The sequence below is a fragment of the Pelophylax lessonae genome (genome assembly GCF_965119305.1).
Source record: "Pelophylax lessonae genome assembly, chromosome: 3".
NCBI lineage: Eukaryota > Metazoa > Chordata > Amphibia > Anura > Ranidae > Pelophylax > Pelophylax lessonae.
This window is the reverse complement of record NC_138770.1, coordinates 390,965,343-391,452,929: the sequence shown is the minus strand read 5'-3', so window position 1 is coordinate 391,452,929 and position 487,587 is coordinate 390,965,343. Positions and strand designations below refer to the sequence as shown.

At 43.3% G+C, this 487,587-nt stretch overlaps 1 protein-coding gene across 1 annotated transcript; it reads left to right on the top strand.

Annotated features, from left to right (window-relative positions):
* The first annotated feature begins 9,999 nt into the window (after nt 1-9,999).
* Nucleotides 10,000-372,012, top strand: ATG5 (autophagy related 5). Its single transcript, XM_082249796.1, has 8 exons — nt 10,000-10,089; nt 28,942-29,111; nt 33,994-34,121; nt 77,110-77,188; nt 80,689-80,851; nt 163,099-163,193; nt 275,887-276,004; nt 371,275-372,012. The coding sequence occupies exons 2-8, from the start codon at nt 28,950-28,952 to the stop codon at nt 371,409-371,411; spliced, it is 882 nt and encodes a 293-aa protein (XP_082105922.1). The 5' UTR covers nt 10,000-10,089; nt 28,942-28,949; the 3' UTR covers nt 371,412-372,012.
* Nucleotides 372,013-487,587: the final 115,575 nt, after the last annotated feature.

Genomic DNA, 487,587 nt, shown 5'->3' with positions numbered 1-487,587 from the left:
AACAGATGTGAAAGTTTTAGATACCAGTGTGAGAATGACACAAATGAGTGGGACTTGTAAAAAGACCTGAAGCCAAATTTTCCTATGTGTGATTTGTATATGACATACAGTAGAATTTTATTTATGTGAACAATGTGTGGAAAGTGATTTCTCGGACTTGTTTTGTACTGCACATTTTAATTCTACATAGTCATTTAGTGCAACATCCTTGTCTGTCGCTAACGGGCATATTGAATTTTCCCAGATACATATTGTGTAACATTAACATGTTATTACTAGCTGAGATGGGGTAATTTCTTCCGCTTCTTAGGAGTTCATCATTCCAAAAGTGTCAGTTTTATTTTCCTTAAGTTCTCATAGCGAAATTTGGGGATTAATATGATTAGGTATTACCAAAAACCATGCTGCATTCAGAGGTTTGGGGGCACCCGTGTATGACACTGAATTCCCTGCAAATGGACAATATAATGTCAAATGCTCCTACAGAGTCAGGTTCAGGTTTAGCTGCTAATTGAGGTGTTTAATTTCTTATAAAAATCAGAAGTATAGCAAATACTGGAAAATGTCCTCACCAGTGATTCAGGCAGAGCAGACAGCATTATTAATTTGGGAGTATAAATTAACTTTTCTTAAAGTATATCTAAACACAATAAAAAAATTTATATTAAATTGCAGCTTACCAGTCCTTAGTTGTGGTGGTTGCATTCGTTTTTTTTTTTTTTTTTTTGCTTTACCTCGCGTTCCACCTGGTGATCCTGCCTGTTAAAGGGTGACAATGCTCACTCGCTGTACTGTAAGGAGGAGCAGCATTGTCTTCCTAGTACAGGACTACAGAACACCTCCCTGTTTCTACATAGCATAGGGAGGAGATATTCTGTAGTCCCCAGAGAGAGCCAGCAAAAATGTAACTGATAACAGTCAGTAGACTGCGAGCTAGTTGTCAGCTCACAGGATCAACTGCACTTGCACCTATTGAAAAGACATAACACTTTTAATGGTATATTTACCAGACCAAAAGGAGCAAATAAGAGAATTTTGTTGTCAGGTATACATACATTCTAAGCTGAGTGTCAGTGGAAAGATCCCCTCCAGTAAATCAGTGGCATCCAATGGGTACACTGTAGGGGTTTATGGGGCAAATAACCCCAACACACCATGTGATGTAAGTGAATACTAAAGAAGCAGTACACTACCTACACTATATTACCATACGTATTGGGACGCCTGCCTTCACACCCACATGAACTTTTGTGGCATTCCAGTCTTAGTCTGTAGGGTTCAATATTGAGTTGGCCAACCCTTTGCAACTATAACAGCTTCAACTCTTCTGGGAATGCTGTCCACAAGGTTTACAAGTGTGTCTATGGGAATGTTTAACCATTCTTCCAGAAGCGCATTTGTGAGTTTAAGCATTGATGTTGGAGAGAAGGCCTGGCTCGCAGTCTCTACTCTAATTCATCCCAAAGGTTTTCTAATGGGTCAAGATCAGGACTCTATGCAGGCCAGTCAACTTCCTTCACCCCAAACTCGCTCATCCATGTCTCCATGGACCTTGCTTTGTGCACTGGTCTAAATCATTTGATGGAGGGGGGATTATTGTGTGTGTGTGTGGGGGGGGGGAGGGGGGGTTGTTTTTCAGGGTTTGGGCTTGGCCCCTTAGCTCCAGTGAAGGAACTCTTAAGGCGTCAGGATACCAAGGCATTTTGGACGATTTCATGCTCCCAACTTTGTGGGAACAGTTTGGAGATGGCCCATTCCTGTTCCAACATGACTGCGCACCACTGCACAAAGCTAGGTCCATAAAGACAAATGAACATGACTGGCTTGCTCAGAGCCCTAACCTTAACCCAATAGAACATCTTTGGGATGAATTAGAATGTAGACTGAGAGACAGGCCTTCTCTCCAACATCAGTGCCTAACCTCACAAATGCGCTTCTAGAAGAATGCTTAAATGGTTCCACCCTGGAATTTTTTTTTTTTTAAAAAATACCCCCGGGACAGTCAGGGCTAGTGCATTCCACAATGGCTAGCCTCTGATCTGTCCCGGGTTGCACTTACCTGTTAGGACAAATACTTACCTTGAAAACGTCTTGTCCAGCGCTGCCATCTCATATGTGGGCAGCTTGAAGCCAGCGAGATCCTCTTCGGGGTCCTCTTCCGCCTTCTTCGGTCCCACGATGCCCTGCGCCGGCCCCGACGTCACTTCCGGGTCGCGCGCGTCATCCCTCCACAGCTTCTGGGCATGCCCAGAAGCTTTTTAGAAGGGGATGACGCGCGCCCCCCGGAACTGACGTCGGGGCCGGTGCAGGCGCAATGATTCCTGGGAGCGATGACGTTCAGCTCCCAGGAATCATTGCAGAGCCAGGAAGTGACGACGGGCCGCGGCCGAGGAAGGAGGAAGAAGGAAGTAAGGTAAGTATATTTTCTTCGCTACGAGGTAAGTAAAAAAAATAAAAATAAAATGCGATTATCCATTTCTTTTTCAGGTGACCCGGAGCGAGAAGATGGAGGTAAGTATAAAATTAGGGTGGAACTCCACTTTAAACATTCCCATAGACACACTCCTAAACCTTGTGGACAGCCTTCCCAGAAGAGTTGAAGCTGTTATAGCTGCAAAGGGTGGGCCAACTTAATATTGAACCCAAAGGACTAAGACTGGGATGCAATTAAATTTCATGGGCATGTAAAGGCAGGCATCCGAATACTTTTGGTAATATAGTATATTTAGATGCCATCCCTTCATCTCAAAGGGGCAAAGGTTTTAGACTGTTGGCTTACTGTTAGGGGGTTGTCCATTGCCACTCTATGATGTTGTAAGGGAGCTGGTAAGTGATCCTTTGAAGCACTGATCTCACTCACAAAGTGAATCAGGTTTTGACCAATGTGAATTGATTCACTGATCCAGAATCAGAGGCTCTGCATCCAAAACCTTTAACGTGTATGTAAACCCTCACATAGACCCAGTGAAGTGAACAGCCTCAGATGATACACAGAGAAAAGACATATCTCCCTACATACGTTTTTTGCATGTTTATCTGCTGTCTTCAGCTTTCTATATTCTTTTGAAAGTGCACATCATGTTACACATTTTTCTTCCTGTTCCAGCACTGAGTGTGGAGTCTAGGCATACACTGCGTGACAACTGATTGGAGGAAAGGCACCCCCCCACATAGGCAGAGGAATGAAGAAACTTGTAGAGCTGTGCTGTGAATAGACCAGTCCCTTCCCAGACACAAATTTCCAGCTGCTTTTATCTCCTGTGTCCGAGAACTTGTGAGAAGTTATCATGCTGATAACAGAGGAACGGAGCAGCAGAAAGACACGGGACTTAGGGCTTTAGATAGAGATAAGCAAACACTACACATATATGTGCCCAGGTCAAAATTGATGAATGGGATTTACATCCAATTTAAGTGGAGAAGAGAGGGTCTTTTAGCCTGTACTAACACTGTAACCCTTGTCTCTCACATTTTATCAAGCAGCCTGTAACCTTCTAAGCCTGCTTTGAAGGTCCAACTGATATGCAGCTAAGGATGAAATGTAATGCCAAGTAAGCTAATAATATTGTTAAAAAACCAACAAGAATTTTCTTCAGTTAAAATAAATACGGACCAAACTGAAATGCTTACATTGCCCTGGAGCTTTTTTAGTGAATGTGTTATGTTTTCAAATACTTTAAAAAAAAAAATAAGCAAATCTTGTCACATCACTACTCAGGAATTTGTGTAGGTCAAATGTGAAAGGTTACTGCTGGTAGATGCAAATGTGTGCAGCAGTGAGCAAGAAAGACCAATAACAGTAATGCAAAAATAATAAAGTAGCGCAAAGGTTAAAGCACAATGCCATCCATAACTTTTTTTGTTTAAAAAGTTGAGAAGATTTAATACTTCTGTCAAGTTATAGGAGTCCTTGACCACAATGAGCGAATTTCACCTCACTTCATGTCCCTGTGACAGTAGGACAAGAAATAAGGGGAGCTGTTGTCAATGGTACAGGAAGACACCTGATGGTAATATGCTCATCAGGGGCATTGTAATTGTGCGCCTATCAATGTTAGTTCAGTAATCACTGGGAAAACCCATTCAGAGAATATTCACTATAGTATTTAATATTTTGTCTCCATCTGCTGGACACAATTGATATTGCTTGCTAATGTGCTTTGCTTATGGCATACCAGCTTGAAAAATAAACTTAGAACAAATAACAATGATTTCCTACATTACTTTTTAATGCACTCTGCATTTAGCTTCAGTGAACTAGGTATTTGTGTGCTTTGGACAAAGGGTTTGTAACAATACTCCTACTTCACACCTTTCATATTACGGTCCAATTTACCAAACTGCAACTATTTTCATCTTTCTGAACTCTTACTGTATATGACCAAAAGATTGGCAGACTTCAGAGGCAATTTGATTTAATTTCAATGTAATATTACATACTGGACTCCATTCACAAAGTGGTATCTACCGCTTTATGATCTGTGGTAAAATATCTCTTAGTGTTTTTCAAAACTTTGTTTTTGCAATTCACTAAAAAAAACGCTACTATAATACCGCATGAACTATTTTTTTTTGGAGTGATGCAGTATTTTTGTAGAGAAAGCTAGCGCTATTTTAACACCAGCGGCCCCTAGCCCTGGCAGCAGAATGTAAACAAAAGAAGCCTGGTATGAAAATAAATGGGAGCTTAAGCAACCACCTGAGGGCGCCAGCGGTGGGGGTGATAAAATCCAATCCACAGTAAGAACACAGTGCAGAGCGTACTAAAGACCCTTCCCCACTCCTTCTCTGCTCTGCTGTTCTCCTATACTGTATACACAGACAGGAGGAGGAGGATGCACACAGCTCTCCATGTCCTGTGCTGATCTGAGGTCTGTACTGATTTCAATATACAGGAGACTTAGGAATAGAGAGATAAGAATATGATACTGTGTGTTCTAGAGGGCACTTTAGGAGAAGAGAGAGGACTTTATGTCCAATCACGCTGTGAGTTTCTATTTGATTCACATGTTTTCTGGGTGCTCTGCGATTTCAGCAGATTCATTTGAATGGGCTGATATTGTGCCGGTCCACACCAAGAGTTGTGTATGCACTACTTTACAAAATGCACAGCAACCCGATCACATGGTACTTTTCATAATACAATCTGATGTAGGCAAATATACTGTGTTTGCAACCTGCATTTGGGGAGTCATTAATCTGACACCCACACAAGATAACAAATGCGGCATGGGAAACACACCAAAAACACAGGTTTTTCTAACAACGTTCTGGTGTGAACAGGCCCTTATCCAGGATAGTTTTGTTTGTATCTCAGAAAGGTCCCACCAAAACTGGGACAGTTGGGAAGTATGGATTTGTATTAGAAGGGGAGAGGACATAAATCCTTGCATGGGTCCCCCCCCCCCCCCTCAAATCCATACCAGACCCTTATCTGCACATGCAGCCTGGCAGGCAAGGACAGGGGGGAGATGAGTGAGTGCACCCCCACTCTCTCCTGAACTATACCAAGCCCCATGTCCTCAACATGGGTAGTGCTTTGTGGGGGGATCTCCCCTCAAAGCCCCTTGCCCCCATGTTGATGAGTAGAAGGGCCTCTTCCCCACAACCCCGGCTTGTTGGTTTTGCCGGTGTGGGGGTTGACCTTCCGGAATCTGGAAGCCCTCTTTAACAAGGGTGCCCCCCCTTAGGTGAATGAGTATGGGGTAAAAACCCAGAGACAGTTTTTGATAAGTCCTTTATTTAAAAAAAAGGCAAAAAATAAATAAATGTCCCCTGAAGTAGATCCAACTTTGAACACCGGCCGCCAACCTGCATGAAAAAACCCCCAAAAACCGGACCGGCACCCACGCTTGACTCCCATCGAATGACAGCCTCTCATTGCAGCCTATCAGTGCCCATCAGTGCAGCCTCATCAGCGCACATCAGTGAAGAAGAAAAATTACTTATTTGAAAAATTTCATAACAGAAACGAAGAAAAAGATTTTTTTTGGTCTTTTTTTATTTGTTTAGCTAAAAAAATAAAAATATAAAAAGCTGTGATTAAATAACACCTAAATACCATTAAATACCACCTTAAAAAAATGATAAAAAATTAATTTTGGTACAGTGTTGCATGACTGCAAAATTGTCATTCAAAGTGCAACAGCGCTGAAAGCTGAAAATTGACCTGGGCAAGAAGGGGGTGAAAGTGTCCGGTATTGAAATGGTAATATTTAAAATAAACTTCCCCCATCCATCCATGTAGCTAACTAGCAATGCTTTATTTTGTTGAGAAATTACTTTGAAAAACACCCCCTAGCATTTCTGGCTGCGGACATGATGGGCAGACGCTTCATGTAGGATTTACTTCCTAGAATCCATCTGTCCTTAGCTCAGGCATGAAGGCAGGAGGATGTGCTTAGCTGAAAAAGCCTCTCCTCCCCTCCTGGGATGTATGACTTCTTTTGACTAGGCATGGAAAACAGAAAGTAACTGAAGAAATGTTAAATAATAAAAAAAAAAGGTTAAAACAAGTAATTATGATTACTTTCCTATCTATTTACTATTGCTAGCAGCATTACAATTAAAGTCCACTAATAATTCAACTTTTAACCGCTTGCCGACCGCCGCAAGTACATATACTGTGGCGGTCAGCCCCGTGCAAGCAAAGTGACGTACCGGTACGTCACTAGCCTGTGAGCCAATAGGGGGTGAGCGCGCACCGCCGAAGGCGCGCTCCTGCCCCCGCTCATTAACAGACACCTCCACGCGAGTGACCGGCGGACCCGATGTCCGCCGGTCACTCGCGATCGTCAGTTACAGAGGGAGAAAGGCAGTCGGCTGATGTAAACAAAGCCGCCTGTCATTCTCCCTTGTGTAACAGCAGAGATCATACAGTCCTGCTATGTAGGATCGTAGATCTCTGCTGTTACATGAAAAGCCACATCCCTGCACAGTAAGAAGCAGGCCCCTAGGGATACACTTAACCCCTCCTTCCCCAATAAAGTTAACCCCTTCCCTGCCAGTGTCATTTTTACAGTAACAGTGCATATGTATAGCACTGATTACTGTAGTAATGTCACTGGTACCCCCAAAAGTGTCAAAAATGTCAGTCAAGGGTCCGATCTGTCTGCCGCAATGTCGCAGTCCCGCCATTACTCGTCAAAAAAACAACAAAAATGACAAAAATCTTTCCCTTTGTTAGTAAACGCGATAACTTTTGCGCAAACCAATCAAAATACGCTTATTGCGATTTTTTTTTACCAAACATATGTAGCAGAAAACAAATTGGCCAAAAATGTTAAAACATTTAGATTTTTACATTTTTTGGGGGGGAATTTCATGTAAAAAAATATTGTTATTTTTGCAAAATTGTCGCTCTTTTTTGTTTATAGCGCATGATCAAAAAATTGCAGAGGTGATAAAATACCACCAAAAGAAAGCTATGTTTGTGGGAAAAAAAGGACGTCAAATTTGTTTAGGTACAGCGTCGCACGACCGCGCAATTGTCTGTTAAAGTCACGCAGTGCCGAATCGCGAAATAGGGCCTGGTCAGGAAGGGGGTAAAATCTTCCAGGGCTTAAGTGGTTAATATCACTTTAAAGTGGAACTAAGCACTCCAATACTTTATGGTAAGGAAGCTGTCATCTTGGCCTCTGATCTGTAGCTGCCATAATGCGATCAGTTATGACTAAGCCATTTGATGGCTTGACAGTTCAGGTGTGGGCAAAATAAAATGTCACAGTTAGCGTTCATGGCATGCCTTGAATTTAAATATTTTGAAAAAAAGTTAAATCTACGGGTTTAGTCCTGCAGCATTGTGGCAGTTGAAGATCAAACAGAGGCCAAGATGGCAGCTTCTTTGGCTGAAAATGTTTAGAGCGTTTAGTTCCGCTTTGGTATCTATACGGTTATGTTATCTAAGCTGTTATGAGAGATTGCAGTAACTTTCACTTAACAAGGTGTTTCAGAGGGACTGAGGGGGTTCTTGACGTTGAGGTGCACAACAGAGAACCCAAATGACCTGCGGAGGTAGCGCTACAAAAGCAATTTCATCTTCCTAACCTCTGTGATTTCATTCCTAGATAGGAATAAAACCTGAGAGAGGTTCTAACCCTCCTCTACTGTGTCCAAAACAGAAAAGGCTTGTCTATAGATACATTTTAACCAATTCAGCTCTTTAGGCCTACTACGTACATCCAAAGAGTAGACCTGTAATCACCAGCTGATGGCTTTAGTAGTTTTGTTAATCATCTCCCAGCTTGGAAGTGAAAGTGCTGCCGAAGCTCAATAGCTGCCGATCACTTTCATAGAGCCTCCCCCTCCTCTTGTGGTTCCCGGGCTCTCCCTCTCTTACTGAAGCCCGGGAACAAAACTGTGGGCTAGGGGAGGGAGAGTGCGGTCAGAGGCAAATCCATGCCTCCATCTCACATGCAAACAATGAAACTGGAAGTGATGTCACTTCCTGTTTCAGATGGACCATTTCCTGGCCAGTGCAGCCAGGAGACATATTTAACCAAGCCAATCTGTGCTTGGTTAGATGGTGTGAAAGGCAGGGGTGACATTGGGGTCTATTAGACTCCTAATGTCTCCAAAAAAAGTACCTTTCACCTTCCTATTACTATCACACAGGGGTTTATTAACCCCCTGGGATAGCAATCAAGTAAAAAAGAAAAAGAAAATATCCTTATGAACGTCAATGTGAGAAGGCACACGCAATTTTAAGAAAGGGAATGTTTTTCTATTTCCACGACCCAACCTAATCTTTTATAGATTGTGATTTTTAGATTGTGTGTTTTTGCACTAACATTAATTTTGTTATATTTTTCGTTGAAATTTGCATTTATTATACAGTTGCGCAAGTATCATGTGACATAAGAATTTGCAACTATCACCTTTTTATGCTACAGGACCCCTGCTTTCAGGAAAATATATAGTGTTCTGGGGGTTTAAAGCGGTAGTATACTGCGCTATTAAGTTATAATAAGGCTTACCTGTAGGTACAATTAATATCTCCTAAACCTGCACGGTTTAGGAGATATTCAACCGCTGACGTCAGCGGCGCATGCACTCTGAAGGTCCGGCGGACCTTCAGATCTCCTTGTCGGATGCTGTCGGAAAGTGAAACTCCCGCGCGCATGCGAGTGACATCATCGCAGCTCCGGCCACTCACAGCCCCGGAGCCGCCGAACCAGGAATAGACGCAGAGGGAGCATTTCAGCGCCCTCAGGGTTGTCCAGATGACCGTGTCGGGGCTTCGTTCTAAGGTAAGTATTTCATAATGAGCTAGTATACGATGCATTCTAGCTCATTATGCCTTTGTCCTGCAGGGTTTGTTTGTTTTTTCATGAGTATACAACCGTTTAAGAGCCGGTTCACATAGGCGCAACCCGACTTTGCCGGGCGACCTCGGAGCGGCATGCACGGACTTCATATCATTGAAGTCAATGCAGGTCGCCCCAAAGTAGCTCAGGACCCTTTTTCTAAGTCGGAGCGACTTGTGTCGCTCCTATTAGAACAGGTCCTGTGCTAATCTATGGCAGGCAACCCACGGCGACTTGTCAGGTGACCAGGTCGCCTGACAAGTCGCCCCAGTGTGAACCGGCTCTAAGTCATTTTATTGCCAAAAATTATGATTTTTACAAATAACAAATAAAATAAAAAAATTGCTTTGCAGCCGCACTGGTTAAGACCCCTTTCACACCTGTACGTACATGAAAGTCATGCGACTTGAAGAAATGCCATCTTGAGGTCAAGTTGCGTCAAAGTTGGACCAACGTAGTGCAGGGACTACTGTGAAGTTGCACAGATATGAACTGTACTCATTGGAAATCATGGGCTACAACTTGTCATGCGACTTTGCAGTCTCAAGTCGCACAAGTGTGAAAGGGGCCTCATTAAATGAAGTGACAGCTCATGAGCAGTATACATGGAATGGATATTCAATACTCTCTCTCATCTGCCACTTTATAGCTGCGCGCTACTCCTGATTGTACCCTCTCGGTGTCCGTACATGTTGTGAGGATGACGTCAGCTCTCGGAGGGCGGGGCTCAGCCGCACCCGGAAGCGTTTGAGAGTGCCGGGCAGAAGAAGTGCTGGAAATTCGGGTAACAGTCGGGTTTGGTCCGGGTGAGGGGTCCTAGAAGAGCGGTCTGCTGAGTGTGCGCAGTAATGTTGGTGTAGACAGGCGGCTGCCCTCCTCTATGGAGCACACATAAACACTCACACGTGTAGTCTGAGCTCAGGGAAAGTGGAGCCGCCCCGGGGGGACAGTCTGCTGCTGGCACTGTCACCTGTGTGTGACTGACTGGAAACCCCCCATCTGCCTGTCATAGGGGGGAGGGGAAGCGTGTCCCCGATGTCAGTACAGGATCACTGTCTCCATCACTACACTTGGTGATCTAACTTTTATTTTCTGCCAACATGCCAAGACTAATCCCTTAGGAAGCAATGAAGAAAGTGGGTCATGCCACCCATAACTGATCATTAGGCTATAGGTGGATACATACATGATCTAGCTTCATATAGTCACCACTCCAGGATCAGATGTAATCTCAGTGTCCATATTGATCTGATTGTGCTCATCTTCTCATCTGAGATCACCCATAGACCGCTCAGTATGGAGTGTGTGCATGTCCAGGGCTGCTGTTAGAAATGATGGGGCCCCGTACAGCCTACCCGATGGGGCCCCCTTCAACCCCATCCCTGGCCCCGCCTCAAAACGAAATGCAGGTTTGTCACCGTTTACGTATATGTGCGGGACCAACGTGCATGTTTGCAATTCCGCATGAGCAAGGGAGAATGGGAGCTTTAAAAAGGTTTTACATTTTATTTTATTATTTATGTTATTACACTGTATCTTTACATTTTTCAAAATCTCTTTTATTGCTATCAGAAGGGATAAATAACCTCTCTTGTGATAGCATGGGCCATGACCGGTCCTCTTTATGGAGATATATGGGGTCTCTTGTACCCCATATCTCTCCTCTGGCCTCCAAAGCATCTGATCAAACCAAGATCAGAGTGATCAGTAGGGATGCACCGATCCGATATTAGGATCGGACATCGGCGCTGATAATGCCATAATAGGGAGATCTGTAAAAATAACCGATCCATGGGCCGATCCGGTTTTGCTGAGTCCCGGCTCAGCCGTCCCTTACTTGCACGGAGCCACCGATCCACGGGCCGATCCAGTTTTGCTGAGTCCCGGCTCAGCTGTCTCTTACTTATTTTAGTAGTAGTATCGGATGGGAGCTGCTACTTCCTGTATAGGTCCGGCTCACAGGTGGAGTGATATCAGATGCACCCCGCCTGTGAATGGAGGAGCCGTACACATGAAACAGCGGCTTTGCTCTGTACTGCAGCCGCATGCATATTGTGTATGTGTGTAGTTCCGGATCAGTACCGGCAGATACACAATGCCAGATATCTGTATCTGGACAAGAAAAGTCGGATCGGTGCACCCCTAGTGATCAGGTGCTTGCTCAAACCGGTAATGGCTTGGTTACATAAGACACAAACCAGAAATGATGAAATCCATGTCATCTGTAAAAGTAATCCAGTGACTTTTTAGCCGCTTGGATTACTTATACTTTGTGCAAAGTCACTGGGGCTATAATGCTGCAGGGATGACCAAGATATCGCCCTTCCAATCCAGGGACGTACAGGTGTTCTGTCAGAATAGCGCTACCTATCAGATTCTGCTACCAGAAGTGACGTACGGACTAGATCAACTTACTGCGCATGCGCCGTGCTTTCCAACATGGCTGTTATGTACTCCAATAGGTTTCCTAATGTGACAGAACACGAAGCAGAGGCGGACATCTTCTTAACACCCACGCAAGTCCTGAATTTTACATTTATTTTAACAGTAAACTCATATACTGAATCACAGAAATACATTTGTATTATTATTGTATTCTAATAAGTATAGTGAGATACCTGCAGCTAGGGCTGGGCGATTTTGCCTAAAAAAAAAATCTTCGATTTTTAAAGAAAAATTCGAGTTTCGATTCGATTTTCGATTTTTTTTTTCCAATGCACTTAAAAAATGACTGCAGAGTCTGGAGGGAGGACTGAGGAGAAGGAGAAGCGCTGTATATGTGTGTCTGACTCTGTTTGGATCAGTTGCCCATAGAGAAGATGACGGAACATCCGTACCCTGATCTCCTCTATGGTGAGAGGCTGGCAGTGACAAGGATTTCATCACTTCTGATTTTGGTGCCACCATTTCCTGGCTGCTACAAACACAATCAGTGTTTCACCAGATGAATTGCAGGGGAGATGTTAGGGGTCTGATGTCTCAATAAAGAGTACCTGTCATTGCCCAAGCTATCCTAAGGGATGTGTTTCTTCCCTTGTCATAGTAATAAAGTTAAATAAAAAAAAAAAAGTAATTAAAATATGTAAAATAAAATAAAGAAAGAAATAACAGCCTATTAGTACATATATGAGGTAATTGTATCGTCACAATGCTCCCTGTGCCTCCCATACATTCCTCTCTTGGTACACTGACACATGTATCCTGACACTCCTGTATAGAACTCACCCAGGCTGACCAGCACAACCACAAGGGCCACGATCACAGAGATCACGGTGGGGTCTTGTCTCTAGATTTCCATTCTGATGGATTCCATATCCAACGACCACTGAGGACCGCCGTCATCCTGAACCATTGCGATACCAGTTCACCAGGAGTAGCGCATGCGCAGTACAACAGACATCGCAACCCACATGTTCCTCGCCTCTCAGCTACATGTCACTTCACGCCAACCAATGAGCCGAGCGCTTCCGGGATCCGCACAGCACGCTAAAAGCCCACGGCATGTACAGACGCACCGCCCGCCCCGCAGCTGACGTCACATCCAGGCGCGGCGGTGGTCCGAGGCAGAAAAAAAGTATTGTAGAAAAAAACTCGAGTTTAAAAAAAAAAAATCGCTCCAAACTAAAAAATCGATAAATCGATTAAATCGATTTATCGCCCAGCCCTACCTGCAGCCAGAAGGTGGTGACAGACATCTTGGTATACTTTGCACTGCTCAGTGGAAGCCATCTTGGTACACCCCGCACTGCTCAGCGACAAACTGATTGTATAGTGAAATAGACTATTTCACTCGGTCGTGGTGAAATAGTCTATTTCAGTATATAAGGTGAGTTTACTGTTAAAATAAATGTAAAATTCAAGACTTACGTGGGTGTAAGAAGATGTCCGCCACTGCTTCCTTTTCTGTCACATTAGGAAATCTATTGGAACGCATAGTGGCCATGTTGGAACGCATGCGCAGTAAGTTGTTGTAGTCCGTATGTCCCTTGCGGTAGCAGAATCTGATAGGTAGCGCTATTCTGACAGAACACTGATACATCAATGGGCGGGAAGAGGTTAAAGGGGAGTGGTTTGACTGCACATGTTTACTGTCCCCCAAACGCAAGTTTAAAGTAGCACCTCACCGTGTCCAATGATCATCAGCATGAAAATCACACAGTCAGAGCAGGTGCCCTGTCACAGTGTCACATGGCTGCTGGGGGTGCTGACTTTGTTATGCAGTAACACTCAGTACAGCCATAGCTTAATAAAGTCAGCACTCTCAGCAGCCATGGGACACTGTGACAGGGTACCTGCAGCCTATGCGATTTTCATGCTGATGATTATTGGACACATTGAGCACTCTATTCTCTGTTCTTCACTCACTGTGTCCAAATCCAATGCAGCCACGCTGTCGTCCTGCTGCTCCCTGTCAGCTGCTGAGCCGTCTGCCCCCTTACATGATCACTCTCAGCACCTGGGTACGGGAGGCGGGGCTGAGCAGAGCATTATTGTATCCCTCTGCCAGGGAAGGCAGTGGAAAGCAGCAGCTAGGACTATATGGCAGCAGATCAACATGGGACTATATCCCATGCATACATGCGCCCCCAAAAATGTTAGAAAAAGTCCTGCCACTGCACTTACCTCCTGGGCCCCTCTGTTGACCTTATGGGGCCCAGGAAAATGTAATTGCACCCCCCAAGCAAGTAAAAATGAGAAAAAAGTTTAGAAAATCCTATTTTTTTTTTAACATGCAGAAAATAACTGTGATGCTGTCCGGGCCCCTTGTAGAGCTGATGGAGCCCGGGCCTCTTGTAGAGCTGATGGAGCCCGGGCCTGGTACAACAGGGCTGGTTGTACTGCCCTATCAGCGGCCCTATGCATGTCTCGTCTGTCTGTCCTTATATACCAGTACAATCATTTCATCCGGTGTCATCCACACACATCAGCAGATTTAGGGTGCACTCATACTGGGGCTGGGTAAACGGAACTGTGCCTGTATTTAAAGTAATTGTAAAGTCTAGTTTTTTAAATAACAAACATGTCATACCTACCTGCCCTGTGCAGTGGGTTTTGCACTGAGCAGCCTGGATCCCCCTCTTCCTGGGTCCCTCTTTGGCTCTCCTACCCCTTCCTCCTGTTGGGTGCCCCCACAGCAAGCAGCTTGCTATGGGGGCACCCAAGCCGAGTCACACCTCCCTGTGTCCACTCAGACACGGAGCCGCGACCTGGCCCTGCCCCCTTTCTCTCCTGATTGACGGCAGCGGGAGCCAGTCACACTGCTGTCTCAACCAATGAGGAGGGGAGTCGCAGGCAGCTTAGACACTCCTGGAACATCACTGGATAAAGATGGGTTCAGGTAAGTATTAGCGGGGCTGCTGCACACAGAAGGTTTTTTTCATCTTAATGCATAGAATGCATTATGTTAAAAAAAAAACCTTCTGCCTTATGCCCCGTACACACGTGCAGATTATCTGAAGACTTTTGTCTTCAAATTTACCTTTTCTATGTAGTGCAAGGGCCTGCCGGATTGCATACAAATTGAAAGTGTTTGGGTTTGACCTCATATTATATGGTTTTGGTAAGTCTGCAGACAAAAGTCTTCAGATAATCTGCATGTGTGTATGGGGCATTAGTTCTTCCCTGCTGGTCTGCCCTCACACTGGAATAGGAAGTGTTCCCAGGTACACTCACCTGCTAGCCAGACTAGTGATTTTACTAAACAGTCCGCTATGTAGTAATCTGTGCTCCGGTATAGTTTGCACTTATATCACTAGGGAACTGCCTTTTCCAATGGTCCCAGATGCAGTAGGCTGAACCAGTCCCAAGCACAGTTCAGATCATTCACACTACACAAACAAATCGGCCCATGGGACTGAACTGCACCTGTGACTGGTTCAGAGTGCCAGTGTGAATACAATCCTAAAGTGACTGTAAAGTCAGAGGGTTTTTTTTTTTATCTTAAATCTTTCTATGCATTAAGGTAAAAAGCCTTCTGTGTGCAGCAGCCCCCCCCCCAATACTTACCTGAGCCCCATCTAGATCCAGTGATGATGTTGGATTGTCTCGGCTGCCTGGGACTCCCCTCCTCATTGGCTGATACAGCAGCATGGCACTATTGGCTTCCGCTGCTGTCAATTAAAGTCATTCAGCCAATAAGGAGAGAAAGGGGCGGAGTAGGCCGCAGCTCCCTGTCTGAATGAACACAGGGAGCTGCGGCTCGGCTTGGGTGCCCCCATAGCAATCTAGAGAGCTGAAAAGGGACCCAAGAAGAGGAGAATCTGGGCAAAACCACTGCACAGAGCAAGTAAGTACGACATGTGGTAATTGTTTTTTTTTTCTGTTTCTAAAAGCGCCTGCCACTAAACCTTGCTAAAAGCCTATGTGTGCCTGGACACATAGGCTATAATAGAGGGACGAAAGGACAAAAAAGAAAAAGAGGGGCGCACCGACCTAGTGCATTACCATAAAAACATTTATTAAAATCTTAAAAAGTGTACAAAGTACTCACAAAACTGGTGTGATACAACACACATCGAGAATAGCATATACAGTCTCCAAGGTAGCCAAGTCCCAATTGTGACAAATGGGTATGCAGATGGTTGCATGGGGCTGCTATGGCTAGGCTGACGCGTTTCAGGGGCGAACCCCCTTCCTCAGAGCCAGATGAAATGCTTTGTTTTTACTATAATAGAGGGACGTTTAGAGGCAGAAAAAAAAACAAAACGCCTGACACCCGTAGGAGCAGCTGTAAATATGCCAAGTGTGCATGAGGCTTAAAGCAGAACTCTACCCCAAAGGATTAGTTCTGCTTGAAAGTGGTTCTAAATGCTCCAGGTTTTTTACCTTCCCGCATAGAACCACTAGGTTTTAGTTAGGGGGTACCAGAGTAAAAGGGGCTGAATACAAATGCATGCCACTCTTTTTAGATATTTGTAAAAAAATTTGAAAACCATTTATCATTTTCCTTCCACTTAACGATTATGAGCCACTTTGTGTTGGTCTATCACATAAACTCCCAATAAAATACATTTATGTTTTTAGTTGTAACATGACAAAATGTGGAAAATGCCAAGGGGGTATGAATACTTTTTCAGGGCACTGTATGCTTGGCAAAGAATGGAACAACATTCCTCTTCCAAAACTCCAGCAACTGATCCCTTCAGTTCTCAGATGTTTACAGAATGTTGTTAAAAGGAGAGGGGATGTTACACTGTGGTAAACATTGCTCGGTCTCAACTTTTTTGGAAGTGGGGTTGTGCTTTGCCAGTTTTTTGTTGCCCTGTCCCAACTTTTTTGAGGTGTTTTGCTGCCATCAATATCAAAATATTTCAATATATTTTTTTCCTAAAATGGTACATTTTCTCAGTTCAAACATTTGATGTTTTCTATTTTCTATTGTGAATTAAATTTGGGTTCATAAATTTTGCAAATCCAATGTACAGTATATTGGGAAACAAAAGATGTGACGGTCTTAGGGCTCTTTCACACGGAGCGGACCGCATTGCTATCCGCTCCGACACTTTTTTTTTTTTTTTTTGTTCACGGACACAGATGACATTTGTGTCATCCGCTCCGTATGTCCGCATATCATCCCATCCGTTTGCAGATGATATACGGACATAATGTATGTCTATGGGCATTGCGGATGTCAGCGGATGACACCGCTGACACCCGATTTTGCTTCCTTTCCATTTTTTGAACGGAGGAAAAATAGGGTTCTGCTCCGTTCCAAAAAATGGAACAGAACTGAAAGGAAGAAAATCGGATGTCAGCGGATGGTATTCCGCTGACATCCGCAATGCCATCCGCAAAAAATAGGATGATTTGCGGACATACGGAGCGCCCGTGTGAAAGGGCCCTTACTTGTTGGGAGCTTGCAGGTTGTAACATTGTATTCTGTGTGGATTTGAGGAAGCTGTTTGCAGGCATTTGAATCCTAGGATAAAGGCTACAATCACTTGGACATTTGTATCTGACAGCAGCTAAATGCTAGTACACTGCACTTCAAAAAGTTAAATTTCCTGCAGATCCGGTTTGTAAATGCAACAGTATGTGTGTTTAGGTACATCAGCATTTTCAGGCGTTTTTTTTCCCCAATGCCCTATTTTCGTGGTATGTTATACTCCAGGCACATCCTCTTCTTCTTTGTTGGTAGTTTTCTGAGCAAAATGAGACAGGACATGAAGGAAAATCTCAATGTAACACAGATGACAAAAAAAAGCTGAGAGGGTTTATAACCCTTCCTTATTCTATCCAAAATGAAAGAACAATTTTTGTTTTAGTTCTACTTAACCACTTAAGCCCCGGAGGATTTGGCTGCTAAAGGACCAGGGGTTTTTTTGCGATTTTTTACTGCGTGACTTTAACGGACAATTGCGCGGTCGTGCGACGCTGTACCTAAACGAATTTGACATCCTTTTTTTCCCACAAACAGAGCTTTCTTTTGGTGGTATTTGATCACCTGTGCGATTTTTTGATCACGCGCTATAAACAAAAAAAGAGCGTAAATTTTGCAAAAATAACAATATTTTTCACATTTTTTTTATATGAAATTCCCCAAAAAAAAAAGTAAAAATCAAAATTTTTTAACATTTTTCGGCCAATTTGTTTTATGCTACCTATGTTTGGTAAAAAAAATCGCAAAAAGCGTATTTTGATTGGTTTGCGCAAAAGTTATCGCGTTTACTAACAAAGAGAAAGATTTTTGTCATTTTTGGTGTTTTTTTTTTAACGCGTAATGGCGGCGATCTGCGATTTTTTTTTCGGTACTGCGACATTGCGGCGGACAGATCGGACCCTTGACTGACATTTTTGACACTTTTGGGGGTACCAGTGACATTACTGCAGTAATCAGTGCTATACATATGCACTGTTACTGCAAAAATGACACTGGCAGGGAAGGGGTTAACTTTATTGGACAGGGAGGGGTTAAGTGTGTCCTAGGGGCGTGCTTTCTACTGTGTAGGGACATTCCTATTGGTGTAAAAGCAAAGATCAACCGTTCTACATAGTAGAACGGTCAGATCTTCACTTTTACACAGGGAGAACTGACAGGCAGCTTGTTTACACAAGCTGCTCTGTCTTTCTCCCTTCACAGGAGCGATCGCAGTGTGACTGGCGGACATCGAGTCCGCCGGTCACACGCACTGACTTGCCTGTGAACGAGCCGCGGCGGGCGCGCGCCTCGGCGGGCGCGCGCCCGCCCGCGATAGGCTCGCAAGTCAGTGACAGGCGAGTGACGTACCGATACGTCACTCTGCCTGGCCGGGGCTGACCGCCGCAGTATATAGTCGTGCGGCGGTCGGCAACCGGTTAAAGCTTATCTCCAGGTTTTCTGTAGACTTTAAAGCTGGTCCAAACTAACCATTTCCTGTGCTGCACTGACTTTAAACACTGTATGTAGCTTCATCTACATACAGTACACAGTGCTAGGTTCTGCCTGTGAGACAGAGACCTCCTGTCTCACACCTGAAACAATGCAGAGATGGTCTGAGCAGTGCTCTACCATTTAAAGGCAGCTTTATTTTCTGTAAATCTATACAAAGCTTCCTCTGATTGGCTGAGTCAGAGTGTGATGACATTCACAGAATATAAAGCTGCCTATGAATGGCTGAGTGCTGCTCAGCCAGACTCTACATTGTTCTAGGTGTGAGATGGGAAGTCTCTGTCCCGCAGCTGGAACCCAGCACTGTGTACTGTGTTTAGCTGAAGCTATAGTATGCAGTACATACAGGGCTTAGTGAAGGAAATAGATTGTTTGGACCAACCATTTAAAGTCACAGAAAACCTGGAGATTAGCTTTAAAGCAATTGTAAAGACATTTTTTTTTAAAAGCAGGCTATACTTACCTGTTTTATGCAAGGGTATTGCAGAGTGTGGCCCCTTAACTCCTCTTCTGGGGTCTCTTGCTGGCAATCTCAGCTCTGCCTTTTTTTCTGTGTGCCATCATTATAAGTCACTATACTTGGGGGGCACATTTGTGAGCATGCTCCAGAGCCAGGCTGTGTGCTTCCATGAGAGAAGACCTGCAGACGGGCACAAAGCTGTAGGACTCGGGTAAGTATTTAGGGAGGGGGAGGAGGAACAGATAATAAAAGGACTTTAGAACCACTTTAATTCACCTAATGCTAACTTTGTAGCAAGACTAAGTGATTTATAACAAAGTGTACAATGGGGAAGAGGGGAGAAGTGCAGACTGAGGTTTTACCCTACATTTCAAAGCCGTCATGTCGCCATCTTGTTATGTTTGCCATATACAGAGGAGTGTTCTGGCTTGAAGATCCACCACACACTACTCTGTTGGGGTTCCTCTATGTACATAAAATGTCCTGTTCAAAAGATTCTTTGAGAAAGCTTACTTGACCTATGAAACCTTGGGTCTCTTTGCTTTGAGAAATTGGTAGCTTGTAGGGGGGTCATTCACAGGGGCAGAAAAAAAACCCTACACTAAAGGGCCATACACACTATAAGATTTTCTGAAGACTTTTTCCTTCAGATTTACCTTTTCTATGTAGTGCAAGGGCCTGCTAGATTGCATACAAATTGATAGTGTTTAGGTTTGACCTCATATTATATGGTTTTGGTAAATCTAAAGGAAAAAGTCTTCAGAAAATCTTACAGTGTGTATGGCCCATTAGATGTGTGTTTTCTGCATGAAAGAAAGGTTCTTGCTGGAAGAGCTAGATCTCATTCACACAGGTAGAAAAACACGTTTGGATGTATTTTCTGCATGAAAGTAAAATATGCACATAAAGTAATCACGTTTATACATGTTTATGAGTATGTGAGTAAAATCTGCAGCTTTGTCCTACTTTTCTGTGCGCAACTAAATCCAACGTACATTTTTCATGCGTAGATGCAGCTGTGTAATTTATTACTGAAGTGCTGTGTTTAGGTGTGTATAAAACTATCTGCTGTACACATCTTAATGCAGCTTTTTTTCTACCCCTATGAATGAGTTCTAACTGACATGGGAATGTATTAATTTGTAATTAAAGAGGATTGGAACCAGTACTGCTTGTGCTGGAAAATCTGCTGCGAGAATAGAACTGATCTTCCGTTGCATTGGCTGAAGAAGGCTGTTACAGGGAGGGGAGTGTAGTTCATGTACTAACCCTGGAAGAGGTACATTTTATGCATGTAAATAAACCCGGACAGAGTAGTGGGCAGTTCTTCACCAAGAAATGGCGGCAATGTTTGTTTACAGGGCATATTAATCCTCTGTATATGGAGACTGGATATACAGCAAATGAATTCATGAGTTATAATTGTTAATACACTATATTTACCACTACTAGCAATACTAAAGAGATACAGTATTGAAGCTGTTGTTTTGTTATTGTATGTCTGTATTTTTCAACCAGGGTGCCACGAGCACAGGACCCAGTTTGCAGTAGAGCAGTGTCTTGAGTTGCCATGGTGTGAACTCCCTGGCCGCCAGCACCATAGCAACCAATGACACACAAGGGCTAGGACGCACAGCGCCAATTATTGGCACTATGGTTATAGTAACTGGCTCATCCACACCATGGCAGTCAATGACTATGATCCAGGGCAGACAGCATGCAGGGCCACCCCCAGCATTCAGGAGAAGATGGAAGTCCGCCTGCTCCACCTCCTTCCCTCTGCCATGCTGCTGGAGCTAGAACATAAGGCCCTGATTTGAAGGGAAGATTGTGTTAGAAGGGGCTCTGTGATTGGAGGACTCTGTGGTGATGGGGAGACCTCTAGATTTCATCAAGGCAGTTGTGCATATTGTCTGATTAAAGTGAGCAAGATCGGCGCTAATTCATAGAAACTAAAAAAGCGCATTCATCAGATTCCTCAGGTAGCGCATTGATCCTCGTTTTTATTTGTGCATATTGTCTGAGGCTCAGGTTTCCAAATGATAATTAGCATTTACGCTTTTTACATTTAAGACTGGGGTGCCACGAGATTTTGTTTACCTTTGGGTGCTGCAACTAAAAAAAAGTTGAGAAATGCTGTTTTATGTCTAGAAACATTTTGATGCTACAAGCTACCTATAGACAAAGACATTGGGGCTTTGGAGCTTAGTAAATGAGGTAAAGCTTCACTTTGTAAAGAATACTTAATCACATGCAAGGAAAATAAAAAGCAACATTTTTGGCTGCACATGATTGGATGATGGAAATCCACAGAGCTTCCCCTTATTTCAGAGCTTCCCCTCAGATCTAGAGAAACTGCACCTGCAGTGCACAGTATATTTGCTTTTAGCAAATCAACTTCTATCTGTTTGAATTATAGGAAATAATTGTGAAGTATACTATATTCCAAGCAATTCTGGATGAACCCTCTGCACTCTAATATATACCGTTTCTAGCAAACTTTGCAAAAAAAAAAAAACATGGATTTTTGGTTCACACCTATTGCAATACATGTTTAAGGTGGCCAACTGCATCAAAGTAATCCCTCTATGGCCAGTCCTACTCTGCTCTGTAAATGGTATTGTGAACACAAAACCAACATGGGGCAAACAGACACAAAGTGGGGGAAAGCTACTAGGTAATTTGCATCTTGTGTCTTTATGCCATAGTTTGGCATGGTGTCCATCGTATTTGCAGTGGCAGAGCAGAGTAGGACTGGACATAGAGGGATTACTTTGATGCAGTTGGCCAGCTTAAACATGTATTGCAATATATGTGATCCAAAAATTCCTGTTTATCATTGCAAAGTCTGCTAGAAATGGTATATAGCAGTGTGTAGAGAGTTCATCCAGAATTTATAGTGTTAATATGTGATCACACCCCTTTAGCACCCGATAGATTATATACATATACAAGCTATTGGGATTTGAGCACAGGTATATGCTGTTTCTATATTTCCAAGCAATGTTTTTTGTTTTATGTATGTGTTAAATAAATTATTTGGGTTTGTTTCTGAGCAACCGGTTATAGATTGTGTAGCAGGCATTTTTGTATATATAGTGTATGGCTCTTTGAATAGTGATCTGAGGTCTATGGAGGACTTTGGAGTGCAGCTACAAATTTGTTGTACTAGCTTCTTTCTAAATTGAGTAACAAATGATAGAAGCAATTTGCAAAGCTAAAACACCTGGATATGGATCCTTAAGGCCCCTTTCACACAGGCGGACCGTTCAGATCCGCCTGTTCGTTTTTTTGGCGGATCTGAACGGTCCCCCCATGCATTCCTATGGGGCATCGGATGTCAGCGGAGACATGCCCGCTGACATCCGACCCGATCCGATCCGTCAAATCTGGACGGATGGAAACCCTGTTTTCCACCCGTCCAGCGGATCGGATGAGAACGGATCGACGGTCCGTTTCCATCCGATTTCCCCCATAGAGATGCATGGGAAACTGACAGCTGTGTCTCCGCACACAGCGCGGAGACACAGCTGTCATCCTTCTGCTCAGCGGGGGATCGGCGGATCGATCCCCCGCTGAGAAAAGCAGAGTCCGTTTGACGGACACAGTGTGTGAAAGAGCCCTAAAGCAGAACTAAAGTCCCGCTTTCATAAACCGCTGGCAGGCAGGCTCTATATTGCAGAAGAGACATGCAATATCTCTACTGCAATTTAAGAAACTTAAGCCCCGTACACACGTACCGCTTGTCGGCCGTAAATATTCGGCCGCCGAACGATCGGCCGATTGTCGGCTTGTTAGTATGATGCTTCCGACAACCGACAGCAACTTTTCGGCCGAACAGAATCAGGTGTGCAGGCTATAAAATTTTTGTTGGCCGTCAACCGGAACGGCCGATGGTTCGCCAGTCAGTACAGAATTCGGCCGACAAACAGCAGATTAGCAAGACTGGGCATGCTCAGAAAAGAAAAAACACACGGAAAGTAAACCATCACATGACATCACTTCTGCAGTCGGCTGTTGTTGGCCGACAAAATTCGTGTGCAGTCTTTTGCACTTTTCAACTGACAGGACAGCACCGGACAAAAGACGGCCGATCGTTCGGCCGACATTCGGTACGTGTGTACGGGGCTTTACTGCCTGCTCACAGCCTTCTTTGGAATGTACATTGAGCTGCGCAAATACAGTTCAGTTGACATTCTGGTACAGCATGTGTGGACGGGATCACTGCACTGGCCAATAAAGACGGCCACAGCCCAACACCTGGGAAAAAAGATGCCGGTAAGGAACTTTGGATCGTTGAAGGAAAGGTAAGTTTATATCTGCTTTAATTGCAGGTAAGGGAAAGTTTTGTTTTTCAGCTCAGCTGAGTCCAGTGAGATATGAGAACAGTCACATGACTGAAAAAATTATCTTTATCCTTGTGTAAAGCTTTGCGAATTAAGCCTATGTATTGTATGCAGTTTACATAAGGCAACTGAGCACTTATCTGTTATTAACTGCTGTGGATTGTCTTTGTTCTGATATTCTTTAAAGGAGTGGTAAAGGCAGAAGGTTTTTTAACCTAATGCATTCTTTGCTTTAAGATAAAAAGCCTTCTGTGTGCAGCAGCCCCCCTCGGCTCCTCCTGACACTTACCTGAGGTCCCTCTCTGTCCAGCCATGTCTACGATTGTCTCAGACGTCCGATATTCTCCCTCCTGACAGGCTGAGACACAGCAGCGGCGCCATTGGCTGCTGCCAATCAAAGTCAGCTAGCCAATCAGGAGAGATAGGGGGACGGGGCCAGTGCAGGGCTCTGTGTTTGAATGGGCACAAGGAGCTGTGACTCGGCTTGGGTGCACCCACAGCAAGCTGCTTGCTTTGGGGGCACTGAACAGGAGGGAGGGGCCAGGATCACAGAAGAGGGTCCCGAGAAGAGGAGGATCCAAGCTGCACTGTGCAAAGCCACCTCACAGAGAGGTAAGTATAACATGTTTGTTATTTTATAGGAAACAAAATGAGACTTTACATTTGCCTTTAAGTCAGTGTTTCTCAACACTTTTTCAGTCAAGGCACCCTTTAAAATTATAGACAATCTCAAGGCACCCTTTAAAATTATGGACAGTCTCGAGGCACCCCATTCCAAAATGTAAACAACGATTCTAAAGGTTTTTCATAATGCAGCAACATCCACACATGTAGGACACCCAACGTTAGGTGATTTTTTTTTTTTTCTTCTAAAGCAAATAGACTTTTGCACACTGGTACTGACTAGTATTTCAATGTATCTCTTCTCCCTCAATTTCTCTCCATCAGTCAGCTTATGTGACCCCCAGTGCTGAGGGAGAGAGGCAGAGGAGGATCAAACAAGGATGCTGTGAAGGTGACTGACGTCCTCCTTATCAGCTGATGACATCATTGGTTGTTAGGATGCCAGTGTCTAGAAAGTCATAATGGTGCTTAATGAAAACCTATGGCTTTGTGTAACTAAAAGGCAGGCTTCATCCACCCGCCAGCTTGTATACGATGTAATAAACTGGAAGTGACCAGGGTTTAGTCACTTCCAGTTTCGATTTGACATTTGCAAGCCATTACCGGCTTGTATCTAGTTTGTCACTGTCCCATGGGTGTACGCAACTTTTAAAGCAAGTTAGGTATTTGTTTACTCAGTGTAACATCATCTTATTTTAAAATGTATATTCTAATGTAGAGCTGCATGATTTTCGATAAAATGAGAATCATGATTATTTTGCTTTGAATTAAGATCATGATTCCCTTCCGATTCTCGGAATAACATCATCTTTCACATTTTGCAAAAAATTGGGCTAACTTTACTGTTTAATTTCTTTTAAGATTCATTGAAGTGTATTTTTTCCCAAAAAATTTGCATTTTGAAAGATCGCTGCACAAATATAGCGTGATATAAAATATTGCCACAACTGCCATTTTATGCTCTAGGCTTTCTGCTAAAAAATATTACTATATAATGTTTGGGGGTTCTAAGTAATTTTCTAGCAAAAAATACTGATTTTAACTTGTAAGCAACAGGTGTCCGAAAAAGGCTTAGTCTTTAAATGGTTAAACTGATCTCATTTACAGACGGAAGTTCATTACTTTAATCTAAGTGCTGTTTCACACTGGCACGATGCAGGAATCATGCCAATCCACTGCATCGCACCCGACGCGCAGGCAGTTCACACTGACAAATGAAAACTGCTGGGAGTGTCAATACAAAGTTAATGACACCCCCAGATTAGTTTGCATATCGCAGTGCGAACTGTCAATTTGGACAGGAATCGGATCGCATAGGTGTGAACACTCATGCAATCTGATTCTGGTGCGGGGCAAAAAAAGGGTCTTGCACAACTTTGGTCCGAATGCCATGTATGGCTGAATTTGCATCGCACAGACATCGCATGTGATTTGCTGAGCAGTGCGGTGTGATTCACATGCGATGTCTGTCTGCTAAAGCTGGATACACACTATACGATTTTCTTTAGATTTTTTTCCTTTAGACTTACCAAAACCATATAATATGAGGTCACACCTAAACACTTTCAATTTGTATGCAATCCGGCAGCCCTTGCACTACATAGTCGAAGGTAAATCTAATGGAAATCTACCAACAAAAGTTGTATAGTGTGTATCCAGCTTAAGCCCCGGTTCACATTAGTGTGATCGCACTGCTTCTAAATTACATGCGATCTCATGTGCGGTGCGAATTTCAGCCATACACTTTGGCTGAATTCGCACCGCATCTGCACTAAACTCGCACATGAGGCTTTTTTTTATCCGCAGCAGAATCGGATCGCATAGTGGTTCACACTAGTGCGATCCGATTCTGTGCCAACTTGCAGATCGCACTGCAATATGCGATCGCAACTGGGGGTGTCGTTAACTTTTAATTGACACCCCCTGCGTATCGCATATGGCAGTGGGAACTGCCAGAGGGGCGGATGCAATGCGGGATCACGCTGCATATTCGCAGCCTTCCCGCATCGCACAAATGTGAACTGGTGTAACGTGAGAATTACCTACCCCGTGAGAAAAACCTACCCTCGTCACTTCCGGCCAGGAACAGCTGAGCAGCGCAGCAGTGCGCATGCTCACAGCCCCGGATACCTAATGGAACAGCTGAGGAGCTGACTAGTGCGCATGCGCACTAGTATGAAAAGATCACGGTGTACGGTGAAAAAAACCTACCCACGCGGCGGTTACATAAAACAGCTGGGCTGCAATACGAGTCATCTCCGCTCCTGTCCCTGTCACTTCCCTGATCTGGGCTAGTAAATATAAAAGCAGCTCTCGGCTCCGTCATTTATGTTTTCATACACCCGCCGCCGCTTTTATATTTACTTGCCGAGATCAGGGAAGTGACAGGGATAGGAGCGGAGATGACTCGTATTGCAGCACAGCTGTTTTAATGTAACCACTGCATTCCATACAGTGCCGTGAACCGGAAGTGACGAGGGGTAGGTTTTTCTCACGGGTAGGTAATTCTCACGGAACACCGGCACTAATAGAATTAAATGATACATTGTAAAACATTGTGTTTTATAGTTCTCTCCTAGTCTTAGCAATGTTGGTAAACATTTGCCGGGGGGGGGGGGGGGCTCTTTTTTTTTTTTTTATATATTTTTTTTGACAGCTGTGAGGCCCCATTTACACCTGAGCATATCATTTTCAGGCGTGTTTTTTGCAGGTGTTTGCTGGCAGGCATTGACATGTAACAAAAATGCATGTAATCTGCCAGAAAAGAAGCTTGTGTGTACTTTTTTGCACTTCAGGCATTTTGCTTCAGGTGACAAAACACTCAGATGTGAACAGGGGCCATTGAAATGAATGGGATTTTGCTTGTTGGGCGTTCTGAGACTTCAGAGATGAGCGTTTTACGAGCTGAAAAACGTTCAGGTGTGAACACGGCCTTAGTGAGCAGAGAACAGCACTGCTCTGTATGAATCGAGGAAGGGCCGTTTTACGATCGTGAGGGGGGGGGGTGAATCGAGATCGTAATTTTTGAACGATTAATAGTGCAGCTCTATTATAATGTGTTTGTGTGTGCTAAAATGAATTGTATTTTATTTTAATTAAGTGTATTTTATCCTAAAAAATGTGCATTTTAAAAATGGTTGAGCAAAAATCCAGCCACAAAAAAAAATTACACTACCGTTTTATTCTCCAGGGTCTCTGATGATTTAAAAAAATATATTATGTTTGGGGGTTTTTATATTTTTTTAGCAAAAAAAAAATGCTGATTTTTACATGTATATTGAGAAGGAGTAAAATGGTTAAAAATCAATGGTATGCCCTTACCGCACCATGCTACTACTGTAAAAAAAAATAAAAATACACAATTATAAACCACAGAGTCGCAAAGTCTTATTCATATTCTTGAATGGGGAGGAAGGATCTGGAAGGAGGAGAGCCCAGAAACCTGATCTGTCAGTCATGTGACCAGATCTCCTCCAGTTCACTATATAGCAGTGATGGCAAACCTTTTTGACCCCGAGAGCCCAAACTGCAACACAAAACCAACCTTATTATTTCAAAGTGCCAACACTGCAATTAACGAGAGGGTGGGCTGAGAGAGAGAGAGAGGAGTAGGAGAGAAAGAGAGGGAGTGTGTGTGAGAGAGGGGGTGAGAGACGGGGGGGGGGGTGGGAGAGAGAGAGGATGAGAGAGAGAGAGGGGATGAGAGAGAGATCTGATTTTTGTCTCATTAGTACAGATTTCGATGGGGAAAAAATCTGATGAGCAAGACTAGGCATGCTCAGAGATGAAAGAACACAAAGAAAGCAAACCAACACATGACATCACTTCTGAAGTAGAATTCTGTCATACGGGAAAATTCGTGTGCAGTCTAGAGCACAATCCAACCAACAAACACCACTCTGGACAAAAGACAGACGACCGGTCGGCGGAAATTCGTTGCGTGTGTACGAGGCTTTAGTGTTGGTCCTAAATTATTTTTTAACTTGTTGCAGCCATATTAACAGATTGTTAAAGTGGTGCAATTAGGTACTACCTGAATCTGTTGCACATGTTTCAACTCTTATCATAACCTAGAAGGCTTTCATAAATTAGATGCAGGCGTGTTAACCACTTGCCGACTGTGCTATAGCCTAAAGACCACTACAGTGCTGTCGTCCACTGGGGCGAACATCGGGCGCGCTTTGTGATCACTGTGTCCTTTGGTCACAGCTGATCATAGATTAAGTTAGAGGGCCAATCACGGCGGCCCTTTACCATGTGATTAGCTGTGTCCAATCACAGCTGATCCCATGTAAACCAATGTCGATTATCAGCATTTCCTTTCCATAGCGCTGTCACTGTGTGAAGAAAAGAAAGCTGATAATAGGCTATCCTGGGACAGCAAACATTTACACCTGACAGTGCCCTGACTATCCGTGCAGCCCCGTCTGTGCCAATCAGTGTAGCATATAAGTGCATTCTCATCAGCGCACATCAGTGAAAAAGAAAAATGATTTATTTTCAAAATGTTATAATAGAAACAAAGAAAGTGCAATAGCACTGCAACCTGAAAATTGGCGTGGGCAGGAAAAGGGTGACAGTGCCCAGTAGGCAAGTGGTTAAAGGGACCATACCACCAGAAGAGTGTTGAAAATACTTTATTAAATAGCCCCCAATGTGTTTTTGTTTTATAAGTTTCCCAGGGTTTGGTCCTTCAAAAACAGTCAGTAAATGTAAGTCTGAGTAACTTACTACACACATCCTGACTATTGGTATCACACTGTCAATTGATTGCTTATGATATACTGTGGTAATGGTCTTTCCTGTAATGGTTCACTACATATATTCTTTCTGTCATAGTTCTTCACATGCTGTTGAATGAAACCTCCTGGTCTATATGTGGAATACAGATGGCTGGAAGAATGACAGATGACAATGATGTCCTACGAAAAGTTTGGTTTGGGAGAATACCAACATGCTTCACATTATATCAAGATGAGCTAACGGAAAGAGAAGCTGAACCATATTATGTAAGTGCAAGTGAATAAAGTGTCAGCGATGCTTAAATGTGCATTTGTGTATCCATATACTAATAAATTAAGTCAATAAACCTTGTGCAATAAATATCATACAATTAAATCAATAATTCATCAATGATAAACAAATTACAAAAAATATTAAATAAATAGTCCATCAATAAATTATGAATATAATGTGCTCAGTGCTTCTTCCTTTTCAAGAAAAAGTGCTTTGTGCTCATAATCTTCATCACCAAAAAGTGCTTGCAATCCCTGCTCCCCTCTTGGTTCCCCACTCAACAGAAAATGGTATATACAGCGCCTGTAACCACACTTGAAAAGACCAAGGGAGACTGCAAATCCTCTTGCTGCACACACTGCAACTACCAATTGTAGGGAAAGGTGGCTCTCGTTATCTTAGATGACCTTATGGATACTTCCCAGCCATGTGAGAAAAGAAATCTCCATAGTGAAGTACCATTAAAACTTACGTTCTATTTAAAATAACATTACACTTACAAACAGATGGAAAACAAATCGCCTTGTATTAGTATTCCATGGAGGTGGGCGCCGCTTCCGCGTCCTGTGCTCCAACCACCGGAAGTGACGTGCGTCGTACGTGTGGGCAACGGCTTAGCATGTAAGTGCTATCATGATATATAGACATGGCTGGCATTGCTTTGTGACCTTGGTGTTTTGTAACTTTAAAGCGGAGTTCCACCCAGTGAACGTTTTTTTTAATAAAAATACCCCCGGGACAGTCAGGGCTAGTGCATTCCACAATGGCTAGCCTCTGATCTGTCCCGGGTTGCACTTACCTTTTTGAAGAAATACCTTGAAAATGTCTTCTCCAGCGCTGCCATCTCAGGTGTGGGCAGCTTGAAGCCAGCGCGATCCTCTTTTGTGTCCTCTTCTGTCTTCTTCGGTCCCATGATGCACTGCACGGGCCCCGCCGTCACTTCCGGTGCCGCAGCGTCATCCCTGAACAGCTTCTGGGCATGCCCAGAAGCTGTTTTGCAAGGTATGACGGTGAAAGTGAAACTCCCACGCGCACTCACAGTGCCGGAGCCGCCGAACCAGGAAGAGACGCAGAGGGAGCATGTCAGCTCTCACATGTGGCTGAAACAGCAGCAGGAATAAGAAGATTTGTGCTGCTGTCATTCAACCCGACACTAGTTGTAGAACAAAAAATATAAATTGATGTTTACAGGTGGCTGAAACAGCTGCAGTAATCTGAAGATCCTGCCACTGTCTTTTGCACTGGCGCTAGTTGCCTGTGAAAATGTAGCCTAATTGTTAGCTGTTTACAAATCATTTCTGTTCTAGTTTATTTCTATTGTTTACTATCAAGGCTTGTCAGAAAGTACTAAAGTATCTGATGTCATTTTTTTCACTTCAGTACCACATGTGGTAGTTAATGACTGGTATCATTCTGATGGTTGCCAGGGTTCTAGAAGTCCTTTTTGTTCCAATGGGACACTTAAGGCCAGCCATACATGGTTCGAATCTTGGCCGGTTCAGCAGGAAGCGGCCGTGATTCAAACTGTTAATGGGCAGGCTGAATGTACCTAGTTGATCGATCAACTTGGGTACAACCAGCCTGCCAGATTCTTTTGCAGTAATCACTGTCTTCTCCTGGCAGGGATTGCCAGAAATTCACACCGTGTATGGCCTGCCTTACAGAAACAGTATGTAATCTTTTTTTATCTGATGGTAGAGTGCCCAGAGTACAGCATTTTCCTGAAACTTTCTATATTGACGCAAAGTGCTTGTCAATGATGTTTAAGGCCTGTTTCACACTAGTGCACCTTCTGATGTAATTTGAGTCGCACAGAATCTTGTGACAAGGAAAATCCCATTGTTTTCAGTAATGCTTATTCTAATCAGTGGGACTTAGAATGGTGCAATTTTGGTAAAGGTTCCTGCACTACTTTGGTATGATTTACAGTAGGGTTGCACCGATACTTTTTTTTTTTTTATCGGCAAGTACAGGCATGGATACTTGTGCTCAAGTACTCCCCAATACCAATTACCGATACCTTTGTGGTGCAATTTTTCCATTTGAATCTGCACCGCTTCTATATGAACCCAAACTAAAGTCATTATGGCAAGCCTGGGTTTACACAGGAGCAGTGCAGGAAACTGCATGTGATTTGGACAGGAATCACACCACATGATTCTTTGCAAAGGTATAAGAGCATTTGAAGGAGCGCGAGTACTTGTGCAAATGCTTAATATCTGCACCAATATCGATATTGGTGAAACCTAATTTACAGTGCGACTTGGCCCATAGAATATGCAAAGTCGCATCACATAATTGCACTGTAAAGTGCATCAAATCAAAGTCACGTTGCAGTAGTTTGAACCGAGCTTCAATGATAACAGGAATTACTAAAATGAAAGTGAATTTGGCACCGTATAGATCTCCAAACTTACTAAAGTAAAATTAATAATCTGAAGGGCTTCCTAATCCATAGCTGAACTATGCAGTTAAGCAGATAGGACAAGTGAGAAAGGCCTTTCCGCTCCCCCCTGATACATGCAATGCAGCCTATTTGCATTTAAAATGCAAGGGCATTCTGTGAATCCTGCCCATACTGGAAGACTGTTGTAACTATATAATATTGTTCTGTAGACTTTTTTGAAACTTTATTGTTGTGTCCCTTCAGTTTTTTGTTTTCTCTGTTTACAAGAAAGCAGAACGAGTTCTGAGAACAATTGATGGGCTGACCAGTGAGTAATTTCTAGCACTGTTGTCAGTAAATTGTATGTGTTCATCTCCAGTAAGCCGTTGAATATGGACATATAGCTGTTTATGTTATTCAGCTTCCTTCTTCAGTTCAATTAACATTTCTCTGTCATGTGTAATGTATGCGTGACAGTCAACTCAAAAGCAAAGTTCTCAGCAATTTAGTAGTTTGCACTTTAGCAACTTTAGAGCAGGAGTCTTCCATGTTGACGCTGTCCTATATTGTCATTTTCTTTGAAAGTCATAATTAGGCATGTATAATACGTCATTTTATGAAATTATAAACTGAATAGGTTGTATTGTAAAGCCTTTGATGTAGCTTTAACATTTCTGCAACATGTGTGGCTGTGTGACTGGTAGGTTTGCGTAGATGGGGTGAGTCAGCAGTGTTAAACAGGTTCACTTTGCCATCTGCAGCATTGTAAAAAAAAAAAAAAGAAAGTAACAAAAAGACTTGGATAGTATAAAATATGAACTTTAGAGAAATATCAGGAAAAATAAAGGTGTTACTATAGCAGGATCAACTGAGACAGAAAATATGTTTTTTGCTTACAGAACAAAATTTCACAATTCTTTTTTTTTTTGTTAGACTATATGTCCCCTGACCAAGCGTTTTCTGGCAATTTTTGTTAACAAGTAAAAATCATCATTTTTTTTTACTAGAAAATTACTTACAACCCCCAAACTTTATATATATGTTTTTTTAGGGGAGACCCTGGAGAATAAAATGGTGATCACTGCAATTTTTTTGTCACACGGCATTTGTGTTACAGTTTTTTGAAACTCCATTTAAAAAATAAATAAATAAAATAAAAAGATATATATATATTTACACGTACAGTGACAGTAAAAAAAACATGCCTACAATGCATTTTAATAGGGTTTTTCTATTTCGCGGATTTTCACTTTTCGCGGCTGGGTCCGGAACGTAACCCCCCGCAATGGAGGGGGGTTTACTGTATGTGTGTGTGTGTGTGTGTGTGTGTGTGTATATGTATATATATATATATATATATATATATATATATTTTTTTTTTTTTTTTTTTAATGCGACGCTCGTGGAATGGTGACAAACTATGACACTTCAAACTCTTCATAGGTGAGGCTTTAAACATTTTTACAGATTACCTGTTTAAAGCTACAGAAGAGTTCCAGCGATAAAATTATTACTCTCACACCAACGTTCGTGGCGATACCTCACGTGTGGTGCGAACACCGTTTACTTACATATGCATTCACAGCTGCATGTTGGCACAGAGGGATGGGGGCTCTTTAAATTTAGTTTTTTTCTTATTTATTTTATTTTTACACTGTCCCTTTAACTTTTTTCCATCACTTTTATTCCTATTACAAGGAATGTAAACCCATCCCTTGTAGGAGAAATAAAGGTCCTCTTTATGGAGCGATTTGGGGTTTATAAGAACCCCAATCTCCCCTCTACCTTTTTAAAAGTAAAAAAATGTTTACATCCCCCCCCCCTAGACCGTGAGGGACATCATGACTCTGGTCCTCCTAGATCAAAGAGGTGATCAGAGACAACCCGGTCTCTGGTCACCTCTATGGCCAGCTGCGCAAAACTTTGGATTGTTTCCCTAGCTAGCCAGTGAAAACAGTAAGCCTTAGAAACACTGGCGAGTGGCAGGAAGGTTGGGATGATGCCTCCCGCTGCTTCTGAAAGCGATCCATCGGCTAATTAGCTTGGACCGCTTTCATTAAAAAGAACATCACTGGCTGAATAAAAAATACCAGGGTTATGGCTGATAGCTTCCTGGTAAACCACTTCAAAGTCGCAACGTATATTTACATATTGTGTTCAGCAAGTGAATATACAGTGTGTGTGTATGTATATGTATGTATGTATGTGTGTGTATATGTGTATATGTATATATATATATATAATATACCTTCTTGGCTTCCTGTCCCGTAGACAAAAGTGGAAGAAAATCCCTCCAAAGTAAGGGAATCTCTGGTTGTCCCTAATGGAAGTTTTTCACCTATATTATTGTTCTGGGACAACCCAAAATGTAGGATTTTCTTTTACTTTCGCTTTCATTGATAATGGTAAAGGTGAAAAGTATTTAATGCCATACCCAATTCTTTTGCTTACATGTTTTGTATAATAGAGATTACAATTTTTTGTTGCAGTTACTTTTACCTCGTGTGAGCTACCTTACCCTGGTAACCGATAAGGTTAAGAAACATTTTCAAAAAGTTATGCGGACAGAAGATATAAGTGAAATTTGGTTTGAATACGAAGGCGTTCCTCTGAAATGGTAGGTGATGAGAGTAAATATTCACTGATTTCAATATTTTTAGAATCTGTTATTGTACAATGACCCCCCCTGGAGTTACCATGGTAGCTGCTTTTCATGCATGTACATGGTATTGAGGCTTGGTAATACATTCTCCTTTTTTAATCATAAAAGGATAAATGCAGGAACAGACACGTTTATTTAGTATGAATAAAGGACCAGTATTTTAGTTTACAAGGGTATGGATGCAGAGAGTAGGATACTATGGAGGGTTGCATGCAAAACACTTAAGTCAGTTTTACAAGGTACAATGCCTGACAACCATGGAAGTGTTCACTGAGCTGTTTGGCTGACAAAATCCTTTCAAGCCCAGTGGATGAGAGGTGCTGTTTTACAAAGTGTTGGGTCCATCAGTTTGCAATACTCATCTCTTTGTGTTTTGAAAGCATGGTGTCCGAGCCTATTCTTCATATTAGAAACAATGTAATATTTATTCATGGAAGTAACAACTAATACTATCACTTTTTATGGAAGAGACTACAGTCATACTCATCACTCTTTTATTTCAGAATCTCAGTGCCTCTATAATCCTGAGAGATCTTTTCTTAAAATTCTTTCTCGGTAAAAACCTGGTTATCCTGCCAGTTCTCTAGGGTTCCTGTTTCAAACTGACCACAGCATGCATAAAAGCAAATCTCTGCAGCTGGGGTCAGTTTATGTCCCTGTGATCACTGTTGGGAGTTACAGGATACCGTACCAAGACACATCATGCCTGTATCTCCTGTGGTCAGTTGTGTGGCCACTGCTCCTCCAAGCCCCAGTTTGTTTAGTAAGGTGGCAGGCTTATTTACAGACATAATGTTCCTAATCTGCAACTTACATCACACATAGTGGGCGGGATTATTACACAGCAGGAGCGCAGTAGGTAGTCTTGCATCGCACAGCGGGAAAGTAACTTCCTTGTGTGTGGTGCATTCCAGGACCAGCCTTGCTTAGTCCCCTTTCACACAGGAGCCTTCGCTAAGCAGATTCCACTTGCTTCGCTGATCCCCGCTGAGCAGGCGGATGACAGGTCTGTGTTTCTGCTCCGCTATGCAGTGCGGACAGTAAACAGTCCCGCTCTCCTCTATGAGGCAATCTATGGGGCAATCAGGTGGAAATGGACCGCCTGTCTGTTTTCTTCCATCCTGCTCTCAACTATGGGGCAATCGGATAAAAACTGACTGCCTGTCCGTTTCCATCCAATCCACCAGATGGATGGAAAATAGGACCACCATCCATCTGTTTTTGGGCAGACAGGATCGGATGGCGGCATGTCCGCTGACATCTGCCGCTCCAAAGAGGACATTGCAGGGTCCGATCAGGTCCGCCTGAAAAACTGACAGGCGTACTTGATTGGACTGTCTGTTTGAAAAAGCCTAAGGCCCACTCGGGAGCCTCCATCAAGACTGAAGCTGGTTCTGAAACACAGGTAAAGAAAATAAACGTGTGTTGAGACAAATAATTATGCTGTATTACAATGATTTTGTGAAGCAGTGTGTTCAGAAATAGATGTCTATACACAAACCTAAAAGCCATGGCTCTTTGCAATAGACTTTGCTGTAACTGAGCAACAGACTTGTTGTACATGCAGTACAAAAAGTAAACCTACTTTAGCCCTGGTTCACACCAGTGTGCTTTGAGATTGCGCTACTTTAGCATGATTTCAAAGCTGCAGATCAGTGAGATTTTGATGTGTGATTTCATTGCGGCTTGCAACTATATTTAACAGAAGCTAATGCAAGTTGCAAGAAATTGCAGAAAAATAGCGCAGGAGCCTTTTTCAAAGTCACTGCAACTTGTAGTGCGATTTTGAATTGTTAAAGCGCGTGACAAATCGCGATGGTGTGAGCCAGGGCTTATAACAGATCTTGGGTTTGCAAAATGCAGGAAAATACTTAAATTGGATAATTTGGAGTGGTGCATTACAAATTATGGGTCTTTTTCCCAAAATGCACTGCAAGGTTGAACCTTCCCAGGGTTTGATCTGTCAGAAACAATCAATCAAAAGGCCCTAAATGTAGCTTTATTTTGTTTGTTTGATTGCAATAGTCACATTTATGGGTAAGGGTGATAAACAGGGCTGTTTATGGTGATTCTCTTTACATGTTAAGGGAATAGTCACAAGAACTTTTCTCTATCGCAGCCTAGCCTGCCATTGCTCTACTCCTACTTCTGTGGGACAAGCAGTGACCGGTGGCAGCACTGAATGAGAACAAGTAGTGTGGCCATTTCTAGATATCTCATAATTTCTGGTGAATTGCATTTCCTTGATTTGCCTAAAAATGTGCATTTGAAAATCTCATGTGAGGAGATACTCCATAATTTAGCAATTTTGCATGCATGCATTCAGAGGAATTAAAAATCCAAAATTCACACAAACAAAAACAAATGTACTTAACTTGTCTGTTTCATAAACTGATTTATCCATTTTTAAAGCTTTGTAATCAAAATAAGTGTGTTATGTTTGGGCAGTGCAGTGTGAATATTCACATCCCCCCCCCCCCCCATGAAAGAGCTAAACAGTAATTTTATAGTATATAAAGACTATATCTCTATCTGTCGCCAGGAAACAAATCCCAGTTTACACTGCATCATTTTGCACACAAGGGAGATGATGTTAACAGTTTTATACTTGAAGCTGTTGAGCAGAAATCACCTGGCAACATTTTAACCATTTGGTACATGTTGTAAAATTTGTGTTTTATATTTAATTGAACTACCAATAGAAAAAGGAGTGCCTATACATAAGTAGGTTAAGAGGTTTGATTCATTTTAGTGTCTAAATCAGGGCTCGACAAATACCAGGTGCCAGGTTGCCATGGCGACTAGAAATGGCATCCTGCCGCCTGGGCTCTCGTCAGCCCATTCATACTGTTGGTCTGAATAATGTGTGCGCCTGAAACCCGGACACATTATTCATACATGAATTTGGCTTGGAGCAGGGCCTGGTGGGAAGGGAGCAGAGGAGGGGGAAGCAGCGGCACCTGATCTGTGAAGTCAGGAGCAGACTGGGCAGGGGGTAGTACAGCGGCCGAGAGAGGACTTGTCTCGCTAAGCTCCCACTGCCAATCTTTTTAATTCTCCTTTCCATAGCTGCATTACTGTCAGCATCGGCTCCAGCTTTCACCCACAGCTTTCTGTGTCCTTGCAGAGCCCTCCCAACAGAACTGAGAGGAAGGAGCAGGACCGAATCTCCAACATGGCGCCGCCTCAGCACTGCCACAGAGAACTCCACAAGGTGCTGAGAAAAAGCTGCCCTCTGCATCCACTCTTCTCTCAGACACTGCTGGGGAAGATGCACAGGACATGCAGTAGGACCCAGGGGGAGTGGGGGATTGCATTACTGTCCTGCACCCCATGCCCTGCGTTCTTTACTCTGAATCCCATGCCCTGCATTCTGTGCCCTGAATCCCATGTCCTGCGTTCTGAACCCTTCTCCTGAACCCCATGTTCTTCGGTGACCTACACTCTATGTTCTGCATTCTGCATCAGGCACCACGTGTCCTGCACCACATGTCCTACACCCTATGTCCTACACCCTATGTCCTACGTTCTGCACTGCATGTTCTTCACCCTGCATCCCATGTCCTGAATTCTGCACACTGGTCCCTTCCCTTGGACCCCATGTCCTGCATTCTTCACCATGCACCACACAAATTACTCACAAATGACTTGCCTTGCTCTGGGCCCTGACAACCCACACTATGCTAAAAAAAAACTGGCTCCTAAGTCCTAACTTTTTTTTTAGCTGGCTCCTATATTCAAAGCAAATTTGCCCTGCTCTAAATGATTCCTAAAACACTGTTATGCATTGCTGTCTAATCAGACAATATTTTAGCTATAAATGTTATTTGGTCAAGTGTGACATCTCAATGTATTGGTCATGAGGCATAAGTTGGCCATACATTTTGCAATTTTCTTGTTCACTTTTCTTTAGATTTACCTTCCAACTATGTAGTGCAAGTGTTTAGATTTTACCTCCTATTATATGATTTTGGTAAATCGAAAGGAAAAATTTACAAGAGAATTGTATAATGTATAACTAGCCATAGAGTGCATGCTGATCGTGTCTGATCATGTTTTGGGTGGGGTGGGGGTTAAAGGTAGGGTAATCATGGACCACATAAGCCAAAAGATTATAATGGTGGCTGAACATGGATGTTAGAAAGGACAGAAAGGCAAGAAGATGAAGAGGCAGAGTATCAGATGTTCTGGGTAGAAGGAGGTGAGGAGGCAGCTGACTATTGAACATTTAGGGAGTTATAGAAGGCAGAATAGGAGCAAGTAGGAAGGAGAGAATGAAGAGCATGAGATGATCTATTACGGGGGAGAGTGAGAGAAAGAAGGCAGAGGCAGAGAAAGCAGTAAGATCTGATTGTGGATAGAGGTTGGAAAAGGCTAAGCATGACTTGATAGCACATCTACAAAAATAATAATTCCACATAGTTCACTTGCTTGATTGTAGGTTTATTTTGTAGAAGGTATGCACAGGTAAATGGATACCAACAGCACATTTTGACCAGTTTCACACAAAGTTCTCATTTGTAGGGATCCAACAGAGGAACTTTGACATGTTTGGCACAAAGTGTTCAACTGCATTGGCCTGCAGTTCTTTTAACTTTGGGGTAGGTAGTGCTAGCTCCATTCCTAGCTTCTTTGCCGTTTATGTTGGTTATCATGTTGTGATCATGGATCATTCAGAGAACAAGTAAGATGGGGCTGACCATGGTTTGAAAGCAGAGGACTATGGCTGGAGGTTGGGAGGTACAGCGAGAACTACTTATGGACATATCCTGGGTCCAACCGGTCCTTGTGGTTGTTCACGCCAGCCAGCCTGCCTCAGGCTGGACCCGGGATATACTATCCCCCCCACCGTTCTGGAATAGGATGAGATGAGGTTATAGGTTCCTGCCTGAAGCCACTCATATACTGCAAAAAGGCTACAAGGACTGAAGGTTTATATCGCATATATACATCTAATAAACCACTCCATCGGCCCTGATCAAGGGAAAAAGAAACGATAGGTGGATATATCAAGTTCAGCCACCAGTGTGGTAACCATCGTGCTCCCATAACAGAACAGCTTTACATATAAAAGAGTCCTGACTATCAAGTTATAACACAGTGCTATCTTATGCAGCAAAAAAAGCGGTGCTCTTTGCGTTGATTGAGAGGCTGGACACTTAGCCTAAAATAAATGAGTGAATATATGTATACATTGGAGGCTATACACAAATACTAAGGAGACAATATCTGGTGTTTTTTCGTGTCGCCAATCTGCCATCTCCCGAGTCATTGAAAAGGAAATTCCGGTCTGTCCTAGTCTCTCTGGCCCTGAGGAAGCCTTGAGCGAAACACGTCGGCTTGCTGGGGACCTACATTGACCGTATTCCATCTGAGACCTACCTATCATCCTACACAGGCTCTTGGTTTTTTCTCCCTTCTGGGATGTATTTCTATTTAATGACTCTTTATAATCGATTTTATCAGTACTATTCTATGTTATTTTGTTTGTGCTAACATGTGCGTACACGTCCACGTTTTTTACGATGAAATTTAATAAAATGTAAATTATTTTTAGAAGTTGGTTTTTGTGTGATCCTTCTACTCCCACTGGCCCGTAAAGCCCCACTTTCCCCTATCTTCTGTGTCCTCATGTATGTGTGAGTTGTGTACACTGTGTTCAGAGCTTGTATTATGTTAATTTCACCAAAGATGGTATGTCGCCAGGTTTTTACTGGTTAGATTCAGTTTGGTTTTTTAAATGTATGTAGCTAGAATTTTTAGGAGTCATGGTACATTCCTTTGCTCCCAGTGTGGAAGTAGTAGAGGGTGGCTTATTCATCAACATATTGTTATATATACAGTGCTCAGCATAAATCGGTGTATACCCCTTTTGAAAAGTAAGATTTTAATCAATATTTCAATGAACACAAGAAACATTTCCAAAATTTTTACAAAATGAAATTTGTTTAGCTCATTACATGAAAGTATGGTTAATAATATAACTTAGATTACAAAATCTTTAGCTTTACTCAAATTGGTTGATGTAAAAATGAATACACCCCACAACAAAAACTACTACATCTATTATTTTGTATGACCTCCATGATGTGTAAGGACAGCACCAAGTCTTCAGGCATGGAGTGAACAAGTTTGCGACATATTGCAACATTTATCTTTTTCTATTCTTCAAGAATGATCTCTTTTAGAGCCTGGATGCTGGATGGAGAGTGATGCTCAACTTGTCTCTTCAGATTTCCCCATAGGTGTTCAATTGTGTTAAGATCAGGAGACCTACATGGCCACTGAATCACTTTCACCCCGTTCTTCTTCAGAAATGCAACAGTGGCCTTAGATGTGTGTTTTAGATCATTGTCCTGTTGGAAAATTGCACGACGACCAAGGGCACGGAGTGATGGTAGCATCTTCATTTTCAATACAGAGCAGTACATCTGTGAATTCATACCATCAATGAAATGCAGCTCCCCGACACCAGCAGCACTCATGCAGCTCCACAGAAGGACACTGCCACCACCATGTTTCACTGTAGGCACCATGCATTTTGTTTGTACTAAAGACAAAAAATGCAGCGCTCATAAAATGACATATGTTGTAAATGAATGTATAAATAAAAGTCCAATTCAAGCTGGCGTAATGAGTTGTATAGTCCACCGACAACACCCTTTAATACGTGGCAATCCGTCTATAAAATGACAGGGACAGTGAAGACCTCCACCACACACAAAGTAGCCAGCTGACCTCTTACCAGATAAGTATGACCACCGCTCTCACAATGGTCATACAACGCTTGTTGTTATAAAGCTGGATAATCGACCCTGAAAGCTTCCAATAGGTGCTCCCAATCCAAATGTCGGATCCCAGAATAGAAATAATCAGGCACCATCACTCCTCTGATCACTCCACTCTCAGTCCTCTGAATAGGGAACCGCCATGACAGCCCCGCCCTGTTTATACTCACCTTTGCGACACCATACAGTTTTGAAGCCGTCAGTTCCAAAAACATTTATCTTGGTTTCTTCACTCCAGAGTACAGAGTCCCAGTAGTCATCTTTTTCAGCAATGACCCAGGCAAATTCTAGGCATGCTTTTTTGTGCATGGGCTTTAGGAGAGGCTTTCTTCATGGAAGCAGTGTACACCTTATTATGTCACAGGATACAATCACCCCAGTTAGGATTTCTACTTCTTTAGCTAACTGCAGTGAACTTGAATGGTCATTTTCTTCAACCCTTCTCAGTCAGCAGAAGACGCTTCTGTCGAGGTGTTAACGTCCGTGGACGGCCTGGATGTCTCTGTGAGATGGTTGCACTTCCATCTTTGTTAAATATTTGTATCACATTTGCTACACTATTTTGAATGATAAGTAAAGCTTTGCTGATCTTCTTGTAGCCTTCACCTTTCCTTTGTAAAGAAATTTTCTTTCTCAGGCCTTGTGACATTTCTCTTCAATTTCTCTTCCATTTGGTGCAATTGCTGACAGCATGAAATGGGAGGGAGTTTTTTCTTTAAGTAACACCCTTTTAAATTTAACTGTCTTCTGGACACCTGTTTAATGAATAATTGTATTCACCTGTAGTTGAATTCTTGTTAGGATTTTGTTGTCTAAAATTTAGCTTTGCTCCTCAGGCTTTCATTGGGGTGTATTCATTTTTGCAACATGGTCTTGAATTCATTTGTTAGGAAAAATACTTGGTTGCAATCAATGGCCCACATTTGGTGTTATTATGTAGCATAGGGTTTTTCTTTACTAAAGCTAGAGAGGGGATAGTTAGTCTCAATTCTGCAGGGAAACCAATCCGCTTCCAGCTTTTATTGTTAAAGCTTAACTAAACAAGCTGAGGTTAGAAGCTGATTGGTTTCTATGCAGAATTGTGACTAATTTTGCCCTTTCTAGCTTTAGTAAGTAAACCCCAAAGTGTCCCATAGAAAATGTTGGTTCTGAAAGGAAAGTAAAGGTTTTCTGACAAATCTGAGTGTACTCATTTATGCTGAGCACTGTATATCTTCTCCACTAGGTGGCACCAATGACATTAGATATAAATCTTTGTTACTGAAATTAATCTTGAAGCCATGCTACGAGAAAAGTATTAAAAGACATAATTTATAATCTCTTGACGCGCGAATGTTTGTACATATCCACTGTGGCAATAGATGACTCATTTGGTTCTAAAATACATATTACATGAATGTTGCTACAGGAAAACCGCTTAAAATTTTTATTGCTCTGTTATGTTCACAAAGTAAAGAATCATTTTGATGCTGATAACATTAGAAAATAAACATTGTTTTATGGGCTCTGCAAGAACTATTCCAGAAATAATGATGAAACATATAAGTAGCTAATTTGATGGCCTGTCGATTATAGGGCTGCATGCAGTTCCTTCAGTGTTGGTTGTGTTCTAAAAGTGTACACTTTTACCCATATCTAAAACTGCACACGTACAAAATATCAACCCAATAATCATCTCTGTAAACCTTTATTTTCGGATGCTGCTTTTGATCACACCTTTTCCATGATGGCCTGTGGAATATCTACTTAAGAAATGAAGACATTTCCTAATGTATTAACTTGTTGGCTCAAAGGGTACTAGACATGAGATGGCTTATGCAGCAACAAGTATTCCTACATTATTATGGTAATGCAGACTTTACTTTGAAAGATTTCTGTTTTTTTACTTGGTATGTATGCATTAACCTTTTGAAACCAGGGAGGAAAGCCCCCCCCCCCCCCAGTCTGAAAAATTGCTGACCAAACAGCTGCCAAAACGCTGTCTTTTCAATTTTCAGTTTCCTTTTTTTTTGTTTACATCTGCACGTTCCAGGTGCTGTGTGATGTAGGCATGTTTTGTTTTTACCATGTTTTATCATTGAACTCTGTGTAATGAGCATTTTGCTGAAAACCCCTTAAAAGTTGAGTCAGGCAGGACATTTTTCCAATACAGCCGATCCAAAACGTAGATAAAGCATAGGTAACCTTAATGGTATCAAACACAGAGGCCTGTAGTTGTTTACAATCTTTGTCATTTCTGGGCTCTCTTATGTTCTACTGTTCTGCACACTTAGGGGACAGAGTTCTATATTAACATGGGGGGGTGTAACTAAGACTTCAGGTGATCTCTAGCATCATCCTTAGAAAAGGTTTAGCAAAGTTTAAAATGTGTGGCAGATGTAAACATTTTAGGAGTTAACCTCTACATTTATAATAATTTAAGCCTGAGCATTCAGATTTTTGCATATGTTCAGTTGTGACCCTTTAATACAATGGTAGTCAACTTATGAGCTAAAGGGGGGCCTCAAATGTGGCCTCGGACAACCTGAAGGTCCGTACGTAATGTAATTAACCACTTAAGCCCTGCAAGATTTTACCCCCTTCCTGACCAGGGCCTATTTTGCGATTCGGCACTGCGTGACTTTAACGCAGTGCCGCTGTACCCAAATGAAATTGACGTCCTTTTTTCCCCCACAAACAGAGCTTTCTTTTGGTGGTATTTGATCACCTGTGCGATTTCTTTTGATCATGCGCTATAAACAAAAAAAGAGCGACAATTTTGCAAAAATAACAATATTTTTCACATTTTTTATATATGAAATTCCCCCCCCCCCCCAAAAAAAAAAAAATGTAAAAATAATTTTTTTTAACATTTTAGGCCAATTTGTTTTCTGCTACATATGTTTGGTAAAAAAAAAATTGAAAAACGTATTTTGATTGGTTTGCGCAAAAGTTATTGTGTTTACTAACTAAGGGAAAGATTTTTGTCATTTTTATTGTTTTTTTTTTTTACCAGTAATGGCGGCGATCTGCGGACAGATCGGACCCTTGACTGACATTTTTGACACTTTTGGGGTTACCAGTGACATTACTACAGTAATCAGTGCTATACATATGCACTGTTACTGTAAAAATGACACTGGCAGTGAAGGGGTTAACTTTATTTGAGAGGAAGGGGTTATGTGTGTCCCTAGGGGCGTGTTTCTTACTGTGATTGGCTGTGGCTAGTGGTGTAACAGCACAGATCAACGGTCCTACATAGCAAGACCGAGTGATCTGTGCTGTTACACAGGGGAGAATGACAGGCGGCTTTGTTTACATTAGCCGCCTGCCTTTCTCCCTCTGTAACTAACGATCGCGAGTGACCGGTGGACATCGGGTCTGCCGGTCACTCGCGCGCGGGGGGGGCCTGTGACCGAGCGGGAGCTCGCCTCCAGCGGCGCGCGCTCGCTCCCTAAACCCTCACAGGCTAGCGACGTAGACCTACGTTGCTTTGCCTGTGAGGGGCTGACTGCCGACGTAAATTGTCGTTAGGCAGTCGGCAAGTGGTTAATATATGTAGCGCTTGAGAGGACTGTGAGGAAACTGTAGGCCTAATAGAGGAAATGAGGGTCAGTGAGTGTAGACATGCTACATGTTTGACTGGGGATATGCTGCAAAAGACAATACGAAACTGGGAACATATTACGTGATGCTAGTTGAGATCCATGCTATTACCCCAATCAATGTCCCCACTAAGGATTGCTGAATTCCGAAAGCCTCATATCAAATACCAAAGGGCCGCAGGTTGGGCACCAGGGGTTTAATATAATCAACAGACATGGACATGTGGAAAACTAGATGATTGCAACAAGCACAGATTAATGTACAAGATTTAAAGAATTAGACCTGACAGGTGTATGGTAGCGATGGATCGATACAAGTTAGGGATTGATGTTAAGTATATGCATTCTCCAGTAAAGTGTATGTAAACTCTTAACAATATTTTTAATTTTTTATATCTGTTCAACAAGTGCAACCTCCCCCCCCCCATCCCAAATAAAACAGCTGCTCATCCAGCCAGAAATGCTGTGAGCTGACGTTATCAGTTAGCATTCTATCCTGCAATGCTATCTATGCTATGGATTACAAAACACCTCCCTCTGTTATAGAGAACAGAGGGAGGTGTTAAGTACTCCTTACACAGTGATTTGTAGCCCTAACATTCTCCTTGTCCTAGGGTGATAAGTAAAGTCGTTACCCTAGAACAGGGAGTATATTAATGGCAGCATTACCAGGTTAGGAAGAAAGGGAAAAAAGTGTTAAAATAGGAAACTAATGCAACCACCACATCTAGGGACTGGTAAATTGCAATACATACCAATTTTTGTTCTAGGGTTTAGATGCGCTTTAAGGGGCTTGACTTACAATGGCGGCACACTGAAAAGTGACCTAGTTGTGGTTTTAGACTGCTGCTGCTCCAATTGCGTTGAACAAACTGCTCAAGAAATGGTCAGATAGCTTGAAATCGCTTTGGGGGAAGTGACTCTCACTTTTTTAGGGCTTAACCAGTTTGTATTTAGATCTGAATGACATGTTTTAAAATGGGTCTAAAGTGTCAGCCCCTCCACATAAAGATGAAAGTGGTCGGCTGTCTTCCTGCTGTACTTAAAGAGTTACTAAACCACAATAGTAAAATGAGTCTGTATATGCAGTAAAGCATGCTTTTTATACTCACTGTGGAACCTAATGGTTTAGTCCCTTGCATTGTTTAAAAAGGCTGTTTGATCCTGTATGCACAGATCCTCCTCTTCTTCCACTGACTCCAGAACATGTCCGGATAAGACAGTTAGTGGAGTCAGTCTGCACATGCTCAGTTTAGTGTGTATTTCTAGAGTTTTTCTTTTTCTTGGGGGAGTGCATGTGATTAGCACAGGGCCAATCAGCATTGTCCAGACAGAGGGTCAGGGGTACTGCATCTTGATAGGACAACCAGTGCAGTATGAAAACTCCTCTTACAAGCTTTCACCAGGCACTGATAGTCACAAGTCTTCTATATACTACTGATGAGAAAAGGTATTTAGCAGTTTAAATTTACTAAAATGATTGCATTTCCATGTACTGCGGGAGACCAGATATAGTGAATGCAGGGTCCTGGGTGTAGTAACACTTTAAGGTTTCCAGCAGCAGGATCTCCAAGTCATACTTCCTATTGCTGAACTGTGAATGTATGTACTGTATTTATCGGCGTATAACACGCACCTCAATATTTGGAGAGACATTTCAGAAAAAAAGCTTAAATTTAAAATAAACCGCTTTGAACTCAGAACATTTTTGCCCATGAATGCAGCCTCATCAGCAGTGTCCATACTTTATATGCAGCCTCCTCAACAGTGTCCATACTGTAAATGCAGCCTCATCAGCAGTGTCCATACTGTATATGCAGCCTCATCAGCAGTGTCCATACTGTATATGTAGCCTCGCAAGGGCCATTGGAACTATACAAATCTGTTTTTAAAAAAGGCCAGGAAGCAGGGCCGAGAGCAGAAGGGGCGGGCCGGCCGAGGAGAAGGAAGGACGAGCTGTCATAAGAGCAGAAGGGGGCGGGCCCGGCCGAGGAGAAGGGCGAGCGAGCGCAGTCATCGGAAGTCTCGCCTCCTCTCCCGAGACGTGTGACGTCTGTCATAGGCGGGACTTCCGATGACTGTGCTCGCTCGTTCGCCCTTCTCCTCGGCCCGGCCCGCCCCCTTTTGCTCTTATGACAGCTCGTTCTTCCTTCTCCTCGGCCGGCCCGCCCCTTCTGCTCTCGGCGATGTTTCCTGGCCTTTTTTTTTTTTTTTAATATCGGCGTATAACACGCACTGCTGCTTTTTCCTCCATTTTTAGGAGGAAAAAGTGCGTGTTATACGCCGATAAATACGGTATGTGTGTGTGTGTGTGTGTGTATATATATATATATATATATATATATATATATATATATATATATATATATATATATATATATATATATATATATATATATATATATATGTGTGTGTGTGTGTGTGCGCATATATACATTATACACACAGTACCTTGCAAAAGTTTTAGACATGTGTAAAGAAAGAAATTCTGTGAAGTAAGCATGCTTTCAAAAAATATATTTTAATTGTTTATTTTTATTAATTCAACAAACTGCAAAGTGAGCGAACAGAAGATAAATCTGAATCAAATAATTTGGTGTGATTAACATTTCAAACCAGCATCAGTACACTTTCACAAAGTCAGGGCTTGGTGGGATTAGAGTAAGGCGTATGACCAAGCAGGTGCTAATGATCATCAATTTCATATGTAGGTTTGAACAGTCATTCACCAAAACAAACAGCTTTGTAGAAGGCTTAAAACTGTGTGAGGAACAGCCAAAATCTGCTACTATTTGAGATTATGGAAGACTGTTCCGTGTCACAGGTGTCAAACACCATGACAAGACTGAGCATAGCAACAAGACACAAGGTAGTTATACTGCATCAGAAAGATCTCACCAAGGCAAAGATTTCAAAGCAGACTGGGGTTTTAAAATGTGCTGTTCAAGCTCTTTTGAAGAAGCACAAAGAAACGTGCAACTTTGAGGACTGTAGACGCAGTGGTCGGCCAAAGAAAATAATGCAGCAGATGCTAGACACATCACGTTTACTTTCCTTAGACATCGGAAGATGTCTAGCAGTGCCATCAGCACAGAACTGGCAGAAACCTGTGGGACCCAGGTATACCTATCTGCTGTCCAGGCAAGTCTGGCCAGAAGTGTCCTTCATGGAGGAATTGCAGCCAAAAAGCCATACCTTCAATGTGGAAACAAGGCTAAACGACTCAACTATGCACAAAAACATAGGAACTGGGTTACAGAAAAATGGCAGCAAACACTCTGAACTAATGAGACTAAAATTTTAAATATTAGGCTGTGGCAGGAGACAGTTTGCCGAAGGGCTGAAGAACGGTACAATGATGAGTATCTGCAGGCAACAAAGAAGCATGGTGGAGGTTTCTTGCAAGTTTGGAGATTTGATGAGGATTTTGAGATTTTATGAGGATGACTGGTGTCCTCAATGCTGAGAAATACAGGCAGATATTTAACCATCATGCCATACCGTCAGGAAGGCATGTGATTGGCCCCAAATTTATTGTGCAGTTGGACAACGACCCTAAACATACAGCCAATATCATTAAGTGAAGCTCCACCAAAAAAGGGAAGTTCTGCTTTAAGATCTCCTTCCCCACTCCTGGTTGTGAAATGGAGCTTTTGGGGAGGAGGAGTACCTGATTTTGACAGGTGCTCGCTCCCACTTCTGCTCTGACTGCCTAGGCCAGTGAGTCTCAAATCCGGTCCTCAGGGCACACTAACAGGCCAGGTTTGCAAGAAAACTGATATACATCACAGGTGATATAATTTGCTGTTCAGTGATTGCAGTATTCTAGTCTGCATCTCCCCAAGGTAATACTTAAAATCTGGCCTGTTAGTGTGCCCTGAGGACCGGAGTTGAGAAACACTGGCCTAGGCAATTGAAAGCTGAAGTTCTCTTTACCCCCCCCCCCCTCCCTGCCAGGTTTCTGGGACAGGTGACAGGTCCCAAAAACCTGCAGGACCATTCACATTGCGCAGCGGGCACCTGGTTGTGAAGCCGCAAGCTGTCACAGCCAGGTGCCCATAGTAAAGATGACGGGGAGAGAGAACACGGGGTGAAAATGGCTGGGCAGAGCACAGCACTGTATTGTGGGACAGGTGGGTGGCTGTTTTTTTATGTCAGCAGCTATAGTTTTTGTAGCTGCTGACTTTACATTTTTACATAGAAGTCTGAAGCTCCTCTTTAAGAACTATCCTCAGTGTAAGGAAGAACAAGGAGTCCTGGAAGTGAGGTTTTGGTCCCCACAGAGCACTGATCTCAACTTCATAGATACAGTCTGGGATTACATGAAAAGACAGAAGGATTTGAGGCAGCCTACATCCACAGAAAAGCTGTGGTTTGTTCTTCAAGATGTTTGGAACAACCTACCTGCCAAATTCCTTCAAAAACTGTGCAAGTGTACCTAGAAGAATTGATGCAGTTTTGTTATTTGATAAAAATAAACTATTAACACTTATTTTTCTAAAACCATTTTTAATTTACAGAATTTTTCACACCTGCCTAAGGGCTCTTTCAGTTTTTTAGGCGGATCTGATCGGATCCTCCATGCAGCTCTATGGGGCAGCGGGTGTCAGCGGAGGTCACCTCCGCTGACACCCGCTGCCATCCGCATCCGATCCTGTGCTGAAATCTGGACGGATGGAAACCCTATTTTTCCATCCGTTCAGTAATCGGAGCGGAGCGGATCTGATGAGAGCGGACAAGCGGTCCGCTCTCCTCCGATCCCCCATAGAGGGCAGCGGGTGCTGAGACACCTCCCTCTCCGCTCTGCAAGCGGAGACGGAGCTGTCATCCGCCCGGCTCAGCGGGGATCGCGGATCGATCCCCGCTGAGCAACACGGATCCGCCTGCGGAGGCGGACCGTGTGAACGAAGCCTTAAACGTTTGCACATTAGAGCACACATACACACACGGTCAAATTCAGTGTACATTATCTTAATCCTGAATTAAATTATACTTATTTCTGCTTCAGCAAGCTCCCTTGGCGCCAACCTCTTCACCTGGTCTTCCAGGTTTGGCATCTTAGGCTATCTTGATTGACTGGCACAGGGGTTAATTCATCCTAACATGCAGAAGGTGCTGGAATTGTAAACTGAGGTGTGCGTGCACAGTAAAGAAATTAGCGAAAAGGAAGGTAATAAGCTTTTATTGCAGAATAAACATGATATGTGTCTTCTGCAAATAAAAAAAAAAAAAAAAAAAGAACCTTCCTGCTCTAATTTTGTCATAAAGCATATTCACCATCTAGATTCCTCAGCATTTTGCTCCTATAGCATAACATTTGCCCTCGACAAGGGTTTTTGCCTTCTTCAGAATGAAATCTGGTTTCTGTAAAATTCACTGTGATTTATAAAAAGACAGATGTTATATTCCCCAACATAATTTGCCCATTAACACCCAACCCCAGGCAAAACTTAGAACCTCTGCCAACATTTTACTGATTTATTTTTCCCTATTGTTCCTCATTTCCTGTCTGTCGAAGTGAGGGGGAATCCCTGTAATGCAGATGCAGGCTATAACAAAAACAAATCTTGTAGAGTGAGGAAAGTTAAAGCCACTGTCAGAATTGAATTGCTGTGTTTGTGGGAGATTTCCCTATATTTCCTGTCCAGGTTTCAAACAGAAAGAGAAGAGAATTCTTCTCTGACACAGCATTTATAATTTGACAGTAAGACAATAGAACAAAATGTTTAAAAATAACAGAAGGTTCACTGTATCGATAACTAAAACAAAAGCGATTTTGGCTGGATTTGGGCCTTAAAGGGTTACTAAACCCAGGAGCCTGCATTCACTATATCTGGTCTCCCACAGTACACAGAACATGGAAATGCAATTATTTAGGTAAATATAAACCGCTAAATACCTTTTCTCATCAGCTGTATATAGCAGTCCTCTGACTTCTATCAGTGTCCGGCTGAGCACTGGTTAAAGCTTGTAGGAGGAGCTTTCCTTTTCCTTTGACTCTCCTATGAGGCTGCATGACCCCTGACCCTCTGTCTGGAGAGTGCTGATTGGCCCTGTGATTACATGCACCCTTCCAAGAAAAACAAAACAAAAAATCTCTAGCCATACTCACCAAACTGAGCATATGCAGCGTGCCTCTAAGGCTCGGTACTATCAGCAGATGGATTGGGGACTGTGGAAAAAGTAAAGGATCAGAGGAGACCGGATCAAACAGCCTTTTTACACAATGCAGAGAATTAACCCCTTTGGTTCCACAGTGAGTATAACAAGCTTGCTTTACTGCATATACAGACTGATTTTTACTGTGGAGGGTTTAATAACACATTAACATTCACCACTCTGAACTAAATAGGCCCATATACCATATTTCTAATTCACCTTAACTGCACCTTTGATAATTTCCCATGGTTTTATCTGACCCATTATTGGCTGACAGTACAACAGTAATACCAGTTTATTGCCAGGAAATGGCAATTTTTTTTTAAAAACGTTAATAAACAAGTTTCCTTTTAGAAAGTCCTGACATGAGGTTCCATTAATTCTGAAATCTCATCATCCCTTAATTTAAACTGAACCCCTTATTTGCATATTTAACTCCCCTGCACCATTATGCTCTGTCCAAAAACCAGCCTTCTTCACTGAAAAATAGTGCTGGAATCTACTGCTTTGGAACAAAAGAATCTCAAATCTCTTTCCACATTTTGTATATTGTTGCATCGACTGAAATTCAGAAGAAACCTGTAGTCAAATTGGCAGAACTGTAAACTCCGATTTAGAGGTCTTGCCTCTGGGATATAAGTGAAATTTAGGCAGCATCCAATGCAATTTGAAATGTCAGCTCTGATAGCACTGATTGAACCTATGGTATCACGGTCACATGATGCAATCTGTCTTTTTATTATCTGCTTATATGTGAACCATAGCTGAATTTTGAACATTTGCTTTTCACCTTTCTTCATCCTTCTTTTTTTTTTTTGCTTTGCTGATCTCCTATTTGTAGCTAATTTCTGTCTATATGCACTTGCTCCATTGATGCCTACATGGCCTTTCTCAGGGCTTGTTTGCTGATGGTGATGACAGTGCACCATTCCTGTGTAATGTGTTTAACAAAAGCCTTTGTGACAGGGTGACAAGGCAGAAGCTCAATTGGAAGACAGGGACAAAGGGTTGTCACCCTATAAAAGAAGTACATTAACAAGGTTTTTCATGGCAGGATCACCAGGTTTTGTTTTAATAAAAGCTGAAAATTGAATCATTTTGAATTCTGAAGTAAAATGAGCATGTTAAAGCTTGTATGAAGTTTTACTGATATGTGTTCACATATACTTTAAAGCTGAAGTTTAACTAAAAAAAAAATACCTACAACTTTAGTCACATCACTTACCTGTATTGAAGTATGTCCCACATTGTGCAGGCTTCTGGATCTTTACTGCAGGGATGCCTGTTCTCTTCCTGTCTCTGCATTTCCGGCACGGCAGTGGTTAACAGCTTTGGATCTTCAAGCAGAGCAGCAATACAGGTGCTCTAATAGGGACATGCTACCTTCATCCTCCTCCACAGAGAAAAGTTAATTGATTATACTGCCTGTAACATGATTTGTGAAGAGGTAGAGAATAATTTGACTCCATTAGATTTGTCATTCACAGATCACATTACAAGTATTACAAGTTACACAGTATAATTAAATACATAGGAGGGGGTATGTCCCCATTGATCATCCATACTGTTGTTCTTCCTTAAGACCCAAAGATGTGAACCATTGCAGCACAGAATGGTCAGGGACAGGAAGAGGACCGATATCTTTGCAGTCAAGATTTCCTAGGATCCTGCAACCTACACAACATGGGACATACTTCATTACAGTTATGTATCTAAAGTAGGGAATAAATATAGGTTTTTTTTTTTTTTTTTCCAACTAAGCTTCAACTTTAAAGTGGATGCAAACCCTCACATATACCCAGTGAAGTGAACAGCCTCAGATGATACACAAAAATGAAACAAAACTCCCTACATAAGTTTTACATGTATATCTGCTGTCTTCAGCTTTATATAGTCTTTAGGAAGCCTTACACAGTGTGACAACTGATTGGAGCAAAGGCACACAACCCCACTCCCCAAAGCAGAGGAAGGAAGAGCTGTGCTGTGACAAGACAAGCTCTCTGCTAATCTATTTATAGCAACCTCCCACGACCCAAATTTCAGCTTGGTTTTATCTCATTTGATGAAGAACTTGTTAGAAGTTATCATGCTTATAACACAAGGGAGCAGGAGAAAGCCACCGGATTCAGGGCTTTGTAGAGAGATAAGAAAACACTACAGATAGATGTGCTTAGGACAAATTTCATGAATCAGGTTTACATCCACTTTAAAGTGTTGTAGGGTATTTTTGGCCTTTTTTTCCAAAAGAATGAAGATACCATTTTGAGGTATGTTGAATGTGGTCATTTTTAATCGCTCGCCCACAGTACATTTACTGCGAGTGGGCAGCAGCTGCAGGCACTGTAATGTACTGGTATGTTGCAAGGCACACATGCAGACTGGCATTTCCCTATGACTGGTGTTTCGGGGGAACACAACGCATCGTGACGCTCAGTACCTGGCTGTGAGCGGACGGGGTATCATGTGATCGCTATGATCAATCATAGCAATCACAATGAATACAATATAAGCAAAACTGTCATGAATTGCTTCCACTCATGACAGTTTGCTTAATGTTGCGATGCTGTGATTGGCCCACACCTATCACAAGGTATATATCATAGGTAAAAAGGCGCTGGTAATCTTAATATATCACGTGTTATAAAAATTAATAGGTGATTTAAAGTGTAATATATGTGATTAAAAATTGCTACAAATATATATATGATCTACTATTGGTGCAATTAGCAAAGAAAAGTGCATACCAGTGCAATTTCAATTCAGAAGTGTTTGTGCTTCTCAAAGTAAATTAATCCACAAAGGTGTGGATCAGTGAACCAATAAATAGATATATAAAGAATTCCATACAAAAATCACATAAGAATATATAAAAATATAAATATATAAATGTGCTCCAAGTAGTGTTTAAAAATCCAGGCAATAGCATGCAATCAAAATTGTGCTTGGTGGATTCTTATTAATCCCTTCACAGTGCTCCAGGTGCTGGGATGTGACAACCGTCAATTAAGAAGTGCTTGTGCTTCTCAAAGTAAATTAATCCACAAAGGTGTGGATCAGTGAACCAATAAATAAATATATAAAGAATTCCATACAAAAATCACATAAGGATATATAAAAAAATCACATAAGAATATATAAAAAAGTATAAATATATAAATGTGCTCCAAGTAGTGTTTAAAAGTCCAAGCAATAGCATGCAATCAAAATTGTGCTTGGTGAATTCTTATTAATCCATTCACAGTGCTCCAGGTGCTGGGATGTGACAACCGTGGCCTCTTACCAGCTAGCAGCAGGTCACAAGGACCCCCAACGCCTGTGATCCCTTTATTGGGTGGATCAGACCTCTCCTCGATTGCTTGGATCTCTGGCTCCTATATTACTCGAGTTGGACCATGTAGTCCCCCCATACACATAAAGATATAGAAGAACAAATAGCCTCCAATAGTGAAATACTGTTTTATTCTCCAAAAAACATACACTATAAGGTGACAATTAGCCTCTTACTATTTGTTGTGCCCTCCTGGCACTGGGCAATTCGGCAGTACAAAATCGTTTTTTTGGGTCTTAGGAAGATATTCTCCGGGGATCTGCAGCACCCTGTATCTCCTTTCCCCCTTTCTTTGTATTGCAGCGGTGGATGTGTATCCCAGCCTCTGTTCCGAATGCCTCTGTGTGTTACTTCCGGGTTAGCATTGACCACAATGCATTTCGCTTAACGAGCGTCCTCAGGCAGTCTGTGCTGGCCCTGTCAGTCACATCTTAAGTATCGCTATCTCTATTATGATTGGCCGGTGTTTAATTTTGCTTTTGTAGCGCCATTCATTTATTTTTATTGACATTAAGTGCCGATCTGTATATTTAACAGGATGGTATCGATTTATTACGTGACCCTTTTATTTTATGTGTATTTGACATTTGCTGCAAATCGCCCGGGTATATTCCTATTCCCCGCATTATACAAACAGCAATTCACATCCAATAATTCTTAAAAACACATAATGTATTTCCCACAATTATAAAACTATTTATATCTAGTATTAAATCTTTATTAATAAAACATTATAAATAAAATTGAAATTAGACATTATAAAATAAAAAATAAAAAAATATATATCTTTAATTGACGCCATCTAGTGGTCATCTAATTTTTCCTACATTCTTTTTAGTGTAATTCGGGACTATAACTCCATCTAGTGGCCATATATAGGAACAATTATTTTTTATTTTATCATTCTTATGGACATAGATATTAATTTATAGGGACATATGCTTATTAAAAAGGTACAGTGTACATTATAAATTTTTTAAAATAATATTATCTATATAAAAATCCATAATTTGTAATTAAAAAAATATATATATAAAATGGATATATAAAATATAAATATGAGATATATTATCTAAAGGCAAGGGATATAATCAATTAAATTCCTAAAAATTATTTAAAAAGCAATTAAGGTCTATGTCTGCATTTAACCCCATGGGTTTTAATGTTTTTAGTCTATGGATCCATGCGGTTTCGTTCTGCGATATCATTTTTCGCATATCTGAGCCTCTCCAATGACTGAATATTTTGTCAATTCCACAGAACCAAAGGAGGGAGGGATCTTGGTTGTGGAAAATTCTGAAGTGATTGGACAGGCTGTGCTTTTTGAAGCCTTTCTTTATGTTATCGACATGTTCTCCTATCCTAATTGCTAAAGTGCGGGTCGTGCGTCCGATGTATTTTAATCCGCAAGGGCAAGTACACATGTATGTAACAAATCTAGTGTCGCAGGTGATGAATTTTTTAATCTCAAATTCCCGATTGTCCGCGGAGAAGAACTTGTGTTCAATCCTTTTCTTAAATCTGCTTGTCCTGCATGCTTTACATCTTCTGCACCTATAGAAGCCATTTTTTGCGAAAAACATTTGTGGTTTTTTTGGTGGGTCTGGAACATTTTTTGATAGGATATTCCGTAGTCCCGGGGCTCTTTTATAAATAAATTTTGGATTCTTTGGGAGGAGTGTTTTTAAAGTGTCATCCCTTAATAGGATGTGCCAATTTTTCTTTATGCATTTTTCAACCTCTTTGTATTGGGTGTTGAATCCCGTAATAAAAGCTAGTTCAAAGTTTGGGTTTTCTTTCTTCTTTTTCTTCTTATTCTTTAGGAGGTCTTCTCTCTTCAATTCGGATATTTTCTTTTGTGTGATTCTCAGGTCTTTCTCTTTGTATCCCTTTTCTCTGAATCTTTCTATTAATTTATCTGTCTGTGTATTGTAGTCTTTTAAATCTGTACAATTCCTTCTAATTCGGGTGAATTGCCCTTTTGGTATCGCTTGTATCCAAGCCGGGTGATGGCAACTCCTCTTAGAGATGTAGCCATTAGTATCCACCTTTTTAAAGAAGGTTCTGGTGTTTAAAGTGCCGTTGTGCTTAAAGATCTCCAAGTCGAGAAATTGCACTGTATTTTTGTCCATATTACCTGTAAATTTGATCTGATATTTGTTTTTATTCATTTTCTTGAAGAAATGTTCCAGGGATTCTTGCGATCCTTCCCACACAACCAAGATATCATCAAGATATCGGCGGTAATACTTCAGTTGTTGTGGAAGTTTTGAGTAGATATCCTCCTCTTCCCATTTGGCTAAAAATATATTTGCTACGCTGGGAGCATAACGTGCTCCCATAGCTACACCCTTTATTTGGTTATAGTACTCATTCTTATACCAAAAATGATGATTTGACATAGCCATATTCAGGCCTTCCAATAGGAAATCTCTTTGTGGTTCCTTTAAATTGGTGTATTTTTCTAAGGCCCATTTGATAGCCCTTGATGCATCCTTCTGTCTGATGTTCGTATATAATGATTCCACATCGATCGATGCCAATATTGTATTTTCGGTGATATTTATGTCCACTAGTGAGGTTAATGTTTCCTTGGTATCCTTTAAAAAGGATTTTCCAATAGCAGCTATAGGCTGAAAAAATGTATCCAAATATTCACCCATCCTAGCATATAAAGATTCTATGCCACTGATTATGGGTCTTCCCGGTGGCTGCTGTAGATTTTTATGAATCTTGGGGATTTGATATATCACCGGCATACGAGGGGCTTTAATATTCAGGTATTTTCCTTCTTTTTTGTTCAGGAGGCCCTTTTTCATCCCTTTATTAATCCACTGTATCATTTTGGCTTTCAATTTATTTGTAGGATTTCCAGGTAATTTAACATATGTATCTTCATCATTTACAATACGATCCAGTTCCTTGATATAATCTTCTTTTTTGAGAATCACTAGACCCCCTCCTTTATCAGCTGCTCTAATAATGATATTCTTCTTTTCTTCCAAACTTCTGATGGCTTCCCAAACTTCCTTTGTATTTTTAGTTGGCTTCCTTTTCATCATCTGTACCTCTTTTTGAACAATATTCCTGAACACTTGGATATATTGGTAGGTACTGGATTTAGGATTAAAAACTGATTTGTTCCGAAGTTGGGTATGTTGGTATTCTGTTTCTTCCTCTCCTCCTATCCCTTTCTTGTGTTGTTCCGCAAAAAATTTCTTAATATTAAGTTTTCGTGTAAACTTTTCTAGATCGATAAAAGTCTCAAAATGATCTAGAGATTTAGCAGGGGCAAATTTCAGTCCCTCTTGTAATATTTTCAATTCTGATGGTGTAAGTTCCACCCCTGCTAAATTGAATATCCCTTGCTCTAGACGTCCCTTTTCCGTTTTCTTTCTCCCTCCTCTACATCCTCTTTTTTTGCGTTTTCCCGCATGTTGGCCCAATAATTGTCTTTCCAAGACCTCTCTTCCCCCTGTTGCTTGAATTGTCCCGAGGGACCTGGCTTTTGTCCATCATTGGGATGAGGGTAGATATAGTGTTCTGAAGGTCCTGGTCTTTGGCCATCTGAGGGGTATGAGTAATGATGTTGGTTGTTCCTATATTCCTGATGGGAAGGGAGTCGTTCTCTCTCTCTATACATTCCCGAGGGTTCCTGTCTTAATCTGCCCGGCGGTTGATAATATTCTTGGTCATTTCTATATGTTGTCTGTCTTTCTCCTCCTCTTTGTTGTTGGTAATTGTTATAATTATCATATTGATAGTTATTTTTCTTATATCCTCTCCCTCTTCCCCGTCCTCTTCCTCTCCCTCTGCCTCTCCCTCTCACCGGCTTAAATTGGGGTTGTTGGAAGGTATGTTGGGGTGTATAGGGTGTAGAGTTGGAGTTCCTCCGTTCATAGTTATGATTTTCCCTTATTTTTGGGTGTTCCATATATCTAGGAGTAGAGAATTCTTCTCTATTCCTTAAGGGTGAGAATCTATTACTTGTGGGTATCAAGATGGTATTGGCAGTAGTGTCCCCCTCGTCATCTTCACAAATGATGGGAGTCATCTCTTCTCTCCTTATATTTCTATGTGGTGTTACCCTGAAGTCTTTCATAAGGTTGTATCTTACGTCCAGGCTATTAGGTTCCCTTTCTGGGGATGATTCCCTTGAATTAGTACCTATTACTTCTTGCCATTTGTAAACCACACCCTTTTTGTAATCTTCTATGTCACGTTGGTATTTCTTTATTTTTTTCCTTTTTATCTCAATGTCATATTGTGCGATATGTTTTTGCATCATTGTTATTTTATCTTTATATTCTTGGGTCTCGTTGAGTGGAGCTAGTTTTTCTTTAATTATTTGTATTTTTGATTCTATAATACTGAGTTTGGTTTTCCTCCTTTTAGTTAAGAGTTCCATTAGTTGTTTCTCTTTATTATTGAAAAATTTGAACCATTCCTCCATAGAGGTTTTGTCCTCTATTCCATCATTGGGATTGACATCCCATCTAAGGCGTCTGGGGGTAATATCTTCCTCTATGTACCTATCAAAGGTAGTGATATCCCACCAGGTTCTTATTTGTCTCTCCAAATTATATTGTAGCTGTTTAAAATTTTGGGACATATTAACCTCATTAATTGATCTTTGTTGGAAGATCTCACTAGAGTTATAGGTTCTTTCTTTTAATAAGTTAAATACATCCATTTTCTCAGTTGCTTTAGAGCCGGCTGCCATTCAATAGATACAGAGTATCTAAAATAGCAATAAAAAGAAAAGAGAAGGCGCCTGGCCCTTTAAATAAAAGATTGTTGAACCTGCTGCCCTTTTAATTGTAATAAAACAATAAATAGGTATATATCATAGGTAAAAAGGCGCTGGTAATCTTAATATATCACGTGTTATAAAAATTAATAGGTGATTTAAAGTGTAATATATGTGATTAAAAATTGCTACAAATATATATATGATCTACTATTGGTGCAATTAGCAAAGAAAAGTGCATACCAGTGCAATTTCAATTCAGAAGTGTTTGTGCTTCTCAAAGTAAATTAATCCACAAAGGTGTGGATCAGTGAACCAATAAATAGATATATAAAGAATTCCATACAAAAATCACATAAGAATATATAAAAATATAAATATATAAATGTGCTCCAAGTAGTGTTTAAAAATCCAGGCAATAGCATGCAATCAAAATTGTGCTTGGTGGATTCTTATTAATCCCTTCACAGTGCTCCAGGTGCTGGGATGTGACAACCGTCAATTAAGAAGTGCTTGTGCTTCTCAAAGTAAATTAATCCACAAAGGTGTGGATCAGTGAACCAATAAATAAATATATAAAGAATTCCATACAAAAATCACATAAGGATATATAAAAAAATCACATAAGAATATATAAAAAAGTATAAATATATAAATGTGCTCCAAGTAGTGTTTAAAAGTCCAAGCAATAGCATGCAATCAAAATTGTGCTTGGTGAATTCTTATTAATCCATTCACAGTGCTCCAGGTGCTGGGATGTGACAACCGTGGCCTCTTACCAGCTAGCAGCAGGTCACAAGGACCCCCAACGCCTGTGATCCCTTTATTGGGTGGATCAGACCTCTCCTCGATTGCTTGGATCTCTGGCTCCTATATTACTCGAGTTGGACCATGTAGTCCCCCCATACACATAAAGATATAGAAGAACAAATAGCCTCCAATAGTGAAATACTGTTTTATTCTCCAAAAAACATACACTATAAGGTGACAATTAGCCTCTTACTATTTGTTGTGCCCTCCTGGCACTGGGCAATTCGGCAGTACAAAATCGTTTTTTTGGGTCTTAGGAAGATATTCTCCGGGGATCTGCAGCACCCTGTATCTCCTTTCCCCCTTTCTTTGTATTGCAGCGGTGGATGTGTATCCCAGCCTCTGTTCCGAATGCCTCTGTGTGTTACTTCCGGGTTAGCATTGACCACAATGCATTTCGCTTAACGAGCGTCCTCAGGCAGTCTGTGCTGGCCCTGTCAGTCACATCTTAAGTATCGCTATCTCTATTATGATTGGCCGGTGTTTAATTTTGCTTTTGTAGCGCCATTCATTTATTTTTATTGACATTAAGTGCCGATCTGTATATTTAACAGGATGGTATCGATTTATTACGTGACCCTTTTATTTTATGTGTATTTGACATTTGCTGCAAATCGCCCGGGTATATTCCTATTCCCCGCATTATACAAACAGCAATTCACATCCAATAATTCTTAAAAACACATAATGTATTTCCCACAATTATAAAACTATTTATATCTAGTATTAAATCTTTATTAATAAAACATTATAAATAAAATTGAAATTAGACATTATAAAATAAAAATAAAAAATAAAAAAATATATATCTTTAATTGACGCCATCTAGTGGTCATCTAATTTTTCTACATTCTTTTTAGTGTAATTCGGGACTATAACTCCATCTAGTGGCCATATATAGGAACAATTATTTTTTATTTTATCATTCTTATGGACATAGATATTAATTTATAGGGACATATGCTTATTAAAAAGGTACAGTGTACATTATAAATTTTTTAAAATAATATTATCTATATAAAAATCCATAATTTGTAATTAAAAAAATATATATATAAAATGGATATATAAAATATAAATATGAGATATATTATCTAAAGGCAAGGGATATAATCAATTAAATTCCTAAAAATTATTTAAAAAGCAATTAAGGTCTATGTCTGCATTTAACCCCATGGGTTTTAATGTTTTTAGTCTATGGATCCATGCGGTTTCGTTCTGCGATATCATTTTTCGCATATCTGAGCCTCTCCAATGACTGAATATTTTGTCAATTCCACAGAACCAAAGGAGGGAGGGATCTTGGTTGTGGAAAATTCTGAAGTGATTGGACAGGCTGTGCTTTTTGAAGCCTTTCTTTATGTTATCGACATGTTCTCCTATCCTAATTGCTAAAGTGCGGGTCGTGCGTCCGATGTATTTTAATCCGCAAGGGCAAGTACACATGTATGTAACAAATCTAGTGTCGCAGGTGATGAATTTTTTAATCTCAAATTCCCGATTGTCCGCGGAGAAGAACTTGTGTTCAATCCTTTTCTTAAATCTGCTTGTCCTGCATGCTTTACATCTTCTGCACCTATAGAAGCCATTTTTTGCGAAAAACATTTGTGGTTTTTTTGGTGGGTCTGGAACATTTTTTGATAGGATATTCCGTAGTCCCGGGGCTCTTTTATAAATAAATTTTGGATTCTTTGGGAGGAGTGTTTTTAAAGTGTCATCCCTTAATAGGATGTGCCAATTTTTCTTTATGCATTTTTCAACCTCTTTGTATTGGGTGTTGAATCCCGTAATAAAAGCTAGTTCAAAGTTTGGGTTTTCTTTCTTCTTTTTCTTCTTATTCTTTAGGAGGTCTTCTCTCTTCAATTCGGATATTTTCTTTTGTGTGATTCTCAGGTCTTTCTCTTTGTATCCCTTTTCTCTGAATCTTTCTATTAATTTATCTGTCTGTGTATTGTAGTCTTTTAAATCTGTACAATTCCTTCTAATTCGGGTGAATTGCCCTTTTGGTATCGCTTGTATCCAAGCCGGGTGATGGCAACTCCTCTTAGAGATGTAGCCATTAGTATCCACCTTTTTAAAGAAGGTTCTGGTGTTTAAAGTGCCGTTGTGCTTAAAGATCTCCAAGTCGAGAAATTGCACTGTATTTTTGTCCATATTACCTGTAAATTTGATCTGATATTTGTTTTTATTCATTTTCTTGAAGAAATGTTCCAGGGATTCTTGCGATCCTTCCCACACAACCAAGATATCATCAAGATATCGGCGGTAATACTTCAGTTGTTGTGGAAGTTTTGAGTAGATATCCTCCTCTTCCCATTTGGCTAAAAATATATTTGCTACGCTGGGAGCATAACGTGCTCCCATAGCTACACCCTTTATTTGGTTATAGTACTCATTCTTATACCAAAAATGATGATTTGACATAGCCATATTCAGGCCTTCCAATAGGAAATCTCTTTGTGGTTCCTTTAAATTGGTGTATTTTTCTAAGGCCCATTTGATAGCCCTTGATCCTCCCAAAGAATCCAAAATTTATTTATAAAAGAGCCCCGGGACTACGGAATATCCTATCAAAAAATGTTCCAGACCCACCAAAAAAACCACAAATGTTTTTCGCAAAAAATGGCTTCTATAGGTGCAGAAGATGTAAAGCATGCAGGACAAGCAGATTTAAGAAAAGGATTGAACACAAGTTCTTCTCCGCGGACAATCGGGAATTTGAGATTAAAAAATTCATCACCTGCGACACTAGATTTGTTACATACATGTGTACTTGCCCTTGCGGATTAAAATACATCGGACGCACGACCCGCACTTTAGCAATTAGGATAGGAGAACATGTCGATAACATAAAGAAAGGCTTCAAAAAGCACAGCCTGTCCAATCACTTCAGAATTTTCCACAACCAAGATCCCTCCCTCCTTTGGTTCTGTGGAATTGACAAAATATTCAGTCATTGGAGAGGCTCAGATATGCGAAAAATGATATCGCAGAACGAAACCGCATGGATCCATAGACTAAAAACATTAAAACCCATGGGGTTAAATGCAGACATAGACCTTAATTGCTTTTTAAATAATTTTTAGGAATTTAATTGATTATATCCCTTGCCTTTAGATAATATATCTCATATTTATATTTTATATATCCATTTTATATATATATTTTTTTAATTACAAATTATGGATTTTTATATAGATAATATTATTTTAAAAAATTTATAATGTACACTGTACCTTTTTAATAAGCATATGTCCCTATAAATTAATATCTATGTCCATAAGAATGATAAAATAAAAAATAATTGTTCCTATATATGGCCACTAGATGGAGTTATAGTCCCGAATTACACTAAAAAGAATGTAGGAAAAATTAGATGACCACTAGATGGCGTCAATTAAAGATATATATTTTTTTATTTTTTATTTTTATTTTATAATGTCTAATTTCAATTTTATTTATAATGTTTTATTAATAAAGATTTAATACTAGATATAAATAGTTTTATAATTGTGGGAAATACATTATGTGTTTTTAAGAATTATTGGATGTGAATTGCTGTTTGTATAATGCGGGGAATAGGAATATACCCGGGCGATTTGCAGCAAATGTCAAATACACATAAAATAAAAGGGTCACGTAATAAATCGATACCATCCTGTTAAATATACAGATCGGCACTTAATGTCAATAAAAATAAATGAATGGCGCTACAAAAGCAAAATTAAACACCGGCCAATCATAATAGAGATAGCGATACTTAAGATGTGACTGACAGGGCCAGCACAGACTGCCTGAGGACGCTCGTTAAGCGAAATGCATTGTGGTCAATGCTAACCCGGAAGTAACACACAGAGGCATTCGGAACAGAGGCTGGGATACACATCCACCGCTGCAATACAAAGAAAGGGGGAAAGGAGATACAGGGTGCTGCAGATCCCCGGAGAATATCTTCCTAAGACCCAAAAAAACGATTTTGTACTGCCGAATTGCCCAGTGCCAGGAGGGCACAACAAATAGTAAGAGGCTAATTGTCACCTTATAGTGTATGTTTTTTGGAGAATAAAACAGTATTTCACTATTGGAGGCTATTTGTTCTTCTATATCTTTATGTGTATGGGGGGACTACATGGTCCAACTCGAGTAATATAGGAGCCAGAGATCCAAGCAATCGAGGAGAGGTCTGATCCACCCAATAAAGGGATCACAGGCGTTGGGGGTCCTTGTGACCTGCTGCTAGCTGGTAAGAGGCCACGGTTGTCACATCCCAGCACCTGGAGCACTGTGAATGGATTAATAAGAATTCACCAAGCACAATTTTGATTGCATGCTATTGCTTGGACTTTTAAACACTACTTGGAGCACATTTATATATTTATACTTTTTTATATATTCTTATGTGATTTTTTTATATATCCTTATGTGATTTTTGTATGGAATTCTTTATATATTTATTTATTGGTTCACTGATCCACACCTTTGTGGATTAATTTACTTTGAGAAGCACAAGCACTTCTTAATTGACGGTTGTCACATCCCAGCACCTGGAGCACTGTGAAGGGATTAATAAGAATCCACCAAGCACAATTTTGATTGCATGCTATTGCCTGGATTTTTAAACACTACTTGGAGCACATTTATATATTTATATTTTTATATATTCTTATGTGATTTTTGTATGGAATTCTTTATATATCTATTTATTGGTTCACTGATCCACACCTTTGTGGATTAATTTACTTTGAGAAGCACAAACACTTCTGAATTGAAATTGCACTGGTATGCACTTTTCTTTGCTAATTGCACCAATAGTAGATCATATATATATTTGTAGCAATTTTTAATCACATATATTACACTTTAAATCACCTATTAATTTTTATAACACGTGATATATTAAGATTACCAGCGCCTTTTTACCTATGATATATACCTATTTATTGTTTTATTACAATTAAAAGGGCAGCAGGTTCAACAATCTTTTATTTAAAGGGCCAGGCGCCTTCTCTTTTCTTTTTATTGCTATTTTAGATACTCTGTATCTATTGAATGGCAGCCGGCTCTAAAGCAACTGAGAAAATGGATGTATTTAACTTATTAAAAGAAAGAACCTATAACTCTAGTGAGATCTTCCAACAAAGATCAATTAATGAGGTTAATATGTCCCAAAATTTTAAACAGCTACAATATAATTTGGAGAGACAAATAAGAACCTGGTGGGATATCACTACCTTTGATAGGTACATAGAGGAAGATATTACCCCCAGACGCCTTAGATGGGATGTCAATCCCAATGATGGAATAGAGGACAAAACCTCTATGGAGGAATGGTTCAAATTTTTCAATAATAAAGAGAAACAACTAATGGAACTCTTAACTAAAAGGAGGAAAACCAAACTCAGTATTATAGAATCAAAAATACAAATAATTAAAGAAAAACTAGCTCCACTCAACGAGACCCAAGAATATAAAGATAAAATAACAATGATGCAAAAACATATCGCACAATATGACATTGAGATAAAAAGGAAAAAAATAAAGAAATACCAACGTGACATAGAAGATTACAAAAAGGGTGTGGTTTACAAATGGCAAGAAGTAATAGGTACTAATTCAAGGGAATCATCCCCAGAAAGGGAACCTAATAGCCTGGACGTAAGATACAACCTTATGAAAGACTTCAGGGTAACACCACATAGAAATATAAGGAGAGAAGAGATGACTCCCATCATTTGTGAAGATGACGAGGGGGACACTACTGCCAATACCATCTTGATACCCACAAGTAATAGATTCTCACCCTTAAGGAATAGAGAAGAATTCTCTACTCCTAGATATATGGAACACCCAAAAATAAGGGAAAATCATAACTATGAACGGAGGAACTCCAACTCTACACCCTATACACCCCAACATACCTTCCAACAACCCCAATTTAAGCCGGTGAGAGGGAGAGGCAGAGGGAGAGGAAGAGGACGGGGAAGAGGGAGAGGATATAAGAAAAATAACTATCAATATGATAATTATAACAATTACCAACAACAAAGAGGAGGAGAAAGACAGACAACATATAGAAATGACCAAGAATATTATCAACCGCCGGGCAGATTAAGACAGGAACCCTCGGGAATGTATAGAGAGAGAGAACGACTCCCTTCCCATCAGGAATATAGGAACAACCAACATCATTACTCATACCCCTCAGATGGCCAAAGACCAGGACCTTCAGAACACTATATCTACCCTCATCCCAATGATGGACAAAAGCCAGGTCCCTCGGGACAATTCAAGCAACAGGGGGAAGAGAGGTCTTGGAAAGACAATTATTGGGCCAACATGCGGGAAAACGCAAAAAAAGAGGATGTAGAGGAGGGAGAAAGAAAACGGAAAAGGGACGTCTAGAGCAAGGGATATTCAATTTAGCAGGGGTGGAACTTACACCATCAGAATTGAAAATATTACAAGAGGGACTGAAATTTGCCCCTGCTAAATCCCTAGATCATTTTGAGACTTTTATCGATCTAGAAAAGTTTACACGAAAACTTAATATTAAGAAATTTTTTGCGGAACAACACAAGAAAGGGATAGGAGGAGAGGAAGAAACAGAATACCAACATACCCAACTTCGGAACAAATCAGTTTTTAATCCTAAATCCAGTACCTACCAATATATCCAAGTGTTCAGGAATATTGTTCAAAAAGAGGTACAGATGATGAAAAGGAAGCCAACTAAAAATACAAAGGAAGTTTGGGAAGCCATCAGAAGTTTGGAAGAAAAGAAGAATATCATTATTAGAGCAGCTGATAAAGGAGGGGGTCTAGTGATTCTCAAAAAAGAAGATTATATCAAGGAACTGGATCGTATTGTAAATGATGAAGATACATATGTTAAATTACCTGGAAATCCTACAAATAAATTGAAAGCCAAAATGATACAGTGGATTAATAAAGGGATGAAAAAGGGCCTCCTGAACAAAAAAGAAGGAAAATACCTGAATATTAAAGCCCCTCGTATGCCGGTGATATATCAAATCCCCAAGATTCATAAAAATCTACAGCAGCCACCGGGAAGACCCATAATCAGTGGCATAGAATCTTTATATGCTAGGATGGGTGAATATTTGGATACATTTTTTCAGCCTATAGCTGCTATTGGAAAATCCTTTTTAAAGGATACCAAGGAAACATTAACCTCACTAGTGGACATAAATATCACCGAAAATACAATATTGGCATCGATCGATGTGGAATCATTATATACGAACATCAGACAGAAGGATGCATCAAGGGCTATCAAATGGGCCTTAGAAAAATACACCAATTTAAAGGAACCACAAAGAGATTTCCTATTGGAAGGCCTGAATATGGCTATGTCAAATCATCATTTTTGGTATAAGAATGAGTACTATAACCAAATAAAGGGTGTAGCTATGGGAGCACGTTATGCTCCCAGCGTAGCAAATATATTTTTAGCCAAATGGGAAGAGGAGGATATCTACTCAAAACTTCCACAACAACTGAAGTATTACCGCCGATATCTTGATGATATCTTGGTTGTGTGGGAAGGATCGCAAGAATCCCTGGAACATTTCTTCAAGAAAATGAATAAAAACAAATATCAGATCAAATTTACAGGTAATATGGACAAAAATACAGTGCAATTTCTCGACTTGGAGATCTTTAAGCACAACGGCACTTTAAACACCAGAACCTTCTTTAAAAAGGTGGATACTAATGGCTACATCTCTAAGAGGAGTTGCCATCACCCGGCTTGGATACAAGCGATACCAAAAGGGCAATTCACCCGAATTAGAAGGAATTGTACAGATTTAAAAGACTACAATACACAGACAGATAAATTAATAGAAAGATTCAGAGAAAAGGGATACAAAGAGAAAGACCTGAGAATCACACAAAAGAAAATATCCGAATTGAAGAGAGAAGACCTCCTAAAGAATAAGAAGAAAAAGAAGAAAGAAAACCCAAACTTTGAACTAGCTTTTATTACGGGATTCAACACCCAATACAAAGAGGTTGAAAAATGCATAAAGAAAAATTGGCACATCCTATTAAGGGATGACACTTTAAAAACACTCCTCCCAAAGAATCCAAAATTTATTTATAAAAGAGCCCCGGGACTACGGAATATCCTATCAAAAAATGTTCCAGACCCACCAAAAAAACCACAAATGTTTTTCGCAAAAAATGGCTTCTATAGGTGCAGAAGATGTAAAGCATGCAGGACAAGCAGATTTAAGAAAAGGATTGAACACAAGTTCTTCTCCGCGGACAATCGGGAATTTGAGATTAAAAAATTCATCACCTGCGACACTAGATTTGTTACATACATGTGTACTTGCCCTTGCGGATTAAAATACATCGGACGCACGACCCGCACTTTAGCAATTAGGATAGGAGAACATGTCGATAACATAAAGAAAGGCTTCAAAAAGCACAGCCTGTCCAATCACTTCAGAATTTTCCACAACCAAGATCCCTCCCTCCTTTGGTTCTGTGGAATTGACAAAATATTCAGTCATTGGAGAGGCTCAGATATGCGAAAAATGATATCGCAGAACGAAACCGCATGGATCCATAGACTAAAAACATTAAAACCCATGGGGTTAAATGCAGACATAGACCTTAATTGCTTTTTAAATAATTTTTAGGAATTTAATTGATTATATCCCTTGCCTTTAGATAATATATCTCATATTTATATTTTATATATCCATTTTATATATATATTTTTTTAATTACAAATTATGGATTTTTATATAGATAATATTATTTTAAAAAATTTATAATGTACACTGTACCTTTTTAATAAGCATATGTCCCTATAAATTAATATCTATGTCCATAAGAATGATAAAATAAAAAATAATTGTTCCTATATATGGCCACTAGATGGAGTTATAGTCCCGAATTACACTAAAAAGAATGTAGGAAAAATTAGATGACCACTAGATGGCGTCAATTAAAGATATATATTTTTTTATTTTTTATTTTTATTTTATAATGTCTAATTTCAATTTTATTTATAATGTTTTATTAATAAAGATTTAATACTAGATATAAATAGTTTTATAATTGTGGGAAATACATTATGTGTTTTTAAGAATTATTGGATGTGAATTGCTGTTTGTATAATGCGGGGAATAGGAATATACCCGGGCGATTTGCAGCAAATGTCAAATACACATAAAATAAAAGGGTCACGTAATAAATCGATACCATCCTGTTAAATATACAGATCGGCACTTAATGTCAATAAAAATAAATGAATGGCGCTACAAAAGCAAAATTAAACACCGGCCAATCATAATAGAGATAGCGATACTTAAGATGTGACTGACAGGGCCAGCACAGACTGCCTGAGGACGCTCGTTAAGCGAAATGCATTGTGGTCAATGCTAACCCGGAAGTAACACACAGAGGCATTCGGAACAGAGGCTGGGATACACATCCACCGCTGCAATACAAAGAAAGGGGGAAAGGAGATACAGGGTGCTGCAGATCCCCGGAGAATATCTTCCTAAGACCCAAAAAAACGATTTTGTACTGCCGAATTGCCCAGTGCCAGGAGGGCACAACAAATAGTAAGAGGCTAATTGTCACCTTATAGTGTATGTTTTTTGGAGAATAAAACAGTATTTCACTATTGGAGGCTATTTGTTCTTCTATATCTTTATGTGTATGGGGGGACTACATGGTCCAACTCGAGTAATATAGGAGCCAGAGATCCAAGCAATCGAGGAGAGGTCTGATCCACCCAATAAAGGGATCACAGGCGTTGGGGGTCCTTGTGACCTGCTGCTAGCTGGTAAGAGGCCACGGTTGTCACATCCCAGCACCTGGAGCACTGTGAATGGATTAATAAGAATTCACCAAGCACAATTTTGATTGCATGCTATTGCTTGGACTTTTAAACACTACTTGGAGCACATTTATATATTTATACTTTTTTATATATTCTTATGTGATTTTTTTATATATCCTTATGTGATTTTTGTATGGAATTCTTTATATATTTATTTATTGGTTCACTGATCCACACCTTTGTGGATTAATTTACTTTGAGAAGCACAAGCACTTCTTAATTGACGGTTGTCACATCCCAGCACCTGGAGCACTGTGAAGGGATTAATAAGAATCCACCAAGCACAATTTTGATTGCATGCTATTGCCTGGATTTTTAAACACTACTTGGAGCACATTTATATATTTATATTTTTATATATTCTTATGTGATTTTTGTATGGAATTCTTTATATATCTATTTATTGGTTCACTGATCCACACCTTTGTGGATTAATTTACTTTGAGAAGCACAAACACTTCTGAATTGAAATTGCACTGGTATGCACTTTTCTTTGCTAATTGCACCAATAGTAGATCATATATATATTTGTAGCAATTTTTAATCACATATATTACACTTTAAATCACCTATTAATTTTTATAACACGTGATATATTAAGATTACCAGCGCCTTTTTACCTATGATATATACCTATTTATTGTTTTATTACAATTAAAAGGGCAGCAGGTTCAACAATCTTTTATTTAAAGGGCCAGGCGCCTTCTCTTTTCTTTTTATACCTATCACAAGGTACCTGGCACCCTGTGCCACGTAATTAGTTGTAGGCAATCACAGATCACAATAGTAAGCAAACTGTCATGAATGACAGTTAGGACTATTTCTTATAACCGTGATCATCACTGTTATAAGCAATAATAGCTAAGGGGTGGGGGGGAAGAGAAGAAAAATCCCTGTTCACCCCCCAGAGTCGTACACTATCACCATGGTGACACTGAACTACTCAGATGACATGTAAAAAAAAAAAATTATTTTTAGAGTTGTGACAAAAAAAAAATCAGAACTTTAAAAATCTTGCCTTGCCACTTACTAAATACATTGGACTGTTTTCTTTCCAAAACATGGTCATTTATGAGGTAATTGTACTGTCCTGGCATTTTAGGGCCTCAAGAAATGAGAGGCAGTCAGTGTATCATGATTGATCAATTTTCAAATATATATATATATATATATATATATATACACATACACCATAGTTTGTAGACTATATAGCCTTTATACAGACTAAGTACTGTATTTTCTAGCGTATAAGACTACTTTTGAACCTCAAAAAAATCCCCCAAAAATGGGGGGTCGTCTTATACGCCGTGTATAACATCTCCAAGGTAACCTAAGTAGAAGTATTACCGGTAGATGTAATCTCTCAAGACGCTGGCTGTGTGGAAATCCTGTACCGGTATACCGTATGTACCGTAGCATCGGCTACATACAGTATACCGCACTGAGCCAATCAGGGAGAGCGATGTATTCTATTATTGAATGCAAAGCCTGCTCGGATTGGCGGAGTAACATCAGCCCGCCTCTCTGACTCTGCCAATCCGAGCAGGCTTTGCATTCAATAATAGAATACATCGCTCACTGTGTTTGGCTCAGCGCGGTACACTGTATGTAGTCGAAGCTACGGTATACTGGTACAGGATTCCCGCACAGCCAGCGTCTTGAGAGATTACATCTACTGGTAATACTTAGGGTACTTTGGAGATATTATGAGAGATTACATGTATTACAGTACTTGGGGTACCTTGGAGATCTATGAGAAATCTGATGTTTTTCAATGGTGTTGCCTTGCTTTGGAAGGAGGGTAGTCTTATACGGCGAGTATAGCAGAAAACCTATGTTTTAACTTGAAAAATAGGGGGGTCGTCTTATACGCCCTGTCGTTTTATACGCCGAAAAATACGGTAATACACCCTGGTTTGGGGGTATTGTTACCAAAGAAATGTAGCAGTCTACATATTGGCCTAAATGTATGAAGAAAACTTATTTGTTGGCAAAATTTTATAACCGAAACTAAGAATAACTTTTTATAAGATTTTCGGTATTTTTTTCTTCATTTATTTAACAAGTAGGGCTGCAACTAACTATTATTTTCATAATTGCTTAGTTAGCCAATTATTATTTTGATTAATCGGATCAAATTAAAAAAAAAAAACTCAGTGTGGCGTATAATTTAGTTATTATGTGAAGTTTTTTTTTTAAAAAAAAAAGACAATTTATTATTGAATATCTCTTTGCAGTGGTAAATAGAAATAACAAGCTCTATGATAAGAAAATATATTCCTGTGCTGAAATCCCAATAGCTTGTACATGTATTTAAACTATTAGGTGCTAAAGGGGTATGACCACATTAACACTACAAATAGTACAAATTCTGGATAACCCTCTGTACACTGCTACACCCTTTCCAGCAAACTTTTGCAATGTAAAAAGGGGATATTTGGTTCACGTATATTGCAATACAATTTTTAACTGACCAACTGCATCAAAGTAATCTCTCTTATGTCCAGTCCTACTCTGCTCTGCCACTGCAAATATGGTGGACACCATTCCAACCTAGGGCATAAAGACACAAGATAGGGGAGAGCAACTAGGTTCGGGTCTGGTCACTGACCTGCATTACAATAGAGAAAACCTGTGCTCAAATCCCAATAGCTTGTACATGTACTATATATAATCTATCAGGTGCTAAAGGGGTGTGACCACATATTAGCACTACAAATTCTGGATGGATTATATGTGAACTAAATTTTCCTGTTTCTCATTGCATAGTTTGCTGTAAAGAGTATAGCAGTGTGCAGAGGGTCTATCCAGAATTTGTAGCAATATGGTGAGGGAACAAAATGTCTAATCGACTCTGGTAAATGAAGTCGCAAGCTGCAAAGAAAACAGAGGTCCAAATCACACTGATCTGCGGCTTCAAAATCACTCTGAAGTAGCACAATTTCAAAGCCACAGAAGAACTGTTCTTCATAATTCTAAAGAAAGTGTAATCATTTTTCATTAGTCTAGAAAAAAACAAAAAAGGTCACAACATTAAAAAAAAAAAGGTATCGGTAATTGATATTGGGGAGTACTTGAGAAAAAAGTGTCAGTACTCATATTTCCTCTTCTGGGGTGCCCTGTCGGCGCTTCTTGCTCCTCCTGTCTTAAGAGTGTCCCTTTAGCAAGCTGCGAAGTATAATATAGAGTTCCCCTATACAGCAAGGTAAAAAAAAAATATAAAATCTGCCATTAGAATCACTTAAAATCACTGCCTTCTCCTTGCCAGGACTACCTGTCCCATGGGACATTGCTCCTCTCACATTCACAAGCTTACTGTCATGTAGGGAGGGTGTACTGAGCTATATGTGTGCTGCACTATGTATACTGACATGTATGAAGGGTAGGAATGGGCTCAGGCATGTTCAGGATCCTGCCGACACTGAGACAGGCAATGAGACAGATCCCAATCTCGCAGCTGCACAGATCAGAAAATGTCTCACTGCCTGGGATTAGCCGTGTGCAGTGTCGGATTCCTGTTGGGGTCGGGCAGGTGGGATCCCGAACATGCCCAAACCCAACGGAGGGTGTACTGAGCTGTATGTGTGCTGCACTGTGCCTACTGACATGTATGGAGGGTGTACTGAGCTGTATGTGTGCTGCACTGTGCATACTTACATGCATGAAGGTTGGACTGAGCTGTATATGTGCTGCACTGTGTATACTGACATGTATGGATGTTGTACTGAGCTGTATGTGTGCTGCACTGTGTATACTGACATGTATGGATGGTGTACTGAGCTGTATGTGTGCTGCACTGTGCATACTTACATGCATGGAGGGTGGACTGAGCTGTATATGTGCTGCACTGTGTATACTGACATGTATGGATGTTGTACTGAGCTGTATGTGGGCTGCACTGTGCCTACTGACATGTATGGAGGGTGTACTGAGCTGTATGTGTGCTGCACTGTGTATGCTGAAATCTATGGAGGGTGTACTGAGCTGTATGTGTGCTGCACTGTGTATACTGACATGTATGGAGGGTGTACTGAGCTGTATGTGGGCTGCACTGTGTATACTGACATGTATGGAGGTTGTACTGAGCTGTATGTGTCCTGCACTGTGCATACTGACATGTATGGATGGTGTACTGAGCTGTATGTGGGCTGCACTGTGTATACTGACATGTATGGATGGTGTACTGAGCTGTATGTGGGCTGCACTGTGTATACTGACATGTATGGAGGTTGTACTGAGCTGTATGTGTGCTGCACTGTGCATACTTACATGCATGGAGGTTGGACTGAGCTGTATATGTGCTGCACTGTGTATACTGACATGTATGGATGTTGTACTGAGCTGTATGTGTGCTGCACTGTGTATACTGACATGTATGGATGGTGTACTGAGCTGTATGTGTGCTGCACTGTGCATACTTACATGCATGGAGGGTGGACTGAGCTTTATATGTGCTGCACTGTGTATACTGACATGTATGGATGTTGTACTGAGCTGTATGTGGGCTGCACTGTGTATACTGACATGTATGGAGGTTGTACTGAGCTGTATGTGTGCTGCACTGTGCCTACTGACATGTATGGAGGGTGTACTGAGCTGTATGTGTGCTGCACTGTGTATGCTGAAATGTATGGAGGGTGTACTGAGCTGTATGTGTGCTGCACTGTGTATACTGACATGTATGGAGGGTGTACTGAGCTGTATGTGGGCTGCACTGTGTATACTGACATGTATGGAGGTTGTACTGAGCTGTATGTGTGCTGCACTGTGCATACTGACATGTATGGATGGTGTACTGAGCTGTATGTGGGCTGCACTGTGCCTACTGACATGTATGGATGGTGTACTGAGCTGTATGTGGGCTGCACTGTGTATACTGACATGTATGGGTGGTGTACTGAGCTGTATGTGTGCTGCACTGTGCATACTGACATGTATGGAGGGTGTACTGAGCTGTATGTGGGCTGCACTGTGTATACTGACATGTATGGAGGGTGTACTGAGCTGTATGTGGGCTGCACTGTGTATACTGACATGTATGGAGGGTGTACTGAGCTGTATGTGTCCTGCACTGTGTATACTGACATGTATGGAGGGTGTACTGAGCTGTATGTGGGCTGCACTGTGTATACTGACATGTATGGAGGGTGTACTGAGCTGTATGTGTGCTGCACTGTGTATACTGACATGTATGGAGGGTGTACTGAGCTGTATGTGTGCTGCACTGTGTATACTGACATGTATGGATGGTGTACTGAGCTGTACGTGTGCTGCACTGTGTATACTGACATGTATGGATGGTGTACTGAGCTGTATGGGGGCTGCACTGTGTCTTCTGATATGTAAACAAATAATGCATTCTGTATGCAGGCAAACTAATCGGCTAACCAACTAATCGATTATGAAAATAGTTAACTAATTTGATCGATTAGTTGTTTCAGTATAACAAAATGTAAATTGTGCTGCGCAAATCCTGTGTATTCTATATAGATTTCATACGTTTATATAGTGTGTTAAAAATCACTGTTTGTGTATGGTGAGGCTCTTAGTATTATTATCAGCTGTATGTTGATTATTAATCATGTTGTAAGGAAGTATGTGAGAACCGTGTAAAAGGGAATTGTATAATTAACCACTTAAGCCCCGAAAGATTTTACCCCCTTCCTGACCAGGGGGTATTTTGAGATTTGGCACTGCGTGACTTTAACGGACAATTGCGCGGTCGTGCGACGCTGTACCCAAATGAATTTGACGTCCTTTTTTTCCCCACAAACGGAGCTTTCTTTTGGTGGTATTTGATCACCTGTGCGATTTTTTGATCATGCACTATAAACAAAAAAAAGAGCTACAATTTAGCAAAAATAACAATATTTTTCACATTTTTTTTATATGAAATCCCCCCCCCCAAAATGTAAAAATCAAATTCTTTTAAAATTTTTGGCCAATTTGTTTTCTGCTACCTATGTTTGGTAAAAAAAAAATCACAATAAGCGTACTTTGATTGGTTTGCGCAAAAGTTATTGCGTTTACTAAGGGAAAGATTTTTTTCATTTTTGTTGTTTTTTTTTTTAACGAGTAATGGCGGCGATCTGCGATTTTTTTTAATTTTTTTTGGTGTACTGCGACATTGCGGCGGACAGATCGGACCCTTGACTGACATTTTTGACACTTTTGGGGGTACCAGTGACATTACTACAGTAATCAGTGCTATACATATGCACTGTTACTGTAAAAATGACACTGGCAGTGAAGGGGTTAACTTTATTGGAGAGGGAGGGGTTAAGTGTGTCCCTTGGGGCCTGTTTCTTACTGTCATTGGATGTGGCTGTGTGTGTAACAGCACAGATCAACGGTCCTACATAGCAGGACCGAGTGATCTGTGCTTTTACACAGGGGAGAATGACAGGCGGCTTTGTTTACATTAGCCGCCTGCCTTTCTCCCTCTCTACCCGACTGTCGCGAGTGACCGGCGGACATCGGGTCCACCGGTCACACGCGCCGGCTTCTTCGGGTACGAGCGGGGGCGGGAGCGCGCCTCCGGTGGCGTGCGCTCGCCTCCTATTCGCTCCCAGGCTAGTGACGTACCGGTACGGGGCTGACCGCCGCGGTATATAGTCGGGCGGCGGTCGGCAAGCGGTTAAACACACAAACAACAAATATGAATATCCGATTCCTTATCCGATTAATAATCAACATACAGCTAATAATACTAAGAGCCTCACCATATACAAGCAGTGATTTTTAACACACTATATAAACGCATGAAATCTATACAGAATACACAGAATTGCGCAGCAAAATTTACATTTTTTTATACTTCTACTGCACCCACGGCAAGGGAGTGAACAGTGCTAGCAGCATCTCTAATCAACACCATAGTTTGCTCGCAGTCCATATCAATTTTATTGATTAGTTGTTTCAGCCCTAAAAACAAGAAAAAAAAAAACAGTGGTGATTAAATACCACTAAAATAATGTGTGTGGAAAAAAAAATGATATACATTTAATTTGCATGCAGTGTTGCATGACAGAGCAATTGCCAGTTAAAGTAGCACAGTGCTGAATAGCAAGAAATGCCTGGGTCATGAAGTGGGTAAAACCTTCCAGATGTCAAGTGGTTAATACATGCTAAATACTTTACTGCCTTATGTTTTCTTGGTCTGATTTCAAATACACAGTTGAGGTGCATATGCAGTATGTTAACTGTTTTACCTGCCAAATAATCTGTAGTTTTGATTGGGGACTTGGTTCTTCCTTGTTTTGCGTTACTGAATTCTGGCTTAGCATTGCATCTTTTAGGTTCAGTAATTTCCTCACTGATTCATTGTCCAGTGAAGGAGCAGAAACAGGAGAGATGGGTTTCTGAACAAGGGAGATGAAATGCTTGATCACGGGCTACCAGTGTCCCCTGCATGGCTGTGCAGAGTGAAAAATGGTTTTAAATCTGATTGACTGCACAGAATTACAAATCTTTTGACTAGTGAACATGTATACATTTTTACTTTTTGCCTGAAGTTTTGATTGAATTAATATGGGCCTTTAGATACAAACAGTGCATAGTGGAGTTCTTTAAATATTTTCCACAGCGCCTTTTATTATATTTTGTACTAAGAGCACCCAAACCACTGCTGTTTTATTTCAGGCATTACCCAATTGGTTTACTTTTTGACCTACATGCATCGAATACATCTTTACCTTGGGGCATCACTGTCCACTTTAAGGTAGGTTTGCAGCTTTCCTTATGTTATAGTAGTAGAGTATGGTATCTATATCCGCATCTACTTTTTTCATTATAACTTGTTACTTCATCATCTTTACTTGGATAATAAAAAAAAAGAACAATTTTAAATTTAAAAAAGCTTGTTTTTGTATTTCAAGCCTTTTTTTTTTTTTTCAAAGCAAGCCTGGTTCTGCCATTGCTAAACTTTCCAACAGGATCTGTACATTTGGATCAAGTAAAAAACTAATTTGCTGACTAACTGTCTTTGTGTGGGAGCTTTCTAAAGCATGAAAGTGATAAAAAAACAAACCTAAGATTATTTTAGTGTAGTCATATCAGAATCTGTCATTTAGGACATGACTTAACATGTTTTTTGCTCTCTGTTTTAACTAACTTCGATAACATCCAAACCGTTGATAAAAACCACTGTACTTTTCGATACTAGCAGCACTTTAGCCTTTCTTTCAGTATAGTGAGCTGTGGCTCTAGTTCTGAGTCACTCGTTCCATCATGCTGCACGCACAGATCTTGTACTGTCTATTATTTTCCCTTTTTTTTTTTCTTCAGTGATGAAAGGTAACAAAAAGGTAATACTAGTGATAGAAAGAATTTCTATATAAATGTCTCTTTTGTATGTGGCCGAGGAGAGTCTAATATGCAGTGATTTTCAATTTAAATTACTGTTAGCCCTATTTACAATCGCAAAAAAAAAAAAAAAAAAATTTCTAACCACTTTACCGCTAAGTACTGTAATAGTACTGCGGCAAAGTGGCTCGTTCCCGTCTGACGACGTAGACCTACGTCGTCAGACTCCTCCCCTGTAGGCGGCGCTCGCGCGCCGCCGGAGGCGCGCTCCCGCTGTTTTCATTCACAGCGGGAGTCGGGCCAGGGGAGGAGCAGCGGCGATCGCCGCTGCTCTGCCCCGATCGTCGGGGATCTAGTGTGGAGATCCGCCCGCCTGTGTAAACACAAGCGGGCGGATCTCCTCAGTGACAGGGAGTGACAGATCGGACTGTTCAGCATAGCTGGACATCCGATCTGTCCCTGTCTCACAAAGTCACCTCCCCCCCCCACACGTCAGTAAGCACCAGGCATACATTAACCCCTTCCTCTCCAATAAAGTTAACCCCTTCCCTGCCAGTGTCATTTTTACAGTAACAGTGCATATTTATAGCACTGATTACTGTAGTAATGTCACTGGTACCCCCAAAAGTGTCAAAAATGTCAGTCAAGGGTCCTATCTGTACGCCGCAATGTCGCAGTCCCGCAAAAAAAAACACAGATCGCCGCCATTACGCGTTAAAAAAAACCCACCAAAAATGACAAAAATCTTTCCCTTTGTTAGTAAACGCAATAACTTTTGCGCAAACCAATCAAAATACGCTTATTGCGATTTTTTTTTACCAAACATAGGTAGCAGAAAACAAATTGGCCAAAAATTTAAAAAAAATTGGTTTTTACATCTTTTTGGGGGGGGATTTCATATAAAAAAATGTGAAAAATATTGTTATTTTCTCAAAATAAACACTCTTTTTTTGTTTATAGCGCAAAAAGTAAAAATCGCACAGGTGATCAAATACCACCAAAAGAAAGCTCTGTTTGTGGGAAAAAAAGGACGTCAATTTCGTTCGGGTACGGCGTCGCACGACCGCGCAATTGTCAGTTAAAGTCGCACAGCGCCGAATCGCAAAAAGTGGCCCAGAAGTAAGACAGCAAAATGCTCTAGTGGTAAAGTGGCTAAAGCATGGCAATCTCCATCCCTTATTCCTCACTTAATTATAACTAGGATATCCTAGCTCTGTTAAACCAAAAATTAGCTACTAAATTGAGATACCGTCAGAGTCTGGTTCCCTTGGATAGACACTTCAGAACCTGTCTCCTCACGTTATGATGGTTGTCCAATACAACTTGAGGCACCGTGCCACAGTGCCCAGCAGCCTTTGTCCACTATACCCTACCCTAACTTTCTATTTTACAGTTAATTGCCTTTTCTTTTCTACCCATACTATTTTCCTTTTTATTTTTTACTTATAATTACACACCCTTGTGTGAGTGAAGACCTTGGGTACATTTTTTTTTACTTCTCTCTGTAGTGGAGAATACACAGTTGTTTTATATTTTTTGCAAGTTCATTTGACCCTACCCTTTCTCACGAGTGAAAAAGTTTCTAAGATACCCATATATACTTTGACAATGCTGTTCAAAAGATGTTTAAATTTCTATGCTGCATTTTTGTAGTTTGAAATTGTGTGCAAAGGATGTTTTTCTTCTGTTACTATTTAAACATTTTTGATGAATAAAAAAGATAATGGAAGCAAAAACTGCTTTTGCACTTATATTTCAAGCTAGAAAAGTGTGCCCATTCCAGAAACACAAGGTTGGGGCTATTACAAATAATGTTGAAAATCTATTTTAAAATGAAAAAAAGGAGTGCAGAGGGTATGACAGTGGACAGTATGTAATAGAAGCATTCACTGTAGGAAAGTTGGGGGACATGAAGGTTTTCTCCAGTGACATATTCTACCCTTTTGGGGTTTCATCTGCAGCTACTGGGGGTGGTAAGGGAGCCTAGGAAGAATGTCTGTTAGGAAGGGGTGAGGCAGCTGGGTACAGATGCATGTTAGTGTGGGGGAAAAGTGTAGGATACCTGGTAAATATATGTCACCAGAGGAGACAGGTTATCTGTAGGGAGCAGTAAAATGGGCTCTATAACCTCCACATCCTGAACCCAAGTTACCTATCCCAGAGTGAGCCATTAATGGGTATTGATTATATGGCAGATCCTGGCCTGCTCTCCACTTTCCCAAATGTAGTATGTAAACATGGGACCCGAGAGCAGAGAGCCAAAGACGCTCACACATATACCACACATATACCACTGCCTCCTTCTCCTGCCTTGGGCCCAGTAAACCCAGCTTGACACTTACAGATCCTACTGCCTGTGTACTCTGCCTGGCAGGATGTGCAGCATGCAACAGCTATGAGCTCAGCATTGGACGGACTGGTGCGGTATCCATAGATCTATAGTAGCATTGCCAATGGTGATGGCAGAGTACATGTGTATCTGGATCCTGTGGACCTGGGGGAGTGGCTGGGCTGTGTGTGGGAATTTTGTTGAGAGCTGCAAGGTGTAAGTCTATGTTAGGGTCTTACACAACCATGAAGGAAAAGCAAGTGAGTTAAGGGAATAGCAAATTAAGTGGAAACCGAGGCAAATAATTGGGTAAAGAGGTGGGGAGTGTGGGGGCACCAGGGGGTCAGACAGGCTGGATGAAGGAGAGCTTGCTGCTGGAGGAAGCCCCAATGGCAAAAACAATGCCTTGGATATTATCCTCCATGGGAAAGTGGAACTGTTCTGACAAAATTGGATTAAAACTTAGGCATTACATTGTTAAAGTAATAGGACTTCTACCCCTTATATTCAGTGGGAAAACAGTAAAAGGATGTGCTGAATATGCAGTTAGACTATGAAGTGTGTTAACAGATGTTCTTTAATTGCAGAGTTTTCCATCAAAAGACCTCTTGCATTGCCAATCAAAAGATGTGGTTGAAGCACACTTTATGTCTTCTGTGAAGGAAGCTGATGCTTTGAAACACAAAAGCCAAGTTATCAATGAAATGCAGAAGAAGGACCATAAACAGTTGTGGATGGGTTTGCAGAATGGTATGTGTCTTGCTCAACTTCGTTGGTCTCAATATCTCGTCACTTGCTGTTGTTACTATGATGGTAAACATTGGGGGAAACCACAATTAACACAGTTTTTAGGTTATTCCTTCTGAATTTTTACATTTTTTTTTTTTTTAACTCTATGCATTTAAAAGAAAAATAAACTTTAGTTTTGCCATGGCTGTGTGAAGCAGAATAACAGAGAGCAACCAGAAATGATCTCTTAAAGTGGAATTCCATCTGAATCCTATCTACTCCTAAAAGTGTCCCCTCCTCCCTCCTAACACCTATGCTTACTAACCTGTGTAAGAAAGATGTATATACTTACCTATTTTAAGCCTACTTTGTTCCTGTCAAGTATTTTCCCCAGTGTCTGCCAGAGGCACTTCAGGGCAGAGGCTCTGACAACGGCTAAGAAAGCCTGAAGCAGTGACACCACCTATAGGTTTCAGTGGCCCATCCGTTGTCTGCACTCCTCCCCCCCCCCCCCCTGCAGCTGCACTTGCTGACACAGAGTTGGATCACGTGACTGGACCGGAACAGCCTAAAAATAGGTGAGTATATGCATCTTTTTTTTTTTTTACACAGGTTAGTAAGCATAGGTGTTATGGGGGGGGGGGCAGTTTTAGGAGTAGTTTGGGTTAAGCTGCAATTCCACTTGAACTCAAAAGACTACAGTAGCCTGACAGATGCTTTTATTAGGTACAGCAACTACCTCTGCCTTGGTAACTTGAGTATGTATTATACTTCCTTTACTGTTTGTTCAGTTCTGAGAGATGATCAGACTGCTACTGTTTTAATTGGGAACCCCACCATAATTAAAAAATATAAAGAAACCCCATTTCAGTTACCTGGAGCCCTCCAAACTTCTTTTCTTTTGGTTTTGAATGAAGCTGAAAGTGTATTTTGCTAGTTGAAATCATTAGGTTTGATAAAGCCCAACTCCAGCCTTTTTTTGTTGCTTTGGATCATGTGAGAATGTTTAAAACCTCTGTTAGGCTTTATGGCTGTCTTGTGCTTTCCCTTTTCTAGTTACCTGTTTCTCGTGAATAGAAAATAGCCACTTATGTATAAAGTATTAGGGCCTCAGATATTTTTATTGCTGTCCATTTTCCCACTAGGGAGTTTCTGCAAGCTTATGGTTCTGGTGATAACCTTTTGTCAGGGCGTGAGAAGTTATCAACAGAACAGGGTTTGCAGAGAAATTTTCCCAGTAGGAATACAGACAGCAGTAACATTTTAAACAAGGTTCTAGCCCTTACCCACCATACCAAAAGGACAAGTTGTAGCATAAAACTCAGACCAAAATCTATGGGTTAGGTAAGTCTGTGGAAAGGTAGGTGGAACTTCTGTCCCTATTTATAGTCCTGCATTGTGTTTTCTTTTTGTCCCACTGGAAAACCCTTGTAAGTGCAAAGGAGATGGGTGAGAAAATCTGAAAACACTCCTCCATTTTGTTTTGTATTTTATTTGCTACTGTGAATCTGAAGTATTTATTTACAAGGTGGAGTTTTTTGTAACTGAACCCTTCAGTAACTTCTCAGTCTGTATATATTGCATATTTTTTTTCCTGACATACTACAGTAACAGTTTAACTTTTCAGAAACTCCTTACCTTTTATCATTTTAAATCTGTCCTTAAGCCTCAATCAGTGACTTTACTTATGGCCCGTACACACGATCCGAAAATCGGACGAAAATTAACGCTTGTGAAAGGATCGGACGATAATCGGATCGTTAGTACACAGCTTACGAGAGGCGATCACAACAGTTCACCCGATATTATCCGGTCGTGCAAGCATAAAAATTTTGATCGTATTATAACACATCGTACGATAATCGTATTATCAGTATGTTGTTCGTCCGAAAAAAATGGTGAGCAGTAGACAGCGCATGAGCAGTAGACATCATTTTCCCCTCACACACTACAGCGTGGTTACGCATACCGGAAGCTAAGAATTATCGTCCGAGAAAATTCGTATCATGAGTAACCTCTCCCTTTAAGCGAATATTATTGAGAGCTGCTAGAATACGAAAAATAACGGATGGAACGTCTCCCGATTTTCGGATCGTGTGTACTGGGCATTAGGCTGAGATGATATCCTCAGTCTGCTGCAGGTAGAAGGAAGCATTTCCTTAGTCTCCTTACCCCCTGTGAATAGATTTCAATGTTGTCAATTTGTATCAAGACAGAAGGTAAGAGTCTGCAGCAGTGGCCAATCCGTATCAGACATTTGTGGACACAGCCAACAAACTGTACAGAATTTCCATGATTTGTCAGCATCACAATCCAGTAAGTGTACGATGACACTGTATAAAATACAATAGGCCACTCATGCACTGCCCGATATTGATGGATTAATAGATCTGAACACAGGAATCAAGAAAATGCTGCCAATATCTAGTAGTAATAGAATCAGATCACTCGTGCGCTATCTAATATATAATGTAAGTAGTAGTCTTCTTATTATAATGGGTATTGCTGCCACCACCTGTGTCTCCACATACGCAATATAGTACAAAAACAAATAATCCCAATATATAAATGTAAATAAATTATCATAGTGATAATTAGTAAATAAATCAAAAAATTTGACGCAAATATTGACATTCAAATAAATAAATATATTTTAAAAGGCGTTCCCACTAGAAAATGTGTAACAATACGTCCATGTATCTGCTTCTTCAAACAAGAAGTGACAATAAGTACAATGTGCCCTACTGGGCAGTGAATCCAAAACACAGTGCTGCGCATCCAAATGAGTGAATATATAGAAAGTTTGCATTGACCTAAATGTATATAAGTGCATTGATGATCTTCCAAATGAGTGACTTCACACTTGCAATCCAGTGCTCCACCAATTTGCTCCACCACTGTGCAAATTGACTGCTCACCTGAAAATTCTGTATCAAGTGCTTTTGTTTAATATCAATGTTATTTTCATCCCAGTTATAACCTATGCGACTTCAAGACATATCCCTCAATTGTCCATCACTATGGCATGGAGTGCAGCAGTGTCCTCTTGCAGTCCAAAGTTCTTTCTCTGGGATCTGATTTCACATGTAAAATTTTATTTTTTTATTTGAATGTCAATAGGTGTATTGCATGTTTTGATTTATTTACTAATTATCACTGTGACACTTTATTTACATATATATATTGGGATTTAGTCCCCGTTCACACTAAGGCGACCTGTGAGGCGACCTGGTCGCCTCACAGGTCGCCGTAGGTCGCCTCCCATAGGGAAGCTGCGGACCCATTCTAAAAGGAGCGACACAAGTCGCTCTGACTTAGAAAAAGGGTCCGGAGCTTCTTTGGGGCGACCAGGAGGCGACCGCCATAGACTTCAATGTTATGAAGTCCGTGGCGGCTGCTCCGAGGTCGCGGCGCGCTGCTCGCTCCGCGACCTCGGAGGTCGCGGTGCGAAGTAGCGTCGCTTGTATGTGAACGGGGCCTGAGTGCCACACTAGATTTTTTGTTTTTGGATCCTGGCTAATACCTAAATAAATATGACTCCATTACATAGAAATTAAAGCAGATGAAGGTATTGCCAAGGGAAATACTGTGATCGCTAACATTTTAATACATTTCTGGAAGGATCACATTTACACATATCACTGAACATAACAAAATATAGCCAACATTAGGTCCTCTTTGTAGTGTATTTTAAGTGATCAGACATGTTGAGCTATTGTTAGTGTTCAGTTTTGTTTTCTGATCTATTAAATAGAGATTTGGAGATTATCTGCTACAGAAAACTTAAGCTGGCCATACACACAATCTTAACAGAGTACTCCATCCATGTTATACAGCACAGATGGGAGAACCTCCTACTCTACTTATTGTACAGGCGGTCCCTGGGTTACAAACATCCGACTTACAAACGACTCCTACTTACAAACGGAGGGAGAGAAAAGGAAGTGAGGGGAAATCTAACACTACGAAGGGAAATTCACTCCCCTAAGAGTTATCATGGGAAAAAGGTGTTTACTCTGAAGCTTTATCACTAGTCCTTGTTTCCATAACAACCCGAAATTTTCAAAATCTAATTGTCATAGGGACAAAGTGAGGCGAAATCTTCTGAACAGGGGTACAGACAGCAAAACAAATGGTACAGGGGTGTTAACCCTTCCCAATGCTATCCAAAAAAACTTAAAAAATTATTCTTTTGGCTGAAGCTACACTGAAGCTACAAAAATGTACCTGTTCCGACTAACAAACAAATTCGACTTAAGAACAAACCTACAGTCCCTATCTTGTTTGTAACCCGGGGACCACCTGTATTCTGACAGCCAGGGCTGGGACAAGGGGTGTTCAGGAGGGACGGCTGCCCTGGGCACTGTAGCATCACGTAAGGTGGGGAGGGGCGCCGCAAGGAGATGGGGGGAGGGTATTAGTGTTCGGTGGGGGAATTTGGGGGGGCAGAAGCTGGTAAGAATTTTTCTAGGAGGGGACATTCGAAGGGGGTGTGGGGAGGTTTGCTAGGAAAGGTGATTAGGGGTGAGGATTTATTTTGGAAGGGGGAAGAGTATTTGTGTTGGGAGGGGATTTGTGCTAGTAGCGATGAATTGAGGGAATTTGGAGGGGGGAGACTTGTGCTGGGAGGAGGGGGGGGGAGGATTTGAAGTGGGGTGGAGAAGATGTGTACTCGGAAAGGAATTTTGAGGAGTAGAGGATTTGTGCTTGGAGGGTTTTTTTTGGACGAGAGGGGGGAGATTGGTGCTAGGGGGATTTGAGAAGAGGGATGATTGGGGGGGGGACAAAGATTTGTGTTGCTGGGAGGGGCAATTTCAGCAAGGGGGCAGATTTGTCCTGGGAAGAAAAGTATTTTATTCTTAGGGGGTAAACCTGCACATTAGTACTCAATGTTTTTTTTTTCGGGGGGGGGGGGGGGGGGACAATTTCTGCTAACAAATAAGGCTCATACATCTTGGGGAGGGGGGAGTGCAGTTTGACATGTTTGCCCTGGGCACTTGATGGCCTTGTCTCGGCACTACTGACAGCCGCCTGTTGCACCTGTCTCTGTACCTGGCCAGCAACTGCATTGGAAAATGTCCGGAGGGAGAGGGTCGTTCTGGCCAACCATGTAGCAAATTGTATTTGATAATGAATTTTTGAAATAGCATAGTGTATGTCCAGGTTTTGAATGTTACTGTAATCACTTAGCTTTTATAACAAGCAACTGTTGAAATGTCAGTCTTGTAGGTAGAGTCTGTTTTTTTTGTTTGGAAGCTGTCTTCTAGAACTGCATTGTGAGAGGAAACTTCAAAAGCACAGCTATTGTGTAGTATTAAGTATGCAATGAGGCAATATGGCTGTTCCCAGTGCAGTGCTATACAGAAAACACATTTTTAAAAAACTTTTTATAAATTGACAGGATTATTTACATCAAGTTTCTCATCATCATCATGGTTTATCGCATTCACGTATTATGAAAAACGCATCTAAAAAAAAAACAAACAAAAAACATCACTAGACAATACATTCAATTTGACACCAATAATACTATAGCTTGCTTACCAGTGTATGCATTACTTTTAAGCAGACGTTTACAGGAAGATTCATTACTGACAGTTAATATTGAGAGTTTCTATCAATTCACACCTTCTCCTTCTCAATATGATGATGCACAGTTTGATGTAAAACAGTCTTTCCATTGCGCTAGTGTTTACATGGCTGCTAACAGAGCTCTCCTTTTGACAATATTGAAATTGAAGTAAGTGCTTTGATTATTGTTGGAATCCTATAGATATTGACACCTTATAACCTTATGACCCTTTGCACATCTAAGTGAAATGATTAAAATGGGGCAGCTGCTGAGTTCTGAGAAGCACAAGACTACCAGAGAAAGCTTGTGGGCTCAGGATGGCATTTGGCGTCTCCCATCTGCTGATCAGCAATGACTCAGATGAGTAGTGACCTCCATCTTTCTGTTGCAGTATGACAGATTGTAGAGTTCCAGGTGCAGGAAGGCAAAATGCTTAACATTTAGTCATGTTTTTTTTCTTTATGTTTGTTTAACCGCTTTGCTGCCTCATTGTGAAATATTACAGAAAGCCAATTTTACAGAAATTAAATGCACTAAAAGTGATGTCTTCTTTCTTAGATTAAGGGAAAAAGTGAATGATTGATTTTGTTATATTGTTTTGAATTTACAGAATAAAAGAAAGTGTCTTTTTTTTTTTTTTCTGTGGTCGTAAACATGATTTTGCCTCTAGTTATAGTGAATTAACAATACTTAACATTAAAGGTCACCAGCCACTCTGGCTTCTTCTGGAGCAGATTTAGGCAGACTTTTTTGTGGATATATTACATTTCATGCATGCCTACTAAGTAAAGTGTAAGTGTAATATTACTTGTATGTGTTTATTACCTCTCAAACAGATCATAGTACTCCCCAACAATGTCTTCATCTTCCTTTCTGCCTATAATGCCAGTGTCATAGTTTTAAGTTCTGCGCTGTGCCTGCGTGTGTTTTGCACAGATCAGCCTCTTGCTACCGCCTATCACCTTTTGTGTGAAGTGTTTTAACAAGAAATTCTCTTCCAGCCGTCACAGCGAAAAAAGAAACTATATTTCTGCTTTGTGATAACAAGAGATGTTATCAACACACTTTTCGTAAATAAGCCCTCTTGTATACTGTTACACTCTAACTCAAGGGACCCACTTCTGAATACAAGTATTTTTCGGGACCCACTTGCTTGTAATTGAATATTGTAAAGCGCTACTGAATTTGTTGGCGCTATATAAATGCAAATAATAAAAATGATAATGCATATTTTAAAAGGAGGGGGATGTTAGATTACATCAATTTACTACTTTTCAGTTTATTATGATCAAATACCACCAAAACAAAGCTCTATTTGTGGGAAAATAAGGACATCAATTTTATTTAGTTACAGCATCTTACGACCACGCAACTGTCAGTTAAAGTAGCAGTGCCGAATCGCAAAAAATGGCCTGGTCATTAGGGGGCAAATCTTTCCGGTCCAGAAGTGGTTAAACCTGCAGGGGGACCAGTGTTTTTTTATTTGTAAATTACTTTACTACTGCTTTAGGCCTGGTTCACATGTATGCAGGTTGGCTGCCCACATTTGCACAGGCATAGCAGCCCATTGATTTGAATGGGCTGCTATGCCCTCGTTTTCTGCAGAAAAAGGTGCATGCAGCATTTAAAAAAATGCAGTGGCCTTGAAATCCATCCTGCTTTTGCACCACGCGACTTACCTTCAGTTCCTGCACTGGCAAGCTTTCTGCGTTTTTATATTCTTGGGCCCAGCACTTAAAAACACAGTTTGCGTGTGCAGGAACTGCAGGTAAGTCACATAGTGCAAAAGCAGGATGGATTTCAAGGCCACTGCATTTTTAAAATTCCGCATGCACCATTTTTCTGGGGAAAATGCAGGCATGGCAGCCCATTCGAATCAATGGGCTGCTATGCCTGTGCAAATGTGGGCCGCCAACCCGCATACACGTGAACCAGGCCTAAAATAAGCCATCAAGCAGTGTCTGGTCTGACGTCTGGTGGCCATGCTGCTCTCTAAGAAATAAAGCTACAGCCTGTACTGGTCAGGGTTTTTAAACTCAGTCTAAAGCCAAGGGAGGAGAAAGACCTACCTGGTGACTGGTCCTGGCCAGCTCATTTCCGATCTGATGCACTCTAACAGCTCCAATGTGCAGTTCAACTCCTACCCCCAGGTGCCGCCTCCCGTACAGAACACCGCATGCACGGCAAGGGGCAGGGTCAGGACGTCCGTGGAGTTCAAGTCCCCGCCTGCTCATTGTAGCACAGTGCGCTGCCAATGCCTGGGCAGCCATGACCATACCTACTACATAACCGCTCTCAATAAAATCCAGCGACCCACTCAAACACAGCTTGCGACCCACCAGTGGGTCGCAACCCACAGTTTGGGAACTCCTGGTCTAACTTATTAGTAAAGTAGAGGAGACTAAAGAAATGCTTACCTTGTATAGACTAATGACATTCTCTCAGACAGCATCACATTTGTGCCTGGAGCTCAGAGACTGTTTTTTTTAATAAAACGTACACTTAAAAAATACACTGTGACCCTTCTTTCTTAATTTCTGCCTGTTCTGTTCAAGCTTACAATATGAAGTTTTAGTTGAAAAGAGAGTCGGAAGGCAAACCACTACTGCAGCGCTTTTTCTTTTAGGCCCCGTTCACATTGCCGCGATCCGTCTTGGGGGGGCGACCTCCGAGGTCGCGGTGCGAGCAGCGCGCCGCGACCTCGGAGCGGCCGCCACGGACTTCATAACATTGAAGTCTATGGCGGTCGCCTCCGGGTCGCCCCAAAGAAGCTTCTGACTCTTTTTCTAAATCGGAGCGACTTGTGTCGCTCCTATTAGAACGGGTCCGCAGCTTCCCTATGGAAGGCGACCTACGGCGACCTGTGAGGCGACCTGGTCGCCTCACAGGTCGCCTTAGTGTGAACGGGGACTTATAATATTTATTTACATATCATTTCTATCTGGTATAATGATATACAGTGGATATAAAAAGTCTAACACACCCCTGTGGAAATACCAGGTTTTTGAGATGTAAAAAAAAATAGAGACCGAAAAAAAAAATCACTTCTGATTTTTTCCACCTTTAGTGAGACCTATAATCTGTGCATTTAAATTACAAGTAAACTGAAGTCTTCAAAGGGGGGGAAATTAAAATAAAACATGTACAAAAAAGTGGTTTCATAAACATGTACACTCTTAAACAACTACTTTGTTTGAAGCAGCTTTTGTTTTTTTTGACAGCATTAAGTCTTTTGGGGTGTTTGAGTCTATCAGCATGGCACATCTTGCCTTATCTTGCTTTGGGAATCTTTGCCCATTCTTTCTTGCAGAAGTCCTCCAAATTTGTAAGATTATGAGGGAATCTTCTGTGCACTGCCCTCTTCAGGTCACCCCACAAATTTTCAACTGGATTAAAGTCCGGACACTGACTGGGCCATTCACCAAAAGATCATCAAAGTTTTGGATGTAATTCCTTCACCTAAAGTCCCAGTTCCAGCTGAAGAAAAACTGCCCCAAAGCATAATGCTGATAGCACCAGGCTTCACTGATTTTTTTTTTCTTGGAGATGCAGTGTTTTACACCAATACTTTTTGTAATTATGGCCAAAAGGTTCAGTCTTGGTCTCATCAGACAACAATTCAAGCCTGGTTACATTTTGCAAAAACAATAAGTCTGCCAAAGCATGTGGTGAAAATGTGTTATAACTGATGATTAGTGATTTATCTTGGTCTGCTTTGTTTACATCTCAAAAACTTGTAATTTTAACGCGCACGCGTATATATATACAGTATCTCACAAAGTGAGTACACCCCTTATGTTTTTTGTATATATTTTATATCTTTTTATATGACAACACTGAAGAACTGAGACTTTGCTACAATGTAAAGTAGTGAGTGCACAGCTTGTATAACAGTGTAAATCTGCTGTCCCCTCAAAATAACTCAACACACAGCCATTAACGTCTAAACCGCTGGCAAAAAAAATTGAGTACACGCCTAGGTGAAAATGTCCAAATTGGGCCCAGTTAGCCATTTTCCCTACCCAGTGTCATGTGACTCATTAGTGTTACAAGGTCTCAGGTGTGAAAGGGAAGCAGGTGTGTTAAATTTGGTGTTATCATTCTCCCTCTCTTATACTGGTCACTGGAAGTTCAACATGGCACCTCATGGCAAAGAACTCTCTGAGAATCTGAAAAAAATAATTTTTGCTCTACATAAGGTTTGGCCTAGTCTTTACGAAGATTGCTAAGACCCTGAAACTGAGCTGTAGCACGGTGGCCAAGACCATACAGCGGTTTAACAGGACAGGTTCCACTCAGATCAGGCCTCGACCAAAGAAGTTGAATGCATGTGCTCAGTGTCATAGCCAGAGGTTGTCTTTGGGAAATAGACGTATGACGTATGAGTGCTGCCAGCATTTCTGCAGAGGTTGAAGGGGTGGGGTGGGGGGGGGGGGTTCAGCCTGTCAGTCCTCAGACCATACGCCACACACTGCATTCAATTGGTCTGCATGGCTGTTGTCCCTAAAGGAAACCTCTTCTAAAGATGATGCACAAGAAAGACCGCAAACAGTTTGCTGAAGACAAGCAGTCTAGGGACATAGATTCTGAGATGAGACCAAGATAAAATTATTTGATTCAGATGGTGCCAAGCGTGTGTGGCGGTAAACAGATGAGTACAAAGACAATTGTGTCTTGCCTACAGTCAAACATGGTGGTGGGACTGTCATGGTCTGGGGCTGCATGAGTGCTGCCAGCACTGGGGAGCTAAAGTTCATTGAGGGAACCATGAATGCCACCATGTACTGTAACATACTGAAGCAGAGCATGATCCCCTCCCTTCAGAGACTGAGCCGCAGGTCAGTATTCCAACATAATGTCCCCAAACACACCTCCAACATGACCACTGCCTTGCTAAAGAAGCTGAGGGTAAAGGTGATGGACTAACTAAGCATGTCTCCAGACCTATTGAACTTCTGTGGGGCATCCTCAAACCGAAGGTGGAGGTCTCTAACATCCACCAGCTCCGTGATGTTGTCATAGAAGAGTGGAAACGGACTCCAGTGGCAACCTGTGAAGCTCTGGTGAACTCCATGCCCAAGAGGGTTAAGGCAGGGCTGGAAAATAATGGTGGCCACATAAAATATTGACACTTTGGGCCCAATTTGGACATTTTGACTTAGGGGTGTACTCACTTTTGTTGCCAGCGGTTTAGACAATTACCACTTACCGCAAAGTGACGTGCGGCTACGTCTGCAAACTTTGCGGTGTTATACCGGGGTGATGCCTCTAGCTAGAGGCACCATCCCTGTACTGTGGTTTAGAGCCGACGGTCGGCTTTTCGTCGGTAACGACCGATGCGGCTCAGGAGCCGCTGGATCGTTACCCGGGTGAGCGGGAGGGGACGTCCCCCTTCCGTGACTTTGCCCAGGCCTCCTGTCCCACCGGGAGATTCGAGCACCCAGCCGGCGCATCCGCCGGCTGGATGGAGTCCCGATCTAAGCCGGAAGCGGCTTCGATCGGGTCTCCGATGAGGTAACCCAGAGGCGGCGTCCATGACGTCACTTCCGGGTTACTCTGCTGCAAAAGGCGGCAGATTTAAAAAACGACTGTATGCAAAAATGCTGTTTTCGGCGTTTTGCATAAATGAAAGTGTAGTGGAGAGGTCTAGGGTCTTTTAGACCCTCGATCCCTCCATATAGAGTACCTGTCACTGCATATTGGTGTCACAAGGGATGTTTACATTGCTTGTGACAGCAATAAAAGTGATCAGATTTTTTTTTTTAAAAAAACCTGTAATAAAGTTAAAAAAAATAAAATAAATAGGAAAAAAAAAAAAAAAAAATTTAGCCGTCCCCGTCACTGTTGGCTCACGCACGAAAGAAAACGTATACGGAAGTCGAGCCGCGAATGAAATCACTGTTCAAACCACACATGTGAGGTATCACCGGGATCGCCAGAGCGTGAGTAATAATTAAAAAAAAAAAGAGCTACACTCTAACTCTAAACTGGTAACCGATAAAAAATTTTAAAGCGTCGCCTATTGAGATTTCTATTGACTGTAGTTTGTCGCTATTCCACGAGTGTGCGCAATTTTAAACCGTAACATCTTGGGTATCTATTTACTCGGCGTGACATCATCTTTCACAGTATACAAAAAAAATGGGCTAACTTTACTGTTTTTAGTATTTTTTAAATGCAGTGAAATGTGATTTTTCGTAATTTTTCCCAAAAAATGGCGTTTTAAAGACCGCTACGCAAATACCGCGTGACAAAAAATATTGCAATGACCGTCATTTTATTCTCCAGAGTCTCAGAATACTGAATTTAACTTGTAAATAAAAAGTGTCCGAAATAGGTTAAGTGGTTAATGGCTGTGTGTTGAGTTATTTTGAGGGGACAGCAAATTTACATTATTATACAAGCTGTACACTCACTACTTTACGTTGTAGCAAAGTGTAATTTCTTCAGTGTTGTCACATGAAAAGATATAATAAAATATTTACAAAAATTTGAGGGGTGTACTCACTTTTGTGAGATACTGTGTATATATAGTTATAAAGTATAACCTGAATTCCAGTGTTTGGGAGATTAGAGCTTGAGCTGTTCTGAGCGGTTGGTGCTCTGTAGCCTTTCCATGATTATTGGCAGGCTTTCCAGTCTTGCAGGGTACCTCACCTCATCTGTCTTAGCTTCAGATGTTGGTATATCTGGTAGTCCTGTGTTACACATGGTTCCTGATCCCTTCTTGGTTCTGTCAGTGGCCATTGTCTATCCCTTTTGTTAGACTGCTTTTGAGATCAAAAACCAACAAACAAAAATTTCCAGCTCACTTGCCAGCCAGCAACAAACCTACTTACCCTGGTAAACAGATTTCCTCCTAAAGCTGGCCATACATGTCAACCAAAAATTAGTTTGACTTGGGTAAACCAGCCTGTCATTTTGTTTACATTCGATCACTACTGGCAGATATAGCCACTAGCAGTAATCATTGTTTCTCTTTCGTTCCTTGACAGACACAGCTTCTCTTCTTGACTACCTGGTAGGCATGTAACGATATTACCGCTATCGCGGTGTTTTACATGGCCCGATACCGTCGTGGTGGGTGCACGGTCTGGCCGCCTTCTATGTGTCTCGTCGGCGGCTCCTGTCTGTCACTCACCTCTAATGCTATGCTGTAGTGCTGTTTGCTTACTGGCCGAGCCGAGGCGAGCGGCTGCCAGTTGGTTAGAGCAGTGTGGGTGGGCGGGCTTGTGGGGCGGAGCCAGCGCATGAGAGCGGCGGACTCGGCGGAGCAGAGCCAGCTTCCCAGGCAGGCAGTGGCACCACGGCAAGACAGTGACACCGGACCGCCGGTGAGTAATAAATAATGTGAAAGAAATTAAAAAAACACACTGACGCCACTCAAGTCATCATGACATGTACTACTGGTCTGGATTGGTCGGATTTACACAGAAAGAGAGGATAGTTTTCAGAGTAAGCAGAACAGTGCTAAGAAGAGAAGAGGTATCATAGGTGCCGTGCTAGTGGGGGAGTGGACAAGAGCATGAGGCCCAAAATGTGGTGTCTTCTAATCTTAGAGAGAAGGAGTGACTGTAATGTATATATTTCAAAGTGATTTTTTATGTCTTACTGGCTTTGCTTTCACATATTTGCAAACTTATTTCTTCAATGAAGAAATAAGTTTGCAAATATGTGAAAGCAAAGCCAGTAAGCCACATAAAAAATCACTTTGAAATATCGCAATAAATATCGTACCGTGAGGTCAATATCGAAATTGTATCGTACCGTGAGATTTTGATATCGTTACATCCCTACTACCTGGGTACCTTCTACAGAAGTAGGACATTAGGTAGAAAAGAACTTGACTACGCCTGTGGGGCAGTCCCAGGTGGTATACTCCCACTCTCTGCTATAGGTTCTCAGTTTTTTTTCTGCCTAGTCAGGAGTAAGGACCTAGTTCCTTGTTAGGATCTCTGGTCCTGGCAATTTTTCATTTTTCAATGGCATTTGTTTCCTCTTTTTATTGTTTTGTTCCTGTGAGATCTACAATCAAGTGCCGGACTGGGCGACGGACTGGATAATCTAGTTTCAGAGGGTCCCCCAGTCTGGCAAGCAAGCGCGTGCAGACTGCAGCTCCACGCTAGGTCGGCCACAACATAGCCCCACTACATGGGGGGCTTGCCTGCGAGTTAAACATCTTGTGAGGCCGCATTCGAACTGGCTTTGGAGCATCTCCTCCTGGCTGACAGCACCCACATTATGATGTAGCGGTGGTTTGTCTGGAGCGGTGCCCACCCTGTTCCTGGTATGGTAGGTGGCTGCCCTCCTTCCCATTCAGCGTCCCCCCCCCCCCTTTCTCGGTTATCTTCTACAGGCCTTGCCCCTCCCATCTGCCCACACCCCCCCGGGGTGTACATACCTTTTTAGGTCAGTGTGGGGGAGCGTGCCGCCGGCGATCAGACGATTGAACCTTGGGAGGGGGATGGGCCTGGTGGGGGTGCCTGCTAGGGCCCCCCTTCCTGTTGGGATCATTTCCAAGCTTCTTGGGACCCCCTGGGGCCCCAGGACCTGCCATGCGGGGCTGTCATTTTATAGGCGGCCATGTTTGTGTAGCCTCTGTGGCCATTTTCTTGAGGTTTCCCATTGAAAATAGCGGCGGTTATGTTTTTGGAGCCAAATGGGCGAGGTTTCTGCAAGGGAAGCCCATCCTTTGGCCTCCAGTGCTGATCCCTGGATATTCCTCTTCCTGATCGCTGCATGATGTGCACTTAGTTTGGTGCTGTGAATACCTGACCAGTGGTGGTGAGTCTGTTTTTGGGGTTCTCTCTCCTTCTCTCTGCTGTTGCAGTGGTAGTGCTCTGTGCTGGGCCTTGTGGTGCCGCTGGCGCAGTGGGGTGTCACTTGCAGTGTTCTACACTTTTTATGTGGGTTCCCTTTCCATTTATGAAGTCCCTGGAACATATTTCACCACCTGATTCCCTCTCCGAGGCTTTCGGGCCTGCACCGACGATGGTCCTGGAGTCCTTGGTGTCCAAGGTAGATTTGGTCCTGGACAAACAAGCTGGCAAAAAGTGTCCCCTGCCTTCACCTGCTTCCTCTGTCTCATCAGATCCAGAATCTGATTTGGCTGCCGCAGATGCGAGTTACCCTTTGGGGTCTGCATCTATGCACCTTGTGTGCTCAGATAGTGAGGAAGATTCCTCTGTTCCTCTAGCCATGCATGAAAAGGCACTACTGGATGCGCTGGTTGTATTAGTGTGGGAAACCTTAAAGATGGAGGATGGGACTAACGCAGCATCAGAGGCGCGGGTCACCTTTGGCATCCATGGGGCCTCCAAAGCGGCAAAGGTGTTCCCCTTTCCCGCCTTCTTTGACTATATTGTCACAAAACAGTGGGGGTGCCCGAAATGCACCTTTGCAATCCCTAAGCGTTTTGTAATGTGGTACCCCTATGAGGTTTCCCTCCTTAAAAAAATGGCCGGTTCCTCCTGTAGTGGACTCCCCGATTTCCAGGTTGAATAAAGCCAATGTAATCCCGGTTGAAGAGTCCCCCGTCTTCTCAGATTTGGCTGATAGGAGGTCGGAGGCCTTGACCCGCCATTTGCTCATTGTGGCTGGTAGACACTTAGGCCAGTATTTACTATTGCCCTGGTGTTGCAAGCTATGATGTAGTGGGAAAAACTTCTACGCTGGGACCTGTAGGAGGAACAGCTCCCCCCTGCCTGCCAGAGCTGGCGGATCAGTTGGACCATGGGCTACAGTTTATATGTGACGCCTCTTTGGATGCAGCTCCCTTGATTTCTAGACTCTGTCTCAGCGGTGGTCCTGTGGCGTATTATCTGGCTGAAATGCTGGTCTGCTCACCAGGCTTCTAAGATGGCCTTGTCCAATCTTCTATTTGTGGGGGAATCGCCTGTTTGGATCATCCTTGGATGACATCATCAAAGGCCTCACAGGGGGAAAGATTCCTCTTCTTCCTCAGGCTTCCATGGATAAGGAGTCTGGACGCAGACTGGGGCCTTTCTTTTCGGCTCACAAGAGGCAATTTTCATCCCTCAGGATTTCAAGACGAGATCTAAGCCCTTTAGAGCCTCCGTCGGGGGCTCTAAGAGGACCTGGTCCAGCATGTCACAAGCGGCTTCTGCCAGACCTGCGGACAAGGCTTCCTCCACATAAAGGGGTGCCCTCACCTGTATCTGGGATGAGGGGACGTTTTCACGGGTTTCCGGATCCTTCGACCTCCCTGATACAGGTCAAGTCGCTCTGGCTACAAGATCACATTTTGATCATATCTCCTGGACAGGTTCTTCCCATCCAGCCTGCACTTGTCCCCAGATCGCTTAAGGCAGTGGTCCTCAACTCTGGTCCTCGGGCCCACTAACAGGCCAGGTTTGCAAGATAACTAAATTACATCACAGGTGATCTCATTTGCTGCTCAGTGATTGCAGTATTCTAGTCTTCATCTCCCCAAGGTAATACTTAAAATCTGGCCTGTTAGTGGGCCCCAAGGACTGGAGTTGAGGACCACTGGCTTAAGGGATCTCTTTGGGGCAGTGAAAGACTTGTTACTTCAAGGGGTGATTATTCAGATTCCGACATCGGAAGGTTTTTTCAAGGTTTTTACACAAACCTGTTTACTGTTCCCAGGAAGGAGGGCAAGGTGCGTCCAATACTGGACCTCAAGGCGCTAAACTACTTTGCGGGTACAGTAGTTCTGAATGGAGTCCTTTCGCACGGAAGTGGCGTCTTTACATCAGGGGGACTTTCTCGCCTCCATTGAACTCCAAGGATGTCTACCTTCACATCCCAATATGTGTCGCTCCATCAGTGCTTCTTCCTCTTTGCCGTGGGCGAGGAGCGTTATCAATTCGTGGCGTTACCCTTTGGTCTCTGCCCTGCTCCTCAGGTCTTCACAAAAGTATTTGCCCTGGTGCTAGCATTGCTACGTCAGCGGGGGGATAGCGGTACTGGGGTATCTGGACGATCTGCTTCTTGCGAGCAGGGACTTCGACTGCCCTGTTGGACAATTTGGAGACTAGTCTGTGAACTCTGAGGGAGTTTGGTTGGTTTCTGAATCTTCAGAAGTCTGCTCTGGTTCCGTCCACAAGCCTGGGCTATCTGACTCTGGCCAGAATGTTTCTTCCTCTGGAAAAACATCAGAAATTGCAGGAGGCAATTCAGCTTCTGCTGTCCAGCAGACGGTCATCTCTTGGGTCTTGCATTCAAGTACTGGGCCTGATGGTGTCTACCTTCAAGGCAATTCTGTTAGCACAGTTCCACTCGAGATCTCTGCAAAAAGAGATCTCTGGTGAAATGGAACAAGAATCCTCAGTCTTTAGATAATCTGATCCTGTTGAGCCAGAGTACTAGGGGATCCTTGGTTTGGTGGCTTCCCTCTCTCCGGGACACTTCGTTAGGGCAAATAGTTTCTTCCCCTGTACTGCACATTCGTCACCACGGATGCTAGCCTGTCCGGGTGGGAAGGCGTCTTCGGCACAGAGTGTGCTCAGGGGGTCTGGACTCTGGAAAAATCCAGGCTACCAATCAGTGTACTGGAACTCCACGCGCTCAGACTCTGCCTGGATCATTGGACATGTCGTCTCAAGGGGTGTCCACAGTACGGATTCCATCGGACAATGCCATGGCCGTGGCCTATGTCAATCACCAAGGGGGCATAAGAAGTGTCCTGGCGGTTCGGGAAGTAGCCAGCATTCTAAGGTCGGCAGAATGATTGTTCCAGCCCTCTCTGCTGTGCACATTCCAGGGGTGGAAAATTGGCAGACGGATTACTTCAGTAGACAGGCATTGGACCAGGGGGAATGGTCACTTCATCTGGAGGTGTTTAATCAGTTGTGTCTCCGGTGGGGTACCCTTGAGGTGGATCTGTTGGCCTTTTGCCTCAACAGGAAAGTGCAGAGGTTTTTGGCACGGCCTCGGGATCCTCTAGCCTCAGACGCATTAGAGGCCCCTTGGAGTCGGTATCGTCTGATTTACGCTTTTCCTACTCTCAAGCTTCTGCCGAGACTCCTGTGCAGGATCGAGACAGAAGGGATTCTGGTCATCCTAGTGGCTCCAGATTGGCCTCGCTGGTCTTGGTATGCTGATCTAGTACGGCTGGTCGCCGATGCTCCTTGGAGACTTCCTTTCAGAGAAAATCTGTTATCGCAAGGGCCAATCTTCCATCCTGCTTTACAGTCGCTGACTTTGACGGCTTGGCTGTTTAAAGCCAGGTGCTAAAGGATAGAGGGTTGTCTGACTCTGTGATTGCTGTGCTGTTAAAAGCTAGAGAATCGACTTCTAGGAAGATTTAGCATCGTACTTGGAAGACGTACATTGCGTGGTGTGAATCCTTCAGGGCTTTTTTGGTGACTCGGATCTTGGCTTTCCTCCAACGTGGGGTTGAGCAGCGCCTGGCCTTGAGTATCATCAAGGGACAGGTTTTGGCTTTGGCGGTTTTCTTTCAACGTCCATTAGCCACACACTTCTTGGTGTGTACATTTCTCCAGAGAGTGAGACACTTGGTTCCTCAAGTGCGGTCTCCATTGCCGCCATGGGACCTCAATTTGCTGTTGTCAGTTCTCCAGAAGACTTCTTTTGAAAACATTCGGGAGGTTCCCCTGCTTACATTGTCCCAGAATGTGGCCTGTTTGGTGGCTATTACTTCTGCGTGTAGGGTGTTGGAGCTGGCGGCACTGTCTTGTCGTTCGCCTTACCTAGAGGTTCACAGGGATAAGGTGGTTTTTCGTCCATGTCCGTTGTTCCTTCCAAAGGTTGTCTCTGATTATCATTTGAATGAGGACATCATGTTTCCCTTCCTGTGTCCCAGGCCTAAGCATCCTAAGGAAATTGCCTTACATTCCTTGGATGTGGTTCGGGCAATAAGGGTGTACCTGGCAGCTACAGAGTCTTTTAGGAAGTCAGACTCGCTATTAGCCCTCACGGATGGACCTCGCAAAGGGTTGGCAGCTTCTGCTGCGACCATTTCTAGATGGATCAGGCAGACTGTAGTTCAGGCGTAATCCATTAAGGGTCAGGTTCCTCTTTTCCCTGTTGAGGCACACTCTACTCGGGCGCTTAGTGCCTCCTGGACTTTCCGTCAATGGGCATCAGTGATGCAGGCTTGCAAGGCGGCCACCTGGTTGTCTGTGCACACGTTCACAAAGTTTTATAAGGTGGATGTGTTGGCACCTGCGGATGCTTCCTTTGGCCACATGGTTTTGCTGGCTTTGGTTTAGATGACTCAGTGCTGTTTGAGGATGTTTTAATTTTTTTCAGGGGAGCTCCAGTTGTTTTAAGGTTGAGCTCCATGTTACCTGATGGATATGTTTAGCCTTGGGAAGTATTTTTTTCTTGCTGTTCCCACCCCTTATGTTTGACACTGCTTTGGGATGTCCCACATAGTGAAGAAGATGAGGCGCTGTGTCCGTCAATGAACAAAAGAGAAAATTGGATTATTGACTTACCGTAAATCCATTTCTCTGATGTTCATTGATGGACACAGCACCCACACCTCTATTGAGTAGTTTTTTTTTTCCTCTTCTGACACTGCTTGTACCTATAGCAGAGAGTGGGAGTATACCCCCTGGTACTGCCCCATAGGCGTAGTCAAGTTCTTTTCTGCCTAGTGTCTTATTCCTGGGGGGGGGGGGGGGCAGTATAACCCATGTAGTCAAGAAGATAAAGGGGCTGTGTTCGTCAATGAGCATTAGAGAAATGGATTTTACGGTAAGTCAAAAATCTAATTTTTGATCCTCAATGCTGGCAGAAAACAATAGCACTGCCTCCTGCGTTCCCCCATCAGAACTGATGTGCTGGTGGAGGAATCAAACTATTTTCTTTCCTTCCACCCATGGCAGAAGGAAATGGTCTAATCATATATGAGCTGCCTAAGTGGCAATTGCTTACTCTTATGCCCTTGGGTTTAAATACAGTTTACCTGCAGCTGAAAAAATACCCTTCTCCCCTTGGGGGTAGTGTGCTTTGTGACAGACCTGTGTAAAAAATATCAGAACTGAATGGTCAGAAATGCAGATCCTTTGGCAAGTAAAACAGCTCCTATTTATGTCTTTCATCAGTGTATGCAGATGTCAACCTTGAGTTCAACTTTCATTTTTAACGTAGGAAGATTGGCTAAAGAAATAGAATTACCAAGTTCATTGGTTATTTTGGGTAAACCTAATCATGTATTCCTATAAACATTCTTGTTAGGCTACATTTAGGCTATCTTAAAGCGTTTGTTACCCTAAAGAAAAATGGATCTTGCTCCTTTAAAGCAGTTTATAAAGCACAGTGCTTGTGCTGTGTCATTTGGTCCCCTGTATCACCTAAAAAACCTGGCTGATCCTGCCATTTTCTGCCCTCCCCTCTGTACACTGACCACAGTGTATCATGGCTGCTGAGCCCTGACAGCGTGGTCAGCATACGTGCCTCTGCCACCCGCAGCCCTGCTCTCTGCTCTCACCTGTCCTCCTCCCCACTCCCCTTCCTGCCTGTCAGCTCTTGCCAATCATGTCCCCCCTTCCTGCTGCTGAAATACCTTTAGAATAGTGATCGACCAATATTGTTTTTTCATTAACGATACCGATATTTTGCCGATAGCATATGGGTATCGGCCGATATTTTCACACATGTAAAAACTACTCAAAAAAACACAAAAATCTACAGAAATCTCTTAATAAACATGTTCATCTTTATTTATTAACATTTTTAACATTAAGTGCTCGTTCTTCACACCTTAACTGCATAAAAACTGATATGAAAACTTCAATTCCAGGGACATTTGCTTTGCATTTCACATCCTGATTTTGCATTAATGCATAAAACTGACTGCACTGCAGTAACATATTGCAGTGTGTGAGTCCACTACTGCAGCACTTTTATGATAAAAGTGCTGCAGTAGTGGACTCACACACTGCAATATGTTACTGCAGTGCAGTCAGTGCAAAACAGCTAGAAAAAAAAACTAGGCAACAGCTACACAAAATACACATACAGTAGATTGGATGGACTGGACTACATCTGCAGTAAGGCACTGACTGCAACTAATGCAGTGCAGTCAGTGCAAAACTGCTAGAAAAAGAGCAAGGCAACAGCTACACATGTCACAGTGGATTGGACTGGGCTGGAGTCAGTGGAGGACTACCCTCTGCAGTAAGGCACTGACTGCAACTAATGCAGTGCAGTCAGTGCAAAACTGCTAGGCAACAGCTAGACAGTGGATTGGAGTCAGTGGACTACCTCTGCAGTAGGGCACTCACTGCAACTACAGCAGTCAGTGCAAAATTGCTAGAAAAAAAGCTAGGCAACAGCTAGACAGTGGATTGGACTGGACTCTTAGCAGTAGGGCACTCACTGCAACTACAGCAGTCAGTGCATAACTGCTAGAAAAAGGTAGGCAACAGATAGGCAGTGGTTTGGATTTGAGTGGAGTGGACACTACTCTTTTAAATACTTAAGTAGTAAGAACACCTCAAACTGTATGCAAAGATCTTGGCGACCCGTCTAAAGCCGCTTCTGCCAGGACTCATCCATAAGGATCAGGTGGGTTTTGTCCAGGGCCGAGAAGCCAGGGATAACACCCTGAAGACCCTTCTTCTCACGGAATATGCCCGCACACATGACGTTCCCTTATGTTTATTGACGGTAGATGCCGAAAAGGCCTTTGACCGTGTGGACTGGGGTTTCCTACGCTTGACCCTGGAGCAGATCGGCCTTGGCCCGTCCATGCTAACTAGGATCATGGCCCTCTATGACTCTCCCTCCGCCAGAATCCGGATCAACGGGTCCCTGTCTCCTGCCTTCGGCATCCATAACGGCACACGCCAGGGGTGCCCCCTATCTCCATTCCTGTATGTTCTTGTAATGGAACACTTGGCCATTTCTCTCCGGACCAACCCTGATGTTTGCGGGATGTCCATTGGCCCCATACACTCCAAACTTGCGCTGTTCGCCTATGATCTGCTGCTGTTTGTCACCTCCCCTCATCGTTCCTTCCCTGCGATATTGGCTGAGTTTGATGACTTCAGCCTGATGAGCAACTTCAAGGTGAACCATTCCAAATCGGAAATACTAAATATCTCCCTGCCGGCGAAGACCCTTGGCCTAATATCAAGCAAGTTCCCCTTTAAGGCTCATCTTCCATTCGTTACCTGGGTGTTACTCTCCCTTCGGACCCCTCCCGTATTTTTCAGGAAAATTTTGTTCCTCTCCTGACCAAGGCACTCTCTGATCTCTCCACCTACTCGGCTAAACGATTGACTTAGTTTGGACGGATTAATGTGTTAAAGATGGACGTTCTCCCTCGCTTCCTATATTTGTTCCAGGCATTACCTGTTCTTATACCGACCTCTTTCTTTGATAAATTACGCAAAGCCCTTTCCTGTTTCGTGTGGCTCAATAATCGACCTTGCCTGCGGTACACGACCCTTACTCTTCCAAAGTCCAGAGGTGGCACCGGTATTCCGGACTTCGCCCTCTACTATCGTGCGGCAATCCTCACGTGCCTGGTGGATTGGTTCCACAACGGCCCCAATAAATTGTGGGTACAGATTGAGCAGCTCCTCACCCCCGCGGACCTTAGGGCGCTTCCATGGACCCCCCTTCGTGGATTGGTACCCGCACAGGGTAGCCTGACTTCCCAGACCCTGCGGGTTTGGGATCGTCTCAATGGGACGGGCCGAATCTCAAGCCCTCAGGGTCCCATGACGCCCTTTTTCGGTTCTCCGGCGTTTCCCCCGGCGGCCTCCTGTTCGACGTTTGGACCTTGGAATGCGACAAATCATCGCCGTGTGTCCCAACTCTTGCGAATGGACCCTTCCTTGTTGCACCCCCTCAACTCCACCGCAGGGGCTGGCGATTCTGCTGGCTGGTTGCAGCGGCAACAGGCCTTCTCCTATGTACGTTCCTTGTCTTCGCTGGATGAGGTGCGAGGGGATCCGTCGGCATTTTACGCCCTCCTGCTCCAAGACAATCCTCCCACGCACACGGTGTCCCTACTGTACTCCCTGCTTCTAAATACTCTCCGTCCTGATCTTCCGACCTACACCGCCGCTTGGGACAGAGACTTGGGTCGAGTTCTCTCGGTTATTGATTGGCGTAAATGCTTTGCTATGACTCACTCACTGTCCCCCGATACCCGCGTCCAGGAGAAGGGTTACAAGCTCCTGACACGATGGTACCGGTGCCCTTCTTCTACCAAATACGTCGACCCCCTCCAATCCGATGTTTGTTGGAGGTGTATGTCGTCTAGAGGCACGATTTTGCATATTTGGTGGGAATGCCCTCAGATCCACCGACTATGGGCCGATGTCTTTGCTCTGTACTGCCAGCTACGGGCGACCACAATCTCTGCCACACCGGAACTGGCCTTCTTGTCTCTGGTGCCTGGTTCCTTCCGCTCCATTAAGAGGGATGTTATCAGGTTCTTCTTGGCTGCTGTCAGGGCTGTGAGCCCCAGACATTGGAAAACCACCCGTATACCCACTAGGCTGGAGTGGACCCTGGAATTGGATGCCATTAGGGACATGGAAAATTTGTTGGCACGGGAGGGGGGCAGAGAGGAGCGTTTCCCCGCCACATGGATGTCCTGGGGCATGTTCCAGTGTTCGGATGCTCTCAAGTCCTGGATTGATGCCACAATGTTACCGGTGGAACGTAGTGGGATGTGCGCAGCACCCCTCCCCCTCTCTGATCTCTCTTCTTTACCTGTACTTGCTGGTCCTTCCTCGCCTCTCTTTCTGCTTCTGATGCCCCTTGCTCTTGTTTTTCTCTGGCCTTACAGATATGTCATTGACCACGATTGTGATCTCTCCTCTGTTCTCATCTATTACTCTTCCACATTACCCGACACAGTGCCTTGTCATGGCTCTCTGACCTCAACACTTGATAGCCTCTCTAGTTTAGATACCTTCTGCACTGAGTTGTATCACTGTTTTTTCTTTTATTGCTTGTCTGTTATAGCCGCCAAGTAACCTCCTGGGATATGACTGGTCTTTTCATGTGCTGCCTCACTTGGCTTTGGTCCCTATGGGCCTGGGGGTTTTCTCGGAAGACGCGCTATTGTTGATGACTTCTGATGTATGCTGTAATTGCCATATCTGCTTGTATTCTTTATTCCTGACCTCTGCCTTGTATTATAAAATTTATACCTTCTTTCTTTTCTCTAATAAACAAAGATTGAACTAAAGTAGTAAGAACAGTAAGTTAAGTAGAACAATATTATGCAGAAAGCAGAACATTTCAGCATGTCCATGGTCACCTGTTAAAGGTCTTCTGTTTTGTTCAAACAATGCTGCAACTTCGTAAACATGCTCAGGAGTGGAGGACAGAGGAGCAGAGAGAGAGAGATATATCTTCTAGCATGGGAAGCAAGTCTTTTGTAGCGTGCCTCATTTTCTCTCCACCACTGAAGAAGATGACTTCTGTCAATTATGGCTTCTTTCAAATAGAGATGAAGTTCATCATCAAGGCTCACCGTGAGGCATGAGGCCCCAATAAAACACAGAAAATGTCCTGATCAATTCGACGACAATGAAGCAGATTCTCTTCTGTTCGCTGACATATTTTTGGACATTTGTCTGTTTTTTCAGCATGCTGCTCTTCATAAAAGTTGTGTTCTGGACTTTTATTTTCGGCAGGAACCTCCTGCACCTCCATATCTTCTGTCAGCCATTGTTTCGCCTTAGCCAATACATCATCAGAAGAGAAAGCATGGTTCTTGTATCGAGGATTCAAAAGACTTCCAAGCACAACGTGTTTAATCTCTTCATGCTTCTCAAAACCTATATCAATTAAAGCTCTTTGCCTTGACAGACCATCATTTGAAAGTTGGAGGGTGTTGTGTGCCATGATGACACAGAGGTCTGACGTATCAGCAAGCCTCACTCCTTTAGGCATGTTTGCTCCACTGTCTCTAAGTTGCGCAAGCATCACTCGTTCTTTGTTGATTCCCCATTCTTCGAACATGCCTAGAAACATTTCTCTACTGTACTCAGCTGTGTGTGATCCTTGCTTCGCTTTTGTATTCAACACCAATTGCCTTTTTTGTCCATCCGGTGTCAATGAAGTGGCATGTAAGAATGAGTAGTGACTCGGACTCTGTTTGTGACCAGCAGTCCGTCGTGAATGAGAGTGAGTTGCCAGCATTCTCTGGTGGCAGCATAGCCTTTACTTTGTCAATTATCTTTTGGTGTAACTTTGCCAGCATTTTGGTTCTATAATACTTCTCAATCTTCAGTGTGTAGCTTGGCTCAAGCATGGACATCAACCGCTTAAATCCTGAGTCAGACACCTTTGTAAATGGCTGGTTATCAGTGACAATCATCTCTGTGATTACGCGGTCCATCTGAATCTAGACAGTGACATCTGTTTTTTTTTCACAAACATATCTGTTATTGTTGCCTGCGATAGTGGAGGAGGTATTTCAAAATCACATTGATATTCATTTTGTTTTTTCTGTGCTGCATGATACAATTCAATATGATGAACTCTTAGATGGGCCCAAAGATTTGACGTATTTTTGTTTTTTGCAGTTACTGATCCCATGCTTATGTTGCTTGTACATGTGTTGCACACTGCTGCTTTTCCTGTAAATGGTTGAGACGAGAAATAGTCCCAGACCACACTTTTACTCTTTCTCTCCTCATCCATCTCCATTTAAACTTGAAAGACACAAAATAGATTAAAGAAATGGCTTGCTGAAGTTGCTACTGATGCTGGCACTGGCACCCTGTTGTGGGTTGGTGGCTGATGCCTGGCAGTGTGGCTGGCTTGCTTGCCGGAACACTGTGGGGGATGGCTGGCGTCACCCTGTTCTGGGTGGCTGGCTTGCAGGAACACTGTGGTGGCACTGGCTGGCGGCTGGCTTGGTGTCACCCTGTTCTGGGTGGCTGGCTTGCAGGAACACTGTGGTGGCACTGGCTGGCTGGCTTGGTGTCCCCTGTTATGGGTGGCTGGCTTGCAGGAACAATGTGGTGGCACTGGCTGGCTGGCTTGGTGTCGCCCTTTTATGGTTGGCTGGCTTGGTGACTGGGGTGTCACCTTGGTATTGGTGGCTGGCTTTCAGGAAGTCTGTGGTGGCTGGTTGGATGGCTTGGTGTCACCCTGTTATGGGTGGCTGGCTTGCAGGAACACTGTGGTGGGTGGCTGGATTGGTGTCACCCTGTTATGGGTGGCTGGCTTGCAGGAACACTGTGGTGGCTGGCTGGCTTGCAGGAACACTGTGGTGGCTGGCTGGCTGGCTTTCAGGAACAGTTTCTGTGGTGCCTGGTTGACTTGCTTGGTGTCACCCTATTATGGGTGACTGGCTTGCAGGAACACTGTGGTGGGTGGCTGGCTTGGTGTCACCCTGTTATGGGTGGCTGGCTTTCAGGAACAGTCTCTGTGGTGCCTGGTTGGCTTGCTTGGTGTCACCCTGTTATGGGTGGCTGGCTTGCAGGAACACTGTGGTGGGTGGCTGGATTGGTGTCACCGTGTTATGAGTGGCTGGCTTCCAGGAACACTGTGGTGGGTGGCTGGCTTGCAGGAACACTGTGGTGGGTGGCTGGCTTGCAGAAAAACACTGTGGTGGGTGGCTGGCAGCGTGACCGGACCGGACTGCAGCTGGCTGTAACACGAGGCTGTGGGAGGCGGTCTTAAGTGCAATGTGCGTGGTGAAATGCCGTCACGTACGGGCCACGCAGACGTGGGATGCGTTGTTAGAAGGCAGAACGTGTGCCCCCGATATATCGGTGTTGCCGATAATTGGTCAATCTCTACTTTAGACCTCACACACAATCCCCTCTGTTATAAAGCCTTCTATGCTGAAGTGTATGTCCTTTGTAAAAAAGATGCCTATTTCTACCTGATTTCACAGCACAGTTCGGCGGCCAAGTGACTCCTCGAGGCTCCCCTCCTACACGGCTGACGTCTCTGCTCTCTCCTCTTCTCCTCCTGACTGACCTCAGCGAGGGAATCTCGGCCCCTCCCACTCTAGCTGTCAGATTGGGAGAGGGAGCCTTGAGAAGTCACTTGACCGCTGATCTGCGCTGTGAAATCAGGTAGAAATAGGCATCTTTTTTACAAAGGACATACACTGCAGCATAGGAGGCTTTAAAACAGAGGAGATTGTGTGTAGTTTATGAAGTGGCTTAACAACCACTTTAATATTGATGATTTTTGTTGCGTGTGAAGCTGAAGGATGACTTTCTACCAAAATGAACACATTTTGAAACCTAACGAAAAGCTTACGAGACATCTTTTGAAAACTTTCAAAAGCTAATTTTGATATATCAGCGATTTGCAAAAGAGAAATAAGAAAAGCTAGTGAAACCAAGAATTAGAAACACAATGTTCTGTTCAGTTGTTTTTTTCCTAAAGCTGGCTTTCTTTTAGCTCTAACGTTTTCTAGTGTTGCAGTGAAACAAAATAAATGACCACAAAAAAGAAAAGAAAGTACCATTTGCAAAAACTGCCTCACGACGGCTACATCTGCCACTGTTTTTTTTTTTTGTGAAACCTTTGGGCAGTTTAAATTTGGGCTGAAACAGAGAGTAAACATTTACATTTCAGCAGCGGCAGTTCCTTACTTGATAGCCATAGTTAAACTGCCTTGGAGGTCATTGAAATGGCAAGCATGTAAAAATAGATTGTTTAGATAGCCTGACTAATTTAGCTTAGATGTTACAATGAGGGGCTGGTTTTTTTACCTACTACATTCATACGGAAAACAGAAATGCTTGTAATATAATGAAGAATGCTGGTTCCTTTCATTATCCGTGACATCCATCTTTAAAATAAACTTTAAGACCTAAAGCTGAACTCCAAGTAGATGTAAAAGACACAAATTATTGCAGCTCTGTAATTATCAATGTATTCTTCAAGTGTAACTAAAGGCAAAACTATTTTTTCCTTTTGGATAGAGTAAGGGCGGGTTATAACCCCTGTGGCAGAGCGTTGCCCTGCCAGCGTCTAGAAAGCAATCGTGACCCAGAATTCTCAACCAGGCAGGTTGAGGGGCTCCCGGGAGCTTGTGAAGTGAAAAGGAAAATGTCTTTTCAGTTTCCTCTGTGTTTTAAAAAGTCCAGTTTGGGACCTGGAGCCTGGAGATTTCTAAGTGATCTGGGTGGGATGAAATCTCCAATCCTGGGTCCAGCTATTCAGTATAGCCGGAAAAATAATTGGTCAGGTGTGTGCTGGGCTTTTAATAATGACCTGACCATGGAGGTCTAGCCTAGGAGTCAGGAGGGTTCCATGTGGGAGTCAGTGCGGCACGAGGCTGCTATCGGTGTGCACCCTGTTGGGTGAGCGAAGACTGTGGGAGATAGACAAGGGCCTGGAGTTTGAGGCCAGAGCAGCAGCGCTGCAAGTACAAGCAAGGAGGGCTGAATGATCCTTTATTTTGCTGAGGATTGAAATGCTGAAACTCCTGTGAGGGAAACCCTGTTCTTTTTCTGCTTGATGAACTTTCCTTTTAATAAACATGGGCGAGGAAAGCCCTTAAAAGAAAGAAAGGTGTGGCGTTGTCCTTTAAACGCTCTACACTTGATGCGAGTCTCACACCCCCATTAGGTTTTTTGCCATCTGTGTCCCACTGCGGAGATTTCCCTTCTCTTCCTGTCCCATAGCCAAAATAGAAAGCAAGAGGAAATCCCTCCAAAGTCAGGGAACCCCTGTGTGTCACCAGGGTCACCAGAACTAGTGTCCCCATAGAAAGATTTCCCTTCTATTAGTGTTGTGATGTCAACCCAAAATTTGGGATTTTCTTTTACTTTCACTTTTGAAGATAACGGTAAAAAGGACAAATAGAGAGGGTGAATCTCCATAATGGGGGCATGGACAGAAATAAAAAACTGACAGGTGGTCTAATCCCCCTGAACTCTATCCAAAAAAAAAAAAAAATCTTGTCTTTTGCTTACACTATTTTTTAAATGCAAACAGCGTAAGTGCCTGAATTAGATTTGGTATCAGCCTCTTGCTGTATAGAGATGCAGTCAGGTGTGTTTTAGTGCAAAGAGCATGCTTTTGCTGCTTTTCCTAGACAGCTACAAGGTAAAGATAGGGGAAGAGAACTGTATGCAAAACTGCAGCAGAAAAAGATTAGGTCCTCTCCCCTGCCAGGGAGGGTTGTGCTTTGTGGCAGAGCTATCTGAGCCTTAGGAGTGGATGGACAGAAATAGCATAGGTTTGACAGAATAAAGGAGAACTAGGGCCAAAGCTGTCGGCTGATGTCACCCAACCGCTCCAGACCTCGGAGAGATCCCAACTTCAATGTTGTGATTCACCCAGATGCCTGGACCGGCAGCTGACTTAGCCTCTCAGGGTGCTGCTGTCTGGCAGCTTCAGTAAAGGCTGGAGGGGTAGAGCAGAGAGCTGGTGACTGGCTGTCTGCCCACTGAAGATTGCTCAGTTCTTGGTCTTAGAGGCAGTGGGGTACAGTATTGATCTGTGTAGGTGAGTATAAATGTTATTTGCCATGTTCATTATATAATTGTTTGTCATGTAATTATGAAATGCTGCTTTTTGAAGCAGAACTATAGTTCTGTTGTAAAAAGCAGCGAACAGCCAGGCATTTATTGAAGAAAAAAACCTGCCCTGTCTCTTCTGCAATAAAATGCCCCTACCTGTTATCTCAATGTCTCCACCGGCACTGCAAATTGAGCTGCATATGTGCATCTCAGCTTACAGTGCCAGGACGGTCTCCAAGTGTTGCAATGACTGCCTCCTGCGCATGCACAGGAGTACCGTCATCCCCTGCCAGCCTTTTTTAAGGGCCCAAAGACCGACACTCAGAATATATCAGTGCAGGACCATTGAACAGGTAAATATAGAGACTTTAGTCCCGTTTTAATAGTTCATATTTAGATTTCTAGCCTTCGGATGCAGCTCTAGGTTCTTTTATACATTTATAAAGCACCTTAACTGCTTTGCTGAATCAAGCCTGGATTGCGAAGCTTAAAGTGTCACTAAACTCACATTTTTTATAAAATAAAATGAATGCAATGTCTAAATAGAACTAAATGTACCTTCTATCTCCTTTTTTTCCCCTTTGTTTCATCTCTTAAATACAAGCTTTTTTCTGCAGTTCTCAGACTTCCTGTTCTAGGGTGGCTACTTTTTTTTCCATGCCCCCTTTGTGTATGTGAACAAACCCTTTCCTGCTCACACCTGAGATGGACTACACCTCTGCTTGCAGACATATTAAAGCGGAGTTCCACCCGAAATTTATACTTACCTCCATCTTCTCGCTCCGGGTCACCTGAAAAACAAATGGATAATCGCAATGTTTTTTTTTTTTATACTTACCTTTTAGAGAAAATATACTCACCTTACTTCCTTCTTCCTCCCCTCGGCGGCCACGGCGATTCGTCACTTCCTGGCTTTTGCAATGATTCCTGGGAGCTGAACGTCATCGCTCCCAGGAATCATTTCGCCTGCACCGGCCCCGACGTCAGTTCCGGGTCGCGCGCATCATTCCCTTCTAAACAGCTTCTGGGCATGCGCAGAAGCTGTGGAGGGATGACGCGTGCGACCCGGGAAAGTGACGTCGGGGCCGGTGCAGTGCATCGTGGGACCGAAGAAGACGGAAGAGGACGCAGAAGAGGATCGCGCTGGCTTCAAGCTGCCCACACCTAAGATGGCAGCACTGGACAAGACATTTTCAAGGTAAGTATTTCTCCTGAAAGGTAAGTGCAACCCGGGACAGATCAGAGGCTAGCCATTGTGGATTGTGCTAGCCCTGACTGTCCCCGGGGTATTTTTATAAAAAAAATGTATAACCAGGGTGGAACTCCGCTTTAAGCTCTAGGGGAAGTGTACGGATAGAGCGGAGCATGTGAAAACAAATATCAATCAGCGCAATCTAAAAACAACATCTATGAAATGTATAGTGCATAAATATCTGGCTGCCAACACTATGTGTAAACCACTTCACATAGACATAATGAATAAATATCAAATAGTGCTGCGCCAGAAAAAAAAGGCAAAAAGTAATTTATTAATATTAATATTTTTATTGCTAGCACCTTCTGCTGTTTTGCACTTTATGGACTATTTCTTCACATTATTTGATGCGGTTATTGTTGAATTATTAGCACTTTTTGCCGTTTTTTTCTGGCAGAGTGGAGCATGTGACCAGAAACCGCAGCACAGCTCATTGTACACTAGTAGCAGTGAAGTACAGTCAGGTCCATAAATATTGGGACATCGACACAATTCTAATATTTTTGGCTCTATACACCACCACAATGGATTTGAAATGAAACAAACAAGATGTGCTTTAAAGCGGAGTTCCGGCCTCAAATACCTTTTTTAACTAAAAATACCCCTATAATGCTAATCCATCGCCCTTTACAGAACCGCTATTCTCATACTTACAAGGTGTACAGTATTGGATTTTAGTCAAAATCTTACTTTTAAAAATACTGTCTGGGTGCGGCCATCTTAGACGTGGGCATCTGAAGCCGCAGTGTAATCTGCTGTGTCCTTCTTCCTAATACCAGGGAGTGTTCTGGGAGTTCTTCCTGATTCCAGCCTCCTGGGAGTGATGACAAACAGCTCCCAGGATGCAATGCAAAGGCGGAAGTGATGTCGGTGGCCGTGGCCACAGAGGGGAGAGAAGGAGGAAGTACAATCAAAAATGCCCTGAAAATAAGGTAAGGGACCCCCGAAAAATATTGAAAATGCCCAATTGTTGATCAGCATAGCGAGCACTCCAGGAATCACTAAAGTTGCAAAATAGGCCGGAACTCCACTTTAACTGCAGACTTTCAGCTTTAATTTGACGGTATTTAGATCCAAATCAGGTAAAAGGTGTAGGAATTACAACAGTTTGTATATGTGCCTCACACTTTTTAAGGGACCAAAAATAATGGGACAATTGGCTGCTCAGCTGTTCCATGGCCAGGTGTGTGTTATTCCCTCATTATCCCATTTACAAGGAGCAGATAAAAGGTCCAGAGTTCATTTCAAGTGTGCTATTTGTATTTGGAATCTGTTGCTGTCAACTCTCAATATGAGATCCAAAGAGCTGTTTCTATCAGTGAAGCAAGCCATCATTAGGCAGAAAAAAACAAAACAAACCCATCAGAGAGATAGCAAAAACATTAGGTGTGGCCAAATCAACTATTTGGAACATCCTTAAAAAGAAAGAACGCACCGGTGAGCTCAGCAACACCAAAAGACCTGGAAGACCACAGAAAACAACTGTGGTGGATGACCGAAGAATTCTTTCCCTGGTGAAGAAAACACCTTTCACAACAGTTGGCAAGATCAAGATCACTCTCCAGGAGGTAGGTGTATGTGTGTCAAAGTCAACAATCGAGAAGACTTTACCAGAGTTAATACAGAGGGTTCACAACAAGATGTAAACCATTGGTGAGCCTCAAAAACAGGAAGGCCAGATTAGAGTTTGCCAAACAACATCTAAAAAAGCCTTCACAGTTCTGGAAGAACATCCTATGGACAGAGGAGACCAAGATCAACTTGTACCAGAGTGATGGGAAGAGAAGAGTATGGGGAAGGAAAGGAACTGCTCATGATCCAAAGCATACCACCTCATCAGTGAAGCATGGTGGTGGTAGTGTCATGGCGTGGGCTTGTATGGCTGCCAATGGAACTGGTTCTCTTGTATTTATTGATGTGACTGCTGACAAGCAGCAGGATGAATTCTGAAGTGTTTCGGGCAATATTATCTGCTCATTTTCAGCCAAATGCTTCAGAACTCATTGGACGGCGCTTCACAGTGCAAATTAACAATGACCCGAAGCATACAGCGAAAGCAACCAAAGAGTTTTTTAAGGGAAAGAAGTGGAATGTAATCCAGTGGCCAAGTCAATCACTTGACCTGAATCCGATTGAGCATGCATTTCACTTGCTGAAGACAAAACTGAAGGGAAAATGCCCCAAGAACGAGCAGGAACTGAAGACAGTTGCAGTAGAGGCCTGGCAGAGCATCACCAGGGATCAAACCCAGCGTCTGGTGATGTCTATGCGTTCCAGACTTCAGGCTGTAATTGACTGCAAAGGAATTGCAACCAAGTATTAAAAAGTGAAAGTTTGATTTATGATTGTTAATCTGTCCCATTACTTTTGGTCCCTTAAAAAGTGTGAGGCACATATACAAACTGTTGTAATTTCTACACCGTTCACCTGATTTGGATGTAAATACCCTCAAATTAAAGCTGAAAGTCTGCAGTTAAAGCACATCGTTTGAAATGAAACACATTGTTTGTTTCATTTCAAATCCATTGTGGTGGTATATAGAGCCAAAAAGATTAGAATTGTGTCAATGTCCCAATATTTATTGACCTGACTGTATTGCTTCTTTTAGTAGACTATAATGGAAAATGAATTAAGAGTTTTTTTTTCTGTCTGATCAAGGACATTGTGCAGGGCTAGAATTTGAATCAATCTCTAGTGCATATCTAAGTAGAATAGATGCTGTGGATAATGTGCCATAAAGTGGATTCTAGGGCCAACATACAGTATTTGTAAACTCAGGAACCAGGGTGACTGAGAGATTTGCTGAGAATTTTGAATGTACCAGAGCAGTTCAGTGCTTTTATTCAAGTTAGAGGTCCTTTTGTAGGTAGCCTGTGCCTCCCTGTCTTTCTAAGGGCCTTTTCCAACCTAATACAGCGAGATGCATTTTGGACTGCACTCCAAATGCATAGGCAGTCCAAAATCCAGGCTATCCTTTGGACATAGTTCACACCAGTGCAATGCAGAAATATACAGCATGTTGCATTTTTCCGCACAGCAGATAGAAAAACACACCTCAACTGCATGTAAAATGCATGCATAGGTACAAGGAAAAAACAAGCAGTTACTTGTAGTTTCTTGTGTGAATGGGCCCTAAAAGGCAATTTCACTTTTTGACTTTAACCACTTCAGCTCCAGGAGGTTTTACCCCCCTTAATGACCAGGCCATTTTTTGCATTACGGCACTGCATTGCTTTAACTGACAATTGCGCAGTCGTGCGACGCTGTAACTTCATAAAATTGAAGTCCTTTTTTCCCCACAAATAGAGCTTTTTTTTTTCATTGGTGGTATTTGATCACCTCTGCCATTTCTATTTTTTGTGCTTTCTGTTTCTTATTTTTTCATCAATTTAGGCCAATATGTATTGCGCTACATCATTTTGGTAAAAAAAATTCCATTAAGTGTATATTGATTGATTTGCGCAAAAGTTATGTCTACAAACTATGGAATGCATTTATTACCTTTTTATTTATTTTTCTCTATCGCTCATTGACAGACGTAGTCCTCGGTGATACAGCACCTTCGGGTTATGTTGCCTCCACAGGAGTAGGACTAGACAGGAAATGAAAAATGCTCTGGCCACACCCCAGGGGCAGTCCCTGAGGGTATATCCTCTCTCTCTTCGCCACAGCAAATCAGTTTTTTTCTGTCTAGTCAGGAGTAAGGACCTAGATACCTTGCTGGGATCTTCGGTCCTGGCAGGATTTTTTTCTTAGAAAAGAATTTTTTAAGACAGCTTTTTTTCTCCAGTGTTCCTGTGAGATCTTCAAGCAAGAAAGCTGAACTGGGCGACGGGCGGGATGTTGAGATCCAGTGGTCACCCCAGTTGAGCCTACGAGCGCGTGCAGGCCATAGCTCCGCGCTGGGTCGGCCGCGACATAGTCCCACTGGACGGGGACTGACCCTGCGAGTTAAACGTCTCGCTGAAACGCCAAAGACCATGAGTCACGGCGCCCGTATTGGTCGACAGCCCTCCTACCTCGGTGGAGAGGGGTACTGTCAGGAGTTGGCGCCCGCCTGGTTCCGGTATGGTGAGTAGTATGTTCCCCCTTTCCCCCTAACGGGTCTTGTGGTGAATGCGGGCCCCTCTCTGTAATGGTAAGGATGGGTTCCCCTCTATCCTACAACATGTCACAGATCCCCCTAATTGAGTGTGATTTTTGTGTACAAGAAGCCAGGAGGCTTGGTTTGGGAGCTGACAATCTAATTGTAAAAATGTGTAAATGATTGTAGTCAGTGGCAGTACTAGAACTTTACTGTGATAGTATAAGGTATCCTACCTGTCAGTAGCCACAGGGCGATGTCTATACATGTATACTGCATTCCAGATCATTCCTCCAGCTAAGCAGATGCCTCCCGACGGCCACGGACCGCATACGGCCCGCTAGGGTCCGGTACCTCCGACCACGCTGACCACCATGAGGGTGAAGGGTTGTGAGGCCGAGATCCTTCTGCAGACATGCCGCTATTCTGTGCAGGCCGCAGCCATTGTCTGGTAGATTGCACGAGGCCACCATTTTGGTGTAGCCTCGTGTCTCCAGCATGGGGGCGGCCATGTTTGAGGTGACTCAAACACCTCATGGAGCCAGGGGGAGGAGCCGGCAGGCGTGTTAAGGGGCGGAGCCGCCTCTTTTACCCAGGAAATAGGGCCAAAGACTTCCTGTCTGTAACAAGACAAGCACTGAGCAAGCTGATGAAAACTTCTGTGCATCAGGGATGAGCCTTGGGGTCTGTCTCTCTCTCTGTGGGGTCCAAAAAGGCAGGTAACACTGAGGGGCGCTGTTGCGACTGGGGGACACAAAAAAAAAAAAAAAAAAAAAAAAGTTTTTTTTTTTTTAACTTTGTCATTTTTTGTCGCTGGCAAGTGTCTTGTATAATCATTGACCCTGCCGCATAGGTATCCCCACCTGATCCCCTCAAGGTGGCCGCAGGACCCTCCAGTACCCCACTTGTTTTTAATGCATTATCGGCAGTTTTGGAGTCTTTGGTATCCCGGGTGGAGGTGGCCTGTCAGGGACGGGGGTCAAGTAGCGACCCCCGCCTACCCCTATTGTTTATCAGATACTTCAGATACGGATTTGGAACTGGTCAATGCAGTTGCAGGTCCCTCTTAGGGGGCTGTTGTCTCAGGTAATATCTCCTCAGCAGTGAGGAGAACGTTTCTGCCTCCGCCATAGCACAAGAGTGGTGGATGCACTAGTTGTGTCCGTCCGGGAAACCTTTAGTCTTGAGGTTACACCGGCAGAGGTAGCTGAGACTGAGATTCCTTTTTGGTACTTGTTAGCCTACCAAAAGGGCGAAGGATTTTCCTTTACCCAAATGGGGTCGTTTTGAAACGAACCCCTGTTATTTCCAAATGCATGGCTAGGTGCTATCCGTTTGAGGAATTCCTCTTTATAGGATAGACGGTACCACCTGCGGTCTTGCCACAGACTGTTAGGATAAAAAGACCTCGTAACTAACGAGGACCTTCCTTTTCTGCTCATATAGAGTTGTTCGTTCCGCGAGGGCGGGCGATAAGGCGAAACCCTCCAAAGCCCCTTTAGAGGGGTTTCAAAGGGCGCTGGTCGGGTAAACAAAGAGTCCGGCTCAGCCAAGCCTGAAGAATATAGCCTGATGCGCCCCTACCCATCTCTGGGGTGGGGGGGGGGGGTGTCTTCACCGGTTTCTGGAGGACACAGGATCGAGTTTCGATCACTTCCACCGGTGCGATTCTTCCCTTCTAACATTGAACGGTTTCAGGGGTTCTATTCGAACCTATTCACAATGCCCAGGAAAGAGGGCAAGGTGCGTCCAAATCTGGACTTGGGAAGAAATAGAGTCCATCCGTACAGTGGTGGCCTCCCTGCATCAAAGAGATTTCCTGGCGTCCATAGACATATAGGATGCCTATCTTTATATCCCCATCATCGCAGGACATGAGCGTTTTTTTCGCTTTCCCAAAGATCATCCCTGGTTCCCACCAGGAGACTGAACTATCTGGGCCTAAGGTTGGATACATCCTGGGCAAGAGAGTTTCTCCTTGCTGGGAAACTCCAGAAGGTTCAGTCAACGATTCGGATGTTGCTGTCCGTCAATTGGCTGGGACTGATGGTGGCCTTCTTAGAGGCAGTACCGTATACCCAGTCTCATACCCGAATTCTCCTGAAGGAGATTCTTTTTTAATGGAATCAGAATTCCGATTCCCTGGACAATCGGATCCGGTTGAGCGAGCGAACCAGGAAGTCTCCGATGCTCAACCAGGGGAAGTCATTTCTTCCGATAGTATCCAGATTACCAATAAGGGTATCGGAACTGAGAGCGATCAGATTTTGTCTGATTTACTGGATCGAGCAGCTCTAGAGCAGCCCGATTCGGATCCAATCGCATATGGCCTCTTCATCCAGAGGTTTTTCACTAGCTGTCCCTTCATTGGGACATCCCGGATGTGGATCTGTTGGCACCTTGGCCTAACAGGAAGGTGCGGAGGTTTGTAGCTCGCGCCACGATCCTCTAGCGGACGCAGCAGAAACGCTGATCGCCCCGTGGGGGCAGTATCAGCTACGGCATGCCTTCCATCCTCTCAAGTTGCTGCGGGAACTTCTTCGCAGGATAGAGGTGGAGGGAATTCCAGTTATTCTGGAAATTCCGGATTGACCTCGTCGAGCCTGGTACGCCGACTTGGCGAGGCTAGTCGCGGACGCTCCTTGGAGACTTCCTCTCAGGGAGGATTTGCGGTCTCAGGGACCGATCTTCCATCTTGCTTTGCAGTCGCTGGCTTAATGGCCTGGCCATTGAGACCCAGGTACTGAAGGACAAGGGAGTGTCAGCTTCAGTTATTCCTACCTCCAGTTAAAGCAAGGAAAGCGACTTCCAGCACATGGAAGTCTTATATTGCGTGGTGTGAATCTATTGGATTTCCCCCACAAACCTATTCGGTGACCCGAATTTTGGTCTGTCTGCAACAAGAGGTTGAGCAGAAACTATCCTTGAGCACGATCAAGGGTCAGGTTTTCGGCGTTAGCAATCTTCTTTCAAGAAACCTTTGGCTAATCATTCCTTGGTGCGGAATTTCATCCAGGGGGTGCGACATCTGGCTCCGCCAGTGTGCGCACCCTTACCGCCTGGTATCTTAATTTAGTGTGGTCGGTTCTTCAGAAACTTCTCTTTGAAGATATTAGGGAGATTCCCTTGCTTACATTCCCAGAAGGTGGCCTTCTTGGTGGCCATTACTACTGTACGCAGGGTGTCAGAACTGGCCGCATTATCCTGTCGTTCCCCAGATCTGGTGGTTCATAGGGATGAGGTGGTTCTTCTTCCGAATCCATCCTTCCTTCCTAAAGTGGTTTTCGTAAGACGGACTCACGTTTTGTGATCACGGATAGCCCTTGAAGGGGGTTGCCTGTGTCTGCCGCGACCATATCTACATGGATCAGTCAGACGGTGGTACAGGCTTATTCTATTAAGGGTCGGAATCCTCCGTTCCCTGTTAGGGCGCACTTCACTCGAGCGCTCAGTACTTCCTGGGCCTTTCGCCATCAGGCGTCAGTGGTCCAGGTATGTAAAGCGGCCACCTGGTCGTCGGTACATACCTTTACAAAATTTTATAAAATTGATGTGATGGCATCGGTGGATGCCTCATTTGGCCGCAAGGTTTTGCAGGCCGCAATTTGAGGAGACCGGTGGTCTACCTCGAGGGTTTTTTTTCTGTTTGAAAATTTTTTTGTTGAGTCTCATCATTAAGGATGAGCATTGTAAACTTCTAGTTGGCACCGGTTGGGCCTTCTAGATTTGGATTTGATTTCCATTTTCCCACCCCTCATTTGTGATACTGCTCTGGGACTTCCCGAAGGTGCTGTATCACCGAGGACTACGTCTGTCAATGAGCGATAGAGAAAAATGGATTTTTGTAAAATCTTACCGTAAAATCCTTTTCTCTTAGCTCGTTGACAGACGTAGTACCCGCCCCTCTGTTTTTGAGTTGGGTTGGGTTAAATTCTCTAAGCACTGCTTTTGTGACATAACTGATTTGCTGTGGCGAAGAGAGAGAGGATATACCCTCAGGGACTGCCCCTGGGGTGTGGCCAGAGCATTTTTCATTTCCTGTCTAGTCCTACTCCTGTGGAGGCAACATAACCCGAAGGTGCTGTATCACCGAGGACTACGTCTGTCAATGAGCTAAGAGAAAAGGATTTTACGGTAAGATTTTACAAAAATCCATTTTTTATTGTTTTTATTAGTAATGGCGGTGATTAGCCATTTTTAGCGGGACTGGGACATTGCGGCGGACACATCTGACACGAGGTGACACTTTGTTGGGACCAGTGACGCCAATACAGTGATCGGTGCTAAAAAAATGCACTGTTACTGTATCAATGACATTGGCAGGGAAGGGGTTAACACCAGGGGCAATCAAGGGGTTAAGTGTGCTCCTAGGGAGTGCTTGCTAACTGGGGGGGTGGGGTGGATGTACTAGAGGAAAAGAGAGATCTCTCTTTTCCTCCCTGACAGAACAGCAGTTTGCCTTGTTTACATAGGGAGACCGCCGTTCTGTCATTCCGATGAACGATCGCTGATTGGCTCCCGCTGTGTCCAATCTCAGTGGGAGCGGCACGCTTATTCCTCTGAATTCCAATGCACAAAATCACGTATGTGTACGTGATTTTGCACAGCTGGGCCGCCCTGCCGCAGTATTTATGCGGCAGACGATCCAGAAGTAATATTAGAAAAGTAAATAAAAAAAATATATATCGTAATCACCTGCTTTGTGTGATGGTTTTGCACTGAGCAGCCTGGATTCTCTTCTTCACGGTTCCCCCAATGGCACTCCTTGCCCCTCCCTCCTGCATGAGTGCTCCCAGAACAAGCAGCTTGCTATGGGGGCACCTGAGCAGGCTCATCCCCAAGCCGCTGCTCTGTGTGTCCATTCACACACACAGAGCTATAGCACGGCCCTCCCACTCTCTTTCCTCATTGGCTCACTGGCTCCCACTGCTGCCTCAGCCAGTGTGAGTCCCCAGAGAGCCAAGGCTCTAATGCACAATGCTGGATCTAGATGGGGCTCAGGTAAGTGTTAGGGGGGCTGGGGGGGGGGGGGAGCTGCTGCACAGAGAAGGTTTTCTACCTTCATGCATTAAATGCATTAAGATAAAAAAAAAAAACCTTGAGGCTCTAGAACCACTTTAAGCTGAAATTACAAATATAGCCTTTCAGTAACCAGCAATCACAGTTTCCCACTTGTAGAATGCAAGAAAAAAGATGCCTACTTTCAATTGTTTTGTCTTAGCTGGCGTCCTGTAGGCTACTCTTCTATTGTGGTTTTTTAGATGATTGCTCTATTCAGTTTCTTTGCTGATACAGTAACTTAACTGTATTTACATATGTTTTAGTTGATTCTAATCCTGTTTAATTAACCTTGGCAAGGGTATATAAATTGCTCTAAAAAGGCAGTTCACACTGTCACTGAAAGCTTTGTTCAGACATGCTAGTACAGAAACCTGTCTTACCATTATTGTTTTATCTGATGAGGTTTTGCCTTGGCAGCATGTCATCAGTGAAACTGAAAACAGTGTTTGCCCCCAAAGGCATATATGACTTCAAATCAATGTTCTGTTCTAAACACACTTGTTCATTCGCATAATTTATGTATTTCGGAAAGCTGTTGCTCTTTTAACAAAGACCTTTTTGTTAGACTTTAGACAAAGCTACTACAACAGTCAAAAAGTTGTTTCTCAAGGCTAAACTCCACACAGATATAACATACACAAATTATTGCAGCTTTGTATCCATAATTACACTTATAGATTTATTTATTTATTTTTTTTAATGTGAGCAGTGCAAGTACCATAATGTAGCTTGGCCGCAGCCCCTTGCAGTCCACTGTGCAGCAGAGCTTAGATTAGGAGAAGAAGAAGCAGCACAAGGACCTGATCAATTGTGCTGCAGTGCTAAGGGAGCATGCAGATAGGAGGAAAAAGCAGAGAGATTAGTTAATTAGTCTTACACTTCTTCTCTTTTCACTATCCAGTCTCAGGCTGAGGGATGGAAAAGAGCTGTAAATGTTATTGAACTGCAGCAGAGTTGACTGTGATGTTGTGTATCAGAGCTGTGTAAATCTAAGGACTGAATGGACAGAAGTACAAATCCTTTGTACTTCTAAGTTTATCTGGGTCTCATCAGACCACAGGACATGGTTCCACTAATCCATGTTCATATTCTACTTGTCTTCAGCAAACTGTTTGCGGGCTTTCTTGTGCATCATCTTCCTCCTTGGATGACAGCCATGCAGACCAATTTTATGCAGTGTGCGGCGTATGGTCTGAGCACTGACAGGCTGACCCCCCACCCCTTCAACCTCTGCAGCAATGTTGGCAGCACTCGTACATCTTTTTCCCAAAGACAACCTCTGGATATGACACTGAGGAAATGCACTCAACTCCTTTGGTCGACCATGGCGAGGCCTGTTCTGAGTGAAATCTGTCCTGTTAAACCGCTGTATGGTCTTGGCCACAGTGCTGCTGCTCAGTTTCAGTCTCTTGGCAATTTTCTTATAGTCTAGGCCATCTTTATGTAGAGCAACAATTCTTTTTTTCAGATCCTCAGAGTTCTTTGTCATGAGGTGCCATTTTTAACTTCCAGTGACCAGTATGAGAGAGTGAGAGCAATAACACCAAATTTACCACACCTGCTCCCCATTTACACCTGAGACCTTGTAACACTTACAAGTCACATGACATCGGGGAGGGAAAATGGCTAATTGGGCCAATTTGGACATTTTCACTTAGGGGTGTACTCCCTTTTGTTGCCAGTGGTTTAGACATTAATTGCTACTTTTCCTTGCTGTAAAGATGATCCAATGGCTTTTATGTTGCTCATCCAAACAAACATTTAGATAAAGAGTTAACTTGCCGTGTACTTTTTGCAGGTGAGTGACTTAGTAAGCACAGAAGCCAGAAGCATCCAGGCAGCCAGTGTTTTTTTATTTTAAAATGGATTCTTTCCCATATAAAGTAATGTAATTAAATGTGCTGTTGTAACATCATGTGGTAATTTTGGAATTTTTACTTCTGTATGAGGTCAGCCCATTAAGCTGGGTATACATGTACAGTTTTTTTTTTTTTTCTGCCAAAACAAGTGATGTTGATGCAGGGTTTGTTCCTGCTGCTCTGTTGTATTCTGATAGGGGGGACATCCCTCTATCCCCCCCACATCAGAATTACACAGATCAGTGCTTGCACGTGCTGAACATCTGCTGGTTGCTAGACTGGCTTATGTTGAACAGACAGTTGTACACACGTACCAGAATTCATCTGATTCCTGCTGAACGGCCTTTAGGTACAGTGCCTTGCTAAAGTATTAACCCCCCTTGACTTTTTACCGATTTTGGTACATTACAGCCTTAATTCAATGTTTTATAAGTAAAGCTCTGAAATCACAGAGCTCTCGTGAATACGAGAAAAAGGAGGGCTTGGCTATACCAATTTGTTTGGGACTTTTTACGGTACCAGTTAGAAAAATTTAATGAAGACAAAAAGGATATAAAATATTATGAATTTTATTCAAAACATTAAAAAATTTATCTTATTAAAGATTTTTTAGGATGAATGTTGGTTGACATAAAGACATACAAGAACATACAGAGACCACATATATCTATGGACAATGAGATATATCACATGAGTAAACGCTTGTACATATATAAGATCAAGTGGCTGATAGTTGCTCAGAGTGAATAAGCAGAAAGTTTATCCATTATGGCAATATTCAGCGCCCGCCCGACATGTTTCACCACAGGGGCTTCTTCAGGGGCATAGCATACAATATATTGATGGTCATATTGCTATATGAAACATGAAACACAAAAAAAGAATAATATTAGAAACAACACAACATCAAAACATTCACATTGCTTATGGTGGTGCACGCCAGAAGTCAGTGCAAGTCCCCAGGGAAACAACGTTCCCTTTACCGCTGAGAGGACCCCAGACACCAAAGGAGACACCAGAGCACAGTGCACATGCAGGGGCAAACCAGGGGTAATTCAATGTTTTGTTAATCTGAATTTTATGTGATGGATCAGAACACAATAGTCTAAGTTGGTGAAGTGAAATGAGAAAAATATATACATAAAACTATTTTTTATAAATAGAAAACAGAAAATTGGCATGTGCGTATGTATTCACCCCCTTTGTTATGAAGCCCATAAAAAGCTCCGCTGCAACCAATTACCTTCAGAAGTCACATAATTAGTAATATGATGTCCACCTGTGTGCAATCGAAGTGTCACATGATCGGTCATTACATATACACACCTTTTATGAAAGGCCCCAGAGGCTGCAACACCTAAGCAAGTGGCATCACTAACCAAACACTGCCATGAAGACCAAGGAACTCTCCAAACAAGTAAGGGACAATGTTGTTGAGAAATACAAGTCAGGGTTAGGTTATAAAAAAATATCCAAATCTTTGATGATCCCCAGGAGCACGATCTAATCAATCATAACCAAATAGAAATAACATGGCACAACAGCAAACCTGACAAGAGATGGCCACCCACCAAAACTCATGGACTGGGCAAGGAGGGCATTAATCAGAGAGGCAGCACAGAGACCTAAGGTAACCCTGAAGGAGCTGCAGAGTTCACAGCAGAGACCGGAGTAACCGTACATAGGACGACAATAGGCCGTACGCTCCATAAAGTAGGGCTTTATGGCAGAGTGGCCAGAAGAAAGCCATTACATAGAAACATAGAAACATAGAATGTGTCGGCAGATAAGAACCATTTGGCCCATCTAGTCTGCCCAATATATCTGAATCCTATGAATAGTCCCTGGCCCTATCTTATATGAAGGATAGCCTTATGCCTATCCCATGCATGCTTAAACTCCTTCACTGTATTTGCAGCTACCACTTCTGCAGGAAGGTTATTCCATGCATCCACTACTCTCTCAGTAAAGTAATACTTCCTCACTTACTCACTTCCTCCTTACTTTTAAACCTTTGCCCCTCTAATTTAAAACTGTGTCCTCTTGTGGTAGTTTTTCTTCTTTTAAATATGCTCTCCTCCTTTACCGAGTTGATTCCCTTTATGTATTTAAAAGTTTCTATCATATCCCCTCTGTCTCTTCTTTCTTACTTTCAGTAAAAACAAAATGGCACGTTTTTAGTTTGCAGAAAGGCATGTGGGAGAAAGGTGCTCTGGCCTGATGAGACTAAAATTGAACTTTTCGGCCAGCAAAGAAAATGCCATGTCTGGCGCAAACCCAACACATCACATCACCCAAAGAACACCATCCCCACAGTGAAACATGGTGGTGGCAGCATCATGCTGTGGGGATGTTTTTCAGCAGCCGGGGCTGGGAAACTGATCAGAGTTGAGGGAAAGATGGATGATGCTAAGTACTGGGATATTCTTGAGCAAAGCCTGTACCACTCTGTGCCTGATTTGAGGCTAGGATGGAGGTTCACCTTCCAGCAGGACAATGACCTCAAACACACTGCTTAAACAACACTTGAGTGGTTTAAGGGGAAACATGTAAATGTGTTGGAATGGCCTAGTCAAAGCCCAGACCTCAATCCAATAGAAAATCTGTGGTCAGACTTAAAGATTGGTGTTAACAAGCGCAAACCATCCAACTTGAAGGAGCTGGAGCAGTTTTGCAAGGAGGAATGGGCAAAAATCCCAGTAGTTAGATGTGGCAAGCTCATAGAGACTTATCCAAAGCGACTTGGAGCTGTAATTGCCGCAAAAGGTGGCTCTACAAAGTATTGATTTTAGGGGGGTTGAATAGTTATGCACATTGACTTTTTCTGTTATTTTGTCCTATTTGTTTTTTTTTTTTTTTGTGAAGCAATCAACAATCTTCAAAGTTGTGGGCATGTTCTGGAAAATAAATTATGCAAATCCTCAAACAATCCATGTTAATTCCAGGTTGTGAGGCAACAAAACATGGAAAATGCCAAGGGGGGGGGGGGGGGGGTGAATACTTTTGCAAGGCACTGTATAGATAGGAAGCCTGGGCTCCAAGTATGGCCAAAGGCTTCCCCTATGGTTTGCATGAGCTTTGCTGTTAGCTTGATATAGTGGGGATGGGATGGGGGTCACAGATGCATGGTTTTTAAGGGTGTTATGTACTAGCTTATTCAATTATTTGCACAATTTTAAACATTTTTTTTTTTTTAGTCAAATACATGAATGCATATTGATATTTGTATTCTCATTTCCAGTCCGGCAGGTTGTTCTCCAGGCTCTTTGTCACAAGTGTTCCAGGCTATCCTTTTGTTTAACCTGTTGCAGCCTGTGCAACACATGTGAGGTATCAAAAGATTGTACGTTTTTACCACCCACATATGCGTCACTGGGTGGTTGATGTTTCTGTGCTGGGAACACATAAACTTTAATGACATCCCAATCTTAGTTTTTAGTTTTCAATATTGAGTTGGCCCTCAATATAACAGCTTCAACTCTTCTGGGGAGGATGTCCAGTTGTCCACAAGGTTTAGGAGTGTGTAAATGTTTGACCAATCTTCCAGAAGCGCATTTGCGAGGGCAGGCACTGATGTGGACGAGAAGGCCTGGCTAGCATTCTCCGCTGTGATTCATCCCAAAGGTGTTTTCGGGTGGAGGTGAGGACTCTGTACAGGCCAGTCAAGTTCCTCCAAACTCACACATCCATGTCTTTATGGACCTTGCTTTGTGGACTGGTCCAAAGCATTGGGTGGAGGGGGGATTATGGTGTGGGTTTGTTTTTAAGAGGTTGGGCTTGGCCCCTTCTTCGTTCCAGTGAAGGGGACTCTTAAGGCGTCGGCATACCAAGACATTTTGGACAATTTCATGCTCTTGACTTTGAGGAAACAGTTTGGGGATGGCCCATTCCTGTTCCAACATGACTGTGCACCAGTGCACAAAGCACAGTGCTGCACTGTGTATACGGACATGTGTAAACGGTGTATTGAGATGTAAGTGTGTGACACTGTGTATACATCCAGCCAGAATTTGAAAAACTGCAGGCAGCTAAGCTGGATTCTGCACCTGTGCCTCCTGGGCTCATGAAAATGCTGGGATTGGATGCACACAGTCTAAACACCCAGTGTCTATGCGGCCAAGGTGATTTCACAGACCTGCTGGTCACTGGAATTTTTTTTTTTTTACAAATTTCTGTAAAATCTGGAGACTATACTGCACTACATTCCCAGGAGATCAGCACTTTTTGAGATTCTTCAGCTACCAAGTCTGGCACCAAGAATCAGTTCAAAGTCAAAGTCTTGAAGACCACATATTCTCCCAAACGATTGTTTTATCAAACCACAACTAAATCACTTGATAATGTCAGAATGCTTTGTGTTTAAAGGTACAGACACATAATTTGTTGTTTTGCTATTCGTGTTAGAAACAGGTGTACTAATAAAATGGCCACTGAATGTATATTTATGACAGTGTTTCAGTGTCATGAAGTCTTCCACACAATTCCTTGTTCGCATTTCAGGCAACATTGAATCAACATGTTTCCCCAAGACGCTGGAGGCTGGCCAGATTATTGTAAAACCCTTGCCTGGGTTTATTGTTTGCAGTTTACCATCTTGGGCATAGAGACAACTAGAATGTTTCATATGTGCCTTGCATTTACTAGTACAACTGGATGAGATCCATCTAAAACACAAGCTCCTCAAGATGCTTCATGTGGTTTGCCCTGGGTGGGAAATTATACCTTCAATTGAGTTTTTATTTTTCAAATACACCTAATACAAGTTTGTGGTTGAGGGCAATGCCACCTAGGTCACTGAATGTCCTTGTTCTACTATGAAACAATACTGCTCTTTCATCTATGGTTATTATGCAGCTTGTGAAATTAACTTTTTCTTGTGCTGTAACTGCTTTCTTCAATTAGACACCTTGAGTATTAAATTTGCTGAAATTCTAATTACATGTATCTTTCATTTAGCAAATTGTCTGCTTTGAAGCTTTGACTGTCATGCATTAAAACAGATTTACCCTTGTCAGAATTCCAATTTAGTAATTTATTAATGTTATGACTACAAAAAATGACAACTGGTCAATTACAACAACTTGTTAAAACCAAACCTACAAGGTCCAGTTTTTGCAGTCTTTTCTTTGTGCACAAATGACGTGATTTTTTTGTAGATTTTTCAAAATTATTGGGTGTTGGTTAGAATCAGATTTCTTTTTTGGTTATATGCCATTTTCTGGTGGCAAGTGTTGAGAGCTATTTCTTTGAGGGTACCTGTTAGATTGCACATACTGCAAGAAGTAATCAAATGTTCCAGCTATGTATTCATTAGAAATGAATCGGAAATGTATTAATTAAAAGGAATCATTAACCCTTTCCTGTTAGCAGTAAGTATATATGTGGCAACATGAGGTGGGCCTTATTCTGTGCTGCAGCATTTATAGTGGATATAAAAAGTCTTCACACCCCTATTATGTCAGGTTTCTGCAATGTAAAAAAAATAAGACAAAGATAAATCATTTCAGAACTTTTTTCACCTTTAATGTAACCTGTAAACTGTACAACTCAGTTGAATTACAAATTGAAATCTTTTAGGTGGAGGGAAGTAAAATAAAAAATAAAATAAAATGGTGGCATAAGTGTGCACACTGCACACCCTTAAATGAATACTTTGTTAAAGCACCTTTTGATTCTATTACAGCACTTAGTCTTTTTAAGTATGAGTTAATCAGCATGGCACATCTTGACTTGGCGATATTTGCCCACTCTTCTTTGCAAAAACACTCCAAATCTGTCAGATTGCAAGGGCATCCCCTGTGCACAGCCCTCTTCAGATCACCCCACAGATTTTCAATCGGATTCAGGTTTGGGCTCTGACTGGGCCATTCCAAAACTTTAATCTTCTTCTGGTGAAGCCATTCCTTTGTTGTTTTGGATGTATGCTTTGGGTCATTATCATGCTGAAAGATGGAGTCCCTCTTCATGTTCAGCTTGCTAGCAAGAAGCCTGAAGGTTTTGTGCCAAAATTGACTGGTATTTGGAACTGTTCATAATACCTTGACTAAGGCCCTTGTTCCAGCAGAAGAAAAACAGCCCCAAAGCATGATGCTGCCACAACCATGCTTCTCTGTGGGTATGGTGTTCTTTTGGTGATGTGTAGTGGTGGTTTTGTGCCAAACGTATATCTTTTGGAATTTATGGCCAAAAAGTTCAAGCTTGATTTAATCAGATGATAGTACATTTTCCCACTTGCTTTTGGGAAGGCTTTAGATGTGTTTTTGCAAAATTCAGCCAGGCTTGGATGTTTTTCTTCGTAAGAAAAGGCTTCCATCTTGCCACTCTATCACATAGCCCAGACATGTGGAGAATACGAGAGATTGTTGTCACATGTACCACACAGCCAGTACTTGCCAGATATTCCTGCAGCTTCTTTAATATTGCTGTAGGCCTCTTGGCAGCCTCCCTGACCAGTTTTCTTCTACTCTTTTTATCAATTTTGGAGGGATGTCCAGTTCTTGGTAATGTATCCAGAATTGTGCAGCTCTAATGTACAGTGGTGGGTTGGGCTATATTGTCTTCACTTGATGATGACTGTCTTCACTTTGCTCCATAGTATATATAATGTGTTCAAAATTATTTTTTACCCTTCTCCTGTCTGATACCTTTTAACAATGATATCCCTCTGATGCTTTGGAAAGCTTTCTGTGGGAAATGACTTTTGCTGTAGGATGCGACTAAGAAAATGTCAGGAAATGCCTACTTGAACAGCTGAACTTAATTTGGGGTAATCAGAGGCACTTTAAATGATGGCAGGTGTGTACTGACTCCTATTTAACATGAGTCTGAATGTGATTGCTTAATTCTGAACACAGCTACATCCCCAGTTATTCGAAGGTGTGCACACTTGTGCAACTACATTAGTTTTATTTTGCTCCCCCCCCCCTTTTAAAGATTTTAGTTTGTTTTTCAATTGAGTTGTACAGTTTATAGGTCACATTAAAGGTGGAAAATGTTCTGAAATTATTTCTTTGTCTCATTTTTTTTACATCACAGAAACCTTACATTTTAATAGGGGTGTGAAGACTTTTTATATCCACAGTATATGCTGCAGCACATAATACGGCCCACCTCATGTTGCCACATATATACTTACTGCTAATGGGAAAGGGTTAATGATTCCTTTCAATTAATACATTTCGGATTCATTTCTAATGAATACATAGCTGGAATTACCTAGAATTTTAAAACATTTGATTACTTCTTGTAGTATGTGTAATGTCTAACAGGTACCCTCAAAGAAATAGCTCTCAACGCTTTAACCAGAAAATGGCATATAATATACATCTTAACAGGGGTGTGTCGACTTTTTATATCCACTGTATGCTCTTTAGTGCGGTGCAGTTGATCAGTCACATGTCCCCAGCACTATTACTGTGCAGTCACCCACAGCTTCTGGTGACAGAAGCATTCATGAGCCATTAGGGCAGGCACGTGATCAGTATGAGAGCCAATGAGAAGGGATCACATGTTTAGAAAGCCCATGAAACACCTCTGGCATTTCCATTTCTTGAAGGGCTGACAGGAAGGAGTTAAACATACTTTTCTACATATGTACACATGAGAATCTTTCTAAATATCAACCTCATTGGATATTTTTACAGAAGCAGCCACAATGTACAAAGGAAAGTTGTCACTTTCAGCTATTCAGAGCTTTCTCTTTCATTGCACAGTGCTTGTCAACCCACCACTGTACATTAGAGCTGCACAATTCTGGATAAAATGATAATCACAATTTTTTTGCTTAAATAAAGGATCACAATTCTCTCAGGATTCTTGGCGTAAGATCTTTCACATTTTCATTATAAAAAAAAGAAAATTGGGCTAACTTTACTGTTTCGTTTTTTTTATATTCATTAAAATGTATTTTTTCCCAAATAATTGCATTTTCAAGACCACTGCGCAAATACAGTGTAACACCAAATATCGCAATGACCGGCAACATTATTATATAGGGTTTTTGCTAAAAAATATATATAATGTTGGGGGGTTCTAAGTATTTCCTAGCAAAAAATACTTATTTTTACTTGTAAGCAACAAATGTCATAAAAAGGCTTAGTCTTTAAGTGGTTAAACTGACCTAATTTACAGACCGAAGTTCATCCCTTTGATGTAAAGGAACGAAATGATACAGTGTTTCTCTTTATCTCTCTGAGCAATGTTGTGATACATTTTGCCGGCTGTTTTTTTTTTTTTTTTCTTTGACAGCTGTGAGCACGGAACTGCTCTGCACTGTTACATGAATCGTGAAGATGCCGGATTAGGATTGCTAGGGGGGTTAAATCAAGATCGCAATGTTGTAACGATTTTCGTGCTGCTCTACTGTTCATGCTTCTAGAATAGGAAACAGCGATGCCCCCATAAATGTGCTGCTACTTAGTTGTCCAATTAGCAGAATAAGAGAGGAGAGGTGACTCAGGAAGCAGAACTACAGCAGCCCTTCTATAGTGAACCAGTAGATTAGTATCATACTATAAACTCTGTAATTTTGATTTTTAGATTATTAGTATCATACCCTTAACAATCGCATCTATCAATACACTTGAGACCAGAAGTGACCTCATGTCTGTTATGGTTCCTATTTTCTCTTGATGACATGATTGTATTCACCTATCTGCCCTGGCTTCCAGTTTCCCCTTACTACCACTTTACCATCATTGTGGCAGCACAATGCGCGGCTTTAGATTTCAACAACCTGACGCTTCTTTAATTTGAATGGGGATCTCCCAAGCTGTCGGCAGCGAGTGTTCTGTTACATATTTGGCTACCCTATTCTGCAGCCCAATCATCCTTCATGCTTACCCAGTCAACCAAATTCCTCCCCCCACTCAGGTATTGGTGGATTGTTAAGTATTGCTAACATACTATCCTGTGAAATGGCCTCCCCGCACTTATAACTACCCCATATTTATCTATCCATTATCGTCTGAGTTCTCTGACTTCCTACGCTGTTCACAGTACTGCCTGCTCCCCTTCCAGGCATGGAGCTTATACCTGGTTACATGGAAAGCTTTGGGATATTTTTTCACCACCTAATTTAATCACATTCACCTGATTTACTTACATTTACTTGCTGAAATGAGAATCATATTGCCAAACCCAGAATGTCCTCGGTTTCTGAGGTCTCCTCAGTGAATGCAGCCTTTTATCTATGGCTGAAACATAAGGACTATCTCAAGATGACATATCCCAATATTAACCCAGTGACTCAATCTATTTTGAACAAGGTGACTACAGAAGGTAAATGTTGGGAAGCCCTTCCTCAGTCTCTGTTGCTCCTCTCTGATACTCCTCACTGGCTTTAATCAATGTCCATGTGCCCCTTTCCTTCCTCCAGATGCTCTAGCGATAGGGAGGTCCTGTGCTTTCTCCTACAAAGTATAGTCTATATTAAAGCAGATTTTTGTTTTAATGAGTTCATATTGCTACCCTCAAATGTGCTTGCAATTCCCTTCAGACCTCCCTCCCTGTCTGAAGATGACCCTGTACCACATTCTGTCTCTACCCTATTCCCCGCTTACCCTTTCTACTCCAATATCCCTCACATCCCTACTCCCCCCCCCCCCAATCTCCTTTAAGATTTCTACGCTCCCCTCAATTCCAGTCACTCCCCTTCCAGTCTGGTAGGCTCTGTGGACTGGTTGACACCCTATATAAAAGCACATCCTAAAATGTGACAGTCTGATCACCTAATATTAATTATGCAGGTATGACCAATTCACATCCCCTAAAGATCTGCCCATTTCCAAGAATGGGAAACTGATCTTGACAAACTTTACCAATGAAAAATGGTTACATATTGGCACTAAATTCTTTAAATGCTCTATTAAAGTCAAGATTCATTAGACTAATTACAAGCTCAGGTTCAGAGGGTACTGAACCCCACCAAGCTACATTACATTCTCACAAACATCCCAGACAAATGCTAGAGATGCCAACAACTGATGGGGCACCTTTTGATGGCAGTGTATGCTGGTCCAAGCATTCTGGACTGAAATTGCCTTCTTACTGATAACACAGACCTTATGTTGCCTTATCACCCAGCCTCATTCCTTTTACACCACCCTACTATGTTCATGGAGCAATACAAACGCTTACTAATAGCCCATTTCCTGAATGCAGTTAAATCCCTCATTCCACGATTGTGGAAATCACAATATCCACCCACCATTCAAGACTGGTGCTTCTGGTAGATTTGATTGCTATAATGGTAAAACCAATTCACATTAGCCAAGATAACATGACCTGCTATCTCCAGTCCTGGACCAGGTGGCATCTCAATACATATGCTACCCCATACCAGCATATAATGTACCATGCTTCTTAACTTCTTAAAATCGGACTATTCTCCAGGCAATGTTGGGCTATGACCAACATGTACCTATCACAGCACTTGGTGGTCTACAACCCATAAATCAGAAGAAGAATGTTCCTTTTCACCACCTCCCTTCAAAGCCTCCCCCATACCCCCTGTCCCCACCCAGACTGCATTCTCTTCACATCTCATGTCTCACTACACTTCCATTAAAGGAATTTCACACCCGTTACAACTGTCCATACTTACTGCTAAAATTTTCAAACAACGCACCTTTTTTACCTAAACTACTAGGAATCCCCACTTGCGGCTTCTCCTTCCCTTGGCCCCTACACTATAACCATTCCCACCCCTTCAGATCATACTCTCCTACCCGAATGAATACCAAGACTCTTCATAGCAGACTTTAATACCCCAGGATTTACCACACACGTCCACTAGACTGGCTTCTAATGGGGGTCTTGGTGGTGTTGAGGTAGGGCAGAACTTATTTTGCTCTGCTCTCCCCTCTCTCGGTACAGACATGCTCCTCTAATCTGTCTTAAGCGTGGTGAAAGTGCAAGTAAAATGTACCACCGTAAAAAAGACTAAGAAACAACAAAAATATGCTAAGGTATGTTTTCACAAACCGTGATGTGTAAGAGCAAAACGGTGCTGGCTTGAGAGACTCTAAGTATATGAGCCTGTCTTGGAAAAAAAAAAAAAGATGTGTATGTGTGTATGTTATAGGGTTCATTTGTAGGTCCAATTTTAAAAATTGGATGATTGTTGCCCGATCTTAACAAAACGATTAAAGTCCTTTAACAATGAGTTGCCCTTGGGTTATTGGATACTTTAGACCAATATCAATCTGTCCCCCTGAGTATTATGTCATTTAACAAGAAAGCACTTTGTTTGTAGAATAATATTCTAACATTTACCTAACTTCTGATGTCTGTGGGTTACCAAGGAATATAATAATGTCGTTTCTTTTAGATCAACTACAGTTCTTAAGCTGTGAATATGGCACCTCCCATAATTGGGACCATATTTCACTGTGGTTAAAGCCAATTCATTGGCTGTCTTATTTTTCCATCAGCAAAGAACTGGTTGGGCATACTTTTCCAACCCTTCGTACTTTTATTTTTCGTCAGCCGCAAGCTTTTGTATGCAATAGTTTTCATTCCTTATTGTTAGAATATTTGATCATTGCTTTTCAGCATTAAAGGGATTGTAAAGTCTCATAGTTTTTCACCTAAATGCATTTTATGCATTAAGGGGAAAAACCTTTTTTGATGCAGCTGCTCCCAGAGCCCCCCCCCCCCCCCCTTATCTTTCCTGAATCTATCTGTTCACGCGATGTGCACGAGCCCAGAGGCTCCAGCCGCTGTCTCTGCTCTCCTTGGATAGGTTGATAGCAGCGGGAGCCTTTGCTGCTGTTAGTCGAATCCAGTGACATGGGGGTGGGGGGCAAATCCTGCTGTCTGTGTTGATGGGCGCAGCAGCAGGATTAGGGAGCGTGCATGCACGGATGCCCCCATGGAAAGCGGCTCTCCATGGGGGCGCCTGATGAAGGGGAGGGGCCAGGAGCGCTGGTGGGGCACCCGAGAAGAGGTGGATTGGGGTTGTTCTGTGCAAAGCCCTTGCACAGAGCAGGTACATTTTTAAAATGTTTGTTATTTAAATTTTTTTTTTTTAAATGTGAACCTTTACAACCCCTTTAATGTGTCGATACAAGGCTGTAAACTTTTGCTGTAGATAGTTCCAGGGCCTGTGGGGTAACTTCTTACTTTTTTAAGATATGTTTGTCTTGGGGATTAGGTTAAAGTAAACCTATTTTGGTAGTAAAGAACTGAAGATGAACACACTGTTGGGTGAGAAGGACCATAAGGTACATCATTATGCCTCTTTTTTGAAAGAAAGGTCCCTGCCTTCATTTTGGACCCTGTGAATTTTCGTAATAAAAAAACCCACCAGGTAAAAATCAATATGCTTTTTAACCACTTGCCGACCGCCGCACGACTATCTACGGCGGCGGTCAGTCCCTCACAGGCAAAGTGACGTAGGTCTACGTCGCTCGCCTGTGAGGGTTTAGGGAGCGAGCGCGCGCCGCCGGAGGCGCGCTCCCGCTCCCGCGTGGTCACGGACCCCCCCGCGCGTGTGACCGGCGGACCCGATGGCCGCCGGCCACTCTGCGATCGGCGGGGGAGAGGGAGAAAGTCAGGCAGCTTGTGTAAACAAGCTGCCTGTCATTCTCCTCTCTGTATGAGAGATGATCACATGGATCTACTATGTAGATCCATTGATCACTCTGCATACAGTTGAAGCCACAGCCAATCACAGTTAGAATCACGCCCCTAGGGACACACACAGCCCCTCCCTCTCAAATAAAGTTAACCCCTTCACTACCAGTGTATTTTTACAGTAACAGTGCATATATATATAGCACTGATTACTGTAGAAATGTCACTGGTAACCCCAAAAGTGTCAAAAATGTCAGTCAAGGGTCCGATCTGTCCGCCGCAATGTCGCAGTACCGCAAAAAAAATCGCAGATCGCCGCCATTACGCGTTAAAAAAAAAAACAACAAAAATGACAAAAATCTTTCCCTTTGTTAGTAAACGCAATAACTTTTGCGCAAACCAATCAAAATACGCTTTTTGCGATTTTTTTTACCAAACATAGGTAGCATAAAACAAATTGGCCGAAAATATTAAAAAATTTTGATTTTTACATTTTTTTTTGGGGGAATTTCATATAAAAAAAAGGGAAAAATATTGCTATTTTTGCAAAATTTACGCTCTTTTTTTTGTTTATAGCGCGTGATCAAAAAATCGCACAGGTGATCAAATACCGCCAAAAGAAAGCTCTGTTTGTGGGAAAAAAAGGACGCCAAATTCGTTTAGGTACAGCGTCGCACGACCGCGCAATTGTCCGTTAAAGTCACGCAGTGCCGAATCGCAAAATACCCTCTGGTCGTTTAGCAGCCAAATCCCTGGGGCTTAAGTGGTTAAAGCGAGTTTAAAGCCTTAGAATTTTTAAAATTAAATCATGTCATATGTACCTGCTTTGTGCAATGGTTTTGCACAGAGCAGCCCCTTATCCTCCTTTTCGTGAGTCAATCGCTGGTGCTCCTGACCCCTCCCACCTGCTGAGTGCCCCTTTAAGAAGCTCCTACCTGTGGGTGCACTCGTGTGTGCTCTATCCCGAGCCGGGCTGTTTGCGTCTATTTAGACTCGGCCCCGCCTCGTGTTTCTGCTCACAGGTTTTGACTGACAACAGCTGGAGCCAATGGCCTTGGCTGCTCTTAGCCAAGCCTGTGAGATGGAAGAGAAAAGAAGAGATGCTACAGACATGCACAGCACTTGGCCGAGATCAGGCTGAGGTGAATATTAAGGGAGGGGCTTGGGGGAAACTACTACTAAAATGTTTTTTTACCTTAATGCAGAGAATGCATTAAGGTAAGAAAACCTTTTACCTTTACAACAACTTTAATGTTTCCAATCCCTTTACCTCTTTCTTTCTTGCTTAGGCAAAAATATGTGTGCAATACTGTCTGCAGACTCCCTGAATATTAATGTTGTATATCTTTCTCAGATGGCAGCTGCTACAACATCCAGACCTACAGTTTAAATACTCTAATTGTGCTTACATTGCTGGCAATATGACAGTGAGTAAACAAAATGATTACCCACCTAGAATGCTGGGTGCATGTGTGTGGGATTCGGTGACAGGTCATCTTAGACTTTTAGACCCCCGATCCCTCTATAAAGTGTACCTGTCACTGCATATTGCTTTCACAAGGGATGTTTACATTGCTTGTGACAGCAATAAAAGTGATCAGATTTTTTTATTATTTTTTTAAAAACCTGTGTTAAAATAAAAAAAATAAATAGGAAAAACATTTTTTAGCCGCCCCCGTCACGTGAGCTCGTGCACGAAAGAAATCGTATGTGGAAGTCACGCCGCAAATTAAATCGCTGTTCAAACCACACATGTGGGGTATCGCCACGATCGCCAGAGCATGAGCAATAATTTAAAAAAAAAAGAGCTACACTTGAACTCTACAATGGTAACGGTTAAAATTTTTTAAAGCGTGACCTATGGAGATTTTTATTGACCGTAGTTTGTCGCCATTCCACGGGTGTGCGCAATTTTAAACCGTAACATGTTGGGTATCTAGTTATTCGGCGTGACATCTTTCACAATATACAAAAAATGGGCTAACTTTACTGTTTAGTTTTTTTTAAATGCAGTGAAATGTGATTTTCCGTAATTTTTCAAAAAAAAATGGCGTTTGAAAGACCGCTGCGCAAATAACGCGTGACAAAAATATATTGCAATGACCGCCATTTTAATCTCCAGAGTCTTTCCTAAAAAAATGTTTTATATAATGTTTGGGGGTTCACTTCTAAGTAGTTTTCTAGCAAAAAATACTGATTTTAACTTGTAAACAAAGTGTCAAAAATAGGCCCAGTCTTGAAGTGGTTAAAGTTTTCAAGCATCGCCTGTAGAGATTTTTAAGTACCGTAGTTAGTCCCCATTCCACGAGTGTGCGCAATTTTAAAGCATGACATGTTAGGTATCTATTTACTCAACATAACATCTTTCACATTATAAAAAAAATGGGCTAACTTACTGATTTATTTATTTATTTTTTTTTAATGCATGAAAGTGTATTTTTTCCAAACAAATTGCGTTTGAAAAACTCCTGCGCAAATACAGTGTGACATAAAATAATGCAACGGCCGCCATTTTATTATCTCAGGTCTCTGCTAAAATATAAAAATATATATATATATATATATATATAATATAAATAATACATAAAATATAAAAATATATATATTTAGTTATAAGTCATTTTCTAGCAAAAAATACAGATTTTAATTTGTAAGCAACAAGTGTCAGAAAAAGGCTTAGTCTTCAAGGGGTTAAGTTAGTGTTGGGGATTAGATTAACCACTTCCGCACTGCTCACTAGAGCTGTAATGAGGCAAAGTGGCTCGATAACGTCTGGCGACGTAGACCTACGTCAAGACATTCCCCTCTCTGGTTTTCAGTCACAGCGGGAGTCGGGCCAGGGGAGGAGCGGCGGCAATCCCTGTTGCTCTTCCCCGATCGTCGGGAAATCGAGTGTGGCGGATCTCCTAAGTGACAGGCAGGGTCAGATTGCAGGGTTCAGCATAGCTGAACCTGCGATCTGTCCTTGTGTCACATAGTCCCCTCCCCCCACACACGTCAGTAAGCACCAGGCATACATTAACCCCTTGGTCACCAATAAAAATTAACCCCTTCCCTGCCAGTGTCATTTTTACAGTAACCGTGCATATTTATAGCACTGATTACTGTGGTAATGTCACTGGTACCCCCAAAAGTGTCAAAAATGTCAGTCTAGGGTCCGATCTGTCCGCCGCAATGTCGCAGTCCCGCAAAAAAAATCGCAGCTCACCGCCATTACTCGTTAAAAAAAAAAACACCAAAAATGACATAAATCTTTCCCTTAGTAAACGCAATAACTTTTGAGCAAACCAATCAAAATACGCTTATTGCGATTTTTTTTTTTACCAAACATAGGTAGCAGAAAACAAATTGGTCAAAAATGTAAAAAAAATTTGATTTTTACATTTTTTGGGGGGGGAATTTCATATAAAAAAAAATGTGAAAAATATTGTTTTTTCAAAATTTACGCTCTTTTTTTGTTTATAGCGCAAAAAGTAAAAATCGCACAGGTGATCAAATACCACCAAAAGGAAGCTCTGTTTGTTGGAAAAAAAGGACGTAAATTTTGTTTGGGTACGGCGTCGCATGACCGCGCTATTGTCCGTTAAAGTCGCACAGTGCCGAATCGCAAAAAGTGGCCCAGACGTAAGACCGCAAAATCCTCCGGTGGTAAAGTGGTTAATGGTTAGACTATAATTAAAGTTAAGAAGGGGTAAAAATAAATGCTAGTTTAGCTATAAGGGGGTGTTTGGTAGATTATCCTAAATCCTAATATGCACACCCTAGGTTTTTAATGCTGTCTATGTCCCCTTTAGAGAGATAAACCTCTCTACTTGTCCTAGCAGCCATAATTACCAGTGAAAAAACAATGGTATATCCAAAATGGGTACGGCTGATACAAGCTGTTTTTTTTTCTTTTACTCTAGAGAAACTTTCCCTTTCTACAAACAAACTATGAAAAATGTGTGTCATTTTAACACAAAAGTTTAGTGGGGACAAGTAGTGCAGCTTTATCATCAGCTGTACATTGGTGATATAATTCCTGTGAATGGGCAGTGGAGCTACGATGTTCCAGGTCCTACTCTTAGCACTGTAAGCAGTGTTTAAAAACAAAATAGCAGTCAGGAAAAGTACTTTTTTTTTTTTTTAACTTTTCCTTTTTTAGCCCAAGAGGCATTCACATTTTCTACCCTTATCAAAATCTCTAAATGCAATCTTTTTTCTTTTTTTTATTATAATACTTTAGTTGTGCTTTAAGCCAAATGGCTCAGTTAACTTGATCAGTTTTGGGCATTGGTTTTAGATGAAGCAACTTGATTAAATAGCGCTATTTTCCCCCCTGAAATTAAGTTTTAATTTTTAGTCTCTATACACCCAAGTCATGAAGTCAGGTAAGTTTAGCAGTGATATGAATAACATATTGCAAACGCCTTCTTTAGAGTAAAGAAGCAATGCTTTTCTCACTGATATGTAATTGTCTTGTTGCTTTACCTTTGCTGCGTACTTTCAGGAATTATTATGTTGTAATGTGGAAAAAATCTCCACTAGAGTCATCCAGAACTGCAGTCATCCTTTTAGTATTTACAGAATTTGCTTTTGATGTGGTTACTTTTTGTGGAGGGGGATTGTATTTACAGATTTTGTATTAAAGGCAGAGGCCAAAGGTGGCATTTGCCTTCTTCACTTTAATGCCGGTTCACATTTCTGCGATGCGGGAACACTGCGAATATACAGCGTGTTCCCGCATCGCATCCGCACCCCTGGCAGTTCACACTGCCATATGCTATACGCTGTCAATTAAAAGTTAATGACAACCCCAGATCAGATCGCATATTGCAGTGAGATCTGAAAGTTCGCACAGATTCGGATCGCACAAGTGTGACCCACCATGCGATCCGATTCTGCTGCGGACCAAAAAAAGGATTCTGTGCGAGTTGGGTGCGATTGCGGTGTGAATTCAGCCATACAAACTTTAGCCCCGGTTCACACTTGTGCGTGTGCGGGGTTCGCATGTAATGTCGGAGCACACTGCTCCGACATTACATGCGATCGGCTGTGCGGTGCGAGTTTAGCCATACACTTTGTATGGCTAAATTCGCACCGCAGCCGCAGCAAACACGCACAGGACCCTTTTTGGCAGCCGCATCAGGATCGGATCGCACAGCGGTTCACACTTGTGCGATCCGATCCTGTGCGAACTGCAAGATCGCACTGCAATATGCGATCAAACTGGGGGTGTCAAGATTACATTGACACCCCCAGTGTATCGCATATGGCAGTGTGAAATTGCCGGGGGTGCGTGTGCGATGCGGGAACAGGCTGCGGATTCGCAGCCTTCCCGCATCGCATAAATGTGAACCGAGGCTTATGGCTGAATTTGCACCGCACAGAGATCGCATGTAATTTAGGAGCAGTGCGCTCCGGATTACATGCGATCTCTGTGATCGCAGAAATGTGAACCGGCACTTACAGAAGGCTTAGTGAATGTTGTTGTGTCTTATAATGTCATGTAACCAATCATTTATTTTTATTTTGAATTTTGAAAAAAACTTTCTTGTGACTGACTAGCCATCCAGTTCCTTTCCTCTACTTTTTATCCTTCGCTTTTTCTTATCTCCTGTAATCCAGTCAAGTGATTTTTGACCTAAGTGACACTAAGGGCTCTTTCACACGGGCGATCCGATCAGATCCGCCTGTCAGTTTTTTAGGCGGATCTGATCGGATCCTCCATGCAGCTCCATGGGGCAGCGGATGTTAGCGGAGACACCTCCGCTGACACCCGCTGCCATCCGTATCCGATCCTGTCCATGAAATCTGGACGGATGGAAACCCTATTTTTCCATCTGTTCAGGGATCGTATCGGATGAGAGCGGACAGACCGCTCTCATCCGATCCCCCATAGAGAGCAGCGGGAGCTGTGACACCTCCCTCTCCGCACTGCAAGCAGAGACGGAGCTGTCAACCGCCGGCTCATCGGGCATTGGCGGATCGATTCCCGCTGAGCAGCACGGATCCGCCTACGGAGGTGGACCACGTAAAAGAGCCCTTAGGCCCCTTTTACACATACAGACCATTCATTTCATCAGTTCAGTTACATTTTTTGTCAGTTTTTTTTCAGTCAACATCCGTTTTCATCCGTTGTCAACTATTTTTCATCCGTTTCCAACACTTTTTCATCTGTTGTCATCTGTTTTTCTTTTGTTTTAACCTCTTTTTTTAACAAATGAAAAATAGGGCTTTCATTCCTTCAAAAAAAAAGATGTTGATGGAAGCGGATGAAAACGGATGTAAATGGATGATTATCCATTTACATCCGTTTTTCAATAAGAATGTATTGATGTCCGTTTTTTCATCAGTCAACGGGTGAAACACGAGACAGAGAGGCACCAGAAGAGTAAGGCCTCTTTCTTTCTGTTGACAGATGACAAACGGACGAACGGTCTGTATGTGTAAAAGGTGCCTTACTCTTCTGGTGCCTCACTGTCTCAGATGATGCGTTATCAGACGAAACGCGTCGGGTCTGTTGCCATTGATGTCATTGCGTTCTATGTGATCTACAGGATATCTAATGGAAAGTGCTTTATATCTGTTAAAGTGTAAGTGTTCCTAATCTTAAATGCTGTTTTTGTATAGTTTTACACTATGTGGAGTTCTCTTGTCTTTTGATTAAGCCTTTCTAGAGAAGGACCTTATTCATACCTTACAGTGATTTGGTGTTCCTCTGCTTGGGGCTATTTACATGGAATATTTAGGCTTATTATCAACAGGGTGGAAAGTGGTGCAAAGAATCCAACTACCCCTTTGGATGGGTATATATATATATATATATATATATATATATATATACACCAATGTCTCTACTGACCAATTAGGCATATGCCAAACTGGGTCTACATCTTCTTGTAAGCCCCCCCCCCCCACCTGTTGTCGGTGGTGGTCCCTCTACGCACAGTGTTTTTGAATATTCACGTGGATTACATGCAGAAGATTTATTTCATCATATCACATTGGACTTTTTCTTTATTCACATTTAATTTAACCTTGTATTGATATTATTTCCAATCTATGTATGTAATATATTATTATACATAATTGTATATGTTTTAGTGCTGAACGTTTTTGCTACTTATTTTACACGGATTGTCTTCTGTTCTGGCTGCTTTTACAACTGTTACACATCAGTGTGGTATTGTTTAAATTTCTATCACTATCTCATGCAACTTAGCTTTGGTTCTTGCTGAAAAAGGATTTGTAAGCTTGTAAAGTTTGTTTTGAAATCCAGGCACCCCAGCCAGATGACATAATCAGGTCCTGAATCTTTGCTGCTGCAGCTGAGCAACCTGGTCAAGAATACATCTGCTGACTGGACAGTAAAACAACAGCACACTAATGATACCCTGCTAATGATATCCTACTCTCAACATGTTCCCTCCCAATATATACTGTGTGTGTATGTATATATGGGTGTGTGTGTATGTATATATGGGTGTGTGTGTGTATATATATATATATATATATATATATATATATATATATATATATATATATACATACACTTTTTTTTTTAATATTTATTTATATAGCTGAGCCCATTGGATTCTGAGTCCTGAACCTCCTGCTCAGTCTGCTGCTGTAAGAGATTACGTAAGGCTGGTATCAACATACTTCTTCAGTTTAAGAGCTGGTTCACACTAAAGTGATGTCAGACATTGCATGTGATTCGCACCGCAGTGCTCCGCAAATCACATGCGATGCCTGTGCGATGCAAATTCAGCCATACAGGTTGGTATGGCTGAATTTGCATTGCATTTGGACCAAAGTCGTGCAGGACCCACTCCAGAATCGGATCGCATAGATGTTCACACCTATGTGATCCGATTCCTCTCCGAATTGACAGTTCGCACTGCGATATGCAAACTAATCTCAGGGTGTCATTAACTTTGTATTGACACTCCAAGCAGTTCGCATATGGCAGTGTGAACTGCCTGCGAGTCGGGTGCGATGCGGCAACCCACAACTGGATTCTCGGGGTTCCCGCACTACACCAGTGTAAACTGGCACTAATACTGTTAATTTTTAAAAAAAATAAATACACATTTATTGCTGTCTTTTAGTATCTACTAAAAATAAAATATATAGTGTACTCCCTAAACAGGACCTACAAAATGGAAGGTAAAAGTGAGCAAAGTGTATGCATGTCACACAAAATGCGGATGATGGAACACATTGTAATGAGAAACAGTTATTGGTACAGCAAACCTAAATAGGTTATGGTATTTTTTAAACATTTGAAAATTGAAGGCAATATGTATAAGAGTTTGCAGCAAGAGAGACACTGCTAGGGAACATATGTGAGCCCCTTGTGAAAAGGAAAGCATGTACATGCATTTAGTTTACCAGCTTAGGGCTGGGTTCACACTGGTGCGATGTTAGACATCACATGTGATTCGCACCGCATGCCTGTGCACATCACATACAATGTCTGTGCAAGTCGGATTCAGCCATACAGTTTGTATGACTGAAATTGCATTGCATTCTCGCCAAAATGGTGCAGGGCCCTTTTTTTTTTGGGCCTCACTGGAATTGGATCACATGGGTGTTTAGACCCATGCAATCTTATACCATCTGATTCCACAGTTCGCACTGCATTCTGTGAACCGATTTGAGGGTGTCATTAACTTTATATTGACACCGGCAGTGGTTCACAGAGAGCAGTGTGAACTGCCTGCGATTTAGATGTGATGCGGGAACCCGCACAGGAATCGCTGTGGTTCCTGCATCGCACCAGTGTGAACCCAGCCTTAATGCTGCTTTCTCAAAACATTTGACTGGTCAGCCAGACCCCATAGGGCCCTGTGGCCACTGTGCGGCCCTCGGGGCCCCTGAAAACATTAACCTGTTTCCCTGTTGCCTTGTTATAGCAATGATTTCTAGCAGCCATGTTCCCAGTCTCCAACAACTCTTATAGCAGATTCACAGACTCTGACAGTTTCATGCAGCATGTCCGCAGTCTCTGACTGTCTATTGTTTAATGTTCGCAGTCTCTGACAATCTGTTGTATCTTTGACTATATCCTGTCTGCTGTCTCAAAAAATTAGTATTAACTGAATTTTAGGTGCAGCCCTTTGGTGATGTTGGGGAACTGCACGTTTCTTCAAGTTTTGTTAATCATAAATATTTAATGTGCAATCTTTGTCCAAAAAGTTTTTCTCATCTCATTTGAAACTATATATTACAAATACATGACAGCATATGAAAATAAAACACACCTGTAGATGAGATCACGCAAAACAAACACGTTTTTAGCAGTTTATTGTTTATGCCTCTTAGACCTCAGGCTCATAAACGTGAATATTTACCATTTGTGGCTAAAATGAAACCAGTTTAGAAGACAAGTTTTGTTTCATACTGAGTTTAGGAATATGTAAACCCAACATTTCATATTCCTGATATGTGCGTAGATCCCTTTGTATTTCTTCTTTTGTGTGAAATCCCTGATGTTTCTACCAGTCCCTCTGCTTTCCTATTCAAATCTGACCACACTAAGCAGGAGAGTACACCTTGATCAGTTGTCTAGCTATGCTGGGAACTCAGCCTGCTCTCCTCCAATAAGCAGACTTATGCCAACTCACTCCCCTGGCACAGTCTTTCTCTGGGAAGTTTAGTGTCCTGCTGTTTCTCTTTCCCCAGTTGTTTTGCAGCTCATAACGGAGGGAATGTGATCACCTATAAAAAAAAAAACGTAGGTATTTATATTGTGTTTTTTTTTCTTTTTTATATGTATACACATCTTTTTTCTTTGATTTCTGTTTTAAACGGAATGGGTTGTTTTACAAGATGAGGATTTGCAATGACCTGAACATTTTTTTTTTCCCTCATTCATTGAGGGGCTCAGGAAGTTCTATACTTCCAGGTTATCCTGCTGCTTTCAGGAGAATTGGCCACTGTCAAATAAAAAATTGTAATTCATTCCAGGATAAACTCTACTAGGCTCATCATGCCTTAGTTTTTTGGTAGTGTCTAGGAGGATGAACTTAAACTCTGCTGAGAAAGGTTTAACCAATTTTTGTTAGCCTTTTTTTTTCCTTCAACTTTTTTCTTGGACTTTTCTTCCATTTAGTTTCATTCAAGATTTCTCACTACATCACTGCTTTAGCTGGTCTCTGTGGCAGCTATCCAGATTAGTCTATTTCAGCTTTACTTTAGAGTGCCAAACCCAGACCTCGCTGGACATTATTTTGTGGGTTTACCCTGGATATTGTGGAAAAACAGTAATCAATATAGATCGATTACCTATAGCGCTTGCTGTGATGTGATAAATCAATATGTTTTATATTGTGACATACATAAAGCTATAACCATAAATTACTTATAAATATCAATCAAGTCCATGTGTGGAATAAATATAAAAAAACGAAAAAATATAAAAAAATAAATATATATGAAAATAGTCCAGTGAATGGTGTAAATTCCAAACAATAAAATCAATAAATAATTAAATAAGGTGCCAATATTTCTTCTTCTCTTCTTTCCATTAAATTGTGACCCTTCACCGTGGAGAATAAGTGAAATTCAGACTCACCAGAAGACGTGGGTCCTGTATGCCTTACGGCATCAGGGCCAATCTTGCTTTGGAGACAATCTCCAGATACAGGAACGTCCACTCCTGGCGGACCCAGATATCCCTTCTGCAGTGCCAAATTCCGTTACTGACTCTCTCCGGGAAAGGGGTGATGGTCCCAGTACAGCTCAGCGGGAAAAGAAGGTCCTCCTGTATAGGGTCAGCTCCAGCCACGGGGTATTAAGGGACAAAAAAACCCGGATAGTGCAGTACTGTATATAATAGGATTTATTGCACACCCCCGGTTCACTTCAAATACATGCAGTCCCAAGAAGTAAAAAATAGTGCAAAGTGGGCAAAAAACACACACAAAATGTAACAAATCGTGGTAAAAATCCAAACTGGTATGGTAAAATCAAAGAGTAGCGGTCCATACACATGCAAACAAGCCGTCATACACGTGGGCTTGCAGTGGAGAGCGGTAGTTCCGGCTTGCGTTCCACCGATCGCTGTATGACGTTCCATCTAACGTGTTTCGTCATTGGTTAGACGTCTTCAGAGGTGGAGTCAGCACGTCTATCCAGATCTATTTGTATTGGAGCCACCGCTGTCCACTCCGCCCCTCGTTAATGCCGGAAATAGCCTCAATATACGTGTCCCCATCACATAGATTGGTATAGCGGACTAAATCCTCATATAGAAAATAGACTTTGGGCAGGAATAAAAGAAGTCTATTCCCGCGCAATGCAAACAACATTAACTAACAAATAAAGAAATATCGGGGAGCGGCTTCATCCTTGTTAATTAGTATTATGAACCCTTCTCAATGGTTCCAAAAAAAATAATAATAATAAATATACATATGTGCTCATATATAATATAGATGTTATCTTAGTATACTTCATAACACTTTTGTAACATACAATATATCGGCGCTACATGAATTGATTAGTTGAATATTAAAAGTTATAAATTAAATTAAGTATTAAAAAATTCTTTATTCATATTGATTAAAAATATATTAAATTACTAATGACTAATAATTAAAGGAAGTGTTTTATTGGGGGTGATATTAAATGTATAATGATAGATAATTTAATATAAAATATTAAATTATTATTATATATTTTTTTATTTTTATTTTTTAATAATATAGTGGACATACAGTAAATTCCTAATAAGTACATATCCCATATGACTAATGTAGATATAAGAGTAAAATTCCTAAAGGTTATTGTGTTGCATTATACCCTTGGGCTGTAGGGTGGACAATTCAAAAATCCATCTCGACTCATTTTGTGAAACTGCGATTCGCGTGTTGTTTCCTCTCCAGTTTTTCTCTATTCTGTCTATACCTTGAAATGAGTCGAGATGGATTTTTTAATTGTCCACCCTACAGCCCAAGGGTATGAACATTGACATGGACATCAATTGTTTCATCTCAAACCCATGAATTAGCCCCCGTGGTTTATATCTGTCTAATTAATTTATCTGTCTAATAATTTTTTAAAGGATGCAACACAATAACCTTTAGGAATTTTACTCTTATCAATTTTAAACAAATTCAAAATAAACTTTAGTTCATTTAATTAAATAATAACACGTGAATGATATTTAATTTAAATGTTTGTTTTCCACATTAAAGTATATCTACATTAGTCATATGGGATATGTACGTATTAGGAATTTACTGTATGTCCACTATATTATTAAAAAATAAAAATAAAAAAATATATAATAATTTAATATTTTATATTAAATTATCTATCATTATACATTTAATATCACCCCCAATAAAACACTTCCTTTAATTATTAGTCATTAGTAATTTAATATATTTTTAATCAATATGAATAAAGAATTTTTTAATACTTAATTTAATTTATAACTTTTAATATTCAACTAATCAATTCATGTAGCGCCGATATATTGTATGTTACAAAAGTGTTATGAAGTATACTAAGATCACATCTATATTATATATGAGCACATATGTATATTTATTATTATTATTTTTTTTGGAACCATTGAGAAGGGTTCATAATACTAATTAACAAGGATGAATCCGCTCCCCGATATTTCTTTATTTGTTAGTTAATGTTGTTTGCATTGCGCGGGAATAGACTTCTTTTATTCCTGCCCAAAGTCTATTTTCTATATGATGATTTAGTCCACTATACCAATCTATGTGATGGGGACACGTATATTGCGGCTATTTCCGGCATTAACGAGGGGCGGAGTGGACAGCGGTGGCTCCAATACAAATAGATCTGGATAGACGTGCGTGCTGACTCCACCTCTGAAGACGTCTAACCAATGACGAAACGCGTTAGGTGGAACGCACGTCGTGACGTCATACGGCGCTTGGTGGAACGCAAGCCGGAACTACCGCTCTCCACTGCAAGCCCACGTGTACGACGGCTTGTTTGCATGTGTATGGACCGCTACTCTTTGATTTTACTATACCAGTTTGGATTTTTACCACGATTTGTTACATTTTGTGTGTGTTTTTTGCCCACTTTGCACTATTTTTTACTTCTTGGGACTGCATGTATTTGAAGTGAACCGGGGGTGTGCAATAAATCCTATTCTCCTATCCTATCCTATACAGTACTGCACTATCCGAGTTTTTTTGTCCCTTAATACCCCGTGGCTGGAGCTGACCCTATACAGGAGGACCTTCTTTTCCCGCTGAGCTGTACTGGGACCATCACCCCTTTCCCGGAGAGAGTCAGTAACGGAATTTGGCACTGCAGAAGGGATATCTGGGTCCGCCAGGATTGGACGTTCCTGTATCTGGAGATTGTGTCCAAAGCAAGATTGGCCCTGATGCCGTAAGGCATACAGGACCCACGTCTTCTGGTGAGTCTGAATTTCACTTATTCTCCACGGTGAAGGGTCACAATTTAATGGAAAGAAGAGAAGAAGAAATATTGGCACCTTATTTAATTATTTATTGATTTTATTGTTTGGAATTTACACCATTCACTGGACTATTTTCATATATATTTATTTTTTTATATTTTTTCGTTTTTTTTATATTTATTCCACACATGGACTTGATTGATATTTATATGTAATTTATGGTTATAGCTTTATGTATGTCACAATATAAAACATATTGATTTATCACATCACAGCAAGCGCTATAGGTAATCGATCTATATTGATTACTGTTTTTCCACAATTTTTGCACTAGCACTTTCTATAGAAGCTGCTATATATTTACTTATTTATTGATTGATTCAGTGTTCATTAACTAGGTGGAACATTATCACATTTATTCACTATTTATTACTCACCATAGAACTAGGCCATATATATATTCAATTAGACCCCCCTTGGCGCAGGCAATATACCTGTGAATTCGGGTATATTTTCTTGCTTACCCTGGATATTGCATATGGACACTGGATTCTGCTTGTAGCACTTTTGAGATCCAGTACTGGTAAAGGTTGGCTGCATATTGTTTTTCAGGTCCAGAGCCCCTGGCATTGCTCAGCACTTGTCTGGTCTCTAGTTCTTCCCTGGCGAGTAGGTCAAGCAGCAGGAGCTTCCATTTTTTTTTTTTTAATAAATGTGTTTTTATGAAGGGCTTTGCAAATTACAAGAAAAGAAAGGAACAACATAAACATGTCAGAAGGAAAAATAAAATCCAAAATGCAGCTTACAGGAACAGTAAAAAGTATGAAATGATTGTCATAAATGTCCAATAAGCAGTGACACATATAGAAAAACAAGGTATCTAAATTAGTGACTATACTCAGATTACAACGAAGGGCATAGGTAAAGCTCCAGGGTGCTTTAACATACACAAACCAAGGGAAAGGGTTGAGGATGCAAAAGCCATCAACAAGGGGTAGGGTAGATGTGGCTTGAAGTGTTGGGGGGAGGCAGATCACCATAATCAGATTGGTCCCAGACCTCCCAACATTTATTAAATTGCAGAAGAATATCAGTTGCAGTAGCAGTGAGGAATTCCAATCTCCGGATATCAGCTCCAATATGTAGGTGTTGGAGTTTAGAAGGCAGGTCGGTAGACATCCAGCAGAGGGGGAAAGCTCTCTGAGCTGCAAGGAGTATATACAATATCAGACGCTTTGGCCATTTGGCAACACCAGAGAAGGGAGGCCTAATAAATAAAGGATAGAGGCTAGTGGGAAAAACATATTAAACAATTGTTCAAGTAACAACATAACATCAGTGCAAAAAAGTTAGCCTAGCTAAAGACCACAACGCCAACGTAATGCTGAAAGCAAGGAATCCTGGCGATGTATAACCTCTGGGATTCTGTACCAGAACATCAGTATTTTTAGGGTAGTCTCTCTGCACCACACATCTGAATGATTTTAAAGCAGATGTCCAAATCTTAGCCCATAGATTCAGTGGGATTGACCTCTGAAGAATATTTGTCCATTTCCGCATATAGAGGGGAGTTTCTTCTTTAAGGGGGGGCTACCTCATGGAGAATTTTATATATGGAAGAAATTAGATTGAGTTTATAGGGGCCCTGAGCACAAATATATTCAAAGGGTGTGGGTCTATCTAAAGTAAGGGATGGGAATAATGACTGAAAAAAAGGTTTAGCTTACAAATAAAAAAAGAACACCATTTTGGGAATGTGATACTTTTTGTGAAGGTCTGCAAAGGTGAGCAACTTACGAGATACAGATTGAACTAGGTTTTGAAGTTGAAAAAGAGAAGCCTGCAGCTATGGAGATATCAGTCCAAAAGATAGACTCTTGGGTATGACCGGGTTGAATAATATGTTAGAAAGAGGAGGGCATAGTGGGGAGAGTGACAGCATTTCTTCCAAATTGAGTAAACAACATAGGAGCAATACACACGTGTTTTAATATAGGATTATTATGAAGCGATGAAGACCAAACCATGTATGTAAAGGGTATAGGGAACCTCTCTCAATTTCCGATCACCAATTGGGGTCATGTAGCCTAGACCAGGAAACTACATCTCTTAAATGGGTAGCATAGTAGTATTTCATAATGGTGGGAGCTCGTAAGCCATCCCATGATTTTAGGGAAAACAGCATAGAACTAGCTATACGATGGGACCTGTTATTGCATAAAAATTTTAGAAACCCTCACTGGAGGGATTTTAGTTGAGACAAGGGTATAGCCACTGGTAGGGTTTCAAAAAATATAGTAATCTAGGTAAAATTTACATCTTTAAATCATTCACCCTGCCTTGTAGGGAGATAGGGTACATAGCCCAATAGTGAAAAGAGCGTGTGATTTCCTGAAACAGTAGTACAGTTACAGTAGTTATGGTTGGCTGAGTATAAAGTGGAATATGAGGAAGTTATATAAACCCCAAGATATTTCAAGGAGTGGGAACACCAACGGTAGGAGTATGTACGTTGAAGCTGGACAAGAAGATCTCCAATCCCAGCAAAATTCCTGAAAAAAGGCCTTGTGTGACTCCCACAATGTGGAACCTACATTGAGCTGGAAAAATTCTGTCAGATCCTTAGTTAGTTTAGTCTTCAGGCCCGTACACACCATAAGAAAATCAAAAGTAAAATTTTGTCCGTCCGAACGATTTGCCGATTTTCGGATTGTTAGTATAGTGCTTTCGACAGCCGATTACAAATTTTCATATGACAAAAACTGGATGTGCAGGCTATAACATTTTTATCGTACGTGAACACAACGTCTGAGTTTTGTTTAATTAGTACAGTTTTCAACTGAAAAAAGTCGTAAGAGCAAGACTACGCATGCTCGGAATTGAAAGAATATATACAAAACAATTCAACACATTACATCACTTCTGAAGTTGAATTTTGTCGTAGGAGAATTTTGGTATAAAAGTAACCTCTTCACTTTTGATATGAGACTAGCATGCAACTAGAAATGGACGAAAATTCATCCGATAATCTGATCGTGTGTAAGAGGCTTTAGTGACCGGTGATTGAAGAAGATTGTTAAGGCACTAATGGCAAGATTTTGGAGAAGAAGTGGATAGGGCAATATCTAGGGAGAATTTCAGAGGCAACCGTATGGGCTATTAGGATCGGCGGAGATGAGAATATGGTCTAATCTAGAAAACAAAGCAAGGTCCATAAAGACATGGATGAGTGAGTTTGGGGCGGAGGAACTTGACTGGCCTGCACAGAGTCCTGACCTCAACTTGATAGAACACCTTTGGGATAAATTAGAGTGGAGACTGCGAGCCAGGCCTTCTCCTCCGCACCCGTGCCTGACCTCACAGATGCGCTTCTGGAAGAATGGTCAAACATTTTCATAGAGACACTACTAAACTTTGTGGACAGCCTTTCCAGAAGTGTTGAAGCTGTTATAGCTGCAAAGAATGTGCCAACTCAATATTAAACCCTACAGGCTAAGCCTGGGATGCCATTAAAGTTCATGTGATTGTAAAGGCAGGTATCCCAATACTTTAGACAATATAATTTATATTAATAAGGGTAAAGGAGGACATATATTCACAGTTCAGGGTAATGTAATGACCATGGGGGTCAATATATGAATCCTTAACTCATGAAGGGCAAGACTTCCTTATAAGATCCACTACTCCTGCCTTCCCAGAAGAATCTTAGGAGAACTTCGAAGTAGGGAAGAGTTTAGAAGCAAATTTGAATGAGCCACCAGCACAGAAGTGTGTTCCTGAACTAGGATTATATCTGCATCAGAGGATTTAAATTCCTTCAAGGCTAGCCACCTCTTGTTGATAGAGCTCAAACCTTTCACATTTAAAGCGGAGTTCCGGGCACAGGAGTCATTTTTTACTAAACATACCCTCGGGACAGTCAGGGCTAGCACATTCCACAATGGCTAGCCTCTGATCTGTCCCGGTTCGCACTTACCTTTTAGAAGAAATACTTACTTATAAAATTTCTTCCACAGCGTTTCCATCTTTCTTGTGGGCAGCTTAAGCCGGCGCGGTCCTCTTCTGTGTCTTCTTCCGCGTCTTCTTGTCCCAGAATGCGCCTGCACCGGCCCCTCTCGTCACTTCCAATTCCTTTTCAGGTGAGGCATACCTAGCGGAGGGGCACAAAAAAAAAATATCGTTTTTGTGCCCGGAACTCCGCTTTAAGGAAAGAAATCTTAAAGGCAGAGGAGCATAACACGAAAAAAGCTATTGTGTACATAATAAAAGAATAAATAGTTATCGGTGTGTGTAAAAAGGCCCAGCAGATAAAAACATACCAGAGAAAAACAAAAAAATTATGCAAAACATAGTAACAAGTACAGACCGATTAAGGTCCATAAAGATTGAAAGAACATAAAGAGTAGTAAGCCTGAGAGGCAACCGCATTTCGGGATTCCATGGCCTCAGCCAAGGAGAAAATGGAGGGACATGGCAGGCTTCATCCAGGAGAAAGGGAGCGATGTCCCCGTCTGCTTTTCAGCGAATATAGTTGAATAGAGCAAAGGAACTGTATGAAGCAAATAAAAAAAACAGAAATATTAACCAGGGTTATACCCCATTGGTATGTGAACGAGGTCCTGTACAAAGGACACTAGACCAGAGGGGGAAAAAAAGAAAACAACTGCTTCCGCGAAGAGACAGCACAGGTCATCAATTAGCGATCATGGAGGTTGCCCGAGAGCAATCGGATGCAATGAAGTAGATGTGGTGTTCTCCTGCTTGGCAGGGGTACAGCCTCTGTTAGGCATAGTAGGAAGCAGATGTGGAGGAGGCGGTTGGAGAAACAGGTCATCTTCTGGGAAAGGTGGTAAGCCTAAGCCCTGAATGAAGGCATCACCCTCTTGCAGGTTTCATAGGCTATGCTGAACCCCGTCACAGGTGACAATCAGGCGAAATGGGAACCCCAGTAATAGGGGACCCGTTGAGTTGCAGATGAGAGGTGATTAGAAAAAGCTGTTGGCGTTTAGCCAGAGTGATAGGGCAGAGATCACTGAATATTTGTAACCTGTCGCCTTTTGAAATCAATCTGTGATTCATTACGGGTAGCCAAGGCGTGTGCTTTTTTACTGTCGTAGTAATGGAAAAAGACGATGACGTCTCTGGGTTGCGCTCCTGCTGGCAGTTCTGGACCCAGTAATCTGTGCAGGCCCAGGAGATATGGGCTTAGGTTGTAGTTACCCACAGATTCCGATATACCATGTATGTGTGGATTCTGAAGCTGTTCTCTTCTCAAGGTCTTCCTACTGAAGCTGCAGTTGAGACACTGTGTGTTTTTAAAGTAGAATACTCCTCTTCTACGGCCTGGACATATTTTCCTAGCTCATCAAACTTTGTTTCAAGAGCATTGGTGCGTTTGCGAATTTGGTTTATCGCTTCACAAAATTCTTGTGAGAGTTTCTCCACTTCCAGGGCAATATTACATGTCAATTGGTGCAGGAGAAGCTGCAGCTTCTCAACGAACATCTCCGTTGCCGGGGATTACGGCCTAGAGGAAGGGCTCCATGCTCCCTTATTCTGCTTTCTGGTTTTTCCCATGAGGTGCCTAGGGGTATTCCGGAGGTAAGAGGCTTACCCCCTATTGCTGTAGAAGCGGTGTGAGGCTGCTTGGGGGTAACTGAGACCTGGCCGGGGACCTGAGCTCCAGGTCTATGTGTCCGCCATTGACGAGAGCCGCGCATGCACCTCAGGAGGAGCTTCTTTGTTAATTGCACTGCAAAACACCTTTCAAAAATACCGCTACTGTTTTCTTTTTCTTTTTTTTTAAACAAAGGTTTAACGCAGAGAGAGCAAATGCAAATGTCATATGCTGGATGGAGTGTCAGAAGCACTAAGCGTTCTCCCCTCACCATTCAGTGTAGAGGATGCTTCATCCCACTTCTGCTGCTGCAAAGGAACCACATAGAATGCTGGTCTTCTATTAATTCCTTCTGCCCTCCTGCAGTGACATTGGTTACTTCCAGCCTTTTGACCTCCTCAGTCACCAGCTGACTGAGTTTGTGAGTACCAAATGTCTTGCTTTATACCTTGAGCCTAATTGCATCACTGCCACACAGTAGAAACATGTCTGTATCTAGACACAGAGAAGACAGTCCCACTGCTACAGGTGACCTCAGCTCATAGTATCCTGTGGTTTCATAGACATTCACTCTGTACCTTCCAAAGCTCTGAAGTGTGAATTTCGGTAATCCTTGGCTTATAGGGTCCACTTCATTGCATGCTCCCTTAGCGCCTATGTCTGAGGTTGAGTTTTTTATCCTGTGGTCAGGGGCCTCTACTGCAGTTGCACAAAATTTTGTAGTCAGGTTCACCCAATTCCTCATGGACACAGACCATAGGGGCTCTAAGCTCACTCCCAGGCCTTCCCTTGCAGAATCAATCTTTGAATCTCCAGGCTTTAGCTATAGTTTGACATGTGGCTAAGAATAAAAAAAGCATATTCGCTTCTGCTCGGTATTGGTAAGGTCAGAGATAGGCCTGTGGAGCAGACCCTCCTTATATATCCTTATCCACACTTATCCACAATCTTTGGACTCGGGGACATTGCCATCAGATATGATGCAGTGTCCCTAGAACCCTAAGTCATCTAAAGCAAAGATGGGAAGCCTAGAGGTGTAAATTTGGCCACACGTTCCGGAGTCTTGTACCACCAAAACAACACTGTTGCTAACCAAATGTTATTCCAATCTGAAATGTCTAAGGATTTGTCCAGGTCTTGTTCAAATTTGTGGTTTGGATTCTTGTGTCAGGGTTGTAAAGGACTTGGATAAAAGGGAAATTAGACCTGCTGAATGTGGGTAATTTTTGCATCCACTTACAAAAAGGGTCAGGTGCAATGGGCAATCTACATTCTGTGCACGTATAAAGTGAGTGATCTGGTGGAATCTAAAATATTCCAAATGAGGAAGTTTCTAATGTATCTGAAGATAAGAGAATAATTTACCATCTAACGTGGGAAGTTTGTGGACGTATTTAGTGCCTTTTGTGGAACACCAGACAAAAATTGGGGATTTTTCTGATACTGAATGAAATAAATAATATTAAGAATGTGACAGATCCATCCAGGACAGGGGCTTTTGGAGAGGATTAGGGGCAAGCCTCCTACCCAGTGATTATGGCCCATAGAGAGAGCAGCTCATTCTCTATTGATGGACAGCAATGTGATGAGCACTGAGAGTGAGGTTTGGATTAATTCTCTGAATAAGGACAATAAAGCATCCCTTCAGGAGTGGATGGAAAGGTGTAATATTAATTAACTTAAAGTTATGTTTATGTTGGCTATTCATTACTATTTACAGTTTGCATTGTCCTACTAATATCCCCAAGAGGGCATGTCCTCCTGGGGGGTATAAAATGTGTATCTGAGTTTTAAGAAAGAGAGTTCCAGTTTTCATCTAAGCTATTGTAGTCTAGTGTCCGGTGCTCAGCAATAATACCTGTTTCCTGGTTCCAGACTGGAGGCAGCTGTATACTGATGGAAGTACCCAAGCTGGGTGCTGGACGCTTCCGTCACAGAGAATATCGGCGAGTGGAAGGTGGGGTGCGACACACTGACTTCTGGAGTTGTCGCATCTGAACCACCACTCTCTCTTTCAAAGACTTTCTCTTTTCTCAGGACCTGCAATGTCAACAGTGGCATCTTGGACCCCTTAGTGTCATCACTTTCCATAGGGACCCTCTGATTTACTAGATTAAATGGGACCAGCTTTAACTGTTGTTTGCCCCAACAGGGGTCTGCATCTGCAGTATTGCCTATGAAACTTAAATTTCCTGGAGAGTTGACTCCTGTGTCTTGTCTGGTGCTTTTTCTTGACATTGACATTGTAGTACACTCAGGCAGACAGGTGTTACCCCCGTCTTTTTCCTTGCAGAAACATGCAGTTCTCCTAAGAGGCATCTCCCTTTCCCCATCTTTTTAGTCTACCTCAGCCCCCTTCTCTGCTGTTGAAAATCTAGTTTATGTGTATTCTAATTATTCTGCCTCCATGCAAGGGTGTAGGAACCCACACAAATCTGGGGGGGACAGCATTTTTACTCGCCAGGTATATGCTTTTTCAGTAAACTGCGAGAGAGAGAGAGTGTGTGTGTGTGTGTGTGTGTGCGTGCGTGTGCGTGCGTGCGTGCGTGTGCGTGTGCATGAAAAATCTCAATGATTGCAGAGTGCCACAGCATTGTTCCCCAATGATTGCAGAGTGCCCACAGCATTGTCCCCCAATGATTGCAGAGTGCCACAGCATTGTCCCCCAATGATTGCAGAGTGCCACAGCATTGTCCCCCAATGATTGCAGAGTGCCCACAGCATTGTACCCCAATGATTGCAGAGTGCCCACAGCATTGTACCCCAATGATTGCAGAGTGCCCACAGCATTGTACCCCAATGATTGCAGAGTGCCCACAGCATTGTACCCCAATGATTGCAGAGTGCCCACAGCATTGTACCCCAATGATTGCAGAGTGCCCACAGCATTGTACCCCAATGATTGCAGAGTGCCCACAGCATTGTACCCCAATGATTGCAGAGTGCCACAGCATTGTCCCCCAATCAATGCAGAGACCAGCGTGCATGCTCCCTTCAACCCAATGCACTTACCTGGCGGCGGCGGCTCGGCTATCAGCTGCGGCGGGAAGGTGAGCGGCTTCTCCCTCATCCTCTTCTGCGGCGGGAACCGGCGGGCAGCCTCTCCTCTTCGGCGGGAAGGTGAGCGGCGGTGACGGTGAGTGACTGACGCATGAACCGGCACCGCCCCCATTGCGACGTCAGCGATCGGATGTCCTGGATGATGATTGGTCCAGGCTAGAGACTGGACCAATCACAGCCAGGACATCACGAAGGTGGGGGTGGCCAAGCGCTCTTTCCTGCGCCCAGGTTACGCCCCCAGAAGGCAGCCAATCAGCGCCTTTCTGGGTCGTAAACCCCACCCTAACAGTAGGTGTTCGGAAGCCGAATGCACTGGACATTTTTACAGCGTAATCAGCACTCTCCAAGTCAGTGGTGTAACTAGAACCTTCAGGGCCCCGATGCAAGAAACCATAAAGGGCCCCCCGGACGGGGCCCTTCCCTCCCAGCCTGGTGGCGGAACGCCAGGGCCGGTCACAAGTGCAATGTTTGTGTGGTAGTTCTGCCATTGGTGTCAGTAGTTTTTTATTTTAATTACATTTTTCTAGAATTTGCTTAAGGGCTCTTTCACACGGTCCGCCTCCGTAGGCGGATCCGTGCTGCTCAGCTGGGATCGATCCGCCGATCCCCGCTGAGCCGGCGGATGACAGCTCCGTCTCCGCTTGCAGTGCGGAGAGGGAGGTGTCACAGCTCCCGCTGCTCTCTATGGGGGATCGGATGAGAGCGGACCGCCTGTCCTCTCTCATCCGATCCGATCCCTGAACGGATGGAAAAATAGGGTTTCCATCTGTCCAGATTTCACGGACAGGATCGGATACGGATGGCAGTGGGTGTCAGCGGAGGTGTCTCCTCTGACACCCGCTGCCCCATAGAGCTGCATGGAGGATCCGATCAGATCCGCCTAAAAAACTGACAGGCGGATCTGATCGGATCGCCCGTGTGAAAGAGCCCTTATTCATTTTTTTTTTTACAATATGGATGGTAGGAAGATGACAGTGGGTGGGATAGTAGGAAGATGACAGTGGGGATGAAGATGACAGTGGGTGGGATAGTAGGAAGATGACAGTGGGGATGAAGATGACTGTGGGTGGGATAGTAGGAAGATGACAGTGGGGATGAAGATGACTGTGGGTGGGATAGTAGGAAGATGACAGTGGGGATGAAGATGACTGTGGGTGGGATAGTAGGAAGATGACAGTGGGGATGAAGATGACAGTGGTGGGATAGTAGGAAGATGACAGTGGGGATGAAGATGACTGTGGGTGGGATAGTAGGAAGATGACAGTGGGGATGAAGATGACTGTGGGTGGGATTGTAGGAAGATGACAGTGGGGATGAAGATGACAGTGGGGATGAAGATGACAGTGGTGGGATAGTAGGAAGATGACAGTGGGGATGAAGATGACTGTGGGTGGGATAGTAGGAAGATGACAGTGGGGATGAAGATGACAGTGGGGATGAAGATGACAGTGGGGATGAAGATGACAGTGGGTGGGATAGTAGGAAGATGACAGTGGGGATGAAGATGACAGTGGGTGGGATAGTAGGAAGATGACAGTGGGGATGAAGATGACAGTGGTGGGATAGTAGGAAGATGACAGTGGGGATGAAGATGACTGTGGGTGGGATAGTAGGAAGATGACAGTGGGGATGAAGATGACAGTGGTGGGATAGTAGGAAGATGACAGTGGGGATGAAGATGACTGTGGGTGGGATAGTAGGAAGATGACAGTGGGGATGAAGATGACAGTGGTGGGATAGTAGGAAGATGACAGTGGGGAGGAAGATGACTGTGGGTGGGATAGTAGGAAGATGACAGTGGGGATGAAGATGACAGTGATGGGATAGTAGGAAGATGACAGTGATGGGATAGTAGGAAGATGACAGTGGGGATGAAGATGACTGTGGGTGGGATAGTAGGAAGATGACAGTGGGGATGAAGATGACAGTGGGTGGGGGATGGTAGGAATTTTACATACACCCCCTCCCCAGCTTTACACACCCCTCCATCTCCATACACCCCCCCCCCCCCCGCTTCACACACCCCTCCATCTCCACCCCCATAGCACCATACACCGCCCCTTGCAAGTTAGTTCAGTATTATATTAGTTATAATCATCATCACAGACCTTCAGATTCAGATGTTTCAGAGTGGAGAGAGCTGTTCCCGCCTCCTCTCCTCCGTGTACTGTATAGGAAACACACAGGAAGGGGGAGGGGCGGGTTCAGTGCTCGTCTCTGCTCTCACACACAGGCAGCTGGGGAGAGAGATCAGCTGCCTGTGTGTTTGTGTAACTCGCTGAGGATCGGGGGAGCTCCGGTCTCAGCTCAGCTGCGCTTGCCGCTCTCCTCTCTATATACATACAGGGGGCCCCTGCTCCAAGTACTAAACTGGGGGGGATTTCTCCATACCTGTCCCCCCCGCATTTTTTCCTGGGGGGGATGTGTCCCCCCCCCCCCCGTCCCCCCCGGTTCCTACGCCCATGCCTCCATGGACCAGGTAGTTCTTGGCATGATCATTCAGCCTTCTTATCAGATAGCTAGTAAGGGGTCTTCTCCTCATCTCATTGGAGATTTATTGTCTCTGGGGCTGCATTTTGGTCTTCTAGAAGAGGTTATTCCTGCTTCATCATGGGATCCTGCTTTGGGTAGGTCACCTTTGGACACCATCTAGGTACTGCTGTTTTGTCACCAAGGAGAAGAATTGGTAGTCCTTCCAGTGTCAAGAGAATTAGTCTGGTTCCTGTTGTGAATGAATATCTTGCCGCAGGTGTTCTCTGACAAGAACAGTCAATGCCTTAACAGCATTTTTGTGGGGTTCTTGTCCACCTGTGGCTCAGTCCCTGTTTCTTGGCTGATTTGCAGAATCATGAAGAAGGTACCTTGGGGATTTGAATATTCTTCTTTATTGATAGCATTCCTGTCCCTTGCCCCACAGATGTTACTGCTTCACTGGATCTGGAGAATCTGGATAGTTCCTATACTGATGGCTCTTGAGGTTAGAGATAGGCAGGGTTGTTCCTTTAGCTAGATTCCTCTTTGGGCCTACCCCAGAGGCACCCCTTGCAAACTGGTAAGGGTATATTTTTCTTTATCCTCAGATCTATCTGGGTAGTTCCTATCTCCCTGGTCTAAGGTTAGATTCTAACCTCTACCTCCTGCCTAGCATTATGGATTTGCCATGAACCCTTCCCCTTCAGTCGTGCTGACTTTTTGGGATCACATCCTGGCAGACTCAATTCACAAGATACCCTTTGTAGGCTATTGTGCTATAGGTAAATTTAGGGTTTTCCACTTGGAAGTCTCGCTTAGAGAGATTAGTTGTCTAATCCTTAGGCTTGAACCCACTCCTTGTTGACCACATCAACTTGTGGGTAATTTCTTGTCTTTATAGGAATTTGTTGTTCCTGAAAATTCTGAATAACCCTCTGCATATTGTTTTATACCCTTACACATTTTTAGCAAACATTTACACAAAAAACTGATTCTTGAACCACAAATATCGTTGAAGCTGGCAACTGGTGTTTTAGTGTTAATTTCGGGTCGCACCCTTTTAGCACATCATGTGCTATCAATTTGTAAGTTGTTTGGATTTGAGCAAAGCCGTTTCTCCTTATCCTTTTCAGTGTGGTAGTTTTCCATCTGTTTTGGTGGGTTCTATTTGACCAGCTTCTAAATTGGTCCATAGTTTAATTTTCCCCTCTGTGTGGAGTCATTTTTATTTTGGTCTTGGACATCAAGTTGATTTTGTGTGTTCATGGGGTTCAGCCTCATCAGTTGTCACCTTTTGGAATTGGCTCTTCAAGTGGCCTTTGAACTGCAGGCAGTCCCTAGTTCTAATTTTTTGTTACGCATGTTAGCCATGCTGCGGTTGCCCACCCCTCAGTTGGAAGGATTTTTGTTGTTCTGCCCCTAAATGGACTACACAGTCCACCCCTCTGTGGGTGATTGAGATCATGCTCCTGGTACTGCTTGCTACAAATGGAGACATGCTTGGTATAAAAGGGGTTATTTTTCGCTGGCTTACAATCTTTTTGCAAGGGTCCTGTAGGCAACATTATAACCCTACAGTGTTTGACTTCCTCATTGGACTCCAAGAAAAGGATTTTATAGTCAGTACAAAAAAATCCTATTCAGTGTAATAATACCATAGTCAGTTATTTTGATAAGCCAGCTAAGAACTATTTATTCTTTTAATAAATGGGTAAACCATTTACCACTTGCCTACTGGGCCCTTTTACCCCCTTCCTACCCAGGCCAAATTTCAGCTTTCAGCACTGTCGCACTTTGAATGACAATTGCGCGGTCATGCAACACTGTACCCAAACTAAATCTTTATCACTTTTTTCACACAAATAGAGCCTTCTTTTGTTGGTATTAAATCACCACTGACTTTATTTTTTAATAAATAAACATATACAGACCGGAATAAAAGGGACTTTTTTCTTAGTTTGTTATAAACATTTGCAAACAGGTAATTTTTCTCGTGCACTGATGAGGTGGTACTGATTAGGCAGCATGGATAGGCGGCACTCGTGGCACTGATGGGCACTGGTAGGCGGCACTAATGGGTGGCACTGATGGGCACTGCTTGGCAGCACTGGTGAGCACAGATCGGCAGCACTGCTGGGCACAGATTGGCAGCACTGGTGCAACTGTGCTTTTTTTTAGTTTTAACACTGATAGGCGACACTCATATGCACTGTTAGACGGAACTGATAAGCGGCACTGATAAGTGACTCTCATGAGCACTGATAGGCGACACTGATGAGGTTACACATGGGCACTGATAGGCTGCACTGGTGGGCACTAATGAGGTGTCACTGATGGGTAACATTGATGAGGAGGCACTGATGGGCATTTATTGGCAGCACTGATGGGCACTTATTGGCAACACTGCTGGGCACAGATAATGAAGACACTGATAATTCCCCTGATTATCAGTGTACATGTCCCTTTTAGAGAAGCCGGTTTTTGGCTCTCTTCTCCTCTCCTCATGCTGTCAGCATGAGGAAAGGAGTGCTAATAACATCTGTGATCAGCTATGATTTGGCACAGCTGATCACATTAAAGAGCCACTGATTGGCTCTTTACTTCAATCTGTGATCAGCAGCGTCCTTTGGGCACTGTGATGACTGAGCGCCCCGCCCCTGCGCCCCACAGAGTGCGTGATCATGGGAGGCCATCATATAGCAGCCTCCAGAACTAGCTGGCCGCGCTGTAGCAGTCATTTGGCTATAGCGCGGTCAGCAAGTGGTTTATAATGTGTCCTGGTTGTACTTTTTAGAGAAGTCATTTCAGAAGGAGGATGGAAACTTTTATTCATTTATTTTTTTTTTCAATTTATTACGTTATTTCTGATCAGAGATGTATTTTATTGTTGAACTAATAGTGACATTTAACGTTCAAGAAAGGGACCTTCATCTATACCCATGGCTGTATTTTTGAAAAATATATAGAAGAAAGAGGAGCTCCTCTATCTTCATATAAAGATTTGAACGTGGCTGTGAGGCCTTTTCTAACCTTGTTAGATGGATTGCGAAGACATACTTAGTATGGAGCAGCAGCATGATCCACTCCAGTCGGTCACATGAGTTTTGGATCAGCTGGGAATAATGAAATATTAGATGTAAAATTTGAGTAATCTACCCTTATTTTGGTGCGTTTCAGAATGGTAACCCAGTTCCTTCCTCAGAAATAGGACACATCTAAAAATCTGCTTGCTGACTTATTGTCGAAATGAGGTAGATTAGTAAAGACCATGTGACTGATATTTGAATACTGCCAAAAGGAAGTTTTACTGCGGAATTCCAGACGGGGCCAGCAGCTAACATCCTGTAATGGGTCTTGCTGCTGCTCCATACTAAGTGGGTTTGCTATTCCATAAATGTCATTTAACAATGTGAGAATACAGCCACTGTATATAAAAACTGCTGCCGATGCTCAATTTGCTTCTACAAGATTGTGTCCTCTCCATCTTGACAGAAAGCTTTGGGAGTAGCTGCTTTTGGGTGAACCCTTATATGAAACCCTCTGTAGACATTCGGGATCGGGCACCTCTAAGCTCCCTTTCAGCCATAAAGGGGGGTTTACAATTGAGCACTAATACCTGTATTTTTAACATTTTTTCAAAAGCCAAAGTGGAAGTCTCAGCTTTTGTCCCGACTGGGGAGATTTCTCCCTGCTTTTTTAGGCTCCTGATAAGGAAGGTGATCTTCTCTGACAGGGGTTCTAAGTCTTCCACTCTTAACTCTTTCTCATTTAAACACACAAGGAAAATGTTTTGACTGGAGTCCTACATCATGTTCTGCATGTAAGCATATTTCTCAATAAGTTCTGTTCAAAAACTAACTGTATTAAATAATTTGTTGTTCTAGATAAATTTGACCAATTTTGGGCCATAAACCGAAAGCTTATGGAGTATTCCACAGAAGAAGGGGGATTCCGTTTCATACCTTTTCGAATATACCCAGTAAGTAGTAATTAAAACTAAATTTTAGATGTGATTTATAAGGGTATTTGTTTTTAAAGGAAAGTTTAGGGCATTTTCTAAAAACAAAAATATAGACAAAGCAAAAAAAATGATATATTATAATTATATAATTATAATTAGATATTATAAATTATATCTGCCCTGGCATTGTGTTCTATGTGAGCATGAATGTGTTAGGATAGCCATAGACGGAGCAAATTTCTTTCTTGCAACCACAGATTGGGGGGGCAGAACTCTGTGATAATTGCTAGCAGCTGCTTGCAATAATCCACATGAAAAATTCAGCAGGCTGGTTGTAACCAAGTTGATCAATCAACTTGAGATCATTCAGCCTGCCCATACATGGTTTGATTTACCGGCCAAGATTCAAATTTTTTATGGCCAGCTTTACATTCAAATATTTGATATAATGGACAAAAGCAGTGACCATATACTGCAATGCAATTTGCTTGACTTCACTTTTGTCCTGCTTGTTATATGTATGCTTGCTTTGATTGCTCTGTAGGGTATGCATCAGTATATATGAACATACATTTTGACATCTTTTGAAATGGTGAACACAATGTGGCTTAATTACAAGTTTCTTTAGAATGACTGAGAAACTACATGTGTCTCAAGTGCTTCATTGCTCATCATATATTCATCTCTTGCCGCATATATTTGTCTGTTTTGCAATTCCACTAACCTGATACAATCTGAAATAATGGATACATATAGGCTTCTTTGCTATATATGCTTGCTCTGCAACTGTGCCCTATGTACTTTATTTACTGACATGACTACTTTGGAGCCCTGTTCATGCAGAGATTCACTTGAAATATATGCTCTATCTCAGCTTCGTTTTATTAATTCATTTTTTTAATGTATGAATAGTTCTTGTGTGGATTTATTTGTGGGTTTTTTTTTTTTTTTAGATGCCCTGAGCTTTAATAAAAAATCCCTGAATATCATATTAATTTTCAAAGTCAGTTCATTCCTGTTCAGTTCTTTTCTAGTTTCTAGAAAAGAATAATCCCATTAAAAATGTGTTGGATATCCCATTCAAATTTTCCCTTGAAATAGGCAAATTACACTAAGTATAAACAAGCAGCTTGGATGGAATAATCCATGCTGACACCAGTGCTTGCTATAGTAGTGAATAATGTGTTAATGGTATGTGCAATAACAATATTCAATCTTCATACAGTGTAACATAAAACAGTATTGTGCAAATTTAGATAGTACCAAAGACCTCAGTTACTGCGAATCTTCTGAAGATGTCAAATAACTGACAAAAAGCATCAAGTTGGAAAACACGCGGTGAGGTCACACGCTGCAAGTGAAATGCAAGCCAGGAATCCGGCGCGCTGTACCTTGCACGGCTCCCTACACTATTGTGGGAAGCCGCACGGGAGTTCTTTTTGCCCACCAGTGTAAGTGAAATTACACTCTTATATTACATCAGGTGTATGGTGAATCAAAGCCTTTCTGCTGCATTCTAAGACTTACAGGAACAGATGATGGATTTTCTGCCAGATTGCTGCAGATTGCAAACCGGTTTAGCTGCAGATACACAAGTAAATCTAATTTTTATTCCCTGCTTATCAGTAGCTGTCTTTTCAACCAAAAATGTTAAATATTGCCTATTTAAATTGTTTTTCTATAGATGTTATGGCAGTACAGCCCCAATAAACCCAAACTGGCTGATAATTTTGCATGTTACATGAGGCTGTGATATATAAATTCTCAACAGCTGTAGACCGAGTCACACAAACCATCTCTCTCCTGTATGTGTGGTACCCAATTATGCTAAAGCGTGTTCCTTTGGCAAGAGGATCAGGACGTAAGATATAAGTTTGACACAAATGCTTAACGTCAAAATAACTAGTCATTGTGAAACTAATGATTAATTGGGAACGGAAATTGCAGCTATTACCATGAATGTTGCCTGATGTATAAGCAGTTGCCAAACTGCGGTATTAGGCCTTAAGAGGATTATTTCTTAATAATTTGTGCTTTTCTTTCTTCATCAACTAACTCTAACACTTGGTAAAAAAGAATGTCTAGGTAACTTGGTAGATGTAAAGGCATTTATCAATAATTATTTTTTCCCTTTCACACTCTTCTGAGCATTGTATCACTGGATCAACCTCAGTCAAAATAATAATAATCATGTATAACATTATACTAAATTTCTTCCAATAAATGCAGCATTAAGCGATAATTATGGTGTTAAAAAGCTGCTCGTGTATTACTGAGATTGCGGATAACACTATCGACTCTCCAAAGGACACCGCAGTGTTTTGTGTCTTTTGCATAACGCTGCAGGGAACACTCCATAATATGAGAAGAATTGAGAGGACATTTTTTCCTCAAAGATACAGTACTGTGCAAATGTTTTAGGCAAATCCGAAGAATGCTTTAAAAAAATATATCTCTCTTTCGTTCATTGCCGGACACAGTTCCTGATTTTCATAACCATTGGGTTATACTGCCCCCAACTGGAGTAGAACACGAGGCAGAAAGAGAATCTGGCTACGCCTATGGGCAGTCCAAGGGGGTATACTCCCTCTCCCTGTTATAGGTACTCAGTTTTTTTTTCTGCCTAGTTAGGAGTAAGGACCTAGTTCCTTGCTGGGATCTCTGGTCCTGGCAAATTGTTTTAGATATACATTTTTTCTCCTGTTTTTTTTCCCTGTGAGATCTACAATGAACTGCTGGATTGTGCGACGGGCTGGATAATCTAGATCTAGTGGTCACCCCAGTCTGGCCAGTGAGCGCGTGCAGACCTCAGATCCGCACTAAGTTGGCAGCAACATAGCCCACACTGGACGAGGGCTGGTCTGCGAGTAAAATGCCTCGCAAGGTCGCATATGACCGGGTCTCGGCCTGAGTCGCAGCATTTCTCCTGGCCAACGGCCCCCCATTTCGATGGCAAGGCAGCCATTTTGCAGGGGTTTGCCATTGAAAATAGTGGCAGCGATTTTGGCTGTGGGAGCCCCTCCTCATTCCCTGGTTCTGATGCCTAGATCTTTACACTTCCTGATCACCGCACATGTAGTGCATATTATACTGATGGCTGCAGGTGCCTGCTTCTGCTGGGTGGTGAGTCTGGTGGGGTTCTCTCCCTCTCTGCTGAGGATCGCTTAGTGCTTGTGCCTGGTGACCGGATGGTGCTGCCAGTGCGGTGGGGGTTGTCCCTTGCAGTGTTTTACACTTTTTGTAGGGTTCCCCTGGTGACTCATGGAGTCTTTGGAGCACATCTCCCCACCTGATGCCCTCTCTGAGGCTGCAGGGCTCTCCAGGTCCCAACCATCCATCGATGAACTGATGGCGGTCCTGGAGTCCTTTTGTTTTCCGGGTGGACGGGGTTTTCGGGCGACGGCTAGCAAAAAGCACCCCCTGCCTCATCTGTCTCATCCGATCTTAAATCTGATTCAGCTGCCGCAGACATGGGTCACCCTGCTGGGTCTGGGACCACGCGCCTGGAATCCTCAGGATGATTCCTTCACATCTGCAACTGCGCACAAAAAGGCACTGGTGGAAGCACTGATTGTATCTGTGCGTAAGACCTTGAAGATGGAGGCTGCGACGGAGGCGCAGGTTCAGTTTGGCACTCGCAAGCCATCCAGAGCAGCAAAGGTGTTTCCTTTCCTCGCCTATTTTGACAGAATTGACGCTAAAGAGTGGGAACGACCAAAGCGTCCCCTTGGGGTCCCTAAGCGATTTCCTAGGTGTTACCCCTATTAGGAGTCCCTTATTAAGAAGTGGACAATTCCACCGGTGGTGGACCCTTCCAGATTGAACAAGGCAACCATGATTCTCGTTGAAGAGTCCCTGGTCTTTAAAGATCCGGCTGTCAGGAAGGCGGAGGCTGTGGCTCGCAATATGCACACTCTGGCTGGTTCGGCACTGAGGCCGTTATTCACCGTTTGCACAGTTCCATATAATGTCCTTACAAAAGGAGATTCTGGCCAAATGGGACAAGACTCCACAGTCTCTGGACAAGCAGATCCGGCTGAGCCGGGGAATGAAGGAGTTCCTGATATGGTGGCTTCATTCTCCAGCGCTTCAGCTGGGCAAATCCTTCCTCCCATTGTATTGGACAGTGGTACCCACGAATGCCAGCCTTTCCGGCTGGAGAGGGGTCCTCTGCAAAATTTCTGCTCCGGGAATCTGGACACTGGAAGAGTCCAGAGTATCGATCAATGTCTTGTAATTCCAAGCAATCAGACTGTGCCTGGACCATTGGATGGATCATCTTCAGGGATGTCCAGTGCGCATTCAATCAGACAATGCCAGGACCGTGGCTTATGTCAATCCAAGGGGGCACAAAAAGTGTCCCGGTGGTTCGAGAGGTAGCCGACATGGCGGAGAGGGCCGAAAGGTTCGTTCCAGCCCTCTCCACCATGTACATTCCCGGGGTGGAAAACTGGCAGGCGGATTACCTCAGTCGGCAAGTGATCCCTTCATCCAGAGGTGTTTCATCAGTTGTGTCTCCGGTGGGGCTTCCCCGAGGTGGATCTCTTGGTGTCTCGGCTCAACAGAAAGGTGCAGAGGTTTGTGGCTCGGTCACAGGATCCTCTGGCGGACGCCTCAGACGCGCTGGTGACCGTGGGGTTAGTATGCCTGATTTACGCCTTCCCTCCTCTCAAGCTTCTGCCAAGACTCCTATGCATGATAGAGGCAGAAGGGATTCCTGTTCTCTTCGGACTGACCTCGCTGGGCTTGGTACGCCGATCTGGTGCGGCTGGTCGCCGACATTCCCTCTCAGGGAGGATCTGCTGTCCCAAGGACCAATCTTCCATCCTGCTTTACAGTCGCTGGTTTTGACGGCTTGGCTGTTGAACGCCAGGTGCTGATGAATAGCGGTTTATCTGAGTCGGTGATTCCAACACTGTTAAAAGCTAGGAAATCTACTTCTAGGAAGATCTTACACTGTACCTGGAAGACGTGCATTGCGCGGTGTGAGTCTCTGGGGGTTCATCCTCGCTCCATCTCGTTGGCTTTTGATTTTGACCTTCTTTCAACGGAGGATTAAACAGAAATTGGCATTGAGTACCATCCAGGGCCAGGTATCAGCTTTGGCGGTCTTCTTCCAATGACCCTTGGCCACACACTCCCTAGTGCGTACCTTTCTTCAGGGTGTCCGACATTTGGTTCCTCCGGTGCGGTCCCCCGTTGCCGCCTTGGGACCTCAATTTGGTGCTTTCGGTCCTACAGAAGCCTTTTTTTGAGAATCTTCGGGAGATTCCCCTGCTTACGCTGTCCCAGAAGGTGGCTTTTTTGATGGCTATCACCTCTGCGCACAGGGTGTCGGAATTGGCGGCATTATCCTATCGTTCACCTTACTTGGTGGTTCACAGAGATAAGGTGGTTCTTTGCCCCATGTCAGTCATTCCTTCCAAAGGTTGAATGAAGACATTGTGTTGCCTTTCCTGTGTCCCAAGCCAAAATATCCGAAGGAAATTGCCTTGTATGCCTTGGATGTGGTCCGGGCAATTAGGGTGTACTTGGCAGCTACATACAGAGTCTTTTAGGAAGTCAGACTCACTGTTTGTGCTCATGGATGGGCCTTGGAAAGGGTTGCCTGCTTCCTCTGCAACCATTTCCAGATGGATCAGACAGATAGTGACTCAGTCCTTTGCGGTCCTTTGTTTCTAATTTGGGGTCCATGGAGGTGACTCGGACCAGCTCTATCTAAGAAAACACCTGGTACTACGTGGCATTCCATAGAAGTCCTTGTGCAATATCCCATTGATTTCAGGATATTTCTATCTGCTGTTCTGGTGAGTGGGGAACCGAGAGGGGTCACCGTCACCAGGAGCACCTATATATTTTATCTTGCACTGGAGCACTTTGGAATTTATCGATCACTTTAATGAAAGGACTTTTTTTCACTTTAATTGATTTCTTGTATGATTTATAGCACTATTCGCACATTATATATTTTTAATGTCTTTGTTTTGACATTCAATTGTATTTATGCTAGAGCTGTTTTAATTTTGATTTTATAATTTTACCTAAGTTTTTACTTCGTGCAACAGCAGCTGCATCATATTCTTATTTTATTTATTCACACCTTTATATATACTTTTTTCGTAAAGAGCGTGGGTTTAAATAAATATTTTTATAGATGGTGACTCAGGCCTATTCCATAAAGGGTCAGGTTCCTCCTTTCCCTTTCAAGGCGCACTCTACTTGGGCGCACAGTGCCTCCTGGGCCTTCCGTCATTAGGCATCCATGACGCAGGTTTGCAAAGCGGCCACCTGGTCGTCGGTGCAAACTTTCACAAAGTTCTATAAAGTGGCTGTGTTAGCATCTGCGGATGCTTCTTTTGGCCGCAAGTGTTTGCAGGCTGCTGAGGACTTGATTCTCTTTGAGGGTGTATTGTTTTTTTTCAGGTGGGCTCCAGTTGTTTTGGTTGATCTCCTGTTGCCTGGTTGGCTACTGTTTAGCCTAGCGGATTTTTTTTGCAGTTCCCACCCTTCATGTCTAACACTGCTTTGGGACGTCCCAGTGGTTATGAAGATCAGGAGCTGTGTCTGTCATTGAACAAAAGAGAAAATGGGATTTTTGACTTACCGTAATATCCATTTCTCTGATGTTCATTGACGGACACAGTACCCAGCTGTCTGTGGAGTTGTAATTCTTATGACACTGCTTGCAGCAAAACTGAGTACCTATAGCAGAGAGGGGGAGTATACCCCCTGGGACTGCCCATAGGCTTAGCCAGATTCTTTTTCTGCCTAGTGTCCTACTCCTGTAGGGGGCAGTATAGCCCAATGGTTATGAAGATCAGCAGCTGTGTCCGTCAATCAACATCAGAGAAATTGATTTTACAGTAAGTCAAAAACCCCATTATTATTATTGTTTATTTTTATTAATTTATTATGTTAATAATTTACAAAACTTTGGCTTCAAACCAGTATCAGTTCTAAAAATGGCACACTTTGTATATTTGCACAAAGTCAATGATTTTGTAGGATTAGAGTCAGGTGTATGATTAACCAATTATACCATGCAGGGGCTAATGATCATCAATTTCATATGTATATTGAAATACAGTCATTAACTGAAACAGCTGTGTAAGAGGCTTAAAATGAGTAAGGAAGAGCCAAACTCTGCTACTAAGGTGAGGTTGTGGAAGACCGTTTCGTGCCACAGGTCATACACCATGGCAAGACTGAACACAGAGTCAAGACACAAGGTAGTTCTACTGCATAAGCAAAGTCTCCCCAGGCAAAGATTTCAAAGCAGACTAGGGTTTCACAATGTGCTGTTGAATTTTTATTTTTTTTGAAGAAGCACAAAGAAACCGGTAACGTTGAGGACCGTAGATTCATTGATTAGCCAAGGAAACCTAATACAGCAGATGAAAGACCTACAATGCTTACTTCCCTTTGACGTTGGATGATTTTCTGCAGTGACATCAGTACGGAACTGGCAGAAACCAGTGGGACCCAGGTACACCCATCTAATGTCAGGAGAAGTCTGGTCAGAAGTTGTCTTCTTGGAAGAATTGCCATAAAAAAGCCATACCTCCAACATGGAAACAAGGCTAAGAGACTCAACTATTCAGGAAAACTTAGGAAGTGGGGTGGAGAAAAAATGGCAGCAAGTGCTCTAGAGTGATGAGTCAAAATTTGTTTGCCGAAGGGCTGTAGAGCGGTACAATAATAGGTGTCTGCCGGCAACAGTGAGTGCCAGCATGGTGGTACTTTGGAAGTTTAGGTCTGCATTTCTGCAAATGGAGTTGGGGATTTTGTCAGCATGAATGGTGTCCTCAATGCTAAGAAATACAAGCAGATACTTATCCAACGTGCCATAACATCAGGGAGGAGTGTAATATTCTACAGCATGACATTGATCCCAAACATACAGCCAATATCAGTAAGCACTATCTTCAGCATAGGGAAGAACAAGGAGTCCTCAAAGTGATGGTTTGGTCTCTACAGAGCCCTTATCTCAACATCATGGAGTCTGTCTGGGATTAAATGAAGAGACAGGATTTGAGGCAGCCTACATCCACAGAAGATCTGTGGTTAGTTCTCCAAGATGTTTAGAACAACTTACCTGTGGAGTTCCTTCAAAAACTTTGGGCAAGTGTACAGTTTCTTGAAAAAGTATTCATACCCCTTGACATTTTCCACATTTTGTCATGTTGCAGCCAAAAACATAAATGTATTTTATTGGCATTTTATGTGATGGACCAACACAAAGTTTCACATAATTGTGAAGTGGAAGGAAAATTATAAATGGTTTTACATTTTTTTTTTTTAATAAATATCTGAAAAGTGTGGTGTGCATTTGTATTCATCTGAGTCCATCTGTGTGTAATTTAATCTCAGTATAAATACAGCTGTTCTGTGAAGCCCTCAGAGGTTTGTTTGAGAACTTTAGTGAACAAACAGCATCATAAAGGCCAAGGAACACACCAGATAGGTCAGGGATAAAGTTGTGGAGAAGTTTAAAGCAGGGTTAGGTTATAAAAAAAAATATCCCAAGCTTTGAACATCACAGAACACTGTTCAATCCATCATCTGAAAATAGAAAGAGTATGACACAACTGCAAACCTACCAAGACATGGCCGTCCACCTAAACTGACAGGCCGGGCAAAAAGAGCAATAATCAGAGAAGCAGCCAAGAGGCCTATGGTAACTCTGAAGGCGCTACAAAGATCCACAGCTCAGGTGGGAGAATCTGTTCGCAGGACAACTATTAGTCACGCATTCCACAGGTCTGGTCTTTATGAAGGAGTGGCAAGAAAAACATCATTGTTGAAAGAAAGCCATAGGAAGTGCCATTTGTTGTTTGCGAGAAGCCATGCCGGGGCCACCGCAAACATGTGGAAGGAGGTGTTTTGGTCAGATGAGAACAAAATTGAACTTTCTGGCCTAAAAGCAAAACGCTGTGTGGCGGAAAACGAACACTGCACATCACCCTGAACAAACCATCTCCACCGTGAAACATGGTGGGATGCTTTTCTTTAGCAGGGACAGGGAAGCTGGTCAGAGTTGATGGGTAGATGGATGGATCCTAATACAAGGCAATCTTAGAAGAAAACCTGTTAGACTCTGCAATAGACTTGAGACTGGGGCGAAGTTCACCTTCCAGCAGGACAGTGACCCGAAAACATACAGCCAGAGCTACAATTAAATGGTTTAGATCAAAGCATATTCATGTGTTAGAATGACCCAAAGTCTAGGCCTAAATCCTATTGAGAATCTGTGCCAAGACTTGAAAATTTCTGTTCACAGGTGCTCTTCATCCAATCTGACAGAGCTTGAGCGATTTTGCAAAGAAGAATGGGCAAAAATGCCATTCTCTAGATGTACAAAGCTGGTAGAGACATCCCCAAAAAGACGTGCAGCTGAAACTGCAGCAAAAAATGGTTCTACAAAGTATTGACTAATGGGGGCTGAATACAAATGCACGCCACACTTTTTAGATATTTATTTGTAAAAAAAAAATGTGAAAAAGTAATTTTCCTTCCACGTCACAATTATGTGGTGTTTTGTGTTTGTCAGATAAAATCCCAATTAACCACTTGCCGACCGCCTCCTGTACATTTACTGCGGCACGCAGCCGCTTACAGGCAAAGTGACGTAGTACTACGTCGCTTGCCAAAGAGCCTGTAGGGGGCAAGCGCGCGCCGCCGCAGGCGCGATCCCGTCCCCGCTCGTTCCTTGCCTAGCCAACACGTGTGACCGGCGGCTCCGATTTCCGCCGGCCGCTCGCGATCTCCCTCAGGAGTGGGAGAAAGACAGAGTAATGACAGTAATGAAGTAATGACAGAGGCTATGCGATCCTGCTATGTAGGATCGTATGTGTCTGTGATTACTTCACTAGCCACGCCCCTAGGGACACTCTTAACCCCTTGATCACCAATAAAGTTAACCCCTTCCATGCCAGTGTCATTTTGACAGAATTAGTGCATATTTATAGCACTGATTACTGTAGTAATGTCACTGGTACTCCCAAAGTGTCAAAAATGTCAGCGAGGGGTCCGATCTGTCCTCTGCAATGTCGCAGTCCCGCAAAAAAAAAACGCGGATCGCAACAATTACTAGTTAAAAAAACAAAACAATAGAAATGACATAAATCTTTCCCGTAGTTAGTAAACGCAATAACTTTTGCACAAACCAATCAAAGTACCGGTACGCTTATTTTTTTTTTTACCAAAAATATGTAGCAGAAAACAAATTGGCCTAAAATGTTAAATTTAGATTTTTACTTTTTTTTTTTTTTTTTTTGAGAATTTCATATAAAAAAATGGGAAAAATATTATTTTTTAAAATTGTCGCTTTTTTTTGTTTATAGCACAAAAAATTAAAATCGCACAGGTGATCAAATACCACCAAAAGAAAGCTCTGTTTGTGGGAAAAAAGGACATCAATTTCATTTGGGTACAGCGTCGCACGACCGCGCAATTGTCCGTTAAACCCACACAGTGCCGAATCGCAAAACAGGACCTGGTCTTTGAGCAGCCCAATCCTCCGGGGCTTAAGTGGTTAAATACATTTACGTTTTTGGTTGTAAAATGTGGAAAATTTCAAGGGGTATGAATACTTTTTCAAGGCACTATACCTAGACTCTAGGCCGGGGTCTCAAACTGCTGGCCCTCCAGCTGTTGCAGAACTGCAATTCCCATGAGGCATTGCAAGGCTGACGGTTACAAGCATGACCCTCATAGGCAGAGGACCTGTTGGGAACTGTAGTTCTGCAACAGCTGGAGGGCCACCAGTTTGAGACCCCTGACCTAGAGGAATCAATGCTGTTTTGAAGGCAAAGGGTGTCATGCCAAACATTGATTTAATTTGGATTTCTCTTCTGTATATTTACTTTCCATTTTGTTATGTGATAAAACATAAACTGTTGACACTTCTATTTCTGAAAGCATTCTTCATTTACAGAATTTTTTCACACCTGCCTAAAAGTTTTGCACAGCAGTGTATGTGACTGTTTTCCTCCTGGTATTTCTCCCCATTCATTAATTTCCCACCATACCTGTGGGATCCTTCTAGAAGCTGGAAATCACTGAAGTATCACCGCTACTCCAGTGATCTCCACTTTGGGTCCCGTGCTGAGTGGCTGCCCTGCTGCATTGTTAACACAGGAGGTCGGCCACTTGGCATGGGCGTCATTCTGAAAATGCTTCTCAATGATGGCAAAGCATTCTCTGATTTGATGAGGTGTAGAGATGGGGCAGTGAACTTTTGCTCTCCCTCTTATCCAATCAGAGATATTTTCCTTTAGAGAAAGTGAAGGGAAATATCTAGATTGTACACACAGCAAAAAAATAAATGGACAGGGGTTTTACCCTTCTCTACTTTATTCAAAAAAAAAAAACAAAAACACGACCATCTTGATTAAAAAATGTTTTAAGACTTTTTATGTGATTTTACTGATATAACTATTTTTTTAGCGTGTTCTATACATTTTATGCAATGCTTTTTTTGTGAACAGATATATGAGCCTTTACTGATCTTCCCTGAGTTGTATAAGCCCCATCTTATGCCATCATGGGGTATGCTATGTTCTTCCTGTACTTTCTTTGTTGCGCATGCACCTTCTGCCATGTATCAAAAACTCAGTGCAGATTACATTAACTGTGCATTTTTCTACAAAACATTCATGTAAGAAAGGACTTAAGGTGTATGTGCAGTTTAATATTGCAATAAGTAGTGTCAAGGGTGTAGGAACCCACACAAATCTGGGGGGGACAGCATTTTTACTCGCCAGGTATATGCTTTTTCAGTAAACTGCGAGAGTGTGTGTGTGTGTGCAATACAATTAATTCATCGAATTTGTTTATTATATCCCACATAACCCACATAGCATTAATAAAAATGAACCCACATAGCATTAATAAAAATGAACCCACCTGGCATTAATAAAAATTAACCCCCAAATTAATCCCATTGCATTAATAAAAATTAGTGCTGGTGCTGCTGCTTGGCTTGCTGGCTGGGCTGGCATATGCTTGCTGCCAGTGCCTTGCCTTGCGCTGCCGCCGGAACCTCCTCACTGTCCGGTCCCGGTCCCCGACACACAGTGGACAGACTGCTAGGTAGTCAGTCAGTACTGTCCATGTGACGCCACTCCCGCATGCGCTTTAGGTCTGGCCGCCTAGGCTGGGTGCTTGGTGCGCGCCGCGCACTCTCCCTATGCTGGTGAGATGTCTTGCATGATGCCACTCCGCTGTGCACGCCCCCCTCCACCCGCCTGCCAGCCTGTGTTTGTAGGACAGAACAGGACCCCCCAGGGCAAGACAGGACCCCCCAAAGACAGGAAAGGACCCCTCAGGATAAGACAGGACCCCCCAAAGGAACAGGACCCCCAAGGACAGGACAGGACCCCCCAAGGAACAGGAAAGGACCCCCAATGATTGCAGAGTGCCAGCCACAGCATTGCCCCTAATGATTGCAGAGTGCCAGCCACAGCATTGCCCCCAATGATTGCAGAGTGCCAGCCACACATTGCCCCCAATGATTGCAGAGTGCCAGCCACACAATGCCCCCAATGATTGCAGAGTGCCAGCCACACAATGCCCCCAATGATTGCAGAGTGCCAGCCACACATTGCCCCCAATGATTGCAGAGTGCCAGCCACACATTGCCCCCAATGATTGCAGAGTGCCAGCCACACATTGCCCCCAATGATTGCAGAGTGCCAGCCACACATTGCCCCCAATTGCAGAGTGCCAGCCACACATTGCCCCCAATTGCAGAGTGCCAGCCACACATTGCCCCCAATTGCAGAGTGCCAGCCACACATTGCCCCCAATGATTTCAGAGTGCCAGCCACACATTTCCCCCAATGATTTCAGAGTGCCAGCCACACATTGCCCCCAATGATTTCAGAGTGCCAGCCACACATTGCCCCCAATTGCAGAGTGCCAGCCACACATTGCCCCCAATTGCAGAGTGCCAGCCACACATTGCCCCCAATGATTGCAGAGTGCCAGCCACACATTGCACCCAATGATTGCAGAGTGCCAGCCACACATTGCCCCCAATGATTGCAGAGTGCCAGCCACACATTGCCCCCAATGATTGCAGAGTGCCAGCCACACATTGCCCCCAATGATTTCAGAGTGCCAGCCACACATTGCCCCCAATGATTTCAGAGTGCCAGCCACACATTGCCCCCAATGATTTCAGAGTTACAGCCACACATTGCCCCCAATGATTTCAGAGTGCCAGCCACACATTGCCCCCAATTGCAGAGTGCCAGCCACACATTGCCCCCAATTGCAGAGTGCCAGCCACACATTGCCCCCAATTGCAGAGTGCCAGCCACACATTGCCCCCAATTGCAGAGTGCCAGCGATCCCCCCGCTCTTACCTCTCTCGCAGCTTCTCTTCAGTCCCCGGCTCCATGCGTCTCCGAGTCTTCAGTCCTCCCGCGGCGCCTCCTCCTCGTCCAATGGCACGGTGTTTGCCTTTCGGCCAATCAGGAAGCGGGAGGACCTGCTCCCTGATTGGCCGGGAGGAGGATCTGTGTGACAATAGCGAATTCTCATTCGCTATTGTCACAGAATGGGCGGGTCGGGCGCACTGCTGCTCCCTGGCCGCCACGTCTGCGGCTGCGCGGTCCGAGCGCGGTACATTCAATTGTACTGCGCTCGGACGCGCCACGGCTAAACTGGGGGGGATTTCAGCATACCCGTCCCCCCCGCATTATTTCCTGGGGGGGATGTGTCCCCCCCGGTTCCTACGCCCATGAGTAGTGTAGCAACACACAATCTATAAGACTTGGTGACTTTTCTTACCACAATAATAAAAACTGTTGGGCAGGGATGTTTGTTGTTGTTTTTTTTTTTTTTTTTAAGCTAAATTGTTTTTTATTTATTTTTTAATGTACAGTAGTTTAGTTGTATAACAATATTAGCATCATGCATTGGTCATACATTATTCTGATCTAGCTTTTACTATTTTACATTTGCGCTGATGCTTTTTCTGTTCATAAGTAGATCATGGTTGATTGTCCATGCTGTCTGATGCAGTAAGGTATTTATACCTGAAGAGGGCATAACTGCACTGCCAGTAGCCTCATAGGTGTAACAAGAATGTACTTTGAACATGTAGCATTTTTCAAAATATTTATTTCTCACTTACAAACTTGTTTTTTATTAGTAGATTGAATGTGTGGTTAGGTTTTATACATAGGTTAAAAATGGGCATGCAGGGTGCATTATTTATTCTTGGAGTTTTTTTTGTACGAACAGTTTATTACTGTTCTGATTTAAAATATAGTAGAAAACACTGACTTGTAGAAATGAAAGATGTGTTTATTTGCATGGCCAGGTGTAAAAATCTTTCAGTTCTAATGGTATTAGGTATTTTAAGTTGAGCAAAATTGTATCCATTGTGTATTATCACTACATAGTTTCAATGTTTTGTAGTTTTCTCAGTATTGGTCCAGGTGTGTGGAGTCGTCTGTGGTCTGGTGAAGAGTAGAGAATGTGCCTTATTATTGAGCTTGAGGAAAAATAAACCTGAGATCACAAGGCATGCACTTGGGGGTTTATTGTACAGCAAACATTTAATAAGGTGAAAAAAAATGGTTACATAGTGGCCTTGATAAATACACCAAGGACAAAGGAAAATATAGTGTCTGTAGACAGTCATATGTCAGGTTTTAACATCATATGTTTAGCTACACAGCCTGTGGATTGGGACTTCAAATGGGTTCCCACAATTATTTGAGTCTTGGTATATATTATATCATTTCATTCAAGCTCTACCGGCAAACATTTTGGGTGGCCAAGCAATATCCGTTTTTAACAAATAGTACTGTGATACTTGGGATTCCAAACTTCCTACTTTTTATGTGGTAGTGAAAAATCCTAAATCAAGACACTGGAGCCATGATTTCTGATTGTAGTAGAAGCATCACCCCACTAACTGATATGTAGCATTGCATCCTGACTCTTCTTATTTAAAAAAAGTTGCTCTTTATAAGGGGTGCTCATCTGTGTATGGTACATCCCTAAGCAACAGTCCTTTTATTGGGACCTCAGTATTCCATGAGTTTAGGTGTCAAAAAAGACGTGCTTCCCATCAGGATGCTAAAATAGTATATTGTACATGGTTCTGGCACCTAAACTAATGTAATACAGTGAGCTGGGGTCCCAAGAAAGGATAGAGTATATCATCTTTACTCTATATTCATGTTCTGAACATTACCTCAATAACCTGATGCTAACTCACCGATGAGAGTGCAACAAAAGTTCCAGCGCTATCACTGCGGCAGCTATACTGTAGGAAATCCTAGACCAAATTTGGTGCTGCTGCCAATGAATTGCTGTGAGCCAGCCTAAATGTTGCCAAGAGAAAAGGAAGACAGCGCTGTCCACATGTTGGTGTTATAAAAGTACTGCGTAAACAAGCCAATGGATATATAAAATAAAAACATTTATTTGGGAAAATCAAAGTTTTAAAATTTCAATGAGGAAAATAAAAAACAATGCTGTACCAGACCGATAATCCAGGTGTTGATTGGCAAATTACTGTAGGTCCACTGGGTGAGCTGATCCGAACCCCTGGAGTGGGCTGAAGGAGGGAGGCAACCCAAAGGCTATGGGAAAGCTGCGTGGAAGCCGTTGGTATACAGGAGCCAAGCAGGACCAGCTGGCACTCACCGCGTGATATATCTGTAACACAAAGGCGGGCGAAAGTCTCAACGCGAAAATGTAACCAGCCTGGAACGCATGAAGAGGATGTTGCCGTGACAACATGTTTCGCGTACATGCGCTTTGTCAAGTCCTTGGGAATTGAGACAGTCCTAAATAGGGCTATTTTTTTTTTTTTAATGAGTCTCCCAGTTTCCTTTCATTCCATAAACAAACCGTCACCTCACCACACAGCCTACTTCTAGATAAAAAAGAAAGTTTTTATATATATATAGATATATATATATATATATATATATATATATATATAACTTGTGAACCCTTCCATATAGTGATATATCATGAAGTGATCCTTCACCAAGATAAGAATGCGCACTCACCAGAACAATATGCTGCCTGGTTAGGACAGCAAATGCGTTTTTAAAGGAGTCCTCCGCTTTGTTACTTTTGCTTATGGAGTCTTTCCTGTTTATATAAAGAATACTGGAGGTATGCACATTTAAGAGTCAGTGGGACCAGATATGATGCTCCCGCCATTGTTCTACAATGTTTTCCAATAATGACTAAAAGGAAGTGCTGTCTTCAAGATATCACCGAAACCGGAAATTATGTTCCGGCTGCCTCTCTATCTCTCTTCCTTTCGTCTATTACCATAACAGGAAGTGATGTCACCAATATGGGGGCGGAACCGGAAATTGCACGCTGGCCGCTCCAGCGTCCCCGTTAGGAGAATGTGAAGCAGGTGAGGACATCCCATATAAAAAGGAACTCTGTCTGACTCCTCCTGAGGAAACGTATTAACGCGAAATGGCCGTAGAGCAGTGCTGCATGCCAGAGGTCCATAGCTACTAGTACTACTCTGAGTCTGGTGGCTCTTTATATAAGTGCTTTCATTGACGTCTGCATTTCATGGATCAATATTGGATGTTTTATTCAGCTTTTAGAGTTGCCTGTTATGCTTTATTTAAAATAAATACTACACCATGAGAAGATTTTCTCTCTCCTATATCTGCTGATTTGTGCACCTGTCCTGTTGGAGTATTGAAGAAGGAGATATCCTCTGGTGTGAACCCCCTTATGTCTGGCTTTACTCAACACCTGATACTACATTAAAAACGCATTAACTGTCCTAACCAGGCAGCATTTATGTCTGGTTAGTGCGCATTCTTATCTTGGTGAAGGATCACTGGTGGAGGAGTGTCTGTTTTAATTTTATTGGCACTGAATATCAGCACACATCTTTGGATTTATTTAAAGGACTTTAGATGTTGTAATGGACTGAATTGTCATACACACCCTTTTTTCACATCAGTATTTTGGATTATTTGTCACTTTAAATCATTATTTGAGCGCTGCAACCTCATTTTACATGATCCTAATAGAGGAATCCCTGTCCTTTAGGGACTCGGCTGACAAGAAAGCGGAGGTTGTGGCACGCAGTATGTTTACTATGGCTGGTTTGGCATTGTGGCATTTGCCTCAGCCCTGATGTCTCACTGAATGGGCCAAGCTTTTGCACCAGGGCCTGGGAGGTGAGCAGGTCCCCTCTGCTTATGTTGATTTAGCAGACCAGTTGGTCCATGGGCTGCAGTTTATTTGCGATGCAGCTTTGGATACAGCTTCTGTGCTGTCCAAACTTTCTGTTTCAGCAGGGATGATTATGCGCGCGCTGTGGCTTAAGAATCTGCAGACCAAGCCTTTAAAAAAGCTCTCATTGATCTGCTCTTTCAAGGCGATCGTCTGTTTGGGGCTACCCTTGATAACATCATTAAGGGTATCACGGGGGGTTTAAGAGTACCTTCCTTCCACAATCCAGGAAAGGGAAGAAGCCTCTTTGCAGACAGGGGCCATCCTTCTCAGCACATAGAAAATTATTTTGTGCTTCTGGGACGGGGAATAAGGGAAGAGATCTTTCAAATGTACCCTGGGAGGTTCCAAGCAACCTTGATATGGTAAGCCTAGATCTAGCTCCTCTGGGCCCGCAGACCAGACCCCTTTAGCATGAAGGTTTGCCCTCACCTATTATTGGGGTGGAGGGACATCTTCGCTGGTTTCCGGCCCATGGACTTCTTTGGTGATAAGGAGATCCGCAAAATCCTGCAAAGGTTTTGGTGATGTCTGAACTACCTAAGGTTCCCCTTATCCCTATCCAGGGAATTGAATTACCTAGGTTTAATTTAATTCTGACTAGGGTGGTCCTTCCTTTGGACAAATTTCAGGAACCACAGGCCGTGATTCACCGGATGCTGTCACACAGACAGTTCTCTCTCCCGATTTGCATACAGGTTCTGAGCCTAGTGGTATCCACCTACAAGACAGTGCTGTTTGCACAGTCCTACATTGAAGCTCCTTTAGCCGGTTCGGCTCCACAGGAGGATACCGAGGTTTGTGGCGTGATCCGGGTCAGCATCATCGTCGGCTCAGGCTTCTTCTGCTGTCCCTGCGAGGAATCAAGAGCGATGATCTTCCAATCATACTGGTGGCCGTTAATGTCCCTTGGAGGCTTCTTTTCAGAGAAGGCCAGTTGTCCCAAGGGCTAATCTTCCATCCTGCTTTACAGTTGCTGGTTTTAATGGCTTAGCTATTGAAAGCCAGGTACTGAGGGATAGAGGTTTGTCTGGATCAGTGATTCCTACTATGATGAAGGCGAGGAAGTGGTCTTCCAGCAAGATATACCATCATACGTGTAAAGCGTACATTTCTTGGTGTGTGTTGATTGGCGCTCATCCTCAATCCTTTTCTGTGGCTCTGATCTTAACCTTTCTTCAACGGGGCGTTGATCAGAAGTTGACCCTGAGTACCATCAAGGGCCAGGTGTCTACCTTGCCAATCTTTTTTTAGCGGCCCTTAGCCACGCCCGCTTTAGTTCGTACCTTCATTCAGGGGGTTCGACCTATGGCTCCAGCTGTACGGTCTCTTTTGCTGTCATGGGATTTAAATTTAGTGCTTTAGGTTCTCCAGAAACCTCCATTTGAGAATATTCCCGAGATTCCTTTACCTACGTTATCCCAGAAGGTGGCATTCTTGGTTGCTACTACTTCGGCCCGCAGGGTATCGGAGTTGGTGGTATTATCCTGTCGCAGTGCCTATTTGGCGGTCCATAGGGATAAAGTGGTTCTTCATCCCTGTCCATCATTCCTGCCCAAAGTTGTCTCTGACTTCCATTTGAATGAGGACATTGTGTTGCCTTCCTTGTGTCCCAAGCCGACTCATCCCAAGGAATTTGCTTTGATGTGGTTCGTGCGATTTAGGTGTATCTGGCAGCTACTATGTCCTTTTGGAGGTCAGACTCGCTTTTTGTGGTTATGGATGGTCCAAGAAAAATACTGGCCGCTTCGGCTACCATCTCCAGATGCATCAGACAGATGGTGACTCTGGCCTATTCCATCAAAAGTCAGGTCCCACCTTTCTCTGTCACGGCGCATTTTACTCGGGCACTAAGTGTTTCTTGGGCCTTCCGCCATCAGGCTATAATATCGCAAGTTTTCAAGGCGGCCACTTGGTCATCCATGCATACCTTCACAAAATTCTATAAGGTAGATACTTTGGCATCTGTGAATGCTTCTTTTGGCTGCAAAGCTTTGCAGTCTGGTGTTTAAGAGGGGCTATTCCCTCTTTAGGGGTGTTTTTTCTTTAAATCATTATTTTTTAAACGGGGGTTCCTGTGACCCAGTTAAGGCTCCTGTGTGCTCTTCTGTTTAGTCTTGGGTTATTTTCCCCACCCCTCATTTTCCTTTTGGCACTGCTTTTGGACATCCCACTAGTTATGAGTTATGGAGCGCTGTGTCCAATGATGAACGAAAGAGAAAATGGGATTTTTGTACCTACCGTAAAATCCATTCCTCTGAGTTCATCAATGGACACCGCACCCACCCCTTTATGGAGTTCTGATACTTCTAATACTGCTTGCTACTAAACTGATTATCTAGTGCAGAGAGGGGGGGTTATATGCCAGCTGAGGACAGCCCATGGGCGTAGCCAGGTGTTTTTTGTTCTGCCTATTCCTACTCCTGGAGAAGGCAATATAACCCACTAGTTATGATTTATGGAGCGCTTTGTCCGTCGATGAAGTCAGAGAAATTGATTTTACGGTAAGCACAAAAATTCCCGTTTTGGAACATACACTCATGTTTAAATTACAATGTGCCTGGCCCATAATAATTTTTCTTTCTATACCAAACAGGTGAGTCTTTTTTTTCTCTTACCTCCTCGGACAGTCGCTGCCCATTCACACAGTCTTCACTAATGGGCTATTGCTTCCTCTCCGCAGGAGTTTCTAGGCATAAGACTTGTAAAAGAACAATTCATCTACATAGTCACACCCATGGGGGCTGTCCTTCTAGTCCAATACCCCCCTGCAATAGCCATCCTAAATCAGTTTGTCTTCTTCCTAGCTTAGGAGTGGATAGGCTTCCCTGTGCTGAGGCTACAGTCTCAGCCTTCTTCTTTCTTTTATGATTTATTTATTTTCTGGAAATGTCTTTTTTCTTTACATTGCTAGCTTTTTATTTTATCAGCGCTAGTTAGTTGGATCTTCGGATGAAGACGGCGTTTGTGGAGCTGGGAATCGGACTGGCCGTCCTGGGTCTCCAGGACAGAGGGTCAGATGGAATCCCAGCCCGCCATCGAGCGTTTCGCAGGCTATGTGTTTGCCCTGGCCTCGCAAACAACCCATCCCTGTCCTCAGGGATGCAGCCGTGTGAGGTGGCTACCTCACTGGACACAGCATAGGTTCGTCCGTGCACTACTAGTTTCCTGCGTTTATGGCTGGCGGCACTTCCCTGCCATCTGAAGGTGGGCGGTTTCCCGCTTGATATTAGGCACCCCACGCCATCGGGTACAGGTAAGTACACTCTATGTGGGGCCTCTGTCTGGGGTCGGCAGTCCTGTGTGTCTGTGGTGTCCCCTGTGTCTGTGCGTTTTTTGGGCTCCCTGGTCCCGATCCCTGCGGGGGTTTTATTCTCTCACAGCTGCGCTGTGTGGGGTTTTGGGGGTCCCGCTCCTAATGTCACTTTAGGGTGCTTGGAGGTGCAGACACATGCGGCGACCGTTGCGGGGTTAAAATCCGCCGGTCCGCCATTTTAAGTGTGGGCAGCATGTCTGGCTTCACTATGGGCGCTTATACAGCATGCTATGTAGTGTTTTTTGGCATCTTGCGGCGCCATCTTGTGTGTGGCAAACGATCGTTCCGAGCACATGTCGGCGGCCATCTTGCCGAAGCCTCCCATTAGTTTCAATAGGCATCCATTTTCCCTTGGTCTGCAGCCTCAGTTCAGCCTCCGGCGGTGACATCACTTCCTTCTTTCTCACAGAGCGACCGAAGGAGCTGGTAACACACTGGTGGGGTCCTGTCCTGCTGTTCCTTTCCTACTTGTGCAATCTTCCTGGTCAGTTTTTGTCCCTGCGGGGGGTCTGTGTCTCACAGTCCTTATAGCGGTGTGCTGCGGGGGTCCGCGGCGCTCTTAAAGGGCCAGTACAATAAAATAAAAAAACTTTTTTATTTCTGCTATGGAATCCCAGGACAGCAAATTCCCGCCAGCTTTGATGGGGCAATCAGGTTCCTCTGAATCCTATGCCATGACTAATTTGGCTGCTGTTGTGGCAACTTTGGTGTCATAGATGGATGTGCTGATGACTGAACGTGCTGCTAGGAAAAGGCCTAGGATTTCTTTTTCTTCTGATTCTTAGTGTGACATTGTTGCTGTAGGTAGCATGGCCCTTTCGGGGTCTCACTCTTCTCAGGACCCGCAAGAGTCTGAGGGGGAGGCGGAGGTTGCAGGGGTGGATGATTCCCCCCCTGGGTCGCCCGAGGAACGCGCAGCTATGGATGCGCTGATTCTTGCCGTAAAGGAAACCCTACATTTGGAGGATGTGTCCTCTTTTGGCACACACAGGACCCACAAGACGGTGCAGGTTTTTCCTTGCCCCGCCGAGTTTCACCATAAGGTGAATGAGCTATGGCGTAATTTGAAACACACCTTCGTGGTGCCTAAGAAGTTTCAACTTCTCTACCCTTTTGCGGCTACTACAGTTGCGCGCTGGTGTGTGCCTCCTCAAGTGGATCACACGGTAGCCAGATTGAACAGGGCTACTCGGGTCCCCACCGAGGACTCTCTGGTGTTTAGGGACCCTACTGATAGGAGGCTAGAATCCCTTGCCCGACATTCCTACATGGTGGCGGGTTCCATGCTCAAGCCTATTTTTTTCTCTGTAATAGTGGCTCAGGCTGTGGCAGATTGGACTAAGGTGCTCAAACTCACCCTCGTGGCTGATAATGCTCCCCCCACTACAGTGGAGATGGTGTATCAGATTTATCAAGGGGTCATGTATTTGTGCGATGCGGCCCTAAATGAGGCCCCTTTGGTGATACGCCTGTCCAGTGTCGCAGTGATTAACCGTCGACTAATCTGGTTAAAAAGTTGGTCGGCTGACCAGAAATCCAGGAAGACGGTGGCTGATATTTCCTATGCGGGGTCTCGCCTTTTTGGAGAATCACTGGATAAATTGGTTAAAGGAGTCACTGGGGATAAGAGCACTTTGCTGCCCCAGAACCCTAAGGGAAAATATTTCCTCGGTAAGCGGGGCTCCTCCTTTAAGCTTAATCAGGGGTCCTTTTGTGCCTTCAAGGCGCAGAACAAGGGAAACACAAATCCGGCCAAGCTGGGACAGCGGCTCAGTCTGCCTCTGCCTGAAGGGGCGCCCTCACCTGTTTCAGGGGTGGGGGGACGTTTGCGTGGTTTCCTCCAACCTTGGTTGCTCCGAATCACGGACAGGTGGGTTCAGGAAATCATTCGGTCAGGGTACAAGATCAAATTTCTTTCTCGGCCGGCAAACAGATTCTTTCCCTCAAATCTTCATTTGACCCCGGGGCGGTTGCAGGACTTGCATCAGGCGGTGCAGGATCTCCTCGCCCAGGGGGTTGTCGTCCCGGTGCCTCATCGGGACAGGTTTCGGGGGTTTTATTCGAATCTGTTCACTGTGCCCAGAAAGGAGGGCAAAGTGCGTCCGATTCTGGACTTAAAAGCTCTGAACCGCTTTGTGCGCTTTCGGAAATTCTGCATGGAATCACTCTGCTCGGTGGTGGCCTCCCTGAATACGGGGGAGTTCCTGGCCTCTATAGCCCTGAAGGATGCGTATCTGCACATCCCCATTTTCGAGGGTCATCAGAGGTATCTCCGATTCGCTATCGCGGAGGATCATTACCAGTTTGTGGCATTACCTTTCGGTCTTGCTTCGGCTCCAAGGGTCTTTACCAAAGTGTTGGCGCCTGTTCTGGGCCTGTTGCGGGCACAGGGCATTGCGGTCCTAGTTATCTAGGTGATCTCCTGTTAAGATCGAGTGCCAGTCAGAGCCTGTTGCGCGATCTGTCCGCTACGGTCCAGACGCTCCAGGAGTTCGGTTGGATGATCAACATTCAGAAGTCGACCTTGTCGCCTTCGGTTCGACTTAAGTATCTGGGAATGGTTCTGGACTCTACTCAAGCAAAGGTGTTCTTCCCGGAGGACAAGCTCCAGGCCCTGCAGGACGAGGTCAGGTCCCTCAGGGCCAACGAATCCTCGTCACTCCGGACCTGTATGCGGTCCCTGGGATTGATGGTGTCGGCCTTCGAGGCGATACCGTTTGCACAGTTTCACACGCAAGCTCTCCAAGCAGAGATCCTCGCCAGGTGGGACAGACTGCCTCAGTCCTTGGACCCGAGGGTGTCTCTGAGTCGCCAGTGGTGGCTTCAGTCCCCGGCTGTGTCGAACGAAAAATCCTTCCGGCCAATTCTGTGGACAGTGATAACCACGGATGCCAGCCTGTCGGGCTGGGGTGGCGTTCTGGGCAACCTGTCTGCCCAGGGCACTTGGTCGGAGGAGGAATCCTCCCTTCCGATCAACATTTTGGAATTAAGAGCGATCAGGCTGTGCCTGATCCATTGGTCGGATCGTCTTCAGGGCCGTCCTGTACAGGTGCAGATGGACAATGCCACTGCGGTGGCTTACATCAATCACCAAGGGGGCACCAGGAGTGCCCGGGCAGCCCAGGAAGTGACCAGTATTCTGTCTTGTGCCAAGACTCATGTCCCGGCGATATTGGCAGTTCACATTCTGGGTTTGGAGAATTGGCAGGCCGACTATCTGAGCCACCAGACCGTGGACCAGGGGGAATGGTCCCTGCACCCGGAGGTGTTTCAGATGCTGCGAAGTGGGGATCCCCGGATGTGGATTTGTTCTCGTCTCGGCTAAACCACAAGGTGGAAAGGTTCGTGGCAAGAACGCGCGATCCTCTGGCAGACACCTCGGATGCGCTGGTGGTGCCTTGGCATCAGTATCGCCTGATCTATGCCTTTCCTCCGATTCAGTGGTTGTCCAGGTTCCTTTGCCGGTTGGCCTCTGAACAATCCCTGGTGATTCTGGTGGCGCCGGACTGGCCTCAACGGTCCTGGTACGCGGACATCGTTCACCTGGCCGTAGAGCCTCCGTGGTGGCTGTCAATGCGGGAAGATCTACTGTCTCAGGGACCGATCTTCATCCTGTTTTACAGTCGCTGGCTTTAGCGGCCTGGCTGTTGAAAGCCAGGTCCTGACAGACGGATGTCTCTCCTCAGAGGTCATTCCTGGTGTGAGTCCAGGGGTTTCTCTCCTCGTTCCTATTCTGTGGCGAGGGTGTTGGCTTCCCTCCAGACTGGTGTGGACCAGCGCCTTGAGTTGGCCACGATTAAGGGCCAGGTTTCTGCTCTGGCTATTCTTTTCCAGGGCCCTGTAGCGTCTAATTCCTTGATTCGCACCTTTATTCAAGGTGTGCGTCACTTGGCCCCTCCTAGAAGGGAGCCCTTACCTCCATGGGACTTGAACTTGGTTCTGTCCGTGTTACAGCGTTTCCCCTTTGAAAACATCAGGGAAATTACGTTACCTATGCTATCTAAGAAGGTTACGTTCCTGGTAGCGATCACTTCTGCTCGCAGTGTCAGAGTTGGCGGCGTTGTCTTGCCGCTCCCCTTACCTGGTGGTTCATAGGGATAAGGTGGTCTTGCGACCTAATCCGTCCTTTCTGCCAAAGGTGGTTTCGGATTTTCACCTGAATGAGGACATTGTTTTACCTTCGCTTTGTGCGAACCCTAAGCATCCAAAAAAGGTTGTGTTGCATTCTTTGGATGTTGTCAGGGCGATCAGGGTTTACCTGTCGTCGACTGAATCCTTTCGAAAATCGGATTCTCTCTTTGTCCTTCCTGAGGGACCTCGGAAGGGTATGGCTGCGTCTGCTGCAGCCATGGGCAAATGGATCAGACAGACCATTGTACAGGCCTATTCGTTGCGGGAACGGGTTCCTCCCTTCCCTGTCAAGGCGCATTCTACCAGGTCGGTGGGTGCGTCCTGGGCCTTCCGGCATCAGGCTTCGGTGGACCAGGTGTGCAAGGCTGCGACTTGGTCGTCGGTGCACACCTTTTCCAAATTCTATAAAATTGATGTTCTGGCGTCAGCTGATGCCTCCTTTGGCCGCAAAGTTCTCTGTGCGGCAGTGCTATAGGGAACTCTGTTTTTGTATTGGTCCCTGGCTGTTGGGGTTGTTTTTCCCCTTGGTTATTTGTTTTCCTGGGTTGTTGCTCCTGTTGAGCCCTTTTTTGTTACCCAGAAGGTTACCTTTCTGTTCATGTAATGTTCCTTTCTCTGATGTGGGTACTGCGTTGCCTTTCTAACGGTTGCGTTGCCCACCCCTCATGTCTACACTGCTTTGGGACATCCCCATTAGTGAAGACTGTGTGAATGGGCCGCGACTGTCCGAGGAAGCAAGAGAAAACAGAATTTTTGTAAAATCTTACCGTAAAATTCCTTTCTCTGAGTCCTCCGACAGTCTCCGCCCCGCCCCTCTTTTGGGTTTTTTTTCTACACTATCACTGCTTGCGACCAGACTGAGTTAGGATGGCTTTTGCAGGGGGGTATTGGACTTGAAGGACAGCCCTCATGGGTGTGACTATGTAGATAAATTGTTCTTTTACAAGTCTTATGCCTAGAAACTCCTGCGGAGAGGAAGCAATACCCCATTAGTGAAGACTGTGTGAATGGGCGGCGACTGTCGGAGGACTCAGAGAAAGGAATTTTATGGTAAGATTTTACAAAAATTTATTTTTTTCTGTCCAATTTCTGCCCCCCCCCCAAAAAAGCCCCCCATTATCCTCTCCCTCTTCCACCCACCCCCTCTACGCCTCATACCCCCCCTTCCCCCAAAGCCCCCCCCCCCTGGGGGTATTGATTGTGGTCCCAGAATCCACTTGTGTAAATTCCAGGATTCCTTCCTATAAAAAATAATTTGTGTCAGTGTCAAAACAAGCGTGACTTTCTAAACAATTCCACTCTTAAATCACATCTCCATTCTAATGCACCTATATACAAAAAGTACTACCAAACCAAGATAAAGACTCTTGTGTCCCTATCTTAAGATTTGTACCTCTTGTCTCAAGACTTATATAGACTGCTCATTTCTTTCTAACTAAGTTGCGGCTGCAGTAGGTGTATCAAGAAAACGAACCACACCTTGTCTCAGACGCGCCGGATATAACATAGCATGTTGCACATTTAACTGCCGCAGCCGCCTCTTGATATCTATAATTCTCACCCTTCTTCCCTGTACTTCTGCAGAGAAGTCTGGAAAGAATGAGATTTTTATCCCATTAAATCTGATTTCCTTCATTTCTCTTGCTTTTCGCAATATAATTTCTCTGTCCTTAAAAAAAAAAAAAAAAGTTTCACAGTCACTGGTCTTGGGATCCCTCCCAAGGCAGGGGTTTTCATCGGGACTCTGAGCCCTTTCTAAAGCAAAAAAGTGGGACAGTTCTTCCTTCCCAAACACCTCCAGAAGCCATTTTTCCAAAAAGTCTCATGTTCCCTTCACTTTTCTTTGGTAAACCAATTATGCAAATATTGTTCCTCCTCAGTCTGTTTTCCAAAATTTCTAATTTATCACTCTTTTTCTCGACTGTTCCCTTTAGTAGTTCTTGTTTCATAGGTATTATTTCATCCTCAACTCCACTAACTCTGCCTTCCAGCTCCGTAGTGCGTTCTGGTAACTTTTGTAGGTCATGCCTAAAAAATTGCATTTCCTCTTTTATACATTTCAGCTGATTCGTCATTTCTGACATGGCAGATTTGCATCCATTTACTGCTTTTTAACACCTCTCAAGGATGGCTCCTTGGTCAATGAAACCTCTGAAACAGAAAGGTCATATAATCCCCCCTGCAATCGGTGTAGAGGGTGCAGAAGCCATTTCGGAGGGCTTGCTGCTCAATCTTGATCCCTTAAGGGTTGTATAAAGTGACAAAGATATCTTAGGTTGTGACCCTTTCAAGGCATTTTGAGATGGGATATGTGTAAACCGTTCCAATTTGGCTGCTGCTTCTTTACTTTTTTCTTTTACTGTTCATTGGGGCTGTGAGCTAGAGGCCTCCTGTGGCATTGATATAGCTCTTCTTTTCCTTGTCATTCCTTTAACCTTGTATTCCAGATATAGAAGTGCCTTGTTACTAAGCGTGTTGACCAGGTGCCAGCTGTTACTTTCCTATTTCCCCTCTCCAAATTATTTTACAGATTAAATAATAAAAAAGAAAAAAAACTTCATTTTCTGTGCAGATTCCGGGAGTCAGTCAATCAGGCAACAATATTCTGCAATCCAATAGAGGGCTAATAGGGGGTTAATGGCAGCCAAGAGAATTTACAGGGAGTTTGATGCACTCGCAAAAAAAAAATAAAAAATCTCCAGGAACCTCAGGGATCCCTCCAAGTCAGGAGAGGTATGGCCAAAACAGTCAGAAGCCGGGGGGGCCGAGGGAAGACCAAATGATACAGGAGGAAGCCAACGGGAGCTGTAGAGAAACCAATAGGACCCGTGAGGGGTCGAAGTCATTTGTCCCACGCTCTCCCCCCACGATGGGGCACTGCTTCCTCTCGTCCACAGCGGAACAGTCTCCCCTCCTCCTCTTCAGGCAACACAGGCATGCATGGATCACAGAGGGCTGCCACCTCCGATGCTCGTAAATTATCAAATTCACACCCTGTACACACTGTCCCACCCAGGGCCGCTGATAGGGGGGGACCACCAGCCCTCTTGTAGGGGGCCTGAGCACACAGGGGGGCCCACACAGAGAGGGGGATTAGTGATGGATGCAGAAATCTTCCTCCAGCACCTGAATCTGATCTGTCCCTCTCCCTGCTATCAGCTTTTATCTGCTGAGAAAGAGACAGTCGTTCCCTCACTAATCTCCCTCCCTGTGTGGGCCCCCCTCCCAGCACTGGCTCTAATGTTATCTCTGCTCAGGAGTTTATTTGTAACTTTGTTTCTCTCTCTCTCTCTGTCTCTCTGATCAATGAGCTCCAACTGCCCAGCCTGTATATTTTTCTCATCTCATCTTCATTTTTATTTAACATAGTTTTTTTTTTAGATTTAGCAGGAATTATGTGAGTTCTGTTATATTTTTGTCTGCTAATAGTGATGTTGTTGTAATTTTAGCTAAATATATCTTTAATATTTTTTAGGGGGGGCCCTGCCAGGTAGTCTGTACGGGGCCCCGCGATTTCTAACAGCAGCCCTGGTCCCACCCTCTCTACACACTGCAACCCTTTATATAATGACCCTCATTTCCCCCAGTAAACACTACTCTCACTCTTTTTTTTTCCCTATTCCCCTCCCTGTGCACACTGCCCTTCCTGTCATAAATGCCTCTCCCAGCTTAGCAGTGGCTTGTATATATGTATGTCTGTACACAGTAAATGGGGGGGGGGCAGGATGGGGGGGGCAGGAGGGGACAGTACAGGGTGGACAGGAGGGCACAGTACAGGGTGGGCAAAAGGTTACAGTATGGTAGGTGGGAGGGCACAGTACAGGGGTCTCTGGACTGAGCTCTGTCTCCCTTCCATGCACTGTATACGCAGCCTGAATACAGTCACTAAGCTCTCCTGATCCCTCACACAGCATACTGACACAGGAGGTGAAATCTGATTCCCTTAAACATACAGTAGCCAGGATGTGCACAGTAGCTACTGTGTTTAGTTCTAAACTGTTGAAATCTATGGTTAGAATGGCAGCTCAGTTGCAGTGGCCTGCTCTACACTGTGCACATGGTAGCTGTGTGTAAAGAAATCGTATGGGGAGGATGAGCTCTCAGTGCCCAAGCTGTGTGAAGTGCAGGAATGGGAAACTGACAATACAGCATTAGGAGCGGTGGAGAGGTTTTGGGAGGTGCAGCTGAACTCTAGGAGGGCAGTCCCTGAGATCTGACCACAGTCGTACCACTGCAGCTGCTTATGTCAATGGGATGTATATTTCTCCAATCCCTGCTGTCCTTTCCTGTTCATAACATGTGATTGGAGCAGCCCACACAAGCAGCAAATGCTCCAACTTTGAGGTTTTTCTTTTAGCCCTACAAATGTGCTAGAGGAGTGCTGGAAAGTGTGGGGGGAGGACTCAACTGAAGGAGCCCCCTAATGCACCTGGGGCCCCTGGTCAGTGCCCAGGTTGGCCCATAAGTTAGGAGGGCCCTGGGCGGCGCCACACTTACCCTCAACTTATTTCCACTCGCCTAATGCGAGCAGGCAAGTGTAAATTTTGAGAGCTGTCCTAGGAGACAAGTTTACAGCTGTGAGCTGTGAACAGATAGGGCACCATGACAAGGGCTATAGAAAGGTCCTGGCAAACTCACTCCTGCTATAAAAGAAGAACAGTGGAGAGCTCTGTGCAGCAGAGAAATTCAGGACATGCAGAATAAGTTGTAAAAGGAGTGCACATTGAGCAGTAGTGAGGAATGCAAATTGCAGGTAATTGGGAATGCAACAGGTACAGAATTTGTGAGGTGTAATGAGGGTAAAGAGAGGGTAGTGAGGGATGAAGGAAGCGCAGAATGTGGGGTAGTGGGGGATGTAAGGTATGGCAAAATGTGGGGTATTGGAGGATGCAGGGGATGCGTAGCGGGGAGTATTGGATAATGCAGGGGATGCAGAATATAACTTAGTGGGGGCTGCAGAATGTGGGCATTGGGCGATGCAGGGTCGGAGAATGTGGAGTATTGGGGGATGAAGAGGGTGCAGAAATTGAAGTAGTGGGGGATGCAGAGGGTGCTGGGGCACAGAATGTGAGGTAGTGGCTGGTGCAGAATGTGGGTATTGGAGAATGCAGGGGGTGCAGAATGTGGGATGTTGAGGAATACAGGGGGCACAAAGTAAGATGTAATTGGGTGATGCATGGGGTGCAAAATCTGGAGTACTGGGGTGGTGCTGGGGGACCAGAGCCAAGTGTAAATAAAACGGAGTTCCAGCCTGTACAATAAAATTAACAGTCAGCAGCTACAAATACTGTAGCTGCTGACTTTCAATATAAGGACACTTACATGTCCAGGAATCCCGCAATGCCGGCACCCCAAGCTGATATGTCCATCTGCTTTGGGTGCAGGCTCTGGAATTGCAAGTAAGGGAATTCAGCAGTGAATGGTCCTGTTGTCTTCTGGGGGACACACAGGTCCCAGAAGGCAGCAGGAGGAACGAGGAGGGGCTGGAAGAGACAGAGATTGCCGTGCAGCAATCTCACCAGGAAGTGGGATCGGATACCTGTCAAAACTAGGTGCCCGCTCCCCCCTCCCTCCCAAAAAGTGCCAAATGTGGCATGAATAAGTGGAGCTTTCCCTTTTTGTGTGAAGCTCCACTGTAATGATGCAAGGGACAGCCCTGCTATATAGGACCCCAAGACTTCTAATGGCGGCTTTTCCTCACTGAGGCTGGGCTCTCAGTACTTCAGGACTAAGTGGCACCTTGTTTATGATCAGAAAGAATGCCTGCCCACCACCGCTGCCAGAGGAAATTGCTGTGAGGGCTAGACTGCAGATTTTTTTTTTTTTTTCTTTTTACTGAGGGATGGGGGGGTTTTAGGAGGTAGTGGGTGGGATAATAAATGCTAAAGTTCTGCATTAGGCTTGTTTGTAAGAAAACAAATCACTCCTTTTTTAAACAAACAAAAAAATACTACTGTCTTTCTCGGCAGCTTAGTTGACAGAGCTACCAATGATCTGCAGTATTAGTGATTAAAGTAGCCAAAAGCTACAGCTTTGCACGCATGAACATGCTTATGCTGGAACTGTAAATTCTTTTAAGTATGCTGCCAAGAGGAAGAGGCATGCATTGTGTATTTGTTAGTGCCCATTCTGTTTATATCAGTAGTGGTGCTAGTTTTTGTAAGAAGATTTTCAATTTATTCTTACTTTATTGTCTTTTTATGTGTTAACATTAGCAGGAGAGCGAATTCAGATGACTTAAATAAATCCAGGACTTTTTATAAAGTACCTTTCACTTCATCAGTATCTCTACCTTCTCAACAGTGGTGGCTGGTAATATGGGGAGCAGGGGTGCCGACCCCCCTATCCATGCGTCCCACCCCCTAATCGACATGCGGGGTGCCGGACACATGGAATTCAATGGGGCTTTTTTTTTTAACCATGTAATTAGAGCCAGAGGCTCTCACAGGCTAAAAAAAAAAAAAAAAAAGGGCGGGCTCGTGGTGCAGAGCAGTGCGCCCGAGCCAACCCAGATGTGTGACAATAGCGAATGTAAATTCGCTATTGTCACACGGATCCTCCTCCTGGCCAATCAGGAAGCGGGTTTCGAGACCCGTTGCCCGATTGGCCAAAAGGAGATGGAGGAGGAGGGAGGAGACGCTGAAGACGGTGAAGAAGCCAAAGCTGCCGCCGCCGATGCCTGCTGCTGCATCCAGGCAGGATAAGAGTGAGTTGGGGGGGGGGTTCTTCCTGTCCTCTCCTCTCCTGTCTCGCTGTGGTCCGGGTGGGGGGGGGATTGTGTGCGGCCTAGTGTGGTCCGGGGGGTCGGGCAGGATTGGTGCGGTCGGTCTGCCGCCCAACCCCCTCCCCCCTCCGCCCCCCCCCCCCCGGCCCATAGAGCACCAGCCGCTACTGCTTCTCAATAAATTTAATAAGCGCCATTGTTAATAGACAAGAAAAAAATCCTAATCTGGTTATCCTTTTGCAGATGTCAGAATTCAGATTAAAAATCATTAAACTGTTATTTAAATCAGATTTCCTGGCACAGTCTTTTTGTAGGACACAAACATTGATATGCAAGCAGCAAAATATGATTTGTAATGAGAAAAAAAACTAAACGTTTTTAATGCATAGTTTAGAGACCTTTGAAGTAGAGATAAAGGCAAAACTTTTTCTACTGGGGAGATTTCCCTTTATTATCTGTCCCATAGGCAAACAGGAAGTGAGAGGTCCAAGTTGAGGGAATCCCTTGTTACCAGTGTCACTAGAACTAGTGTCCCCTTTCGAAAACCTTGCCTTAATCCGTTCTGGTGACAACCAAAATTGGGGGTTTTCTTTTACTTTCATAATGGTAACCAAGACAGATCAAGAGGTTGTGAAGACAGCAATAAAAACCTGGCAGGAGTTCTGATCCCTATCCACTCTATCCAAAACTAAATTAAGTTTTGTCTTTACTTATAGTTTAAGAGACGGCAAAGGGAACCATGTTCTTTTACTTTACAGAGAAATGCCAGAAATATGGCTCCCCCTTCCTTCGGGTATTGGATAGTGTATATGGAGGTTTTCTATTTGTGTGTGATGTAATATCTGATGTGTGTCTGTGACAAGGAATAAATTATGGCAAATAATAACTTATTCTAAAAAATGGTAAAAAAAATATGTAGGTTACATTTTAAAACCAATAATCCTATATACCATCATAAGCCTTTTTATAAAGTGCTGATGCCACAGAATATATTGTGCAAAACAAATATATATAAGGTGCTGGAAAGTGAAATAAAGAACCGATACAGTGCTAGTGATCACTTTGTAAATTTCTAATGTAGAAACGTATGTGAATAAAAACGCATATAGAAAATGGTGAATACATAAATAGAATTAAATATTTGTTTAGACAGAAAATGTTCATGATCAAATAAGGTGCATTTCTATGGTGCTCAAAGGGTTAAAGCCGTGATCCAACAAAAAACAGTTCGTGCAAGGTAGTGGATGATAATGCTTGAATATCAGGTGCTCCAGTGTATAAGGATGATAATCTTTGCCTCTTACCGGATACAGGTACAGGTCACACAGACCCCACAAGCCTGTGATCCCTTTATCCTTTGGTGAATCAAACCATAGGAACACCTCCTCTCCTCTTGGATATTGGTTAAATAACTCCACAAAGTAGAGTAGAGAGAGAAATAGCTCCTTCTCCTCACTCCTCCAAATAATTACCTCTCATAGGTGTTTTAAAAGCCCATGTGCAGGGAGACAAATAGAAAGCCAAAAATAGTGTAATACTGCAACTTTATTAACAAATTAACATTGATTTAAAAAGTGGCTGCTTACTATTAGATGTGCCCACCTGGCACAGGGAAATAGGCATTGGTTGCTCTGGGCGGCTGGATGGGGACAGGATCTGCAGACTCCTGCTGTTCTCCCTCTGTGTTGCTCCCTGTAGCGTGCAATCCGATCTGTATACCAGTGCCTACAGTTGGGAGGTGAATTTTTCCTCTTTACTTCCGGGTTTAGCAGAGACCACAATGCATTTCGCTATCACAGCGTCATCAGGCAGTGTTCCTATGGTTTGATCCACCAAAGGATAAAGGGATCACAGGCTTGTGGGGTCTGTGTGACCCACCTGTATCCGGTAAGAGGCAAAGATTATCATCTTTATACACTGGAGCACCTGATATTCAAGCAATATCATTCACTACCTTGCACAAACTGTTTTTTGTTGTATCGCGGCTTTAGCCCTTTGAGCACCATAGAAATGCACCTTATTTGATCATTAACGACATTTTCTGTCTAAACAAATATTTAATTCTATTTATGTATTCACCATTTTGTATATGCGTTTTTATTCACATATGTTTCTACATTAGAAATTTACAAAGTGATCACAAGCACTGTATCGGTTCTTTATTGCACTTTCCAGCACCTTATATATATTTGTTTTGCACAATATATTCTGTGGCACCAGCACTTTATAAAAAGGCTTATGATGGTATATATGATTATTGGTTTTAAAATGTAACCTACATATTTTTTTACCATTTTTTAGAATAAGTTATTATTTGCCATAATTTATTCCTTGTCACAGACACACATCAGATATTGCACCTTTTATTTATTTTTAGAATATTAATATTCTGTCACAGATATACACCAGATATTGCATTTTACATATCTATTTATTTTTTAGAAAATTAATATTCAGGTGCTCCATTGTTACATATTTTATATTCATGGATAGCAGCGCCTTTTTACCATTTTTTACCTAGCTTGTATTGCATCTTGCAATTAAAAGGGCAGCAGGTTCTACAATTCAAAAAAATCCCCTAGGAACAAGGCGCCTTCACATTAATTACTCATACAGATTGAAGGCACCCTGGGGGGATTTACTAAGACTGGTGCAGTCAGTGTCTGATGCAGCTGTTGATAATATCCAATCTGCTTCTGACTTCACCTTGTTCAATTAAGCTTTGGCAATAAAACTTGTAAGCTGATTGGTCTGTGTAGAGCTGCACCAGATTTTGCACAATCCAGTTTTAGTAAAGCATCCACCTTGTGCCATACTCAGCAAAACAACCTCAAAATATAACCAAACCTCCTCCATGTTTCTCTGTATTTTTTTTGCCTTTCAACACAAAGCTGATGTGACTTGCCCAAAAACTTTTTTTTTTTAACAGTTTTATCTTTTCTGTCCAAAGGACATTCTTCCAAAAGAATTGTATCTTGTTAGTATGCATTTTAGTAAATTCCATTTGACTTTTTCATGTTTTTTTGTGTGTTTTTTTTTTCAACAGTGGGGTTCTCCTTGGTTTTTTACCTTTTAAGCCCACTGTCACTCAAAAAGTGACATATGGAGATCGATTTATTAAAGGCAAATATAATGTGCCCTGCAATCGCACCCGCAAGTGCAGTTGCGCTAGATCTGAAGGGAAGCTCTGAATTGAGGGAAAGCTCTGCTGATTTTTATCATCAAGTCATGTGCAGGCAAAAATGCTGTTTTTTTTTTCCCTTGCATTTTGCCCTTAGATCTAGAGCAACTACACTTGCAGTGCACATACTATATGTCTTTAGTAACCCCATGATGTGATCAGACACTGATGTACCTTGATCTTGTTCAGCTTGTATCTCTTAGGAAGTTTGCCTTGGCTCTTTTTCTCTACATTACAATAAATCTAGGGGGTTGATTTTCCTCTTGTGGTCATGTCCAGGGAGGTTGGTTACACTCCCATGGACCTTACATTCATCAAGCTGCTTGGAGATGGTCTTATAGCCTTTATCTTTGGCAGCCTGGTGTGATTTTCTTTCCGAAGGTAATGGCAAATGATGGAATATGGATATGGGTTATGGAATTCCAACTCCAACAATCATAGTCTTTCTGCTGTCCTGTGATTTATACCCAATATGCAATATACTTAGGCACATCCCTGAAATTGTCCATGCCCATAAGCAGAGGTTGCAGAGTCAATGGGAGAATGATGCATTCCTGTAAAGAAGCAGGTAGTTATTTTTAACCAGTAAGCGTTTAGGCAGGTCGATCTGCGGTTTAGCTACAATCCAGCAGATCAGGGGTGAGTGTCTGAAACCCCTCTAGGTGCATATTGTATCTTAGACACCAGACTGATCGAGTTGGCTGACCCTAGGCAAAGATCTATAGAAGATGGGGATGAATGCAAAAAGAGTGAACTTTTAGTCACAGGTTCATTTACAATGCTTTCTAGATATCCTTGGTACATTGAATAATGTTTATTGTTGCTTTTATACAGCAGCTACATTTTTTGATATTTTTCTCAATATGTTGGTACATACCCATACATCTTTGCAAAAGAGTTTGGAAGGGAAAGGATAAATATCAACCTTATTCTTTCTTATACATCCCACTGAATCTGTGGACTTCCTCTTCAGAAATAGAACTCTTCCCCTTTTTATTTGCTACTATTTTTAACTGCCGCCCCTAGCATTAGTGACTGGACATGTTTCCTTTCTTCTTCTTTTTTTTTACCATTTCTGTTATTGTTGGTGCAAGAACAGAGCATGTGAATATACAGATCGCTACTTTAACCACCCCCCGTCCGCGCTACAGCCTATATACGGCTGCAGCGCGGACTCGAATTTTCGGGAGGCCGTTTTTAAATGGCCTCCCAGTGACACGCCCCCAGCGCGCTCCCGCGAGCGTGCTGCGGGGAAAATCTGTGTCGGCCGTGTCCCTTGGACACGGCCGATCACAGATCGTGGTGAATGGCCAATCACAGCGGCCATTCACCACGTGATCTGGCCGTCCAATGAGCGATGATCTCATATGTAAACATATGAGATCATCTCTCATCGCCGGCGCTCCTTCCTCACACGGAGCCTGCAGTGTGAGGAAGGAGGGGGAGCCTCACAGCGCCGGGGACACAGGAGAATGTAATCAGGGCACCGATCACCAGTGCCCTGATTACACAAGGTAAAAACACACACACAGTGCCCCCCCATCAGTGCCCACAGTGCCCGCCATCAGTGCCCCCCATCAATGCCCACAATCAGTGCCCATAGTGCTGCTAGTCAGTGCCCATCAGTGCCTGCTCATCTAGGCACTGATGAGCACTGACTGGCAGCACTATGGGCACTGAGTGTGGGCACTGATGGTGCTGCCCATCAGTGCCACCCGTCAGTGTCCAGTGCCATCCGCCAGTGCCCATCAGTGCCGCCTCTCAGTGCCGCCTCTCAGTGCCCAGCAGTGCCGCCTCTCAGTGCCCAGCAGTGCCACCTGTCAGTGCCCAGCAGTTCCACCTCTCAGTGCCCAGCAGTGCCGCCTCTCAGTGCCCAGCAGTGCCGCCTATCAGTGCCGCCTCTCAGTGCCGCCTATCAGTGCCGCCTATCAGTGCTCATCAGTGCAGCATATTAGTACCTCCTCATCAGTGCCCATAAGTGCCACCTCATCAGTGCCCATCAGTGCAGCCTATCAGTGCCCATCAGTGCCGCCTCATCAGCGCACATCAGTGAAGGAGAAAAATTTATTTTCAAAATTTACTCGCAGAAAATAAGAAAAACTTTTTTTTTTTTTCAAAATTTTTTGTCTTTATTCTTTTTTTTTGTAAAAAATAAAAACCCAGAGGTGATTACATACCACCAAAAGAAAGCTCTATTTGTGTGAAAAAAATGATAAAAATTTCAAATGGGTACAGTGTAGCATGACCGCGCAATTGTCATTCAAAGTGTGACAGCGCTGAAAGCTGAAAATTGGCCTGGATGGGAAGGGTGTTTGAGTGCACAGAAGGCAAGTGGTTAAAGGTCATGTTTATTTTCTATCAGATTTTATTTCTGGAAGATTTTTCAAAAGTTTTGCTGGGTAGTTTAGGTGCTAAAGGCATTCTGGCAAGGTAGCATAATGAAGACAAGGTATGCATTTTAAAATGCTGTAAAAACATTTGTCCCATATAAAATTTTTCAATTAATCAGATTCGATTTTTATCTCTAGTAAATGTATGCAACCTCACAGATGATTGTATTAGTATTAATATGTTACTTGCAATGAAACATAAAACCTTAACTTGACTACAGTCAGAGCCATCCATATTCAGGCAGAAAAAGTTTGAAATAAAAAAAAATTTCCCTTGGAATTATTATTTTTAATATTATACAGGATTTATATAGCGCCAATAGTTTGCACAGCGCATTACAACATGAGGGCAGACAATTACGCCCATCCTGGAATGTCCAAAATGTCTTCACATGAAGGGCATACAATAATTAGGATTAAAAGGCCCTTGTTCGAACTTCACTACGTATATGATCACAGTCTATCCATGATCCCTTGCTTATGTCCCCCACTGAGAGCATCTATGTATGTCTCGCTGTTTTTGTTTTGTTCTTGTTCTTTCTGTTTTATGCTCTCTAGTTCAGAGTAACACAATTGCCATTATATGTAGCTGCCTGACTGTTGTGATTCATACTCTTAATTGTTTGTACTATATGAAGGTGGTATGTAGTCTTGCAGACTGTGTATTATGCTTATTTGTACTCTATGAATTTAACGTTGAACAAAAATAAAAAGTTTCAAGTTTAAAAAAAAAAAAAAAATTACTACATTGTATGTTTTAAATACAGTTAGTGCAAATGCTTGATTTAACTAAGCCTAGTACATACAATAAAAATATTGGGTAAAAAAAAAAAAAGGCCCTTGTTCCCTAGCTCTTCAAAGCCCACAACTTTAATAAATAAATACTCTCTCACACTATACACTTACACAGTGTTCCCTGAAGGAAAAAAGAAACAAGTCTATGTATTAAAAAAAAAAGAATAAATCGATAGAAAACCACCATATACAGAACCCTATACCCACAGTTCACCCAGATAAAGCCAAGCAAGCTTTATAAAGCATTGTTCAGTTTGCTCCAACAGAAAAATAAAATAAATTAAAACATCAAAAGCATTAAAAAAAAATAATAATTACTTACACCATTCCCAACAAGCTTTATTGATTCAGATTTTCAGACCAAGGCCACTATTTGAATCCTCCCACTCTGAAAATATTATAGATTGATGGATTCAAGTTTAATTTTTTTTGAATGACGTGGGCCCACTGTTCATTCTTTTGAAACTAAATGCAGGATTTAAATAACCTCTTTCTATTATTGGCTACTATAAAGTATATGATCTCTGGTGACCTTTTACTGCCAGACTGTGCACCACTTTAAAAGTTAGGTGGCCTGATCATTTATTTTTGCAATTTTTAACTTTTATTTTTATTTCTTCACTTACACTTTTAGAGTTTGTAAAATAAAAAGATGGGGCTACTGATCTTGTAGGTCCTGTGATAGTTGTGCAAATAAAACAACATTTTATAAAAATACACTAAAATTGTGGTTAGTGCTCACAAACTCAACAGGACTGTGAAAAAATCCCAACAATAAATCCACCGATAAGTACAGTGGCCGCTCACCTCAATGGTAAATAAATCAAGCATTCATCTAGGGTATATGGTTCATCCATATAGCTAGTAATGACTCGGATAACAATAGAGGTGTAGATGGACTGCCAGGCGTATTGGAAGTAATATTTATTTGGTATATTCATATAAGGACAAATAAGAGCTCCATAGTGTAGTATTTAAGTCATATTTAATGAATAACCATAGCAAACTTACAAGTTGATTCGAAGAGATGTACATGGAGAACGGACCGCTGGGTCCCCGCAGTGAGCGGTGTGATAGGAATCCGAACTTCCGGTCACGGGCGTAGACCGGAAGTGATGTCACCCGGCTCCTCCCGACGGGTTGCGTCACAAATACACCTGAGTTTCTCAAGGGTATGGATGCGAGGTGATGCTCACTGGGATTAAAGGCGAGTGGTTGTCATGGTAACCGCATAAACAATCACAAGTAAATCAGCCATTTACAGAGCAATATACATAGATGATGTTCAAGATGAAAATAAATAAAAATACACTAATAGATCTAATAGGCAAAAAAAGGTTATATGACTAGTAGATAATAATGCTCACATAAAATAAATTGAACTTCCACACAAACAATTGATAATTAACATATATATGAGGGAAAGGAATGGTAAGATTCCCTCACGTATGTCAAATCAATCTTATTTAAAAACAATCATTATTAAATATCAACCATATAAAAGGATTTTATTATCGGTGAACACTAGATATAAGTGAAATATTATAAACATATAAATAATAAAACATGTTTAAAAATATTTTAATACAAATACCAGAGCAATAATGGACAAATATATGAAGACTAATGAATATATTATTAGATTGGGGATTGGGAGGGTCCTCCATTTCCTGCTCTGCAGCCAAAGCAACAAAGGGAAGGAGAGAGAGAAGCGCATACCTCATAGTGCAGTATTAATGAGGAACGTTTAATGAGCAAATTAGGACAATAAATGATACACTAACAAGCATCAAAAGGGAGTGCAGAGACTTGGCAGATATCTAGAGTGGAATCAAAGTCAGTGTGGGAATAGCCCGAATCCTCACCCTGGCCACTGGCCGGGGATAGAGTAGACACAGTAGCTGACAGGGATGGATGGAGCCGCCGCAAGGTCTAGGATCTGCAGCCAAAAGCCTCCTTTTGTCACTGCAGTATTCCTCCAATAAAAGGAGCATGTTTCAAAGCAATCTGATCTTTGTCAACCTGTAGCTGCACTGAGTGAATGAACAGATAGCCCTCTGTTTAGAGACTTCCTGTTCAAACTGAAGACCTAAAAATCACAGTTTACCTTGCTTTAGTTATGACCGATCACTCACTGTATTTCAGGAAACGTACTACCTAGTAAATAAAAGTATGTAAATGTAAGTATATTTACCAACCCCCTGCTCTCCTTCTTGAAACCCACATCTGCTGTCAGCTGGCGAAAGGATGAGGTGGGGGAGCCAAGATCATAAGGCATACTTACCTTCCCGGTTGGAAGTGGTTCTGCGCCACCTTATTTCTTACAGCGGTGACAGCAAAAGGAATAAAGGACGTGGCTTAATGGTATTTGAGGGAACAATTCATTTTTGCTCTAGTGGTTAACTTTTGCTTCTGTATTGCAATTATTTGCATGACCCCATATACTGCCCTTAAATGAGCAAATGAAATAATTGTATATGATATAAGTGATCTAATGTATATGCTTTTGGTTTTAAAAAGACCATATTGCTTTAATTATTGCTATCATAGAGGGTTAGTACAAGGATTAATGAACTGGTTCTCATCAACATCATGATAAAATTACTGGAATAATATGTAGGCTATGACAGGTTTATAGGTCCAGAAATCATGTTTTTTAACATTTTAACTAGAATTTGTTCCAGTATTATCTTCATTTAACAAGCAAAGATCCTGCCTACTTTGGCTTTGTCTGTACTTACAAGCGGTGGATAGCTGGTATGGAATTTGTTCTCCAAAAAGCTTCCAAAAAATGTAGCTTCCATAAATACATGCAGGGGAGCTACCTGAAAAAAATATTGCATGTCAGAATCCATGCTTCTCCAAAAGCAGTTGTTGAACATTATTAGGTGTACACTTCATGCTTTGTGTTCAGTTGGAAACCATTTTTTTTAGGATTTTTATAAATCAGTAAATGGCATAATGACTTTCTGAATCTTAGCACATAAGCAAGGTGTCACGATCAGAGGTCAGGCTCAAAGACCAGTTGCTGTAACAATAGCGGGACTACCACTGACCAGCAGAATAGGTACACAGGCAGTCTCCCTGGCAGATGATGCTCTCATGAGGGGTGGAGTCTAGGTACTAACCGTTTTTAGGTACTAACCGGTGTTCACCAGAGCTTCTGATGTTGTAAATGAATGTGGTTGCGTTTTAGTGCCAGATCATGGTCCTCAGGATCACCCCACCAGGGAATGAGCAATCCAGGGTCCAGAATCTGATAAGCAGGTAAGGATCAAACAGAAGCGTAGTCAGTAAAACAAGCCAAAGGTCAGTAACTAGTAGTTGCAGGTTGGGATCAGGTTGAAGCGTAGTCGAGCAACAATCCAAGGGTCAATAAAGAGTGTTAGAACAATATAGACGACAGCAGGGAAGAGGAGATCGAGATACTGGCTGAAAAGAGCACGATAATCTAGCAAACAGGAAGTGCAGAGACATGGCTTAAATCAGGAAGTTTGTGGGATGAGCAAAGAGTTCAAGGAACAAGGCAGGGTTTTCCAAGGGATCAGACAGGGTGTTGTCCAGCATCTCAGGTAGCTCAGTGAGAAGTGTCGATCCCAGACACACCAGAGGTCCCACATTCAAGTCCACACCCTGACACAAAGTCTAATAATTTTTGAAGGGATGAATATTGATTTGGACACAGTGAAAACACTTTTGGGTTCACGAAGAACATGACACTATCCATTTTATATCATGTGATTGCCCATAGCTTAAACCAATTGCCGCCCCCGCCCCCCCCCCATTGTCCTATGACGACAATGCAGCGTGGCTCTCATTCTGGGATGACGTCATATGACGACACCCCAGAACGTCTGCTCTTGCGCACCCGTGGGGTTGAGCGTGGCCACGCCATGTTCCTAGGACACAGCGCAACCCCGATCTTGGTGAAGAGCCAATGAAGCGTCTCTTTACCCATGTGATCAGCTGTGTCCAATCACATGTAAATGAGGAAGTGCCATTTATTGGCGCTCCTCACCTCACACTGTTAGAGTGTGTGGCGGGGAAAGCCGATCAGTGGCTCCTCCTCAAAGGGGTCACCAGGACAGGTAATCGGAGCACTGGTCACAGTAAAGCCTCAGCAGTGCCCATAATTGACACCAATTAGTGACCAAAAGTGACACCAATCAGTGCCCATTTGTGATGCCAGTCTATGCTCGTCAGTGCCATCTAGCAGTGCCCATCAGTGTGGCATATTAGTGCCACCTTATCAGTGCCTCATCAATGCCCATTAGTGCAGCCTATCAGTGCTGCCTCATCAGCGAACATCAGTGAAGGAGAGAAATTACTTATTTACAAAATTTACTGACAAACTAAGAAAAACTTTTTTTTTCCCCCCCAGAATTCCTAAATAGTAAAAAAAAAAAAGCTCTGTTTTGTGTGAAAAAAAATGATAAAAATGTAATTCGGGTACAGCATTGCATGACAGCGCAATTGTCATTCAAATTGTGACAGTGCTGAAAGCTAAAAATTGGCCCAGGCAGGAAGTGGATGAAAGTGCCCAGCAGGCAAGTGGTTAAACTAAATTTATTGAAGGTGCTATCAATCATTTGATGAGGCCAGCATGTCTACACTGCAAATGCAGTGAGAAAAATACCCAATACTCTGTGCATTTCCTTTCTAAAAGGACACCTTTAGTCATATGCAAATCATTTACCCCATTAGCAAGAGTGCGGGATAAAAAAACAAACTACTACTTTTATATAGTTCAGCTTTTACCTGACCTATATACTTTTTTGTGGGGAGTCTAAACGCACAGATTTCCACTAGTGATTATGTGTGTTAAAAAAAGTGTTTTATATTAAGTTGAAAAGAACCCTGACATTTTTGGATATCGTAGAGCTGAGCTTGATTCTTTACAGGAAACTTTTCCTAAGGTAAATATAGCAGCTTGAATTGCTAACCTCCTTCTGAAAATACTAGTTAAATACTGATTACCTGGATGTTTTGTCAACCTTTTGGTTTGTATAGTTTGAACCACTGACCCAGAACATTTATGTAGGTCAGGAAGATCAGATTAGTCAAATCAGATGTCAAGTTATTGAAACATGCTGGTCTGGTAAAGGCCCAAGGTATCAAAGTGTGATGCTCAGTATGACAGCCAAGTAAAGCCCCATACACACACGCAGATCGTCGTCATACAAATGTTCGTCTTTTCTCCCCGGGATGTCGGTGTCTGTTGAAAAGTGCAAAGACAGCACAAGGACAGCACAAGAATTTTGTCCGCAGACTTCAGCTGACTGCAGAAGTGATGTCATGTAATGGTTAACTTTCCCTGTGTTTTTTATTTTCTGAGCATGCCCAGTCTTGCAAATATGCGGTCTGTCGGCTGATTTCTGTACTGACAGGCAAACAATTGTCCGTTCTGGTGTCTGCAGACAAAAATTTTCATGTTTGCAAGAAAGACTCTTGTCCGCAGATTGTGTGCAGACATCTGTCGGAGGCACCATACTAACACGCATACAATCGGCAGATCTTTCGTCCGCCGACGTTTGTATGACGACGATCTGCGTGTGTGTACGGGCCTTAAGTAGCATTTGCAGATTTAGAAATCAGCAATGATAGCCTCCATGCTTTTCTCGGGACAGGTTTCATTTAAAGGAAACCTGCCATAATAGACACATTGTGGTTGCTATTGCTGATCTCGTCTTCTGAAAGTGGCTCTCTCAATTCAGTATTTGAAGTTACTGGCTCGAAACAAGCATACAGATAATGACGTAAGTCTTTTCTTGGGGTTATCTGATGGTAATACTTGTTTGAGTAAATTGACTCAAATCAAGTATTAAAGCTGGAGTTTAAGCATCACAGCCAGGTAAAAAGCATTTTCTGAACAGCCCCCTGAAGGCCTTTTTTTTAAGAGTAGAACCCTTTTTTACCTATGCGAGTGACATTTTTATGGACTTCTACCATTGTGAGGTCAGGAGATGGTCTGTACGTTTCTAATGGATTTTCCCTTGGCTTCTTCAGTTAAAGTATAACTAAAGTTAAAACGTATTTATTTTTTTTCAGACTCACCCTCTCTATTTGTCCTGTTTATCATCTATTATCCTCTGTTATCTTCAGTATTGAAAATAAAAGAAAATCTCAAATTTTGGGTTTCCCCAGAACAGTGGCAGGGGGGAAGTCTAATAGTGAAACTAGTTTTTGTGACCTGGGTGGCCCCAATGGATTCCCTTATTTGCAGGGATTCCCTCACTTTTTTTGTTTTGACTATGGGTCATGAAGGGAAGGTAGAGCTCCATAATGGGACACAGATAGAAAAACAAAAAACCTGTTCGGTGTTTTAACCCTCCCTCACTCTATCCAAAATGAAAAAAAAAAAAAAAAAAGGTTTTGCCTATAGTTCTACTTTAATGTCTGTTTTGTGACAAATACAAATGGCTTCCTTTTTTCGTCCATAGTGAATATCCATCGCATAGCCCTATTCTCATGCATTCTCATTTATTGCCACAATCCAGAAACCTTCATATTGGTCAAATATCTGTACCTTTCAAAATAATTTTCCTTTTCATCTTCAGTCTACTTGCTCTTTCACCCTGAATTGTTTCTTCTTCTGCAGCCCATAGTATTTCTTCCATCTCTGCCAAATAGCAGCGTTACTGAATGATTGTGATAGCAACGAATTTACTGGGCTGCATTTTCTCTGAGTTTTGATTTGTTATTCAGTTATGAGGATTTTCTTATTTTAAATTCTTCAGAATAGACAAAAAACGTGAGCTACTACTCAATCCTTCTATTATTCTCTCACACTACAGAACGATTTAAATTTAGTTAATTTTTATCAGAAAAATGATAGATTGACAATTCCTTTAAAGCTTTGTTGAATATGTAAAAACAAATATAGTTATGGAAGGCAGAAATGGAGAAAACCTGTTTAAATTAGATCTAAAATACAGTGATATGGAAGTCCTGGCAATGTTTTCTTGACAGAGATCTCATATTCCACAGAGTATGATTTTCTTGATTATAGTTCTAGCAAACCCATGAATATCTTCATGTACAGGTGATACTAAAAATCACAAGGTTTCTACCAATGACTTTCACATTATAATCTGTTCAATCTCCAGCACCTATCTAGTTCAGGAGTTTACCAGATTGGACACTTGAAAGAGTTGTTTAGGAAGGCCCTGCCTAGTACATATTGTTCCAAATTCTAAAGTATATTGAACAGGGGTTGTGCAATCAGATTGTAAATTGCGTGGCCGGATCAACCCCATAGGTGCCGATAGTTGTTGGGAAACATTTGCCCAATCTTGATGTTTAAGGTTGACTCCAGGAACAATCATGTGTCTGTAACCCTCCTTAATCCCCCTTTATGGAGCCTGCTCTTTTTCCCCTGGAGATAACCTAGTGTCCTATTAATGCCCCTTCTCTGCTTCATAGCCATGAACATGCATGTTATCTGATGACTGTGTGCATGTATGAACAACAGTCAGTTGTTCAGTGACTAGAATATGTATAAATGGCTGGCTTGTCCAGTGTCTGTTGGCACCTTTACCCATCTGGCTCTCTTACAGAGTGGTGACTTACTGATACTTCACTGATTATTGCTTCAATTTACCCCTTATCTTTAGGTAAGCCCCTTCTTTTTTACTGGAAACAAATAGCAATCAGCGCAATCTAAAAACAACGTCCATAAAGTGCACATTGCATAGATATCCGGCTGCCAGCACTGTTTGTGCAAACCACCTCACATAGACCTAATAAATAATTAATTTATTCCCTTCTTTTCTACTGCCCTCTAATCTTTTTACTTGCTATCATTTTGTTTGTGCCTTTTTATTTATTCTCTTTACCTTCCATCTCCCAATTGTTGGGTTTCTGATTAGTTATATAAATTCTACTAGAACCCATATTGTGAGCTGCATTTAGATTTAGTTATTTTATACAGCATTATTATTGTTTGATAACTTATTCCATATTTTATTTCTTTCAAATAAAAAAAAAAGGTTAGATAATGATGTGAATATACAATGTATAAGTTCAGCTTTGCGTAATCTGTCAGCTCTATATAAGTACCTGTAATAAATAAATGATAACATTTAAAAAATCTAAAAAAGAAGAATTGGCCAAAACACATCAAAGAGTAAATTTGTTTTCTTTGTTTCTCTTTCTCTTTTATTTAGGCTGAATTTTTTATAGGTTCCACACAAACGTACTTTCATTATAAGACTGTTGTAAGATCGTTTTTACATTTCTCTTTGTATCATGTCTCCGTGCTAATTCTATAAAAGAATATAGGTCATGTATGAGGTAAGCCATAAAACTCTATGAATGTGTTTTAGGTGGCTTTTTCTCCATCCAGTTCTCTCCTACTCATGATTTCGGTCAGAGTATTTGCATACACATTGTATGGATTCCATTATGCGCCAAAACTCAAAAGCAGCATTGTAGAAGCATGTGCAAAAAATAAGTCACAGTTGTGCAGCAAGTGTAAAAGTATTCTTTAATTCGTCTGCAGTTGAAAAAAAATCTTTTGCTGTCAGGGAATTTTGTATTTTAAAAAATTGATTATTGCTGCATGTGCCGTTTGGGGTTCATAAAAAAGGCAAATAACACATTCTTTTTTCTCGGAGGCACAGAGACATGATCATTTTATAACCCATGAGTAGATCAAAGAGCGTATGAGCCAGCGGTTCAGCAGCACATTAGTCATACTTTTTTTACAGTCAACTTTCACTGTGGCCATTGTTAATGCATTGTAGATTTTCCTTTCCAGTCCTGAAATGCGTCATTTCCAGGAATTTGTAAAGCACTGGTTTTCTTCCTCCCGAAAGAAAGTCCACCGAAAATTGTGTAAAGTATGTTTCCTCAAAGCAGTCAATAACTGTAATGTAAGCTTTTAAGAGCAAGCCTAGGCTTGAGTAAGCACAAAACATAGGAGATACATTTATTTTTGAACATTTACTGTGGATCTGTTATCTAACAAAACTCTTAAGTTCATCAATCAGTTGTATTTACTGACAAATAAGTAAATGTTTCAGGAGCCGCTCACTGCCACTTATAGTTTTGTTTAGGCTAAAATGGCACATGACAAAAGAATGATAGTTTTAACAGGAAGCCTCAATTGAATGTCAGATGTCTGATTTTGTGTCGGATAAGGACATTTCACGTACAGTGTTTTTTTACCTAATGTTAATATATTTTTAGGTTTACAAATACTTTATATTTGTTTTACTTACTTTGCGTGACTGGCATATTTTGTATTTATTTCACGGCTTAACGTTGAACTCCAGGCAAAAGAGGCACAGTTGTGTCTTTATGTTCATATATGTGAATTAATTTGCCTGCCAAAGAATTTGTGACACTGTTCAGTCAGTCTTTTGATTCACATAGCTCTCCCACACTGTTCCCAGGAAAATTCTTCCACTTTTGACTGGTTAAGTTTACAGATTCCTGTGTCACCTGTTCACACAGTAATCCTTATTTCCCCTCCAGGTTGTGATGAAAACTTAAAATCCAGAGACTCTTGTTGCTCTAACTGTGTTTTCTAATGACCAGTAATAATCATCATCATATCAGTTATAATAAATTCCAGCAATACGATTAGTGTGCTGTTATGTTATTAGAACAATGAGAATTAACATTTACGGTACATTTAATTTTACTTTCAGATCATCAAGAGCAATTCACTGTTATATACAGTGTGCGTATATATATATATATATATACATACATATGTGTATCTTTAAATTACACAGATGTTACATAGTTAATCTGATCTAGGAAAAGACAAAGTCCATCCAGTTCAACCAACACAATAAAAAAAACAAAAAAACACACGCTAACAAATAGAAAACCTCCATATACACAATTTTATACCCACAGTTGATCCAGAGGAAAGCAACCCCCCCCCCCAATAAAGCGTGATTCAATTTGCTCCAGCGGTGGGGGGGGGGGATCCTTCCTGTTCCTCCAACAGGCAATGGGATATTCTCTGGATTAACTTTACCTATAAAAAATTAGTATCCAGTTATAATATGTGCATTAAGGAAAATTCCAGGCCTTTTTTAACCACTTTACCACCGGAGGATTTTGCTGTCTTACGTCTGGGCCACTTTTTGCGATTCGGCACTGTGCGACTTTAACTGACAATTGCGCGGTCATGCAACGCCATACCCAAACGAAATTTACGTCCTTTTTTTCCCACAAACAGAGCTTTCTTTTGGTGGTATTTGATCATCTCTGCGATTTTTATTTTTTGCGATATTAATTAAAAAATGCGACAATTTTGAAAAAATGACAATATTTTTTTACTTTGACAGTTAAAAAATATCCAATATATTCAATTTTTGTCATATATTTAGGCCAAAATGTATTTAGCTACATGTCTTTGACAAAAAAATTCTCAATGAGCGTATTTTTAACCGCTTTAAGACCGGAAGATTTTACCCCATTCCTGACCAGGCCATATTTTGCGATTCGGCACTGCGTTACTTTAACGGACAATTGCGCGGTCGTGCGACGCTGTACCCAAATTAAATAAGCGTATTTTGATTGGTTTACGCAAAAGTTATCGCAGCTACTAACTACGGGATATTTATGTCATTTTTATTGTTTTTTTTTTTAAACTAGTAATGGCGGCGATCTGCGATTTTTTTTTTTGCGGGACTGCGACATTGCGGCGGACAGATCGGACCCTTGACTGACATTTTTGACACTTTTGGGGGTACCAGAGACATTACTACAGTAATCAGTGCTATACATATGCACTGTTACTGTAAAAATGACACTGGCAGGGAAGGGGTTAACTTTTATTGGTGATCAAGGGGTTAATGTATGCCTGGTGCTTACCAACGTGTGTGGGGGGGGGGGACTATGTGACACAGGGACAGATTGCAGGTTCCGCTATGCTGAATCCTGCAATCTGACCCTGCCTGTCACTTAGGAGATCCGCCCGATTTGTTTACACAAGCGGGCAGATCTCCACACTCGATCCCCGATGATCGGGGAAGAGCAGCGGTGATCACCACCGCTCCTCCCCTGGCCCGACTCCCGCTGTGACTGAATACAGCTGGAGCGAGCCTCCGGCGGCGCGCACGCGCTGCCGAGAGAGCGGAATGTCTGGTGACGTAGGTCTACGTCGCCAGACGATAACGAGCCACTGTGCCGCAGTAGCAGCACAGTGAGCAGTGTTAAAGTGGTTAACCACTTCAATACAGGGTACTTTCTCCCCCCTCCTGCCCAGGCCAATTTTCAGCTTTCAGCACTGTCACATTTTGAATGACAATTGCGTAGTCTTGCAATGCTGTACCCAAATTAAAATGTTATCATTTTTTTCACACAAATAGAGCTTTCTTTTGGTTGTATTTATTCACAGCTGGGTTTTTTATTTTTTACTAAAAAAAAAAGAAAATAGACAGAAAATTTTGAAAAAAAAAAAAAGAAGTTTCTCTTACGTCCTCCGACAGTCGCCGCCTCTTCATATTCGTCACATATGGGGTATTAGACTTTGCTCCGAAGGAGTAGCTAGGCAACAGAATATGTTAACATTAAAGCTTTTAACATATCCCACCCTCAAGGGGTGGTCCCCTCAGTCAATACCCTCCTACTTCCTGCAACCATATCTCAGTTTTAATGTCTAGCTTGTCAGGAGTGGCTGGCTTTTTCTGTGCTGGGGCTTTCTGCCCCAGACTCTTTCTTCTTTTTGAAATTTTGTTTGAGTTTTCTCTCTACCTTTACTTAGCTGTTATTTTTGTCAGCGTTAGTTAGTTCTTCTGATGAAGAGGATCATGCGGGCTGGGTCTCGGGCTGATCCCCCTGGTCGCAGGTCGTGGGTCAGTGGCTTCCCAGCCTGCCATCGAGCGTTCAGCCAGGTAACGCTCCTGGCACAGTGAACGACCCATCCCTGTTCGGTGCAGGGATGATTGGTGAGGTGGCTACCTCACTGGATGCTGTGCGGTTTCTTAACCCCCATTTTGTGCGTCTTGAATTGCGACTCTCCCTGCCTCATGTGCAGCGGCTTGTTCGCCTGTGCGGGTCCCCCACGCCATTGTGAGGTAAGTGTATCTATGTGGGGACCTGTCTGTCTGGGGGGGTGTCAGTCTGGGACTGTGTAACCTGCCTCTATTCACACTGCTTGTCTCCCTATCTCTCGGCTGCATGCTGTGGGCTGCAAGGGGGGGGGGGGAGCTGTGTGACACTGTGTGTGTCAGTCTGATCAGTGTGTGAAGCTGTGTGCTGTGGGGCATGTTTTTTTGGCATGTTTGAGCATATACAGCGATCGCTGCGGCGATCTGACATGTATTCTTATACAGGGATGTCATGTGTGCATTACTGCACTGTGGAGCGGCGGTTTCGGCGCCAAACGGCGCCATTTTGCCTACACTCGCTCCGGCCACATGTTTTACATGCATGGCAGCCATTTTCTTGTAGCCTCCATAGGCTTTCATAGAGCGCCCTGGCAGCATCACTTCCTCTTTCCAGGAACACCGATCGAGGCAGCAGCAGCGGCGGCGAGGGTCTCCTCAGGTTTTATCCTTCTGTTCTTGCTATCCATTGCCTGTGTTCAGTTTGCATATTCCCTGTGGGGGTCTCATTGTGCTTGAGTGTGGTGCGGTGGGCTGCGCTTGCCGCGCTTGCAGTTAACCCTTTATTGTACGGCATTACAGGGGCAATGGATTCTCAGGAGGGCAAATTTCCTACCGCCTTGGTGGAAAGCCAGGGGACCGCTGTTTCCCCCCCAGGGGGGGATTTAGCCACTATTGTGGCTGGCCTTGCTGCTCAGGTACAGATGCTGGTGGCTGCTCAATCTACTAAAAGGCCCAGAGTTGCTCTTTCCTCTGATTCTGAGGGTGAAGGTGATGGGGCTGTTATGGCGGGGGCCTCCTTATCGGGGTCCCGCTCCTCCCTAGATCTAGTGGGGTCCGAGGTGGAGGCTGAGGTTGAGGGGGTTGATAATTCTCCCCCTGGCTCGCCTGAAGAGCTTGCAATCATGGATGAGTTGATTGCTTCCATAAAGCAAACGCTGCGTTTGCAGGATGAAGTGTGTCTCCCCGCCGCCTTGGCGGCTTATGGGACGCAGAGAAAACGCAGGACGCCGCAGGTTTTTCCCTGCAATGATGATTTTCAGCGCGCTGTTAAGGAACAATGGCGCAATCTGTGCAAACCTTTTGCTGTACCAAGTAGATTCAAGCTGCGTTATCCTTTCTCCCCTTCCACTGATGAAAGGTGGTGTGTGCCTCCCCCAGTGGATCACGCAATTGCGGTTTTAAACAAAGCCACTGCGATTCCTGCAGAGGATTCGTGTTCCGTGATGCCACGGATAGGAGATTGGAGTCTCTTGCCCGTCATACTTATTCTGTTATGGGTTCTATGCTTAAGGCTCTGTTTGCTTCTCTCATAGCGGCCCAGGCGATCGCAAGTTGGACGCAGATGCTTAGGCGCGTCCTAGTGGCCGATTCGGCCTCGCCGGCGACCCTGGATATGGTGGATCAAATCCACCAGGGTGTCATGTATCTGTGTGATGTGGACCTGGACCTGGTTCCGTTGGCTGCACGTGTGCACAGCGTGGCGGTGTTGTCTCGCCGCCTGGTTTGGTTAAAATGTTGGTCGGTGGACCAGTCCTCACGTAAGACCTTAGCCAATCTACCTTATGATGGGTCTCGCCTTTTTGGGGAGTCCTTGGATGTGTTGATTAAGGGGATCACCGGGGGTAAGAGCACTCTCTTGCCCCATTTCCCCAAGGCTAAGGGGGCTTCTGGGAAGAAGTATGCTAATTTTCGGCCCCCTCAGGGGTCCTTTCGTGCCTTCCGGCCGCACTACAAGGGCAAGCCGTTCAAAGGTCAAGGCTCTCAGAAGAAGCCCTGGTCTGGGAAACAGAAGTCCGGTCAATCCGGATCTGCAGCCCATAACAGTTCGGCCTGAAGGGGCGCCCTCACCCAGTTTTGGGGTGGGGGGACGCTTGCTCGGTTTTCTTCAGCCCTGGTTGGCCCGTGTGCGGGACAGATGGGTTCAGGAAATCGTTCGGTCTGGTTACAAGATCGAGTTTCTCTCTCGGCCGGAGAGCAGATTTTTTCCCTCAAATCTTCAACTGTCTCCAGAGCGTTTGCGGGACCTGCACCTGGCGGTGCGGGACCTGAGGGCTCAGGGAGTGGTGGTTCCGGTGCCTCATCGGGACAGATTTCGGGGGTTTTATTCCAATCTGTTCACCGTGCCCAGAAAGGAGGGCAAGGTTCGTCCAATTCGGGACTTGAAGGCTCTGAACCGCTCTGTGCGGGTTCGCAAGTTCCGCATGGAATCCCTGCGGTCGGTGGTGGCTGCCCTGGTTCCGGGGGAATTCATGGCCTCCATCGATTTGAAGGATGCGTATCTTCACATCCCTATTTTCGAGGGTCACCAGAGGTTCCTTCGATTTGCCATTGCGGAGGATCACTACCAGTTCGTGGCGTTGCCTTTTGGTCTCGCCTCGGCTCCGCGGGTCTTCACCAAGGTGCTTGCACCGGTTCTGGCATTATTGAGGGCCCAGGGCATTTCTGTCCTGGGGTATCTGGACGACATTCTGGTTCGGTCTGCGACCAGCCAGGGTCTGGAGAAGGACCTGTCTGTCACGATGCAAACTCTGCAGGAGTTTGGTTGGACGATAAATTTTCCAAAGTCGACACTGAGTCCGTCGGTTCGTCTTCCCTACCTGGGAATGATTCTGGACTCGGTGCAGGCGAAGGTCTTCCTGCCGGAAGACAAACTCAGAACTCTTCAGGAGGAAGTCAGGTCCCTCAGGGACGTTCCGCACTCGTCTCTGCGGACGTGCATGAGATGTCTGGGATTGATGGTCTCGGCCTTCGAGGCGATTCCCTTCGCCCAGTTTCACACGCGGGGTCTCCAAGCGGAGATCCTGTCCAGGTGGGACGGGCGACCTCAATCTCTGGATCTTCAAATCTCGTTGAGTCATCGCACCAGAAGAAACCTTATGTGGTGGCTCCAGTCCCCGTTGGTGTCCGGGGGCAAGTCGTTTCGTCCTGTCTCGTGGACGGTGATCACCACGGATGCCAGCCTGTCGGGCTGGGGTGGTGTTCTGGGCGTTCTGTCCGCCCAGGGAACTTGGTCGGAGGGGGAGTCTTCCCTTCCGATCAACATTCTGGAATTGCGTGCGATAAGTCTCTGTCTTCATCGCTGGACGGACCGGCTGCAGGGCTGCCCGGTTCGGGTGCAGACGGACAATGCCACGGCGGTGGCCTACATCAACCACCAAGGGGGCACCAAGAGTGCCCGAGCGGCTCGAGAAGTGGCCGACATTCTGTCTTGGGCCGAGACTCATGTCCCGGCGATAACGGCGGTTCACATTCCGGGGGTGGAGAACTGGCAGTCGGACTATCTGAGTCGCCAGACCCTGGTTCAGGGGGAATGGTCTCTCCACCCGGCTGTCTTCCAGATGTTGTGCGCGAAGTGGGGTCTTCCAGATGTGGACCTGTTCGCGTCTCGTCTCAACAACAAGGTGAAAAGGTTCGTGGCAAGGACGCGCGACCCTCGGGCAGACGCGTCGGACGCGTTAGTGGCCCCGTGGCATCAGTACAGGCTGATGTATGCGTTTCCACCGATTCAGTTGCTGTCCAGGTTCCTTAGCAGGTTACACTCGGAACGCAGCACGGTGATTCTGGTGGCACCGGACTGGCCTCGCCGGTCCTGGTACGCAGACCTCGTGAATCTGGCGGTCGACGCCCCGTGGCGTCTGCCTCTTCGAGACGATCTACTGTCTCAAGGACCGATATACCATCCTGCTTTACAGTCGCTGGCTTTGACGGCCTGGCTGTTGAGACCGAGGTCCTGAAGGAGAAGGGTCTCTCTCCGGAGGTCGTTCATACTTTGATCAACGCGAGGAAGTCTTCCTCGGGGAAGGTTTATTACCGTACTTGGAAGGCCTATTTTGCCTGGTGTGAGTCCAGGGGGTTTTCACCCCGCACGTACTCGGTTTCCCGTGTGCTGTCTTTCCTTCAAACGGGAGTTGATCAGCGTTTGGCGCTGGCTACGATAAAGGGTCAGGTGTCTGCACTGGCCGTTCTGTTTCAACGTCCCGTGGCTTCCAACTCCTTGGTTGGCACTTTTGTTCAGGGTGTGCGGCATCTGGTTCCTCCTAGGAGGGATCCTTTGCCCCCTTGGGACTTGAATCTCGTTCTGTCTGTGTTGCAACGTGCTCCTTTTGAACAGATCAGGGAGATCTCGTTGTCTATGTTGTCCAAAAAGGTCGCCTTTTTGGTGGCGATCACTTCGGCTCGCAGAGTGTCGGAGCTGGCAGCTTTGTCCTGCAAGTCTCCGTACCTGGTTGTTCATTTGGATAAGGTGGTCTTGCGACCTAATCCTTCTTTTCTTCCGAAACGAGTTTCGGAATTCCATCTTAATGAGGATATTGTCTTACCTTCGCTGTGCGCGAAGCCTAAACATCCTAAGGAGGTGAGATTGCATTCTCTGGATGTTGTTCGGGCGATTAGGGTTTACCTTAAATCGACTGAGTCTTTTCGAAAGACGGACTCCTTGTTTGTTCTTCCAGAGGGTCCTCGGAAGGGCATGGCGGCTTCGGCCTCTACCATTGCCAAATGGATCAGGCAGACCATTGAACAGGCCTATGCCTTGCAGGGGAAGGTTCCCCCTGTGCCTGTGAAGGCGCACTCTACTAGATCTTTGAGTACGTCTTGGGCCTGTCGTCATGGGGCTTCTGTAAGGCCGCGGTGTGTAAGGCGGCGACCTTGTCGACCGTACACACGTTCACAAGATTCTACAAAGTAGATGTTCAGGCATCGGCGGATGCTTCCTTTGGCCGCAAGGTTCTTAGTGCGGCAATTTCCTAGGGTCCCTTGTTGGGGACCTCTGGCTGTTGGGATAAGTTTTGTATTCCCTGGTTTTTTGTCTTTTCCTGGGTTGTTGCTCCTGTTGAGCACTTGTTTTTTCCTGTTGCCCAGCTGGTTTCCTTCCTTTGGTAAGGTTCCTTTCTTTGATGCGGAGACTGCGTTGCCTTTTCGGCGCGGATGCGTTTCCCACCCCTCATGTTTGCACTGCTTTGGGACGTCCCCATATGTGACGAATATGAAGAGGCGGCGACTGTCGGAGGACGTAAGAGAAAACGGAATTTTTGTAAAATCTTACCTGTAAAATTCCTTTCTCTGAGTCCTCCGACAGTCGCCGCCCCCGCCCCTCTTTTGGGGTTTGGTTGTATACTCTACTGCTATTCCACTAAAACTGAGATATGGTTGCAGGAAGTAGGAGGGTATTGACTGAGGGGACCACCCCTTGAGGGTGGGATATGTTAAAAGCTTTAATGTTAACATATTCTGTTGCCTAGCTACTCCTTCGGAGCAAAGTCTAATACCCCATATGTGACGAATATGAAGAGGCGGCGACTGTCGGAGGACTCAGAGAAAGGAATTTTACAGGTAAGATTTTACAAAAATTCCATTTTTTCTTAGTTTCTGTCAGTAAATTTTGTAAATAAGCACTTTCTCCTTCACTGATGTGCGCTGATGAGGCGGCACTGATGGGCACTAATGGGCTGCACTGATGGGCACTGATTAGGGGGCACTGATGAGGTGGCACGGATATGCTACACTGATGGGCACTGATAGGCGGCACTAATGGGCACTGATAGGCAGCACTGACTGGCGGCACTGGTAGGCACTGACGGGTGGCACTGGTGGACACTGATGGACAGCAAAGATGAGCAGGCACTTACTGGCATTACTGATTGGCACTGATTGGGTGCACTAATTGGCACTGATTGGGTTAACTCATGTGCCATGTTTTTATGTGATTCTTGTGCATTTATTTTACTTTGTTGTAATCAGTGCACTTTCTAAATTACATGTGACCCGCTGTGATTGGACACAGACGATCACATGGGTAAAGAGCCACGTCATTGGCTCTTTACCAAGATCGGGGTTGCGCCGTGTCCTAGGAGCGCGGCTGCGATCTCCGCGCTGCGCGTGAGAGTGGCCGTTCTGGGGTGCCATTCTATGACATTGTCCCAGAACTAGAGCCACACCGCTCAGCCATCATTTGACAGTGAGCGGGCGGCAAGTGGTTAAAGCAATCTACTGAGCTGGCCAGAACCACCTCTGAAGGGAGTCTATTCCACATTTTCACTATTCCACATTTTCACAGCTCTTACTATAAAGAAAACTCTCCTTTTGTAGAATAAATATATTTACCTCTAGATGTAAAGAGTGCCCCCTTGTCCTCTGTAAGGACCTTAAAATAGAAATATGGGTTTGGCGTTCCCCCCCCATTTCTACTTACCTAGGTGGTTGAAGCATCGGTCCGATGCTTCATCTGTCCCCCTGCACCTCTGCAATGAGAACCGAACGATCAAACTCTGCCGATCACTCGATTCTGACAGCTCCCCGAGCAAAGCAGCTCTCTGCTCTGTCGTCTCCTTGCTCTTTGGAGCACTGAGCTGTGGAGGGGCGGGGAGGAGTCTATATCTCTCTTAATACAAAGGATTTTGCTTGCTTTGGAACCACAGCTTGGCATCGCATGCTATTATTAGGCTTATGATCTACCAAAACACCCAGATCCTTCTCCACTATTGATTCCCCCAGTTCTACTCCCCCTAGTATGTATGAAACATGCATATTCTTAGCTAAACTTTACATTTTTCAACATTGAACCTCATTTACCACATAGTTGCCCAATCAAACAGTGCATTGAGATCAGCTTGTAAGTTGGAAACATCCTGTAAGGATGTTATTCCACTGCATGGCTTGGTGTCATCTGCAAATTACCACAACATGTATTCATGTGTTCTAAGTTTTACAAATTCTAAATACATATTAAAAATAACGCTTTTATTTTTGCTTATTACGATTAGCATCTGATTGTATTCATGAACGTTTTATATGAAACTTCCCAGTGTTGGTAAAGATGATTCACTGCAACTAATTTGTGTGCGGATATAGAATCACTGTGATGCTCAGTTCAATGTAAGGATATGAGAAAGTTGTGAGCTGTTTCCCAGGAATTAGGAATAGAATTGTTGCTAAAGTTTATGAGGTGAAGTGTAGTCGAGCAATGTCTAGACACAACACTTCAGTCACTTCTTACAAGAAACAAATAGTGCAAAACCAGATGTATGCATATACATGTTTAATGGTTATCCCTACAGAACTACAATTAGATGGTTGTTTCTGACATTATGTACTAAAGTGTACAGCATAATGAACATGTTTAGGAAAATAGCAGACTTATCCAATATGTGAAGTTTCCATTAGTGGCCTCAAATCCAACATTTAACTTCAGGAAATAATCAATATGTTACTCTATTCTTTACCTTAGTAAAGGGAAGTATAACTAGTAGTTGTGTGTAGTCATGTCATTACTTATGATATATGACTACAAAGGTAAACTTTGTGACACTATTTTAGAAGTTTCTCAGCATTTTTCATTTTAGAAAAGGCTTGGCAGTTTTAATAAAGTAGTTTGCGTACACCTTTGTTGATAGCTGTAAGATTTTTTTCCAGTTGGGGCAGGAAGTTATACAGTACGTACAATATACAGAGAATGGAAAAATAATAAAGATATCAGAAATGTATTGGTGCTTTTTCTGATCCCCAGAGTGTCAATTCATTTTATCTAAGGGCATGAGAAAGCACTGCGCAAACTGTTGGCATATATATATATAAATCCTGTATAATAATAATAATTACTGTTTACATGTATAAAGGCAATGTTTCTTATCTTAGCTTTTTGTTTTATAGTCTGGGCCCTTTTCCTTAAACACTTCAATACAGTGCCCTTTCACCCCCTTCCTGCCCAGGCCAATTTTCAGCTTTCAGCGCTGTCACACTTTGAATGACAATTGCGTGGTCATGCTACACCTGTACCCATATGAAATTTCTATCATTTTTTTCACACAAATAGAGCTTTCTTTTGGTGGTATTTAATCACTGCTGTTTTTTTTTATTTCTTACAGAAAAAAAGGAAAAAGACAAAAAAAAAGTTTCTCTTACGTCCTCCGACAGTCGCCGCCTCTCCATATTCGTCACTATGGGGTAATTGACCTTTGCTCTGTAGGAGTAGCTAGGCAACAGAATATGTCAATATTAAAGATTTTAACATATCCCACCCCCAGGGGGTGGTCCCCTCAGTCAATACCCTCCTGCTTCCTGTATCCATACCTCAGTTTCATTGTCTAGCTTTCAGGAGTTAGCAGGCTGTTTCTGTGCTGGGGCTTTTTGTCTTAGCCTTTATCTTCTTTTTGATTTTATTTGAGTGTTTTTATCTCTATCTTTACTTAGCTGTTTGTTTCTTCAGCTTTAGTTAGTTCTTCTGATGAAGAGGATCGTGCGGGCTGGGTCTCGGGCTGGCCCCCCTGGTCGCAGGTTGTGGGTCAGTGGCTTCCCAGCCTGCCATCGAGCGTTCAGTCAGGTTTTTTTCCTGGCATGTGTGAACGACCCATCCCTGTTCGCTGCAGGGATGCTGCGGTGAGGTGGCTACCTCACTGGACGCCATGCGGTTTCGCACCGCAGTTCTGCTGCGTCCTGGCTGCGACTCTCCCTGTCCTCTGTGCAGCAGCTTGATCGCTTGGGCGGGCTCCCCACGCCATTCAGAAGGTAAGTGTATCTGTGTGGGGACCTGTCTGTTTAGTGGGTGTCAGTCTGGGACTGTGTAACCCTGCTTCTGTACACACTATTGGGCTCCCTGTCTGTTTTTGCTGCTTCTGTGGGCTGCAAGGAGGGGGGCCATCCTGCACTGTTTCTGTGTTTCAGACTGTGTGCCTTTTTTTGCTGTGTAACAGGCTGTATGCTGCGGGGCATGTTGTGACCATGTTTGTGCATACATGCGGCGGCCGCTGCTGCGGTCCGCCATTGTTTTATTATACTGCAGGCGTGTGATGGTGTTTACTGTATGCGGGGAGCGGCGTTTTTGGCGCCAAGCGCCGCCATTTTGGCGGCGATCGCTCCTGCCTCATGTTAGCACTGCAGGATCTCTGCCTTTACTTCCTCCCCCGGCGGCCATTTTTTTGTAGCCTTCCATAGGCTTTATAGGAGAGGCTGTTATTGCATCACTTCCTTTTCCCTGGGCACACCGATCGATACAGCAGCAGCAGTGATCTCTCCAGGTTTTACCTTCTCTTATTCCTGTATTCATTGCCTGAAGTTTGTGCTTTTCCCTGTGGGGGTCGGCTTGTGCTGGTGTGTGTGTGCGGTGGGCTGCGCTCGCCGCGCTTTTAAAGGGGCAGTTACCCTTTTTTCTCCTGCAAACTTTTGGGGGCATGGATTCTCAGGAAAGCAAATTTCCTCCCACTTTAATGGGAGGCCAAGGGGCTGCTGCTGTTCCCCCTGAGGGGGTCGATTTGGCTACCATTGTGGCTAACCTGGCTGCTCAGGTACAGATGCTTGTGGCTGCTCAATCCACAAAATGGCCCAGAGTTTCAATCTCCTCTGATTCAGATGGTGATGGGGCTGCTATGGCTGGGGTCCCCTTATCGGGGTCCCGTTCGTCCCTGGACTTTGCAGGGTCGGAAGGGGAGGCTAAGGTTGAAGGGGTTGATGATTCCCCCCCTGGCTCGTCTGAAGAGCTTGCAATCATGGATGAATTGGTGGCTTCTATCAAACAAACGCTGCATTTGCAGGATGAACCGTGTCCTCCTGCCATCCTGGCTTCTTATGGGACGCAGCGGAGACGCAAAACATCGCAGGTTTTCCCTTGCACTGAGGATTTTCAGCGCGCTGTTAGTGAACAATGGCGCAATCTAAAAAAGCCTTTTGCTGTGCCAAGTAGGTTCAAGCTGCGTTATCCTTTCACGCCCGCCACTGATGAACGCTGGTGTGTGCCACCTCCGGTGGATCACGCGGTGGCGGTTTTGAATAAATCCACTGCGATTCCGGCAGAGGATACCCCGGTGTTCCGGGACCCCACGGACAGGAGACTGGAGTCTCTTGCCCGCCATACTTACTCGGTTACCGGTTCCATGCTTGAAGCTATTTTTGCTTCCCTTATGGCAGCCAAGGCTGTCGCGGATTGGACGCAGGTGCTCAGGCGCGTCCTGGTGGCTGATTCTGCCCCGCCGACAACGTTGGCTATGGTGGATCAAATTCATCAGGGTGTCATGTATTTGTGTGATGCGGAATTAGATGTAATTCCTTTGGCTGCACGTGTGCACAGCGTGGCGGTGTTGACACGCCGCTTGCTTTGGCTGAAATGTTGGTCTGTGGACCAATCTTCTCGCAAAACTTTATCTAATCTGCCTTATACGGGATCTCGCCTTTTTGGCGACTCCCTGGATATGCCGATTAAGGGGATCTCTGGGGGTAAGAGCACGCTCTTGCCCCAGTCTCACAAGGCTAAGGGTGCTCAAGGTAAGAAGCATGCTTCGGTTAGGCCCTCTCAGGGGTCTTTCCGTGCCTTTCGGTCGCACTATAAGGGCAAGCCCTTCAAAGGTCAGGGCTCCCAAAAGAAGCCGTGGACAGGTAAGCAGAAGTCCGGCCAGTCCGGGTCCGCTGCCCATAACAATGCGGCCTGAAGGGGCGCCCTCACCCAGTTCTGGGGTGGGGGGACGTTTGCTCGGTTTTTCTCAACCCTGGCTGGCCCGCATTCGGGACAGGTGGGTTCAGGAGATCGTTCGGTCCGGGTACAAGATCGAGTTCCTATCTCGGCCGGCGAACAGGTTTTTTCCCTCAAATCTTCAACTGTCTCCGAGGCGTTTGCGGGATCTGCACCTGGCGGTGTGAGACCTGCGGGCTCAGGGAGTGGTGGGTCTGGTACCTCATCGGGACAGATTTCGGGGGTTTTATTCAAATCTGTTCACTGTGCCCAGGAAGGAGGGCAAGGTACGTCCAATTCTGGACTTATAAGCTCTAAACCGCTTTGTGCGGGTTCGCAAGTTCCGCATGGAATCCCTGCGCTCGGTGGTGGCTGCTCTAGTTCCGGGTGAATTCATGGCATCCATCGACTTGAAGGATGCGTACCTTCACATTCCCATTTTCGAGGGTCACCAGAGGTACCTTCGATTTGCCATTGCGGAGGATCGGCTCCGCGGGTGTTCACCAAGGTGCTTGCACCGGTTCTGGCCTTATTGAGAGCCCAGGGTATCTCAATCCTGGGGTATCTAGACGAAATTCTGGTTCGGTCTGCAACCAGTCAGGGTCTGGTGAGGGACCTGTCCGTCACGATGCAGACTCTGCAGGAGTTTGGTTGGACGATAAACGTCCCAAAATCGACGATGTGTCCATCGGTTCGTCTTCCCTACCTGGGAATGATCCTGGACTCTGTTCAGGCGAAGGTCTTCCTACCGGAAGACAAGCTCAGGACACTTCAGGACGAAGTCAGCTCCCTTCGGGACGTTCCGTGCTCATCCCTCCTGACGGGCATGAGGTGTTTAGGTTTGATGGTCTCGGCCTTCGAGGCGATTCCCTTTGCCCAGTTTCACACGAGGGGTCTCCAGGCGGAGATCCTGTCCAGGTGGGACGGGCGACCACAATCTCTGGATCTTCAGATCTCGTTGAGTCCTCGCACCAGAAGGAATCTTCTGTGGTGGCTGCAGTCCCCGGCGGTGTCGGGGGGCAAGTCTTTTCGTCCGCTTTCGTGGACGGTGATCACCACGGATGCCAGCCTGTCGGGCTGGGGTGGTGTTCTGGGCGTTCTGTCCGCCCAGGGTACTTGGTCGGAGGGGGAGTCCTCCCTTCCGATCAACATTCTGGAATTGCGGGCGATAAATCTCTGCCTTCGACGTTGGACGGACAAGCTTCAGGGCCGTCCGGTTCGGGTGCAGACGGACAATGCCACAGCGGTGGCCTACATCAACCACCAAGGGGGCACCAGGAGTGCCCGAGCGGCTCGGGAAGTAGCCGACATTCTGTCTTGGGCCGAGACGCACGTCCCGGCGATAACGGCAGTTCACATTCCGGGGGTGGAGAACTGGCAAGCGGATTATCTGAGTCGCCAGACTCTGGACCAGGGGGAATGGTCGCTCCACCCGGATGTCTTCCAGATGTTGTGCGCGAAGTGGGGTCTCCCAGATGTGGACCTGTTCGCGTCTCGTCTGAACAACAAGGTGGGAAGGTTCGTGGCAAGGACGCGGGATCCTCGGGCGGACGCGTCAGTTGCGTTAGTGGCTCCGTGGCATCAGTATCGACTGATGTATGCATTCCCACCAATTCAGTTGTTATCCCGGTTCCTTCGCAGGTTGTCCTCGGAACCGCTCACGGTGATTCTGGTGGCGCCAGACTGGCCCCGCCGGTCTTGGTACGCAGACCTCGTGAATCTGGCGGTCGACGCTCCATGGCGTCTGCCTCTGCGAGAAGATCTTCTGTCTCAAGGACCGATATTCCACCCTGCTTTACAGTCGCTGGCTTTGACGGCCTGGCTGTTGAAACCGAGGTCCTGAAGGATAGGGGTCTCTCCCCGGAGGTCATTCATACTTTGATCAACGCTAGAAAGGCCTCTTCGGGGAAGATTTACTACCGTACTTGGAAGGCCTATTTCGCCTGGTGTGAGTCCAGGGGGTATTCCCCCCGCTCATACTCGGTGTCTAGGGTGTTGTCTTTCCTTCAAACGGGTGTGGACCAGCGTTTGGCGTTGGCCACGATTAAGGGTCAGATTTCTGCGCTGGCCGTTCTTTTTCAATGCCCTGTAGCGTCTAATTCTTTGGTCAGCACCTTTGTTCAAGGGGTGCGACACCTGGTCCCTCCTCGGAGGGAGCCTTTGCCTCCGTGGGACTTGAATCTTGTTCTGTCCGTGTTACAACATGCTCCCTTTGAAAAGATCAGGGAGATCTCATTGCTTCTGCTGTCTAAGAAGGTCACTTTTTTAGTGGCGATCACTTCGGCTCGCAGAGTGTCGGAGCTGGCAGCCTTGTCCTGCAGGTCTCCGTATCTGGTGCTTCACTTGGATAAGGTGGTCTTGCGACCTAATCCTTCTTTTCTTCCGAAAAGGATCTCGGAATTTCACCTCAATGAGGATATTGTCTTGCCTTCACTTTGCGCGAAGCCTAAGCATCCAAAGGAGGTGGCCTTACATTCCTTGGATGTTGTTCGGGCGATCAGGGTTTACCTGTCAGCGACTAAATCTTTTCCCAAGACGGATTCTCTCTTTGTCCTTCCTGAGGGACCTCGGAAGGGCTTGGCGGCGTCGGCTTCTACCATCGCCAAATGGGTCAGACAGACTATTGAGCAGGCATATGCTTTGAAGGGAAAGGTTCCCCCTATGCCTGTGAAGGCGCACTCTACCGGATCTCTGAGTACGTCTTGGGCCTGTCATCATCTGGCTTCTGTGGCCCAGGTGTGTAAGGCGGCGACTTGGTCGTCTGTTCACACCTTCTCAAAGTTCTACAAAGTGGATGTTCAGGCATCGGCAGATGCTTCCTTTGGCCGCAAGGTTCTTAGTGCGGCAGTACCTTAGGGTCCCTTGTTTTTTTTTGGGCCCTTGGCTGTTTGGGATGTTTTTATCCCTAGGTTATTTGTTCTTCCTGGGTTGTTGCTCCTGTTGAGCAAAGTTTTTTTCATGCTGCCCAGCTGGTTTCCTTCCTTTGGTAAGGTTCCTTTCTCTACTGTGGGTCCTGCGTTGCCTTAGGCGCGGCTGCGTTTCCCACCCCTCATGTATACACTGCTTTGGGACGTCCCCATAGTGACGAATATAGAGAGGCGGCGACTGTCGGAGGACGTAAGAGAAAACGGAATTTTTGTAAAATCTTACCTGTGAAATTCCTTTCTCTGAGTCCTCCGACAGTCGCCGCCCCCGCCCCTCTTTTGGGGTTTGTTTATGTACTCTACTGCTATTCTACTGAAACTGAGGTATGGATACAGGAAGCAGGAGGGTATTGACTGAGGGGACCACCCCCTGGGGGTGGGATATGTTAAAAGCTTTAATATTGACATATTCTGTTGCCTAGCTACTCCTACGCAGCAAAGGTCAATTACCCCATAGTGACGAATATGGAGAGGCGGCGACTGTCGGAGGACTCAGAGAAAGGAATTTTACAGGTAAGATTTTACAAAAATTCAGTTTTTTCTTATTTTCTGTGAGTAAATTTTGAAAATAAGTAATTTTTCTCCTTCACTGATGTGCACTTGATCACTAATAAAGTTAACCCCTTTCCTGCCAGTGTCATTTTTACAGTAACAGTGCATATGTATAGCACTGATTACTGTAGTAATGTCACTGGTACCCCCAAAAGTGTCAAAAATGTTAGTCAGGGTTCCGATCTGTCTGCCGCAATGTCGCAGTCCCGCAAAAAAAAATCGCAGATCTCCGCCATTACTAGTTAAAAAAAAAAAAACAATAAAAATGACATAAATCTTTCCCTTAGTAAACGCAATAACTTTTGTGCAAACCAATCAAAATACGCTTATTGCGATTTTTTTTTTTAACAAAAATATGTAGCAGAAAACAAATTGGCCTAAAATGTTCAAAAATTTTTATTTTAACATTTTTTTGGGGGGAATTTCTTACATTTACTGCATAAAGTACAGCGTCATATTGCTTTATAGTTTCATACACACGTTTTTGTGATCTGTTTATGTTTAAGTCACTATATGAACAGATGTAAGTACAGTTTACTTTCACTTATCTATGTTACTTTCCTCTGTAAGAAATGTATGTATACATTCATTCATTTAGAAACCGGTTATGTTGTTAATACTGTGAATTAAATGATTATCTAAATACATTTCTATAAGTGCTTATATTTCTATACATTTCATAAACGCCTGGACGTACCAATAAAAATGGATGCAAAAATACAGAAAAAAGCCCCAGTTTCCACTGTATTTATGACTGAAATCTAATCCTTAGTACCTTTGTATCCACCCTTTGCTGATGCCAATACTGGGTGGATGAGATATTTCTACATATCTTAGCTGCTGAGCTCCATCTCTGGTAGAACTGAACAAGGAGATTATAAATATTGTCATTAGATTGTGTCTGCTAGCACAACTCTAGGCATGTCATGACATTTTTACATCATGTTCACTTGTCCGAACTTTAAAGCAGGACTTTTCAAATAACAACTTGATAAAAAAAATGTTCTTTAGCAAGGAACATACATTCCACATTAATAATTATGCTACCAAAATTAGTGTGTGCTATAAATTGTCCTCAGCATTGCTCCTGTTCTCGCTGGAGGCTGCTATTTTGCTGAAGCGCAGAGCCCCTCAGCAGCAGTAAATATTTAGGCTTTCCGCAGACCATTCTCTACATTTTTGGCACAGTGCTGAAAAATAGAGAACAACTGAGCATGTGCAGAGCAGAGTAAGACAGTGTATTCCTGGATTTTAAACAGTATAGACACTTGTTTTTATTGTTTTACATAGCTATACCTGCAAAAGAGGCCAGCATGAAGTCATCTAGCAGGACTTAATTTTCTAACTCAAGTTCCACTTTATTTAAAAGAAAAAAAAGTGTATCACTAGAATTGTCAGACTTTTGGGGGATCAGTTTTGTTTCTCATTAAAAACTTGTCACTCCTTTCGCATATGAAAATGCGTTGGATTTAGTTATGTTGTGTGAAGGTGTTATACTTTCACTACTTGCCGACCGCCCCTCACAGATTTACTGCGGCAGGGCGGCTCGGCTGCGCATAATCACGTAGATCTACGTGATTATGTGCACGCGGTCCATTAGAGCCACGCTCCAGCTGTGATTAGACAAAGCGGGAGCCAGACCGCGGGAGGAGCGGGCTCGATCGCTGCCGGCCTCCCGCGATCTTTGGGGAAACTGACAGAAGAGCCGCCTGCCTATGTAAACAAGGCAGATGGCTCTTCTGGCACACTGAGATCGTGTGTTTCGGCTAAGCTGAAACACCGATCTCTGTGTGCTTTTCAGAGAGCCCCTCCCCCCCACAGTTAGCAAGCACATTTAGGCTTACATTTAACCCCTTGATCACCCCCCGTAATTAACCCCTTCCCTGCCAGTGTCAGTTTTACAGTAACAGTGCATATTATTTAGCACTGATTACTGTATTAATGTCACTGGTCCCCAAAAAGTGTCAAAAATTTCAGTTAGGGGTCCGATCTGTCCGCAGCAATGTCGCAGTCCCGCTAAAAATCGCTGATCGCCGCTATTACTAATAAAAAAAAAAATCTATCCCATAGTTTGTAAACACTGGAACTTTTGCGCAAACCAATTTATTTATATAAGCTTTTTGGGATTTAGTTTTTTTTACTAAAAATATGTAGCAGAATACAAATTGGCCTAAACTGATAACAAAAAAAAATAGATTTTTAAAAAATTTTTATTTGGGAATGTTTTATAACAGAAAGTAAAAAATATTGTTTTTTTTTTTTTTCAAAATTGTTGCTCTTTTTGTTTATAGCGCAAAATCTAAAAACCGCAGAGGTGATCAAATACCACAAAAAGAAAGCTCTATTTGTGGGGAAAAAAAGGACATCAATTGTATTTGGGTACAGTGTCATACGTCCATGCAATTGTTAAAGTAACACAGTGCCGAATCACAAAAAAGGCCTGGTCATTAAGGGGGTAAAACCTTCCAGAGCTGAAGTGGTTAATCCCTCCCATGTAAATAATGCACTAACTACTTAAAAATTAATTGGTAAAGGTGCCACATAATGTACTCTCTCCTTTGCCCATGTATTTTAATCCCACAGATCTCCCACAGCTTGCCAGTGAGTCAGCTTTACTGGTAACTCAATAGTTGATATTCTACTTTATTCCTCCTGCCTCTTCTCTTCTGAATGTCTTAAGTTACAAGCTGGAGATTTAAAACTCATCCTCCATTCCCTTTTCAAAGCTCACTTATTAGCCCTTTTGTCCATAGGGACACAACTGACATGCTGATCTAAGACTTTGCACTGTCATTTAGCTTTGTGACACCTTCTGGCAGGAGAGACAATCCGTGTGTGTTAAAATGTGCAAAAAAAAAAAAAGCCAACTATACCTTTTAGATACTCTTTTAGTTGGCCATGTACTTTTCAGTTTTTAAAACACTCCAGCAGTTTTCTCTCAAAAATACCTTCACTTGTAATAAAGTGGTGCACGGTAATCTGCCTCTTTGTTTCAGTGATTTCCTGGTTTTGAGCAGCTAAAGATCCAAAATCTTAGTATAAGTCAGTTTCACTTTCATTTAAAGTGACGCTAAACTTAATTTTTTTTTATAAAATAAATGCAATATGTTTAAATAGAAGAATTACCATTTATCTTTAATAAATGCAATATGTTTAAATAGATGAATTACCATTTATCTTTCAAATGCTAACTTTTTCTGCTGTTCCCAGACTCTAGGGTGGCTACGCTTGTTCTCCATTCCCTCCTTGTGTATATGAATGTAATAATGTCCTGCTTGCGCCCGAGATGGACTATACATCTATGTCCAGACACATTCAGCTCTATGGGAATTGTAGTATGCATAGAGCAGTGCATGTGACCTTAAATAACAGAACTGCTCACTCTACACTAGTAGACTGCTAGACTTTAAAGAAAAAAGGGGGCCATGGTATAACTTATATTTTGGAACAATTGATTAAGAAAATATGAATATAGTGTCAATTCACCTTTTCCCGTCCGCGCTATAGCCGTAAGACAGCTACAGCGCAGACCTTTATTGCCGGGAGAGCGTCCATGTATATTCTTCCGTGTCTGAGCTGCCTGCGTGCTCCCTGCAGAGCACACGCGGCTCGTTCTGCGATCAGAGAGTCCATGAGACTCAGCTGATCACAGATTGGAGTAAGGGGCTGGTTCCAGCCCCTTATCACGTGATCAGCTGTCAGCCAATGACAGCTGATCACGTGATGTAAACAGCAGCCAGCGATCTGCTTTTTTTTTTCTCCTCTCGCTGTCAGCGTGATCAGGTTAAAAGCAGATAGCTGCTGCTGTCAGAGGGACATTGGTCCTGAAGAGGAGAAGAGCGTCTATGCCCACCAGTGCCACCTATCAGTGCCCACCAGCGGCACCTATCAGTGCCCCATCAGTCCTGCCTATCAGTGTCACCTACCAGTGCCCATCAGTGCCGCCTTATCAGTGCCCATCAGTATCCCCTATCACTGCCCATCAGTGCTGCCTCATCAGCACACATCAATGAAGGAAATAAATTACCTGTTGCAAAATTTTATAACAAACTATAAAATTTTTTTTTTTTTTTCCCGTGGGGTTATTACTTTTTTACACTTTTATGGTGAATGGGTAGGGATACTATGTACATAATACCCAATCACATGGGGGGGGTCATTTGGACCTGATAAGCCCCCACCCACAGACCCACAAGGTGCTTTGGGGTTGGGGAGGCAGAGGTTCCCCCAAAGCACCCACCCCCCCATGTTGATTGCATGTGGCCTGGTATGGTTCAGGAGGGGGGGGCGCTTGGTCGCCCTCCGCCCCCCCTCCCCCCCTTTTCTGAACTGCCAGGCTACATGCCAGGATAAGGGTCTGATATGGATGTTGGGGGGACTCCACGCCATTTTTTTTTTTTTTTTTCTCTAGAGATACAGATAGAGGTTACAGATAGAAAAAAGTTCTCTGCAGTTCTGCCACTTGTTTTTTTACACAGATTATTTCACTGGTGTGAAGCTTTTTTATCAACACTTGTAAGCTCTTAGGCCCCTTTTCAAACTTGTGCGACCTAAAAGTCATGTGATTTTGCAGCGATTTTTTTTGCCACGATTTTGACTGGACTTGAAGCAATGCCTGTGTAATCTTGAGGTCTGTGGACCTAAAAACGCATCAATGTCAGACCAAAGTAGTACAGGGACTACTTTGAAGTCGTTGCGACTTGAAGTTGCACAGATATGAACATAAATCATGGCATACAACTTGTCATGCAACTTTGCAGTCCCAAGTCGCAAAAGTGTGAAAGGGGTCTTACTTGTAACAGTTTGTCCTTACAATCAAAGTTTACCAGAAGAAATACCAAATCAGCCATCAAAACCTCCACCAATGGTTGTAAAATACAGAACTTACAACATATTTTTCTGTTTAATTATCCACATTTCACAGATTATGTATAATAATAAAGGTAGGCTTTCTGTAATGTGACATGCTCTAGTGCGGTGTCATTTTTAATAAATGTAGTTCTTTTCACATGGCCATAAGTGGTCAGTACATGAATCACACAAGTAAAATGTGTCATTTCCTTACTTTAAGTTCTGTGATTGACAGTTATAGCGTCATTTTTACCGACAGTTTTTTCATAGCATTTCTTATGTTATGTATCATCTGGGTATTCTAGACATGGTTCAACAGGAACAAGGAATGCAAAACGTTTCATTTTTGTCATATTCATGACATCTCATGACTCTGTTTAGCATGATTTCTACTCTTTACTCTCACTTCTTGAAACAGTCAGTGCATGTCCTTTTAAGAGTATTGCCCAATGATACTTGACACCAATATTAAATCGTATAAATTGTTTCAAGACTTTAAAAGCTAAAGTCAAACCCCTGTTACATGTGTGTGGGTTAAATGCAAGGTGTGTTTTGTTACATGTATTACTCATTTTTAAATATGTTCTTTGTAATAGTCATTGGATAAGACCCATAAGATAGAAGTTGGATCATACATGGCCAAATGTGCATGTGTAAGGCGCAGTTCACATCTAAGCACTTTGATGTGTAAAAAAAAAAAAATCTTGTGTGGTTTCAGGCAAATGCACTTTTATTTGGGAATAATGGTAATGCCTTGAAAATTCACATTACCAATTTTAGAATTTTAAATTGGGAATGGATCATAACCTTGGTTATACACAGTCAATAGGTGCTGGGATGTGAACGCATCCTAATGGTTGTCGTTAGAAGATCACCAGGCTATGTAGATTTACACCATGGGGCAAGAGTTGTAAATGCCTATGCACTTTTTCAAGTCGCCTGTGATAATTAGGAGTGCATTGGGCTATAAATATTCACACACTGAAACTTTCAAAATGTTCTCTGTGTGAGCAGCTGCAGACATACAAAGTGTTATGTGCACATCCACTGACCAGACAAATCGGTAGGACTAGGCCGGCACATGACCCTCCCCTGATGCAGGGTAAGAAGATGTTTGACGACTGGTTGCCTTCTATGAGATCACAAGAATAGTCGACCGTGAAAATCCGAAATGACTGACCACCCCCATGAAACAAGCGACTTAGTATGTTCTCTCTAATCTAAAGGTGCCCATAGACCTAAAGATTAGTACCTAGAACAGCTGGATCAGGCAGTGATCTGCTCTTGTCCATGAGAACCCATGACTGTTGTCTATACATATTGGATTTATTATTACTAAATGATAGGATTGGATTGGGTTTAGCATTTTTAAAGACTTGCATGTGCTTAACGTCTTTTGATGTGCTTATGTTGCAGATTACCTTTGATATATTTAATATGTATTTAGGTAAATTATTATTATACCTGTTATCCAGACTCTAAGTACACCTGGGATTACATAATTGCTGGCAATGCTTTACTGATTTACAGTGTTGTGCCCAAAACATAGTAGCACTTCTTCTACTTCTACTCATTCAAAAAATTAGTTTTTTGCTTCCCCTGTTCTATAAAAATCTAATGTGATGAACAATGAAGGTTGAAATCTTTCTAATTAAAAAGAAAAAAGGATGGCTATTATACTTTAGCATATTTTCCTAGGACTATATTATAGTATATGTAAACCCTAACTTTGTAAAACAACCCATTCAGTTAAATGTAAGGGAAAACATTTGTGTATACATATAAAAACATTTAAATACTTTTTTTCTCCGTTTTTTTTTCATAAGTGTTCACATAACCTCTGTTCTGTGCTGAAGGGGGAGAAACAGCAGCACGCTGGTCTTCCCAGTAAATGACTGTGCATGAACACCGTGGGGGGTGACCGGGCAAGTTTGAACATTGGAGAAGAGCAGGTTGAGTTCTCAGCACAGCCAGAAAACTGACCACGCTTGCTCTCATGCCTAGCATGGTCAGTTTATAATAGGAAAGCAGGGGGCTGGCAGGAACACCAGATATTTAACACACAGGAAGCTGTACAAAGAGAACTGGACAGGATACCTTTTCTGTAATACTTTGCAATATTTATTGAATGCAGTAGATTGGTATTTAAAGTGTATGAGCAAAACTTTTTAAATTAAAGAAAGGTTCAGATCCCCCCCCCCCCCCCCTTAAAATAAAAAACATGTTATACTTATCTTCTCTGTGCAATAATTTTGCACAGAGCGGCCTCGAGCCTCTTCTTCTGGGGTCCTCGCTAGCGCTGTTGGCTCCTCCTTTTCCTTGTTTTCCCCATAGCAAGCGCTTGCTATGGGGGCAGACTTGCAGGCTCACTCCTGAGCCAGGCTGTGTGTATCCATAGAAGCATACAGTGTGGTTCGGCCCCATCCCCTGCTCCCTCCTCACAGGACTTGATTGACAGAAACAGGATACGTGATCTATCGGGCAGAGACTTAGAATGGAGCTCTGTATATGTAAATAAGGCAGAGTTCCAATCTGACAGGGGGAAAGGGATGAATTTTGTGTTCCTGCTCAGCAGGAACTTAAATCTATCTCTTCACTAATAAAGCAGCACACATAGTAAAAACAAAACACTGGCTAGGCCCACAGTTAACCCTCTGATTGCCCTAGATGTTCAACCCTTTCCCAACCAGTGTCATTAGTACTATTAGCATATTGTATCACTATATTAGTGTCACTTGTTCCCGTAATAAACAATTAGTGTCAAACTGTCTACCTCAATATCACAGTTCCGCTAAAAGTCACTGATTGCCGCCATTACTAGTGTAGCACCCTCTAGTGGGATACTAGTGGTAGTGTAGGTAAAATATGGTAACATAGTTTGGCTCAGGGCTAAGTCTGAGTCATGGAATCATGGCAGCCCTCTGGTGCCTCCCTCTTGGTCTAGAATTTTGGAGAATGTTCTAGAAATTAGTGGACAGAAGCTAGGAGGTGCTGTTCTGCATATTTAGGGACCCTTAGCCAATCCCCAGGAGTTGGGCCTGGCAGGGGACTTAGGAGCCCTTAAATATTGGAGGAGTCATGCTGGCAAGGGAGTCGAGTGGAAGAATGAGAAGCAGTGCTGAGGGAGACTGTCGGTGGCCCTCGAGGAACTCCTGCCTAAAAGGGGTTTTACCTCGGGCTGGGGCTTAGGTGGCTGGCCTGGAAGGATCCTACCATAAAAGCAGTTGTAAGGCGGCTTTCCGGAGAGGCAGTGGGAGCAAAGAGCACAGAGTAAGTATATCAGCACAGTGCAGGGAGTAACAGAGAGACTGCCACATGTAGCAGGTCTCTCTTAAAGACAGTGGTGTGCTTAAGTCTTCATCAAACCTTGCCCTAGGAGATCTCCAGTGAGTCCGTTGGATGGACTGGTCAAAAGAGACAGTTGGTTAGACTGGTGAGAAGAAGCAGCCAGGTGGGCTGGTGAAGTGGCAGCCAGGGGGACTAGCATTTCCTGCAGAAGTACTGTATTTTCTGGCGTATAAGACTACTTTTGAACCTCAAAAAAATCCCCCAAAAATGGGAGGTCGTCTTATATGCCGAGTATAATATATCCAAGGTAACCTAAGTATAAGTATTACCGGTAGATCATGTAATAGGGGGGTCGTCTTATACGCCGAGTCGTCTTATACGCCGGAAAATACGGTAGATCTGGGAATCAGTTTCTTCAGGGGAGTTGGGTGTACTGCAGGATGCAGTTCTCCATACATGTGCTACTTTTCAAAGGGATTGATAGTTCCTAGCCTGTAAAGCTGGATACACACTATACCACTTTTGTGGTTAGGTTTCCTTTAGATTTACCTTCAACTATGTAGTGCAGGGGCTTGCCTGATTGCATACAGATTGAAAGTGTTTAGGTCTGACCTCATATTATATGGTTTTGGTAAATCTAAAGGAAAAAATCTAAAGTCAATTGTATAGTGTGTATGGCCTATAAGGGGCTTTTACTAAGCTAACAAGAGACTGTTCGTTCCCAAAAAAGAACTAATAATCTGGAGTTCTGCAGCATAATGAGCCATACACAATATAAGATTTTCTGAAGACTTTTTTCTTTAGAGTTACCAAAACCATATAATGAGGTCAAACCTAAACACTTTCAATTTGTATGCAATCTGGCGGGCCCTTTCACTACATAGAAAAGGTAAATCTGAAGGAAAAAGTCTTCAGAAAATCTTATAGTGTGTATGGCCATTAAGTCAAGTGGAGTTGTACAGAGGATCACGCGGAGCTCTAAATAGGGAGGAAGTTGTCCCTAGTTCTTTTGTTTTTGGACAGTCCATAATTCCTAACCCCATCCAAGTTATTATCCCCTCAATAAAACAACAAAACAAAGCTCAAGGACTTCTTTCTGTGTTTAGATGTAGGTTGAAAATGCTATGTGACTGGCTGTGCAGCAGTGGGGAACCCTTTCACTGGTGGCCCTTACGGGGGTAGTGCTACGCTAGTATAAATAAAAATTCCAGTAAATATATCATAGTTTGTAGAAGCTATAACCTTTGCGTAAACCAAGCAATACACGCTTATTGGGATTTTTTTTTTTTTACCAAAAACATGTAGCAGAATTTATATTGTCATACATTTATGAATACATTTGAATTTTACATTTTTTTTGGACATGTTGTTTTTTAGCAGAAAGTAAAAAATATAGTTTTTTTTTTTCTTGTTGGTCTTTTTTTGTTTATAGCGCAAAAAATAAAAAAAAAACACAGTGGTGATCAAATAGCACTAAAAGAAAGCTCTATTTGTAGGAAATAAATGACATAAATTTTATCTCTGGCTACAGCATTGCATGACTGCGCAATTGTCAGTTACTGTAACGCAGTGCCGTATCGCACAAAATGACCTGGTCATGAAGGGGGGGGGGGGGGAGTTAATCTTCCAGAGGTCAAGTGGTTAATCATGTACAATTATATTGTGTGTGTTAGTTTTTTCCTCTTTTCGATACTGTAGGAAAATGATTAAATTATATTTAACCCTCCGTTTTTAAGCACTTTCAGCAGATTTTCTCGCTTTCCGAGTGTGCAGCGTCTTTATTTTCAATCCCTGCCTATGTTTTTGTTTAAGCTGGTGTAATGACCATTGCCCTAGGTTTCCTGGTTTAGGATGGCTTTTTTCTCTTGCAGCAACCTATGGAGCCACCCTTGCATACAGGGGCTAGAGCTGCATATCCCTACCCTATGTGTATCAATAAAAAAAAAAAACACAGCCCTGTAGCTTAGCATGGCAAGACACTCCCCTGTTCTTCCCCTCTCAAAGCTGACAGACTGGCTGGAGACTGCTCTGTCCACTTAAAATTTTTTCCTGTAAAGACCAAAATTTCAGGGAAGCAGCACTGGGAGAGCAGGAGCCAGCAGCATCGAAAGTTGTAAACTGCAAGTGTTGGGGTAAACATTTTACAAAATATTAATATATTTGTTTATTCTATTGGGCTCAATGTGGTTAACTACATTTTTTTTTTTTTTTTTTTTTTGTTTTCTGTCCCAGATTTTCCTTCAGTGTTTGTCCTGGAGACACAACAGGAAGGGAAAGGAAATCTCTCCAAATTGAAGGGAGATACCCTCTTAGACATTTATCTCTGGTACAGGGCTTTAAAGTACTTGTAGAAGTACTTTTTATTTTGTTCACTGAGGAAGAACCATAGTAGGAAAAAAACCATTTTGGTGTGCAGCCACTGACTCCTGTACTTTAGTTCAGTAAAATCGTAACTTCTAAGAGTTCATCAGTTTGCGTTACGACAGACAGACTTCCATTTAGTGGCATATTTGAGAACATGGTGTAGTAAAAAAAACCAAGCCTAGTAAAGAATAAAAGACACAGGAGCTGAGGAATGATATGAAAAAGTTTTATCTATAGGTTGAAGCTTTTTTTTTCCCAGTTAGTTTGCTATGATAGGCCCGTGTAATGTATCCTGAGGATGACTTTTGCTTGTATGTCTTGGCAGACTGCCCTGCATTTTATCACATTCTCCATAAATAACTGTTTAAGACCCACAGCTGGGAACTAGCTGTTGACAGTTTGAAACATCATTTTCTAGGACAGTGATCTGTCTGTTATCTTAAATTGGATTTATTGTTCTTATCAGAAGTTTTTAACACAAAACAACTTTTACTTTTGAAAGAGTTACATGACATGAACTTAAAGCGGAGTTACACCTCCCCCTCCACCCCCTCCAAAAATTAAAAGTCCGCAGCTACACATACTGTAGCTGCTGACTTTTAATATTAGGACACTTACCTGTCCTTGAGTCCAGCAATGTCGGCACCGCAGCCGATGTTTCCATCGGATGTCGGGTGCTCCCGCCGCCATTGCCGGTCAGGTTCACGGGCGGGTCCCTAGTGCACATGCGCGAAGCGCGCTACGCATTCCTACTGGCTTGGAGGAGGGGGTCGAGCTTCCGTTGGACGGCGCCGTGCCGCTATATCCTGGAAGTGGGGAAGGGTACCTGTCAAAAACAGGTACCCATTCCCCCCTCCCCCCTGAAAGGTGACAAATGTGGCACCAGGGGGGGGGGGAAACAAAAGAGCGGAAGTTCCACTTTTGGGTGGAACTCCGCTTTAAAGTGGCTCTAATGGCCGAAGGTTTTTTTTTATGCATGAAGGTAAAAAAAAACCTGTGTGCAGCGGTTCCCCCCAGCCCCCCCCCCCCCCACAATCCTTTCCTGAGCCCCTTCCGATACAGCGATGTTCATGATAGCCTCAGCTGTATGGGAACTCTCCCTCTTCATTGGCTGAGATGGCAGGGAGAGCCCATTAGCTCCCACTGCTGTCAGTCACAGCCAGCGTGTCAGTGAGAAGAGAGCTGGAATGGGCCCGAGCCATGGCTCTATGTATCTTATGGACGCATATAGCGGCAGCTCGAGAGCAAGCATGCAGTGGTGCCCCCAGCGCAAGCAGCTTTCTCTGGGGGCACTTCTGGGGGGGGGGAGCCTGGAGCATTGGAAGGGGACCTGAAAAGAAAAGGATCAGAGCTGCTCTGTGCAAAACCACTGCACAGAGCAGGTAAGTATAACATGTAGGTTTTTTTTATTTTTTTTAAAACAAAGCTTTAATATCACTTTAAAGTGGAACTTAAGTCAGAAAATTAAGTCCTGCTGGGCTTCAGGCTGGACTCTTTTGCAGATATAGCTATGTAAAACATTAAAATAAGTATCTAAACTGTTTCCAGTAATACAATGTCTCGCCCTGCTTTGCACATGCTCAGTTGCTCTCCATTTTAGGCATTTTTAGGTAGGCACTACCGAATTGTAAAGGCCAGTCTGCTGACAGCCTTAAAGCCGAATTAAACTCTCCTATCCTTTACAGCCAAGGTAGCTGCTTGTGTTGGATCTGCAACTGCCATGGTGCTGCACATGTGATCAGTTATGACACCAGCCATTTGATGGTTAGACAGTTTGGTTGAGGACACAAGTAAATGTGACTGTTCGCAATCCCGGCATTCCAGGAATGTAATTTGTTTGTTTAAACTGTTTAATCAATGGGTTTGGTTCCACTTAATAATTTACTGCTGTTCAGGGGCTCTTGGCTTTGGCAAAATGGTAACTTTCAGCAAGAAGAAACAAGAGCAATGCTGGAGGCAATTTACAGCACATACTAATTTTGGTAGCATAATTACTAATGTGGGATGTATTTTTCATGCTAAAGAACATTATTTTTTATCAAGTTGTTATGGGTAAAGTTCCGCTTTAAAGTATATATGTGTATAGCCAAATCATTTTTTTTTTTTGATAGTTTGATAGAGCAGAGCAGGGTAAAACCCAATTCAATATTTTTTTTTTTTTTTTTTTACTGCCTGGGGCCCATTTCCCTTTTAGTTCTTCTGCTAGAGACGCAACAGGAAGTCAAATAAATCTCTAAAAAGGGAGTGTAAGGGAGTGTAATTCCCATCTTAGGCACTTGAGTGTTCCTATTGGAAGATTTACCCTCACCATTTGTTCTGGTGACAAATCTCAAACATTTAGAACTACCATAACTTTCTGTCTTTCCTACAATGGTCACTAGTGAATCTAACTAGCCAGGACACAGACAGAATAAAAGGAAACTGACAGGGGTTAAAATACTTCTCTTCTATTTCCAAAACTATAAAAATGTTGGCTATACATACGCTTTAATTTATACTATGTCCTTCTTTTTAGTAAATATTTTTAAATAATAATTTCAAATAATAAAGGTAGTGGCACTTAGGCATACTCGTAGCTGTAATAGTTTAATGAATAAATCAAATCTTTCAGAAAAGTGTTGCACTGAATGGGTGGGTGTCCCATAAATAATCATTTACAATAATATTGGAAAATAATTGTCTAAGCAGATGTTTGATCATATTCTACATAAAACATATTGAAGGAAATATACTAAGAATGGAGCAGCCAGAATCTGGAAAAGCTGTGCATGGCAACCAATCGGCCTCTGGCTTTCATTTTCAAAGCTTAACTGAACAACCTAAAAGTTGATTCTGAATGGTTACCATGCACCTGCAGAATTTGTCTGCTCCAGTTTTAGTAAATCCACCCATTGTCTTTGATATTTTGAAAGATAATTTTTCTTGGAACCATGGAAACATTTATTATGTACATGTATATGTATGTAATACATATAACATGTATACCTTTGCTTCTATAATGCTTCTCTCCCTCGGGTCTCAAAGCTCTTATAAAATTGTTATTGGGGCAAATCAGAAGTGAGGAAGCCATCTTGGGTGCATTCAATTTGGAGAGTGGGAAAACACTAGAAATTCATGCAAGCACAGAGAGAACATGCATACTCTATGTAGATATTGTCCTTGTTAGTATTCAAACTGAGGACCCCAGTGCTGCAGGGCAGAAGTCCTAATCTCTAAACTGTGGCGCTGCCCCTAAACAGTTCAGTTATTTATTGTTGCTGGTGTATGGTCAGCATAAATGTGCCTTCAGACCACATTTGGTGACTCTGTATACACCGAGAATTATCACATTGCGTAAGTTGAAAAGTTAATTTAACAGTTTTGCAGGGGTACAAAACTGAATAAGAAGGAGTTTACATACAGACCTGGACACATGTGTTAGCACTCTCCCATAAAAAAGAAGAACCCACATTTTTTTCTGAAATAACCTGAAACTGACCCAAGTAATTAGAATCCATCGGTTTTTCCATATGTAAAAAAAAAAAAAATCAGATTTTGCTTTTAATTTTTTATTCAACTGCATGGTTTAAATAATAAAACAAATGAAAATGGTATGGACAAAAATTATAGTTCTCTTAACCTAATATTTTGTTGCACAACCTTTAGAGGTAATCTATGCAACCAAGCGGTTTCTCTCTTTCCTTAGATGGTCAATAGGATTCAGATCAGGGCTCGTAGGTGTGCCACTTCAGAATAGTCCAAAGTTTTTTCTTAGCCATTCTTGGGTACTTCATTTGTGTGTTATGGGTCATTATCCTGTTGGAGGATCCATGACCTGCAATTAAAGGGAAACCTAATTTCCTGCTCGTGTGATTGGCTCAACAATTTTTCCAGAAATCTGCCTAAGAGAGAAGTCTGTGTAATCTGACTTTTATCTTAGGCAGACTTCTGGAAAAATTGGTGAGCCAATCACACAAGCAATTATGTTTCCCTTTAATTGCAGGTCATGGATCCTCCAACAGGCATCCCCTGCAACAAAAATGTCATTGTGGTGAGATACTCCCAATAGGAACTCTTTTAAAGGGATGCAGGCCCAGCAGATTTCCTCATTAGTGCTCTGCAGCTGCACAGCTGATTGATAATTATGAAACCACTCCCATTAGACCCACTTAGCACAGCGGAACAAACTGTAATTTCTTCAGAATAACAAAAGGTAGGAATCTGCAACAAAGGTTGTTATAATCCTTGCAATGTACATAGATCACCCAGAGGGGAATGTTTTTCCCTCAACAAAAGTGGAGTTACACTTTAGGAAAGCACTTTCTGACACTGAGCAGCATTTTACGCTTCAGAATTCCTTGAAGTTTCATTGTGTCCAGCACATATTTAAGGCACCTCGAGCCAGACACCGCAAAGCAGCTCCAAAACATAACCAAGCCTCTTCCATGTTTTACAGTAGGTACAGACTTCTTTGAAAGCTTAAAGGAGTTGTTAAGGCAGAAGGTTTTTTATCTTAATGCATTCTATGCATTAAGATAAAAAGCCTCCTGTGTGCAGCAGCCCCACTCAATCACCCTAATACCTACCTGAGGTCCTCTCTGTCTCAGCTGTCCAAGATTCACCCTCCTGATTTGCTGAGACATGACAACAGTACCATTGGCTGTCACTGCTGTCAATCAAAGTAAACTAGCCAATAAGGGGAGAGGGGGGCGGGGCCGGTCCTTTGCTTCGTGTCTGAATGGACACAGGGAGCTGTGACATGGCTAACTTTTGTGCAAACCAAACAATGCTTATTGTGATTTTTTTTTTTTCTACCAAAAATGTGTAGCAGAAAACAAATTGGCCTAAAATGTTAAAAAATTTTGATTTGTATTTTTTTTTTTTTTTTTGGGGAATGTTATATAGCAGAATGTGAAAAATACATTTTTTTTTTTTTATTCAGAATTGTCGCTCTTTTTTTGTTTATAGCGCAAAAAAAAAATTGCACAGGTGATCAAATACCACCAAAAGAAAGCTCTATTTGTGGAAAAAAGGATATCAATTTTATTTAGGTACAGCGTCGCACGACCACGGAATTGTCCGTTAAAGTAATGCAGTGCCGAATCGCAAAATAGGACCTGGTCATTAAGAGGGCAAATCCTTCCGGTCCAGAAGTGGTTAATAAAAATTGCAACTGTAGTCACAGAAACATAAAGCTACTTGGAGATGGTCTTATAGTCTTTACCTTTGACATGTTGGTCTATAATTTTTCTTTCTGATGATCGCTTCAGACAATTTTCTCCTTTGCTTTTTCTTGTTAATTTCCAGTGCTTTTCTCCATTTGAATAGGCAGACTGACTAAAACAAGATTGGAGACAGCGTAAAGTACAGAAAACAGTTAATTTGGAAAATTTCTATAATTAAACTATTTATATCCTTTCCCAGGGATAGCAACAAATCTGCCTAGACCATTTTAGAATATCTTTGAGTAAGCAGTAATTTATTTTTCAATATCTTAGAACAAATGATAATTTATCTCTTGTTTGCTTTACTGTATGACATACCAAGGACTTGTAAATAAGATGTAGGGGTACTAACAAATTTGTCCATGCTTGTATTGTTCTGTAGTAAAGTTAAAATAAGCTTGAAAGGGATTTAAAATCAATCCCATCTTCATTTCATCAATGGAGAACAACCCTGTAGCTATGATGATAAAAGCAACCATATGTCCATACTGTGGATGGCTATGTCTTCTGGATTATGAGGCAGGAATACTGCTGTACACTTAATTTCCTCATTTATTAATAAAAATTCATTTCTTTCTGGAATTTAATTTCATGTTTTTAGCTCCAGGAAGGGAGATGATATATTACTTGCAGAAAAAGATCACAGTACGATCTGGTGTACACTTGTGTGCAATAATGGCAACCTGCTCTCACAAAAAGTTGTCTTTGAATCTTACAACATGATTAAAGCTCTGCTTGTGAAATGCTTTCAAGCTGTGTCCTTTAAAAAAAAAAAAATCTGCTTGTGTTATTTTTAAATGATCTCACTTAATTTGCATGTGTTTAAATTACATTGGAGTAAAACTTTTAGAAGTCATTTTCACTGCTTCATACTAGGTCAAAGCTGTCTTTGAAAGTTACTGTATGAGACAAGCAAAAATTCATTATTCTTTGTTAATGGAAATATTTATTGTGGCCACATGAAATCAATGGATGTGAGACACTATGGGGGGACAAGCAATAGAAAATAGATGGTAGGTAGATTTTCCAAAACAGTAATTTTGTAAGCATAAAGATTACGAGAAGCAAAAGTCTTCTGTGTTTCAATGCTTGTACATTAGCACATCCCGAACTACAAAGAAAGTGCCAGTTTATGAAATGTATCATTAAAGGCTGATGTACCTACCTTTATTTATGTGGATGTTTATCTGCATGTAATCCTCTGAACAGCTAGTGTAGGTAAACCCTAACAATGAACTCCTATTTACTCCAATTTGGCCTGGTAATTATACGATTGAAAATGTTTCGCTGTTTGTTAGATATAAGCAAAAAAGTACCTGTTGATTTTGACAGAAATGCAATGTTGTCCTGTGAAATCTGCAGTGTTATCTTAAGCAGTCCTGTCTTCCTGCCCAGGTTACCTATGTGAACTATATACCAACACCCACTATGTTTAAAGATGAGCAGCATGATAGATGTTCTCTAGTCCTAACACACGTCCTGTTCTAGAATGGCAACACTGCTTCTACATCGATACAGTACTTGTGAGTAAGCATTGTCACCCTAGGATAGGTGTTACTGGCAGGATTGCTACTGTAGGTAAGATTAAAAGAAAAACAACATTTTAAATAGAAAACAAATGCCACCACCACAAGGACTGGTAAGGTGCAGTATATATTTTTTTTTCCTGGGTTTAGATATGTTTTGAACTATAGCCTTTTAATATTACAGTCGTGTCATATGAGTGTTATCAGTGCCATCACAGAAACTGATAAAAAAAAAAAAATGCAAAAATGCATGAAAACCAAATTATTTTACACAGTGTAGGAGAGTACAGTCTGTACTGGGTGCTGAGGATTAGGGGTTGCAGTGGTGCTGGCAGCAAAAAACAATGTCAGACGGCTATTGTATTTGCACTGCAGCACTGCTTCTAGCTGCCTGATAGTGGCAGGTAAGAGCAGAGGGCAACTCTTTCTCAGCTCTGGTCACATGACAGTGCCGGGGGGGGGGGCGCTGGGAGGTAGGGTAAGGCTGTACTGAGAAGGTTGCCTGGGAGGGGTTCTGTACTGAGGAGGTCCAAACTGAGAGGGTAGGGGGATCTATACTGAGGGGACGGTCTGGGCTGAGTGTTTGTACTGACAGTGGAGGTCTATACTGATGAGGGTTTGTACTGGGTGGGAATTAGGACCATGGGGATAAATCTCTACAGGCTGAAATCAGGGCTGCTCTATTGGGGTGGGGTGGGGTGGGGGGGGTAAGGGTTACACTGGGAGGAGAGGGTAAGGTTGGTTCGATTATGCACCCCGCACTCCTGAACCTTGAATTCTCTACATTATGCACTCCTGAGCCCTGCACTATGGACACTGTTGTACATTTCATGCTCCTGACCACTGCGCTGGGCTTAAGATGGGATACTTCTAACCAATGCATTCTAAATGCATTATACACTACTGAAATGAACATACCAAGGTTTTTATGTGTCTGGTAGACTCTTATTTGTGGCACAGTCATTAAAAGTGGAATTCCAGGGAAATTCTAACTAAGGCTAAATCTACTCTCATCCCCATTCAATATATTAACCACAATATACTTTTTGTAAATTAGAAAAGAGGTTCAACGTGGCAAGGCTTAAAAATGTGCATGCCCATGAAACAGCGACAAAGTTTGGTACCAAAAATTGCCCATAGGCATCGCTTTAAAAGCCTTTACAGGTTATCAGTTTAGCATTTACTGTGCATGATGGCTATATATAATGTGTACCTTATTGATTTTTTTGATAGATACATGTAGCAGCAGAGAGTGTGTTTAGAAATTCCTGTCTCCCATCTGCCTTTTATGAATGGTGCTGGTAGACAAGTTAAACGATAAGTTCACCTTTGGAAAAAAAAAATAATAAATGCACATTTTTTTGCAGGTAGAAAAAAATAATGCATTTATTATTATAAGGAGCCTACAGAGCGTTGCACCTCTGCGATCAGCAGATTGCGGGTGCAATGCCAGGCTCCTGCAGAGTCTCACGATAGCAGTCTGCCTGTACCTCCGAAACAGGCAGACAGTTACATCAGAGCAGGAAGATCAATAAACTACAAAAGTGCCCACTGTGTCTAAAAGTGAAAGAAAAAACTAAATTATGGGATGCCACCAGAACATTAATAGATGGGAAATCTTTCAAAAGAGACACCTGTTCTGGTAACAACTGGCTAATCTGGGATTTCCCTCAGGTTAGAAAGATAATGTATCACTTCCTGTTGTGTCTATGTAAGAGGAGGTAAAGCAGAATCTCCCTAATTTTGCACAGATGAGAAAAATAAAATCTTACAGGAGTTTACACCATTCCCTTCTCCATTCAAGATAAAAAGAATCATTTTGGCTTTAGCTGTAGTTTAGATAAGTCTTCTCATGTTTGTGGTATTGTAAAGCTTGAATATGGTGCATTCCTATGCAGTTCAGTGGTATTTGTTGTACAATTTAGCAAATGCCAGGTTCATTCTAGACAGTTGTTTTCATGGTTTCCAAACCGGACTGATTTTCCTAGTGAAAATGTTAGTAAGTTAAAGTGAACCTTCACCTGAAAATGAGAATAAACCTCATTTTCCTCCTCCTCAAGCCTCACCCCAATGGCCTTGGCCTTCAACCCCTTCCCTTCCCCACCCTTTACAGAATTTACTTAAATTGTTTATATCCCCAGAACCTTTTTTCTTAATTGTACATTAACAGACACAGGAAGGTTAATTCTTAGACCATTGGGTTATGCTCCACCTCCAGGTGATTGGACAATCGCAAAGAGCAAGGCTTGACTCAGCCCTGTATAACCCCACCCTCTCCCAGCATTGCCTCAATTTTGTGCTAGTGTCCAGCTGCTGGAACCTCAGTGCTCTAGAGAAAAAGCGGTTTGTTGTCAGGATCCAGTCCCTGCAAATTGCCATTCTTAGAGGGGCTGTATCAGGACCCCAGTGAAAGAACCAGGAAGGCCTGTAAGATGTTACTTGCGCTGAATCCTGCATGTGGCAGTTGCAGTTGGTGAGTTAGCTGCAGGGATCTATGCAGGTCCAAGGCCATGGTCTGAAGTAGCAGTGCCCAGTCCCTTAAGACCCTTTAGGTAACCTAAAATAGTGAAGGTGAAGAATGAGCTGTTCTGCTCTGCAATGTTTAAATGTAAATTTCCTCTGTTGCCAGGGGTTGTTCCCTGTGCTGGTTCCTGCTTTAGGAAAAAAGAGAATGGAGTTGCTGTTTTCTACACCGCATGCTGGGGCTAAGAACCATTGGTTGTCAGTCACTGCTAGAGGATGGCACAGTTCCAAAAAGCTCATAGGGCCTTTGTCTGCACCAGTCTGTGTAGTGTGGGGCTGGGCGTGCATGTGCCATCCAGTCTGAGTAGTAAAAAAGCCACTGGTCCACTGTCTACACATGTGTGGTTGGCTGTTGTACTACACAGGCGTGGCTGGGGCAGTGCACTGGCCATTTGCGGGTTCCATCTTGGATCTGCTCCCTTTCCATGTGGGACTTTAGTTAGACACAACCTGCAGCTCCAAAATTACCTGCAGCTCCAAAATTACAGCACAGGCTGCATTTGGGACAGTGGGACCTTTGGCCTCCAGGAGGTAGGACACTGGGAAGCCACCCCTCCTCCCTCCATAAATCCGATGCTGTGAGTACCATGCCCTTAGCAGGCAGAACATGCATGGCAGATCTGAGTCAACAGGGACCTAGGGGACTTAACCCCCACATTATTGTTTGGAAAAGTCTTTCTTCCACTAATGCATGCCTGCAACAACAGAACCGCTCCAATGCTGATGCAGCATCCGGTTTCTCACGCACTCCTTGAACTCCTTCCCAGGTATGTTTGTGTCTAAGGAGGAATTTTCTGTTGCTGTTACCATGGTGCTGGAACTGTTTGCAGACATCTGTCTGGGTCTCTGTCACACAGGAGATGCCTTGTGTGTTTCTTCTCCCACCCCTTCTGTCAGGTATCAGGCTGGAGGCTGAGGTGACGAGAGGGCTCCCCTTGCGGATGAATGCAGAGTACTCCTGGAGATGGTGACAGAGGGTGCTATGCCCAAAGGTGCACGGGTTGCCTGCAGGTGAAGCTGCTTGAAGAATCAGATCCATGGTGGAGAAGGTGGGCACAACCAATGGATCTCTGGAAATGCAGGCGGGTTAATGCAAAGCAAGGTCAGTAGCCAGGTCGAGGGTCAAACACTGGAGGTCAATCAGGAACAGAGGCAGGTAGAGTAGTCAAAATCAAGCTAGGGTCAAACACGGGAAGGCAATTAGAAATAGGCAGGAGCAAATCCATAAAGCAAGCCGGGTTCAGAGCCAGGAGAGAAACCAGAGCAGGTCAGAGATAAGCCGGGTCAGTAACAGGTAATCAAGCTGAAGTTCAAGGCACAGGGAACACAGGATACTAGCTGAGGATAATCCAGCAATGAGCGATAGCCAGTGCATCCTTAAACTGAGGAGGATCTGTACAGCGACTGGGTCCATCCAGATGACATGTTTGTGTCTTTGAACGATGTATACAACAATATCCGATGAACACAGCTTCTGCAAAACATGGATGGACCCTGTTGTGTCTTATTTGAGTAAATCTTTTACAGTAAAAAATACTGTAGCTGCTGACTTTTAATAAAAGGACACTTGCTATGCAGAGATCCAGTACTATCCTCACCTGGGCCAGTTCTAAGCCGGTCTTCGGGTCCCCAGCGCTGGTATGTTTACTAAGAGAAGCAAGCTGTGACTCCTTGCGGCTTCATAGCCAGCTTTCCCCTGCACATGCGCGACCCACGCTTCACTTTGTGAATGGTCCCACACATCACTGGTCCCAGAAGGCTTCGGAGCAAAGGGGGCTAGCTAGGGGATTCAAGCAGTAGCAGGAGGAGCAGGTACCTGTCAAAACCAGGTACCTGCCCCCCCCCACCCCAAAAAAAGAAAATGTGTAAATGTGGTAGAGGAGTGGGAGGAAAAGGGAACTTCTTCTTTTGGGTGAAGTTCCATGCCCTGTGATGTTTGCTAAAAAATGACTTTTCTCTGTCGCTCATTGACAGACGTAGTCCTCCTTGATTAATATCAACTCGGGTTATATTGCCCTCTACAGGAGTAGGACTAGACAGGAAAGAAAACATTCTGGCCACACCCTAGGGGCAGTCCCAGAGGGTATATCCTCTCACTTCCTGCTACAGCAAATCATTTTTTTTCTGTCTAGTTAGGAGTAAGGACCTAGATTCCTTGCTAGGATCTTCGGTCCTGGCAGGATTTTTTTTTTTAGAAATACTTTTTTAGACAGCTTTTTTTCTCCAGTGTTCCTGTGAGATCTTCAAGCAAGTACGCTGAAACTGGGCGACGGGCTGGATGTTGAGATCCAGTGGTCACCCCAGTTCAGCCTATGAGCGCGTGCAGGCCATAGCTCCACGCTGGGTCGGCCGCGACATAGTCCCACTGGACGGGGACTGACCCTGCGAGTTAAACATCTCGCCTGGACGCCAATGACCAGCAGAGTCACGGCGTCCGTATTGGTCGACAGCCCCCCCCCACCCCGGTGGAGAGGGGTTCTGTCAGGAGTTGGCGCCCGCCTGGTTCCGGTATGGTGAGTAGAATGTTCCCCCTCTCCCCCTGTCGGGTTGGTTGGTGGACGTGGGCCTCTCTCTGGGATGGTCGGACACTCAGTTTCTGGGTCTCCCCTCTATCCTATAACAGGTCACAGATCCCCCAATTTTGAGTGTGATTTTGTGAATAGAAACCAGGAGGCTTGGTTTGGGAGCTGACGATCTAAAGTCACTATATGACTGTAAGGGTGACTGAAGTCAGTGGCAGACTACTAAAAGGCATTACCATGAGGATAGAGGTATCCTACCTGTCATAGTGTGTACACAGGCCGATGCCTATGCCTGAGTTACTGCTGCCACAGATCGCTATCCCTCCAGAAAGCCGGTCACTTCCACAGGCCGCACAGCCTCCCGCAGGCCGAGGACACCTCCCGAAGGCCGAGGCATTCCCGTAGGCCGCACAGGCCGAATGCACACCTCCCGCAGGCCGCTGCTTGCTTGCAAGCCGCCGCTATCCTATACAGACCACCGCCATTTTTTCTTGCAGATCGCACGAGGCCGCCATATTTGCGTAGCCTCGTGTCTCCAGCATGGGGCGGCCATGTTTGAGGTGACCAAACACCTCGTGGAGTAATTGGGAGGCGCCGGAAGGAGTGGCCCAGGGAAAGCAAGCCAAAGACTTCCTGTCTGTAACAGACAGTGCTGGAAGCAAGTTGATAAGAAACTTCTGTGCATCAGGTGAGCTTTGGGGTCTCTCTCTCTCTCTTTCTGAGGGGTCCAAGCAGATAGACTGAGGGGCGCTATTGCGCTGGGGGACTAAGTTAAAAAAAAAAAAAAGAAAAATGTTTTTTTCTTGCAATTCATTTTTTTGTTTGCTGGCAAGTGTCTTGTTACATGAACCCTGCCACACATGTATCCCCACCTGATCCCCTCGGGGTGGCCGCAGGACCCTCCAGTACCCCATTTGTGATGATGCATGATCAAGCAGTTTTGGAATCTTTGGTATCCCGGGTGGAGGTAGCCTGTCAGGGATGGGGTCAAGAAGAGCGACCCCCGCCTACCCCTATGTCATCTGATACTTCAGATACGGATTCTGAGCTGGTCATTGCAGCCCCTTTTCTGGGGTTGTTGTCTCAGGTACGGTCTCCTCAGACAGTGAGGAGGACGCTTCTGCCTCCGCCATAGCACAAGAAGCGTTGGTGGAAGCACTAGTTGTGTCTGTCTGGGAAACCTTAAATCTTGAGGTTACACCGGCAGAGGTAGCGGAGACTCGTATTCCTTTTTTGGTACTAGCAAGCCTACCAAAATGATGAAGGGTTTCCCTTGCTCAAATGGGGTCGTCCGTAAATGAGCCCCTGCTATTTCCAAACGCATTGCTAGGCGCTATCATTTTGAGGAATCCCTCATTACAAAGATGGATAGTACCACCAATAGTGGACTCACCGATTTCCAGACTAAATAAAGCCACTGTTATCCCTTTGGATTGACAGAATGGGCCCCACCCATCTCTAGGGTGGGGGGACGTCTTCACCGGTTTCCGGATCCAGGGCTTTCCAGAATCCCGGATAAAGGGGTTCGCAAGGTCATATGGTTCGGGATACAAGATCGAGTTTCGATCACTTCCACCGGTGCGATTCTTCCCTTCCAATTTTCGACATCCCCGGGTCGCTTAAAAAGCTTTGCGGGGGACAGCTTGATGCAACAAGCAGTGGTAGTTCCCATTCCTTGGAGGAGTTCTAGTCGAACCTGTTCACAATGCCCAGGAAAAAGGGCTAGGTGCGTCCAATTCTGGTCTTGGAAGAGATGGAGTCCATCCATACAGTGGTGGCCTCCCTGCATCAGGGGGATTTCCTGGCGTCCATAGACATTTAGGATGCCTATTTTTTTCGTTGCTTTTCCCAAAGATCATCCCTGGTTCCCACCAGGAGACTGAACTATCTGGGCCTAATTTTGGATACATCCTTGGCAAGAGTGTTTCTCCATGCGGAGAAACTCCAGAAGATTCAGTCAATGATTCGGACGTTGCTGTCCGTCAACTGGCTGGGATTGATGGTCGCCTCTTTAGAGGCAGTACCGTTTGCCCAGTCTCATACCCGAATTCTCCAAAGAGGAGATTCTTCTCATATGGAATCGGAATCCCGATTCCCTGGACAATCGGATCCGATTGAGCGAGCGGACCAGGGAGGCTCTGGTCTGGTGGCTTCGGTCTCCGATGCTCAGCCAGGGGAAGTCATTTCTTCTGATAAATTCCAGGTTACCGATAAATGTGTTGGAACTGAGAGCGATCAGACTTTGTCTGATTTACTGGACCGAGCAGCTCCAGGGCAGCCCGGTTCGGATCCAATCGGACTATTCCTCGGTCATGACTTATGTCGATCACCAAGGGGCACCAAGAGTGCCCTTGCGGCCATAGAAGTGGCCAACATTCCTATTGGGGGAGCAGTTGTTCCAGTTCTCTCCGATATTTATCACGGGGGTGGACAGGCAGATTATTTCAGCCGTCAGATTCTGGATCAAGAGGAATAGTCTCTTCATCCAGAGGTATTTCACCAGCTGTCCCTTCATTGGGGCACCCCGGAGATGGATCTGTTGGCAGGTTGGCTCAACAGGGCTCGCGCCCGCGATCCTCTAGCGGACGCAGCAGACGCGCTGATCGCCCCGTAGGGGAAGTATCAGCTACTGTATGTCTTCCTCCTTCTCAAGTTACTGCTGAGATTTCTCAGCAGGATAGAGGTGGAGGGAACTCCAGTTATCCCGGTAATTCCGGGCTAGCCTCGTCAAGCCGGGTACGCCGACTTGGGCAAGACTAGTCGCGGACGCTCCTCGGAGACTTCTTCTCAGGGAGGATCTGCGGTCTCAAGGACCGATCTTCCATCGTGCTTTACAGTCGCTGGCTTTAACGGCCTGGCCATTGAGACCCAGGTACTGAAGGACAAGGAATTGTCAGCTTCAGTTATTCCTACTCTAATTAAAGCAAGAAAAGCGACTTCCAGCAAAGTCTATTATCGCACATGGAAGGCTTATATTGCGTGGTGTGAATCGTAGGAGTTTTCCCCCACGTACCTATTCGGTGACCCGAATCTTGGTTTTTTTCTGCAAAAGGGGGTTGAGCAGAAACTATCCTTGAGCACTATCAAGGGTCAGGTTTCAGCGTTAGCAATCTTCTTCCAGAAGCCTCTGGCTACTCATTCCTTGGTGCGGAATTTCATCCAGGAGGTGCAGCACTTGGCTTTGCCAGTGCGCGCGCCCTTACCACCCTGGGATCTTAATTTGGTGTTGTCGGTTCTTCAGAAACCTCCCTTTGAAAATATCAGGGAGATTCCCTTGCTTACATTATCCCAGAAGGTGGCCTTCTTGGTGGCTATCACTTCTGCACGCAGGGTGTCAGAACTGGCTGCATTATTGTGTCATTCCCCATATCTGGGGATTCATAGGGATAAGGTAGTTCTTCATCCGAAGTCATCTTTTTTTTCTAAGGTGGTTTTCAGACTTTCATCTGAATGAAGATATTGTGCTACCTTCCTTGTGTCCTAAGCCCAGTCATCCTCGGGAATGTGCGTTGCATTCCTTGGATGTGGTGCGGGCAATCAGGGTATACCTGAAGACTACGGAATCGTTCCGTAAGACGGATTCACTTTTTGTGTTCACGGATGGCCCCAGAAAGGGGTTGCCTGCATCTGCCGCGACTATCTCCAGATGGATTAGACAGACGGTGGTACACGCTTATTCTATTAAGGGTCGGAATCCCCCGTTCCCTGTTAAGGCGCACTCCACTCGAGCGCTTAGTACTTCCTGGGCCTACCGCCATCAGGCGTCAATGGTCCAGGTGTGCAAAGCGGCTACCTGGTAGTCGGTGCGTACCTTTACAAAATTTTATAAAGTTGATGTGATGGCATCAGTGGATGCCTCATTTGGCCGCAAGGTTTTGCAGGCCGCAATTTGAGGAGACCGGGGGTCTACCTCGAGGGTTTTTTTCCGTTGGAATTTCTGTTGAGTCTCATCTTTTGATTGATGAGCCTTTTAAACTTCTAGTTGGCACCGGTTGGGCCTTCTAGATTGGATTTTGATTTCCATTTTCCCACCCCTCATTTGTGGCACTGCTTTGGGACGTCCCAAGTTGATATTAATCAAGGAGGACTACGTCTGTCAATGAGCGACAGAGAAAAACGGATTTTTGTAAAATCTTACCGTAAAATCCTTTTCTCTTAAGCTCATTGACAGACGTAGTACCCGCCCCTCTGTTTTTGAGTTGGGTTAAATTCTCTAAACACTGCTTTGTGACATAACTGATTTGCTGTAGCAGGAAGTGAGAGGATATACCCTCTGGGACTGCCCCTAGGGTGTGGCTAGAACGTTTTCTTTCCTGTCTAGTCCTACTCCTGTAGAGGGCAGTATAACCCGAGTTGATATTAATCAAGGAGGACTACGTCTGTCAATGAGCTTAAGAGAAAAGGATTTTACGGTAAGATTTTACAAAAATCCATTTTTTACAGAAAAGGCTAAAATCTGGTTATTTTAGTTTTGGATAGAATGGGGAAAGGTTAGAACCCCTGTCAAGTTTTACTGAGGGATTTCCCTACATTTTCTGATCTGGGAACAACCTTTTGCCAGACAGGTAGGACCTCAGGGGAAAAACTGACAGGGGTTCAAATATTCCCCTGCTTAACTTTAAAAAAAAAAAAAAAATTATTTGTGTGTGTCTTGCTGTTATAGACATTTGCTTCACTTCCAGTTCTGGGGACAACGTTTTTACCAGACAAGGAGTGATGCTATCTCTGCAATGGAGGCTCTGATGCTAGTAAAACCTGACAAATGTTCTACCCCCTCCCCATTCTATTCAAAACTAAAATTAAAGTTTTGGGTATAGATATGAAATGTTTCTGGAGTTATGGAGCCACGTAGTTAAAAAGTAATTTAACAAATAGGCTTACCGTTGTTCATTGTGGCAAAAAAAGATCTGGTTTGTTTCACCAGTATTGGACACCTCCATGAAATGCTTTGCTCATCTGTCCTTTCTCTTTTTAGGGATTCTGTTTGTGTAGAGGATTTAGAAAAGATTACAAAATGTAACTAGTTGGTTATCAGACTTAACTATATTAATGAGACTGATTTTGGGAAATAATAACTAAGACCATAGGAATGTGTAAACAAAGCAAACTAACTTCATACCCTGTGTCATGCATGGTAAAAGTGAATATTGAAATTCCTTTTTACCAGTCTTCAAGGTTTAGAAATATGTTAACTGCAGATTCAATTGCGGTTGCTGTTGGCAGGGATGTATTTTTGGTGCATAGGTATATAAGCTTGCTGCACCTGTTCTCCAAAAAAAGACAAATGTATGTACTGAAATCACAGCTATAATGCACATCTTGTTGTATAAATTATCAGAAAATTGGATGAAAAAATACTGCTTTCAGAGCAATCGTATGATAATCTGATCATTAGTACACAGCTTTCGCGAGCCAGTCATGACGGTTCATGCAAAATTATCTGAAGGGACAAACGTGAAAATTTTTCTTGTTTGATACTAGAAAGTACGATTTTCGTTTAATCAGTACAGTACATCTGAAAAAAATGACCACGCTTGCTCAGAAACCACAGAATACATAACAATCAATACAACACATTACATCACTTCCGAAGTCTTATTCTGTCATACGAGAATTTTTGTAACTTAAGTAACCCCTTTTATTTTTTATATAAGACTAGCATGCAGAATCCCCCCCCAAAAAAACAGACGACCCTTTGTCCGATAGCCTCATCATGTGTACGAGGCTTTATGAAAAAAAACCTTTTTTTCTCCATTTTATTTTTTGCTGACAGCTCAAATTTTTGGATTTTTCACTTAGTTGTAGTATCGTTGACAATAATTACCAGAAAAAAATTGAGAGAATGAATCTTAACAGACACGCATGTCAGTATAACTGTACATATCACAACTAATTAGTGGATCCAGGTAAAGTATAGTTTGATGTGATATGGAAATACTCGCGCCAAGGAGTGCAAAATAATACGTGTTGGGAAGCTGCAATGTAATCAGGTGCACTAAAAATTAAAAATTAAAAATTAGTGATCTAAGATTGTGAACAGAAAAAAACTTACTGCGCTACCCTTTTAGCTAGTGAACAGCTCTTGGTATGGGTTGTTGATTAACAAAGTGCAGTATAGTGAATAAAAATATAAATAAATACGTAAGTATGGATCACTCCAAACTCAAATGTAAAGTGCAAAGATACCCATATGACATAAAAAGGAATGTATAATAACAATATAAGTATAAATATCAAAGAATGGTGCAACAACAGCATACATTAATATGACATAAAAATGGTGACAGTCCGTTTATCGTGACTAAAGTGCAAAGTGCTGGATGAAAAAGTCTCTTGTGCAAAATTCAAACGGTGGTGACTCCTGTGACCCTTTGATCACCCTCCAGTGCTCGAAGGTAAGGTAGCCCACTTACCAGATAAGGTGGATTCTTATGGCGTACGCCAAAAAGAATCTATAAACGCTTGTGTGTTTCTCCTAACCTCGGATGGTCCGGTTCTGTGTTTGGCCCATATGTACTCGGGATAAACAAGAAAGAGAAATGCTCCTCATAGTGTAGAAAGGTAACGACCTTTATTAACCCGAACACATGCATAAAAACACACTCTTCATGTAAAAACACATCCAGTAAAAAGTCCTTAAAAACTGTGATGAACTCCAAAAACTCTCGTGCAAATACCGCAAAGAAAAACCGTGATAGGTCACAGCAAATAGTGTGGGGTACCCATAAGGATACTTGTACCGCTACTGAGCTTCCATAGTGCCTCGCGGCACGGTAGGTCTGGACGCTGTGTAATCACCGCTAGATTCGCCGTATCCGGAAGTGGTGTGGCGGCGTGCGGTCCAGCGATAGCTCAGAGCGAGGCAGCGTGCGTACCAGCTTGACGCGTTTCGTCAGAGATGTGACGTCTTCGGAAGTGGTACGTGCGCTGCGTGTCAGCTTGGTTTTATGCGGAAGGATCAAGGTTCAGCCCATCTTGATCCCGCCTCAATAATTTATGCAAACCGGAAGTAATTCATTGAGTCCGCGATCTCTATGTACATATTACTCCCATTTGTTATTGATGTTAAATATGAATAGCTTTTTTGGATCAGCCTAAGACCATTTATTTAGTTTAAAATCATCCCGAAGCCATTTTACTATTGTGCCATAATGTATATATAAGAATCAATCAATTACTTCCGTATAATCGATTGTCATTGTAATCCTAATTACTAAATCACTCTTTAACCAACAATAATAATTTACATCATTATTAAACATATTACAATACACTAAAGATTTGATTAATAAATAGCTCGCTCAATACTGATAGGCCTACTGTAATACACTATAGAATTTGTTCAATATGCAATAAATACAACATGATGAATGTCCCCTTACATTATTTACATTATAAACCCCTTTGTGTGTTGCAAATATTAAAATGGTAAAATGGTAAAAATATATGTATGTCCATTTACATTAATAAATAAATTAAATAAATTACTTCAGATTAGAAACCCCTCAATCAATTTAAAAATTTGTTATGAAACAGTTTATGTCTAAATCTTTATTCATTCCACCAGGTTGTAATGTGCCTAACTCACATATCCAAAAAGTTTCATTTTTAGATATTGCAATTTTTCTGTCTCCTCCCCTCCAATGCAGGTCTACCGTGTCTATACCGCAAAAACGTAATAGTGAGGGGTCCCTATTGTGATGGGTCCTGAAATGCATGGAGAGGGTATGTTTCTTATATCCTCTTCTAATGTTCCCCAAATGTTCACCTATTCTTGTGCTCAGTTTTCTAGTAGTGCGGCCTACATATTGCAGACCGCATGGGCATGTGGCCAGGTAAGTGACATGGGTGCTTGAGCATGTTATTAGTTTTTTAATTTCATATTCCTTAGAGGTGACGTGAGAAACAAAGGAAGTTTGTTTTCTAACCCTTGATCTCACTGTGTTGCATGCCTTACATTTATTGCATGCGTAGAAGCCCTTGAAATCTAAAAAGGTGGATACCATCCGCCTTGGTGGATCAGGAATGTTGTGGGCTAACTTGTCTTTTAGGTTAGGTACTCTGCGATATATGAATTGTGGCTTTGGTGGTAGTATAGTTTTTAGGGTGTTATCCCTCATTAGTATGTGCCAATGTTGTTTAAAAACTTTTTCTACTTGTTTATAATTTCTGTGGTACTGTGTAATAAAAGCTAAATTAAAGTGGCTGGTGCTTGGTTCATTAGCCCTATTTTTATCTTGCAATAGGGTGGTCCTGTCCTTATTTTTTACTTGATCTCGCAATGTAATTAGTTTTTGTGTGTCATATCCTTTATCTGAGAATCTTTCTATGAGGGTGTTAGTCTGTTCAATATAATCCCTGTCATCCCTGCAATTTCTTCTCATTCGTAACATCTGACCCTTTGGGATTCCCTCAATCCATCTAGGGTGATGACAGCTGTGGGTGGGTATGTATCCATTGCGGTCTGTGCTTTTAAAAAAAGTTTTGGTATAAAATTTCCCATCTCTAATGTAAATAGTCAAATCTAAAAAATTTACTTCATGTTTGTTGAATGTACCAGTAAAACTTATCTTATAGTTATTAATATTCATGTTTTCCATAAAAACTTTTAAGGACTCCTCTGTTCCGGACCATACAATAAAAATATCGTCGATGTATCGTTTATAAATTAAAAGATTCTGATTAAATGTATGGAATATTTCTTCATGTTCCCATTTGCTTAAGAAAATATTAGCAACACTGGGGGCATATTTCGCCCCCATAGCAACACCTCTGTGCTGTCTGTAATATTGTCCCTCATGCCAGAAGTAGTTGCCTCCCATGGCCAGATCTAGCATTTCTCCCATTAAAATTTGTTGTTCTGATTTTAAATCTGTTTTATTTTTTAAAGCCCACATTATTGCTCGTAGTGCATCCGTCTGGTCTATGTTAGTGTACAGCGACTCAACGTCGACTGTAGCCATGATCAAATTCGGAACACACTCTGTTTGGTCTAATATATTAATCAGTTGTTTGCTATCCCTAAGGTAGGCCGGATAGGACTGTACCAAAGGCTGCAGGTAGAAATCCAAATATTCTCCTATTCTAGAAAAGATGGAATTTATTCCACTGATAATGGGCCTTCCTGGTGGGGCTGTGGTGCTTTTGTGTACTTTCGGGACTTGGTATATTACTGGTAATCTTGGGTGGTCCGGAATGAGGTATCTGTACTCTTTTTTATTTAGAATACCTCTTTTATGTGCTTTTTTCAATAGTAGTTTGACTTTACCTCTATATTTACTTGTGGGGTTGTGTTTTAGTTTCTCATAGGTAGATATGTCTTGCACCAGTCTGTTCAGTTCATGTTTGTACATTTCTTTACTTAATATAACTATCCCCCCTCCTTTATCTGCGGGGCGGATAACGATGTTTTTCCTTTTTTCTATTTGTCTAATGCCTTCCCATATATCCTTTTTTGATCTTGCTTTATATTTAGTAATGTTCTTTAAATCCTGAGCTACCATATTTTTAAAAGTGTCCGTGTAGTGGTTGTTTAGGGGTTTAGGATTAAAAGTTGATTTATTTTTAAAATTACTATGTTTAAAATCACTGGGGGTAGTGGGCATAGGATTTGCATCCTTTCCTACATTATTTTCTTTTTGGTGGAAGTGTTTTTTTATATTTACTGTTCTTATAAATTTTTGCAAATCTATAAATGTTTGAAATTCATTGAATTTATTGTCCGGGGCATATTTTAATCCTTGGTCAAGGACTATAAGTTCTTTCTCTGTAAAGGTCTCATTGGTCAGGTTAAAGATACCCTGACCTAATGATCTCTTTTTCTTTTGGTGGCGGCCCCCTCTGCACCCCCTCCTCCTCCGTCCTCCCCTCCATACCCTGACTGGGGGGGCGGAGGCGGAGGTGGAGGTGGTGGAGGGGGGGGTGGATGCTGATAGGGGTAGGGTTGGTACCAGGGTTTCCCCCTTCCCCCCCTTCCCCTTCCACGGTATTGGGGGTTCCATCCTCTGTTTCCCCTGTAGGAATGCGGAGGTCCTGGGGGGTTGCCATACCCTCTGTGTTGAAAATCCTGAGGGTGAGGATAGTAGGGGTAATTTGATGGATGATAATTGCCCTGTTCATTGTCCCTGTATTGGGGGCTATTATAATGGTTATTGGATGAATGTTTGGGTGTCCTCATTGTTTGAGGGCCTCCCGGTGTTTTCGGTTTGTTTTCTATTCCTGATTGGTTAGGCCTCCTTGGAGTATTGCTCATGCTAGTACTCGGCTCCTGTCTATCTCTAGCAGGGGATGAGTCCCTAGAAATGGCTTCAGGTTCCTCCAAAAGTTCTTGCCACTTATACACCAATTTTGTTTCATAATCCTTGATGTCTCTCTGGTATTTTTTAACCTTTTTATTTTGCGTGTCCCTATCTAGTTTTTCCAAAAAATCTTTCAAATTTTTATACCTATCTTTATACTCAGTAGATTGTGTATATGGTTCTAGTTGATTTTTTATGGTTTTTATTTTCTCCTTAATATTTACTAGCTTTTTCTTACGTCGAGTTACTATTAGCTCTAATAGTTTGGTTTCGCTATCTTTAAAAAAGTTGTACCATTCCTCTTCTAGTGTTTTATCTTCTATACCGTCATTGGGGGCTAGGTCCCACCGTAGCCTCCTAGGAGTAATGTCCTCCTTGATATATTTTTCCAAGGTGGTGATGTCCCACCAAGTTCTTATCTGTTTATCCATGTTATTTTTCAATACTTTAAATAGCTGTTCCAAATTGGGTGTTTTGGCTTCAATTTGACCACCTGAAAAGAGTAGATCTACATCTACTCTTTTGTTGTCAGCATAGTCAAAGATATTGCCAAGGTCCATGGCTGCGTGTAGCAATTAGTCACCAGTGTGAGCTAAGGAAAGTGCAATGTGATATGGAAATACTCGCGCCAAGGAGTGCAAAATAATACGTGTTGGGAAGCTGCAATGTAATCAGGTGCACTAAAAATTAAAAATTAAAAATTAGTGATCTAAGATTGTGAACAGAAAAAAACTTACTGCGCTACCCTTTTAGCTAGTGAACAGCTCTTGGTATGGGTTGTTGATTAACAAAGTGCAGTATAGTGAATAAAAATATAAATAAATACGTAAGTATGGATCACTCCAAACTCAAATGTAAAGTGCAAAGATACCCATATGACATAAAAAGGAATGTATAATAACAATATAAGTATAAATATCAAAGAATGGTGCAACAACAGCATACATTAATATGACATAAAAATGGTGACAGTCCGTTTATCGTGACTAAAGTGCAAAGTGCTGGATGAAAAAGTCTCTTGTGCAAAATTCAAACGGTGGTGACTCCTGTGACCCTTTGATCACCCTCCAGTGCTCGAAGGTAAGGTAGCCCACTTACCAGATTTTATTTAATTTATTTATTAATGTAAATGGACATACATATATTTTTACCATTTTACCATTTTAATATTTGCAACACACAAAGGGGTTTATAATGTAAATAATGTAAGGGGACATTCATCATGTTGTATTTATTGCATATTGAACAAATTCTATAGTGTATTACAGTAGGCCTATCAGTATTGAGCGAGCTATTTATTAATCAAATCTTTAGTGTATTGTAATATGTTTAATAATGATGTAAATTATTATTGTTGGTTAAAGAGTGATTTAGTAATTAGGATTACAATGACAATCGATTATACGGAAGTAATTGATTGATTCTTATATATACATTATGGCACAATAGTAAAATGGCTTCGGGATGATTTTAAACTAAATAAATGGTCTTAGGCTGATCCAAAAAAGCTATTCATATTTAACATCAATAACAAATGGGAGTAATATGTACATAGAGATCGCGGACTCAATGAATTACTTCCGGTTTGCATAAATTATTGAGGCGGGATCAAGATGGGCTGAACCTTGATCCTTCCGCATAAAACCAAGCTGACACGCAGCGCACGTACCACTTCCGAAGACGTCACATCTCTGACGAAACGCGTCAAGCTGGTACGCACGCTGCCTCGCTCTGAGCTATCGCTGGACCGCACGCCGCCACACCACTTCCGGATACGGCGAATCTAGCGGTGATTACACAGCGTCCAGACCTACCGTGCCGCGAGGCACTATGGAAGCTCAGTAGCGGTACAAGTATCCTTATGGGTACCCCACACTATTTGCTGTGACCTATCACGGTTTTTCTTTGCGGTATTTGCACGAGAGTTTTTGGAGTTCATCACAGTTTTTAAGGACTTTTTACTGGATGTGTTTTTACATGAAGAGTGTGTTTTTATGCATGTGTTCGGGTTAATAAAGGTCGTTACCTTTCTACACTATGAGGAGCATTTCTCTTTCTTGTTTATCCCGAGTACATATGGGCCAAACACAGAACCGGACCATCCGAGGTTAGGAGAAACACACAAGCGTTTATAGATTCTTTTTGGCGTACGCCATAAGAATCCACCTTATCTGGTAAGTGGGCTACCTTACCTTCGAGCACTGGAGGGTGATCAAAGGGTCACAGGAGTCACCACCGTTTGAATTTTGCACAAGAGACTTTTTCATCCAGCACTTTGCACTTTAGTCACGATAAACGGACTGTCACCATTTTTATGTCATATTAATGTATGCTGTTGTTGCACCATTCTTTGATATTTATACTTATATTGTTATTATACATTCCTTTTTATGTCATATGGGTATCTTTGCACTTTACATTTGAGTTTGGAGTGATCCATACTTACGTATTTATTTATATTTTTATTCACTATACTGCACTTTGTTAATCAACAACCCATACCAAGAGCTGTTCACTAGCTAAAAGGGTAGCGCAGTAAGTTTTTTTCTGTTCACAATCTTAGATCACTAATTTTTAATTTTTAATTTTTAGTGCACCTGATTACATTGCAGCTTCCCAACACGTATTATTTTGCACTCCTTGGCGCGAGTATTTCCATATCACATTGCACTTTCCTTAGCTCACACTGGTGACTAATTGCTACACGCAGCCATGGACCTTGGCAATATCTTTGACTATGCTGACAACAAAAGAGTAGATGTAGATCTACTCTTTTCAGGTGGTCAAATTGAAGCCAAAACACCCAATTTGGAACAGCTATTTAAAGTATTGAAAAATAACATGGATAAACAGATAAGAACTTGGTGGGACATCACCACCTTGGAAAAATATATCAAGGAGGACATTACTCCTAGGAGGCTACGGTGGGACCTAGCCCCCAATGACGGTATAGAAGATAAAACACTAGAAGAGGAATGGTACAACTTTTTTAAAGATAGCGAAACCAAACTATTAGAGCTAATAGTAACTCGACGTAAGAAAAAGCTAGTAAATATTAAGGAGAAAATAAAAACCATAAAAAATCAACTAGAACCATATACACAATCTACTGAGTATAAAGATAGGTATAAAAATTTGAAAGATTTTTTGGAAAAACTAGATAGGGACACGCAAAATAAAAAGGTTAAAAAATACCAGAGAGACATCAAGGATTATGAAACAAAATTGGTGTATAAGTGGCAAGAACTTTTGGAGGAACCTGAAGCCATTTCTAGGGACTCATCCCCTGCTAGAGATAGACAGGAGCCGAGTACTAGCATGAGCAATACTCCAAGGAGGCCTAACCAATCAGGAATAGAAAACAAACCGAAAACACCGGGAGGCCCTCAAACAATGAGGACACCCAAACATTCATCCAATAACCATTATAATAGCCCCCAATACAGGGACAATGAACAGGGCAATTATCATCCATCAAATTACCCCTACTATCCTCACCCTCAGGATTTTCAACACAGAGGGTATGGCAACCCCCCAGGACCTCCGCATTCCTACAGGGGAAACAGAGGATGGAACCCCCAATACCGTGGAAGGGGAAGGGGGGGAAGGGGGAAACCCTGGTACCAACCCTACCCCTATCAGCATCCACCCCCCCCTCCACCACCTCCACCTCCGCCTCCGCCCCCCCAGTCAGGGTATGGAGGGGAGGACGGAGGAGGAGGGGGTGCAGAGGGGGCCGCCACCAAAAGAAAAAGAGATCATTAGGTCAGGGTATCTTTAACCTGACCAATGAGACCTTTACAGAGAAAGAACTTATAGTCCTTGACCAAGGATTAAAATATGCCCCGGACAATAAATTCAATGAATTTCAAACATTTATAGATTTGCAAAAATTTATAAGAACAGTAAATATAAAAAAACACTTCCACCAAAAAGAAAATAATGTAGGAAAGGATGCAAATCCTATGCCCACTACCCCCAGTGATTTTAAACATAGTAATTTTAAAAATAAATCAACTTTTAATCCTAAACCCCTAAACAACCACTACACGGACACTTTTAAAAATATGGTAGCTCAGGATTTAAAGAACATTACTAAATATAAAGCAAGATCAAAAAAGGATATATGGGAAGGCATTAGACAAATAGAAAAAAGGAAAAACATCGTTATCCGCCCCGCAGATAAAGGAGGGGGGATAGTTATATTAAGTAAAGAAATGTACAAACATGAACTGAACAGACTGGTGCAAGACATATCTACCTATGAGAAACTAAAACACAACCCCACAAGTAAATATAGAGGTAAAGTCAAACTACTATTGAAAAAAGCACATAAAAGAGGTATTCTAAATAAAAAAGAGTACAGATACCTCATTCCGGACCACCCAAGATTACCAGTAATATACCAAGTCCCGAAAGTACACAAAAGCACCACAGCCCCACCAGGAAGGCCCATTATCAGTGGAATAAATTCCATCTTTTCTAGAATAGGAGAATATTTGGATTTCTACCTGCAGCCTTTGGTACAGTCCTATCCGGCCTACCTTAGGGATAGCAAACAACTGATTAATATATTAGACCAAACAGAGTGTGTTCCGAATTTGATCATGGCTACAGTCGACGTTGAGTCGCTGTACACTAACATAGACCAGACGGATGCACTACGAGCAATAATGTGGGCTTTAAAAAATAAAACAGATTTAAAATCAGAACAACAAATTTTAATGGGAGAAATGCTAGATCTGGCCATGGGAGGCAACTACTTCTGGCATGAGGGACAATATTACAGACAGCACAGAGGTGTTGCTATGGGGGCGAAATATGCCCCCAGTGTTGCTAATATTTTCTTAAGCAAATGGGAACATGAAGAAATATTCCATACATTTAATCAGAATCTTTTAATTTATAAACGATACATCGACGATATTTTTATTGTATGGTCCGGAACAGAGGAGTCCTTAAAAGTTTTTATGGAAAACATGAATATTAATAACTATAAGATAAGTTTTACTGGTACATTCAACAAACATGAAGTAAATTTTTTAGATTTGACTATTTACATTAGAGATGGGAAATTTTATACCAAAACTTTTTTTAAAAGCACAGACCGCAATGGATACATACCCACCCACAGCTGTCATCACCCTAGATGGATTGAGGGAATCCCAAAGGGTCAGATGTTACGAATGAGAAGAAATTGCAGGGATGACAGGGATTATATTGAACAGACTAACACCCTCATAGAAAGATTCTCAGATAAAGGATATGACACACAAAAACTAATTACATTGCGAGATCAAGTAAAAAATAAGGACAGGACCACCCTATTGCAAGATAAAAATAGGGCTAATGAACCAAGCACCAGCCACTTTAATTTAGCTTTTATTACACAGTACCACAGAAATTATAAACAAGTAGAAAAAGTTTTTAAACAACATTGGCACATACTAATGAGGGATAACACCCTAAAAACTATACTACCACCAAAGCCACAATTCATATATCGCAGAGTACCTAACCTAAAAGACAAGTTAGCCCACAACATTCCTGATCCACCAAGGCGGATGGTATCCACCTTTTTAGATTTCAAGGGCTTCTACGCATGCAATAAATGTAAGGCATGCAACACAGTGAGATCAAGGGTTAGAAAACAAACTTCCTTTGTTTCTCACGTCACCTCTAAGGAATATGAAATTAAAAAACTAATAACATGCTCAAGCACCCATGTCACTTACCTGGCCACATGCCCATGCGGTCTGCAATATGTAGGCCGCACTACTAGAAAACTGAGCACAAGAATAGGTGAACATTTGGGGAACATTAGAAGAGGATATAAGAAACATACCCTCTCCATGCATTTCAGGACCCATCACAATAGGGACCCCTCACTATTACGTTTTTGCGGTATAGACACGGTAGACCTGCATTGGAGGGGAGGAGACAGAAAAATTGCAATATCTAAAAATGAAACTTTTTGGATATGTGAGTTAGGCACATTACAACCTGGTGGAATGAATAAAGATTTAGACATAAACTGTTTCATAACAAATTTTTAAATTGATTGAGGGGTTTCTAATCTGAAGTAATTTATTTAATTTATTTATTAATGTAAATGGACATACATATATTTTTACCATTTTACCATTTTAATATTTGCAACACACAAAGGGGTTTATAATGTAAATAATGTAAGGGGACATTCATCATGTTGTATTTATTGCATATTGAACAAATTCTATAGTGTATTACAGTAGGCCTATCAGTATTGAGCGAGCTATTTATTAATCAAATCTTTAGTGTATTGTAATATGTTTAATAATGATGTAAATTATTATTGTTGGTTAAAGAGTGATTTAGTAATTAGGATTACAATGACAATCGATTATACGGAAGTAATTGATTGATTCTTATATATACATTATGGCACAATAGTAAAATGGCTTCGGGATGATTTTAAACTAAATAAATGGTCTTAGGCTGATCCAAAAAAGCTATTCATATTTAACATCAATAACAAATGGGAGTAATATGTACATAGAGATCGCGGACTCAATGAATTACTTCCGGTTTGCATAAATTATTGAGGCGGGATCAAGATGGGCTGAACCTTGATCCTTCCGCATAAAACCAAGCTGACACGCAGCGCACGTACCACTTCCGAAGACGTCACATCTCTGACGAAACGCGTCAAGCTGGTACGCACGCTGCCTCGCTCTGAGCTATCGCTGGACCGCACGCCGCCACACCACTTCCGGATACGGCGAATCTAGCGGTGATTACACAGCGTCCAGACCTACCGTGCCGCGAGGCACTATGGAAGCTCAGTAGCGGTACAAGTATCCTTATGGGTACCCCACACTATTTGCTGTGACCTATCACGGTTTTTCTTTGCGGTATTTGCACGAGAGTTTTTGGAGTTCATCACAGTTTTTAAGGACTTTTTACTGGATGTGTTTTTACATGAAGAGTGTGTTTTTATGCATGTGTTCGGGTTAATAAAGGTCGTTACCTTTCTACACTATGAGGAGCATTTCTCTTTCTTGTTTATCCCGAGTACATATGGGCCAAACACAGAACCGGACCATCCGAGGTTAGGAGAAACACACAAGCGTTTATAGATTCTTTTTGGCGTACGCCATAAGAATCCACCTTATCTGGTAAGTGGGCTACCTTACCTTCGAGCACTGGAGGGTGATCAAAGGGTCACAGGAGTCACCACCGTTTGAATTTTGCACAAGAGACTTTTTCATCCAGCACTTTGCACTTTAGTCACGATAAACGGACTGTCACCATTTTTATGTCATATTAATGTATGCTGTTGTTGCACCATTCTTTGATATTTATACTTATATTGTTATTATACATTCCTTTTTATGTCATATGGGTATCTTTGCACTTTACATTTGAGTTTGGAGTGATCCATACTTACGTATTTATTTATATTTTTATTCACTATACTGCACTTTGTTAATCAACAACCCATACCAAGAGCTGTTCACTAGCTAAAAGGGTAGCGCAGTAAGTTTTTTTCTGTTCACAAAGTATAGTTTGATTTATTTCAGGATAAATTGTGCACTGGTGGTAAATGTTGTTGGATATTTTCTTGTTCTGGTTCCTGATGGTTAGTACAAGTGATGGCGATATCTGTGACAGCTCAGTCACTCTATAAAGTACGCTTCCAGCCAGGGCCGGAGTGGGACTCATTTTCAGCCCTGGAGTTTCATGCCTTAGACTGGCCCACTTTAGTACACGACTCCCTATATTAAAATAATGTAATTAAAACCTCTGAATATAAGTTTGCAATGGCGCACTGTTCTCTACAGCCTTGTAATTCATTCAGTGAGAGAGAGAGAGAGGAGGAGTGAAATAAAGAGGGAAGGAGAGGCAGGGAGCGAGAGAGAGAGATAGAGAGGGGTGGAAAGAAAGAGGGAAGGAGAGAGAGAGAGCAAGTAGGTGGGGTGGAAAGAAAGAGGGAAAGACTGACCCCCCCTACACTGCTTCCCCTACACTGACCCCCCTACACTGACACTTCCCTTCACTGAACCCTTACACTGACCCCACTACATTGACACCTTCACTGACACCTACACTGACCCCCCTACACTGACACCTACACTGACCCCCCTACACTGCCCCCCCCCCCCCACCTTGCAGCAGTGGCATCTGTAAACCTCTAGCTGCTGCCTCTGCAGCTTAAACGGCGGGAGTGATAGGGAGCTGTAAAATGAGGCTCAGCAACATGTTTTATTGCCCGCCAACTGCAAGTGTAAATGAGCCCATGGCTAGGTTCACACTGTTACAGGTGGTTGCATGTGCGGGCAGTGGTGTATTTAGGTTTTGTGCTGCCCTAGGCCTGACTAAACTTTTGCACCCCCTAATTTAAATATGACCCACCCCTTCCTGTTTATGACCCACCCTGTCATCTGTATACCACAGACCATAACTACAGTCTATCAGTGCCCATCAGCATAGCTTCATCAGTTCCCATAAGTTCAGCCTCATCAGTGCAGCCTTATCAGTGCTGCCCCTTTACTGCCCATCAGTGCAAGCATATCAGTGTGGCCTCATCAGTGGTCACCAGTGCAGCCCCATCAGTGGCCAACAGTGTAGCCTATCAGTGCCCATTAGTACAGCCTTATGTCACGGGATTAGTAAGATTACTCTTTTAAGATATTTGGACTTGTGTTTCCTACCACTGATTGTAATTATAGGATGATTTAACTTCTTTGTATAATAAATATGAAGTCCATAGTCATTATACAAATAATGAAATCTTTTTTTTGCTGCCCCCCTGCAAAGTGCCGCCCTAGGCCTGGGCCTTGTTGGCCTAGGCCAGGATACAGCACTGTGTGCGGGACAGCGTGTAAATGGCACCTATTCCCACAACCACCTGCAGGAAAAATTCCCTGCTCTTTTACAGATGCGCAAAGCTGCCATTTATTCCTTTTGGCACTCCCGCGCATCTGAAAATGCAGCACATTTTTTGGTGCGGGAAATTGCATGGTACTTTTGCACCATGCGATTTTGCTGCGGCTGCGTTTTCATAAAGGTGCAGGGACCTTTTTCCTGTGTTTCCTGCAGGTACAGTAGCCCATTTAAATGAATCGGCTGCTGTGCCTGCGCAAATGTGAGTCACAGAAAACGCATTAGTGTGAACCTGATATAATAGTCACCTAAATGGAAAATACATACAGCAAGGTGCCTCCAACATATTTTACTGTAATAGCACAAAGTCACTTTAAAAAATATTTCTGCTGAGTACTCCCCTATTTATCAATCATATCCACAGTGCCCAGCTGAAAAGAGCAGAACATCACTGCATTGTGCAAGTGCTATAGATATTCGCGCCAAAATGATTACTAAATTAATTAAATTATATATAGCGGTGAACAAGACTGCAGCTACCTTACAATCACCAATAGGGAAAGAGTACTCTACTAATATTAAGAAGCTATGCTTCAATTAGGCAGCGCATATCTTGTCTTCCAAAACTGTGCTGAAATGTATGAATTATACTATAGTGACATGGACTTTTAAATAATACCAATCCTTATAAATAATTATTAAAGTGCATAATTGTCAAAAATTATTAAAATATACATAAAGTGCTCTGTGACATTCATGTAAACATCCGTATCCAAAAGAATAGAACTGTGTGTATATATTACTGCAATCAATGAAAGTCTTAGTGCTCATGAAATACCCAATTAAATACAATTATATATATATATATATAACACTTCAAACAAATAAAAGTGCTTTTGTGCTCAGTGCTACTATAATTTGATCACTCAAAGTTCAGTGCAAAAAAAATTGTCCAATATTCTCCCAGTGAAGTATTCGCGACCATGCAGGGGAACAGTGGTGGTGGGTATCTCCTATTCACCCGTGCAGTATTATCTGGGGTGTGCGCTTACCAGAGGGGTATGATCCCTGTTACCTTATGGCAACCAGGATCCTGAACGCTTTTTAGCTAATATTTAGCCGTTGAATGGTCCTCTCGTCCACTTTTCCTGTGTTTGGGATCAGGGTAAGTAATAGGAGAGAGACAAGGGACTTCTCATGGTGTAGTATGTTCAATAATCGTATCCTTTTTTACGGGTTCATTAAAACTCATACAAAATATAAAATCAATTAATGCCTATGTAGCATTATGCTGAATAGCTGTATATACTAATTACCGGATCACGGAGAATAGCAAGCCCTCAGGTGCAAATCACGTCGCTCCTTCCCGGCTACTAGTCCGGCATCCGGCGTGCATTCCAGCTAAACTCTGCAGTGAGGCGGATCCTGGTTGCCATAAGGTAACAGGGATCATATCCCTCTGGTAAGCGCACACCCCAGATAATACTGAACGGGTGAATAGGAGATACCCACCACCACTGTTCCCCTGCATGGTCGCGAATACTTCACTGGGAGAATATTGGACAATTTTTTTTGCACTGAACTTTGAGTGATCAAATTATAGTAGCACTGAGCACAAAAGCACTTTTATTTGTTTGAAGTGTTATATATATATATATATAATTGTATTTAATTGGGTATTTCGTGAGCACTAAGCACTTTAATTGATTGCAGTGTTATATACACACAGTTATATTCTTTTGGATACGGATGTTTACATGAATGTCACAGAGCACTTTATGTATAATTTATTCATTTTTTACATTTATGCACTTTAATAATTATTTACAAGGATTGCTATTATTTAAAAGTCCATGTCACTATAGTATAATTCATACATTTCAGCACAGTTTTGGAAGACAAGATATGCGGTGCCTAAGTGAAGCATAGCTTCTTAATATTAGTAGATCACTGCATTGTACCTACCTGTAATTCTTCAGTGTTCTTGGGTTTAATCTGGGCATCTTCTGTCTGCTTCTGTCCCTGTCTGTCAGCCAGCCCACCACCTGAATTGCTTTAGTGTTCTTAGCTCTGCGTGCCAGGGATGTAGTCCCGACATTTTCTTTCTCTTCTGCCGGCCTCTATCCAAGCCCACTGGCCCGCCCACCACATACAGCACTTCCCTAGACCATTAACTACAGTTCTGATAGGAGGTGGGCGGGGACAGAAGATGCAGAAAATGCCGGGACTCAACCTAGACACAGAACTAAGAATTCTAAAGCAATGCAGGTGGTGGGCGGGCTTACGGTCGGGACAGAAGCAGACAGAAGATGCTGACAGTAAACCCGAGCCCTAAGCACTTCACCTCCGCTGCGCCCCCCCTCCCCTTTCCTACAATAAATTGTTTCACCCCTTGTACCGGCCCTGTACTGGACCAGCCCATCGGGAATTCTCCCGATGCTCCCGATTGGCCAATCCGGGCCTGCTTCCAGCACAAAATTATCAGAAGGCAGCCCATTCTTGATGCCACATAGACTGATCAGCCTTAACATTATGATGACCTAATATTAAGTACGTCCCCCTTTTGCTGCCAAAACATCCCTGACCCATTGGGGCATGGACGCCACTAGACCTCTGAAGGTATTCAATGTTATATGTCACCAAGCCTTCAGTAGTAGATCCTTTAAATCCTGTGTGTTGTAAGGTAGGGCCTCCATTGATCGGACTTGTTTTTCCAGCACATCCTATAGATGCTTGATAGATTGAGAATTTGGAGGCCAAGTCAACACCTCAAACTCGTTCTGTTCCTTAAGCCATTCTTTAACCATTTTTGCAGTGTTGCACATTTTACTGCTGAAAGAGCCCACTGCCATCAGGAAATACCGTTTCCATGAAGAGGTGTGCTTGGGCAGCAACAATGTTTTGTTAGGTGGTACATGTAAAAGTAACCTCTTTCCATACTGCATTTCTTATTCAGGTAAGCAATGCACTCGCACCTGGCCATCCACATGATGTAAAATAAAATGTGATTTCTCAATCCAAGCCACCTTCTTCTAATGTTCCCTGTTTTAGTTTTGATGCTCACCTGCCCATTGTAGACAATTTTGATTTTGGACACAGGCCAGCATGGTCACCCGGCCCGGTGTGTGGCTATGCAGCCATTTTGTTCTGCTTTCAAAACATCAACTTCATGGACAACATGTATACTTGCCTAATATATCCCACCGACTTTTCAGATGCCATTGTAATTCTATAATCAATATTATTCACTTTATCTGTCAGTGATCTTAATGTTATGGCTGATTGGTCTATACGTGTGATATCAAAAAACAGGTTTTAGACTACATTCCTCCAAACCCCCCTCCTCGCCCCCTTTTATTGCTGCCTCTCCCAGAAGCCTGAAATAGTGCTTGTCATTTATATAGCCCTATTAATTCAATCTTTGATGGTATATTGGCCCAGAGAAAAAGATACAGTACATATGAGAGTACCAGAGATGCTGTGTTTTTTTTTTAATATAGTGAAATGTAGAATCTCTCAATTCCAGTTCAGTGTTGTAAAATAGCCAACTAAAGATCCATATCTGCAAGACACCAGATAGTAGTAGGATACTGGAATAAAAGTTTGCTAAAAACCTTGCAATGTGTATATGTTTGACCTGAAAGAGCAAGAAGAATTGTTTGTACATAAACAAAGCTGCATTTCTGCTTCAAATGAGCAACTTTGTATCTGAAAACCATTTTTTAACTTGGATATGTGATATATCTATAATGGCGTCAGTAACTGCGTGATTCTTCACTGTAAGAGCAGTAATGATGTGGAATTCTCTTCCGCAAACCCTCGTATCAGCAAGGAGCATCGATAGTTTAAAAAAACTATTAGATGGGCACCTTAAAGATCACAACATACAGGGAGTGCAGAATTATTAGGCAAATGAGTATTTTGACCACATCATCCTCTTTATGCATGTTGTCATACTCCAAGCTGTATAGGCTCGAAAGCCTACTACCAATTAAGCATATTAGGTGATGTGCATCTCTGTAATGAGAAGGGGTGTGGTCTAATGACATCAACACCCTATATCAGGTGTGCATAATTATTAGGCAACTTCCTTTCCTTGGGCAATGGGTCAAAAGAAGGACTTGACAGGCTCAGAAAAGTCAAAAATAGTGAGATATCTTGCAGAGGGATGCAGCACTCTTAAAATTGCAAAGCTTCTGAAGCGTGATCATCGAACAATCAAGCATTTCATTCAAAATAGTCAACAGGGTCGCAAGAAGCGTGTGGAAAAACCAAGGCGCAAAATAACAGCCCATGAACTGAGAAAAGTCAAGCGTGCAGCTGCCAAGATGCCACTTGCCACCAGTTTGGCCATATTTCAGAGCTGCAACATCACTGGAGTGCCCAAAAGCACAAGGTGTGCAATACTCAGAGACTTGGCCAAGGTAAGAAAGGCTGAAAGACGACCACCACTGAACAAGACACACAAGCTGAAACGTCAAGACTGGGCCAAGAAATATCTTAAGACTGATTTTTCAAAGGTTTTATGGACTGATGAAATGAGAGTGAGTCTTGATGGGCCAGATGTATGGGCCCGTGGCTGGATTGGTAAAGGGCAGAGAGCTCCAGTCTGATTTAGACGCCAGCAAGGTGGAGGTGGAGTATTGGTTTGGGCTGGTATCATCAAAGATGAGCTTGTGGGGCCTTTTCGGGTTGAGGATGGAGTCGAGCTCAACTCCCAGTCCTACTGCCAGTTTCTGGAAGACACCTTCTTCAAGCAGTGGTACAGGAAGAAGTCTGCATCCTTCAAGAAAAACATGATTTTCATGCAGGACAATGCTCCATCACACGCGTCCAAGTACTCCACAGCCTGGCTGGCAAGAAAGGGTATAAAAGAAGAAAAGCTAATGACATGGCCTCCTTGTTCACCTGATCTGAACCCCATTGAGAACCTGTGGTCCATCATCAAATGTGAGATTTATAAGGAGGGAAAACAGTACACCTCTCTGAACAGTGTCTGGGAGGCTGTGGTTGCTGCTGCACGCAATGTTGATGGTGAACAGATCAAAACACTGACAGAATCCATGGATGGCAGGCTTTTGAGTGTCCTTGCAAAGAAAGGTGGCTATATTGGTCACTGATTTGTTTTTGTTTTGTTTTTGAATGTCAGAAATGTATATTTGTGAATGTTTAGATGTTATATTGGTTTCACTGGTAAAAATAAATAATTAAAATGAGTATACTGTATATTTGATTTTTGTTAAGTTGCCTAATAATTATGCACAGTAATAGTCACCTGCACACACAGATATCCCCCTAAAATAGCTAAAACTAAAAACAAACTAAAAAACTACTTCCAAAAATAGTCAGCTTTGATATTAATGAGTTTTTTGGGTTTATTGAGAACATGGTTGTTGTTCAATAATAAAATTAATCCTCAAAAATTCTCATTTGCCTAATAATTCTGCACTCCCTGTACAGGGGTATACAATGTACGGTTAACAGCAAACACACACACATCATAGGTTGAACTGGATGGACTGATGTCTTTTTTCAACCTCACTAACTATGTAACTATGTGTTACTGTTTTGGGTTTTGCCTCCAAAGACTATAGATACTTCATAGTGATACTAAAGGGTTTGGTACTTCCAGGCATGTGCAACAGGAAATGGGTCCCAGTTGGGATGTTACTCTCAGGCATGGGCAGTAGGAAAGGGATCCCAGTTGGGATGTTACTCTCAGGCATGGGCAGTAGGAAAGGGATCCCAGTTGGGATGTTACTCCCAGGGCTGTGCAATAGAAAAGGGTTCCAGTTGGGATGTTACTCCCAGGCATGTGAAATGGAAAAGTGTTCCAGTTGGGATGTTGCTTCCAGGCAGGAAGATAAGATTGAGCGGATCCACAATTGAGAGAAGTTAGAAAATAAGTGCACAAAAGAAATATCATTTTGTACTGATTGGTTTTATCTTTTTTGAAAACAACTCAAATTTGTATTGGATGTTATTCATAAGGTATTATCGTTGAGCAAATTAATTTCTGTTTCCCCTAAAAATGTTTCAGGTAGGAACATTTTAATTAGTTCTTGGAATCTATTATTTGGTTCCCAGATATAACTAGCACCTTGAAATGATACTTTGCCTGTTATTATGCTATATATTCTGCCCTCCATTACAATCCTTACAGGACTGCTGATGTCTACTTACACTCCCTCTAATTGGTCACAAACCATGTAATTAGGGGCTTGCAATGTGGTTAAAGAAAGAAGCTCACTCGGCCTTGACAGCATGTTATATGTTACACCGAAAATAATAATGAATACATACAAGTTAGGCCCCATTCACAGTTAGCGATTTGGAATCGCGACAATTCTGCCTGTAAATTCCAAATCACAGTAAAACGTGCATTTGGATGCCATTTATTCTTAATTGCACCCAAAATCGTGGCAAAATGTGGGTTAAAAACACTCCTGGTTTGGTGCCAATATTTGGTACACAAGCTTCTTTGGTGCGTTTTAAAGAGGAGGGAGGCCTGATCAAAATAAGTGGTGCTGCTCCAAAAGTGTCACAGGGAACAGGGCCCTAACATATAGAGGTTGTTTTTTTTTTTTTTTTTTCTTTGTACGTTCTAGTGTAAGATAAAATTATATCCTATTCAAGGTATAGCACTTCAATTTTCCATAAGTATAACTAAAGGCAATATTTTTTTTCTGATTTAGAGAGGATAGAGTGGTGGGTTGTTAGAAATGAACTACTGTTGGGTTTTTATAGTTGTCTGTGTCCCTGTTAGAAAGACTTAATTTTTCTAATTGTCTTGTTCACCAATGTCACCAAGAATGAAAGTGAGGGTAAATTCACAATTTTGAGTTGCCACCAGAATAGGGATAGAGGGTAAATTTTCCAATGGTGACACTTTTTCCCATGACAACTATCTTAAGTGGGGATTTTCCTTAAATTAGAAAGATATCCTCTCACTTTTGGTTTAGTCTACAGGCCATGTAGTAAAGAGACATTTCCCTAATGAGACACAGATGGCAAAAAAAAAGCGTATAACCCTCCCATACTCTATCCAAAATGGGGGAAACATTTTGGTCTTACATATACTTACTTTATTTACCTCCTGTGCATCCTTGTAATTTTTAGCATATAACATATAATTCTGTTTCTCTTCAAAATATTTTTTGGGCATTACATAGTTATGTGCATACCAAGGTTTTTTGGAAAGGACATGTATATCTCCGTAATTGCATCCACTTTTTTACTGCTATTGTACATTCCAAGTTTACAACCTTCAACTATATGACGTTAATATGGCGAATAGGATATACATAAAAACTATTACTCACAAATTGTTGTTTCTACAAATTTTTACTCATGCTTGAATTCATTACAAATACTTCAACTATTAATGGCAGAGTTTATTGCAGGTACTGTTAGCTGTAAAGTGTCACAATATAAGAATCAGGTCATACCGTATTGTTTTTTTATGTTGACTACCATCTCTTTGTTTTTCTAACTTTAATTGCAGGCCAACAGTGACCGTCCTTTTGTCCAAAAATTATTTCGACCATTTGCCAATGATGGTAATCCAAACACACTTGGAGATTTAATAAAGGAAGTTTACCCTGCAGCTCTGCCCCCTGAAGGTACAAGTTTAATGATCTGAAGTATACTGTCTGTTTACTTGAATGTGACAAACTGCTATGAGAATTATTACATTTTTTTTGTACAGAATTTATGGCTCGTTCACACTTTGTGCAGTGACCTGCTTTTTTTCCACACTGGCTAAATACAGGTCATTGCTAGGGCGCATAGATAACAATTGTTTTCTATGTGGCCCATTCACACCATAATGCTGGTGTGATGTGTGGTGCAGCATGCCTGCATTTTTCTGCGGCGCACTGGATGGCACTGCATGTTACCTCACTGCAGCAAAACATGAATGGTTGTAAAATCACAGTGTTAAATGGGAAAAAGCAAGAAAAAAAGAGCAGGGTTGCATATGTCCTTAAAAAGTACATACAAACAAAATGATTTACATATACAAATTAGCCAGAGTTATAGTCAAGGTCACCAAATCATACTAATGCTGCCAAATTTGGCATGGGTATCCAGTCTTAACACTTTTAAATTAGAAATAAATGTGTTTTACAGTCTGAGATTGTGCATGCTAACCATGTATAGATTACAGCAAGCTTAAAGCAGTTGTTCACTCTGGGGAAAAAAATAATTGCAAATACTGTAGTTGTTAACTTTTAACAAAAGGATACTTGCCTTTCTAGGTATCCAGCCCTGTCCTCCACCCAGGCTTCTTCACTTGTCTTTGGGTTCCCTTCACTGGCATCGTAACTGTGGGCAGCCTTTACTGCTTTTGGCTTCACAGCCAGCAGTCTACTGTGCATGCGCAAGTCATGCTGTTCTTTGTGAATGGTCCCACAGTCTTCTGGGACCAGTGACGTGTCCCAGGAGACTGCAGGGAGAGGGGATGGGGGTGGTAGAACTTTGTCTCAGATCGCTTAGGCAATCCGAGCAGAAGTGGGAGCAGGTACCTGTCAGAACTAGGTACCCCCCCCCAAAAGAAAAAAATACATGCCTAATATGGGAACTGGAGAGAAAGGACTTGAAGCAGAACTTCCGTTTTTGGGTAAAGTTCCACTTTAAACTATTTTTCTTAACGGTTCTTTCAAGACTCATCATTTATCTTTAAAAAAGAAACAAATCTGTAAATGTAGCATTCTAGCAGGTGCTATGTGATGAAAGGTGACCTGCAACTATTACAAGATGTGCAGATTTCAATATTACACAGTTGTATGGCAAGCTTATTTGGAAGTTCAGGGTCCTCTGCCGAAATCATCAAAGACCAAGGTTCTGTCAGTATCTATGGGACAAACAAGAGACTCTTCAAAAGTGTTTACATTGTCAGAGTATCACTTTATATCATAGCATGTTCACTTTTTGAGAAGAGGTAATGAGTGTCTCTGAAGACACCTGCCTGAGGTCTGACATAAGGGAAACCACAGACACTTAAGAATCTAAAGCTTACAAAACATAGAAACTGCATAGAAGAAAGCACTGTGCCGGGGATCAACATGGACTTTTCGTGTCAATAATTGACAGGCTATAGGGGTGGAGCAAGGGACAAGTAAAACACAGACAGGGTACCTGCAGCTTCATGTGTTTGAAAAGGCAGCTATTATAGACTTCTCTTTGAAGATTTAGAACAGGTAAGATATTTCACTTTGGCAGATGAAAGAAGGCTTTTATTATCCTTTCTGTTTGAAGATCTGAATATTATCACCTCCTTTAATTTCTTGGCAAGCAGAACCCCTCTTTTGTTTTGTTTTTGTTTAATCTCTCATGTGTTACCTTGTTTGGGTCAAAATGGTTTTTGGAGAAAAATAAACAAAAGGTTAAAGCGCATAATTGCACAGAACGATTTGCTATATTAGATACTATATTGGTTGCAGTATTTTAGTATTTATAGATAAGAATCAAATTTATTGAGAAAAACTTTTTAACAAGCGTTGGTGAGATTGCCATGTTTTTCAAATGCTGAAAAACTTACAAATTTAGCACAATGCCCAAAATGATCTGAGAATTAGCAGGCATTATTCAGAAAGGGGTTAAAGCACCATTTTTCTGAACATAAAAATTTTGGAGCGTTAATGAACTTCTCTGTTACTAATTAGGCCCCTTTCACATGGGGCAGATCCATTTGGTCGGACCCCGCTTGCTCAGCGGGGATTGCTCCATTGATCCCCGCTGAGCAGTTGGATGACCGGTCCGTTTCCGCTCACTGTGCAGAGATGGACCTGTCAGAGTCCTAGTCCTGCTCTCCTCTTTGGAGAGATCAAATGAAAACGGATAGACTGTCCATTTTCACCCGACCCCATCCGATCCGCCCCGCTGGACGGATTGCGGTCATATCCTCCTGGGACGGGGGCAGGGCACTCTACTGGTGATGAATGCAGGTGGGGTGGGGGCACCGCTAGTGACCAGGTGATCGGCTGGGGGGAGGTACCTGGTGGGGGCTCCTGCCATGGGCCCCCTCTTCTTGTCTCTGGATAATCCAGATTCAGCTGAGCCGGGGAACAAGAGGGTCCCTGATCTGGTGGCTTAGTTCTCCGGCGCTTCGACGGGGCAAATCCTTCCTCCCCTTGTATTGGACGTTGGTCACAACAGATGACAGCCTGTCTGGATGGGGAGGCATCCTAGGCCAAAACTCTGCTCTGAGGGTCTGGACATTGAAAGAGTTCAGACTACCGATCAAGTCCGACTGTGTCTGGATCATTGGACGGATCGTCTTCAGGAGTGTCCAGTGCGAATTCAATCAGACAACGCCACTGCTGTGGCCTATATCAGTCACCAGGGCACAAGAAGTGTCTTGGCAGCTCTGGAGGTAACCAGCATTCTACGGTGGGCTGAATGTTTTTAGTTCCAGAAAAATGGGGGGTTTTGGTGTCTCAGGCCAAAGTAGTGGGACTTTTAGGGCAAGTAATAATATTACTACAAGTAAAAGTAAAAAAAGTATCGGATTTATTCCGTTATACTTAAAGCATAATAATATATACATACATTCCAATAAAGTGGAGATATGTGATTGGGTATAGGCCCAATGTGGTAAAGGTAGAAGGAGAAAAATGATTCGAGGGAATCTGTGACATATGTGATAGTTTGTGACAAAATTAAGGATAATAATCTCTGTGTTTCCTGTGTAGTCCAGGAAGTAGTAGTTCACAGAGTTTATCCCTGAATCTGACGCGTTTCGGCTTTCTTTAAGCCTTTCTCAAAGATTTTTGTCACCCAGCTGAAATATATAAAATCAATAACATATCTGTTATTGTAAATATTCATGTAGAAAAATACTGGAGTTTTAGTATAGAGTATTTGAAGTACATACACTATGGGACCTTGCTTCAATAGACCAATCTCTGTGTCCTCTGAGCCTGCTACAAGGAGTCGTGGGGTGCCTCTGTCTGGAAGGATATGTGAGTGTAAGTATTGAGTATTGATAGCCTAAAAGGTATTCAATATTCACCATTTACTCACGCATTCAATATAGGTGTTCATATGTGATGGCTTGGTGGTAATCCAACAAGGTCCTGCGTTATCCTTTTCTACAAAGTCATAATGTATATATGTATATAAAAAAAGGTTTTTTCACACAATAGTAGTATTTATTTATTTATGCAGATTTTTTATATATCCGCCTAGACCAACTTACATTTGGTGGGTTGCAGGATGGAAGATTCCAATGCCGCAAGTAGGTTTGCAGCCTTGCTTCAATATGCCATTTCTAAAGGAATTATAAATAATATAATTCCTATTATATACATTGGTGGTCAGTGGTGAGTACTTTATTAAAGGTGACTTGAAAGCTTATGGATCCATGAGGTCCATTTAAAAACTTACATTTGAGCAGATGAGGTAAAGTGTGGTAGGAATTTCTCCACTGCAGCGGTCCGTGTCTCTCCTGTTCCCTCGCTAGGAGGGATGTGAAGGGAGACGCCGGCTCCCCGGCCTTTTAACGCTGCTCGCGCATGCGCAGAAGGCGCCGCACGTATGCAGGTCTTCCTTGTCCGTGACGTAATGGTCCCGTACTGCGCAGGCGCCTGGGTGTTGCGCACGCAGTACGAGCCTGTCGGGCAGGGAAAGCGGCCGCCGACACGGAGTGTAAGACATGGAGTTGTCTGGCCGTGGTCAGAGGCATGATGTTTAGCCCTTCCATGTCACAATAGCCCCTGTCCTTGATAGGGGCAGGGGCTTACCGTGCCGGGAGCAAGCTCATGAGGATCAGGATGTCTGTTTTGAAGCAAAGTATACATTACACGATATATATATGCAACAATATATATAATATTTAATTATTAATTCATGTGTACATAATTATATGCGTATATCATAGTTTTAACAGCAGAAAAAAATAAATAATGAAAGAGCATATCCAAAGGGGAATGATGTTCCCGTGGGGATGTGTCGGACATATCCCAAAGTCTGACATACCAGAAAGGATGTTTATATCTGGTATTTGTTTTCAAGATAATAGATAAATGGGGGGAAGGATGGTTTAAAATTTTTTTAAGGCTATAAGTTGTTACTTAAAGGACAAACCTCGTTTCAGGTATCATATTTAATTTTAGTCCGTTTTCCCAGAGGCAAAGCCTTCAAGGAATGGTCTAAAACTTTCCGTTTCGTTTAATCCAGGGTATTTGGTGGCATTCAGACGTCTAATCCATCGCATCTCCATTTGGAGAAGCTTTTTGTTCCAATCGCCTCCGCGCTGTGGTATGTGTATTCTCTCTAAAGCGATGAATGTCACTTTTGGCATTTTATTGTGGTGGATATACTTGACGTGCCTACCAAGTGGTAAATGGAAATTACATATTTCCATACTTTGTATGTGCTTGTTGATTCTTTTGCCCATTTCCTGTTTGGTTTTACCAACATAAAATGACCCGCATTCGCACCTCATAAGGTACACGACCCCCTTGGTCTTGCAATTTACATAGTGGCGGGGTGTAAATTTCTCACCGTTTGGGAGTATGGTATCTGTACATTTTTTAATAACTTTGCACTGCGCACAAGTGCCGCAGGGGTATGTGCCCTTGTCTCTGCAAGGGTCCTTCCGTTTTTCTTTGAATTCGCTATGTGTTAAATTTTGTTTAAGTGAGCCGGCCTTTCTATAGGTGACCAACGGGTTGTCTGTCACAAAATGTTTTACCACAGGATCTTCGTTTAGGATTGTCCAATGCTTTTGAAGAATTTGTTTGATTTTCTGATGTTCGTTTGTAAACCGCAAAATAATGCGTGTTTTCTCCCCTTGTTCCTTATTTATGTGTGCCTCTTTAGATTTAAAGAGTATTTCTTGCCTCTCTTGCTGTTTGACCTTATTGAAGGCTTTTCTGAGTGTAGTTTTGGAATATCCTCTTTCCAATAATCTTCCTGTTAGGAGGTTGGCTTCTCTCTGATAGTCGTCATCTTTGGTGCAATTCCTTTTTAGCCTTAGAAATTGGCTATACGGAATTGCTTTTTTTAAAGATATTGGGTGGAAACTTGACGCATGTAAGATTGAATTTCCTGCTGTTTCCTTACGATAAAGTGTCGTTTTAATGGTTCCATTGGGTTCTTTTAATATCCACGTGTCTAGAAACGCAATTTTGTTTCTATCATAATTGAGTGTAAAGAACATGTTATAGGTGTTATTGTTCATTGTTTTAAGACACTCCTTAATTAGCTTCTCTGGTCCTGACCAGATAATGAAGATGTCGTCCAGAAATCGCTGCCATAGTAATATATTGTTTACAAAGATGTTATTTTTTTCCTCTGCCAGGAATTCCGTTTCCCAGGCTCCTAGAAAAATGTTCGCATACGATGGAGCACAGCTAGTGCCCATCGCGACACCGCAAGTTTGTAGGTAATAGGTACCATCGAAGGTGAATACATTATGATTTAGAATGTATTCTAACATCATTATAATAAATTCATTGAATTTATTGTCCCGTTCACTCTGTTGCATAAGGGCTTGTCTGATTATCTCTATTCCTTTTTTATGAGGAATGTTATTATAAAGAGATTCGACGTCAATGGTAATAAGAAGGGCATCTTCTGGTACTGTTAGTCCATCTAGGATTTGAAGTAGGTGTACTGTATCTTTTAGATACGATGGGAGTTTAGTCACATGGGGTTTGAGGTATGTGTCGATGACTTTACTAGTTGTTTCTGTGAGATTACCATTTCCCGATACAATTGGTCTCCCGGGGGGGTCGTCTCTGCTTTTATGTATTTTGGGTAACGCATAAAAGGTAGGGGTCCTGGGGTGTTCAGTCCTCATATATGACCATAATGTTTCTGTTATTGTGCCCTCGTTCAGTGCCCTGTCTAATTTTTTGTAGAAATCTTCTTTGAAAGTTTCCAAGATTATAGGTAATATTTTCTTATAACATTTATTGTTATTCAGGATTTTTTGGCACATCATTTTATATTGCTCATTATCCATTAATACGATGTTGCCTCCTTTGTCCGAGGGCTTTATTGTGATTTTCTCATTTTCTTGTAGTTCTTTTAATGCTTTTCTCTGTGATTCCGTGAGGTTTTGTGTTTTTTCTCGGTCTTTTAATTGGTTGATCTCCTTGCTGGTTTCTCTCACAAATAGTGCAATTGCCGGATTAGTGTATTAGTGACTGGACTCTATTATTCATCCGACTCATCATCATATGCGTCAGGAGTTGAACAACCAAGAAGGAGAGATATGGAACAAACCCAACAAGAGATTCAGGCAGATCTGGAGGACAGAGAAGACCCCTCACGGGAAAGAGAAGACACGAGGGAAGAAAATATTTCACATGGACAAGAGGACACAGTCCCGGTCAAACATCACAAAATCTTCTTACGACCAAGAACAAACAAAGACGGTGGTCCAAAATCACAAAAGGCTTTTTTAGGGAAACAACAGAAGAAGCAGACCCAAGCCACATAATTGCAACTAGAGAACTCACTATCATCAATCTGTCCAAACATAAATTAACAAATGACCAGACGGAGGTTCTAACATTAGGCCTATCCTTCTGCCCTAATAAGGCAACGGACAGATTTGAAACCATAAAGGACATAAACCTTTTTGCACGAAAATTACTTTTAAAAGTCATGTATAGTAAAAAGCCTACAACCGAAGAACCACAGACAAAATTATCCGCAGCAGAATTTAGAGCCATCCGTGATCTAAACCTGCTGTTGGAGGAAGGGGGTCTAGAGGACTGGACGGATGATGACACCAATTTAGATAGCGAAGAGGAGGATCAGGAAACTAATCCTTCACAGGAAACATCCCTAAAAAAATTCAAGAAAAAATCACACCTCTTTCCACCTTTGAACACTAATCCGGCAATTGCACTATTTGTGAGAGAAACCAGCAAGGAGATCAACCAATTAAAAGACCGAGAAAAAACACAAAACCTCACGGAATCACAGAGAAAAGCATTAAAAGAACTACAAGAAAATGAGAAAATCACAATAAAGCCCTCGGACAAAGGAGGCAACATCGTATTAATGGATAATGAGCAATATAAAATGATGTGCCAAAAAATCCTGAATAACAATAAATGTTATAAGAAAATATTACCTATAATCTTGGAAACTTTCAAAGAAGATTTCTACAAAAAATTAGACAGGGCACTGAACGAGGGCACAATAACAGAAACATTATGGTCATATATGAGGACTGAACACCCCAGGACCCCTACCTTTTATGCGTTACCCAAAATACATAAAAGCAGAGACGACCCCCCCGGGAGACCAATTGTATCGGGAAATGGTAATCTCACAGAAACAACTAGTAAAGTCATCGACACATACCTCAAACCCCATGTGACTAAACTCCCATCGTATCTAAAAGATACAGTACACCTACTTCAAATCCTAGATGGACTAACAGTACCAGAAGATGCCCTTCTTATTACCATTGACGTCGAATCTCTTTATAATAACATTCCTCATAAAAAAGGAATAGAGATAATCAGACAAGCCCTTATGCAACAGAGTGAACGGGACAATAAATTCAATGAATTTATTATAATGATGTTAGAATACATTCTAAATCATAATGTATTCACCTTCGATGGTACCTATTACCTACAAACTTGCGGTGTCGCGATGGGCACTAGCTGTGCTCCATCGTATGCGAACATTTTTCTAGGAGCCTGGGAAACGGAATTCCTGGCAGAGGAAAAAAATAACATCTTTGTAAACAATATATTACTATGGCAGCGATTTCTGGACGACATCTTCATTATCTGGTCAGGACCAGAGAAGCTAATTAAGGAGTGTCTTAAAACAATGAACAATAACACCTATAACATGTTCTTTACACTCAATTATGATAGAAACAAAATTGCGTTTCTAGACACGTGGATATTAAAAGAACCCAATGGAACCATTAAAACGACACTTTATCGTAAGGAAACAGCAGGAAATTCAATCTTACATGCGTCAAGTTTCCACCCAATATCTTTAAAAAAAGCAATTCCGTATAGCCAATTTCTAAGGCTAAAAAGGAATTGCACCAAAGATGACGACTATCAGAGAGAAGCCAACCTCCTAACAGGAAGATTATTGGAAAGAGGATATTCCAAAACTACACTCAGAAAAGCCTTCAATAAGGTCAAACAGCAAGAGAGGCAAGAAATACTCTTTAAATCTAAAGAGGCACACATAAATAAGGAACAAGGGGAGAAAACACGCATTATTTTGCGGTTTACAAACGAACATCAGAAAATCAAACAAATTCTTCAAAAGCATTGGACAATCCTAAACGAAGATCCTGTGGTAAAACATTTTGTGACAGACAACCCGTTGGTCACCTATAGAAAGGCCGGCTCACTTAAACAAAATTTAACACATAGCGAATTCAAAGAAAAACGGAAGGACCCTTGCAGAGACAAGGGCACATACCCCTGCGGCACTTGTGCGCAGTGCAAAGTTATTAAAAAATGTACAGATACCATACTCCCAAACGGTGAGAAATTTACACCCCGCCACTATGTAAATTGCAAGACCAAGGGGGTCGTGTACCTTATGAGGTGCGAATGCGGGTCATTTTATGTTGGTAAAACCAAACAGGAAATGGGCAAAAGAATCAACAAGCACATACAAAGTATGGAAATATGTAATTTCCATTTACCACTTGGTAGGCACGTCAAGTATATCCACCACAATAAAATGCCAAAAGTGACATTCATCGCTTTAGAGAGAATACACATACCACAGCGCGGAGGCGATTGGAACAAAAAGCTTCTCCAAATGGAGATGCGATGGATTAGACGTCTGAATGCCACCAAATACCCTGGATTAAACGAAACGGAAAGTTTTAGACCATTCCTTGAAGGCTTTGCCTCTGGGAAAACGGACTAAAATTAAATATGATACCTGAAACGAGGTTTGTCCTTTAAGTAACAACTTATAGCCTTAAAAAAATTTTAAACCATCCTTCCCCCCATTTATCTATTATCTTGAAAACAAATACCAGATATAAACATCCTTTCTGGTATGTCAGACTTTGGGATATGTCCGACACATCCCCACGGGAACATCATTCCCCTTTGGATATGCTCTTTCATTATTTATTTTTTTCTGCTGTTAAAACTATGATATACGCATATAATTATGTACACATGAATTAATAATTAAATATTATATATATTGTTGCATATATATATCGTGTAATGTATACTTTGCTTCAAAACAGACATCCTGATCCTCATGAGCTTGCTCCCGGCACGGTAAGCCCCTGCCCCTATCAAGGACAGGGGCTATTGTGACATGGAAGGGCTAAACATCATGCCTCTGACCACGGCCAGACAACTCCATGTCTTACACTCCGTGTCGGCGGCCGCTTTCCCTGCCCGACAGGCTCGTACTGCGTGCGCAACACCCAGGCGCCTGCGCAGTACGGGACCATTACGTCACGGACAAGGAAGACCTGCATACGTGCGGCGCCTTCTGCGCATGCGCGAGCAGCGTTAAAAGGCCGGGGAGCCGGCGTCTCCCTTCACATCCCTCCTAGCGAGGGAACAGGAGAGACACGGACCGCTGCAGTGGAGAAATTCCTACCACACTTTACCTCATCTGCTCAAATGTAAGTTTTTAAATGGACCTCATGGATCCATAAGCTTTCAAGTCACCTTTAATAAAGTACTCACCACTGACCACCAATGTATATAATAGGAATTATATTATTTATAATTCCTTTAGAAATGGCATATTGAAGCAAGGCTGCAAACCTACTTGCGGCATTGGAATCTTCCATCCTGCAACCCACCAAATGTAAGTTGGTCTAGGCGGATATATAAAAAATCTGCATAAATAAATAAATACTACTATTGTGTGAAAAAACCTTTTTTTATATACATATATACATTATGACTTTGTAGAAAAGGATAACGCAGGACCTTGTTGGATTACCACCAAGCCATCACATATGAACACCTATATTGAATGCGTGAGTAAATGGTGAATATTGAATACCTTTTAGGCTATCAATACTCAATACTTACACTCACATATCCTTCCAGACAGAGGCACCCCACGACTCCTTGTAGCAGGCTCAGAGGACACAGAGATTGGTCTATTGAAGCAAGGTCCCATAGTGTATGTACTTCAAATACTCTATACTAAAACTCCAGTATTTTTCTACATGAATATTTACAATAACAGATATGTTATTGATTTTATATATTTCAGCTGGGTGACAAAAATCTTTGAGAAAGGCTTAAAGAAAGCCGAAACGCGTCAGATTCAGGGATAAACTCTGTGAACTACTACTTCCTGGACTACACAGGAAACACAGAGATTATTATCCTTAATTTTGTCACAAACTATCACATATGTCACAGATTCCCTCGAATCATTTTTCTCCTTCTACCTTTACCACATTGGGCCTATACCCAATCACATATCTCCACTTTATTGGAATGTATGTATATATTATTATGCTTTAAGTATAACGGAATAAATCCGATACTTTTTTTTACTTTTACTTGTAGTAATATTATTACTTGCCCTAAAAGTCCCACTACTTTGGCCTGAGACACCAAAACCCCCCATTTTTCTTGTTCAAATAGGGACGAGGCAAAACCTACTCCTACTATCTAGGAAAAAAACCCCACCCCCTCGTTAATGTTTTTAGTTCCAGCCCTCTCCGCCGTACACACACCGGGGGTGGAAAACTGGCAGGCGGATTATCTCAGTCGGCAGGCATTGGATCAAGAGGAGTAGTCTTTTCATCTGGACGTGTTTCATCAGTTGTGTCTTCGGTGGGGCACCCCCGCGGTGGATCTGTCGGCGTCTTGGCTCAACAGAAAGGTGAAGAGGTTTGTGGCACAGTCAGGGGATCCTCTGGCGTATGCCACAGACGCGCTGGTGGCCCTGTGGGGCCAGGTTCGTCTGACTTATGCCTTCCCTCCTCTCAAGCTTCTGCCGAGACTCTTGCGCAGGATCGATGCAAAAGGGATTCCGGTCATTTTAGTGTCTCCAGACCTGCCTCGCCAGTCTTTGTATGTCGACCTGGTGTGGCTGGTCACCGACGTTCCTTGGAGAATACCTCTTAGGGAGGATATACTGTCCCAAGGACTGATCTTCCATCCTGCTTTACAGTTGCTGGCTTTGGCCACTTGGCTGTTTAAAGCCAGGTGCTGAAGGATAGGGGTTTATCTGCATCGGTGATTCCAACGCTGTTGAAAGCCAGGAAGTCTACCTCTAGGAAGAGCTACTATCTGATGTGGAAAACGTACATTTCATGGTGTGAGTCTCTTGGGGTTTACCCTCGCTCTTTCTCGGTGGCTAGAGTCTTGACCTTCCTTCAACGGGGAGTTGAGCAGAAATAGACTTTGAGTACCATCAAGGGCCAGGTGTCTTTTTTTTTCAATGACCTTTTGCCACGCACTCCCAGGTGTGTACCTTTCTTCTGTGGATTTGACACTTGGCTCCTCCAGTGCGGTCTCTGTTACCATCTTGGGGCCTCAACTTGGTGCTCTCAGTACTCCAGAAACCTCCCTTTGAAAATTGTCGGGAGATTCCCTTGCTTAAACTGTCCCAGAAGGTGGCATTTTTTGTGGCGATCATCTCTGCATGCAGGGTGTCGGAATTGGCGGTGTTATCTTGTTGTTCACCTTACTTGGTGGTTCACAGAGATAAGGTGGTGCTTTGCCCCTGTCTGTTTTTTTTTTTTTCTCAGGTTGTCTCTGATTTCCATTTGAACAAAGACCTTGTGTTGCCTTCTCTATGCCCCAGGCTAAAACATCCTAAGGAAAATGAGTTGCATGCCCTGGATGTGGTTCGGGCAATTCGGGTGTACCTGGCAGCTACAGAGTCTTTTAGGAAGTCGAGCTCGCTTTTTGTGCTCATGGATGGGTCTCGGATAGGGCTGTCCGCTTCCTCTACAACCATTTCCAGATGGATCGGACAGACGGTGACTATTCATTCAAGAGTCACGTTCCTCCTTTCCCTGTCAAGGCGCACTCTACTCGGGCGCTCATTGCTTCTTGGGCCTTCCATCATCAGGTGTTAGTGACGCAGGTTTGCAAGGTGGCCACCTGGTCGTCGGTGCACACTTTCACAAAATTTTATAAAGTGGATGTGTTGGCATCTGCAGATGCTTGTTTTGGTCGCAAGGTTTTGCAGGCTTTGGTCGCAAGGTTTTGCAGGCTGCTGTTTAAAGGACCTGGTCCTCTTTGAGGGTGTAATGATTTTTTTCAGGTGGTCTCCAGTTGTTTTTTGGTTAAGATCCTGTTACCCGGTTGGCTATGGTTTAGCCTTGGGAATTTTTTCTTGCTGTTCTAACCCCTCATGTTTGACACTTCTTTGTGACGTCCCAATGGTTAAGAAGATCAGGAGCTGTGTCCGTCAATGAACGAAAGAGAGAAAGGGATTTTTGTCTTACCATAAAATCCATTTCTCTGATGTTCATTGACGGACACAGCTCCGTCCCTCTGTGTAGTTGTAATTTTTCTGACACTGCTTGTAACAAAACTGAGTACCTATAGAAGAGAGGGGGAGTATACCCCCTGGGACTGCCCATAGGAATTGTCAGTCTTTTTATTTGCCTAGTGTCCTACTCCTGTAGGGGGCAGTATAACCAAATGGTTAAGAAGATCAGGAACTGTGTATGTCAATGAACATCAGAGAAATGGATTTTACTGTAAGACAAAAATCACATTTTTTTTTTTTTTTAGGGAAAGGTTAGAACTAGGGTTGAGCGGACACCTAGATGTCCGTGTTCGACGGGTTCGGCCGAACTTTAAAAAAAAGTCCGGGTCCGTGTCCCGGACTTTTACCGAACTTTTCCCGGACACCGAACCCCATTGAAGTCAATGGGGACCCGAACTTTAAGGCACTAAAATGGCTCTAAAACACCAAAGGAAAGGGCTAGAGTGCTGCAAATGGCAGCAAAACGTAATTAAGAGCATGGCAAGTGCTCTGCAAACAAATGTGGATAGGGAAATAACTTAAAACAACAAAAAAAAACAGAAAAATAAAACAATGTTCTTCTTCATCTCTGAAGGACGAGGCCCATATGGAGTAGGAGGGAGGTTGAGGTGGTGGTGGATGTGGCGGTGACATAGGCGTGCGCACAGGGTGTGCTGGGTGTGCCTGGGCACACCCTAATCACCTAGGGCACATAGCATTGCCAGTGAGGAGATGGGAAAGATCTCCCTGGGACCTGCTCTGCTCTATTTCTCCTTGCCTACAGGTACATGGCCCCGATACATTACTCTCCCTGCTGGCAAACACATGCATGTGTATTTCAACTTTGGGGTGCACACCTTAATGCAATAGGCTGCGCACACCTATGGGCGGTGTAGGTGGAAGCGGCGGTGGAGGAGGACCAGGGCCGGATTAACAGCATCATGGGCTTGGTGCTGAGGATTTTGAAGGGCCTTAAGGGCCGTGCCTTGCCATGCACCCAGAGGAGGAAGGGTGCAGCCATGCATGCCTAATTCAACATGGGATGCTGTCTCTGAAGCCCATAAACACATCCATGCATCGCCAACTGTCCCTCCTTGTCCGGCCTTCACGCTGTGTGGGGAGGTTCTGAGGGTGCTGCCTGGGGAAGCGAGCATAGAAGCCAGACTTCTGTGTTTACAAGTGACAGAAGAGCGGTAACAGTGAATATGGCCAACCCGGGGCCTATATAAAAGGTAGGGGCCTGGAGCTGCAGCTCCAATAGCCCCTACATTAATCTGGCCCTGAGGAGGAGGACGAGGTAGCCAACACTGCTTCTTTTCAAAAATTTTAAATGAGGGTACACCCCAAAAGAGTGAGAAAGAGCAAAAATGGAACAATGGGTGGGTAAGGTCGGTATCCATTGCTATTCTGCATAAGGTACGGAAAAGTCCCGTGGGATCCATGCCTGGTTCATTTTAATGAACGTGAGCTTGTCCACATTGTCTCTGGACAGGCGGCTGCGCTTGTCTGTTATAACGCCCCCAGCCGTGCTAAATACCCGTTCAGATAATACACTGGCTGCAGGGCACGCCAGCACCTCCAAGGCGTAAAGGGCAAGCTCAGGCCATGTGCCCAATTTGGAGACCCAGAAGTTGAAGGGGGCAGACCCGTCATTCACTACATGTAGGCGTGTGCACACATACTGCTCCACCATGTTGGTAAAATGCTGCCTCCTGCTAAGACGTTCCATCTGAGCTGCTGGTGCTGCTGTTTGTTGTGGCATGCTGACAAAGCTTTTCCACATTTCGGCCATGCTAACCCTGCCTTCTGAGGTGCTGGCGGTGCCCTGGTTGCGTTGGCGACCTCCTCCTCCTCCTCCTCTGCCTTGTGCTTCCACTGTGGCCCCGCTGTCAGATGGGAATGCCAGCAGCATGGCGTCTACCAGCGTGCGCTTGTACTCGCGCATCTTGCGATCGCGCTCCAGTGAGTGAATTAAGGACGGTACGTTGTCCTTGTAACGGGGATCCAGCAGCGTGGCCACCCAGTAATCAGCACAAGTTAGAATGTGGGCAACTCGGCGGTCGTTGTGGAGACACTGCAGCATGTAATCGCTCATGTGTGCCAGGCTGCCCAGAGGCAACGAAAGGCTGTCCTCTGTGGGAGGTGTATCGTCCGTGTCCTCTGTATCCCCCCAGCCACGCACCAGTGATGGCCATGAGCTGGCCTGGGTGCCACCCTGCTGTGAACATGGTTCCATCTCCTCCTCCAGCTCCTCCTCCTCCTCATCCTCCTCATCCTCCAGAACTGTGCCCCTGCTGGACAATTGCGTCCCTGGCGTTTGCGTGTGCAGGAACCCACCCTCGGAGCCCCTTGCGAATGACTGCCCTGAAAGCCTTGGAAATGTTACCTCTTCATCCTCCTCCTCCTCCTCATCCTGTGCCACATCCTCTTCCATCATCGCCCGAATTGTTTTTTCAAGGAGGCATAGAAGTGGGATAGTTAAGCTGAGAACGGCGTCATTGCCACTGGCCATGTTGGTGGAGTACTCAAAACAGCGCAACAAGGCACACAGGTCTCGCATGGAGGCCCAGTTAAATTAAATAGCGGAATAGAAAATATGATCCAAAAAAAGTGTATGTATATCACACGTACACAACCACACTGGGCCCCAATTACTATTGTTTGTACCCCTAAAAGGCTAGATGAGGAGTAGGGGGAGTATGGAACAGGCAGCACCCTCAAACCTTCAGAAGTATGAGATGAACCCCAACAACTTGGAAAGGTGGATCTCTCTCACACGTACCAACACAGACTATCCCCCAATTTAACTGATCCCCAAAGGTTTTTGATTAAATAGCGGAATAGAAAATATGATCCAAAAAAAGTGTATGTATATCACACGTACACAACCACACTAGGCCCCAATTACTATTGTTTGTACCCCTAAAAGGCTAGGAGTAGGGGGAGTATGGAACAGGCAGCACCCTCAAACCTTCAGAAGTATGAGATGAACCCCAACAACTTGGAAAGGTGGATCTCTCTCACACGTACCAACACAGACTATCCCCCAATTTAACTGATCCCCAAAGGTTTTTGATTAAATAGCGGAATAGAAAATATGATCCAAAAAAAGTGTATGTATATCACACGTACACAACCACACTAGGCCCCAATTACTATTGTTTGTACCCCTAAAAGGCTAGATGAGGAGTAGGGGGGGTATGGAACAGGCAGCACCCTCAAATCTTCAGAAGTATGAGATGAACCCCAAAAACTTGGAAAGGTGGATCTCTCTCACACGTACCAACACAGACTATCCCCCAATTTAACTGATCCCCAAAGGTTTTTGATTAAATAGCGGAATAGAAAATATGATCCAAAAAAAGTGTATGTATATCACACGTACATAACCACACTAGGCCCCAATTACTATTGTTTGTACCCCTAAAAGGCTAGATGAGGAGTAGGGGGGGTATGGAACAGGCAGCACCCTCAAACCTTCAGAAGTATGAGATGAACCCCAACAACTTGGAAAGGTGGATCTCTCTCACACGTACCAACACAGACTATCCCCCAATTTAACTGATCCCCAAAGGTTTTTGATTAAATAGCGGAATAGAAAATATGATCCAAAAAAAGTGTATGTATATCACACGTACACAACCACACTAGGCCCCAATTACTATTGTTTGTACCCCTAAAAGGCTAGATGAGGAGTAGGGGGGGTATGGAACAGGCAGCACCCTCAAACCTTCAGAAGTATGAGATGAACCCCAACAACTTGGAAAGGTGGATCTCTCTCACACGTACCAACACAGACTATCCCCCAATTTAACTGATCCCCAAAGGTTTTTGATTAAATAGCGGAATAGAAAATATGATCCAAAAAAAGTGTATGTATATCACACGTACACAACCACACTAGGCCCCAATTACTATTGTTTGTACCCCTAAAAGGCTAGATGAGGAGTAGGGGGGGTATGGAACAGGCAGCACCCTCAAACCTTCAGAAGTATGAGATGAACCCCAACAACTTGGAAAGGTGGATCTCTCTCACACGTACCAACACAGACTATCCCCCAATTTAACTGATCCCCAAAGGTTTTTGATTAAATAGCGGAATAGAAAATATGATCCAAAAAAAGTGTATGTATATCACACGTACACAACCACACTAGGCCCCAATTACTATTGTTTGTACCCCTAAAAGGCTAGATGAGGAGTAGGGGGGGTATGGAACAGGCAGCACCCTCAAACCTTCAGAAGTATGAGATGAACCCCAACAACTTGGAAAGGTGGATTTCTCTCACACGTACCAACACAGACTATCCCCCAATTTAACTGATCCCCAAAGGTTTTTGATTAAATAGCGGAATAGAAAATATGATCCAAAAAAAGTGTATGTATATCACACGTACACAACCACACTAGGCCCCAATTACTATTGTTTGTACCCCTAAAAGGCTAGATGAGGAGTAGGGGGGGTATGGAACAGGCAGCACCCTCAAATCTTCAGAAGTATGAGATGAACCCCAAAAACTTGGAAAGGTGGATCTCTCTCACACGTACCAACACAGACTATCCCCCAATTTAACTGATCCCCAAAGGTTTTTGATTAAATAGCGGAATAGAAAATATGATCCAAAAAAAGTGTATGTATATCACACGTACACAACCACACTAGGCCCCAATTACTATTGTTTGTACCCCTAAAAGGCTAGATGAGGAGTAGGGGGGGTATGGAACAGGCAGCACCCTCAAACCTTCAGAAGTATGAGATGAACCCCAACAACTTGGAAAGGTGGATCTCTCTCACACGTACCAACACAGACTATCCCCCAATTTAACTGATCCCCAAAGGTTTTTGATTAAATAGCGGAATAGAAAATATGATCCAAAAAAAGTGTATGTATATCACACGTACACAACCACACTAGGCCCCAATTACTATTGTTTGTACCCCTAAAAGGCTAGATGAGGAGTAGGGGGGGTATGGAACAGGCAGCACCCTCAAACCTTCAGAAGTATGAGATGAACCCCAACAACTTGGAAAGGTGGATCTCTCTCACACGTACCAACACAGACTATCCCCCAATTTAACTGATCCCCAAAGGTTTTTGATTAAATAGCGGAATAGAAAATATGATCCAAAAAAAGTGTATGTATATCACACGTACACAACCACACTAGGCCCCAATTACTATTGTTTGTACCCCTAAAAGGCTAGATGAGGAGTAGGGGGGGTATGGAACAGGCAGCACCCTCAAACCTTCAGAAGTATGAGATGAACCCCAACAACTTGGAAAGGTGGATCTTTCTCACACGTACCAACACAGACTATCCCCCAATTTAACTGATCCCCAAAGGTTTTTGATTAAATAGCGGAATAGAAAATATGATCCAAAAAAAGTGTATGTATATCACACGTACACAACCACACTAGGCCCCAATTACTATTGTTTGTACCCCTAAAAGGCTAGGAGTAGGGGGAGTATGGAACAGGCAGCACCCTCAAACCTTCAGAAGTATGAGATGAACCCCAACAACTTGGAAAGGTGGATCTCTCTCACACGTACCAACACAGACTATCCCCCAATTTAACTGATCCCCAAAGGTTTTTGATTAAATAGCGGAATAGAAAATATGATCCAAAAAAAGTGTATGTATATCACACGTACACAACCACACTAGGCCCCAATTACTATTGTTTGTACCCCTAAAAGGCTAGATGAGGAGTAGGGGGGTATGGAACAGGCAGCACCCTCAAATCTTCAGAAGTATGAGATGAACCCCAAAAACTTGGAAAGGTGGATCTCTCTCACACGTACCAACACAGACTATCCCCCAATTTAACTGATCCCCAAAGGTTTTTGATTAAATAGCGGAATAGAAAATATGATCCAAAAAAAGTGTATGTATATCACACGTACACAACCACACTAGGCCCCAATTACTATTGTTTGTACCCCTAAAAGGCTAGATGAGGAGTAGGGGGGGTATGGAACAGGCAGCACCCTCAAACCTTCAGAAGTATGAGATGAACCCCAACAACTTGGAAAGGTGGATCTCTCTCACACGTACCAACACAGACTATCCCCCAATTTAACTGATCCCCAAAGGTTTTTGATTAAATAGCGGAATAGAAAATATGATCCAAAAAAAGTGTATGTATATCACACGTACACAACCACACTAGGCCCCAATTACTATTGTTTGTACCCCTAAAAGGCTAGGAGTAGGGGGAGTATGGAACAGGCAGCACCCTCAAACCTTCAGAAGTATGAGATGAACCTCAACAACTTGGAAAGGTGGATCTCTCTCACACGTACCAACACAGACTATCCCCCAATTTAACTGATCCCCAAAGGTTTTTGATTAAATAGCGGAATAGAAAATATGATCCAAAAAAAGTGTATGTATATCACACGTACACAACCACACTAGGCCCCAATTACTATTGTTTGTACCCCTAAAAGGCTAGATGAGGAGTAGGGGGAGTATGGAACAGGCAGCACCCTCAAATCTTCAGAAGTATGAGATTGTGTTCACTGTACCCCACAAAGATTGAGTTCACTGCACCCCACAATGATTGTGTTCACTGCACCCCACAAAGATTGTGTTCACTGCACCTCACAAAGATTGTGTTCACTGTACCCCCCAAAGATTGTGTTCACTGCACCCCACAAAGATTCTGTTCACTGTACCCCACAAAGATTGTGTTCACTGCACCCTAAAAGGATGTTGTTCACTGCACCCCACAAAGATTGTGTTCACTGCACCCTAAAAGGATGTTGTTCACTGCACCCCAAAAAGATTGTGTTCACTGTACCCCCCCAAAGATTGTGTTCACTGCACCCCACAAAGATTGTGTTCACTGCACCCCAAAAAGATTGTGTTCACTGTACCCCCCAAAGATTGTGTTCACTGCACCCCAAAAAGATTGTGTTCACTGTACCCCCCAAAGATTGTGTTCACTGCACCCCACAAAGATTCTGTTCACTGTACCCCACAAAGATTGTGTTCACTGCACCCCAAAAAGATTGTGTTCACTGTACCCCCCCAAAGATTGTGTTCACTGCACCCCACAAAGATTCTGTTCACTGCACCCCACAAAGGATTTTGTTCACTGCACCCCAAAAAGATTGTGTTCACTGCACCCCAAAAAGGATTTTGATCACTGCACCCCAAAAAGGATGTTGTTCACTGCACCCCAAAAATGATTTTGTTCACTCCACCCCAAAAAGATTGTGTTCACTGCACCCCACAAAGATTGTGTTCACTGCACCCCAAAAAGATTGTGTTCACTGTACCCCCCAAAGATTGTGTTCACTGCACCCCACAAAGATTCTGTTCACTGTACCCCACAAAGATTGTGTTCACTGCACCCCAAAAAGATTGTGTTCACTGCACCCCAAAAAGGATGTTGTTCACTGCACCCCAAAAAGGATGTTGTTCACTCCACCCCAAAAAGATTGTGTTCACTGCACCCCACAAAGATTGTGTTCACTGCACCCCAAAAAGATTGTGTTCACTGCACCCCAAAAATGATTTTGTTCACTGCACCCCAAAAAGGATTTTGTTCACTGCACCCCAAAAAGGATGTTGTTCACTCCACCCCAAAAAGATTGTGTTCACTGCACCCCAAAAAGATTGTGTTCACTGCACCCCACAAAGGATTTTGTTCACTGCACCCCAAAAAGATTGTGTTCACTGCACCCCAAAAAGGATGTTGTTCACTGCACCCCAAAAAAGATTTTGTTCACTGCACCCCAAAAAGATTGTGTTCACTGCACCCCACAAAGGATTTTGTTCACTGCACCCCACAAAGATTGTGTTCACTGCACACCAAAAAGGATTGTGTTCACTGCACCCCAAAAAGATTTTGTTCACTGCACCCCAAAAAGATTGTGTTCACTGCAGCCCAAAAAGATTGTGTTCACTGCAGCCCAAAAAGATTGTGTTCACTGCAGCTCACACACAGAAAAATGGATGTGGATCACTGACACCTGCCTATCTCCAATCCCACACCACACAGCAATATCGATTGTAGTTTGTAGAACACAGTTTCCCTAAAATTCAGCAGACTCTGTCCCTAACAGGATTGAGAAGAGATCGTAGATCAGGATTGAGTGCAGATTCACCCCACCCCCCACACAGCAATATCGATTGTAGTTTGTAGAAGACACTGACCCTATAATTCAGCAGACTCTATCCCTAAAATGCCTACAACTCGCCCTGCCTAAACACTCCGACCTGTCCCTCAATTCTATCCGGACACAAATGGTTTTTTCCTGCCTATCTTTCCCTAATCAGCAGCCAGCACATTGATGTGTGCTCTGTCCCTTAGCTAAGCAGCAGAATGACGCTGCTGCGGCGGCTGCCTCGAACTTATAAAGACTTGGTCACATGCTTCAGACGGCCAATCACAGCTACTAAGACATTTGCAGGCATGGCTGGGATGGCTTAAGGCACACCAGTTAAACGATTGTTGATTGGCTGTTGAAAGCCCGCCATGAAAAGAGCGCCAAAGCATGCAAAACCCGGAAATAAAACGACCGAACACGGATTTTTACCCGAACATACAGTAAAGTGTCCGTGTCCGTGTTCGGGTAAAAAAAATCCAATTATTCGGTACGAACACGAATAATACAGTCCGTGTTCGCTCAACACTAGTTAGAACTTGTGTGCCTTTTGCAGATTTATCCCACTTCCTGTTCAGTGAAACCAGTATCAGTGGAACAAGAAGCTAGGGAATCTCTCTAATGATGTCTCAGATAGCAGTAGAACCCAACAGGGATTATAACCCTTCCTGACTCAATCCAAACTTACACTTTAAGCTTAAAGCAAACATACCATGTAGGGCAAAGCAAGATGTTTACTTTTAACACCATCCCCACCAGCAGCACACGCTGACCTTTCTTTCACTTGCCCGCTGCTCTGTTCAACCGCCAAGAGTATAGCATATTCTTAATACTGCAAGTATGGGGGTGGCTCACGCCTCTTCCTCTTCCTTTCCCATTACAGTGCTGGTACTTAGCAGTTGCTTGATCATTCCCATTCGCATCCCCCCCCCCCCCCCCTCTGTTACCTGAGGTCAGTAAACAAGAACTCAGCCCTGTGTAAGCTCATGACCAAAGTACAGGTTATAAAGTAAATTAAAGTATAAATTAAGGCAAAACCTTTTTTTTTTTTTTTAGTTTTGAACAGAGTAGAAATTGATTAAAATAACTGTCAGATTTTTTTATTGTGACCTCTGCTCGTTAGGGGGGTTCATCTCCACTGTTTGTCCTGTTTACCATTATCTTTGAAAGTAAAAGTAAATCCCAAATATTGGGTTGTCCTTAGAACAGTAATAGAGGGGAAATCTTTCAATGGGGACACTAGTTCTGATGACTGGGGAAATGGGGGCAAGAACTATAGGCAAAGCATTTTTTTCCTCATTTTGGATAGAGTAAGGGAGGTGTGTAACCCCTGTCAGTTTCTTTGTTTTTTGCTATCCGTTTCCCTTTGTGGAGGTTTTACCTTCACTTCCTGTCCCATAACAGGAAGTGAGCAGAAATCAAATGAAAAATGAAAGTATTTTCTTTTACTTTCACTTTCGCTTTTGAAGACAAATAGAGAGGGTGAATCTCCATAACAGAGGCAGAGGTAGAAATTAAAAACCTAACCGATGTTGTAATCCATCTCCACTCTGTCCAAAACTAAATAAACGTTGCTTTAACCACTTTACCACCGGAGGATTTTCCTGCTAAAAGACCAGGGGTTATTTTGCGATTTTTTACTGCGTGACTTTAACGGACAATCGCGCGGTCGTGCGACGCTGTACCTAAACGAATTTCACGTCCTTTTTTTCCCACAAACAGAGCTTTCTTTTGGTGGTATTTGATCACCTGTGCGATTTTTTGATCACGCGCTATAAACAAAAAAAGAGCGTAATTTTTGCAAAAACAACAATATTTTTCACTTTTTTTTATATGAAATTCCCCCAAAAAAAAATGTAAAAATCAAAATTTTTTAAAATTTTCGGCCAATTTGTTTTACGCTACCTATGTTTGGTAAAAAAAATCGCAAAAAGCGTATTTTGATTGGTTTGCGCAAAAGTTATCGCGTTTACTAACAAAGGGAAAGATTTTTGTCATTTTTGGTGTTTTTTTTTTTAACGAGTAATGGCGGCGATCTGCGATTTTTTTTGCGGTACTGCGACATTGCGGCGGACAGATCGGACCCTTGACTGACATTTTTGACACTTTTGGGGGTACCAGTGACATTACTGCAGTAATCAGTGCTATATATATGCACTGTTACTGCAAAAATGACACTGGCAGGGAAGGGGTTAACAGTATTGGACAGGGAGGGGTTAAGTGTGTCCTAGGGGCGTGATTCTAACTGTGCAGGGACAGGTCTACTAGTGTAAAAACAAAGATCAACAGTTCTACATAGTAGAACTGTTTGATCTTCACTTTTACACAGGGAGAACTGACAGGTGGCTTGTTTACACAAGCCGCTCTGTCTTTCTCCCGCTGTAGCGGCGATCGTAGTGTGACCGGCGGACATCGGGTCCGCCAGTCACACTCCCGCACTCCTCCGTGAACGAGCCGAGGCGGGCGCGCGCCTCGGCGGGCGCGCGCCCGCCCGCTATTGGCTCTGGAAGGAGTGACAGGCGAGCGACGTAGACCTACGTCACTCTGCCTGGCCGGGGCCGACTGCCGCAGTAAATATACTGTGCGCAGTCGGCAAGCGGTTAAGTTATACTTTGTTTTGCAAGGATTTCCTCTCACTCCCTGTTTTGGCTATGGGACAAGAAGTGAAGGCAATTCTCCCCAAATGGACACAGATGGCAAAGAAAAAAAAAAACTGAATGGGGTTATAAATAACCCTCCCTTAGACCCGGTTCACACTTCTGCGTGTGCCGGGTTCGCATGTCATGTCGGAGCGCACTGCTCCGACATGACATGCGATCAGCTGTGCGGTGCGAGTTTAGCCATACAGTTTGTATGGCTAAATTCGCACCGCACCCGCAGCAAAGACGCACAGGAGGCATTTTTGCTGCCGCATCAGGATCGGATCGCACAGCGGTTCACACTTGTGCGATCCGATCCTGTGCGAACTGCACGATCGCACTGCGATATGCGATCAAACTGGGGGTGTCGTTAAGATTACATTGACACCCCCAGCGGATCGCATATGGCAGTGAGAACTGCCGGGGGTGCGTGTGCGATGCGGGAACAGGCTGCGAATTCGCAGCCTTCCCGCATCGCAATAGTGTGAACCGAGCCTTATCCAAAATGAAAAAAGGTTTTGCTTTGAGTTCTACTTCAGGGGTTACACTACGTTAGAGTTTCAACTCAAGCTATTAGACAGCAGCCCTTCCCCTCTTGTCATCCCTAATACTTAAACTAAATAAGAATGTAGTACTGCGGTGGAATGCTTCACAGATTATTATGGGCTGCTTTCACATTAGCTTGGAAATTATCTACAGGCAGCTAATAGAAATCTAAAGATCAGTCCAATTCTGATGCAATCCAATGCTCAGCAGGCTCCGTTAGAGCAGATGTAAACAAAGCAGCTGGGATCCTTGAAGCTGCAGCCAATCACTCATCTGGCGAGTTGATACTTAATTTAAGGATAATGTTGACTCGCATAGTTGCTTTTCCTTTTTTTTTGTGTGCAATAATTTTTTTTATTTTTTGCGAGTGATCATTTACTATTTTTTTACACCTTCACCAATTGTCTTTTGGGTTTGAATTTGTGACCTAGTGCACTGTGCCAAAACGATTTGGAGAATTTACTAAAACTGGAGCAGCCAGAATCTGGAGCAGCTGTGCATAGTAACCAATCAGCTTCTATCCTACACTTGTTTAGTCAAGCTTTAATGATAGATAAAAGCCAGTTGTTTGCTATGCGCTCATGCTTCAGATTCTGATTGCTCCAGTCCTAATAAATTCCCCTCAATGTGTCCATAGTTAACTTACATCCAGGGACCACGAGTTTGATTTGCTGTAACAACAGTTAAGAAAACTGGAGCACAAATGGTGCGCTTTTATCCATAGTAACAAATCAGTGTTTTATCTTTTCATTCATTAGAAAATTAAATCTGAATCTTGTTGCTATTGACAAGTACACTTTTGCTTTAGTTTCCTAATTTAGCCTCTACAGTTCATTGAACTTTGTTATGCAGTTACAGTTGGGCAAAAAAGTATTTAGTCAGCCACCAATTGTGCAGGTTCTCCCACTCAAGATGAGAGAGGCCTGTAATTTTCATCATAGGTATACTTCAACTATGAGAGACCAAATGAGAAAAAAAATTCCAGAAAATCACATTGTCTGATTTTTAAAGAATTTATTTTCAAATTATGGTGGAAAAATAAGTATTTGCTCAATAACAAAAGTTAATTTCAATACTTTATTATATACCCTTTGTTGACAATGACAGAGGTCAAACGTTTTCTGTAGGTCTTCATGAGGTTTTTACACTGTTGCTGGTATTTTGGCCCATTCCTCCATGCAGATTTCCTCTAGAGTAGTGATGTTTTGGGGCTGTTGCTGGGCAACACAGACTTTCAACTCCCTCCAAAGGTTTTCTATGGGGTTGAGATCTGGAGACTGGCTAGGCCACTCCAGGACCTTGAAATGCTTCTTACGAAGCCACTCCTTCATTGCTCGGATGGTGTGTTTGGGATCATTGTCATGCTGAAAGCCACGTTTCATCTTCAATGCCCTTGCTGATGGAAAGGGGTTTTTACTCTAAATCTCACGATACATGCCCTATTCATTCTTTCCTTTGCACGGATCAGTTGTCCTGGTCCCTTTGCAGAAAAACAGCCCCAAAGCGTGATGTTTCCACCTCCATGCTTCACAGTAGGTATGGTGTTCTTTGGATGCAACGCAGCACTCTTTCTTCTCCAAACACGACGAGTTGAGTTTTTACCAAAAAGTTCTACTTTGGTTTCATCTGACCATATGACATTCTCCCAATGCTCTCTAGCATACTTCAGACGGGCCCGGACATATACTGGCTTAAGCAGGGGGACACGTCTGGTACTGCAGGTTTTGAGTCCCTGGCGGCGTACTCTGTTACTAATGGTAGCCTTTGTTACTTTGGTCCCAGCTCTCTGCAGGTCATTCACTAGCCCCCCCCCCCCCCTGTGGTTCTGGGATTTTTGCTTACCGTTCTTGTGATCATTTTGACCCCACGGGGTTAGATCTTGCATGGAGCCCCAGATCGAGGGAAATTATCAGTGGTCTTGTATGTCTTCCATTTTCTAATTGCTCCCACAGTTGATTTCTTCACACCAAGCTGCTTGCCTATTGCAGATTCAGTCTTCCCAGCCTGGTGCAAGTCTACAATTTTGTTTCTGGTGTCCTTCGACAGCTCTTTGGTCTTGGCCATGGAGTTTTGAGTGTGACTGTTTGAGGTTGTGGACAGGTGTCTTTTATACTGATAACAAGTTCAAACAGGTGCCATTAATACAGGTAACGAGTGAAGGACAGAGGAGCATCTTAAAGAAGAAGTTACAGGTCTGTGAGAGCCAGAAATCTTGCTTGTTTGGAGGTGCCCAATACTTATTTTACTGAGGAATTTACCAATTTATTCATTAGAAATCCTACAATGTGATTTCCTGGATTCTTTCCCCCCATTCTGTCTCTCACGGTTGAAGTGTACCTTTGATGAAAATTACAGGCCTCTCTTTAATCTTTGTTGTTTTTAGTTTTGTTGGAACATAATATATATGGTATGCTAGTTATAGGTATATATATATTGTTTCCTGACACACACACACACACACACACACTTTTTATTATAAAAGTTAGTTAACATTCACAAGGTTACCCTCACAGGTTTTTTTTTTTTTTTTGCTTCACCAGGATAGAACATAAATTGTGCAGCCTTCTGATTATTCAGACTTTGTAGTCTCTTGAACATGTCTCCACTCAGACTTACCAAATGGTCTCGGTCAGCTTTCTGACAAAGGAAAATGGCCACCTGGGCTGCACAGGCTCCTGCAATAAAAATAACACCATCTCTCAGTACCCCTTAGGGGACAGTCTGGTCAGATGACCTCTCCTTGAGGACCCTCTCCTAGTGTCTACTTGCACATCCATACAGTGTTCCTGCAACAGCTTGTCTCCAGGACAAAGGAGCCCTGAATCACAGCCAGCTTTTTGATTAAGAGGACTGTGCATACCTTCACAGTCAGGCTGCTGGTCTCCCATAAAATATGGGTGCTGGTTTAGAGGATTCATTCCTCTCAAGAATCTTCTAAGCCTCTGGACTCCAGAACCCAATCCGGGAGTTACAAATTTCAAAGAAAACGAAAAAAAAACTGTTTTACTATTCAGAATAGACATTCTGAAGCCCCTCAACCTGCAACCATGATAAACCCTGTGTAATGTTTTCCCTGTCTGACAACATGAAAACGTGCATAGCACTGTCACTGTATGTCTGTTTATTTTATTAACAAATATCTGCTAACCACAAATGAATTGTCCTATTTTTGATCATTTTGCTAAATGATTCTAAAAGCTTAAGAATAGTCCTTTCCATAGTATATTCTTTAGACAAGATATTTATCTGTAGCCATGCACGTTGAAGGGACAAAGAACAATGGTCTTTGTTATAGAACATGATGGATAATGGAATTTGAGAGCATGCATGAATGGGAATCCAGGGGGAAAATTGACTTTTTCTGAGTCTCTAGCCTTTTAAAATGGATAGCGTTAACTCATACAAAGAGATTTTCTGTAATCCAGGCCTCACCTGAGCAAGGTTCTGGTTTCTGTTGATGACATCAGTAAGTTCACAAAATTCCAAACATTTTCAGCATAACTTAGTTTACCTTAGTCACTGAAGAGTTTGTGTATATTTTTTGATGACTGACAAATTGATCAAATGATCCATTCTCATTTTATGCATTAAAACTCCAGTCAAATATTTTTTGTTTTGGATAGCAAGGGGAAAAGTTGCAATTTTCATCTGTGACCCAATTGAGGTAAATTCCTTCTTATTTCCTGTCCATTTGACTTCTGTACAAGAAATAAGGGTTATTGCTGTTACTGGGACAAGACTCACTGATTGCTATAAAATCCTTTATAAACATTTTAACCCTCTCTTGCTTTATATAAAAGAACAAACAAAACAATCATAATCCTGGCTTAAAAAAATGCAGCAATTTTGCTAATTTTGGAAGCTGCTTGCACCACAATGGTTCACCCTTTCTTATACTAAAGTGTCAACAGTTTTTGAACCAAAGATTAAAAGACAGGTGCTGCGCTACACATAAATAAAAAAATAAACAAATGCACTTTGTTAATAAATCATGAAATAAACAATCTGATTGTGATCATATAACACGAGAAAGGTAAATAAATTGTATATGTACAAATATTTAAGAATGAAAAATTAAAAACCGCTAACAGTGTCTTTTTTTGTGCAAAAAAATAACTGTAAAGCTATATACTTTTGAACATGCTAAAAGTGTATAGACATTAAAACCTTACAGGGACTTCTGCACTATTCAAAGAAAACATTTTGGTGAAAGTTGGGCTGTAAATATTTTTTGAGCACCTCTCTTGCCCAGCCTATGATTGGGCTGATAATGTAATCTTTCTCCTCTCCCTTCCCACATTTTCTTTAACTAGCAGTACCTCATTGGCTCAGGATATTGACCCTCTCCCAGTCAAAAGGCTGCTTTATGAGATATGTTGCTGACCTCAAAAAATATTCACACTTGTAGTTTATATCTGCCTGGGGTTCAACTTTAACACATAGTGCTCTAATGACACTGCTGTCATAAAGCATTATGGGTCCTTTAAAGAGTTAGCACCACAGTAACCGCTTGCTTTAAGACTCTCTCTCTAACTGAAACTCCATATGGCCCTGTACAGATAGGGGAAAAGGCAGAAAGGTGAATAAGTAACTGCTTTGATTTTTTAATTACTCTCTAATCAGTTCTGGATTGCAGAAACTTTCCTATCAGTAAATCTAGCAACATGTTTCCGATGTTTCTTTCCTCGGCATTGAGCCCGTAGGAAGAGCTCAGTACTTTGCAGTCTTTGTGTGCTACTAGCATATTGCACATGTGCATTTGTATGTGCCATAAACAAAAATACATATTTCATGAGCAAGGACGTTACGTGTGAGATCTAATTTTCTGAGCATTTCTGTTTAGCTCTCTTTTCTTGTGTCTGCTTATTCACCACTCTGAAGAAAGACTTCAAAAGCTTAACACCAGGTCTCCTTACATGAGAGCCCCCCACCCTCATGGATTTTTACATATCTAAATGAAATATGTATTCACTTAAAGCCCAACTCCATCTGGAACTTTTTTGTGGGTACATTCTTGGTAAAATTCTTTGAAGATTTCATTGCTGGCCGTTCCCCAGTTGAGGTGATTTCCCTCACTTCCTGTTCTAATGATGAACCAGGTGAGCCAAAATATTTCTCTTGTATTTTTGTGCATTATTCTATTTATACATTTATATACATTACATATATAAATTGATTATATATTCACTTAAAGCCAAGGTAATGGCTGAAGTTGGGTTTTAAGCATGTAGAAATATATACAGTTATTTCACATAGCATGTGTACTCCAAAAATACCTGTAATCTGACTTTGGCAAGTCCAAGGATCCGGTCATGTAGTCTAAAATAAAATGTACAAGTGGTGAGTAACTTTTTCAAGGCTTCAGTAGTTTCAGTAGAAGTACATCAAAGTGTTTAAAGACTACTATAACATTCTGGCTGGCACTTACGTTTTACATTAATTTGACCTCCCCTTTCTAAAAATCAGATAACTTAGCTTTAACAGTCCTGGTATAAAGTGATTTTGTGATTTGTTCAGGTGGTCTGAACAATTTCCAATTTCCAACAAAAAACATCAGAAACCAGCATTTTGGGTGGAATGGTAACCATTAGGATAAGCATTATACAGTATATGCCTGAATAACTGCTGATTTACTGACAAAATTGACATTTCAAGGTCATGAATTACTGGTCAACGGTTCTATGAGCTGAGCAGTCTTTCTGTGCTTGCATCGTTAAACGAATTGCCCTTGACACCAGTCCACTTCTGCACCAACTTAGTACTAGGAAAGACCCAAAGGCGCTGTTCTCAGAATCTCCTTTATCTGCTTATCTTTCACATGCAGTCTGTTGATACCTGAGCATGTCTGCTCATCTCACCAAACATATTCATTCATGTGACTGCTCTACAGACTGTTTGCTAGAGTTCTCTTCATTTCTCTAATCCCCTTATATTTGTTAGTTAGGCACCTTCCAAAGTCTAGGTTGGGTGCCCTTCCTTCCTGGAAGCATTCAAGGTAGTTCTCACCTAGTGTGATGACAGGGAACCCTATGGTAAAAATTGTTCCTCTTCCTCATCTTGCAACATCATTTGTCAGACTCCCAAGACACTTAGCTCTTGGTACCTAGCAGGTCTTGGTTAAAGCTGGTATGTCCTCTTCATAATACTCATAACTCCTTGTGCACTCCCTTTTACAAGAAGTTCTTTGTTGCACCTTTCTGTGCCCCTCCTAAACTTTCTTTAGATGTTCTTTCCTACACAGATATGTCCCCTTGAGACAAAGGGGGCTTCTCATTTCTAAAGGGCCCCTGTAAGAATGGAACCTTCTCCCCTCCACAGCCATAGTTCTGCTTTGGCTCCCCCTGCATTCTGCCTTGGGGCTCCCTCCTTTTCTTACACTACATATGAGTAAAGTATCCTGGAAGCAAGTCCTTTTTGATTCCTTGGGGCTTTTTTAATGCCTTCTGTGGGAAAGTCATTCCCCCTCTCTCTGTCCTGCCTTGAGGACATGTGAAACACTTACTATATGTCTTATAGATGGGGTCAGGACTGTCATCTATGGCCTACACATTTAAAGAAATCGCCTGCGCTCAAATGTACTGCTCAAAGACCAGCAGGTTTTCACTGTTCCACTTCCAAAGTAAGTAGTGCCTCCACACTTCGCTACCCTCTTAGGACTGAGGATGTCCCATTATGCACAGCACTAGAAAAAACTATGAAAAGAGGCCACACCAGCCTAGCCCATTACCTTTATAATGTATTCATGAAAGCAAACTTTTTTTCACACAAACAATTTAGTTATCAAGTGCATCAGTATGTACAAGGTCACAAACGCCAAATCTGCAGCACTTGTTAACATGGGAGGAAGACTTCTAGGTCCAGTATGGCTGATGCACTTCATAGCATAACCTCTCAAAGAATATGGTACCTGTAGCCTGACCTAATTTGATGCAGTGTATGGTCTGAGTACTGACAGGCTGACACCCCCCCCCCACCTTCAACCTCTGCAGCAATGCTGGCAGCACTAATATGTCTATTTCCCAAAGACAACCTCTGGAAAAGACGCTGAGCATGTGCACTCAACTTCTTTGGTCGACCATGGCGAGGCCTGTTCTGAGTGAAACCTGTCCTGTTAAACCGCTGTATGGTCTTGGCCATCATGCTGCAGCTCAGTTTCAGGGCCTTATCTATCTTCTTATAGCCTAGGCCATCTTTATGTAGAGCAACAATTCTTTTTTCAGATCCTCAGAGAGTTCTTTGCCATGAGGTGCCATGTTGAACTTCCAGTGACCAGTATAAGATAGTGAGAGCGATAACACCAAATTTAACACATCTCTTCCCCATTCACACCTGAGACCTTTAACACTAACAAGTCACATGAAACCGGGGAGGGAAAATGGCTAATTGGGCCCAATTTGGATATTTTCACTTAGGGGTGTACTAACTTTTTTGCCAGCTGTTTAGACATTAATGGCTGTGTTAAGTTATTTTGAGGGGACAGCAAATTTACACTGTTATACAAGCTGTACACTCACTACTTTACATTGTAGCATTTCTTCAGTGTTGTCATATAATGAAATATTTACAAAAATGTGAGGGGTGTACTCTCTTTTGTGAGATACTGTGTGTTTATATGTGTGTATATGTATATATATATATATATATATATATATATATATATACAGTGGGTACGGAAAGTATTCAGACCCCCTTAAATTTTTCACTCTTTGTTATATTGCAGCCATTTGCTAAAATCATTTAAGTTAATTCTTCTTCCTCATGAATGTACACATAGCACCCCATACTGACAGAAAAACACAGAATTGTTGACATTGTTGCAGATTTATTAAAAAAGAAAAACTGAAATATCACATGGTCCTAAGTATTCAGACCCTTTGCTGCGAAACTCATATTTAACTCAGGTGCTTTCCATTTCTTCTGATCATCCTTGAGATGGTTCTACACCTTCATTTGAGTCCAGCTGTGTTTGATTATACTGATTAGACTTGATTAGGAAAGCCACACACCTGTCTATATAAGACCTTCCAGATCACAATGCATGTCAGAGCAAATGAGAATCATGAGGTCAAAGGAACTGCCTGAAGAGCTCAGAAACAGAATTGTCGCAAGGCACAGATCTGGCCAAGGTTACAAAAAGATTTCTGCTGCACTTAAGGTTCCTAATAGCACAGTGGCCTCCATAATCCTTAAATGGAAGACGTTTGGGACGACCAGAACCCTTCCTAGAGCTGGCCGTCCGGCCAAACTGAGCTATCGAGTGAGAAGAGCCTTGGTGAGAGAGGTAAAGAAGAACCCAAAGATCACTGTGGCTGAGCTCCAGAGATGCAGTCAGGAGATGGGAGAAAGTTGTAGAAAGTCAACCATCACTGCAGCCATCCACCAGTCGGGGCTTTATGGCAGAGTGGCCCGACGGAAGCCTCTCCTCAGTGTAAGACACATGAAAGCCCGCATGGAGTTTGCTAAAAAAAACACCTGAAGGACTCCAAGATGGTGAGAAATAAGATTCTCTGGTCTGATGAGACCAAAATAGAACTTTTTGGCCTTAGTTCTAAGCGGTATGTGTGGAGAAAACCAGGCACTGCTCATCACCTGTCCAATACAGTCCCAACAGTGAAGCATGGTGGTGGCAGCATCATGCTGTGGGGGTGTTTTTCAGCTGCAGGGACAGGATAACTGGTTGCAATCAAGGGAAAGATGAATGCGGCCAAGTACAGGGATATCCTGGACAAAAACCTTCTCCAGAGTGCTCTGGACCTCAGACTGGGCTGAAGGTTTACCTTCCAACAAGACAATGACCCTAGGCACACAGCTAAAATAACGAAGGAGTGGCTTCACAACAACTCCGTGACTGTTTTTGAATGGCCCAGCCAGAGCCCTGACTTAAACTCAATTGAGCATCTCTGGAGAGACCTAAAAATGGCTGTCCACCAACGTTTACCATCCAACCTGACAGAACTGGAGAGGATCTGCAAGGAGGAATGGCAGAGGATCCCCAAATCCAGGTGTGAAAGACTTGTTGCATCTTTCCCAAAAAGACTCCTGTCTGTATTCGATCAAAAGGGGGCTTCTACTAAATACTGAGCAAAGGGTCTGAATACTTAGGACCATGTGATATTTCAGTTTTTCTTTTTTAATAAATCTGCAACAATGTCAACAATTCAGTGTTTTTCTGTCAGTATGGGGTGCTATGTGTACATTCATGAGGAAGAAGAATGAACTTAAATGATTTTAGCAAATGGCTGCAATATAACAAAGAGTGAAAAATTTAAGGGGGTCTGAATACTTTCCGTACCCACTATATATATATATATATATATATATATATATATATATATATATGCTCCATAATCATTACTGCACATGCAGCTTGGCCACATTACAGTTATAAATAGTGTTCATTTGGAATTTCAAGTTTTATTAATCTAAAATAAGATTATATTACATTTTTATTTCTAACAGTTGTCTGTAGTTTGGCTTGCCTCTTTCTTTATCTACAACTGTGTTCCAACTTAAACTTTTATTCAACCGTATAATTTGTAGACGTTAATTCAAGTCACAGGGGAACTTACATAGGTTATGATGGCGTAACAATTGATGCTATGTCATGCTAGGTAATGTAATGTTGACATTAAACTGACATTTAGTAGCTTTTTTTTTTTTAAGTTTTTAATTTGCCAGCTTGTACTGATGGTGTGAAAGGGAGACGATGGTTGGCTGTTTTTGGTGTGTCTAGTTCCTCTTGAAAGTTCTCCTTTTAGACGATATTACGCCTGAGGTCCTGTGACATTTACTGTTTCCATGATGCAGTGAGTTATCCCAGAAAATAAAAAAAATTGAAGATTTGTAAACAATGTTTTTTCATTTCCATGGTCCCCATCCTCTCTTGAAGAACATAAAATTTTTTCGTCAACACCAGTTTTCTGTATCTGTATGAACATTGACTAGCTTTGGACTCCTGTTATATGCTCCTAAATTCCAATATAAATAGCCAAACTCCTGGCAGATATAAAATACACAGCCCAATGCAGCTCTGTATTCATTAATATATATATACAGTGGGTACGGAAAGTATTCAGACCCCCTTAAATTTTTCACTCTTTGTTATATTGCAGCCATTTGCTAAAATCATTTAGGTTCATTCTTCTTCCTCATGAATGTACACATAGCACCCCATACTGACAGAAAAACACAGAATTGTTGACATTGTTGCAGATTTATTAAAAAAGAAAAACTGAAATATCACATGGTCCTAAGTATTCAGACCCTTTGCTCAGTATTTAGTAGAAGCCCCCTTTTGATCTAATACAGACAGGAGTCTTTTTGGGAAAGATGCAACAAGTCTTTCACACCTGGATTTGGGGATCCTCTGCCATTCCTCCTTGCAGATCCTCTCCAGTTCTGTCAGGTTGGATGGTAAACGTTGGTGGACAGCCATTTTTAGGTCTCTCCAGAGATGCTCAATTGAGTTTAAGTCAGGGCTCTGGCTGGGCCATTCAAAAACAGTCACGGAGTTGTTGTGAAGCCACTCCTTTGTTATTTTAGCTGTGTGCTTAGGGTCATTGTCTTGTTGGAAGGTAAACCTTTGGCCCAGTCTGAGGTCCAGAGCACTCTGGAGAAGGTTTTTGTCCAGGATATCCCTGTACTTGGCCGCATTCATCTTTCCCTCGATTGCAACCAGTCGTCCTGTCCCTGCAGCTGAAAAACACCCCCACAGCATGATGCTGCCACCACCATGCTTCACTGTTGGGACTGTATTGGACAGGTGATGAGCAGTGCCTGTTTTTCTCCACACATACCACTTAGAATTAAGGCCAAAAAGTTCTATTTTGGTCTCATCAGACCAGAGAATCTTATTTCTCACCATCTTGGAGTCCTTCAGGTGTTTTTTTAGCAAACTCCATGCGGGCTTTCATGTGTCTTACACTGAGGAGAGGCTTCCGTCAGGCCACTCTGCCATAAAGACCCGACTGGTGGAGGGCTGCAGTGATGGTTGACTTTCTATAACTTTCTCCCATCTCCTGACTGCATCTCTGGAGCTCAGCCACAGTGATCTTTGGGTTCTTCTTTACCTCTCTCACCAAGGCTCTTCTCCCCCGATAGCTCAGTTTGGCCGGACGGCCAGCTCTAGGAAGGGTTCTGGTCGTCCCAAACGTCTTCCATTTGAGGATTATGGAGGCCACTGTGCTCTTAGGAACCTTAAGTGCAGCAGAAATCTTTTTGTAACCTTGGCCAGATCTGTGCCTTGCCACAATTCTGTCTCTGAGCTCTTCAGGCAGTTCCTTTGACCTCATGATTCTCATTTGCTCTGACATGCATTGTGATCTGGAAGGTCTTATATAGACAGGTGTGTGGCTTTCCTAATCAAGTCCAATCAGTATAATCAAACACAGCTGGACTCAAATGAAGGTGTAGAACCATCTCAAGGATGATCAGAAGAAATGGAAAGCACCTGAGTTAAATATATGAGTGTCACAGCAAAGGGTCTGAATACTTAGGACCATGTGATATTTCAGTTTTTCTTTTTTAATAAATCTGCAACAATGTCAACAATTCTGTGTTTTTCTGTCAGTATGGGGTGCTATGTGTACATTCATGAGGAAGAAGAATGAACCTAAATGATTTTAGCAAATGGCTGCAATATAACAAAGAGTGAAAAATTTAAGGGGGTCTGAATACTTTCCGTACCCACTGTATATATATATATATATATATATATATATATTTTTTTTTATTGAGCAGAATTGTACTTCATACCAGCCTTTTGTAATCCCCTGGAAGTCCCATGTGAATCTGATGTGTTTCTGGTGCCTTCCAGAACGCATAGATTCATATGTCAAGTGAAAAAACATTGCTTCCTATTTAGGCTGTTAACATAGATGTGGTGCCGTTTAAAAGAAGGGTCCTGCACGAGTTTAGTTCATATTGGTGCGATTTTAAGCTCTATAGCCTGTGAGAATTGCACAAATCACACCCTAAGATTTCACTGTACTGCACCTTCACTCCAAATTGCATGTAAAATGGCACCACATCACATCGCATCAGCGTGAACACGGGATAAAGCAGACTAGGAGAGGGAGGAGCAGCATTATTGCTAATTAGGTTTACTACATGCACGTATGCTTATGGGGAACGTGATTAAAGAAATAGTAAGGAAAGCAAGCAGAGTGAAGACCTCATCAGTCTGCTGGTTCCACCTGAGAAAATGACACTAATGTACTAAAATGTAACAGAAAATGTGGGGTCACCCTCCTGGCTTTATAGAAAGGTAAATGCTTTAGTAGGCATTTAGCTTCCATATTTAAATTTTGTGCGTTCATATGTTTGTTTGAAATTTAACCCCAACTCCAGCCACATTGTTTATTATTATTATTATTTATTACATGTAGTTATATAGTGCCATCAATTTACCCTGCCTTCAAGGAGTTTACAATCTAAGGTCCCTAACTCACATTCATACATACACATACTAGAGCCAATTTAGACAACATCCAAATAACCTACCAGGATGTCCTTGTGGATTGCTGGAAATCCTAGTTCCCTTTTTTTTTAGCAGGGTATCATTTTTCCTTTTTTCTAAGTCTTCAGAATTTAGGTGGCAAGCTGGATAGCCAAGGTCCTTGTAGTGTCCCCAGCTCCGCTATTAAGCGCGTGTAGATCTTTGTTACACATGAGTTTGGCTTTGACAGATCTATTCTTGACATTGACTATTCTGTGAGATATCTCACAGGAGGTGGGTGGGGGGGTTTCATTTAACCAAGCAACTTTTTGCTCTGTCATAGTGTCTCCTTTAGCAGACCGCACTCAGGCTCCAGTGGAAGGTGGCCTATGAACAGTTTAGTAACCTTATTTCATCCTTGGAATGTGATGGGTATTCACCCTCCTGGCCCCTCATCTCCTTTAGGTGGCTTTGAGTGAGTGATGGGTACCGATTTCCCCTTAGCTCCCCTGTGGTGCTTGGTGTTGTACATTTTACTTCTCTTGGGCTTGTTTGTATACTGCGCTACTACCGCCAAATATTTGCACTGTAAGCGTTCTTTTAGCTTCAGTATCTTTCTACTTCCAACATAGTAGCATATTTTCCTAACCTACAGGAGCTCCAGCAGGCATATTTTGAATTGGTGTGCATCAGTGGCCATGCTGTGAATTTACAGTCATCCCCTTGATTTTTGGTGACACATTTTATCCATTTTTGTGCGGATAATCCCTGTGGTTTTGCAACTAAGACAACCGGGGGAATACGCACCACATTTTAGAGTCTCTGCAGACTTCCATTCTTCTTTGTGGTCCTCTCTGCGTGTTACTTTTGTGGTTTCTGCTCAACCCCTGTTTGTCAATGGCTACACACACCTCTATCCTCAATGAGCTTCCTAATTGAGCTCTGTGTCCCCATGGCCATTTAATCAATACGAAACAGGCCTTATACATATATAAATCAGCACACGTCTTCAATCTCTGTCGTCTTTGGAGGCTTCTGAGGAGGGGAACGATAGACCACCAGTTGGCAATGTCACAAAGATTGACAAGTTGATCTGGCTGCATTCCTGGATGCTTGTTTGTTTGCACAGTCTTACAAGCAGCAGTGTACTTCTTCCTGCCTGGGAGCAGTCATCGTTTAGTCTACCCCTTGGTAGACACCGCTTTGGAAAATCCCAATGGTCAAGATCTCTAGATCTCTGCAGTGTCCTTCAATTATTAAAAAAGAGTGACCAGTTTTTCTCAGTACTACTTTGTGCTTCTTTTGGCTATGCTTTTGTTTTTGTGCCTAGTCTTTTATTCCTTGAGGTGACACTATACCCCAGAGATCAAGATCTCTATAGCTCTGTGTCCGTCAACGAATGCAGAGAAAATTATTTTACGATGAGTACAAAAATATTTTTCGTTCGTATTGCATGGAGTAGTGAAGTTATTTTGTTTTTAGATCTGAATGTGACCCCACAGGGGAAAAGTTCTCTCACTTCCTCTTACGGTGATGCTTGTAAAAGAAATAGGGGGTGTGGCCATCATTGGGACAGGGGGCACACAGAAATAAAAAACACTTTTAGATGTTTTACCTTTCCCTATTCTAATAAATATGATTCTGAAAGAGTAGTACTGAGCATTTCGAACACTTTAGGGCCAAATTATAGGCCCTACGAGTTTGTTGTTTACAACCTCATGATAAAGGCCTACCCCTGCCTAACTATGACTGCTTACCACTCGACTATGTCATAAAAGCACCACAGTGTGCTTTCTTCTTTGACTCTTATTTCACTTGCCTCTGGATTTTGTAGTAATTGCAGATGGCCAAAACAGTGATGCTGGACATTGAAAGCTCCACACTGAAAGCTAAAAGTATATTAATAAAAGGTAAAATTCTATTGTGGAGTGTCTGTAGCTATGTTCTGCAGATTGAGAGGGGAGACATCATCAGTTTTTATAATTGGGGCCCTTTGTCACTGTCTGGTTGTCTTTTCAACTATGTACACAGAACACGTCTGAATCTTTGGTCTAATAGGTAGTGATATACATTAGATTGATGACACTTTCAGATGGGAGCAGGTAAACCCAGCCACCTGATTTAGTCAGTTTGGTTTTTCCCTGGCAATTAAACTCAGATTATTCTTGTGCTGAAAATATCTCTTCAGTGCATCCTTATGAACAACCAGATGTTACAAGAATGCATGCCAATGCTGTCATTGCTAAGGGAAGAGTTTGTTTGGTGATCAGATCATGCATGCACTTGCCTGTGCCTGATGTCACAAATGTTTTATGTTGTGGGCTTATTATGATTAAAAGTTAACAGTCAGTGGGTTGTTGAGTAATAGTGGGTTGAATTGCCAGTAAAGAAGATGGTGATGCAGGGTTATTTGCAATGAAACAAAAGAACAGAAAGGGAACACACGAATGCACATATACACAAATGTTCCACAAGGGTCTGTATTTAGTGATATCTCTCATGTTGCATCTAACCATTGACTTTCCTTATGCTTTCATTTGTGCTGAACTTTTGTTTCCGAAGCATAGCAAAAGATAGTCTTTCATTTGAAGCAAATCTGTCATATTCACCAAAGATTATAAATATTCCTGTTAGAGCACAAGCAAAATACCCTGTCTACTTGTGGGGGACTAATAATAATGCCTGTGCCTTACTTTGTCTCCAAGTTGATTTTAAGCCTTTTCTGTAGTCTTTCAGGTGTCAGATGTGAGACTCTACTAGCCGCATATCTGGCACTGCACTGAAAAATGACAGTTGAAGGGTTTTGTGCCAGGAGGGGGATGGGGCTTGACCTTGACTTAAAAAGATGTCAAGCTCTTGTGTGTTGACTGAATCTGAAATTCAACATCCTGCAAGGGTACAGCTGAGCTGATTTTAAGATCATCTTAGGTACTTCCTTTACTGAAACAGTAATGTTGTTTAAACCTCCACAAGCAAACAGATGTTTGCTTTTAACAAATTAAATAGCTGTCTATCTGAAAATACAGCAGGTAATGTTGTGTTATTAATGCAAAATGCAAGCCAAAGACGCTATTTTTCCTGTTACCAGCACTAAGTAAAAGAACAGCAGCTAACCGATGACGTTATCTCTATGCTCCTCTCTCTGCCAACCACCAAGCTCAGTTTGTTAGATTCACAGCACTGTTCAACACAGTAACACCCAAATTGCTTACATTGCCACCCGTTTCTCTCTGACTGAATACTGTGTGTGTGTGTATATATGTGTATATATATATATATTATACAGGGGACTATTTAAAATTACTATTAGAATATACCTGTTGCGCTAATATACATTTAACCAACTGATCAATATCAAATCATAAAAAAGTCCCTTTCTTCAATGTGTGTATAACCACAAAATATATTTCTCTTTCATTCATTGATCGTCACAGCTCCTGATTCTTCTTAATCATTGGGTTATGCTGCCCCCTACAGGAGTAGGACACTAGGCAGGAAAAAAAACTTGACTACGCCTATGAGGCAGTCCCAGGGGGTATACTCCCACTTCCTGCGATAGGTACTTTTTCTGCCTAGTCAGGAGTAAGGACCTAGTTCCTTGCTGGGATCTTCTTTCGGCCTCCCCCCCCCCCCTCCTCCCTGGGTGAGGTCATGAGCTGGCTGTTGCTGCATGCTTTTAGGGGGCTGGTTGAAGTTGCTGCAGAGCGGGCTACTGACCGAGCAAGCTGCTGACCGGGTTTCCCTGGTGCGCAATGGGAGGGTTGAGCATCCTGGGGGTTGGTGATTAGGGCAGGGATGTGCTCTCTGCAGTGGTTGTTGGACTGGGGGAGCAGATAGTTTAGCATCTGCGGGCCTCATGCGGCCAGGTCCAGACGAAATTTTAGGCTGCGGCTTTGCGGCCTACTACTCGGAAACTAAGTGAGGCGGCCCCTGTGAGCAAGGCTGAAGCCACTGCCTTACGTTTGGGCATTTGCCTTTCCCCTTCACTGCTCCTGGGTGGTCAGCTCAGCTGGGGCTCACGTCCTGGCGACTGGCTGCCTTCAAAATTTAGGCCGTGGCTTGCGGTCTGCTAGGCCATGCAACCAAGTTGGGGTTCTGTGCAATTGTGGCTGGGCCCCCACAAAAATGTATGCCTTGACTTGCGGCCTGCTGGGCCATATGGTCAGCTTGGCACCTCCCTTGGACCGGGTGGTTCTGTGGGGGCGCTTTATTTTTAATGACAGTATGTCCCCCATTATTGTGGGGGGCACCTGCCTTGTTTTGGCGAGGGTACCCTGCCTGCGCGTCATGACGGGCGGCCCCCTTAGAAGGGGGCTATGTCCTATTATGTCATCTTTTGAGGGGTTGAAGGGTGACCCCCTTGTTTTTTTGCGGGGTCCAATAGGTGGTCCATCTGCGGGATCGCAGTTTGTAGCCTCCCCTGATTGCTACATTTTCACCCAGATAGTGCGGATGGCTCCTCTGGTCCTCTAGCCACGCTTAAATAGGCGCTGGTGGATGCACTGTTTGTGTCAGTGCGTGAAACTTTAAAAATGGAGGTTTCGTCTGACGCGGAGGCACCAATTCTTTTTGGCACCCACAGGCCCTCCAAAGCAGCGAGGGTGTTACTCTTTCCGCTTACCTTGACAACATTGTCACAAAACAGTGGGGTTGTTAAAAATGCAGTGGTTGCTAGGCGGTTTTTTTTTGCGGTATCCTTATGTCGATATACTGCGTAAAAGGTGAACGGTGCCACCTGTAGTGGACTCTCGCCAGTTTCCAGGTTTAAATTGAGTTACCTTCATCCCGGTTGAGGAGTCCCCGATCCGTACAGGTCCAGCTAATAAGAGGACGGATGCTCTGGCCCGCCATATGTGCGTTGTGGCTTGTTCAGCAATTAGGCCGGTAATTGCTATTGCCCTGGTGTTGCAAACTCTGACCAAGTGGGCTGAGCTTTTACGCCGGGACCTGTAGGGAGAATAGCTTCCCCCTGTCTTTGCGGAGCTGGCGGACCGGTTGGACCAGGGGATACTGTTTGTCTGTAATGCCTCTTTGGATACGGCTCCTTTGATTTCTAGGCTGTCTGTATCAGCAATGGTCCTTCGGCGTATTGTCTGGCTGAAATGCTTGTCTGTGGACTAGACTTCTAAGAAGGCCTTATCTGATCTCCGTCTTGTAGGGGATCACTTGTTTGGAGCTTCCTTGGATGACATTTTTAAGGGTCCCACGGGTGGAAGAGTACTCTTCTTCTGCATACTACCAAGGGCAAGGAGCCCCGTCGTAGACTTGGGGCATTCTCCTGGGCTCCTAAGTTGCCTCTTCTTTTCCAAACAAGGGATTAAGAGTCAGGGCCTCCAGGAGGTTCCAAGAGGACCTGGTCTGGCAAGCCACGAGCGAGCTTTTCCAGACCTGATGACAAGGCTGCCTCTGCATGAAGGACGGGAAGGGGGGATGTCTTTGCTGGCTTCCGGATCCTTGGATCTCCTTGGTATAGGACAAGTAGGTCCACAAAGTTATCCAGTTAGACTACGAGATCGAGTTCGGTCTTGTCCTCTGTAAAGGTCTTTTTCCCTTCTAACCTGCCCTTGTCTCTAGATCACTTATGGGGTCTCTTTGGGGCAGTGCAAGACTTGTTACTTTAAAGGGTGGTAGTTCCGGTTCCGACTTCGGAACATTTTCAAGGTTTTTTTTTTACTTACACCTCTTTACAATCCCCAGGAAGGAAGGCAAGGTATGTCCAATTCTGGACCTCAAGGCGCTAAGCTGCTTTGTGCGAGTAAAGAAGTTCAGCATAGAGTTCATTCACATGATAGTGGTGTCCCTACATCAGGGGGACATATTCTTGCTTTTATCGACCTCAAGGACGCCTACCTGCACATTCTAATATGTGCTGGAATGTTGGCCCCAGTGCTGACATTGTTTGGGTCAGCGGGGGATCGCGATACTGGGGTACCTGGACAATCTTCTTGCAATTGAGGCGGTCTTGCACAGTTCCACACAAGATCTCTTCTAAAGAGTTTCTGGTGAAATGGATCAAGGATCCACGGTCTCTACAGGTGGCTTCGCTCGCCGGCTCTTCGACTGGGAAAATCCTTCTCATCTTGTACTGGACGGTTATCTTCACAAAAGCTAGCCTGTCCGGGTGAGGAGGCGTCCTCAGCACAGACATGCTCAGGGGGTCTGGACTCTGGCAGAGCCCAGACTTCCCATTAGTGCACTGGAACTCCGAGCTATCAGACTTTTTGGACAATCGTCTTCAGGGGTGTCCAGTGCGTATTTATTCAGACTATGCCATGGTCGGGGTCTGTCAATCCCCAAGGGAGCACAAGAAGTGTCCAGTCGGTTTGGTAAGTAGCCGGCATTCTAAAGTGGGCTGACTGATTCATTCCAGCTCTCCCAAACTTCTGCCACGACTCCTGTGCAGAATTCAGGCAGAAGGGATTCCAGCTCATCCCAGTGGCTCCAGAATTGCCTCGCCGGTCTTGGTATGCAGATCTGGTATGGCTGGTCGCCGATGCTCCTTGGGGGACTTCCTCTCTGGGAGGATCTGCTGTCCCAAGGACCAATCTTCCATCCTGCTTACAGTTGCTGGCTCTAACGGCTTGGCTGTTGAACGCCAGGTATTGAAGGATGGCGGTTTTTTTAATCAGTGATTCCTACACTGTTAAAAGCTAGGAAATCTACTTCTAGGAAGATCTACCATCGTGCGCCGAAGACGTACATTGTGTGGTGTGAGTCTCTTGGGGTTCATCCTAGCTTCTTCTCGGTGGATCGGATCTTAACCTTCCCTCAGCGGGAACAGAATTTGGCATTGCGTACAATCAAAGGCCAGGTATCGGGATTTGGTGGTCTTTTTCCAACAATCTTTGGCACTCCCTGGTGCGTACCTTCTCTTCAGGGTGTCTGATATTTGGCTCCTTCAGTATGGGCTCCGTTGCCGCCCTGGAATCTTAATGTGTTGCTTTCAGCTATACTAAAGCTTCACTTTGAAAAGATTCGGGAGGTTTCCCTGCTTACTCTGCTCCAGAAGGTGCCCCAGAAGGTGACCTTCTTGGTGGCTATCACCTCTGCATGCAGGGTGTTGGATCTCACGGCGTTATCCTGTCGTTCACCTTATGGAGATTTACAAGAATAAGGTGGTGCTTTGCCTCTGTCCGTCACTCCTTCCTAAGGTGGTCTCTGACTGTCTTTACATTGTGTTGCCCTCCCTGTGTCCCATGCCTAAACATCTGATGGAAATTGCCTTGCATGTCTTGAATGTGGTCCGAGCAATTAGGGTGTACCTGGCAGCTACGGAGTCTTTTAGGAAGTCAGACTCTCTATTTGTGCTCACGGATAGAATTCACAAGGGGTTATCTGCTTTTTCTGTGACCATTTCCATTTGGATCAGATGGTGGTTCAGGCCTATTGCATCAGGGGCCAAGTTCCTCCTTTCCCTGTTTAGGAGCACTCTACTAGGGTGCTTAGTGTCTCCTGGGCTTTCCGTCATCAAGCATCAGAGACGCAGGTTTGCAAGGCGGCCACCTGGTTGTCGGTGCATGCTTTTACAACATTTTTTTAAAGGGGCTGTGTTGGCATCTGCGGATGCCTCTTTTGGCCGCAATGTTTTTGCTGGCTGCTAGAGGACCTGGTCCTCTTTGAGGGTGTATTGTTTTTTCAGGTGAGCTCCAATTGTTTATGGGCTCCATGTTACCTGGTTGGCACTAGTTAGCCTTGGGAATTTTTTTTTCTGCTGTTTCCCACTCCTCATGTTTGACACTGCTTTGGGATGTCCCAATGGTTAGGAAGAATCAGGAGCTGTGTCCATCAAGGAACAAACAGAGAAAATTAGATTTTTCGACTTACCGTAAAATCCATTTTTCCGATGTTCGTTGACGGATATAGCACCCGCCCCTCTATGGAGTTGGGTTTTTTTTCTTCTGACACTGCTTGTAACAAAGGTGAGTACCTATAGCAGGAAGTGGGAGTATACCCCCTGGGACTGCCCCATAGGCGTAGTCAAGTTTTTTTTTTTTCCTGCATAGTGTCCTACTCCTGTAGAGGGCAACATAACCCAGTGGTTAAGAAGAATCAGGAGCTGTGTCTGTCAGTGAACATCAGAGAAATGGATTTTACGGTAAGTCAAAAATCACATTTTTCAAACAGTAAAGTCCACATGATAAAAAGATTAATCCACCTGAATATATAACTCCGATCCACCACCACCAACACTTCCCAAAGATCCATGTGATTGCCGCCACCACTATGTATGGATGTAAGCATACCAGCCAATTTTGCCCGTCTATTAGAAGAGAAGTAAAAAAAAAAGCTTGTATTCAATACATCCAGTTTGTATTGCCTTCCACCTCAAGCCTCAAAATCATCCCACCAGGTAAGAAAGGGATCCGGGAAAGCGTTGCTCTGGTTGACACTCACACAGCTGTAGACTCTCAGAGTAAACATAATTGGAGTGGTTGCATAAAACTTGCAGGATCTCTTATTAGGAGTATCTCACCAAAAGCAACCTTTTTGTTGTGGAGGATGCCTGAAATCTGACTTGTTTCTTAGTGCAAACATCTGGGAAGATTAGTAAGCCAATTACACAAGCAGGAAATGACATTTTTGAGGAGCGTTCTCTACACATTTTGTGTACAAAACACCTCCAGGTAGCCATATTGCATTGCATTTTACAGAAAAATTACAGCGCTGTAATTTTTAATAACATTCTATTACAATATGACTTATGCTGCAATTGTATATGCTATGTATGTTGTTTTTTTTTATTTGCTATATTTTTCCAACAAAAGTTTAAAGCCAAAGCTTTTTGTTTAAGTTATGCAGAGAGTATGGAAATGTTAAACACCCTCACATGTTTTTACTGCTGTCTGTGTCTTGGCTGGGGATACTCACCTTCTATATTTTTCTGTCTGTTTAGAAAGCAGAAGGTGGTTGGAAATTGAACATTTTAGAGAATATAGAGAAGGAACAGAAGGGAGAAGGTTAGAATTTTTTAATTGGGACAGCTGTCTAAAAGGGCAATTTTCCGTGTTGGAGAAATTACCTTTTACTTGTCCCTGGGAGAGAGCGAAAAATAATTCCTGATGAGACAGAGCAAAAAAACTTGAAATCAATAACTAGTAAAAGGTTTTGGCTTTTCATACACTTTACAAATGTTTTATTGCATATATACTTATATGGATTATATAGGGTCTTTATTATTATATGCAAAACTATGGTGACTGTCAAGTTAAAATGATTGTAAATGATCACCTTGTAATACAACCCATTCAGTATAAAAAATAAATGAAAGGCAAAACATTTTTGTAAATATACAGGTGCATCTCCTCAAAAAGTGAAACTCATATATTTTATATAGATGGCCTACACACAGAGTGATATATTTCTTTCTTTTAATTTTGATTATTATGGATAACAGCTAGTGAAAACCCGAAATTTGGTATCTCAGAAAATTTGAATATTACAGAAGAAGAAAAAATTAGACAGTGGGGGACGGTGTCAAGTCCTGCTGGAAAATGAAATCAGCATCTCCATAAAGCTGGTCAGCAGAGGGAAGCAGGAAGTGCTCTAGAATTTACTGCTAGAGGGCTGCCCTGACTTTGGACTTGATTAAACAGTGAACCAACACCAGCAGATGACATGGCTCCACAAATCTTTACGGACTGTGCAAAATGTTGCATTTCATTTGGAAATCAATGTCCCAGAGTCTGGAGGAAGAGTGAATAGGCACAAAATCCAGGTTGAATGAGGTCCAGTGTGAGGTTTTCACAGTTGGGGATGATCCATGTCATCTGCTGGTATTGGTCCACTGTGTTTTATCAAGTATCAAGTCCAAAGTCAGCTCAGCACTCTACCAGGCAAATTCTAGAGCACTTCATGCTTCCCTCTGCTGACCAGCTTTATGGAGATGCTGATTTCATTTTCCAGCAGGACATGCCACCTGCCCACACTGCCAAAAGTACCAATATCTGGTTTAATGATGATGGTATCACTGTGCTTAATTGAAAATAAAACACACTTGACCTAAACCCCATAGAGAATCGGTGGGGTATTGTCAAGATGAAGATGAGAGACACCAGACCCAACAATGCAGATGAGCTGAAAGCCACTATCAAAGCATCCTCTGCTTCTTCAACATCTCAGCAGTGCCACAGGCTGATTGCCTCCATGCCATGCCGCATTTATGCAGTAATTCATGCAAATGAGCCCCAACCAAGTATTGAGTACATACTATACTGTACATGAACATACTCTTCAGTAAGAGAAATCACATGCAAAGTGAGCACCATATACAGTATCTCACAAAAGTGAGTACACCCCTCACATTTTCGGAAATGTTTTATTATATCTTTTCATGTGACAGCACTGAAGAAATGACATTTTTTCTACAATGTATAGTAGTGAGTGTACAGCTTGTATACCAGTGTAAATTTGCTGTCCCCTCAAACAAACCCAACACACAGCCAATAATGTCTAAACCACTGGTAACATAAGACAAAATGTCCAAATTGGGCCCAAAGTGTCAATATTTTGTGTGGCCACCATTATTTTCCAGCACTGCCTTAACCCTCTTGGGCATAGAGTTCACCAGAGCTTCGCAAGTTGCCACTGGAGTCCTTTTGCACTCCTCCATGATGACATCACGGAGCTGGTGGATGTTAGAGACCTTGCGTTCCTCCACTTTCCGGTTGAGGATGCCCCACAGATGCTCAATAGGGTTTAGGGCTGGAGACATGCTTGGCCAGTCCCTTACCTTTACCCTTAGCTTCTTTAGCAAGGCAGTGGTCGTCTTGGAGGTGTTTTGGGGTCGTTATAATGTTGGAATACTGCCCTGTGGCCAAGTCTATGAAGGGAGGGGATCATGCTCTGCTTCAGTATGTCACATTACATGTTGGCATTCATGGTTCCCTCAATGAACTGTAGCTCCCCAGTACCGGCAACACTTATGGAGCCCCAGACCATGACACTCCCACCATCATACTTGACTCTAGGCAAGACACACTTGTCTTTGTACTCCTCACCTGGTTGCCACCTCACACCCTTGACACCATCTGAACTTAATACATTTATCTTGGTCTCATCAGACCACAGAACATGGTTCCAGTAATCCATGTCCTTAGTCTGCTTGTCTTCAGCAAACTGTGGGCTTTCTTGTGCATCATCTCTAGAAGAGGCTTCTTTCTGGGATGACAGCCATGAAGACCAATTTGATGCAGTGTGTGGCGTATGGTTTGAGCACTGACAGCCTGACTCCCCCACCCCTTCAACCTCTGCAGCAATGCTGAAAGCACTCATACGTAGACATATGCCGGTTTTCGGTAATTCGATATATCGCGGTATTGCATAGCCACGGTATTGTTATTGTGGCATTTTTAAAATACCGAGTTTATCTGCTCCTCGGTCTGACTTGTGAATTGATACATTTCAGTGAGCTGGATGACTCATTCACTCACACAGCTCTCCCAGTAACTATAAACAAAAATGATTACATTTGTATCTTTTCCTTCCCTCTGCCAGGGAGAAAGGAAGTTTAACCTCTTAAAGACTGGATCTTTCTCTGACACTTGTTGCTTGCAAGTTAAAATCAGTTTTTTTTTTGCTAGAAAAGTACTTAGAACCCCAAACATTTTATATATATTTTTTAGCAGAGACCCTACAGAAAAAAAATGGCGATTGTTGTAATATTTTATGTCACACTGTATTTGCGCAGCAGTCTTTCAAACGCAATTAATAGACTTTAATGAATAAAAAAAAAAAAAAAAACGTAACAGTAAAGTTATCCCAATTTCTATTTTTTTTTGTTACACAGAGAATCGTGAGAGAATCGTGATCTTTATTCCAAGCTAAAAAATCGTGATCTCATTTTGGCCAGAATCGTGCAGCTCTAATAAATATATATATACACACACACACGCATAGCAGCCCACATTACATTATTATATAGCCATCAAGCAGTGTCTGGCCTACCTGGTGATGACTGGTCCTGGCGCTCTGATCCGATGGCCTGGTCTTTAAAGGGGCAAATCCTTGCGATCCAGAAGTGGTTAAACCTGCAGGAGGACCGGTGTTTTTATCTATTAATGACTTTACTATTGCTTTAGGCCTGGTTCACATGTATGCGGGTTGGTGGTTCACATGTATGCGGGTTGGTGGTTCACATGTATGCGGGTTGGCGACCCACATTTGCACAGGCATAGCAGCCCATTGATTTGAACGGGCTGCTATGCCCTCATTTTCCGCGGAAAAAAGGTGCATGCAGCATTTTTTTAAAATTCAGTGGCCTTGAAATCCATCCTGCTTTTGCACCATGCGACTAACCTGCAGTTCCTGCTCTGGCAAGCTTTCTGCATTTTTTGTATACGTGGGCACGGCATTTAAAAACAGTTTGCGTGTGCAGCAAAGGCAGGTAAGTCGCATGGTGCAAAAGAAGGATGGATTTCATGGCCACTGCATTTTTTTAAATTCTGCATGCACCTTTTTTCAGCTGAAAACGCAGGCATAGCAGCTCAAGCCCATTCACATCAATGGGCTGCTATGCCTGTGCAAATGTGGGCCCCCAACCCGCATACATGTGAACCGCCAACCCGCATACATGTGAACCAGGCCTAAAGCGATAGTAAAGTAATTTATAAACAACACCTCCTTCAGGTTTAACCACTTCTTGACCACAAGGATTTGCCCTCTTAATGACCAGGCCATCGGATCGGAGCCGAGCGCCAGGACCAGTTATCACCAGTTAGGCCAGACACTGCTTGATGACCTATTTTAGGCCTGGTTCAGAGTCTGTACTGACTGACTATATAATTATGTGCATAAGTGAACCAAAGCCCCTAAATTCAGCAATGAAATTGAAGTGAGGTGGAAATTTAATAATTTAAATTTAATAGAATACCGTGATAATACCGTATACCGTGGCAAAACCTTAATCAATTAATCGCAGCATGAAAATCTGATACCGTCACAAGCCTACTCATACGTCTATTTCTCAAAGACAACCTCTGGATATGACACTGAGCACGTGCACTCAACTTGGTTGACCATGGCGAGGCCTGTTCTGAGTGGAACCTGTCCTGTTAAACCGTTGTATGGTCTTGGCCACCATGCTGCAGCTCAATTTCAGGGTCTTGGCAATCTTCTTATAGCCCTAGGCCATCTTTATGTAGAGCAACAATTCTTTTTTTTCAGATCCTCAGAGAGTTCTTTGCCATGAGGTGGCATGTTGACCTTTCAGTGACCAGTATGAGAGAGTGAGAGCGATAGCACCAAATTTAACACACCTGCTTCCTTTTCACACCTGAGACCTTGTAACACTAACAAGTCACATGACACGGGGAGGAAAAATGGCTAATTGGGCATAATTTGGACATTTTCAATTAGGGGTGTACTCACATTTGTTGCCAGCGTTTTAGACATTAATGGCTGTGTGTTGAGTTATTTTGAGGGGACAGCAAATTTACAGTTATACAAGCTGTATACTCACTACTTTACATTGTAGCAAAGTGTCATTTATTCAGTATTGTCACATGAAAAGATATAATGTTTACATAAATGTGAGAGGTGTACTCACTTTTGTGAGATACTGTATATATCGGACACACAGGCTATGATAATAATGCCTCTGATGATGCGTGTGGTGCGAAACCACCTTCGAGCTTTTTGATATGCCTGAGGTCCAGCCGCCATTCTATGACTAGTGTGGTGGCATCTGATGTAAGTGTTTCACACTATCTGTTTGTTTTGCATTTACTGGCCCCCGTTCATATGTAATCTGCCAGTGTGTATTTGGTTGATCTAGCAATTTGTTCGAATTTTGTGACTAGTGCATAAAAGTCATATATTTTACTAGGTTTGGTTTTATTTTTGGTTGTTTTTAATTTTGAGCCAATAAATACTACACTGAGTATTTTTTTCTTTTGTTCGCTTAATGACTTATCTTGATTTGTTGGCTGAGACATCCCCGAGGGCCTCACTCTGATATTTTGGGAGATCCATTACACATACCTGCCAGTGAAAACTTGAAAAGAAACATCTCATCAGTTGGAGGCGTAATTGCTGTCCTATAATCTAGACGGCAATTAATTCTGGTGAGTTTTTTTTCCAGCTTTTTGGTGAAGGTGACATCAGAGATTGTTATTCTTCACTGGGAACTGAGCACTTGTATTCGCACTTGGATTTAGTTCAAAGGACATTTTTTATGATTATAGACACATTTTTATGTCCACCTTTGATAATCAATTTATACATCACTGGGTGTCATATATTTTCATCACATTCGTTTTTATTATAGACATCATAATAATATTATTTTAGCACTGCAAATTTCTCACATTTTCTATTTTAGTGTTGGTATATTTGCACTTTTAGTAAGACGAATTAAATAATCAGGCGCCCAGGACTTCAGAGGTAGATTACTAATTGATAGAGGGGTAAGGGAGTGCTGCTAATTAATTGCAGATAGTCTGCATAAAAGTGAATGAAAGTAGCAATCAGCGCAGCTCCTTAGTATTCCCTACTAGTGTCAACCAAAGACCTATAATAGATCTATTAAATCTCAATTATTATTTGTCAGTTATACAAGCAACATGCGGACGAGATTCTTCCGCAGTTACTGCAGGTGTTTAACCACTTTACCACTGGAGGATTTTCCTGCTTTAAGCGGAGTTCCAGGCACGAAAACGTTTTTTCAATAAACATACCCCCGGGACAGTCAGGGCTAGTACATTCCACAATGGCTAGTCTCTGATCTGTCCTGGTTCGCACTTACCTGCAAGAAGAAATACTCACTTATAAAATTTCTTCTCCAGCGTTGCCATCTCTGTTGTGGGCAGCTGAAGCCGGCGCGATCCTCTTCTGCGTCCTCTTCCGTGTCTTCTTCTCCCAGAATGCGCCTGCACCGGCCCCTCTCGTCCCTTCCGGTGCGGCGCCGCATTCCTCCACAGCTTCTGAGCATGCCCAGAAGCTGTTTAGCAGGGAATGCGGCGTCGCCCCGGAAGTGACGAGCGGGGCCGGTGCCGTTGCATTGATTCCTGGGAGCGATGACGTTCAGCTCCCAGGAATCATCGCAAGACAGGAAGTGACGGCGGAGCCGCGGCACAGAGGGAGGAAGTAGAGAATAGGTGAGTATTTTCTATCTACAATTACAAGGTGAGTAAAAAAAAAAATATACCTAACTATCCAATTCCTTTTCAGGTGAAGAAGATCCAGCGGATGGGCACAAAATCGATTAGGTCGATTTTGTGCCCGCAACTCCGCTTTAACATCCAGGCCACGTTTTGCAACTTGGCACTGTGCGACTTTAACTGACAATTGCGCGGTCATGCAACCCTGTACCCAAACGAGAAATTTACGTCCTTTTTTTCCCACAAACAGAGCTTCCTTCTGGGGGTATTTGATCACCTCTGCGTTTTTCATTTTTTGCGATAATAAAAAAAGAGCGAAAATTTTGCGAAAAAATTGACATTTTCTACTTTGATAGTTTTAAAATATCCAATGTATTAAATTTTTGTCATATTTAGGCCAAAATGTGTTTAGCTACATGTCTTTGACAAAAAAATTCTCAATGAGCGTATTTTTAACCGCTTTAAGACCAGGCTATATTATGCGATTCAGCACTGCGTTACTTTAACGGACAATTGATTGGTTTGCGCAAAAGTTATCGCGTTTACTAACTACGGGAAAGATTTGTCATTTTTATTGTTTAATTTTTTTTACTAGTAATGGCGGCGATCTGCGATTTTTTTTTTTTTTTTTTTTGCGGGACTGCGACATTGCGGCGGACAGATCGGACCCCTAACTGACATTTTTGGGGGTACCAGTGACATTACTACAGTAATCAGTGCTATAAATATGCACTGTTACTGCAATAATGACACTGGCAGGGAAGGGGTTAACTTTATTGGTGATCAAGGGGTTAAATGTATGCCTCATGCTTACTGACGTGTGTGGGGGGAGGGGAATGTGTGACACAGATCGCAGGTTCAGCTATGCTGAATCCTGTAATCTGTCCCTGTCTGTCAAATAGGAGATCCGCCCGCTTTGTTTGCACAACTGGGCGGATTTCCTCATTCGATCCCCGACAATTGGGGAAGAGCGGCGGTGATCACCGCCTCTCCTCCCCTGGCCCGACTCCCGCTGTGTCTGAATACATATACACCTGCAGCCAAGAGAGGGGAGAGTCTAGGTCTACGTCCCCAGATGATAACGAGCCACTTTGCCGCAGTACCAGCTCAGTGAGTGGTCGGCAAGTGGTTAATGAGGCAAGAGAGTCGGGAGCTCTTCCCCCCCCCCCCTCTATACGCAAGGCCACTGTAGTCTTACTTCTGAAGCTGGGCAAAGATCCGGTCGATCCTGGGTCCTATAGGCCTATTTCCTTGTTGCAATGTGATGTTAAGATTTTAGCGAAAGTTCTTGCACTTAGGCTAAATGGGGTTATTTCGTCTCTGATTCACTCTGATCAGGCAAGTTTCATGCCCCATACATCCACCGCTATTAACATCCGGAGATTTTTCCTTAATATGCAGTAGCGTGCCGACAGTATGGGTACCAGGGCCTTGCTGTCTTTAGATGCCGCTAAAGCGTTTGACAGCGTGGACTGGGCCTACTTGTGGGCAGCCTTGGCCAGATTTGGTTTTGGCCCGATTTTTATATCCTGGATACAACTCCTCTACGCTGACCCGCAGGCACCTATTAGGAATCTGGGGTATATCTCGCCTTATTTAAACTTGGGCAGGGGTGCCCTTTATCCCCCCTCCGGTTTGCCCTGTCAATTCGTATACGGTCCCATCCGGATATTCAGGGGTTCCGTTATGGGGACATCCATGAAAAAGTGATGCTTTATGCTGATGATACTCTGCTCCTGCTGGGTGATACGGATGCCTCCCTCCGGGCAGTTATGGATGCAATTGAGAACTTTGGGAGATATTCCGGCCTCTTGATTAATTGGTCTAAGTCCACACTGATGCTCCTGGATGGGGACGGGTCTCAACGAGTGGCGCCCTCTTGCCCCATCCCTGTCACGGCGGGATTCAGATACCTTGGGGTGCAGATATCCCCTTTGGTGCGTGACTTCCATAGATTGAACATTACTCCCATTCTTCAAAAATTTTGGGATCGTATTAAAACTTGGAGATCTCTGTATTATCTGTAGCCGGTAGGGTCAACTTGATTAAAATGATACTTATGCCACAGTTGTTGTACCTGCTCCATAACTCCCCTATGGTTATCCCTTTGAAGAATTTTAGACTAGTTAATTCCATTTTCCGCACGCTGATTTGGAAGTCTGGGACTCCCAGGGTGAAGTTGGAACATTTGCAACGTCCCAAGGATGAAGGAGGTCTAGCATTGCCCAACCCTTGGTTGTATTATCTTGCTGCCCAGCTGCAGCATTTACTTGGGGCAGCTACCAACCCGTCCCGGGGGTTAATGAAACCCATGAGCCGTGAGGGGCCACTATTTACAACCCTGGAGGCCCAAGCCTTTGGTAAACCCCATAAAGCTTTCCCTACTCATAACCTCATGCATAAGGTTTGGAACAAAGCCAAATATTTGCAAGGGGCGGCTGGCTATACCAAATATAGTCCCATATGGCTCAACGATACTTTTTTGGAAATTGCTACGCTCCAGTCTGATGCACGCTGGAAGGAGTTTGGTGTGACACACTTTAAGCTATTTTCCATAACGGGATCCTTTTGACGTTTTCTGAACTGCAGACTATTTACCGCCTCCCTTCGTCTATGTACTTTTTGTAACTACAGCTCAGGCATCTGGTTAAGGCCCAGAGTGCTTCCTCAGAATGGGTGCTGTCCCAGGTCCTGATCTTTGACATGGTTGGGACCACTGTGGTGTCCAAGGGGTTCATTTCCAACTGCTAATCCCACTTGCTGCGTATACATTTGGCGAAATGGGAGAGGAATTTGGGCCCAATGGACAATGAACAGTGGAAGGAGGCCTTTTAGATGGTGACTATTTGATCCCTGAATGTCGCCCAACGACTGACACAATTGTATATAGCACTTAGAGTCTATTATACCCCCCACCAACTACATTCCATGGGCCTTCCGGTTGATCCCACTTGCGTGCGGTGCCGGAGGGACCATGGTGACCTTTGTTTTGGCGATGCCCGAAGCTGCATTCCCTATTGGACAGGGGTAGTACAGCTTCTTAATACTGTATTTCAGGTCTCCTTAAAGGTTGCCCCACTGGAATGCTTACTCGGTATACTAGACGACTATGATTGGGATAAATATGGTAAAGAAGCTATTCATAGAGCCCTGTTTCAGGCTCGAAGGCTGATTATGGATTACTGCTGTGGGTGGTATGTTGAGGATGGAGAAGATTATTTACCAACATAGGGGTGCTACCTCAAAATTTGTCACAATATTGTGTCACTAAATTGTGTATAAAAATATCCAAGGTACATAAAAGTAAGAAAATGTGAAAAAATTATGTCTAAAATCAAAACATCTTTAAACCAAATTATTCATGGAAAGTGCTAAGTGCAAAAAATGAACTATTGTATATGTATAAAAAAGTGCAAATAGAAATATAGTGCAAAATATCAATAAACATATAAAGTGCCAAAGAACATTAACCAGCTTCCTGGAAAATATATATAAAATGCACAAGTGAATAAAATAACAAAAATGAAAAAAAAAAAATCATTAACCAGCTTACTGGAAAATGTCTATAAAGTGCACAAGTCAATCAAAAATGTTTATAAAATAAAAAATAAAACTCATTTCATTTCATAATGACATATCCCTAAAATTCATACAAGATGTAAACATATATCCGTAAATAAATACACTAGAAAAAATATCTGAAATAATAAAAAAAAGTCCACAGTTCATAAAAAAAAGTCTTGATAAAGAACAAGGTGCCAGTGCAGGAATGGTGCAAAAACTGTGCCATAATTCACATATAACAAGGGTCTTCAGTGCACACTCGTGAGGATCCATGTTTCAAAGGTCTCACTAAATGAACTCACCAGAGGGTAAGCTGGTAACAACCAGCAGCCACACTTATAGGGTTAAATATCCAGCATAATCGTCATATTCCAGAGTTAACAACCAGCAGCATTGGGGGCGTGGCCGGGATGTAGACGGCGCCGGACGTGTGTTAGCAGAGCTCTCCACCATCCTGATCTTATCCGGCTCCATCCACGGCCCCTGTGCCTCGGATCGCGGCGGTTTTGCCCTCCTCCGCATCGGGCACAGGTGGGGCACGGATGCCGGGGAGAAAATCCCGGGTTTCAGCACCGACCCCGCGGCCTAAACGAGCGGTCCCGCCGCGAGGCGCGAAAGCGGCCGCCGCCATCTTGCAGGTCCAGGCCTCATCTTCTTCCTCTGCAGCCACAGGCGCCCAGGCCTTCCTGAAGTCGGGAAAGATGTCCGCGGGGGCCGGGGACCCTCCTATGGCACAGCCTATGGACTCAGGTACCGGGGGGTCTCTGCCGGGGACCGCTGGTCAGAATGGGGGGTCGCATGGAGGGGGGGATATTACTGCTCCCATACTGGCTGCTATAGACGCCTCAAAAACTGCCCTGATGCTCCGGATTGACCACCTGGCCTCTGAATGTACCCTAATCCGCCATGATCTGGATAAAATCAGGGGGCGCCTGACTGAGACTGAGGGCAGGGTGTCTGAGGTGGAGGATGTTACCGCTTCCCATTCGGCACAAATCATTGCCATGCAGGCCCAGGTGAATGCTTTGGCGGACAAGATGGAGGATGCTGAGAACCGACAGCGTCGCAACAATATCAGGGTGGTCGGCTTGCCAGAGAAGGCTGAGGGATCTAATTCTACATTGTTTGCTGAGAAGTTCTTTTGTGATCTACTCAAATTGCCTCCCCCTCCCCCGACATATGTGGTGGAGAGGGCCCATAGGGTTCCCACGGGACCTCGGCCACCCGGGGCCCCCCCGCGCCCGTTTCTGGTCCGCTTTTTGAACTTCCGTGACAGGGATCGTATCCTCTCTGAGGCCAGGAAGCAGGAGGAATTGCAGTTTGAGAACAGCAAGATAATGTTATTTCCTGACTTCTCTGTGGAAACGCAGAAGAAACGCAGATCATTTACTGAAGTGCGCAAACTCCTGAGAACCAAGGGCCTGAAATATGGTATGATGTACCCGAGCCGCTTGCGTGTGGATTACAAGGGATCTGTCCTTTTCTTCAATTCGGCGGGGGAGGCTGCTGACTGGTTGGACTCCATTTAATTTCCTCTGATGCACCTGCTATCTTGGATGATATGGGGCTCTTGGGGCCCTGCTGCACTGTACTCCCTATTTGCAGCTCCTGTCTACGCACGGTCTGCCTCCTCAATTGCTGCTGGGGGGACATCTACGGTTCCTGTATTGTTGATCCTGCCCTGAAGTTTCCTGGGTTGCCCTGGGCTGGATCCATGCTTCTATTCCTGGGGCTGTGGACTGGTCTACAGGTCATTGGAGCTCTGTGTGCTACACGTTGTTGAACTGACATTTTTCTCTTTTTTTGTTTTGACTCTATTTTTCCTCTCTTTAGGTTTTTTTCCTTTTTTTTTGAGGAATGACTGTCTAGCGGCCCCCCCTTTTTTGGGGCTGCCGTTGGTGGACAAGAGTAACGCCGGCTGCGGTTTTTATGTTGCAGCCATGCCTTTAAAATTTTTGCTGGGTTTTGGGATTAGGCTGGGTACCCTGTTGCACTTTTTTTTGTTCCAGGTTTGGGTATCACAGCAGGGATGTTTTTTTGTTTTTGGCTCCAGGCTCCATCCGGTGGTCACTGTTCTTTTTTACTTATGTGTCTGTATTGCTGAATGTCTGGATGGAGTTGGGGGATCGGGTTGGTCCTCGGGCTGTGCTTGGTCCTCCGGCTCCCTCCTGCTATATGTCCCTCTGCTGTTCTATGGCTGAGCTACTTAAAATCATGTCATGGAATGTGCGGGGTCTCAATGACAAGGTGAAACGCACAGCCATTTTTAGGTACATTAAATCTGTTCAACCGCATGTTATCCTCCTCCAGGAGACGCATTTGGATGGGAGCAGGGTGCTTGCCTTGAAGAGGCCTTGGATTCAGAGGATCTTCAATGCCACTTACTCCACGTATGCCCGTGGGGTGTCTATTTTGCTGGGTAGAAATGCACCCTGCTCGATTCAAAAGGTAATTACGGATCCTGGCGGACGGTATGTTATTGTTCTACTGGAGATTTTTCACCGGCAGGTGGTACTGGTGAGTGTCTACTTACCTCCCCCGTTCCACTCTTAGATTCTGGTGGATCTCCTGGTGACCTTGGCCCCTTATATGCATCTTCCTCTAATTATGGCGGGGGATTTCAATGCTGTTCTGGACGGCGGGCTGGACTCCTCTAACCCGGGTAGACTGTCGTCTCCTGAACTGGTGTCCTGGTCTTCCGCGGCTCAGCTTACGGAGCTGTGGCGCTGGAAAAACCCTGGGGTACGTGGCTACTCCTGTTGGTCTGGGGTGCACAGAACGGCGTCCAGGATAGATCTGGCTTTTGCTAATGGGCCTTGTCTTGCTTTGGTCCAGGATGCTACATATTTGGCGGGTGGCCTCTCTGATCACAACCCACTGCTGTTGACTCTGCGGGTGGGAACGGGTAGAACTAGGGGTGCATGGCGCCTTTCGCCGGGTTGGCTGCAAACTGACAAGGTGATGCAACAGGTGGAGCCCCAGATGCCTACATATTGGGAAGATAATGCCTCGTCCACGGTAGGGGTGGTCCTGTGGGATGCTTTCAAAGCGGTTATGCGGGGTCATTACATCTCTGCGATTAAGGCATCTCGTAGGGAGGCTAATGCTGACAGGGAAGCTGTTCTGCTGGAGGTCCGTAGGTTGGAAGATGAATACTCGGCCACTCCGGGACCGGCGGCCTATGCGGCCCTGGAGGAGGCCAGGAGGCGTTTGGCTTTGTTGGATACTGATTTTGCGCATGCCAACCTTAAACATAGAGCGGAGTCACTTTTTGAGAAGGGAGACAAGAATGGTAAGCTTTTGGCCTTTTTGGTGGCAGATCAGAGGGCTTCGGTAAGTGTTCCGTGCATCCAGTCTAGTTCAGGGGAACTGGTTAGGGACCCGGGGGAGATCTCCCGGGTCTTTATGGATTACTACTCTGACACCTATTCCCCCCTACCTGCATATGACCTGGAGGAGTTGGAGCGCCTTTTATCTGGCTTGCCAGTTCCGGTCTTGGAGGGTGAGGACAGTGCGTGGCTGGACAATGACATCACGTTGAAGGAAATAGAGAGAGCCATCTCATCCTTTCCCTCCAATAAATCGCCGGGCCCTGATGGGTTCCCGGTGGAATGGTATCGGCAGTACTCAGACTCCCTGGCTCCCAGGCTCCAGGCATTGTATGCTGCGTGTTTCGATCAGGGGGCCCTGCCGGGTTCCATGCTCGAGGCGTATGTTGTTCTCCTGCCCAAGCCGGGGAAGGATCGCACCCTGTGTTCCTCCTACCGCCCCATTGCCTTACTCAATGTGGATCTCAAGATACTCACGAAGGTCTTGGCTACTAGGCTGGTGGTGGTCTTGCCTTCCCTGGTGGACATTGATCAGACCGGGTTTATGCCGGGCAAGTCCACGGACACCAACCTTCGACGTCTGTTTACTCATTTGCAGGTGTCCCATGCCTCCGTTGGCACTAGGGTGGTGGTGTCCTTGGACATTGCCAAGGCCTTCGACACGGTGGATTGGGGGTACATGGGGGTGGTGCTGAGGCGCATGGGGTTTGGTCCTAAATTTTGCAAGTGGATTTCCCTTTTGTATTCCTCCCCGCGTATGGCGTTGAAGATTGGATCTTCCCTGTCTCCATTTTTTGCAGTAGGTAGGGGGACTAGGCAGGGCTGCCCTCTTTCGCCCTTTTTGTTCTCTCTGATGATTGAACCCTTGGCTATTGCGTTGCGTGCATCTCCGGAGGTGGGGGCTCTGGAAGTGGGCTCCATTAAGGAGTGCCTGGCACTTTATGCGGATGATATGCTTTTATTTTTGAAGGATCCCAATGCTTCTCTGCGGGCGGTGTTCAATATCCTAGACACTTTTGCAAAGTTTTCCGGCCTAAGGGTGAATTGGGATAAATCCACTATGCTCCCTATTGATCCTGGTGCCATTGCTGCAGCTGATGGGGCGCTACCATTGAAATGGGTGACGGAGTTCACCTACCTGGGAGTCAGGGTGTCGGCGAGGGTGGCGGATTATCTTACTCTGAATCTTAACCCACTGCTGGAGGTCTTTAGACGCAGGGCGGAGGTGTGGCGTGACTTACCTTTGTCGGTTCTGGGGCGTATTAACTTGGTGAAAATGAAACTTCTCCCTGTCTTTCTATACTTCCTTAGAAATTCCCCGGTGTGGGTCCCGCGTTCTTTCTTCCGCCGCGTTCATGGCCTGATAGGTTCCTTTATTTGGGGTACCTCTCCTCCTAGAATTGGTCTGCAGGTGTTGCAGGAGCCCTGGGGTCAGGGGGGATTGGCTTTACCTGATCTTTATAAATATTTCCTGGCTGGGCAGGGGGTGGTGGCGCGACGCTGGCTTGCAGGGGACGATGGGGATTCCGCCACGGTGCTGGAGGCGGCTGTTTTGGGCTCCTACGAGAGTCTTCGCCTTTTACTGCATCGAGGGTCCAGGGCTACATTTCAGCTGACAGGAACGATGCGTTCTACCATCAAAGCCTGGGAACAGATGCAGGTGCTGGTGGAGCCAGGAGCCACTGGTGTTTCCCCGGCCTCCCCATTGTGGTGGAACCCCAGGTTTCCTCATTTTGCCTCGATCCCTGATCCTACCATCTGGGCCGTTAAGGGGGTGAAGTTGCTGGGGGATATTGTCTCTGGTGAGGAGCTGTGCTCCTTTGATGCCCTGAAGGCGCGTTATGATCTTCCAAATGGGTATTTTTTTCGCTATCTCCAACTTCGCCATGCGTTTGTGGCACAATTCGGTTCCTCTCGGGTTGTGATTAAAGCTTCAGCTCTTGAAACAGCGATACAAGCGGCGGGTATGCGGAAGCCTCTCTCAGAATTGTACAGGGAATTGTTCGCTGTCACTCCGCCTGCTGTACGTAGATGTCGGGAACGCTGGGTGGAGGAGGTGCCTGACCTGGATGGTGATGACTGGGATGATATGTGGAGTTCACCCTTCGCCTACCTGGTCTCTGCGAGGGACCGTCTGATTCACTTTAAATTTCTGCATCGGATTTATTACACGCCGGCGAGGCTGGCACGTATTTATCAGACGGCCTCGGCGGAGTGCTGGCGTTGTTCCCATTCACCGGCGGACTTCAGTCACATCTTCTGGGGGTGCCCGGTGGTCAAGGACTATTGGGCATCCGTCTTAGCTTGTATTGTGGAGGTGGTTAAGATTCCGGTCCCCAGCTCCGTGGAGGTTTGCCTCTTGGGGTTGGTGGATGGCTTAGCTCCTGCGAGGGCCATTCGTACTCTGGTCAGCTTGCTGCTTTTTTATGCGCGCAAGGCTCTGCTCTTACACTGGAAGAGTCCCTTGGCTCCCACGATCCTTTTCTGGAAAGGCTTGGTTAATAAAGTGACCCCGCTCTATAAGGCCACGTATCTCAGTAGGGGGTGCCCCCGCAAGTTTGATAAAGTATGGAAAACATGGATAGACTCTCCGGCCTCGACCTCCGTAGATCAGCTTTAGTGTTTTATGTGCTACTGTTCGGGACTGTCTGGGGGGGGGGGGGGGGATGGCCATGCCGGTCGGTGATATATTCCTGTTCATTGTGCTCTAACTGCATGTATAGAAGTCTCTCTATTTTTTTTTTTTTTTTTTATTGACTAAGCCATGGGGTTGCTGCTAGTGGGCTCTGTGCTGGACTAATCTATAATGTTCTATGACCTTGTTACTGGATAATTGGAGCAGTCTTGAGGGGTATCTTTATTACTGATGGATGCTTTGTTTTTCCACTGGACGTGCTGGATGGAGCCTGGGGTGGGGGGGGGGGGTGGGTGGGGGGTGGTGTGGGAGGGGTTTGACCTGTTGTCACTGAGGGTGGTTGTTGCCCTGCGTGGCATTGTCTTGTCTGTTTTTTGTGTGCAAAAGTTCAATAAAAACAAATTTTCAAAAAAAAAAAAAAACAACCAGCAGCATTATAATCATCAAATTTCCATAATTGTTGTCAGAATAATGGAGTCTCAGAATATGTATGGAGGAGGAGGAGAAGTAATGCCAAAATAGTGTAATTCCGTAAAATATCGTATTTATTAAAAGCTAATAAAAAAAAAAAAAAAAATAGGGGTATTGCTGCGCTAAAACATGATTAAATAAGCTTACACACTCAACAATGAATAAAAGCTCAACCTCTCTGAGTAAAAGCTGCCAACACCTGATCATGAATTAGAAAACACAGATCATGGAAAATTGTAGGGATAAATGGTGTAGCACTTATATAATATAAATTAAACAAATGAACTCCACATTCCATATAAAAATATATCAATCATTGGAAGGAAAGTCCGTATCAGAAAGACGTGCTCCCAAAGGTGTAGCCAATCACTTCACACTCCAACAATTCTGTGCAGAGAGACCATCACCAAGAGAAAAGATGGCCCCTTACCGCAATGAATGGATCCCCACTACAGAGATCAGATCCAGCTCTATTCGTACATCTATACGACCATTGCAGACAGTGCCTGGCTCATAGTGACATCCACATCAGCTCCAATGGTTACAGACACAAGTATAGGTGCATATGTGAAGAAAGAGGGACAACTCCCATAGTGAAGTACAGTAATAAGTGTGTTTATTTGATGCACTAGCATAAAATTGGCAACTCACATTTAGCAGCGGATATTACAGCATGTCTCTCTCAAATATCGCCTTTCGGGTCCGGTTTCCAACCAAGAAAATGGCCGCCATATACTGGTCATATAGTACAGTGGGCTTGGCTATCGAAAGGCGATATTTGAGAGAGACATGCTGTAATATCCGCTGCTAAATGTGAGTTGCCAATTTTATGCTAGTGCATCAAATAAACACACTCATTACTGTACTTCACTATGGGAGTTGTCCCTCTTTCTTCACATATGCACCTATACTTGTGTCTGTAACCATTGGAGCTGATGTGGATGTCACTATGAGCCGGGCACTGTCTGCAATGGTCGTATAGATGTACGAATAGAGCTGGATCTGATCTCTGTAGTGGGGATCCATTCATTGCGGTAAGGGGCCATCTTTTCTCTTGGTGGTGGTCTCTCTGCACAGAATTGTTGGAGTGTGAAGTGATTGGCTACACCTTTGGGAGCACGTCTTTCTGATACGGACTTTCCTTCCAATGATTAATAAAAAAAAATAGCAGTGTCTGTCCCGACACTAGGGTTGCTGAGCAATCACAAAGACACCGCTTCGGCTGATACAATCAGGGCCGCGAGCGTGTGTCTGTTCAATGCGGTGTTTCCTTCGGCGTCCTGAAGCCCCGCCCTACTAGTTTAGTCTATTGACGTCTTCCCGGAGCGGCAGAAATAATTTGGTTTAAAGATGTTTTAATTTTAGACATAAATTTTTCACATTTTTCTTACTTTTATGTACCTTGGATATTTTTATACTAAATTTAGTGACACAACATGGTGACAAATAATAATTTTAGATTAAATAGATCTATCCTAGGTCTTTGATTGACTCTAGTAGGGAATACTTTGCACTAGTTTTATGATATGTAGATTGCTTGTATATGCCTTCTTCTCAGGGCCTGTGTGTTGATATACCTACTGTGCTTATGTTGGACCCCTGCGCGGGTACTATGCCTTACATGCCTTACATGCCTACATGCCTGGTAGTCTCGGCTCCTGTCTGAGCCTTTGCACCGCTGTTTGTTTAACTGTTTTTCTATGTTTATACTTCAATAAAAAGATTTTCAAAAAAAAAAAAAAAAAAAGGATCTGCGCTTATTGCTACTTTCATTCATATTTGCACTTTTGCATGCTGCTGATTGTGTTTATTTAGAGAGTTGACTTTGCATTATTTTATACTTTTCAGCAAGCCAACATGCCTGTATTAAAAAAAATTTTTTTTGTTCGTCTTATGTAATATTCTTATTTTCTGAGATACTGAATCTTGGGTTTATAGCTAGTAATAAAAAGGTAGATATACTCCAAAATGGTATGTATATCCCTCGCGCCTATGGATGTACTAATATGAGGATATTAAAAGTGCGAAAAATAAAATAAATGGGTGTGGGGGAGGGGGGAGGGTGAGAGCAGCTGCTATAGGAAATTAGATAAATATAAGGTAAGACCCCAAAAGTAATTTGAGGTTTACTATAGCGCTTGCTGGAGTGAATCCAGGAATGGACAATAACTTGTTGATATCCTGGGTTTAAAAGATGGTAGGCATTTGTGTAAAGTGCTGAGTGTTGAAGTATAAATTACAGAGATTATGAAATCCAGTGATGTATATAACACAGTAGAATAAATGCTATGGATAAAGGGGGTGATGATAAATATAAATAAAATCACAATAAACATGAGTATAATGATATATATGTGCCTTTAGTTCAAAATGAAGTCCAAGTAAAAAGTTCATATGTGACTTGGGTGAAAATACAGATAAATCTTGAGTGCCAATAAAGGAAAGTGCTCTGTGCTGAATCCTCCAATAGTCCAATGCTGGTACTTGTAGTGTCACCGTGAGGAATAATAGGGGGATGCACTCACCAGAAGTAGTGGGTCTTAGATACCGTACGGTATTAAGACCTAATAAGCCTTATGGCCGCCTGGGCCAGGGAGGTCACTGCTGGGCTTTGTAGTCCCGTGGTGATCCGGAATCCCTCTCCTGGATGGCCTGGATCCTCAGGGTCCGATCAGGGTAAGAAGTAAAAAAGGCTCCAGATAGTGCAGTACCGTTAAATAATCTTTAATAAAGTGTGCAGGTTCACAGTACATAAAAACCGGGGAAACGTCAGCCAAAAATGGTGCCTGTGAGTGGAGAGCGGTGAGTACCGTTCCACGCTGCACACATCATGGAGCCTGGGTGGAACGCAAGCTGGTACTCACCGCTCTCCACTCACAGGCACCATTTTTGGCTGACGTTTCTCTGGTTTTTATGTACCTAAGACCCACTACTTCTGGTGAGTGCATTGCCCTATTATTCCTCACGGTGACACTACAAGTACCAGCATTGGACTATTGCACTAAAGGCACATATATATCATTATACTCATATTTATTGTGATTTTATTTATATTTATCATCACCTCCTTTATCCATAGCATTTATTCTACTGTGTTATATATATATCATTGGAATTTATACTTTGTAATTTATACTTCAACACTCAGCACTTTACACAAATGCCTACCATCTTTTAAACCCAGGATATCAACAAGTTATTGTCCATTCCTGGATTCACTCCAGCAAGCGCTATAGTAAACCTCAAATTACTTTTGGGGTCTTACCTTATATTATAGCTAGTAAGCCATAATAATCAAAATTAAAATAAAGAAATGCTTGAAATATATCACTCTGTGTGTAATGCATCTATATAAAATAGGAGTTTCACTTTTTAAATTTAATTACTGAAATAAATAATCTTTTTGATGAGTTTTTAATTTTATTAGATGCACCTGTATAATAAAAAAAAAAACATTAATACCTTTTTTCCCATTTTAATAGGTGATCACATTCCTTCTGTGTTCAGCTGCATAAGAGCTTGGGGGGAGGAGAAGCAGCAGCCCACTGAGCTCCCCAGTGAATGGCTGTGCAGCTGGGGTGTGTCAGGACAAGTCTGATCATTGGAGGAGAGCAGACTGAGTTTCCAGCATAGCTAGAGAACTGACCACACTATGCGCTCCTGCTTAGTGTGGTAAGTTTTTTTTATAGGAAAGCAATGGGAATAGCAGGAACACCAGGGATTTCACATAAAGGAAGCAATAAAAAAAGAACAGGATACTTTCTCATACAAGTACATGGTACAGCAGGCACATATCAGGAATATGATATTTTGGGGTAACAAATGCTTTAACTTTAGGACAAGCAATTGTATATTCCATCTCTAAGGAACAATCAAATTTTCCATCCTCATTTCTGAGTACAGGGTTTTAAGTGTGCTTACTTTATTGGTGTAACAGTATTTCTCTATCATCCATTGACAGACGCAGCTTCCATACTTCTTCTCTATTGGGTTATGCTGCCTCCTGCAGAACTAGTTCTATGCAGAAAAAAAGTAATTCTCCACGCCCATGGGGCTGTCACCACAGGCATAACCCCACACCCTCTGCTCCAGCAAACCAGTTTGTTTCTGCCTAGAGAAGGAGTAGGACCTAGGTTTCCTGCTGGGACTCCGGTCTCAGTTTTTTATTCCTTTCAGAATATTTAGTTTTTATTTATCTTTACTCACTTTGCTAGTTAGTGTTCAGGGGGATCCTCCTGGTGATCTACAAGCAATGCCGGCTGGGGTTTCACACTGGATAATCTTGATCCTTAAGGTCTCCCCAGCCTGGCCTATGAGCGTGAACAGGTTATAGTCCCATACTAGGCCTCGTCACAACGGAGCCCCTTTCTGGTGGGGACGAGCCTGCGAGTGGATGTCTCGCTAGGACGCGACGACCTAATACGCCCTGAGTCGCAGTGTACCCCTCGGCTGGCAGCACCCCCACTCCAGGTGGGAGGGGGTTCTGCCCGGAGCGGAGCCCACCCGGTCCATGGTATGGTGAGTAAATGTAGCCCCCCTTGCCCCTCTGTGGCCTTGGGGGGATGTGGGCCCTCTCCTGGGGATAATAGGACCTGGAGTTCCTAAAAGATCCCTATGGCCTTTCCGGTTACCCGGCCTGGTGCCCTGCCCCCCTTTCCTGCCCCCTGGGGGGTGCTGTGGCTGGGGCGCCTGGCGTCCTGGGGGGGGTAGCAATGGTACCTTTTTTTTTTTTTTTTTTGCTGTGTCTGGTGGTAGATCCTTGAGGCCTTCATATTGGGGGTCCCTGACAGCATGGCACCCAATGGGTGCCGCCATCTTTAGTGTGGGCAATGTAAAATATTTTTCCCATTGACTTGCATGGAGCAGCCATTTTCCCTGTGCTTCCTATTGAATTGTTTTGGCAACCATTTTTGTGTAGTCCTATGGAGCAAAACAGGCAGCGTGACCTTTCACATACCAGGCTGATGTAATTTCCTGTGACTCTCTCTTCCTGCTGCACAGTCCAATTCAGGAGGTTTCCTCTGATGGTGGTACAGTACTGGGGTCTTTGTGGGCATATCTCTGAACACTCTGCTGTCAGTATATTTTTAAGGGGGACTCCCCAGTCCTCGGCGATCAGTGGTGGGAACAGCGGTCAGCATTTTTAAAGTGACAGCACTCTTTTTTTCGGTTGCATTTAATGAGTCCCAGGCAGTAAATTCACCCTCAGACCCACTTAGTGTGACGTCTGGATCGCAGTCACTGGCCACAATTTAACCAGCCCTGGAAAGCCTGGCGACCAAGGTCGATCTTGTTATGAAAAAGGTTACTAGCTGAAAACGGCCGCTGCCTTCTCCATCATTGGTGCGGTCCTCTGATTCAGAGGCTGATATGGTAGCCACGGCGCCCCCCTACCTGAGGGGTCGATGTCCTCGCAGTCAGATGGTCAAGAGGACCAGTCTTCTTCAACTGTAGCGCAGGAACACGCTTTGGTGGAAGCCCAGATTGTTTCAGTAAGGTAAACTTTAAAAATGGCAGATGAGCCCATGCCGGCGGGGACACGGGTGTCTTTTGGCAGCCGCAAGCAGGGCAGCCATCAGAAATTTTGGGGCCCCTTACACAGTTTAGGTGGTTCTCCGACCTAATCCGTCTTTCCTCCCTAAGGTGGTGTCGGATTTTAATCTCAATGAAGACATTGTTTTGCCTTCCTTATGTCCTATGCCTAAGCATCCCAAGGAAATTGCCTTGCATTCTCTGGATGTGGTTCGGGCAATAAGGGTTTATCTGACAGTAACTGAGTATTTTAGAAAATCGAACTCTCTCTTTGTGCTTACTGAAGGACCTCAAAAAGGTTTGGCGTCATCTGCCATGACCATATCCAGATGGATCAGGCAGACAGTTGTTCAGGCTTATTCACTCAAGGGTCAGGTTCCTCATTTCACTGTGAAGGCTCATTCTACTAGAGCGCTGATTGCCTCTTAGGCTTTTCGCCATCAGGCCTCAGTAGTGCAAGTTTGTAAAGCAGCAACTTGGTCGTCTGTGCACACCTTTACAAAATTCTACAAGGTTGATTTGTTGGCATCTTCGGATGCTTCCTTTGGCCGCAAGGTTTTGCAGGCTGCTGTTTCATAAGAGAATCGTTTATTTCTCTTTAGGGGTTTTTTCTCCTGGGTGAGCTCCTGTTGTTGTTCTTGGTTGAGCTTCATGTTACCCAGTGGGCTAAGTTTAGCCTTTGGAATTTACGTTTCCGGTTGCTTTCTTCCCACTCCTCATGCCTACACTGCTTTGGTGTGTCCCAATGGATAAGAAGTATGGAAGCTGCGTCTGTCAATGGACGATAGAGAAAACTGGATTTTTGTAAGAACTTACCGTAAAATCTGTTTCTCTGAAGTCCATTGACAGACGCAGCACTCGCCCCTCTGTTATGGGGATGGTTTTTGTATCTTCTTTACTGCTTACAACAAAACTGGTTTGCTGGAGCAGAGGGTGTTGGGTTATGCCTGTGGAGTATTACTTTTTTCCTGCCTAGAACTACTCCTGCAGGGGGCAGCATAACCCAATGGATAAGAAGTATAGAAGCTGCGTCTGTCAATTGACTTCAGAGAAACTGATTTTATGCTAAGTTCTTACAAAAATCTAGTTTTTCCCTCTTCTCATAATGAAGCTTCCTTTTAATCTTCAAGTTTAAGTGCATTTCCAGTAAAAAGTTCTAAATTGCATAATTGTTTGGTCATTGGATCAAAACCGTTTACATTCTGCTTTTATTTTCTTTGACCTACATGACTTTTCATGAATACTTTCTTCTCTTGCACTTTCAAAATAGGATATTGCTGCATTTTGTGTATAGAGTGCTTAGTGGTGACAGTTTTCTGACACAACTAACAAGAACAATTCTTGTGGCGGAATGATTTTAGTGAGAGTAAACATGCACATAGCATTCTAATTTCCAGCAGAATATGTTTATAAAGAATTTTTGATAAATTCTTGTGTTTATTTTCTGTAAAATATTTTGTTGAAGAAAGGGGTTTCATGATAGTTCTCCTAAATGCAGGAATGTGTAGAAAGCCATAGCCATTGATTTCTTCTAAGAGCTATGAACATGTTGCCTAGTGCTGACAGTCTGTTAGCAGGTTAATATTTGGATAAACACTACGATATAATATGCGGTATTTGCATTATCACCAAATGCGTATGTATTCACGTTAAATAGGCTGCCTGTAAGTAGCTCAGCACTAGTACAGAAGTAAACATGTGAATGAGACCTAACAGTCATGTAAACAGTTTCCATATTTAAAGGGTAACTCCACTTTCGTGGGGGGAAAAAAATAGCAAATAAAAACATTATATAGTGTAAACAATTGCTACACAAGTCATGTAGTTGAAAGTTATTAAAAATTACCTTTTCCCTTTATAATCTGCAGCGCTGTCATTTTATGTAAAATGCAATGCAATATGGCTACCTGGCAGCAATCTGTACATTAATGGTACCTCCAAAAAAGTAATTTCCTGCTTGTCTGATTGGCTTACTGATTTTCCCAGAAGTCTGCACAAAGATACAAATCAGATTTTGGGCATCTTCTGCAACAAAAATGTAATTTTTGGTGAAATACTCCCAAAAGGAAAGTGTGTCTAAAGGGATGCAGACCCTGCCACTATCCTCATTAGAGCCCGGCAGGTTCAGCAGCTCATTGATAATTGATAATTTATAAATTCACTCCCATATGGATTTACTGGGCACATAGAGACAGACAGACAAACAAACCGCTATTCCTTCCACGGCTTGCCAGGGTATCCCATTCCACCGGGAGACTCGAGCGACCAGCCGGCTGAAGACCCGAATGAAGCCTGGATTCGGCTTTGATCATGTCTCTGATGTGACAGCCTTAAAGAAGCCAGATTTAAAAAAAAAAAAATTACAGTATGCAAATCAGCCAAACCTGGTGTTTTGATTGCTTTTAAGTGCTTTTAGACCCCAGACCCCTCCATAAAGAGTACATGTCAATGCCTAGTACTGTCACAAGGGGTTTTTACATTTCTTGTGACAGCAATAAAAGTAATCAATAAAAATATTATTTTTTTTTTAAGGGACAGTGTAAGAATGAAAAAAAAGAAATAAGAAAAAAGAAAATTTAAAGCGCCCCTTTCCTCCGTGCTCATGTGCAGAAGTGAACACATACTTAAGTCGTGCCCGCATATGTAAACGGTGTTCATACTACTCATGTGAGGTATCACTGCGATCGCTAGAGCGAGAGCAATAATTCTAGCACACTCCTCTGTAACTTTTAAAAGGTGACCATTAAAATTTTTTAAAGCTGCGCCTATGGAGATTTTGAAGTACCGTAGTTTGTCGCCATTCCCCAAGTGTGCGCAATTTTAAAGCATTATATGTTAGGCACCTTTTTACTTTGGCGTAACCTCATCTTTCACATTAAAAAATTGGTCTAACTTTACTTTTTTTTTTTTTTTGTTATTCATGAAAGTGTATTTCTTCCAAAAAAATTGCATTTGAAAGACCGCTGCGCAAATACCGTGTTGTGCATAAAATTTTTCAACGATCGCCATTTTATTTTCTAAGGTCTCTGCTTAAAAAAATAAATATTTATATATATATATGTTTGGGGGTTCTAGGAAATTTTCTAACAAGAAATTACTGATTTTAACTTGTAAGCAACAAATGTCAGAAAAAGGCTTAGGCATGAAGGGGTTAAACAAGACATATTGCCATTCTGACAGTAGGGAAGGCATGGAGCCTGTGTTCCTGCAAAGAAGGGACAAGGATCAATGCCTTTCCCTGGTAAAAGCAACTCCCACACAGTACCAGTGTTATTAGTACAGTGACAGTGCATTTTTTGCGCTAATCACTGTATTAGTGTCACTGGTTCAGTTAGTGTCCTTTTTGGCTGCTGCAATATCGCAGTCCCGCTATAAGCCGCTGATCACCACCATTACTAGTAAAAATAAGTTAAAAATTCCATAAATATATACCATAGTTTGTAGACGTTATACCTTTTGCGCAGACCAATCAATATATGTGTATTGGGATTTTTTTTACCAAAAATTTTCGCCAGTACATTTTCGCCTACATTAATGAAAAAAAATTAAATTTTTTTTTTCAATTTTTTATTGGACATGTTTTATAGCAGAAAGTACAACATTTTTTATTTTTTATTTTTTTCTAATTGTCGGTCTTTTTTTGTTTAAAGCTTGAGCTTCCTGGGGACCCCCTGCAGCACGCATCAACAGTGATCTATGATCACTGTGTTCTTTGGACACAGCGGATCACAGATCAGGGTAAAGAGCCAATCACAGCAGGTCTTTACCATGTGACCAGCTGTGTCCAATCACAGTGTAAACAGGATTTGCCTGTTATCGATAATCATCTCCTCATGCTGACAGAGGAGAGCTGATAAACTCCAATTCACACAGGGGACATCTACACTGATAATCAGGGCACAGATCATCAGTGTCCTGATTATTAGTGCCACCCATCAGTGCCCATCATTGCTGCCTATCCGTACCCATCAGTGCTGCTTCCTCAGCGCACATCAGTGAAGGAGAAAAATTACTTTTCTCTTACGTCCTCCGACAGTCGCCGCCTCTTCATATTCGTCACAATGGGGTAATTGACCTTTCTCCGTAGGAGTAGCAAGGCAACAGAATATGTCAATATTAAAGCTTTTAACATATCCTACCCCCAGGGGGTGGTCCCCTCAGTCAATACCCTCCTGCTTCCTGTTCCATACCTCAGTTTCATTGACTAGCTGTTAGGAGTTAGCTGGCTGTTTCTGTGCTGGGGCATTTTGTCTCAGCCTTTATCTTCTTTTTGATTTTATTTGAGTTTTTTTTTCTCTCTCTTTACTTAGCTGTTACTTTTGTCAGCATTAGTTAGTTCTTCTGATGAAGAGGATCATGCGGGCTGGGTCTCGGGCTGGCCCCCCTGGTCGCAGGTTGTGGGCCAGTGGCTTCCCAGCCTGCCATCGAGCGTTCAGTCAGGTATTTTTTCCTGGCATTGGTGAACGACCCATCCCTGTTCGCTGCAGGGATGCTGTGGTGAGGTGGCTACCTCACTGGACGCCATGCGGTTTTGCACCGCAGTTCTACTGCGTCTTGGCTGCGACTCTCCCTGTCACATGTGCAGTGGCTTGATCGCTTGTGCAGGTTCCCCACGCCATTCAGAAGGTAAGTGTACTCTGTGTGGGGACCTGTCTGTTTAGTGGCTGTCAGTCTGGGACTGTGTAACCCTGCATGTCTGTTCACACTGTGGGACTCCCTGTATGGATGCTGCTGTGGGCTGCAAGGAGGGGGGCTGTGATACACTGTTCTGTGTTACTAACTGTGTGATTTCTCTGTGTGACATGCTATATGTTGTAGGGCATGCTGTGGTACATGTTTTGTGCAACATGCGGCGGCCGCTGCTGCGGTCCACCATTTTAATGTTAACTACAGGTTTATGAGGGCTTCTCCTATAAGCTGGGAGCGGCGGTTTTGGCGCCAAACGCCGCCATTTTGGCGGCGATCGCTCCGGCCTCATGTAGCACTGCATTTACCTCCTCCCCCGGCGGCCATTTTCTTGTAGCCTTCCATAGGCTTTATAGGAGCGGCTTCTGGTACATCACTTGCTTTTCCCTGGGCACACCGATCGATACAGCAGCAGCAGTGATCTCTCCAGGTTTTTATCCTCCTTAGTCCTGTGTCCTTGCCTAAGTTTGTAGTTTTCCCTGTGGGGGTCGACTTGTGCTGGTGTGTGTGAGCGGTGGGCTGCGCTCGCCGCGCTTTTAAAGGGGCAGTTACCCTTTTTTTCTCCTACACACTTCTGGGGGCATGGATTCTTAGGAAAGCAAATTTCCTCCCCCTTTACTGGGTGGTCAAGGGGCTGCTGCTGTTTCCCCTGAGGGGGGCGATTTGGCCACAGTTGTGGCTAACCTGGCTGCTCAGATGCAAATGCTTGTGGCTGCTCAATCCACTAAACGGCCCAGAGTTTCAATATCCTCTGATTCAGAGGGCGAAGGTGATGGGGCTGCTATGGCTGGGGTCCCCTTATCGGGGGCCCCGTTCGTCCCTGGACTTTGCAGGGTCGGAGGGGGATGCAGAGGTTGAGGGGGTTGATGATTCTCCCCCTGGCTCGTCTGAAGAGCTTGCAATCATGGATGAATTGGTTGCTTCTATCAAACAAACGCTGCATTTACAGGATGAACCGTGTCCACCTGCCGTTCTGGCTTCTTATGGGACACAGCGGAGGCGCAAAACATCGCAGGTTTTTCCTTGTACTGAGGATTTTCAGCGCGCTGTTAGTGAACAATGGCGCAATCTAAAGAAACCTTTTGCTGTGCCGAGTAGGTTCAAGCTGCGTTATCCCTTCACACCCGCCACTGATGAACGTTGGTGTGTGCCGCCTCCGGTGGATCACGCGGTGGCGGTTTTGAATAAATCTACTGCGATTCCGGCAGAGGATACCCCGGTGTTCCGGGAACCTACGGACAGGAGACTGGCGGAGATCCTGTCCAGGTGGGACGGGCGACCACAATCTCTGGATCTTCAGATATCGTTGAGTCCTCGCACGAGAAGAAATCTTCTGTGGTGGCTGCAGTCCCCGGCGGTGTCGGGGGGCAAGTCTTTTCGTCCGCTTTCGTGGACGGTGATCACCACGGATGCCAGCCTGTCGGGCTGGGGTGGTGTTCTGGGCATTCTATCCGCACAGGGAACTTGGTCGGAGGAGGAATCTTCCCTTCCGATCAACATTCTGGAATTGCGGGCGATAAATCTTTGCCTTCAACGCTGGACGGACAAGCTTCAGGGCTGTCCGGTTCGGGTTCATACGGACAATGCCACAGCGGTGGCCTACATCAACCACCAAGGGGGCACCAGGAGTGCTCGGGAAGTGGCCGACATTCTGTCTTGGGCCGAGACGCACGTCCCGGCGATAACGGCAGTTCACATTCCAGGGGTGGACAACTGGCAGGCGGATTATCTGAGCCGCCAGACTCTGGACCAGGGGGAATGGTCGCTCCACCCGGAGGTCTTCCAGATGTTGTGCGCGAAGTGGGGTCTTCCGGATGTGGACCTGTTCACGTCTCGTCTGAACAACAAGGTGGGAAGGTTCGTGGCAAGGACTCGCGATCCTCGGGCAGACGCGTCAGACGCGTTAGTGGCTTAGTGGCATCAGTATCGGCTGGTGTATGCATTCCCACCAATTCAGTTGCTGTCCCGGTTCCTTCGCAGGTTGTCCTCGGAACCAAAAACGGTGATTCTGGTGGCGCCAGACTGGCCTCGCCGGTCTTGGTACGCAGACCTCGTGAATCTGGCGGTCGACGCTCCATGGCGTCTGCCTCTTCGGGAAGATCTTCTGTCTCAAGGACCGATATTCCATCCGGCTTTACAGTCGCTGGCTTTGACGGCCTGGCTGTTGAGACCGAGGTCCTGAAGGATAGGGGTCTCTCTCCGGAGGTCATTCATACTTTGATCAATGCTAGAAAGGCCTCTTCGGGGAAAATATACTACCGTACTTGGAAGGCCTATTTTGCCTGGTGTGAGTCCAGGGGGTATTCCCCTCGCTCATACTCGGTTTTGAGAGTGTTGGCTTTTCTTCAAACGGGCGTGGACCAGCGTTTGGCGTTGGCCACGATTAAGGGTCAGATTTCTGCTCTGGCCGTTCTTTTTCAACGCCCTGTGGCATCTAATTCTCTGGTTGGCACCTTTGTTCAAGGAGTGCGACACCTGGTCCCTCCTAGGAGGGAGCCTTTGCCTCCATGGGACTTGAACCTTGTTCTGTCCGTGTTACAACATGCTCCTTTTGAAAAAATCAGGGAGATCTCGTTGCCTCTGTTGTCCAAGAAGGTCGCCTTTTTGGTGGCGATCACTTCGGCTCGCAGAGTTTCGGAGCTGGCGGCTTTGTCCTGCAGGTCTCCGTATCTGGTACTCCACTTGGATAAGGTGGTCTTGCGACCTAATCCTTCTTTTCTTCCAAAAAGGATTTCGGAATTTCACCTCAATGAGGACATTGTCTTGCCTTCGCTTTGCGCGGAGCCTAAGCATCTGAAGGAGGTGGCCTTACATTCTTTGGATGTTGTTAGGGCGATCAGGTTTTACCTGAATTCGACAAAATCCTTCCGCAAGACGGATTCTCTCTTTGTCCTTCCTGAGGGACCTCGGAAGGGCATGGCGGCGTCGGCTTCTACCATCGCCAAATGGATCAGACAGACCATTGAGCAGGCATATGCTTTGAAGGGGAAAGTTCCTCCTATACCTGTGAAGGCGCACTCTACTAGATCTCTGAGTACGTCTTGGGCCTGTCATCATCGGGCTTCTGTGGCCCAGGTGTGTAAGGCGGCGACTTGGTCGTCCGTTCACACCTTCTCAAAGTTCTACAAAGTGGATGTTCAGGCATCGGCAGATGCTTCCTTTGGCCGCAAGGTTCTTAGTGCGGCAGTACCTTAAGGTCCCTTGTTTTTGGGCCCTTGGCTGTTTGGGATGTTTTTATCCCTAGGTTATTTGTTCTTCCTGGGTTGTTGCTCCTGTTGAGCAAAGTTTTTTTCATGCTGCCCAGCTGGTTTCCTTCCTTTGGTAAGGTTACTTTCTCTGATGTGGAGACTGCGTTGCCTTAGGCGCGGCTGCGTTTCCCACCCCTCATGTTTGCACTGCTTTGGGACGTCCCCATTGTGACGAATATGAAGAGGCGGCGACTGTCGGAGGACTTAAGAGAAAACGGAATTTTTGTAAAATCTTACCTTTCTCTGAGTCCTCCGACAGTCGCCGCCCCCGCCCCTCTTTTGGGGTTTGTTTATGTACTCTACTGTACTCTACTGCTATTCTACTGAAACTGAGGTATGGAACAGGAAGCAGGAGGGTATTGACTGAGGGGGTGGGATATGTTAAAAGCTTTAATATTGACATATTCTGTTGCCTAGCTACTCCTACGGAGAAAGGTCAATTACCCCATTGTGATGAATATGAAGAGGCGGCGACTGTCGGAGGACTCAGAGAAAGGAATTTTACAGGTAAGATTTTACAAAAATTCCGTTATTTACAAAATTTTATTACAGAAACTAAGAAAAACTTTTTTTTTTCCCCCCACAATTTTCGGTCTTTTTTCGTTTGTTTTGCAAAAAATTAAAAACCCTAGTGGCAATTAAATACCACCAAAAGAAAGCTGTCTCCAAAAGAAAGAAAATGTAAAATATTGTTTGGGTACAGTGTTGCATGACCATGCAATTGTCATTCAAAGTGCGATAGTACTAAAAGCTGAAAATTGGCCTGGGCAGGAATGGGGTGAAAGCAGGCCTCGACAAAAACCGGGCGCCAGGTCGCATTTGCGACTAGAATTAGCGACCTGGCGCCTGGGGTGCCCTGCAGAAGGTGTCCTGTCATTTTTGTACGGACTTCCGCGCACGGAGTGCACGGACTTCCGGGCCGTCCGAAAATTGAGGCCCCGGCTTTTCGGCCTACTTGAGATGAGAGGCTTCCAATGGGGAACTGGCGCCCTCTTGTGGTGGCCGGGAGTAATGACTGTTGTAATTACTGTTTCCACTGTTTGTTCACAATGCATTACCATCTCCCTGTCCAGTTAGTTACCTTTGACAGGGAGTGTGGTTATTTATTATTAATTTAATTTTTTTCTTTTTTTTTTTTAATTATTAAAAAAAATATATATATATATATATATATTTTTTCCAATTATTATTAAAAAAAAAAAAATATATATATAATCTTTTTTTTTTTTTTTTTTCCTCATCGCCATGCCACAGCCGAAGGCCCCTTTCACACGGGCTGTCTGATCAGGTCCGCCTGTCAGTTTTTCAGGTAGACCTGATCGAACCCTTCATTCTCCTCTATGGAGCAGTAATCTGCCGCCATCTGATCCTGTCCGCCAAAAGCAGACGGATGGTGGTTCTATTTTCTATCCATCCCGTGGATCGGATCAGATGGCATCGGATGGAAAGAGACAAACAGTCTGTTTTCATCCAATTGCGCTAGAGGAGAGTGGGGTTCTAGTCGTATTTATGTGTAAATTTAGTATCCGTTTTATTAAATAAAGCTTGGTTGTTAGTTTAAAAAAAAAAAAACTGGCTCCTAATTTTTTTAGCTGGCTCCTAGATTTCAGGAAAATTTGTCAAGCCCTGGGGTGAAAGTGCCCAATAGGCAAGTGGTTAGGCATGTTCAACTAACAAATAATCTGGCTTTGGCTACTGTAACTCACATAAATAGATGGCAATTGTATTTGTCTTCAATTATATTTTATTTATAAAAGTCAGATGATTACAGTAAAAAATAATAGAGCAGCACATACTGGAAATGTAGTACAGAAAACAGCTATTTTGGGGTCTGTTTCCATTTTAGGTAATTTGTTACATTTGGAAATTTAAAAGTGTGATCTATGGGGAACTGAGAATGTGTGCTGTGAGTCCTGATAAGAATTAACACAGACACTAGTGCCTATTATTCTGAACAGGAAAATGACAAGGACAACATGGCAAGTATCCCATGGTACAAACATAGCCTGATCGTCAGAGCTCTGATGGTGCTGTTTACATGAAATATAAATAAATGAGTGCACTACATGGATTGGGATTCTCAGTTGTGATTCATACAGTAGTGGCTGCGGGGGAATATCCAGCCAGTGCTTACGAGTGATGCGGCTGAGTCATTTGCCCATCACTGCAAGTCTGTTCGAATTATGGCAACCCTGTCATGCCTCAGCATGGAATTTCCTGATGGCTAAGCATGGGAATCCTTCCTTATCGGTCATTTGTCTAGTCATGGGATTATACTATTAGGGATACTTGGATATCAACAGATCTTTACGCACTTTTACATTTGTTAATTCGGCAAAGATCAAAAGGCAGTTCTTCTGTTTAAATTACTGCAATACTAAAGTATATTGAGAATTGTATTCTCTGTTCCCCAGTGTTAAAAAATCGAAATCTCTTCTGATTTCTAAATGTAGTGAGAGTAGTTACCTGCCTGTCTGTCAGAACTCTAAGCTGCAGGTTCACCACCTGTAGATTACGTTTTAGTGTTGAGATGCAACCATGCAGCTATAGTTACTTAGTGCCATCTTTTGTGTAATGTCACAACTTAGGGCTCTTTCACACTGTCCGTCCGTCGGACAGACTCCGTTTATCTCAGCGGGGGATCGATCCACCAATCCCCCGCTGAGCAGGAGGATGACAGCTGTTCTCCGCGCTGTGTGCGGAGACACAGCTGTCAGTTCCCCATGCATCTCTATGGGGGAATCTGATGGGAACGGACCATCGGCCCGTTCTGATCCGATCCGATCCGCTAGATGGATTGAAAATAGGGTTTCCATCCGTCCAGATTTGATGGATCGGAACGGATGTCAGCGGACATGCCTCCGCTGACATCCGATGCCCCATAGACATGCATGGGGTGACCATTCAGATCCGCCAAAAAAACTGACAGGCGGATCGAACGGTCCGTCTGTGTGAAAGAGCCCTTAGGGTGGCCCTAAGTGGATACTATACCAGGCACAGAGATATCTGTCCTCACAAAGGTCACTTCTTGGTACCTGTCTGCATTTTCAAGGGGCATTTGTGCAGTTGCAACCCCACCCCTCTGATCAGGGTTGCCATTAGAAATCACGGGGCCCTGCACAGCCTATGTGACAGGGCCCTTCCTCCCCCAAATTACAAAAATTAAACATTTTTTTAATTATTTTTCCAAATGTTTATAAAAAATTTACAATTTAAAATTTTTTTATTTTTTTTTATTTATTTTTTTTCACAATTTTCTTACAATGCTGTTTAGGACGGGTGGAGGAGTTTGGATTAAATATCATGGGTCCAAGCAGACCCTAACATCTCACCTTTAAAACAGAGAAAGTAATTGAAGACACAGATTTTTTAATTCCTTTCTCTGTAGCCTCAGTTGCACTGAAGGTGAGTAAATAGGAGACAGAGGCTCCTCTTCATTTATAAACTAAAGCATAGTAAACACAGTTTACTATGCTCAGTTATGCAGGGACACTGGAGCGATCCATACCGATCACTTACTGTGTCCAATTCAGAAAAGAAGACGTCACTAACTGACCTATTTGCCGGCCCCTTACTCCACTCTCCATGCGCTTGTGTGCCTGTGCAGAAGCCAGTGGGAAGGGAAGCTGGCGGCGCTGCGGGGCGACGAGAGGGGGCCTAGGAACACAGGGGGGAATCAGATGGGGGAAGCACAGGGAGGGGGATCAGTGCAGGGGGACAGAAGGACAATGCCAGAACAATGCACTATGTCTGCGTCTCTTCCTCCAGCAGCTGAAAGATGGTAGGAGGGAAAGGGGGAGAAACTGGCCTTCGGCTGCTGGAGGGACAGACACAAACACAGTGCATCATTCTTTAATTGTCCTCCCATCCCGCCACACCTATCCCCCTCCTGTCCAGACCCCCTACAAGAGACACGGTGGTGCCCCCCTATCAGCGGCCCTGCCTCTGATCCTATAACAGAGAGAAGGAGCAGGTGCATCAAAACAAAAGTTGTACAAAGTCTTACGGTTTTTTAAATTGCACCACAGACTGGGTAGAAAAGCATTTCCCCTGCCAGCAGTTGCAGAGTGGGACCTTTGCTGTCTGCTTGAAAGCTGTGGTCTCATTAGAGGTCTGACACACCCCCTACTGAGTCAGACCTACAGATCTGCAATTGGCAAAGGTCATGTTCCATACGGATTGGAGAGCTCTGGCTTTATGGGAGTCAGTGGCGTGACTAGAACCTTCAGGGCCCCGATGCAAGAAACCATAAAGGGCCCCCCCCCGGACATGGCCCTTCCCTCCCAGCCTGGTGGCAGAACGCCAGGGCCGGTCGCAAGTGCAATGTTTGTGTGGTAGTTCTGCCATTGGTGTCAGTAGTTTTTTATTTTAATTACATTTTTCTACCATTTGCTTTATTCATTTTTTTTTTTTTTACAATATTATTTTTTTTAATATTTTTTTACAATTTTTTAGGAGAAATATCAGGAGTCTAAACAGACCCCTGATATTCCACCTTTGAGACACAGCTTTCCATCTCCTTCTCTGAAGCTGCACAGAATAAATGGATAGGAATAGCTCTGTACAGAGCTTCCCATTCATTCACATACTGAAGCATTGTAAATACAGTTTACTATGTTTCAGTTATGAATAGACAGAGTCAGTGATCTGTAGGGATCACTGACTCTCCATTCAGAAAAGGCTCCATCCTGATCCCCTGAAGCAGCCAGTGGGAGAGGGGAAGGGGGAACCTTGCAGAGCTGTAGGGACGAGGGGGCAGCAGAAAGAAGCTGCATAGGAGGAGCTGTTGAGGTAGCTGCATATAAAGGAACCAATCTCTTCATTTCCCCCCGCTTCTCCTCCTCTGCCTCCCCCAGGCATTCAGCGGCTGCAGGAGGAAAATGGAGAGACGGGTTCCTCTATGCCGGTGTTTCTCCATCGTTTTCCAGTCAGGGCATCTTGAAAGTATTTTCAGTCTGGAGGCCCCCCAGTCTAAAGCTTGGTTCAAATTACTCTGCATCACAGAATACGCACAAAATTGCACGTGTTCCTGACAGGCAGACAAACATGCAGGGGTGTCATTTATTCTTAATGGTACCCCTACACATTGGCAAACATGGTGCATTTTTGCTGCAGCGCAATAAAAAAAAAGGGAAATGTTTTTTCCTGCGTTTCTGTGGGGCGGCCCACTGAAATGAATTTGCTTCAGACACCCCTCCATCTCCATACACCCCCCCCCAGCTTCACACACCCCTCCATCTCCATACACCCCCCCCCAGCTTCACACACCCCTTTATCTCCATACACCCCTCCATCTCCACCCTCCTAGCACCATACACCCCTCCATCTCCATACACCCCTCCATCTCCATACACCCCCCCCCTTGCAAGTTAGTAGTAGTTAAACATCAAAGACCTCAGATCAGAGCGGCGCTGTTGCAGAGTGGAGAGCTGGTCCCGCCTCCTCCTCTGTGTACTGTACAATAAACACACAGGAAGGGGGAGGGGCGGGTTCAGTGCTCCTCTCTGCTCTCTGCACTCACACACAGGCAGCTGGGGAGAGACACCAGCTGCTGTGTGTGTGTAACTCGCTGAGGATCGGGGAGCTTGGTCTCAGCTGCGCTTGCCACTCCTCCTCTCTATACATACAGGGGGCCCTCTCAGGCCTCCTGGGGCCCGGTCGCCATGGCGACCCCTGTACATCCGCCCCTGATGGGAGTGTGTTGGACCTCTGCAAAGAGATCACTGCTTCTCCTCAGAAAGCAAAGGTCCCACTCTGCAGCTGTTGACAGGGGACATACCTTTCTATTTAGACTGTGACTGATATTTAAGGAGAACAAACTTTGTATACCTTTTTGTTTTGATGCACCTAGAATGTATCTTGATCATTTAAAGCCGAATTAAACCCTTCTATCCTTTTCAGCCGAGGAAGCTGTCATCTTAGCCTCTGTTTGATCTGCAGCTGCCATGGTGCTGCAAATGTGATCAGTTATGACACCAGCCATTTGATGGTTTGACAGTTTGGTTGGGAGCACAAGCACATGGGACAGTTAGCATTCCCAGCATGCTGGGAATGTAAATGGTTTGTTGAAACCAATAAAATCGATGGGCTTAGTTCCACTTTAAACTGAAAATATAGTTGGGCTTTAAAGCGGAACTAAACCCATCAATTTAAAGTGAAACTTTAGACCAAAAATAAAAAAGGGGGAACAGGTAGCCAGCGATCAAAACCTGGAAGCCAAGCCACCTGAAGGTGTCAGCTGCTGTACGAGGAGCTCCGGGATGCCGCATTGCTGGACCTGAGGTGAGTATAGTTCCGCTTTAATAATTTCACAAAACATTCACATTGGTTTTGCCCTCAACCATACTGTCAAACCATCAACTGTCGGCACTGTGTCAGCTGATGATCAAACCGAGGCCAAGATGGCAGCTTCCTTGGCTGAAAATAATAGGAGGGTTTAATTCTGCTTTAGTTTTACAGAATACAAAAATAGTTCTTTGTTTTATGTCCACAACATCTGGCCAAAAAGTCAAACATCTGTTATTACTGCAAAAACTACAATTTATAAAAAATACCATATTAATCCCAATAATTGTTTCACAGCTAAAAGTGCTAAAAAGTGTATTTCTGTCTTACATGATTTTGTTTTGCTATTTAGGTGACCTCTACCCGCAATTCCAAACATTAGAAAGGCCTGTGTAATGTATAAGCCTTGACAGTATGTAATCCACACATTTATCTTTTATAGAGTGTGTGCACAAACAAGGCAATGATTGAATGATTGAGCAGACTAGATTGGATTAGTGAGATCCTAACTTGTAGAAAAGAAAGGAATACATATAATTCATGTGACCCCAGCATCTGACCATTTTCCATTGTGACCTGCTCTAGTAGATCTTAATGCAATTTTTTCTTGGCCTTCTCCTATCCCAATTACCAATATAATATGATATTAACAGACAAGGCTGTGCTATATCTTAGTATACATGCGTCGTCTGTCTATCTATCTATCTATCTATCTATCTATCTATCTATCTATCTATCTATCTATCTATCTATCGAAAGACTGTAATGATGTACAATCTCTTAGTAAATTCTTTGTTTTATGAGAATATCCCAAAATGACTAGTATATAGCTTTTTTTTTTTATCAAATCCAGAAGTATATCTGAGCATTTGTGAGCAGAGTTTTGGTCCGGCTAACAAATATGTAGTAAATGCAGTTCTACAGAATGACAGAACTAGAAAAATATATGTGTGAGAGCATATTTTACTTCCCAATTATGAGGATTTACACTTTTTGTCTCTGCCCATAGCAAACAATTAGATTTTGTGCTTTGTGATAATGGTGGGCACCATGTCTTTTTTCCCCCTTTGCTTCAGTTTACCTAAATCGGTCCCTGTGTGCTTTATAGAGTTGTTGGTGTTCCAGGTTTGTGTCATTGTAAAGTTCAGTTATTGGTAAGCTGTGCAATATGCACTCAATCGGAGAGACTCTGCTTTTGAATAAGCACTTGACCTCTTAAAGATTTACCCCCCTTCATGACCAGGCCGTTTTTTGCGATACGGCACTGCGTTACTTTAACTTTGCAATGCTGTACCCAAAAAAATGTATGTCCTTTTTCCCCCCACAAATAGAGCTTTCTTTTGGTGGCATTTGATCACCTCTACATTTAATTTTTTTTTGTGCTATTAAAAAAAGACTGACAATTTAAAAAAAAAAAAAAAAAAGTTTTACTTTTTGCTATAAAACATATATCCAATTAAAAAATGTAAAAAATCATCTTCATCAGTTTAGCTCAATATGTATTCTGCTACATATTTTTGGCAAAAAAAAAAAAATCCCAATAAACGTAAATTGATTAATGTAAGCAAAAGTTATAGCGTCAACAAACTATGGGATATTTTTTTTTTACTAGTAATGGTTGGTGATCAGCGACTTATAGCGGGACTTCGATGTTGTGGTGGACATTCTGACACTAACTGACACTTTTTGAGGACCAGTGACGTAATGCGCTGAATAGTGCTAAAAAAATATGCATTGTCGCTGTACTAATGACGCTGGCTGGGAATGGGTTAAACATCAGTGGCGATCAAAGGGTTAACTGTGTTCCCAGCCAGTGCTTTTTTTGTAGAGGGAACTCTTTACTATGCAATGAGTAGATAGTAAATGTCTATAGAATCTTGGCCCCCACGCTGTAAAATCACTAGCAACTATCATCTTTTGCACAGCCCTGTCTGTGTTGGGTCAGTGTGACTGCTAGAAACTTTTTTTTCCCTGGATATTACTTACTGAAGTCCTTAGTATGCACCATAACTGCGCTGTGAATCTAAGGGCAACGTGCACAGGAAAAATACATAGGCTGCCTTTGCCATCCTCTTCTTTTGAAAAAGCTAGTTGCCAGGATGTCATGTTGATCCAATATCTTCAATACTTCTTGAGGCACTGAGCTGGAACAAGTATACAGCTCAGAAATAAATTGATTTCATTTTGACTTTCTAATCTGCATGCTTTTTCCAGGTCAGTGACCACTGACTGAGAAAGTATTGAAGCCAAAGACAGCGATGATAGACCCTGTAGTGTTATCGGTATAGGTTTCCTTTAATTAAAGAACAGGTATTAGTAGATAGGCTTGTAATTGCTGTGAGTAAAAGTACTCATGCATTTAAAGGGCACCTGTCATTTAAAATGTTTTAAAAGTAAAAATCCTGCCTATGAGCTGATTCCACAGGGTGGTATCTGCTTTTATCTTTATTAGCCACAAATCCCTCCTATGTGGGCCTCCTCTGTTTTAGTTTAATTTATTCTTAGAAGATTGATTCCTAGGCTAAAACATAGCCAACGAATAGTAGCCTGTTCACTTAACAGGGCTTAAAATTGTCACTGAAATGTTCTCTTGTGATATTTTGTGGTAGGTGCACAGGGCGCAGATGTTGGTGAAGTCAAGCCCAAGTAACCAAGGGTAACAAAATCAAGGCAGACAGGGGAGTTTACTTGTTCATAATAATATTAACAGACACTTCCAAGTACCTGTTCTTATGCAAGGCTTTTACTTTTGTATTTGTACTAGCAAAAGTGTAACAATTTAGAATAGGAAAGGTTTGAAATATTTCAAATGTTTATGTGGGTAAGATGTACAGGAAAGAAGTGCAGTGTGTGTGTGTGGAGGAGTGTGGGCACAATGTGCAGTAGAGTAGTCAGGAGGGTATGATAGTGGGCAGTATGTGCAGAAAATGAGTGTGAAGGGAGGGTATGATAGTGGGCAGTATGTGCAGAAAATGAGTGTGAAGGGAGGGTATGATAGTGGGCAGTATGTGCAGAAAATGAGTGTGAAGGGAGGGTATGATAGTGGGCAGTATGTGCAGAAAATGAGTGTGAAGGGAGGGTATGATAGTGGGCAGTATGTGCAGAAAAGGAGTGTGTAGGTAGGGTATGACAGCAGGCAATATGTGCAGAAGAGGGGTGTAAAGGGTCTGATAGCTGGCAGTGGGTGCAGGAGATGAGTGTGGAGGGTATATTGGAGGACCGTATATGCAAGAGAGGAATGGGGAGGGTATGATAGAGGCAGTATGGGCAGGAGAGAAGTGTGGAGGCTATGTAAGCAGGCAGTATGTGCAGGAGAGGAGTGTAGAGAGTATGACAGCAGGCAGTATGTGCATGAGAGGAGTGACCAGGGTATGACAGTGGGCATTATGTGCAGGAGGATATGGCAGAAGACCGTATGTGCAGGAGATGTTATATGTGGGCTAGAATTGGGAAAAGGTGGCACTACTGTGTACTAACATTCAGATAGCATTAAGTTTAGTCTGGTTGGGCAACATTAAGTTTTTGTCTATATAGTTGACTGACTAGCTGGGATGTGAGTGTGCATGTGACATGGGATAGGACACCAGACTCTGTTTCCTGTCTGCATCTAAAATGTCCCATTCATGGCTCCCCTTGTCTCTCTCCTCCTTTCTTTGATGTCAGTCAGCTTCATGATGACTAATATGGGCTGGTAGCTTCTCCAGTCATAGCTTTCTGCAGGAAGGGACAGTGGGTGATTGCACCCCTATATTTGTGGCCTCAGACTATGCATCACACATGCATGGGTCCATCTCAAGCAATGAGGAGACTGTGCCCCACGCATGCACTGTAATGTTATATACGATCACCATGCATGCATATTGTGTCTCCCTTACACTTGATGTTTCCACCCTCTTTGATGCTTAGATCAATATGGCAGCAAAATCCTGTGCACGTGTGAAAGTGACAGTACCCTTCTTTGCATATGCGGAATCTTCTCCACCATATTGGTCTGAGCATCAGAGAGGGTGAAAGCCTCAATCACAGAGGAACGCATAATACACTGCACATGCTTGGAAATAGTATACAACATCCATGCACATGTGTGGGACACAGTGTTTCATAACTGCTTGAGGGAGACGTGCAGCTCTAATCTATGATGTACTGAAGTTTATTATACAGATAATAAAAACACATATGATACCATATCCAATGTTGCAACGTAGGGTTAACATATATTATCTGCATCACTACATAGTATAGGACATCATACCACATCTCCCCTCAACACGTTTTGAATGATCATACATCTTCATCTGGAGAAAATGTGGATGAGATCTAAAAAAAGCGTAAAACACTGTTTTTATAATACACCATATAACAACTTCTAGTTTAAAATACAGTAAATAATAGTTATATATTTCCTTATACCTATGGGGTTGAACTCAGTAATTTTCAAGCAAACGATGGACAGTATATATCTACTGGAAAACAAAAGGCATGAACCATCATTTCCAAAGATTTTGATCCACCATTGGCAGAAACCTTTTTAACATGGAACCAAGGCTGCTTTCACACTAAGCAGTTTTTTAAGCGCTTTTGCTAAAAAAGCTCAAGAAAAATGCTTCCTTTAAAATTCTGTGTATTTCTTCACACTGGGGCGCTGCACTTCAGTTGCGGTGTAAAAAAATCCTGCTTGCCACATTTTTAGATAGTTTTTGGTTAGTTTAAAAAAAGGCACCAGAAACGCATCTCCCCATTAAAACACGGCAAAACAGCATCAAAAATGCATTTTTATGCGATCTTTGAGTTACATGACCACAAAAACTGCAAAATCACTGCAAAAAAAAAAAATGCATTTGCATTTTTACCACATTTTTTGCTGCGGATCAGTGTGAAAGTAGCCTTAATGAATTCCAGCTGCATTTTGTCCTCAGTTTATGTCACTTTGCTATCAAATGTCTAAATGTAAATGCTTTACCACTAATTTAGGTCTGCCCAACTAACTTATAAAACCTACTATGTTAATCATACAGTAGAGGACATAGGCTGGATATTCAATCTACACTGCCCAAAAAAATTAAAGGAACACTTTGAAAACACATCAGATCTCAAAGGGGGAAAATATGCTGGATATCTATACTGATATGGACTGGGTAATGTGTTAGGAACGAAAGGATGTCACATCATTTGATGGAAATGAAAATGATCAACCTACAGAGGGCTGAAATCAAAGACACCCTGAAAATCAAAGTGAAAAATGATGCAGCAGGCTAGTCGGTTTTGCTGAAATTTCATTGCAGTAACTCAAAATGGTACTCAGTTTTTATGGCGCCCTACGTGCTTGTATGCATGCCTGACAATGCCGGGCACCTTTTGGACAATCATCCTTCCACCTTTTGGGACCATCCGTCATCCCAAAAGGAGCACCTTTTGGGATGACGGATGGTGTCCCTGGGGTATTTCCTCCCAGATCTGGACCAGGGCATCACCGAGCTCCTGAACAGACTGAGGTGCAACCTGCTGGCATCAGATGGACCAAAACATAATGTGTACCAGAGGTGTTCTGTTGGATTTAGGTCAGGGAGCATTGGGGGCCCTTCAATGGTACCAATTCCTTCATCCTCTAGGAACTGGCTGCATACTCTCGCCACATGAGGCAAGGCATTATCATGCACCAGGATGAACCAAGACCCACTGCACCAGCGTAGGGTCTGAAAATGGGTTCAGAGATTTCATCCCAATACCTAATGGCAGTCAGGGTGCCATTGTTTAGCCTGTAGGGGTCTGTGTATCCCTCCATGGCTATGCCTCCTCAGACCATCACTGACCCACCACCAAACCGGCCTTGCTGAATGATGTTACAGGCAGCATAATGTTCTCCACAGCTTCCCCAGACCCTTTCACGTCTGTCGTATGTGCTCAGGGTGAATCTGCTTTCATCTGTGAAAAGCACAGGACCCCAGTGGCAAACCTGCCAATTCTGGTGCTCAATGGCAAATGCCAATCAAGCGTCACGGTGCCGGGCAGTGAGCACAAGGTCCACTAGAGGACGTTGGGCCCTCAGGCCACCCTCATGAAGTCTGTTTCTGATTTATTGTTTGGTCTGAGACATTCACACCAGTGACCTGCTGGAGGTTATTTTTTGTAGGGCTCTGGCAGTGCTCTTCCTGTTCTTCCTTGCACAAAGGAGCAGATACCGGTCCTGCTGATGGATTAAGGACCTTCTTTGGCCCTGCCCAGCTCTCCTAGAGCAACTGCCGGTCTCCTGGAATCTCCTCCATGCTCTTGGGACTGGTGGGAGACACAGCAAACGTTCTAGCAATGGCAGGTATTGATGTGCCATCTTGGAGGAGTTGGAATGCCTGTACAACCTCTATAAGGTCCAGGTATTGCCTCATGCTACCAGTAGTGACACTGACCCTAGCCAAATGCAAAACTAGTGAAAATCAGTCATAAAAGGTGAGTAGGGAAAAAAATGTCAGTGGCCTCCATCTGTAAAACCATTCTGTTTTGGAGGTAATCTCATTGTTGCCCATCTAGTGCCCCTGTTGTTAATTTCATTAACACAAAAGCAGCTGAAACTGATTAACAACCCCCTCTGCCACTTAACTGACCAGATCAATATCCCAGGAGTATATTTGACTTGATGCTATACTGTGATTAAAAATTGTTCATTTAATTTTTTTGAGCAGTGTGTATAATGGACTGAAACTAAACTCCATTTTGCTTTCTGTGATCATCTTTTATAATACCAATGGAAAATGACCTGGGGATTTACGTAAACTATACAGACCGACAAGCATGAAAGAGGAGAATGGTTTCAACTTTCTTGCGCTATTGAGAATCTTGTTAGTCCTTTTAACTTACCCTAAATACTATTTCCCCAATAATTAAATACATTTAGCAAAAAATGTCCAGAGATCACCAGAAGAGGGGAACTGAAGAAGAAAAATGATTTTAAGTTTGAGCAGTTTTAGTCAATTTTCTTGATATAGATGGCCTCCGGTGCAGCCCATGACATCACCAAAAGGCCAAAAAATAATATTCAGTGAATGTTCTATTACAGAAAGCTGTCAGAGACTGCTGACATGTAACATGAGATGTCAAAGATTTTGGCCTGCTACAGTGGATAATCAAAGATTGCAAATATGCTGCAGTAGATAGAGACTGAAAATGCTGTTGGTTTTGTTGGAGACTGGAGATATGCTTCAACAGACAGTCATAGACTGAATACACATTACAAGAGACTGCTAGAAATCACTGTGCCTTTGCAAATCAATGCTCCCTATTGCTCCTTTAAAATGGCTTGTGCCTTCTCTCAGCAAAATGCATTTAAAAAGATCAGAGGAAAATAACGTAAAAAGAGAAAGTGGAATGATAACTCAGAAACAGGAAAATTAACTAAATGGGCAGCACAATAGGTGTCAAAGAGCCTCAGTTTGAGCACCGAGAATTTTGAAGCTCAGCGTTGCCCTACGAGTGCCATTATGGTAAATACAGTCCTGTCCAGGACTGTCTATGCTGCTTCCCCATTTACTTGTCTTTTTCTTCCTGCAATACTTCTACTTCTTGCACAACCTGATTAAAAATACACACATTTATATACATACCTGGTGGCCCTTTTGTACTTAAGTGTGTATCACTCGGGTCCCAGCGGCCAGTAGTCAGTGCTTTAAGGCAGTGGTCCTCAACCCTGGTCCTCAGGGCCCACTAACAGGCCAGGTTTGCAAGATAACTGAAATACATCCCAGGTGATATCATTTACTGCTCAGTAATTGCAGTAGTCTAGTCTGCATCTCCCCAAGGTAATACTTAAAATCTGGCCTGTTAGTGGGCTCTGAGGACCGGAGTTGAGGACCACTGCTTCAAGGGATGTCAATTTGTAAAGGCACTGTAATGGTAGTATTCTCTAGCATTCTGTTGTAACATGTCCCTGTCTAACGGTCACCAGTAGCATGTCCCCAGTCTCCAACCATGCTCTTTATATGTCTGCAGTCTCCAATCTACTGTAGTACATTTGCAGTCTCCGATCATTTTCTATAGCATTACGGTGATATTAGGGGCCACACTTTATGCCCCCTATATCAAATAAGTTTAATGACTCTGATCTACATAGTGCTGGACTGTTTTTTTTTATGTTGGACAATTTGTTTTCATGTATCTTGTTGTTATGTTATGTCTTATCTAATTGTTCTGCTCTGTGATCTCTTAAAATTGGATCCCTCAAAGTATTTCTGCTGAAGATTAATTGCCCTTTTAGAGTCTGCTTGATATATACAGCATTGGCAGCATCCTGAGCGAGTTTAACCCTCTTTGACCTGACCTCTGTTACATTTTCTATCTGCTTAGCAGATATTTTCAGCTGGTTTGCTACTGATGTCATACATCCTTCATTCTGCAGTCCTATGGGACAAATTGAATTATTAAGGTGCGCATGTTACATTTGTTTGTGTGTGTATATATATATATATATATATATATATATATATATATATAAGTAATTATTACTGCTACAATGTCTGTGCATGTATATAGTAGATGCCAGAACTAGTTTGCATTTCATGTTGTGTTGATTTGCTTTTACACCCCCACAATACTCGCTGATGCGTCTTGCTTCCCAGAACCAGGCCATGCATCTTCCCAAATAATCACCACCACCCATGCTGCAAACTAATTTTTCTGCCATATGATTTTGATGACTCAGATCAAAAGAAAGTTTAGTTCCTTGTTTATCTGATATATGACTGAGTGTATTATTTAAAGCTTCCTATGGAAGTGGTGTACGAATGGTTTGTTTTCTTTTGATTTTTACTCATTTAAATTCATATTATATTGATAATAGGATGCTACATTACATCCAAGGCTTTAAAAGTCTTCACAAAAAGATTTTGCAAAAAAAAAAATAAAATTTTCAGATAACCCTCTCTGCATTTCACTTTGCAAAGTGGTCTCTGGTAACAGGGAAATTATTTAGTTATCTGCTAGCTGCAAACATTGGAAGGTCTGCTTAATTATAATTTACAAAAACAATGCTGATTTTAATTAAATGGGATAATTGGGCCATGATGGGCAAAGGGAACCAATCAGCCATTCACTAAAACATATTTGAAGTACAGCATTGTCTTTTTACAATAAAAGGTATTTACTTGTTATGATATTCAATTGTAAATCGAAAAAGGCATTTACTTTGCATTTAAAGACATCAAATAAAGCCATGTAAATCTTGTTTTCTTTTTTTTTCCTAATTAGAAATTTTCTTTAAAAATGTGTGGGCACAATAAAAAAAAAAAAAAAAATATGCAGTACATTTCTGTAATCCATGCATCTTTCCTCATTTTTTTCCCTATATGCTGCAAGTACAGAAAAAGACCTATTGATCTACCAAAAATCCACTGAACTTCTAACTGCCTCTTTGAACAGACAACATAGTTCCTCTGCTGCACTGAAACCACAAGCAGTGTTTTCATCCCTGCCCAGTTCTCTTCTTATGGACTAAAAGCACCCCATTCTCATCTCTAAAATATAAGGGGAACATGAATATAAATGTAAATGAGTTGTATGTATAGAAATATATAACGTGTAAGGCTGGCCATACTTTATACAATTGTCTTGCACAATTTTCCTTTAGGTTTACCAAAACCATATACCGTTCATATGGAAAGTATTTGCAGCGCTTCACTTTTTACACATTTTGTTATGTTACAGCCTTATTGCAAAAGTTCATTATTTTCCTCAAAATTCTAGAAACAATACCCCATAATGACCATGTGAAAACAGTTTGTTTGAAATCTTTGCAAATTTATTAAAAATTAAAAAAGAAAAAAATATATAATGTACATAAGTATTCACAGCCTATGCCATGACTCTCAAAATTGAGCTCAGGTGCATCCTGTTTCCACTGATCATCCTTGCCATGTTTCTAGAACTTGATTGGTGTCCACCTGTGGTAAATTCAGTTGATTGGACATTATTTGGAAAGGCACACACCTGTCTATATAGGGTTCCACAGGTAACAATGCATGTCAGAGCACAAACCAAGCCATGCAGTCCAAGGAATAGTCTGTAGACCTCTGAGACAGGATTGTATCAAGGCACAGATCTGGGAAAGGGTACAAAAAAATATCTGCAGCATTGAAGGTCCCAGTCAGCACAGTGGCCTTTATCATCCATAAATGGAAGAAGTTTGAAACCACCAGGACTCTTCCTAGAGCGGGCCGCCCGACCAAACTGAGTGATAGGAGGAGAAGGGCATTAGGGAGGTGACCTAGAACCCAATGGTCACTCTGACAGTGCTCTAGCATTTACAGAGAGAGGAGAAACTTCCAGAAGAACAACCATCTCTGCAGCACTCTACCAATCAGGCCTGTATGGTAGAGTGGCCAAACAGAAGCCACTCCTCAGTAAAAGGCACATGACAGCCCATCTGGAGTTTGCCAAAAGACAACTGAAGGACTCCCAGACCATGAGGAACAAAATTCTCTTGTCTGATGAAACAAATATTGAACTCTTTGGCCTGAATGGCAAACATCCTGTCTGGAGGAAACCAGGCACTGCTCATCACCTGGCCAATATCATCCCTACAGTGAAGCATGGTGGTGGCAGCATCATGCTGTGGGGATGTTTTTTAGCAGCAGGAGCTGGGAGATGCAGCAATATACAGAGACTTCCCTGATGAAAACCTGCTCCAGAGCACTCTGAACCTCAGACTGGAGCGAAGGTTTATCCTCCAACAGGGCAACGATCCTAAGGACACAGCCAAGATAACAAAGGAGTGGCTAAAGGACAACTCTGTGAATGTCTGTAAATGGCCCAGCCAGAGCCCAGACTTAAGCCCGATTGAACATCTCTGGAGAGATCTGGAAAATAGCGGTGCACAGACACTACCCATCCAACCTGATAGAGCTTGAGAGGTCCTGAAAAGTAGAATGGGAGAAACTGCCCAAAAATAGGTGCGTCAAGCTTGTAACATCATAATCAAATAGACTTAAGGCTGTAATTGGTGCCAAAGGTGCTTAAAGAAAATATTCAGCAAAGGCTGTAAATACTTATGTACATGTGATTTTTTTTGTTTTTATTTTTAATAAATGTGAAAAGATTTCAAACTTCCTTCATATTGTCATTATGGGATTTTTCTTTAAGAATATTGAGGAAAATAATGAATTTAATCCATTTTGGAATAAGGCTGTAACATAACAAAATGTGGAAAAAGTGAAGCGCTGTGAATACTTTCTGGATGCACTGTAAGATGAGGTCAAATCTAAACACTTTCAATTTGTATGCAGTCAGGCAGGTCCTTTCGCTACATAGTTAAAGGTAAATCTAAAGGAAATTGAATTAGAAAATTGTATAATGTATGACTGGCTTAAATGGACGGACATATGTATGTGTATATTATTGAGAACACCTAATATAAATAATTACAGTTTAGCCTTTGTCAAATTACATAGCTGAATGAATAGAATTGCCGTCATTTGTTACAATCATAAACTATTTTGTTGTGTAGAAAACCATTTTTCCATTTCCTGTGGGCAATTTTATTTTGTCCCAACAGAGAGGTAAAAATAAAGTGAATCAAGTTCAGCACTGCTGGTTACAAACCACATCAGATTTATACAGATAATGCATTTTAAGTTACTCAGACGGATTTGTAGTTGTGGTACACAATCTGTCTGCTGTATGGAATGTGCATTATGCATTTTTGGGGAGCCGAAAGCTTGTATCTGTCCATTAAGGTTTTTAGTATGAATGTTTAATTGCACCAAACCTAAAGCAAAAGTACTTTTTTCCCAATAACGAATGTGATTTATGAATTTAGTGTATACTATGTGTGAGATGTCTCCTTCAGAGAAACATTCCATGCAGTTTGGGCAGACAGAGTGACTCAACTTCAATTTGAAGCCCTTTTACCAAACAGCTTAGGATGTCTCCTGTCCTCCTGTGCTGAATTTCTGGAGAGCCAGGAATGAATAATTGACAATGAATACTTATTCTCCGAGTACATTAACATAGATGACTTGCAAACGAACATGCTAAAAATATTCTTTCCCAGGGTCAGAAAATTATGAGAAACACTACTAGTCATTTTTTTTTAAGAAAGTTTTGCTTTATTAGCTAATTTTACCAGTGCGTGAACAATGCAAGCCACAATGTTTTGCATTTATTCCAATATTGATTTAACAGCTTCATAGATCACATTTTTATGTTAAATTATTGATGCTTTATTTTCTTCAACTTTTCTTATCAAGCATTTTTCAATTTACGTAAGACTGTTGCCAAATAGTAAGACAGCATTTATGGTTAAACTGAGTCACCCCTGTAACATAGTTTTCCTAGGGTTTGATTCTGCCAGTAGATCCATGGTTGTCATCCTGCTGAAGGAAATTAAGAGTCAGTGGATCTCCTGACAAAATCAAACCCTAGTAAAATAATATTACAGGGGTGACCCACAGTAACAATAAATCCTGCAGTGTTGTCACCCAAAGAGCAATCACTCTTAAGGGGTTAACATCAGGGGCAATTAAAAGGTTAAGTGTGCTCCTAGGGAGTGCTTTCTAACTGTCGGAAGAATGCTGTGACTGGAGGAAAAAAAGTCGGTGTTTCTACTTAGCAGAAGCACAAGATCTCCATTTTCCTCCTTCACAGAACAGCGGTCTGCCTTGTTAACATAGGCAGGCCACTGTTCTGCCTTTCCTCTGAATGATCGATGGGTCCCAGCGGCCATCCCGGCCGCCAGACCCTCTGATTGGCTCCCACTGTGTCCAATCAAAGCAGGAGCGGGGCTCGGCAGCGCGCGCACCCCAGAGTCGAAGATCTGAATCACATGCAGGTACGTGATTTTGCTCTTAAGGGCCGCCCTGCCACAGTATATCTACATGGGGCCGTCCTTAAGCGGTTAAAATTGCTTCATCCTATAATATTTGTGAGGTGCAAAAGCAATATGTAGCTTTCTCATTAAAAAATAAAGCATTGAAATTGTTGTAGGTGCTTTACAGTCAAATATCATAAGCTGCCTTTGTTGTGTAAGTAGGTACTTACTTCTATATGCAATATACTATGAAGCAGCATTCATAGCCATTTATTTATTACAGATACAGTACTTGTATAGCGCCATCATTTACGCAGTGCTTCACATATATATTATACAATTACATTAGTCCCTGCCCTCAAAGAGCTTACAATCTAAGGTCTCTAACCCACATTCATACATACATGTAATAGGGCCAATTTAGACAGAAGCCAATAAACCTACCAGCATGTCTTTGGCGCATGGCAGGAAAGTGGAGTACCTGGAGGAAACCCATGCGGGCACAGGGAGAGCATGCAAACTCCGTGCAGGTAGTGATGTGGTTGGAATTCAAACGGACGACCCTAGTGCTGCTGGGCAGCCATATCTTTTTATAAATGTATTAGTAGCAAATGATAAAGAAAAACATTAGAAAGTGTGCAGTACAGATTGTTGTAAAATTCAAGAAGACTACCTTTATTTTAAACATTTCTATAGTTTAAGACTATCATTTAGACCTCCCCCTAAAATGCGTAGGGCTCTTTCTCTATTCACCATTTTTAGTTACATAATAAATTTGGAGTTTTAATTTTTTTTTATTTTAGTTTTTTTTGAGAAGAAGTGGTATGGATTGTACATAAGTGATACCTTATATACTGTGGCTGGGACAAAGTTCAGGTTGTAAAGCGTTAGGATCCTGTGAGTAATGATTGATTAATTTTTAACTAATTGCAGGTTGTATTGTTTTAGGTGCCAAATGGATAATAAGTAAGGCACTGTAGTATAAAGTCTATTAATCTTTGTGTGTACAGTATATATATATATATATATATATATATATATTTTTAATTACTGTTTCATAAAAAAAAGTTTTACTTTTTGTTGTAGATGGAGAAAAGAAGTATCAGGTGATGATCCATGGTATAGAGCCTATGTTGGAGACTCCCCTGCAGTGGCTCAGTGAATATTGCAGCTATCCGGACAACTTCCTCCACATATGTATTGTTCCACAGCCCATTGACTGAAGGACATGGGGCACTCAAGTGAAAGAGACCATCACATTTGGAGAGGATTTTCCAAACTCATGTCAAAGCATGAGTTATGGTTGACAAAAACCTAATTGAGCTCTTGTGAGCTGAGAGTATGACATTGACGGGTTTGCTCTGCCACATCTTGAGCCTGGTTGGAACAAGGAGATCTGCTTGAGACTACCTGCTGCTTTGTAGCTCAGCACACAACCTTATGATCGGAGAGTCAGTGACAGCATGTGCCTCCTGTTCCTGGTTTATACTAACTAGTGTGCTGATTCTTTTCTACTTGTTTTCAACTGTGTACCCAAGGTTCAACTTTTTTTTTTATAAAAGGGAAAATGATTGCTTTGATCTGATGGTTTATTCAACATGGAAAAGGCATTGAAAGATGTATAAGTAAAACATGAAATCTAAGTAACAGAAGCTGTGCTGGTGGTATTCCTGTTTACAATGTATTATAGTAAACTCTATAACAAATTTTAACAGAGCATGAGTGAGATTTATATTCTTAAAAAAGACTATATTCTTCAAATCATATATGTTATGCTGATGAAGGAAAAAGAAAAGACTGACTAGGATGATGTAATATCTCCCAAGCGAGAGCTTTTAGCTGCACACGAACAGAAAAAAAAAAAAGACAAAAACATTTTTTTAGTTGTATTTTTGAAAACAGTGTCTCTCTGCAGCACAGCACATGTTGTATGCACTTACATAATGATGTTTTTTACACTTCTGTATGGAAAAATCTGCAGGAAGGTTTTCTTTTTCAGTCTTCAATCTCCTGTCAGGAGTAGCTTTGGTGTCAGAAAATGTAGTACCTTTACTATTCAGTTATCATGACCTTCTAATTGCTGTTAGCTTTGGTATACTAGTTCAGTGTTTCCCATACGTGTCCAGCAGCAGTGTATGTTGTGCAGACAACCTCACCAATGTGTAGATAGGGTAATTTGTGTTTTAGCACAGTGATATAGCCACATCAACTGTTGGTACTTGAGTAAAGGTTTGGGAAACACTAGTATATGTAATAAATATTTTCATCAACTTATTAATGAAAGTGAGCTCCACGGCTGCTAAAAAGAGCATTATTCGAGGGATGTCCCCTCCATGTAAAACAGAAGCAAATACTTTGCATTTGACGTATGTCTGTCCGTTAGGATAACTCTGAACTGACTAGTCTGCTAGCTTTGACTCTTTCTGGTAGTTTCAAAGGCTGACTCACACCCTCCAATACTGTGGTATCAGCCCATCACTCTGGTACCCTCAGTAAATGACAGAGGACTGCTGGGGGGGGGGGGGGGGCAGCCTTCAACACACCAGTATTGTCAGAGGTTACCAAGTGAAGCACCCTGGGATTTTAATGGTCTTGCAGCATTCTTCCTTTCTTTTTTTTTTTAACAGCTGCGAACTTTAATTCAGTTATTTGTATATTACAGACTAATGTAATAATTATATTGAGCTATTAATGTTTCTCTTTATGCTGACGTATACAATGCACAGCTGCAGATGCTCGACATCTGTGTACAACCTGATTGTACAATATTCTTCCAACAGTCAGCTGTATAGTGGAAGAGCCTACCTGGCTGGGTATAACCTGACATTTTTGGGAAGGCTGCTGCACTAAAAAGTTGTTAGCAAAACTATGGGATATTGCAATATGTGTGGCTAGTGTTCCCCTACTACCAGATAAGGGTGCAGCTGCATTATTATTATCTTGCAAGTCTTTGAAGAGAATTGATAAACTTATAAAGTTGGGGCTCTTGCACACAGTCACCCGCTGTAAAATTCAGGTGTATTTCCCCAATTGGGAGCCACAGGTGCTGCGGACAGCTTCCTATAGAAAGCAGTGGGCGTATGCTGCTACCTGTATAAACATGCACATACGTAAGGATTTACAACCCTGGACACAGTCTACAACTAGGGTGTACACATGCGTGAGTTTACACAAGTAATGTTGTATACCTGTGTACAGCCATTGCTTTCTATGGGCAGCTGTACCCAGCACCTGTGGCTCTCGGGTGCAAAACATTTGTCCAAATTTTACAGCATGCCACAATGCACATGAGCCCTTACACACATGGGAATTTCCAGGCAGGTTCAACCCGTTTTTGAACAAAAACAATCAGTTGCAGCAAGGCAACTTATTCTGATTTTTGTGATAGAAACTGTTGGCGAGAGGTTAGTTTGATCCGTTCAGTCTGTTTTGCGATTGAAAGCGGTTGAAAAAGTCTGAAAATCCTGTAGGATATAGTGTATGCAGTAACAGAATAAAGTTTTTATTTTATTTTTGTAAGATATGTTTTTGTTATGCACTTTCAAATGAGATTGAAAATATGAGTAAAAAAAATCAGTGCATTGTGGTTTTTTTTTTTTCTTCAATTTATATTGGGTATGTCAGGTGTGTAAAATCTGTTAATTTTCTTATGTCTATCACACTTTGTAAAACCAGCACTTGCCAAAATAAGATGCCTTTTCATATTTATCAATGAAAAGTTGTTGAAACTCTCTGAAAACAATTTGTGTATGATATGTGATGTCTTCTGAGATTGTGCGCGTAAATCCAGACAATCGAAAAACATCATATCCTAGAGTTCCCTTAATATGAAGAAAGGTAAACTAACGTGACAAGCAAAGCACTGCCTATTGATCATTTGGAAAGCATTTCATCACCTTCCCAGTAACGGATGTGACATGTTATTAGCCAGTTAAATAAAGCTTTTGCAGCTTTTTGCTGTTAATCCTGTCTGACTCTAATTTGGGAGAGTGAGGTGGTGTGTAATCTCAAACCTGACAGACGGCTAGAGAGTCCCTGGTACAACACCACCCATTATAAACACTTATTATTAATTTCCTTCCATTTACTTCCATTTCCAGTGGTTGGACAATGATGGACGTACTTAGTGCTTCTACTTTTCTGACATTGCAGTTTCCTTGTAATAAGAGAGTCACCTTTCTTGACGTTCTGTCATTGACAATGCAAATATCAGTCTCATATCTCTAAAGACACGTTTTCATACTTCCAAGATATTTTTTTTTATTAAACTTTATGGCATAGTGCTTGCTTAATCTGGTAATGCACATTTCCATTGAATTCATAAAGACGCAGACAGATTTTACGAAAGTGTCTTCTAAAAGTGGTGCAGCATGCGCCAAAGCCATGTACAGTGCCTTGAAAAAGTATTCACACCCCTTGAAATGTTTCACATTTTGTCATGTTACAACCAAAAACCGAAATGTGTTTTATTGGGAGTTTATGTGATAGACCAACACAAAGAAGCACATAATAGTTGCTGTATAAATACAGCTGTTCTGTGAAGCCCTCAGAGGTTTGTTAGAGAACCTTGGTGAGCAAACAGCATCATGAAGGCTAAGGAACACACCAAACAGGTCAGGGATAAAGTTGTGAAGAAGTTTAAAGCAGGGTTAGGTTATAAAAAAAAAATAGAACTGTTTAATTCATCATCTGAAAATGGAAAGAGTATGGCACAACTGCATACCTACCATGACATGGCCGTCCGCCTAAACCAACAGGCCGGGCAAGGAGAGCATTAATCAGATAAACAACCAAGAGGCCCATGGTAACTCTGGAGGAGGTGCAGAGATCCGCAGCTCAGCTGGGAGAATCTGTCTACAGGACAACTATTAGTCGTGCACTCCACAAATCTGGCCTTTATGGTAGAGTGGCAAGAAGAAAGCCATAAGAAGTCCCATTTGCAGTTTGTGAGAAGCCGTGTGGGGGACACAGCAAATGTGGAAGCTGCTCTGGTCGGATGAGACTAAAATTCAACTCTTTGGTCTAAAAGTAAAATGCTGTGTGTCGCATGAAAACTAAAGCCCCGTACACACGTACCGATTGTCGGCCGTAAATATTCGGCCGACGACCGATCGGCCGATTGTAGGCTTGTTAGTATGATGCTTCCGACAGCCGATAGCGCATTTTCGGCCGAACAGAATCTGTCGTGCAGGCATTAAAATTTTTGTTGGCCAACACCAGAACGGCCGATTGTTCGCCAGTCAGTACAGATTTCGGCCGACAGACAGCAGATTTGCAAGACTGGGCATGCTCAGAAAAGAAAAAAGACAAGGAAAGTTAACCATCACATGACATCACTTCTGCAGTCGGCTGTTGTTGGCCGACAAAATTCGTGTGCAGTCTTTTGCAATTTTCAACAGACACGACAGCCCTGGACAAAAGACGGCCGATCGTTCGGCCGGCGATCGGTACGTGTGTACGGGGCTTAACACTGCACATCACCCTGAACACACCATCTCCACTGAGAAACGTGGTGGCGGCATCATGTTGTGGGAATGCTTTTCTTCAGCAGGGAAAGGGAAGTTGGTCAGAGTTGAAGGGGAAGATGGATGGAGCCAAATACAGGGCAATCTTACAAGAAAACCTGTTAGAGTCTGTAAAAGAATTGAGACTGGGGCGGAGGTTCACCTTCCAGCAGGACAACGATCAAAAACATACAGCCAGAGCTACAATGAAATGGTTTAGATAAAAGCATATTCATACATTAGTCTAGTCCAGTCAATGTCCAGACCTAAATCTAATTGAGAATCTGTGGCAAGACTTGAAAATTGCTGTTCACAGATGCTCTCCATCAAATCTGACTGAGCTTGAGTTATTTTGCAAAGAATAATTGGCCAAAATGTCACTGTCTAGATGTGCAAAGCTGGTAGAGACCTATCCGAAAAGACTTGAAGCTGTAATTGCATCAAAAGGTGGTTCTACAAAGTAATAACTGAATACAAATGCACGCCACACTTTTCACATACTTATTTGTAAAAAAAAAATTGAAAACCATTTATCATTTTCCTTCAACTTCACAATTATGTGAAACTTTGTGTTGGTCTATCACATAAAATCCTAATAAAATACATTTACGTCTCTGGTTGTGTCATGACAAAATGCGGAAAATTTCAAGGGGTATGAATATTTTTCAAGGCACTGTACTTGTCTAGAACTTGTACTTGCATTTGGTGCATGCTGCGCCACTTTTAGAATGCATGCGAGACACAATTTTGCAAAATCAGTCTCTGCCAGTTTCTCTCCATACACCAAAAGAGATTTAGTCTTAATTGGCTCCACTTTCGTAAGATATGAACTATTGGTATTTTAGTTTGAATTTGGCGCATTCAATGCCCCAGTGTCTAAAAGTGGCGCATTTTTGAATTACCTGAATTTGGTGCATGGGTTGCGGTCAGAACCAAAAGTGTTGCAACTGTTTTAATAATTTGGTGCAGTACATTAACAAGACAATAATCCCAGAAAAGTGTCTTACCAGCTTTATTAAAGTTCCCCCTATAACTTCAATCCAGGTACACAGAGGTGATCTTAACCACTTAAGCCCCGGAAGATTTTACCCCCATTCCGACCAGGGGGTATTTTGCGATTCGGCACTGCGTGACTTTAACGGACAATTGCGCGGTCGTGCGACGCTGTACCTAAACGAATTTGACGTCCTTTTTTTCCCACAAACAGAGCTTTCTTTTGGTAGTATTTGATCACCTGTACGATTTTTTGATCACGCGCTATAAACAAAAAAAGAGCGTCAATTTTGCAAAAATAGCAATATTTTTCACATTTTTTTATATGAAATTCCCCCCAAAAAAAATGTAAAAATCAAAATTTTTAAAAAATTTTCGGCCAATTTGTTTTATGCTACCTATGTTTGGTAAAAAAAATCGCAAAAAGCGTATTTTGATTGGTTTGCGCAAAAGTTATCGCGTTTACTAACAAAGGGAAAGATTTCTGTCATTTTTGTTGTTTTTTTTTTTAACGCGTAATGGCGGCGATCTGCGATTTTTTTGCGGTACTGCGACATTGCGGCGGACAGATCGGACCCTTGACTGACATTTTTGACACTTTTGGGGTTACCAGTGACATTTCTACAGTAATCAGTGCTATACATATGCACTGTTACTGTAAAAATACACTGGTAGTGAAGGGGTTAACTTTATTTGGGAGGGAGGGGCTGTGTGTGTCCCTAGGGGCGTGGTTTCTACTGTGATTGGCTGTGGCTCTAGCTGTAAGGACACTGATCAACGGATCTACATACTAGATCCGAGTGATCAGTGTCTTTACAGCGAGGAGAATGACAGGGAGTTTGTTTACACAAGCTGCCTGACATTCTCCCTCTCCCCCGCCGATCGCCGAGTGGCCAGTGGACATCGGGTCCGCTGGTCACACGCGCGGGGGGGGTCCGTGACCACGCGGGAGCGGGAGCGCGCCTCCGGGGGCGCGCGCTCGCTCCCTAGACCCTCACAAGCAAGCAACGTAGCCCTACGTTAGTTTGCCTGTGAGGGGCTGACCGCCGACGTAGATAGTCGTGCGGCGGTCGGCAAGTGGTTAGGCAAGTCGGCTTAGCTTGGGCAGTCTAATAACACCAGTTGGGTTATTGCTCTTTGCACAAGGGCCATAAAGTTTAATTTCTCTTTTGTTCATTGACGGACACAGCTCCAGAATCTTCTTGATCATTGGGTAATGCTGCCCCCTACAGCAGTAGGACACTAGGCAGGAAAAAACTTTACCATGCCTATGGGGCAGTCCCAGGGGATATACTCCCCCTTCCTGCTATAGGCACTTTTTTCCTGCCTAGTCAGGAGTCAGAACCTTGTTCCTTGCTGGGATCTCTGTTCCTAGCATTTTTACTTTTTTTAACAGAATATTTTCCTCTTTTATTTTCTGTTCCTGTGAGAACAACAATTAACTGCTGGACTGGGTGACGGACTGAAAATTCTAGATCATTACAGTCTGGCCAGTAAGCGCGTGCAGGCCTCGGCTCCGAGCTAGGTCAGATGGGGGCTGGCCTGTGAGTTAAATGTCTCGCAAGGACGCATACAACCTGGTCCCGGCCTGAGTCACAGCGTGCCTCCTGGCCCGCAGCACCCCTATTCCAATGGTGTGGTGCTCTGCCTGGAGCGGCCCCCACTCGGTTCCATGGTATGGTAAGTAGTGTCCCCCCTTTTCCCCTATGGCCTTTTGGGGTTGATGTGGGCCCCTCCCTGGGACGGTCGAACCCCCCGAGTTCCCCTCTTAACCACACAGCGTCCCCCCATATATCGGGGTCTCCTGTGGACCACCCCCATCTACCTACACCTAGCTCCCCCTCCTTTCCCCTCAAGGGGGTGGCCCTACCTGTTCAGGTGCGTTTTGGGGAGTCGAGCGGGCGATGGGGGCGTGCTGCCGGCAGCTGAATGCACGGTATTTGGGGGGAAGTTGTCCAGGGTCCCCCTTTACTGTCCAAATGTCCCCTGTGGGTCTCAGGAGCCGCCATTTTGTTGTGGATGGCTGGCTGTATATATCGACAGCCATGTTTGTGTAGGCTGCGCCCATTTTCTTGTGGTTTCCCATTGAATAGAGTGGTGGCCATGTTTTTGGAGCCTTATGGGTGGTGATTGCGGCGGTGGACCTCAAATGCTAAATCCTGGACTTCCTCTTTCTCTCTAATCTCCGCATGGTGTGCAGCATCCGGCATTCTGCTCTGTGCCTGCAGGGGGTGGTGAGTTCCTGTGGGTGCCTTGCGGCTCTCCCTCTCTCTGCTGTAGCAGCGGCTAGTTGTGCTGGGACTTGTGGTGCCCCTAGCATGGCGGCGGGGGGGGTCACTTAGCAGTGTTTCTCATTTTTTGCCTGTATGATTCCCCTGAATAACCATGGAGCCCCTGGAGTATATTTCACCACTTGACCCCCTCTCAGAGGCTGTGGACCCTTCTGAATCCCAGTCCACCCTGTCTGCATTGGCGGCGGCCCTGGAGTGCTTAGTGTCTTAAGGTTGATATGGATATGGTCCTGCATAAACGGACCAGCAAAAAACGTCCACCGCTTTCACCTGCCTTCTCTGTCTCCTGAGATCCTGAGTCTGATCTGACCGCCGTGGGCACGAGTTGCCCTACTGGGTCTGCGTCCACGCACCCTAAGTGCTCTGATAGTGAGGATGATTCCTCGTCTACTAGAGCCACGCAATAAAAAGCGCTGGTGGATGCATTGATTGTATCGGCACAGGAAACATTAAAGATGGAGGATGCAGCTGCGTGGACCCCTTCGGTACACGAGAATCCTCAAAAGCGGCAAAGGTTTTTCCTTTTCCCGCCTATTTTGACAAAATTGTTGTGAGTCAGTGGGGTTGCCCTAAACGCAATGTGGCAGTTCCTAAGCATTTTGCTAGAAGGTATCCCTTTGAAGAGTCCCTGTTAAAAAAGTGCACTGTCCCACCTGTGGTGGATTCTCAGGTTTCCAGGCTGAATAAATCTACTCTAATTCTGGTGGAGGTGTCTCTGGCTTTTAAAGACCCTTTTAATAGGAGAGTAGAGACCTTGCTCCAACACATGTTTACTATGGCCGGTTCACCATTGCCCTGGTGTCCCAGACCTTGACGAAATGGGCAAAGCTTTTGCGCCATGATCCGGAGTGGGAACAGCTTCCCTTGCCTTTGCAGAGCTGGCGGCCAGTTGGTCCAGGGGTTGCAGTTCCTCTGTGATGCCTCTCTGGATGCGGCTTCCTTTGTTTCTAGGCTGTCCGTGACAGCAGTGGTCCTTCGGCGCATGATATGGCTAAAATGCTGGTCTGCGGACCAAGCTTCCAAGAAGGCCTTATGGGACCCCCCCTTTGTGGGGATCGCCTGTTCGGGTCTTCCCTGGATGAAATCATTAAGGGACTTACAGGAGGGAAGAATACTCTACTCCCACAGGCTTCCCAGGGGCAAGGAGTCTCGTCGCAGATGTGGTCCTTTTTTCTCGGCTCTTAATCGGCTTTTTCGTTCCTCAGGATCTCAAGACCAAGGATCCAAATCCGTTAGGTCCGCCTCCGGAGATTCCAAGAGGCCCTGGCCAGGTAAGCAGAGAGCAGGTCCTTCCAAGCCTGCAGACAAGCCCTCTTCTGCCTGAAGGGGCACCCTCACCCGTATTTGGGGTGGGGGGACGTCGTTTCTTCTTTCCGGACCTGTGGACCTCCCTGATTCAAGACTGGTGGGTCCATGAGCTAATTCGGTCCAGCTACAAGATCGAGTTTCGGTCTTATCCTGCAGAGAGCTTTTCTTCCAACTTGTGTTTGACCCTAGACCCCTTGCGTGGTCTCTTCGGGACAGTACAAGACCTGCTATTGCAACCGGGTGTAGCGGTTCCAAACTTGAAACGTTTTCGGGGTTTTTAGTCAAACCTGTTTACAGTTCTCAGAAAGGAAGGCATGGTTTGTCCTATCCTGGACCTTAAAGCCCTGAACTGCTTTGCGTTGGTTCAGAAGTTCTGGATGGAGTCCATTCGTACGGTAGTGGCATCCCTTCATCAAAGGTTTCTGCTGGCCTCTTTTGATATCAAGAACGCTTACCTCCATATCCTGATATATGTCCGGTATCAGTGCTTCCTCCACTTTGCCGTGGCATTGAACCAACTCCAGTGGATGTTGTGCCGAGTTCTCGGGATCCTCTGGCCGATGCCACAGACACACTGGTGGCTCCTTGGGGCCAGTATTGTCTGATATACACTTTTCCTCCTCTAAAATTTCTGCCGGTACTTCTGCGAAGGATCGGGGCAGAAGGAACTCTGGTCATAGTAGTGGCCCCAGACTTGCCTAGCCGGTCTTGGTATGCAGATCTAGTATGGCTGGTCGCAGATGTCCCTTGGAGACTCCCTCTCAGAGAAGACCTATTGGCTCAAGGGTCGATCTTCCATCCTGCATCGCTGGCTTTAACTGCTTGGCTGTTGAAAGCCAGGTGCTGAAGGACAGGCGGTTGTCTGACTCTATGATCCTCACACTGTTCAAAGCTAGAAAATCTACCTCTAGGGAGATTTATCATCGCGCCTGGAAGTCGTACATTACGTGGTGTGAATCTCTGGGGATTTCCATCCGTTCCTTTTCGGTGGCTCGAATTTTGGCGTTCCTCCAAAGAGGTGTGGAACAGCGCCTGGCCTTGGGTACCATCAAGGGCCAGGTTTTGGCCTTGGTGATTTTCTTTTAACATCCTTTGGCTAGGCATTCTTTGGTTTGCACCTTTGTTCAGGGGGTTCACCACTTGGCTCCCCCAGAGCAGTCTCCGTTGCCTCAGTGGAATCTCAACTTGGTACTATCGGTTCTTCAGAAACCGCCTTTCGAAAATATTTGCTAGATTCCTCTGCTTACATTGTCCCAGAGGAAAGCCTTCTTGGTGGCTATTACTTCTGTACACAGGGTGTGGGAGCTGGCTGCCTTGTCTTGTCGTTCACCTTACTTGGTGGTTCACAGTGGTGCTTCGCCTTGTCAGTCATTCCTTCTTAGGGTTGTCTCTTGTTTCCATCTCAATGAAGACATTGTGTTGCCTTCCCTGTGTCCTAAGCCTAAGCATCCTAAGGAGATTGCGTTGCATTCTCTGGATGTGGTTCGGCGATCAGGGTGTACCTGGCTGCAACCGAGTCGTTTAGGAAACCAGACTCACTCTTTGTCCTTACGGATGGACCTCGCAAGGGGTTGGCTGCATCTGCCGTGACCATTTCCAGATGGATCAGACAGACGGTGGTGCAGGCTTATTCAATCAAGGATCAGGTTCCTCCTTTCCCTGTTGAGGCGCATTCTACGCAGGCGTTTAGTGCCTCCTGGGAATTCTGCTATCAGGTATTAGTGATGCAGGTTTGCAAGGAGCCTAAATGCTCGTCTGTGCACACTTTCACAAAATTTTACAAAGTAGATATGCTGGCATCTCCGGATGCTGCTTTTGGCCACAAGGTTTTGCAGGCTGCTGTTTGAGAGGCTCCTGTATGTTTTTTTCAGGTGAGCTCCAGTTCCTGGTTGAGCTCCATGTTACCTGGTTGGCTAGGTTTAGCCTTTGGGAAATTTTTCTGTGTTTTGTTTCCCACCCATCATGTTTGACACTGCTTTGGAATATCCCAGTGGTCAAGAAGATTCTGGAGCGTCAATGAACGAAAGAGGACACAGCACCCACCCCTCTATTGAGTTGGGTTAAATTTCTTCTGACACTGCTTGCAACAAAACTAAGTGCCTATAGCAGGGAGAGGGAGTATATCCCCTGGGACTGCCCCATAGGCGTAGTAAAGATTTTTCCTGCCTTATGTCCTACTCCTGTAGGGGGCAGCTTAACCCAATGGTCAAGAAGATTCTGGAGCGGTGTCTATCAATGAACATCAGAGGAAAAGGTTTTACGGTAAGACAAAAAATCCAATTTTTTTTTAAAATGGTGCATAGTAATCTGCAACAATCAATTTACAAATCATGTTTTATTATCTGTTCACACTCAAGAGTCTGTTTAAATGTTTTCACACAGGATTAATACAACGTTCACCCGTGTTTTTATACATTTTACAAATTGAATCTATTTAGAAAAAATTTGAATTTCGGGTGAAAGTTGAGTTAAATTCTGTTAAGATGCTGTACAGTACAGTAACGAAATCATTAAATGTACAGTTAATATAGTTACATTCTTACTGGGTTTTCCCCACATATTTTGACTAAATGTATGGTTCAAGAAAAACAACCCTCAGAAACAACGCAAAAGCAAAGCATAAGAATAGAAAAGCCACTACAAAATGCATCCAGACTGTTTATACATGTACACCCGAGTGTTCAACTTTTGTATCTGAATGCACGGTATCCATAAGTTATTTTTATACAACTGTTATGACTAACTTCTGAAATCCAGCTAATGTTACACTAAACCAGTTTTTGTGACAAAACTCTGAATGTAGTCACCATAAACCTAGTTTTACAGGCGGCGTGTATAAATAGCTCTGTGTGACCTGCAAGAGACAGATAAAGGAAAGCTCCACTTTGAAAAGTGTTTTCTTAAAAACTATATTATCGATATATATATATATATATATATATATATATATATATATATATATATATATATATATATATATACATGTATATATACTATATCACCGAAAGTATTGGGACACCTGCCTTTATACGCACATGAACTTGTTATTAAGTTTTTTTTCGGTTTGGGAGACAAAGTTTGCTTGTGTTCCAGGAAAAGATCAATTCGGGAGTAGGTTTTTTGTGCAGCAGTTACTCTGGGAAGTATAACATTTTTCTGACCCATGTAAGCACCGCCAGGGATCATATAGGTCTTCTAATTGAATGAGTGAATTGAGGGCTGTGGGTCATTGTCTGTGTTGTTTAGAGGAATCAAGCGAATGGTCAATTATATAATTGAAATCTCTGCATAAAATCATGCGTTCCTTTGAGTATTGAGATAGTTTTTTCATAATTGTTTTGAAGATTTGTTTTTGGTGTGAGTTGGGAGCATAGATGTTAGCTATGATAAGAGGTACATTGTCAGAGAGCATCTAGGATTAGATAGTGTCCACCTGGGCCGGCGTCTATGTGATTGAGGTGAAACGAAAGGGATTTGCTTACCACAATCATTACTCCCCTTACTTTATCAGAGTGTACAAAATAGGTGTGGGGGAATAGATGGTGTTGACAGGAGGAGGGATCTGTCTTTCATGAAATGCATTTCCTGGATGCAAAGTATATCTGTATTTTGGTCAATGGTTTCTCTCCATAAAAGGGCTGTTAAGGCCTTTCGCATTGATAGAGGTGATGCGGATAGTCATTGTGGGAAGTATGGGCGGTGCTAGATGGGTTTAGAAGAGAGGGTGTGGGTATATTACCACTTAACCAATATGCATGTAGAGGGGGTAGGGAATGGTACCCGAAGCAACCTAGTGCTCTCAGAGCTATAGATAAACAACTTTATGAGGGAGTGCAGTAAATACAGAAAGCTATCATAACAATTGAACAGTATTGAATATAGGCACACTTCGTGCCAGGTTTGTGTGGTAACAGAAAAATGAATCAACAGTCAAACAGAATATAACCTAATAGTCCAATATTCGGTGCTCATGTCAGATGCACTTTAGAAATTAGACAATTGGTGTAAGGCAGCGAGCCCAGCATCCAGGGTGTAATGCAGCATGTAGTGCACCAGGCAAATAGTTAGGTTTTGTGGGTTGAGTTGTCACCTGGAGGTCCTGCATTTCTGAGGGGGAGTCAGACCCCAGTTGTGGAGCATTTTAAAGCCATCTTTAAGGGATAAAATGGTGACCGGCTGATTCTGGTATGTGACCAATAGCTTGGTAGGAACGCCAGTAACAGGAGTAAATTCTTTCCTCATTTTAGAAGTAGCGGCAGAGAGGTCTTGATATAGGGCAACTCCTTTTGGGTGGTGGCGGGAGCGAGCGGGTGGATTTGGCCACTCTTAGGAGGCGTTCCTTAATATGGTAGAAGTGTATACGCGTCAGAACATCCCTACGGACTGTGTCAGGCATGTATGCTGGTTTAGGAATCCTGTGTGCTCTATCCATTAGCACGTCTCTGGGCGTAAGATCTGTAATGAGCTTCAGGAATAATTGTTGTAAATAAGGTTTGAGTTCCTGTGGTTTGACCGCTTCTGGTACTCCTCTTATCTCTTTATATTATTGCGTCGCAATCTATCTTCTAAGTCTCCAACTTTTAACTGTAATTTGCGGATAGTTTCTGCCTGGTCTTCATGTGCGTCTATTATTTCATCATGTGCCCTGATGAATGTCCCTAGCTGGGTTTTTATTTGTTCTGTGTGGATTTCTATGTCCTCCTCTCTGTCAGAAAGGTGGGACACTGAAGAGCGTAGCTCAGATTGGAGACCAGCTTGCAGGGAAGGAGCATGGCTTTGATGGTTCTCTCAGAGGCTGGGGTCTCTGCAGCTGGGAAGGCAGCTAGTGGTGCAGTGTGTTCTGTGTGAGTGTCAGGCAGGTCTGCCCAGTGATACTTCGTAGCTGGGGGTTATTTTTGGGGAGAGTACGCAGGGGAGTCTGCAGTTCTCTTACCTCTTTCTGATGTTGGAGAATTGTATTGTTGGGGTAGGGCTTCCTCCATGTCAGCAGATTCCCCTGTGACCAGAGCAGGCTGTGCTGAGTGCTGAGTGTAACTGTGAGCGAGATAAAGGAAGGGAACGGCTTCTCTCCTGGGCGCCATCTTGGCTGTTCTTGCCCTCTGGCTGCATGAAGTGTTCGGTCAGACAGCGCGGTTATGCTGCCTGATTCCTCCTTCGGGACATAGCCCGGAAGGTGCCCGTTGCTTGTGGCACTGTTTGGGGCCAGGATCGGCTGTCTGTGTGGCGGTGAGCCGCTGTGTAGACCCCGTGGGGCGTAGAGCATGGTACTACTAACTTTGCCAGCTTTTTGTTGCCTTGTCACAACTTTTTTGAGACATGGTGCTGCCATCAATTTCAAAATTACCTTTTTTTTTTTTTATTGGTACATTTTCTCAGTTTAAACATTTGATATGGTTTCTATTTTATTGTGAATAAATTCGGGGTTCATGAGGTTTGCACATCATTGCATTCTGTTTTTATGTAGTTTTTAGACGGCATCCCAACTTTTTTGGAATTGGGGTTGTATATAATTCGCTTAGAGAGATTTTTTCTTAACAAATATTGAGTTGTGTTACTTTTGCAGAGATTTATTAAACAATGAGCTTCCTGATGCTAATTTACCATGGCTACAAGATCCAAATGGGTCTACAATGCAGGATGATTCAGTGGGCCCAAACACATCTCTGTGTTTTGGCTAGTTTGACATTGATTTTGTTCATTCAGTCATCCTGCTTACAATTAAATCAAAGAGGCACGTGTAGGTCAGACAAATATAACATAACATTTATAATGAAATAACCACAAACGTCTTTTCTGTGCTCACATCATTATCAGTTTTATTCAACCCCCAAGTGACATTCAATCTTAGTACTTAGTACAACATCCTTTTACAGTTATAACCGCTTTTAAATGTGAAGCATAGCTTGACACAAGTGTCTTGCAGCGATCTACGGGTATCTTCGCCCATTAGTCATGGGCAAAAGCCTCCAGTTCAGTCACATTCTTAGGCTTGTGCACTGCAACTGCTTTCTTTAAGTCCCACCAGAGGTTCTCAATCGGATTTAAGTCTGGTAACTGTGATGGCCACTCCAAAATGTTCCAGCCTTTAATCTGCAACCATGCTCTAGTGGACTTGGAGGTATGCTTGGGATCATTGTCCTATTTAAAGGTCCAACATCTTCCAAGCCTCAGGTTTGTGACGGACTGCATCACATTGTCATCCAATATCTCCTGGTACTGAAGAGAATTCATGGTACATTGCACACGCTGAAGCTTCCCTGTACCTGCAGAAGCAAAACAGCCCCAAAGCATGATTGACCCCCCGCCATGCTTCACAGTAGGCAAGGTGTTCTTTTCTTCATAGGCCTCCTCCAAACATAGCGTGGATCCATGGGCCCAAACAGTTCTAATTTTGTTTCATCAGTCCACAGAACACTATCCCAAAACTTCTGTGGTTTGTCCACATGACTTTTGGCATACTGCAGTCGACTCTTCTTATTCTTTGGAGACAGCAAGGGGGTGCGCCTGGGAGTTCTGGCATGGAAGCCTTCATTACACAGTGTGCGTCGTATTGTCTGAGCAGAAACTTTAGTACCCACATCTGACAAATCTTTTCTCAGTTCCTCAGCAGTCACACGGGGACTTTTCTCCACTCTACGCTTCAGGTAGCGCACAGCAGTCGAAGTCAGCATCTTCTTTCTGCCACAACCAGGTAGCGTTTCAACAGTGCCCTTTGCCTTGAATTTGCGAATGATGCTTCCTATGGTGTCTCTTGGTATGTTTAACATCTTTGCAATCTTCTTATAGCCATTGCCCTTCCTGTGAAGAGTAATCACCTCTTCTCTTGTCTTCCTGGACCATTCTCTTGACTTCACCATGTTTGTAACCACACCAGTAAATGTCTAGAAGGAGCAGAATATCACAGTCATTTTAAAGCTGCCTAATTGGTGCTTATTAGGCTTTATTGCTGCTCCCTGACATCCACAGGTGTTTTCAATACCTGATTAAAAACACTTCAATGAACCTCTGTTCTTCAGAGTGGTAGTCTTTAAGGGGTTGAATAATTGTGTCAATGAAGAATTCACAAAAGAAACATTTACTACTGTATTACAAAACCAATTGATGTAATTTTAGTTGCATATGGTTCTTTAAGAAGTCCTTGTATGATTTCATTCTGAATACAATTACAAATGTACACTAAATTCCCTAAAACCCTTTACAGAATTGGGGGTTGAATAATTTTGAACACAACTGTACATGAGCTGCATCCTCAACCTGTATTTGGTGTGGATGATGTCTTGAACTAAACACAGAGGTTAAACCAAATTAGCATGCACATGCTAACACCCATGAAAACACCAGCACCAGTCTGCAAGTCTGCATGTGTATAAAAGGTATTCACTGGTGTAGATAATTGCTTTCTCCAAGCATTTGCATGGCTGTGATAATTTGTGATATTAAAATACATAAAACGCTAGTAAATCCATTAGTAACAGAAAACTTAGCATTTTTCGCAAGACTTGTGGTCAAGTTTGGGACTTAATATTACATTGATCAAAAAAGGTCCTGCAAATGGCTTTATAGTTTGAACATAAAATACAGTACTGTGCAAAAGTTTTAGGCAGGTGTGAAAAAATGTTGTAAATTAAGAATGCTTTCAGAAATAGAAGTGTTAATAGTTTATTTTTATCAATGAACAAAATTGAAAGCAAATGAATGGAAGAGAAATCCAAATCAAATCAATATTTGTTTGACCACTCTTTGCCTTCAAAATAGCATCAGTTCTTCTAGGTACACTTGCACACTCAGCAAGTAGGTTGTTCCAAAAATCTTGAGAACTAACCACAGATCTTTTTGTGGGTGTAGGCTGCCTCAAATATATTTATCTAATCCCAGGCTTGATGTTGAGATCAGGGCTCTGTGGGGGCAAAACCATCACTTCCAAAACTTCTTGTTCTTATGCTAATGATATGGATGTATGGGGTTTTTGTCCTGCTGCAGAATACATTTGGGGCCAATCACACACCTCCCTGATGGTATGGCATGATAGATAAGTATCTGCCTGTATTTCTCACCAATGAGGACGCCATTGATCGGCAACCTTGGTGACCATAGACACAGTGGTTTGCCAAGGAAACTTAATGCAGGAGAGGAAAGACACACAGATTGGGGTAGGGTTCGAATTTTTTTTTTTTGTCGCTATCCTCATTGGATACATTTCTCAGCATTCATGTCCTTTTAAGTCTTTCATTAGGACAGGTTTGTTATTTATAAATGTATGAGATAATATAGTTATGCATTTTTTAGTTTGAAAATATAACTGTTCAGACTAATTCTTTTGATGAGCATGTGCAATATGGTAAATAGTTAACCTTAGACATTCTACCTGTGGTGTTTGTGATCAAAGATGTAGGCAGGAAATAGATTAACTCTTGGACCTGTGACTCCACTATAAAGTGCTCTATAACTGAACTCTGGAAACACAATGTAATCATAGTGGTGGAGTTAGCAAACATAGGAAAACATAAGGCCACATGCAAAATGATTACACAACCCAACTGGATAATTATGGTTGATCTGTCACTGAAAAACACTTTTTCAGTCTGCTCTTGTCAGACCATTGTACTATATACCTTGGACACTTTTCTGTTCGAGGAGCTGAACTTCCATGACTACTTTTGTGAACTAAAACCTTCAAATTGCTTTAAAGCCAAAGTGTTTAAATCAGCTAAATACATTCCATGTTCTTCTGTGTGGAAGCTGAGATCATCCTGCAGATGTCTGACACCCTTAAGCACTTTACCACCGGAGGATTTTCCTGCTAAAAGACCAGGGGGTTTTTTGCGATTTTTTACTGCGTGACTTTAACGGACAATTGCACGGTCGTGCGACGCTGTACCTAAACAAATTTTACGTCCTTTTTTTTCCCACAAACAGAGCTTTCTTTTGGTGGTATTTGATCACCTGTGCGATTTTTTGATCATGCGCTATAAACAAAAAAAAGAGCGTAATTTTTGCAAAAAAAAATGTAAAAATCAAAATTTTTTAACATTTTCGGCCAATTTGTTTTACGCTACCTATGTTTGGTAAAAAAAATCGCAAAAAGCGTATTTTGATTGGTTTGCGCAAAAGTTATCGCGTTTACTAACAAAGGGAAAGATTTTTGTCATTTATGGTGTTTTTTTTTTTAATGAGTAATGGCGGCGATCTGCGATTTTTTTTGCAGTATTGCGACATTGCGGCGGACAGATCGGACCCTTGACTGACATTTTTGACACTTTTGGGGGTACCAGTGACATTACTGCAGTAATCAGTGCTATATATATGCACTGTTACTGCAAAAATGACACTGGCAGGGAAGGGGTTAACTGTATTGGACAGGGAGGGGTTAAGTGTGTCCTAGGGGCGTGCTTCTAACTGTAGTGGGACATTCCTATTGGTGTAAAAAAAAAAGATCAACGGTTCTACATAGTAGAACCGTCTGATCTTCATTTTTACACTTGGAGAACTGACAGGCGGCTTGTTTACATAAGCCGCTCTGTCTTTCTCCCGCTGTACCGGCGATCGTAGTGTGACCGGCAGACATCGGGTCCGCCAGTCACACTCCCGCACTCCTCCGTGAACGAGCCGAGGCGGGCGCGCGCCTCGGCGGGCACGCGCTCGCCCGCTATTGGATCTAGAAGGAGTGACAGGCGAGCGACGTAGACCTACGTCACTCTGCCTGGCCGGGGCCGACTTCCGCAGTAAATATACTGTGCGCAGTCGGCAAGTGGTTAAGTTGAGAAGTCCTGCAGCAGTCAGCAAAGGTCTAGCTCTGTCTCAGCAGGGGGCTTGTTAGATCACTTATTCCACATAGAGAGTAAGTTTCTTTCTCTACAGCATGTTGGCAGGGGACACTATGAATACCATTTTGTTTTGATGCTCCTGGAGTGTATTTAGAGCAACCTTTCTCAACCAGGGTTCTGTGTAACTCTAGGGTTCCCCCAGAGATTGCTAGGGGTTCCTTGAGGAATTAGAAACTTCTACCTCTTAGATGAATAACTACTGACACCAATGATCTTTTAGCTATCTGGATGGGTGGGGTTCTTCCCAATGACCACAAGTGTGAGAGGCATTCTTCCCCTTGATCATCACACTAATGCACTGTCGGCTGTAGATATAGTACTTAAAGTGTTACTAAACCCATTACCCTGCATTCACTATATCTGGTCTCCAACAGTACACAGAACATTTCAGATACTGCTTTTCTTTTTATGTGGGCAGGAAGTGATAGGAAATCTAGAGTAGAAATACAGTTTGCAAGACATTTTTTTTGCACTTAAATGGAGATGGGTTAGGCCTGGTACACCCTGCTGTTTTTTTTTTTTTCAATCCAGTGGGTTGATGGAAAGAAAACTGACAGATCACCGTACCAACATAAGCAATGTTGGTGCGGCAATCTTCCCCACTGCGCCTTTGACAAGGGGACTACACCGCATGTCCCTTCAACAAAAGCTGGTCAAACTAAATGTTAGAGAGCTTTAATACCACTTCACAGAAAATGACAGATTCTACTTCATTCATATACTAGTTTTTATTTGCTGTGTGTCACGGTTTCCCCTCACTTTCTCTTTCTACACCTGTTAAATAGATGTTTGGAGATTTTTTTTAATTCCTGTTATTCCAGCACCAATCATATATATATACAGAACGTAAGGATTAATCTCCCAAAGGGGTTTATAGAGAGCAAAAGTAAACAGAGGTTCTAAGACAACATTTAAAAAGTATATTAAGGTTCCAAACATTTCCACTCTATCCAAGACTAAAAAAATTGTGGAATAAGGAATTTAAAGTGGGAGTAAACTCCCTATAAGGCTTACCTATTGGTAAAGTAAATATCTTATAAACCTGCATTGTTTAGGGGATACAGTATTTACTTTAGATGCAGCCAGGCACCACACCAATGCATGCGCTCTGATGGAACGGCATGCCCATGCCATTCCTTCTGAGCCATGCCATAAACAGTGACTCCTGCTCACATACCTGGGAGTTAAGTCATTGCTGGTTTTGCCATTCATATCGTCGAAGCCAGCGAACCCAGAAGAAAGACTGGGTGAAGATGTGAACATCTTCAGCGGTGACAGCACGCCGCTGGAGGGCTTCTTTTTCAGGTAAGTCTGTCATAATGTGCTAGTATGCAATGCATACTAGCACATTATGACTTAAACTGCCCAGTGCCTACTTTTATTTTAATTTTTTCAATGCAGTTTACTTATGTTTTAAGCATCTTTACTTCAGAACTACATCGTTACTAAAGCTTTATTACCTTTTACTTGCTGACAGCTAAGGCACTTCATACTTGCTGCATTATTATCTAATAACATTTGTTTATCTTTTGTTCGACAGACACAGTGCTCCATAGACGATCACGGCTTTGGTGATCACAAAATGGGATTTTTGTACTTAACCGTAAAATCCATTTCTCTGAGTTTATCGACAGTCACAGTGCTCCATAGATCATAACTAATGGGTTATATTGCCTACTCCAGGAATAGGACTAGGCAGAACAAAAAACACCTGGCTACACCCATGGGCCATCATCAGCTAGTATCTAACTCCCCTCTCTGCTCTAGGTAATCAGTTTTATTCTGTCTAGTCAGGAGTAAGAACCTAAGCTCCTTGATGGAAGCTCTGGCCCTAGCAATTTTTTATCCTTCCCTGCATCTTTTTTGTTTTTTCCCTTGGGAAATCTACAATTAACTACCAGGCAGGGCGCTAGGTCGGCCGCGACATAGCCTCATGGACAGAGGCTGGTCCGCAACTTAAACATCTCGCAGGGACACATATGACCAGGAATGGGTCTGAGTTGCAGCAGTCCCTTGGCAACAGCTTCCCTACTTCGGTGGTGAGGAGTTCCATTTGGAGCATTACGCACACCATGGAAGGGTAAGTACAGTCCCCCCTCTCCAATTTTGATGGTTTTTCTGGGATGGATGCGGGTAACCTCCAGGGACGGTCGGACCTGCCTGAAGGTTCCTTCCTCCCATCCTAAAATCCCTCAGTGAGCTGGGCTTCCCCTACTCCCTTTCCCCCTTGTATGGACCTGGTGTCATGCACCCGGTTGGTGAGCCTGACGTGCGGAGGAAGGCCTCTCGTACAGCTCCGGCTCAAGGGCCCCTGGTGGTGAGACAGTAGCTGCTGGAGCACGGTGGGGTAAGAGCACCTATAATCTGTCCAGAAGTCTGTGTAGGCAAACGTGCCAGCAGGATGGTTGGAAGCAGGCAGACTGGCTGAAGACAGACTGTGGATGCACAGCAGGAAACAGGTGCCAAAAGATGCTGAGCTGGACCGAAGGATCTGTAGCATGCTGGAAACAGGGTCAGAGGCGCCGGGTTGGTAACAGACAGATGGATCAGGCAAGTACGGCAGACAGCAGCGTAGTCAGGTCATAGGCAGAGTCGGCAACGGATGCAGGATCAACAGGTGCAGAGGCAGAATCCAAAGTGAAGCCAGGAGTCAGGACAAATAACAGACAGAATGGTTGGAAGCAGGCCGGGTCAAGATCAGGGGTCAAATGCAGGAAGGACACAGAATGCTGCAGACCAAACCACAATTAGCCAGTAAAACAAAAATGAAAGTAGGCACTGGTGCTAGTGTTGTAGTAATCAAACAATTAAGTGATATGCAAAATAGTGTTCAAAAGGTGCTAGAATTAAACAAAAACAAGTGAAGTGCACATATCTGCAAACGTGCTTGTATAAGGCTCAGCACCATATACACTGTGCCCAAGTATTGCTGCACACAAAACAAATAATTAATAAATCTGAATGAATAAATACATGTAAAATACAAATATTAAGTGCATCAAAAGTGTTTCCAAGTGTAAACAAGTCCGTGCAAAGTTGACAAACCGAAAGAAATCCACCTCGTGAGCGGTGATAAATATATGTGCTCACCGGATGTAAGCAGGTCACACAGACCTATAGCGCTTGATAAACAATCCAGATCCCTGTCCCTAGGAATGGAAACTTTTCTCCACCTCTCTCCTCCTAAAAAGGGTCCTCTGGATCCCTCATTCAGTGGGTATAAGAGGGAAACAAGAAGCCGTATATAGTGTAATACAGTGTTTCTCAACTCCGGTCCTCAGGGCACACTAACAGGCCAGGTTTGCAAGAAAACCGAAAAACATCACAGGTGATATCATTTGCTGCTCAGTGATTGCAGTATTCTAGTCTGCATCTCCCCAAGGTAATAATTAAAATCTGGCCTGTTAGTGTGCCCCGAAGACCGGAGTTGAGAAACACTGGTGTAATACTGCCTGTATTAACCACTTAAGCCCTGGAGGGTTTGGCTGCTCAAAGACCAGGGCCTATTTTGCGATTCGGCACTGCATGATTTTAACAGACAATTGTGCGGTCGTGCGACGCTGTACCCAAATGAAATTGACGTCCTTTTTTCCCCTCAAACAGAGCTTTATCTTTTGGTAGTATTTGATCACCTGTGCAATTTTTATTTTTTGCGCTATAAACAAAAAAAAAAAAAAAGCGACAATTTTGAAAAAATAACAATATTTTTTCACATTTTTTTATATGAAATTCCCCCCAAAAAAATGTAAAAATCTAAATTTTTTAACATTTTAGGCCAATTTGTTTTCTGCTACATATGTTTGGTGAAAAAAATCACAATAAGCGTATTTTGATTGGTTTGCACAAAAGTTATTGCGTCTACTAACTACCGGTTTATGTCATTTTTATTGTTTTTTATTTATTTTTTTACTAGTAATGGCGACGATCTGCGTTTTTTTTTTTTAGCGGGACTACGACATTGCGGCGGACAGATCGGACTCTTGACTGACATTTTTGACACTTTTGGGGGTACCAATGACATCACTACAGTAATCAGTGCTATAAATATGCACTGTTACTGTAAAAATGACACTGGCAGGGAAGGGGTTAACTTTATTGGTGATCACTGGGTTAAATGTATCCCTAGGGGCGTGATTCTAACTGGGGGGCGTGGCTTGTGATGTAACCACAGAGACATATGATTCTACATAGCAGGATCGTATGATCTCTGCAGTTACACCAGGGAGAATGACAGGTGGCTTTGTTTACATTAGCCGCCTGCCTTTCTCTCTCTCCAGCGGGATATCGCGAGTGACCGGCGGACATCGGAGCCGCCGGCCACTCGATCGGGGATGTTAGTAAATGAGCGGGGGCGGGAGCGCACCTCGGGCTGCGCGCACTCGCCCCTAGAGGCTCGTGGGCAAGCGACGTAGCCCTACGTAGTTTTGCCTGTAGGGGGCTGACTGCCGAAAGGAAATAGTCGTGCGGCGGTCTGCAAGCGGTTAAAAGATCATGGAATAAAAAATTGTTGGGTGCTTACATATTACAGTGCCCTCCTGGCACAGGAAGAATAGCCAAAAGTTGCTATGTAAACGGCCAGCAGTGCAGAGATCTCTCCCTGGTAGTCTGGTAGCGTGGCAGCGGTCGGCGTGCGTTCCATCGCTAAAGGAAGTGATGTCACTGGTTGGAGTTTCCGGGCGATGCTTAGACCACAATGCATTTCGCAATAGCGTCATCAGGAAGTCTCTATTGCAAAATGCATTGTGGTCTAAGCATCGCCCGAAAACTCTCTAACCGGTGACATCACTTCTTCTAGCGGTGGAACGCACGCCGACCACTGCTACACTACCAGACTACCAGGGAGAGATCTCTGCACTGCTGGCCGTTTACATAGCAACTTTTGGCGATTCTTCCTGTGCCAGGAGGGCACTGTAATATGTAAGCACCCAACTATTTTTATTCCATGATCTTTTAATAAAGGCAGTATTACACTATATACGGCTTCTTGTTTCCCACTTATACCCACTGTATGAGGGATCCAGAGGACCCTTTTTAGGAGGAGAGGGGTGGAGAAAAGTATCCATTCCTAGGGATCTGGATTGTATATCAAGCGCTATAGGTCTGTGTGACCTGCTTACATCCGGTGAGCACATATATTTATCACCGCTCACGAGGTGGATTTCTTTCAGTGGGCATATCTAAGTTTGTCAACTTTGCACGGACTTGTTTACACTTGGAAACACTTTTGATGCACTTAATATTTGTATTTTACATTTATTCATTCAGATTTATTAATTATTTGTTTTGTGTGCAGCAATACTTTGGCACAGTGTACAGTATATGGTGCTGAGCCTTATACAAGCACGTTTGCAGATATGTGCACTTCACTTGTTTTTGATTAATTCTAGCACCTTTTGAACACTGTTATTTTGCATATCACTTTGTTTGATTACTACAACACTAGTACCAGCGCCAACTTTCACATTTGTTTTACATCAGTTCAAGTGTGTGGTTACACACTTAAAGGGGTAGTAGGTCACTTCACTGTGTAGATTTTGTCTAGAACCAGGCGCCTTCACACCAGTACTTCGCAATTAGCCAGTGCTAAAGTTCTGTTTAAATAGGCCATTTGGTGCCAGATGTGCATCCACGCATGAGCATTCATCTGTTCGCATGTGCGTTTGCCTGTTTGCGCATACTTGTGCACCTGGAAACACCATTAGTGCTATGGCGAAGCCTTTCCTGACACCTGGAGTCTTGTGGGGGTCCCAGGCAGAGGATGCAGCGTAGACCGCTGTGGTCTCCTCTGCTATCCCCACTCTGTAAGGGTCCTGGGATAGTGTGTGTCCTGCTCTGGTAGTCTGGAGGGGTCCCAGTATAGGAAACTCCTAGGTGTTTGCCCTAACTGGGTGTAGTGCAGGGGGTCCCAGTGCAGAGTGTGTAGCGGAGTCTCCCCTAACGTGTGTCCTATCTGTGGAGTACAATACCTTCAGGGAGTCCCCTTGCAGAGGGCGCAGCATTGCAGAGGGCGCAGTGAAGATCCTGGCAGCATGCTTCAGCATCTGTAGCTAGCGGCGGCCATGTTGGAAACGTCCGATGACATCATGGTGGCCATTTGCCTTTGGTTTAGCTGGTCTCCAGTGGCGGCCATGTTTCTGTAGCCTGATGATGTCACGGCAGCCATTTTCCCTTAGTCCAGGAGATGCTAGAGACGACCGAAACCTCGTGGGGATGCCAAAGCTCCTTCTCTTCCTCAGTTTCCTCTTCCTGTGCTCGGGACATATGAAAAGGGATGACGTCCATGGTGTTGCTGGGTCAGAATTCTCAGCGCTTCTCCGGTCCATAGGGTGAGTCCTTGGGGGTCCCTGTTATCTCTCTCTCTGCTGAGTGATACCCTGAGCTTTGGGGGAATCCTTTAGTGGTGCCAAAAGATCATTTTTTTTGTACTGCAAGGTCTTCCTTTCCTTATGGAGCCTCAGGGTCACATCTCCCCACACAGACTCTCTTGATGAAGGTGGCAGGTCCCTCAGAACCCCAGCTTCCCATGGCTGCACTGACGGCGGTCCTGCAGTCCCTAGTGTCCCGGTTAGAAGTGGTGTGCGGGGCAAAGGTTCAGGAGGAAGCATCTCCCGCCTTCCCCTGCTCAGTCTGACTCATCTGATTCTGAGCCTGATGCCGCTGTGGACACGGCCCTTCCTGGGGGACTTAATATCACAACTCCAGATTCATCCGATAGTGAGGATGATTCCACCATGATCACAGCAGCGAATGAAAAAGCACTGGTAAACACACTTATCACTGCAGTGCATGAGACTTTAAAAATGGAGGATGGGGCTAATGTAGCCACACAAATGGCTGTGTCTTTTGGTGCGCATAAGTCACCTCACACTCCAAAGATGTTTCCTTATGTGCCTTATTTGGACAAGTTTTCCTATAAGGAATGGGAACAACCTAAATGACCCTTTGTGCTCCCCAAACATTTTGCTGTACATTATTCCTTCGAGGAATTACTTTTGAAAAGTGGACCAGTCCACCAGTGGTGGACCCCCTTGTTTCCAGGTTGAATAAAGCAACCATGATCCTAGAAGAGGAATCCCCGTCATTTAAAGACCCGGCTGACAGGAAAGCGGAGGTTGTGGCACGCAGCATGTTTACTATGACTGGTTCAGCATTGCGACCAGTCTTTGCCTCAGGCCTGGTGTCTCAGACCCTAACTGAATGGGCCAAGCTTTTGCGCCAGGGTCTTGCGAATGAGCAGGTTCCCGCTCCTTATGTTGATTTAGCAGACCAGTTGGTCCATGGGCTGCAGTTTATTTTTCATGCAGCTTTGGATACAGCTGTGCTGTCCAAACTTTCTGTTTCAGTGGTGGTGATTAGGTGTGTGCTGTGGCTTAAAAAATGGTCCGCAGACCAAGCCTCTAAAAAAGCTTTCATTGATCTGCCCTTTCAAGGTGATCGCCTGTTTGGGGCTACCCTTGGTGACATCATTAAGGGTATCACGGGTTAGAACAGTACCTTCCTGCCACAATCCAGGAAAGGGAAGGAGCCTTGTCGCAGTCGGGGGCCCCCCTCCTCAGTCCATCGAAAAAAAAATTTGTGCTTCTGGGATGGAGAATAAGGGAAATGGATCTTTCAAATCTTCCCAGGGAGGTTCCAAGCAACCTTGGTCTGGTAAGCCTAGAGCTAGCTTCTCCGGACCCGCAGACAAGACCCCTTCAGCATCAAAGTCTACCCTCACCCATTATTGCAGTGAGGGACATTTTCACTGGTTTGGGCCCTGTGGACCTCTTTTGTGAGCATCAAGGAGGTCCGCAAAATGTTTCTTTTGGGGGTACCCAGAAAGGGGGGCAAAGTTTGTCTATTTCGAGTTTTTTAGGACCTGAGCCTCCTTGTGCAGATTTACAGTGCCTTGCGAAAGTATTCGGCCCCCTTGAACTTTTCAACCTTTTGCCACATTTCAGGCTTCAAACATAAAGATATAAAACTGTGTCCCACTTGTTGTTGATTCTTCACAAAAAATTACAATCATGAAGTGGAATGAAATTTATTGGATATTTCAAACTTTTTTAACAAATAAAAAACTGAAAAATTGGGCGTGCAAAATTATTCAGCCCCCTTAAGTTAATACTTTGTAGCGCCACCTTTTGCTGCGATTACAGCTGTAAGTCGCTTGGGGTATGTCTCTATCAATTTTGCACATCGAGAGACTGAAATTTTTGCCCATTCCTCCTTGCAAAACAGCTCGAGCTCAATGAGGTTGGATGAAGAGCGTTTGTGAACAGCAGTTTGGATTAAGATGGATTGGATTAAGGTCTGGACTTTGACTTGGCCATTCTAACACCTGGATATGTTTATTTGTAAACCATTCCATTGTAGATTTTGCTTTATGTTTTGGATCATTGTCTTGTTGGAAGACAAATCTCCATCCCAGTCTCAGGTCTTTTGCAGACTCCATCGGGTTTTCTTCCAGAATGGTCCTGTATTTGGCTCCATCCATCTTCCCATCAATTTTAACCATCTTCCCTGTCCCTGCTGAAGAAAAGCAGGCCCAAACCATGATGCTGCCACCACTATGTTTGACAGTGGGGATGGTGTGTTCAGGGTGATGAGCTGTGTTGTTTTTTACGCCAAACATAACGTTTTGCATTGTTGCCAAAAAGTTTGATTTTGGTTTCATCTGACCATAGCACCTTCTTCCACATGTTTGGTGTGTCTCCCAGGTGGCTTGTGGCAAACTTTAAATTACACTTTTTATGGATATCTTTAAGAAATGGCTTTCTTCTTGCCACTCTTCCATAAAGGCCAGATTTGTGCAGTATACCACTGATTGTTGTCCTATGGACAGAATCTCCCACCTCAGCTGTAGATCTCTGCAGTTCATCCAGAGTGATCATGGGCCTCTTGGCTGCATCTCTGATCAGTCTTCTCCTTGTATGAGCTGAAAGTTTAGAGGGATGGCCAGGTCTTCGTAGATTTGCAGTGGTCTGATACTCCTTCCATTTCAATATTATCGCTTGCACAGTGCTCCTTGGGATGTTAAAAGCTTGGGAAATCCTTTTGTATCCAAATCCGGCTTTAATCTTTTCCACAACAGTATCTCGGACCTGCCTGGTGTGTTCCTTGTTCTTCATGATGCTCTCTGCGCTAAACGGACCTCTGAGACTATCACAGTGCAGGTGCATTTATACGGAGACTTGATTACACACAGGTGGATTCTATTTATCATCATTAGTCATTTAGGTCAACATTGGATCATTCAGAGATCCTCACTGAACTTCCGGAGAGAGTTTGCTGCACTGAAAGTAAAGGGGCTGAATAATTTTGCACGCCCAATTTTTCAGTTTTTTATTTGTTAACAAAGTTTGAAATATCCAATAAATTTCGTTCCACTTCATGATTGTGTCCCACTTGTTGTTGATTCTTCACAAAAAATTACAGTTTTATATCTTTATGTTTGAAGCCTAAAATGTGGCAAAAGGTTGCAAAGTTCAAGGGGGTCGAATACTTTCGCAAGGCACTGTATATATTGGTGAGACACACTGGTTCACAAACTTATCCTGACTGTTGCTTGTCTCTATTTTTCCCCCCATTAAACCAGTTTGACATTTTTCTTACTATGCTTCATGTATGACTGATGATGTGATGCACGTCCTCTTTGTCTTTCCTGTGGTGTTAGAATATAGAAGGGGTTCTATGCTTTACTACATTTCTACTCTTATTTTACTTAAAGCTGGCTGTACCCTTTTTGTCTCTCTCCTTGTCCCCTTTCAGTTTTTCCTCTTGTCTAATGTTGAGATACATTGTCGCATTTTCTTTAATTCTTGTTTTTTTTCTGTGCTAATCTATTTGTTTTCCTCCAACTCCACATACTGCTTCCCAGCTCGGATTTCACAGAAAGGATGTTGATTTTAGCCAATAAGCTTAATCTTTCCTTAAACCCTCTTTCAGACACCTCTACAGGTTAATTCTTCTTTCTGTCCCACACTAAAATACATCCAAAAAATCTGTAGAGCTAACATTTTGTTTATTCTTGTTGTAGAACACATCATACCAAGAAGGACTTTGTTGTTGTTACTTCCATTCATAATACTCTTACAAATACTGCCTCTTCTTGTAATTCTGTACACTATTTTTTTTTGTTTTTGTGCACTTTTGTGGACAAATTGAGATAAGACCTACTTTTTAATTGTTGCGTGTTTTCCAGCACTGAACAAATTCTAACTAAATCAATTTGTAAATAAAGATGCTGAGGAGCTGGTCTTGCCAAAATGAACCATGTCTGCTCAGTGCTGGCAGGTCTCATCATCAGTTAAAGATTAAAGGGTTAAAGATTTAGCTAGCCTTCTGTGTTGTATTTTAAAGAGGCACACATAAGCACAGTCCTTAGAAGTGAATGTTACAGAAATTCCCAGGTAGGCCGATACACGAGCTAAAAGCGAGCTATGCTCTTAAAAGCCCACTTGAAGCTTCATGCAAGAATTTTGGCCAATCTACTTCTAGCAGGCAGTTACTCCACTACTTGGCTTTATATAAGGGAGAGAGGTTGGGTTGCCACCTCATCCCTTTAATCCAGGACACATATTAATTACACAGGTTCTGAGGCTAATATAATGCACACTAAGGCACCAAGTGAGTTTAATTACCACCTTAATCAGCCACAGAACCTGTGTAATTAATGTGTGTCCTGGTTTAAAGGGATGAGGTGGCAACCCTAGAGAGAGGCCTGAGATAATGCAGTTTATACTATTAATATATGCACATGAAGTATGATAGAGTTGTAAGGAATTACTTGACCCATACCCTAGAGCAGGGTTTCTCAACCAGGGTTCTGTAGAACCCTAGGGTTCCTCCTGAGTTTGCCTGGGAATCCTTGAGCAATGGGTAATTTCTGCCTATCAGATAAGTTCCCAATGACACCATTGTTCCTTTAAAGCGGTTGTAAACCCTATGAAGAAAAAAATAAAAAAAAAAAACCTGCAAGACAAAGGCATAATGAGCTAGTATGCATCGCATACTAGCCCATTATGTGTAACTTACCTTAAAACGAAGCCCCGACACAGACCCCCGGACATCGATGCGGGCGCTGCCATGATCCCTCGTCGTCTCTTCCGGGTTCGGCGGCTCCGGCGCGCTGATTGGCCGGAAGAGACGGCTCCGGCGCGCTGATTGGCCGGGGCCGCGATGACGTCACTCCCGCGCATGCGCGCGGGAGTGATTTTTCCGGCAAGCTCCCGGCAAGTTAATTGAAGGTCCCCCGGACCTTCAGAGCGCATGCGCCGCTCGCGTGAGCGGCTGCATGCACTGTAAATATCTCCTAAACCGTGCCGGTTTAGGAGATATTATTTGTATCTACAGGTAAGCCTTATTATAGGCTTACCTGTAGGTAAAAGTGAAAAAAGCGGGATACTACCGCTTTAAGCTATCTGTAAGGGGGTAATTCTTCCCAATAATTACAAGAGTAAAGGGCCATACACACTATAAGATTTTTTGAAGACTTTTTCCTTCAGATTTACCTTTTCTATGTAGTGCAAGGGCCTGCCAGATTGCATACAAATTGAATTGAAGGTGTTTAGGTTTGACCTCATATTATCTGGTTTTGGTAAGTCTAAAGGAAAAAGTCTTAAGAAAATCTTATAGTGTGTATGGCCCATTAGGAGCTTCTTCCCACTGACTCTCAAACTAATGTGTCATGAGCTGTAGATTTTAAATTTCTAGCAGGGGTTCCCCGAGACCAGAAATTTATTTCAAGGGTTCCTCTATGTTGAAATGGTTGAGAAAGGCTGCCCTAGACAGTATTGGCTAAGGTGACAAATGCTTACCCACATCTATGTATGCCTCAGCTATCCATATCCATTTGTTTCATTAATCAAAATATCTTATTATAAACCTTTTCTTTTGTTACATGGCAACTCCTAAAATACCATTCTATTCAAAGGAAATTAAAGTATGGACTGTTATTACAAAAATGCTTCTCTTGGTTTGGAAGATCCAAAATTGTTATAGTAAACATTCTTCCAATAATTATGTAATTCAAGCTTTTCTAATAATTCATTATGTGATATGAGTTTTTCCAATTCTATTTCCTCTTTTATTCCTTACTACTATAGGAACAATGCTTAATAGTTGTATTTGTGCATGCACACATCTCAGTACAAATTCTGTACTTGGGTGAACACAAGACAAACCTTTTCGCCATTAGTACCCTTTCTTGGACAAAGCTTGGCACTGTTTTTGCAAGCATTCAGTTGCACAAATGTTAAGTCAAAATACCAATGAGAGTTTAAATTGTGATTCCCCGCTGTTTTAATAATGTCACAGTCTCTCTTTGTGGCAGTGTTATTCCAGACAAATCTCAGCCTGGTACAGTACAGCCTTTTGTCACTTCTGAGCAGGCAATCAGTGTGTGAACTTTGTCATTTATTGGTCATATATCACAAATATAGTTATCTGTTTGCAACACATTTATGTTATTCATTTAAATGTTTCTTACATTAGTACACTGTACATTAAAAAGCATGTGTCCATATGTCACTAATTGTATACATCTATCTGCATCTGGCATGCTAATGTTACACATTATTCTTGCTATGCTCTATGTACAGAATTTCCGGTTACTTTTCCCTTGGTGAAGGTGTCCACATGTCAAAATCAGACATTTGGTCATTGTCTGGTGCTGGCCTTGCTTACAAGATGTGTGTTGAATTAGCCCACCGTTTTACACATGAAGCAACTTTGTACCATTAAATTTTGTAACTGAAAAATAACTTTACCAGAAACTTAGAGGGAACCTGTAATAACAGAACTGTTCACCCAGTCCTGAAATTTATACAGGCCTACTAGACTAAAAAAGATAGTTCTGAGTCTGCCTGCAATTCTGTGTAAGGGTGCCAGCCAATTGGACCTGCAATTCTGTGTAAGGGTGCCAGCCAATTGGCGCTTATCCACCATTGCCAACTTTCAATCACAGATTCTAGCCACATTCTGATGACAGGAGGACCTCCTGTATCTTTGTCTTGTACATTTCAGCTGATGTCAGACTCTTTGTTTATGCCAAACTGCAAAGCCAGCCTGTTATCCTGACTTTTCTCTGCTGCAATTAACCGCTTGCCGACCGCCGCAAGTACATATACTGCAGCAGTCATCCCCGTGCAGGCAAAATGACGTATGGGTATGTCACTCGCCTGTGAGCCTATAGGGGGCGAGTGCGCCGCCGGAGGCACGCTCCCGCCCCCCCCCCCCCTCGTTCACGGACACCCCCACGCGTGTGCCCGGCGGACCCGATGTCTGCCGGCCACTCGCGATCGTCCGTTACAGAGGGAGAAAGGCAGGCGGCTAATGTAAACAAAGCCGCCTGTCATTCTCCCCTGTGTAAGTGCAGAGATCATACGGTCCTGCTATGTAGGATTGTATATCTCTGTAGTTACACAACAAGCCACATCCCATAACAGTTAGAAGCACGCCCCTAGGGACACACTTAACCCCTCCTTCTCCAATAAAGTTAACCCCTTCCCTGCCAGTGTCATTTTTACAGTAACAGTGCATATGTATAGCACTGATTACTGTAGTAATGTCACTGGTACCCCCAAAAGTGTCAAAAATGCCAGTCAAGGGTCCGATCTGTCCGCTGCAATGTTGCAGTCCCGCAAAAAAATCGCAGAACGCCGACATTACTCGTTAAAAAAAAACCCAATAAAAATGACAAAAAATTTTCCCTTAGTAAACGCAATAACTTTTGCGCAAACCAATCAAAATACGCTTATTGCAATTTTTTTTACCAAACATATGTAGCAGAAAACAAATTGGCCAAAAATGTTAAAAAAATTAGATTTTTACATTTTTTTGGGGAATTTCATATAAAAAAATGTGAAAAATATTGTTATTTTTGCAAAATTGTCGCTCTTTTTTTGTTTATAGCGCATGATAAAAAAATTGCACAGGTGATCAAATACCACCAAAAGAATGCTCTGTTTGCGGGGGAAAAAAGGACGTCAAATTGGTTTAGGTACAGTGTCGCACGACAGCGCAATTTTTCGTTAAAGTCATGCAGTGCCGAATCGCAAAATAGGGCCTGGTCAGGAAGGGGGTAAAATCTTCCGGGGCTTAAGTGGCTAAGCAACAGAGGTAGGTCACCTCCCTGCTCCCATCTCCAGCATGCTCCTTATCAACACATAAAAAAGCAGGACACTGGGGCGTGGTTCGGACATGGCGGAGTAAAGAAGCAGACCTTTAGAGCTCTGATCACCCCCTCGGCTATAACTTGCTTTCCAGAGCTTTCTCATCCCGGCATGAGCACCACAAAACGGCGGAATGTGAGAACGCAACACAGATCCTCTCCACGGTCCGAGATCTCACAGTACTTTCCCGGCACCTGGTCTTCCACAGCCGGTGCCGTGCAAGCAGACCACGAGGGGCTGCACGCGCGGCCTGCACGATGGCCGCATCCCTGGCCTCGCCTGAGACCCCAGCGGCACCAGATCATCTTACGGGAATCCCAGAGGCCTTATCCTCGCAACACTGCCTACCTTCTGCCAGCCCGGGGGGACTCACTCCAACATTGTCTCCCTGGATGGGTAACCAGGACCTCCGCGCCTTTCTCCTGGCGCTGCTGACGAGGGCAGATTTGGAGGCCTTGGTGCGGAGAATGGAGGAGACTCACAGCAGGGAGATGAAGATGGTCAGGACTGAAGTACAGCAAATCTCCGACAGGGTCACGGTGGGTGAGTCTTCCCTGTCCTCCCTGGAGTGTCGGGTGTCCCAGCTGGAGCCGGTTCAGGCCTCCTGTGTCACCTCCTTACACCTGCACCTGGAGGAACTAGAGGACCGGAGTTGCGGCAGCGACTTGAGGCTCTTGGGCCATCCTGAGGCTACTGGCCAGGAATCACTCCAGCCTACCATGCTTGCCATCTGCCAGAATCTGGTGGCCCCTATACCACCACAGGGTATTGAATTTTATAGAGTGCACAGGGCCCTGGGACCCTGCTCCAATGACCCCCAATATACCCCAGGACATTGTTTGCTGCCTACACCGTTATACCCATAAAGAGGCCATACTTCGCAAGGCATGGGAACAGGGGGGCATTGATTTTAATGGAGCTACCCTCCCAATCCTGCCGGACTTGTCCAGAGCTACCCTGCAAAGACGGGCACTGCTATGTCCGCTCCAGACCAAAGTCAGGCAGTTGGGGTGCACCTACCGCTGGGGTTTCCCTATCTCGCTGACCGTGAGGAAGGGTCAGTCCTCTTTTGTACTCATTCACCCTGATGATCTGCCTAATCTTTTTGCCTTCCTAGAGACTGATGCAATACAAGTACCAAACTGTGACAAAATATGGTGTAGCGCTAGTATACTAGTTCTTAGAACTTAACAGTCCATATGAACAATAAACACAGATAATTGGAAGGATAGGTCCGTCAAAAGAAAGGAGGAAGGAAGTGCTCCCCAAATCTCATATCAAACTTTCACCATCCTGAAATCCAGTGTATGGAGACCACCACCAAGTAGAAGAAATGGCCCCTTACCGCAACGCAATGATCCCCACCACAGAGATCATTGACCGCTTGTAATGGAAATCAGATGGACCAAGTAGATGACAGTCCAGCTCACTAGGAAGATTTCAATGGCTCCACTCGATGTGAGTACATAAATAAAAAGAAGGGACAACTCCCATGGTGAAATACCGTCACACATTTATTTAGGCCAAAAAGTAGGTGGCAACTCACATTTAGATGGAGATATTACAGCATATATCTCGAGGGAGCAATCCTAGGACCTGGTTCCAAACCAAGAAGATGGCCGCCGCGTCCCCTCGTGTGTCTCAGCTCGGCGTGCCGCAGGCTCCTCCTACGCGTTTCGTCAGCCAATTGACGTCGTCAGGGGGTGTGGCCTGCGGTGAGCCATCAATATTTATATGCTGAGCGAGGCGGAAGGGGCGGGATAACTAGTCAACGACCTGAATCACGGAAGTTGCGCAGTTGCGCTCCAACAACCGGATATGACGGATCGGACTTGACATGATCCGGAACAGGAAGCCAGTACATCACATGCCAGCATCCCTGATACCGGAATCAACACGGTCAGAAGCCGGAAGCCAGCAGTTTGCGTGCCAGCACCCCGGAAAACAAACCATCATTAACAACATGTCAATTAAGAATTAATTAATTGCATGTATAGGGACTCCAAGGTCGCTGATAGCCAGCGCATCTCGATAGTCCCATATAAGTGAGATCTCGATCCATATTGCGGGACCAAAGATTTTCATACTGTCTCACCGAAAGGATACTCATGGTTCTAGAGTGCATAAGTACACTTATATGACACTACCGCTTGGGACACACAAGAGGATACAGCGCCATCCCCCGGTCGGAAACAGGTCTCAATGGGTAACTCCTCTCCCAAATGCAAAATTACAACCACATTAATAAAACATATACAATACAGATAAAAATGTAATTGAAATTAAAAAATGCATATCCTATATTGCAAGAGATATAATAAAACCCCATAATACATTAATAAATTCATAAAACTTGAGCATAACAGCAAACATAAGACATATTGGGACATCAAATAACCACTCCATTCAAGCATTGTTAATGAAGGAATTGATGTCCCAATCTATGTTTAACCCGTGGGGGGCATATGTTTTTAACCGATATATCCAGCTGGTCTCCAACTGGGAGACCCCCCTGGTACGGTTACTGCCCCTCCAGCTCCCTGAAAACTTATCAATGCCGAGGAAGACCGTGCCCTTTGGGTCCCCTCCATGGCAAAGATCATAGTGCCGTGAGACACTATGTTTCGGGAACAGTTTAAAAATGTTTGCTACATGCTCCTGTAAACGTACATGTAACTTACGAATTGTACGGCCCACATATTCAAGGCCACAGGGGCAACGCAACAAATAGACAACATGTCTGGTGGTACAAGTAATGAACGGCTTAATCCTAAAACTTTGTTGGGTGGCATTGGAGGTAAACGACTCAACCCGCCTCTCATTGCAAGCGTTGATCTTACAGATGGCACAGCGTCTACATCGGTAAAACCCCCCTCTCTGTTGGAAAAACGAGATGGTGGTGGGCGCATCCAGAATGTTAGGGGCCACTTGTAGCCTCAATGGAGGCACCCCCCTAAAGATAATCTTAGGGGCCGCCGGCAGCACCGGCCCCAACAGACTATCACTTTTCAGGATATGCCAGTGTTTGCGAATTATTTTCTTAACTGAAAAGTGCTGGATCGAGTACGAGGAGAAAAAGGCATGTTCAAAATCTCTATTTTCCCCCCGTATCCTCGGTTGTAGGAGGTCGTCCCTATTCCGGCTATCAGCTTGCACCAGGGCCTTTTCCAGCTCCTCTTTATTATAGCCTTTTTCCATAAATTTGGATGTAAGGACACTGGCCTCCTGCAGAAAATCAGATCTGTTAGAACAGTTCCTTTTAAGTCTGAGGAACTGACTGACAGGAACGGATTTAAGCCACGCCACATGGTGGCAGCTGGATGTGTCAATAAATCCGTTCCTGTCAGTCTCTTTAAAAAACGTGGAGGTTTCCAGGGCACCTCCCACTACCTTGATTTTGAGGTCCAAAAAATGGATCTCAGATCTACTACTTTCGTGGGTGAGCCTGATGCCCCTGTCATTATCATTGAGCATCGAGATAAATGAGTCGAGAGACTCCACATCTCCATCCCACAAGAGGAGGATGTCATCGATGTACCTCCGCCAGAGGACAACCTCTGGCCTCGGAACGTCACCGATGACATCCTCCTCCCACTTGGCCATGAATAGGTTGGCCATACTTGGCGCGAACTTGGCGCCCATGGCCACACCCTTATTCTGCCTGTAGTACGTGCCCCCAAACCAAAAGAAGTTGTGGGCCATGGCGTAGTCCAACAGGGTCAAGATGAAACGACTCTGGAAACCCAACATAGTACTATGTCCCAAAAAGTACTCGACAGCTTCCCTTCCATGCTGATGCGAAATCACCGTATAGAGTGACGAGACATCAGCAGTGGCTAGGATATAACTGTCTTTCCACTCTATGTCTTTCAAAAGATTGATCACTTGCATAGAGTCCCTCAGAAATGAGGGAGTTTTTGTCACCAAGGGTTGCAGAAAGAAATCGATGTATTTCCCCACCCGGGAGGTAACCGAATCAATGCCACTAATGATCGGCCTCCCGGGTGGGTTCACCGCATCCTTATGCACCTTGGGCAAATAGTACATGATTGGAACTCTAGGGGCAGATGGTACCAAAAAGGATTTCTCCTTTTTGGTAAGAAGTTTCCGATCAAACCCCTCCTCCACCAATGCTAAAAGCTCGTTCTTATAGGCAACTGTAGGGTTGCCTCTGAGGGGCACATAGGTGTCACGATCGGACAACAACCTGTCCATCTCTCTATTATAGGCAGAGGTGTCCAGAATAACTATCCCTCCCCCCTTATCAGCTGGTCTCACAACAATATCACTACGCTCTTTTAGGGAGCGCATCCCTCGTTTAAACATAGCTGTTTGGTGCACATTTTTGAGACTCAGCTTGTCGAGGTCCTTGGCCACTAAATCCCGAAACACCGTCAAGGTAGGGGCCAAAGGACCAGGAGGGTTGAACAGTGAGGCATTTGCAAATGAAGTGGATTTCACACCCATATTATACTCCATCCTGGAAACCGTCGGGTTCCCCAGAAAATGTCTCTTAACACTCATTTTGCGCACATATTTTTGCAGATCTATAAATGTGTCAAATTTATTGAGAGGTCGGGGAGGGGCATATTTTAGACCAAGATTCAGTACATGTTTCTCCTCAACCGAAAGGGAGGCGGTACTAAGGTTAAACAGACCCTGGTCTCTCAATGCCGACTTCTTTTTGTCGCGGACCCTCCTCCCCCCTCTAGTCCCTCTCTTCCTTCTTTCTGCCTTTTGCTTCTTGGGGTACCCCCCTGAAAAGGGGTATTGTATTGTTTGTGTGGGCCCTGTCCCCCAGAGGCATTAGAATGTGCGGGTTGTAATGGGCGATAATTTTGTGGGTTATGAGCCCATTGCTCCCCCCTATTTTGATAGTAGGGTCCCTTAGGATGAAAAGAGGGCGTAAAATCTCTTTCCTGTGGGTGTGAGGTGATATATTGGGTTCCACCCTCAAATTCCCCCTGTAAAGGCAGGAATCTGTTATCATAGGCAGAAAAATTCCCTCCTTGCTGAGAGGCTACTCTGCCCCTACCTCTACCCCTGCCTCTTCCTCGACCACGTCCACGTCCACGCCGGGGCTGTACCCAGGTGTCAGACGTGACGTGGGGATAATGAAACTGCCCCGATGGTAACGTGACTTCCATGGGGGTACTAGGGGGAAGAATAGAAGGGGGATTTTGCGCCTCATTAGGGGCTGGACCTACAGGCCCTCGATTAGCTTGCCATTTGAAGATAAGTTTGTTCTTATAGTCCCCACTATCCCTTAAGAACTTTTTTCTTTTCTTATTTTTCTGCTCTATATCCTCTTTCTCCAAGTGCTTTTTCAGGGAGTCAGATTTTTGTTTATATGACTCTTTGGTCTTAAATTCCTCCAATTTACCCTTAATGACATTAATTTCCTCGTCCAGTTTTTTAAGTTTAAGCCGTTTTTTTGATACCATGAACCGTAACAGCTCCAGCCCTGCTTTGTTAAAGTACTGGTACCATTCCTCAGTATCCAGGATGTCACTTTGCGGTGATACTTCCCACCGCAGGCTCCTGGGTACCATATTTTCTGCCAGATATTTCTCGAAAAATGCCACGTCCCACCCTGTATGAAGCTCAGTGGTCATGACATTTTTCAGTCTCAAAAAGAGACCGTTCATATCATCAAAGGTCTCCTCTGGAGTGGAAAATATACCCTCTAAATTAATAGAGTAGGTCTTCCTAAACTCAAAAACGTCCATAATGGAACTTGTACAAGGGGAGCCCGATGATATGATCAGGTACAATATTTCTATAAATATAGGATAGTACCAGTCCAGAAATTATTATTATTTGTACAAATCGCACAAAAAAGCTGCAGCACATGTACTAATTAAAAAAGCATAAAAAAATTTTGGGGATATTGCTGCGCTAAAACTGATCAGCATAGGATATGCTTACAATCAAAGTGAAAAATCACAAGGAACTGTAAATACACAAAATACATGAAATACTAAAAAGGTCACAATGACCATATGTATCATATACAGCTGCCAACACCTGATCCTATATTAGAGTATAAGGTCAAATAGCATGTGACAAAATATGGTGTAGCGCTAGTATACTAGTTCTTAGAACTTAACAGTCCATATGAACAATAAACACAGATAATTGGAAGGATAGGTCCGTCAAAAGAAAGGAGGAAGGAAGTGCTCCCCAAATCTCATATCAAACTTTCACCATCCTGAAATCCAGTGTATGGAGACCACCACCAAGTAGAAGAAATGGCCCCTTACCGCAACGCAATGATCCCCACCACAGAGATCATTGACCGCTTGTAATGGAAATCAGATGGACCAAGTAGATGACAGTCCAGCTCACTAGGAAGATTTCAATGGCTCCACTCGATGTGAGTACATAAATAAAAAGAAGGGACAACTCCCATGGTGAAATACCGTCACACATTTATTTAGGCCAAAAAGTAGGTGGCAACTCACATTTAGATGGAGATATTACAGCATATATCTCGAGGGAGCAATCCTAGGACCTGGTTCCAAACCAAGAAGATGGCCGCCGCGTCCCCTCGTGTGTCTCAGCTCGGCGTGCCGCAGGCTCCTCCTACGCGTTTCGTCAGCCAATTGACGTCGTCAGGGGGTGTGGCCTGCGGTGAGCCATCAATATTTATATGCTGAGCGAGGCGGAAGGGGCGGGATAACTAGTCAACGACCTGAATCACGGAAGTTGCGCAGTTGCGCTCCAACAACCGGATATGACGGATCGGACTTGACATGATCCGGAACAGGAAGCCAGTACATCACATGCCAGCATCCCTGATACCGGAATCAACACGGTCAGAAGCCGGAAGCCAGCAGTTTGCGTGCCAGCACCCCGGAAAACAACAAATCTGACTCCCTGAAAAAGCACTTGGAGAAAGAGGATATAGAGCAGAAAAATAAGAAAAGAAAAAAGTTCTTAAGGGATAGTGGGGACTATAAGAACAAACTTATCTTCAAATGGCAAGCTAATCGAGGGCCTGTAGGTCCAGCCCCTAATGAGGCGCAAAATCCCCCTTCTATTCTTCCCCCTAGTACCCCCATGGAAGTCACGTTACCATCGGGGCAGTTTCATTATCCCCACGTCACGTCTGACACCTGGGTACAGCCCCGGCGTGGACGTGGACGTGGTCGAGGAAGAGGCAGGGGTAGAGGTAGGGGCAGAGTAGCCTCTCAGCAAGGAGGGAATTTTTCTGCCTATGATAACAGATTCCTGCCTTTACAGGGGGAATTTGAGGGTGGAACCCAATATATCACCTCACACCCACAGGAAAGAGATTTTACGCCCTCTTTTCATCCTAAGGGACCCTACTATCAAAATAGGGGGGAGCAATGGGCTCATAACCCACAAAATTATCGCCCATTACAACCCGCACATTCTAATGCCTCTGGGGGACAGGGCCCACACAAACAATACAATACCCCTTTTCAGGGGGGTACCCCAAGAAGCAAAAGGCAGAAAGAAGGAAGAGAGGGACTAGAGGGGGGAGGAGGGTCCGCGACAAAAAGAAGTCGGCATTGAGAGACCAGGGTCTGTTTAACCTTAGTACCGCCTCCCTTTCGGTTGAGGAGAAACATGTACTGAATCTTGGTCTAAAATATGCCCCTCCCCGACCTCTCAATAAATTTGACACATTTATAGATCTGCAAAAATATGTGCGCAAAATGAGTGTTAAGAGACATTTTCTGGGGAACCCGACGGTTTCCAGGATGGAGTATAATATGGGTGTGAAATCCACTTCATTTGCAAATGCCTCACTGTTCAACCCTCCTGGTCCTTTGGCCCCTACCTTGACGGTGTTTCGGGATTTAGTGGCCAAGGACCTCGACAAGCTGAGTCTCAAAAATGTGCACCAAACAGCTATGTTTAAACGAGGGATGCGCTCCCTAAAAGAGCGTAGTGATATTGTTGTGAGACCAGCTGATAAGGGGGGAGGGATAGTTATTCTGGACACCTCTGCCTATAATAGAGAGATGGACAGGTTGTTGTCCGATCGTGACACCTATGTGCCCCTCAGAGGCAACCCTACAGTTGCCTATAAGAACGAGCTTTTAGCATTGGTGGAGGAGGGGTTTGATCGGAAACTTCTTACCAAAAAGGAGAAATCCTTTTTGGTACCATCTGCCCCTAGAGTTCCAATCATGTACTATTTGCCCAAGGTGCATAAGGATGCGGTGAACCCACCCGGGAGGCCGATCATTAGTGGCATTGATTCGGTTACCTCCCGGGTGGGGAAATACATCGATTTCTTTCTGCAACCCTTGGTGACAAAAACTCCCTCATTTCTGAGGGACTCTATGCAAGTGATCAATCTTTTGAAAGACATAGAGTGGAAAGACAGTTATATCCTAGCCACTGCTGATGTCTCGTCACTCTATACGGTGATTTCGCATCAGCATGGAAGGGAAGCTGTCGAGTACTTTTTGGGACATAGTACTATGTTGGGTTTCCAGAGTCGTTTCATCTTGACCCTGTTGGACTACGCCATGGCCCACAACTTCTTTTGGTTTGGGGGCACGTACTACAGGCAGAATAAGGGTGTGGCCATGGGCGCCAAGTTCGCGCCAAGTATGGCCAACCTATTCATGGCCAAGTGGGAGGAGGATGTCATCGGTGACGTTCCGAGGCCAGAGGTTGTCCTCTGGCGGAGGTACATCGATGACATCCTCCTCTTGTGGGATGGAGATGTGGAGTCTCTCGACTCATTTATCTCGATGCTCAATGATAATGACAGGGGCATCAGGCTCACCCACGAAAGTAGTAGATCTGAGATCCATTTTTTGGACCTCAAAATCAAGGTAGTGGGAGGTGCCCTGGAAACCTCCACGTTTTTTAAAGAGACTGACAGGAACGGATTTATTGACACATCCAGCTGCCACCATGTGGCGTGGCTTAAATCCGTTCCTGTCAGTCAGTTCCTCAGACTTAAAAGGAACTGTTCTAACAGATCTGATTTTCTGCAGGAGGCCAGTGTCCTTACATCCAAATTTATGGAAAAAGGCTATAATAAAGAGGAGCTGGAAAAGGCCCTGGTGCAAGCTGATAGCCGGAATAGGGACGACCTCCTACAACCGAGGATACGGGGGGAAAATAGAGATTTTGAACATGCCTTTTTCTCCTCGTACTCGATCCAGCACTTTTCAGTTAAGAAAATAATTCGCAAACACTGGCATATCCTGAAAAGTGATAGTCTGTTGGGGCCGGTGCTGCCGGCGGCCCCTAAGATTATCTTTAGGGGGGTGCCTCCATTGAGGCTACAAGTGGCCCCTAACATTCTGGATGCGCCCACCACCATCTCGTTTTTCCAACAGAGAGGGGGGTTTTACCGATGTAGACGCTGTGCCATCTGTAAGATCAACGCTTGCAATGAGAGGCGGGTTGAGTCGTTTACCTCCAATGCCACCCAACAAAGTTTTAGGATTAAGCCGTTCATTACTTGTACCACCAGACATGTTGTCTATTTGTTGCGTTGCCCCTGTGGCCTTGAATATGTGGGCCGTACAATTCGTAAGTTACATGTACGTTTACAGGAGCATGTAGCAAACATTTTTAAACTGTTCCCGAAACATAGTGTCTCACGGCACTATGATCTTTGCCATGGAGGGGACCCAAAGGGCACGGTCTTCCTCGGCATTGATAAGTTTTCAGGGAGCTGGAGGGGCAGTAACCGTACCAGGGGGGTCTCCCAGTTGGAGACCAGCTGGATATATCGGTTAAAAACATATGCCCCCCACGGGTTAAACATAGATTGGGACATCAATTCCTTCATTAACAATGCTTGAATGGAGTGGTTATTTGATGTCCCAATATGTCTTATGTTTGCTGTTATGCTCAAGTTTTATGAATTTATTAATGTATTATGGGGTTTTATTATATCTCTTGCAATATAGGATATGCATTTTTTAATTTCAATTACATTTTTATCTGTATTGTATATGTTTTATTAATGTGGTTGTAATTTTGCATTTGGGAGAGGAGTTACCCATTGAGACCTGTTTCCGACCGGGGGATGGCGCTGTATCCTCTTGTGTGTCCCAAGCGGTAGTGTCATATAAGTGTACTTATGCACTCTAGAACCATGAGTATCCTTTCGGTGAGACAGTATGAAAATCTTTGGTCCCGCAATATGGATCGAGATCTCACTTATATGGGACTATCGAGATGCGCTGGCTATCAGCGACCTTGGAGTCCCTATACATGCAATTAATTAATTCTTAATTGACATGTTGTTAATGATGGTTTGTTTTCCGGGGTGCTGGCACGCAAACTGCTGGCTTCCGGCTTCTGACCGTGTTGATTCCGGTATCAGGGATGCTGGCATGTGATGTACTGGCTTCCTGTTCCGGATCATGTCAAGTCCGATCCGTCATATCCGGTTGTTGGAGCGCAACTGCGCAACTTCCGTGATTCAGGTCGTTGACTAGTTATCCCGCCCCTTCCGCCTCGCTCAGCATATAAATATTGATGGCTCACCGCAGGCCACACCCCCTGACGACGTCAATTGGCTGACGAAACGCGTAGGAGGAGCCTGCGGCACGCCGAGCTGAGACACACGAGGGGACGCGGCGGCCATCTTCTTGGTTTGGAACCAGGTCCTAGGATTGCTCCCTCGAGATATATGCTGTAATATCTCCATCTAAATGTGAGTTGCCACCTACTTTTTGGCCTAAATAAATGTGTGACGGTATTTCACCATGGGAGTTGTCCCTTCTTTTTATTTATGTACTCACATCGAGTGGAGCCATTGAAATCTTCCTAGTGAGCTGGACTGTCATCTACTTGGTCCATCTGATTTCCATTACAAGCGGTCAATGATCTCTGTGGTGGGGATCATTGCGTTGCGGTAAGGGGCCATTTCTTCTACTTGGTGGTGGTCTCCATACACTGGATTTCAGGATGGTGAAAGTTTGATATGAGATTTGGGGAGCACTTCCTTCCTCCTTTCTTTTGACGGACCTATCCTTCCAATTATCTGTGTTTATTGTTCATATGGACTGTTAAGTTCTAAGAACTAGTATACTAGCGCTACACCATATTTTGTCACATGCTATTTGACCTTATACTCTAATATAGGATCAGGTGTTGGCAGCTGTATATGATACATATGGTCATTGTGACCTTTTTAGTATTTCATGTATTTTGTGTATTTACAGTTCCTTGTGATTTTTCACTTTGATTGTAAGCATATCCTATGCTGATCAGTTTTAGCGCAGCAATATCCCCAAAATTTTTTTACAAGTACCAAACTGGCTGAAACATGCCCGGTTCAACAAGAAGAACAGCAACGTCGTCTGTGGGTCCGGGACCCCCTCCCCCGCACACCAGCAAGACGCAGAAACTCTGCTGCCAACATTTTACCTGGTGACCGTGAGACATAAACTGCTCTCCTGTTTGTGGTCCTTTGCCATGCTGCTGACCTCTTCCTGCCTTAACCTGTACTAGCATACATTGCCCAATGCCTTATCACTGAAGGGACAGTCCACCTATCCTGGACTTTTGGCGCAAACTTTTGTTGAAGGGCTTTGCTCCTTAATGTTTTTTTGGATCAACAAACATCTCTCCGAATCTATCTTTTTTGCTGCATGACCTCACTGTTATGGCCTTGTTTTTGCCCTAGCCGGTGGACATGGCCCCCTGATGTTTCTCTGGACTTATTTGGAGTCCTGGGGGCCCACCCCCTTCTGTTTTGTTTCTTGATTTTATCTCCGGACCCCGCTTGTGGCCTTCCACAACCGGCTACCTACGGTCTGTCAGACCATCCCCCTTCCTTACATGTTCAGTATTTCTCATGTTACTGTTATGCTGCTCATGGCTCTGCGCTTAATATGTCTTATTGTGATTTTGCCATATGGCCTATGTGTTCTGCCTTCCTGCCTGATCGCTCCGCCTCCGGGTCGCCTCGGACGCACCTGGGATCAGGGGGGCCTCATCCTGTGGGGAACACTGGAGTTCCCCAGGACTGTGCTGACTCCTCCCTCTGCACCATCCCTCTCCCCCTTTTCGGGGGGGGGGGTGGTTTTCTGGGGGCTTGCCTGGGGTGCCGGTCGTGACCTGGAGGTCCGGGGTTCACTCTGGGGCGGATGTTGGACCAGTTGCGGATGGCCACGACGGGACCTTTTTCGGACCCGAGACCTCCCTTTTTTTTTTTTCGTGGCCGACCCCCCTGGTGGTACCGGAACTCCTACTGTATTGTATGCACATTTTCTCTTTACCATATGTTTATGTAGCCGAGGGGCTCTGATACTGAGCCCTAATCCGATTCCATCTCCTTCCTCTTTCCCAAGTAGGCCTGCGCTCAATTCTCTCCGGACTTGAGTGCATATCCTAGGATCACCCTTCTTATTAGCTTCCCTCCCTCCCTCCCATCCTTCCCTCCCTCCCTTCCATCCTTCCCTCCCTCCCATCCTTCTCGCACTTGCTGTCTTTCCCTTCCGGTCTCTGACCCCCCTTTCTTCCTCCCTCCCTCCCTCCCCTCTCCCCTACCTTCCTCCCCTCTCCCCTACCTTCCTTCTCCCCTCCCTCCCTTCTCTTCCTCTCTCTGCTTCCCCCCCTCCTTTTTTTTTCATCCCTCCCCCTCTCTCCTACCCCGTTGTGATGGAGGCAATCCGTGTAACCTCGCTTAATGCTAAGGGCCTGAACACCCCAGAGAAGTGCCGCATGCTTCTTGGCGACCTTAAGCTCTCACACGCAGACGTAGCTCTCATACAAGAGACCTACTTAAGTCTGGTCATCTTCATTTCCTTCAAAACCGTTTTTTCCCATGTGTATATCACGCCACAAACCAGGAGTCTAAATCTAGGGGTGTTTCTATCCTTATCTCTAACAAGATTCCCTGGACACTCTTAGATGTATCGACCCGAACGGCCGCTACCTGTTTCTCAAAGGCCGCATAGGGGATATTGCAGTAACATTAGCCACGATATATGCTCCCAACTCTCTCAGACACTTTTCTAGGTAAAACCCTGACTAAACTCATGGAGTTCACGGAAGGCAGACTAATCCTCGGTGGGGATTGTAATGTCCCCCTTGAACCTCACCTGGACACCTCTTCTGGGTCTTCCTCGGTTCCCCTCTGTGTCAAAAAACGCGTTTTGCAAACATTACACGAGCTGGTGGACTCATGGCGGGTGTACCATGCTGATCAACGGGACTATACGTATTTCTCACCCCCCCACCAACTGTATTCCCGCATTGACCTCTTATAGGTCCAACATCGCCTGCTGTCGTCGATACTTGAGATCTCGATCGGTCACATAACTTGGTCCGACCATGCACCGATTATCTTGACACTTGCCCTGGGGGGTCCTGCCAGTTCCCCTGACTGGCATTGGTGACTCAATGAAAGCCTCCTCCAAAATCTAGAGATCCTTCAGGAGGTCTCTGCGGAAATTACCTCCTACTTTCAGACCAATGATACTCCTAACTGTGATCCTGGGACGGTTTGGGAAGCCCACAAGGTGGTAATTCGGGGGATCTTGATCAAACATGGTTCCCGCCTGAAGAAGGAAAGGGAAGCCCAACTACAGAACCTGCTGTCCTCCATAGCAACCTTGGAGTCGCAACATAAAAGTACGTTTTCCCCTGCTCTTGGGACGGAGCTCGGCCATCTTCGCCAACAGGTTGCTGAACTCCTCCGCTTTAAGGCAAATGCAGCCCTACAGTGATAAGTGTGGCAAGCTCTTGGCCAGATCCCTCCGGGGAGCTGAGGATGGCGTCCTATGTCCCACCCATCCGCAACGCGCAGAGCAGGAAGCTCTCTCTACCCTCTGACATTGCCGAGTCTTTTTGAGTATTTTACTCCTCCCTGTATAACCTCCCCCCTCCTGGCATCCCATCCACACAAGTTGAGGAATACCTCACCTCTGCCCAACTACCTCACCTCTCTTCACCTAAGAGATGGACCCTGGACGAACCCATATCTCTATCGGAGCTACAATCGGTGATCGCAAACACTAAACATGGGAAGTCACCTGGCCCAGATGGGTTCACTATCCAGTATTATGAAGCTCTCCACCCCCAACTCAGCCACTTCATGCTCAAACTGTTCAAAGACCTAGGTCACACCGCCTCCTTGCACCCATCTACTCTTCTTGCCCACATCTTGGTGATCCCTAAAGAGGGTAAAGATCCCTCCGTGTGCGGCAGCTACCACCCCATCTTTCTCCTCAACATCGACCTGAAATTGTTCACTAAGATCATAGCCACTAAATTGCAGACCTTCTTACCCCGCTTAGTACATCAGGACCAGGTTGGGTTTATCCCCATTAGAGAGGCGAGGGACAACACCATCAAGGTGATTAATCTGATTCACAGGGCTAGGGAGACAAAGTTCCCTTGTGTTTTTCTAAGTATGGACGCCAAGAAGGCTTTTGACAGGGTGAGCTGGCCCTATATGTTTGCGGTCCTGCGGGGTGTTGGCCTTGGGGAACGGATGACCCAATGGATCTCCAATATTTATTTGACTCCCCGTGCCTCTGTGAAGGTGAACGGCAAGCTGTCAGAGTCGTTCCCCATCTCCAACAGCACCCATCAGAGCTGCCCCCTTTCTCCCCTGTTATTTGCCCTCTCCTTGGAACCTTTTCTGAGTAGAATCCACTCTAACCCTGACATTCGGGGCGTTCCCGTAGGGGGAATTCCAATATAAGGTCTTGGCTTACGCCGATGACCTACTCTTCTCACTAACGAATCCCCTTACCCTTCCTCCTTAACCTGATGGCGGAATTTGACTGTTACAGAGTGATCTCCAACCTGAAAAACAATTTCTCCAAGTCAGAAGCTATAGGCGTGATGCTGTCTACTCCCGCGGTTACCCACCTCCAATCTAATTTCCAATTCAAATGGACCCTGTCCACGCTGAAATATCTGGGCACCTACATCTCCCTGGACCCAGCTAGACTTTTTTTTCCTCAACTCTCCCCCCTACTGAGTACAGTCTGAGCCCTTCTTGCTAAATGGCAGCCAGGCCTCCACTCCTGGTTTGGCTGCTGTAATATTATTAAAATGAGCATTCTCCCCAAATTTCTGTATCTTCTCCAGACCCTACCTATCTTTGTTTCGAGCTCCTGCCCGGGTGCAACCATCACAATCTTCCGCCCTATTTTTTTCTCTCTCTTCTTCTCCTCCCCCCCCCCCCCTTGTGGCTCTATCTCCCCTTTCTGCTCTGTTCCCCCACCCCCTTGCCCTGTTCACCCCACCTCCCCCTACTCCCCCCCTGAGATCAATAGCCCGCCTCCCGTTCCTATGTGCGGGAGCCGGATTCCTTGACTTTAAGATGTGAATTCAGACTTTACCTAATGTCTACTCACTGTGTTTTCATGTGGATCTCTGACACCATGACTGATTTTATCTCATGCTTTCCATGCATTTACTTGCTGTGTTCCTACTGTTCAGGCTGTTGCCTTGTATGATGTTTTTTCCATAAGTAAAGAATTTGAAAAAAAAAAAAGAAAGCAGGACACCTTCTAGGCATTTGTACTACTCTCTAAGACTCTCTCTAATAAACCTAAGGTAGAAGGAGCTGCAAGAGGATGAAATCCTTAAAATTCAAATACTAATACTAGTAGCACTAAAAATAAATTATATATTTTTAATATAACTGTATTCACTTCAGGACCCAGCAGTGATGTCAGACTTGAAAGAAGGAACCACTGCATTTGGCAGGGGACACAAACATCCAACACTCCTAGAACTATTGGAAAGCTTGTAGTGCCACTCAAATCCCAGGTATTCAGTGCTGCCCCACTGTATTTTAGAGAAAGGGAGCAGGTCTCCAACTCCAACAATCCTGAAGTGTCAATATGAAAAACTTAAGTTGCCGCTCTGCCAACCCAATGTTTAAGTATATGTGAATGACATCATCCAGCGCTACTCCCCCGGCCACGCCCCCAGATGCGTCATAGAGGTCTAGAAGTATTAAATACTGAAGTGTCTGGCAGGGGCTGCAGTGTTTAAACAGAGATAGGAGACATGAGCAATTGTGGGTGTGTGAGGTACCTACTACCTTTTGTAATGCAGCGAACTGTCACTAAAACATAAGTTGCTCAAACCAGCTGCCGAATATTGCTGTAGTGCTGAATTATTATCAATAAGTTGATATAATGTGATGTCTGGTGCCTGAGTTTCATTGGCTTATGTATCAGTTTTATGGCTGGAAAAATGTAATTGTGGACTCTCAGTGCGGTGCTTCAATACCTGACCCAGGGTATCTGTACATATGTGCCTGAAGTTCAGCTTTGATTGCTTTGTGAGTAACTTGACCTGGAAGAAAAGTGAAGCTAGTGAAAGATCTGCTAACAGGATTTACATACTTGTTTCAGGCCAGTGACTGACTATGTACTGAAACAAGGATCAAGATAAAAGCTGCCACCGAGGCAGAGTTCAAATTTCTTTCCTGACGGGTTCTCTTTAAAAGGACAGCTAAGTAAAATGAGCAAACTGGAAACCAGAGTCTTCGGCAGAACTGCACTGTGTAGTGGTCTCCCGCAACTAAGGAAATTCCCACATTGCAGTCAATGTGTTGGCTGAAAAAAGAAAAAAAAAAGTCTTAAATCTGATGGTTTATTTAATGTATTGCCAACGCAGATGAGAATAATTACTAATTAAAAGGAAACACTGATGTGGAGCTTCCCACGCCTGGGATAAATGTGTTAGTGAAAGCTCAGCATCTGTTACAGGAACGGTCTGACATTGCTCTGAACATTTCAAACACCGTTCAAAAGTGCATCTCTCATGTATAACCACATTAGGGACAATCAGTTATATATTAGTTTTTATTATCACTGCAAGCTATTGAACAAAAGCACAGGCAGCCTCAAAGTGTATTAACGGGCTGTTCTGCAAACAGTGCGTGTCATTTGAGTTAAATCAGTTTCACAGAGGCCTTAAAAGTGACTTGCGTGACTGGAAACAGTAGAGAAAAGAGACTTGGTTATTAGAGGAGATGAGCAAAACACTATCGCCCCCCCCCCCCCCCCCACATAACCTCCCAGGAAAATACAGAAAACAACGTGCAATTTTATTTTATGTGACTCATTGGTAAAGATTGGGATGGTATATCGTGCAACATTTCCACACCTGTGTGAAGGACAAATAAAAACAATGGCTACCTTTTGAAGGTAAATGCTGTTTATTAAGCAAAATAGTTCTAATGTAAATCCAGTTGACTGACTTCTGAATATATCTGGGAGGATTCACAACATTGTAATTTTGTTAAAGTGAGAGACAGGACAAAATCTAGAAGGCCATCCCTGCTCTTTACCTTCATTTAAAGCAAATAATCATTTCTCTAAAGCCTAGTACACATTAGCAGTTTTTTTTTGGGGCAGTAGGCAGGATTTCCTAAACTTAGCTTATAAAATATTAAATAAGACACCATCAGACTTTATTAATTTTGGAATAAAAGAGGCCGCGGCCGTTTATTATTTAACACATTAAAGATCGATAAATCTTTTAAAACTTGAATAAAAACAGCAGTATAGAACAACCCGGTCCCAACGACCCAGGTTGCCATTAACAAATAAATACATCAACTCATCCAAAAGGCAGGCGGCTCACACCCGCCTGGCACACCCCCAACACGCGGCCTCTTCTATGCAAGTACCCAAGTTAGCATTAAAAGTATCAAGGCCAATGTCTGATAGGTGGGTGTCATCGAACCTGTATAGTCCTCTGGTACCACCCTCTAATTCCCTATGCCGGAAGGGTAAAATACCCACGACGCGCAGCAGCTTTTCTAAAGCTCTGTTTACTCGCTTACGAATTTTCTCAAGTGGTCTCAAGTAACAATGCTTGAACCAAGCGAGTCTGGGGATGACTTCCGAAAAAACCACGGTCATAAAAGGGAACGTCAACTTCAATAATTGCAAGTCATCCCGAATCGCAAAAATCAGGTCTAGAGTTCTAGCTCTACCTACATCATTCCCCCCAAGATGCACTATCAGTACATCCGGGGGGGGGGGAAGAAACTGCAAAAGTCTGAAAATTTCGGGACGAAATTCTGACCACAGCATTCCTCTTTTGCTAAACCACTGAATCCTATAAAAATTGGGATTTAAGCCGAGGTTTTCCCCATAAGATCGTCTTCTGGCTTGTGCACGAGCCCAGTGCACAAAAGAGTGTCCGATGATCCATATGTTCAGGCAGCGTCCTAAAAATTCAACAAACAGTGTCAGGGCGGATATAAGCTTGAAAAACATCCGACTTCCATCTACCCAACTTTTTAACAAATTGATCGTCAAAACCCAATCTCGCAGCTTCAGTAGCAGCACCAATATGAAAGGAATGGGAAGTCAACTTTTCTTTGTCCAGCCCCAACTGAATGCGACATTTCTTAAAAACTGCATTAAATTGATAGCCAGTCAATGGCCTACCATCCCGGTGATTGAACAAGAATTTGGAACCGGCCGATCTTATAGCCAAGAATTTATTCAACAAATGCACCGGACATACTGACGAGTTCCGAAACCTGTGCAGATTAACACGCTTCCCAACACCTAGCTGATCCGTCTTAGAGAAACTTATCAAAATGCTACAAGTCATGTCCGATAAAATCGCATCCGAAAGAAAAAGACCAGAACTAAGCGTTCTACCCGTCGGGACCAGCTCAGAAATTCTCAGTGCCGCGAAAAACATCAACGAAAAAGCCGCCTGAAAAAGGACCGACTCATAATAAGAATAGCAAACGGACGACGTAACAGAACATAAACTAACCAAAAGTGGGACAGTAATAGGCTTTCTAGAATCAGGCAAAAATGTTGTTTTCCGATATCCCTTCAGGGCTTGACGCACCATAAAAAAGGAAGAGCAGGAAGGGAAATTTTTTAACTTAACAAAAAATGATACTCCGGCCAAAATTTTGTTCACGTGAGACCACGCATACTTCTTATGGAACAATGAATTCAAAAATGACAATACCAAATTTTCTGAGAAACCGTCAGGGGATACACCCAGCAACTGAAGATGCGACACCCATAGTGACCATGCTGATTGGTATCCCGCCATGGTCGACAGAGCTAAAGAATGCAAGACATTTCTCGCGACCAAGTCTAAACTATATACCACAGATGACTCGGGTAATGACAGCTCAGCTCGTCCGCTTCCGGAAACAGCGTAAAAAAGCGCTCCATCTGTAAGCGAGACAAAGCATCCGCCAAACCATTATCTTTGCCCGGGACGAAAGTCACCTTAATCCAAATATTCAATGACAAGCATTTAGATACTAAGTAACGCAATAATGCTATAACAGGAGGGGACTTCGAAGACAAGCAATTGATTGCAAACATCATCCCCCCTATTATCAGTCCTAACCATCAGTCTCCTATTCCGAAAGTGGTGGCCCCAAACCTCCAGGGCCACCACGATCGGAAAGAGCTCAAGAAGAACGCTGTTGCGTGTGTAACCTAATTGAATCCATCTCTGACACCAGCGATCGGCGCACACATATGTGTGCGCCAAATGGCAGCAAAGCCGACCAAACCCGCTGAATCAGTGAAAAGGCAAAAGTCCTTATCCAGGACAAATTCCTCCTGCCAAACACTTTTGCCATTAAAATCCGTTAAAAACTGGAACCACACCAACATATCTTCCCTGATATCCTGCGTTAACCTAACGTGAGAATTGGGTGATTTGAGACCTGCAATCGCCGCGTACAGTTTCCTGGAAAATAGCTTACCAAGGGGAATAACCCTGGAAGCAAAAGCCAGCAAACCAAGCAAGGACTGCATTTCCTTTAGACGTACCTTTCGTCTCCGGATCAAAGTCAATAGACAAACCTTGAGTTTAGACACTTTTTCCTGCGGGAGCCTAAACTCCATATTCTCGGAATCGATCGTAATACCTAAAAATTGAATGCAAGTAGACGGCCAAGCCGTCTTCTCATGAGCCGTTGGGATCCCGAACTGTTCGCACAACCGGACAAAACCATTCAGTAAGCGCAAACAGTCCGTAGACCCGGCCCGACCCAAGAACAATAAATCGTCCAAATAGTGGACGATATCGGTCGAATCACAAAATACTGAGACGACCCATTCCAAAAAAGTGGCAAAACATTCAAAATAAAAACAAGACAGTGAACATCCCATAGGGAGACCTCTGTCAAAATAAAAATTACCCGAAAAGAAAAAACCCAGGGAATTAAAAGCGTCCGGGTGCACTGGCAGCAGACGAAAAGCCGATTTGATGTCTGCTTTGGCCATCAAAACCCCTTTCCCTAGACTCCGTAATTTAACTAGGGCATCATCAAATGAGGAATATTGAACCGTAGCTAAATCCTCGCTTATTTCATCATTTAGAGAATCCCCGAAAGGAAATGACAAATGATGAATAAGCCTGTAAGTATTAGGCTCCTTCTTCTGGACAATGCCCAAACGGAGAGACCCTAAAATCCCTAAAGGGGGGAACCGAAAAAGGGCCGGCAAATCTACCCAGCTCAATTTCTTTACTCACCTTCCCGGCCACGACTGATTCCAAGCCATCAACAGATCTAAGATTATCAACCAACCTACATCCCCGACCATAAAATTTGGGCATGGGAAAACCATCCCTAAAACCCTCAGTTAGGAGGGTGGCCTTCGCCCTGTCTGGGTATCGCTGAAGCCATGGGCGCATGGCGGTGAGGCTCACCGGGGTTACTGCCTTTTTGCAGAACTCCCGTGGCCTGACCCCCCTGCCTCTTGAAGCATTTTGCAATGGGGTGGGTTCCAGAGCAAAAGGCGCATTCGTGCCTGTACTTGCACGAACCCGGCCACTTACAGACGGATTCGTTAAAGTTAAAGCACACTCCCTTTCTAAACTGAAAACCTGATGAGGAAGCTTGGGGCTGTTGACTTGGAAAGGGCTGTCTGGAAAAAATAGACCTTTGCGGGAGAAAAAGGTCCAGCCAAAGGCTGACGTCCTTTACCCCCCATTTCATAGATGGCTGCACCGCCAGCTTTTGGCGAAAAGCCACATCGTACTGGAACCACGATGTGCCACCAAAGTTCTTGTACGCTTCCAAGATGATATCGGCGTGCTGAAAGAGCCCAATGCTTTTAGCCGGGAATCTCTCACACATAACCGAAGAAAATATAAAAAAGCCCTGCAACCAATTGTTAAAAGATTTGGAAATAGGGCGTCTCCGCTCATCATCATCTTTCTTATCCCCTTTAGCAACAAAATCCCTAGCTGAAGGTAATAGTGACAACATGTCTATAAAATGTCCCTGCCATATCCTCTCCTTGACAGACTCAGACAAGTGGAATCCTAACGGGGACATTTCACACGTGAGAGTTTCCCTTAAGGAAGTCTCGGGCAAATTCTGGGATTTAGCCAGGAGATAAGAAGCCGACATATCTGAATGTAAGCTCTGGGGCCTATGAGGTTCAACCTCCAAATTGCCCGAGGGAGGCACCCATACATCTCGAGGTGAAGGGGCAGGCTGAGAAGCCACTATATCGCCCGATATGTTTGCAGGGGTAGATTCTAGCAAGGACTTAAAATCCTTTAAAAAATTCTGCAATAAGCCAGCCATGGCTGGCTGAGCTGCACTGTCCTGAATGACAGTGCCCCTGGAGAGATGTTCCGCCCCCAGAGTCAGTGTCCCAGGGGGCCGAGTGTCAATGGTGGGGGCTGGCACAGTGTCCATGAAGATCTCCTCACCTGTCCCCGCCGGCGCCATCCTCTCCAGACTCCTCGCTCCCCCGGCTGACCTCGCCGCTGCCGAATGGGCCCTCGCTCCGGTCCCTGGAGCAGGTCTTCTTCTTTGTCCACTTCGTGGCGAGTCTCCGCCTCCCATCCCGGCGCGCCTGTCTTCCGCCGGAGGGGAGAACCGATGGCGCGGAGTGCGCCGCCTCTTCGCCGGTCCGATCCCCGGACCGGCTCTTCCGGGTGTGACGCGCCTGCGCACACCGCTTCCCGTGACGTCTTCTTCCTCCAGTGTCGCCGATGATGACGTTCTTCCGCCCGTGACCGCCGCGTCACCCGGTCCGCGTCCGTCTTCTCTTCCGGCGGCCGCCTGCGATGACGTTCCCGCTCTGTCTTCACCCGCCACTCCACCGGATTCAGCGACGAGCGGCAGCTCCAGACACCTCCGCAGCCAGTCTTCGCCGCCATCTTCTCCCGCCCGCTCGATTAGTCTTCGCAGGAGGCTCATCTTCTCCGAGGTAAGCGGGACCGCCTTTCTTCTATCTTCTCCTTTCAGACAGGAACCGCTGCCGACGCCGTCCGCTTCCAAACGAAAACCGCTGGGCTACTTCTGCTTCTCGGATCGGGAACCGCTGCCGTCCTTCAATGTTCCTTCTGGAAAACCGCTGGGCTGTCCTCTTCTTCCCTCAGGAGAACCGCTGGGCTATCTTCCTTCTTCTCTTCTTGACCGGCGGAGTGACGACTCGTCTGTGAGGGGACCCTTAAATGGGTCCTCTGAACACCTTTGGACCAATCATCTTTAAGCATCACTGGCGGGAGAAAACCGGTTTAAACAGGTGAGGGGCTTATTCTCCCTAGATACTGGACAACTAACTGTAAAACCCAACAGCCAGTCAGCTTAAAATAATATCTGACAGGCTCTAAACTGCCTGACAACTAAACTCAGCCTATTCTATCCTAAACTATTCTTACCTGCCACTACCCCATAAATAAAAGGGGCCATTCGTCCCCTTTTCTTTTTATTCTTTCAACCCTGCAGGCTGAAGGATAAAAAACTGAAGAGCTCAGGAGATCCTGTACTAACAATCTGATGTTAGTTACAGTGATCTACCCCACTGGCATGCCCCCCCCCCCCAACCAAAATACGCCAGTCAGCATGCTCAGCCATTGGCTTAGAGCGCTGATCAGTTGCTGATCGGCAGACCTTTGTCCGTCATGCCTCTTCCACAGAAGCTGGACATTCTATTGGACTGGCTGATACCGCCTGATATTTAAACCATATGTACACCCCTTACCACTGGTGCATGCTGTCAACAGCAGGGTACACATGACCACAGACACCTGAACCAGTAATCTTGGGCAGCAATGCTATATATCCCTTACTGCCCACTGGGTTAGCCTTTTGGTGCCTGTAAAAATGATAGAAACAGCCTGAGCCATGCAACTTAAATTTGTGGTGACACCTTATTGCTTGATGGGAGCTAATGGAGGCTCTGTGAACTCTACCCTGTCCTCCTCATTGGGCATTTCTTCCAAGTTCCCCTGAGCAGCAGGACCAATAGGCCCACCCAAGTGCGCCAGATCCTACAATAAGTTGCAGGCAAAATGTTGCCCTGCAATGCTGCAACCTGTATGCCTGGGGGGAAAAGGCAAGACCAGCCAAAGACTGCTGTCATTTCTCCAGAGAAGTGGCTTCATCGATGTAGCACCCTCCTAGGTAGTTGCTAGGTAAAACATATCTGTGACCCTGTTCTGCTTATCAGGAGGGTCTGATCTACTAGTTTAGCCTGTAACATGTTTCTAAGTGTGATTCACTGGGTCTGAGGGAGTGTTCCCGCTGCAGCCAATGAGGGACCTTGTTGGACAGTGGAGGAAACCTAGCACATTCAGTTTTATGTCAGTTCCAGTGGGAGGGCATTCCTGCAATGCATCCTGGAATTGGACATAAATAGGAGGGGAGCATGTGAAAGGGGGTCTTTGGGCAGGAAGCCAGGTCCCAGGAGGAGGGTGACGGCTGTCTCTCCTCCTGTTGCTGAGGAAGGTGGTCCAGGCAGTCGGCCTAGGGACCAGGGGATGAGCTGTGCTGTAGAGCAGGGCTCAAAATTTCAAGTCTTGAGCTACTAGCCAGGCCTTAAGGGTTGCCCCACCCAACTCCTACCCTGCCCTGCCCCTAAACACACCCTCATAAATTATCTCATAAAATTACATTGTTAAATGTTTTTGCATTAATGCAGAAGTTACAAAAATAAATATTAATAATGTTTTCAATGCCCATCAATGCAGCCTATCAGTGATCATCAGTGCAGCATCATCAATAAAGCTTATCAGTGCAGCCTCAACAGTGCCCATCAATGCTGCCTCCCCTGTGCCCATCAATGCAGTCTCACCCATGCCCACCAATGCAGCCTCACCCATGCATGTGAATGCAACCTCACCCATGCATATCAATGCAACCTCACCCATACACATCAATGCAACTTCACCCATACCCCTCAGTGCAGTTTCACCCATGCCAGTCAATGCTGCTTTACCTGTGCCCATCAATGCAGCTTCACCTGTGCTCGTCAATGCAGCTTCACCTGTGCCCGTCAATGCAGCTTAACCTGTGCCCATCAATGCAGCTTTACCTGAGCCTGTTAATGCAGCTTCACCTGTACCCATCAATGCAGCTTTATCTGTGCCCAACAATGCAGCTTTACCTGAGCCTGTTTACGCAGCTTCACCTGTGCCCATCAATGCAGCTTTATCTGTGCCCGACAATGCAGTTTTACCTAAGCCTGTTAATGCAGCTTAACCTGTGCCTATCAATGCAGCTTTATCGGAGCCTGTTAATGCAGCTTCACCTGTGCCCCTCAATGCAGCTTTATCTGTGCCCGACAAAGCAGCTTTACCTGAGCCTGTTAATGCAGCTTCACCTGTGCTCATCAATGCAGCTTTACCAGAGCCTGTTAACGCAGCTCCACCTGTGCCCATCAATGCAGCTTCACCTGTGCCCATCAATGCAGCTTCACCTGTGCCCGACAATGCAGCTTTACCTGTGCCTGACAATGCAGCTTCACCTGTGCCCATGAATGCGGCTTTATCTCTGCTCGACAATGCACTGACCAGTGCAGGGGAAGAGAGGAAGAGGAAAGCTGTCCGGATAATTACAGAGCGTGGGCCATCCCACTGTAACAGCTTTAATTGTAATTGCCGGGCACTTGCCGACACACACAGTCCTGCCTCCCAGCCTGGCTCATTTGATAGACGTCACACATCCTGGTTGGCCAGGTGTTCTGTCTATCAAAGAAGCCGGGCTAGGAGGCGGGACTGTGTGTGTCGGTGAGCGCCTGGCAATTACAATTAAAGCTGTTACAGTGGGATGATCCGCGCTCTGTGATTATCCAGTCAGTCGGCTGGCCTGCTTTCCTTTTCCTCTCCTCTCTTTCCCTGAGCGGCTCCGGGAGCAGCCCTAAATAATTTTCCACTCGCAAAATGCGAGCAGGCGAGTGGAAAATGTGAGGGCTGCTGTAGAGGATCCAGTGTGTGCTGACCAAGTGGAGCTGTGAGGCAGAATTCTTCTGGAAAACAGTATCGTGAGTACCTAAGCATCTGCCCAGGGGTCTTTTAATATTTAAATTTTTATTGTTAAACTTCATCACAAAACATTTCAGAAAAGCATAAAAAGAAAAAAATTCACACATTTGTAGAATATTACCTTACTATACATTTTTCCCCTTTTTCTATCTTCCCTCTCCTTCTCCCCTCCTCCCCTACCCTCCCTCCCTGTCTCTCTCCCATATTCATCTTTAGCTTACTCTACTGCCTCCTCTGTTGCTATTTCTTTCATGGTATTTAAGTATTCATTTCTACATATTTGCTTGATTTTTTGAAATTTATCAATTTTTTCCATTTTTTCCTAATATTTATTGGGTTTTCCTTCTGGCTACTACTAATATATTCCATATTAAAGACATAATTTATCCTATTACACCACTCTTTTAACTCTGGGGCGTCTACTTCGCACCACTTCTTCGGTATTGTTCCCTTTGCTGCATTTAGCAGGATTGGGACAAGAGTTGTTTTATATTGTTTTAATGATATTGTCGTTTTATGAAATAGAAAGACCCATGGGTCATTTGGAATCATTGTTTCAGTAATTTCACCAATAATTTGTCGTACCTTTATCCAAAATTCTCAGATTTTAGGGCATTCCCACAATATGTGATACATCGTTCCAATGCCTCCACATTCCTGCCAGCATTTGTCTGTTTTATCTGATTGATATTTGTGTGCTAATTCCGGTGTGATGTACCATCTTAGCACGCATTTATAATTTAGTTCTATAGTTCCTACATCTATGGCTACACATCCAGCCGCCTTCAGTACTACATCTGATTCTTGTTTTGATAATTGTATCCCAATTTCTTTTTCCCATTTTGCCATGAATGGTGGTCTCTCCAGACAGTGCCACTCCGTCAGCATCTTATATATTTGAGATGTTCCATGTTTTAAATTTGATGTATAACATAGTTTTTCAATAGTATTTAATGTTTTCTCCGATCTAATCAGCTGTGGTAATGAGTTCACAAAGTGGCTCAACTGGAGATTCCATACCTTTATCATTTTGCTTTAAATCCTGAAGTGTCTTAATACAACCCTTGTGAACTATGTCTTTTAATTGAGTGTTTCCTATCCAGTTTCCAAATTTTCTTTCATTCCCTGGTGGGAAATATTTTGTGCCCATAAGTGATATCATTGGGGAGTTATATTCCCATTTTAATTGTTTATTAACCCCATCCCATATTTTATATACCCTTGTCAATTCATGCACCCCTTGTGATTTTCTATATTTTGGTGGAATCCATATTGTTTTGTGTAAGTGAGTGTTATTTTGTGCACATTCTATTTTAACCCATCTTTTCCCTGTTATTTGTTTTGTCCATTCAGTCATTTGTGTAATAATTACTGCCCTATAATACCTCTCTATATCCGGTGTTGCTAACCCTCCCTGTGTTTTACTTCTTGTAAGAATCGCATATTGCACTCTGGGTTTCTTCCGTTGCCATATGTATTTTGTTATCATGGTTTTCATTGCCCTGAAAAAAGTTGGGGGAATGTCCACTGGTAATAAGGAGAACTTATATAAGATCTTAGGTAGCAAAAACATCTTGACGACATTTATTCTCCCGACCCAGGAGATTTGATTATTAGATCTCCTCCCTATGTCAGTTTTTATTTCATTTAGTAGAGGTACAAAATTAGCTTGATAAAGTTTTTCAATTTGTGCTGTTATATATATCCCTAAGTATTTTAATTTGGTTTTTGCCCAGGTGTATGGAAAATAGGATTTTAGGGCCTGTTCTTTTCCGATGTTTAAACTGATATTAAGGATTTTGGATTTTACTGGATTTATTTTAAAGTTGGATAATTTTCCATATTCTTTTAATTCTTTTTGGATATTTGAAAGGGTAATCCTGGGGTTTGTAATGTAGAACAGTAGATCGTCTGCATATGCTGCAATTTTATGATCCTCTTGTTCAACCTTCACTCCACTTATACCTCCATTTTGTCTTATCTTTGCCATTAACAGTTCTAAAGCTAAGATGAACAATAGGGGAGAGAGAGGACATCCTTGTCTTGTCCCATTGCTCATCTTAAGGCTTTCTGATAGTCCCCCATTTATCTTGATTTTTGCTGTCGGATTTTTATATAGTACTTCTATCCATTGCCTCATCCTTAATCGAATCCCTAAATGTTTTATTGTCTCCTTCATGAAGTCCCAGTCCTTTTCGGCATCTATCGACAGTAAGAGAGAAGGGACATCATAATTTTTAGTTTTTTGTAGGAGTAACAGGGTTCTTACCACGTTATCCTTCCCTTCTCTACTTGGCACAAATCCCATTTGGTCTGGATGAATCCAGAACTCCAGTAGACCTTTTAATATTGTTGCAAGAATTTTTGTGAATATTTTAGTATCCACATTTAATAAGGCAATTGGTCTGTAGCTAGAACAGTGGGTTAGGTCTTTCCCTTCTTTCGGTATTACCGTGATATGTGCCAATAAGGATTCCTCCCTTACTTCTTCTTTTCCGGTTTTATTTAGATACGTATGCATTTTCGGGACTAGAATTTCTCTAAATCTTTTGTAATACCTTACTGTATATCCGTTCGGTCTTGGGCTTTTCCCGTTTTGTGTGGTTTTTAATGCCTCTCTTATTTCCTCTTGGGAGATGGGGACATCTAGAAGTTCTAATTTGTCCTTCAATAGTTTAGGTAAGTTTGCTTCCTTAATATATCTTTGTATGTTTATTATTCTCTCTTGTTTTGTTTATTGTGTTTCTTCCTGACGTACATTGTATAAGGCACTATAAAAAGTGTGAAAAGCACTAGCTATTTCTGTTGTCGAGTTGATTGTTCCTCTACTATTTTTCACTTTATCTATATAATTTTTAGAATTTTTCTTCATTAGTAGTCTTGCTTTAGGCTTTTCCTGGTTTATTACCAAATTTAAATCTATATTTTGCTAATTTATTAAAATGACATCTAGTTTCCTCTTCCAGTAGATCTTTCAACTTAACTCTTTTTACATAGTTACATAGTTACATAGTTACATAGTAGGCGAGGTTGAATAAAGACAATAGTCCATCCAGTTCAACCTGTGTAGGTGTGTGTGACTGTAATCATCTAACATAGCCCTCAATCTCCTGATCCTTGAGATGTAAGTCTAAGAGTCTTTTGAAAGTCACCATACTACCCGCAGAAACCACCTCTTGTGGTAGACAATTCCACAATCTTGTAGCCCTAACAGTAAAGAACCCCCCACGTTGCCTGAGGTTAAAACGCTTCTCCTCTAATCGCATTGTATGTCCTCGAGTCCTCATGCAATTCCTTCGAATGAACAGCTTTTCTTCTAAGCTGAGATCCCCATTAAGATATTTATAAATTGCTATCATGTCCCCTCTCAGACGTCTTTTCTCCAGGGAAAATAAATCGAGCGATTGCAGCCGCTCTTCATAGGTAAGGTCCTCCAACCCCCTAATCAGTTTAGTTGCCCTTCTCTGGACTTTCTCCAGCTCCAACACATCCCTCCTGAGGACTGGCGACCAGAACTGGACAGAATACTCCAGATGCGGTCGGACCAGAGTTTTATAAAGTGGAAGGATTATAGTCTTATCTCTGGAATACATCCCTTTCTTTATGCATGCTAATATTCTGTTGGCTTTGGAAGCTGCCGCTTGGCATTGCATGCTGTTGCCTAATCTATCATCAACTAAGACTCCCAAATCTTTCTCCATTTTTGATTCCCCCAAGGGTTCCCCTCCTAACGTGTATTGTGTTTTTATGTTTTTGGTCCCCAAGTGCAAAACCTTACACTTCTCCACATTAAACCTCATTTGCCATGTCGTTGCCCACTCCGTAATTTTGTCCAGGTCATTCTGTAGGATATCTGCTTCATGCTGTGCAGTTATTGCCCTGGCCAATTTTGTGTCATCTGCAAAAACTGATAACGAACTACTGATCCCTTCCTCAATGCTGTTTATGAATAAATTGAACAAGGTTGGTCCCAGGACTGAGCCCTGGGGCACCCCGCTTACTACCTCAGACCAGTCTGAGTATGCGCTGTTTATTACTACCCTTTGGACACGGCCTTTTAGCCAATTCCGTATCCAAGAGCAAACCCTGCTGTCGATACCTGCAGACCTTATTTTATAAATTAAGCGCTTGTGGGGAACTGTATCAAACGCCTTAGCGAAATCCAAGTACACCACATCCACTGGTCTCCCCCTATCTAGCTCACAGCTCACTTCCTCGTAGAATGCTAAGAGATTGGTTTGACAAGAACGCCCATTTGTAAACCCGTGCTGGTTACTACTGATGATGTTGTTGTCTTTAGCATACTCTACGATATAGTCCCTTATCATCCCCTCCAAAAGTTTACATATTATTGATGTCAGACTGACAGGCCTATAATTTCCCGGGATATGTCTCTGGCCCTTTTTGAATATCGGAATCACGTTAGCCTTCCTCCAATCCCCTGGTACATCTCCTGTCCTAATACTGTCAGCAAAGATCAGGAACAGTGGTCTAGATATAACCATACTGAGTTCCTTGAGCACTCTCGGATGTACGCCATCCGGGCCTGGTGATTTGTTTGTGTTAAGTTTATCCAGTCTTTCCCTGATTTCCCCCTCTGTTAGCCATAGTGGCAAGTCCTGTGTATTACTACTAACCATACAGTCATGGTCCGTGTACCCTTCCTTTTCCTGCGTAAAGACTGACGAGAAAAAAGAATTCAGCACGGTTGCTTTTTCAGTGTCCTCTGTAACCATCCTCCCATCATCGTTAATTATGTGTGCAATATGCTCTGCCCTAGTTTTTTTGCTGTTGATATATTTAAAGAATTTCTTTGGGTTTTTTTTACTATCCTCCGCTATTTGTCTCTCAAAGTTGATTTTAGCCATCTTGATTTCGTGTTTACACTTCTTATTTTCCTCCTTGTATTGCTGGAAGGCCGATACTGTGCCCTCTGATTTATATTTCTTGAAGGCCAATTTTTTTCCCCTAATAAGTTTTTTAACGCTACGGTTTAGCCAGCCAGGTTTGGCTTTGTCTCTTCTAAATTTATTCCCCATAGGAATGCACTGCAAGATGCCTTTGCTTAATATTGTTCTAAAGCATTCCCATTTTTCCTCTGTGGTCAGTGATCCCAGGGTTTGGTCCCAGTTTACCCTTTCCATCAATGAGTACAATTTTGGAAAGTCTGCCCTTCTGAAGTTTAGGGTTCTTATGTTCCCCACTTGCCTTTTTATATTGTTATTTACACTAAATGTGATCATCCTGTGATCGCTAGAGCCCAGGTTGTCCTGGACTCCTACCTCCGAGATTATGTCTGGGTCATTAGTGATCAATAGATCCAGGATAGCATTCTCTCTAGTAGGGGAATCCACCAACTGCGACATGTAGTTATCCTGTAAGGTTTCCGTGAATAGCCGGGCCTTATGCGAGTGTGCAGTCCCCTCTTCCCAGTCAATGTCGGGATAATTGAAGTCCCCCAATATGATGACTGATCCTAGTTTTGCCGCTTTACCTATTAGTGCTAAAAATTCCAGCTCTACCTCCTCCCCTTGGTTAGGTGGCCTATAGCAAACCCCCACAACTACTTTTCCCTTATCTTCTTCCCTATCGAGTTCAACCCACACAGATTCTAAATCCATGCTCATCCCATCCGTAATGTCACTCCTTTCTAGCACCTTTATATTGTTCTTGACATAGAGACATACCCCTCCCCCTCTTTTACCAACCCTATCCTTCCGGTACACCGAATACCCTTGGATATTGGCCAGCCAGTCATGTGAGGGGTCGAACCAAGTCTCCGCTATTCCCACAAGGTCTATGTCTTCCTCATGTACTAACATTTCCAACTCATCCATCTTATTAGCTAGGCTCCTGGCATTAGCATATACCCCTCTTAGTTTTACGGAAGTTAAACGTGATTGGCGGTTTTGTTTATTTCTGTTTGGTCTGCTGTTCTCCCGCACAGACCCGCCAATTGATGTTGTTGACCTACTGTCGCTGTTGACCCTACAACTGCCTTCAGTCCTCTGCTCCCTCCTGACTGATTCTACTTCTGAGCCCTCCCCCCCATCTCCTAGTTTAAAAGCCCCTCCAACTCGGTGGCCATCTTTCTCCCCAAAAGAGCTGTACCGTCCCCATTAAGGTGCAGCCCATCCTTACTAAAGAGCCGGTAGCCGACTGAGAAGTCAGCCCAGTTCTCTAGGAACCCAAACCCCTCCTTCCTACACCAATTCCTCAGCCACTTGTTAACTTCCCTAAGCTCCTTCTGCCTCTCCTGTGTGGCTCGAGGTACAGGCAGTATTTCAGAGAAAACCACCTTGGAGGTCCTTTTCCTCAATCTATTACCTAAGTCCCTGAAATCGTTCTTAAGGATCCTCCACCTACCTTTAACTTTGTCATTAGTGCCCACATGCACCATGACCGCTGGGTCATCCCCAGCCCCGCCCAACAATCTGTCTGCCAGATCTGCGATGTGCCGAACTTTTAGCACGAGGTCTTTTTCTATTTCTTTTGTTAGATCTTTTTTATGTCTTTGTCTAATTCACATATTTCCGTTGTAAATTTATTTATTTAACTGGTCCTTTCCTTCTTTTTTTTTTTGAGGCAATAGATATTAATATCCCTCTGATGTATACTTTGTGTGCTTCCCAGATAGTCGCTGCTGAAATTTCAGGGGTTTCATTTTCCTGAAAGTATAGTTCTAGTTCTTTTTCTATTCTACTTCCTATTTCCTGATCCTGAATTAAATCCTCATTCAATCTCCATGTCCTAGTAGTATTTTGTGGGCCTGGAAATCTTTTTGTTAAACTCGATGGTGCGTGATGCGACAGGGTTATTGTTCCTATCTCTGTACCCATCACGGATTCCAACAATCGATGGTCCACAAAAATATAGTCCAGTCTTCAGTACATCGAGTGCACAGAGGAGTAGTAGGTGTAATCTCTTTTTTATGGATATTGAATCCTCCACACATCCACTAGTTGTATCTGGTGCAGTTTTTTCTTTTTTTTTTCTGAGTTTATACTCTCCCAACGACCTTACACTCGATGTACAGTCAAGACCTGGATCTATACAAAAATGTATATCTCCTGCCAACACCAAGTAGCCAGTGGCGGCTGGTGCTCAAAATTTTTTGGGGGGGCGCAAAAAGAAAAATGTAATAGGTATTGCTTTGCGGCAAAAAACGCGGTAAAAAGTGTGTGACTTTGAGGTCACACAAGTGTGAAAGGGGCCTTCAGTAATCAAGGAACAGAGCCTAATTGCTGTAGCCACAACTGATGGCACATTAGTATGGTGTTAATTGTCAACAGTACTCTATACATTGGTAATCAGTGAGAAGAGTGCTCTATACATCTATACACTGCTCATAAACAGTGTACAGATAGCACTGCACACAGCCAGTACATAACTACAAGTCCCAGCCGCTCTAAGCTGCTCCTTTAAACTCTCCTGATAGCAGCACACATCAGCAGTCCCAGTGTCCAGATAGAAGCATGCGACCAATAGAGAACTACAAGTCCCAGCGTTCAGTTAGCAGCATGGAACCAATACAGAACTACAAGTCCAAGTGCTGATATAGCAGCACACACAGCCAGTACAGAACTACAAGTCCCAGCAGTCCCAGTGTGAAGATAGCAGCACACACAGCCAGTAGAGGACTACAAGTCCCAGCAGTCCCAGTGTGCAGATAGCAGCACACACAGCCAGTATAGGACCACAAGTCCCACCAGTCCCAGTGTGAAGATAGCAGCACACACAGCCAGTAGAGGACTACAAGTCCCACCAGTCCCAGTGTGAAGATAGCAGCACACACAGCCAGTAGAGGACAACAAGTACCACCAGTCCCAGTGTGAAGATAGCAGCTGTAACGTTCATGCGTTTTTTTTAGTGGATGGATTTACAGCTGCAGAATTATTACACTCAGTAGCCTTGTAGAGATTCTGTTGAACAAACATATCCAACTCTCAGGACTTCATCACCGTGCACAGCCTGTTATATACTATATATATACTTAATTAGATGTTTAATGGAGGGATAGAATATATGAGGATGTATAGATGAGAGACAGGCTATTGTATGGTGAGCACTGGAAGTAGTATTAGGAAAGTTGCAGGTGATGGTAAAGCAGATAGGTTCTGATGTCAAGTATAGTGCAGATGGTAAGAGGACACAGATGGAGTATACTTAGACAGAGTAACCTAGTGCAAGGATAGTTGAAGGTAGTCCCAAGAGCTAACAGTCTATGCAGATGATAGTGAATAGATAGATACAGATAGTCTTGGTAATTGCAGTAGATGACAGTAGGAGATTGGTTAGTAAGAATCCCCTGTGGGGTACTTATCACTTAGATAGGTTAGTAGTAACAATGTCCATTAGAGAGAGGTGATCCCGTAGCGAGATACGGATCACCAGCGAGGTTCCGGCTTCAGTTCAGCAAGGGAAAATGTCAGCAGCTCCGACTTCACAGGAGTAGGTGCGGTGAACATGGGGTTTGAACGAGCGATGAGTGAGAGCAAGCCGGCGATTGAAATAGCCGCTCATAGCGGCGCTCGGCAATGATGCCATCCGGTCTTAAAGGTATATGCGTCTCTTGTTAGACAAGATGGGACGCAATTAGCAGAGGAGAAATATGGAAACAAGGGTACCAGAGGTACCAGAACATTACAGCAGCACACACAGCCAGTAGAGGACTACAAGTCCCACCAGTCCCAGTGTGCAGATAGCAGCACACACAGCCAGTAGAGGACTACAAGTCTGAGCCGCTGTAAACTGCTCCTTTAAACCGCTGATAGCAGCACACATCAGCAGTCCCAATGTCCAGATAGCATTATGGAGCCAATACAGAACTACACCCCCCCCCATCATCTCAACTCTGCACCCTTCTAACTACAGCTTACTCCCCCCCCCCCGTCCACAACTCACCTCTGCACCCTCATCCATATTACCTTCTGCAACCCCATCTAAAGCTAACCCCAATCCACAGCTCTCACCTTTGCCACCCCCCATGTTTCACCTCTGCACCCCCAGCTTCCCCCCTCCACAGCTCTCATTTTACACAACCTAACTTCTGCCCTTTGCAGCTCTTACCTCTGCACAAAGCTCCCCCCCTCCCCAGTTCTTCTCTGCACAAATTTCCACCCCCCAGCTGTCCTCTCTGCTAAAATCCACTCTCCCCTCTCTGAAAAAATCCCCCCCACTTTCCCAGCTCCCCTCTCTGCCTAAATCCCCCTCACTCTCCCTGCCATCCTCTCCACCTAAATTCCCCTCACTCTCCCAGCTCTCCGCTCTGCACAAATCTCCCCACTTTCCCAGCCTTCCTCTCCGCACAAATCTCCCCACTTTCCCAGCCTTCCTCTCCGCACAAATCTCCCCACTTTCCCAGCATTCCTCTCCGCAAATCTCCCTACTTTCCCAGCGTTCCTCTCGGCACAAATCTCCCCACTTTTCCAGCGTCCCTCTCCGCACAAATCTCCCCCACCTTCCCAGTCCTCCTCTCCGCACAAATCTCCCCACTTTCCCAGCGTTCCTCTCCACACAAATCTCCCCCACCTTCCCAGCGTTCCTCTCCGCACAAATCTCCCCCACCTTCCCAGCATTCCTCTCCACACAAATCTCCCCCACCTTCCCAGCATTCCTCTCCACACAAATCTCCCCCACCTTCCCAGCGTTCCTCTCCACACAAATCTCCCCCACCTTCCCAGCGTTGCTCTCCACACAAATCTCCCCCACCTTCCCAGCGTTGCTCTCCACACAAATCTCCCCCACCTTCCCAGCGTTCCTCTCCACACAAATCTCCCCCACCTTCCCAGCGTTGCTCTCCACACAAATCTCCCCCACCTTCCCAGCGTTGCTCTCCACACAAATCTCCCCCACCTTCCCAGCGTTGCTCTCCACACAAATCTCCCCCACCTTCCCAGTGTTGCTCTCCACACAAATCTCCCCCACCTTCCCAGCGTTCCTCTCCACACAAATCTCCCCCACCTTCCCAGCGTTCCTCTCCACACAAATCTCCCCCACCTTCCCAGCGTTCCTCTCCACACAAATCTCCCCCACCTTCCCAGCGTTCCTCTCCACACAAATCTCCCCCCACCTTCCCAGCGTTCCTCTCCACACAAATCTCCCCCACCTTCCCAGCGTTCCTCTCCACACAAATCTCCCCCACCTTCCCAGCGTTCCTCTCCACACAAATCTCCCCCACCTTCCCAGTCCTCCTCACCGCACAAATCTCCCCACTTTCCCAGCGTTCCTCTGCACACAAATCTCCCCCACCTTCCCAGCGTTCCTCTCCACACAAATCTCCCCCATCTTCCCAGTGTTCCTCTCCACACAAATCTCCCCCACCTTCCCAGCGTTCCTCTCCACACAAATCTCCCCACCTTCCCAGCGTTCCTCTCCGCATAAATCCCCCCCCACACATACACTTTCCCAGTTCTCCTTTCTACAAACTCCCCCCCAGCACTCCTCTGTGCTCAAATCCCCACACACTTTCACACTGCTCTCTGCCCAAATCCCCCCTCCCCCTTCTTTTACAGTTCTCTTCTCTCCATGAACTTAGTCTCTGGAGCCTGCCCCCCCTCCCCCTCCCGGTTTTCCTTCACCTCTTCCACAGCCCCCCCTCCCTCCCGTTTTTCCTTCACAGCCCGCCCCCCTCCCATGTTTCCTTCACAGCTACCTCACCTCTTCTGCAGCCCCCCAGCCCGTTTTTTCTTTTTAGCTCCCTCACCTCTTCCACCGCCGCTGCTCCAGTCTATATGGTCTGTGCAGGCTTTTTTTTTTTTAAAGCTGATCGAGGCTTTAGAACTGTAGCTGGGGCGGAGTTTCAGGGCTCCTCCGCTCTGTGCTTCAGTGTCAGTAGAGGCAGGGACAGAAGCTGCTTCCTGAATAGCACAGGCAGCTGCGAGGGCAGCAGGGAGGGGGGGGGGAACTTACCTGCTCCTGGCTGACTGGAGACCTCTTGCGACCGCCGACCACGCTGCTCCTCCTCGCTCTGAGTCTGACGGCGGGCAGGAACCGGGAAGGTGAGTGAGTCAGAGTTACTGACGCACGCACCGCCCCCAACGTCAGACGGGAGTCCTGAATGATTGGTCCAGGCTGGAGTCTGGACCAATCACAGGACAAGAAGTGTAGAAGTGGGAGAATCGGGGCGCATTGCTCTGCGCCCCGATGACACCCAGAAGGCTGTCAATCGGCACCTCTGCTCTAACCACGTGGGATGCCAAACCCCACCCCCCATAGAGTGCAATAGGTCCGGCGCCCCTTGCAGGCTTAAAAAGGTAATATTTTTTTCTTGAAGATGCTGATTGGGGGGGGGGGCGGCGCCCCAACGCCCCCACGCCCCCTATAGACCGACCGCCACTGAAAGTAGCCCTTTCTAAAGAGTGCCAAGTCATATAGGATCTTCCCTAAGTAGCCACTAGGGTTTTTATTTGGGCTATAAATATTGGCTAACATAAATTCCATACCCCTTTATCTGTCCCCTGAGGAAAATATATCGACTGAAAGGGTCAATTCTACTCTTCTCAAGGGAGAAATCCACGTTCTTAGCTACTCCTAATGCCACTCCTCTTGCTCGATCTACTGGATTATCCCCATAATACCATGTTGGGAAATGTTTAGAGTAAAGTTTTACATTAGAGTGTAAAGAGATATGCGTTTCCTGCAAAAAAGGCTATACTTGTCGCATTTCTTCTAAGCTCTTCTAGGATTTTATATATTTTAATTGGTGAATGTAAACCTCTTACATTATAAGTTATTAATTTTATATGGTCATTTTCCATATTTCACTGATTTTCCTGATCGATCTAGCTCTACCCCTCTAAAGAGGAGAGCCAGGTCGATCAGTACTTCCTCAAATACATCCATTATTTCAACAGATAGGATGGCTTGTAAAATTCCTTTTTCCCTTTGGTAGTAGAGACTTCCCCTTCCCATACCCCTCTCTCCCCAATCCACACCCCCCCCCCGCTCCCCCCTCCCCTGTTTCCCTATGTTGTTACTGTGATCATAATTTTATCTGAGGGTATCCATCTGTCTCCTGTGGCCTCTTGCCCTGGTACCCATTTTCTTTGGGGTGGTGCTCTGATGTTTGGGCACTTTTGAGTATTTAGGGAAGATATCTCAGGCTTCCGGGGTGCTGTCCTATATTTCTCCCTTAGAGTTTCCTATCCCCTTTCTCCTCCCACTCCCCCTCCCACTCCCCCCCCCCCCCACCACCGCCAACCAAACCATCCCGCTCCCCCACCCTCCGCCACAAGTCCAAAACTCTATAGAAAAAAGAAAATTGTAATACTTTAGTTCAGTTCTTCTTTTTCTTTACTGCCAGACTCCACTGCTGCTCTTTTCGCTTTCCAGACAGTTTCCTACATCTTCTTCATCATACCATCCTGGTAGCTTTGACTCTTGGATATCAATTTTTTTGCAGAAATCATGTGTTTCTTCTGGGAGGGTTAATTTAGCAGTTCGTCCATCCTTCCTTCCTATAAGGCACACTGGGAAGCCCCAGTTATATCTGATTTCATGTTTTTGCATTACTTCCAATAACGGTCTCAAAGTTCTTCTCCTCCTTAATGTTTCTGGTGATAGATCCGAAAAAATCAGTATATTGCTATTTTCCGCGTTTATTGGAATTTTGTTTCTCTTTAAATTTTCCCATATTTGGGCTTTTTCTGTGTAGTGTTGAAATCTCACTATCACATCTCTGGGGTATTCCGGTGAAATTCCTGTTGGTTTCCTGATACGGTGGGCATCTTCAATCGCTAATTGATCTTTTTCATCTCTTCCTAATGGGGGTTGAAGATTTTTTGAATTTTTCCTTCTAGATTTTCTTCTTGTATTGCCTCAGGTAACCCCCGGATTCTCAGGTTCTTCCTCCTGTTTCCTGTGTATGCTAGGTCCCAAGAATTTTTCTTAACTTCCTTTATTTCTTTTTTCAGTTCTTTTATTATAGTAGTTTGGTTGTTTTGTCTTTTTTCCAGCTCTTCCGCACGTCCTAGAGCATGTCCTAGGTCTGTGTGGATTTTGACCAGCTCAATTTTTAGGGATCTTTCTAGATCTGCAAACATGCCATGTCTCCTTTTGTATGTGCTTGTTCTTGTACAATATCTAGCTCCTCCTCCTGTTCAGTTCCTGATCTCACTTCAGGATTTGCCATTTCTATACTTAATAATGATTTATTTTGTTCAGTTCTTTCACTCTTCTCCTTTACCTCACTTTATTTATTGCATGTACCCGAGTATTTTTCCGAGTATTTTTCCTGGTGTGTTTTCTCAGTAGTTTCTTCATGGGTCATATATTTCCTAATGGTTCCAGGGTTCGAGCTCACTCTAGGTGACTTAGATATTGCTCCACCTCTCACTACCTCTCATTTTCCTTCCTTTCAAGGAAGAGAGAAAAGGGGGAACAGCAAGGAAAGGGGGAGAGAGGGTAAAGGGGTGTAGATTCTTCGGTAAATTTCACCTGTCTTCAGGGGCCGGTTAAGATTCAATATTTTATTACATGAGGAGTTCTGTGGTACTGCCTTAGAAGTTTACTTTAGGATACAATGTCTCCAGAAAAAAAAAAAGGGGGGGGGGGATGCTAAGCAGTAGCAGTGGGACAAGTAGTGATTATTGTCTGAGTCTGCAAACTCTGCATGTCTCAGTTTAACAATCTTCTCATACAGATATTGCACTCCAGTAGGCTTTTAGACGATTTTTGGAAATTGCTTTAAAAATCAGATTTTCTGTAGTTAGTTTCTGAGTATTTCTTTAAATTAATTTACTCTCTCTCTTTCTTTCTTTTACAAATGTGGTTTCCATATACACTCATATATATACCGTCTCTTGTTTTTAATTACAGTCTTAGTGTGAATTCCCCACAATGACAGTAAAAGATTTTAAAGTTTATAACTCACGGTTGGTTGCTAGATGTCTTTTTCTTCCACTTTAGCCTTCTGCCCACCGAGTACGATGCTTGTGGCCGGGTTTCGCTCTGGAGATTTAAACAACGTACCTACGTGTATATGAAGTGTTGCTTGTTGTATTTTTATTTCAACTGCCTTCTTAATTTATTGGCTTTGGAAAGAGAGAAGAAAAAATACTATCAGCACTTGTTCATGATGCTCCTCATCGGATTGACCTGTTTTTAGAGGGCCATCAGTGATGGATGGAATTATAACCAGCTTCAATACAGCACATGGGATAGGGGTGTTCTTCTATTTAAATGCGGGCAAAAAAATGTAGGGGGGGGGGGCTATTTCCTCCCTGTTCAAAATTGCAGCTCCAACCATGGCACGGGGGTCTCACAGGGGTGAGTGGAAAATTTGAGGGCTGCTGTAGAGGATCCAATGTGTGCTGACCAAGTGGAGCTGTGAGGCAGAATTCTTCTGGAAAACAGTATTGTGAGTACCTAAGCATCTGCCCAGGGGTCTGCCTAAGAGAGGGGACCACTCCAGAAAGGTCAAGGGGGTTGTGTTACAGTAAAGGGGGTTCCAAGTTGTAAAGTTCTGAAGATTAGGGGTTAAAGGGGGCACCAGGAAGGGCCCTGAAGTTGCTCAGTAGTGTAGTCTACTAATAAAGTCAGCTACCTCAGGAAAGGAGTGCCTTAGGAAGCTAACAGGACTCTTTCACAGTCAAAGGTGAAATACAGTATGCGGCCTAGCCATGACTAGCTCAAACAGCGCTAACCATCGTCAGTCAGCGTTAACCAGCATCAGTCAGCATTTTTTGTACAGTCCCTGCCTTTTTGTGCATAGTTCAGTTATTGGAGTATCCCACTCATCCCTTCTCCTATCCAAGTTACAAATAAAAACACAAAAATGTCAGAATGGTCTACTGTTTCTAATGGTAACCCAGGGGAACCCACACACAGCAGCTCCCATGGGAGTAGTGCTACATCTGTACCAGCTTAAAACCAGCAGGGCTGAGTGTGCTAATGACACAATACTGCTGTCTGCCCCTCGCCTGGGAAACATTATACATGTGATTTGCCTGGTCCATGTTTTAAATGTCATCTTGCCATGCTTCCTGTCAAAATACCCTGTATTCTCAGGTATGCTTTGCCATGCCAGGAGGGTATGCAAATGCTTTTAACCCTTCTACCCAGTCATGGCTCATCTGGAAGCAATGCACCGCCAACACCAGCTGCAAGACAAGAAATTAGTAAGCAACAGTACTATGTGCTGAAATTTCATCCTAAATCTACTGCAGAAGCTACAGCAATAGCAAGCGATCACCCAGTACATTTGCAAATATGGGACAAAGACAGGCCCTGGGGAGTTTTTTTTCACTCCGGGCACTGCTCACAAAGGACCCCTGCATTAATCCAGTCTCCTTTGAGAAGGCAAATAATATGGTGAGCAGCAATCAGGTGGGGACACCATCCCCTTTGATGCTATCCGAGGGCCAGTAGGAAGCTTTGTCCACTGTTAACATCACTGGGACATGGAGGCATCAGGAGGAGGCTTTGGAGGTTTCAGGGGAGGCACATTATTTTACCCTTTTCAAACCCCGGGCATTAAAAGTGGGTGAAGTGAGCAATTGTTCCCAGACACTGGACATTTGTGGCATATGGGATCCTATTTGCTCCAATACCTACTGTATGCATTTCGGCAAATAAGAAGAGGGACAACTATTGGGTGTAATTCAAAAAATGAGCTCCTAATAAAGTGCAACAGTATTGCAGAGACACCGTTTCTGATTAATTGATGTGCAAGTGAAGAAATAAGTCAGAAAATGCTAAGAAGAAAAAAAGGAAAAAGCACCTCCTCTTTCCTCCAGTAGAAGCCATGATGAATATGGCGTAACGTGTAGAGGTACCAAGCGGTGGGCAGGTTTGATGTTTCATTTGTGATCACCCTGTAATTGGGATTTTTTTTAAAGCTGTTTTTTATTACAATAAATGTGAGTGTAATATTTGAACTAGGATTTGTCTTATTGCTTCATTACATTGGGGTACTGCACCTTTGGAGATTCTCTGCTTTTATCCCTACATATGTTTATTTGGCACAACACCAAGCATGTTGGACTTGCACATCAATTAATCAGAGACGGTGTTTTGAATTGCACAATATTTTTTATTTATTTGTTATATATGTCATCATATCACTGTTTTTTTTATATTTACTCTATTTTTTTTTTTTTAGCAGCGCTATCACATAGTTACATCAATTGTTTGTCGTGTAGATGTGGAACCACATTTAGGTGGTAGCAGCAGCTTCTATAGATTCTATATTGTTGGTTTTTTTAAGGGTAGCACACAATTACATTTGTCTTTTTTACAACTATTGAGTGATTTCCCCTATTGGATCCCCAGGACAAGACCAAAGTGTCCAATCTGCTGCCTTCCCAGAGGAAGTACAAAATTAACCTTTTTTGCTGAGTTGCTGATGGGGGCAGGGTTCCCATTGCTGACCAACGTTTCCCCCAAGGCTGACATCTCCTCAAGGATTGGCATGAGCAGCAGCCACAGCACGATTTTGCATAGGTTTTTTTAAAGCCACAGCAGCTAGACCCAACTACTATCACCAATCTTAGGCAGTGCTTGAACCCTTTTGATCTCTGACTATATTGGCTTCAGGACTGATAGTGAAACAGTAAAAAGTGAGAAAACACCACATTTTGCTTGATGTCCAGGATGGACCACTGGCCTGACCTTGCCCAATATGCTCTGAAGATACTGGTCTGCTCTGCTGCAAGTGTGATATCCAAGAGGGCCTTTAGCTCAGCAGGAAGACCTGTCACAGAGAAACACTTCTGCCTCTCTCCAGACTGTAGCAACTGGTTCAATTTATAAAAACAAACCACGTCTAAATTATAAAATACTTTGAAACGCCTACTGCAGATACTACAAAATACATTTTTGTTAGTAACGCTGCTTCAATTTCAATTCAAGAGCTGCAAGCATGGCCAACTCCACCTTGTTCTTCTTATGCTTGGAAGTGGCCTTTAATACATTTTTGCAAAACCTCTATCCCTCTACCTCTATCTCAAAAGAAAAAATTAAAAAATGTGTATGTGTTTAAAAATGTTAGCTGGAGTTTACCTTTTAATTTGTTAGTCGAATTTGGAGCTCTGTTACTCCTCCATAGATAGAGGAGCCACCTCAAGACAGGAAGTGTGTTAATGGTCAGATTACCAGGTCAGAACAAAAGGAAAAAAACAAAAAGAAACCAATGCAGCTACATTTCAGGATTACTAAACTGAAAATGCATATTGTTTTTTAATTTGAATACACTTTAAAGTAATTCTACAGGAAAGAATAAAAAAAAACAAAAACAAACATATTATACTTACCTGCTCTGTGCAATGGTTTTGTACAGAGCAGCCCCGATCCTCTTCTCCTCTTCTTTTTGGGTCCCCTGCGAGTTCCCCCAATAAGCCTCTTGCTATTATAGGGGCAATCGAGCAGGCTCATTTCCTTTCCACGTTCTGTGCGTCCATTGACATACAGAGCTCAGGTCACATGCACATTGCTGGATCAAGATGGGGCTCAGGTAAGTATAAGGGGGGGGGGTGAGGGGGAGTTGGAAACTAGAATGTGTTTTACCTTAATGCAGAGAATACTTTAAGGTAAAAAAAAACCCTTGAGCGTTTAGAACCACTTTAAGGCCTATTCAACTAAAAGGCTCCTTTCATGCTTTTTTTTTTTATTACCGAAGTAAAACCTAAGCTATAATTTTTATTGTAGGAAGACTCTTTCCATGATTCTCTAAATCTGAGGCCTATTCACTCTAAAGTGTGTTGTCTTCTCACTAGATTTTTTTAGCTTTTTCTCAGCTGCAAAACTATTATTTTTGTTGTAGGGAAACTTCTGGCATGTGCCTCTAAATTCAAGGCCTATTTAGTCATAAAGCATTTTGTCCTGACTCCTGTACCTTTTATTTTTAATTAATTTCCTTTTTGGAAATGATCAAAGTGTTACTAAACCCAGGAGCCTGCATTCACTATATCTGGTCTCCCACAGTACACAGAACATGGAAATGCAATTATTTTAGTAAATATAAACTGCTAAATACCTTTTCTCATTAGCAGTATATAGCAGTCTTGTGACTTCTATCAGTGTCTGGTCAAAGCATGTAGGAGGAGTTTTTATTCTACTCCTGACTTTCCTGTGAGGCTGCATGACTTCTGTCCCTCTGTCTGGACAGTGCTGATTGGCCCTGTGCTGATCACATGCACCATCCCAAGAAAAAAAAAAAGCTAGCAATACACATCAAACTGAGCATGTGCAGAGTGTCCCCAAGGCTTTCTTCTATAAGAAGATGGATTCGAGACAGTGAAGGGGGGGGGGGGGGATCAGAGAAGTCATTATCAAACAGCCTTTTTACACAATGCAGAGGATTACCCCTTAGGTTCCACAGTGAGTATAAAAAGAATGCTTTACTGCATATACTGTACAGACTGATTTTACTGTTGTGGGATTATTAACACTTTAAGTCTTTATAAAACACTGTATGATAATTAAAAATGCTTAAAATTGCTACTGTCTTAAAGCTAGTAAACACCCAGCATTTTGATACTGGTGTAAAAAAGCTCTTTTATCTTTAGGTACAACTTATAAAAACCAATATAAACTATCAAGTCAATTTCAATGCCAACTTTAAAGAAGGGAGACTACTAAAAGCGTAAGGATGTTTAATTTGCAAATGCAATTTGAATGCTCACTTAGTGAATAAGGTGAAGTTGTACATGCAAAAGTCTTGTTTTTTTTTTTTCCAATGCTCATAATTGGGCATTAAACTGAACTTAGTTTCCCTTTTCAAATAAGTTAAGTAAACATTCCATATTAAATAAACCAGAGTGGCTCATATTTTCTAAGAAAGGTAAAAATTAGCAACATAAAAACTAAAAAATATATATATATAGCTATAGCTATATATATATATATTTGTGTGTGTATATATATACACACACACATATATATATATATATATATATATATATATATATATATATATATATATATAGCTAGCGTGACTCTTGCTGCTTTCGTTACAGTCCAAAAAAGATCCCGAAGCGAACATTTCTTTGAGAGGCCGTTGTGTTTTTCTCGTTTGATGAAAACGATTAGTCCCACATCATATAATTCTGCTCTGAACAGCAGAGTCATGATGTATCATTTTGAAACAACTGTTCTAAATAAATATTAAAGTTCTGATACAGTAAACATGCTGCAACCACCAACTGTGTTTCATAGCCAGTAATTTGTTCCATTAGTTTATTTATAGCGTTACAAGAAATTATTCGGCTGTTATCTTCTTCTTGAAAGCCTTGGTAAAAGTTTTGAAATTGTTTTGGAGTTGCAAACAACGGCAGACTTTTAAAGGTTGGCATCTTCCAGGCGTCAGCAGCAGAATGCACAAAACATGAGCACAAAAATGATCAAATGATAAAAACAATACTATATCTACTCGGAGATTTATTATTTAGAGTTGTTTGTCGTCTTTAGGATCACACTGTACGCAATCATGATATAAGCTAAGTCATTTGGGGTATTAAAAACATATAGCAGTAACGGAAGCCAGGCAGACATGGGGGTGGTGTAGGTGCAATGCCAGGAATTAAGACATTTCACTAACAAAAAAATTCCAAAAATGTTTTGAAAAACAATAAATAAAAGTATGCTCGCTTTTTGCACAGTTTAGCACAATTGAAATTGTTCATGTACTGCCTCACAGGCTTAGGAAAAATGCAACATACATTTATAGTTTTTAATTATGCTTAGTCCAGTTTACATTGATTATCAGAGCATGTGTATTTATCTGAAGATTTTTTTAATACATTGTCCCAAAACATATAATACATAATGTTAATTTATCTCTGAATGGACCATAGTCTTGTAATAGTTGGTGAAAATATCACATAGGATTGGACCCAGGGCAGCACAGTTAAAAGGGAAAACTTCCTTTTAAAATATCGTATCTCATTTACGTTTATGTAAGCCTGCAATGCATAACACAACAAAGGTTTTATTGATTTGATGGCAAAAAAATAAAAGATGAAGAGGAAAGAAAAAACAGCACAAGGCAAGTAATACCCACTGCATAAGCTGCATGATAAAGCTGATTTTTTTTTTTGCATCTTCATCAAAAATGTAAACATCATAAAACACCATAAAAAATGTATTTTGAGCAATACAAATAAAAAACATCAGCGATAAATGATTTATTATTGTTTCAGCTTGTTTTATTGAGTTATTCTTGTCATCCACATCAAAGAAATTGAAATGTTTCTAAGCAAGCAGAAAAAGGATAATTAAGAAAGAACAAATTTGCTTTGGGTGTGTATAAACTCAGAAGACAGAACAATAGAAATTCTGGCTTAGTATAACAATGGACCACCTTTGGCCCTAATAATAGCTACCACATATCAAGACAGTGGTTACACACACCTCTTCAGTGCTAAAGTGACCATATGCATTGTATCTTGCAAATGTCCAAGGCCAAAGGCTAGGTTCATGGATGTTTCCTCTATCAATGTTTCATTAATGCCTTAAGGCATTATGGCACATGCTAAATCTACAATCATAGTGGTGCAAGTTGAACTGAGATACAATTAGGAAAGATATTTGTGTCAACCTGCTAAGTAACAGAGTCAGCAGTCAGAGAATCGGAGACCATCAGGTCCTTTGGCTGCTGCAGATTGTAAAGTGTTAATCTGACTTTACCCAAAGAGAGAAAGGAAAAGATGAGATTTGGAGAAGTAAGCATTTAAGCAATAGTGGCTGAATGTGTAGGCAACATCTCTAGCTGACCTTGTCTACCATAAACTCAGAGATTTCAAGCCATCAAGCCTGCCTCCTTGGCTATTAGTCATAAACAACTTTTCTTTCTCAGAAAGAGTATTTTATCCGGTAAAGTTAGAAAAAAGGAACATTGAGCTAAGACACAGCATTTATTTAAAGTGGTTGTAAAGGCAGATTTTTTTTTTTTTTTTTACCATAATGTATTACCTGCATAAAGATGAAAAACCTTCTGTGTTCAGCTCCCCACTCCCCAGCCCAACCTAAATATTTGCCTGAGTCAGATCTCAATCCAGCGCTGTGCCTGAGAGCAGCGTCTCTATCCTCTCTCCTCACTGGACACAGGGGTAACAGTCGGAGCCATTGCTTCCTGCTGATTGTGAATCACAGCCTGTAAGGAAAGAAACAGGGGTAGGGCTGAGCAGCACCATGTGTGTCAATGGATACACACAGCATGCCTCAGGATCGAGCCCACACAAGTGCTCCCATAGGAAGTGGCTTCCTATGGGGACACTCAGAGGGGAGAGGAGCCAGAAGTGCTGGCGGGGGACCCTAGAAGAGGATGATCAGGGCTGCTCTGTGCAATACCATTGCACAGAGCAGGTAAGTATAACATGTTGGTTATTTTTTAAACATTTACCTTTACAATCACTTTAATGTATATAGAGCTGTCCTGGGCTGCAGCTCTTCAAAGAAAGACATTCATGTCAGACCTTCATGTTCTAATATAATATGACCTCAACTACAGTAACTATTCACTAAAATGTCTTCTTATCTTCCCAAGTTGCAAGTTTGATGTTTAAGATTATGGGTTTAAAGCAACCAAATTTGCCCTTATAGTAAACAATTATAGCATCCCATTAACCACTTTAGGACCCAAGGATTTTCCTGCTTAACGTCCAGGCTACCTTTTTCAACTTGGCACTGCGCAAATTTAACTGACAATTGCGCGGTCATGCAACACCCTACCCAAACAAAATTTACGTCCTTTTTTCCCCACAAACAGAGCTTTCTTTTGGTGGTATTTGATCACCTCTGCGCTTTTCATTTTTTGCAATATTAATAAAAAAAGCGAAAATTTTGGGAATAAATTGCCATTTTCTACTTTGACAGTTAAAAAAAATATCCAATATATTAAATTTTTGTCATATATTTAGGCCAAAATGTATTTAGCTACATGTCTTTGACAAAAAAATTCTCAATGAGTGTATTTTTAACCACTTTAAGACCGGAAGATTTTACCCCATTCCTGACAAGGCTACATTTTGCGATTCGGCACTGCTTTATTTTAACGGACAATTGCGCAGTCCTGCAACGCTGTACCCAAATAAAATGTATGTCCTTTTTTTTCCCACAAATAGAGCTTTCTTTTGGTGGTATTTGATCACCTTTGCGATTTAAAATTTTTGAAAAAAAGAGTGACAATTCGGAAAAAAAAAACAATATTTTTTACATTCTGATATATAACACTCCCCAAAAAAATGTATAAATCAAAATTTTTTAACATTTTAGGCCAATTTGTTTTCTGCTACATATTTTTGGTAAAAAAATCACAATAAGCATATTTTGATTGGTTTGCGCAAAAGTTATTGCGTTTACTAACTACGGGAAAGATTTGTCATTTTTATTGTTTATTATTATTATTTTTTTTTACTAGTAATGACGGCGATCTGCAAATTTTTTTGGGGGACTGCGACATTGCGGCGGACAGATCGGACCCCTAACTGACATTATTGACACTTTTGGGGGGACAAGTGACATTACTACAGTAATCAGTGCTATAAATATGCACTCTTACTGTAATAATGACACTGGCAGGGAAGGGGTTAACACTGTTGGTGATCAAGGGGTTAAATGTATGCCTCATGCTTACTGACGTGTGTGGGGGGAGGGGGTTGTGTGACACAGACACAGATCGCAGGTTCAGCTATGCTGAATCTTGTGATCAGTTCCTGCCTGTAACAGAGGAGATGTGTAAACAAAGCGGACGGATTTCCTCACTCTTTCCCCGACAATCGGGGAAGAGCGGCGGGGATCACCGCCTCTCCTCCCCTGGCCTGACTCCCGCTGTGTCTGAATACAGCGGGAGCGAGCCTCCGGTGGCACGTGCGCGCCGCCGAGAGAGGTAAGAATCCAGCGACATAGGTCTACATCGCTGGACCCAGCGGAGCCGCTCTGCTGCAGTACCAGCAACGTGAGTGGTCAGCAAGTGGTTAAACATTCAGCAGCTGGACTTAATAATATGTTCAGTTGGTCCTGCATAAGTGGAGAAGAGTACAATTCAAAACTGGAAAGTGCAAAAATCTTGTGCAGCTGTGCATGGTAGCCAATCAGCTTCTAACTCCAGCTTGTTCAAGTTAAGTTTCGACAAACGAAAAAAACCTGAAAGCTGATTGGTTTCTATGCAGAACTGCACCAAATTTTGCACTCTCCAGCTTTAGTAAATCAACCCCCTGTTAGGTTGAGGAGTAGAAATGGGGTTGATTTACTAAAGGCGAATAGTCTGTGAAGTGCAAGTGCAGATGCTCCAGATCTAAGGGGAACATGCAAGGAAAATAAAACACTGCATTTCTGCTTGCACATGATTTGATGATAGAAATCAGCAGAGCTTCCCCTCGGATCTAGAGCAACTGCACTTGCAGTACACTTGTAGTGCACAGTATATTTGCCTTTAGTAAATCAACCTGAATGTGATGAGGAAAGGGTTTAGTGAGTGATCTCTTTGGGCTTAATTAGGGGTTATTCTGGCACAGGAACACTTAAATGATGGTGCTGCTAATACTGCTGTAAAAACTAAAACCAGTGAACAGAAGCAAAAGGTATTACCATATGGACAATAACTACACTCATTTAGCTTAACATCTAGAGGGTTACCTAAGCCTTGTTATACCCAAGTGGAACTGATAAACCAGAGCCAACCAACAAATTAGTTGCTAGTTAGGCAGAGCCAACCAAACAGTGGCACAGTCTTAAAGAGCTTGTCAGTACAAACACAATAGAGCTATTGGTAAGCTTTTAACAAGCATTTAACAAACCATAAGTGGAGCTCTTTAAAGCGCCCCTCAGCTTGTACAGAGGGGGAGCTGAATACAAGTTTTTTTTGTAAGTACCGGTTGTTGCTCTGAACTGGCTTTTAGTAGGCTTTAGTGGTCTGTAGTAATTTTGAACACTTGCTATGGTTTACTGAAGCCTGTTGTATGCTTGCATTTTACACTTTCAGTCAGAACTCTTAGACCAGACTGATGTTGTTTAGTTCTAAAAAAAATTAAAGCAATCTCTTGCCATTTTTTTCTCCTTTTTTTATTTTGGTTGGAAGCTCAGTTATTTGATTTTTTTTTTTTTTTTACTGCTGTCCCTATTGGTGATATTCTTCCTCACTACCTGTTCTGGAACTATCACAGATATAAAGTGAGGGAAAGTGCCACCAATAGGGCACACATCTAGCACTACACACAGAGTGTTATGGCTCTTATCCACTCTAACAAAATGTTTTATTCCTGCCTGTGTCCTGGGTTGGAAGATTTTCCCTTACTTCCTGTTGTGGCTACCTAATGTTTACACGCTATGATTGATAAACACCTGTGTGGTTAGGGCCTACAGGAGGCAGATACATTGGAAAGCAGGCTTTCAGGAGACAGGAAAGAGAAGCGGATAAGCTAATCTGGTGAGCTGGCTTCACGTGTGCAGTTCTTCTGTTTATTGCTCCTTTACTTTGGCATGCAGTAAAGACAGAACAAAACTTAACGTGGACCAAGGTTGCCAACCACCTATAAATGTACAGTTTGTAAAAACCAGCTGATTTTCAAACTGTCCATAAACGTCCACTACCCGTAAAAAATATGGCCGCAGGCCAGCTTCAGAACTGCGCATGTCATGTCCGTGAAATAAGTCTCGGGTGGTTGTGAACCTGGCTCAGAAACTCAGACAATCTCACTTTTCTCATACTCTTTAGCCATCAGAGACCAACTGCAGGCAGGAGAGCGAGAGGAATCTGTGGGGCATTGCTGCTGTGTTCTATCAATGTCAGTGAATCACAGCAATATAGCAGTCACATCCATCCCATAGTCATAGTTATGGTAACAACAGCTGAGCACAGCAAAGTGATCACCTAGCTCCAGGAGTGATGGATGGCTAGGTTCTTGACCAGTGACTACATTAGATTGGGCCCCATGCATACAAATGTCTGAAGTCTGTTCCAATACCTCATAGTAAAAAATCCCATTCTTCCTTTCGTTGCTTGTTCATGCACTCTACAGACTTTGTTAGTGGAAATCTTTTCCCGGGGCAACATTGGCAATTAACAGTGATTATGCAGTCTGGCCTATTTCCATCCACCAATGCTAAAGTTGTGTTCTTTTAATATTATGAGAGAAAGCTTGGCAACATTTCTATTTTCTCTGTCTTATAGTCTCCTGAATGTGTTGAACATACAGAGGTCTGTTATTAGCGTGTATAAAATGACAGGTTAAAAACCATATAATCCACAAATATGCAGTTGTAGAAGAATAATGTTTTACATTGGTCACTTTTTTTCCTCCGTAGTGTTCATTTCGGATTTCTGTGTGTACTTTCTAAATGGTATAATTACTTTCTATTCATCTGGCTTACAAAGCTGGAAACTGTAAACCTAATGCTTCCATGTTTGTACTATGTGGCGGCTTAGCTTTTCTAAACAGGAACAAGCAGAGTATTTCTTAGTGACCTTAAGGAAGGTTTGAGGAATGCACATCATTTGAGGCTTTAAAAGTTTCTTAGCACTAAAATGAAGCCTGACTGCTTTCGGGAAAGTTTGAGCTAAATCAGTTTTATGTTGCAGTAAATCATTGAGGACCTACTGTGGGCAACTATGTGTAGCCAATCGGCTATATATGAAATAAACTAATGGAGCAGAGTTCTGAAACAGTATGTATGCATAGGCACAGAGGATGGGCTATGTCTGATTGCCCTATGTCATGAAGGCTATGCTTATGTAGGATATTTATTTGTTACCTGGGATAAGAAATACTGGATCTAATCAATAAACTTTAGTATTTAAGGAATTCCTCTTATTTTGTGATATCTCAGTGATCAAGTTTATGTAAATAAAAAAAGTATACTTTATGACCGGCTTCTGCTCTAATAAGGTACAACTAAAACCTACTAATAAAGAGTTTATAACTAAACCTACTAATAAAGAGTGCTACCTGGTCTGTTTTACCTACCACCTAAAAAGGTAATAAACCATATATCATATAAATGCTCAATTAAATTGTGGCCGCAAAACCATGAATCATATATGTGCTCAATTAAAAATTATAAAAAAGTTATAGTATATATCCGTGTGCTTTCTTCTTAAAGTGATGAATAATGATACAGTCCTCAGGAGTGCCATGCTCTATTCCTTAAATATAGTGCAAATTGGAAATCTAGTGCTCCCCGCCTGTGATCCCCCTCGCTCACCAACCAATGTGGACTTTAAAAGAGTCTTATGTGCTTTATTGAATAATCCTAGTAAAATGGAATTTGTATTCCTCCACTTGTGGCGGTTTTCTTTATTCTGTCTCCAGAGATAGTATCAAAGGGATATATTGTATGTGTCTTCCAATTGTATCAGGCTCTGCACTCTTTCCCCTTAAATTCTGCTGCTGCTGGAATTACTCACAAGCATCTAGAGACGGCTGCTGATGTGACACTCATAAAAGGTGTCCCGTTCTCCTTTTTTTTATTTGGAGATGGCAAAACCCAAATGTGGCAGGAAGCACCCAAAACTCCAAGCATTATGGCAGGGAGTTCCAACCACCAAAGTCCCAGAGAGAAAGAAAATGTGACTTCCCTCCACTTATGGAATATAACACTTGGGTTCAAGAGGTGATCTTCATACTGCAACAATTGCCTGCATTCTGATAATGCCAAACACTTCATCACCCTGTCCCAGATCCAAGCAGACTAGTGAAACCTGGAAATAGTTTTTTTTTGTTTTTTTTTTCTTCTGCTTCCAACACTAAATGAAATCTAAATCACTAAATGACGTCCTCTGACGCGCGTTTCATCAGAGGACGTCATACGCTCTGACGAAACGCGCGTCAGGTGGAACGCACGCCGTCAACCCGGAAGTCGAGCCTGGAACGCAAACCGCTCTCCACGCTACAGACAGATACCGGTGGACAGCTAGCAGCTTTTTATCCATGTTTTGCTACTTACCTCAATAAATAATACTTTTGACGGTACTGCACCATCCGGAGCCTCTTTTTTCTTCTCCCATATCCAAATTGGAGGACCTCGGGAACCCGATCCATTTACCTTGGAGAATCCCGGTCTAGGGGGACCAGAGCCCAGCAGTCACCTTTTCCCTGACCTGGATGGTCATAAAGCACTACTGGTCTCTTTGTCATATGACATTTGAGACCCACCATATCTGGTGAGTTTACATCCTATTTCTCCTTTGAAAGTCACCTCTGTGATTGGATCTCCTGGATCATTGGAGGATTCAGCACCAAGCACTGGCACTTTTTCCTGACACTTTCTTTGGACTTTTTATCACACAGTCACTTTTGAACTACTTTGGACTTCACCTGGCACTATTATTACACTTATCCATTCACTTTGTTATTTATTTATATATACTGTCCTACTGTGCATTTTAAGGGCATATATTTTAGCTTTTTTATGCTTTTAGATTGGTATTTTATCCCTATTTGCATTTACCAGCAAGCGCTATATTATCCCTTTTAGCCGGGGGGTTTCTTTACTCAATCAATTTTATCTATAGCAGCTGCTCCGTTATATAATATATACCTTGGTATTAAATAGTACACATCATATTAGGCACTCCTAGGCGCGAGGCATATTCTTTGAATATATACATCTACAACATGAAAGTAGATTCTTTAAGTAAGCTTATATTGGACTGTCAATAATAACTATTGTTTGTATTGCCATTACAAAGCTGATGTTATGAACTGAATGTGCCCACTGTGAGTGTAGAGTTTCTTTAAGAAGTATTGATCCCAGCGAGTGTCAGGCAAGTAGCACTCTTAGAAAGAGGTCAGTCATGGCAGCCATTTATTTGACTTCATACAGGTTTCTTTCCTATATTGCCTAACACTGCTATTCAAGTTCAAACCTGTACTGGGAAATGGGAATAACTACAGACCAACATAAAATGTCTCTTATTAAAAAATAATGCTAAGTTACTTTCTTCTGGAATGCTTGCTACCTTTGTTTGTCTGCTGATTTCAAGTTACACTAAAGTCTGGTTTAAAAAAATGTATACTTAAGTATTCTTAACCCCTTCACGCCTAAGGGTAAAACAAATCTAAATGCCTAAGCCCAATTTTGCAATTTTGACATGTGTTAGTAAAACCGTACATATCATAACAACTACTTTGTGCATCCAGGTGGATTATACCTTGTTTTATTCTAGGACAAATTGGGCTTTTATTTGGTGCTAAAGGGTAATGGATAACTCCTGGCTTTTTTGTATTATAAAAAGAAAACTGGCCCAAAATAGTAGAAAAAAAAAAAAAATAATAATTTTTTTTTAAATGTAATTGCATATTTTTTTCCTACTACTATAACCTACCACCCAAGAACAACCTAAAATAAATTCCCCTGCTCCTGATGATCGCAGCAATACCACATATGTGTATATTATTTGTTGTTTGTACCCGTAGTACTGCCCAGAAACAATAGTGCGCATTTTGCTTTTTTCTTTATCCTTCATAAACACGCTGACTCTGACACTAATGCTGGCCATACGCTAGCCAATAAAACGTTCAAAAATTTGTCATTTGGTCCATTCGTTTGTTTTGCGTCCAGTTAATGGGCACAAATAGAAAATCGGTTTTAACTTTTCAGAGCTGAAAAATCGAAAGGAACAGTTTGGAAAATTCTGCCGAACGGACGATAAAAAAGGTTAATTGTGTTTCTCCCCGAACTGTTTGCTCTAGGCATATGTGACAAAACCAACAAAAAACTGATTCATTTATGTCCATTGAACTATTTATCGATCAAAATTCGGTCATTACATGATGGCAAAATTGTTTGCTCTCACAGCCAAGGTTTATTCGAAAACAAGTTTTAACGATTTTTCAGCTAGTGTATGTCCAGCATAACACCGATCGTAATAAAAAAAATGCTGTCTAAAAATACTGACCCTGACCTTTGACCCTAACACTACCCCTTGCACTGATCTAGATCAAACCTTGATCTAGGTATTTTTTTATTTTAATTTTTAATTATTTTTGTTTATTTATTTTTTTATATAAACTTATTTTTTTTTTGTGTCTCCAAGGACAGAGAGTAATACAATGTATCCCTCTCATCTATTTGCAGAGACAGAAAACTTGGGGGCAGGCTTCACAGTGACTGATCACTGAGCCATGCTGCTGTCAATTAAATCCAGTGAGAAGGGGGTGGGGGCGGGGCTAAACTGCTCTGTGTGTGTGTCTATAGGCTACGGATCTGGGGGGGGGGCAAATGCAAAAGAGGAGGGGCCAAGATCACTGGCGGAGGACACCAGAAGAGGAGGTACGGGGCTGCTCTGTGGAATACCAGTGCACAGAGCACATATCTTAATTTATGTAAAAAAAAAAGATAGACTTTCAAATCAATTTAACTCAAAAATGTACCTTCTACCTCTCTCAGCCTCCTCCAAGTCTCTAAATTCCTTTTTTTTTTTTGTTATTACAGTGATCTGACTTCCTGTTATAGAGCGTGGCTACATTCATTCTCCATTGTCCCACTGTATGTAGAAATGTAGGCACTCTCTCTTACTTGCTCCAGGATAGAAAAGGGACTATATGATTTGTAGTGTGCATAGAGCAGTGCACATGACCTCAACTAATGTGTACTTCTTGTTCCTATGAAACGGAAATGAGGGGGGAAATAGAGAGGTTAGGGAGCAGATAGAGGAAATTACAAGGCGGCAGAAAAACACAGTAACAAACTATTTCAAAAATAGATTAAAGGGCCATAAGGTAGTGGATGGATTATATACTGCCGGCCCAAAAAAAAAGTCACCACCAAAAAACAAGGTGACACACGTTGGACCACCTTTAGTTTTGATTATGGCATGCATTTGTTGTAGCATTGTTTCGAAACGCTTCTGTAATGTCACAAGATTTATTTCTGTCCAGTGTTGCATTCATTTTTCACCAAGATCTTGTATTGATGATGGGAGAGTCGGACTACCGTGCAAAGCCTTCTCCAGCACATTCCAAAGATTCTCAAAGGGGTTAAGTTCTGGTCTCTGTGGTGGCCAATCCATGTATGAAAATGATGTCTCATGCTCCATGAACCACTCTTTCACAATTTGAGCCCAATGAATTCTGGCATTGTCATCTTGGAATATGCCCGTGCCATCAGGGAAGAAAAAATCCATTGATGGAATAACCTGGTCATTCAGGTAGTCAGCTGACCTCATTCTTTGGGCACATGCAGTAACTATCCAATAGGATAGGTACTGCATGCTTATTTTATTTTATTTTTATTTATAGTTTTTTTTGGCCAGGCAGTGTATTTTGGAGAAAATCTTTTTTTTTTTTTTTTTTTTTTGTGTCATTAAGATAGTTACTGCATGCTTAGTTTATTTTATTTTTATTGATAGTTTTTTTTTATTGATAGTTTTTTTTGGCCAGGCAGTGTATTTTGGAGAAAAAGGATATTGTTTAGTGTAATTTTAACCAAACTGCTGACACTTGGCTTGCATGCTGCTAAGGTGGTGTTATCTGCTAGGTGCTTGTTGCCAGTGGCGTAGCATGGATTGTCAGCGCACGGGCCAGGTTAGTAATTTGCGCCCCCTACACTAATCTACTAGACCACTACACAGACCACTACACAGACCACTACACTGACACCTACACTGACCTAGCTGACCACTACACAGACCTACCTCATTCCTACACTGACCTACCTGATTACTATACTGACACCTACACAGACCACTACACTGACCTACCTGACCACTACACAAACCTACCTGACCACTACACAGACACCTACACTGACCTATCTTATTCCTACACTGACCTACCTTATTCCTGCACTAACCAACCTGATCTACACTGACCTACCTAATTTCTATACTGACACCTACACTGACCTACCTGACCACTACACAGGCCTACCTGACCACTAAACAAACCTAAGGAAAAGAAATCAGATGCGCTAAAATTCACTTGTGTCACAAATCAGGAAATAGGTATGATACTAAGATAAGTATCCATCGTATTCCTGTAGTGTGTGCCTGGGTTAATGTGCACTTGAATGGGTATACAGTGTATACTATACACCCTTGTGCATAAAAATAGATGTATCGTGGTGGATAGGTGGTGATAAATCAATATTGTGATAAAAACATAAACAACAAGGTGCACAAGGAAATTATTCAAAGAAAGTGTCCATTAATTCAGTGGTTCCACCTCTGTGTATTGTTCATAAACTTTAAAAGAAAGGTGCATAAAGTCCCAGTTCTTCCCACACAGGCTGTGGTGAAATCCACACAGTAGGTTCCCCTGGGCCTGTGGGGTGCAGATGGGTTCCACCACCTAAATGGGGATTAGCCCCTTACCATAGGAAAAGAGGTCAAGGGCGGATAGTCAACCCAGTGATGTCTTGGGGATTCCAGGAAGTCAAGTGAAACACTCAGATATTAGGTGTAGCCTCTTACCAGATCGCTCAATAGGAGGGCAACTTTCTCACTGTTATCTTGGTGTCAAATCCTAATCCCGGTCCTCTACGCTCTGGGTGTATCTCTCTGCTGTCACGGGTGAGGGCTTCCACATGTGTCTCACAAAAAAGAATCAGACCATAGTGCAGTACCTTTGGTGATTTATTGAACAACAAGATCTAATGCACCTACATTTAGTAGTCTAATGGTGATCACAGGAAAGCAATACCGGTGATAGAGAGGCCGTGGCCGCCTGCAGTACGGTCCTCGGCGACTAGCAATGACGATGCGGCGCTCCTCTCTGACGCGTTTCCTCTAAACAGACGTCTACGGAGATAGGAGTAAGCCAGCATCGCCATCACCCGCCCTTAAATGTCTTGGTATGCGCCGAGCTTCCGATGTCCGCAGTGTATGTCTTCCTGTGTGTGCGCACTGGAAATTACTTCACATCCGGGTCCGCCCAGGAGACTTCCTGTTTTGGAGAGGTAAACATCCGGGTCAAAGCCAAAGATGTCACCGTTCTGCTAAGCCAATCGGCAACTGGAAAACAGAGCCAGATTGAACTTACAGCAACCGGAAGTATACACTATATACCCATTCAAGTGCACATTAACCCAGGCACACACTACAGGAATACGGTGGATACTTATCTTAGTATCATACCTATTTCCTGATTTGTGACGCAAGTGAATTTTAGCGCACCTGATTTCTTTTCCTTATTCTTTATCACCATTTGGCTCTAAGGTAGCAGCTTATTCACATTAATTGATCCTGCGCACATATATTCTTTATACACACTAAACAAACCTACCTGAAAATTACACTGACCACTACACAGACCTACCTGTTTCCTACACTAACCTACCTGATCACTATACTGACACCTACAGAGACCTATCTGACCACTATAGAGACCTACCTGATTCCTACACTAACCTACCTGATTACTATACTGACACCTACACTGACCTACCTCACCACTACACAGACCTACCTGAACACTACACTGACCTACCTGATCACTACACTGACCTACCTAATTACTATACTGACAATTACACAAACCTACCTGACCACTACACAAATCTACCTGACCACTACACAGACCTACCTGACCACTACACAGACCTACCTGGCCACTACACAAACCTACCTGACCAATACACTGACCACTACACTGACCTACCTGTTTTCTGCACTAGCCTACCTGATTACTATACTGACACCTACCTCACCACTACACAAAACCACACTGACCCCTACACTGACCTACCTGATTCCTGCACTAACTGACCTGATCACTACACTGACCTACCTTATTACTACACTGACCCCTACACTAACATTCCTGATTCCTACACTGACCTACCTGACACCTTCACCGACCCCCCCCCCCCTACACTGACCCCTTCATTGACACCTACACTGACCCCTTCACTGACACCTACACTGACCCCCCTACAGTGACACCTACACTGGCCCCCCTTGACTGACTCTTTATCCCTGCCCCTCCTTCACTGACCCCCCTAGACTGAACCCCATTCACTGATGCCTACACTGATCCCCCTACAGTGACCCCCCCTACACTGACCCCTTCACTGTCACACTGACACCCCTACAGTGACACATACACTGCCCCCCTACAGTCACCATTCTTCCCTGCCCTCCTTCACTGACCCCCCTTCACTGACACCTACACTGAACCCTACACCGACACCTTCACTGACCTCTACACTGACCCCTAGACTGGCCCCCCTACACTGACCCCCCCACACTGACACTGACCCCCCTACACTGACACCTACACTGACCCCCCCACACTGACAACTACACTGACCCCCTACACTGACCCCCCCACACTAACACCTACACTGACCCCCCTACACTGACTCCCCCACACTGACACCTACACTGACCCCCCACATAGACCACCCTACACTGACTCCCCCTACATCATCCTCTGTCCTACTGTGGAGGAGTTCACTTACCTGTTCGTTAGGCGCCTTAGATTTAAAAATGGCACCGCCCGGTGCCAACACGTCATTGCGCATGCGCCGCCGCCACTCGGGAAAGCTTGTATACGTTCGGCTGTTCCCAGTGGTGGCGGCGCATGCACGTTGACATGTTGGCGCCGGGCAGCGCCATTTTTAAATCTAATGTGCCGCAGGAGCACGTCGGGGGACAGTGACACTGGCTCGCCGTGGGTGCACCAGATTTTGCGCCCGGTGCGGCTGGCACCCCCCACGCTACGCCACTGCTTGTTGCCAGCCCTTCCCGGTTACTGTCTTATGTTAATGTCTGCTGCCAGTTCTGGGGATACACTGTTCAATTACTCAGTGTGGTCCATAAAAACGTCATCTTCAATGCATTAGCCTTCCACCACATTATGTGACACTAGGCTCAGATCACAAAGCTAACAAACCACAGTAAGTATCTATATTTTGACAAAAGGTGACAGTTCTTTTCATTTGAGTTCATTGAAATTAGAGAAATGACAGTCCCATGGTTGAAAAGATCTGATGAAAGTATTGTGATTTGAGCCTATTGTATTAGAAGATATCACCTCATTTCACCAATCAGTGTCGTTTACACATGTCACTTAGGTGGCACTCATGTGGAGTTCTCCTTTTTTTTTTATTTTATTGAAAATTATTTTTTTAATTGTAAGTTTCAAAAGTTTAGTACATTACAGAGCCTATTGTTATACCCAGGCTCGTAGGACAAACCAACAATTAATTAGAAAAGAAAACAAAAACTAAACAACACAAAAACCAAAAAGTACACTCAGACCACAGAAATGGATTGAAATCACAATGAGTTTATACCTGAAATCAGGGCTAAGGGACATAGGAGGATAAGAAACAAGGCACCTTCCCAGGTGTAATCACCTATCTGAGTACTATATCACAAAGAGCAAACACCTAGGATACCATTTCTCTGGCACACATAAATTACACTGGTATGCATGTTAATCAGGTGTAGTAGAATCAGCATTTGTAGATGGGGATTCTCCCCCAATATCCCATACTTTGTGGCACAGCCATGAGAAAAGTAAATAGCCTTATGGCATGGTAAAGCTAAAATAACCAATTTTTTCCAAATGTTTAGCAAAGGAGCTAAGTGTGATAGCTTTATGGGCATAATAAAGTAATAAACCTAAAAGAGTTCTGGAGGCCCTTCGGGGAGCTACAGGGTCTACCAGTTCCAGCAGACACACCTCAATCTTTAGCGGCACCTGAATAGTGGTGACAGAGAGAATGAATGAAGTCACTGCCGTTCAGAAGGTCTGGATTTGGGATACACCGCCAGAGGACATAGATGAAATCCAATGAGACTGATCCACACCTCCAGCAATTGGCCAGGACAGACCGGTATATCCTATGCAGATGCATGAAGGTAAGGTAGACTCTATGCAGGATCTTAAACTGAATTAGCCTATCCCTGGTGGACACCAATTATAAAAAAGAGCATTCCCACATTTCCCAATCTTAATTGTCTAACTCAAGGAAGTCAACAAGCCACTTGGTTCTGAGGGGCTCGAGTCCAGTATGAATCGATGGTGGTAACTCTATATAAAAGGCGGACAGATGTTTGACCATGGAATCATCTCTGAGCAGATTTTCCAGAGCCGAGATGTAGAGAGCAGGTGGAATTCTCCTTGAAGTGGTATGTGTTATGTCAACACAGTAACTTAATACAGTGAGACTAAAGAATAGAAATCGTAGGTATTCATCTGTTATGTAATAAACTCTAGATTGAAACTTATATAATGGGAGCTGAAACTCCACGCTGGGTGACTCACAAGGAGTTAACATGACATCTCATACCTTTTCTCTTTTGTATGGTCAGGCAACACTTCGCAGAAGTCAAAACATAAAGAAAGTAAGAATGTTTCTAGTCACGTTGCTTAATCCCTTCTTTGTGTTAACCTGACACCCATTTCCTTATCTTGCACGAGCAATGATGTCTTATTCACCTGTTTTCATTTGCCTTTTGAAAATATGACACATTTGTACATTTTTCTTTCTTTTTAGTTTCAATTTTATAATACATACAGTACATTCTGTAGAAAAATAAAAAGTTAGCTAAAATATTAAATGGGCAGATGTACTTGTGTCATTGCTGGCCAAAGCCTGAAGTGCAAAGCTATTTAGAGAATTCAGCATTTACTTACAGCAACAGACCTATGGAACATTGTTTTGACCTGATTTATCATGCTGGTATCTTTCAGGGAGGAAGGGCTGATTTTAAATCTAAAGGATCTTGGAGCAGGGGAGGTGAGTTTGCCAACAAAGGATCCTGGAGCAGGGGAGGTGAGTTTGCCAACAAAGGATCCTGGAGCAGGGGAGGTGAGTTTGCCAACAAAGGATCCTGGAGCAGGGGAGGTGAGTTTGCCAACAAAGGATCCTGGAGCAGGGGAGGTGAGTTTGCCAACAAAGGATCCTGGAGCAGGGGAGGTGAGTTTGCCAACAAATGATCCTGGAGCAGGGGAGGTGAGTTTTCCAACAAAGGATCCTGGAGCAGGGGAGGTGAGTTTGCCAACAAAGGATCCTGGAACAGGGGAGGTGAGTTTGCCAACAAAGGATCCTGGAGCAAGGGAGGTGAGTTTGCCAACAAAGGATCCTGGAGCAGGGGAGGTGAGTTTGCCAACAAAGGATTCTGGAGCAGGGGAGATGAGTTTGCCAACAAAGGATCCTGGAGCAGGGGAGATGAGTTTGCCAACAAAGGATCCTGGAGCAGGGGAGGTGAGTTTGCCAACAAAGGATCCTGGAGCAGGAGAGCTGAGTTTGCCAACAAAGGATCCTGGAGCAGGGGAGGTGAGTTTGCTAACAAAGGATCCTGGAGCAGGGGAGGTGAGTTTGCCAACAAAGGATCCTGGAGCAGGGGAGGTGAGTTTGCCAACAAAGGATCCTGGAGCAGGGGAGGTGAGTTTGCCAACAAAGGATCCTGGAGCAGGGGAGGTGAGTTTTCCAACAAAGGATCCTGGAGCAGGGGAGGTGAGTTTGCCAACAAAGGATCCTGGAGCAGGAGAGGTGAGTTTGCCAACAAAGGATCCTAGAGCAGGGGAGGTGAGTTTGCCAACAAAGGATCCTGGAGCAGGGGAGGTGAGTTTGCCAACAAAGGATCCTGGAGCAGGGGAGGTGAGTTTGCCAACAAAGGATTCTGGAGCAGGGGAGGTGAGTTTGCCAACAAAGGATCCTGGAGCAGGGGAGGTGAGTTTGCCAACAAAGGATCCTGGAGCAGGGAAGATGATTTTGCCAACAAAGTATCCTGGAACAGGGGAGGTAAGTTTGCCAACAAAGGATCCTGGAGCAGGGGAGGTGAGTTTACCAACATAGGATCCTGGAGCAGGGGAGATGAGTTTGCCAACAAAGGATCCTGGAACAGGGGAGGTGAGTTTGCCAACAAAGGATCCTGGAGCAGGTGAGGTGAGTTTGCCAACAAAGGATCCTGGAGCAGGGGAGGTGAGTTTGCCAACAAAGGATCCTGGAGCAGGGGAGGTGAGTTTGCCAACAAAGGATCCTGGAGCAGGGGAGGTGAGTTTGCCAACAAAGGATCCTGGAGCAGGGGAGGTGAGTTTGCCAACAAAGGATCCTGGAGCAGGGGAGGTGAGTTTGCCATCAAAGGATCATGGAGCAGGGGAGGTGAGTTTGCCAACAAAGGGTTTAGGTGTATTTATGACCATTATTTATTTATTTTTGGATAGAGTGGAGTAGTGTTGTAACCCCTGCCAGACTCTTTACCCGCTCTACTTGTCCTGATTACCATTGTCACTAGGATAGAAAGTGATGGGAAATCCCAAAATGTAACAGTTGTCCCCAGTCACTTATTCCAGGAACAACCATTTAAGAGGGGATTTCCCTTACTTTGTAGAGATGTATTTTCCTGTTTTGTCTTCGGAACAGAAACTAAAATAAATTTTTTTTCCTCATAGGGTACAGAAGGCCAAAAAATAAATACAAATTGATAGTTATTTTAACTATTGCTTTTTCCCTATAGTTTGTCTATAGATATATTAAAAAAAATTATATTATTGAGGGTTAAAGAGGGTTAGTTTGAAGAATAGGTTTACATGGGTTAGGGTTATGTTTACAGGAAGGTTACCCAGGGGAAGGTAGTATGAGCGTTAGTGTTATATGGGGAGTGTCAGGCAGGATAAAGTGGTTTTAACCACTTGCCGACCAGCCGCCATGTATTTACTGCGGGAGTGTGGCTCTATTGCACGAAACAACATGCCTGTACGTCGTTTAGTTCAAAAGGCACTAGATGGCGTGATCGTACCCCCGCGCCGTGATTGGCTAGCGTGGATGTCAATCAGTGGGTCCTGTGGACCCGATGTCCACCTGCCACCCACGATCATCCCCGGGGAAAGACAGATTGCCGTTCTGCAAGGGCAAAGATGGAGATCTTGTGTTCCTGCTAAGCAGGATCCCGGGTTCTCTGTCTTCCCCTAATCAGTGCAACCCCCTCACAGTTAGTAAGCACCCCCTAGGGACAAACATAACCCTTTGATCGCCCCTGATGTTAACCCTTTCCCTGACAGTGTCATTAGTACAGTGACAGTGCATTTTCTTTTAGCACTGATCACAGTAATAGTGTCACTGGTCCTCAAAAAGTGTCAAAAGTGTCAGTTTCATGTCCAATTTTTTCGCCGCTATGTTGCAGTCCTGCTAAAAAATGCTGATTGCCGCCTATACTAGTAAAAAATAGATAAAAATAAAAATATTGCATCATTTGTAGACGTGATAACTTTTGCGCAACTCTGGAGGAATGAGAATAGGAGGCACAGCAGACAGCAGCATTGTCAGTCTGAAGGGGGGGGGGGGGGGGAATGGTAAACGTATTAGCCAATTTAGAAGCACAAACAAATTGAAGCCAGACTTCAGCTTACACTTTATAAGCAGTTACAACAAACAATGGTTTCACTTTGGGATAAAGGTTTTGCATAAATTAATAAAATATGATAATTTTAATCACCCCCTGCCAGCGTTAAGTGGTTTGTCTCATCAATGTAAACTGATACATTCTGCTGGAGAGTCTGTGCTGTGAAAAACAACAGAAATGCTGGCTGGATCACCAGATGAAATTAGAAGAATGAAAGCCTAAAAAGGGAAACTAATGCAGCCATCACGTCTAAGAATTGGTGAACTGCAATATAATAAATGTTTATTTTTGGGTTTCATTCTTTATTAAGTGCATGACCATGTTCAATCATCTGCACATGCACACATTACAACCCAAGGACCAATAAGCAAGGTTACAACAATGCACATGCTTCCTTGCGCATGGTCATGCTAATGCAAATTTGGCCCTGGCTTTGTCACCAATAACTCTCCTATATAAAGGAGATGCATGGGAGTCTTTTTTTCCCCCCTAGGTGGATACAGCATCGGTCCAATGCTGAATCTGTCCCGTGACGCCTTCACACTGAAAACCAAGCGATCACCGCCGATTGCTCAGTTCTGACAGCACCCCGAGCAGAAAGTTGCTGACTGTCAGTCACAGCTCTCCACTCTGCCCTCTCCTCCCTCACTGGAGCGCTGGGCTATAGAGGGGTGGGGAGCAGCCGACTCGGGCTCTCAGAGGCTCACTGAGAGGCTGAGCCGGGTGTCAATCCAAGCACCTGGTGAATCCTGACTTCCATTGTCGTGATAACGCAGTGCCTGGACCAACATCTGTGACATCAGCAGAGAGTGGACTTCAGCCGGCTCTCTGCTGAAAACAGGTCACAGGAGTGCAGAACGAACTTTGGCTGTACTTCTCCTTTAAAGCACAGTAAACAGAGGAGAAGTTGCTGAGAGGCTGTCAGCTCCTGCAACCCCTGACCTGTGTTCTGTCATTCTGTGACCTCAGCACATATCCTGAATTCACCCTTTGTCTGCCCTTTTAGTACCTTTGCTGTCCATCTTGGCCTGAACTCTTACTCCGCTACTGCTTGCAGAATCAGTACCTCTACTGCCTGCCCATGTGACCACTGCTCCTCCTGACTACATCTCTGTTTTCTGCACCTGTGGGTCCCAGTGCCTGACGTTCACTCCAAATTTCTCTGCTAGATCTGGTCTGAGCATCTTCAGCATCTTGGCAGACACTAGGCTGTCTTCTGACCATCTGCTGTATCTGGATCCACTGCAGGCACCCATACCACTCTTTGTTCTGCCACACCCTTTTACCACTTCCAGGGAGTAAGGAACTGAAGAGGTAAGGAAAGCCCTTTTGTCAACTTGCATGAGGCTTGGGCTTATAAGGGGGATTAAATATCAGGTGTGGGTTAGAGAGAGGTTTAATGTGAGCAAGAGTGGTAACGTTGACATAAAGGGTTAAAGATAAGAGAGCTTACAGTAGGAATGCACTCTATGCCAGGTACTCTGAAACCAAAAACTCCAAGCACATGTATTGTGTTTGTTACAGCAGCGAATAGATATTTTAAGTGTAAAAAGCCGTACTAATGAAGTGCACCAGTGTCACTTTCTCTGGCAGACTTCAAAGAACAGAAGTATGGTATTTGAGGGGGCAAAATAAGAAACTTTTTCCCAAGGGTCCAATTAGATTTCTAGGGATGCCATTTATATTTCCTGTTGTAAAGAACAGTTGCTGTGCAGTAGAAACTTGTGTTGCCTGCTGCAGTACCCAGATACATGCAGGCTTACAGAGAAGTGGAATGACTATGGAGCACTCTGGGGGATTTAAGGATGCTACAGATGCTGTTATAAGCATATTAGGGGGAGTGAGGAGCACTGGATAAATGGTTATCTCAATTCCAGGAAACAGTTCTGTGTTTAAAGCTCTTCAGTCATTTTTTCATCTTTCCATCTATTAAATCCTCTGCCCTTGTTGTTTTAACTTTGGATAGTAAAACATTTTTATTCTGTCAGTAAATACTTTATACAGCCAACTTCCTCTTTCTTGTCTGGTAAAAAGCCTAGGCTAATGACATCATGCACAGCTCTCTCTCTCTCACTCTTGTGAGAGCTTGCCAGCAAGGGAGGGAGGGATGAGTCACAGGGGAGCCAATGAGAGCAGCAAAACTGGAGGGGACTGGATGAGGGCAGAGATAACAGAAGACTGCAGAGATCCACAAGTACTCATCCAGAAAGGAGAAATGTGTAGACAAGCAGTGGTGTGAGTGTGTCTGTGTATAGTCTGCCTGTCTGTCTGTATATATGTGTGTGTGTGTGAGTCTGTGTAAATCCAGGATGTGAACAGGCAGCAGCTTCAGCTGCCCACAGTTAAAATGGCTACAGCCAGACTTAGTTGAGGGAGATTTCTGCAGCATATTTGGAAAGTACAGAATCACAGTATATATAAAATAATATGCAAAGTGGTTGGAGGCAAGCTTCAGAATGTCAAATGTTTTTATTACAAATGATGTGAGCAGTCTGTAGTTCCTCTTTGTCTCTGGATTATCAGTAGGGATTAGTTTAGGGTTTAGGTCCAGATTGGGTTTACAGCAAACTCAACACATTTACAAGTACAGCCAACTACTGTGGCCATTCGCCTCCATAACAACCAACTACCAATAATGCACTCCTGGATTCTGTTCTGAACTTAGGGCAGGTGGCTTAGAATGGCCAATAATATGGGTTTTGTTATGTCCCAGGCTCTCAATATAAAAGGGTAGGGTTCCCAGCAGCCATTTTGACAATGTGCAGGCATGTGACAGGGTGATTTGGAGGCAGGAGACTGTTGAGGACAGGGGCAGAGAATTGTCACCCCATAACACAAAGTGCCCAATAAGGACCCTTATATTAATACCACCAGTACATTTTCTTATGGATCCTGCCTGTGTGCACATATATGTGCACGCAAACATTATTTTTATCTGTCTGCAACAACCCATTAAGGCTAAGTTCACATGTAGGCGTTTTGGGGCGTTTTTGGGGATATTTACAGGGGGGATCGAAAGTTTGGGCACCCCAAGTAAAAATTTGTTTTAATGTGCATAAAGAAGCCAAGGAAAGATGGAAAAATCTCCAAAAAGCATCAAATTACAGATTAGACATTCTTATAATATGTCAACAAAAGTTAGATTTTATTTCCATCATTTACACTTTCAAAATAACAGAAAACAAAAAAATGGCGTCTGCAAAAGTTTGGGTACCCTGCAGAGTTAATATCTTGTACTGCCCCCTTTGGCAAGTATCACAGCTTGTAAATGCTTTTTGTAGCCAGCCAAGAGTCTTTCAATTCTTTTTTGAGGTATCTTTGCCCATTCTTCCTTACAAAAGTCTTCCAGTTCTTTGAGATTTCTGGGCTGTCTGTCACACACTGCTCTTTTAAGGTCTATCCATAGATTTTCAATTATGTTGAGGTCAGGAGATTGTGAAGGCCATGACAAAACCTTCAGTTTACGCCTCTTGATGTAATCCCCCGTGGATTTTGAGGTGTGTATAGGATCATTATCCATTTATAGAAGCCATCCTCTCTTTAACTTCAGCTTTTTCACAGATGACATCAAGTTACCATCCAAAATTTGCTGAAATTTTATTGAATCCATTTTTCTAATAAGAGTGTCTTTGTAATGATTAATTATTTATAATTGGTACCGACATCCCTTATAATCGTATTGTAGATCATGGGAAAGAACCCAAGAGGAGAGGAGGCAGGCCCAGGTGATGGAGCCTGTCTGACAAAGAAGTAGAAGGAGGAATCCCTCATAGAAACATATAGACCAGAAAAGAGAAGAAAGGAAAATGTGAGGGCTGGTGGGATTTTTCAATGGTACAAGTAGAGTGACACATAAAAAAGAAGAATAAAATTAAAATGTGTAGATTTTATTTATCCAAAAGTTAAAACACCGTACAGAAAATACACTAAACATTATAAAATACAGGAGTACATTGAGGAGTTCTCAGTGTTTAGTACATCCAATATGGCTACCGGAAAGACCCGACAAGTTTCGCAGTTTTGTCCAACTGCTTCTTCAGGGGTATATACTAATTTTTGCTGTGACAATTGTTGTCCTGAGTATTCCTGTATAACAATAATAATAGGATCAATTAGCAATGAATCCATTTTTCCTTCTACTCGTGAGATGTTCCCTGTACCACTGGCTGCAATACAACCCCAAAGCATGATTGATCCACCCCATGCTTAACAGTTGGACAGTGGTTCTTTTCATTAAATTCTGTGTCCCTTCTTCTCCAAACGTACCTTTGCTCATTCCAGCCAAAAAGTTCAATTTTAACCTCATCGGTCCACAGAACTTGTTTCCAAAATGCATCAGGCTTGTCTATATGTTCATTTGCAAAGTTCAAACACTGATTTTTGTGGTGAGGACGTAGAAGAGGTTTTCTTCTGATGACTCTTCCATGAAGACCATATTTGTACAAGTATCTCTTTATAGTGGAATAGTGTACCACAACTCCAGTGTCTGCCAGATCTTTCTGGAGGGATCGTGCAGTCAAACATGGGTTTTGAATTGTTTTTCTCACAATCCTGCGAGCTGTTCTGTCTGATATTTTTCTTGGTCTTCCAGATCTTGCTTTAACTTCCACTGTTCCTGATGACTGCCATTTCCTAATTACATTCCGAACAGAGGATATTTACATCTGAAAACGCTTTGCTATCTTCTTATAGCCTTCTCCAGTTTTGTGAGCGTCAACTATTTTCAGTTTTCTAGACAACTGCTTAGAAGATCCCATGGTGCTGATTGTTGGGGCAAGGTCAGATGAGTCTGGGCATTTAAAACCTTTGAAATTGACATCACCTGGTCTTCCCAGATGATGATTGAGAACAATCCTTGACACTGGCAGACCTTAGCCTTGCAAAGAAGGCAGTGCATGCTATAAATTTTGCAGGGTGCCCAAACTTTTGCAGACGCCATTTTATTGTTTTCTGTAATTTTGAAAGTGTTAATGATGGAAATAAAATCTAACTTTTGTTGACATATTATAAGAATGTCTAATCTGTAATTTGATGCCTTTTGGAGATTTTTCCATCTTTCCTTGGCTTCTTTATGCACATTAATACAAATTTTTACCTGGGGTGCCCAAACTTTCGATCCCTACTGTATTGCATACACATTGTACATTGTGGGGACTTGCATCAAATGTAGAGCTTTAAGGACACAGCCACTCGTTGTTTCTTCTTTTTAAGGTTTGCCGATTTTTATTAAAAGAAAGTTCACTAAGCAAAACATGAATTTCCCTCGCAGGAGTTTTCAGCATTCCTTTGCTCATCAACATAAACATCATTCAGCCCTTTTGGCTCCCACTTGCAGCATTGCTGCTTTTGCCTTACACTCCAAGCCCTTGTCTGTCTCCTACAGACAGTTAGCTCATCAACAGGGTGCACACAGATAGCAGCCTCATGCTGCACTGACTCCCACGTGGAGCCCTCCTGACTCCTGGGCCAGACCTCCTGTCTATAAGGTTGGAGCCCAGAACATTGCTCATGTCTTCACCATCAGTTTCCTGGCTAACCCTAAATCCTGGTCCCAGGATTGGAGATTTTCTCCCACCCAGATCGTTGCAAAATCTCCAGGCTCCAGGTCCCCAATTGGACTTTATCAAATGATGAGGAAACTTAAAAGCCAGTTTCCTCCAAATGAAACAATCCTCCTGGAGCCTCTCAACCTGCCTGGTTGACAATCCTGGGCGACATACCCGCTCACAGCTAACTGCAGTGTCACAACATGCTTAACCAATTATCGTCCGCATACTGTATATATACGGCGGCAGAGTGGCTCTCTCAGGCAAAACCACGTAGGGGTACGTCATTTTCCTGGTAGGAGCTAAGGGGCGATCGTCAACGGGGAAGCCGGCGCATGTGTCAGGCGGCTGCGATTGCCACCTGACACCCTCGATCTCTCCCAGCTGAGAGAGAAGGACGGTTGGCTGACGTAAACACAGCCGACCGTCCTTCTCCCTGCAATGATCACAGAGACCATGTGATCCTTCTATATAGGATCACATGTCCCTATGGTCATTTCACAAGCCACACCCCCCCCCCACAGTTGGAATCACTCCCTTAGGCTTACATTTAACCCCTTGATCACCAACAGGGCTAACCCCTTCCCTGCCAATGACATTATTACAGTAACAGTGCATATTTTTAGAACTGATTACTGTAGTAATGTCACTGGTACCCCCAAAAGTGTCAAAAATGTCAGTTAGGGGTCCGATCTGTCCGCCGCAATGTCGAAGTCCCGCACAAAATCGCAGATCGCACCATTACTAGTAAAAAAATAAAAAAAAACAATAAAAATTACATAAATCTTTCCCGTAGTTAGTAGACGCGATAACTTTTGCGCAAACCAATTAAAATACGCTTATTGTGATTTTTATTACCAAAAACATGTAGCAGAAAACAAATTGGCCTAAAATGTTAAAACATTTTGATTTGTTATTTTTTTGGGGGAATGTTATATAGCAAAAAGTGAAAAATATTGTTTTTTTTTTTTCGAAATTGTCGCTCTTTTTTGTTTATAGCGCAAAAAATAAAAACCGCACAGGTGATCAAATACCACCAAAAGAAAGCTCTAATTGTGGGAAAAAAAGGACGTTAATTTTATTTGGGTACAGTGTCTCACGACCGCACAAAGTCCGTTAAAGTAACGTAGGGCTGAATTGCAAAAGAGGGCCTGGTCATTAAAGAGGAAGTAAAGTAAAAAAAAAAAACCGAGAAAAAAAAAGCCCTGTAAAGAGAAAGGCATAATGAGCTAGTATGCATCGCATACTAGCTCATTATGTAGTACTTACCTTAAAATGAAGCCCCCGCCGTGCCGTCACCTCAGCGACAGGACGGCGACATGTCCTGCCATCCCGCTTCCGGGTTCGCGTCCTCCGGCCATCTGATTGGCCGGAGGTGCGATTACATCACTCCCGCGCATGCGCGCGGGAGCCGCCGTTCACGGCACTGAGCTCTGAAGGAACGGCACGGGTGGCCGTTCCCTCAGAGCGCCTGCGCCGATGACGTCATCGGCAGTTTGCGCTGTAAATATCTCCTAAACGGTGCAAGTTTGGGAGATATTTATAGCACCTATAGGTAAGCCTTAATATAGGCTTACCTATAGGTAAAAGTTATACAAGAGGGTTTACAACCTCTTTAAGGGGGAAAATCTTCCGGTCCAGAACTGGTTAATATAATTAGCTTGTGCATGTTGTAGGCATATTTTTGTAACCGTCCAAACTGTCCTGTTTTGTGGGTCTATTCCAGGGATCCTCAAACCATGGCCCTCCAGCTGTTGCAGAACTACACGTCCCATGAGGCATTGTAAAACTCTCACATTCACAGACATGACTAGGCATGATGGGAATTGTACTCCCTGAACAACTGGAGGGCCAATGTTTGAAGACCTCTGGTCTATTCGCTTTGGTGAGTGGGGATACGAGAGGGCAGTGTGGCACACTTCACAGCATGTTTCATGAAGCACTTCAGCACTTTTTTGGATTTTGGAGCACCGAGCACTTTATATGAGAATTTTTGAAAGACTTTGTATGTGTTTTTTTTATATATATTGTTTTGAGCACATTATGTTGTATGATTATATGTTTTGATTTGCAAGCGCTGTATTATTAACCTTCCTAGCGGTATTCCCGAGTGTGACTCGGGGTAAGATTTTAGAGCCAAAAGCGGTAACCCCGAGTCACACTCGGGGTAGCGCTAAGAAGATCGCTGGATGCTGGAAGAGGTTTTACTTACCTTTTCTCCGGGATCCAGCGAAGACTGCGAGCGGTGTGCGGCGGCGGAGCTCTCTCCCGATCGTCTGCGAGCCCCGGCTTCTGTCTCCGGCGACGTGACGTCCGCCGGGGGTGGAACCGGCGGCAAATTCAAATGTAAAACACACCAAACACACTGATACCGTTCAAAATAAAATAAAATCACATTACATCGCCCCCCAGTGCCCTTTCCTGCAGTTTTACTGTACTTTTTATGTATATATATGTATATATATATATATATATATACACACACATATATATATATATATATATACGTAATTCTTGTGAATGAGCAGCCCAAACCAACTGTATACATTATATATATATATATATATATATATATATATATATATAATATATGTATACATAATATATGTATACATACATATATATATATATATATAATATATATAATAAATGTATACAGTTGGTTTGGGCTGCTCATTCACAAGAATTGCATGCAAAATAATGGTACCGCTTTCGGGCACCTAAAATCCAAAAGAATCAGAGGTTAAAGGGAGGTTAAAATTGTATTTTTTGAGGTGTATTTAGCACTGGGTGGACAGCAACTGCAGATAATTTGGAATCACACACACATAGCTTGAGTCTTTAAATGTTTTTTCATTTATTTATACTAGCCAATTTTCTTTCATAAGTTTTTGCCTTAGAAGATTGCGTGACTTGCCTGGAATGAGATCTGTGGGCACTGTGCTCTGCATCAGGGGAGGACTGGGCCAGGGGGCAGAGGGGCAATTGCCCCCTGGGCCACTCTAATGCCCTGTAAAAAGGTTGCTTCTGCCACAGACAGGCCGAAAAGATCCCTGGTGAAGAGATGAAAGAAGTCCCCGCTGCTGACCTACTGAGTGCAGGATGAAGGCAAGGACAGAAGGCAGCCCCCCCCCCATGGATGGTGTAAACTGTGTCTGAGCAGAGGCCGGTTCCATGCCCCACTGGAGACTCTTCCCTGGCCAGCTCCAACCAAGCTGTCCCAGCTCCCCCCAACCTCTCCCTGCTTGCCAGGTTTGGAACCCAGACTCGGCCAGTGGGTAGAGAGTATCTGGAGCCGAGTTTCAGCCTGGAATAGGGGTCAGGAGGAGGCCGGGAAGAGGGAGAGTGGAAGGGGGGCCGAGTCGCTGCACCATGGGCTTCTGAAATGTACTTGCCCCCTGGGCCGAAAGTTACCAGTCAGCCCCTGCTCTGCATTGCAGTGCTTCCCAGACCTTTGCGTACGATTTTGGTTAGCTGTAGTGCACATTCCAGGTACGCCTGCAGGGACCGTGTTACCACTGTTTCTGTTGTGATCTTTCACAGCAGAAGCCGATCTGCAGGTGCTGGGCACTTGATGTCCTCCGACATCCGCCAATTATTGGTAAAGTACATAGAACAGAGCACTGCCTATGTAATCAAAGCAGATTTCCTTTGTTTTTTTGTGTAAATATTTTTTATTGAAATTAAATGCATACAATGCGAATGAACAACCGTACGAATACTGTAATACATTAACATGGTACAGGCTTAACGAAAATACAACATTACAAGCCGAACAATGCCTGACCCAGGGAGGAGGGGGGGGGGAGGGATCAGGGAAGGTACAGGGTAGGGTAGGGTGGGGTGGGGTAAGGATGCAGTAAAAAATATCAGTGACAACAATACATATTACAAAACAACATTAGAGCTTGGCTATTTTGTGGCCCAGAAGTTCCATTGAGAGTTAAAAGACTGCAATTTCAATTGGTTGACGGCGATAGCCTTCTCAAATTGATAATTTGTTTTTAGTAAGGTCACCATGTCTGATAAGTTCGGGGCATCTGGTGTTCTCCATTTACGTAGAACAACCATTCTGGCTGCAAGCAGTACATGCGTTACCCATGGCCTAAACATGATGGGGATTCTATCTATACCCAGGTTTAGTAAAGCCAAAGCTGGAGACGGTGAGGTCAGACAGCCTGTGTGGGAGGAAACGTAGGAGAATACCTGGTTCCAATAGCTACGTAATGAGGGGCATGACCATAGTATGTGGAGCAGAGTACCCACTTGGGAGCACTCCCTCCAGCACAATTGGGAATATTTCGGGGAGAAACCCGCCAATCGAAAGGGAGTGTAGTACCACTGATTCGTTATCTTAAGAGCCATTTCCCAGTGGTTGGCACAGTGGGAGTATTTGTGAATCGCTTTGAGTGCTGCCCTCCATTCAGTAATAGAAAAGGTCGTAGTCAGGTCCTTGTCCCATTTGAACATGTGTGTAGTCTTGTGAAATGTCACATTGTCTAGCAATATGTTATAGTAAGCTGACAGCTTAGGGGTGTTTCCCGAAGTGTCTGTGAGTACATCCCATATTTTCCCGTCCACTATAATTTTGCGCAGGGGGTTAGACAAGAGGAAATGTGTTACCCTAAGCACTTGGTAAAAGGAGTGGTGTGGGAGAGCATACTTGCGAATGAGGTCGGGAGTCGAGATCAACGAACCATTGTCATAGAAGGAATTAAGAGAGCCAAGGCCCCAGCAATTTAGTAAGCGCGTGGGGAGGTCAGGTATATGTGATTGGAGGATAGAGATCGGTAACTGGGTTTCGGATAGTATGTCTCTTTCATTGAGTGGAACCGGAGAGCGACGCCACACCCTTAGTGATGCTTGCATGGTAGGAGGTAGTGAGTGAAGATCCCAAGCCTTCCACTTATCACTCAGAAGTAGAGCCTTGAGGTCCGAGATGGGTGCAATGTCTCTCTCCAGGTCCACCCAAATCGGGTGCTCAGTGGGGTGTAGCCAATGTCGTAACTGAGTCAAAACAGTAGCCCAATAGTATGTCGGGATGTCCGGGATGGATGCCCCCCCAAACTGTTTCTTCCGAACGAGAGTCGCGAAGGCACAGCGTGGGTGCTTGCCCTCCCATACGTAGTTCGTCAAGGTTCTGGACAGTTTAAGAAGGTGTGTCATTGGGAAATGAATAGGGAGTGCCCTGAATAAGTACAGTAATTGGGGCAAGATAAACATTTTATACGCCGCCACCCTGCCGCTCCAAGAGAACCACAGGGGGCGCATACGTGAAATGTCAGCATTAATTTTCGCCTGTATTCTGGTCATATTTGTCGATAATAGTTTGGCGGGGTTTGCAGGGAGGTCTATGCCTAAATAGTGTATACTATCCGACGACCACGGAATGGGGATACTGCCTGCAAGGGAGTCCTGGGATTTGGAGGGGACCCCCATGTTAAGGACCGTGGACTTAGACGCGTTTAATTTGTAGTACGATATTTTGCTGTATGCCTGAAGTGTGTCATACGCAGCCGGGAGGGATGTGTGCGGTTGAGTAAGCATTAGGATAATATCGTCCGCAAATAGATTTATCTTGTGGTGATAGGATGGGAGAGAAAAGCCCATTATACGTGGGTTGGATCGAATGGTCTCCGCCAGGGGCTCAATGACCAAATTAAAGATTGACGGGGAAAGAGGGCATCCTTGGCGGGTGCCATTCGATATGTGGAATTGCTTGGATAGTGTGCCTGAGGTGTACACTTGTGCTGTCGGAGAGGAGTACAGCGCTGTAATAGCTGATAATATGGGACCCTGAAATCCAAACTTCAACAATGTGGCTCACATGTACCCCCAGTGGACCCTATCAAATGCCTTTTCGGCATCCAAGGTGAGTAGCACCGACGGGGTCTTGGCTGCATGAGCCAAGTGCATGATCCCTAGGATCCTTCTGGTGGCGTCTGACGTTTGTCTGCCAGCTGTGAATCCCATCTGGTCTTTATGAATGAGGGATGGCAATATGTCTTGTAATCGCCTGGCAAGTATACGTGCATAGATTTTGGCGTCGGAATTAAGTAAGGAGATGGGGCGGAAGTTAGCAGGAGTAGTGGGGTCTTTCCCTGGTTTGGGCAAGGTGACAATGTGGGCTCCTAGTATGTCAGGTGGGAGTGAAGACACCTCCATAGCCTTATTGAACACTCCTGTTAAAGTGGGGCTTGTGAGTTGGGACGTGAGCTGGTAGAATTCATTGGAGAATCCGTCCGGCCCGGGTGATTTACCCTTGGGCAAGGAAGAGATGCTGGCTTGGACTTCAGTCAATAGTATCGTGAGTTCAGCAAGTTCAATTGGGATTCAGTAAGAGATGGCAGGGTTACGGCCGAGAGAAATTGATCAATTTCTGCCTCCGTAGGTTGGTGTTCGTTGGGGTCGTTCTGTAGGTTATACAGGGCACTGTAGAAGTTTGCGAATTCGTCAGCTATGGCCTGCGGGTGTGTGATTTTCGTTTTGGTCGAGGGTTGCAACAGATGTGCAATCCTGGACTTAGCCTGCTTCTGCTTAACCAGATTTGCCATATACTTCCCCGCTTTGTTAGCCTGAAAGTATTGCTGTTGTTTGAGGTATTGAAGATGTTTGTCTGATTGTTCTAAGAGTAGGAGTAGGAGATCCTGTCTCAACTTAATTAACCGGTTGCCGACCGCCGCACGACTATATACTGCGGCGGTCAGCCCCGGCCAGGCAGAGTGACGTATCGGTATGTCACTCGCCTGTCGCTGACTTGCGAGCCAATTGCGGGCCGGCGTGCGCCCGCCGCGGCTCGTTCACAGACAAGTCAGTGCGTGTAACCGGCAGACTCGATGTCCGCCAGTCACACTACGATCGCTCCTGTGAAGGGAGAAAGACAGAGCGGCTTATGTAAACAAGCCGCCTGTCAGTTCTCCCTGTGTAAAAATGAAGATCAGACGGTTCTACTGTGTAGAACCGTTGATCTTTGTTTTTACACCAATAGCAATGTCCCTGCACAGTTAGAATCACGCCCCTAGGACACACTTAACCCCTCCCTGTCCAATAAAGTTAACCCCTTCCCTGCCAGTGTCATTTTTGCAGTAACAGTGCATATGTATAGCACTGATTACTGCAGTAATGTCACTGGTACCCCCAAAAGTGTCAAAAATGTCAGTCAAGGGTCCGATCTGTCCGCCACAATGTCGCAGTACCGAAAAAAAAATCGCAGATCGTCGCCATTACGTAGTATATTAGTAAACGCGATAACTTTTGCGCAAACCAATCAAAATACGCTTTTTGCGATTTTTTTTTTACCAAACATAGGTAGCATAAAACAAATTGGCCGAAAATGTTAAAAAATTTTGATTTTTACATTTTTTTTTTGGGGAATTTCATATAAAAAAATGTAAAAAATATTGTTATTTTTGCAAAATTGACGCTCTTTTTTTGTTTATAGCGCATGATCAAAAAATCGCACAGGTGATCAAATACCACCAAAAGAAAGCTCTGTTTGTGGGAAAAAAAGGATGTCAAATTCGTTTAGGTACAGCGTCGCACGACCGCGCAATTGTCCGTTAAAGTCACGCAGTAAAAAATCGCAAAAAACCCCCTGGTCAGGAAGGGGGTAAAATCTTCCGGGGCTTAAGTGGTTAAGGCCGTTGAGTCCACGTCGTTCGGTCGGGCTTTGTTAGTGGTTTCCAGTCTGTGAATGTCATTCGTTAGAGATGAGATCTTGTCCCTCCTCTGTCTCCGAAGCCGCGACTGCTGCTGGATGCACACCCCTCTGACGAAGGCCTTAAGTGCACCCCACAGCACCCACGGATCGGAGACAGAGGGTTCGTTAATAGTAAGGAACTCTCGTATTTCCTTGGTCAGTCTAGTGCGACACCCTTCGTCCTGTAAGACCTGGGAGTCACATCGCCAGACATGTGACGGGGAGAACTTGGCAGATTCCTCTATGGTTATCTCCACCCAGTGGTGTATTTAGATTTTGCGCTGCCCTAGGCCTGACTAAACATGTGCACCCCCTAATTTAAATATGACCCCCCCCCCTTCCTGTAAAGGCCACACCCCTTCCTGTTTATGACCCACCCTGTCATCTGTAAACCACAGACCACAACCATAGTCTATCAGTGCCCATCAGCATAGCTTCATCAGTTCCCATAAGTTCAGCCTCATCAGTGCAGCCTTATCAGTGCTGCCTCTTTACTGCCCATAAGTGCAGCATATCAGTGTGGTCTCATTAGTGGTCACCAGTGCAGCCTTATCAGTGCCCATTAGTACAGCCTTATGTCACAGGATTAGTAAGATTACTCTGTTAAGATATTTGGACTTATGTTTGCTGCCACTGATTGTAATTATAGGATTATTTCACTTATGTGTATAATAAATAGGAAGTCCATAGTCATTCTACAAATAATAAAATATTTTTTTTGCTGCCCCCCTGCAAAGTGCCGCCCTAGGCCTGGGCCTTGTTGGCCTAGGCCAGGATACAGCACTGTCTCCACCACCGCATGGTCGGACCAGGTGATGTCGGCAACCACAGAGGAAGTCGCCCTGTTCAGTAAAAATAAGTCTACGCAAAACAAATCTATCCTGGAGTAGGATCTATGTCTGGACGAGAAAAAGGAATAGTCCCTTTCCGTGGCGTGTTGGCACCGCCAAACATCATACAGCTTCTCTCTATGGAGAAGGGCCCCCAGGGACTGCTGTCGATCCCGGGGGGACGCCGAGGAGTCCAACCCAGGGTCGACAACAGTGTTGAAGTCCCCACATAGTAATAAGTGACCATATTTAACATCATATACTTGCGGAAGAACTTTCTTCAGGAAGCGAAGTTGGTGTGAGTTTGGTGCGTAGATCACACACAGAGTCATTGGCATGCCATTGATGTCACAAGTAGCTATGATAAACCTGCCGTCAGGATCCAATACTGTTTTGTGGATTGTGACCGCCAAAGTGTCTCTGAACGCCAGCATCACACCCCGCTTCTTTTCATCACAGGAAGCAAACAGGATCTGTGGAAAGTTCTTGTGGGTACAGCGAGGTTGTCTGTTAGCTTGAAAGTGTGTTTCCTGTACAGCCAGTATGTCGGCTTTCCGAGAAGTAGCTTCTTTCCACAGGGAGCGTCTTTTAGCAGGGGGATTGAGGCCGTTAGCGTTAATGGATATCACCTTAATGGTCATGGGAAGTCATATGGATCCGCGATGCTGAACTTCGGGCACTCAAAGCAGAACAAAAGTTCACAATCAGTGTACCATCCTTACTGTCCAGGGAGGTGGGAGCAGGAGAAGGAAAAACAGGGATCGGGGTAGAAAAGAACAAAAAACTTAATAAAGGGACTGTCTCGGCAGTCCGAGAGCGGAACTTTCAGCCAAAGAAACTACAGGAGGCCAGATAGAAGCACTATCCATGGCCTAGGACAAAGAATGTGAGTCCTTAGTTGACGTTAGGGCTGGAATGCGCTGATGGTGACCTGGATGATCTCTTGCGGGATGTCACTTGCCACTCTGCTTCCAATGGGCGTAAAGGTGGAGAGAAGGGCGGCGGAACCTGTTCTGCCAGCAAGATGTTCCATCTACAGAGCACGGAGAGCCCTTCTTCCATGGATCTGATAGGCACAGAGGAGCCTTCATGCGTGACCAGAAGGGTCGCAGGGTAACGCCATTTGTGTTGCACCTGATGGTTGCGCAGAGCCTTGGTTATTGTTGATAGGTTGCGCCTAGCCTGCAGTGTGTGCTTAGACAGATCCGGCAGCAATTGTACAGTACTGTAAGGTTCCGGGAGTTGATTGATCTGTCTGGAGGCAAGCATGATGCGATCCTTAGCGTGGAAAAAATGCACCCTCATTAGAACATCCCTGGGAATGTCATTCGCTAGGAAGGAGGGTTTGGGTAGACGGTGAATTCTGTCTATTAGTAGTTCAGAGTCCGGGATAGCGGGGACCAGCGTTTTAAACAGGTCTGTCGCAAATTGAAGCAGTTGTGTGGGGGATACCGATTCTGGGACTCCTCGCAGCTTTATGTTATTGCGCCGACTCCGATCTTCCAGATCGGCGACTTTTTTTTTCAGCCAGGCAATTTCCTCGGATTGAGTATTCGTCCTGTCTATGACCATATTAATAGATTCAGCATGAGTGTTGACAGTTCGTTCTACAAGGTCTATCCTGGAGCCTAGGGAGGAGATCTCCTTAGTGATCTGTTTGGTATGCTGCTGCATGTCAGATTGCATAGACGCCCGCAGGGAGTACAGCATGTTTTTCATGGAGGACTCTGATATAGGGTTCCCCCCGAAGGGTAGGCTGCAAAGGGGTCCCCATGTGTAGGGCTGAAGGCCGCAGAGGCCTGGTTGTTATAGGTAACTTCCATACCTGGTTCATGCATCGCTGGAGGAGGAGAGTCCCTGCGCTGTCTGTGTTTCGCTGGGCTTCTGGATGACGGAGAAGGTGGCGACGGTGATCCCGAAGATTGGCCACTGTCTGGGTTGGCAATTATGCGGCGCTGAGGTGGAGTGGTCGGGATATGTGGGAGCTTGGGGATCTGCGCTGGTCCTTGCTTCCCGCGCTGCCCTCCGCTCGTGTTCCCGCCGCCATTTTGGCGGAGCCCGGGTGCTTGGGAGATGAAGAATCCCGTTAGTTTGCTGGATTGCCCGGTGTCCTTCTTCCGCCTAGTCATTGCGGACGGTCTCCCACTGGTCACGGATCTAGTCCGGGGTGGTTAGAGGCTGTGTGTGCCCGTGTAGCGGTGTTTGTCCTGGGTGGCCGTGCGGAGCTAGCTTAACAAGCAGCCATCTTCCGCGCTGGCAGCCACGCCCCCCGCAGATTTCCTTTCTGACAGGGGTAAGGAATGAATTCTGTGTTCCTGCAAAGCACTGGCTAGGCACACAATTAACCCTTTGATCGCCCTAGATGTTTATCCCCTTCCCAGCCAGGGTGTTTGTGTCAGTATCATTAGTACAGTGACAGTGCATATTTTTAGCACTGATCACTGTATTAGTGTCACTGGTTCCTGCAAAGTGACAAAATTGTCAGTTAGTGTCTGATTGTCTGTCGCAATATCGCAGTCCCGCTATAAGTCACTGATCATTGCCATTACTAAAAAATTCCATAGTTTGCAGATGTTAAAACGTTTGCGTAAACCAATAAATATACGCTTATTGAGATTTTTTTTTTTACCAAAAACATGTAGCTGAATGCATATTGTAGTGGTTAGCACTTTCACCTAGCAGCAAGTGGGTCACTGGTTCAAGTCCCAACCATGACACTACCTGCCTGGAGTTTGCATGTTCTCCCTGTGCCTGCGTGGGTTTCCTCCGGGTACTCCGGTTTCCTCCCACACTCCAAAGACATGCTGGTAGGTTAATTGGATCCTGTATAAAAAAAAAAAAAAAATTGGCCCTTCTGTGTATGTATGTGAGTTAGGGACCTTAGATTGTAAGCTCCTTGAGGGCAGGGACTGATGTGAATGTGCAATGTACAGTGGGTACGGAAAGTATTCAGACCCCCTTAAATTTTTCACTCTTTGTTATATTGTAGCCATTTGCTAAAATCATTTAAGTTCATTCTTCTTCCTCATGAATGTACACATAGCACCCCATACTGACAGAAAAACACTGAATTGTTGACATTGTTGCAGATTTATTAAAAAAGAAAAACTGAAATATCACATGGTCCTAAGTATTCAGACCCTTTGCTCAGTATTTAGTAGAAGCCCCCTTTTGATCTAATACAGCCAGGAGTCTTTTTGGGAAAGATGCAACAAGTCTTTCACACCTGGATTTGGGGATCCTCTGCCATTCCTCCTTGCAGATCCTCTCCAGTTCTGTCAGGTTGGATGGTAAACGTTGGTGGACAGCCATTTTTAGGTCTCTCCAGAGATGCTCAATTGGGTTTAAGTCAGGGCTCTGGCTGGGCCATTCAAGAACAGTCACGGAGTTGTTGTGAAGCCACTCCTTCGTTATTTTAGCTGTGTGCTTAGGGTCATTGTCTTGTTGGAAGGTAAACCTTCGGCCCAGTCTGAGGTCCAGAGCACTCTGGAGAAAGTTTTTGTCCAGGATATCCCTGTACTTGGCCGCATTCATCTTTCCCTCAATTGCAACCAGTCGTCCTGTCCCTGCAGCTGAAAAACACCCCCACAACATGATGCTGCCACCACCATGCTTCACTGTTGGGACTGTATTGGACAGGTGATGAGCAGTGCCTGGTTTTCTCCACACATACCGCTTAGAATTAAGGCCAAAAAGTACTGAGCAAAGGGTCTGAATACTTAGGACCATGTGATATTTCAGTTTTTCTTTTTTAATAAATCTGCAACAATGTCAACAATTCTGTGTTTTTCTGTCAGTATGGGGTGCTATGTGTACATTCATAAGGAAGAAGAATGAACTTAAATGATTTTAGCAAATGGCTGCAATATAACAAAGAGTGAAAAATTTAAGGGGGTCTGAATACTTTCCGTACCCACTGTATATGTAAAGCGCTGCGTAAATTGACAGCGCTATATAAGAACCTGAAATAAATAAAAAAATAAAATAAATATTGGCCTAAATTAATGAAGAAACTAGATTTTTTTATTTTTTTATTGGATGTGTTTTATAGCAGAAAGTCAAAAATATAAGGGTTTTTTTTTCCCAAAATTGTTGGTCTTTTTTGTTTATAGCACAAAAAAAAAAAAAACACAGTGGTGATAAAAATACCACAAAAAGAAAGCTATATTTGTGGGGGAAAAAATAACAAATTGTATTTGGGTACAGTGTCAATTGTCAGTTAAAGTGATGCAGTGCTATATCGCAAAAAAATGGCCTGGTCATGAAGGGGGGGTAAATCTTCCGGAGGTCAAGTGGTTGATAAATAATAATAAAGTGTTATAATCCAGTTTTGTAAATTTGTCATCTTGGAATTTTGTTGTGATCCTCCATGAGAGCATTGTGTGTGACCTGCATACGGTAAAACAGAAATGTGTCTTTTATAAGGATTTTAAAATGGTTGGAAGAAATTACGTTGCACTGTCTTAGTCATGTTACCATTTTAGTAACCTGAGGCCACTAATGTAGCATGATCCACTTCCACTCAAGCAGCATGGCATTGCTTTGATTGTTTGGCAATACTGAGTGCCATATGGCCATCAGATCATACAGCAATTTTTATTTCTTTTATTGCTGGGGCCCCATTTAGTCTAAAACTGTCCCTGAGTAAAGATAGGGTCTGGTTGACAGTACATCAGAAGCTTATGAGCCAACACTGCTGACAGGTCAATTCATCAATCTTTAAAGTGTAACTAAAAGTCCAGGTATACAAACTTTGCCTCAGAAACCCAAATGACTGCACCTTATGACCTGGTTGCCCTTCTGCATTGTGGACACAGGGACCTACCTTCCCCTCTGCGAACTAACGTTCTCGTCAAAGACACGGTTGCAGCCTGGAGGGAGGTACGGAAAAAACTGGGAGCCCCGCAACGCCTCTCAAGATACTTACCTATCGGGTATCAACGCCTGTTGCCGCAAGCGCAGCAGCATCCAGCTTTTATAAAAGAAATAGTCCTGGTAGGGGCTATCTACAGCGCTTGCTAAAATATAAATAAATGTGCAAATGTGCAAAAATTATGTGCAAACAAAAAATGCAGGTGTAATCTCAATAATTTCATATAGTTATATATAAATAAATCAAAATGTGATATAAAAGTATAAAGTATCCCTTGGCAATAAGAACAAAATGGCAGGAAATAATTCCCAATTTAACCGATGAAGATTGGAAAGAAGCCTGTATACATTTATATGTATCACCAGCAGCAAACAATAGGTTAATACAATTATATATGCTACATCAATCATATCTCTCTACAAGTAGACTTTATGCTATGCAAAGCATTGCATCTCCTAAATGTTTGAGATGCAGTGCTAAGCGGGCAAACTTTATACATATTATGTGGTTTTGTCCAGTGATATCAAGTTTCTGGCAGGAAATAATTCAAATATTATCCTCTGTCCTGAATATGCCTGTACCTTTGACCCCAGAAACCTGTTTGCTGGGTATATTAGATGAAATAACATGGTCTAGATATCAAAAGATAATGCTTAGAGAAACGCTGTTTATGGCAAGGAAAACAATCATAGTTAAGTGGATTCAAGTGAAGCCCCCTGTTGTTAAGAACTGGATAAGAGCAGTAAATCAGATTTTACCATTTGAAAAAAGTATTGTATATGCATAGAGGATGCTCAACGAAATATAATAAAATTTGGGATAATTGGAGTCAATCAACATTAACCAATGGTTGAATATAAGGAGATAACTAAGTGTAATGTTCCGGGTAACTTTGGTACCCTAAATTACTCTTTTCACAAGTGTATGCGC

Coding starts and splice junctions, on each gene's coding strand:
- ATG5 (XM_082249796.1), top strand. CDS start 28,950: ATGCTGTTGAATGAAACCTCCTGGTCTATATGTGGAATACAGATGGCT. Junction 77,189..80,688: donor GCATCACTGTCCACTTTAAG/GTAGGTTTGCAG, acceptor CTTTAATTGCAG/AGTTTTCCATCAAAAGACCT. Junction 276,005..371,274: donor TGCAGCTCTGCCCCCTGAAG/GTACAAGTTTAA, acceptor TTTTTGTTGTAG/ATGGAGAAAAGAAGTATCAG.